Source organism: Aedes albopictus, chromosome 1 (genome assembly GCF_035046485.1).
Source record: "Aedes albopictus strain Foshan chromosome 1, AalbF5, whole genome shotgun sequence".
In the NCBI taxonomy this organism is placed as follows: domain Eukaryota; kingdom Metazoa; phylum Arthropoda; class Insecta; order Diptera; family Culicidae; genus Aedes; species Aedes albopictus.
Window position 1 is genome coordinate 271,651,815 of NC_085136.1, and position 505,230 is coordinate 272,157,044.

A 505,230-nucleotide genomic window follows, 5' to 3' on the forward strand; every position below is an offset into this window, starting at 1 on the left:
CTTAAAAGAATTCTCGAGACCATTTCTGAATCAATTCCTGGAGGAACAACTAAAGACATTTCTGGAGAAACTTCTAAAGAAAGTGCCGGAAGAAGTACTGAAAGAACTTGTGATTATTCTGGGATTGTAAAAGGAATTCCTTGAAGGACTCCTTCAGGCAACTAAGAAAATAGCTAAGGTACACCGGGGCAAGTTGAAACGGGTGGGGCAAGATGAAACATGAAGTTTTGAAATAGATTTCAATACAAATTGAAAATTTATCGTTGGTTAAAAGATTGTTATACTAGGGTTTTTTGCCCTATTCCCGGCACAACATGTAAACAAAATTATTTATAACCTTAATTCACAACGAAACGACTGTTTTCAACCTCTTCTTCCGTCTGAGTGAGATACCTTATTGATTAAACTTGTTGTTAACAGTGATTGTTGTGAAGATTTTCTGCCGGAAAGTTGATTTTGAGTGAGTTTACTGCACCTAGTCCAGCACCAATTCTCGGCACCAGTGCCGAACTTCCGGCAAAATCAAATGGGAAATCACTTCGGCACCCATCTTTGTGCTGCCGAAGTGCACCCGTCTGCGAGTAATATTTGTTTTGAGAAATTGTGCGGCTTCAGAGTGAAAGTGTAGCTCATTGACTGTGGATTCCGTTGCGAAAAGGTTGCGGGAGACGATTACCTACGGAAGAGCGTTTGGAAAATATGCGACAAGTGATATTTTGTTTTGTTTTGCTGTGAGGTGCCGGAAATTGACGCGGGTGCCCAAGTAGTTCGAAACCCTATACGTATCTTATCGCGTTTCAACAATTGTGTCAATTGGTTCAGAATTGGCTGAGTTATAGCAGAAAAGTGCCCAAAATAGGACCCCTGCCGAGATGGTTCCATTTCCCTGAGTTCCCCTATATTGAATACCAAAACGTACAAACAACTTCTCGCGAGATCAAGGGCAACCAACGCTGACCAAAACAAACAACAAAAACAAATGACATACATTTGGAACGGACTGATTGCCGTTCCAAACTTCGCGCGAAATGGAACAAAGTGTAGTACCTATAGTTTCAAGTTCCATTTTATTTGGAACGAAACTGTGCTAAAAGATAATTTAAAACTGCGCGGTGGAAGGGTAATTTTTATGTTAGTCTATTCATCTGCCAAAATTTGGAGTGGAACGCTACCGCTGGAAACGACCTAAAAGAACTACGATTTTCTTAAAATAATAATAAAAAAAAAACAATCATTGTCCTTTGGATTCTATTTCCGTCTAGTCCACATCTATTTCGAGCACAATCTAAATTCAATTACTGGCACACCTTCTACGTGACACTATGGTACCTATCTATATGGATAGTCAAAAATTGTCATTTGACCGTGTTGAGTCGAAAAGTCGGTCAAAATCTTCACAATTCAAATCAAATCATGTGTTCAAAGTACGATGTTGAGTTAATAATAATTGTGCCCATCAGTTCATAAAACGCCACCACAGTGCAAGGAATAAATCTTTCTCTGCGGCTGTGAAATACGATGTTTCGTATACACAAGATCCACACAGACATTTGTTTGCATCTTTCCTTAGGCAAAGATAACTTGTTGTTTACAATTTACCGATGGAAAAAAACAAACAGTTCATTACAACAATTGATCAGCTTTCGCTGCATTATACAGCAGTGAAATCCACCTTTGAAGTGCCACCAAGCTTTTGTGGGGTGTGATTTAGAGGTCAGTACAATAAGTGAATCTGGCGAAGTGACAATTGAATGGTGATGAAGATCAATTCGGCTAACTGCTGTTTTGGTGCAGTTGTCTTCTTCATAACCAAAACGATAAAAATGGTAGTCGTAAGTAGAGTAAAACTGAAACGCTATGTTTTTGCTTTTATTCGATTTCCAGAGCTATAGCGGATGATCATTGATGGTCAACATCTTTTTGCTTCCTTCTAATGAATCATTGGCAAATGTAAGTTGGGATATATTTAGTTATCATCTATTTCCCATCTGCTATGATGAGAATTAGCACACATGACGAAGTAAATTTCTACTCTAATACAAATTCCGTTCGTTGAACCAACTATGCGTCACGATTCCAAACCTCATAGCGCCCAAACCATCGCATCCTTCGCAATAACGTGTCCCACAGCGCGCTTTCGTGATCGATGCGTGCCAAAAGCCGCGGGAAAGCTCATGCACCACAGTGCATAAATTGCACTCCAGTCGACCAACGGCGCTCTGAACAATTTCCACCTCCACATACTACCTACTGCCACCGTGGTCAACCGGACCGACGACCGACTGACTTGCAGTCCAGCGCAATAAGATTAATCGCTGATATGATTACGATTTTTATTAGCGCTTTTACAACCGTCGTCATATCGACTAATTCCGCATAGTTTTGTGCGATCTTGCTTTACGGCTTCCCGGCGCACGGTGTGCCAAAAACCGTTATTAACAAATAAAAATGTCCACCCAAGTCGTACCCGGCATTCGAAAGATATACTATTCTAGTATCTCCTCTGAAAATTTGAAAATCTTTCATCGAGGGAAACTAAAGTTTTTGTGATTTGAAGTTTTTGAGCTATTTCTATAGGATATTCTTATATGAGTGAATATGCACGCACGGTGTGCCTGATACCATTATTAACAAATAAAAATGTACTCCAAACTCACACCCGGCGTTCGAAAGATATACTATTCCAGTATCTCCTCCGAAAATTTGAAAATGTTTTATCGAGGGAAACCAAAGTTTTTACAGTTTGAAGATTTTCCTATACTTTCATGGAACTAGCTCATATATGGGAATATTGTCAAACTGTGCTTTTCATATCTTAAACAAATAATAACACTGCTAAACAACATTAAAAAAAAAATCGTATTATGAGATGAGAAAAAAGACCGGGGTTTTGGAACCCAAAAAGTGTCATAGTGAAAGAATTTTCGAAAAATATTGGAACGGGACTTCACAGTTGAAGACCGAAGTTTTAATTGAGAACTTGGGTATTCAATTGATATGTGCATTAGAGTTTCTAGGGTCCCAAACCCCTATTATTATTTTTTTCTCATCCCATAACGCGAACTAGTGTTGAACGGTGTCATGAGTATCACAAATTCCAAAAGTACAATAAATAGTCAAGCAACTTCTCTGAAAATTTGGCAACATTTTTTTTATCTGTATTAACGAGATTTTTAGCTCTAGGCTAAGTTCATCTCGGGACCCACACTTCCCGAGCAGAAGGGAATACCTAATGGATACCATGCCAATACCATCCTCTGCTCTAATACCTCAACTTTGTATTGTGTTGCTATTCTAGCATTGCATACAATAGCATCACAATAACAGTTTGATGTATTAGAACAGAAATTGGTATTCATATGGTATTAGTTATATATAGTGCTGAATAATAAACGGATAACATAATACGTTGTTTAAAGACTTTACCTAAATTCAATTTCTAAGAGATTTTTTTAAATCACCTTTTGACAGCTGATCAACTGCTTGAAAGCTCCGCCCAGTACAAAATGCAACGAGAAGTGATTTGACAAATCGCTCCCAAACTTCAAACTGATTTTAAAATAGGTTCCCGGGTACCAAAATTCATGAAAATTTGGGTTTCGGCTCAGCTTGACATGCAGATTCAGAATATGGAATTATCTCAACTCCGTTAAAGAAGCCAATTGCCTACCCACGTCACTCGCATCGTTTTTGTTCCAGCTTGCCCACTACCGCCACCTTGTTGATGGTTGGCCAAACAAGCCAAATTTTCAGCATTAGGCAAACACGTTTACGTGATTTTGATTTCAATCGAAACATACTTCGAACATGTTTACGTCTGTTTGTCTGTGGTTAGTGTACAACACATTTTTATTTATTAATAGTTACGTTAAATGCCCTGAAATACCATGACTTCATTTAATAACCTCCGCCTGTCCGCTCTGCTCTTACACTTTTCATATGTATATTATTCTTATTATAAATATCCAACTGTAACACTTGTAACTGCTTGTAACACCATAGACTAAAAAACTTCACTTTCACGACTAACACTTTCATCAAAATAGAAAAAAAAATCTTATAAAAAGTTTAACGAACAAACCAAATGGTTTACAACCTTGAAGTTGAACAAACAAACCAAATTGTTCACAGCCTCAAATTTGTTTTTGTTTTACCCGCGCGTACCGAGCAGTCACCCAGTGCAGTGAAAAATATCGTCGTCTGGGTTGTGAAGTATTTCGCTGCTTCGCCTAGTTTCAGTTAAAATGGAAGTGGAACTTAATCCGCGAAGTTTCCGGCAATCTAAAGTGGTCCGCCGAAAAGGAGTGGTTTGCCGAGTGGAGTGCCAGAAGACGGAAAACAACCGGTCGGAGAAAAAGTTCCGTTCATAGCGGCGACAGCGACGGTGTACGAAGACCGATGGAACAGCCAGCTTCCGTTGGAAACACCGCGGAAGCAACAAACCACTGGCATCCTGGTCCCTGTGACAGATCCACTACGCGGGGAAGAAAGTGGAAGAAAAGCCAAGTACTCCTCTAGCAGCTGAGAATGGTTCACCAGAGCAGGAGGTGCAACTGACTTGTGCTTGGCTCATGCGGCCGTGGAGAAAATCCCGATAGGCTGTTGGCCTGAAATCCACACTCCTAGGACGGGTTTATCATCCGGGAATGATGAGGCCAAAAAGCCACAGCGTTGGAATAGATGAACCCAGTCGATGAGCCTACTGACCTTTCTTCTAGCACCCAGGGATCCGCTACGACAAATAGGTTATGTAGAAGTACCGACTGTGATCCGGAGAAGGCTACATTTTGCTTCGCAAAGCTGGAGACGGCCAATCCCGGTCAAATGGCATCCTGGGTAAAAGCTAGTAGTCCAGGTAAGTATTACGTGATGAAATGAAGCAGGTACGGTTATTGAAATGCCATGATTTGTTCTTTTATGTGAGAGCTGAGAAAGTGTTCTGGGAGCCATGAAGCCATGGTTTGATAGTTGTATTTTTCTTCTTGGCGCAACGTATCTACTGAGACAAAGTCTGCTTCTCACCTTATGTGCTCTATGAGCACTTTCACAGTTATTAACATTTCTGAAAGGATCCTGGATGGACCCGGATCCTCAGCAAGGTCTTGCTGAATATCCGCGCGCTCATCGCATCGGCTATATGGGCCGTATGGGCCCTATAGTCTTGTCTTTTGACCATCATCGACCAAACATTAATCACAGGGGCGGATTCAGGTCTAACAGCCTTGGTTGGAATGCATGGAATGTCCAAACGTCTTGATCAACGATCAAACGATCAAATCTGACTTAACATGTCAGTGGTTGCTCCTCCGTGAATGATCTGAACTGGTATGAATTGCAAATTGCACTGAGATCCAGCATAAAAGGGACTGGGACACTTCACTTATTCTCAAATTGCAATTTAAGTGGCTCACACATTTTGGATCAATACCGGCGCTAGGCAAGTCCATGCAGTCAGTTGGGAAGGGAACAGAATATTAGAGTGGAATGCCCAAACCTCTCACTGAAAAAAATCGACAATCAGGAGTCTTGCCAGTTTTATGGTTGTTGAACAGGTAAACAGTGAGGGGGCTGTTCATAAACCACGTAGACCAAATTTTGGCCATCTCAGACCCCCCTACCCCCTCGTAGACTTTCGTTAAATTTGTATGGAGCGTAGACTTTGGGCAGACAAACCCCGCCCATCCCCCCAAAAAATCTACGTGGTTTATGAATGGTCCCAAGGAGGTTTATTAACGTGTATCCGTGTATGGATTTAAATTTTTATTTTATAGAACTATTAGGGCAACGGAGCCATTAGTAATTCTATGCTCCTCAATTGATCCTATTCGTAAACAAAGCTATTGCTATTGCAGCACCGATTGATTTTGTTCTATTTGTTATTATACGTGCTTACTTTTAACAACAAAAATACCAAAAATAAGAAACAAAACAAACAGCGCTCTAATTATTTGTGTATTGAGTAGGATGGAAATAAAAGCATACGCTTAGTAAGGGAACCGATGCCCTGCAATATATTTGGTTACAGTCATACGTTTTGAAATACTTCACCTAGATGGGGTGATTTTATACATGTTTATACACATTTTATACATATCCCTTTCGTGACGAACCAGCACAATTGTGCTGTTGAGCAATATCAATTTTGTGAAATTTTTTCAACTGTTTAGCCTTTGGTTTACCTGATGTAAGTTATTTTGATGATTGAGCCATTACTTATACTTGCATGTGTGCAAACAAACTTTTGTTTATGTTGTGTGTGAAATTTACTACAACAAGTTAAACAAAAAGTGAGCAAAAATCGTAAAACATGAAAAAGTTTTATCTGTCGCAAATTTTTAATTTTCGATTTATCTAGGTGTACAAAATTAGGAATCGAAAGACAAGGAGTAGCTCTGGCAAATGCCGAAGAAAAAGTGTTGAAATATTAAAAAGTCTGAGAGTTTTGGAGAGCCAAATCTGAGCAATTTGTATGGAAATTTCACTTTTTTGAGCTCCGTCACGAAAGGGATATACATGTGATTTTATACAAGATTAAAAGTACTGAAGCACTGAGGTAAGAAATAGCAATATTAATTACCAATGCGTAACTTGTTGTAAAATAAAATATGATATACACAAGGATATACATATATGCATTCCGAATTTAGTCTTTGAGATTGATATATATAGTGTTGTAAGTCACCTCGCACATAAAATATTTAACAACGAAACAAAAAATAAAACGTTGGTCTGTCTCAATGACCACCTAATGCATCTCTGATAGATTTTGGGCTGGTGAATCGGGGTTCAGTGTTACTCCCAACAGAACACAATTTTTATATATGGCTCAATTTAAGGTGGGAAATGCGATGTTTCTAATTTTGGAGTGTAAGCCATATGCTGATTGTCTTTTGGAGCAATTAAAGGTTATAGTTTTTGACAAATATCTAAATTAACGATGCATGTCAAATTTTGCGTTTAACCAAAACTTATTAATCATTTCAAGCAGATATACTATGTACCACACAATACTCATGTTCACAAATACTAATCAAGGTTGAATACCTGCAAATTAAGCTATCGAACAAAGAGATGAAGTTGTTAATCTTTTAATAAAATGAACTATCTAGAAAATGCACAGTTTGATAATAAGAATTGTTATTCCTTTGTTATTGAATACCTGCTAGATAGCAAATTGAGGTATCGATAAAATGTACAATACAATAATAAGAATTGTTATTACTTTGTTATTCAATACCTTTTGCACAACAAATACAGCACTTTGCCTTGTGTATGAAAATTTAGGTATGCATTCATTATTGAAATAACAAGATTTGTTATTTTCTAGGTGTTGTTCATACAAAATTAAGGTATTCGTTTTTGTTATTTTGCCTCTTATTACCACCTTATGAGGGGCATACCAAGGTATGCTGGTATTTTAGATTAATACCTTGATATGTTATTCATTTGTTATTCTTTTCTGCTCGGGTTTACTTCCCAAAACTCAAATTGTGTGAGTTTGTCGGGAGTGGGATTCGATCTCAGATCCTCGGCGTGATAGTCAAGTGTTCTAACCATCACACCAGGTCCGCTCCACATTTGGCAACATTTCATTGAGAGGAATGTCAATTATCGTAGTTTGAGAATCTAATCAATATTTCATAGTTCTACCTGCTACTCGAAAACAAATAAAAATGTGGCATGCCGTGAGCGTTGATTACATAAACTTTCAAAGAGTTTGGCATCGGTTTGTTTTTTTTTGTTTTAAGCACGTTATAAATATATTGGTATCTTGTCGGTGAATTTGAAAACGTTTCATGGTGAAACGACAGTTAAACTGAATTAACAGCACAATGTTTTGGTATTCCTAGGAAGCTTTGTCAATCGTTGGTATAATGTTTAAGATATTGAAGCTTTTAAAGTAAACCTAAATGCTAATCGTTTTACTACCCAGCTTTTATACGTCTTGTTACTAACGTGTCTTCCGTGAATTTAGAAATTTTACATTCAGTAGCAACAATTATAAGCTTGCAATTTCAATTGCATTGGAGATATGAATACTACCGCTTTATCTATAAACACGTTAAAAACACCTACTGAGCTTTGTAATAGTATCGCAAAAAATGTGATGTATAATCAAAGTTTTAGATGAGTTACAAAATATATATTCATTGCGAGGAATGATTAACATGGGAAATTGAAATAATATCTATGAAGTTACTACATTTTCAATATACTTTACCATATCTTATATGTTTAAACAACTGTAATTTGCGATCGTTTCAATGAAATGTTGTCAAATTTTCAGAGAAGTTGTATGAATGTTGTATCTTTAGAATGGTGTTTGTGAAACTTATTAATATGTATTAGTTTATGATTTGAAGAGCCAATGAAACATCCTATGACAATATTACCATATATGAGCTTATGTTATGAAAATATGGGAAAATCTCCAAACAGTAAAAACTTTGGTTTCCCTCGATAAAACATTTTCAAATTTTCGGAGGTGATACCAGAATAGTATATCTTTCGACGCCGGGTGAGAGTTTTGAGTACATTTTTATTTGTTAATAGTGGTATCAGGCATACCGTGCGTGCATATTTACTCATATAAGAAAATCCTATAGAAATAGCTCAAAAACTTCAAATCACAATAACTTTAGTTTCCCTCGATGAAAGATTTTCAAATTTTCAGAGGAGATACTAGAATAGTATATCTTTCAAATGCCGGGTATCACTTGGGTGGACATTTTTATTTGTTAATAACGGTTTTTGGCACACCGTGGGCGATATCTTGTGCGTAACTCAACGTCATCGTCGTCAGCATCCATCCAATCGATCTTCAGATCTTCGGATGCATGGTTGAACTCCAACTCCGTTCCCCCGTTTGCTTAGTCCACTTGTACTACGGCGGTTCCTTCCATTCAACCCTGCCCCAGCACCAATAAATCCAACTGACATCCATTATGAGCACCGCGACAAGCCTAATCTGTGTTCGCAACTTCGCGCGAACGATCTGAGGCAGAAAATGCGCATGCTCTGCTGTGAACGGTGTCGGATGCTTACTGCTGCCTGCCCTGGCACATAGAGCCGCAGGCATCTCCTTCCGCATCGCAGCTGACTCGCCGCCACAACTCGTTCGGATTTGATCCGTTTTCCACGGTAGATTTGCATCGCAATCACTCAATGGCAAATGAATGCGGTGATTCGCGTTCTCGGGGAGCAGGACCCCTTAGTGGTTGAGGGAAAATCTAGCGCCGGTTGACTTCACAAATGTATACATTGCTCGCGTAGCTTTCACGCAGTGATCGGAACATCTGTTGTGTGTTTTACTAAGATTTGAGTTTTACAAGACAAGCACATTTTTGTTGTTGACGTATTCCTCAGACTCAAAAAAAGGAGTTGATGGTCAAAATGATGGTCCATGGGTACGTGGAAAGTATTCCATTGCCCGAGCAGAAGAGAATATCAAGAGCATAATAAAATATGTTATTTTGGTATAATAACTGTATAATGAAATCAGTAATTTTTATGTTCTTAGAGTATCTTATTATGTTATAAACTTGTCTGTCATAAGCGGCAAAATAACAAAAATCGTAACAAAAAAATGTTCCTGGAAGACCAATTTAATAACGTGTTTTGTTAGTTCAATAACAACTTAATCACAATGAACCTTGCAGTGAATTTGAAAACTTGTTATTGTTGTGTTATAGTTCCCCAAGTAACAATTATACTTTTGTGGCAATCCTGAAGTAATTTCTAAGATAGAATAATAAAACTTAGCAATAAAGCTCTTTGTTCTGCAAATCTGAGATAAAATAGGCATGAAACATCCATAAGACTAATCTGGCCCACTCTTCAGGAGATCTTCAAAGCTGCTTTTGAAGACTGCTTTGAAACTAGTTGTATTTATGTACTTGCACTGATGATTGATTATAAGAACTTCATGAAACTTTAACAAGAAAAGCTTGAGGCTTGTTGATCTTTTAGCTGTCTTTCTCAAAAGTGTCAACAGTGCATAATAAATTAAATCTTTTACCTAAGCATTATGCAGATGCAAACAAGTTTTGTTTCATGGATGAAATGTTAATTGAACTGCAAATTAATTTTCATCAAATTGAAATGACTAAAGCATTAAAATTGCCTGACAGATCGTTGATGACAGGGAATCAAAATTGTCCGTGCCATACCCACTTTTTCGTTGATATGCCGCCCAAAACATACGAAAATAACAAAGCGCCCCAAAAATAATATCAATCATTAATATACGAAGACATAAATTTCCTATAAAAACAAAAGGCTACGCCACTTTTTCAATTCTATCTAAACATGGCTGCCGTTCCATGCGAACAAAACTCATGCAGCTGCCATCAATTGTTATTACTTTTAATCCAAAGCCCCTCAAAACAATGATGGAACCAAGTCACCTTGCATGAAAGCTACAGCCTTTATTGAAGATTGTTTTACTAGTTATGATCTTAAGGCAGATTTGTTCGTCCTAAATGAAACTTTTTCGTTTTATTCAAGGGTAACAGCCTTTGACAATTGTTCGTTTACGTTTTCGATGCTAGACAGTTGTCTCTGTACATTTCGCGTCAATATTTGCCAATTCTATTTTGTTTCCCTGTATTTTGCAATTGATAATGAAGTGCAACTTACAAAAATTACGCTATTTGGCATCAGCTTGAGCAGAGTCACAGTAGGTACCCATTTAATTTTCGATTCGCACAGCTGTGGCCTGTGTGAGGAAATGGTTGAAGGCAGGACGACAGCAGCCAACTACTCGCATTTTTGATTGGCCGTAAAATCATTATTTCGTTGACAAGATTACTTTTTAGCACAAGAATGGCTAAATTATCAGTGAGCAAACATGTTTATGTGTTAATATTTGCATGGAAACGCGGTTTTCCAACCAATTTGTTAAATTCATTATATGGATTGAAAAATAGTTCGTTATCTTATTATTATTTCGCATAGTTCTTGTTCCAGAGTAATGGCTCTACCTCAAGAATAGAAGGCTTCAAGAAGTTTTTAAAGGAGGATTAGTCAGATGAAATGCACTTGAATAAACTTTTAATAAAATATGTTGATGTTATGTGTTGAAAATAACTTCAAATACGCCTTAAAACTTATTATAAGATTTAATGCTAATGTAAATTCAGTTGTTTTATGCGCGAATTTTAAAATTAACTTGAAGACAACTTAAAAACCGCAAACGAACGAAGATTGTTTTCTCTTGATAAAAACAACTGCAAATGTTCCATGAATTGGTCATGCTGTGATAAAGCTTCCATAAAAATAATCAAATCTAAAAGGAATTGAAATTGTTACTTGGGTCATTACATATTTGTACATTTTCAATTGAAAAATAATAAAAAAAACTTGGTCTACAACAAAGTATATTATTGAAATGTTATTTAGTGGATGAATCTCAATAACTTGAACATAACAAACTAAGATTGCCCAACAAAACATGTGATGAAAATGTAATACTTTGATAAGTTAATAATAACAAATTATGATATAAAAACTGGCCATGTGGTTCTGTTGTTATGAATTTGATATTCTCCTCTGCTCGGGTGACGGTCTCATTCTTCTGTCATTCACGTGATTCAACAAATATTTCGGATAGGGCAATCCTAAATGTTAGAAAAAGGCCCAGATAGTCGAAGAAAGACCGATGGTGAGCACAGGTCAAGAACTGGATGGGAACCTAAAAGCGGCCATGCCAGTCTTCAATGACCTCACAACGGCGATGGAGACCCGAGCGAACTACGAATTGACCATGGAGTTGGTAAAAAGAAAGTAGTTGGTAATGTGGTTTGATGAATACAGAAGAAAATAAAGAAGTCTCGTCAAAGCGAGCTCAACCTTTGCGTCGATCCCGAGAGGATTACTTGCCATCGATAATACCTACTGTGCAACCCTGGATGTTGAAATAGTTTTCAGAGGTATCACAATTGAATTACGGAGGTTTCAAGGCTGTTTTATGGCATTCCAGGAGCGTTTCAAGGAGTTCTAAGGGTTTTACTAGAGGAGTCTCAGGACCTTTATGAGGTAATTTTAATGGATTTCAGGGGCCTTTCAGAGGATTTCAGAGGATCTCAGGAGCCTTTTGAGGGCACTCAGGGGTATTTCAAAGAGATTATGGGCATTTCAAGAAGGCGAAACCCCATAAGGGGTCTCTGGAACCCTCGTGAAACTCCGTGAGACCCCCTGATGCGCTTCTGCGACCTCTGGAATCCCTTTAGACCTCTTGAAACGTCCCTGAGCCCCATGTAATTCCCCTGAGATACTTTTAGTGCCCCTAAGACCTCCTGAAATCCTCCACAGACTCCCTTAAACGCCTTTAAAACCTCCTGGTAGACTGAAACCTCCATTTAGGTAAAATCTATTTAGGTCCCTCCATTTAGGTAATGTTACCTAAATGTAATTTGATTGTGTTCAGAGCAATTGGAGTACTCAAGATTACAGATAAAGTTGATTAACGGGAAAAAAGCAGAAATAACCCTCGAGCAATCGCGTCTTTGACTACCTGCAACGGCGCCACGCTCACACTGTGTATCACAAGCGTGTTTTTTTCATGGTGCGTGTACTCAGTACACGACGCGACCGCTCCCGGGTAAAGAGCTAAGAGACGTTTATAGAGTGTTTGAGGGTTAATAGTTTAAGAGTATCCGAGAGCTCCCTGGAGTTTAGGCCATCTGATCTATAAGCGTAATCAGTGATCTATTGGAGCATTATGAATGAAGTTTATGCTTACACAGCATCATGTTGCTATGTGTTGTCAAGTGGTGAGTTTGTTGTCAGTTTGAGGATCTCCAAGAACTTCCTTGAGTATAGGTCATCGGATCTACTAGCGTATTTGGTTGACTCTAAGGGATTTACGCAATAAGGAAAAGTTGAATGGGCTACTATATTCCCCTGAAACCGCTCTGAAGACCATTGAGATGCTTTAAAACGCTTTGAAACACATCTAAAACCCCCATGAAATTTTCATGAAATTTACCTGAGTGCCTCTGAGCCCCCTGAAACCACTCTGAAATCTCCTGAGAAGCCCTGACACACTTTGAAACGCCTTGATACGCTTTGAAACGTCTCTGAAACCCCTGCAAGAAATTCACTCAGGAGCCTCTGAAGCCCCCTTAAACCCATCTTAAATTCTCCTGGGACGCCCAGCAACGCATTAAAAATCCTTGAAACGTCTTGAAACGCTTTGATATTCCTCTAAAACCCCTTCAAAACCTACATTAAAATCACCTAAGAGCCTCTGAAACCCCCTAAAACCTCTGTGAAATCTCCTGAAACGCCCTGAATCCCCCTAAAACGCATTGAAACGCCTTGAAACTCTCTGGAACGCCTCTAAAATCCATATGAAACCTCCGTAAAATTTACATGAGAGCCTCTGAAGCCTCCTAAAAACCCGTGTGTAACCTCCTGAAGGGCCCTGAAACCCTCCTGAAACCTTCTGGGACGCCCTGAAACGCATTACAATGCCTTAAATCGCCTTGAAACGCCTCTTAAACCGCTATAAAACTTCCGTGAAATTCACCTGAGAGCCTCTGAAGCCCCCTAAAATTCCTGTAAAACCTCCTGAAATACCCTGAAGCGCATCGAAGCGCTTTGAAACGCTTCTGAAACCCTCATCAATCCTCCGTGAAATTCACCTGCGAGTCTCTTAAGCCCCCTCAAACTCACCGGAAACCTCCTGAAATGACCTGAAACGCATTGAAACGCTTTTAAACCCCCATGAAACCTCCTGAAACGCCTTGAAACGCCTCCAAAGCCCTCATGAAACCTCCATGAAATTCACCTACGAGCCTCTTAAACCCCCTCAAATTTGTTGGAAACCTTCTTAAATGCCCTGAAACGCCCTGAAGCGCATTGAATCGCTTTGAAACGCCTCTGAAATCTCCATGAACCCTCCGTGAAACTCACCTAAGAGTTTCTGAAGTCCCACAAAACCCCTTTGAAACCTCCTGAAACGCCTCGAAAACCTTTGAAACAAAAGTTAAATCCATGTGAAACGCACCTGTAAGCCTCTGAAACCCCCTAAAAGCCCTCTGAAACCTCCTAAAACGCCTCTGCCGCACCACCCCCCCCCCCACCAAACTCTCTTGAAGTCCCTCTGACCATCCCCTCTTTACAACTGAAAACCTTGACCCATTACCATTTAGGTAATGAACTGACTCCATTTAGGTTAAAAATATATTCAGGCTGTCCAGACTCGTTACCTAAATGGAGGATCGGGTGTATTCCCTAAGACCCCTCAAGCAGCACACATCTCACAAAGGAGTGTCGACAGCGCAAAATTTTTAGTTATACAGAAGCTCTATTCTTGTAATTTTAACGTATAGGCAGAATCACTTGCAATTGACTTGTGCCCCACCAAAGCTCTGCGCTGTCGACACTTCTTTGTAACATATGTGCTATTTGGGCCCCTTTTACTGTTTTGGAATGCCCATGAGATCTTCCTATGGCAAAAGGTTATTGCAACCACAGGGATGGCATTTCACACTGAAAATGTGCACAGTGCAGCTCATTTTCATATTAAAACCGCGCACACTTGCACTCACACTGAGGAGCATGCCATCCCTGTGCAACCATAACAAATTGAAAATGCTCCATAGAAAATCAAAAAGCGCTTCATAAAGAATGAACATACAGTATGCGGCAGGAAAAAATGCGAAAGTGTTTTTCAACTTCAAACCTCGTTTTCGTCCATTTGACATTAACCAATCTATGTTTAAACGTTCCATGATCTATAACAGGCTAATTTTCTGAAAAGTTAATTAAAAATTTTCCTATTTTGTTCACTAACCTTTACAGGGCGGCACCTGAAGCTGAGGACAATCAGAATTTTCAAACCGCAGAAAAGTACACAGGTCGTTAAATTTCGCATCTGATAAAACAACATTTTTAATTTTCTCTACAATATCATCAAATATATGGACTTATTTCATCTAGTATGTGAAACTGTTGTTCATCAAATTTAGGCTAATTTTGTTACTGTTATAGTCATTTTGTTAAATGACCATTGGGCGCGCAGTTTGTCGATACCCGCTTATTAGGCTTACATTATCACATGTTAAACATCAAATATGTTCATTTTTATTTTTCAGTGCTAGAATATAGACACTGACTGATACACCGTCATGAAAAAAATAGTCATATGTATCCCATATTTAGCGTGTACTAGTGCCTTGAACTTTTCGCATTTTTTCCTGCCTCACCCTGTATGTTCCATGAAAATGTGCAATGTTACCCATAAATAATTGAAAACGTTCCACACTTTATAAAAAATGTACCGGTAAAACATAAAATTCTCTCATTAAAAGTGAAATTTTGCACCAGTAAATAATACTGAAATGCTCCATAATAAAATACAAATACTCCATATTTAGAAAAATGCAAACGCTAAAATTGTACCCATAGAAAATTGAATATTGCTCCATAGAAAAATCTAATTGCACCATTTAAAATTCAAATTGCACCATAGAAAATAGACAAATGCTCCATAAGTATTATCAAACTGCACCAAATAAAATACAATTTGCTCCATAAAAAATTGAAAATTCTCCATAACTTTAAACATTTGCACCAATAAAGCAGTGCAATGTAGAGCAATTCAGCCCTGTCAAATTAAATAATGAGAATATGCTATCCATGGCTGCTTTTCAATTGTTCATGGAGCAATTCATATTTTCTATGGTGCAGTTTGATAATACTTATGGAGAATTCATCTATTTTTCATGGTGCAATTTCAACTATTTTTGTTGCAATTTAATTTTTCTATGGAGCAATATTCAATTTTCTATGGGTACAATTTTAATTTTTTATGGAGCATTTGTATTTTATTATGGAGCATTTAGTATTATTATTTGGTTTAAAATTTCACTTTTAATAAGAAAATTTTATGTTTTACCGGTTCATTTTTTATAAAATATGGAAGTTATTTATGGGTAATATTGCACATTTTCATGGAACATATGTTCTTTCTTTATGGAGCGCTTTTTTATTTTCTATGGAGCGTTTCTATTTGTTTATGGGTGCAATAAATAGGCTACCCTTTTCAAATGTTGCTCCAGAAGTGTATCAATCATATGCAGTTGCTGCGAACATTCATAATTGGTTGACCAGATCGCATCAGATGAAGTTATTTTCAGCAAATCACGATTCCATACTCGATAACAGATATCCATCCAGTGATGGTTAACCGCAAGGGAACATTACTCTCCAACAAAGTAACAACAAGGTGCTGATGATACATGTGCAATTCGAATTCGCATGCCCATTTCCAACTGTATAGGCAGGCACTCTCCCTTCTGGTTGCGTGCTGTAACTATAATGACCTTCCTCTCGTTCACCCTTTCAGTCCGCAAATCGATGCAGCCAGGCAGCAAGCCTGCAGATGGAAAGTACAGGTCACATTACAGCAGCAGCAGCAGCACTAGCAGCATGATTGCATGCGCCCAGCAATTGCAGGAGCAAATTTTCTCTCTAAATTATCTTCCCGCGCGACGACGACGACGACCGCAACCGCAAGTGCCGAAAACCACGCATGACCCGACCCGACCCATTGGTCACGCTGCGTTCATCTCTGGTTGCTGCTGGGGCTCGCCTGCCTGCCTTTCCTTTGCACTTCATCAGAGACCGGAGACTCTTAGAGCTATTTTTGATGAGCTTCTGCTGCGACGATGGATGGCGACGCGACGCAACGGCTGCACCCTAGTGGGTGAGTGAGTGGCCACCTCTGCCTTCCTGCCATGCCAAGTGCCCAGCGGTGGAGAAAAGCTCACGCTTCTAAATAGATGCTGATGTATGAAGCAATAGCACTACCAACAGCAACAACAACAGCAGAAAATGATGATGAGGATGATGATGATGCATTACCATGCAAATGCACCTTCAGGTTAAAATGTTGGGCCCAGTCAACGAGGAAAGTGCTGCTGACCCCATGCAACGGATGCTGTTTCACTTGCTGCCACATTTTGGTAATACCAACAACAACGTCGCACATGGCAACTTGCAGACAGAAAGATGTCTTCTGTACACTTGTTATCGCGTTCGAAGCTTCAAACGTTCACGAGAAGTCTGAGAGAACCCGAGAGACCCAGCTGCAATGATGATGGCCATGGGCGTGTTTGAGACTGTCTCTGGGGGTGCCTTTCCAAGCAAGTAGCAACACTAATTTTACGATGTTTTTGATGAGAGCTGCAGTCCCTGTCCTTCTTCCGTGCCCGTGTTCTTTAAATACCCTAATATTTATCAGGCGTACCCCAAGTCAAATTTAGAGATGGATTCCCTGAAGAACCGGTAGTACTTTTTCGTTAACACCAAGGATGGGAATACTCACTTGCTATTTTCTCAGCTCAGAAGCGTGCAATCAAGAAACGATGTATGGACGACTTTTGCCTTGTGGTTTTGTCTAAAAGTTTGCCGAATAGACTAGGGGTCGCACACGCATATCAAAGTCGTGACAAGGCTGTGAAAGCGACTCTCCACGAGGTGAGTGTAATTTACATTCACCTCGTGGAGAGTTGCCTTCGCAGTTTCCTCACGACTTCGGTATACGTGTGCGACCCCTACTCTATTCGGCAAACTTTTACACAAAACCATAAAGCAAAAGTCGTCCATACATCGTTTCTTGATTGCACGCTTCTGAGCTGAAAAAATAACAAGTGAGTGTAACTCTTTGCAAGTGAGTGTTCCCATCCTTGGTTAACACGAACACATACGAGGTGACAACACTTAGTTACATGGTGCTGTGTAAATATATTTATTTTTCTTCGTAATGCTCCAATACATCACTGATTACACTTGAAGATCAGATAACCTGAACTCCAGGGAGTTCTCGGATACTAGTATACAATCGTAGAACTTAAGACTTGTTAGAACATAGAGGCCAGAAGTCGTGTGAGTATGAACCATATTCATAATCCAATAGATACAACTAGAAGCTGTTCCCGAGCAGAGGAAAATGTCAAATTAATAACTACGAAATCACATAACCTGTTTTTATATCTTGTTTTGTTATTATTTTATTATCAAGGCATAGCTTTTCCATAACAAATTTTGTTGGACAAACTCATTTAGTTATAATCATGATATTGATATAAATTCACTCAATTACATTTCAATAACACTTTTTGTAGAAGTACAAGTTTTGTTAATGTTGTACTATTGATCAACTTATCAACAATAGCACAACAGGTACAAGTTTTGAAATCAAACCGACAATTCGATAATAATGATCTGTCCTTTTGTTTTGTTTAATTTTTGTGTTCAGTTAGGAAGGGAATTTCCCAACAAATCCTCTGAAAATTTCCTAAATAATATTCGGGAAAGCATTTCTAAGTTCGGGAGCAACCCTTGGATACCCTGGAGAAGTCTTCGTAGTAATTCCAAAAGTAATTCTTCTGAGCAATTATTAGAATTCTTGGCAAAATCTTTTGAAAAACTCCAGGAGAGCTATACGAAAAAAAAACTCCTGATGAAATTCTCAAAGAAATTTTCAGAGAAATCTCAAGATGAAACTCGGGATAAATAATCACGGGATATTCTGAAGAAATCCTTGAAGGGATTCTGATCATAATTCTGGAGGAATTTCTAGAAGAGTCCTTGAAAATCTGTGAATGATGGAAGAACTCTTGGAGAAATTTCTGGAAGATTTTTCTTTTACATTCTCTTAGCATGAATTAAAAACTGAATATATTGCGGATTTTTAGAAAATGTTCCACTCTGCGGTAGCCGCCGAGTTCTACCGCAGCTGTCAAAGTCCTACCGCAGCCATGAAAATGATCGTATTATTGAAAAGTTTGGTCAAATCAAAGCATGCTTGCAAAGTGAAATGTTCTGAAAAGCAACAACAAGCAATGATCATCGGCGTGGTATCCAAGGCTCGATCCAAGATATCCTTGGACTGATTGATGATACATTGGTGAAAATCATCAGTCTGACAGCTGCGGTAGCTTTTCAATCTTCCGTAAAGTGGAAAATTTTCTCCAAATTAGCAATAGTATTTTGGTTCATTTAAAGTATTGTTACTCATGTTATTTTTGGGTTACTGAGACAAAGTGAATAATTTTATATAATAAGTATCATAATTTACTTAGTTACGATTTTGATATCATAACAAATTTTGCGTTCCGATTATTATCAATAACAAAATGATATCAAAATGTGTTATTGAAACATTTTCCAAATTCACTGTTATTAAGTTGTTATTGAAGCTATCAAAACAAGTTATTAAAATGGTTTTCCAAGAACATTGTTTTGTTATTATATTTGTTATTTTGCCGCTTATGACAGACAAGTTTATAAAATAATATATTATGGCATTATGCTAATAACTTGAGAATAATCGATTCTATTATTCAGTTATATTACCCAAATAACACAGCTCCTTATGCTGTTGTTATTCCCTTCTGCTCGGGTTGCAGATTCGATGACCTTTACGCAAGGAAGACTCTTAAGAATCATTGAACTCACCACTTGATAGATCATAGCTACCTGAGGCTGTGTGAGTATATGCCATAGTCATAAAGACAATCAAATATGTTGGTAAATCCGATAATCTATATTCAAAAGAGTTCTTGGAGATCCTCAAACAGAAAATAATCTCACAACTTGACTGCACATAGTTACATAGCGCTGTGCACGCATACATTGTATTTATTAAGCTCCAATAGATCACTGATTACGCTAGTAGACCAGATAGCCTAAATTCTAGGAGGTTCTCGAATGCTCTTAAACTGTTAACCCCTTAACACGCCATAAACGCCCTTTAACTCTTAACTCTTCTTTTTCCCCATAAACCAATTTCATCCCTTATCTTTAGTACTCCTACTGCTTTGAACGTAATCAAATTCCATTTAGGTAACGTTACCCTAATGGAGGGACCTACATAGTATTTACTTAAACGGATTCTACCTAAATGGAGGTTTGAGTGTATACTGTCTCCACTCGCATAACAGTCCCATTTTTTCGGGTTCTTATTCATATTAGATGGTCATGCGAGTTGGAGCAGTATTCTTCTTCACTGGTGTTACCGGTGCCCGGCCAGCATCGACCAAATCCGTGAAGTGATCAGCCAGCACACGGGGAACCTGACACCGCCCCCCCCCCCCCCCCTTCACCAACATATACATTAACGATCGATGTACGGAAACGTGACAGATAGGAACAAAGCCATCTAACGCAGGACGGAAACCGGTAGCTACTATCAGACTATCGTATCTGTACTGTGACGGCAACGGGAACGTCCTACGGTCCTATCGTCCTGCTTTAAATGACAACAGATCTAGTTAAACACGACCTTGTTATTCATCGCCGGACCGACACCAGCAAGTTCAACATCCTCCGTTATTACCCGTAGTCGAAAACAACCGGCCTTACCGTCCCCCACCCTTGTACGACGAGCATGTGGCCCAAGGGTATTCGCCACGCAAAGCAATGGTTCATCTACCACGTTTTAATAGCGAACCGGGTTTCTACAGCATTGCCCTGGAACGGTTCGTTCTGCCGGGAGCTGATCTGTTCAAGGTTCAATTGCGAATCATACCACCATGCAAGACGCTGTCACCATCAACCAACAAATACCCTACGGTCGAGCGGCTCAAGATGTGGATCTCCAGTTCCAGTGCTTTTCGCACTCTCTTTGTAGACTAGCCCGTATAACAACTCTGATCACCAGAATAAACAAATGTAAATCATTTTAAAATAGATTGGCTTCCCACATCCGAAACATTTCTATTTCTGTAAGCCAAGGACCCGAGCCAAGAGGTCTGAAAGGATTTCACTGTCACCTCCCAGAATTCCCTGACGTTGGAGCTGCAAAGCGGGATAAACCTGAATTCGGTGCATCGTTTGCGCAAGTGTCGACTACTTCTGCCTGATGTTGTTGATCGAAGAACTTAAGGGCGAAACTACCAGGGGTGTCGGGGTTGCCAGGCACCCCCCAGAGTTTGAATGCATGATTGCCGTAAGGTATGGGACGATGAATGATGAATGGATGAACAAATGGACATTTATTAGAAGTGGACCCCCTGGCAAAAACCCGTAGTTTCGCCCATAGCTAGAACTGCGTGCGTAGTTGTGCCAGTTAGTTTGCTGCTACCTTGACATTTGTGGCGTTGTTATAAGCTTGGACAGAAACGTTGCAACACCGCCAGGAAGCCGAGGTCGTACACGAGCTCTATGCGGACAGTCATTGCAACAAAGCAAACTGAAATAGCATCGTGGCAATGAACGGGAGGAACTCTAGCCAGTTTTTGAAACTGGAAAGGTCCTTCTCACAAATCTACACGATCTACACAAGTGTTCAAAAACGTTAGAGTTGATGTCACTCTCTAAGGAGGCAAGTCCCCATTTCGGATCTAAAGAGGTCAGCATTTTTCCCGTACACAGAGTACCAGATGTGGATCGAACCAGAATGTGTGCCCAAGTAACATACTTGTCACAAAAGAGTCACGGCGGTGCAGGTTTTTGTTGCGAATAAGTCACTGTGACTAACTTCTAGCAAGTAAGTGTTTATTTGTTTTGCGACAAAAACTTGGGTGCTCTGTGAGCGTGTCGTAAGTTCCTGCCCTCGAAAGCAGCAACGTGGTGTAAACGACCACCAACACGAAGAACCCAATCAACTAGGGTTGGAGCAAGGTTTTTTGCCTTTCTCGTACACTAAGTGTACTGAAAAGGCTATATGTTCACTCCAAAAATGACTTTTTGATAGAAGACCCGGAGAGTCGAGTCACATATACCAATCAACTCAGCTCGACGAATTGAGGTGATGTCTGTGTTTGTGTATGTATGTGTGTATGTGTGTGTGTGTATGTGTGTATGTGTGTATGTATGTGGACAAAAAAACTCACGTCACTTTTTTGAACTAAATCTCAACCGATTTTAACGACCGATGGTTCATTCGACGGGGAATCTGGTCCCATTGTTTCCTATTGAAAATGGTTCGGATCGGTTCAGCCGTTCCGGAGTCATGGCCATTTTTGTGTTCCGGACCGGAACCCCAGGCAGGGGCCAGATATGAAAATGCAGCAAACCCATGCATGCGACACATCAAACCGCGGCTTTTTCAGTAACCTTATGAACGGTTAGCAAGAAAATAGGCTCAGAACAAATTTGAAACTACCGGTAGTGTTCCGGAACCGGTTCCGGATGTCCCGCCGGAAGTGGCCAAATATAAAAGAGAACGAAATCCATGCATGCGACACATCAAATTGCGGCAATTTCGATAACCTGATGGACAGTTAGCAAGAAAACAGTCTCAGACCATATCTGAACCGGTTGTGTTTCGGAATCGGTTCCGAATGTCCCGCCGGAAGTGACCAAATATAAAAGTGAACCAAATCCATGCATGCGATATATCAAAGCGCGACTTTTTTGATAACCCAATGAAAGGTTGGCATAAAAAAAGTCTCAGACCATATCTGAACCGGTACTGTATCGGAACCGATTCCGGATGCCCCGCTAGAAGTGGTCAAATATAAAAGTGATCCAAACCCATGCATGCGACACATCAAACTGCGGCATTTTCGATAACCTGATGAGCAGTTAGGAAGAAAAAAGCTCAGACCATATCTGAAACGGAAGTGTTTCAGAACCGGTTCCGGGTGTTATTACGTCGGGAGTGGCCGTATATAAAAATTGACAAAACTTTTGCATGCGCCACATCAAATCACGGCTTTTTCGACAACTTGATGACCGGTTATTGAGGAAGTGGGCTAAGACCACATTATGGAGTGTCAGTAGTGCCGAAACTAGTTTCGGGTTTCTCTCCGGAAGCGGCTAAATATAAAATTGAACCAAACCCATGGCTGTTTTGATAACCTTATAAACTTTAGCAAGCAAATAGGCTCAGACTTTTTAAGAGACTATTGGTAGTCGTAGTGTTCCGCAACCGGTTCCGGGCCGGAAGTGACACCAAACCCATGCATGCGATACTTCAAATCACGGCTTTTAAGGTAACATGATGAACTGTTGCAAGAAAATAGCCAGTGTGTTACGGAACCGATTACGGGTGTCCCGCCAGAAATGGTCAAATGTAAAAGACAACCAATACATGCGACATATCAATTACTTATTCAGTAACAAGATAAACGGTTAACCAACGAATAATCTCAGACCATATTTGGGAGAATCGGTAGTGTTCCAGAACTGGTGACAAGACGAGTAACGCGTCGGAAGTGGTAAAATATAGAAGGGAACTAAACCATAACGGCGTTTTTGATAATCTGATGAACGGTCAACAAGAAAATAGTCTCAGGCCACATCTAGAACTTGTAATAATATTTCGGAATCGGTTGCGGGTGTTCCATCGGAAGTGATTTAATAGAAGTGAACCAAAATCATGCATGCGATACATCAAATCCCGGCTTCTTCAAAAATTTGTCAAACGGTTAGCAAGAAAATAGCCTCAGATCACATTAATTTTCGGCTTTTCAGGTAACCCGATGAACAGTTGACAAAAACATAGTCTCAGACCATATTTGAGACAACCAGAATCGGTTCCAGGTGTCCCGCCGGAAGTGGTCAAACGTAAAATTTAACAAAACCCATGCAATGCACATCAAATAGCGGAATTATAAAAGTGAACAAAATAAGTGTCAAAGCGTTCAATCAAATTGTGGCTTTTTTGATATCATGTAAACGTTGGGTAAGATTACAAGTGAAGAAATGGTCTAAGCGATCTCTTTAAATCACTTCATTTCAAATTCCTGCGGTGTTAATGTTTAGTAGGATGGATCATCGTTTTATGGAAAAAATATAATTTAATCGCATCAACACCTTATACAGTTTTTCAATCTTCACTCTCCTTATGCTTCTAAAATTACTGCTAACAATTTGGGTGCGGCTGGTTGAGCCCTCACTTTTCTTATTACGATTGGAATTTGAATAGAAAATTTATATTTTCTGCATTTTTATCGTAGGAATGTATAATTTTACATGAATCGTGATACCAATAAAATATAGCCTAAAGTGTGCTGTAATAAACATTGGCGAAGATCACAAAGTGATCTGTGATTGTGCATAAAGTAAACCTTCTTCATGCATTAGCTGACCCTCACCCCGCTGGGTCATAATGACCCCAATACACGACTAGGGTTAAAGTGGTCAAGCAGTCAACTGAGAGGTCTGATATTTTTCTGCTCTGTTTTGCTGTTGAACATAACATCGGAATATCACCAATATTTTTTTTTAAAACGATGATGGCTTTGTTAAAATTGTTGCTTTTCTATGTAAAGTGTTTTCAGGATTCAGGAATATTTTGGCTAACGTCGACGAAACATTCATGAGTACATATTCGACAAGAAAGGCACTATCACCACTAGGTGGATTAATCTGGGGTTTTTTAACTAACTTATACTTTTGAGGTACATAATTAGGACGATATCTAGCGCCTTGAATAAATGAAAGTACAAATAACAAGAATGAAGAACATTGCTACGATAATCACCAATTCGCCACTGTTACAACGAGCAGCAGATTGCATTTTCGGACACTGGGTTGTTAGCAGCACCAGACCTGTAGGTTTAGTTTAGCACAGCTTTAAACTGCAAGAGCATTTATTAAGTTTTGAGGTTAGGTTTACATATAACCTCAGACTTACACTTTCAGTGTCTTCACCATGTAAATCGCCTAAATCTGCCTATTCGCGCACAATAAATAGTAGCTGTAATAAGATACATATTTAAAAATAATATTCACAAGGAATGCTTGTTTAGTTACTTATAAATCCATTCACTGTAGTTGATATGACAACTAAGATAAGTCCAGCATTGTAATCTAGTTCTTTAAGATAATCAAATTCACTTCATTAGCCTAGTAGCCTAATTTCATTAAGTGTTACTTTTTGTTACCTCTCTAGCCACAATTAGAGTAACAAATTACTAGTATTAAATAGAACTGTTAAAATATAATAGCTGTAGTATAGTTTGAGATACACAGATTGCAAGTCACTTTTGGTGTCAATCTTTCTTTCAGCGGGTTCTACACACAATTCGCTCCTGTCAATATTTCTCTCATTCGTATGTCATCATGCGCAAGAGAAGGCAGCGCTCCCAGCGGCAACAGCCACCTTTATTCTTCTTGGCGTAACGGCCCCACAGGGACAAAGCCTGTTTCTCAGTGACCTATGCGCACGCACTTCAACAGTTAGTGACTGAGAGCTTCTTCTCCCAATGATCATTTTGCTTGTGGAAGTCAAAGAAACTTTCATTACGAAAAGTTCCTGGACCGACCGGGAATCACACCCGTCATCATGGTCATGCTCAATATCCACGCATTTTCTAGGCTTGGCTATGGAGACCCACCTTGATGTACCAACAGACACTGATAGTTTTATACAGAGTGTTAGGTTCCTGAGTGCAAACTTTTTAAAGGGTGATAGAGGACCATAAATGGTGAAAAAAATGCTCTACGCATATGGTCAAATCTCAACCGTTACGTAGTTATTGAACATGCCATGTTTTTGATTATTATTGCCTTAATTGGCTATAACTTTAAAATGGTCAAACTTATCGCAGTTTTTTTTTACCCTTATTCGAAAGATCATTGAATTTTCCATCGAATGGCATCTTTGAATCGATTTGTTTAGTTAAATAACTAAGTTATCTAGAGCAAATAGCTCAAATGCAGTGTGTTTTAATTTGTTTTTGTCACTTATCTTTGAAAAATGCGTGATAAATCAAAATTCTTTCTAAGGCAAAGTCGTGGTCCCTGTTCCACTCTACAATCTGTTCTTTGACACTAAGCTTCTATCTTTTATCGTTTTCTTGCAATTTCGATTTAAATGCGCGGCACAGTGCGCAAAAAGTGCTTACCTTGACAGTTTAAAATGTATGATCTGAAATACGATGTTTAAATCAAAATTGCAAGAAAACGATAAGAGATAAAAGTTTGATGTCAAAGAACAAATTGTAGAGGAACAGGGAAAAATTTTGATTTATAACGCATTTTTCAAAGATAAGTGACAAAAACAAATTGAAACACACTACTTTTGAGCTATTTGCTCTAGAAAACTTAGTTATTTAACTAAACCAATCGATTCAAAGATGCAATTTGATAGAAAATTCAATAATCTTTCGAATAACAGTAAAAAAAAAACTGCGATAAATTTGACCATTTTCAAGTTAAAGCCAGTTGAGGCAATAATAATCAAAACATGGAATGTTCAATAACTACGTAACGGTTGAGATTTGACCATATGTGTAGAACAATTTTTTTTTCACCATTTATGGTCCTCTATCACCCTTTAAAAAGTTTGCACTCAGGAGCCCAACACCCTGTATAGAAAATTTGACATAGAACGATAATACCGATCAACCCTCTGAAGATTACTAAAACAGTGGTCGAAACATTTGTCAAATTAAATATGAACGTGAAGCCTGAAGTTCATAGGCACAAATGGGTCGAAAAGATGAAATGGTAAGTGAAATGGGAAGTTGCGAAAAAAAAATCCACGAAGTTCTCATGCGATTTGAGCCCACGTCGTCCCAGTTCGCTAGACAGTGTGTGTTAACCAACTTGTCCATGGAACAGGTAACGATTCTGCGGATCCGAGAGCCAACCTGAATTCAACATCTATCTCACCCCATGCTCTTGTAAATAATTATATATCGTCTCCTATCCTCAGGAGCGTCCATAAACGACTATTCAGATCTTATATTATGCATAAAAAATAACTATGGACGCGGCGACAAGGATCTGTTAAAAAGAGGCAGAAAAGGGTGTGAGCTTACAGAGGATATCAGAAGATCTCTGGGGCCCATTAGGATGTTCCAGGGATCTCATGGGGAGTTTCAGATGGGGTACCAAGAGGACTCAAGAACGTTTCAGGGGGTCTCGGAAGGTTCCAGGGGGTTTCAGAGGTCTGAGGGGCATTTTAGGGAGCATATAGTCAATGAGGTAACCCAACTAGCATTTAATGTGAATGTAGACGTCAACAAAGCGTCCTAAATGCGGCTTGATGCTGAGTTACTGTGTTGTTTATATGGATGGTGCAAGCCATATACCAATGAATCTGGCGAACTTAATCAACATGTTCGAAGACATTTTCCAGCAATACAATCAAAGAAACCTTGCGTTGATTCTTTTAAATCTTCGCCACCGTTTCGGCCCTTGTTGGAACCTTCTTCAGGGCTCGATCTAAATCAACAAATCAAAAATGTTTTCTTTAAACATAAAACGTCGGGTGTGAAAGGGTCAATTTTGTTCCACTTTGGTATCGGTTCATTAGGCATTCGTTTAGGCGTATTTTTCTAGCCAAGACTCCTTGCGTGGGATTGTATTTTTTGGGTATAACGTTCAATTTTTTTTTCTCGCTACGCTGGAATTCCGGTATTGCGCTCGATATAACCTCGCATATTTTTGATTTGTTGATTTACATCGAGCCCTGAAGAAGGTTCCAACAAGGGCCGAAACGTTGGCAAAGATTTAAAAGAATCAACGCAAGGTTTCTTTGACTGTATTGCCGGAAAATGTCTTCGAACAACAACACCAGTCGTGCCACCAACATTAATCAACATTTATATGCTGTACGAGTAGCTTCTATGTCACCAAGACATAGCTATTTTCTCGGCTCCTATATAACCACTAACTGAATAACATCTTGGGAAGCCGCCTTTTCAGCCTTTCCACAGTTGTTATGAACATGCTCATTAGAATCCCCATATGGCCACTGTACGAGACTGGATCAACACCCCCAAGAACTACAACCCTGTGCTAGAAGGCAAGGCTTTACAATTGTGCACCAAGAGACCTTATCCAACATCATCTTGCTGCAAAAGCTTGTGAAACGTCAAATGTAATGTTTACATTGAACAAGCTGTGTGGTTGCGCCTACAGATTCTTCGTCACAGCTTCTAGCTGGAAGAATGTTTCGTTAACCCTCGACCGATCGGGCTGTTGTTTTTTATACAACACGTTGAAAAATCTCGCTTTTTGTATTCGGCATTAGCGTGGTGCTGACGGTAATGGCCAACCGCGCGAGTTACGGAAGATTGAATAAAAAGCTACGACGTACTGTTGGTTTGTGTGTTTGGCAACATTACAACACGAACTGTACAAAAAACAGCTATTTTATTGTTTGGGCTCTTATTCGATTTGCACATCTTCGGGCAACTCTTCTGGTTGGAGTGCAATAAAAGCTACCAAAACGAGTTCACAACACTGAGATGAATAGCTGTAAAGTATTTGTGTAGCAACTATATATCCCGCGTAAGTTTGTTTTGACAATACTGATAACATCTGACAAGCCGTGTTACTATACCAACAGTTATTACAGCTTCTAGCTGTAATAATATCGCATAACAGGCTCCGAAGCGCTGTTGGTTTGTAGATTTGTTAGTATTTTAAATTGTACTGTATAGTAGCAGCTTTTTTATTAGTGGAAACTCCTATGCGATTCATTCAAAATCCGGGAAACTTCCCGGAGTTGCGATAAAGTTCAGTAAAGACGGCCCAGCAACAAATGATTGGTTCCAGAAAACCGAGCTGGGTAGTTGTATGGTGCTTGCTTTGCAGCTTTAGCTCATGGTTTATTTTTGACAAGTTTCCTATTTATTCAGCGTCCACTGCTTCATTTCGACTGTTACACAGCAGCAAGCACGGTGACGGTGGGATCCTATGACGGCTTTTCTTAGGCGAAGCATGTTCGAACATCAGTGAGGACTCACCACCTTTGGCATCGCAAGGTGACCGAGTATCATGTGCACTGCATACGAATTGTTCAAGCGGAGTTTGCCTAGGCGTGGCGGGGGTTCAGCAGTGGGCTCTGCTGGGCCTCTTCAGAAATACCACACATCCGGAAGCATCAACTCTGTACAAGCGAATTGGCACCACTTCCAAAGTGCCCTAGCCTGGTCAGGGGTGCATCGGGCACATCAAGAGCATCGCCAGTAAGGTTCTGATTACGGCATACTGGCGCGAACGATGGAACTGGACAATGAGATGGTACACTCTTGTATGACCGCGGAGTAGAGTGTGCTGGTAGCGACGGCATTCTATCCTCTTAGTATGGCCGGGTGACACTGACCTGAAACGACGGATGGGCTAATGTCGGAGCTGCCTTCCGTCCCATAAAACCTTGACGAGGCGTTAGAGTACGTTTCCGATCTGTACCCAGCTTAGGAAACTACCTGGGTCGAGGTAGGTTCAGTTGAAGTATCCTGATTAGCGCTGATCCTGGCTCTGAGCTCAGGTCCCATAAGAGCCTGTGCCAACCCGTGGATGGCCTCCCTGCTTGCATAGATAACCACCGGCATCCTTGGGCGACTAATTCAGTGACAGTGAGGGACAGCGGCTCTAAGGGGGACCCTTATAGCAGCGATGGATTCGTTTTTAATCAAAGAGGTTGAAAATACGGAGGGTGAAGTGATCAACCCGTTTGCGAGAAGCGGACTGGTTAGATCACCAACGCAAGCGGCGAGAGTGGAATCTCCTCAAGTGTCAGAGTACGGTACACCGAGGGTCGGGTCAGCGGGTCGGACACCGAGGGTCGGAGCCAAGAGTGGAGCGGAACTCTCGCGTGCGCTGGCTCGTAACAAAAATTGGCTTCCGAAGCAGCTGGTGGTCACTGAACAGCTCAACGAGCGGGCGGAACAACATGAGCAAAGACTTTAAAAAAGGTCTGCTGAAGCTCCGCAATTCGGTGGCCCAGGCCAAGAAGGAGTGTGATCTCTTGGTCGAGCGAGGCAAGGTGACCAACGCGGATAGAGTAGAGAGGTTCACGCTAACGGACCGCCCCTCTACAGAGAGTGCGAAAAGGGTGCAGCCAGGTGGGGCTGCAGATAGAGCGAAAATTTCGGCCCAAGTCAATAGGCCGAGATCCGCCGATGAGGAGCGTCCGGTGAGTGGTAAACGCCCGCGTAGTGCGAGCAACCCCAAGCCGGTCGCGAAACGATCTCGGGGCAAACAACCGAAACCCGAGGCTGTTGAAAGTAGCGGTGACCAACTGCTCCAAGGGAAGGACAACCCTTGCATTACGGTTGGAAAGAAAAAGCGCACGAAGGGCGACGCACCGGTCCTCAAAACAGAGGGAAATAGCTACGCAGATGTGCTGCGGGCTATGTGGAGCGAGAATCGTCTCTCGGAGCTAGGCGCGGATGTCAAAAGCACCCAGCGCACTAGAACAGGAGAGATGATGCTAGTGCTCAAGAAGGATGCCGTCAACAAGGGCTCCTCTCTTACGGCACTAGCACAGGAAGTATTAGGTGAGAGGGTACAGGTGAGGGCTCTGACACCGGAGGCGGCTCTCCAGTGTAAGAACCTGGATGAGATCGCCACCGCGGAGGAGCTCTCTACTGTCCTTAAGCAGCAGTTTAATGTGGATGCGCTAAGCGCATCGATCTACATCAGGCGGGGCCCAGCAGGTACGCCGATCGCGACGATCAAGCTTCCAATTGAGGAAGCGAAAAAAACTGCAAAGGGCATGGTCGAAGTCGGCTGGTCGGAGTGTCCGCTCAGTATCTGTGAGCCGCCGGAAGTGTGCTTCAGGTGCTTCGAGCGAGGTCATAGGTCATGGACATGCAAACCCGAGCAGCGTAAAAAAACTCAATAAAAGCATATTTTGATACGGAGATCAAAAAGTGATATTTGTTTGTTTGAGATAAGAGGTAAAAGTACTGAAAATAATATCTCAATTTTACTCCTGGAACATCATCTTCATAGCACATTTTGCTCTTGGTAAGATCTAACCAATAGCAGAGAGCTATTTGATTGATCTTCAAATATCAAATTTTGCTATTGGTTAGAAAGTTGAAGAACATTTTTTTGCTATTATTTTCAGTACTTTTACCTTTTATCTCAAACAAACAAATATCACTTTTTGCTCGTCAGTACTTGATCTCTGCCCTGATAGGAGTAAACTCTGCAAAACGTGTAGAGTAAGAGGCTACTTCGCCAGGGAGTGCAAATCGACACTAAAGTGTCTGATTTGCACGGCGAATAAAGGCCACGTGACGGGTGGGCTTAAGTGCCCAAGCATAAGAGGACAGAACGGCCGAAAATGACGCAGGTCACGCAGTTGAACCTGAACCAATGTGAAGCCGCGCAGCAGCTGTTGTGGCAATCCACCTCGGAGTCGAGTACAGACATCGCCCTACTTTCGGACCCATATCGCAAACCCCCCCCCTCCAACCAACGGGAACTAGGTAGCGGATGGGGCTAAGAAAGCGGCGATTTGTACGACAGCTCGGTAACTGGTCCAGGAGATAATCTCCACGACGTCTGAGGGCTACGCAATTACGAAGATGGACGGGGTCTACTACTGCTGGTCTACTCGTGACCCTACTACAAGTACCAGCTGGATCTGATTTTGGAAAATAACTAGTTGCATAAAGCTGTACTGGGATCGGGAAACCATAACGGACATCCTCATCCGTGCCAAACGGCCCAACATTGTGGTTTACGAGTAGAGTAGAAAACAATTCGTTCTCGACTTAAAGTCTGAGAAAGCCGCCCAAAACATCGATAAAAGGACCTTCATCGACGTCGCTGCACCGTTACACCATAATGTCCAATCAACGTTCTTCGGCAAGATAATGAAGTACGACGACCTGGCGGAGTTGAAGCAGATGTGGCACCTGGAGGACGTCCGTATAGTTTCTGGTCTCCTGAGGTCCCTAGACGAGCTGAAATTGAAGAAAAGCATGAACATCATTGTAACCTGAAAGAGGAGATTCTTGGAAACTTTAGTATAGGGGGATCCTGAATCATCATAATACATCCGAAACAGACTCATTAGGATATAAGCAAAACCGGCTAACGAGCCTTATCCCCTTTGGCATTCCGATTACTCGAGGTAGGTGAAATATTCCATTTTTTTGCTGAGAAGTGCCAAAACTCTACAAAAATAATATGTACTGCACTTGATGTTGAACTAAATAAATCAATGAATGTCGGTAATTTACACTTTGCTTTCAATCTGAGTATTATCTACATAAATGGGGTGCCCAGCACCCCTTGCATTTTCCCAATCTACGCCTATGATGATCGGGTGCGAGTTATACCCATGTCACGTTCAGTCGAACATGCCATCAGACTAATGTTTCAGTTTAAACAAACCAGACGACAGGCAAAATTTGTGAGTATCGACTGCGTATCACCTGACTGAGAGCTGAGCAGTTACTCCGCTGCCCCGACTGTGTGTCGGAGTGTCCTGTAGACTCGACGACGACGACGACCGTTTCTGATTGTCAACTCTCTGGCAGACAGGTAGGAAGGTGTTAAAATGTGAATTAGGTAATCACGATAGCACGAGTCGAATCGTTCGACGTCGTCGGACCGACTAAGGCTGCCACTGACTGCTGGCTGTTGCACCAGGACACACGTCAAACACCTCAATGAGATGGGGTCTGGGCACTGGGCAGTGCAGCAGAGATAAACAACAAAACGACTCAGCATGCAGTCGGCTCGCAGATAGAAGGTGCTGATTTCGGGATGACGTTATTAGTGTCATGTTGTTTCGGGTTTGGGGCTACATGCGCCCAGGACGACAAGAAACATGCTGTCAAACGTTGTGTTTGAGATGTTCGTGGCTTGAAGGTGTCGGTTGAATGCAGGAGAATTAGATAATGTTGTCTAATTTAGGGTCGGGTTAAGTTAAGGATTATGCAAGTGTTAAGTTTGGAATAGCAACTGATTATAATAAAGAGTATTTCCACTGCTGTGCGTCCTCATTTCTTCACGATCGTTCAAAGTAAATTAGAAAATTGCACAAGCTCGACTGGTTTTCTTTACACAAAGACTAAACACTGAAAACCGTAGCCGGTACATGCAGGAAACAACCGCTTTGTCGATTTCTAAAGCATTTATCAAAATCACACCCTGCCCTGGCGCATTCATTAAACGCGCTGCTGGAGGAGAGTGGAAGTTCAACTTTGCTTAGCGTATACCATGGGTCTCACCCAAAAGGTACAAGTGACTGACTGGTCAGTCTCCAGCTCGGGACAACCCCACACAAACCTGATGTGGTACCTGTTACGATGGACGGCACCCGACACCACACCCGGTGCATACGAGTCAAGATCTCGATCAAATTTTGACAACCAATAGATCACCGCCTCGACTCGCGCTCAAACTTTATGCAAAAATTTCTCCCATCACCACCGAGGGGAACGCTTGTCCAATCAATAAATGGTCAATACCTGTTATTTCCTGACGAGTCCGTTCGCTCCCAAGCCAGATCATATGTGGCCCACGTCGTTCGTGTGACTGATGGCTGGGCGAAGCAGGTCCGCGGCAATTTGGAAGGTGTCCAATCTCCTATCTCCTATCTGCCTCCGAGGAGTCTGATGCAGAGTTGGCACTACACAGCCAGCAGTGCGTTGAACCTCTCCGGTTCGTCCATCGTCAGTCAAGTCGTTATGATGAACCGGAGGTCGCAAAACTCAAGTTCAAAACCGGCCCCCTTTGGGGCATGGGTGCAAAGATCCTGCCGCGAAACTGCGACGACGACGACGACGGCGGACGTTCCTTTACGACACACCAATCAATCTCCTAGAGACGTCGAACGAAACACGTTTGACGGGCAACAAGGTGCGTGCGTTACGTGCTAATATTTCTGCCCCTTATAAGGGTGTGGCGAATCTACGTACATCGCCGATGACGGCACGATCGACAAGAGTGAAAGGTTTCAACGGTGGTGATGATCAGATGATCCTGATCGTTTGGCGAGGTCGAATCGAAACTGGACAGCTGTTGAATCATAGGTTAATCAAGTGGCTTATCGTGATTGGGACTGATCTGGAAAATCCAAGTGAATTCAGGATGTCCATTCGATTAATCTGCATTGCTGCTGGCCAATCAGTGCTAAACAAAAGTCAAATCTTATTTGAGGTTTGTTCATCTATTACATAATGCTAAATGAGCTACCCTTCCAGCCACTATTCTCTAGAAGATTGAGGAGGAGGTTGGCCGGTTGAAAAACAACAAAGCCGCTGGAGCAGATCAACTACCAAGCGAGCTTCTAAAATACGGTGGAGAAGCACTGGTGAGAGCACTACACTGGGTCATTACCAAGATTTGGGAGGAGGAAGTATTACCGGAGAAATGGATGGAAGGTGTCGTGTGTCCCATCTACAAAAAGGGCGACAAGTTGGACTGCGGGAACTACCGCGCGATCACACTACTGAGCGCGGCCTACAACCCGAGCAGGAGAAAATAGCTGAAGAATAACTAACTCAGGTATGGAAAACTGAATACCTACAACCTGAATGAGGTATTAAGTAGCCCTGCATAAGAGGTAAAATACCTAAAATAATAACTGGTATGTATTCTGTGCATAACGCGTCAATAATGACATCAGGTATGGCAATACCTAAATAATAATTGGCGATTTTTCCATACAAATGGCAATTTTACCATAACTGAGTAATACCTCAAGCGGTCCTCAACACCAAAACAATAACTCGTTGAGGTATTGTATCAATACCTACAAAATACCAAAATAAGTTATTCTCAATACCTGGATAACCGACCAATACCTTGTCTTGGTATGATACCTGGCTTTGGTATGCTCCAGTTATGTGTCAGTTATTCATTTCTGCTCGGGAAGATACTCTTTCAAATTTTATGTCGCCGTCTATCACCGATTGCAAGAAAGTTCGTGGGACAATATCAGGCTGGATTTATGGGTGAACGCGCTACAACGGACTAGATGTTCGCCATCCGCCAGGTGTTACAGAAATGCCGCGAATACAACGTGCCCACACATCACTTGTTCATTGATTTCAAATCAACATATGATACAATCGATCGAGACCAGCTATAGCAGATTATGCACGAATACGGATTGCCGGAAAAACTGATACGATTGATCAAGGCGACGATGGATCGAGCGATGTGCGTAGTTCGAGTATCAGGGACATTTTCGAGTCCCTTCGAATCTCGCAGAGGGTTAACCCGTTTCGGTCCTAGTTGGGAATTTAATTTCAAAAAATCACTGTGACTTCATTTTCCAACCGATTTTTACGAAATTTTGTACGAAGATCGCGCTACATCTCTAGTTGTATGGAAAAATATTGAAATGGTATTTTGGTCCTTGGGGTCTGAGTTATTGAAGGGGTTATATGGGTCAAATCGGGTCAAAAATGGACCAACTTCCTTTTAACCACTGATTACTTATAAAAAACACATGCAATATGATTGCAAACATGTTCAATTATCTTTTTATTATTACAAACGCATAGTTTGAGTAAATTGGGATTGTCTGGTTTTGGTTCCGGATGTTCCGGGTCGCGTTTGGGGTGCGTTCGGAGGACACTTCTCAAACGTTCCCTACACATGACATTTTTTCTCGCATAATTCTAAAAACAGGCTTGTCATGATTCATTCCTCATAGTTTTGTATACTAAGTATATTAAAGGAATATTCAAAGGTTTTTTTGACATATTGGCCACCATCCCGGATGTTCCGGGAACCTGCGACCACCCGGGGAAGTGGCTATTTTCCAAACAGTTATGAAACATGGCTTGCGACATATCAATCTTCATGATTTTGCAAAACAAGTAAGGCAGAGGAGAATTTAGAGGTTTTTGGACATATTGGCCACAATTCCGTATGTTCCGGGAACCTGGAACCACCCGAGGAAGTGGCCATTTCTCAAACAGTTATGAAACAAGGCTTGCGACATATCAATCTTCATGATTTTGCAAAACAAGTAAGGCAAAGGAGAATTTATAGGTTTTTGGACATATTGGCCATCGTTCCAGATGTTCCGGGAACCTGGAACCACCTGGGGAAGTGGCCATTTTCCAAACAATTATGAAACAAGGCATGCGACATATCAATCTTCATGATTTTGGAAATGAAGTATGTTAGAGGAGAATTTAGAGGTTTTTGGACATATTGGCCATCGTTCCGGATGTTCCGGGAACCTGGAACCACCTGGGGAAGTGGCCATTTTCCAAACAATTATGAAACAAGGCATGCGACATATCAATCTTCATGATTTTGCAAAACAAGTATGTTAGAGGAGAATTTAGAGGTTTTTGGACATATTGGCCACAATTCCGTATGTTCCGGGAACCTGGAAACACCCGGGGAAGTGGCCATTTTCCAAACAGCTATGAAACATGGCTTGCGACATATCAATCTTCATGATTTTGCAAATGAAGTATGTTAGAGGAGAATTTAGAGGTTTTTGGACATATTGGCCACAATTCCGTATGTTGCGGGAACCTGGAACCAGCCGGGGAAGTGGCCATTTTCCAAACAGTTATGAAACATGGCTTGCGACATATCAATCTTCATGATTTTGCTAAACAAGTATGTTAGAGCAGAATTTAGAGGTTTTTGGACATATTGGTCACAATTCCGGATGTTCCGAGAACCTGGAACCAGCCGGGGAAGTGGCCATTTTCCAAACAGTTATGAAACATGGCTTGCGACATATCAGTCTTCATGATTTTGCAAAACAAGTATATTAGAGTAGAATTCGAAGATTTTTGGACATATTGGTCACAATTTAGGATTTCCGGAAACCTGGAACCACCAGGAGAAGTGGCCATTTTCCAAACAATTATGAAACATGGCTTGCGACATATCAATCTTCATGATTTTGCCAAACAAGTATGTAAGAGTGGAGCACAGAGGTTTTTCATCCGGAGTATTATCCAATATGTCCACAATCATCTGGATTCTCCTCTAACCTACCTAATTTGCAAAATCATGTAGATTGATATGTCGCAAGCCATGTTGCATAATTTATTGGGGCATGGTCAATTCCCCGGGTGGTCCTCGGTTACCAGAATATTCAAGATCGTAGTCAATATGTCCAAAACCCGCTGAATTCTACTCTAACATACTTCATTTGCAAATTCACGAAGATTGATATGTCGCAAGCCATGTTTTATTAAAAATATGGAAAATGGCCACTTCCCCGGCTGGTTCCAGGTTCCCGGAACATCTGGGATGGCGGCCAATATGTTCAATAATCTCTGAGTTTTATTCTAACTTACTTGTTTTGCAAAATCATGAAGATTGATAGGTCGTAAGCCATGTTTTACAGTACTGGCCAAAATTATAGGCAGTGATGGTGATACGATGTTTAGGTTGATAAATCTCCCTTTGAAATAGCTTTATTCAAATGCAATAATTTTGGTATTATTGTTTATTGATCACAAAATATAATTGCATTGTTTCCAACATGAGGGGAAACTTAACGAAAGAGAACGAATTTAATTCTTGAATTTGGTCGAAAATTGTCTGGCCAAAATTATAGGCACTTAAGACATTTTTAAGAAAGTTTGATGTTCTATCTCAGACGTTAATAATAAAAATCATCAAGATTCTCAAATATTCTGTTTAGCAGAACTGTTAGTACGGTTTAGAATCGAGATCACTAATTTATGAGTTTATTTTTTGGTGTGTTTTATAAAATGTCCATGGCAGGTATATCGAGATTCTTGTGATTTCTAGTTTATAAATTTGAAGTTAACAGTAAATGTCCTCCAACCGTGTCTAAATGATTTTAAGTTTGGATAAGTGGCCAACCCATCCAGAATTGGAACTCCTAGGCATTGTAATGGATTAGTTTTGATTGTGTGGTATTAAAATTTATTATTTTGAATAGTGAGGTGAAGCGTTGGCTTGCTCGAAATACCTGTAGCCATCATTACGACCAACGTTCTAATTGAGATATTTCTCGCGAACATTGAAAATGGTTCTGACATACCAAATGGCATTCAGTCTACCTTTCTATGAAACCGGCAGTCCAGCTTTTATTGAAGAATTTCAGTCTTACACACTGTTTGTATCCAGTCCCACTTGTCGTTGTAAGCTATAGAGCTACTCAAAAAAGCGGTGTCCAGTTCGATACAACAAACAAATTACCAACGCCTCGAATGGAGCCGAAAATATGTCTATTGGAACAAAATACATTGGTATCATGTTGTTTTGATTGATTTTATCGCTTTTGAGGAAATTCACTGGAATATGGGGTGTCTGTTAGGTGGAGAGTAGAATAACGCCATATACCACTTAGCATCCAAGCACGATTGCAAAGAGGTGGAGTAGTAATAGTGTGTGGGGATATATTTTCTGCACAAGATATTGATCCCCTGATTTCATATAAGGGTATGCTGAATGCCAAACGATATATCATCACCCTATCTATTGTCTAGGATACACACTTTGATGAAAACTTTAGTTATAATGGTGATAAATGGTACTTCCAGCAAGACAGTGATTTATATTACATGTTGAAATATCAATTCTTTGGTTTCAAAGCCATGAATTTCATGTCCCAGCTTAATCGCCAACTAGCCTAGACAACAACCGTATTGAGAACACTTGAAGAATATTGATCATCAGTTCTAAAATTATCAAACTAAAAATTGCCAGGTACTCGTTGGAGCTTTCATAGGTATTTGATCGAAATACACCAAACGCCAATGGCCTTAACTAGTGATCCCGATTCCAAACCGTGTCAAAAGAACATTGAAAGCTCGAGGAAGTATTATAACCTCAATTTTAGGTAGTTACAGAAATAAGATATCACACTGTCTTTAGCAGGTTCACATAGTGCCTATAATTTTGGCCAGGTAGTTTTTGACCAATTTCAATATTTTGATTTTATTTTCTTCATTGATAATCGTTCGAAGTAAGAAACGTTGTATTGTTATTACGTAGCCAATAAACAATAATACAAAAATTATTGCATTTGAATAAAGCTATCTCAAAGGGAGATTCATCCACCAAAACATCGTATCATCACCACTGCCTATAATTTTGGCCAGTACTGTATAATTGTTTGGAAAATGGCTACTTCCCCAGGTGGTTCCAAGTTCCCGTAACATCCGTAATTGTGGCCAATATGTCGAAAACCCTATGAAGTTTCCTCTAACATACTTGTTTTGCAAAATCATGAAGATTGACATGTCGCAAGCCATGTTTCATAACTATTTGAAAAATGGTCACTTCCCCGAGTGGTTCCAGGTTCCCGGAACATCCGGAATTGTGGCCAATATGCCCAAAAACGTCTAATTTTTCTTCTAACATACTTATTTTGCAAAAACATGAAGATTGATATGTCGCAAGCCATGTTTCATAACAATTTGGAAAATGACCACTTCCCCGGGTGGTTCCAGGTTCCCGGAACATACGGAATTGTGGCCAATATGTCCAAAAACCTCTAAATTCTCCTCTAACATACTTGTTTTGCAAAATCATGAAGATTGATATGTCGCATGCCTTGTTTCATAATTGTTTGGAAAATGGCCACTTCGTCAGGTGGTTCCAGGTTCCCGGAACATCCGGAATGATGGCCAATATGTCCAAAAACCTCTAAATTCTCCTCTGCCTTACTTGTTTTGCAAAATCATGAAGATTGATATGTCGCAAGCCATGTTTCATAACTGTTTGGAAAATAGCCACTTCCCCGGGTGGTCGCAGGTTCCCGGAACATCCGGGATGGTGGCCAATATGTCAAAATAACCTTTGAATATTCCTTCAATATACTTAGTATACAAAATTATGAAGAATGAATCATGACAAGCCTGTTTTTAGAATTATGCGAGAAAAAATGTCATGTGTAGGGAACGTTTGAGAAGTATCCTCCGAACGCACCCCAAACGCGACCCGGAACATCCGGAACCAAAACCAGACAATCCCAATTTACTCAAACTATGCGTCTGTAATAATAAAAGGATAATTGAACATGTTTGCAATCATATTGCATGTGTTTTTTACAAGTAATCAGTGGTTAAAAGGAAGTTGGTCCATTTTTGACCCGATTCGACCCATATAACCCCTTCAATAACTCAGACCCCAAGGACCAAAATACCATTTCAATATTTTCCATACAACTAGAGATGTAGCGCGATCTTCGTACAAAATTTCGTAAAAATCGGTTGGAAAATGAAGTCACAGTGATTTTTTGAAATTAAATTCCCAACTAGGACCGAAACGGGTTAAGGCAAGATGGTGGTCTTTCGTGCTTGCTGTTAAACATTGTTTTGAAAGAGGGTGTAATAAAGAGAGCGGGGATAAACACGTGGGGAACGATTTTCACGAAGTCCGTTCAGCTCCTTGGTTTCGCTGATGATATTGATATTGTAGTTCGGAAATTTGAGACGATGGCGGGAACGATGCATCCGACTAAAGAGTGAAGCCAGGCGAACCGGATCAGTCATTAATGTGCCGAAGATAAAGTACAGGATGCAAAGGGCTCCAGGGAGCAATCACCGCGCCCGCAACCCCGAATTTCTATCGACGGTAATGAAATCGAGGTGGTTGAAAGATACGTGTACTTGGGCTCACTGGTGATCGCCGACAACGACACCAGCAGAGAAATTCAGAGACGCATTGTGGCAGGAAATCGAGCTTACTTTGGACTCCGCAGAACTCTACGATCGAATAAAGTTCGCCGTAACACGAAGTTAACTATCTACAAAACGCTGATTAGACCGGTAGTCCTCTATGGGCAGTGTTCGGACGACCTAGAAACACAATTTCCACAGCAGTGTTTTGTATTTACAGCAGCTTAAAACTAAATTTATTTCATTAGCAACAATTTTAATATTAACTATTTTCTATGAACTTACATTTTATAGTTTCCTTTAAATCCTTTTTTGTTCTCCACAGGTAACGTACAACTGCTCGGGACGCGATTGGGATTCTACAACTGGTTACAATAAACATCAAATCACATACAAATTGTTCTTTTTTATTACTTACATCTAGATCCGAAACGACTCACTATATTCCTGACCACTTCTTTCTCTAATTTCGATTCAGAATTCACTAACTAACTTACAAATTCTTTTGAAATAACGTTCCAATTCAATTGCACAAAATTCGCAATGGCGCCTAACTACTTTCAATCTATTCCTATTTCAGGCCAAACATTTCAATAGGTCCTATCTGCATTTGAGAGGCTCTCTTTGTTTACTTTCTCTTTCAATTATTGCAATGTAATGGTACACTTTTCAACTATTTTTGCAGTACAAATCAAAAGACGCATGTTTTAACCATCGTTCAATGCAAGGAGACAATCATAATAGAAATGAACAGCTGAGATATTAACGAAAGAGAGGGAAACCAAAGAGAGCCTCTCTTCTGCAGATAGGACCTTTAGACATGTTTGGCCTGATTTCTTTATTTACATTCTCTATGCTGCCTGAATTCACCCACCAAATTTCGCCTACCTTTTCTCTTCCTACTTTCCCACTGTGGCGCTACCTACTCGTCACCGAAGGCACTTGCTTCGACCGGACGGCGATCGGTTCATCAGGCTTGCCGATCCTGGATTCCAAAGGAGCGTATAGATGTATGTCCTTGAGGCCGATGAGGATTTTCGGAACTCCACGTGAGAGTTCTGTTACTGGAAGTCCTCGCAGGTGGGAATGTCCTCCGATGACCTCTGCCATAGAGACCGATTGCTGCGGCAACTTTCAACTATCCACCGTATGGGCGGCTTTGATGCGGAAGCGCTGTGTCGATCCTCTTGCCGATACAAAGAGCTCCACCCTTTCTGACTGCTTTTCCACTCTGGATACACCCGCTGTCCAGGTCACTCGGAGCGGTTGCGTTACGCCTTGGACTTGCAGCGCGATCGCCAACGACTTTTCCAGTAGCGTGTATGACGACCCCTCATCCAGGAACGCAATCGTGTCCACGCTGAGCTTCCCGTTGTACAACGTGATCGATACACGCAAAACAAGAAAAGCTACCAAAAATTGAGATATGCCCAGGCTTGATAATCCTCCTCGAAATCAAAAGAGTTTAGCAACATGCTCTAGAGCGGTGTTTTGCTTTTGCCTCGTCGCGAGGGAGCGAATAAACCCCAAACAGAGAGGCAATAAAAATTGAGCGAGGAAGAGGGGAACGAAAAAAGAGCAGATGATTATTTCGGGTTTTTGAGTGCGATTTTCGCCTCGAGAGTCTTTCTTTGTATGGGAGTGGAACTCGCGAGAGCTTTTTGAGTGTGAGTGGACGTGAGAAACACAACAAGCAATTGTGAGTGTTGGACGAACTCCTCGCTACGCGGCAAGCTCGCGCTCGGTGCTGTTGAGGATTTGCGTTGTGATTTCTGAGTTTTATTTTCACTCCTCAGAAAATCGCCAAAATCGCTTCCTCATTTTCTCGCGAGGGAGTTTCTGTCAAGCCTGGATATGCCTTTTCTACCAATTTATGTATTGAAAACGTACAGAGAATGTGATAAATCATAATCCATTCGTTGTATTAAGATGCGCTACACGGTTCCATAGCTTCCATACCACTACACACAAACACCTCCATTCAAACCCGAGAAGTTGAACCGGGTTGCGTCTAAAAATAACTTTCGCTTCGCTGCTGAGCTTCGCGTCCTATTGTCTACATGGAATTTTCCACTTGCAAACAGCAACCTGATGGATGCGGGCTTTTCAGTGCACAATGGGTCTAGAGTCGTATTTACGAAGACAAAAATGTTTCTGCCAAGTTCTGTCATTTCTTTTTTTTTCATTATTGTGAAATGATTACGGTCAATCAAGTGTGGCTTATCCAAAAATCTGCTGATTAATTATTCTCTATACAATATCAGAATGTTTTACAAAGTTATAGCAAATTTACAAAATTAAAACATTCGATTGATTTGATTGATTTGTCTTTATTCAAGAGACTTTCAGCCCTTGGATAAAACATTCGAATCATTAGAACTTTTCGAAAAGTTTTCAATAAATTGCAACTTTTTTGCCTTTGGTCATATTTTAGTCGAGTCCAACGATACATGAAGACCAATACATTAGTCACAAACTTTCAAAATTTAATTTAATTCGGTTCGCTTAGTCCTAAGGTACAGTAATGTGATAAACGGAAGTCAAAAACTAGATATAGATAGAAGGGCTCTAATTTCGTGTAAAGTTGAATAATCAATCAAGCCCAAATTTGCACCAATCAAATCAAACTCGTTGAGGAACAAGTCATCAAAATTTTTCCTGCCAGTTGCACAACTAGTAAGCTATAAACGGTACAAATTTGGGCTCGATTGGATAACTTTACATAAAATTGGAGCAACTTTAATAAAGTAGTTCATATTTGAGTGTTCTTCGTTTAATTGCTATATCTCTGGATCAAGTGAACCGAATGAAATGGGACATTGCACAATTATGACTAATACATAGCTCTTTGAAAAACCTTTGACTTGACTTAGACACGTTCAAAGAAAACAAACTTACAGCTTGTTGATTACTTCACGAAAAAATATCAATCATTTGAATGATTTTGCAAATGTGTAACTAGCGCCGCCTAGTGGACCATTAACTGTAAGCCCTTGACTCACTTAACAACGTTGTCGAAGACACCAACTTTCTAAGTGGTGAGAGTCCTGAGATCAGTGTGTAAAAAAATCGAAAGTTGAAAGTGAAGATTGACATTCTCATTTTTTCATTCGTGTTCGGCCACATTCATTGTCAGCTGAATGCCTCTCTTTTTTCATTCAATTCTCTGTCACGAATATTTTTTCGCACGTCGTAAAATGTCCAATTTCTGTTAACAGACGCACAGTCCGACTTAATGGACAAATAGAGCAGTTAATTAGTTTTGTAATTAACCACTATACACAAGTTTTGAGGTGATTGGAAGAATAATCGGGAGTTACGGTCTAGTTATATTTCTCAGTGAAAATTGTCAGTGACAGAAAAATGAATGAATAAGTGAGAAAATTCATTCACTAAAATGAATTTTATTTTGATCCATCAGTTGAGAATCTTCAAAATTCACGTTGAATTTCACTCACTAAAAATGAAAATTTTAAACTCTGCCTGAGATATATGAAATTTAGAATTTGCCGTTTATTGGTGGAATTAAACTAATTAAACGATCCATCACCATCCATCATGGCATCGCAAATAAAATTATTAGAAAGCAGATTTTTGAATCAGTTTAACCAGACGAACCACCCTAACATAACAATAATAGGGAATAGGGTCAACAATTGAAAATAAACTTTCTCAAACACAATATGTGTCTAAAAACTTAAGGCTGAAGCATAAACAGTTTTGTCTTCGCAAATACGGCTCTGGACCCATTGTGCAGTGTGGCGGCTGTATCACTTCCATCACCAAGCCACGTTTGTGTTGATCATGATGGCTTTCAGCCTCTCGTCCATTCATGTGCAGTTATTGCCGTGCTGGTTAGAGCGCAGGATACTGTGTATCACCATAATAATGTCTCGGTTCGATTCCCGCCACCGCCCGTATTTCTTTTTAAACATGAATTGGTATTTGATGCCGCCGCTGCTGCCATGATCAGTCTAAAAATAGAACAAATAATGAGAAACCAGTGCGACAGAGCACACGCACACATGCGAAATTTTCCTTTTCCAGATTCTAGGAAGCCAATACAATTTTTGGTATACTGCCACCTACCAATTTTTGTATTTGCAAGGCCCTAATACAATATTTGTACATGTTTCATACCCAATTGTATTAGAATCTGCCAATCTCAGGTTGCGTGTATCATTCGGAAAATCACCGACTGCCGATGTAGGTGCACGTTGCAGTTAGTGCTAACACTCTGCTCGATGTGCAGCAGCGGATTGTGGCGTTCGTTGCACTGGTTCACGTTGCACCGAATGTTGAGTTTGCAGCGAGCACTCTCGTTGAGGCACAGATAGCAGAGCCTCCATTTCCGTACCGCCTCCCATCTTTCTGGCAACCGCATCCTCTCGCAGTTCCGGATACGATGATCACAGCGGCCACAGATCCTGCAGGGCTTCTTCTCCTGATTCGGAGCCTGGTTGGTGACTCCGATGGCTTCGGCACTATGCGTGTGCAGAAATCCTTCTTGTTCCTATCTTCCCTTCTTCTTCCGGAACGCTTGATCCGATGCGACGGACGCCGACTCGCAATACGGAGTGAGCATCCTTGACAATCCTCGAGAGAAAGTTGGATAATGTCCGGAGCGTCACGAGCTGGGCCTTCCTCCATTACCGCACCCATTCTAGCTGCGTACTGGCCGGCAACTTCTCCGTCAACTCCTGGATGAGCATCGGGTGGATAAGATGCGCTGTCAGACCGGTCGCCTCCAAATGGTCGGTGAGCTGCTGAACGACTTCACCGAATTGGATGAACGATGCCAACTTGTCCGCTCTTGGAGACGGTGCCTTCCGCACATTCGACAGTAGCATGCACTGAGCGAAAACCCCCGCCATGAATTGAATGATTTTTGCCTCATCTGAGCCCCATGCCTATTTTGGGACAAGATTTGGATGATTTTTTCATTTGATTCAGCCTCCTTCAAAATCAAAACAATTTGAATATTGACCATCCTAAGCAAGGATGATTTTCACTGCTTTTCAAGAATACGATAAGTGAATGATATTCTTTTCTTTTTTTTTTTTATAGGGGTTTGTTATTACTAAAAAATATATAAAATGAGGAATGAAAATGAAACTAAATACACCAATTTCAAAGCATTTTCTCAATTTATTGTGCACAATAAACTTATAATATTCTTGATACTTAATATTCTTGAAAATAGCCGAGCGAGGATCCGATGTTATCACGGGATGTGTGGCTCGAAGCGGATGTTCTGTAAAAAATATACCAAACAGTCAGATTTAAGTCCTATAATGAATCTAAAACTATTTAATCTTACCCTTCATGATGTGTAAATAACGCTCGACAATCAGTCCACTTTAATCCTTCTTACGATTGCTCTTCAACTTCGCCATATTGTTTTCAAAGAATAACAGACTTTGATCCTAAATTGAATGATTGTTGGTATGGGACACGCAGGGAAATGCTTTCAGATGGTTTTGAGATGACGATCAGTCACAACAAACCCCAAGCAAAATATCATTCAATAATTGTGTCAATTGTTATTTTATCAAAGGATGATTTTCATTCAGAAGGACGCAGTAAAATCATTCTGCTGTGGAATCATTCATAATTCTGATTCTGTGGATTTAAATCGTATTGAATGAAGAATCATTCTTTGAACGGCGGGGGTTTTCGTTCAGTGTGTTCAGCAACTGTTCTGGCCTACCGTACAACATCCGCAAGGTTTTGATGATTTGCGGTACTGCACTCGGAAGTAGGAGCCTGCTTCTTACCGCTTCTAGTGCTTGACCTTTCAAACACTCTTGAAGTCGCGCCAGATTCTCGACGTTCGAAAATCCGCACGCCGTTGTGGACGTCTCGTAGGCACTAATGAACATAGGCCATTCTTCGAGTCGCCCCGTGAATGTCGGAAGCTTCTTCGACAGAAACTGCTGAGCGGACAGTTGAGCCTTCGTTGGACCACGCACCATTACCTCGGATTGCATTCCGAAGTCTTCTTCCTGCGACGAACTCTCTTCTTCCGACTCCGAATCCGATTCTTCGGACTCCTCTTCACTTGGTTCGCTGGCTTGGTACGAGCGTAGAGCGACGTCTTCTTCAAACTGCGGCCTCTTCTTCTTCTTCTGCACCTCCGGGTGCCCGAGTGGAGTTTTCTTGTTGCCCACCGGTGGGAGCGAGGTTATGTCCTGCAGGACGGGTGGTGCAATCCCAAATACTTTCGGAGTGGAGAACTTGCTGAAGGCTCCTCGGTAATCCTCGCGATGTGCTTTGGCCGGTTTAGCTAGATTCCGGTCCGATTTGCCCGATTTTCGCTTCTCAGGCTCCTCTTCTTCCGGCTGTTCCATCCCCGGCTTCGCTTGCTTGGACTTCCTACCTTCCTTGTATCCTCCTTTTCCACCTCCGGATGCTCCATCTTCCTCCAGGTCGGCTATCTCTTCCCTCGCCGAATCGAGCTTCACTTTCTCCAGCTTCCAATGCACCTGCTTCAGCACTTCTTCGCGCTTCTTCCGGTGCGCTTCTTCTTCGGCCACTTGCAGCTCCATTTGCTCCTTCTCGTACGCCAACTCCATTTCGCGCCTTTCTCTTTTTGCCTCCTGTCGCATCAGGAACAGCTTCTTCTGGTGCTCCAGCCTTTTCCTGTGGATGATCGTCTGCAACTCCATGGCTTGCCTCTCCTTCTCCATAGCCGTTGTCGCCTTTTGTGTATGCTTTTCTCTCCTGTTTATCACAGTTTTGTTGACAACAACGAGTGTGTTATTCCCGCCGGGATCGAAAACTACGAAATCAGCAGAAAACCTTGACATTCCAAAACTCCTTTCGCATCTGTTTACTCCCACATACTTTAGAAATAGCCCTGTGTGTTTAGCCGCATTTACAATCGGTGCACATATTTGCAGCTTACGTAACCGTTCCGTTGTTGAATATCGTTCCTTGTGTTTATGTGATTATCAGTGCAATTGAAAACTATCAATAAGCTTCCAGAATCATCAACTCTTTCCGAAATAGTTTTCATTATCACTGCATCATTTCGATCTTTTGAACATTCAGTTTCGAAACTAGCTGTTTCTGGGATGATTGCAGGTGGAACAACGGCGTAATCTAAAGAAGGCATTTTGTAGGACATCTTCCAACTTTGTGCTGAACGTGGAAGATTAGGTACCGCTGTACGATGCACTGAGTTGGTATTGCAGCTTGAAGTGGACGGGACACTATCGACATCACTCACTTGGTGCAGTGTTGTACAAGTACTGGCAGGAAACATGGACTCTACGTGCAGAGGACAAATGCGCCCTTGGAGTTTTCGAACGGAAGATGTTGCGTACCATCTACGGCGGAGTGCAGATGTAAAACGGGTCTTGAAGGAGGCGAATGAATCATAAGCTGCATCAACTGCTGAGAGAACCAACCATCGTCCACACTGCAAAAATCGGGAGGCTACGGATAGCCACCCGACTAAAATGGTTCTCGAGAGTCATCCGATCGGAGCGCAGCGAGCGAGGTGGGTCGATCAAATGGAGGACGATCTGCGGACCCTACGCAGAGTGTGGAACAGGATACAAACAGCCATGGATCGAGTGGAATAGAGACGGCTACTATGTACAGCAGAGGCCACCCAGGCCTTGGTCTGATCGGTAAGGTAAGTAAGTAAGTCGACGTGGCTGTTGAACTTTAGGCGATCGTCGATCATCACACACAGAAGCTTCAGTTTTCCGACGGAGATTTCCACTCGCTGCACAGATTTGCAATTGCTCTCCAATAGCACCTCCGTTTTGTGGTGGGCTATCTTCAACTTGACTCCATTCAGCCAGTTTTCGATGATGCCGATCGATTCTGCCGGAAACATTTCTACCTCCTCCGGTGTCTCGCCTGTTACTGATAGGACAATATCGTCCGCGAAACTCATGATCACGACGCCTCTGCGTAGCTGAGGCGTAAGCACTTTGTTGTATATATGTACATAGCGTTCAATAGCGTTTGGTCAGAGGATGGAGCGTTGTGGAGCTCCCGCCGTTACTTTCGTCCTCTTCTGTCCAGCTTCAGTGTCATACACCAAGACTCTGTTCTGGAAGTAGCTTCTCACAATCCGACACAGGTAGTCTGGAATCCGCATTCTGTGCAGCGCTACGGCGCTCCCAGCTGGCGCTATTCAACGCGTTCTTGACGTCAATTGTGATTACGGCGCAGTACCGGTTTCCTTTCCTCTTCTGTTTGGACACCTCCTCGGCCCTCTTCAGGACCGTCCGGATAGCATCCACCATTGACTTTTGCTTCCGAAATCCAAACTGCAGCTGTGACAGTCCATGCTCTCCTTCTGCGAACGGCACCACCCTGTTAAGAATGACCTTCTCCAGCAGCTTCCCAAGTGTGTTCAGCAGGCATATCGGTCTATACGATGCTGGATCCACCGACGGTTTTCCTGGTTTTGGCAGTAAAACCAGTTTCTGTACCTTCCATATGTCTGGGAGGTGATCTTCTTCCAAACATTTCTGCATCGCCGTCCTAAACATATCGGGATAAGTTAGGACCGATGATTTTAACGCCATATTGGGGATCCCGTACGGACCCGGGGCTTTGTTCACTTTCAGTTGGTAAGCCTGTTACGCTACCCCACCCACGGTCCACGCATTGAAGTCTCCGCCGATCAGTACTGGCCTACGTCCAATCAGCTTGTCGGTTAACTCCCCCAGCATCCGATCGAACTTCTACGCTGTCCACCTTGGGGGTGCCTAGCAGCTGTATACGAAGAATCCGTTGATTTTCGCGATGACGAAACCTTCGCACGTGCTTGCAACCAAGGAAATCTTCCCATCACATGTATAGCAGCCGTTTCTGTGCTTTCTACTACCCAGTTGTTGTTACCGTTCGCCTTGCGGAATTCGATTTGGCTCTGCAATTATCGCAACGTCGCACTTTGCTTCCGTTGTTGACTGTGTCAACAGTTGCTGTGCGGTGTCGCAATGATTCAGGTTTATCTGCATTATCTCCATTACTGTTGGCCTGCGTTCGCCTTTGAGAAGTGTCCCTTTCTGCATAGTTCAGATCTGTCTGGGCCTTTGCAGTTGGCCGACATGTGTCCGAATCCCATGGCATCCCATGGTATCTCAACAGCCCTTTACTGTCACTCCTTGCTGCCCGGGGTGCGACTCGCAGCGGGCAGACCGAACAGTCAACTTGTACCTTGCCTACCTTCAACAATTTACTAGCCGCAGACACCGATAATCAAATCATCGCTCTTTTTGTATCTTGGTCCCCTTCGTCAGCCGGATCGTTAGAACCTCTTCTCCCAATTCGTTCTTTAGTTCACGACCAAGCTTCTATACTGTTGTGATCTCGTCCAGGTATCGGCATTCGATCTTTGCTTCCTGGCACAAAGCTTTCACGTTCCCGCCATCCCCGATGAGGTCGCCCAATGGCTCTGCGAACTGCTCTCGGTAGGCAGAACCGGACCCGGACCCTTCTTCAGCTCAAACAGCATATCTCCTTGAGGACTGCTGCGTACGACTATTGGTCGTTTGCCTTGACCAGCAGGGCGTCTCCCATTTGTCTCTTCGGATGGATTAGGCGTTTTTGCCTGTTCTTTTTGGATCGCCTTTCGTCTCGAGTTGGCTTTCTTCACTTTTAGATCCGATTATTCCCTTTCGTTGCCTCATTCTTGGACTTATTTTTCTTCTTCTACTTGCGATTTTTGACGACGTTCCAATCTCTGTTGGCTCTCTGATCGCTCGACTCTTCGTTACATTGAACATTCTTTGTCTTCTTCGGGTGTTTCTCCTCACCTGGTGTTTCTCGATGCCGTTTGTTCGAGCTCTTATTTCTGCGTCCTTTCGGCGTCTCCTGAATTACGGTTGATGCTTCCACCGCCGCAACCTGCTTCAAGGCCAGCTTCAAAGCCTTTTCAGCAGTCTCAGCTCTCTTACTCAATGCTCGCGCACCCTTTGCTAAATTTCGATGTGCACGTTGATACGGCCTTTTACGTTTTCGTGCAGCTTGATGACCTTCCTGTTCAACTCCATTATTGACACCTTGGGCCTCGCAAGTTGTAGACCTTCTTGAGTGATGCTGCTGCTCGGTGTAGATACCGGGGGCCCTCGTATATGTAGTGCTGCCGCTAGGGTTGTGGACATTGGACTCGTTACCCCTTTTGTTCCAAAGAGTCCATGTTGCCCACCTCGTTGCGTGCCGCTGTTATCTGTTGCCGCGATACTGAATGTTTCTAACGGCGATCGTGTCAACCTACTGCTCCTTAAGAATGCGCTCGCATCCTTATCATCTGCTACCTCGACTATGGTGTTATTTTTCTTCTTCTTCATCTGGTTGCGTTCCCCCTCCAAGCCGCAATCTTCGCCCGTCGTAAGTAGTTGCCGTCGTGATCCCATGGCGATCTTTGCAAGCAGTGAGGCCACGCTAAGGTTGACACGGTCCTTTATGGGGAACCGTGTTTATATCCGGATCGGCACTAGTCCGGATCGGCACTAGTCTGAACTGAGCCTACTTCCACCGGCTAGGGTAGCGAGTTTGGAACGTACTAGAAGGCCTGCCAAGGTTTTAACGGGACAGCGGCAACCGTACCATTAACCCACTCGTCGTTCCGGATAGGTTCCTTGCTCATGTGCATGTCCAGTTTGCCATAATTAGGGTCTTACTGGCGTCGATACTAATGAGCCAGTTGGCACTCCGGCTAAGTCACTGTGGAAGCGGTGCCAGTTCGCTTGTACGGAGTTGCTTGAAGATGTGTGGCTTTTTATGGGAATCCAACAGAGCCCACACGCAACTAGAGATTGGCAGATTTATTTATTTATTTATTTATTGACGTCAATCAGAAGTAAACCGTTTCGTTACATTTTAAACCTAAGCTTATTATATATTGTTTTTACTTAAACTAATTTATATTACGATTTAACATAAATTGTTTTTTCAGTTCTGTTTTTGTCATTGTAAAGTCTATGGTTTGGCAATGTTTATTGTATATAGACATAATTCGGTTTAAAGGGCCAAATTTTGCGTAATCATTATGATGATGGTTGGTGGAAAAAATGCTACGTTTCCGTAGTGGTCTAGAAGAAGCATAAAAGTTTAATTTTGATAAAAGTTCCATCGAGTCAATACGCTGCGAAACCATTCTAATATAGTTTTGTATATGTCGTATGCAAAAAAATAGGATAAAACTTTGCACATACAAAAATTGGTAGGTGGCAGTATATCAGAAATTGTATTGGCTCACTGATATCTGGAAAAAAAAATTAGGCATGTATGCGTATGCCTTGTCGCGGTGGTCTATTGTTCTATTTTCATAGACTGGCATCGATTGATGTGGCGGCATCATAGCCCTAAACACTATAAAAAGAAAAAAATGGGTGGAGAAGAGAATCGAACCGAGAATTAACTAGGCTCCAACCAATACGGCTAAACACTTCTTACATGAGCAAATGGGTGGAAGCCATCGTAAACAACACAAAAGCGTCTCGTGGCATGGCGATACAGCCGCCACACACTGGGGCAGGATTGAAAATACACGGAAAAAACCTCTAGCTCGTCGAGATGTCGAGATACGCACTTGGTGTCTTCAGAGAAAATATTTCTATGAACAAGGTCGATATTCTGAACGGTAGCATATTTTTCTTACGTTATTCGCATAAAAGTCCTATAAGCCATTTTGGCCATCTTTCATTTTAGGGGTATGGTGTCTTCGGCAAAGTTGTTCGGCTATTTATGCTAAAAATGTTTGCCGAAGACGTCATATTTCCAGAGCCTACTGTTCTTGAGATATTAGTCGTTTTATAAAATACCTACCTAAAATCGAGTTTTTTCATTAAATTACGTTTGTAAACAAATTTAATGTCCGTTTTCGAGTTATAATAATGAAAAATACTAAAATAAAACATATGTAAAATTAATTAGTTGGAAAAAACAAAATATGCATTGATTTTTCATAGAAAATTCCTAAAAATCACGCAAAATGTATATAGGACGTTCTTGCAGTCGGGCAAGTTCGGGCAAGTTTTTTCATCGGCGATCACCTAAAAAATACATAAGCTTTCATGTAAATTTTTTCACCGACATGATATTTGATGATTTTTTTTAAATAGCGTTCAAAATTTACTGTTTTGTGTGAATTAGTACAACATTTTTGCACATATTTTACCATGTTCTATGTTGCCAAGTGAACCATGAGAAGTATAAATGCAATCTAGTTACAGGTTTAGTCATTTTTAAGCTCCAAACAAATTGTAAAACACAAAAATGTCCTAAACACGCCATTTAGCCTTGGTTTTATCATTATCTTATGTAATTTATTAAATAGAATTATTTTTTGTGTGTTCAATGATCTTAAAACTCACTTTTATTGGCGTTTCGGACATTTTTGTGTTTTACAATTTGTTTGGAGCTTAAAAATGACTAAACCTGTAACTAGATTGCATTTATACTTCTCATGGTTCACTTGGCAACATAGAACATGGTAAAATATGTGCAAAAATGTTGTACTAATTCACACAAAACAGTAAATTTTGAACGCTATTTAAAAAAAATCATCAAATATCATGTCGGTGAATAAAATATACATGAAAGCTTATGTATTTTTTAGGTGATCGCCGATGAAAAAACTTGCCCGAACTTGCCCGACTGCAAGAACGTCCTATATATATTTTGCGTGATTTTCAGGAACTTTCTATGAAAAATCAATGCATATTTTGTTTTTTCCAACTAATTTATTTTACATATGTTTTATTTTAGTATTTTTCATTATTATAACTCGAAAACGGACATTAAATTTGTTTACAAACGTAATTTAATGAAATTACTCGATTTTAGGAAGGTATTTTATAAAACGACTAATATCTCAAGAACAGTAGGCTTTGGAAATTTAACGTCTTCGGCAATCTTTTTTAGAATAAATAGCCGAACAACTTTGCCGAAGACACCATACCGCTAAAATGAAAGATGGCCAAAATGTAGTAGGCTTATAGGACTTTTATGCGAATAACGTAAGAAAGATATGCTACCGTTCAGAATATCGACCATGTTTATAGAAATATTTTCTCTGAAGACACCAAGTGCGTGTCTCGACATCTCGACGAGCTAGAGGTTTTTTCCGTGTATTTTCAATCCTGCCCCAGTGTGCGCCACATTGCACAATTCTTCATTGCACCAATAAAGCTAGCCATGCAAATGTTTGACACTTCTCAGGTCATTTTGACAGACCACACATATGCACGAAAAAGGCGGATAATATATTCTACTTTATCGATCTTGTTGCCGTCCTTTTCATGCTCATGTTACACCTGTCAAAATTACCTAAGAGTTGTCAGTCATTTTGCGGTTAGGTTCCTTGGTGTTATTTTTATTTTTTTTTATCTGTATTAACGAGATTTTTAGCCCTCGGCTAGTTCATCTCGGGACCCACGCTTTACTTCCCTTCCGAAGGAAGAACTCACATTTTTGCGAGTTTGTCGGGAGTGGGATTCGATCCCAGGTCCTCGGCGTGATAGTCAAGTGTTCTAACCATCACACCAGGTTCGCTCCACAATTCCTTGGTGTTATAAAAAATAGGTCTAGAGAGCCAAATTTACGAAGACAAAACTGTCTAAGCAAACTTAAAGCTTATTGTGTTTTAGAAAGATTCTTTTTAATGTTTGACCCTATTCCCCATTTTTGTTATGTTAAGGTGGTTCATCTGGTTTAACTTATTCAAAATCTGCTTTCTAATAATTTTATTTACTATGTCATGATGGATAGTGATGGATCGTTTAATTCGAAATTCTACCATTTGGCGGCGCTAGAGGTCAAGCAAATTTCAAATTTCATATATCTCAGGACTCTCACCACTTGGTTGGTGTCTTCGGTAATGTTGTTTGGTGGGTCAAGGGCTTACAGTTAATGGACCACTTGTTTCAAGATTTTGCCACTAGGCGGCGCTAGTTGCACATTTGCAAAATCATGCAAATGTTTGATTTTTTTCGCAAAGTTATCAACAAGCTGTAATTTTGTTTTTTGAAAGTATCTAAGTCATGCCAAAGGTTTTTCAAAAAGCTATGTATTAGTCATAAATGTGCAAAATTTCATTTTATTCGGTTCACTTAATCCAGAGATATTGAAATTTAACGATTAACACTCAAATATAAATCACTTCACTAGAGTTGCTCTAACTTCATGTAAAGTTATCCAAATTTGTACCGTTTATTAGCTAACTAGGTTGCACTAGGTGCAGCTAAAATTTGAGAATATTTGGTGCAATTTATAAAAAGTTACAGCTAGCTGAATGTATTCGAAATAATCAATAAAAGTTGCATGTTTCTACTAATCGCAACTAGCGCCGCCTACTGGCAGAACCTTGAACCAACCATCTAATTAACTGAGAGGCCAACCAACCTAACAACATTGCCCAAGACACCAACTTTCTAAGTGATCAGAATCCTGAGATATGTATATGGAGTATGAGATTTGTTTGCTCACTGCCGCCTAGTGGTGGAATTTTGAATCAAATGGCCCATCATTTGTAAGTTCTTGACCAGCCAAATAATATTTCCGAAGACACCAACTCTCTAAAGCTGTTAGTACACAGGGTCAAATATTTCAGGCCAAACATGTCTAAAGGTCCTATCTGCAGAATAGAGGCTCTCTTTGGTTTCCCTCTCTTTCGTTAATATCTCAGCTGTTTATTTGTATTATGATTGTCTCCTTGCATTGAACGATGGTCAAAACAATCGTCTTTTGATTTGTACTGCAAAAATAGTTGAGAAGTGTACCATTTCATTGCAATAATTGAAAGAGAAAGTGAACAAAGAGAGCCTTTCAAATGCAGATAGGACCTATTGAAATGTTTGGCCTGATTTGTCTAAAAAGAAACTAATGCTCAAACATCTTGTTTGACTCGATCAAATTTTCAGTTGGTGTCATACTGATGTCGTTTCTTGAGTTCTTTCGTTGTCAAATATTTGATCCTGTGTACTTCAGGCCTAAGTAATCAGGATCATGAGATATTTGGTACAAACATTTCATCAGTGTTACGTCTGTTTGTCTCTGGCATGACAGATATCACAGACAACAAGACGTAACACTAGCGGAATTTCCATACCGTATATCTTAGCCCCATGAAAGCTTAGATACAGTCGATGACAAAAGTTAGTTATCGAATGCTGTTTTTCCATACAAAATGCTCTAGTTTGAAACCTTCTATCTCAGCGTAGGAAGGTCCAATTTAGCTGAATTTTTCTCCACGGTCTACAAATAATGTGAATTTTAGCTTGACGGGAGTTCATTCCTACAGAGTTAGTCGCGTTCGGTAATTTTTACCGAAATCTAAACTGCTGAGCGTTCGGTAATGTTTTTTACCGAAATTCTGTAAAAAATGTTATCGTTTATCTGTCAAATTTTAACGAACTTCGGTGAACGTCACCGAATTTTTTCGGTAAAAAACTTAACGGTTGAGATTTCGGTAAAATATTACCGAAGTCGGTGATTTTTTCCAAGTGTGTAATCGAAAATTGCTTAGGTTACTTACTTTTGTCTTCGTACCACCCTCTGAAACTTTTTTGCTCCCTGTCGGAATGAAATAAAATCCCGTCAACAGGGATGGGAACACTCACTTGCAAAGAGTTACACTCACTTGCTGTTTTCTCAGCTCAGAAGCTTGCAATCAAGAAATGATGTATGGACGACTTTTACTTTGTGGCTTTGTCTATAAGTTTGCCGAATAGACTAAGGGTCGCACACGTATACTAAAGTCGTGGCAGAGCTGTAAAAGCGACTCTCCACGAGGTGAGTGTAATTTACATTCACCTCGTGGAGAGTTGCATTCGCTGGTCCCTCACGACTTCGGTATGCGTGTGCGACCCCTACTCTATTCAGGAAACTTTTAGACAAAACCACAAGGCAAAAGTCGTCCATACACCGTTTCTTGATTGCAAGCTTCTGAGCTGAGAAAACAGCAAGTGAATGTAACTCTTTGCAAGTGAGTGTTCCCATCCTTGCCGTCAAACTACAATTCACGTTACATAGACTAGAAATCCAATGGAATGGTTCTGAAATTTCGGTGGAATAGCACTAAAAAGATACTGGTATGACACTAAAATGGTGTTGAAATAGTTAAGGAGTTACACTGGAATGGTATTCAAGTGTCTCCAGCTTGGCAATTGGAAGATCACAAGAACTTTATTAAAACGTTACTGAAATGGCATAGGAATATCACTCAAATGGAACTGGAATGGTGCTGAAGTGGATTTTAAATTGCACAGAGAAGGGCCTGAAATGGCAATGAAATGGAATTCAAATGGAACAATGGAACTTAAATGATACGAATACTGCGGTGAACAGCATAGTTGCCCCATGTCAACAGGGATTCCCATAGATCATGCAACAATTAAGCTGAACACGGCAGGATACTACCCTGAAATGTGTCTGGATTTCAACTGGAACAGCACTGGAGAGATTTCAGAATGCCACTGAAATGGAACTGTAATTGCACTGAAATATATAGCGCATTTATAGTTCACCACTGGACTATCGAACTAGTTTTAAAAACGGCAAAATCGTAAATAAAGGTGCTCGATAGCATTCAATCAACTCGGTGTCTTCAGAGAATTTATTCGGCATAAGTCAAAGAAACAATGCGCCGAATACATCAACTCTATCTATATATATAAAAATGCAGTGGCATACGTGGGACCGCACATAACTTGCGAACGGATGGTCCTATTTGGGTCGTCTAAGTTTTGTTCTGTTAGTTTTCACCCAAGGAAGGTTTATGAGGCATAAAACATGGGAAAATTCAGAGTTTTAGGAAATCGGGTTTTCATACATTTTGAACGGGAACTTGGGCTTGGCTAGGGACTTGAAACGTCAAAAAAACGCAGTAGGCAAGACAAAGTTTGCCGGGTACAGCTAGTTTGATATAATCGCACACTTTTATTTACATTTTTGCACTTATGAAGACTGAGTGCGCAGTCCAGTGGTGAACTAAATGCGGAATATCTAAAATACCCCTAAGATATGTTTGGGTTTTATTGCACAGGATTGACGGCGTCTGCATGATGACTGCAAAGGGGCTGTCCATAAACCACGTGGTCATTTTTTTGGGACTTCTCAACCCCCCCCCCGCGTGGTCATTTGTACATACACAATTTTTTATTCGTCCATACAAAATGCTCATAGGCCGAACCCCCCCCTCATGACCACGTGGTTTATGGACAGCCCCAAAGTATTGAAAGCTTATAAACAGTGCAGTGACTGGAACCACTTTTATATAACTGCAGGAAGCTGATATAATCAGCACGAGCTAAATTCCAGTTATGTCAAAAACAAATCAATTGTCAGTCCAAACAATCAGACAATTATACACATATCATTCGAGCCCTTATCAATATGCATCAAACACGTTTTTCATTCCGTTCATCCGCATCGGAACCCAGTGCCCTATTTGGTGCGCCACACAAAAACAGCTCAAATATCAAATTATTACCCGGCAAGAGAAAAAAGAAAAATTCCAATTTCTCACTCTACAAATCAGATGATTATCACTCTTATTAGGTACCTACCTGCCTCAACAACACCCCAATATCGATTAAGTGCCGTAATAAACGAAATGAGAGAAAAAAAAATCAAATTATCCTCCTCGGCAGCCAGGGCCCCAATACCTACCTACCGAACGAACGAATGTAGCCATCAAACGAAACCAACAACGAGGGCCTCCCATGATAAACATCGTTACGCACGAACTGATCACCCCCTGAACGACTCGGAGTGCACCGGATCGGACGAGATGTCCTACTTCACACTCTGTCCGATCAGGTCATCTTGCTGCGACCGCGCGGAAAGCAGGGCCACTGCCACTGACCGGTGGGCCACCTCGCCTCGTGTCAATGAAGGCAAATGAGCATCATTCGTTGGACTCCGCACCGCACGCAGCAGCCGAGGAGGCGAGAAATACGTAATAACACAAACAACACATCGACAGCAGATCAGCAGCCAGCTGCCGGGTAGCCCGGGTGCTACCACCAAATTTAGGGGGAGTTTGTGGTCCAATTGAACGTGCGCTCGCGTGGTGTGATTAGGGCGCACGATCGACCCATCGAAGACGACGACGACGAAGGTGTTGGCGAAGGTGCGTGCGGGGGTTGTTTGAAAGCATTGCGCCAATATTTGGGTGTTTGGCAGTGCAAAAAATAAATGTGACGACCGATATTTGCCTACAAACCTAGTTCAGCACGCCGAATGACTTACTGACCGGGTGAGCTGAGTGGCTGCCATTGGCCACATCTCTTAGTAGGGCAAAATAATGTTTGCAAAGTCACACTTTCATCGGCACGACGAGGGGCTGGCCGCTGGCCGCGCTGGCTTATACAATCAGCAGTTCAACATAACGGTCAATTTGGGGAGTTCTGCAAGCAATTACCACTACTGCGATGGATTCAATTCTGCACGCTTTGTGTCGATTTGCTTTGGTTAAATGGTTTGTGTTGCTAAACTTCGGTGCAAGTTGTTGTGATTTCAATAGGTATTTTTGACAGATGTTATTCTCTTTGCCGGACAAATGTTAGGCATTTCGTGTTGATTTGATGGACTATAGTTGCAGACTTACAATGAAATCATGAAGCTCTAGTCTACATTCAAGGATACCTAGTTACTTGGCATGACTTCATTTAATATTTTGGGTTCAGCTAAAATTTGAAACAAGAATTATTTTTTATTCTTCTGCTGTCATTTCCATACTGTTGATGAGGCAGTGCATCCTAATTGATCACGCTTGTAGATTTACAGGCATGTGTTCACGATAGGAGTTCTTCTATGATCTTGGAAATCAATCTACAAAACTATCTTCCTTAGACCTAAAGGATGTTGCATCGCATCTGTATATAATAAACTGTAATAACAACTCATTGAATACCCTTGTCAATCTCAAGGCCCATATTCGCTAAAGTACTTGGATGGCTTAGACCATCTTTGGAAATCACTACTCTGCACAAGATTTTCCATGGTTCTGTAGGATGTTACACCACGTCACAAATGTAACAACAATTCATTGCTTATGCTTGTCTCAACTTCATTGGGAGCACCCGCATACTCGCCGATCTACCAGAGCTGCGGCAGCATACGCGAGCTGGGAACAGCTTTTATCGTGATGGGTGATATGCAGAGGCGCGTGATCGTGGCCGATCGATGAAACAATGTGCAGGTTGAACTTCAGCATAATAAACGTGCACAGCCCACACTCCGGAATGACTAAGACGCAGCTTACGCGCAGCTCTAACGCGAGTACGATCGCTGCCCAAGCCACGACGTCAAGATCATCATAGGAGATTTGAATGCTCAGGTAGGCCAGGAGGAGGAATTCAGACCGACGGTACGTTCAACGCCCAATGGCATACGACTCATTGATTTCGCCGCCTCCAAAAATATGGCCAAACGTAGCATCTTTTTCCAACACAGCCTCCCTTATCGTTACACCTGGAGATCACCACAGCTGACGGAATCTCAAATCGACCACGTTCTGATTGACGGACGGCACTTCTCCGACATTATCAACGTCAGGACCTATCGTGGCGCCAACATCGAATCCGACCACTATCTGGTGATGGTAAAACTGCGCCCAAAACTCTCCGTCATCAACAATGTACGGTACCAGCGACCACCACGGTACAACCTAGAGCGACTGAAACAACCGGATGTCGCCTCAGCATACGCGCAGAACCTCGAAGCCGCGTTGCCAGACGAGGGCGAGCTCGATGAGGCCCCTCTAGAAGACTGCTGGAGTACAGTGAACGCAGCCATCAACGACGCAGCCGAGAGCACCATCGGGTACGTGGAACGGAATCGACGGGACGAATGGCTCGACGAAGAGTGCAGAGCGGTTTTGGAGGAGAAGAACGCAGCGTGGGCGGTAATGCTGCAGCAAGGGACTCGACAGAACGTGGAACGTTATAAACAGAAGCGGAAAAAGCAGACCCGCCTCTTTCGGGAGAAAAAGCGCCGCCTGGAAGAAGCGGAGTGTGAATAAATGGAACTGCTGTGCCGTTCCCAAGAAACACGGAAGTTCTATCAGAAGCTCAACGCATCCCGCAACGGCTTCGTGTCGCGAGCCGAAATATGCAGGGATAAAGACGGAGGCCTCTCGGCGAACGGACGTGAGGTGATCGAAAGGTGGAAGCAGCACTTCGATCAGCACCTGAACGGCGTGGAGAACGTAGGCACGGGAGCCCACGGCAACGGAGGAAACAACGACGTCAGTGCAGCGGAGGACGGAAATGAACCAACTCCCACGCTGAGGGAAGTTAAGGATGCCATTCATCAGCTCAAAACCAACAAAGCAGCTGGTAAGGATGGTATCGCAGCTGAACTCATCAAGATGGGTCCAGAAAAGTTGGCCACCTGTCTGCATCTGCTGGTAGTAAGGATCTAGGAAACCGAACAGCTACCGGAGGAGTGGAAGGAAGAGGTAATCTGCCCCATTTACAAGAAAGGCGACCATTTGGAATGTGAGAACTTCAGGGCGATCACTATTTTGAATGCTGCCTACAAATTGCTATCCCAGACCATCGTCTGTCACCTAAAACGACTGAGTTCGTGGGAAGTTATCGAGCCGGCTTCATTGACGGCCGGTCGACAACGGATCAGATCTTCATCGTACGGCAAATCCTCCAGAAATTCCGTGAATACCAGGTGCAAAGGCATCACCTGTTTATCGACTTCAAAGCGGCATACGACAGTGTCGACCGCGCAGAGCTATGGAGAATCATGGACTAAAACGGCTTTCCTGGGAAGCTGACTAGACTGATTAAAGCAACGATGGACGGTATGCAAAACTGCGTAAGGGTTTCGGGTGAACTATCCAGTTCATTCGAATCTCGCCGAGGACTGCGACAAGGTGATGGACTCTCATGCCTACTCTTCAACATTGCTCTTTTTTTTTCCTTCTAAACCATAGGGGGATAATCTGCTCAACAGACACCCTAACAGAAGGTTAGGGTAGTGTAGGTCTGAGGCCGTCTTCTACAACAAAAGTAAAAGCCAGGACTACTCTCTCCTCGTACCCACTAAACACATTCCTATGGTCGCCAAACCCTACGTCTCTCCGGAACCACCAAGAAGGTATTGCTTCAGAGAGGGGCTAGTGCACATCACACCCTCAAGGTTTGCTGCGTAGCCTAGCAGCAACGAACATCGATGACTCGCTTTGGAGAGTCCATCACGGTAGCATGCTGGCGCTTAGCCAGTTTCCCGAGTGGTCCTCGCCACTCCCTTTGTCCTCGGAAGGCGGGCAGGGTCAACCCCGCCCGCGCCCAACTGCTTTGCAGACATCAATTACTGATGCCCACGTGCAACCCGATCTGACCTGCTGAAGGCAAGGGTATCACAGGGCGCATTTCGAAGCACTCCATGTCCTCACTGATAAGAATGCTGATAGGCACCATACCAGTAATGACGCAGAGAGCGTCGTGTGACACGGTACGGTACGCGCTCGCAACCCTCAGGCACAAGTACAGGCCCTATCAGCTGCACCAGAAGGTTGCTGACAGCAGGGTCTCCACCTGCCCCGACCCTTGCCGGGAACCCCTTTCCAACCGCGGGCTCGAATTCAATCCAGTGGACCGACGCCACGACAGCACCGCTACCGGGACTTCCTCTCCGCGGCCACTTAATCGCTGTAAGGGTCGATCTCGACCGCAGGGCACTGGTATGACCTACGAAGCCGACTCCGAACCACTGGACCACCTCTTGTACTGCATCTGGACTAGCCATTCTCCGAGCCCACGCGCCACCTCCTCTGTAGCTCCCAGACGATGTGGGTAATAGCTGTTGAAACGGCGTTCCAGCCAAACTCATCCCTACACATCCTCTGGACCAAGTTGTCCGGAGTTGTGTCCTCCCCGCATGTGGCAAGCACGCGGTCACGCATTGTGCGAAAACGCGGGCACACGAACAAAACGTGTTCCGCCGTTTCCTCTAAACCATTGCACACTGGGCATTCGGGAGAATCCGCATGCCCGAAACGGTGTAGATACTGTCGGAAGTAACCATGACCTGTAAGGACCTGTGTCAGGTGGAATGTAACTTCCCCATGGCGCCTATTAATCCAACTATCTACCCTCGGTATCAACCTATGGGTCCACCTTCCTTTGGTGGAACTGTCCCACACGCGCTGCCATTTGACCATAGAGGCCATCCTGGCAGTCCTGCGTATGCCTCTTGTGCCGCGCATTTCGAAGCACTCCATATCCTCACTGATAAGAATGCTGATAGGCACCATACCAGTAATGACGCAGAGAGCGTCGTGTGACACGGTACGGTACGCGCTCGCAACCCTCAGGCACATAAGCCTGTAAGTCCTTTGCAGCTTACGTCGGTAGTACTAAATTAGCGCGGTGCCCCACGCCGGGCCGCCATACCTAAGTATGGACGTAGCAACACTAGCCAGAAGCTTGCGCTTACTGGCATACACCGCAGAGCTATTGGACATCATCCGGGACAGTGCCGCAATAGCTGTGGAGGCTCTTTTACAGGCCTAATCGACGCTACCGAAGGTAAGCTTATCGTCGATCATCACGCCCAAGTGTTTGACGGAGCGCTTTGACAGGATAGTACCCCAAGCAACACACATGTTATATAAGAGTTGCGACAGCGCAAGTTTTGGTTGTATAGAAGTTTATTTTACGTAATTCTAGCATTGTGTTGGAATAACGTCAAATAAACTTCTATACAACCAAAACTTGCGCTGTTGTAACTGATATATAACATGTGTGTTGCTTGGGACACTCTCCTACACTGATCTCCGTCTGCTGCTCCGACTTCCGGTTGTTAACAACCGTCACCTCTGTCTTGTGGTGAGCCAGCTCCAGTTTCCTGGACCGCATCCACGCCTCCACAACCTTGATCGAGTGGTTGGTAGTCAACTTTACTTCCTCGATCGTTTCACCGTAGACTTCGAGCGTAATGTCGTCGGCAAATCCGCTCTGTAAGGTGTGATGCGACGAGCCGGGCTCAACAGCCGGGGAACGATTTTCACAAAATCCGGTCAATTTGTGTGCTTTGCAGACGACTTGGACATTATTGCCAGATCATTTGGAACGATGGCAGAGCTGTACACCCGCTGTAGCTGTACACGCGAAGCAGCAAAGGTCGGACTGGTGGTGAATGCCTCAAAAACAAAGTACATGCTAGTAGGCGGAACCGAACACGACCGGATCCGTCTGGGTAGTAATGTTACGATAGAGACGGGGATCCCGAGCAGAAGAAAATAACAAGTGAATAACATATCAAGGTATTTACCTTAAATACTACCATACCTTGATATGCCCTTCATTTGGTTGTAATAAGAGGCAAAATAACAAAAACGAATACTAAAATTTAGTATAAATAACACCTAGAAAATAACAAGTCTTGTTATTTCAATAATGTATACATACCTAAAATTTCAAGTGCTGTATTTATTATCCCAAAGTTATTGAATAACAAACAAATAATATTCCTTATTATTAAATGTTTCATTTGTACGATGACTTCATGATGTAATAACAAATCTTGTTATTCGGTTATTTTCACCGCTGAGCCAACAAATACTACATCAATACCAAACTCTACTCAAATACCTCCAACTGTTATTGTGATGTTCTCATAACATTTCGTAGAATAACGCAGCAATAACTATTTTAGGTATTAGAGCACATGTTGCTCTTCGCATGGTATTTGTAAGGTATGCCCTTCTGCTCGGGATACTTTCGAGGTGGTGGAGGAATTCGTCTACCTCGGATCCTTACTGACGGCTGACAACAACGTGAGCCGTGAAATTCGGAGGCGCATCATCAGCGGAAGTCGGGCCTACTACGGGCTCCAGAAGAAACTGCGGTCGAAAAAGGTTCACCCACGCATCAAATGCGCCATGTACAAAACGCTAATAAGAACGGTAGTCCTCTACGGGCACGAGACATGCACCATGCTCGAGGAGGACTTGCAAGCACTCGGAGTTTTCGAGCAACGCGTGCTAAGGACGATCTTCGGCAGTGTGCAGGAGAACGGTGTGTGGCGAAGAAGGATGAACCACGAGCTCGCTGCACTTTACGGCGAACCCAGCATCCAGAAGGTGGCCAAAGCCGGAAGGATACTGTGGGCAGGACATGTTGCAAGAATGCCGGACAACAACCCTGCAAAGCTGGTGTTTGCAACTGATCCGGTTGGCACAAGAAGGTGTGGAGCGCAGAGAGCACGATGGGTGGACCAGGTGGAGCGTGACCTGGCGAGCATTGGGCGCGACTGAGGATGGAGGAGAGCGGTAGCCACAAACCGAGTATAAGGCAATCCATGAGGACATATCGCGATGGGGGTGACAGCTGAAACACGGTGTACGTGCAGCTTAGCAAATTTTCGTCGAGTGTTCTCGGTGCTTAACAAATTCCTTTGTGTTAAACTGTCACCCGATCGACGAATGTCAAAAACACATCGTAAACGAAGAAAATCAGCTGATCGCATCTGTCTCATGGATTGCCTTATTGTGGTGCACTATTGTTGATTATGGCTTATCTTATCTTGAATGTGTTGTTGAACAAATAAATGTAGAGGTTTGAGTGTTCGACTGTTTGGAGACTGCATAGCCGAGAATTCCAACATCTAGCAAATAAATGTATTTATGTAAGGTGCCCGGCCTTCAAGATAGCCGCAGTGAACAAATCATAGTGCAGATAACGCAGTTAAACCTGAACCACTGTGACGCGGGTCAGCAACTGCTTTGTCAGGTGTTTTCTGAGCGGGAGACGTATATCGCCATCATAGCGGACCCATACTGAGTACCCGCCGGCAACGGCAACTGGGTCGCGGATGGGACCAGGAAAATGGCGGCGATATGGACGACGGGTAAATACCCCGTCCAGGAGTTGATGTCTACTACCTATGAGGGCTTCGTGGTCGCCAAAGTAAACGGGGTCTTCTTTTGTAGCTGTTATGCGCCTCCGCGTTGGTCGATCGAGCAGTTCACGCAGATGCTGAACCGCAAAACTACCGTGCTGACAGGGCGAAGGCCGGTGGAAATAGCGGGTGACTTTAATGCCTGGGCCGTGGAATGGGGAAGCCGTTTCACGAACCAGCGGGGTCAGACCCTGCTAGAGAGACTGATCATCTTAGATGTCGACTTGGCTAATGTCGGTATCAAGAGAACCTACAGTCGAAACGGAGCGGAGTCAGTTATTAACGTGACCTTTTGTAGTCCTGGCCTAACAAGTTGTAATAACTGGAGAGTAGACGATAGCTACACTCACAGCGACCACCTGGCGGTTCGCTACAGTATCGACTACAACAACAGCAGGCCAAGGCCAAGCCCCCGCAGGTGGAAGACATCATACTTGACTTCGACGAAGGGGTATTTAGGGAGGCGCTCCGCCGCGAGCGAAACTTACTTGGTTTAGACGGCGATGAGCAGGTAGCGGTGCTCTCACGTGCTTGTGATGCGACCATGCCTAGGCGAGTCCACCCTAGAAATGGGAGGCCACCGGCTTACTGGTGGACCGACGTGATTGCGCACCTGCGCCGCGCTTGCCTACGGGCTAGGCGGCGGATGCAGCGAGCACGATCAGAGGAAGAGCGAAACGAACGGCGGGTGGTGTTTGCCGCTGCAAAAGCCGCGCTTAAGACCGAGATAAGAGCAAGCAAAAAGGCCTGCTTCGAGGGTCTCTGTCAGAGTGCAAATGCGAACCCGTGGGGTGACGCCTACAGGATCGTTATGGCCAAGACGAAAGGTGTAATGGCTCCTACAGAGCAATCTCCAGAGATGTTGGAGGGGATCATCGAGGTGCTTTTTCCGCGTCAGGGTCCTAGTCCTTGGCCTCCTTTCGCCAGCCGGGGACTGGGGCTGGCAATAAGTTAATGGTTATCGATGTGGAACTGGCAGGGATAGCAAAGTCCCTTAGCGTAGGTAAGGCCCCAGGTCCGGACGGAATACTGAACCTGGCCTTTCAAAGTAGCTATTGCAGAGGCTCTCGCGATATTCAGGTCTGCTATGCAGAAATGCCTGGACGAGGGAGTTTTTCCAGAAGCTTAGACCAATATGCTTGATTAACACGGCGGTGAAATTGCCTGAAAAAATCATCCTCTATAGAATGTAGAGGATCATCGAGGGTGTAAATGGTCTCTAAAGCAGCTAGTTCGGCTTCCGGAAGGGAAGGTCGATCGTATACGCTATCCGCCGAGATAGCGCTCCAGCAGCGTAAGAGAAGGGGGATTCGCTACTGTGCAGTAGTGACTCTGGATGTAAAGAACGCGTTCAATAGCGCCAGTTGGCCGGCTATTGCCGATGCGCTCCTGTGTCTGCGAATATCCAGGTACCTGTACAAGATTCTCGGAAATTACTTCCAGAATCGAGTGTCAGTTTACGACACAGATGTGGGTCGGAAGTGCTTTCACATAACATCAGGAGTCCCGTAAGGTTGCACCCTGGCCCGATGTTATGGAATGTCATGTACGACGAGGTGTTGTGATTAAAGTTCCCGGGTGGGGAGGGGGTGCATATCGTCGGCTTCGCTGATGACGTTACGCTGGAAGTCTACGGTGGATCGATCGGAGAAGTGGAGTTTTGGCTTTGTATAAGCATTTTAATCAATGCCTAAGATGCTTAAAAATCAATTTGAAAAATGCGAAAGTGTGCATTACGTAAATAGACAAGGCAACCGATGCTATATCTATTCCTCTGCTCATAAGTTCACCACGAAGACGGATGTCGATCGTAGCTTTCAACCTGCAGAGCCGGATAGGTCATGCACATCGACAGCACGCGTAATTTAATTAACACTCACTTACCTCTGGGTCGTGAGTCGATTTTGGGCCCAGCACGTGACGGCGACGACGCAACGCAATGCAATCATATAGAGACGGAAGGGTTCACTTCTATAAAGGTTCGGGGTGCTGCTCATGAACATCACCTGCCAATACCCTACAGAGAGTGTGTGTGATTAGACATACTCTGTTCGAGCCATCATCATCATCACCTTTGGTCCAAAGTGCGCACCGTAATATCTCATTAACGCGGTGTGGTGAAGGCATTGCGCAAGACCAGTGAGTTGGGTGGCAGCAGCAGATAAGAGGGGTCACGTTGAGCCGGGTCGCGGTCGGTTCGGTTTCGGGGGAGGAAGTATTAGGTGTAGGTACCTGATGCCTCTGGGATTCAACCGAACCAACCGACTAGCGAAGAACTGCTGAGTAATGGCTGAAGGAAGATGCGGCTTCGCACCCGCAGTGAGGCAGGTATCATCATCTGGTGTAAAGTGACCATCGAGATGGGAGCTCGAATTACCTACCTTCGAAAGCACTAGCGTGTTGATTCGGACATGATGTCAGGGAAAAAATGTGACTAGTCACTACCCGGTCCCAAACCAGAAGGCATCGGATCGATAATTTGCGTAACAACGATCGAGTGAAAAGCGTATTTGCTGTCTGCCCTGGGCTATTCTCGCCATAAACAAAAATGTACAATAAATCACAATCATAGCTAAACATCTTCTCACGGATGGACGTTCCGTGACTAAGTCACATTAAGGCAATTACCAGAACAGCAACAAATGCGCGAAAGAATCGACTTTTCCGCATACCCTCGAAAACGAGGACTCACTCACAATTCCGCGATCACGGGTTGCGATGATTCAGATTGGAGCAGAGGTTTTCAATTGGTTTATTTAAGCATAATCAAAGGATATGCTCAAATCAGGGGGTGTATCTATTAGGGCAGCATCAAATATGTTAACATGAAGGTATTAATGAATCGTTTGAATTCGGCACGAGGTATCGCGGTAATAAAATGATACCTTGGTTGAAAACCACTGCCCTAGAAGAAAGTGAAACTCGTTCGTTCCTGAAATCTGACAGCTACCATCGCGGTTTGGTGGCGCTGCATTACTTTGAGTACCCATCCAATCTCACTGACGCGGAATGGACATAGCGTGGAAGAATCAAGCGAAAGTTTACCCATATACCTAGACCTGGGTGTACCTTTCCAGTCAGTCCAGCATCCCATCATCCCACCAAGCGCAGTAAGGAGCCAGACAGAGCGTGTCAAACGTCGGCCATCCTCCTCGTCCACCCTCAGCAGACGAGTTGTTCCCCGCATTGACTGTGACGGCGCGGCGGTGCAAAGCTTAGCGCCCAAGCGTTTGCACGCGCTTCCCACTATCGAATCATCATCCTAGCTAGACCTAGACAGACTCAGACTGAGGGGGACGTCCAGCACCTTAATAGCTCTTTTCCATTTCGATCGATCGGTTATGGGCTTTTCCTTTCATTGGCCGAAGGTTCAAATGAAAGCAAAAATCTCTCGAAAGCTCACCCGCTGAGGATTAGCTTTGACGCAATTGCGGCCAGCTAACTATTTTTTTTAGATCGCACCGGACCGGACAGAACTTGACGCGGCAACGCAACGGCGCGGTGGTGGAGATGAGTCAGAGGAAAAGAGCCAGCTCATCGATCAATCCGTAGCAAATTGGAGCCTCTACTAGATTGAAGTCGAAGAAGATGGAAATCACTGTCGATAAGATTCGATATCATCATCATCATCATCATTGGAAGAATCAGGAATTTGAGACAGGTACAAAGGATGTTAATTGAAAAGAAGGTGCGAAATAAGCTGAGATGACTCGTCAAATGCGAGATGATTTCACTTTTCGAACCCGTAGAGTCATTGAAAGCGTTGATAAAAGTGTTTTCGATTAAACGATTTGAGCTTGGATCAAACATTGGATTTGGAGCCGTTGCTGTCCGTTGTTGAGAATGAGGATCTGTCAAAGAATTTCAGAGTAGAGACCGTTATTGTAGGAAGTAGTCTCATCCAAACATGGACAAACCCCATTCTAACAACACATCGAAAACGCGTCATTTCCGGCACCATGATGAATGATTGACAGACTAAAAAACACGAGTTGTGTTCTGCGAACAAAACCCAAACCAACGGCAGATTATTTACGTTCAGGTGCTCCTGGAAGTACTGGTTCCACCTTTCAGTCGCCTTACATCATGACAAAACCAGAGCTGGTTACTCAAAGTTTCCAAATTCCAGTGCCACCTATTCCCTGGAAGAATTTCAGCAAGAATTCCTCTCAAGACTCCAACAGGTGTCCTCAAGGGTGTCCTTTAGTATGTATTTCTGTTCATGTTTTTCTTTGAAAACTTCTCCATGTATCCTCCAGAAATTCTCTAAGGAATTCCTCCAGGAAATATACTTGGTCTTCAGTAGCTTCTTGAAATATTTCTCAAAAGAATCATCTTGCCACTATTCTATAGGTTATTCAGAAATTCCTCAGAGGATTCTTAAAAAAAATCCATCAAGGATTGCTGGAAATAAGCTGAGAAATAAATGCATATGTTGCTTAATATATTTTTCCAACATTTCTAAAAGATTTCCTCCAAAAATGTTATTAGAATTTCCACCATGAGTTGTTCATTGGAATTTCTGCATGAGTTTCTTTTGAAATTTCTCAAGAAATTCTTTAAGCAATTTCTCTAAGGGTTTTCCAGAAATTTCTCCAAAGATTTCCTCAAAATCAGGAATTTTAGTTTCTTTTCGTAGGAATTCAGCTACCTCTTTAGATCTTGTATCGACTTTTCGAACCCTTTAAGCAGAATACCCTCTTCGAATGAGTGTAATCAGTTTTGTACCTTTTAATTCCGCTCTAATTGCTTATCCTTTGACAGATACGCGTATTTCGACTACCACTTGTAATCTTCCTCAGTGTCAGTTATCCCTTTGGATTAGGGCGGAATTAAAAGGTACAAAACTAATAACACTAATTCAAAGAGTGTTCTATTCGAAATTCGAATTTTTTTTTTCAGGAATTCTTTCGGAAATTTTTAGAATTTCTTTACAGGTTTTTCCGGGTATGATTCCGTATATTAAAAGATTCTCTCAAGCATTTAATTTTCAAGAGACTCTTCTGAAAATTTCCCAAAGGTTTCTCCAGAAGTTCCTCCAGATATCCTTGCAGGGGTTCCTCCTCTCCTCTTCTTGGCGTAACGTCCTCACTGGGACAAAGCCTGCTTCATGACTCATAATATGCCTGTGGGGTTACGGATTACAGTCTACAGTTCATTGTGAGAATAACTACTGTTACTATCAAGGGCTAAACTTTAGGATAGTTTGAACGACCCTCAATGTCCCAAAGTTTGATAGTAATATATAGTAGACTTCAGGTTCGTCCAGTCACCGCGATTAATTATGAAACGTTTCTCAGTATGTCAGATATATCTGATGTTACGAGTGTAGACCTGAAGTTCTGAACTCAAAGATAGTTTGGCTGACCGGAAACAATCCTTTAGTGTCTCTAAATGACATTTGAGAATTCAAGAGCTTCAGGGATCTCAGCAGATTATGCTATGCTATTATTTATGGTGAAAACATATGAAGTATTTCTTGTAGATTGGAAGGACTTCATTATAGAACAGATTGGACGAACCTAAATGTCCAGAAGGCTAATAATAAGCTAGTAGCCTTCAGATTGCTCCAGTAACCACGGTTGATTATGCAGCGTTACTCAGTATAACTGATATGGCTGTTGTTACGAGTGTAGATCTGAAGTCCTGAACGCCAAGGTAGTTTGTCTGACTTGGAATATCCCTGTAGTGTCTCTTAATAACATTTGAGAATTCAAGAGTTTCGCAGATTCCAGCAGATTCTTCTTCTTCTTTATAACTCTACGTCCGCACTGGGACTTGGCCTGCCTCGCTTCAACTTCACAGTTATTAATTGAAGGGCTTTCTTTGCCTGCCATTGCATGAATTTGTATATTGTGAGGCAAGTACAATGATACACTATGCCCAGGGAGTCGAGAAAATTTTCCCGACCGGAACGGAAATCGAACCCGCCGTCTCCGGATTGGCGATCCATAGCCTTAACCACTAGGCTAACTGGAGACCCCAAGCAGATTATGCAATACTATTATTTATGGCGAAAACACAAAGTTTTTCTTGTAGATTTGAAGGACTGCATTTGAACAGATTTGACGAACCTGAATGTCCCAAAGGCTAATAATAAGCTAGTACACTTCAGTTTGATCCAGTAATCACGGATAAATATGCAACGTCACTCAGTATAGTAGATATGACTGATATTGCAAGTGTAGACCTGAAGTCCTGAATCCGAAGGTAGTTTGGCTGACCTGGAAAATCCCTGTTGTGTCTCTAAATGACATTTGAGATTTCAAGAGCTTCGCGAATCCCAGCAGAACCAGTAATACTATTATTTATGGTGAAAACACTTAAAGTTATTCTTATAGATTTGAAGGACTTCATTATAGAATAGTTTGGATGACCCTGGATGTATCAAAAATTTATAATAAGCTGGAAGACTTTAGATTGCTCCAGTAACTGCAGTTGATTATGCAACGTTACTCAGTATAACATACATGGCTACTGTTACCAGTGTAGACCTGAAGTTCTGAACTCCAAGGTAGTTTAGCTGACCTGGAATATCCCTAGAGTATCTACAAATGACATTGTAGATGTCGAGAACTTCACGGATCCCAGAAGGTTATGCGATGCTATTATTTGTGGCGAAAATACATGAAATTATTCTAGTGGATTTGAAAGACTTGACTATAGGACAGTTTGGAGCACCTAGAACATCCCAGAACATAAAACACGTGTTGATACTCTTGACGAAGGGCAAATGAATACATATAAACGTAACCCACATCCAAGTTCAGCTTTTAGAACAACTGGTATGACAAATATTTCATTTTTCCAAATTTCATGGTGTTCAGGATGTTCTAGGTTATCAATGAAGTCCCAAATACAAATATTCCTATTTTTCCCTAATAGAGGACTCAATTCGCAACAACTTTGCCGAAGACAGTATTCTGTTTTATCAAATACGTGAATTTATTCAGCCGTTTCTATGTTGGGGTCATATATGACCCCTCCGGCTCCAAAGGGTTAAAGTGGGGAAGCTAAAAGTGGGCTAGACAGTAGAATCAACTGACTCTGCACGGGCCATCGGAGGTTTGCTTAAGGTGTCTGGAACCAGGACACAAGTCATGGGACTGCAAAGGCCCTGATAGGTGCAAGCTATGTAGGCATTGCAGCGGCGAAAGCCACAAGGCACAAGGTTGTACGAGTCCACTCACGTGTTTAATTTGTTCCGTTAGATTCGCGAACAACAAGCACCCAACGGGTGGTAAATAGTGTCCAGCCTTCAGAGAAGCCATAGCAAACAAATCACAGTGCAGGTAATGCAGTTTTTTTTTTCCTTCTAAACCATAGGGGGATAATCTGCTCAACAGACACCCTAACAGAAGGTTAGGGTAGTGTAGGTCTGACAGGCCGTCTTCTACAACAAAAGTAAAATCCAGGACTACTCTCTCCTCGTACCCACTAAACCATTCCTATGGTCGCCAAACCCTACGTCTCTCCGGAACCACCAAGAAGGTATTGCTTCAGAGAGGGGCTAGTGCACATCGCACCCTCAAGGTTAGCTGCGTAGCCTAGCAGCAACGAACATCGATGACCCGCTTTAGAGAGTCCATCACGGTAGCATGCTGGCGCTTAGCCAGTTTCCCGAGTGGTCCTTGCCACTCCCTTTGTCCTCGGAAGGCGGGCAGAGTCAACCTCGCCCGCGCCCTACTGCTGAGCGGACATCAAGAATTGATGCCCACATGCAACCCGATCTGACCTGCCCGCAAAGGAAGGGTATCAGTATCCTTCAGGCCCTATCAGATGCATCCGTAGGTTGCTGACGGCAGGGTCTCCACCTGCCCCGACCCTTGCCGGGGACCCCTTTCCAACCGCGGGCTTGGATCCAACCCAGTAGACCGACGCCACGACAGCACCGCTACCGGGACTTCCTCTCCGCGGCCACTTAATCGCTGTAAGGGTCGATCTCGACCGCAGGGCACCGGTATGACCTACGAAGCCGACTCCGAACCCCTGGACCACTTCTTGTACTGCATCTGGACTAGCCATTCTCCGAGTCCACGCGCCACCTCCTCTGTAGCTCCCAGACGATGTGGGTAATAACCGTTGAAACGGCATTCCAGCCAAACTCATCCCTACACATCCTCTGGACCAAGTTGTCCGGAGTTGTGTCCTCCCCGCATGTGGCAAGCATGCGGTCACGCATTGTGCGAAAACGCGGGCACACGAACAAAACGTGTTCCGCCGTTTCCTCTAAACCATTGCACACTGGGCATTCGGGAGAATCCGCATGCCCGCAACGGTGTAGATACTGTCGGAAGCAACCATGACCTGTAAGGACCTGTGTTAGGTGGAATGTAACTTCCCCATGGCGCCTAATAATCCAACTATCTACCCTCGGTATCAACCTATGGGTCCACCTTCCTTTGGTGGAACAGTCCCACGCGCGCTGCCATTTGACCATAGAGGCCATCCTGGCAGTCCTGCGTATGCCTCTTGTGCCGCGCATTTCGAAGCACTCCATGTCCTCACTGATAAGAATGCTGATGGGCACCATACCAGTAATGACGCAGAGAGCGTCGTGTGACACGGTACGGTACGCGCTCGCAACCCTCAGGCACATAAGCCTGTAAGTACTTTCCAGCTTCCGTCGGTAGCATTTAGTACTTAGCGCGGTGCCCCACGCCGGGCCGCCATACCTAAGTATGGACGTAGCAACACTAGCCAGAAGCTTGCGCTTACTGGCGTACACCGCAGAGCTATTGGACATCATCCGGGACAGTGCCACAATAGCTGTGGAGGCTCTTTTACAGGCATAATCGACGTGGCTACCGAAGGTAAGCTTATCGTCGATCATCACGCCCAAGTGTTTGACGGAGCGCTTTGACAGGATAGTACAGTCTCCTACACTGATCTCCGTCTGCTGCTCCGACTTCAGGTTGTTAACAACCGTCACCTCTGTCTTGTGGTGAGCCAGCTCCAGTTTCCTGGACCGCATCCACGCCTCCACAACCTTGATCGAGTGGTTGGTAGTCAACTTTACCTCCTCGATCGTTTCACCGTAGACTTCGAGCGTAATGTCGTCGGCAAATCCGACAATCACCACTCCCACTGGATACTCTAACCTCAACACCTCGTCGTACATGACATTCCATAACACCGGACCCAGGATGGAACCTTGCGGGACTCCTGAGGAAATGTGAAAGCACTTCCGACACACCTCCGTGTCGTAGACTAGTACACGATTCTGAAAGTAACTTCCGAGAATCTTGTACAGGTACTCCGGTATCCCCAGACGCAAGAGCGCATCGGCAATAGCAGACCAGCTGGCGCTATTAAACGCATTCCTTACATCCAGAGTCACTACCGCGCAAAAGCGGATTCCCCTCCTCTTAGGCTCGAGTGCTTTCTCGGCGGTTTTTGTAACCGACAAGATAGCGTCTACGGTGGACCTCCCCTTCCGGAAGCCGTACTGGTTACTCGAAAGACCATTTTTGCCCTCGGTGAACCGCAACATTCTATTGAGGATGATCTTTTCGAGCAGGTAATGCAGTTGAACCTGTACCACTGTAACGCAGCTCAGCAACTGCTTTGCCAGGCAGTTTCTGAGTGGAAGACGGATATCGCCATCATAGCGAACCCGCCAGTAACGTAGTAGGTGTCTACTACCTACGGTGGCTTCGTGGTCCTCAAAGTAAACTGGGTCTTCTTCTGTAGCTATTTTGCTCCACCGTGGTGATCTATCGAGCAGTGAACGTAGATTCTGGTCTATGCGACCATGCTGACAGGCCGAAGGCCGGTTGTAATAGCAGACTGGATTACCAGACGATTCATCAGTGGGAGAAGCACGGTAAGCTGTCTGACTTCGACAAGACTATGAAATTCCCGCAGCGCGAGTTTTAGGTGTTGGAGAGATTCCAGAGCCGCTAACACCAGACACCTATAACGAAGGGATGAAGCTCCAGGCCATTCAACATGATGTCTACAAGTCAGAAGGTGCACGCTGTAACCCCGACGAGCAAGCTCCAGCGTTGTCTTCTGTGTAACGAGGATTATCGCCACTTCGAGTGCCCACGTTCAACAAGTGGAGAACAGCGCAACGTATAGATAAGGTAAAGGAGTTGAATCTACGCTTCAACTGCCTGAGTCCAGGACATCGATTCGCCAAGTACCCATCTAAGAAGACATGTGCGGAGTGCCAACGGAAACACCACACGCTTTTGCATGAAAACCAGAGGCCAACACCAGAGAAGCTCGCTCAATCGGTGCAGCAGGTAAGCTCAACTCCAATGAATCAACCGGCACCGCCACCACAACCACCTTCTCGATCATCGTCAAACGCGGTTGTTCCAAACAGCCAACCGTTGGAACAGAAGATGGTGATGCTCAGGTGAACTTGCGAGACCTTTGCAACAGCAAGGTACCTTGTCGTGCGCTTTTGGATTCTGGATCGTAGACGAGCTTCACTACGCGGAGTATGGCAGATCGTTTGCCGGTACAACGAGCTCCAACGAATTACGGGAGTGCGTGCAGCCAGGACTTGCGCTCATGAGAAGTTGACAGTCGAAACCAGGTACACTGCCTTGTCAACGATGGTCGAATGCCTTGTGATCCCCAAGTAATCGCAGTTAATGCCACGACCCAGCTGGATAATTCGAAGTGGCCGATTCTGACTTGTGTTCCTGGCTGATCTCGAGTTCAATATGCCTGGCCGAATCGACTGATTGCTTGGCGAAAGCCCGTGCACAAGGGGGGGGAGGGCGGTTATGGGTTGGGTGTTAACCCCCCCCCCCTCTCATTACCGACGCTCCATACTCTATGCGCCCCTCCGCCTTTTGTCAAAATAGGGCAAAACCCCTCCTTTGGCACCACTTCTGTGCACGGACCTGGCTTGGCGTATCCAATTTCCTCCTACTGCTCAAAATGGGAAGAATCTAGCTGCGAGAGGACTTGCCTGATCTTCAGTTGACACAGTTTGGATGGGTGGTCGTTGGTGATACATATCCACAGCCAGCACACTCTCCGAAATAATGAAAAGGTTCTGGAAGTCGAAGAAGTAGACGTTGCTGATCAACCTACGAACCAGGAGGAATGTGAAAAGAAGTTTCTGGCTACCCAGTATTGCGACATGGATGGCAGAAATGTTCCCGGGTAGAGGTGAAATACTGACGATCATAACGTGATGTTGGTTTGATTGATATAAGAGATAAAAGATCTGAAAATAATATCTGTAAAATGTTCCTGGAACATCTGAACAATATCAAATTTTGATATTTCAAGATCAAACGAACAGCTCGTTGCTATTGGTTAGATCTTACAAGATCTAATTATGATCTGATAATGATGTTCCAGGAGTAAATTTTAGATATTATTTTTTGATCTTTTATCTCTTATGTCAATCAAACCAATATCACATTTTGATCTCAATATCAAAATATGCTATTATTGAGATTTTTTCCTCTACCCGGGTTGTGTCGCTGCCTTTCCGAGAATATCCACCTCAGCTGAAAGATAATCCTCTGCGTCGCTTCTTTTTCCTCAAAAGACGGATGAAGAAGGATCCTGCTCTGAAATTATAGTACAGCAAGTTCATCGACGACTACGAAACCCTAGGGCACTGCCGCGAGATGATCGAGGACTGGGATGCACCGGGTCAACCCCGGTACTAAATGCTCCATCATGCAGTACTTCGTCCATCGAGCTCCAGTACAACGCTTCGTGTCTCGCTCGATGCATCAGCCAAGTCTTCGCCATCGAACATTGCTCTAAATCAAGCTCTTTTGGTGAGAGCAACCGTGAAGAACGACATCTTCGACGTCCTCGTTTGCTGCTGGAAGTACTTCGTTGTGTTCACGGCTGATATTTCGAAGTTATATCGGCGAATCAAGGTAATTTCAACCTATTCGTGCTTCCAATGGATCTTCTGGCGAGACGATCCTGCGCTACTTCTTTAATTACTGAAATTGACAACGGTGACGTATGGAACAGCGCGCGCTCCATTCCTCACGACAAGGTGCTCGTTGCAGCTGGGTATCGACGAGGCCAGCTCCTTCCCTATCGTTCCAAACATTATCCGAGATGATTGCTACGTCGACGACATCCTATCCGGAGCTGATACCATAGCCGAAGCCATCCAGCCGACCTAGGTTATTGAAATGCTGAAATCCGCAGGGTTACCTGTCCATAAGTGGAGCTCAAACTCTCCGAAGTTGTAAGAACGCATCCTTGGATCGAATCGCGAGGAGGTGGTGAATTTGACTGACGACTGCGAAGGAGTCATGAAAACTTTAGGCTTGACCTGGAGTCCGCAACGGGATGAGTTTACATTCGTCACAACCATCTTGCCAACGAATCAAAACCACCGTCCACCGACCATGCACGATCTTTCCGAAATTAGCCAGCTGTTCGATTCGATTGGTTCTCAGTGTTCTCAGCAATCATTATCATCAAGCTCATCATGCATAATATTTGGCTTGCAGGAGTTCCGTGGGTGTGCTCGATGTGGCCCCTCTGGAGGACTGCTGGAGTGCAGTCAAAGCAGCCATCAACAACGCAGCCGAGAGCACTATCGGGTACGTAGAACGGAGTCGACGAAACGATTGGTTCGACGACGAGTGCAGAGCGGTTCTGGAGGAGAAGGATGCAACGCGGGCGGTAATGCTGCAGCATGGAACCCGATAGAATGTGGAGCGATACAGACAGAAGCGGAAGCAACAGACCCGTCTCTTCCGGGAGAAAAGGCGCCGCCTTAAGGAAGCGGAATGCGAGGAAATGGAACTGCTGTGCCGTTCACAGCAAGTCAAGTCAAGACCCGATAGCAATACCTGCAGCACAGAAAAACCGCGACTGTTCTATTCACCAACTACCGAATATTTGAATCAACCGTTAAAAAGGTAATCTATGGGAAGCGAGTAGAGTGTGACGTCTGTTTCTCTGTGCCTGCAACATCTACGAGCAATTTAGGAGACAGTCAGTGGTGGAAGGATTATCATCCGAGTCTGCAACCTCGAACGAACAACGAACGAACGAGTCCGAACATTTGTCCTGGAATGATCGTTTTGGTTGATGAGAAAGATCTGCTGTCCCAAAGCTTGAGACTGGGTAGAATAACCAACGTCCAACGTGTATTATGGATCGAAAATCTTGTGCGAGCTGTCGACGTGAGGATTGGCGGAAAAACATACCCACGAGCAATTACCAAACTCTACATTATGCCGATCGAAGACAACTGCAATCCAGATTGCAGAGTGTAGCATTGCTGTCGTGGCATCAGTCTACTGGGTTGCATCCGAGCCCGTGGTTGGAAAGGGGTCCTCGTCAAGGTCAAGGTCAAGGGCAGGTGGAGGCCCCATGTGGGCACGTCCTTCTGTGTGCTAGTGCTTGGCCGATAGGGCCTTACTTACGAGAAGGCGAAATTACTGTGAATGCGGTATCACTTGTGTTGGAATCAGGCGCCTTCCGCCCGCCTTCCGCGGACAAAGGAAGTGGTGAAGACTACTCGGGAAACTGGCTAAACGCCAGCAAGATCCCTTGGTGGATTCCTCAAAGCGAGTCATCGATGCTCGTTGCTGGCGGCTACGTAGCTAACCTTGAGAGTGTGATATGCACTAACTCCTCTCTGAAACAATGCTTGTTTGGTGGTTCCAGAGAGACGTAGGGTTTGGAGACCACGGGAATATTGTTTAGTGGGTTTATAAGAGAGTAGTCCTGGCTTTTACTATTGTTGTAGTAGACGGACCTTAAACCCACACTACATGGACCTCCGGGTCGGGTCTTGGCGATATTAAACATCAGGCAGCAGGGTCGTTCCCGTTGTCCCCGACGAGATTCAATCGAACTGGACATATCGGCCGAAACCCTTGCGCAGCTTGTTTACACCGTTCATCGTCGCTTTAATCAATCTAATGAGCTTACTGGAGAAGCCGTTCTCGTTCATGATTTTCCATAGCTCTATGTGGTCGATATTGTCGTACGCCACCTTGAAGTCGTTGAACAGGTGACGCGTTAGGAACTATTATTCGCGGTATATTTGGAGGATTTGTCACACGGTGCAGATCTGGTCCGTTGTAGAGCGACCGTCGACGAAGCCGGCTTGATAACTTATCACAAACTCATTTATTTTAGGTGAAAGACGACGCAAGATAATCTTGGACAGCACTTTGTGGAGTAGATGAAAATGTTAGTATATGTATTGTTAGTTGATTCCAATTTAAATCCTAAAACTGCTTGAAAAACAAGGTACCGTAAGCCGGGGTCAAATTGATCTTCGGGTCGAAATTGATCAAACGTTTTTCGATTAGATTCAGCATATTTTAAATAATTTCATTTCAAGTATCGTGCAGTTGGGAACCGATACTACACGATATTTACTTGGAAACTATTTGAAGTATGCTTTATCTAACGGAAAACCGTCTGATCAATGTCGACCCGGGGATCAATTTGACCCCGGTTTCCGGTATCTGAAGAATCAATAGGGTAACCCATTCTCCCACTTATTGCGTTCAGTAATATCTCAAACGATAAAAAAACGCTAAGCTGGGAAAAGTACTCCCTTTCTGCTAAGCCCGTCTGAATTGCCAATTTGAATTCTGCACTAATGAAGTCAATTGACGTGCAACGTGAAAAATGAAACTCCAAACTGCATCACGACGGCGGCACTGCAACTTAGTCCTCCAACCAGTTATTCCTGAAGTGGTTTTCAATCGATCTGACATTATCTGCCCAGAGCTCCGGCATATCCTTCACTTCAATAAGTCAGAGCCTTCACACAGAAACGACCCCCTCCTGGCCGCATACACTCACTTCAATCCCAGTGCAGCAGATGACATTCACCCGCGCGGCGGTGGCAGCGTGTCCATTAGGAGCGAGGGCAGTCACCCACCAATAATCGCGCGAAGGCTCCCGCATCTCCCATCTTCCAGGACCCACCATTCCGTTCCATTCCGCAAACAATCACACTCGCGCGCGCAAATGATCGACAGGTAGTTTAAATCAATTATTACATCAATAAGCGAACCATGGCCCCGGGCTATTCGGTGTCCAGGCCTGGCTAGGCCAGACCAGCTGCCGGCACGGCCACGAGCGTTCGTTCGGTCCTTCGTTGTCGCGATGAAAGGAAAATCTACCATCATCAATAATATTTCTTCTCTACGACTAGGCGCACGGCATCACAAGCTTTGCCACTAGGCTAGGTAGGTACATCGTCATCAAATTCGATCACTAGGGCAGTGAACCACACGATCGAAGCCTGTTGTAGGCTAGGTTGGTTGATCCAAGTAAAGTACGATGATGATCTTGATGGCAATTTCCGACTGGGAGGAAGTGATAAAGTTTTAACTTGTTACAAGAAAACATAAAATCCTTTTGCGTGGATGATTTTGTAGTGTGAATGTGGAATGGAAGATGATGATTCTTTATCTTCAAGTATTCTTCTTCTTCCTTTCCCTGGCGTAACATTCTAACTGGGAGAAAGCCTGCTTCTCAGTTCCCCAGTGTTCTATGGATACGTCTACAAGATTTTATCAGCGGAGCAGAGCCGAGCAGAGACGAGGCAGAGCAGAGCAGAGCATGGGAAGCCGTTGTGAAAGAAATGCGGCAACGATTTCAAGTGGTAAAGCTGCGAAGTCTAGTCGAGGAGGTTTAAGGGAATGCATCTCGTCTCTTGAAGAAAATTCATCCACAACCTCCACATCCACCGGCTCGGCTCGACTGCAAGCTTTCGTCCGACCATTTATATTTATTGGAGAATTTTTTTTTTTTTTTGGTCGGTTTTTGTCAGAGTTGGAAGGAGCCAAGACGTTGCCTGACAGTGCGTGCGGTGCACATCGACATAGTGCACAATCTGTCAACTGAACGTGCATCATATCATTCCGGCGGAACGGGCTTCTGGGGTGCAGGTAATAATTTAGAGAAGCAATCGATATGCGACGACTTCTGGCGTATGTGAGTAAAGGAGTACGCACTGGTCATCACTCGCTGGACCAAATGTTTTGCGGAAACACGGGACCTGAAAGTTAGTGATCTGGTTCTTGTTATTGGTGGCACGGCACGTCATCAGTAGTGGGTTCATGAACGTGTTGAAAGGATTATCTACGGGAGAGACGGGCAAGTACGTCAATCACAAGTACGCACAGCTCTGGTGTATTCCGAAGACCCGCGGTGAAGCTCGTTCTATTACACAGCGTGGATAGTGATGAACCAGTCGATCATGATGGTGGCTCCATAGAGGAGTCCTGAGCCGTCATACAGGTTCACGGGTGGGTGGGTGCATAGTATAAACAATTTAGGCCACTGAGGTAAACGATCATCGAGCGTTACGGGAAAACGATTTTACCTTCTCACCATACAAAAATTCAGCTCATTACTACAAATCTAGTACTACACCGACTGTGCCCCGTTTCAGCTTAAAGCTTACCAAAGGTTTGCTGCCGAGATTTTGGAGAAATCATCCATACATCAACTTTCCATCGCATATTACGGGCACTGGCGCAGTCTTGTATCGTGTACTGTTGACGTTTGTATAAAATCTCTGCATATCGTTTTAATCCACGCTTTCTCGAAGATGAGCCATTACACTGTACCAACTATTCTTACTACGGTGGATCTTGTTTAACCTATGTTACATTGCTCTTCCTGGCGTCACGTTCCATCTGGTACCTGGTGTACTTCTCAGCTTCTTGTTCTATGATCACTGTAAGTCGAGCATTCGTTTATGTTGTGACAGGTTCGTAAATACTTCGAAGCCCAAAGAAGTCAAGGAAATTTCCCTTACGAAATGTTTCTGGACCAACTGAGAAAAGACTCAGCGCAGCTTCAACTACAGCGCAAAGTATAATCGTGCAACATCTTCCAACTCGGGCCCAGCCAAACGAAGGTGATAGCACTGTCCCACGCCACAATCAATCGCAGTCAAATGGCGAAGCACGGCCGGAGCGGGTGGGACGGTCAAACGTTTTAAGATGATTGATTTAAATTGCAAAATCAACAACACTACGGAGGCAGTAGGTAGGTACTCGCAGTACGCAAAGTGTGTTTCAAAACAGTTTTGCAGATGCCATTTTGCGAATGTTTTCGCTTAAAAAGACTTCAATTACTGTCGTCGAGCTTTGGCGGGCATCGGCAGCTGCGCACTGCTGGCTGGCTATAGATTATGGTAATTGCACAATTGTTGCGCTGTTGAAATCTTCTGTTTGCAAATTTGGATTGGCTTTTTTTCTGCTCTTTAAACCGTTCACCCCCTGCCGCGGCCACTTTGCACGCTTCTTAGGAGCTCCCAATAACCCCTATTTATAGGGGGCAGTGGGAGCTTTTTGAAATAGCAACATTATTTTGATGATTAATAGGGTATGAGCAGAAAAATGTATGTTATGCAACTTAATGAATGTATACTACGATTCTACTGTTAACGGATTAAATCAGATAAAACATATGAATTACGATTCACTGATCGTATCTACTTATTTTCGGCATCTTATACAACCAAACAACGGAAGAAATTAATCTCAATATTGATTGCACAATTTAGTGCTGATTTCGAAACCGACCTTCAAAAAATTTAAAGTAGAACAGTTTTGAGTTTTAGCTTAATATCGAGTTTTACAACTTTTCAAAATATGTAATTTACTAAAATTCAAATATATTGCGTTTTGTTCAACCAATTTTGAATCTTTTTCCATAAATTGAAAGCTGAATACAATACCATTCGATCATCTGAATACAGGTTTTGCGTCAGATTGATGAAATTCAAGATATTGACGATTTTCAGGGACGATCTTCTTAAATTTTAGCAAAATTCCCAAAATTTTTTGAAGAGATGTATTTTTTTTAATAAGAAAAAACCAACATAAAAATTCTTTCTCGACGTTTATTTGACATATCATATGTAGGCGAGTTACAGTAAAAATTTCAGCTCAATCGGAGCATTGGTTAAGGATAATGAGATGTTTGAAGTGAGCGACTTTGCTTAAAAATAGAACAAAAATCGATTTCAAATCATCAACCTTGTATGGAAAGTCGAAAAAATTTCCGCTCTACTGTAATTTTTTTCTTTCGCGTTTTCGAACTCAGGGCATGATTCTACTCCAAATATGATCATCAGCTTACCGAGTTCAAAAATGCTGTAAACTAGTGTTGCCTTCCTCAATTTTGTGATTGATGTAGGGTAGCTAAAATCGCAAGCCTCCAGGGCAGGTCTGCATCGGACTAATAATGGTGCCGATCGGTTTGATCCTACAGACCTAGATTGGATTGCTCAACAGCATAGGAAACGGGTATATGTGCGTTGAGCGTCGAGGTGCGATCGAGATCATCTATTTTAATTAGCAAATCCTGCCGATTGCTACTGCCGCCGCCAGGCTGACTGGCTGCCGATGACGACGAATGAGTCTCTAGCTGCGGATGACGACGGCGGCGTACGACACTGACCGGTAATATTTAATTAGGAATGCGGGTTGGCACGGATTTGTCACACGGCTGGTTGCATTTTTTTCTGCTAACCGAGAAATGGTTGAGGGCTGCCGGGTGTGTGATTGTGTAAGAGGCTGAGCTTTGCGTTCGACGGCGAAAGCTTGGTACCATTCAATCTAAAGCATATTTTTTTTCAGAATGCTCTAAATTTATATCATATTTTAACTGCTTGTTCCTTCTCTGACACGGATTTCTCGAAATCGTTTCCGAAAATATTGCATCTCACCATTCTTGCCCAGTCAGTAATGTACATTTTCATGTTTATTTCAGTTGTTCGAACTTCGAAGGTCCAAATGCAGTATTTTTACCAACCCATTACTCCAGAGCACGAACGAACGGGGAAAAAAATTGAGACACATTATCATTTCGATGCGGCTATTTTCGGTGCAGGGATGCCCTGTTGGCATGGATAAATATTTAATGACAGGTGCAGGAGCCAAACGTGTGCGAAAATAATCCCAAGAAAAACAAAAACGCGGTAACCTGTCAAATTGCGTCCGAGCAGGAGGATCCTCAACATCAACGCACCACCACCGACTGGCCCGATGGCTATGGTCAATTATGAGAATTATTAGCATCTTGCTCTGCTCAACAACAAAGGGAACCCGTCTCGCACACAGGGTTCCCAATTGCGTTCCTGACCAACGACGAACCCGCCATCCCAGCGCGAAACTTCACCACATTGAATGGTTGGTTCCTGCCTGGCCTAAGGTTGCCGAAGGGAAAGATCGCACCGGGACCTGCATCTTGATAAGAGTTATAATCAGCTATTGTTCTGCTGGAGCTGGTGGTGGTGGTTGGATTTCTTCGAATGTTGCGTTCTCGCCGGGGTCGTCGTTTGGTTTGGACTGGTTGGTGGATCGTGCTCGCCTTCGGGGTTTTTTGAAGTTTATGAGAGTTTGCCGTACATTGGAGAAATGCTGCGTTCTGCGTCGTTACATGGGTCTCTGTACAAAATTTGGGAAATGTCACGCCGAAGGGCAACCGAAACTTACGAAGGGATTCAGCGTTTGTACATTTGTGCTGCAGAACTGAGGGATGCAGTGTCCGTTCACTCTGTGACAGGTCTTGTCATCTCAAATTGTGGGTGTTGTGCAATATGGGCTGAGCATTTCGAATGAAAGTTCTCGCAGTTGATCTAGACAGGGACGAACACGAATATGCGTCTTTAGGCTATTTAGTTTTATAATTTGCTTCTCTTCCTGGCATTTCAAAAGGAATAGAGTCAAAATCTCAGATTCGTGTTTGACGAGTTCTCCTCACTTCTAAACTGATATTTTTGCATCTGAATAAAGTATCGTAATGAGACTTAACAGACTTACTTGCGCCCGCTGTAGGGATGCGGTGGCCTCCTGCACCACGCACTGTTGCCGCAGTGTCCGCTGTAAGAGCCCTCACCTCGACCCCATCGTCAAGCGCCTTTTCCGCCAGACTTTTGAAGGTGGCACCCTTGCCCTCCTTGCCGCGCTTGAGCTCGAGGATCATTTCGACCGTACGAGTACGCATAACGCTGCGCACGTCGGCTCCCAAATCCGGACGAGCTTATCGTCGTTTCGCATCGCCTTCAACGCGTCCGAGTAAACTAAGACTGTTCGGTCTTGATGATGAGCGCGTTGGCATCTGCCTTCCAACAACGCCTCCTCTGGTGTCCCTGCGACTCTGCACATCTTGCGGTTTCTTTTTCTTCCTCTTCGACTCTGTAGTTCAAGGGGGTTTCCCCTTGACTTGTCAAAAGCAGTTGCATCCGCTGCACTCTTTGGGCTACCAGTGAAGGCGAATGCTTCCATCTAGGTAGACGTCGTAACCTCTGTCTTCACGGGTTTTGTCACTGCTGTAGTTTCTCATGGTCTTGGTTGGCTTCGGTCATTGACTTTCGAAGTCGCAACTGGGCCTGCTTTAGATCCTTGCTGATGTTGGTCTGCGAGGACGCAAAGTCATTGATGGCGTTGGTCTACCAGGTTGGATCCAAGCTGCGGATGGGAAGGACTCCCCGGTAAAGCCAGGGCACAGAAAATCGCGGTACACGTGGATACTTGCTGAACGGTTTAAAGCAGGCTTGTTGGTTGATCCAGCCCGCCTTCCGAGGATAAAGAGAGTAGTAAGGACCACTCGCGAAACTTAGTGGGCGCTAGCTTGCTACTTTGATGTTCCTTGGGCTACGCAGCCTTGAAGGTGCGTAGTGCACTAGCCCCTATCCGAAGCAATGCCTTCTTGATGGTCTCAGAGAGACGTAGGGTTTGGCGGCAATGAGAATATGTTAAGTGGTTCGTGGATGTAGTCCTGTCGTTTACTTTGCTGTAGGAAACGGTCTCTAACCCCACACCACTTGGATCGGAGCCGTTCAGAGGTCCGTTGAGCTAAGAGTCCCCATTGCTAAGAGAAGAAATCCTGCATCTAGGTTTAGTGGTTCTGTAAGCACTTTCACAGTTTTTAACTAAGGTCGTTTTTAACGGTGATCCTTTTTTTAGTCCAAATTTATAACAGTTCTAAAAATTTAGAGCGCCAAAAGTAGATTAAATTCCTTTCAGTTCTACAGGTGTTTGTTTTAAATTGCGCATGTCTTATGAACATAATTTGAGAATTTGCAGGAGAATGTATTTTCTAAATTAAATGAACTAACGAAATTATCGGAGTACCTGGAAATAGCGCATAGTTATGGAGAGAATCTAGGAATTTTGAGAAAAAAGTGTATGATAAATAATGCTCATGAGATTCAAGAAAACGCTAATTATTCTGGAAACGAAACAGGAAAACAAATGTTTGAAAAATCTACAGAGACTAAAGAGCACTTTAGAGACAATTTCCAGAAGTTCCTTCGTGAATTCTTCCAGAAGTTCCTCAAGGAATTGCTCCAAGAGTTCCTCCGAAAATTACTCAAGGAGTTCCCTCAAAAACTGTTTCAAGAGTTCCTCCAGGAGCTCCACTGGAAATTATTCAAGGATTTTTATCGAGGATTGCTCCAGTAATTTCTCGGGGAATGGATCCAGTGAATTCCTCTGGGAGCACTTTAAAGATAATTTCTAGAAGTTCAATGTAAATTGTTCCATGAGTTTCTCCAGAAATTGCTCCAAGAATTCATCCCGGAATTGATCTAGGAGTTCATTCCAGGGATCGCTGACGACATTCCTTGACAATACTCCAGTAGCTGCTGGGAATGGATCTTATAAATTTCTCTAGGAACACTTTAAAGACAATTTCCAGAAGTTCCTTCGAGAATATTTCCAGGCATTGCTCCAGGAGTCCTCCGGGAATTGCTCCAAGAGTTCCTACGAGAATGGCTCAAGGAGTTCCCCTGAAAACTGTCCCAAGAGTTGCTCCAGGAGTTCCTCCAGGAGTTCCTCTGGAAATTCTTCCAGAATTTCCTCCGGAAAGTACTTCAGGAGTTCCTCTGAAAATTGCTCCAGAAGTTCCTCCAGGAATCGATCTGGAAGTTCCCCAGAAAATTGCTCTTGTAATTCCTCCGGGAATCGCTCAAGGAGTTACTTCGGATATTGCTCCAGGAGTTCCTGGGAATTTCTCCAGTAGCTCCTCCGAGAATCGCTCCAGAAGTTCCTCCGGGAATGGATCCAGAAGTGCATCCGAAAATTCCTCCAAGACTTCCTCCGAGAATTGCTCCAAGCGTTTTTTCGGGTATTGCTCCCGTTGTTCCTCCAGGGATTGCTCCAGGAGTTTTTCTAGAAGTTTTTCGGAAATTCTTTTAGGAGTTGCATTGAGAATATCTTCGGGAATTTCTCTAGGAGTTCTTTCGGGAAGTTCATTCGGGCATTCCTGTACGAGTTGCTCCAAAAGTTCTTCTGGAAAATCCTCTGAAAACACCGGGAGTTTCCTCCGAGATTTGCCTGGGAGTTTCCCTAGGAGTTCTTCCAGAATTTCTCAAAAAAAAAACCTCCAGGAGTTGCCCTGGGAATTATTCTAGAAATTCCCCCGCGAATTCCTACAAAAATTCACTCGAGAGTTCCTCTAAGAGTTTCCCCAAAAGTTTCTATAGGAGTTCCCTGAGAATTCGTTCAGGAAATAAACATGGAATTCTTTCAAAAGTTTCCCTGAGAATGTTTCTAGGAGTTCCCCTGGTAATTTATCTAGGAGTTTTCGTGTAAAACCCTGTAGAAATTCACCAGGGAATTAGGAGTTCCCCCGTGAATTTCTTTAGAAGTGCTTCCACGAAATCCGCTGAAGTTTCTCCGGGTAGGAGTAAGTACTCCTAGAGCTACCAGCCCACGACTTCCTCTAGGAATTTCTGTGGAAATTTCTCTAGGAATTTCCCTGGAATTTTCTCTGGGAGTTCTCTTGGGAATTTATCTATGAGTTCTCCTGGAAATTCCTTTAAGAGTTTATCAAGTAAATTCCACAAGAAATTCTTCCGGAAACTAGGAACGTTTTCTAGAAGTTCTACAAGAAGATCTCTCAGGGATTCCACTAGGAGTTCCCTCAGGAAATTCTCAAGGAGTTCCCTTGGGAGTTCTTCTAGGTGCTTCTCCTGGAACCAGCGAACCCGATCTGCTTATTTCTTATGAAGCTTATTTCTTAAGATTTGTGCAACTGAAGTTGGACAGTGTGTCAATGTTGAAGCGGGTTTTCAAGAGAATCTCTCTGGGAGGATCACCATCAGAGTTCCCCCCGGGAGTTTGTTCAGGAGTTTCAGAAGAACTTCCACCGGGGTTGCCTTGAGGAATTATCCGAAATTCTACCATGATTTTCCACGGGTGTTCTACCAGGATTTCTTCCGGGCATTTCATTGGGTAATCTCCCAGATGTGGAGAAAATCCAAGGAAAAAATCAATGTTCCTTAAAGTATTCTGGGAGAAATGTTTTGCAACATTACAAAAATGTAAAAAAGTATATATCAAACAAAACAACAAAACAAAGAATTCCCTGTAACATAATTCGGTAGAACTTTTAAAGGAACTCCCAAAAGAGAACTTGAAAGAATTGAAAAATTGACCTCCTGACGGAATTCCTGGAAAGAACAATCCGAAGGGGAATTCCTAATGGTATTCTCGGAGAAATTTCTGAAAAAAAATCCAGAGGAATTCCTGAAAGAATTCACAGTTAAGAATTTCTGGTGAAATTCATGTTTGAACTCCTGAAGTCTTGAACGAACTCCTGAGGAAATTTGTGAAGAAACTGTTTAAAAAATTGCCGGAGGAACTGTTGAAGAAGCTTTCGGAGAAACTCTAAGAAATTTCAGGAAGACTTCTGAGAGGATTCCCGGAAGAGCTGCTGGAGAAATTCCTAGAAGAATTATTGCAGACGTAACAGGAAAAAAAATGTGAAAAAGTCTCTAAGAAATTTCACGGGGAAGACATGATCACTTTGAATGACGGGTCCCCCACATTCTTCAATGGTCGTTTCACATCTGCTATTGACGTAGCCTTTGCCAGTCGTTCAGTATTAGCTAAGCTACAATGGTATTGCAACCGAGACACCTGCGGGAGTGACCACTACCCTATAAAAATTGTTATCGCTGCTACATCCCCTACTACAACGCGTCGACCGAGGTGGCTCTACAAACGGGCCGACTGGACGGCCTTTGAAAACCGCATCGAAGACTCCATTCGAGAAAACTCATTCGTTTCAGTGTCCGAACTCACATCAATGCTGCACTGTACTGCAGTGGCGTGCATTCCCAGAACGAGTAACAAACCAGGAAGGAAAGCTCTTCACCAAGGTTGCAACCATTCATTTGCAAAAAATTACATTCATTTGCTATTATCTCAGTTCAGAAGCATGCTATCGAAAAACAATGTATGGATGAATTGAACCTTGTAGTTTAATCTGAAAGTTCGCCGAATAGCATTAGGGTCGCACACGCATACCAAAGTCGTGAGAGAGCTGTGAAGGCAACTCTCCACGCGGTGAATATAAATTTCATTCACGCTGTGGAAAGTTGCCTTCACAGCTCACTCACGACTTTGGAATGAGTGTGCGACCCCAATGTTATTCGGCAAACTTTCAGATAAAACTACAAGGTTAAATTCATCCATACATTGTTTTTCGATAGCATGCTTCTGAACTGAGATAATAGCAAATGAATGTAAATTTTTGAAAATGAATGTTTGCAACCTTGCTCTTCACTGGTGGTCAGAGAGTATAAAATCTGCCGTAAAAGCCCGAAGGAAAGCTCTACGAGCAGCCAAACGGCTGCCACCAAATCACCCCGAGAAGGAAAATGCTATGAACCATTACAGACAACTTAGGAATGAGTGCAGACAAAGTATTCGAGATGCTAAGCGATCCAGCTGGGAAAATTTCCTTGAAGGTATTAATGCCTCGGAATCAACAACTAACCTATGGAATAAGGTCAATGCTCTATCTGGGAAACGGAAAACCGCCCCACCCATACTCCGTCTACAAGGAACGACAATCACTGAAACCCCAGAAATAGCAGAAGCCTTAGGAGGATATTTTGCCAGCTTAGCCGCTATCGACGCCTACGATGAAAACTTCAAACGCCGCATGAATCCTTCCCAAAATTCTATTCGGAACTTCAGGGTACCTATCGATCTCGACAGTCTCCCTATCAATGAACCGTTTTCGTTCGCGGAACTTCAACATGCCTTGAACTGCTGTAATGGGGAATCAGCCGGACCGGATGAGATTGGATACCCAATCATCAAGCACCTACCGTTCATCGGCAAAATTAGGCTCCTAGAACTTTTCAATCAGTTGTGGCTATCAGATTCCCACCCGGATGAATGGAGGGAGAGTTTAGTGATCCCTATACCGAAAACTGACCACTCATCACAAGAACTATCAAGTTACCGTCCAATATCCCTCACCTGCTGCCTTTCTAAGGTACTAGAAAGAATGGTCAATCGCCGTCTAAGACAATATCTCGAGACTGGAAAATATTTGGATCACCGACAACACGCTTTCCGATCCGGTTTCGGAACAAACACCTATTTTGCTTCCCTTGGGCACGTGTTGAAAACCGCTCAAGACAAAGGACTGCACACCGAACTTGTGTCCCTAGATATAGCAAAAGCTTATAATAGAACATGGACTCCCTCTATCCTTAGGCAACTTGTCGACTGGGGACTCGCAGGACACATCGTCAGCTTCGCCAGAAATTTCCTACTTAATCGTTCCTTCCGCGTCTCAATTGGAAGCACCCAGTCGCAACTTTTCACAGAAGAAACTGGAGTGCCGCAAGGATCTATCATTGCGGTGACACTCTTCATGGTTGCTATGAACGGGGTTTTCAAAAACCTTCCGAAAAAGATCCATATTTTTGTCTACGCGGACGACGTAGTGCTTGTCTTTTCTGGTCGCACACACCCTGCCACCAGAAGAAAGGCTCAAGCAGCAGTAAATGCAGTTTTCAAGTGGGCCACCTCGATTGGTTTCAGTTTATCTGCACACAAAAGTGTAAGATGCCACATATGTACCTCAAGACATTGGGTCCGTGGTGCGCCTATCACCATTGGAGGACAGGTTATCCCTTTGAAGAAGGCAGTTCGCATCCTTGGTGTACTCGTTGACCGGTTCCTCAGCTTTCAACAACACTTCAACGCCGTAAAATCTAGCTGCCAAAGTCGCCTAAACTTGATAAAGGCTATATCTAAGCCCCATCGAAGCAACAACAGGGCCATCAGACTTCGAGTTGCTAGAGCAACCATTGACAGCCGACTTCTGTATGGCCTAGAGATCACCTGCTTGTCATCAAACGCACTTATACAAACACTTGCTCCAGTTTACAACAACTCAATTCGGATCATCTCTGGTTTGCTGCCATCTACGCCAGCCTGGTCAGCCTGCGTCGAAGCTGGAGTTGCCCCCTTCGAATATCGTGTTACTGCAGCGATTTGTAATAGAGCCGCCGCTTATGCCGAAAAACCTACTAGAAATCGCAGACTCTTTCTGCTCGACGAGGGGAAAAGAGTCTTCCACAGTGCCGCCAACGTGTAGCTCCCCGTAGTGGCTAACGCGCACTGGTATGGAGACAGGAGTTGGCAAACCCCAAACCTCAAAATTGACAACTCGATCAAGGACAATTTCAGAGCGGGAGAAAGCTCCGCCAGGCTTCACCAGACTGTATTTGAGCTCCTCAACACCAAATACCGCGACTATCAGCACAGATACACTGACGGATCCCCTTCTCGTTTTGGTACCGGAATCGGTATCCATGACAGCGAATCCGATATTAGTCTAAGACTGCCAAATCAATGTTCGGTTTTCTCTGCGAAGGCGGCCGCTATTCTCATCGCAACTGCCACACCATCCAGTAAACCTCTTCTCATACTGTCAGATTCATACAGTCGCAAGCCCCCAAACATGCATGGATTCAAGCTATTATCCAGTGCTCACTTCCCAGCACGGTCTTCATGTGGATCCCCGGCCACTGCCATATTGCTGGTAACAACATTGCCGACCGCCTAGCGGGTGCGGGACACTCCGGACCTCTTCACTCCAATAGAACCCCATTGCCCAACGTTAAAAAGTGGATTGATAAAGCTATCAATACCAAATGGCAGCTCAACTGGAACAGAAACGATCAGCTCTTTATCAGAAAGATCAAGCAGTCCATTGGTACAGGGAATGATTTAAAGTCACTACGAGACCAGAGAGTAATATCCAGATTACGCACTGGTCACACCAAGGTCTCACACAATATGGGCAGCTCAACATTTCGAAATTCCTGTGCAATTTGTCGGATCCCCTCGTCGGTTGAGCATTTTTTATGCGTCTGCCCACAATACGAACTGTTTAGAAACCAATACAATACCAGCGGCAGTATTAGAGACACCCTCGGAAACGACGCATCAACCCTCGAAGCCCTCATCCGCTTTTTGAAAGATGCCCCCGAGCAGAGGAAAATATCAAAATAAGAACAACGGAATCACAAAACCTGTTTTTATATCGCGGTTTGTTATTATTAACTTATTAAGTCATCACCGTTCCATAACATGTTCTGTTGGGCAATCTTATTTTGTTATGATCGTGCTCTTGGTATATTTTCTTTAAATTACATTTCAATTACTTGTTTTGTTGTAGCACAAGTTCAGTTATTATTGTGTCATTGAGACTAGTACAAATATTTGATCATTAATATTACAACATAACTAGCTTTGCAATTAAAACTACACCATTCGAGATTTTCGTTGTTCACAGCATTCCGTGAGGAACTGTAAGAGAAAATATTATTTTGTCATCAGTTCATCTTCTTACTGACATTACGTTACAGAGCCAACTTATCAGCCTTTTGTTTTATAAGCACTTTGAAAAGTATACCTGTTTTTTTGTCCCAGTTTCAGTTAGGTATGAATACGAAAATAGAGAGTGTAATAGAGTGTTAGCCATTTTATGAAACATTCTGGATCAACTGGTGGAATTCAACGACGAACAACACATTTTCGACAAAAATGTAAAAAATAAGTCATCAAGAACTCCATTGATTATTTTTAGACATTTTATTTTTATTGATTTCACTGCATCGAGCCCACTTAGATTAACTAGGATAAATGTGTCAATCAATGAGGTAATAATGTAAATCAATCTTATAAACAATAAACCACCTAATAAAGGGTTTCAAAACGACGGTAGTTTTTCATCGTAAGCTGTTTGGAAAATAAACGAGAACTATTGTTTCTCTCTGTTTTCGATAAGAAATCGCTTGCGACAAAAAAAGCGTCCCTATTATGAATGAAACATTTAACAATAGATCCTATTGTTGCGTATCCCATTGAATGCATATGGGACTTTGCAGGAGTTCCTATCCGCAACAGAAAAAAATGCAGATTTTGTTTTCAGATTGTTATCAATAACGTATTCATATCAAAATTTGTTATTAAAATATTTTCAAAATGCTGTTGCTATTCCCGTCTGCTCGGGCCAACCTGTATCAACATATATAATATGTACTGTTTCTTAGCTCGTAGATAATTTTATTTGTGTAATTATGAATGCAAATATCGGTACAGAGATGAACTAGCCACCGGCTAAACATCTCAATAATAAAGAAAAAAAAACTCATTTAGGAGTTTCACTGGGATTTCCTCAGTAGGTTCCACTTGAAATTTCTCTTGGAGTTCCATCGTGAACTTCCATAGAACTTCCATTGGGAATTCCTCTAGAAGCTCTGTAGGGAATACACCAAGGGGTTCTACATAGAATTGCTAAAGGAGTTCTATCGGGAATTCCTCTAGGTGTTTCAACGGGAGTTCTTCTTTGAGTTCCACTAAGAATTCCTCTAGCAGTTCCATTGGAAACTTCATTGACCAGTTCCACGGGCATTTTCTCCAGCAGTTCCAGTAGGAGTTCCTCTAGGAGTTTCACTGGGAATTCCTCTAGGAGTTCGATAGAAATTCTCTAATAAGTTGCTCCGAGAAATTTGCAGAAGCTCCTCTCTAGAGATTCTTTCGGAACTTCTTTCGGGGATTCTTTCGGAAATTCATCCGGGAATTGTACCAGAAGTACTTCTTCCGAAATTGTTTCTGGAAGTTCTCTCCCTACCGAAGTCTACCGAAGTTTCTCCTGGAATTTTATGTGAAAATTACTCCCAATGTTTTCGAAGGTCTTCTGAATTTCTTCAAAAGCTTTTCAGGTAGATCTTCCAGAAGATTCTTCAAGGCAAGGTTGCAACCATTCATTTGCAAAAAATTACATTCATTTGCTATTATCTCAGTTCAGAAGCATGCTATCGAAAAACAATGTATGGATGAATTGAACCTTGTAGTTTAATCTGAAAGTTCGCCGAATAGCATTAGGGTCGCACACGCATACCAAAGTCGTGAGAGAGCTGTGAAGGCAACTCTCCACGCGGTGAATATAAATTTCATTCACGCTGTGGAAAGTTGCCTTCACAGCTCACTCACGACTTTGGAATGAGTGTGCGACCCCAATGTTATTCGGCAAACTTTCAGATAAAACTACAAGGTTAAATTCATCCATACATTGTTTTTCGATAGCATGCTTCTGAACTGAGATAATAGCAAATGAATGTAAATTTTTGAAAATGAATGTTTGCAACCTTGCTTCAAGGAATCTTCCGAAAATTCCTATGGGATTTCTTGGGGATGATTCTATGGGAGTTCTTTAGGAAGTTTTCAGAAGGATTCATTCAAAACTTCGTTCGAGAACTTCCAATTTTAATTTTTATATCCTATACCAGGAACAAACACGCGATCTATGCCCAAGAAAGGCAAGGAAATTTCCATTACAAAAAGTTTCTGGACCGACCGTTAATGGATCCCGTTACCTTCAGCATGGTCTTGCTGAATATCCGAGGTTTGGCTGCATGAATCCATTTCATAATTGTTTTATTCCGGTCAAATTCATTACATTGCACACCCCAGTCTCTCTCACGTGACCAATCAAATGATCCATATCTGCGCCCCGTGGCACGAGCCGTCTTAGTTCTTCATTCATCGCCGCGCCGGCTCGAGATTGATTGACTGATCAAACCGTTTTCCTGAAGCCCAACCTATTAGATAACACACATCGCATACGTATCGACACCCGCAGTCAATCGGCAAGCGCTCTGCTCGCTCGCCGCTTCGATCTCACAGGTCCTACCTATATCTTCCTCTCTTCCATCATAGGTACCTGGTGACCGGCTTTTCAGTCTTCAGTGTGCTCTAATAAACCCGTCACCGCGTCGCCTTCCATCGTCCGGCGTCCACCGCAATTCTTCCGCGCGCTCTTTCACGTCACACCATTTGATTCGTTTCACTTTCAACCCGTCCGGGGCGGGATCCAACGCTAGCTCATGCATCCTTGACACCTATCTAGCGCGCGCGCCAAATTGGAGCCCCTCGGCCCCTCGGTAGATTAGAACAATCGAGCTCAGGCCAAAGCGCGCGCGGCTCCAATCAATTGGCTAAGCCGCGGCTCTGTCTTAGCCATAAGACGCCGCGCCGACGACGTCGTCTGTTTTCTTCACCCTCGTTCCTCTCTAAGTGCACACGACGATCAAAATGAAAAATGAAAGTGATGCTATCAAACGGTTTTGGTTTTGAGGGGGTACCCGGGCAGCCGGTAATGGGCAAAGAGTGTATCCAAAGGTGGTTCGTCCGAAGGGTGATTATTTAAGCATTAGGAAGAAAAAACGATTTTATTTCGTTCTCTTCGTTCGGAGGTGCTTCAGCAGCCGGCAGTCGGCAGCCAACAACAACTGGAGCACACGAGAGGGGAGGGAAGTGACGGAACATTATAAACGGCGATCATGACCTGTCCGTCAGGATTGAGTTACCTCGAGGAGACCATAATCGATGCGATGCCATCAGATATCGCCTTCCTTCTGATGGGCTTTTTCCTGAAATTGGATTAAAGCTCTCGGTTTTCGGGATGCGCATTATACATATCTTGTTTGATGGAGAAGCCTCCAAGAGGTGTGTGATTAGACCGAGTTGCATCGTTATTGCAGAAACGAGGTTTCGTTTGTGGCGACGTTTGACAGATTGCAGATTGGTAATTGATGCCTCAGCGGAAGGTGCTGGGCGAAACTTGATAGGTAGATGATCATACTTGGAAATGAAGCTGATGTAAGGTTTTCGGAAACGTGGGGTTTAAAGTTGGCTTCATGTAGACATCATCGTCAACTCAAAAGTGATACGGTTTTGTTTATATATATATTTTTTTTTCATTGTTTGAGTAAAGTATCATTTTTATTTTACTGGATGTTACTGGACCAATCTATAATCTATCAGATATTATTATAAACCTTCAGGGTCAACTGTCCTATAATGAAGTCCTTCAAATTTACAATCATAACTTTTTGTGTTTTCCCAATAAATAACCGCATTGCATAATCTGCTGGATCCGTGAAACCTCAAATGTCATTTAGGGACACTGTAGTGATATTCCAGGTTAGCGAAACTAACTTGGAGTTCAAAACTTCAGGTCTACACTCGTAATAGTAGCCATATGTAGCTTTGAATAATGGAAGAAGTTATCGATACACCCGTAGACTTTAGGTTTAAAACTCAAGAACAGTTTGGATGGCCTAGGATATCCCAACTGATCTGATAATGTCAATTGAACTTTCAGAAGACTTGCTGGACATGATAGACTACTAATCGTAGCTTTGTATAATGAAAGAAGTTACCGTTACACCCGTAGACTTTAGTATCTAAACTCAAGAACAGTTTGGATGACCTAGGATATCCCGACTGATCTGGTACTGTCTATTAAGCTTCCATAAGACTAATTGGGCATGATAGACTACAAATCGTTACTTTATACAATAAAAGAAGTGACTGTTACAACCGTAGACTTAAGAACAGTTTGTATGACCTAGGATATCCGGTCTGATCTGATACTTTCTATTGAACTTTCAGAAGGTTTACTTACAAATCGTAGCTTACTTACAAATAATAGCTTTGAATAATGAAAGAAGTTATCGTCGTATACAGTGAAAGAAGTTTCCGTTACACCCGTAGACTTAAGGATCTTTAACACAAGAACAGTTTGAATGACCTAGGATATCCCGACTGATCTGATACTGGCTATTAAACATTCAGAAGACTGACTGATCATGTTAGACTACAAATTGTAGCATTGTATAATGGAAGAAGTTACCGATAGACCCGTAGACTCTAGGACACTACACCGTCTTCAGCCAGAGGCTGCACACTGAACAGACTGAACATTACTAACATGAGACAACGGACAACACACATAACGCCCAGTGGCCCAATGGAGAATTTTCCGTTTGACGAAAAGTTTTCCCCGACTGGAGCGGTAATAGATCCCGCACTCCGAGGCTTACGAAACGCCTAGAAGACTGACGCCGCTAACCGCATGGCCATTACACCCGTAGACTTTGAGATCTAAACTCAAGAAAAGTTGGGATGACCTAGGATTCTCTGATGATCTGATACTGTCTATTGAACTTTCAGAAGACTTACTGGACATGATAGACTACAAATCGTAGCTTTGTGCAATGAAAGAAGTTTCCGTTACACCCGTAAACTTAAGGATCTTCTTCTTCTTCTTTACGGCTGCACGTCCCCACTGAGACTTGAAACAAGCAACACAACTTGTTACAATAGTGTATATATTACATGTTTCATACAAACATCCATGTTCTGCTCCAAATATGCGAAACGTATTTTTATACACTTATATAACCGAAAAAGCGCAAAAAAATGGCGGCTTATAAAACATCTTGGATGTTACTAAAGATGTTTTTCAATACATTCCTACAACATAAAAATAAGTATTGAATATGTTCTCTGTAAACATCATAAAGACTTACTTGTTGCCTGCAGAGCTATCACAATTTATCAAACGCACACTATGCAAACTAATATAACAAATAATAGTACTATTTGGTGATGGCTCAAAATAATTTCCATGTCACTCATTTCATTCGTTATTTACCATCTCGATGTTTCGTTATCATGACCTAATTTCATGTGCTATTTAAAATTTGTGGTGAAATAAACACATTTATCCTTCATGAATTCATACGCTTTGCATCGGATCGGAAATGAGTATGAAGATTTGTTTTATCTTTTTGGATTCTGTGAGATTTTCGAACAAATTTTCAGGCATGCAACATGGTGGCTTATATCCACAGTACCGTCCGGAAGTTTTGGAATACTATTTTCAATTATTGTATTTATGGTGTGATTTAGACTCTAGAATTTGTATTTATTATTAGTAAGGAAATGGTATTAAGTATTTTATCAAATGTTTGAACTGTCCCTGTCCCCTATGAATAATTATTTGGAGAAACATTTGTAGATGAACAAACGGCTGTATATAAAGGTGTTAGAGTGAAACTTTTAGTAGGCACTGTAATTAGGTCGACCTGATAGAGAAAGAAAGCAAAATATTGAAAATGCGTTTGAATTACATCTGTTATACATTTTTAAAACAAGTTTGCCAAATACCACTAGAATCGATTGAAATACATTGAAAAAACATCATTGTTACGTATTTTGAACATCAATTTCCCAATAACCGACAACGATGAGATATTCGTTTTCGGATACTTGTTTTGAACATAGGTATAACAATAACAAAGTTGGAAGCGAAAATGATTCATTTGTTATTGAATATATATATATATATATATATTTTTTTTTTTTTTTTTGTGGGAGACTATTGAATATTTTGCGGGATCAAAACTAGTGTAGAAACAGTGCTTTTAGGTGAAATTCAGACGTCACGTAAGTACCTAAAATGATTATTACGTGACGGGAGGCCATATAAGTGAAGTGCTATGGTGGTTTCCTTCTTTCGGGCTATTCAGGCATGAACCAATGCTCACAGCCATGAAGCTTTTTAGTTACTATTAATATGCATCTGTGTTAACCTGTTTAGCAAACTCGTAGCGGATCTGCAATCGCAAAGCACAAAATATAAGTGTTAAATGCCTGCTATGATAGTTGAATTACCTTGCATTTCAAGTGCAAAAGAAGTTTATAAATATTGTTCAAATAAGTGAGAAGAGAGAGCGAACTGATTATCGTATTTGATACGTTGAAATAACGTATTCTGAACATCTCTGATCCCAAAGGTTATAAATATGTGTTGTTGATGTTTCACATGCCATCTCTACCTGAAGGAAGGCGATAGTATGGAAATCTTGTGCATTCAACGTTGAATTTACGTTACTCTAACCAGTAGTAAGGCTGCTAAGATTTTTCAGTAGCTTGTTATTGCTTAACGTTATTGAAACATGATTTCAACAGAAGTTGTGTACATATACGAATATAGTACTGTATTATAACATATTTTTCAAATTTTATTTTCAAAGATGTTTTCTGTGTTACTTGGGGACCTGCCTCACTTCAACTTAGTGTTTTTAGCACTTCCACATTAATTAATTGAAGGGATTTCTTTGCCTGCCATTGCATGAATTTGTCTATTGTGAGGCAGGCCGGAACGGGAATCGAACCCGCCGTCTCCGGGTTGGCGATCCATAGCCTTAGCCACTAACAGAGATGCTCTCTGTCACTATCAATGGTAGATGAATCGCCGATTTTGACAGGCTGACTGCGATCCAAGTCAGCGTGTGCTCTGTTGGGTCACCGTCACTTTCTTTTTTCCATCACTACTGGATTGATTGCGATGGCGGGTAGATATCACTGATAGGCCATCTTTAAAATTCGTTTAAAAATCAAAATAAACACTTTCCGTGATGAAATTTGAATATGTGGTACAGAATAACAAGTTTTGCATGTTATTCATTACCAATTTTGAGTTTTGGCTTAAATCGCTAAAATATCAGTTAAGTTGTTATGATAGTGCTCTGTAGTGCGTGTCAATATCAAGTCGTTGCCGGTCACTATCGTTTTGATATTGATCGGCCTACAGTGATAGTCACGGTGGTGCAAAATCAGTAGTCAACTGACATGACTGATATTTCGCAGCTCTGGCCACTAGGCTAACTGGAGAGCCGTAGACTTAAGGATCAAAACTCAAGAACAGTTTGGATGAGTTAGGATACCCCGAGTGATCTGATTCTGTCTATTTGAACTTTCATAAAACTTACTGGACATGATAGACTACAAATCGTAGCTTTGTATAATGAAAGAAGTTACCGATAGACTCGTAGACTCTAGGATCTAAACTCAAGAACAGTTTGGATAACCTAAGATGTCCGGACTGATCTGATACTGTCTATTGAACATTTGAAAGACTTACTGGACATGATAGAACACGAATCGTAGCTATGAATAATGATAGAAGTTATCGTTACACCCGTAGACTTTAGGATCTAAACGCAAGTTTAGACTAAAACAGTTGGGATGACCTAGAATATTCCGACTGATCTGATACTGTCTATTGCATTTTAGAAGACGTACTGAACATGATAGACTAGAAATCGTAACTTTGTTTTATGAAAGAAGACATCGTTACACTCGTACACTTTAGGATCTAAACTCAAGAACAGTTTGGATGGCTTAGGATATTATGACTGATCTGATAAAATCTAGAAAAAAATATTCTGCTTCATTTTCTACCCTTTTTATGTTGTTGAGCACCGAAACCACTGAAATACGTGGAAAAAACTCTACAATAACGCATGAAAAAAATCCGACTTCATAGGGTTAAGCAGACGTTTTTCGTGGAACCGTCAAAGTACGGAGTGAAACTATTTATGAGTCTGTGCTGCTCAGCCACCACGCTTGCTGAAAGCTGCTGGGCGATACACCGTCAGGAATTCTCCTGAGAGTAAACCGCCACAGAGAACCCTGTCTCGTTAGTTGCTTTGAGAATCGTCCGTTGTCCTCCATGTATTTAGGTGCCGTGACCAGGATTCTAGCTTCCCCGTCCCCGACAACACAACGTAACTGTAAACCTATACCGTCACATTCATTGTAGAGAAGACTGGTGTGGAAGTTACTGCAAGAACCACGAATGATCAAATACGCGGCCTCCTGTCCAGAGATTCAAGGTTCCAGGTGATTACCTTTTCTTAGAATCGTTTCATTCATCGTTTCCGGGATACTTTCCCGAGGCACTGAAGCGATTGGACACGTTTGTCAAAAACTACGATTCCGATCAACATCAGCATAGAGTTCCACATCGTTTAGATCGTCTGAAGAAAGTTTGGAGCGCATACGAAATCGTCCAAGAAGAGTATTTCCAAGAAGAGTGAAAAGGCTGGATTAGCGTCGAAGGTACCTCCGCAGCTGAGCCCCGCTGCATGTTGAGGGCAATAACAATCTAGCATCCACCTTCTTTTATATAACAGTGTATCATCTTATACCTGAAATGATAAATACTTTGCTCCTTGATTTACTGAATGCGAAATGTAAATAAAGATTCTTCCCAAGTGTGTATTCCATAACAACAACACGAGTTTTGTATTGGATCCGATTTTCTCTGTCTCTGCTAAGGGGCTGTCCATTAATTACGTAAGGCAATTTTTGCGATTTTTCGACACCCCCTCCCCCCCTTGTAAGATTTTTTGTATGGAAAGCCAAATATTTTTGTATGGCGCGTAAGATTTCTCAAACCCCCCCCTCCCCCTATAAACCCTTACGTAATTAATGGACAGCCCCTAAGATGTTATGGTCCCAGCGGCGGTAACGACCATAGCGGCAGTTCCGTAAAGTTTTGTTAAGTCGGACAGCCACTTGGAGTACGTGAAGGGCAAGGATTCCTCGAAGAACATCTGAGATGCTCTTCACAACAACTTCCAAATAAACACATGGCAGTTCCCGTTGAAGAAGCAATAGTTGACGATGCGATATGTTGAAAAGAGCCAGTTCAAGACCATTGTTTGCGTTTCGATCGTTTGGTGCGGGAGTGTAAAGACGCTGGCGTCCGGATGCTGTAAGAAGATGTGATCACGATGTCGGAGTCCTACGGCGTCGCGGTGACCTCTGCCATCTCGACCTCGAAGCGAAGCAGCGTGGCCAGCGAACGGCCACAAGCTCCAACGGGGCTGTGTTTTCAGGCAAATCCAGCAGGCAAGGTAAGCTGAAATGTTTTTATTGTGGCGGCTTTGGACACAAGAAGCTGCACTACTGTCCCAAGCAAAGTGAGGCAAGGTGTCGCAAAAGATTAAGTACCAAGACGGTTTCGTTCGTAGCAGCCGATATCACTGAGCTGTTGGTCGTCGGTTTCGGGGGGAATCCAAATGGTATTTAGATAGCGGTACTTCAGGGCACATGTCAAATGGCAAATCCCATGTCAACATTCTTCAGAAGCTAGATAGGCTAGTAGTGATTCAGACCGCCAAGAGCGTGCTCGAGCGGTACCAATTCGCTAACCAGGTACAAAGGTCGAGTAGTTTTGTTAATACCCGAGAAGTTGCTAAATCTGTTGTCGCTCAGGGCTGGAAGCTACAGGGAAAAAGATTGTTTTCTACAATGGATGCGTGATTCTACAATCTGATACAAGGCTCTTTGCGATGGATTTTCAGTGGGGGTGATGGGATTCTGAACCGCAAGCGTTGGTGATTGACAAGGTGGACCGTCTGGAGCAGTGGCACAAAATGACCAAAGGCGAAGAACAACCTTCTGAATCTCTTGACCAAAAACATTTTGCTGTGGGTCGCATGAAGGGTAAAGGTGCGAAGATTTTGTACGTGCCGTGCAGCCACGGAAGGCTGACAAGGGAATCACTCCAGCAGCTCCCAGAAAAACGCGCAGGGAAACCGTTGGAGATATTCCATGGCGACGTATGTGGACCTGTCTCGCCCGTAACATGGGATAAGTATTCGTACTTCGTAACCTTTACGGACGATTTTACGCCATGCTGCGGTGGAGTGCGCTATCAGGACGAAGGACGATTTACTGTAACAGTTCATGAACTACGAGGCGATGATGACTGCTTGCTTCTGTGTTCAGATCTCGCGGCTCCGTTGCGATAATGGAGGTGAGTATACAGGATTCTCTTGGATGCCGGTGAGTTGAGATAGCGTCCGGACTTGCCAATGTGGAAGCAATCAGTACAAGAAGAGCTCGAAGCACTACAACGAAATGATGGGTGGATCTTGATGGATCCCCTGACCACGAGGAAGATTGTGGACGACATAATCGAAAAGTACAAACCCAGACTAGCTGCGTGCGGCTTCACGCTGCGTCAGGGTTTGTCGAGACCTACTCACCAGTTGCGAAGATGTCCACGATACGAATCCTTCTGGCGCTTGCGAACCACAATGGGTGGTGCACCACCAAATGGACGTCAAGAGCGCTTTCTTAAATGGCAAGGTAAAATCTAAATGCGTCCACCACATGGCTTTGATGCGGAGAGTAATCGAGTCTGCCGTCCGAACAGAGCCATCTGAGGCAGTCATCGCGGAACTGGAACTGCGATTCCATGAGTTCATCAACGAGCTCGAGTTCAAGCAAAGTGAACGAGACTACTGTTTCTATTCTTGGATAGGCAACGGCGCCATCATCTATGTTCTGACTTACGTGGACGATATACACTGTGGTGCATAATTAATCGGACAAACGCCGATTTTCATATAAATTGACCATGTTTGAGATGCAATTATTATGGTTTGCGTTGATGGACTGAGCTCAATTTTTGACACGGAACTACTAATAGGCTGAATTTTACGTATACGAAGTACAAAATATTTTCGTTCACAGCGGCACACTGTCCGACCACTTTTGCACATTTTGAACGCCTTCCCACGCCCAAACCTGTGAACGACAACATTTTGTACATCGTATACGTAAAATTCAGCATATTGGTAGTTCAGTGTCAAAACTTGAACTCGACCCATCAACGCAAACCAAAGTTACAGCATCCCAAACTTGGCTATTTTGTATGAAAATCGGCGATTGTCCAGAGTTTGAAGAAGAAGTTCACTGTGGAGTGTGAAATGAACCTGCAGGACATGCGTAACCGTAAGGCAGGACTTTAAAAAAAATCAGAAAGCGTACTTCGATGCAGTACTCGAGCGATTTGGCATTAATTTCCTGGCTTTCAATACTGAGCAGCGGACGCGCCTGCGGATGGTGCTGCGATACCTTCGAGAAACAGCGGATTATCAGTTGGTGTTCACAAGCGGAACCTCTTGTGGTGTTTTTCAAAGGGGATTGGGGAAACCATCCCACCCATAATAGATCAGTATCTGAATTAGTAGTCAAGCTGCATGGCCAAACTGTGGTTACTCTAGGTCGCCGGAACTTGTCATGTGGTGAAAGCTACGCTTTTGAGCTAGGATTACTATCTGGAAACAGTTTCCCGTGACCCGAGGTCGTTACGCCGTCCGAATGCCGGAACACCCCGAGCACGATCGAATGATTAGATCGTTAAAGCTGACCGCTACGACAAGCCTCATCCGGTTGGAGCAAAGATTGGCAAAAGATGAAAATTTCGCAACCCTGTACCCCTGTTTTCTTCTGGAATGCTTCGCTCTTGGTCACATGACTCCAATTCCCGATGATGAAAAATGTTTTTTGAACGATTTTTGTCTCCCACGACAGTACTCTGTACACACTTCATTTAGAATACCGTGTTCGGTATTTTTTTGACAAAAATAGAACAGCTTTATACAGCTATACTGCATTGTTTACCTTTTGCACCAGGTTTTGACAGTCGGTGTACTGAGCGTCAGTAAAATCGATTATCGAAGCTACCGAAATAGTTCTGCTGTTCTATTTTCGTCAAAAAAGTGCTGAACAGGTAATTCAGGATTGAGTGTGTACAAAAGGAATCGAGCTTCGAGCACCACCACTAAAGTGAAAGTGATATTCAACGGCTCCACCAAAACAAGTTCTGATAGCTCCCTCAATGATTCACTCCTTGTTGTACAGGGTAAATTCTTCAATATCATCCTCCGATTTTTAAAGTTTTGAATGGCGTTGGTGATATCGAGAACTGCTTTTTCTTGGTGTAACGTCCCGACTATGACAAAGCCTGCTTCTAGGCTTAGTGTTCTATGCGCACTTCCACAATTATTTACCGAGAGCTTCGTCTGCCAACCCGGGCAGAAAGGAATTGCAAATCAATTGCAAGTTTTACCATTCAAAAAGAACTACTGAATGGTAAAATTTGCCATTGGTTTGTTTGAAATAAGTGACAAAAGGGCAAAAATAATAACTGACATTGTTCTTTGAAAAAACTGAAGAATATCAAATTTTGACATTACAATGGTAAACCAAGAACAAAATAAAATAAGGTTGAGAATTGCAAAATATACCATTATTGAGTTATTGAAAATATCAAAATTAGTTATTCGCCTGTCAACTAAAAAAAAAACTATCAAAAGTTACCATTAGAATAACCAAAATTTAAATTTTGTTATTATGTTATCTCACCAACTGTAAAATTTGTTATGATAGCAAAATAAGACATTCAGTAGTTATTCTTCCAAATTTGATAAATGACAAGCGAATGGCATATTTTGATATGATATCATATTATGCTATTCACGTGTTATTTTAAGCACTTCATGAAGAGCTCATGAATGACAAAACAAGTTATGACAATAAAATTTGTTATTCTTTTGTTTTTGGTTTGCCATTCACCCCCTTTTTTTTTTTTTTAAACCCTCCACTGACCCCCATACCAAAGAGCTCTCACATCGAGCCCCCTGGTAATGGACACTTGCTTAAAAAAAAAAAAGTTAATATTCGCGGAGATAAGTAATACTAATAAAGTGAAATCCCAGTGGAACTTAGTTCCTTTGAAGGGATTCACGTAGCAGTAAAAAAATTAAGACTACAAAAATCCCCTCTACCGGGGAATGGTCATTTTGTATATCGTATCTCAAGTAACATTTTTTTACTCAAATAGACTGGAAAACATTCCTAAAACCTTTTTAAAACTAAAAGAGAAGGTAATTGGTTTTATGATGGTTCTGAAATCCTCTGCATGTCCCTATATTAGACATCGAGAACACGTCCAGCCAAACCTCGATGAATTCAGAGAAAATAATATTGTTCTGGTACATGTGGCGAAACGAGTACTGGAAGGAGCTGAATCAGCCGTACTTAGCCAACCCGAAGCGCCAGCAGATCAACGTTGGGGACATTGTGATCTTGAAGGGCGGATTCCCTGGTCACACCCGCTAGCCTTAATATGTCCGTTAGTATGTGCTGTTAAAGACTGCTAGGATAAGTACTTGGTCTCTGGCGTAGCCAGATTTTTCGGGGCAAGTGTCCCGTCTTTCATCCTTCTCTTTTTCGTGTTTGATTAGTTGAGTTAGTATGAAAAAGAAGCTTACGCTGTGAGTATATAATTTGTTACATGAATTTGCGAGTCCTTTTTGAGTTATTTGAAACTTGCTTTTCAAAGGCACTGTCCATGAACTACGTAGAATCTTTTTTTATCCATCTCAGCCCCCCTCTCCCCTTCCCCATTCGCACTCGTAGACTTTTGTCCATATAAAATGTTGCAATTTGAAAGGAGCGAATCCTTTGGCAAGTGAAACAGATTCTAATTATACGTCCCGCCAAAAAAAAATAAAAAAAATAGGCTGTTTCCCAGGTTATGCCATTTTTTTCTTTTTTGCGTAATAGAAATTATTTCATGTAACAAAGTTTTATTATAGATTTCGCAGTGAATCCATCAATTAAGTTAAACCAGAATGATAAAAATGTGTCATTCTAGTAACATTCCAATCACCGAGCAGCTGAATAGCTATGCGAACAAGTATGAACACAACTAAAGTAACACTTCCCAATTTCTGTAGGTTCCTGTCTCTGGTGCTTTCTGGACATCCCAGCATCAGCAGATGTACCACTCATTAAACATCCTCACGCACATTGCTCGCTCAACCTGCTGATAATACCGTGACTCATTCCGGTCGCGAGCTTCGTTCGCATGCCATACCACAGTGAAAATGATCCCCACCATTAATTTTGGGCACCCGAACCTGCTGCCAACGAAGATGCTTCCATAGTTCCCATGAAAGATAATGTGCAGAAAAACGCAAACACAAGTTGCTTTGGCGCGAAGCATTTTTGCGTGTCCGTCTGTAGTGCTGTGCGCTGCGCATCCTTCAACCCGCGCGCAGGTTAAATGTAAATCTAATTCAATTCTGTTGCCCATTCAAACGCAACCATGCAATGTTTGCACCGTTGTTCGAATGGTGTTTGCACTCTCTTCAACCAACCTACAACGGCGGGCGACAAACGACGAAGATGATGATAGTCTTTGCACTCTTGGGAAGGCTGCTTACCGCAGCAACACTAGGGTATCTCAAAATGACAGGAAACTTGTGTGCCCGATGTGATAGTTGAGGAGTTGGTACGATCCTCGAATCGCTTTATAAACACGTTCGAGCGCAAGAAATTCGTCCTTATTAGCGGTGCTGGCCTTTCGTCAATTTCGTCCAAACACAACACATGCATTCGTCATCAGTACCACTGCGCTGATTTTGAAGATACCTAGAAGTGCTATCCAAGCTGACGCTGGAGTTGCCGGATCACGCTGTTGACGCCTGCGGATATCGTACTTGCAGATCCTATCTTCGATCGCCCAGGTTCGACGACCTTCTCCGTGACGATCAGATCAAGAGCGGAAGTGAAGAGCCTGTTCTGCAGAACACTGCCTTCGGATGGGTGGTTTCCGAAAAGGTGCAAGCGATGGTTCCTGTGCCAGTCTCCAACCTTGCCCACATTCCGTCCACTCCAACGAACGAGGCTCAGTTGAATCGTGCCACACCTGAAGCACACACTTCGTCGAAGATGAATGAGGGATTCTTCTGGTCGTTTCACCGTCGGTCTACCAACCAAACTTTCGTTTCCGATTTCCAACCGATTTCGAGGCTGGAACGTCAGCTAAACGCTAGTCTTGCGCTAATGCAAGCGTACTTTGCGTTCGTTCACTAGTATGTAGAGATGGGCCACATGAAACCGAAAGAAGACCGGCAGCCAGGTCCTGTACCAGCCTACTACTGGCCCCATCACTGCATCAGTGTCAAACCGGATGCTCTTACCACCAAACTTCAGGTGGTTTTCGATGCGTATTGTACTATCGACAGTGGCATCTCCCTCAACGAAGTTCTTCTATATGGCCCTATTGTTCAAGACGACTTACTATCGATTGCCCTAGGATTCCGAATTTGCCAGTTTGCCATCATCGCAGACATCGAAAAGATGTATCAGCAAATTCTGGTGCTAGAGTTTGACCAACCACTACAAAGAGTCCGATGGAGAGATTCGCCGACATAACCTTTACAAACTTACGACGATTACCTACGGAACATCTTCGGCCTTGTATCTCGCGACAAAGTGCCTACAGAAGCTTTCTGAAGATGGTTTGGAAAGTCATCCCGCTGCTGCCGTTATACTTGGTTGAGACTTCTACATGGATGACGTGCTCACGGAGACCTACAGCGTCGAAGAAGGTCGGGAACTCTGTCAGAAGCTAATGGAGCTAACTAACTCCCTTCGCAACACCTCTGCTGCCATGCAAGCCATTTCTTCGAATCTGAGGGTTGAGCGTACCCTTTTCGAGCTTGACTTTTACACCTCGTCCATATAAGCGCTGGAACTCCAGTGGGATATCGTATCGGATGAGTTGCAGTTTGCAATCACCAGGCCTCCGAAGAAACCAGAAGTTCTGATAAGAGGGTATTTAATAAGCTAAGCAGCTCGTTGGAGGATACTCTTTGGCCTTTTAGACAGCTTCGTTTTTAAGTAATCTCGGAACTTGAAAGTTCATACTAGGAAGCTTGTTAGCCTTCTAAGCAGCTTCTGATGCACCTTTCTCAAAATGAATGCGAAACAATAATGTACTATCCAGATTCACCACAGTCTGTTTTAATTGCTTGTATTGCGTGAAACATGACCTACTTACTGTATATGATACACACCTGGAAACGGGTCCTTCTGCGTGATAACCTGCTGCCGTACCGCTTTTTCAGGTAGTTACACGATGTTCGAGAGGTTACGTAGAGGTCCCACCGACGTTTAAAGTAGTCTCAGGGTTTGCTCAGGGGCCTCAAAGGATCTCATGTTTCAAGGTTTAAAAGCCGTCTGAAGCCCCTGAAACTTCCCTGAGATACTTTAAAGCGCCCCTGAAACATCCTGATACTTTTTGAAATGCCACTGATCTCTCTGCAACTCCCTGAGACCCATCAAGCTTGCATGAGACCCCATAAAACCCCCTTGAGACCCCCATGGTACTCTATAAAACACTCTGGGACCTCCTTGACACTCACCTGAGATCTCCTGGGACCTTCTAAAACGCACCTGAGATCTATTGATACCTCCTGAAACCCCATAAAACACCCTGAAACCTTCTGGAACTTCCCTGGAACATTTGAGCCCCTTCGAAGCGCCTCACAGGAAACCCCCTCCCTCCAGAACCCTCCTAAAACCCCTGATACTCCTCTAAACCACCTCAGAGGCCTCCTGCAAGCACACCGACACTTCCTGAAACTCCCCTGAGATACCCTGAAGCGCCCCTGAGAACTCCTGGTGCTTCTTGAAACCCTCTGACACCTCCTGGCCCTGAGATCCCCTGGGTCCCCCTAAGTTGTCCCTGAGACCTTTGAAGCCCCTTGGAACCACATGAAACCCTACGAGACGACTCCGAGATCATATGGTGCCTCCCTGAAACCCCCATGGGACCCCTTGAACGCCCCTAACATCTCCGGTTACGCCCCAGAAACGCCCCTTAAACCCTCTGGAATCCTCTCATAAACAGCCCTGATGCCACCTTGAAGCCTCCGGAAACGCTCCTGAGACCCACGAAGCGGCCTTCTGGAACCTCTCTAAAACCACCTGAGATGACCCTGAGACCCTTTTAAACACCCCTGAGTTCTCATGTGACCACCTGAAATCCCTAGGACCTTCTAAAACGCCCCTGAGATTTCCTGGAACCCTCTCAAACTGCCATAAGTACTCATAAGACACCCTGAGCCCAGTCACGAACTTAGGTACAAGGGACCAAGGTATCGGAGGAAACGACTACGCCAATACAGCAGAGAACGAAAATGATCCAACTTCGATTTTGAGAATGTCATTCCCCAGCTCTAAACTAACAAAGCAGCTGATGAGGATGGTATTGCAGGTCAACTCATCAGGATTGGCCTAGAAAAGTTGGTTGGCACTGGTTGATCTGGGAAACCGAACAGCTATCGGAGGAATGGAAGGAAGGAGGAATTTCATATCCCAGATCATATCAGATTGATTTCAAGCAGGCTTCATCGACGGCCGGTAGACAATGGACCAGATCTTTACCGTACGGCAAATGTTCTAGAAATGCCATGAACATCGGGTCCCAACACATCACCTGTTACCTGTTCATCGACATTACGGCAGAGTTATGGAAAAACATGGACGAAAGCAACTGATCACTAGGGAAGCTGACCAGATTTTTCAAAGCAGCGATGGACGGTGTGCAAAACTGCGTAAGGATTTTAGGTAAACTATTCAGTTCACGCGGATCTCACTGGGGACTGCGACAACGTGATGGACTCTCATGCTTGCTCTTCAACATTGCCCAAGAAGGTACCATGGACGGCCTGCAATCACCAGTCGGGCACCATTTTCACGGAATCCTGTAAATTTTTGTACTTCGCGGGACACGAACAGTATCGACAGAACATTTGGAACAATGGCAGAGCTGTACACCCGTCAAAAACGTGAAAAGTCAATAGCCAAACTGACAAAGAATGCGTCAAAGACGAAGAACATGCTGGTAGGTAATACTTAGCAGAACAAGACGAGCCTTGGCAGACAGCAGTGATACGATAGACGGGGTGGACGAGATGGTGGACGAATTCGTCTTCCTCGGTTCTTAACTAACGACTGATAACATATTCAGCCGTAAAATACGAAGATTCCATCAGTGGTCTTCTACAGGCTCCAGAAGAAGCTAAGGTCAAATATAAATTAACTCCGCACTTAATTTACTATGTACAAAACGCTTATAAGCAGAAGAACGGTGTGTGGTGATGAAGGATGAATCACGAGTTTGTTGCACTCTACGGTGAACTCCGCATCGACAAGTTTACCAAAGCCGGAAGGATACGGTGAGCAGGGTATGCCACGAGAATGTCGAACAACAACCCTGTAGAGTTTGTGTTCGTTATTGATGCGGTTGGCACGAGGAGCCGAGGAGCGCAGAAAGCAAAATATGCGCAGTCTGTGACGCAGCCAACATGAATACGAATCGAACCGTGCAAACATCATGCTAATCGATTCATCCGTTCGTGAGTTTTATTGCATGAAAGGATATTCAAACTCATTTTCATTACTCAAGATTTTTTCTCCGGTTCCAAAGAATTATAAAAGAATCAAAGAGGTAAAGTTTTAGATCACCCTAGTAAACAATATGCGAATTTGCTTGTTGCACCTGAGTCGTTTCGACAAACAGAGCTTCACACCGATTCGATGCATAATTTCGCATTCACTCGTGTCCATTTGTCTCCCCTAGTCCATCGCCCTGGCGGCAGACGGCGGCAGAGGATGGATGACCCGTGAAATTCACCAACTTAACAGCAAAACGGTGTCTGCGCGACAAGTTCACCAGCCAGCGAGAAGACACTTAGGGTAAACAGGTATAATATGCCCCCCCTAAGCAGAAATGGCAACATATCTGAAACTGGCGCCTTATTCCATCGATTGTTCACTGCAAATCGTTGTTCCTAAAGTTAGTGAAGTGTTGCATGGGAACTTTGCTTTTGGAGAGGTGGCTATGGAAACTTTGAAACGTTTTTCGAAAACGTTCCAAAATTTGCCTTTTCAAAACAAACGGGGCAATACGCCCCATCAAAAGAAAATCGTCCAGCCCCATGATAAAACTGTCCCAGGGGATAATTCCACCACATGCTTATCCTAGGAGGGTCTTTCAATAAGTGTTTAATTGCATAAAAGTTGCAAAGTAACACAAGCGAACAGAACTAGCTTCGTTTACAATTAAGTCAGCTCACAAGAGGCAAAATATTACGCCAAAAGCCTCGATTTCAGACTTTTTGATATTTTAATTGCTTTTCTGTACCAATCCACTAACGGATCAGCTTTATGGCAATAATTCTTCAATATTTGAGATTTCTAATTGATCACGCATGCGAAAAGCGCATGAATCGCTAGAAAATGAAGAGGGGCGTTTTGCCACGGTGGGGCGCATTATACCCTTTTACCCTAACCTCGGGCGTCCCGTTGCGTTGCTTGTTACCACCGTCCAACTCCGTCCTCTTCACCGTACGTACGGATGGGGGCAATAGACAGACGCCAACAAGTCGATTGTTGTAAATACACGCGGAGAAAAAGTGCGAACGCACCATGAAGGTACGTACTACGTACTCAGTTACTTATGTACTTACGCGCTTCGTCATCCATCGCCGTTCGCGCATGGGTCGTGTTTTTTGCTGGTGTTATTATTTTTGTTTTGAATACCCTTTACTACACTGATGCTACTTACGTTCGACACGGGGTACGGCCAGTAGTAGCGGAACGGCGAGATTCCTCTCCAAAAATAAGCGATTCGCAACTCACCCGAAACGAAACGGGAATCTCCCGCTCGAGACGCGAGACGGCCGGCGACGATGATGAGTGTGCGCATCGCACACATGTCTTCTCCTGGCTGACGATGCTGCAGTGTGCAATCCTTCTGCTTGCAATGTTGCAATTTCTCTACCTACTGTCTATGTTCTTCATCGAAGCAGCTGCGGGCTGATCGGTTGGCGTTGGTCCATGTGCGCGGGACGAAGTGAGACATTCATATGCAAAACATGCGGCGGCAGCTCGATTTATGCTGGGGAGACGCCACCGCCATCGATAGACCTGTGCGCCGACTATATTTTGCTCGGCGGCGGCGTGAGGGTAATTTTTGGCCGGCGGCGGCGGCGTCATCGGCGTCACGCCGGTGGCAGCTTTCGGCGGCGGCGGCGGCGGCGTGAATCGGCGTGACCAAAATTTGACCATATTTCAACATAGGCAAAGCAAAGAACATGATCATCATTGATGACATTAACTACCATGTTAGAATGAATACCGTAATCCGGGGTAACATTGATCAGAATTTTCGTTCTTTCTTGAATAATTCTCTTGTTAACACAAATGTTACCTACATGTTTAATATTTTTAAAACAAGAACTGGCCCTCTGATTACACTGCTCGACAAAATTTTACAAAATTTGGTGTTATGGGATGAGTAAAAAAATAACAGGGGTTTGGGACCCTAGAAGTGTCATAGTGAAAAAAATGTTTGGAAAATATTGGACCGGGCCTTCACAGTTTAAAACCGAAGTTTGTATGGAGAACTTGGGGTGTTCAATTGATATGAGCATTAGAACGTGCCGTGCATATTTTTAGGCGTTTTCGGTATTTGGGTTAGTTTCGTTATTATCGCGTTATTATTGCTGTTTGAAACCCTGAAGAAACTTTTGCAGGAATCTCTGGCGGTTCAAGAATCTCTTTTAGAGATCCATGAAGAAAATTCTGAACAAATCCATAATTGAAGTTTTCGAGGAAGTTCCGAAGGAAATCCAGGAAGATTCCCCAAATTGATTCAAGCAGGAATCTCAAGGGAATTACAGCAGGAATTTCCAAAAAAGTTCCAAGAGGAACCTCCGACGGAATCTCAGCGGGATTTTCAAAAGAAATTTGAGAGGAATCCCCAACGGATTCTAGGAGGAATAAACGAAAAATAGTGAGAAGGAATTCCAGCAGAGAAATTCCTGAGAGAATACCAAGAGGATTTTCCGAATGAATTCCATGTGGAATCCTCAAAGGAATTCCAGGAGGAAGCCCATAGGGTATTCCAGCAGGAAACTCCTAAGGAATTTTAGGAAGAATCCTCAGAGGAATTCTAAGAGGAATTCCCAGAGGAAATCCGTGAAGGATCCCCGAAAGAATTCTAGGAGGAATCTCCGAAGAAATTTAAAGAGGAATCACCAAAGGAATACTAAGAGGGAATTCCTAAGGAATTTTAGGAATAATCCTTGAAGAAAGAATTGAGGGGAGAAACCCCTGAAGGAATTCTAAGAGGAATCCTCGAAATTACTCTAGGAGGAATCTCCGAAGAAATTCCAAGAGAAACCTCTGATGGAATTCCAGGAGAACTTTTCTGGAGGAATTCTAGGAGGAATTCCAGGAGGAATTCTAGGAAGAATCACCGAAGGAATTCCAGGAGAATTATTGGAGGACTCCCAAAGGAATCCCGGGAGGAATCTCCGAAGGAATTTGAAGAGAAATCACCAACGAAATTCCATGAGAGAATCCCGAAGGAATCCCAGGAGTAATGCCTGACAGAATATCAGGAGGAATCCCCAAATGAATTTTAGGAGGAACCCTCGAAGGAAGTCTAGAAAGAATCCCCGAAGAAATTGCAGGAGAAATCCTTGCAGGACTCCGAGAGGGCACCTCCGAAGAAACTTCGGGCGGAATCTTCTGAGGAATTACAAGCGGATTCTTAAAAGTGCAACTCCGGAGGAATTCTAAGAAGAATCCACATAGGGAGTCCAGGAGGAATCTCCAAAAAAAAATCAAGAAGGAAGAATCGTCGAATACCAGGAAAAATTTCCGAAGGAATTCTAGGAGAGATCACCGAAGAAATTCAAGAAAGAAATCCCGAAGGAATTCCAGGAGGAATCCTGGAAAAATTCGATGAGAAATTTTTGAAGGAATTTCAGGAAGAATCTCCGAAGGAAATCTAAGAGGAATCACCAAAGGAATTCCTGAAGGAAACCCCGGAGGAATTTCGGGAGGAATCCCCGAAGGAATATCAAGAGGAATCCCCGAAAAATCCCAGAAGGATTTGATGAAGGAAGTCCAGGAGGAATCCCCAAAGAAATTCCAGTTTTTTTAAAAGGAAATCGAGAAGAAATCCTCAAAGTATTTCTAGGAGGAATCATCGAAAAATATCCAGGTGGTATCCTCGTAGGAACCCTCATAGGAATTCCATGAGAAACCCCTGATATAATTCTAGGAGGAGTTCCCACAGGAATTCCAAAACAAGAAAACCCGAAAGAATTCCAGGAAGAATCTCCGAAGAAATTTAAAGAAAAATTCTCGTAGAAATTTCAGGAGGAATCCCCGATGGAATATTAGGACGAATCCTCGAAGAAATTTCAGGAGGAATCTTCGAAGAAAATTCCGGAGGAATTCCCGAAAGAGTTCCAGGAGAAATCCTCGAAGGAGCTCTAGGAGGAATCCCCGTAGGGTTTTAAGGAGGAATCTTCGAATGAATTCCAGGAGGAATCCCTGAAGGAATTCCAGAAGAAAACCCTGCAGAAATCCCAGGAGTAGCCTCTGCAGGACATCTGGAAGGAATTTTCGAAGCATTTCCAAGCGGAATACTCGAAGGATTTTCAGGATAAATCCCCATAGGAAGTGCAGGGAAAATATGCGAAGGAATTTCAGGAGGAGTCCCCGAAGGAATCAATGAAGTAATTCCAGAACAACTCCTGAAGGAATTCCATGTAGAATCCCTGAACCAATCCAGAAGGAATCTCCGAAGGAATTCTAAGAGAAACCATCAAAGAAATTCCAGGAGGAAACCCCGAAGAAATTTCAGGAGGAACCCATGAAGGATATCCAGGAGGAATACCCGAAGGAATTCCAGGAGACTTTACAGAATGAATTTTAGCAGGAATCCCCGAAAGAAGTCCAAGAGGAATCCCTAAATGAAATGCAGGAGAAATCCCTGGAGGAATTCCATCAGGAATCCAGGTGGAATCTCCGAAGGAATTCTAAGAGGAATCACCAAAGAAATTTGACGAAATATTAGAAGGAATCCCCGTGAAAATTTCAGGAGGAATCCACGAAGGAAGTCTAGGAGAAAACCCCGAAAGAAAATCTAGGAAGAATCTCCGGAGGAATTCCAGGAAAAAAGCCAGGTGGAATCCTCGAAGGAAGTCCAGGGGAACCACTGAAGGAAGTCTAGGAGGAATCCCCGAAAAAAAAATGCAGGAGAAATCCTTGTAGGGATTCCAGGGGAATCCTTGAACGAATTCCGGTAGGAATATCCAAAGGATTTTTAGGCGGAATCCTCGAAGGATTTTCAGCGGATCTTTTCGGGTAGGGGAAGGGTTTACAGGAGGTATTCTCTTAACAATTCCTTTAATAATTCCAGAAGTAAATCCATGAGGAATTCTTGTGGAAACTCCATGAAAGATCCCTCAAGAATATCCTGGAGATATGCCTAGTTAAAATCATAAGGGAATTATTGAAGAAACTCCTACAAGATTCCCTAAAGCAACTTCTGTAGGAATTCTTGATTGATCTTCTGGAGAAATCTCTGATGTAACTCCTAAAGGCATCCGTGAGTCTTCCTGGAAAAATCTAAATCTCAACCTACAATCTAAAGCAGTGGTTTTCAACCAGCTGGGAATTTCCCCCTTGGGGGGAATTTCGTCATTCTAGGGGGGAATCGTCCACCCAAGAATTTTATCTTGTTTTTAGCTAAACACTAAAGAAACAATTTTCAACACTGAAATTTGTTAGTGTACTCTTTGTCAAGCACTTCACACAACTTTGTGTCATCATATATTCCAATCACCAAATGCTTTTGCAGTTGAGAATGTTCCAGATCATTTCAAGGATTAACTAAGACTTCTTGGAACCAGTCCCAATGTGAGTTCTAGGTTCTCATAAGCGACACACACCCTAACATTTCGAAAATGATGCTTGTGAGTTTTATTGCCATTCGTGGCTCACATTTGTAGGAATTGGGGTTTTCAACGGTGTTGCAGATAATATCGAAGCATCGGAGAAGAGTGGACATCGAAGATAACAGAAATGTGTTTTGTTAACAACTCTGAGGACCAAATTACTAGCTGAAAATGTACATGTGCAAGTTTTGTATTGATTTTAAATCAGAGAACATTTTTTGCTTGTCGATGACTATAAATAAGATTGTTTTTAAATAGTTTTTTCTTCAACTGTTATGCTACAGTTAATTGTTTTGAAGCGGTGAATGAGGTTCGGATAAACCAAAAAGAGGTGCACGGACTGGAAAAGGTTGAAAACCACTGATCTAAAGGAACCCCAGGAGCGATCCCTGGAAGAATTCCTAAAGGAACTTCTCGTGCAATTTCCTAAGGAATCCTGAAGGAATCTTGGAAGGAACTCTTGTATAGGAATCTCTGAATAAACTTCTGGGGTAATCCCTGAATTCCCCTGGAGGTATCCTTGGATCTTCGTTTAAGATTCTCTAAAGGAACTTCTGTAGAAATCCCTGAAGAAATTCAGGAGGGATCTCTGAAGAAACATTTGAAAGAATCCCTGAAACTCCTGGAAGAATCTCTGATGGAATTCCTAGAGGATCTCCGGGTGGCGTTTATGAATCTTCCTAAAAGAATCTTTAAAGGGACTTCCGGAAGGATACATGAACTAACTCCCGTTGAAATAGCTCAGGCAACCTCTGAAGTAATTCCTAATAAACACCTGGAGGCATCCCTGAATCCTCCTGGAGCTATTAGGAAGATCCCTGAGAGATCACCGAAGGAACTTGTAGAGCAATCCTTAAAAGAACTCCTGAAAGAATTTCTGAAAAAAAATCTCGAGACATCCCGAAGTTATTCCAAGAGGAATCCCCGAAGGAATTTCAGGAGGGATTCTTGTACAAATTCCAGGAATTTCTGAAGGATTTCCTGGGGGAATCTCTGAGCAAACTCCTGGACTAGTTCCCTAAGAAACTCCTGTAGGAATCCATGAAGGAACTCTCAGACTAATCTCTGAAGGATCTTCTTCTGGAAGAATTTCTGATGTATCTCAAGGAGGCATCTTTAAAGTCTCTGAATGAATTTCTGAAGTTACTCATGTCGAGATCTTCCTGAGAGATCTTTAAAAAAAATCATCCTGGAGGCATCCCTGAAGAAATTTTTGGAGGAATCCTATGAGCATCTCCTGGAGGCATCACTGAATCCTTCTGGAAGAAAATACTTCTGGAGAAATGTGAATGTGTGTTCTAAGAGTTGAGAAATCAGTTATTGTAATCAAACTCTTATGATAGTGATCGTGAGATTTTTTTTATCTCAACGTTATGTAAACCTATTTTTTTTTCGTGCATTGATCACCGGCGTGAAAAATTAAAATCGGCGGCGTGACAAACAGCGGCGTATGGCGCGCCGCCGATACCTCGGTCGGCGTCGGCGTGAGACAAAAAGTGTCGGCGGCGGCGGCGTGGCGCGGCGGCGCACAGGTCTACCATCGACTGACCAAAAGGAGAAATGCAATGACTGACGGCGACTAGTGTTGGGATTTTGGAAGAAAAAATATGGTGACGGAAATCCGTGTGTAAAAAATAGAAAATAGTTAAGAAGCATTAGCACCCGCGCTGCGTTCTTGTCCCCCAAAATCACTCTGTATTCCTCGTCGAATCGAATCTTTCGTTTCGTCGACTCCTTTACACGTACCCAGCTGCTTCATTGACGACTGTACCCCAGTAGTCCTGTAGAGTGGTCACATAGAGCTTGCCTTCGCCTGGCAATGCTGTCTCGAAATTCTGTCAGCATACGCACAGAATCTCGAGACAGCGACATCCGTTAGCTTCAGTCGCTCTAAGTTGTAACGTGGCGGTTGTCGGTGCCGTACATGGTTGATGAAGGAAAGTTTTGGGCTCAGTTTGACCATCACTAGGTAACGGTCGGAGCCGATGTTAGCACCACGATAGGTCCTGACGTCGAAATACCGGTGAAGTGCCGTCCTCCAAACTACTCTACAAAATACGCATCTCTACGCAAGAGAGTTCGTGGGGTAATACCAGGCTGGATTCATGGGTGAACGCGCTACAATGGACCAGATGTTCGCCATCTGCCATGTGTTGCAGAAATGCCGCGAATACAAGGTGCCCACACATCACTTATTCATCGATTTTAAATCAGCGTATGGTACAATCGATCGAGACCAGCTATGGCAGATTGTGCACGAATACAGATTCCCTGTAACTGGGAGATGATCGTAGTAACCCTTGCTCGCGAGTGGACGTGTTTTTGTGACAGCAGAAATTTTCTCTGCTTATTTGAAAATCCGGGAGAACTGAAAAGCGTTTAAATTGCTCAAATGAAACCTGAAACGATTCCGCTATTGCTCATGTGCTATCATTTATGAGTCATAAATTTCCCGGTTACCCCCTGTGTTTTAAATGATCACGGAGTGAATTTTAAGAAGCTAATGAAGGTGTATCACCTGGTTAAGAAAAAAAAATAAAAGAAGCATTTCTCCAAGTTTTTCACAAAGTGCACCTTTAATCCAAAATAAGGGTGAAAATTTTTCGTGCCTCAATCTGTGCGTTTTAAATTTGAAAGATTGGACTTCGTTTAAAAATGTATGGTGATTATTTTCCCGCAAGAAATAAAAACACTTCTCACTGGTCGCTCTTGAGCTGGCGACCATCCGCCGGAGGTTTAGCCTTCAAGCTACAAAAATCATTTGAGGTGTATGCTATGACCAAAAGAAAAATAGTGCTACATGATGAAAACCAGTCAAAATTCAGAAAACATTGTGAAAAATTTACTATTCTGGGTTGCTTTACACTGTAGAGTTCCGTTTGTGTGTTTAGGCCGGTTGGATACTGGATCCGCTGATGCTGGTGGAATCAGTTCTGCTTTTTCAATTCATCGAGTAGTGTCCGCGTGTGAATGAGGAGTAGGGTAATTATTGAAAAACTGTTTCGCTTGTCTTGTTGTGACTTCAGTAACTAGCTCGTCTCAATTTCGCTCCCTAGCGGACGTAATAAAGTGTATCGTATGGTGTACGAGAAGCAATGGAGCAATGGAGAGATGCATTCCTGAGTTGGTGAGTTCGTTTCATGTCGTTGTTGTTTTGTAGAATATATTGTTCATAGTAGTTATAGAAGGTGGGCAAAATATTATGTATACTTCAACAACCATGTCATGGTTCGCAGTATCGAGTTCATGTTGCTATTGTGGTTCGTTGCAATAATCGCCAGATCAAACCTAGGTTCAGGAAGCCATTAATTTTTGTAAATTATGATGATTTTCTGAAATTATCATTTCAATTTTTCCTGATAGAATGGAATATTTTTTGCAATTTCCAATTTTTGTTTGCTTATTATACGGGTTTATTTTCTGTACATTCGGGGAAGGGATCATTGTAATTTTATTCTCGTTTCAGAGAGCGAGTAATGGCGCTTAAGCCTAGGCTTTGAAGCCAGGACATATGGAGAAATGCCTGTGTCCCATCCCAGGAGAAGAGACCCCAACGGAGTGTGCATTAACCTTCTTAGCAGCACCACTCCCAACGATTTTATATTCAATCACCATTTCCCTAAAACGAAACGGTTGGTACGGTTGTCCCCGTTTCTTCCTTCATGCAATTCAAAAAAGTTTGTCAATCATGTTATTCATAAGTGGATAACCTGATTGCCTTAAGTTTTTGAATTATCTTCCAACCCATTAGTCTGCACAGTGGGCCTGGCCGTTTTAATATTTGTGTCACATCATCTCTGATATGCTGCAAATATTAATGCTGACAAGAAAATATCGGAAGAAATTTTGATATTTCCAGGATGCTTTTCAATACTGGCTGTGCAAGCACTAGAATAGAATAGAATAGAAGACAGATTCCCTGTAACTGGGTCTCCAGTTAGCCTAGTGGTTAAGGCTATGGATCGCCAATCCGGAGACGGCGGGTTCGATTCCCGTTCCGGTCGGGAAAATTTTCTCGACTCCCTGGGCATAGTGTATCATTGTACTTGCCACACAATGTACAAATTCATGCAATGGCAGGCAAAGAAAGCCTTTCGATTAATAGCTATGGAAGTGCTTTAAGAACACTAAGTTGAAGAGAGACAGGCCAAGTTTCACTGCGAACGTTGAGCCACGAAGAAGAATACAAATTCCCGGATAAACCTATTCGATTGATCAATGCAAGGCGATGAAGGATCGAGTAATGTGTCTAGTTTGAGTATCAGGGACACTCTCGAGTCCCTTCGAACCATCTTGGAATTTCTTCACGGATTCCTCTTGAAATTCCTTCAGGGATTACCGCCGGAGTTCCTTCAGTAACTTCTGCACGAGTCTCTTTAAGAATTCCTTCGGGAATTCTTCCAGAAATTCCTTCTAGAATTCCTCCTGAAATCTCTCCAAAGATTCCTATTGGAATTAATCAAAAAGCTTCATGGAGATTTATCATAAATTTTTCCAGGACTTCTGTTAGGTATTTCTCTAGAAATTTGTTTAGGTGTTCATGCGGTAGTTCCGCCATGGGTTAACCCAGATGTTCCTTCGGGATTCATTCAGTATAGTAGTTCTAGCAGGGATTGCTCCAGAGGTTTTAGGAATCCCAGTAGTTCCAGGAGGATTTGGAAATGCCTACCGGATGGATCTATAAATTCCCTCAAGTACTCCATAGGTCCTTTAGAGATTAGGATTCCTTCTGAATTTCTTTCAGGATATCTTACAGGAGTTCCCTCAGGGATTAGTCCAGGAGCTCTTGCAGGGATTCCTCCAGAAGTTTCTTCGAGGATACCTCTAGGAGTTTTTCAGTGATTTTTTTAGGAAGACTCAGGGATACCTCCAGGCATAATTTCAAGGATTTCTTCAGAAGTTCCTCCAGGCATTCCTACATAATATTCTTTCAGAATTTCTTTTAGACTATAATCAGACATTATAATTTCCTTGAAAGATCCCTCATGGAGTACTTACAAGAACTCTTCCAGGATTTTCTTCAGGGAATCTTCCTAGTGAAATTCCTTCAAGAATTCTTTCGGGAATTCCTCCTGGAATTCCTTCGAATATTCCTCTTAGAAATCTTTCGAGGATTCCTACTGGATTTTTTTTTTTCAGGGATTCCTATAGAAAAATTTCTTGGAAATCCTTCGAAGACTTCGTTTTGGAATTCCTCATGAAAATCCTTCAGGGATTCTTTTTTATATTGCTTCAGAGATTCCACCTTGAACTCCTTCGAGGGCTTCCTCTTCAGGATATCCTTCAGGAATTTGTCTTGGAATTCTTTCGGGGCTTTCTCCTGGAATTCCGTGGCGATACCTCCTGGAAACGCTTTGTTGATTCATGCTGGAATTCTTTCGTGGATTCTTCCTGAAAATTCTTTAAAGATTTCTCCAGGAATTTCCTTGAAGATTTCTTCTGAAAATCCTTCGGAGATTCCTCTTTAAATTTTTCAGGAGATCCCTGCTGTAATTCCTTTGATGATTCCTGATATAATTCCATCGGATGTTCCGTCAGGAATTCCAGTTGAAACTCCTTTGAAGATTCCTGCAGGAGTTCTTTCTGGGATTTCTTCAGGGATTCCTCCTGGAAATCCTTCGAATATTCTCCAGGATTCAAGATTTCTCCAGAAAAAACCTTCGGAAATTTATGTTTGAATTCTTTCAGAGCTTTATGCTGGAATTCTGTGGAAATATATCCTGGGAACGCTTTGAAGATTCCTGCTGGAATTCTTTCTGGGATTCCTGCTGGAATTCCTTTGGGGATTCCTCCTGAAAATCCCGTGGAGATTCCTCGTTGGATCCCTTGGGGATTTCTGCTATAATTATTTCTATGATTACTTCATGAGTTCCTCCAGGAATCCTTCAAAATCCTTTGGAGATACCTGCTGGATTTTGATCGGGAATTCTACAAGAGCTCTTTCGGTGATTCCTTCGGGGATCCATCCCCCCTAGAATATTTTCAAGTATTCCTACAGAAAATCCTCCGGGGATTGCTCCTCTAATTCCTGCTGAAATTCCTTTAGAGATCCGTGCTGCTACTGAAATTGCTTTGAAGATGCTGCTGCTGGAATTGTTTCGGCGATTCCTTCTAGGATTCTTTCTGGATTTTTTTGGGGATTTCTCCTGGAATTCCTTCGAGTATTCTTTGTAGAAACTCCTCCGGGATTCCTCCTGGAATCCTTGAAGGGATTACTCCAGAAAAGCTTATGGAATCGCTATTGCAATTCCTTCGGAGACTTCTCCGGGAATTCCTTTGGAGATATCTCCTGGAAACGCTTTGGAGATTCCTCTTCAAATTCTTTTGGATATTCTTGCTCCTTCGGGGACTTCTCTTCGAATTTCTTTGGACATTCCTGCGCGAATTCCGTTTGATATTCCTGCTGGATTTTTTTTTGAAGATTCCTGCTGGAGTTCTGTCAGGGATTTTTTCTGGAAATCCTTCAGGATTTTCTTCAGGCAATCCTTCTGGAATTTATGCTGTAATTCCTTTCGGAATTCTGCTGGAATTCTTTCGGGGATTCTTCAAGGATTTCCCCTAGAATTTCTTTGGAGACTTTTTCTGAAAACCCTTCGGAGATTCCTCTTTGAATTATTTAGGAGATCCGTGCTGTAATTCCTTTGAGGGTTCATGCTGAAATTTGTTCAATGATGCCTGCTATATTTCTTTCAGATATTCCTTCAGGGATTCCTCCAGGAAATCCTTCGAGGATTACTCATTTAGTTCCTATGCCCAAATAAACTGCAGGAAATCTTTTGGATATTCCAGTTGGGATTCCATTGAAAATTCCTGCAGGAGTTCTTTCGGTGATTCCTTCAGGGATTCCTCTTGGGAATCCTTGGAATATTCTCCAGGACTCGAGATTTCTTTAAAAAAAAAATCCTTTGAGAATTTATCTTTGAATTTCTGCGAAGCTTTATTCCGAAATTCTGTGGAAATATATGCTGGAAACGCTTTGAAGACTCCTGCTGGAATTCTTTAGGGTATTCCTGCTAGAATTCCTTCGGGGTTTCTCCTGAAAATCCTTTGAAGATTCCTCTTTGGGTTGCTTTGAGGATTACTGCTGTGTGGCGCGAGTCGATCTGCCGTGCGCCACTCTATGTTGTGTGTTCTTTATATCGACTCAGCCCATACTCAACCCTGTTCCACAGCAGCCGGCAGGTAAGACGCGTCCGTTGGTATACTACGGCCAGCACAATAGGTGATTTCCTAATGGCAGGATTGATCTTCACACCTGCAATAATTCTTTCTGGGATTTCTTCATGGGTTCCTCCAGGAAATCCTTCGGGGATTCCTCTACGAAATCCTTTGAGGGTACTTGCTGGATTTTTCTGGGGAATTCTGTAAGAGCTCTTTCGGTGATTCTTTCGGGGATTCCTTCTAGAATACCTTCAAGTATTCCTCCTGAAAATCCTCCGGGGATTCATCCATTAATTCCTGCTGGAATTCCTTTACAGATCCGTGCAGCAATTCTTCCAGGATTCTTGGTGAAATTCTTTCGAGAATCCCTTCTGAATTTTTTCAATGATTCTATCTGGCATTACCTCGGGCATTCCTGCCAGAAATCCTACGGAGATTTGCTCTTTAAACTGCTTTGGGGATTTCTGCTGGGGATTCCTTCGAGCGTTCTGGAAATGTTTCGGGGATTCCTCCTGGAATTTTTTCGAGTGTTCTTTGTGGGATACTTTAGGGATTACTCCGGAAAAGCTTCTGGAATTGCTTTTGCAATTCCTTTGGAGATTTCTCCGGGAATTCCTTCGGAGTTATCTCCGGGAAACGCTTTGGAAAATCCTCTTTATTTATTTATTTGTCACCGTCTTCAGAAACACTGTACAGACTGATTATTGCTTATACTAAATTAATTCTAATAAAATTTCTAAACCGATCCCTACTTACATTAAAATCAAAAACATCGACTTCGTCGAGTGCATTGAAGCACCGTTCAAGCGGATGGTTTTGTCCAAACACGGTGCGATGTCGAGCAGCCCTGAAGAGAGATCGCCGACGCGTTCGTCGTGCCGGTACGAAAAATTGAGCTTGCTGAAGCAGCTCAGGACAGTCAATTCGGTTGCTCAAAAGATCGAACACAAACATCAGTTAAAGATACACTCGACGCTTGCGCAGTGACTCCAACCTTACCAGTTGGCATCGTTCGTTGTACGGAGGCAGCTGTAGCGGGTTAGACCATGGTAGTCGACGTAAGGCATAACGAACGAAGCACCGTTGAACCCGTTCGATACGTCCAATTTGAGTTTCGTGAAATGGAGCCCAGACCTGAACTGCATACTCGAGTATGCTTCGGATAAGCGAGCAATAAACAGTTTTAAGAGCATACACGTCATGGAATTCTGAAGCATTTCGACGAATGAACCCGAGTACCGCAAAAGCCTTAGCGTTTGTTGATGTCACGTGCTCATTAAAACTTAATTAGCAGTCCATTATTACTCCTAGGTCCTTGATAGAAGTCACACGGTCTAACGCAATACGGTTTGCTCTGTACGCAAAGTTCAACTGTGAATACGATTTGCTGAAGCTGATGACTTTACATTTTTGATTGCATTTAGTTCCATTCCGTTTGATACGCACCAAGAAGCTACAACGTCGATGTCCTGTTGCAAAGCGGCACAGTCTGCTAGTGAACTTATGATCCGGTAGATCTTTAGGTCGTCAGCGTACATGAGGTGATGAGAACTGATTCGGTGGCTCAGATCATTGACGAATAATATAAATATCAACGGTCCGAGATGGCTGCCTTGCGGAACGCCTGAAGGTGTCGAAAAACGAGTTGACTCTACGGATTTCAATTTAACATATGTAGATCAACCATGCAGGTATGAGCGTAGCCAAGAGATAAGCCAATCAGGAAAACCTAGAACGTTGAGTTTTCTCAGTGCTAGATCATGAGGGACTTTATCAAATGCTTTGGGAAATCCACGTACACACTGTCCACTTGGCAGCGCTTTTCTAAACTGGAATTCAGCAAGCTAGTGTACGCCATTAGGTTAGTTGTGGTGGACCGGTTTTTCATGAAGCCATGCTGGTATTGCGAAATTATGGGCTTGGCAGCGAGGTACATTCTTTCGTGAACCAATAGCTCGAGTGTCTTCGCTAGGCAGGATAGAATCGAAATGGGCCGATAGTTTTCAACGCTATGAACATTACCTGCTTTATATATAGGCGTAACTGCAGCTAGCTTCCACATATCCGGAAACTCTGCTTCTGACAGTGAGAGGTTGAACAGGCGGCAAACAGGTAAAGCGAGTACATTAGCACAGCGTTTGATAAATAAGGGAGGAAGTTTATCCGATCCAGCACCCTTAGAGGGATCTACGTCATTTAACGCCCTGGTAACTTCAGCTATGGTAAACGTTGGACGTGGAAAATGAATATTGTAAGACGGTAAAGAATTCAACAATTCCGTTGAGTCCACGGGAGAGTCAGGATTGTACACCGACTTGAAGAAGTGAGCAAAAAGTTCGGCAGAATCTTCGCTACAGTGAGCTGTTTTGTCACCGAGAGACACATCGGACGGTATTGCCTGCGCGTCTTTTCTGGTTTTGAAGAATCTCCAAAATGAGGAGGGATCGTTCTTAACCTCGTCTTCGATTCGGAGGATGTACTCACGGAATGATGAACAAACACATTCTTCGTATTCAGCTTCAAGTCTGCGAAGAATGGCTCTGTTGTCATCAGTTCGGCGACGCAGGTAACGACGACGGGCTTTTCGAAAAGTGTTTCGACGATGACGCAGCTCAGCATTCCACCACGGTTTGTTGTTCAAATGACGAGGGTTAATTCTGCGGAGAGGAGTATGTCTACTTATGCTTCCGAAGATCGCACTGTAGAAGGTTGCAACTGCTTCATTAACACCGACGCCGTGTAGTAGCTCATCCCAGTCCAGAAAACGTAACTCATCGGCAACGGCGGCAAAACTACATCGGTTGAAGTCAAAATCGAAATCTTCGGAAACACTTAGAGGATTCGCAGATTCACTTACGTTGGTTAAACGAAGAATTCCTTTTAATTTCTTTGGTGATTCCTGCTATAATTCTTTCAGGGGGTTCCTTAAAGAGATTCTCACCGGAACTCCTTTCGATATTTATGTTGGAATTCCTTTGATAATTCCTGCTGGAATTTTTTCGGCGATTCCTTTGGGGGCTTGCTCCTGGAATTCCTTCGAGTATTCCTTCTGGAATTCCTTCAGGGATTTCTCCAGGAAAACCTTCCGGAACTTCTCTTGGAATTCCTTCGGAGATTTCTCCTGGAATTGCTTTGGAGATTCTTCCTGAAAACCTTTTGGGAATTCCTCTTCGAATTCCTTTGGGGATTCCTGTTGTGATTCCTTTGGGGATTCCTGGTGGAATAGTATCGGGGCTTCCTGCTGGAATTCTTACTGGGATTTCTTCGGAGATTCTTCTTGGAGGTTTTTCCTGGAAATTTGGGGACTCCTTCTAAAAATGCTTCGGGGATTCCTGCCAGAATTCTTTGGGGGATTCCTTCTGGAAATCCTACGGAGATTCCTCTTCGAATTCCTTTGTGAATTCCAGGAATTGTTTCGAGGATTCCTACTAGTATTCTTTATGGAATTTCATCAGGGATTCTTTCTGGAATCTTCAAGTATTTCTCCTGGAAATCCTTCGGGGATTCCTCTTCAAAACTCTTCGGGGATTCCTCCTGGATATTCTTCGATGATTCCTCCTAAAATTCCTTTGAGGATTTCTCCTGTTATTCCTTTGTGAATTTCTCTTGGAAGTCCTTTGGGGATCCTTCCTTAAATTCCTTTGGGAGCTCCTGCTGAAATTTCATTGCAACTGTTTTGGGTTTAATGGAATTATTTATGAAATTTCTCCTGCAAATCTTTCAGAGTTTCTTCCTTGTTTTGTCGGAGATTCCTCCTACAATTCCATCTGAAATTCTTCCAAAATTTAAGAGCGTACTGACAATTTCTTTGCTTATGACTTCTTGGTAAAATTTTGGTCACGCCGATTTGAGCCGCCGCCGCCGCCGCCGAATACCGGCGTGATGCCGATTATTCAAAGACGCATTGTGGCAGGAAATCGAGCATACTTTTACTCCGCAAAATTCTACGATCGAACAAAGTTCGCCGTCACGCAAAACGCTGATTAGACCGGTAGTCCTCTATGGGCACGAAACATTGACTCTACGTGCAGAGGACCAACGCGCCCTTGGAGTTTTATTTATTTATTTATTGACTTCATCTTCAGCATACGCTGTACAGACTGCATATACTAAAACAAAACATTAATGTAAGTTCCTAATACTGGCTTTAAATCTATCTCGGCCGACATTAAAATCGAAATCACTAACATTTAACAAATTAAAACATACTTCTAGAGGGTGATTCTGCCCCAACACGGTACGGTGCCTACTGACTAAGAACAAGGAACGAGAACGGGTACGGCGCACAGGAACGAAGAATCTAGCCTGTTGTAAAATATCAGGACAGTCAATTCGATTATTTAAAATGTCGTAAGCGAACATGCTCCGCAGGAATACTCGGCGTGCTTGTAAAGTCTCAAGTTTGATAAGTTCACAACGGTGCTCATAGGGGGGAAGTCTCAGTGTGTACATTCCATGGGAGCCTTCGTAAAGCAAACCGCACAAAGCAACGCCGCACTCTCTCAATACGTGCTATATGTGAGTTATGGTATGGTGCCCATATTTGAACCGCATATTCAAGAATACTACGAACAAGAGAGCAATAGACAGTCTTCAGCGAATACACATCACGGAACTCCAACGCGTTCCGACGAACGAAACCCAACACTGCGAAGGCCTTGGCAGTAGTCATCGTGATGTGCTTGTTGAAATCCAGTTTACTATCCATCGTCACTCCCAGATCATTAATGGACGTCACACGTTCGATGCCGACACCGTTCGAACGGAAGGTGTTGCGTACCATCTACGGAAAAGTGCAAATGGAAGACGGGACTTGAAGAAGGCAAATGGATTACGAGTTGCATCAGCTGCTGAGAGAACCAACCATCGTCCACACCGCGAAAATCGGGAGACTACGGTGGGCGGGTCACGTCATCAGGATGTCGGGAGCCATCCGAGTGGTACAAGAAGACGTGGTGCGCAGCGAGCTAGATGGGTCGATCAAGCGGAGGACGACTTGCGTACCCTTTGCAGGGTGCGGAATTGGAGACGCACAGTCATGGACCGATTAGGATGGAGACGACTTCTACGTACAGCAGAGGACACTCAGGCATCAGTCTGACCGGTTAGGTATTGCTAACAGAAGCACAACAACTCCAATGATAATGAAAATAAATTCATGCGCAAAATTTTCAATATAAATCTTGCTACTGAAACACCGTCCCTCGGAGAAAGAGATGTTGCAGTCAAGCATGCAATAAGCTCCCATCTGCATCTCTCCGTCCGTAGGTACAACTCCGACGGTCTCCAAAACTGCAACAGCTGAAGTGCCCAAAACCTCGATCGAGCGCAGCAGTGCAACCAACTCCAACCGATCCATGCGTCGATCCCTTTCGTCGTCGTTCGGTCGGTTCCACAACACGACGACGGCGACGACGACGACCGAGAAGCCTTTCCACTCGAGCGCAACCGGCGATCGCTCTCAGTTTCATTTTGTTCAGCGATCGCGCCGGTCGTACTTTTTGCATGGCATGCGCTACCCGCCACGCTTGTGTACAGAGAGAAGGTACGAACGAACCAAAACAAACCTTGCGCGCGGCGATCTCGTGAATTTCCGCCGGGCAAAGGTTCACGTTCGCGATCGCGACACTTTCATTCTATGGTCGTTTCGTCGTGGTTTGACGTTTGAGTGCTAGGTTGGGAGTTCGCGTGTGCGCGCGCGCGATCGCGCTCCAGTGAGCAAAATCCTCGCGTGTGATAAATCTTGCAAGCAGTGCACATTTTGCGCGCTTCGATGCACTTTTCTATGGACGTTGCCGCCGGAGCACTAGAGTGGTCTAAGATTATGTGGGGAAGCTGAAATTCTAGAATTGTGATTCTTACCATGGAAAAAGTAAAATTTTAATGGTCAAGACTATCATCTTACATTTAGAACTTGTTAAGTCGTTCATGGTTTAAAATGGTTCATCCCACAAGCTCTTCGAAATTCTGATATGGATCACTCTACTGAACATCGGCAGTGCACTGCCTGGTTGCAATTCGGTAGAAAGGACCGGATGGAAACGGGAACGGCCCGCAAAACCGCGATCGTCGTTGCTAAATACCTTGTTTTCTTTACGGTTTCTAGTGGCGGCGGTTCGATGTTGAGTTGTTGCGAATTTCGCTTTTTCTCCGGCTGTTTTCGGGGTTTTGTTTTGGGAAACCTTTTCTAAACGCGGTCCATCGGACGCGACGTCGGTGATCGCCGCGGGAAGGAAGACTAGCGGTCGCGTGGTGTAGATCGCGCTTTTCTCACTCTCTCTGGCGCGCGTTGTGTTTTGGTTTCGTTTGCCGGCACTTGATGCGTGTGCGAAATCGGAAGAAGCGTGGGAAGAGAGTTGTTGGGTGCTGGCTGACTGGAGGACCTTGATATCTGTCTCGTCCATTGAAGAATGTGAAGATGGTGTAGACTTGGTGACGAGATTGGATACCGAGTTAGATGTTTCGTTAAAAAGAAGAAGTCTAGAATGAGAAGTTATATTTTTTGCAAGTTGAATTGATTCAGTGTCGGTGTTTAAGACCTCATGGAAAAGACGGTCGAATAAATGATACAACTCGGTGCAGTGTTAGTGTTAAAGAAAATTTGATAAAAAAAATCGGTTGACAAACCCTGAAACAATTGTTCTGAAACGTGAGTAAACTGTTTAAGTTTTATGGTATGATGTTTCAAAAGTGGCAGCTTCAGTACATCAGGTGCAGGTGATATAAGAGTTACAGCGGCAACAAAACGTAAGTAAACAACAGCTGTTCAGAGCAACATTAGGTAGTTAGATGTTAAAACAATGACCGATGTTGACAGTTTATCTAGCATATAGAAGCGACTTCCTATTGTTTTCAACTGCTGTCGCCAACACCAAACAGCACGTCAGAAACTCTTTAAATCCACGTGTACAGATTATTTAACTCATTGTACAAACCGAGAATAGCAGTTTAGTTACACATACAGTCATACCTCGATATAACGTAACTGTTTTTGGTTACAACTTTTTACGATTGAAATAATAATTGTGATTTATAGAATACTATATATGATAGTACGCCCATCCTGGAACCAAGCATGCGCCCCTATCGCACTATTTACACTAAGCAATCTTCGAATGATTTCAGGGAGGAATCTCAGAAGGAATTCCAGGAGGAACCTTAAAAGAAACTCCTGGAGAAATCCATGAAGAAAATTCTGGACTAACCTCTGCAGGAACTGCTGTATGAATTCCTGAAGAAACTTCTGCAGAAATCACTAGTAGTGCAAGAATCTGTCTTAGAGAGATCCCTACAGAAACTTCTAAAGGAAGTCATGATTGAAATTTTCGAGGAATTTCAGAAGGAAATACAAGAGGATTCCTTAAATGAATTCAAGAAAAAAAAAAACTTAGGGATTTACAGCTTGATTCCAGGAAATAATGTCTAGGAGAAATCCCGAAAGAATTTCCAGCAGGAATCCTCAAAAGAGGTATAAAGGTATTTCTGAAGGAATTCCAGGAGAAATCCATGAGAGAATTCTAGGAGGAATTCCCGAAGGAATTTTAAGAGAAATCCCTGCAGGAATTCCAAAGGAATCACCGAAGGAATCACCGAAGAAATTACAGAGGACATTTCTGCAGAAATCCTAGGAGGAGCACCGAAAAAAATCCGGGAGAAATCTTCGAAGGAATTCCAAGCGGAATCCTCAATCTTCATGCAACACAATGGCAGGCAAAGAACGCCTTTCAATTGATCAGTGTGGAAGTGTTCAAAGAACACTAATTTGAAGAGACGCAGGCCAAGTTCCAGAGGGAACGTAGAGCCATACAGAAGAAGAAGAATAAGAAGAAGAAGAAGAAGTGATATATGCATCCTAGAAAAAATCTCTGAAGGAACTCCTTGGTCCTTCAGGGGCACGGCATTGTAAAAAGTTTGGAAATATAAAAAACCTCGCTTGTCGTATACAGCGCGATGTAGTATGAGCATAAAACAGGCGCGCGTCCTGAAAGGTTAAAGAATCCCTGTATAAATAACTGGAAGTACCGTATGCGTGATAATATCACCCATATCACCTGCACACACAATGTCTTGGTTTTTATTGCATGCACGCAAGCTCTAACTAATATCACAGTAGGTTGCGGGTAAAAAAAATCCGATTTCTTAAGTTTAGAATTTACACCATGAAGGAGTGGCAGCGGTAGTCGGGACTTGTCCACGCGCAAATGTAAAAAAAAGACATTTCAGGAGTGTTCAGGAGAACCGTTAATCGGTCTTAGACCGAAAAAAAGCAAGGGAAACCATTCCCGAAGGTGTCCACTGGTCGTCCAAGGTTAACATGGATTAAGAAGGCTATCGCTGCCACCAAAAACAAGATTTGGGTGAATTATATGCGCACAATGAGAAAAATGGCAAAGAAACGCGAAATCAGCGACTTAACGGCATGGCATATCGAAAAGGAAAATTACGGTGGCCTTTATGATCCTTCGACCATAGAAAAAAAACTTACATTATTACCAATGGCATCCAGGAGCTACGAGTAGCGCCATATAAGAAAGTCTTGAATTTGCTCGGACGCAACATCCGTTTTTTTTCGATTTCCGAAAAACTATCGATCCGTACCAAATTCCAGAATCAATAGTTATATTAACTTTTGTTTGTGTGTCAATGTGTCAACCATTAGGCAATGTCAAAATAAAAAAATAAACTCAAAAATTGTTAATCTTGACTTTGACACTATCACGGACACTTTTCGACATTTGCGCGTGGACAAATCACGAGCTAGGTTGTCACTTAGTCATTATGCAAGTGTCAAACTATGAAAATCAACACTTTTTATTCACAGCCTACTATGATATGAGTTATAGCTTAAATGCCTGCAAATAAAACCAATACATTGTATTCACAAGTAAAACTGGAACGCTATTTAACGATGGTGCAAACATTATCACGCATACGGCATTTCATCCATCAGGAACTCCTGTGTAAATTTCCGAACTAATTGTGGTGCATCCACAAGAAGAATACCTGGAGGCATCAACGGATGGGAAATTTTTAATTTTCCACTGATATAAATGAAATGATGTACACCCCTGCGCCACTACCTACTGAAGAATTGTCTTACTTACAATCACACCAACAGATAACGTTTGATGTTGACCAGCTCCAGATGCAAAAAAGAAGAATCTTGCTTTATGTGATATTAGTTTACATACCCAAGTAACAATTTGAGTTTTATTAAATTCTACAAGGATTTAACCAGTTCATTTATTTGGGGCTCAATTGCGTTTAACGCTTTACGGAGCCAAAACTCATTTTTTGTATTTTATGTACAAACATAATTCTTATACAACAAGTTAGTACGGGACGGAGCCAGGATACTCGTGGCAGCTCGAGATTAGTGGGTCACATATGCTTTTAGGATGGGCGTGGTAAGGACTGGGGGTAAGGGTTCGCTGAAGCTCATCCGGAAGGTATAACGTAATGGCGTGTTCGTTGTCTTCATAGTGATTCAGCACCAGATTGTAGCGGGCTTTTCATCTGCCGGATGGCCAGGAACAACACAAAGACGAAAACAGAGAAAAAAAACTGGGGGAGAAAACACAAGAGAATTAAACCTTTATACAAGACAAACGAAGAAAGTCGTAAATGCATAGCATATAAGTGACATCGCGAGTGCCCAACACATCTCTCACAAGAACAAAGGGTTGTCTACCTCGGGCCTCAAGGGTATCCAAAAGTAGTGCTCTGGAGGCGTCATTATCCGGGCATTGCCAAACTACGTGGTCGATGTCATCATAACCGGAACCGCACTTAGTACAAACATTGCTCAACGCGAGGTTAATCCTGTGTAAATGCGCATCTAGCGAGTAATGGTTGGACATAAGCCTTGACATTACGCGAATGAAATTTCGACTTACATCCAAACCATGCCACCACGCTCGCAAGGAAACATTAGGAATAATAGAATGTAACCACCGTCCCAGCTGGCCATCTCGCCAATCATTTTGCCAACTTTGAAGAGAACTCTGACGAACAAAATGGAAAAATTCATCATGTGAAATTCTTCTATCATAGATCTCACCTTCCTGTGCGCCCACCTTTGCGAGAGAGTCCGCCTTCTCATTGCCATAAATTGAGCAATGTGAGGGGACCCATACAAAGGTAATCTTGTAGGATCTTTCGACCAGTGCACCCATCTGCTCCCTTATTTTTGTAAGAAAGTAAGATGGATGTTTAACAGGTTTCATCGACCGGAGTGCCTCAATCGAACTAAGGCTATCCGAGAAGATGAAGAAATGGTCTACGGGCATGTTGGAAATCATCCCCAAAGCGAAGTTGATTGCTGCCAGCTCAGCAACATAAACCGAACAAGGTTCCTGAAGTTTGCGGAAGGCGGTGAAATTTTCATTGAAAACACCGAAACCAGTGGATCCATTAATGCGAGACCCATCAGTGAAGAATCTCTTACAGGAATTGACATTTTGGTACTTTTCGTTAAAAATACGAGGAATAGATATACATCGAAGTTGATCTGGTATTCCCTGAACAGCTTGTTTCATGGACAGATCGTATTTAACAGAGGAACTGTCATTGGTGAAGTGTACACGAGGAGGATTATAACCTGGGAGGCTTATATCAGATGACATGTAGAAAAGATAGATTCTCATGAATTTTGACTGAGTGTTAGACTGAGCATTTCTTCGAAGTTTTCAATTACAAGTGTGTTGCTCACTCCACACTTGATAAGAAACCTTAGCGAGAGCTCCCAGAAGCGGTTCTGGAGAGGTTTCACCCCTGCCAGGACCTCTAGGCTCGCATTATGCGTTGAGTGCATGCAGCCGAGGGCAATGCGCAGACAACGATATTGAATTCGTTCCAATTTTATTAGGTGGCAGTTTGCTGCTGAGTGGAAACAGAAAGAGCCATACTCGAGAACCGAGAGAATAGTCGTTTTGTAAAGTTTTATGAGGTCTTCCGGGTGAGCACCCCACCATGTTCCGGTAATTGTGCGTAGAAAATTGATCCTTTGCTGACATTTTTGCACCAAATACTTAGTTTGGGTACTCCAAGTGCCTTTTGAATCAAACCAGACCCCAAGGTATTTCGAAGTCAAAGATTGGTTGATTTCTATTCCCAAAAGATTGAGTTTCAGTTGGGCTGGGTTCCGCTTTCTGGAAAACACAACCAGTTGAGTTTTTTGCGGAGCAAACTCGATCCCCAAATCTCTTGCCCAAATAGACAGATTGTTTAAGGAACTTTGCAATGGTCTTTGCAATATTTCTGCATGTGGGCCTTTTAGAGAAACCACAGCATCATCTGCAAGTTGTCTTAGCGTGCATTGTCCTTCCAGACAGCTATCAATGTCTTTCACGTAGAAATTATAAAGCAAGGGACTTAAACATGAGCCTTGGGGTAGGCCCATGTAGCTAATTCTGGAAGTTGTCAGTTGTCCGAGATTGAAGCTCATATGTTTTTCTGACAACAAATTATACAAGAAATTGTTTAAAAGTCCGGGTAGTCCACTATTGTGCAGTTTTTCTGACAATATTTCTATGGAAACTGAATCAAAAGCGCCCTTAATATCCAAGAAAACTGAAGCCAATTGCTCCTTTTCCGCAAAGGCCAGTTGAATATCTGTTGATTTCTATTCTAGCCAAAACGTCTTGTAGATTAAAATATGTCTGGTTGGCCCATCCTGGAGAGTGTCTTGAAGTGTTTATTTTCACGAGCATTAAAAGCAAAATCGTCTCACAATGATTACATTGAAAACCATTTGAAAACCATATGCAAGCTGCGAATAAAACAATACAGCATTTACGCCTGCCGTATTTGTGCTACTCAATCTAGATAAATTCTGTATCAACTAGAAAATACTTTATTTATTACCTTATTGAATTTATACAGATAATTTGGGTTTGAATAAATATGTCAACAAAAACAAACACAATAAAAATCAAGAAATTCATGTGTCGTGCTTCTATATTTGAAAGGGGTATATTTATTACATCGTACCAAATTTTTAAGTGCCGTTTGAGATTTACAGTGAAATGTTAGGGAAAACATAGGAAATTTTATGTGCCCTGGCTGAAATAATTGTTTTTCAGTTTTATATTTATTCTCAAATAAAGGTAAGAGTTTGCTAAACATGATTTTCATATGTTGGTTGCTTAATTTGTTTATTAAAAGATAGTGCATGCATTTTGTTCTCTGTTGAAAATTGTTTTATTATTAAATGAATGTGAAAAAGAACTCTGAAAAATTGACAATTTAGTCGAATGTGATAAAATCAATATGGCGAAGTCACAAACGATAATTTTTATTTTGCATAACCGTTTTGCTTTCATAAAATCATAATGAAGAGCGATTTGTAATAATTTTGCATTTACGCATGCTTTTATAAATGCCAATCGAAAACTGAACTGCATTTTTTCAACATATATGGTGGCTAAACAGCAACCAAAACAAACTTTGACAGCTGACGGCAGTTTCAGCAGTTCATCCAGGATTCACGTTCGGCCAATGACCATTTTGTATGGACAAATAATTTTTTTTTGTATGGACTAATGACCACGCGGGGGGGGGGGGGGGGGGGGGGTGTGAGAGGGTTCGAAAAGTCCCAAAAAATGACCACGTGGTTTATGGACAGCCCCTAAAGGATTAACACATCACGGTACATAGAACCTTACAAATGCACAAATTAGAATCATCACAAATGGACACAGCACAACACAGAACACAAATATGCCCTGTTATCCAGATGGATAACACCTTCACAGGATGACGAGGTTTCAATTATTGGTTTGGGTTCATCATTCAATCCTGGAATTGTATTTTATTTGGCAGTTCGCCTTTTAGTTTACAGTCTTTGCTGCTGCTATCATAGCTTGTTTTTGTCTAGGGAACTCGGGCACCCCGATTCGGGTTTCATCACTAAAGCTTTATAACTTGAAGTCCGTGCCAGGGAAAGATTGACATCTCCAGTACTTAACTGCTGCCCGAAATGGCCTAAAAATTGGCAATCAATATTGGATTGCATTTCATGGGCCTCTATTCTGCCAGAACCCTATAAATGTGTATTAAAACTCGGGGAATATTAACAAGTTAAAATAAAACATGTAACATAAAGAACGCACGAATGTATAATTTATAACACAAACACATTTAATAATTATTGTGTCTTATTAAGAGATGAAGCAGCCTAGGGCTGAAACAACATTATCTTCACTACTCCGGAATGAAACATGGTAGGGTTTACGGGCTCCACTATCAATTATGTCACATGTCACATGAAAATCATTCCCGTTGATGGCTGCTGGACCTCTCAATGTATTTTACCGTTTTTCTCAAGTGAAGAATTAGTCCAACGTTAAAATTCATTATAATATATCAGAATAGCCAGCTTACTTATTGTCCGTTAGGGAGCATCCATAAATGACATAGCTTTTTGGGGGGAGGGAGGTATTTGTGATTTTGTGACGAAGTGTGACGCTAGGGGGTAGGGGTTTATGATATGCTACGTAGCTTTCTACTAAGCCTATTGAAAAAAAAATTATTTCGTAATAATTCATTTTTTTTACTTGCATTTTTCAGTAAATCAAAATAGTTATTTATGTAGCGAGTTGCAAAAAGTTGATTTTCGATTTTTGGATAACTACGAAGAGTTCTGAAAAAATAGAGTTTTGCATCAAGTTCCATACAAAATATTATGCAATAATTTTTTTTCATTATACAACTCATTTGAGTCACATTATGAACATTATTCAACTATTATTCATTATGCAACTCATTTTAGTTACATGATGAAGCATTGCGGAAAAGTTGGCCATTATAATACTGAAATGAGTTATATAAAATTGAAATTATGTAACTGAACTGCATAAACAATATTGCATCTTCCATTCACATTAATGCAAATAACAAACAATGGCAATGAATGCCGGCTTCTTTCATATGACATGCAGCTATCGGACGCATCAACTGGATCTGAAAAATGGTTTTAAGCCTACGGTAGTAAGAATTAAAATGGGATTCCTATAGGGTAAGAAATCAAACTTTGAACTAGTCAAATTGTAATCTTAATTTGAACCATTTCGATATTCATTAAAACGACATACTTTTTAGGCAAAAATTGTTCCGAAAAATATGTTAAACAGCTTTCCGTAATATAACCTGATAACATGGACTTTAAAAGCACTGAAAAAGCGTTTTTGTCATGGAAAACAGGCAATTGAAAAATCACTGTGATTTCATCCGTTTCCCCCCAGAGAAAGCACATTTTCGAAGCACTCTTACAGCTCATGCATTCTATCACACGCAATATGTGAACACGTCAAATGAAAGCTAATTTATCGTAGAATCGACCAACCGAATAATGTTCCGCATTATTTGTCATAAAATTATCAAACTTGAGTAATTCTTACTTGGAGAATGTTATCTTAAGTTGAACCATTTGTAATCTAAATTTGAACTAGTAAATGGGGGCGAGCTTCCAGTGTTGGCCAACAGACTGCGCTAGTGGTTGTTTTGTTTACTCTTGGGGGATGAAAAATTCCAAATTTAGTTTCCAAGTTCCTGAAGAGTTTAAAACATTCTTAGTTGAAATTCCACTGCCTAATGAAAAATAGTTATGGGAATTAGCAGATTCATGTGTTTTTCTATTGTTCAGCACGAAATTGGCTGTTATGGGAGATGCTCGAGCTGCTGCCGCTAGTAGTTCAAATTAAGATTAAAATTGGTTCAAATTATGATTACGATGGCTCAAATTAAGACTTAAAATCATTGTTGACGAATAATCGAATTTTTCAATGAAATTCGGTGCAAATACAAACTTTTTACCACTTAACAGAAAGCTTATACCCGTGGCTTTCATGTAAATAAAATTTTGCCGTAGTAAATTATTTCCATGTGAGAGAAAAAATCACTCAAAATTTGCGCTACTTCGGAGAGCTGCAATTTGGTTAAACTTTTGATTACCTACCCTAGTATGACTCTGGAAAATTCGGTGGGAATGTAATTTCTTGGCGTGAGTAGAAGAATTACATTGGAATTCGAGGAAAGATCAGATGCAAACCAGATCAAAATCTATCGGAATTTTTGGTAGATTCCGGCGATTTTTCGTCTAGGATAATGAGTAGAGGTTCTTGTGATACATGTAGCTCAAGAGGGAATGCTAGGATACTCTTAAAGGGTTTATGGTTTATGGTCCTATGCAGTTGAGAGCTGGAATCTGGTGAAATTGAGATTTTTCCAGGAACTCCTCACGGGAATCCTCCAGGAACTCCTCCCTGATTTTTTGCAGTAACTCCTTCTGGGTTTCTTTCTGAAATTCTTTCAGATGTTTTCAATGGAAATCTTCTAAGAGTTTTATTCCTCAAGGATTTTTTTTATAGAATTTCTACAGGGTTTTCTTGAAGAATTCCTCCAACAATTTCCTCAACTGCTGATATAACTATTATTTAAGGAATTTCTCATGGATAACATTTTCACAGGAATTCCTTCTGAGTACAAAAAAAAAAACTTCTGAAAACATTCCAAAAAGAGCTCGAAGAATCTCAGAAGCTCCTGGAGGAACCTTGACAGGAAATCATAGAGAAATTTCAAAGGAAATCTCGTGAGATGTTCTTGGAGCAATTCTAGATGAAACTTTTAGTGAAATCTAGAATAAACTCATAGAAAAACCTCAGAAGGAGCTATTTGTAGATTCTTAGAAGAAAGTTCTGGTTCTATTTCTGGACAAAACACGGAAGAAACTTTTGATGGAAAATAAAAAAAAAATGTCTGAAGGAATCAAGAAAATATGGAAGTTTTGAGAAACCGCGGAAGATTATCCAGCCTACTATCCTGCTAACACTCCTGGTGAAATCTAAAAAAAATCCTGAAGGAATTCCTGAACCTGCGGGAGGGGAGCGATTGCTTGCGGCATTCCAAGAGTTCCTGGAGGAATCCTAGTGGGAGTGAACGGAGGGATGCCAAAAAAAAGTTCAAAGAGGAGTCCTAGGAAAAAAATCCTGGATAAACCCCATCGAAGAATCCCAGATGAAATTCCTAGAAGAATCTAGAAGGACTTCCTGTGGGAATCCGGAAGCAACTTCTGGAGGGGTTTTGAAAGAATGCTGGAAGAAATTCTTGCAGAAATCTCGGAATGAATATCTGAGTGAACTCCAGAAGGAATTGCCGAAGGAAACCCAGAAGGAACTCCTGGAAAAATCCAGGAAGTAACTTCTTTAGGAAACTTAGAATGAAGTTCTGATGGGATCTCAAAAGAATTACCGGTTGAAATCCCTGGAGAGATTGTCCAAAGAAACTCCTGGGGGAAAAAAGGAAAAAGTAAACCTTGAAAGAACTCTTGAAGGGAACTATGGATCAACTTAAAACGTTAGAAAAAAACTCCTGGAGATACCTCAGAAGGAACTCCAGGAGAAATCTTAGAAGCATCTTCGGAAGGATTTCTTGTAGGGATCTCTGAAGCAACCCCTGAAGGAATACAAAAAAGAGGAATTCCTAAATGAAATCCCAAAAGAAATTCTTGGAGAAATCCCAGATGGAAGTGCTGGAGAAATTCAAAAAGGAAAGGAAAGGAAGAAGAATACGAAGAAGCAGTAGAATTCTTAGCAGATTTAATGAGCAAACTAATATCTGAAGGTAGAAAGAAACGACAAACCTAGGGAAGTGGAACCATCTTGGCTTCTTATTTGGACAATTTTAAGCTATAACTCAGTCAATTTTAAACCAATTGACTTGACATTTTTGACCGTGATGAAATATGCATAATATCTAGCCGTGTACATACGCGCCAACTTGTGACGTAGTTGGTGGGGCGAAAATATTCAAAAAGAGCGATTTTTCCGTGACTCTCTTGTGAAACTGGTCTAGTCACACAAGTTTTTCATATGCCATATTCTTAGGTTATATAAGGTTATATATGTACACTCCCGATCAAAAGTTTAGGGTCAGCCCCTCAAAAACATGTCATTTTTATAGGCCCATATCTCCGCCAATTTGCGTCCGATTTCAAAACCCTAGGTTTCATTCAAAGGATAAAAAGTCAAAGAAACTTTAAAAATGATTTAAAAGAAACTTTTTCAAAAAAAATGTATGTAAACTTAACCCAAAGTTGCCGAATTTTCTAAAAAATGAATATAAGCTTACGGCAGTGTCGCTGGAAATTGGGTCGACCAAATTTCAAGATGAGAGCGGTAATATATCCTATTTTCTATTAGCTTTCAACTGCTTTTTACAGAATTTAGCTAAAAAATCTAGAAAAAATTATTAAGTAAGTTAACCATTGATGTCATCGACCAAAAGTTTGGGGTCACCCCTCAAAAAGGTGTTTCGGCCAAAAGTTTGGGGTCACTATCGTAAATCATGAAAAATTGATTTGTAGATATCTTTGTCATCTTTCATCCAATTTTAATTCTTCTTGGCTTATTTGAAACAAAATGAATGGTACTTACTGCATAGACATTAAACCACACATATTTGTTGAAATTTACATACTAAAACTTAACGTTAAGTTGCCTCTTTTTTTTTACATGTGGTGAAATGTGTTAACTTTACATAACATTTTTATATACAAAAATCGTTAAATACGTTAAGTTGAAGACATCAAACGTAAATTTAGTTAATTATCTTTAAAATGAGCCAAAAATAATTAAAATTGAACTTTAGATGACGAAGATATCACCAAATCACTTTTCCATGTTTTACGAAAGTGACCCCAAACTTTTGGCCGATACATCATATTGAGGGGTGACCCCAAACTTTTGGTCGATGACATCAAGGATTAATTTACTTAATAACTTTTTTTCTAGATTTTTTAGCTAAGTTCTGTGAAAAGCAGTTGAAAGCTAATAGAAAATGGGTCATATTACCGCTCTCATCTTAAAATTTGGTCGGCCCAACTTCCAGCGACACTGCCGTTAGTTTATATTCATTTTTTAGAAAATTTGGCAACTTTGGGTTAAGTTTACATACAATTTTTTTTGAAAAAGTTTCTTTTAAATCATGTTCAAAGTTTCTTTGACTTATTATCTTTTGAATGAAACCTAGGGTTTTGAAATCGGACGCAAATTGGCGGAGATATGGGCCTAAAAAAATGACATGTTTTTGAGGGGGTGACCCCAAACTTTTGAACGGGAGTGTACATTTACTGTGATTTTCAAAGAAAAACAAGGAACAAGAACACCAATCATCCACTCGAGCACCCGTCGACCTATCGCTATATGTATATAAAACGATACGATCGTGCGACACTATTTTTCGACACTCGCATGCACAACAAGGAACTACACAATACTGAACACTAAACAAACATCCGCGCATCTACTGTTTTGATTTTCACGCGAGACAATCTACTAAAATTCGGCAATGTCAAAAACTAGTTTTACGGAGACAATCATGCTTTGGCGCGCAAAAAGGCTTCTACTATTTAGGAAAATAAAATTGGTTTTATTCTAATGAAAATAACCTTGAACCACCTTCTTCTAGGAACCATCCAGAAGTTTCTTCTGTAAAGGGTGATACGGTCAAAATTTGGTCACACAATTTGTTTCATAACTTGAGACTGCGTGCACCAAAACAGCTGATTTTTGTACCAGTAATGGTACATTATATGTAGCTTATACCATAAAATTTTCATCAAAATCGGTTCAGTATTTGCGGAGATATTGTGAATCCTGAAAACTGCAATTTGAAAATTTTGTACAAAGAGGATTAAAAAATAAGAACACATTTTTACTCTTTTATTTATAGAGCCAGAAATACTGAACCAATTTCAATGAAAATTTTTCTGTATGTAAAGTATACATATCAAAATGTTGTGTAAAAATTTCATTCAATTTGATCCAGCCGTTACAAAGTTATATTTGTTTAGGTGGTCAAATTTTGTCAATTTTTTTCAAGTCAAGTCAAAATTTGTTCACACAATTTTTTTCATAACTTCAGATTTCGTACACCAAAACAGCTGATTTTTGGATCAGTAATGCTACATTATATATAGCTTGTACCATAAACTTTTCATCAAAATCGGTCTAGTATTTGCGGAGATATTTTTGAACCCTGAGATCTGCAATTTTAAAATTTTGTGAAAAAGGATTCACACATTTTTACTGTTTTATTTTTAGAGCCAGAGATACTAAACCGATTTCAATGAAAATTTTTCTGTATGTGGAGTATGCATATCAAAATCTTGTGTAAAAATTTCATTCAATTTGATCCAGCCGTTACAAAGTTATATTTGCTTAAGTGGCACCCGGTCAGTTTTTTTCATAATTAAACTGCTACAACTTTGAAAGTATTCATACAAAATGGCTCAAAATTTTACTAAGAACATATTTTCATAATAGTACTATACTGTAAAATTTTGATAAAAATCGGAGCAGTATTGGTAGTTCTATAATCAAAATTGTGCTTTACTGGCCATAAATTTCCAAAAATTTACTATGAGGCGCCTTTGTACAAAATTTTAAAAAGGTAGGTCGATGGTTTTATCTATATATCAACCAATACTCAATCGATTTTGATGAAAATTTTATGGTATAAGCTACATATAATGTAGCATTACTGGTACAAAAATCAGCTGTTTTGGTGTACGCAATCTAAAGTTATGAAAAAAATGGTGTGACCAAATTTTGACCGTATCACCCTTTAGTTCCACCATTAGTTTATTCTGAGAGGATTTCTCAAGGAGTTCCTTTAAAGGTTTCCCTTTTGAAGAATTCCACCTTCAGGGATTCCACCACGAGATTTTAATGGATTCCTACAGAGTTTTTTTCCAGAAATGTATTCAAGATTTCTCCAGCAGTGCCTTTCAGGATTTATCTGAGATCTCTTTCTATGATTCTTCCTGGAGTTTATTCTGGATTAGTTCATAGGTTCTATCTGAGATTTCAGCAGGAGTTATCTCCGGGATTTCTTCAGGAACTCCAACAGGGTTTCTTCAGAGCTCTACTGGGATTTCCCTTGGAATTCCTTCGGAGCTTCATTCAGAAATTCCGAAAATCACTCAGGTATTTATTTTGAGATGCCCCCACACATTCCTTCTGATATTCCTTTAGTAGTTTTTTCAGGGGTTTCTCCACGAGTTTCTTCTGTGATTACTACAATTCCGTTTGAAATGTCTTCAGAAGTTTTTTTTCTGGGATGGGATCACATTCCAAGATCAATGAAATAGTTAATTGATGTTTGGTTTTGGGACACTATACTGGACACACCTATTATCAACGATGTGAGGTAATAATGCCAAAATAGTGCATTCTATTTCAGTTTACCTTTGAAAAAGCCAAAATACGCAAGGCTAAAACGTCGGGCAAAACCAGTCGTTTTGAATTTCCCTAGACCGTGAAAGCCAGTTAAAACAGTAAATCATTTTTCAGTCGAAATTCACGTCACGTTGTGTATAATTTAATCCGAGATAGACATCCATACAATTTCAAAGAGAGCAAAATGAAGAAGATCGGTACATTTGCAAACTGGCAGTAATTAAATTTCTTGTTTTTTTTTTGTTTGTGAGACAGAGCACAAATGTATAATTTCCATCTTTAAATGTTGGAAACATGACAAATTACAATAAACAATTTTTCTTTACAATGGCCAAAATGCCACTTTTTTTTCTTTCACAAAAAAAGTTCAACAAGCTGTAATTTTCCAAAGAGTGCATTCAAAATTCTCAAGTGTTGACTGTTTGTCAACCTACACACCTAGAAAATATCATGTAATTTTAAATGTCCTGAACCTGACATATACGAGCATCTCCAAAAACACAAATTTAGAGGTTGAAACATGTAAATTTACGTCTTTCAAGACACCCCAAAATAAAACTTATTTTTTCTTAGCGTCTAGCAATCGCTAAAACTGATTTGACGGTTAAAACATAGAAAAGTAAAATAATGCCATGTTTGGATTCGAACACCGGATCTCCTGATCGTGAGCCACATCTCTTACCACTCGGCTATTTCACCGAGTTAGAAAGTGGCTGATGAATGTGATACTGCTTCTACTTTCCTGGTGAAACGGATTTGTTGACATCTACACAGCAAAAAAAAAATTGTGATATCACATCATTTTCGCTGCACATCAGTCGCGTCTTAAAAGTGATGTAACAATTACATCCTTTCCACGCAGCAAATTAGCCGCCACAGGCTCAAAGTGGGTCTAACCATCGCTAGAACCGGATCAATAGATGAATTATATATAAGTAAAATATTGGCATGGAATCGTACACTGATCCGTTGATTGTGAGGCGTACCCCTTACCTCTCGGCTGTTTCACCGAGTTAGAAGGATGGTGATAAATATGATACTGCTTCTAAATATCCGCTGGAATGGGTTTGTTGACACTTACCGGTGCCAATCAGTGCGTACATGGTGAGTGTGATAATTGTTAGAAAACGATGTATCCAAGTGAGATTACGTTCGAAAATGGATACATCGTCAGAAATTACGCGCCTGGATATTACAAAATTATTTGCTGTGTAACGCAACCAACCAGCACTTACATGATGCGCGTAAAATTGAGTCCAAATTATGATTCAGTCTTGAAAACATTTACGTTCTTTGGTGATTCCGTTTCGTGCAAATTTCAGAATTTCTAAGTGTGTATAATACGTGTATCATTGGTACAAATTTGAGCTCGACTGGTTAATCTTTCGCGAAACTAGAACCATTCTCGTGAAACACTATTTTTAGACCACTAATTTTGAAATGTCATATCTCTAAAACCATTGAACCGAATAGAATGAAATGTTGAACGTTTATCAACAAAATATTGTCCCTTCGAATGTCTTAAAAAATAGGCACATTTAAAACGTTGAAAAAAAATATGTAGGATGGACACTTTTTGGATCTTTCTAAGAAAATGCTATTTTTTAAAGGAGGAAATATTACATTTCATAAGGTCGTATCAAGTATCAATATATTGTTAATGAATGCTCAAAATTTCTATAAATTCGATGCACTGGTTTCGGAGATATAACAGTTCAAATCTTATTGATCTCAAAATAGTGTTTTATGAGAACGGTTTATGCTTCGCCATAGATTAACCAATCGAGCTCAAATTTGTACCAATGGTGCACATATATTAGCATGACAAATAGTCGAAATTTGAGAATTTTTGATGCGCTCAATGGAAAGTGACAGCTTGTTGAACTTTTTTTGGGGAGAAAAAAAAGTTGCCTGTCCCAAACATTTTGACCATCCTCTGTAGGTATACAACTTGTTTGTTTTCAAAGAGATGTATTTTTATCAATCTCGATTCACCCACTTTAAGACCACAATCTCCTCCAACCAACACAACCAATATCACCTGCTTCACTCACCTTCCAATGCACGCCATACCCGCCGTGAAACCGCAATTATCAACTTACAAAACACTGGGAAAACATGACCCATCAATTACCCAATCAAAAGCCAACAATTTTACGGTACCGTCTAATGGCTATAATTCAATCAGTAGTGGCCGGCATTAATTTTACAACCATCATTCATTTATAGGTAGTACCACACCACAGCCCCGAAAGCAGCAAACCCCAAACAAACAGAAGAGAAAGAGAGGGTCCCCCATCCGATCCCATTATAGTGGTGCGGTGGTGGAACCTTTAACGATGACGACGACGATCAAATCATCATCTTTTTGGGCGAGTAAAAAGGGTATTGCGGGGGAGTTCGGTATAAAATGCCAAAACTTTTTAAAAAATGTATTTGCCTAACTAAATTAAGTGTTAGGTTCTACACAACTCAGAACATTCAAAATAAGAAAGAAGCAATGTTTCATTCGATAAAAATATTAAAAAAACACATAGTTACATACTCACCAAACCACTTGGAGAATTGCTCAAATGGTAAGTTTTTACCTTTGGTATTCCATTTTGATACTATAGGATGGTTTGTTCGAACCCTAACCAGGCCTAGCCCTAATAAATGAGAAGAATGTTTTCAATGATATCCAACGTCATGATTTTGATTGAACTAAAATAGGCATTGGTACTATTCATAGTCATGTTGAAGACTTTCTTTGAAATCTAATTTCACTCGCAGAAAGCTCGTACAGCTCCCTCTCTCCCTTTGTAAGTCAAAGCAGAAGAAATGCTTATCGGTACTCTTAGACCCAACCAAAAAACCGCGATAAATCGTTTACGCTCCTCTCTCGCTATCTCCTTTGCATGTGGAGCTTGGTCGTACGGCAACGGTGACAAAAAGTGTACAACACGGTGAAAATAACAACGTCGTCGACGACGCCAAAACAAGACTACAACTTCATACCAACAACCTCATGTGCGCTCGGTATCTTGGTCGTTGGTTATAGGTAGTTTGTTGGTATCTTGCTACGTGCATACCGTAGCTCGCATAGCAGCATTACTGTTTTGGACCACAAGGTAAAAATAGCAGTGGCGGGCGTTGAAGACGAGGGGCGAACAAAATCGAAATTTATTTCGGATCACAACATTAACAGAGGCCTTAGGCTGGTTCAAGGGCGAAGACTTCGATACACTAACCATCAGTTCTAAATGCGTTGGTTGTATTTCATGAGACATAATAGTGATCCTTGATGAAGTTGAAGACTCTTGAAACAAGATGAAGATTTCTGAAATACCTTCAGAGATACGTTTCCTTAAGTATTTCTCCTGAGATCATTCTAGGAATCCGTTAAATGTTTTCCTGGAATCCTTCAAATGGCTCATTTAGGAATTGTTTCTGAAATTCCTGTAGGGTTATCTTAACCGATTGCTCCAAGAACACTTTTCAGAGATTCATCCGAGAATTCCTCCTGAGATTTACTCATAAAATGCTCTGAACATTGCTCCGAATGCCCAATCATAAATTTATCAGGGCTGCCTTCAGCCATTGCCTCAGTTGCTGCAGTACTTCATCAGGAATTGATCAGAGATTTTAATAAGAATTCCTGCAGAAATTTTTCAAGAAACTCATTTAGTGATTCCTCTAGAAACTCTACAAAAATACAGAGTTTTCTCTAATAATTACTTCACGGAGGGCTGAAAGTCTCTTTAATAAAGACAAATCAATCAATTACTTCAGAAATTCTTTCACGTGTTACTTCAGGTGCATTTCTAGAAATTCCTTCAGATGGATTCTCCCAAAGATGTCTGTTTAATTACTCCCGAGTTTCTTCGAGGAATTCTTCTTGCAATTCTTTAGAAGATTTTACCATAAAGTAATACAGCAGTTCCTGTAAAGGGTAAACCAGAAACTCTTTAAAGAGTACATCCTGAAGTGCAGTCATGGATTCCATTTGAAATTTGTTTAGACACTCATCTAGAGATTCATCCAAAAATTCTACTACATTCGTCAAAAATTGATCCGGACTTTTCTGTACGAATTGCTTTAAGAATTGTTCCTTGTATTAGTCAGAAATCCTTCCAGATATCGCTTGAGATTTCTCCTGAAACTGCTACAGAGATTTTTCCAGCACATTGTTCCAATATTCCTCCAGAAATTCATCTAACAATTCTGCAACAAACTCCTCTCAGGATTCTGTGGAGAATCCTCTCAGGATTCTGTGGAGAATCCTCTCAGGATTCTGTGGAGAATCACTCAGGATTCTGTGGAGAATCCTCTCAGGATTCTGTGGAAAATCCTCTCAGGATTCTGTGGAGAATCCTCTCAGGATTCTGTGGAGAATCCCCTCAGGATTCTGTGGAGAATCCTCTCAGGATTCTGTGGAGAATCCTCTCAGGATTCTGTGGAGAATCACTCAGGATTCTGTGGAGAATCACTCAGGATTCTGTGGAGAATCCTCTCAGGATTCTGTGGAGAATCCTCTCAGGATTCTGTGGAGAATCCTCTCAGGATTCTGTGGAGAATCCTCTCAGGATTCTGTGAAGAATCCTCTCAGGATTCTGTGGAGAATCCTCTTAGGATTCTGTGGAAAATCCTCTCAGGATTCTGTGGAGAATCCTCTCAGGATTCTGTGGAGAATCCTCTCAGGATTCTGTGGAGAATCCTCTCAAGATTCTGTGGAGAATCCTCTCAGGATTCTGTGGAGAATCCTCTCAGGATTCTGTGGAGAAACCTCTCAGGATTCTGTGGAGAATCCTCTCAGGATTCTGTGGAGAATCCTCTCAGGATTCTGTGAAGAATCCTCTCAAGATTATGTGGAGAATCCTCTCAGGATTCTGTGGAGAATCCTCTTAGGATTCTGTGGAAAATCCTCTCAGGATTCTGTGGAGAATCCTCTCAGGATTCTGTGGAGAATCCTCTCAGGATTCTGTGGAGAATCCTCTCAGGGTTCTGTGGAGAATCCTCTCAGGATTCTATAGAGAATCCTCTCAGGATTCTATAGAGAATCCTCTCAGGATTCTGTGGAGAATCCTCTCAGGATTCTGTGGAGAATCCTCTCAGGATTCTGTGGAGAATCCTCTCAGGATTCTGTGGACAATCCTCTCAGGATTCTGTGGACAATCCTCTCAGGATTCTGTGGACAATCCTCTCAGGATTCTGTGGACAATCCTCTCAGGATTCTGTGGACAATCCTCTCAGGATTCTGTGGACAATCCTCTCAGGATTCTGTGGACAATCCTCTCAGGATTCTGTGGACAATTCTCTCAGGATTCTGTGGACAATCCTCTCAGGATTCTGTGGACAATCCTCTCAGGATTCTGTGGACAATCCTCTCAGGATTCTGTGGAGAATCCTCTCAAGATTCTGTGGAGAATCCTCTCAGGATTCTGTGGAGAATCCTCTCAAGATTCTGTGGAGAACCCTCTCAGGATTCTGTGGAGAATCCTCTCAGGATTCTGTGGAGAATCCTCTCAGGATTCTGTGGAGAATCCTCTCAGGATTCTGTGGAGAATCCTCTCAGGATTCTGTGGAGAATCCTCTCAGGATTCTGTGGAGAATCCTCTCAGGATTCTGTGGAGAATCCTCTCAGGATTCTGTGGAGAATCCTCTCAGGATTCTGTGGAGAATCCTCTCAGGATTCTGTGGAGAATCCTCTCAGGATTCTGTGGAGAATCCTCTCAGGATTCTGTGGACAATCCTCTCAGGATTCTGTGGACAATCCTCTCAGGATTCTGTGGAGAATCCTCTCAGGATTCTGTGGACAATCCACTCAGGATTCTGTGGAGAATCCTCTCAGGATTCTGTGGAGAATCCTCTCAGGATTCTGTAGAAAATCCTCTCAGGATTCTGTGGAGAATCCTCTCAGGATTCTGTGGAGAATCCTCTCAGGATTCTGTGGACAATCCTCTCAGGATTCTGTGGAGAATCCTCTCAGGATTCTGTAGAAAATCCTCTCAGGATTCTGTGGAGAATCCTCTCAGGATTCTGTAGAAAATCCTCTCAGGATTCTGTGGAGAATCCTCTCAGGACTCTGTGGAGAATCCTCTCAGGATTCTGTGGAGAATCCTCTCAGGATTCTGTGGAGAATCCTCTCAGGATTCTGTGGAGAATCCTCTCAGGATTCTGTGGAGAATCCTCTCAGGATTCTGTGGAGAATCCTCTCAGGATTCTGTGGAGAATCCTCTCAGGATTCTGTGGAGAATACTCTTAGGATTCTGCGGAGAATCCTCTTAGAATTCTGTGGAGAATCCTCTTAGGATTCTGTGGAGAATCCTCTTAGGACTCTGTGGAGAATCCTCTTAGGATTCTGTGGAGAATCCTCTTAGGATTCTGTGCAGAATCCTCTTGAGATTCTGTGGAGAATCCTCTTAGGATTCTGTGGAGAATCCTCTTAGGATTCTGTAGAGAATCCTCTTAGGATTCTGTAGATAATCCCCTTAGGATTCTGTAGATAATCCTCTTAGGATTCTGTAGAGAATCCTCTTAGGATTCTGTGGAGAATCCTCTTAGGATTCTGTGGAGAATCCTCTTAGGATTCTGTGGAGAATCCTCTTAGGATTCTGTGGAGAATCTTCTTAGGATTCTGTGGAGAATCCTCTTAGGATTCTGTGGAGAATCCTCTTAGGATCCTGTGGAGAATCCTCTTAGGATTATGTGGAGAATCCTCTTAGGATTCTGTGGAGAATCCTCTTAGGATTCTGTGGAGAATCCTCTTAGGATTCTGTGGAGAATCCTCTCAGGATTCTGTAGAGAATCCTCTCGAATTCCATAGAGAATCCTCTCGGGATTCCGTAGAGAATCCTCTCGGGATTCCGTAGAGAATCCTCTCAAGATTCTGTAAATAATCCTCTCGGGATTCTGAAGAGAATCCTCTCGGGATTTCGTAGAGAATCCTCTCGGGATTTCGTAGAGAATCCTCTCGGGATTCCGTGAAGAATCCTCTCAGGATTCGTGGAGAATCCTCTCCGGATTCTGTGGAGAATCCTCTCCGGATTCTGTGGAGAATCCTCTCCGGATTCTGTGGAGAATCCTCTCCGGATTCTGTGGAGAATCCTCTCCGGATTCTGTGAAGAATCCTCTCCGGTTTCTGTGGAGAATCCTCTCAAAATGCATTGCAGAATCCTCTCAGGATTCTTTATAGAATCCTCTCAGGATTCTGTGGAGAATCCTCTCAGGATTCTGTGGAGAATCCTCTCAGGATTCTGTGGAAAATCCTCTCAGGATCCTGTGGAGAATCCTCTCAGGATTCTGTGGAGAATCCTCTCAGGATTCTGTGGAGAATCCTCTCAGGATTCTGTGGAGAATCCTCTCAGGATTCTGTGGAGAATCCTCTCAGGATTCTGTGGAGAATCCTCTCAGGATTCTGTGGAGAATCCTCTCAGGATTCTGTGGAGAATCCTCTCAGGATTCTGTGGAGAATCCTCTCAGGATTCTGTGGAGAATCCTCTCAGGATTCTGTGGAGAATCCTCTCAGGATTCTGTGGAGAATCCTCTCAGGATTCTGTGGAGAATCCTCTCAGGATTCTGTGGAGAATCCTCTCAGGATTCTGTGGAGAATCCTCTCAGGATTCTGTGGAGAATCCTCTCAGGATTCTGTGGAGAATCCTCTCAGGATTCTGTGGAGAATCCTCTCAGGATTCTGTGGAGAATCCTCTCAGGATTCTGTGGAGAATCCTCTCAGGATTCTGTGGAGAATCCTCTCAGGATTCTGTGGAGAATCCTCTCAGGATTCTGTGGAGAATCCTCTCTGGATTCTGTGGAAAATCCTCTCAGGATTCTGTGGAGAATCCTCTCAGGATTCTGTGGAGAATCCTCTCAGGATTCTGTGGAGAATCCTCTCAGGATTCTGTGGAGAATCCTCTCAGGATTCTGTGGAGACTCCTCTCAGGATTCTGTGGAGACTCCTCTCAGGATTCTGTGGAGAATCCTCTCAGGATTCTGTGGAGAATCCTCTCAGGATTCTGTGGAGAATCCTCTCAGGATTCTGTGGAGAATCCACTCAGGATTCTGTGGAGAATCCTCCCAGGATTCTGTGGAGAATCCTCCCAGGATTCTGTGGAGAATCCTCTCAGAATTCTGTGGACAATCCTCTCAGGATTCTGTGGAGAGTCCTCTCAGGATTCTGTGGAGAATCCTCTCAGGATTCTGTGGAGAATCCTCTCAGGATTCTGTGGAAAATCCTCTCAGGATTCTGTGGAGAATCCTCCCAGGATTCTGTGGAGAATCCTCTCAGGATTCTGTGGAGAATCCTTTCAGGATTCTGTGGAAAATCCTCTCAGGATTCTGTGGAGAATCCTCTCAGGATACTGTGGAGAATCCTCTCAGGATACTGTGGAGAATCCTCTCAGGATTCTGTGGAGAATCCTCTCAAGATTCTGTGGAGAATCCTCTCAGGATTCTGTTGAGAATCCTCTCAGGATTCTGTGGAGAATCCTCTCCGGATTCTGTGAAGAATCCTCTCCGGATTCTGTGGAGAATCCTCTCAAAATTCATTGCAGAATCCTCTCAGGATCCTTTATAGAATCCTCTCAGGATTCTGTGGAGAATCCTCTCAGGATTCTGTGGAGAATCCTCTCAGGATTCTGTGGAGAATCCTCTCAGGATTCTGTGGAAAATCCTCTCAGGATTCTGTGGAGAATCCTCTCAGGATTCTGTGGAGAATCCTCTCAGGATTCTGTGGAGAATCCTCTCAGGATTCTGTGGAGAATCCTCTCAGGATTCTGTGGAGAATCCTCTCAGGATTCTGTGGAGAATCCTCTCAGGATTCTGTGGAGAATCCTCTCAGGATTCTGTGGAGAATCCTCTCAGGATTCTGTGGAGAATCCTCTCAGGATTCTGTGGAGAATCCTCTCAGGATTCTGTGGAGAATCCTCTCAGGATTCTGTGGAGAATCCTCTTAGGATTCTGTGGAGAATCCTCTCAGGATTCTGTGGAGAATCCTCTCAGGATTCTGTGGAGAATCCTCTCAGGATTCTGTGGAGAATCCTCTCAGGATTCTGTGGAGAATCCTCTCAGGATTCTGTGGAGAATCCTCTCAGGATTCTGTGGAGAATCCTCTCAGGATTCTGTGGAGAATCCTCTCAGGATTCTGTGGAGAATCCTCTCAGGATTCTGTGGAGAATCCTCTCAGGATTCTGTGGAGAATCCTCTCATGATTCTGTGGAGAATCCTCTCATGATTCTGTGGAGAATCCTCTCAGGATTCTGTGGAGAATCCTCTCAGGATTCTGTGGAGAATCCTCTCAGGATTCTGTGGAGACTCCTCTCAGGATTCTGTGGAGAATCCTCTCAGGATTCTGTGGAGAATCCTCTCAGGATTCTGTGCAGAATCCTCTCAGGATTCTGTGGAGAATCCTCTCAGGATTCTGTGGAGAATCCACTCAGGATTCTGTGGAGAATCCTCTCAGGATTCTGTGGAGAATCCTCTCAGGATTCTGTGGACAATCCACTCAGGATTCTGTGGAGAATCCTCTCAGGATTCTGTGGAGAATCCTCTCAGGATTCTGTGGACAATCCTCTCAGGATTCGTTGGAGAGTCCTCTCAGGATTCTGTGGAGAATCCTCTCAGGATACTGTGGAGAATCCTCTCAGAATACTGTGGAGAATCCTCTCAGGATTCTGTGGAGAATCCTCTCAAGATTCTGTGGAGAATCCTCTCAGGATTCTGTGGAGAATCCTCTCAGGATTCTGTGGAGAATCCTCTCAGGATTCTGTGGAGAATCCTCTCAGGATTCTGTGGAGAATCCTCTCAGGATTCTGTGGAGAATCCTCTCAGGATTCTGTGGAGAATCCTCTCAGGATTCTGTGGAGAATCCTCTCACGATTCTGTGGAGAATCCTCTCAGGATTCTGTGGAGAATTCTCTCAGGATTCTGTGGAGAATTCTCTCAGGATTCTGTGGAGAATCCTCTTTGGATTTTGTGGAGGTTCCTCTCAGGATTTTGTGGAGAATTCTCTCAGGATTCTGTGGAGAATCCTCTCAGGATTCTGTGGAGAATCCTCTCAAGATTCTGTGGAGAACCCTCTCAGGATTCTGTGGAGAATCCTCTCAAGATTCTGTGGATTCACTCAGGTTTCTGTGGAGAATCCTCTCAGGATTTTGTGGAGAAAAATCTCAGGATTCTGTGGAGAATCTTCTCAGGATAATGAGAGGATTCTCTACAGAATCCTGATTGAATTCTCTACAGAATCCTGAGAGGATTCTCTACAGAATCCTGAGAGAATTCTCTATAGAGTTCTGATTAAATTCTCCACAAAATCCTGAGTGAATCCTTCACATAACCCTGCGAAGTTTTTCACAGAATCCTGAGAGGATTCTATACAGAATCCAAAGAGGATTCTCTATAAAATCCTGAGAGGATTGTCCACAGAACCATGAGAGGATTCTCTACAGAATCCTGAGAGAAATGTCCACAGATTCCTGATTGAATCCTCCACAATATCCTGAGAGGATTTTTCACAGAGTCCTGAGAGGATTCTCGGCAGAATACTGAGAATTCTCGACAGAACCCTGAAAAGATTCTGGACAGAATCCAGAGAGGATTCTCCACAAAATCCTGAGAGGATTCTCGACAGAATCCTGAGAGGATTCTCGACAGAATCCTGAGAGGATTCTCCACAGAATCCTAAGAGGATTCTCGACAGAATCCTGAGAGGGTTCTCGACAGAATCCTGAGAGGGTTCTCGACAGAATCCTGAGGGGATTCTCGACAGAATCCTGAGAGGATTCTCGACAGAATCCTGACAGGATTCTTGACACAATCCTGAGAGGATTCTCGACACAATCCTGAGAGGATTCTCGACACAATCCTGAGAGGATTCTCGACACAATCCTGAGAGGATTTTCGTCACAATCCTGAGAGGATTCTCGACAGAATCCTGAGAGGATTCTCGACAGAATCCTGAGAGGATTCTCGACAGAATCCTGAGAGGATTCTCCACAGAATCCTGAGAGGATTCTCTACAGAATCCTGAGAGGATTCTCTACAGAATCCTGAGAGGATTCTCTACAGAATCCAAAGAGGATTCTCTACAGAATCCTGAGAGGATTCTCGACAGAATCCTGAGAGGATTCTCGACAGAATCCTGAGAGGATTCTCGACAGAATCCTGAGAGGATTCTCGACAGAATCCTGAGAGGATTCTGGACAGAATCCTGAGAGGATTCTCGACAGAATCAAGAGAGGATTCTTGACAGAATCCAGAGAGGATTCTCGGCAGAATCCTAAGAGGATTCTCGACAGAATCCAGAGAGGATTCTCCACAGAATCCTAAGAGGATTCTCGACAGAATCCTGAGAGGATTCTCGACAGAATCCTGAGAGGATTCTCCACAGAATTCTGAGAGGATTCTCGACAGAATCCTGAGAGGATTCTCCACAGAATCCTGAGAGGATTCTTGACAGAATCCTGAGAGGATTCTCCACAGAATCCTGAGAGGATTCTCCACAGAATCCTGAGAATATTCTCCACAGAATCCTGAGAATATTCTCCACAGAATCCTTAGAGGATTCTCCACAGAATCTTGAGAGGATTCTCCACAGAATCCTGAGAGGATTCTCGACAGAATCCTAAGAGGATTCTCGACAGAATCCAGAGAGGATTCTCCACAGAATCCTGAGAGGATTCTCGACAGAATCCTGAGAGGATTCTCCACAGAATTCTGAGAGGATTCTCGACAGAATCCTGAGAGGATTCTCCACAGAATCCTGAGAGGGTTCTCTACAGAATCCTGAGAGGGTTCTCCAAAGAATCCTGAGAGGATTCTCCACAGAATCCTGAGAGGTTTCTCTACAGAATCCGGAGAGGATTCTCGACAGAATCCTAAGTGGATTCTCGACAGAATCCAGAGAGGATTCTCCACAGAATCCTGAGAGGATTCTCCACAGAATTCTGAGAGGATTCTCGACAGAATCCTGAGAGGATTCTCCACAGAATCCTGAGAGGATTCTCCACAGAATCCTGAGAGGATTCTCCACAGAATCCTGAGAGGATTCTCTACAGAATCCTGAGAGGATTCTCTACAGAATTCTGAGAGGATTCTCTACAGAATCCTGAGTGATTCTCCACAGAATCCTGAGAGGATTCTCTACAGAATCCTGAGAGGATTCTCTACAGAATCCTGAGAGGATTTTCCACAGAATCCTGAGAGGATTCTCCACAGAATCCTGAGAGGATTCTCCACAGAATCCTGAGAGGATTCTCCACAGAATCCTGAAAGGATTCTCCACAGAATCCTGAGAGGATTCTCCACAGAATCCTGAGAGGATTCTCCACAGAATCCTGAGAGGATTCTCCACAGAATCCTGAGAGGATTCTCCACAGAATCCTGAGAGGATTCTCCACAGAATCCTGAGAGGATTCTCCACAGAATCCTAAGAGGATTCTCCACAGAATCCTAAGAGAATTCTCCACAGAATCCTGAGAGGATTCTCCACAGAATCCTGAGAGGATTCTCCACAGAATCCTGAGAGGATTCTCCACAGAATCATGAGAGGATTCTCCACAGAATCCTGAGAGGATTCTCCACAGAATCCTGAGAGGACTCTCCACAGAATCCTGAGAGGATTCTCCACAGAATCCTTAGAGGATTCTCCACAGAATCCTGAGAGGATTCTCCACAGAATCCTGAGAGGATTCTCCACAGAATCCTGAGAGGATTCTCCACAGAATCCTGAGAGGATTCTCCACAGAATCCTGAGAGGATTCTCCACAGAATCCTGAGAGGATTCTCCACAGAATCCTGAGAGGATTCTCCACAGAATCCTGAGAGGATTCTCCACAGAATCCTGAGAGGATTCTCCACAGAATCCTGAGAGGATTCTCCACAGAATCCTGAGAGGATTCTCCACAGAATCCTGAGAGGATTCTCCACAGAATACTGAGAGGATTCTCCACAGAATCCTGAGAGGATTCTCCACAGAATCCTGAGAGGATTCTCCACAGAATCCTGAGAGGATTCTCCACAGAATCCTGAGAGGATTCTCCACGGCACGCTGCGATCAAAACGATTTGAACATTGTTCAGTTCAAAATTTGGAACGCGAGCGAGCTCGAAATTAAACGCACCTTGAACAATGAGCAAGAACTGCACCATTATAATACCTACATGCTAACATGGTACCCTGGTACCCGCTAAACTGAAATGGTAATATTTCTGTCATTTTTCGCCAATTCTAGCAATCTTGGGCTCATTGGATTCAGAATCTGGCCTTCTTTTGTGAGGGAGAACTGGTCCGGTCACCGTAGATTGCGGATAATCCGTATTTCGATTCAGAATCTTAATGCCCGATGCCACAATGCCCTAGGTCATATGGCGCATTTTTCCGTGCAACAACGAGTGTATACAAATGCGTCACAAAGTCCTAGGAGAGAAGGCATATGGGATATGATGACGCATCCAAGCTTTTGGACATTATTTCGCATATACACGCGTCATAAGGACCGAGGCTTTGTCACCGCGGACGTTTCGATCCGCTCCCTTCCCAACCCCACAATGCAATGTATGTACGTATTACTAATATGGTAATATGTGGTACAGTAAAGGGCCATGTTCCATGAAGTCTGATTTGTACGGAACTCTGGATGACTGGACCGATTAATTAGCTTTACATATCGATAAAATAGTGCATTAGAACATTGAGCCGAATGGGGATCTGAACTGGCGTTCTTGAGCAGTGAGAAGCTCTGACACGCAATTAAACTTGCTGCGTTTACGTTCAAAAAATTGAACGCGTTCAGTTCATTTTTGGCTCGCGTTCAGTTCAAATGCAACACTGTCTACAGAAGCCTGGGAGTATTGTCCACAGAATCCTGAGAGGGTTCTCCACAGAAACCTGATTGAATTCTCCACAGAATCCTGAGAGAAATCTACACAGAATCCTGAGAGGATTTTTTACAGAATCCTAAGAAGATTCTTTACAGAATATGGAGAGGATTATCTACAGAATCCTGATAGGATGCTCTACAGAATCCTGAGAGGATTGTCTACAGAGTCTTCAGAGAATCCTCTCAGGCTTCTGTAGAGCATCCTGAGAGGATTCTGTTAAGAATTTCCCAGGATTCTGTAGAGAATCTTCTCCGTTTCGCTGCTTGTTTATTGTTTTCACGCGTGGGCCTGGCACCAACTCACTTGCTACAGTTGAGCTTAGAGTCCTTCACTGGCACTCAGACGTTGATCAACCGTCCCTAACCTTAAGAATAAACGCTATGGTAAGTCGCAGAACAGCCGTTCTGTCTTCTGCTAGAAATTCCTCCTACAATTTCGCTTTACTGTAAACATCACTTTACCCATCGAACCAGTCTAAACGCGACTTGTAACTAGAGTGACCAATCACGTGTCGATGCAAACGCCGTATTTATGCCAGATATCATGCTATAACTGTCGAACCGCACTCTGTTGGGTGTGTGACGGTATACGAGAAGCTCTAGCTGCAGCAGCTTTCCACCAGAGCAGAGGAGGAAGTGTGCTGCTGCCGGCTGCGCCTGTCTCCATTCTGCAGTGCATGCAAAGTGTGGTCACCGGATTGCACAGGGCGCAATGTTCATAAGCCGACCCGAACCCATAAAGTGACCAATTTTTATCGTTTTGTTATACATTTTTATTTGGAGCGAAGTAGCAAAAATATGGATATGGAGCTACGAACGCCATCAGCAGCCGCGCGATTAAAACTAGTTGCTGGCGAGCGCGTGTGCTAGTCCAGTGAGTAGAGTGGCTTAAACCATATGGCTCAATCCACGGCGGCGTTGAAGGTATATTCCTCGGTCCGGTCGATGGGCGCAGCTTGGAGTAGGACCATAAATTCCCATTCGAACACCGTCGTCGCTGGACCGAGATTCTGATTCTGACCAAGAACCGCAAGAAGTTCACCACACGGCACCATATCCAGGAACAGGAAGGCAGCGTAGGTGGTTTATTTGACTTTTCGTGACGTGGGGGTATTTGGATTGGCTAAATTTGTGGTTTGACACATTCCTGCTGCTACTTACTGTTGCTGAGCGTGGGACCACCTATTGACAAAAATTAGTCGTTATAGCAGCAGTAGCAGTAGCAGCAGCAGCAACAACAACAGCCACAAACAACCTACAACCCACGGGAACAAATTATCTTCTGCTTCTTGAGTCTGGATTGCATCAACGGTCTTTACAAGCCACACGCGCGTTGTTCAGTCCATCCAAAAACGGCAACAGCTGTTTGCGAACTGGTTTTCCGTCTAAGGTAGGTTACGGTGCGGTCAGTTCCCGTGATTATTCCAGAATGATTGTTTCACCTAACAAGGTTGCTGCCTGGTTCAAGTTGTTTGTCTGCCTGTCTATCCAGTTAACTTCACTATCGTTTAATTATGACTCAATACTTTTACCACAAACACAGTTTCGATAATTATTTTGATTGGTCAGCGGCGCGAATGTGTGTCAATGCCTGATGTACAGACAGACAGACAGACAGGCAGGTGCAGAGCAATGACGAATTTCCGTTGAAAGTTGGTCGTGCTGCCGTTTTGGTTAATTTTTTGTGACCAAAAAAAGATTAAACCTCGAAACCGTAAACCGCTAGGAACGAAGCATTTGGAGATCCCACGCAATTAAGAATCTTTGCCCCAAGTGGACATCGTTATGTGACGGAAAATTATGAAGTGATTTGAGTCCTACCTGGTGAAGGTAAATCAATTAGTTAAGGAAATTGCTAAAGCATTTCATCTGGCGATTCTTTTAGGTAATGGTAAAAACTACTATTTTTTTCTTCAGATGCTTTAAGAATTCCTTCGACAATTTCTTGAAATTTCTTTTGACAACCACTTCGGTACAGCCTTTGAAGAATTCGTTCAGTAATGCTTTTGAGTATTCCTTCGGCAATAAAGTTGGCAGTTCCTTTTGCAAATCTTTTAAAAAATTCTACAACAATGTCTTTAGGGATGCCTTCTGTAATTTCTTACAGCCAATTCTATGAGACTTTTTCCGTTAATTTCTTTAGGAATATCTTGCAATAACTTTGGGAATACTCTTAGATTTGTTTTTTTTTTAAATTTTATCCATAAACTTTTTGAAAACTCCTTTGGAAATTTATTTGAGAATGTTTAGAGCAATTTATTTGGAAATTCTTTTGGCAATTACTCCGGTAAATCCTTCGGAGATTCGATCAGCTATTCCTTTTGGATTTCCTTCAGACGTTAGAAATTCCTTCAGCAGTTCCTTTCGAAATACCTTCAGTTACGCTTTTCTTCAGTAATTTCTTTAGTAGTTCCTATTAAATCCTTCGGAATTTCTTGTGGAAACCGCCATAGTAATTCATCTTGGAATTTTTTTATGTGTATTTGTTTGCAATTCATTTGGAAATAATTTCGTCAATTCCTTATGGTATTGTAATTTCTTTGAGAATGTCTTCGATAATTCATCTTAAAATCCTTCGGTAACTTTCTGAGAAATTCTTCACATAGTTTCTTCGAAAATTCATTTGGCAATCACTTCAGTAAACCCTTTAGAGATGCGTTCAGCGATTAATTTGAGAATGCCTTCGGCAATACAAATCTGTAATCTGTTCGAAAAACTATTTGGAATTCGACAATTTATTTTAAAACCCTTCAGAAATTTATTGGATATATTTTCAGCAATTGCTTTAAAAAATCATTCAGGCTTAGAGACTCTTTTTGTTATTTCTTTGGTATGAAGGGATTCCCAAAGAAATTACAATAAAAAAGTCCCTAAGTATGAAAGATTATTCAAAGGAATTGCTGAAAATATTCCCAAAAAAAAGTTCTGAAGGAATTTAGAATAAATTGTCGAATTTCAAATAGTCACAACTTTGATGATTCTTTTAAATTATTGTTATTTTTTTTTCGACAGATTCTGTAGAAACTCCTTTGTCAGTTCTTTTGGGAACTTACAATGTTATATATTGCCATTTACTGGCATTTACCAGATTTGCTGGTATGTCTGAAACATACTGGGAAAAACTTGTATATAATTAAAAGGCACAGAATGTTGCCAATTAACAAATTTAGAGATAAATTTGTTGAAAAATCGCGTTCTGGTGGGATTCGAACCATCCACTCCGTATTCGCTAGACCGGCACTTTAACCAACTAAGCCACAGAACAGGTAACAATTCTAAGGAATAGAAAGCCAATCTGACTCCGAGTCCACACCTGTTCTCACAAATCCATCTTTCTTTCGGCTTAAATGCCAATCCACAACACACTCGCGACTTGAGAGCGACTGTGGCGAGCTTACGGTGTACACCAGCAAACAGACTGCTTGGTTGCAAGGTATGCGGAGTACGAGAGTAATTCTCGGCTTCATATAAACAAACCGCTCTTGCCTGTAATCAATGGGCACAAACGCGAGTGTGTTGTGGATTGGCATCTAAGCCGATAGAAAGATGGATTTGTGAAAAAAAAGGCATGTTCATGGTGTGGGCTCGGAGTCAGTTTGGCTTTTTATTCCCCAGAATTGTTACCTGTTCTGTGGCTTAGTTGGTTAAAGCGCCGGTCTAGCAAATACGGAGTTGAGGGTTCAAATCCCACGAGAACGCGATTTTTTAAGAAATTTATCTCCCAATTTGTAAATTAGCAACATTCTGTGCCTTCTAATTATTAATCAGTAATTCATTTGAGAATTCTTTCGACAGTTAAATGAAAAATTCCTTCAGCATTTTCCTTGTATTTTTTCGGAATTTGGAATTGCTTCGACGGTCCTTTGAAATATCTTCGGGAATTGGATTTGGAATTCATCCTGCAATCTTCGAAATTGACTATTTATTTGGAATCTTGTTGGACATTTCTTTATCCAAATTCCTAATGTAAATTATTCGAGAATCTCACGGCAATTTCCTTGAGAATTCTTACGATAATTCCTCTAAAATTTCTTCGCTAATTTCCTGAGGAATTCTTCCCATAGTGTCTGTAAAAATTGCTTTGGTAATCACTTCTGTAAACCCTTTGGAGATTCGTTTAGCGGTTATTTTGAGAATTCCTTCGGAAATTTGTGAATAATTCGTTCGGCAAACTATTTGAAATATGGATTTTTTTTTACATTTATTTATTCCACTTTTTATCCCACCACTCTTTGGCTGGTCGAGGGGGGGATAAAAATAATAAAGCATTTATTCTGAAAAATATTAAAAACTCATCGGATTTGTTAAAGAATTTTCAGCAAGACCCGATATTTTGATAAATATTTTTCATCTGCCCCCTCAAAATGCGAAATTCTGCCAAAAATTTGTGAAGGGGGGCGAGACAAAAAGTCAAAAATAAATTTGTATCAGCCTTATTTTAAATTCCTTCACCAATTCTTATGGAAATGTTCTCTGTGCCTTTGAAGAATCTTTTAGCTAATACTTTGAGACTTTTTTTTGTTATTTCTTTGGAAATCCCTTGAAACAACTTTGTCAATTCTTTTGGGAACTTCTTCGAAAATTCCTTCGGCAGCATCTTTGAATATTCTTTCGGTAATTACTCCAGCACATGCTTTAGATATTCATTCAGCAATTCATTGGAGAATTCCTTCGGCAATTATGTTTAAAATTCCTTCAGCATTTTCCGTGCAATTTTTTTTCCGGGATTTCAAATTCCTTCAACAATTCCGTTTTACTTGGGAATTCTTACGACAATTGAGGGGCCCTGAATCAAAGGGGTGTAAGTGACCATTTTGTCGATTTTGAGCTGAGCATATCATAAAATTCTTCAGATTTCAAGCTTTCAGGATTTTTTTAAGATTGTTTCCACGATAATTGGAACAACTTACAATAAATCAGAGAAAATTGGAATGATTTTAAAACTCCATACATTTTAAATGGGAAGAAAAATTGATCAAAAACTTTAAACCTCATTTACTCGCAAGTGGATTTTTGTTACTTACACCCCTTTGCTTCTAACCCCCTCAATTTCTTTGAAATCAACGATTTGTTTGGAATCATATTCAACAATTTCTTAGTGGAATTCCGATTGTAATTCGTTTTAGAATGTTACAGCAGGTTACAGCAATTTCTTTAAGAAGCCCTTCTATAATTCCTCTAAAATTCTTTCGGAAATTTCCCGAGAAATTCTTCCCATAGTTTCTGTCCTTCGGTAATCACTACGGTAAACTCCTACGGCCCTACGCAAAGAAGTGGGTAATTCGTTCGGCAAACTATTTGAAATTTGGCAATATCTTCACATATTTTTTAATTCCTTCTGCATTTTTTGTAATTTCTGGGAGAATCTTTCAGCAAACCCTTAGAGATTTATTTGTTATTTCTTTGGGAATCCAACTTTGGGGATTCGTTTACATTTTAGTTGGATTTTTTTCAACAGATTTCTGTGAAACTCCTTCGTTTATTATTCTGCAAACTTTTTCGGAAATTCCTCCGGCATTTTTTTTTTTTTAATTCCTTCGGCAATTACCCCAGTAAATCCTTTGAATATTCATTCAACAATTCATTTGAGAATTCCTTCGGCAATTATGTTTAAAATTCCTTCAGCACTTTCCTTGCATTCGAATTTCTTGGACAATTCCTTTTTGTTGGAGCCGGACCCATCCAACCAAATGATTTAGTTTAAATTTAATTGAATTTGTTTAGTACCTCAAACTGTTATACCTGAACATCATACACAACCCTATTCAAACAAATAATATCTCCCAAGAGATTGCGAGAAGAGAGCGCTACGCGCACGCTAGCCATTGTCCACCTTCTGTGGACTGTTGAGTAGGTAGGAGAAACCAATGTAAATACTGTATATAGCATTAGTACAAAATAGAAACTCAGACAAAGCGTACGTACGGTCGATCTGTGTCGCTTTATTCTCGGTCGAGTGCAAGTATCACAAGTCCCCCGTTACCAAGGGACTTTGTCGTTCTCGCTGTTGTGCGGTGGTGATTGAATTTTATTCAATCTGCTAAGTGTCCGGTTACCACGGAACTTAGCCGTTTTTGAGTGTGGTGTGCATCGTTCGGGCCCTGGTGAAAGGGCCGAAGAGCCAAGACGGCCGTCCTTTGAAGAATTACCAGTGGTACTGGACACAAAGGGCTTGTGGCGACCCAAGCCCCCGGTCAGTTAATTCCGCGTTTGATACCGGATTTTTCCGCGCGTTTCGGTGGCTGCTACGGCAGCGAAGAAAGTCCTTCGTATCAGGCAAAGTTCGCGCTCGAACACTTTTACATACCATCGAGAATTTACTTGCGAATTCTTTCGACATTTTTTTTTAAGTAGTTGGGCAATTCCTTATAGGGATTTCTATTAAAATTATGTTTAAGATTTCCTCAGCTTTGTTAACTCTTTTTAAAATTTGTTTAGACATTATTTCAGATTTTTTAATTTGCTCGACAATGCCTTATTGAAACTTGTTTTGTAATTTCATTGAGGATTTTCTTAAAATTCCTTCGTTTTGTTTTTTTTTTTGTTCAATAATATCTCTTGAGTTCCTTAGCCGATTCCTTGCCAATTCCTTCGGGAATTCTTTCGATAATTTCTTTGAAATCGAAAACCACTTCACCAAACCCTTTGAAAATTCGATCAGCAACTCATTTGGGTATTCTTTCGGCAATGAAACTGGAAATCCCTTCGACAAACTCTTTGCTTTATTTTCGAATTCGCCTATAAATTCGTTTTAAGTTTGCTAATTCCTTTGGAATGCCTTGCTTGGGCGTCGTCCACGAGTTACCTTACCTTACCAATCAGGCTAAGGCCGGGGTGGCCTCTGCTGTACATAGTAGCCGTCTCCATTCCACTCGGTCCATGGCAGTTTGTCTCCAGTTCCGCACTCTGCGTAGGGTCCGCAGATCGTCCTCCACTTGGTCGACCCACCTAGCTCGCTGCGCTCCACGTCTTCTTGTACCGGTCGGATGACTCTCGAGAACCATTTTAGCCGGGTTGCTATCCGACATCCTGATGACGTGACCCGCCCACCGTAGCCTCCCGATTTTCGCGGTATGGACGATGGTTGGTTCTCTCAGCAGTTGATGCAGCTCTTGGTTCATTCGCCTTCTCCAAGTTCCGTCTTCCATCTGCACTCCGCCGTAGATGGTACGCAACACCTTCCGTTCGAAATCTCCAAGGGCGCGTTGGTCCTCTGCACGTAGGGTCCATGTTTCGTGCCCATAGAGGACGACCGGTCTAATCAGCGTTTTGTAGATGGTTAACTTCGTGTTACGGCGAACTTTATTCGATCGTAGAGTTCTACGGAGTCCAAAGTAAGCACGATTTCCTGCCACAATGCGCCTCTGAATTTCTCTGCTGGTGTCGTTGTCAGCGGTCACCAGTGAACCCAAGTACACGAATTCTTCAACCGCCTCGATTTTATCACCGTCGATATAAATTCGGGGTGGCGGGCGCGCTGATTCCTCCCTGGAGCCATGTACTTTGTCTTCGACACATTAATGACTAATCCGATTCGTCTGGCTTCACTCTTTAGTCGGATGTACGTTTCCGCCATCGTCTCAAATTTACGAGCAATAATATCAATATCATCGGCGAAACCAAGCAGCTGAACGGACTTCGTGAAAATCGTTCCACTCGTGTTTATCCCCGCTCCCCTGATTACACCCTCTAAAGCGATGTTGAACAGCAAGCACAAAAGACCATCACCTTGCCGTAACCCTCTGCGAGTTTCGAAGGGACTCGAGAGTGTCCCTGATACTCGAACTATGCACATCACTCGATCCATCGCCTTGATCAACCGTGTCAGTTTATCCGGGAATTCGTATTTGTGCATAATCTGCCATAGCTGTTCTCGATCGATTGTATCATACGCCGATTTGAAATCGATGAACAAGTGATGTGTGGGCACGTTGTATTCGCGGCATTTCTGCAATACCTGGCGGATGGTGAACATCTGGTCCTTTCTAGTGCGTTCACCCATGAACCCTCTTGCAATCGGTGATAGACGGCGGTATAAAATTTGGGAGAGTAACTTGTAGGCAGCGCTCAGTAGTGTGACCGCGCGAAAGCTCCCGCAATCCAACTTATCGCCCTTTTTGTAGATGGGACACACGATACCTTCCATCCACTCCGGTAATACTTCCTCCTCCCAGTTCTTGGTAATGACCCAGTGTAGTACTCTCACCAGTGCTTCTCCATATAATTGTAAGACACCTTGGGCGTTAATAGGTAAAGAAAAGTTTATTATACCCTTATAGAGCAAAAATATTTGTTGAGATACCTCTAACTACATTTTTATGTGATTTACACAACTCTTCCGAATCAAACAAATCCACCATAGATCGTACAACAAATTCTTGCTTGAGTATGCACCCAGGTGCTTTTTGACTTATTTGACAAAAAGAATACCTTAATCTTGTACGAGTAACACTCGCATTCATTCCACGGTCTCTTGAATTCCGATCATTGACAGATTGAACTGTGATCTCCAACTGCGCCAACTCCGAACCACAAATCAGTGCATCGTTTTGATGTGTTCCAATTCGATAAAATCTCACCTAGATTCCTGCTTAAACACCAGCTGATTATCCATCACCGTCGCCGTCCGTTAATCCGAAGGTGTTTGAGATCACCCAGCGTGAGGCGGCCATCATCTCATTAGGATTTCAGAGGCGCGCGCGCTCGGCCACGCTTATCGTGTTGTGTTTTAAGGTGTTTGCTTAACGAGCCATCTGAATCCATAAAGACACCCGATGCGATAGATGCTGTGGAATGCCGTTCAAGATAATCAATCCCTTCCCGGCACCCAGCACCGAAAAAAAAAAACAGTTCCATCCAGCGATTATTCGCTGTGTGCTTCTATCTTAAGCGCGCGCACAATTCACTCCGACGACGACGACGGAGCAGAGCACAAAACGCAAAATCCGTCCCGAACCAATCCATTTCTTATCCCCCATTTGTACGAGATGATCCGCAACCGATTACTTCACCTTCGACCACGTTGCATTCATGCGATCCAGTCTCAGCTAAACGAACTGTTTTAGTGCGAGCATTCCCGTTCACCAAGGGGTCGCACACACGCGCGATGCGCTTTCTCACGCGAGATGTTCGACCGACCGAAAGACCGACCCCACAGAGATTGATGGGGCTGTGACGGATGATGAGTAGGACCGCTCGAGCTCGTCATCACTCAACACCAAGCAACAGGTTATTGGTGGGTGTGTAGGGAAGTAGATACGAAATGTACCTTTTGAGCGTAAACTGCGCCACTGCAGTACACTGCACAAGAGGTGTTCTAAGAATTCATACAGTCAGAAAAAAATGAGTTTTAGGCACCATTTTGTTCTCTATCAAGTTATAAATAGTGGTCCCTACAATCTTACTCTTCCTATTTTGATGTTTTGTTGTCCTTAACCCATATCCGCCCAGCGTCCTATTTATAGGACAGATGCCCCGAACGCCCAGCGTCCTATAAATAGGACAGTCCTTTGGATGTGAATATCTCCAGAATTATGCAAAATTTTAGAATACTTTCTTCAGAGAAGATGTTCTCCACACCCATACCTTGCTCATAGTGGACAATATAGTATGTGACTGGTTCACTAGGTGGCGTAAACGATGCTGCAAAGAATGTATTTTGTCACGATCTGTGAGCATCGTTTCCAATGCGAAAAAAAAGTTATTTCCCTGGAATCTTGACAATGATTAATAATTTATAGTTCATTTCTACGGCAGAGTTGTTAATCCCACATTCCTTAGGATGTGGAGGTGGTAGCAAGGATATTTAATTTCAAGATGGCGGCTTAGGTTCCAAGATGGCGGTCAAAACTCCAGAATATATGCTTTTTAACGACAATGCTGCTTCGGATACTATGCAATATGGGTATCTATCGATCGGGCTTCACAAGTACAACTCAAAAATGAATACCCGACGCCATTTTGAAATCAAAAATGGCGTACCATTTCCAATATGGCGACCATGAAATGGCAGTTTGATCTATAATACCATGCAATATGGGTATCTATCGATCGGGCTTGATGAGTAGAAGTCAAAAATCGTTATTTTACGCCATTTTGAAATCCAAGATGGCGGACCATATCCAATATGGCGGCCACGGAATGGTAGTTTGAGCTATGATACCATGCAATATGGGAACGTTCAAAAATTACGTCCAACATTTGGGGGAGGGGGGGGTCTAGGAAAGTGTGACAGTACGTGTATAAGGTATAGGGAAACAGCGTGACAGAGGGGAGATGGGGGGGTCTATAATTCCCGAAAAACGATGGACGTAATAAATGAACCTTCCCTATGGGTATCGATCGATCGGGCATGATGAGTAGAAGTAAAAAATCAATATTTACGCCATTTTGAAATCCAAGATGGCGGACCATATCCAAGATGGCGGCCACGGAATGGTAGTTTGAGCTATAATACCGTGCAATATGCGTATCTAAAGGGTAGATGGTAGGGTAGCGGGTAGGATAAAAGGTGGAGCAGACGGTCGGGTAGAGGGTTTGGGTGAATGATATAGTAGAGGGTGTGGAGTAGAAGGTTAGGGTAGAGGATACCCAAGCAGCACCTGCAACATCACCCAAAATGTGGTTTTCTATGCTTTGGTCTAAAAGAGTTGCAATAAAAGCGCACGCAACTTTCATCTTGTCAGTTGAGTTGCATTTAAACTCCGAATATCGTTAAGTTGCAGCTTTGTTTCATAGGAATTACAAATAACATCGTATTTAACATCGATTTATGGAGGCGGAGCTTACATATTCCTCACAAGTGGCAATACAGTCAGCTTGCATTAAATGTGTTATGTAACACACATGAAACTTCTTACTCTGGTTTGTTTGTTCAGATTAGGTTCCAAATGTGTTGCGGAAAACTTGCGCGTCTTTTCATTTTGACAGCTTTCTAACTTGTGGCAAAGACGTTACAATGAAGTAACGCGTAACTTCAGTAGCTTTTATGGTGCATTGAGCAGCAAATCTTCCACAGAGCTTCTGGTATAGTATGTAAGGTAAGTGGTTAATACTCCTGGTGTCCATGGTTCGAGTCTGAATATATGTTTTTTTTTTTCATTTTTTTATCATTCTCCCTGGCTCATGTTGCATAACGATTTAAAATTTGCGCTTTTTGCGTTCCAAAGAAGAAGCAATTGTGTTGTGTTGCCCTTAATTAGAACAGTGAATAAATTGCACTGATGTTGCTGGTACTGGCTTTGAAACAAGTCGTGTTGCTTGGGTAGGGTAGACGGTAGGGAAAAGGGTAGAGTAGAGAGTAGAATAGAGGGTAGGAAAAAGGTAGAGTAGAGAGGTAGGGTAGACGGTACGATTAAGCACAATATGGACTAAAGGGTACGGTAAAGGATATGGCAGTGGTTATAGCAGAGGATAGTTTAGAGGGTAGGGCAGATGGAAGGGGTTGAAGGTTATGATAGAGCGTAGGAAAGAGGGTTAGAATAGAGGGCAAAGAAGACAGTATGGTAGAGGCTAGAGAATAGGGTGAAGAATTGAGATGAGATTAGATGAGCTGAGGTTCTTTTTTTTTGAGATACCTTCAGGAATTCTTTCCAGGATTTCTTCAGGCATTCCTTTCGAGAATCTTCTCAGGTTTATTCCCGAGATTCCTTCAGATATTGCTTCCGAGATTGCAGTATGGATTGCTCCGGAGTTCTCTTCAGGGATTTTTGCAGGCGTTGTTTTGGAAAATCCTGAAAGGATTCTGTTAGTTATTCTTTTCTGTTTTCTTTCAGGGATTTGTGCTGGAATTCCTTCAAAGATTCCTTCCATAATTCCTGCTGTTATTCCTTAAGGGATCCCTCCCGAAAAAAAAAATGAAAAAATATATGTTTCTTCCGATATTGTTTTCAGGCAACCCTAGATCATAGAGACATCTTCTATGGTTCTTGCAGGAATGTCTGCTCAGCTGGCCGGCATTCCTGTCATGATCTCTCTAAGGAATACATCAGGTATTCTTTACGAGATTTCTTCAGGAATAACTTCAGGGATTTCTGCCAGAATTCCTTTAGAAAATCCTGAAAGGATTCTTTCAGAAATTTTACCCAGCATTCTTTCACGGATTTCTTCTGGAATTACTTCACAGAATCATTTTAGTATACTTTCAAAATGTTCTGTCGAAACATATTCAGAGAATCCTAATGGCATTCTTTCTATGAGCCGGGATCCTCGCTCGGGATTTATACAGCAATTCCTCCCGGGATTTTTTTCTGTGATTATTTCAGGGATTCCTACCAAGCTTTCAGTTGAGATTCCCTCAGAACTCTACCAGATATGACTTTCAGAATTCCTTCTGTATATCCTCCCGGGATTCATTCGGGGATTTCACATTATCTTTTCGATATAACTTTGTTAGTGTCCAGAATAACACCATAAAATTCACATTGTTCACGAATAAACAATCATGGAGTAGTACAAACATAAATGGAGAAGCCGTGTAGAGTATATCTGGTTGAAATTTTATATCAAAACATGGAATGATGATTAACCTGGGCGTGTTAGTAGAATACCTGTAAATACGAGACACCGAAGACGACCATATAGTTGAGGTTGAAGTACGTATCTGTCAAAGGAGACAAATTAAATGGAACATTACTTAACACGATTTTCTTTTTTAAGTGTAAAAAACTTCTGAAAAGTTTACTTATGGTGAGTACGTAAAGAGAGTTTGTTGGGTACTGAAGGAAAAACTCAATTACTTCATTAGAAATAATTATCTGTGTAAAATCTAATTTCTAAAGTATTTTAACGTTTGCTTATGCCACACATAGTGAGCTCTCTTTATTTGATTTGTTAAAAAAAATGAGAAAAGTTGAACACTGCAGTCGAAACTACATGAAATTACAAGAACCATGCATTGCATACTTTTAGGCGTTTATCGGGTTATATTTCTGCCCCAATTTATAAGTCCTTTTTCTATTATTTTTGAGTGGTTATCATCTCTCTCACTTGTTTAGAGCTGCATTTTATCTATACGGATCAGAATATAACGATAGCGTAGAAGTTGTGCTGAAGTAGAGCTCAGGAAAATTATCAGATATTGAGGACCTACAATGAAGAATTCTTTTGGAACTACACCATAGACTTCCATTTTTTTCATCAAATCATGCTTATTTTATTGGAACTTGACCTTTGATAACAAATTCATTTGAAGATTTAACTTGTGAGACACCTTGGGCGTTAACGGGTTAATCACGAACACACCGCGCGCACCCTGATTCCCCGAAATAAAATGGCATCAACTCATTAGCTTCCGAAGATATATTGATTCTTGGATTTCTTGAGAAATTCCTCCAGAAGTTCCTTCGAAAATTCTTCGAGGAATTCCTTTCAAGTAATTTCTTAAGAAATTTCTTTAGGAGTACCATCAGCAATTCCTCCAGGAATTCTTTGGAGAATTCCCGAAGGAGTTTCATCGGGATTTTTTTAAGTGTGTCTTTGGGAATTCCTTCAGGAGTTCCATAAGGAATGCATCCTGGTTTCCATAGGGATTTCTTTCAGGAATTCCAACGGAAATTGATTAAGGAGTTCTATCGGGAACTCTTTAAGGTTCACCTTCAGAAACTCCTCCAGGAGTACATTAGGGCATTTCTTCAGGAGTTTTCGGGAAATCCTCCAGTCATTTCTTAAACGATAACTCCAAAAAGTCTTATCAAAATTGAATCAGCAATTCTTCAAGGAATTTCTTCATAAATTTTTCCAGAAAGTCCTTGTATTTTTACCAAAAATTGTTCATGAATTGCTCTAGGAGTTTATTGACAAATTTATTCTTTTTTTCCTTAAAAATTCTTCATGAATTCCTACAGGATTTCAATTGAGAATTCCTCAAATGGTTCCATTGAGAGTTCCTACCAGAGTTTCTTCGGGAACTCCTGCAGAAGTTCTTTCAGTAATTCTCCCAAAACTTTATTCGAGACCTTCTTAAGGATTTCTTTCGGGAGTGCCTCGGAGCTCCTTTAGGAATTCCTCCTCAAGTTCCTACAGGAATTCCTCCAGGAATTCCATTGGGGAACCTTTCAGGACTTTTAATGAAAAATCTTTTTGGATCTGGAATTTCTCCAGGAGTTCCTTCAGAAATTCCTTAAACATTTTCATTGAGCATTTCTCCAGAAGTTCCATTGAGAATTCCACCAGAAGTTCGTACGAGAATTCTTCGAACAGATTCTTCGGGAATTTCTCAATCGATTCTTTCGGAAATGCCTCCAATAGTTCCTTCGAAAATTCCTCCAGGCGTTCGGAAATTCTTTCAAGACCAGAGTTGCACAATATCAGTCTTGTCAGTTTTCTACTGATATTACACCACTATCACTATAGACCGATCAGTACCAAGATGACCATTAGGCCGTCCCTTATTTTGCAAAATTTAGAAATGTTATAAGTTCGTTAGTGGAAAATGATCGTTTCAGCTAATAAATGATCGTGTCAAAATTTGAAGTCCGTATCTCAAGGCTAAGTGGTCCCTCAAGAGGCCTAAAGTTGTCAAAAATTGTATGGGAACAAAAAAACATGAGATTTTTTTCGACAAAACAAATACGCTATTCCACTAAAACCGGTGATTTTAGGACCCTAAAGGGCCAAAAATGTGCTTAGAATTGCAATATCTTTACTCGTTTCTAAGATATTGACAAAAAACAACTGAAAAATCAGCATTTTTGACCATTTTTTTTTAGATTCCAAAGGAAACTTACCCTATTTTGTTCAATAACTCAGAAACGAGTAGAGATATCGCAAATCTAAGCACATTTTTTAGCCCTTTAGGGTATTTTTTTGTCGAAAAAAATTTCATGTTTTTTTGGTCCCATACAATTTTTGACAACTTTAGGCCCCTTGAGGGACCACTTAGCCTTGAGATACGGACTTCAAATTTTGACACGATCATTTCTTAGCAAAAACGATCATTTTCCACTAACGAACTTATAACATTTCCAATTTTTGCAAAATAAGGGATGGCCTAATGACCATGACAGGCATCGACTTGATTTTTACCCGCACTCTAGATCAATATCAATGAAACTTGTCTATAGACAATATTTTGGTGGTTTCAGAAAAAAAACTCAATTTTTTAATGAGTAAAATGCAAAACTTACTATATTGTACTGTATTTCAAAATTCCATCCTGTTGAGTCTTCAGCCAGCCAGTCAGCCTATCAACATCGGACATTTGCTGACGATCACCGCAGCAGACGGATTTGCAATCGACCACGTTCTGATTGACGGATGGACCTCCCCGACATTATCGACATCAGGACCTATTGTGGACCATTATCTGGTGATGGTCAAACAGTGCCCAAAACTTTCCGTCATCAACAAATTACGGTACCGGCGACCGCCACGGTACAACCTAGAGCGACTGAAGAAACTAGATGTCGCCTCAGAATGCGCGCAGAATCTCGAGGCAGCGTTGCCAGACGAGGGCGAGTTCGATGTGGAGCCTCTAGTCTAGAGGATTGCTGAGAACAGTAAAAGCAGCCGTCAACGACGCACTGAGAGCATCATCGGGAAAAAAGAGTCGACGAAACGAATGATTCGACGAGGAGTGTAGGGCGATGTTGGAGCAGAAGAATAGAGCGTGGGCGGTAATGATGCAGCAAGGAACCCGGCAGGACTTAGAATGATACAAACAGAAGCAGAAACAACAGATCCGCCTCTTTCGAAGGAAAAAGAGCTGCCTTGAAGAAGCGGAATGCGAAGAAATACAACTGGTGTGCCGTTTCCATGAAACACGGAAGTTCTGCCAGAAGCTCGACGCATTCCGCAAAAGCTTCGTGCCGAGTGCCGAAATATGCAGGTATAGGGACGGGGGCATCATGACGGACGGGCGTGAGGTGATCGAAACGTGGAAGCAGCACTTCTATGAGGACCTGATTGGCGTGGAAATCGTAGGCACGGGAGACCACAACAACGGACGGAACGACTACGCCAATGCAGCGAAGGACGGAAATGAACCAACTCCCACGCTGACAGAAGTTAAAGATGCCATTCACCAGCTTAAAACCAACAAAGCAGCTGGAAAAAATGGTATCGGAGCTGAACTCATCCAGATAGGCCCAGATAAGTTGATCACCTGTCTGCACCGATTGGTAGTCAGGATCTTGGAAACCGAACAGCTACCAAAGCAGTGCAAGGAAAGGGGGAACTACTCCATTCACAAGAAAAGCGACACATTTGGAATGTGAGAACTTTCGAGCGATCATCATTTTGAATGCTACCTACAAAGTGCTATCACAGATCATCTTCCGTCGTCTGACACCAAAAACTAATGAGTTGGCGGGAAGTTATCTAGCCGACTTCATCATCAAAAAATCGTCTACTTTTTTTCCGGAAATTATTCCTGGAGTTCCATTAGAAATACCTTCAGTTGTTTCATCGGAAATTATGCCAGGAGTTCCTTCTGGAATTCCTCCAGAAATTCCATCAAAAATTATTCCAGGAGTTATCGTGAAAAATTTTCCAAGAGTTCTTCGAAAATTTCTTCTGGAGTTCTCTTTAGAATTTCTTCGGGATTTGTTCCGAAAGTTCTTTCGGAAATTTCTTCCAGAGCTTGTTTCAATGATTCATCCAGGAATACCTTAAATAATTCCAACAGGAGTTTTTTTTTTCAGAAATTTCGGAAAGAGTTCATTTAAGAAATTTCCCAGGAGTTTCTTTGAAGAATTCCTGAATGAATTCATGGAACTCTTGGTAGAAGGCTTGTAGAAACTCATGAAGAAACTCGTGAAAATATTCTCAAAGGAGCCCCTGGAGGCATCCCCGAAAGAATTCCTTGAGACTTTACTGAAAGAACTCCTTGAGGAATTCCCGATGAAACTTTTGAAAAATTTCCGAACGAGTTTATTGGAATAATTGCCGAAGAAACTCCTGGATGAATGCTAGAAATAATTCCTGGAGGACGTCCCAATGGAACTCATCAAGGAATTTCCGACGGAGCTCCGGGATGAATTCCCGATGGGAATTCTAAAGAATTTCCCGTTGAAAGCCCTGAAATAATTCCCGATAAAACTCGCAGAAACCTCTCGCCTTAAAAGGCATAGAGCTAGAGAATAAGAAGTTGCAGCTGGATGCGGAGGTCCTTGATTAATCTATCCGGTTGTGTTACGAGATCGAGAGGGAAGGGTGCAGCGATACTGGAAGCGTTTATTCGCAGCAAAGCTCACGCATTAAGGTAGAAAAGTGGCAGAAGAAGCAGGAAGAGATCATAAGTTCGACGATCGCGGTATCCGCAGAAATACCCTCGGAGGTCGATCTTCAGAAGGTAATCACGACGACCATCGGAACAGGTGCTAGTCAGGGCGGCGAAAAGCAGATGAAATCGAACATTCTCGATAGAGCCTTGCAAGGCATTTCCTTAGAAAATAGTAGTTGCAGAAAGCGAAGTGATTGGCGATTTTCCGGTACACACACTAGCCAAACAACCGTTGCTGAGACGCACAAACCAATCAATGCGAAATCCACTCAACCCAGGAAGGCAATCGGTACAGAGCCCGAGGGAGAATTCCGCTCAGAGTGCTGATCAGCATTGTTGGGGACCGAGCATGCAGCAGATTGCAGCACGGCAAGTTATTGCATAGGAGTTACCCACATTTATCGGAAACCCAAAAGACTTGTGGGTATTCAGATGCGATTAACTTGGCCAGAGTTCAACGGAGTTTGAAGGGTAATGACGGAGTCCGTAGTCGCTTGCTTCTTCCTACAGCCGTTCCACTCATTACTGCTTGGGAATCCATGGGAAACGACCTTGCAAGATTCGAGGAACATGTGACATCGACGGATGCTAGCTACGACATTATCCTCTGCTGCACTCGACGCAGAGGGAAAACGGAAATAAAGTGAAGGCTGACTCGAAGGCAGAAGGATCAAGTACGGTAACCTAGTGGACAGGACGGTGCTTTTTCAAATCGTTCCCGTATTAATGCTACATGGCAATAATCAAACGGTGGTAGCCGTGTATGCCTTTCTGGACGATGGATCGGCCAGCACTTTGCTGGACGAGGAGATTGCAAGAGAATTGGGTGTAACTATTTAACCCAGAGTTGATGTACAGTCAGGTTTTTTTTACGCGGTTTTTTTTTACGCGGTTTTCATTTACGAGGTTTTTTTTACGCGGTTTTTTGAATTAACGCGGTTTTTTTACGCGGATTTTTGAATTAACGCGGTTTATTTTTACGCGGATTTTTGAATTAACGCGGTTTATTTTTACGCGGATTTTTGAATTAACGCGGTTTTCATTTACGTGGATTTTTAATTTTAAGCCGGAATTTTTCCAAGCATTATTATAGAGTTTTTCTACATATTTCTGTAGTTTTGGTGCTTAACAGCATTAAAAAGGTAGAATATGATGCAGAGTAATTTTCTGGACATCCAAGGACATCCAAACTGTTCTTGAGTTTAGATCTTAAAGTCTACGTCTGTAACGGTAACCTCTTGCATTATACAAAGCAACGACTTGTAATCTATTATGCCCAGTAAGTCTTTAAAAGTTCAATAGACAGTTTCAGATCAGTCGGGATATCCTAGGTCATCCAAACTGTTCTTAAGTTTAGATCCCATACTCTACGGGTGCAGCGGTAACTTCTTGCATTATACAAAGCAACGATTTGTAATCTATTAAGCCCAGTAAGTCTTTTGAAAGTTCAATAGATAGTTTCAGATCAGTCGGGATATCCTAGGTCATCCAAACTAATCTGGAGTTTAGATCTTAAAGTCTACGGGTGCAGCGGTAGCTTCTTGCATCATACAAATCAACTATTTGTAATCTATTATGCTCAGTAAGTTTTTACAAGTTCAATAGACAGTTTCAAATCAGTCGGGATATCCTAGGTCATCCAAACTATTCTGGAGTTTAGATCCTAAAGTCTCCGGGTGTACCGGTAACTTCATTCATAATACAAAGCTACGACTTGTAACCTTTCATGACTTACTGAACATCTCAAAGTTTAATAGACAGCATCAGATCTGTTGAGATGTCTAAGGACATCAAACCGTTCTTGAGATTACATGAACTTTTTTCATTGTACAAATCTACGATTTGTAATCTATTATGTCCAGAGATTATTATTATATCTATTATTGTATCTATCTATCTATCAGATAATTATGTCTATTATGTCCATTTCTGGCTGTTCAATTGGCTGATTTGAAATATTTTAAAACTATTTTGGAATAATTATTGATTTAAACCCTGTCTAATTATGTATAGTTACTATTTTTAGCTTGAGAAACTACTGTCATAGCCATAGACTTTAAAAACTGAGCTCCAGAACACTTAGGATTACCTGGAATATCCCAAAATTTTCTAAGAATGCTTTGTGACCTTTAACTATCAACCCACGAGCAATCTCGCTGTTGTATTTTGTACAACACGTTGAAATAATCTCGCTTTTCGTGTTCAGCATTAGCGTGGTGCTGACGGTGGTGGGCAACCGCGCGAGTTACTGTAGGTTAAGTGAACATGATTTACTGCCTGTAGTTTGACACTTATGCGACAACTGTGAGATGGAGTCTTAACAACGAACCGGTTTAAACCAGTGTTGCAAAACTTCATCTCATTCATTTGAACATTAACCTACAATTATTTTTAAACATTTTTCCTTCTACATATTCATGTTCAAAACCATTTCATTCAATCAGAGCACCTATCAAATGAGAAGCGAATCCTTGTCAATTGAATACATTGTCACTCGAATGAGTAGCTGGGCACGATACACGAGAAAACCATGCAAAATTCCGCCAGACTGAAAAAATATCGAATGTCGGGTCAAAGTTGGGTCAATTTTTATCGAATGTTGAGCCACTGTTGGACCAACATCGACCAAGTATTGGGTCCATGTTGGGTTTGGTGGCCAAAATAAAAATAGGTGAATGATAGGTTGATGTCGGGTTTGACGTCATCAATGATGGTAAAAGCTTTAAACCTTTAAACAATAGCTTGGCAGTTTGTGTAACTTGTAGAAATTTTGAGTGACAGGCAAAAATCTTAAAATGTTGTCTTAAAATAATTCGTTGAGTTCATTTTTTAATATAAAATCAAGAAGGAAATTATTGAGTTAAAAGTGGTTTTCATTTACGCGGATTTTTGAATTAACGCGGTTTTCATTTACGCGGATTTTTGAATTAACGCGGTTTTTTTACGCGGATTTTTGAATTAGCGCGGTTTTTTTTACGCGGATTTTTGAATTAACGCCGTTTTATTTTTACGCGGTTTTTTTTTTACGCGGTATGTATCCCCCGCGTAAAAAAACCTGACTGTATTTGCATTGCAATCGCTTCGATATGCAGAAATGGCAGATGCTTTCCCGTACCTGAAGGGGATGCCAATCAGAGGGTATGAGCACGCGCTTGATAAGGTCACATCACGGCACGTCCCGGTGATGCTGAAGATGCGGGTAGGTCAACCCGGAGAATCTATTGCGTTCAAGTCCCGACTCAGGTGGACGATGTATGGATCGCGGAACGAGAACATCGACAACGCACATAGTTTCCGTATATGCGAATACAAAGACGACCAGGCACTTCACGATTTAGTGCATACATTCTTTTCTGTAGAAAGCGTGGGTGTTGACGCCCGAAATCGGCGGAAGTACAATGAGCGAAGCGGGTTTTAGAGAGTACCACTAAGGGTATTAGAGAACGTACCGAGAGAGGGCTTCTTCTGCGGGAATATGATCGATTTGAATTTCTGGACAAGGATGGGAACACTCACTTGCAAAGAATTACACTCATTTGCAGTTTTCTCAGTTCAGAAGCGTGCAATCAAGAAACGATATATGGACGACTTTTACCTTGTGGTTTTGTCTAAAAGTTTGCCGAATAGAGCAGGGGTCGTCTATGCATACCACAGTCGTAGGGGGCCGCGAAGGCATGTCTCCACGAGTTGAATGTAAATCACGCTCACCTCGTGGAGAGTCGCTTTCACAGCTCTGTCACGACTTTGGGATTCGTGTGCGACCCTACTCTATTGGGCAAAGTTTTAGATCAATCCACAAGGCAAAAGTCGTCCATATATCGTTTCTTGATTGCACGCTTCTGAGCTGAGAAAATAGCAAGTGAATGAAACTCTTTGCAAGTGAGTGTTCCCCTCCCTGTTTCTGGATAGTTACCCGATGGCAGTTCGGCGTTGGCAGTGCTTGGAGCGGCATACCAGAAGAAAGGATCATACATCAAGCGACCCGGACGAGCTCAGAACGGTGGATCCGAAGCGTTTCAGGGCGCTTCAAGAGGTTTTTTTTTTAAGCGGGCTTTTAGGAGGCCTCATATGCTCTCAGGCGAACTTCGCGGGGGTTTCAGAGGCGTTCCAAGAGGTTTTAAAGTGTTTCAAGGTATTTCCTGGATGTTTCAAAGGGCTATAGAGGCTCTAAGGGAGCTTCATGATGCTTTCAAAGGAGTTTCATATATATATTTACAAGCGTTTCAATGCGTTTCAGAAATGTTTTAGAAGGCTTCGGAGGCTCTCAGATGTTTCATGGAGGTTTCAGAGGCGTTCCAACGCGTTTCAATGCGTTTCAGGGCGTTTCAGGTGGGATTTTAGTGGGCTTCAGAGGCTCTCAGGTGAATTTTACAGAGGTTTCGTGGGGGTTTTAAAGGCGTTTCAAAGCTTTTCATGGCGTTTCAAGGCGTCTCAGGGCGCTTCAGGAGGTTTCCAGGGGGCAGTGTTTGGAAGCCTAAATAATAACTGAACCACTCAGCAGTTTTTCTTCCCTTTTGCAATAAAAATCATGAGTTATGGTAACATTCTGACAAAAATATTTTTGCCGAATGCTTAGCTTTCCTTATTGTCCCTGAAAATCGTCTCACTTGATTGCGCTTTCGTACTGAGCCGAACAAGAGAATGACGATCATTTCGGGAAACGTTTCCGTGTACATTGCTTCACTATTTGTTACATTCGGCGAGTATGACACACGCTGAATATGTATATATATACTCAGTAATTCGCGATAAATTCCAAACGATGCCCGGGGGTTTTCAAAGGGCTTCACAGGCTCTCAGATGAATTTCACGTAGATTAAGCGGCGTTTCAAACCGTTTCAAGGTGTTCCAAGTCGATTCAGGAGGTTTCCTGGTGTTTTGAGGGGGCTTCAAAGCTCTCAGATCAATTTTACCGAGAACTCATGGGGGTCTTAGAGGCGTTTCAAAGCGATTCAAGGTGTTTTAGGAGTTTTCCGGGAAGTTTAAGGGGGCTTCAGAGGCTAGCAGGTGAATTTTACGGTGGTTTCATGGGAGTTTAAGAGGCGTTTCAAAGCGTACTTTTTTCTTGTACTTTACTACATTACGTACTTTACATTACTTTACTATGCTTTATGTGTAAAAGTGGCGCCAAACAGGCAACTGCATCGTAGTTCTGCTACCCAGATTGATTTCGAAATTGGCTGACGAAAAGTTTGTCTGGGACAAATTTGGCCTATGCTGTGGGCCTATGTTACGAGAAAACGGAGCATAATTCGTGGAGAATGGCACAATAAATGTGACCGAAACGTTGGATGAAAATTTAAGAATTCGTTTTTGAGATGTTCCTCCCAAGACTAAAGGGCATAACCTCCAAACATTTACGACCATAGTTACATGAGTCTGTGTGAGTATGACCTTCAGTCATTGAGCTCTTAGAGACAACCAAATAGGATCCGATGACCTATACTCAAGGAAGCTCTTGGAGATCCTCAAACCCTAGGAGGTTCTGGGATACCCCTATACAGGCTGAGAATGTGTGAGTATGAACCGCATTCATATTTTTCGTAGATGCTCTAGTACTAGTAGCTCTCGTAGATTTGATGACCTTTACTCAAGGGAGTTCTTGGAAACCTTCAAAGAATCATCGAACCTTAGCCATATAGCTCTTCGAGACAACCAACTACGTTGATAGATCCGATGATTTATACCAGGCCTGCTCAAACTTATTCGCGGGCCACTGGTAAAGCTCCATACCAGTCGAAGGGCCAGAAATAAAAATTCGATAATAATATTTTTTTTTTCTTTTCTGAGAATTGCTAGATAATAGGAAAGAACTTAAATAATTTTCAAGATGTAACTTTTTTCAGTTTAATAATTGGTTTCTAATGAAATTTTAAAGTTTTTTTGAAAATTCTTGCAGAGTATTGGAATTCAGAACAGTTTTCAGAAGTTTTCAATGACATTTATCTATGTAGTACCAGACAGAGCTATTGATTGGCACAAAAATAGAATCTCTAAAGCTTTCAAAATTGTTATTTAATTTTTCATGTTTTTCTGAAATTACTCGAAGTTCATGACGTAATGTTTTTATTTTGTTTTGCAATATTATCAAGAGAATTTTCACAAACACATAAATTTTATTATTGAGAATCTTTTACTTCAAATCTGTAGGAAACTCAAACCAAATGTTTGCATATTTTTATACCTTTTGAAAATTTTACAAAAAACTCTCGAAAAGTCATTTTAAAATTGTCAAAATACATTTCCATTGAAAAAGGAAAATATTCAGAATTATTATTCCTCGGGTTCTATTATTTTTATATAATCGTACCGCGGACCGCACAAAATGCCCCGGGCCGTACGTTGGGCAGCCCTGATCTATACTCAAGAAAGTTAATGAAGATCCTATATAAACTGACAATGAACTCACCACTTGACAACACATAGTTACATTAGGCTGTGTAAGCATACATTTCGTTCATAGAGTGTAAAATTAGCAAACGTTTAAATACATAAAAATAAAAATTGAAAAAAAAAACAGATTAATCCACCTAGTGGCGATAGTGCCTTTCTCGTCGAATAAATACTGATGATCTTTCCGTTGACGTTAGCAAAAATGTTCCTGAGTTATAGAAAAGCAACAATTTTAACAAAGCCACCATCGATTTGGGAAACTTATTGGTGGTACATATTTCGATGTTATGTTCAACAGCAAAACAGTGTTGCAAAATGCATTGGGATCATTATGGCCCCATGAAGAAGGTTAACTTTCTTTACAATCACAGGTCACTTTGTGATCTTCGACAAAGTTTTTTAGCACACTTTAGGCTATATTTTATGTATTATCATTGGTAACACGATCCATGTGAAATTTGACCTCCTTACGAGAAAAATGCAGAACATGGAAATTTTCCATTCAAATTTCAATCGCTATGAGAAGAGCGAGGGCTCAACCAGCCGCATCCACATTGTGAGCGGTAATTTTAGAAGCAAAAGGAGATTGAAGATTGAAAAATCTTTATTCGGTGTTGATGCGATCATATTTTAATTTTTCCATAATACGTTGATCCATCCTACTATATATTTACACCGCAGGAATCTGAAATGGTGTGATTTGATGAGATCGCTTTGGTCACGATTATGTTCTCTTGCATTTCTCACCATTTCTTCACTTATAATCTTACTCAACGTTTATCGTTTTGACGTTTATTTTGTACACTTTCATAATTCCGATATTTGATGTGCAGCTTGCATGGGTTTTATTCAATTTTACGTTTGACCACTTCTGGCGGGACCGATTCCGGTTATCTCAAATATGGTCTAAGACTATGTTCTTGTCAACTGTTCATCGGGTTACCTAAAAGCCGAATATTAATGTGATCTGAGGCTATTTTCTTGCTAACCGTTCGGCAAATTTTTGAAGAATCCACGATTTTATGTGTCGCATGCATGATTTTGGTTCACTTCTATTTAATCACTTCCAATGGAACACCCGCAACCGATTCCAAAATACTGTTAGTAGTTCTAGATGTGGCCTGAGACTATTTTCTTGTTGACCACCAGTTCTGGAACACTACCGGTTCTCCCAAATATGGTCTGCGATTATTTGCTGGATAACCGTTCATCATGTTACTGAATAAGTCAATGATATGTCGCATGTATGGTTCTCTTTTACATTTGACCATTTCTGGCGGGACACCCGGAATCGGTTCCGTAACACACTGATATGGCTTGCGTCTATTTTTTTGCAACTGTTCATCATGTTACCTAAAAAACCACGATACCTCAATGTATGGGTTTGGTTTGAGCCTATTTCCTTGCTAAGTTTATCAAGCTATCAAAAAGCCGCGCTTTGCTGTTTCGCATACATGGGTTTGGATCAATTTTATATTTAGCCGCTTTTGGAGGGAAACTTGGAACTAGTTTCGGCACTACTAGCAGTTCCTAATGTGGACTTAGCCTACTTCCTTGATTAGCGGTCATCAAGTTGTCGGAAAAGTCATGATTTGATGTGCCACATGCATAAGTTTTGTTCACTTTTATATGCGGCCACTTCCGGCGGGACACCCGGAACCGGTTCCGAAACACTACCGGTCCAGATACGGTCTGAGTCTTTTTTTATGCCAACCTTTCATTATCATAAAAGCCGCGCTTTGATATGTCGCATGCATGGATTTGGTTTACTTTTATATTTGGCCACTTCGGATGTCCCGGAAACCGGTTCCGGAACACTACCGGTTCAGATATGGTCTGAGACTCTTTTCTTGTCAGCTTTAATTAGGTTATCAAAAAAGCCCCGCTTAGATATGTTGCATGCATGGATTTGATTTTTTATATTTGGCTACTTCCGGCGGGACACCAGGAACCGGTTCCGGAACACTACCAGTTTAGATACGGTCTGAGACTGTTTTCTTGCTAACTGTTCATCAAGTTATCGAAAATGCCGCAGTTTGATCACTTTTATATTTGGCCACTTCCAGTGGGACATCCGGAACCGGTTCCGGAACACTATCGGTTCAGATATGGTCTGAGATTGTTTTATTGCTAACTGTTAATCAGGTAATCGAAAATGCCGCAGTTTGATGTGTCGCATGTATGTGTTTGTTGCATTTTTATGTGTGGCCCCTTCCAAGGGTACTGGTCCGGAACACCTAAATGGCCATAACTCCGGAACGGCTGGACCGATCCGAACCATTTTCAATAGGAAACAATGGGACCAGATTCCGAGTCGAATGAACCGTCGGTCATTAAAATCGGTTGAGGTTTACTGCCAAAAAGTGATGTGAGTTTTTTTGTACACACACATACAGACACACACACATACACACATACATACATGGGGCAGCAGGGACGAAAGTCCTGGGGCCTGACGCACCCCCCCGCTTGCGAGTCAGCCGCGTAGTCGCCGGCTAAGAATAGGACTACTAACCCCAATTCAAGGTGTCAAGCGACCCGTGCTGAGGAATGAGTGATCGAGGGGGTGAAAAAGATGCTCGATCTTTAACGGAGCCTGTGGGGTACCTGGGCACCCCCCACAGTAAGCTGTCCCTTACCGCGTTAATGCAGGGCTCTGGCGTGGTGGACATTCTTTCCCGTGCGACTCGTGGGATTAATCATGAAATCAAACAAATCAAGCAATCAAAATTCAGGTGGAAGTAGTGGTGGGATCAACCCCTTCGCAAGAAGCGGGTTGATGAGATCTCCGACAAGGAGAAGTGAGGAGATAGGCGCTGGGAGTTGCGTACGCAGCTCAAGCGTGGGTGCTCCAGTCCACTTCCCGGCAAGCCAGCCGGTGGAGGTTATGGACGGAGCGTGGTTGTTGAGGGCCGTCAACCGAGGATCCAAAGGACGGTCCGCAATAGAGGTGGCTGAGCAGCAGCTTGGCAAAATCATCGACTTTGCGTCCACTAAGTCGAACATAAGCAAGGACCTGAAAACGGCCTTGCTTCGACTTAGGGCGTCGATCGACGATGCCAAGCAGGAGCACGCGGCACTCGCGTTGCTGACTGCTGCAGCAGCGGAGCCTGCAAATGAGAAAGTGCCGAAGTTTACCCAAACGGAGGCCTTCTCCTTCGCAGGAAGTCCAAATAAGGCGGAAGCGACTGCTCGCGACAAACGGGGCAAGCAATCGCAGAAGCGGGCGAGGCAACCGTCAGGCGAGGAGCTGTCTGGCGGTGCCCGCAAGGCCAGGCGAATCATTACCCCGAAAGTCGGTAATAATGCCGGAAGGTCGGACCCCAGCCAGGGTTCCCGGAAAGCTGGGAAGGGTGGGCCTGAAAAGGCTGGCCCGTCCCGGAACGATGGGAACAAGGGGTTGCGACCGCTAGTGGGCCCTCAACAGCCACAGAGTAGGGCGATCCAAGGGGAGGACCCCCCTTGGACGAAGGTAGAGCGGAAGAAGAAGAAGGCGAATCCGCAGGTAGTAGCGCAGGACGCCAAGCCAAGGCGTAGGAGGGCAGGTGCCAAGCGCGAGAAAGGCGACGCTATCGTCATCAAGACGGAACAGTCCAAGTACTCGGACGTCTTGAAGATGATGCGAAGCGACGCCAAGCTTGAGGGTCTTGGAGCCGACGTACGCAGTATTAGACGTACTCGTACGGGCGAGATGATCCTGAAGCTGAAGCGCCAGAAGGAGCACAAGGGCGCCGCCTATAAGAGGCTGGCAGAAGAGGTCCTTGGTGAGGGTGTGCAGGTGAGGGCTTTGACACATGAGGCGACTCTGAAGGTCAAGGACATCGATGAGATCACCGAAGTGGAAGAGCTCGTCACGGCACTGCGGCAACAGTGCGATGTGCAGGTGGCCGCCGCAGCCGTTAAGCTACGGAAAGGGCCAGCAGGGACACAGGTAGCTTTGGTTCAGCTACCTGTGGCGGACGTCAAAAAGTCCGTTAAAGTAGGGAGCATAAAGGTGGGTTGGTGTGTATGTCACCTGGCATTCCACGAGCCACCAGAGGTTTGCTTCAGGTGTCTGGAACCAGGACACAAGTCGTGGGACTGCAAAGGCCCCGACAGGCGCAAACTGTGCAGGCGATGCGGCGCTGAAGGTCATAAGGCCCAAAGCTGCACGAGTCCGCCCATCTGCATGATCTGTACCGGGAAATCCTCGAACAACAGACATCCGATGGGTGGTCCAAGGTGCCCGGCCTTCAAGAAAGCCGCAGTGAACAACAAATCACAGTGCAGGTAACGCAGCTGAACCTGAACCACTGTGATGCGGCTCAGCAACTGCTTTGTCAGGCAGTTTCTGAGTGGGAGACGGATATCGCCATCATATCGGACCCATACCGAGTACCCGCCGGCAACGGCAACTGGGTCGCGGATGGGACCAGAAAAATGGCGGCGATATGGACGACGGGTAAATACCCCGTTCAGGAGTTGGTGTCTACTACCTATGAGGGCTTCGTGGTCGCCAAAGTAAACGGGGTCTTCTTCTGTAGCTGTTATGCGCCTCCGCGGTGGCCGATCGAGCAGTTCACGCAAATGCTGGACCGCTTAACGACCGTGCTAACAGGGCGAAGGCCGGTGGTAATAGCGGGCGACTTTAATGCCTGGGCCGTGGAATGGGGAAGCCGTTTCACGAACCAGCGGGGTCAGATCCTGCTAGAAACACTGGCCATCTTAGATGTCGACTTGGCTAATGTCGGTACCAAGAGTACCTTTAGTCGGAATGGAGCGGAGTCAATTATTGACGTGACCTTTTGCAGTCCTGGCCTAACAAGTAGTTCGAACTGGAGAGTAGATGATGGCTACACTCACAGCGACCACCTGGCGGTTCGCTACAGTATCGACTACAATAACAGCATACAGCGGATAGAAGAAGAGGCGGCTAGGTCAAGGCCAAGCCCTCGCAGGTGGAAGACATCATACTTCGACGAAGGGGTGTTTAGGGAGGCGCTCCGCCGTGAGCGAAACTTAATCGGTTTAGAAGGCGACGAGCTGGTAGCGGTGCTCTCACGTGCGTGTGATGCGACCATGCCTAGGCGAGTCCACCCTAGAAATGGGAGGCCACCGGCTTACTGGTGGACCGACGCGATTGCGGACCTGCGCCGCGCCTGCCTAAGGGCTAGGCGGCGGATGCAGCGAGCACGATCAGAGGAAGAGCGAAACGAACGGCGGGTGGTGTTCGCCGCTGCAAAAGCCGCGCTTAAGACCGAGATAAGAGCAAGCAAAAAGGCCTGCTTTGAGGGTCTCTGTCAGAGTGCCAATACGAACCCGTGGGGTGACGCCTACAGGATCGTTATGGCCAAGACGAGAGGTGTGATGGCTCCTACAGAGCAATCTCCAGAGATGTTGGAGGGGATCATTGGAGGACTTTTTCCGCGTCATGATCCTAGTCCTTGGCCTCCTTTCGTAGGACAGCCGGGGACTGGGGCTGGCGATGAGGAGAGGGTCACCGATGTGGAACTTGCGGGGATAGCTAAGTCCCTTAGCGTAGGTAAGGCCCCAGGTCCGGACGGAGTTCCGAACCTGGCCTTAAAAGTAGCTATTGCAGAGGCTCCCGAGATGTTCAGGTCTGCTATGCAGAAATGCCTGGACGAGGGAGTTTTCCCAGAAGCTTGGAAGAGGCAGAGCCTGGTACTATTGCCAAAGGCGGGGAAACCACCCGGAGACCCGTCGGCATATAGACCAATATGCTTGATTGACACGGCGGGGAAGGTGCTCGAAAAGATCATCCTCAATAGAATGTTGCGGTTCACCGAGGGCGAAAATGGTCTTTCGAGTAACCAGTACGGCTTCCGGAAGGGGAGGTCCACCGTAGACGCTATCTTGTCGGTTACAAAAACCGCCGAGAAAGCACTCGAGCCTAAGAGGAGGGGAATCCGCTTTTGCGCGGTAGTGACTCTGGATGTAAGGAATGCGTTTAATAGCGCCAGCTGGTCTGCTATTGCCGATGCGCTCTTGCGTCTGGGGATACCGGAGTACCTGTACAAGATTCTCGGAAGTTACTTTCAGAATCGTGTACTAGTCTACGACACGGAGGTGGGTCGGAAGTGCTTTCACATAACCTCAGGAGTCCCGCAAGGTTCCATCCTGGGTCCGGTGTTATGGAATGTCATGTACGACGAGGTGTTGAGGTTAGAGTATCCAGTGGGAGTGGTGATTGTCGGATTTGCCGACGACATTACGCTCGAAGTCTACGGTGAAACGATCGAGGAGGTAAAGTTGACTACCAACCACTCGATCAAGGTTGTGGAGGCGTGGATGCGGTCCAGGAAACTGGAGCTGGCTCACCACAAGACAGAGGTGACGGTTGTTAACAACCTGAAGTCGGAGCAGCAGACGGAGATCAGTGTAGGAGACTGTACTATCCTGTCAAAGCGCTCCGTCAAACACTTGGGCGTGATAATCGACGATAAGCTTACTTTCGGTAGCCACGTCGATTATGCCTGTAAAAGAGCCTCCACAGCTATTGCGGCACTGTCCCGGATGATGTCCAATAGCTCTGCGGTGTACGCCAGTAAGCGCAAGCTTCTGGCTAGTGTTGCTACATCCATACTTAGGTATGGCGGCCCGGCGTGGGGCACCGCGCTAAGTACTAAATGCTACCGACGGAAGCTGGAAAGTACTTACAGGCTTATGTGCCTGAGGGTTGCGAGCGCGTACCGTACCGTGTCACACGACGCTCTCTGCGTCATTACTGGTATGGTGCCTATCAGCATTCTTATCAGTGAGGACATGGAGTGCTTCGAAATGCGCGGCACAAGAGGCATACGCAGGACTGTCAGGATGGCCTCTATGGTCAAATGGCAGCGCGCGTGGGACAGCTCCACCAAAGGAAGGTGGACCTATAGGTTGATACCGAGGGTAGATAGTTGGATTAATAGGCGCCATGGGGAAGTCACATTCCACCTGACACAGGTCCTTACAGGTCATGGTTGCTTCCGACAGTATCTACACCGTTTCGGGCATGCGGATTCTCCCGAATGCCCAGTGTGCAATGGTTTAGAGGAAACGGCGGAACACGTTTTGTTCGTGTGCCCGCGTTTTCGCACAATGCGTGACCGCATGCTTGCCACATGCGGGGAAGACACAACTCCGGACAACTTGGTCCAGAGGATGTGTAGGGATGAGTTTGGCTGGAACGCCGTTTCAACGGCTATTACCCACATCGTCTGGGAGCTACAGAGGAGGTGGCGCGTGGACTCGGAGAATGGCTAGTCCAGATGCAGTACAAGAGGTGGTCCAGGGGTTCGGAGTCGGCTTCGTAGGTCATACCGGTGCCCTGCGGTCGAGATCGACCCTTACAACGATTAAGTGGCCGCGGAGAGGAAGTCCCGGTAGCGGTGCTGTCGTGGCGTCGGTCTACTGGGTTGGATCCGAGCCCGCGGTTGGAAAGGGGTCCCCGGCAAGGGTCGGGGTAGGTGAGATCCTGCTGTCTGCAACCTACGGGTGCATCTGATAGGGCCTGAAGGGTAGTGATACCCTTCCTTGCGGGCAGGTCAGATCGGGTTGCACGTGGGCATCAGTTCTTGATGTCCGCTCAGCAGTAGGGCGCGGGCGGGGTTGACCCTGCCCGCCTTCCGAGGACAAAGGGAGTGGCGAGGACCACTCGGGAAACTGGCTAAGCGCCAGCATGCTACCGTGATGGACTCTCCAAAGCGAGTCATCGATGTTCGTTGCTGCAGGCTACGCAGCTAACCTTGTGGGTGCGATGTGCACTAGCCCCTCTCTGAAGCAATACCTTCTTGGTGGTTCCGGAGAGACGTAGGGTTTGGCGACCATAGGAATGGTTTAGTGGGTACGAGGAGAGAGTAGTCCTGGATTTTACTTTTGTTGTAGAAGACAGCCTGTCAGACCTACACTACCCTAACCTTCTGTTAGGGTGTCTGTTGAGCAGATTATCCCCCTATGGTTTAGAAGGAAAAAAAAAAAAAGAAAAAAAAAAAAAAAACACACATACATACACACAGACATCACCTCAATTCGTCGAGCTGAGCCGATTGGTATATGTGATTTGACCCTCCGGACCTTCTATCAAAAAGTCATTTTTGGAGTGAACATGTAGCCTTACTTAATATGTACCGTACTTCTTAGTGTACGAGAAAGGCAAAAACATTCATAGTGCTCAAAAAGATCATTGATTACACAGTTCAGATGACCTAATCTCCATGGAGTTCTCGGATACAATCATAGAATTTAAGACTTGATAGAACATAGATGCTAGAGGCTGTGTGAGTATGAATTTATTCAAAATCCCAATAGATACATCTAGTTACTCTCGTGGATTCGATGATCTCTACTAAAGGGAAACCCTTGAAGAATCATTGAAATCACTAATCTATAGATCTTAGCTACCTGAGGCTATGTGAGTACCTGAATCATAAACTGTTGATGTTTATGTTTGGATATTTTGGCTTTTAGTCTTGGAAGGAATAACTCGAAAATGAATTCTAAAGCTTTTAATCCGTCGTTTCGGCCACATTTATTGTGACTTTCTCAAGGAATTAACTATGTTCCGTTATATCGTAACATAGGCCCACAGCAGTGGCTGACTTTGTCCCAGACGAACATATCGTCTGCCGCCCGCGGGGGTGGCTCGGTAAAGGGAAATACCGAAAATGATTTTGGTCACAGTACTACGATGCAGCTGCCTGTTTGACGCCACTTTTACTCTTGTTATTTTGAATCTTGTTGCAGCATAGGACAAAGTCGGCCTATGCTGTGGGCCTATGCTACGGAAAAACGGAACATAGTTAATTCCTTGAAAAAGTCACAATTAATGTGACCGAAACGTCAGATGATAATTTACGAATCCGTTTTCGAGTTATTCCTCCCAAGACTTAAAGTCATAACCTTCAAATTATGTCATAAAGCTCTGAGAGACAACTAAATTCGTTGGTAGATCCGATGACCTCAACGGAGTTCTTGGAGGTCCTCAAACAGAAACTGAACCCATAACTTGACAGCACATAGTTACATAGGGCGGCGAAAGCATGAGTTTTATTCATAATTCCTCAATAGGTCACTGAATGCGTTAGTAGATCAGATGGCCCATACTCCAGTAAGTTCTTGGATACCCTTTTGGCTAAGAATAGCACTACGGACCGCCTGTTCCAGTGGTAGGAATCCACTAATCAGGTGACCCCTAATTCATGGTGTTATGCGGCTTTATGCTTACCGTGCCTAGGAATGAATGGCTAGGGGGGTCTAATAAAAACCTAACCGCTAACGGAGCCTGTGGAGTACCAGGGCACCCTCCACAGTATTTGCCCTTACTGTGCTAACCGGAGCAATAGCGCGGTGGACCTTGTGTTTCTCCGAGACAATCAGCTGCACTTCTTCAATCTCATACTTGAGGCTGAATAAGGGCGGGATTATGAAGATGTTATTAATTAGTTTAGATTTTCACCTATATGGTTTCGCATTATGCGTTTTACACAGTGTATTCTGTGCATCCTCGCCTTTGGCGCACTCAATTCGATACCGATCTGGCTTTATTGTTGCTGTTCTTTTTTGTGCTGTGATTGTTAAGAGTTTAATCTTGCCTAGTTTGGGTAGTGGCTACGGTTAGGATAGCTCAGATCAATCTTCAGCACAAAAGAACAGCAACGATCAATCTTTGTAGACTTATGCAAAATGGTACAGCCCAAGTGGCGTTAGTCCAAGAACCTTACTTTCGTAAGGGGAATTTCTATTTAGGAAACCTTGTGAATCCGGTGTTTGCTACTTTCAGTAAAAATGAAATGGCAAACTCACGTGTCATGCCTCGAGCATGTGTGCTTGTCAACAACGCAATCGTTGCTACACTCATCTCTGAACTAACTACCAGAGATGTATGTGCTATCATAATAGATGTATCTGTTGGAAACCTCAACAGGAAATACGTTTATTGTTCGGTTTATTTACCGCATGATGAACCATCCCCTACGGATGCTTTCAAGCAAGTCATTGCATACTGCACTTCAAAAGGCCTTCCGCTAATTGTTGGTAGTGATGCTAATGCTCACCATATAATCTGGGGCAGCTCAGACATCAATTTGAGAGGCTCCAGTTTGATGGAATACTTGAGTAGTACAGATCTTGGATTACTTAACATAGGCAACCGCCCAACCTTCATGGTATCTGGTAGAGAGGAAGTGTTAGACATAACGCTTTGCTCTAGCAGAATTAGTCATGAGCTGACCAATTGGCATGTGTCAGATGAAGAATCTTTATCTGATCATCGTTACATCTTGTTTGAACATGTGAATTTTACTTCGCAAACTTTGCGTTTCAGGAATCCCCGGTCAACCAACTGGGATCTCTTTACCGATGTGGTTGCAGCCAAATTTCATGGATACTCACCATCAATTGACACTCCAAGTGATTTAGATGATGCCGTTGATATTACAACGGCCTTCATCATGGAAGCTTTTGAAGAAGCCTGCCCTCTGCGGTCTGTGAAGACCACAAGAGGAACCCCTTGGTGGAACTCCGATCTGGCGAAGCTCAGGAAACAATGTAGAAAGAGTTGGAACAGACGACGTTCGGCTGGATCGGAGGCTTTCAGGTCGGCTCGCAAGGCCTACCAGAAAGCTCTTCGGTCTGCTGAACGATCCGGCTGGAAAAACCTTTGTACAAATGTTTCCAGTCTGAGTGAAGCCAGTCGATTGAACAAAATCCTTGCAAAATCTAAGGATTTTCAAGTGAACGAACTTCGTTTGCCAAATGGTGATTTCACTTCCTCTGATGAGGAAGTTTTAGAATGTTTATTCAGTACACACTTCCCCGGATGTGTGGATATTACATCTTCGGATGAACCTGATGTCTTTTCTTGTAGTTATGATTCTTTAGCTTCGGCTCGGAGTATCATAACTTTAGAATCGATTGAATGGGCACTTAATAGCTTTGCTCCTTTCAAATCTCCTGGGGCAGATGGGATTTATCCTATTTTGCTTCAGAAGGGATTTGATCATTTCAAACATGTTTTGAAACAACTACTTGTTTGCAGTTTTGCTACAGGGTATATTCCCAAATCCTGGCGGGATATTACTGTGAAGTTTATTCCGAAAGTGGGTCGCGCGTCGTATGAAGAAGCAAAGAGCTTCAGACCTATCAGTTTGACCTCTTTTCGTCTGAAATGCTTAGAACGCATTGTGGATCATCACATCCGTGATGTTTATCTGGCCAATGTGCCTCTTCATGTGAACCAACATGCTTACCAATCTGGAAAGTCCACTGTGACTCTTTTACACAAAGTTGTTTACGATATCGAGAAGGCATTCGCTCAAAAGCAATCCTGCTTGGGTGTTTTCTTAGATATCGAGGGTGCCTTTGACAACGTGCCTTTCGATGCCATATTGGAAGCCGCACGGGGTCATGGTATATCTCCAATGATTTCCAATTGGATTCACCAAATGCTCAAAAACCGACATCTCTTCTCGACATTGCGTCAAGCGGCGATTAGGAAATTGAGTGTTTGTGGATGCCCCCAAGGGGGAGTCTTATCACCACTTTTATGGAATCTCGTAGCAGATACGCTATTGAGGCAACTCAATAATAGCGGTTTTCCTACTTATGGTTTTGCCGACGACTACCTAACATTGTTAGTCGGTATGTGCATCAGCACCCTTTTCGACCTGATGCAAAACGCTCTTCAGGTAGTTGAGGGTTGGTGTCGCCAATATGGCCTTTCGGTAAATCCGAGTAAAACATCTATTGTTCTTTTCACGGAAAAGCGAAACCGTAATGGTGTTCGAACTTTACGTCTCTTTGATTCTGAAATCAATGTGACTGAACAGGTAAAGTACGTTGGAGTCATTCTTGATTCCAAGCTTTCCTGGACACCTCATGTTGAGTTCAGAATCAAGAAAGCTTGTATGGCCTTCGGGCAATGCCGGCGAACCTTTGGTACAACTTGGGGTCTAAAACCCAAGTATATCAAATGGATCTACACAACTGTTGTTCGGCCAATATTGGCCTATGGATGTCTTGTGTGGTGGCAAAAGGGCGAAGTGAGAACGGTCCAATCAAAGTTAGGCCATCTCCAAAGGATGTGCTTAATGGCGATGTCTGGAGCGTTCTCTTCAACTCCCACGGCAGCGCTCGAAGTTCTCTTTGACGTTGTCCCACTACACATTCATCTCAAACAAGAAGCACTTTCTTGCACTTACCGTCTATGGGTACTCGGTCTACTAGAGGAAACTCCTGTGAACCGCAGTTCAACACACACCTCGTTGTTTCCACTTTTGGTGAATTGGGACAAAGTTGTCCTTGCTCCAAGTGATCTTACAATTGCTTGTATTTTTCCATATAGGACATTTTCCACGAAATTCCCTTCCCGGGAAGAGTGGACATCTGGTTATCTGGAGAGAAGTATTTCAGACGGCATCGTATGTTACACTGATGGCTCCCTTCTAGAAGATCGAGCAGGTGCTGGTGTTTATTCTCGTGAGCTAAGGCTGTATCAGTCTTATTCACTTGGCAGACACTGCACCGTTTTTCAGGCCGAAATCTTTGCTCTTATGTGCGGAGTGCAATCAGCACTTCAGCAGCACGTAATGGGCAAAGTAATATACTTCTGTTCAGATAGCCAGGCTGCTATTAAAGCACTTGCTTCGGCCAACTCCAGGTCGAAGATAGTTATCGCTTGTCGAACTCAAATTGAGGAGTTGAATTCAGCAAACGCTGTTCACCTTGTATGGGTACCTGGCCATTCTTCCATCGCTGGAAATGAATTGGCTGATGAGTTAGCTCGCACTGGAGCATCACATGACTTCATTGGCCCTGAGCCAGCTATTCCGGTATCCAAGTGTTGGGTGAAGCTTCAGATTGACACCTGGGCTGCCACGCAGCACAAACAATACTGGAATAGTTTGGAGTCATGTCGTCAAACAAAATTGTATTGTACTGAGCCATCTCTAGGGGTGGCAAAGTATCTAACAAATCTGTCAAAGCAGAATTGCAGCATGCTGGTCAAAGCATTGACTGGCCACTGCCGACTCAGTTATCACATGGCGAATATTCAGCAAGCTGATTCATTTGCATGTGATAGCTGTGAATCCGATTATGGAACTTCGTATCATTTAATATGTAACTGTCCAGCTTTTGCGCAATTGCGTTTCCGAGTACTCGGGAAACACTTATTAAGTGAAACTGACTTCAGAAACCTGAATCTTCAGGACGTTCTGTTGTTCTTGACCCGCTGTGGTAAAGAGCTATAGGCTCTCTTTACGCTTTATGCATTATCACAGTGCCCTTCTCAGGGCGCTGTTCGAACCCATTGTGGCACGCTTATGCGTTATTACAGTGTCCTTTTCAGGACGCTATGTGAACCCATTGTGGTACGCTTTTGCGAGTATGACGATCCTATTCCCTTACCTGTCCTTTCCCATCTCCTATCCTTTTTCCTTCCCTTCTCCGTCAGGTAAATGATGAATAGGCTCGTGTTCATGGCGATGGCACAAATTTCCCAAATGGAGGAGAACGTGCCTCTAGAGCCGACCTACTGATACCTGATACCTGACCTCAACGGAGTTCTTGGAGGTCCTCAAACAGAAACTGAACCCATAACTTGACAGCACATAGTTACATAGGGCTGCGAAAGCATGAGTTTTATTCATAATTCCTCAATAGGTCACTGAATGCGTTAGTAGATCAGATGGCCCATACTCCAGTAAGTTCTTGGATACCCTTAAACTTTTAATCCTTAAACACGCCGTAAACGCCTCGTAATTCCTTACTCTACCGCCGAGATGAACTAGCCTAGGGTTAAAATTTTCGTTGATACAGACAAAAAAAATCCTTACTCTGCCATTTTCCCGTAAGCCAATTTTATCCCTTATCTTTAGTACTCCAAGTGCTCTGAACATAGGGGGGCCACGTGGTGTAGTGCATCACACGTTCGCATTACATGCGGATGGTCATGGGTTAAATTCCCAGCCCCCTGTACAACTTCTCGTCAAAGCCGCTGGATGATACAGCACGGAGGACTGTGCTTTGCGGACGGCCGTCCATCTCGGCGATCGGACAGCGACTGAGACACTTGATTTTCTCTGATGTTGTATAGATCCAACCAGAATCCCGAACAATGGCAACCGACAAAATTGGCAACACCTCAACGGACTACGCTTTGGATTTCGCTGGGAACTGAGAGAGTAAAAGGAACGACTATAGTTGTATTAGCAGCAGTGTATGCGATCACCCTTCTAAGTGTGATCATATGTCAATACGGTTCAGCACACGCAGTGCCTAATTGGACGAAAGTGCTTAAACAAATAAACGTTTACAGTTAAAAAAGTGCTCTGAACATAATCAAATTTCATCTAGGTAACGTTAATGTCTGTATTATGTATATAAGGAAAAAAACTGGAGATTTGAGTGTTCGGTTGTTTGGGTGCACTATATGTTGGATTTCTCGGCTATGCAGCCACCAAACTCCTTGGACCGACAGCGATTTTAATTCGTCCCTACGTTGTTTATTGCCATCTTAAGGGGAAGAACGAACCAAATGATTTTTCCCCTGAAGATGGCAATAAACATTGACGAAACGTAGGGACGAAATAAAACCATTGTCGTCCCAATGAGTTTGGTGACTGCATAGCCAAGAAATCCAACATCTAAGGAAAAAACGAATCTGTATACCTGACATCTCAAATAATAAGTGCAAATTTAGATCCATGCAAAATAAATCAACCTCAATCAGCAGTTTAACCTCCCATTTGAGTACCATTTCACCCCACATTCCCCTACCAGGAAGCAGAAACCCAAATCCACCGCTGCGCATGCACTTCTAATAGGATAAAAGCTCAGTTTCGACTCGGGTGATCCACCCTCATCCCCGTTTATCATTGTTCACGGGCGCCCTTTCAGTAAAAACGTAAACCGCGGTTCCATGCACCTATTGTGTGTAGGCCGCAGCAGTGTAAAATCAGCGAAAAAATGTGCCGATTAACCGCTTTCCTGGCTCTCTGCCTGGTCCGGTCTCCGGTTCACGCATCTGCAGCTGGGCCTGGGGTCGGGTCGTCGTCGGTCTTTATTGGTTGCTTGATGTGCCTGCCCTATGGGTGGTGGCTCTGCGCGAGTATTTGAATAGAGATGGTTTTTTTTGCGCGCTTTGGCCGGTTAGCAGTACTACCACCACTCGGAAGAAAGGCGCATTTACGATCAATGGCAACAAAAAGAGCGTAAAATGGGCGGATCGGATCAGGCGGATGAGCTTTAGCGGGGCTTTGACGGCGGCATTTGATGCGGTGGTATTTAGAAATATCGATCTACTGTGTGTCGGCTGGGTGAAACGAAATTAGATGTTTTTGATGGATGTTTGATGAATGGCGTTTAAACCGTGGGGAATAATGTACGAGGTGAGATAACACACATTTGATTGCGTAATTGGAGGGAGATACGTGGTTAGTGCACTAGTCCTTCCATGTGAAACGCTAAGTGGAGCATGCCCGATCAGAAAGGCATAACAAAAATGTAACAAAATTATATCAACGGTTGATAGATATATCACCGTTTGTTATATTTAGATATATTTGACAAAAATGATTTGAAACCCTGATTTAATTATATCAGAATTATAACAAGGTTAGTTATAATACAAATAAATTCATTTGGATTTGGACATTATAACAAACTCAGTTATAGTTTTGAAAATGCAGTTTATGTCAAATGAACATTTTACAGGTGGTGTTTGGTACGCAGTTACGCCGCTGTGCGGTGCTACTGTGCTTGTAAAATACAGTAGTTTTAACAAGTTTGAATCATGATCCAGACCTGGTCTGTTCCAATTCGCGAATTAAGATTAATTTTTACTTAAATTTGACAGTTCGACACTAAAACTTGAAAGTTCTCCAAAGGAAAAAATTATCGAACTGTCAAATTTAAGCGAAAATCAATTTTACGCCAATTGGAACAGACCCTAAGGAAGCGCAGATAGATATTGTCGCGCTTATCTTGGATTCTCAGCCAGCTGCGTTCGAAACGCGCAGCATCAGATCGCGCCAGACTGCGCACGTATAGTTTGTACACGGTATGCACCTTGGCTAAAACTGTTTTTGCAGACGCCGGGTGGGAGCTGTCACGTATACTCAGCCACCTTGTACAAATCAAACGGGCGCAATCTTTCCGTGATAAACTGCGGCTGGTTAACGTTGAACAATTCGTCATTGAAATCATCGCCGTCATCAAACATATGAAAGCAGTTTTTTCGATCAAAACAAAAGTCTTTGCTATGAAAATATATTCGCTGTACTCCACATGAGGAATAGAATGCAGTGAATATATTTTCATGGTTGATGTTTTGATTTACAGCGAGGTAACTGCTTTTTACTTTCCGAAAAATGATGACGGGTGCTTAAGCCTTAAGATCATCAGTATCTTAGTGATGAGGCCACAATATCTAGGTCCTTGGTGAATGATTCTATATAGCATCGCACAACAACGTAGTTAAAAAAAAATAAGAAATGAGTATCCCAACAGTTGTCATTGTAGGTGAACCTGAGCCACACTAGAGTAACTTGTCAAATTGAATGCCCAACGTATGCCGTGATTTAACTCTCTTAAGATGTTAGATTTTTCGAACCACGATGGCGCAGTGAACGTTCAGCGTGCCTGTCTGGGTCATATTGACCCCAACATCCTACTAGGGTTAATGCAACTCTCAAACGATCATATGAAGCTATGATAAGTGAGGCAACAAAATGGATATGAAAAGGATGACTTTCATTGAAACTGTTAACATTCCTGAAGTAAGTTTAAGTTTCACAATCCTCCATAGGTTTTGCAGTTTGTAGTCCCATTCAAGATTATTTTAATGAATTATTCTGAAATTAGAAGTTTTATCATTGTTATTGAATTAACATGATACAATTGGATCAATTAGCAAATTAGAAACACCTTAGTTTTTGAAGAATTGATTGATAACAAATTATTTGTGGAGCTTTGAAATTTATATCTAATTTCGTCACATCATGTCGTTAGTCACGTTTCATTACCATGTAATTCGTCCATAATAATTCCGTAGAAATACAGCTTCTTATCATCTGCAAACATGTGGATACACCCGATTCTTTTTTTGCACGGGTCTGGTTTTTGGTATAACTCAGTCATTTTTTAACCGATTCTCATGAAATTTTGTACACATGTATAACCAATATCCGTGCACAGAATTTCACGAGAATCGGTCAAAAATTGACTGAGTTATATCAAAAACCAGACCCGTGCAAAAAAAAAGAATCAGGTGTATTACATACTTTCAAAGATGATGGAAGGCCGTTGAAAAATAAGGCTTACATCAATGGTCCTGAAACCAATCCTTGTGGCACTCGCGATAGAATACCAATCGGACTTCAATGATTTCCTTTAACTTCCACAATTTGAAAGTGGTTATTTAATTAGGATTTACTCAATGAAACAGAATCCCAACTGAAATCAAATAAGTGTGATAATCTGTGCAGTAGTTCAAAATGAGAAACTCTGTTAAAAGCTTTTCAAAAACCAATCAATAACAGAAGGCTATTTTTTTACCAAAATGTTGATGGACATCGTCATGCATTTTCTGCTATTCTGCTATTCTGCTATTATCAACGCATCCCCTGGCTTTCGCCCATCTGCGTTGTCTTTTCACTAGGCAATACGTCTACCAATTGATGTTTATGGGCTTGCCGGACCAAGTCATGTAGCTAAGCCAAACACCCCACCTACAACTGTTGGGTAGGCACCATTGTCCCGCCCACTGGTCTTTTACAGCTAGTTGTAGGTGCATGTGTGCGTGTAAGTATTGGTGTATGTGTGTTAGTGTTGGTGTATTGTAGGCGCCAACTCGTTCTAATCCACTCTGATTGCTAACACCCTATTGAACCATTACCCTTAAATCTGGCAATCTATGAAATAGAATGAGTTAAACGCCTGTACATAATAGTCAATTAATCAAACAAGGAATATTAGTATTAAAGCGAAGATACAATGAAGCACCGCCCCGAACCTCGAGAGCACAAACCCCAAGAACCAAATGACAGGCTGCGCGAACAGTCGATCGACTGGCTACCAACAGTGAATAGACAATCGAGCAAACCCTCCAGCACAAACCGCCACCAGATCTCCCGACCTGCGCCCAACAAATTCGAGGCACAGCCCAGCCATAGCTTCACCTTAAAACCAAAATCTAGATTGCAGAGCACAATACTTCCCAAGTAACCACGCAGCTCGGGCCGCAAATCACGCACAACACGTCACAAATAAGACAAACACTACCCCGCCCGTACAACCGAAACCGATCTAGGGTAGAGAAGGATCTCTTTCCACTCCAACCCAGACTCAACTGCACCGACAGGGTAGCGCACCCCACACACACTGCACTCATGCATCCATCACGACCCGAGCCGCACGGTCACCTGGGTTGCTTCTATCTGCAATCGGCATGACCTCACCCAACCCGTAACGCAGAGTTTAAATCCCTCTCTTGCATTACAAAGCAGTCCCTCTTCCCAAAGTTTGTGCGTGGTATAAATGAGATTATAAAGCTGAAGAAATCGTCACCAACACAACCGCCAACAATGAGCACTCAATGGTGTCGGCAGAATCAATGACGACCCCCTCAGTCCCAAACCCAATTATCCTACACTACCCAAGTAACCACAATGCTGAAGCCGTACGCACTGCACGTACGAAGTACATACAGACCTACACACACCGCCTAAACAAACTACCTAGGCCGAACACAAGCGAAAAGCGGCGCCACCACTGTTAAGGACAAGGTATTTGGAGTACGTTGCTCAAAATTTCTAGAGCACCGTTTTTGAGAACCGTTGAACGGATTTGGATTAAAATGCATTACGTTGTTGACAACCACTGAATAATTAGCGTGATGCATTTTCATCCAAATCTGTTCAACGGTTCTCAAAAACGGTGCTCTAGAAATTTTGAGCTATGTACTCCAAATACCTTGTCCTTAAACCACGACCATACCAGTAGGTATAATCGCAATTAAGCAATCGTAGAACCATTTCCCGTTCCTACTCAGCCCTAACGATCCATAGCAATGCTTGTCAATATATGCACCCCACACACGCAACCCCCACAACCCAACACTATGGTCACTTGAGTATCCCTGGGATTTTGATTACATGATGGTCAGGGATCACAGCCATCAAAACGTTCCACACTTTACCAGGGCTTGCGACCTGTAACTATGATGATTTCCGCTGTGGGAAACCATGATAGCTAGCGGTGTTACATCGTCATGCATTTTGAGCAAATTTCGAAGCAGATACCGAATAGGTGCTTTCGACTGGTGGTGGAATTTCTTGTTTAACTGCTGAAAATAAAAACATTATTTGAGATCGCGAGGCAAAGCGAACGAAGAATTGCTTTAGTATGTTAATGGTTGTGTTGTATCATGTAAGGTTAAATATGTGCTTTAAACACTTAGTTTTTATTTCACAAATCTGACAATCTCCAGAAATGCACACTGACGCTACGAAACGGTGACATTTCCAATCACAAGACTACTGAATAACTTTGCCATAGGCAGGAACTATCCTGATGGTGAGGAACATTAGATAATTATTTAATAACACATGTCAAAATGTTCTAATTTAATTACTCGCTTGCACCAACAGAAGGTGAAATACCACTATTTTCACTGTTTAAGAGCCATTAACTATCTCTACAACTTTGATTAAGATACGACACCTATTTCTGGTCTGAATCATGAGATAAAGCCAGAATGCTAAGCAAATTCTTGAGTTACAATTATAACTTAATTATATCCACTTTTGTTATTATATCCTAAGATGACGTCATTGCGATCAATTGTATCAAGAACACTTTTATGTGACGTCATATTTTCTCTCCCATGTACGTTGGACAAATGAGTCTATTTATAGACCAGCCGTCAAAACGAAGAACCACTTGATCATATACCACCCTGCACTTCAAGTGATGAAATAGCCTTATTGATAAAGGCGCTGGATTTCAGATGGAGGCTGGCGTCCTTGGTTCGATTCTCGTCTGGGTGAGGGTTTTTTATATACTACGTGGGGCAAGTTTTTTAAACAAAAAACTTTTCGCTAAAAATAAATAACACTCTAAATAAAAATTACCCAAAAAATGAGTTAAAATTTACCCAACTCAATTTTTACCCAATATATTTATATCTGATTTATAACAAAATGTGTTATAATTTTTTGATCATTCCAATATTTATTATATCTCACGATGTTATAAATTTGTTAAAATTGTATCAACACCTGTTATAATTATGTTATGGCTAGAGCAAGTTTAGTTATATTTTTTGTTATTTTAACACCTAACCGGCGAATTTTATAACTCATTTTGTTATGAAAAATCTTTGAAATAAATAACTCAATCGGTTATAATTTTGTTATGCCTTTCTGATCGGGTGAGTACACCGGTTGCCACTAGGACTTTTAGATTGGATCAGTATATTGAGGACATTTTCTAAATATGACAGTTGCTTTACCGGATTTTGTGAAAATCATTACACGGCTGTTGAACCCGACTCGTCACACAACACCTTCCAGAGCGATGTTGAAGAGTATGCATGAGAGTCCTTCACCTTGTCGTAGTCGCCGGCAGGATCCGAATGAACTGGATAGTTCGCCTGAATCCCCACCCGAATTGCACACCGTTCATCGTTGTTTTAAACAGTCTGGTCAGCTGGTGGTGGTGCGTTGGGACCTGGCATTCATGGTATTTCTGGAAGATTTACCGTACGGTGGAGATCGCGTTCGATTATCCACCGGTCGTCGATGAAGCCAGCTTGATAACTTCCCACGAATTCATTCGTTTTAGGTGACAATCGACGGAATATGATCTAGGATAGCAATTTGTAGGCGGCATTAAAAATGGTGATCGCCATGAAGTTCTTACATTTCAAATGATCGCTGTTCGCGCGTTGGTCACCACGGTTCTTCGGACACAATTTGGAAAATTCGCGACGGATTTCACTACGTTAAAATGACTTTATTACGTGAACAGAATCTAACACCAACTAGATGTTGGCTTCACAACATCTTATTTTGCTCATACCGGCGATCGGAAGCGATCACAAACTGTACCTGCTGAACTAAGCATCGTGTAGAAATTTCATGTAGAATCGGAACAACCTGGCAGACAAACTTCTGGACAGGAGACCGTTTCGTACGGTGATAAGGTATCTGCCAGGACTTGTTGAGTACCGATGTGCTTCGTGGGGTGGATGAATGGCGATAGCTTCAGTAGGCATTGTACGATTTCAGTAGTGGCGATGTGTAGACTGCTGACTGATATTACAGGCCTCGGTGCATTTCAGTGACTTAAACCTTCGACGACTAGCGACGTGCGATGACTCTGACTATTTCAACGAATGCTTCCTGGACGACCGATGGCGATTCTGATCTGAAGGAATTCTCGACCAACTTTGACGACTTGAGCGCTGCCGATTAACTATTGAGTTGCCTGAACGGAGGCTCTGAGGCCTCCATTGGACGCCCGTGTGGCGCCGACGATCCCTTTGACGAACGATGGTAGATTCGATTTGCTCTGATACTCGTTGACGTTGATGCTCATTGGCTTCCTAACTAATCTTGATGTCGGACGATCTTCACAGGTTGACTATACCTGTGGAAAACAGTGGCGTGAACCCGGGAGGATCTATTGCGACCATTTCTTCCACAACCTCTGAGTAAACTTTGTCATTCTTTCCCAAGCCGAAAGTATATTTTCTGGAACTCCACCAAGATTGGGTTCCGTTAGCGGCCGCAGGGTCAATAAGTGTCCAGGGGTGAGGGCCTGGAAGACGTTCTGATCGTTGCTGATCGGGGGTCAGTGGATTTGAATTCAAGGTTGCCTATTTCTGTACTGGCACTGTTTGCATCCTGTTGCAATCCAGGCTGTGCACAGATCGAAAAAAGAGTGTAAAATTCTGTGACATATGATGCACAATGTGTACACGTGTACTGTTTACCAATCCGAAAGCTGCTTCGGGCTTCATTCTCGGTTTGCGCTCGGTTCGAATTTCGTTTTGTACTGCTGTACGTACACAAGTTTTGTACTTGAGTACTCTGCTGTACAGAGTACGCTATCACACACTGGTACTCCGATGTTTGGCGTTTGATGTTCAACACAAGTGCGAGAAAACGTACAAAAGTTGAACATGTGTTAAGTTCGTGGGAAGACTGCTGCCGACAAATCGATAGAGTTTATTTCCTGCAGCGCATCCCCGCGGACAACGAAGACCTCAACTCAAATAGGTGAACTTGTTCACTTCCGTGAGAAGATTACTGTCGCGAACTGCGGAAGCTGTCGCAGAACGGCACCCATTCGTCGATCTTTCCAGTGAACGACGGCAGCCTTATCTCGGGGAGTTTTACTTTTGCAAACTGGGTTTCTGATTGTACATCCGCAGTGTTAGTGACGTGGAGTTCTTCAACGTACTTCATCCAAGCTACCGAAAAGCGAGCGATTCATCGTATGGAATCTCGTACCAGGTACGCTTTTGAGGCAGCTCAATAATAGCGTTTTTCTTATTTGTGGTTTTGCCTACGACTACCTAACATTGTTAGTTGATATTAATATCAGCAGTCAGCACCCTTTTCGACTTGTTGCAAAGCGCTCTTCAGGTTGTTGAGGGTTGATGTCGCCAATATTGTGGCTTTAGGTAAATCCGAGTAAAACATCTACAGTTCTTTTCACGGAAAGGCGGAACCGTAATGGCGTTCGACCTTTGCGGCTCGACGTTGGAGCAGTCTTCCCACAAACTTGACACATGTTCAACTTCTGTACGTTTTCTCGCACTTGTGTTGAACATCAAACACCAAACATCGGAGTACCCGTGTTTGCTACCGTACTCAGGTACAAAACTTGTGTACGTACAGAAGTACAAAACGAAAATCGATCCGAGCACAAACCGAGAATGAAACCCGAAGCGGCGTTCGGATTGGCAAACGATTGGTGCCGAACTGTCAATCGTCGTTCGAGAAAGTTCTTTTTTACACGATTGCTTCCCACTTCGTTTCGCACGGTACACATGTACTGTACATATGTTCGAACTTGTGTTTGAAACGAACTTTGAACATAAGTACACGTTTGGGTACAGATTTGTGTGTTGCGGTACGAACGCACAGTCAGGCTGTGACCATAGTGGGTAAGGTGAGATGCGATCGGATGCGATAAGTTATGAGAAGAGGGGAGTTTGATAGGCCATAAAGCATGAGGTTTTCAATGAGGGTGCGCATGTTGATTTCACATCCTTTTTCGCCTATTTCGTGCGCATCAACGACTCGCGTGATTTGATCGATGAAGTCGCTAGTATGTTGAAGCGCTTCTTTGGATGTGGGTAGTGAAATGATCGTTTCATCTATGAGAGCGGAAAGATAAAATGCACCCGCTTTATGTTTTGCGCGGGCTGTTTTTTTTTGCTATAACTTAGTCAGTTTTGATCCTGTTGCAATAGCAAAAACCGGCCAGTTAAAAAAAAATCGGGTGTAACTGTACAAGATTGAGATTATTGAATTAATTATTTGAGAAAAGAATGTATAACATGTAATTATATCCGCGCGAGCGATGTCTTTATGTATACATATATTTTTACTTTCCGAACTGGACTATCTGAGTGCAGATTTCAATTTAAATCAATATGAGACTGTTATACTGATTTTCAGCATTAAAACATTATTTGATTGTGCTGACACAAAACAAGAAATAAAAAATCGGCAAGTATATATTATTTAAGGGTATAGGTTTTTTATTACAAAATTTTCGGCGATATCTATGAGAAAAGATGTCTCTAATAAGTACAAAATATTCATCATAAGGACTGTATCGTTAATTATGAGTACACCTTTGAGGCCCTGTATTAAAAAGACAAAGTCTTATTTTGACAACTGCTGTAAACGTTGCTAGCGTTGTAAACAAACTATAACCTTCATTAAAAGTTAAAATTTTTCCTCAAGTGGAGCAACACGACTGTTTACGGATGAGAAGCGAAAACCGATTGTGACCAGGTACTGCTATGAAAAATGATTATCGCTAAGAAAATTAGCAAAAGTTGGAGGTGTTAGCGTTTTTTTTCTGTCCAAAATGCTGTCAAACGATTCAGTATGCATAACACACTGATAGACTCACCCGGACGCGACAGAAAACCAGGTACGTCCAAGTCAAATTTGGACAGAAAAATTTGCAAAATCTTCAAAAGAAAAAAGGAGGTGGAACGACTGTTGGTATGCTTCAGCGCGCCAAGGAGCGTAATTCCCTGAAGACTTACCCAAAACAGAAATGTCCAAAAAACAGTCAAATTCTGGCGGATTATGTGAAAACTCGTGCACGGAAACTGTACGACGATGTTTTGAGCAAAAATTACATGTGCATAATCATGGATGATGAAACGTATGTCATATTGGACAACAAGGCACTTCCAGGGGCACAGTTTTTCACTGTGAAGCGTGACACTGATGTTCCGAATTCGGAGAAATCGATTTTTTGCAAAAAAGTTGGGAAAATGTATTAGTTTGGCAAGCAATTTGTCAAAGTGATATGAAATCGTCACCTTTCTTCACCGTCCCAAGTATGAACGTCGAAATATACCGGAAGGAATGCCTCCAGAAACCAATTCTGCCACTCATCTGAAAGCACAAAGGTCCTACATTATTTTGGTCGGATTTGGCATCCTGCCACTATGCGTGTGACACCTTTGACTGGTATGAAGAAAACAATGTCCAATTTGTGGAAAAGGCAATGAACCCTTCAAATTGCCCGCAAATTAGGCACATTAAGAAGTATTTGGCTTTGATTAAAGGGAAACTACGGCAAAAGGATAGAGGAGCAGAGGACGTCATCAAATTCAAGAAAAACTGGGCCAACCCAAGCAAAACCTTATGAAGAACACCAAGAAGAAGGTGCGAGAGCTGGCAAGATCCACGAAAAATGAAATATAAAATTTAATTTACAAAACAAACAAAACATGTACTCATAATTAACGATACAGTCCTTATATTAGGTAAAAGAGTATCAATCGAAATTGATGTCACACTATTTTCGTTTAGGGATCTATTTTTGCCTGACAAAGAAAAAAGCAGAACTTTTCAATCAGAATCCTTTTAGCAATTAAGATGAATACCATAAAACCTTAAACTTTCTAACTTGCACATGAATAACATTGTTCACTTGATTCAAATCCTGAACAGAGAAAATAAAATGTTTTCTTATACACATATAACAACGAAAATAAGCTGTAAAAACTTAAACGATTTGATGGAATACTATTTTATATGCAATGAAATATGTTATTTTACATAGTGATCGATAGACAATATGATAATTTTGTATTACGTTTGGTCCATCAAAATGCATGTCATGTGAAAAAGCATTGAGTTTTGTTTAAAAACAACAACATATTAACGCATTTTATATTACCTACTAGCATTCCCAACACATTAAATCCGCATTGCTTTACATACACAACGAGCGCAATCATAAAATCCATACCCGTCAAGCATTCTCTTGCGTTCTCTTGCGATCACATGCGTCGAAGCAGCTCCATCGCATCTCCGCACTCATCGCAACTCATCTACTATGTACGGTTCATGCGTTCTGCATATAGTTTCCACAGAGTGTGCTTCGACGCTTATCCGATCTCATATCTCTTTGCATCGCACCTCAGCCACTATGTGCTCAACGTCAGAGTACAGGCGGAGTATAAATACAGCAGTACTTAGCGAGTTTGGTGTTCGTTTGGGAAGACTGCGTTGGAGTGATTCATGATTCCAGCTGTCCTGGACACCTCACATTGAGTTCAGAATCAAGAAAGCTTGTATGGCCTTCGGACAATGCCGACGAACCTTTGGTAAAACTTGGGGTCTTGAACCCAAGTATATCAAATGGATCTACACAACTGTTGTTCGGCCAATATTGGCCTATGGATGTCTCGTGTGGTGGCAAAAGGGCAAAATGCGAACGAATTAGGCCATTTCCAAAGGATGTGCTTAATAGCGATGTCTGGAGCAACGCTCGAAGTTCTCTTTGACGTTTCCCCACTACACATTCATCTCAAACAAGAAGCACTTTCTTGCACTTACCGTCTATGGGTACTCGGTTTACTAGAGGAAACTCCTGTGAACCTCGTTGTTTCCACTTTTGGTGAATTAGGACAAAATTGTCCTTGCTTCAAGTGATCTTACAATTGCTTGTAATTTCCGATATAGGACATTTTCCACGAATTTCCCTTCCCGGGAAGAGTGGACATCTGGATATCTGGGAAGAAGTATTTCAGACGGCATCTGATGGCTCTTTTCTCGAAGGTCGAGCAGGTGCTGGTGTTTATTCTCGCGAGCTACCCGAGCAGAAGAGAATAACAACAGCATAACAAAATGCGTTATTTTAGCAAAATAACTACATAATGGAATTAGTTATTTTTATGTTATTAACATAACATATTGAGTTATAAACTTGTCTGTCATAAGCGGCAAAATAACAAGTCACATAACAAAAAATTGTTCCTGGAAAATCAATTTAATAACATGTTTTGTTGGAGTCAATAACAACTTAATAACAGTGAATTTGGGAAATATTTCAATAACAAATTTTGATATTAAAGAGTTATTGATAACATCCCGAAAGCAAAATTAGTTATGATATCAAACAATCGCACATGCAGTTGAATAGGATGCTAAAGTGGAGGCGATATGCGTACACTTTACCCGTGGCTAAATGAAAGCATGTACGCATATGGCCTCCACATTAGCATCCTTTTCTACATCATATATGACTTCGTGTTGGCTGAGAATGCTATACATATTTAGACCAGCATGTGAGAATGACGAAACAATCATTGCGAACTTCAGTTTCTCTCTTCCCTCATAGGCGAATTTTCAACTATTCATGTAATCTTTTACCACAAATAGGTAGATCCTCTGGAACGACAGGGAAAACATGTGAAAATACAAAATCTTTCTGAAAAATTCCATTCAAAACCATCTACAGTTTTGGATTCAGCTGTCTGTACTAGCTTCGTTCAAACAAGTTTACTCAATAAGTTTGACATTTTTATCATTGAAATTCTCATGTCAAGGGCGGAATCTGGAACGTCCATTTCAAACCCCACCTTCAATATCGTCTGCTATGTTCTCGTTTTGATGTATGTAGGGTGCTGCGCCACTTAAGCAGTGGCTGATATTTTGGGAACTTTTCAGCTACAACTCAGTCAATTTCAAACATCGCGGCGCCCAGCAGGGACTTGGTTTTGTACACATTACAGCACCTCCATATCACGTAATATACCACACCTCTTATCAAATGTGATACCGTAAGCATAACTCGCGAAATACTGTAAATAACGTTGTTGAATGACGTAGGATTTATTTCAAAACTTATTTTAGTTTTGATAGCAATAGCATAATGTATTTGAACACTCTTAATAATACAATAATAACCAAACTTGTTACACAACAAAATGTAATATTGAAATGTTATTTAATGGCTGTATACCAATAGCTTGATCATAACAAAATAAGTTTGTCCAACAAAACATGTTATGGAAACGTAATGCCTTGATAATGCAATAATAACAAAACGAGATATAAAAACAGGTTTTGTAATTTCGCAGCTATTAATTTGATATTCCCCTCTGCTCGGGTAAGGCTGCATCAGTCTTATCCACTTGGTAGACACTGCATCGTTATTCAGGCCGAAATCTTTGCTCTTATGGGCGGAGTTCAATCAGCACTTCAGCAGCACGTAATGGGCAAAGTAATATACTTCTGTTCAGATAGCCAGGCTGCTATTAAAGCACTTGCTTCGGCCAACTCTAGATCGAAGGTAGTTATCGCTTGTTGAACTCAAATCGAGGAGCTGAATTCAGCAAACGCTGTTCACCTTGTATGGGTACCTGGCCATTCTTCCATCGCTGGAAATGAATTGACTGATGCGTTAGCTCGCACTGGAGCATTACATGACTTCATTGGCCCTGAGCCAGCTGTTGCGATATCGAAGTGTTGGGTAAAGCTTCAGATTCACACCTGGGCTGCTACTGGACAGACAATACTGGAATAGTTTGGAGTCATATCGTCAAACCAAATGGTATTGTACTGAGCCATCTCCAAGGGTGGCGAAGTATCTTACAAATCTGTCAAAGCAGAATTGCAGCATTCTGGTCAAAGCATTGACTGGGGCCACTGCCGACTCAGCTATCACATGGCAAATATTCAGCAAGCTGATGCATTTGCATGTGATAGCTGTGAATCCGATTATGGAACTTGGTATCATTTGATATGTAACTGTCCAGTTTTTGCGCAACTGCGTTTCCGAGTATTCGGTAAACACTTATTAAGTGAAACTGACTTCAGAAACCTGAATCTCCAGGATATTCTGTTGTTCTTGGCCCGCTGTGGTAAAGAGCTATTGGCTCTCTTTCGCTTTATGCGATATTTCAGTGCCCTTTTCAGGGCGCTGTTTGAACCCATTGTTGTACGCTTATGCGTTAGTACCCTCTTCCAGGGTATTTTTTTTTCTTCTATTTCCCTACCTGTCTTTATCCTCATCCTTATCCTTATTTCCTTCCTTTTCCCTCAGATAGATGATGAAATAGGCTATTATTATGGCGATGGCACAAATAATGTCCCAATTGGAGAATAACGTGCCTAGAGCCGGCCTTCTGATACCAGTGGGATATCACAGCGGAGGTAGGTCGAGAAGTTCATGGCAGCGCAGGTTTAATAAGGAAATAAAGGAAAGCGACAGAAATTTGACATGGTCACAGGTCAAGGCGATGGCGAGCAATCGCACATGAGGAAGATTGTTCAATTTGGCCCTCTGCTCCACCATGGGTGCTCAGGACTAAGAAAGAAAATTAGATGTGGTGATTGAAGATATGTTCCATCCGTAGCGTTTCTTCAGTACGTCCAAAGCTCCAGCGTACACATCGTCTTCTACCTTGATGAGCCTTAGAATGGAAGCCCATTCACCGCACTCTCCCGAAAATGAAAGTATTATTCGCTTCGGAAGCTATATTTATTCTTTACTGATAGTTTGTAACTGATTTGCACATGGCATCATGGTACGTAGAGGCAGTATCCAATTAGTAGATCGCTGTAGACATTGAGATCCCTATGGAGAAGTGCACTCCACTTTGTTCAATTTCTACAGAGTAGTCTGAGATCCCGCAGAGGGACTCAGGGCCAATAAACTTTTGGTTAGATCCATTTCTGGTTAGTTCATACCGGTTAGTCTAAGAACTGTTTGTAATCGGGATTCTCTTGACATCCTTGGATATAGCTCTAAGTTAGTAACTGAGCTAGTAGGAATAGAGCACTTAGCGAAAAAAGCAGCTCAATCTCACTATATACTGTCTATAATCCCATATCAGTCCCAAATTTGTGGGTTTCCCGACTAGAGAAATATATCAAGTTTTTAACCCATTGTGTTATGATGATATGAAATTTTTGAATTTGTTCAGTTTAGTACTCTAGTGACGTGCGATAATGATGTTACCCACAAGATGAGAAGACAGAAGGTAGCTGGTTTACGTCGGTTTGCGAAACCAGCTGAAGTCCCGTAGGCTTCAAACGAAACAAAACTCGCGTTGAAGAAAACTCTGATTATTCCGGTCACTTATTACGGCCATGAATCGTGGGAGTTAAGAAAAGCCTTTGGAGTCTTCGAACGTACTAGGCGGTAAACTGGAAGACGGCATCTGGCGGCATCGAAAGAGATGGATATGGTGAAGTGAATAAAACACGGCAGACTACGGTGGGCTGGGACGTAACTCGTATGCCGGAGGAACGACAAGCCATATTCATCAGAGAACCAGAAAGGGGAAGTAGGAAGACTTCGTGGTAGGCCGCGCACACGTTTTCTCTTTGCAGTTGAGGAGGATCAAATGTTCAGGGCGATCAAGTATTAAGTATGAGGCAGTTATGCGATCACAGACAGTGCACTGGTCACGTAACCCAAGTGGAAGATCTGCTGTATTCGATACCATCGCAAGATTTACTTCAACAATCGTGATGCATTTCCAGCAAAACGTAACATTCGAGCCTAAATGTCAGCACTGATGGGCTTCGAATTTCAAAACTACAAATCAATCGACAATTCGAACTGAAATTACGCAACCTAAAGTCAAATACTGCATTTCCCATACATAACTCAGTGCGCTTACTACACACCGAGTGATTTGTACATGTGCACCAATTACACCCTTTCGCATCCGTAAGTAAGAGCAAAGGTGAGTGAGTGTGGATGCCAAGAGATGCCGAAGATCATATACCCTGCCACCAACCCCGTCGTGTAGTCTACCATCACTTGCTGCATCTGCTGGCTGATCTCTGCAGTCTGCACTAACTGAATGGATGGCATCATCACCGCGGCCGGCGCAAATGAACCGTTTAACCTTTTGGTGGGAGCAATAAAATTCAAATTAAATTGATCATCATCGCCATCCGTCAGCCGAATGACATGCACCGTGGCGCTGTAAATCCGTAACGAAAAAGAAAAACGATCAATTCGAGAGCAAAAATTCATAAAGTTTTACATCTTCCCTTCCGCGTCGTCACTCGGAGCAAGTCGCTGCTGGCGCTGTCGGTTGGTTGCACAGCAGCACACTGTCCAAACTAAATCTCGTCGCGTCGACGGTTCCGGTCTCGCTTCTGGCGACCAGAGCGCGATCTCGATTCCAGTCAACGCAGCAATGATGTAAAAACATGGGAAAATGGTTCATCTTTGGCTTCGACGGTGGGTTGCGACGCGAGTACGAATGAGAGGAAAGCGTTTGACGAGACGGTATCTAACTAAACTAGGCGGATGGGTAGGCAACCCGGGAAGGAAGGTGATCGTGAAGGGGATTCGCATCAATGAAGTTTTGCAGGTTCGAGTTTTTGACAGCCCTGAATTAGATCTGCTGTCCTACTGGCTGGTCTTCTTTGCTTGCTGTCTGCCCGTCGGTTCACAAGTTAGCATCAGAGGCGTGAGTAGAGCGAGCCGTTCAACAGTTGTCTTTTTTTTTCCCTTCTAAACCATAGGGGGATAATCTGCACAACAGACACCCTAACAGAAGGTTAGGGTAGTGTAGGTCTGACAGGCCGTCTTCTACAACAAAAGTAAAATCCAGGACTACTCTCTCCTCGTACCCACTAAACCATTCCTATGGTCGCCAAACCCTACGTCTCTCCGGAACCACCAAGAAGGTATTGCTTCAGAGAGGGGCGAGTGCACATCGCACCCACAAGGTTAGCTGCGTAGCCTGCAGCAACGAACATCGATGACTCGCTTTGGAGAGTCCATCACGGTAGCATGCTGGCGCTTAGCCAGTTTCCCGAGTGGTCCTCGCCACTCCCTTTGTCCTCGGAAGGCGGGCAGGGTCAACCCCGCCCGCGCCCTACTGCTGAGCGGACATCAAGAGCTGATGCCCACGTGCAACCCGATCTGACCTGCCCGTAAGGAAGGATATCACTACCCTTCAGGCCCTATCAGATGCACCCGTAGGTTGCAGACAGCAGGATCTCACCTACCCCGACCCTTGCCGGGGACCCCTTTCCAACCGCGGGCTCGGATCCAACCCAGTAGACCGACGCCACGACAGCACCGCTACCGAGACTTCCTCTCCGAAGGTTCAACAGTTGTCTAGCATGGGTCATTTGGCCGAACGCCATCTGGCCGAAAGGGTTATTTGGCTGAATGCCGTTTGGCCGAAAAATTAATTATGAATTCATGTGAACATGCCACTGTTCTTTACAACAGTATAACTCTAAAGAACAAGGAGAAACTCTGACAAAAAAATCAAAGTTTCACCGCCATTTAATTTCTCAATCAGCCATTCCATAGAAAAACGATATAGTGCATCTCCTTCTCCTTCTTAAAAGATACAGAACTTCCTTCAGGGAGGTTCTTTAAGGATTTCTTTAGGATAATCAGGCGTATCTCTGAAATTTCCTTGAAGGATATCTCAAGGAGTTTCTATAAGAATTTCTCCAGTATTTCTCTTGGAAATGCTTCGGGGATTGCTCCAGGAAATTCTTCGGAGAATTCCACCTGGAATTCCTTAGAAGATTTTTCCTGGAATTCCTACGGGGATACCGCTTAGCAATTCTTCGGAGATTTCTGCTGAAAATCCTTCTGAGATTCCTCTTGGAATTCCTTCGGAGATTTCTCCTGGAAATCCTTTGGAGGTTCCTTTTGGATTTCCTTCGAGAATTTCTTCTAGACTCTAGTGGAGGCTCGACTGTATCGTTTCAACTATCAATAAAAACGGCTACGCAGTCTTAAAATTAGCAAACGATGTTTATTGCTTGCCCAACGTTTCGACACGGGGTTAGTGTCTTCTTCAGGGCGGAACTATTTTGGACGAAACACAAGACCAAAAACGAATATCAGATGTCCATCAGGATTGCCTACAGGAGGTCCTTTAGCAATTAGTCTAGGAGCTCCTGAAGGGATCCCTTATGAAATTCCTACATGGATTATTCTAGGAGTTTCTTCACAGATTCCTTCAGAAGTTTTCTGGGATTCGTGAAGATGTTTCGTAAGGGATGCCTACTGGAATTTCTTCCCGGATTCCTCCAGAGGTCCTTCAGAGATCTCTCCAGGAATTCCATCAGAGCTTCTTACTGAAGGATCCAAGAACACTTCCTTGAGAATTTAGGCATTCCCCCTGAAGTTTCTCCAGAGATCTCTTCAGAAGTTCCTTCAGGGATTAGTCCAGGAGTCCCTTCTAAGATCTCTCAGAGAGTTCCTTTACAGATTCTCCCAGGTGTTTTTCCAAAGATCGCTCCTGAAGTTCTTTCGGAGATTTTTCCAGGAGGACTCAATGATGCCTCCATGAGTTACATCAAAGTTTTCTAAAGAAGTTTCTTCCTGAATTGATACAGAACTACCTTCAGGGAGGTTCTTTAAGAATTTCTTTAGGACTTTAATCAGGCATATCTCTGAATTTCCTTCTAGGATCTCTCATGGAGTTTCTATAGGAATTCCTCCAGAATTTTTCATGAAAATTTTTCAGAGATTGCTCCAGGAAATCCTTCGGAAATTCATCAATGGAATTGTTTCGGAGATTCCTTCTTAATTCCTTCAGGGGTTCCTCCTGGAATTTCTGTGACGATTTTTCCTAGAATTCCTTCGGGGATTTTTCTCGGAATTCCTTCGAAGATTCATCGCGGAATTCCTTCGAATTTTCTCCTGGAATTCCTTCGAGGATTCTTTCTAGAATTCCTTCAGGGAATTCTACTGGAATTTTTCCGGCGATTCCTCAAGGAATTCCTTCGGTGATTTCTCCTTGAATTCCTTAGGGGATTCTCTCTTGTGGAGGTTCTTCCTGAAAATTCTTCGGGAATTCTTCCTGGAGTTCCTCCGGGGATTCTTCCTAGAAGTCCGTCGGGCATCCCACTTGGAATTCCTTAGAGGATTTTTCCTGGAATTCCTTCGGGGATACCGCTTGGAAATTCTACGGGGATTTCTGCTGGAAATCCATTGGAGGTTCCTTTGAGAATTCCTTCTGGACTTCCTTCGGAGATTCCTCATGACATTCCTTCGGAGATTTCTTCTGGAAATCCTTCGGGGTTTCCTCGGACTTCCTTCGAAGATTCCTCCTGGACTTCCTTCGGAAATTCTGCCTGGACTTCCTTTGGGGATTTATTCTGGAATTCCTTTAGGGATGTCTCCTATGATTTCTCCGAAGATTCCTCCTGGAGTTCCTTCGGTGACTCCTTTTGCAGTTTCTTCGGGGATTCCTCCTGGAATTCCTTCGAGAATTATTTCGAAGATTCTTCTTTGAATTCGTTCCAAGATTTTTCCAGGAATTCCTTCGGAGAATTCTCCTGGACTACCTTCGGGGGTACCGCATGGACATCTTTCGGAGATTTCTCCGGGAAATCCTTTGGAGGTTCCTCTTGAGTTCCCTCCGAGAATTTTTTCTGGACTTTCTTCAAAAATTCTTCATGGAATGCCTTTGGGGACTCTTATTAGAAGTCATTCGGGGATTCCTCCTGGGGCTCCTTTGGGGATTTCGCCTAGAAATTCTTCGGGGATTCCTCCTGATCTTTCTTTGGGGATTCCTAATGGAATTCCTTCGAAGATTCCTCCTGGAATTCCTCCGGAAATTCATCCTAGAATTTCTTCGTGGATTCCTCCTGGATTTGCTTCGGGAAATTTTTCTGGGCTTCCTTCGGGAATTCCGCCTGGACTTCCTTCGAGGATTCTTATTGGAAGTCCTTCGGGGATTCCTTCTGGACTTCCTTCGGGGATTTCGCCTGAAATTTCTACGGGGATTTCTCTTGAACTTCCTTCGGAATTCATGGAATTCCTTCGCAGATTCCTGCTGGAAATCCTTTGGGGATTCCTGACGGAAATCCTTTTGGGGATTCTTATTAGAAGTACTTCGGGGATTCCTCCTGGACTTCCTCCGGGGATTTCACCTGGAAATTCTTCAGGGATTCTACCATGAACTTCCTTCGGAGTTCATGGGATTCATTCGCAGATTTCTGCTGAAAATCCTTTGGGGAATCCTGTTGGATATCCTTTGGGGATTCTTATTAGAAGTACTTTACGTATTCCTCCTGGAATTCCAACGGGGATTTCACCTGCAAATTTTTCGGGGATTCCTCTTGAACTTCCTTTGGGGATTCCTATTGAAATTCATTCGGAAATTCCTCCTGAAATTCTTACGTAGATTCCTCCTGAATTTACTTCAGGAACTTCATCCGGGGATTTCGCCTTGAAATTCTTCGGGGGCACCTCCTGAACTTCCTTCAGGGAATCCTTTTGGAATTCCTTCGGCGATTCCTTCTGTTATTCTTTCGTGGATTCCTCCTGGATTTGCTTCGGGGAGTTCTTCTGGACATCCTTCGTGGATTCTTATTGGGAGTCCTTTGGGGATTCCTCCTGGATATCCTACGGGGATTTCACCTGGAAATTTTTCGAGGATTCCTCCTGAACTTCCTTCGGGGATTCCTATTGAAATTCTTTCGAAGATTCCTCCTGGAATTCTTTCGTGTATTCCTCCTGGATTAGCTTCGGCGAGTTATTCTGGACTTTCTTCGGGGATTCTCATTAGAAATCCTCCGGGGATCCCTCCTGGACTTCCTTCGGGGATTTCGCCTGAAAATTCTTCGGAGATTTCTCCTAAACTTCCTTCGGAGATTCCTATTGGAATTTCTTCGGAGATTCCTCCTGGGATTCTTTCGTGGATTCCTCCTGGATTTACTTCGGGGAGTTCTTCTGGACTTCCTTCGTGGATTCTTATTGGAAATCCTTCAGGGATTCCTCCTGGAATTCCTTCGTGGATTCTTTCTGAACTTATTTCGGGGAGTTCTCCTTCACTTCCTTCGGAGATTCCACCTGAAAATCCCTCGCGGATTCTTTTTGAATTCCTTCGGAAATTTCTCTTGAAAATCCTCTGGGAATTCTTAATGAAATTTCTCCGGAAATTCATTCGAGGGTTCCTCGTGGATTTCTTGGCTTCACCAATGTTGACTTCATGGTCAAATTTCGGCCACGCTGATCCATGCCGCCGTCAAAAGTTTCCATCGACGTGACGCTGATGACGCCACCGCAGGTCAAAAATGTCCCTCACGTCGCCGCCAAGCAATATTGTCAGCATACATATCTTGGGATGTTCAAGGTGTTCCAAACTGTTCTGAAATTCAATCCTTCAAATCTACAGGAGCAATTTTGTTCGATTAAGCAATCAAATGTGGCATTACATTATGTGCTTTAATCAAAAAACCACTCACTGACACCATTAGGATAATGCAGATCATCCAAACTAACTGAGAGTTGAGAACCTCAGATACATACCAGCAACAGGGACCATATGCGTAATACATAGTTAAATCCTTTAGTTACTTTTGTACCTTTAGTTCCTTTTGTACCTTTAGTTCCTTTAGTTCCTTTAGTTCCTTTAGTTCCTTTAGTTCCTTTAGTTCCTTTAGTTCCTTTAGTTCCTTTAGTTCCTTTAGTTCCTTTAGTTCCTTTAGTTCCTGTAGTTCCTTTAGTTCCTTTAGTTCCTTTAGTTCATTTAGTTCCTTTAGTTCCTTTAGTTCCTTTAGTTCCTTTAGTTCCTTTAGTTCCTTTAGTTCCTTTAGTTCCTTTAGTTCCTTTAGTTCCTTTAGTTCCTTTAGTTCCTTTAGTTCCTTTAGTTCCTTTAGTTCCTTTAGTTCCTTTAGTTCCTTTAGTTCCTTTAGTTCCTTTAGTTCCTTTAGTTCCTTTAGTTCCTTTAGTTCCTTTAGTTCCTTTAGTTCCTTTAGTTCCTTTAGTTCCTTTAGTTCCTTTAGTTCCTTTAGTTCCTTTAGTTCCTTTAGTTCCTTTAGTTCCTTTAGTTCCTTTAGTTCCTTTAGTTCCTTTAGTTCCTTTAGTTCCTTTAGTTCCTTTAGTTCCTTTAGTTCCTTTGGTTCCTTTAGTTCCTTTAGTTCCTTTAGTTCCTTTAGTTCCTTTAGTTCCTTTAGTTCCTTTAGTTCCTTTAGTTCCTTTAGTTCCTTTAGTTCCTTTAGTTCCTTTAGTTCCTTTAGTTCCTTTAGTTCCTTTAGTTCCTTTAGTTCCTTTAGTTCCTTTAGTTCCTTTAGTTCCTTTAGTTCCTTTAGTTCCTTTAGTTCCTTTAGTTCCTTTAGTTCCTTTAGTTCCTTTAGTTCCTTTAGTTCCTTTAGTTCCTTTAGTTCCTTTAGTTCCTTTAGTTCCTTTAGTTCCTTTAGTTCCTTTAGTTCCTTTAGTTCCTTTAGTTCCTTTAGTTCCTTTAGTTCCTTTAGTTCCTTTAGTTCCTTTAGTTCCTTTAGTTCCTTTAGTTCCTTTAGTTCCTTTAGTTCCTTTAGTTCCTTTAGTTCCTTTAGTTCCTTTAGTTCCTTTAGTTCCTTTAGTTCCTTTAGTTCCTTTAGTTCCTTTAGTTCCTTTAGTTCCTTTAGTTCCTTTAGTTCCTTTAGTTCCTTTAGTTCCTTTAGTTCCTTTAGTTCCTTTAGTTCCTTTAGTTCCTTTAGTTCCTTTAGTTCCTTTAGTTCCTTTAGTTCCTTTAGTTCCTTTAGTTCCTTTAGTTCCTTTAGTTCCTTTAGTTCCTTCAGTTCCTTTAGTTCCTCTGAGTTAAATAAAAAACATTATCTTTGTGAACATATATTCTTTACGGTGCATCAACATATGATTACATGCTACGCATAGTGAGCTTTTAATTTGAGTTGTTTTTGACTTTTTATAAACAAATTTTAAACATAACAGTTATAGATACACAACATTACTAGTGCATTGCATAAATCTTGGCGTTTATTGGTGTATGGAGATTTCTGTTGGAATTTACGAAATTGATTCCATATGACGCATTTCGTTAAGAGATCGAAGACCAGATTTGTATTCTACTATGACCTGTCTATTGAGAATAAGTGGCCATTTAATAAAAAATAATGAAAACAAAGTTTATTTTTTAATTAAACATGAATTGTAACTGAACACTAGTCAAAAAGGTGAAAATTTGATCCATTTTCTCGCCTAGCACTTTCTGGCACCCGTTCTTTTGCAATTCACAAATGTTATGTATGATATTATATTATAGTTGATAAAAAAAAACATGATTTTCAAAACTCTTCTGTAGAAGAGCAAAATAAATAAAACCAGGTGCCGTTTTTTGCTTAAACGATACGCTCTTATTATGAAAACTGGTGTACATACTCATTTATGTTTTCAGAATCCACTCAGGATTCTGTAGAGAATCCTCTCAGGATTCTGTGGAGAATCCTCTCAGGATTCTGTGGAGAATCCTCTCAGGATTCTGTGGAGAATTCTCTCAGGATTCTGTGGAGAATCCTCTCAGGATTCTGTGGAGAATCCTCTCAGGATTCTGTGGAGAATCCTCTCAGGATTCTGTGGAGAATCCTCTCAGGATTCTGTGGAGAATCCTCTCAGGATTCTGTGGAGAATCCTCTCAGGATTCTGTGGAGAATCCTCTCAGGATTCTGTGGAGAATCCTCTCAGGATTCTGTGGAGAATCCTCTCAGGATTCTGTGGAGAATCCTCTCAGGATTCTGTGGAGAATCCTCTCAGGATTCTGTGGAGAATCCTCTCAGGATTCTGTGAAGAATCCTCTCAGGATTCTGTGGAGAATCCTCTCAGGATTCTGTGGAGAATCCTCTCAGGATTCTGTTGAGAATCCTCCTAGGATTCTGTGGAGAATCCTCCTAGGATTCTGTGGAGAATCCTCCTAATAAATAAATAAATAAATAAATTCTGTGGAGAATCCTCTCAAGATTCTGTGGAGAATCCTCTCAGGATTCTGTAAAGAATCCTGTCAGGATTCTGTGGAGAATCCTCTCAGAATTCTGTGGAGAATCCTCTCAGGATTCTGTGGAGAATCCTCTCAGGATTCTGTGGAGAATCCTCTCAGGATTCTGTGGAGAATCCTCTCAGGATTCTGTGGAGAATCCTCTCAGGATTCTGTGGAGAATCCTCTCAGGATTCTGTGGAGAATCCTCTCAGGATTCTGTGGAGAATCCTCTCAGGATTCTGTGGAGAATCCTCTCAGGATTCTGTGGAGAATCCTCTCAGGATTCTGTGGAGAATCCTCTCAGGATTCTGTGGAGAATCCTCTCAGGATTCTGTGGAGAATCCTCTCAGGATTCTGTGGAGAATCCTCTCAGGATTCTGTGGAGAATCCTCTCAGGATTCTGTGGAGAATCATCTCAGGATTCTGTGGAGAATCCTCTCAGGATTCTGTGGAGAATCCTCTCAGGATTCTGTGGAGAATCCTCTCAGGATTCTGTGGAGAATCCTCTCAGGATTCTGTGGAGAATCCTCTCAGGATTCTGTGGAGAATCCTCTCAGGATTCTGTGGAGAATCCTCTCAGGATTCTGTGGAGAATCCTCTCAGGATTCTGTGGAGAATCCTCTCAGGATTCTGTGGAGAATCCTCTCAGGATTCTGTGGAGAATCCTCTCAGGATTCTGTGGAGAATCCTCTCAGGATTCTGTGGAGAATCCTCTCAGGATTCTGTGGAGAATCCTCTCAGGATTCTGTGGAGAATCCTCTCAGGATTCTGTGGAGAATCCTCTCAGGATTTTGTGGAGAATCCTCTCAGGATTTTGTGGAGAATCCTCTCAGGATTTTGTGGAGAATCCTCTCAAGATTCTGTGGAGAATCCTCTCAGGATTCTATGGAGAATCCTCTCAGGATTCTGTGGAGAATCCTCTCAGGATTCTGTGGAGAATCCTCTCAGGATTCTGTGGAGAATCCTCTCAGGATTCTGTGGAGAATCCTCTCGGTATTCTGTGGAGAATCCTCTCAGGATTCTGTGGAGAATCCTCTCAGGATTCTGTAGAGAATCCTCTCAGGATTCTGTAGAGAATCCTCTCAGGGTTCTGTAGAAAATCATCTCAGGATTCTGTGAAGAATCCTCTCAGGATTCTGTGGAGAATCCTCTCAGGATTCTGTGGAGAATCCTCTCAGGATTCTGTGGAGAATCCTCTCAGGATTCTGTGGAGAATCCTCTCAGGATTCTGTGGAGAATCCTCTCAGGATTCTGTGGAGAATCTTCTCAGTATTCTGTGGAGAATCCTCTCAGGATTCTGTGGAGAATCCTCTCAGGATTCTGTGGAGAATCCTCTCAGGATTCTGTGGAGAATCCTCTCAGGATTCTGTGGAGAATCCTCTCAGGATTCTGTGGAGAATCCTCTCAGGATTCTGTGGAGAATCCTCTCAGGATTCTGTGGAGAATCCTCTCAGGATTCTGTGGAGAATCCTCTCAGGATTCTGTGGAGAATCCTCTCAGGATTCTGTGGAGAATCCTCTCAAGATTCTGTGGAGAATCCTCTCAGGATTCTGTGGAGAATCTTCTCAGGATTCTGTGGAGAATCCTCTCAGGATTCTGTGGAGAATCCTCTCAGGATTCTGTGGAGAATCCTCTCAGGATTCTGTGGAGAATCCTCTCAGGATTCTGTGGAGAATCCTCTCAGGATTCTGTGGAGAATCCTCTCAGGATTCTGTGGAGAATCCTCTCAGGATTCTGTGGAGAATCCTCTCAGGATTCTGTGGAGAATCCTCTCAGGATTCTGTGGAGAATCCTCTCAGGATTCTGTGGAGAATCCTCTCAGGATTCTGTGGAGAATCCTCTCAGGATTCTGTGGAGAATCCTCTCAGGATTCTGTGGAGAATCCTCTCAGGATTCTGTGGAGAATCCTCTCAGGATTCTGTGGAGAATCCTCTCAGGATTCTGTGGAGAATCCTCTCAGGATTCTGTGGAGAATCCTCTCAGGATTCTGTGGAGAATCCTCTCAGGATTCTGTGGAGAATCCTCTCAGGATTCTGTGGAGAATCCTCTCAGGATTCTGTGGAGAATCCTCTCAGGATTCTGTGGAGAATCCTCTCAGGATTCTGTGGAGAATCCTCTCAGGATTCTGTGGAGAATCCTCTCAGGATTCTGTGGAGAATCCTCTCAGGATTCTGTGGAGAATCCTCTCAGGATTCTGTGGAGAATCCTCTCAGGATTCTGTGGAGAATCCTCTCAGGATTCTGTGGAGAATCCTCTCAGGATTCTGTGGAGAATCCTCTCAGGATTCTGTGGAGAATCCTCTCAGGATTCTGTGGAGAATCCTCTCAGGATTCTGTGGAGAATCCTCTCAGGATTCTGTGGAGAATCCTCTCAGGATTCTGTGGAGAATCCTCTCAAGATTCTGTGGAGAATCCTCTCAGGATTCTGTGGAGAATCCTCTCAGGATTCTGTGGAGAATCCTCTCAGGATTCTGTGGAGAATCCTCTCAGGATTCTGTGGAGAATCCTCTCAGGATTCTGTGGAGAATCCTCTCAGGATTCTGTGGAGAATCCTCTCAGGATTCTGTGGAGAATCCTCTCGGGATTCTGTGGAGAATCCTCTCAGGATTCTGTGGAGAATCCTCTCAGGATTCTGTGGAGAATCCTCTCAGGATTCTGTGGAGAATCCTCTCAGGATTCTGTGGAGAATCCTCTCAGGATTCTCAACTTGCCTCTTAGTGCCCTTTCGTACACCTCTTGAACACTCCTGAAACTCCAGGGAGCCCCCTGAAATACTACTGTGACGTATCTAAAACATCTGGAAGTCTCATGAAACATCACTGGAACGCCGTTGGGACTCTCTGGAACCCTCCGCAAACCCCTAGTGTCCGGGATCACTTTTAAAATCCTTTTTGAACCCCAGGAGTGCTCCTGGAACCTCTAAAATTCTATGAAACGCTCATGAAACTTCTTCATTGGCAACTTCTAGAACACTCCAGCAACACACCTGAAACTCCCTGAAATTCCCAGGATCCTCTCATGGAACATCTCTGACACCCTCTATAATACCCCAGAAATGCGTATGGAACGCCCCTCAAATCCCCTGAATGCCTCTGAAATCCCATGTAACGCCCCTGACACTCACAGGAACCCCCTGGGACCTCTTGTAACCTCTTGAGTAAAACCCCATGAAGTCCTTGGAGCTCCTTTGGAACGCTTTTGAAACCCCCTGAACCCCATGTAGTTCCCTGACATCTCCTGGAACGCCTCTGAAACACCCGGACGCCGCATTAAACACCATTGCACAGCGATACACGAAACAGATTTACGAGGAAAGATGCATTCAACGCCTTCAAATGAGTTTATAGGCAAATATGGCCTTCCACAAAGTTGTCCCTAATAATAAGGCCCTCTTTAAAATGTGCATGAAAATTAGGGTGGTCCATATTTTCAAAGAAATTGTTAACCAAACTTTTTTATTTGCAAGAACCACTTTTAGAGCTTCCAAAAACGCACATTTTCGTGCGCTGAAAATGTTGCTACGTCATTCCGTTCAAAAGATATTGATGATTTTCTTGAAAAAATAGGCACTTTTCAAGTATTTTTTATTTGAGTAACAAAAATAACACCCCTCTAATTTTTTGATATGTTTTATAACAAAGTTTCTTCTTTTGAATGCGGGCCAAAGATATTTTTATGTTTGGCCCAATCAGTCATATCACCTTTTCAAAAAAACATGTTTTTTTTAGAAAAAACACCTGTAACTATTGAACCAAAAGAGATAACAACCATCTCAGCGCACGAAACGACGCTTCTTCAAATGCTCTACAAGTGTTTCTTGAGCGACTTTGTTGAAAAATCGAAACTGAAAAAGTTAAAGCCAGAAAACCGGTTTTTCTTGAACCACCCTAAGCTTTTTCAGAAAAATATCTCTAGATCGTTCAATTTTAAAGGTACATAAAAAGTGTCTTCAGCAAACTTGCTCAAAATTAATAAATAGATCTACAACTTTCCCGAAGAAGGGATAAAGATATTGTTGCAAATAAAAAAGTTTGGTTCCCCGTCGTACGATAACAATTAGATGTAGGTTGATAAACAATTAGATGTAGGTTGATAATAGCTATAAGTGTATTTTAAGTTTTTATATATGTTAAGTTCAACTTCAAATCTTTTACTTACATTAGTGTATACAGTTTAAGTTTTAATCGAATTCAACCAATATTAGAATTTAAGAGAAAAGAGATAAATTTTAACGTGTTTGTCCACTTGTTCTGTCTTCAGTTTGTTCTAAGTGTTTGACGTTTTCCCTTATCCCCAATCATTTCGTTGTAGTTGTCTGTCACGGGATCTGTCACTCGGCCAATATCGATCCCTGCTGAAAAGCGATGTTCCCGTGTTGCCAACACGCCCCCGCCCGTATTGCACGAAGTTTCTTCTGCTATACACTGATCAGGCTCTTGAACATGTAGGACAGCGAGCAGGGTCGTCGGCCGTTGAACTATACCCGCAGAAGTTTGTATGTCTGCTTTGCGAACGCGGCCATCCTTTCCAGGATAAACGCGGACCACCTTCCCTCTTGTCCAACTGTTCCGGATGTTATCTTGTACTATGATCACCAGATCACCGACTTCCAAGGTTCTGACATTGCCGAACCATTTGGTTTGCCTCGAGATAACCGGTAAGTATTCTTGGATCCACCGGGCCCAAAACCGATCCAACATCGAGCGTGCCAGATTCCAGTTTGATCGTAACGCCATGCGAGGGTCCGCTGCTGACACTGCTGGTTGATGTACACCGGAAGAACTCAAGAGCAGGAAATGGTTCGGAGTTAGGGCTTCCTGCTCCGGATTCTCCAACGCCATATATGTTAGTGGGCGAGTGTTCACCATACCCTCTACCTCTGCTAATACCGTCATCAATGTTTCGTCGTCCGGATTTCTGCTCACCCCTGTGGAATTTAGAGCCGCTTTGACGGGCCGAACAAGGAGGATAAGGAGGATTGAATTTCCACTGCGTCGTTGCGTTCGTAAAAGTTCCCGCAAGAGAGTCATTGATGACGGCGATCTCTTCTTGAAGTTCCCGACTGGCTCCTTGGAAGTTCGTGCCTTGGTCGGAATAAATTTCGGTCGGTGCTCCTCTACGCGCAATGAAGCGCCGGATGGCCAGTTTACAAGCCTCAGTGGAAAGACTCATAGTTAACTCCAAATGTATCGCACGAACCGTCAAGCATGTGAAGAGTGCTACCCATCGTTTTGCATTGCTTCGGCCAATCCTCACTGTAATTGGCCCGAAATAGTCCAACCCGACAAAGGAGAAAGGACGTACGTACGGGGTTAGCCGTACAGCTGGTAAGGGTCCCATTGGTGGCGTTTGCGGTTTCGCCCTGTAGACACGACACCAGTTACAGCGAGCACGAACGGACCTCACTAATACTCGTAGTGCCGGAATAGAGTATTTCTGCACAACTTCATTCGCGACAGTTTCTCCATTTGCATGTCTGAATTTGCGGTGATACCAATCGACCAGAAGAAATGTCACATAGTTGGTTTTTGGGAGAATCACTGGAAACTGCACGTCGTTGGAAATCCATTCTGCGTGTCGCATACGACGTTCCATGCGAATGAGTCCTCCTTCACCGATCATTGGAGCGTTGGTGTAGAGTGGACTACTTTTCTTGACTTTCTGCTGTTGTGCCGGTTGGATATGGCAGTTTCTCAGCAGCAAGCCAAATTCGTCCGGATATGTTTCTAGCTGAACCAATCTCCAGACAGCGAACTCCGCATTCTTCAGTTCTTCGGAACTAAAGTGTGAGGTAGAATATGTTGGCGCATTCCTTGTCCTCCGCTGACAGTTTTCGTAGAAGCGTCGAACGAATGCGAAAGTACGTATTAACCGCTCCCACTTCGAAAACCGCTGGAAGTTGACTACTTGATCTACGCTGACATGAGCCTGCACATTCACAATTCGCAATTCCTCTGTTGACTCGATTAACGGTAGTTCACGCCGAGGCCAGTAATCTTCTTGCTCGTAAAGGAACTTTGGCCCTTTGAACCACCGGCTATTTGATTCAATGTTGGGCCCGGTTCCCCATTTGGTGGCTTCGTCTGCGACGTTACATTTCGTCGGGACCCATCTCCAATCTTCGACGTCCGTAGTTTCCAAGATCTCTCCGATTCTGAATCCCACGAACTGCGTGTGGCGCCGAGGATCGGATCTCAACCAAGAAAGCACCGTAGTGGAATCGCTCCAGAGCACTTTTCGGTGTATCTTCAGTGTGTGGTTAGAAATGACACTTTTCATAAGGCGTGCTCCCATCACTGCAGCTTGCAGCTCAAGCCGTGGAATGGATAGCGGTTTAAGTGGAGAGACTTTTGTCTTCGCCGTCACAAGACAACAACGAACTACGCCGTAGTCTACCACTCGGAAATACGCGCAAGCTGCATATGCTGATTCACTGGCGTCGACGAATATGTGTAATTCCAGCGAATCATACGATTGCTGACCGTAGCCAGAGAAATAGCAACGAGGAATTCTAATGACTTCAAGCTGTTTCAACGTCTGAATCCATTCTTTCCAGCGGACGAGCAGATTCGTCGGAATGGTCTCGTCCCAATCGACGCCGGCTCTCCACACATCCTGAAGCAGCACTTTCCCATGAACCAGAACCACAGCTACCAATCCCAAAGGATCGAAGACGCTCATTACGAGACTCAAGGCCTCCCGTTTCGTCGGAACTACAGCTTCGGTTATCAAAGACTGCAGATTAGCACGTAGTTGAATTGAAAACGACAAAACATCCTCCGTTGGTTGCCAAGTCATTCCCAATATGCGTTCTGTGCCGCTGCACTTATCCTTCAGGAAACATTTACTTGATTCACTGCTGCATTCTCCGATTCGCTCGATTACTTCCGATGAATTTGACAGCCAGTGCCGAATTTCAAACCCTCCTCTGGCGTGAACGGTTTTTACATCTTCCGCTAGTTGCACTGCTTCGTCGACTGTATCCACGCTGTCCAAATAGTCATCGACGTAGTGGCTTGTCTTCACCGCCTCGGCCGCCTTCGGAAATTCATCCGCTTGTTCTTCCGCGTTCAAATTTTTCACGAATTGCAGTGAACACGGAGAGCACGACGATCCGAATGTAGCCACATCCATAACAAAGACTTGTATTGGAAGCGAAGGACTGTCCCGCCACAGGAACCGTTGCGCGTGACGATCTTCCGGGCGAATCAATACTTGGTGGAACATCTCTCTTATATCCGCACCGATGGCCACCTGTCTCTGGCGATATCGACTAAGTACCGCCGGGAGAGATGTTAGCAAATCAGGTCCTTTTAGTAACACGGAATTGAGAGAAACGCCTCGGACTGTCGCAGCCGCATCCCAAACTACTCTCACTTTTTCCGGCTTCTTTGGATGGACGACGACTCCCAATGGTAAGTACCACACGCGCTGTGGATCCGCTTCGGCTAGCTCTTGTTCTGTGGCTACATACGCATAGCCCTTTTCCTGATATGCGACGATCTGTTTCTTCACGTTGTCATACAGTTCCGGTGATTTCTGCAACCGTTTCTCCAGGCAGTGTAGACGACGCTCCGCCATGGGCCTACTGTCGGGAAATTGCAGCTGGTCGTATTTCCATAAGAGTCCCGTCTGGAACCGCCCACCCGGAGTACGAACTGTAGTGGCCTCGAGGATTTCCCGAGCGCGACGGTCGTCGGCTGAGTCAAGAGCGTTAGGCGATGATACTCCTGTTCCTTCAACACGAAAGAAATCTTTCACTAGTTCGTGCAGTTCGTTATCGTGATCACTGGATCGGCTACAGCAGTGGAGAACACGATGAGGATTATCTTCGTCAGAACCTCGATTTCGTCCAAATACAACCCAACCGATCCTTGTTTTGGCAGCTACTGGCTCGTCGGGTTTACCTTCTCTCAGCTTCAAAGTGTTTTTAACCTTAGCGTTGTCCAGTCCTATTAGGATACGCGGTGACGCGTCTTCATAACTCTTCACAGGAAGCCCTCGGAGATGCGGAAAATCCCTTTCAACCTCTTCAAATCTCAATGACTGTCGAGGTAAGTCCAGACTTTGAACTGTGTGAACTCCATTCAGTACGAAGCTTTTCGTTGAATCTATTCCGGAAATGTAGAGTTGAACTTCTTGCGACGCCGTTTCTGTTCGTTTCACTCCGTTTGTCCATTGCATACAGAGTGGAGCAGGCCGACCAACTAGTCCTAGCTGTTTCACGATCGAACTTTCCACTAGTGTCGAATCGGAACCACTGTCGAGGAAGGCAAAGGTTTGCACCGATTTTCCATTTGCGCGCAGCAACACTGGAACTATGCGAAATAGTATCTTATCGCGCAACTGTTGGTGAACAGCTACCGTTCCCATGATTGTATCCGTGACGGTTCTTGTGCCTTCTGCTTGTGGTTCGCCTGGATGAAGAAGACGGTGATGCCGGTGCTGACAGCCATCCACGCCACACGCCGAAGCCTTACACGGCCATCGTCCATGCGGATACAAACACCTTTTACACAGGTGCAACTCGTTTGCGACCTTCCAGCGATCGGCAAGGCCTTTACGTTTAAACGAATCGCAGTCTCTCGGTTTGTGCCCAGGTGTTTTGCAGACTACACATGGTCGGTCTACTCTGACATCAGACGTATCGCCTCCGGAGCTTGTTCCTTTTGATGCTGGGTCATTAGGCCGAAGGTCATTAGGCCGAAGGTCATTAGGCAGAATGGTCATCAGGACGAATTGAAAGTTAGCCGTTGTTTTTACCTTTTCCAACAATTTTTGACAAAAACTAGTTTAACAATGGAACTATAGCCTATGTTTTAAAGAAGGAAAAATTTATGAATTGAACATCAGCAGTTTCAGCGCCAAAAACTATTTCAGCAATGATACTAGAAAGAACAGCCTATATTTAAAAGAAGGAAAAATTCATGGGTAAAATATCAGTAGATTCAGCATCAATAAAGTATCTTTGTGCCTGTCACACGATACACACATGCAAAATGGTCATTTGCAGAGGAAGCTCTCAGTTAATAAGCTGAGAAGCAGGCTTTGTCTCAGTGGGGACGTAACGGCAAGAAGAAGACCCAATGACCATTCGGCCTGATGACCATTCGGCCTAATGACCATTCGGCCTAATGACCATTCGGCCTAATGACCATTCGGCCTAATGACCTTCGGCCGAATGGCCTTCGGCCTAATGACCTTCGGCCGAATGGCCTGACACCGTTCCTTTTTTGCGCCAATCCTGTCGTGCATCCTCCGTTGAGTGGGGGTTCACAAATGCTTTTGTCTTCCCCTTTAGCCGATCAGCTTTCTGCGAGCCGGAATCAGCAACGATGGTTGTGACACTACTAGCCGCTGTGACCAACACATTCATATAGTCGGCAAAAGCTCGGAGATCCGCCACCAGCACGCGTTGTTTGTAGAGCGCCCAATCGAGCTTGATGTTTGCAGGTAACTTCTCTACAAGCTCTTGCAACAGAACCGGGTTCGCCAAGTGCATCTCCTGTCTAGTGCCCACAAGATGTACACAAAGGTTTCTCACAGCAAGTCCAAAGTTGATCAGGGTCTCCAGTTTATCAGGTTTTGGAGCCGGAGTCGCTCGTACTTCGTTAAGTAGCGTGTAGATTATAGCATCTGGACGACCGTAGAGTGAGTGCAGCGTGTTCATCACCTCGGCAACATTCGATGGATGTAATAGGAAACAGCTGACGGCTTTCCTTGCATCACCCTTCAGACTCCGCTGTAACCGCATCAAGTTTTCTGCATCAGTGTATCCACACATTTGTGTGGATGTATCATAACTGCTCCAGAAAAGAGGCCAATCTGCTGGATTACCGGCGAACGTCGGAAGTTCCTTGGGTACAACATGTCGGGCGGCCAACTGCTGAGAAGTGGGACCAGGTGGCGGCAGTGACTGTATGCTAGATGGTTGCGGTACCGAGAAGATGGGAGTCTGGTAACTAGTCACACTGATCCCTGGATGTTGATACGGGGGAATGTTGTACGCACCACGATTCATACCAGAAGGTACAGCGGAAGTGTGAGAAAGGCCACTCTGTGAGTTGATCGCAACACTTGGTGGCACAAAGGAGTAGGAAGAACAATATTGTGGAAGAGTCGAGTGCGGAGGGTATCTTGGCAGTAAACTAGGATAGGCAGGACCACTATTTAACCAGGGGGGATTATTGGATGCCGGAGCAGAAACTCTACTAACAGGCATTGCACCTATCGTTGGATTCACTTGATAGTTGGCTACACTGGTGTGAGTGAGTGCATGTGGAACTCGACTATAATTAATGCCGGGATGGGTTCCCGTAATGCCCACGCCACCAGACGGATGACCTTCATTTGCAGCTACACCTGGCCGGTTACTTACCGAGACTGTTGCGTTTGGATAAGACAAACCCTGAATAGCACTTGGACCTGGGATGCTCGAACCTGCAGGTACTGAGTATGGCAGTGATGATGCAATCTCTGCCGCATTAGCTGCTGAACTTCTCGGTGTGGATTGCTGCAATGGTGCAGACGGAACGTTGCTCGGAGATGATGTTAAAGTTTCAACTGGCAAACCGATGTGGGTCGTCGTCACTGGTGATATCAGGTCCTTGAACGTAGGAGCGAAAGAGGTTACACAGGAGATTTCATCCGTAGCTGCCACTGGCTGGCCGGCACCGTTCCTAGTGATCGTGGATGCTGACGGTGGGTGGATGACATTTGCTGCTGTAGACGTGAGTCCAGTGGGGCCTACTCCTCCAGGATTGGTACTCAGGGTCACTGCTGGTTGTGTGTTCATCCACTCTCGAACTTTGTCCACTCCATGACCGGCACTACGGTGACTTCTAATGCTTCTTCCGTCGTCGTCTTCTTCCAATCGGGCTTGCAACAGTTGGTACTTCTTGTCGATAAACTCCTTCTCCAGTACCATCATATCAGAGATTGCTTTGTCCCTCCGTTCCTTCTCCAGTCGCATAGCCATTTCGTTCATATCCCTTTCCTGCTTTTCTTTCTCCGCTAGCAATCTAGCCCGTAGCTCCTTCTCCTCGGCCAGCCGTTGCATTTCGAGCCTCAACTTGGCCTCTCGTGCGCTCGCCGTTGTTGATCGGGATACTGACGCAGCGGGTGATGCGGAGCAGAAACCACAAAGATATATTCGGCTGTCATTGGCGATACTATCCCCGACAGCAGCGCATCTAAAATGGTACCAGTGTCTGCAACCATTACACTGAACCATCTGACTGTCTGCTTCATCTGGTTGATTGCAGGCGCGGCAATTTCTATCCTCCGTCGTTTCCCCAACGTTGCTCGCAGCCTCAGATGGCATTGTTGTCATTCCGGAGCCGAATGATTAGTCCAGATCAACGATAGTTGAGGTTAGAATATAAAATTCTTGAAGTTTGTTACCGGAGCGGGGACGATTTCGGACTGTCCTATAGCAAACTCGTTTGTGTTGGGGTTTGAGTAAGCTTCAAGCTAAAATATATTAGCATTTAGTTAGGGTTTAAGCTAGATTTAGGTTTGTAGACTTACAATTTTAGTCCTCACGTGTACATATGTTCCCCGTCGTACGATAACAATTAGATGTAGGTTGATAATAGCTATAAGTGTATTTTAAGTTTTTATATATGTTAAGTTCAACTTCAAATCTTTTACTTACATTAGTGTATACAGTTTAAGTTTTAATCGAATTCAACCAATATTAGAATTTAAGAGAAAAAGATAAATTTTAACGTGTTTGTCCACTTGTTCTGTCTTCAGTTTGTTCAAAGTGTTTGACGTTTTCCCTTATCCCCAATCATTTCGTTGTAGTTATCTGTCACGGGATCTGTTACTCGGCCAATATCGATCCCTGCTGAAAAGCGATGTTCCCGTGTTGCCAACACTAATTGTTATGTACATTGAAAAGAGGGCCTTATTTTTAAGAACAACTTTGTAGAAGACCATATTTGTCTAAAAAATCATTTGAAGGCGCTGAATGCAGCTTTCCTTGTAAATCTGTTTCGTGAACCATTGTGCAATGGGTGGCGCTAACCAGATAAAGTTGTAGTGAAATACATTCGTCGTTTTTAACTTCAGATAGTCTGCCAAATTCGCACAACAGCGTGGGTGAACCAAGCACATTTCAGCAAACCTTGTGGTGAGTTAGAATGTACCGATTATTAATCATCCCAGACAACCAATTTGCACGTATAATGAAGTTTATGTTCATGTTATACGTACCTTTATGCGTTAAAATTACATCGCATAAGATGCAGTAAAAGAGCCTTAAGCGTACAAAAGTAGAGGCGCTATACGTGCATTGACGGAAAAATAATAACGCTGTATGACTTGAAGCGATATCTTATGCGATGCACGGTGTGAACTATTGCGACGTAATATCATCTTTTTTTTTTTTTTACTTATTCGTTTATTTGGAAGGCTCGGGCGCCACATGGGCATAACTGAGCCGAAATCTTTTGTTTTTACAATGATTTTAAATTTTACAATTTATTACTGCCTTAAAACTATGTTAGTTTGGGAAGCCGAAGTACTCGCGGCTGTTTCGAGGTTAAGGATTGAAGAAGAAAAAAAAAATGGGAAGGACGGATTAATGGGTTTAAAACTAAATTATTTGCTAACTTATACTAAAACTTTGATGGGACAAATTGTCCATATCTGTAACGGAACCAAAAAGAAAGGACTTTATCGGTAGAAAACGACAAGAAGAGGACAAACGGAAGGGGGTGACGACAGACAGGGGCGAACAACAAAACCAAAAGGCGGACAACGAAAACAAGGAACGTACTACATCAAACTCTGACATCAACACGTTTCAAAAACTGGTAAATCAGGTTCATGTATTCCAAATCAAGTCCTGCCAACACTTCTCTAACGGGTTTCTGTTGTTTTCCTCGGACCCGGAGAATTTCATGCAGCTCAGATCTGACCTCACGATACTCATTGCATCCCCACACAACATGTTCGATATCCTGGTAAGCCACGCCACAGACACAGAGATTGCTTTCTGAGAGCCCAATACGGAAGGTGTGTGCGTTCAACAAATAGTGGTTGGACATCAGCCGACACATCACACGAATGAAATCGCGGCCCAAATCCAACCCTTTGAACCATGGCTTCTTCGACACCTGTGGGATGATGGAATGCAACCATCTACCCATCTCTCCATCTCTCCATTTGTGTTGCCAGCTGATCAAGGTCTCCTGACGGGCCAATGCAAAAAATTCGTCGAAGGCGATTTGACGCTCGTAAATATCGCCTTCGCTAGCGCCCACCTTAGCCAGAGAGTCCGCTTTCTCATTGCCCGGGATTGAGCAATGTGAAGGGACCCAAGCTATGGTGATGATGTATGAGCGTTTGGACAAAGCACTCAAGACTTGGCGTATTCCTTTCAGGAAGTACGCTGAGTGCTTCATCGGTTTCATTGACCGAACAGCCTCCAGAGAGCTTAGACTGTCGGTAAAAATGAAGTAGTGCTCAGGTGGAAGAGTGCGAATGTACTCTAAGGTGAAGTATATAGCCGCTAGCTCAGCAATGTATACCGAACATGGCTTTTGAAGCATGAAGGTGGCGCTATGAAATTCGTTGTAGACACCGAATCCAGTCGAATCATTGGTTTTGGAACCATCTGTGAAGAACTGTCTGGCCCCGCTAACATGCCCGAACTTACTTGCAAAAATTTGTGGAATACATATGGAACGAAAAGATTCCGGTATACCGGTGATCTCATCCTTCATAGAGAGATCAAAATCCACAGAGGAGCTGTCGAAGTCTGAGAAGTTGTCACGATTGGTGTTAACCGGATTTGGGCTTACCTCCAGTGTCATGTACCAGTAGTACACACTCATAAAACGAGTTTGAGGGTTCTGTTCGAGCAGCTTTTCGAAGTTTTCTATGACTAACGGATTCACAACCTCGCATCGGATGAGGAACCGGAACGACAACTCCGCAAAGCGGTCTGTCAGAGGCTGTACACCAGCAAGTACCTCTAAACTCATTGTGTGAGTCGAGTTCATGCAACCTAACGCGATCCGAAGGCAACGGTACTGAGCCCGTTGAAGCTTCAGCAAGTGTGTTTTCGCCGCGGATTGAAAACAGAAGCTACCGTATTCTAAAACCGATAGAATGGTTGTTTGGTACAGCCTGATCAGATCTTCCGGGTGTGCTCCCCACCATGTTCCGGTAATAGTTCGCATAAAGTTAATTCGTTTTTGGCATTTCTGTATCAGATACACAATATGCTTCCCCCAGGTGCATTTGGAATCGAACCAGACGCCGAGGTATTGTGAAGACATGCTATGAGTGATTGTCTTACCCATCAGAACGAGCGGAAACTTAGCCGGTTTGTGTTTTTTAGAAAAGACAACCATCTCAGTTTTCTCCGGAGAGAACTCGATACCCAGCTTGAGAGCCCAAGTAGACAAATTGTCCAAAGTATCCTGTAGTGGTCCTTGCAGATCGACTGCTATTGATCCCGTTACAGAGACAACACAGTCATCCGCAAGCTGCCTTAACGTGCAGTTTTCCATGAGACAATCATCTATGTCTCTGACATAAAAGTTGTAAAGAAGGGGGCTTAGACATGAACCCTGGGGGAGGCCCATGTAGCTAATTCGTGAAACTGTCAAGTCGCCATGAGCGAAACTCATCTGCTTCTCAAACAGCAAATTATACAAAAAGTTGTTCAGAATTGGTGAAAGGCCACTGTCGTGTAGTTTGTCAGAAAGAACATCGACACAAACTGAATCAAAAGCCCCCTTAATATCCAAAAACACTGAGCCCATTTGCTGCTTTTGAGCAAAGGCAAGCTGAATTTCTGAAGAAAGCAACGCAAGACAGTCGTTCGTACCTTTGCCTCTGCGGAAACCAAACTGTGTATCTGACAACATGCCATTCGATTCAACCCATTTGTCCAGTCGAAAGAGAATCATCTTCTCCAACAGCTTCCGTAGACAAGACAACATCGCGATTGGACGGTACGAATTATGATCCGACGCGGGTTTCCCGGGTTTTTGAACAGCTATCACCCTCACTTGTCTCCAGTCATCCGGAACGATGTTGTTATCCAGGAACTGATTGAACAAGTTCAACAAGCGCCTCTTAGCGACGTCGGGGAGGTTTTTAAGCAAGTTGAACTTGATTCGATCCATTCCTGGAGCGGAATTGTTACATGAAAGAAGAGCAAGTGAGAATTCAACCATCGAAAATGGCCTATCCATGTCGTCCCTATCCTCGGAAACATCACGAATTATTCGCTCCACGGGTACGGAATCTGGACAAACTTTTTTTGCGAACTTGAGAATCCACCGAGGAGAGCTTTCTCGATCCTCGTTGACCGACGACGCGTTACGCATTCTTCTACCGACGTTCCAAAGAGTTCTCATCGAAGTCTCGCGCGACAAACCCTCGACGAACCGACGCCAGTAACCGCTTTTCTTCGCCTTGATCAAGTTCTTGAACTTGCTTTCAAGGGAAGCGAACCGCTTGAAGTTTTCGACCGAACCGCGTTTCCGAAACTCTTTGAACGCCGCGGATTTCTCGCGATAGATTTCTGTACACTCACTATCCCACCACGGATTGGGGGGTTTCCTGCGAACCGACGGACCTGGCACTGGTCGACGTTGTGCCTGAAGCGCGCTACTGATGATCAGTTCTGATAGAAACTGATACTCTTCCCGCGGTGGAAGGACTTCTACCGATTGCTCACCGTCGATAATTGCTTCTGCGTACTTCTCCCAGTCAATGTGCTTGGTGAGATCGTAGGCGATGTCGATAGATGGAGGTTGATGTGACCCATTGGAAATAGAAACAACAATCGGCAGATGATCACTACCATGGGGATCCTGGATAACCTTCCATGTACACTCCAGCGATAGTGAGCTCGAACAGATTGAGAGGTCTAATCGGCTGTTTCTAGGGCTGCCATCTTGAGCTGGAGGTGCCACTCGTGTAACTTCTCCGGTATTCAAAATTGTCATGTTGAAGTCGTCGCAGAGGTCATATATCAACGTTGAACGGCTGTCATCGTACAGTTCCCCCCAGCCTGTTCCATGGGAGTTGAAATCTCCCATGAGCAACCGAGGCTCGGGCATAACCGAGCAGATGTGGGCGAGATCCCTGCGAGATATCACAGTTCTCGGAGGAAGATATATGGAGGCAACACTGAGGGTTTTACCTCGGATAGTCACCTCACATGCGACGGCTTCAATGCCTGTCATCGGATGAAAATCGACTCTGTAAAATGAGTGCTGCTTCTTGATCCCTAGAAGCACCCCTCCGTACGAGTCGGATCGATCAAGGCGAATGATATTATAATCGGGAAAAGGTAAGGTTACATCAGGTGTCAGCCATGTTTCGGATAGTGCAAAAACATCGCATTGTAAATTGTTAACTAAAAATTTAAAAACGTCTAATTTCGGTGTAATACTACGACAGTTCCAGTGTAGAACCGAAATCGTATCTTCGACCTCGGTGGTTAAATTAGCCATCGAAAGATACGATTGTCGCAAGGAGGGGCATTTTAGAAGCCAACTGCTTCAAAAGAGGGGTCACACAAGGAAGAAGTCCTTTTACAATGTTCTTCACGGAATCTGAAGCATTGAAGAAGCTGAGGATGATGTCTACGATGCCAGAGAGCGTAAACAATGGCGCACCATGAGGTTGATCCTGGTGCTCCGAATGCTGTCTTTCCGGTTGAGAATTCGAAAAACGTGGGACATCTGGGATTTTAGATGTTCCCGGGAGTGATGGAAAGTCTCGTTCGTCCTGGATTTTGAATCCCGGAGGGGAACGTTTTGTGACTTTCTTACCACTCTTGAAATTTGTCATGGTGGGTTGGGGGTCGCTGCTAGGCAGATTCCGAGGTTTTTTGGTGGGTCTCTGGAGCCTCATCCGTTTCCTCGTTTCACCCTTGAAAACAAAGGGAACCCCGTCCCCGACCTCAGAGTCAGAGCCCTGATCATCAAGAGATAAAGACGAGTAGATGTTACGGGATTCAACGGTCGGAGCAGCTTTTTTCAGCATTTCGGCGTAGCTTCGCCGTGATCGCTGCTGCAACGATCGTTTTTGATGTTTTTTCTGCTGTACCTTGGGCAATCAATCAGATCATGTGGACGGTCGCTGCCACAATAAACACACTTGGGCGGCGTTTTACACGCACCGTCCACATGTCTCTTCCCGCATGTTGCACAGCGAGGTTTATTGCTGCAGTACTGAGCGGTGTGGCCCAGCTGCTTGCAATTGATGCAATTCATTACCTTCGGTACATACAGCCTCACAGGTAGCCGAAGTTTGCCAATCACCAGCAGATCTGGTAATGCAGATCCGGAGAAGGTCACAGAAAATTCTTCAGATGGTGTGTAAACCTTCTTCTCGCCCTCCTGGGATACCGAATGCAGTTGCCGGCAATCCAGTATCTGGACAGGAGGTAGAGAAGGATTATGGAAACGACCACAGCCTTGCATGATCGTTTCGCAGGTCAAAGATGCGTCGGCGACCTTCCCCGAAATCTCTATCGACGCGCTCGGAAGGTAAACGAAGTACTCAAGTGTAAACAACTCGCAGGCCACAATCTCATTAGCGTGTTTTCGGTCGCCTACTGTCACCCGAAGCTTAGCTGTACCGACCATGTCAATGGAGACAACGGAAGAATACCGCTTAGTCAGATCCTTGCTGATTTGAACGACAAAATTAACGCTACAGGAAAAGTGAGAAAAAACTGCTTATGTATAAAATTAAATCTAATCAAAGAGTCAGTGGAGAGGGGGGAACAACGAGAGGAAACTTTATGTACTTATCTTTGTGCACTCTGTTTAGCCACAGGCTCGACGACGACAGGTCCAAGCGATCGGCGCAGGGAGGAAGCGAGCTGCTGCTGAGCGCCCGACGCTGCGCTGGTGTGCGGCGGTTGAACGCTCTCTGCTCTTCTCTCGGTGGGCTGCTGCTGTCGACGACGATGAGCTTGGGTACTCACTGGAAGAAGCCGATCACGGCCGCGCGAGCGGCGCGGTGTGCGGGGGGTGCTGCACTGCTGTGCTCGATAATTGGACAATGCGCCACGTGATATAATGAAAACGTGAACTTTACTCAAACCAAACGAACTTTTGCGGCAAAAATTGTGGCCTAGCCAACCGCACTCGTCCCACTAGGGATAATCACTTCAACACTTGATCACTCGGAAAACTAGCACTTTGGAAAAAGCCACCGAACTGGATAGAATCGGGAGACAAACCGGACGAACGTAAAGTTGCGACTGTCTCGCACGAACGCTCGCCAAAGAGTGAAGTAATATCATCTTATGCGACTTAATACCTAATATTCGAAAAAAAGCAATTCTTAAGAATTGTCATCTCAGTATCGAATTAATAGCCTTTGGATTATCGAGCCACACTTCACACTTAACACCAAACACTGCTTATGAAACACACTGGCTAATTGTCATGACATTCGAACTCACCTCAGTGTTTGTTGGAATGCATTTGGTTTTCCTGCGTTGTACGTGCTCGGCAGGCTATCCGGAGCTCAAAATGATGAAGTGTGCTTTCCCGCACAGTTATCACTACCCCTCTCTTGCTAGCACAACCCATTGTTAATTATCGGGTCAACAAAACAAAAATGATGACTTTGTAACTTGTTTTGTCACCATAATGATGACTGCTCACTTTTTTATTGCTTTTTATCAATCCAAGAGCACCTCTTTCATTGTTATCACGTATTACATCTTAATATTGCCAACTAGGGCTGTGCATTTATCGATATTATCGATAATATCGATATTATCGGATCAAATTTATCGATACGATATCCGATATTGCTCAAACCGATATAAAATGATACCGATAAAGGCTAATTCAGGAACGAATTTTGAAAACGACGTAAAATCAATGCTACACCATTGATTATACGTCGTTTTAAAAATTTGTTACTGAATTATTCCCGATATTTACGATTAATTTGATTATTAGGTCAGACTTTGTAATATATTTTTATGAAATTCACTATTTACGCACCAATATTAAATCCAAATGTTCATTTGAAGCACATTTATTATGCAAATGACACAAAACATCGTCATTTTTTGTGTACTTCCCTTTAATGAAGTTATCGGATATCGATACGATATCGATAATGTCAAATCCGATATATCGCCGATACCGATATGAGATGAATTACGTTTTGCCGATACCGATAAACGGTCAGGATGCACAGCCCTATTGCCAACGTTAACGATTCTAGCTTATGCGAGTTTGTATGCACATTTTAGAGAGTTTATTTATACTTTTATGCGATTCCGTTTGTACACCAATGCGAGATGAACTGACATATTAAGAAAAATACCAAGCGAAGTCGTACAACCATCGCAGTACGTAATTATGCGAATTCAATTGACACTTTGCAAGTTCGCTCGAACGCTTTTGCGAATGAACAAAGTTCATCGCAAAAAAAAACATCAGAATATCGTCTACTACGATGTAGTCATGCATGATAAAAGTTAATTTGCACTTGTATATGATTTTACCAGATACATCGCAATAAGTTCAAAAAATAACATCATATGCGATGAAAATTGTCCCTCAGTCGTACATATAAGCGATAGTGACTTGAAATAATACTTTACACGATGTACAGCGTGCATCCTTACGCGATTCCTGGATGTCTGGGGCAGCTTGTTACATAAGTAGTGCTTGGTGTTAAGCTGGTGGCGACACGTGAATCCAAAGGTCGTTCGTTCGACATTGAGGTGTCAAGAATAGTTTTTTTTTGCGAATATTGTGAAGTCGCATAAAGCGCTACATAACATCGCAATAATGCACACTATAAATCGCATAAGATGAAGCTTCATGTCATATAGCGTTGTTATTGTCTCGCCAATGCACGCATAGCACCTCCACTTTTGTACGCATAAGGCACTTTTGCTGCATTTTATGCGAAGTAGCTTGCTCGTATAAGAGTGCGTATAACATGGTTATAAACTTTAGTTTACGTGTAAATTAGTTGCCTGGATACACCTATGGTCGCTCTGTTATGTTTACTCATCGAGAGAGCATCGACGATCACCGTCAATGGGATCATAGAGTTTTCGTTTTTCTTTTATGACGACGGCAACGAGTATTCCACAGGGCTCTGGATTTCCAATGTGTCTACCGCACTCATGAGGTCTCAGCTGGGAAAAAAGGGGAGTGCTAAATGGTCAGCCTCTCCGTCACGCGGACGGGAGCTAACAAAATGTTGTATAATTTTCAATCCTCTACCACTATACGAGATGTGAGCGAAGCTAAAAAAAATCGCTTTACTGACGTTTGTGTAACACGCTTTAGTCGGGTACTACCGGTAAAATGCCGTTTGATAAGAAGTTTATAAACTGGTCACTGGGCTGCCAACCAAACAACGGCCCTCGCATCACGGTGGTGCTTTGGTGGAGTGATGTGCTGACGTCGAAGTCGCGCGTTATGAATGAGAAATAGGAAAGATTGGGAAGATGTAATCGGATTTGCTGATTGGACCAGTTGGGAGCATTGTTGGATGGTGGTAGCCTTAACAGTTTATTTGGCAAGTTTGGTTTGCAACTTAGCTTTTGATTTTGATTGATAGGATTAGTGAAAAGGCGATTATGGATTTTACCATTTGCTGAAAAGGTGGGTTGTTACATGATTTTTGACCATATTGTCACAAGTTTAGCCAACTCATCGCATCGCCAATTTAGACACATGAGAAATTTAGAAACGTTGAGAAAGATTAAACACGGTACATATAAATAAACTAATAATCATCTCCAAAAACAAAAAGTCCATCGGTCTGCTATACATAAAAAATCTCATTCTCCAGGCATGTTCTAATGGCGAGGCTTCTGAAATAAATCATAATTATAATTGTATCCCATTTCGCTCTTTAAATTACACCCTTTGGGCCAAAAATTGCACTTGAAAACAACGAAAAATAAAACCGAGAGTGAAATCTTCGCCCTTCAAATCGGTGCCCACAAAGCCGCTGATAATTACAATTACTCACTTTCGGTACCCGAGGGCTCACCATTCGAAGTTCTTATGCAGCTCTCTTTTCTCCTTACTTAGCATTCGGAATCGAAATGTAGCGATGCTGGTTGCTCTGGTTGCTGGTGGCTTGGGGCAGGAAAAAGTGGAAATTTATACATCATAAATCGCCTTGACGGAGGCTCTCTGAGAGAATAGCGCTGTGCGTGAAATCATTTTTTTTTTAACATGGGAAAGGATAGGAGCTGCATTTTCAAATGCTTCTAAAATATTTTAGGGACTTCAGATTGAAAAAAGTGTTAATGTTTTGCAATATACTTTCAATTAGCTTCATTATAACTGGTTTTGGACAAAAAGTTTTTAAATCACAATGTTATGTCTATAATATAGCGTATCAAAATCTCATTCGATAACATTAAGAACGTTTTGCTTAAAAAAAATTCTATAAAGAATTAGAAGCATTTGAAAATGCAGCTCCTATCCTTTCCCATGTTAAAAAAAAGTTGTTTTCACGCAAGCGCAATTCTCTCAGAGAGCCTCCGTCAAGGCGAAATGTTGCTTACCGGCAGTAACTATCAACGCACGGCTGCTGCGGATTTATCAGACCAGACAAAGTGCGGCGACGACTACGACGACGACTGGACGACTGCAATACGGCAGTGCATGAAATTATCTCCTTCTCTTTCACTCTTACAGAAATTTTGTAAACAACAAGGCCACAAAACGTCAAAATCCTATACAAAATCAAAACAGTGCAGTGCCCTATGAGAGTTGTATTCTGTGATAGTTCAGGACTGGTTCCTGCGGCAGTGTAAACGTACGACGTCTGAGTTTGGATTTTGCAGTATTTGTTCACACAAATAGGCACGAGTTGCTAAATAAATTTCTGTCAAAATGTTTTTTGAATTTCAACAAAAAATTGCCATTGCTGTAGCAGGCCTTGACCTGGAAAGGTTGATTTTCGTCTGCGTCTGACATTTTTTTTTCTCTTTTCAGAGCGAAAAATTTTCAAGAACTGCGTATTGGAAATCGAGTGAAAACTTGGGACTACCTTTGGTTCTCTCCTTGTGGATTGCGTAGCGGTTGAAGTTGGACGATTGTTCGGTTGTAACAAGAAGCTTTTTGCGGTGGAAGAGTTTTGCGGTTTTTTCTGGCATCAAGTGGATCTTTGGCTTTCGAGTCCTCCCTCTCTTCCCTCTCCAGTGGAAGAATTGTTCATCCCGGTAGCATCCGTTTGAAGTATTGCCGTTGAAACTAGCAGTTGAAGATTAACGAGAGCTTTGTGGGCTCGTCTGGCGATTCGAAGACAAAACATTTTCATTCCCTGTTTGAAGTTTGTTAAGTATTTTATTTTTTATTTTTTATTTTTTATTTTGTGGTTAATAGTAGTGTAGATCTCTATAGTAGTAGTAGATAATGGATATTGATGAAAATTCTTCTGGTTTGAAAGAAGGTGACCCTCCTCCTGGCTCATCTTCAAATAGCAAACCTTTTCGGATCAAAATTTTTCCTGCCTCGTTTTCTGGACCGTTTGTAGTGTTTTTTTCGTAAAAAGGAAAAACCTATTAACGTTTTATTGATTTCTGCAAAAATCTATGAAAAATATTCATCTGTCAAGGAAATCAAAAAGATTTCACTTGACAAGTTACGCGTTGTTTTTGGTTCGCGTACTGACGCAAATTCTCTTTTGGAATCTAAACTTTTTGCTGATTCATATCGCGTTTATGCACCATCTGAAATTTGTGAAATCAATGGTGTCATATACGATGATTCATTGGAATGTGAAGAAATTTTGAATAGAGGAATTGGAATTTTCAAAAATAAAGCTATTTCGCCAGTAAATGTTCTGGATTGTCATCGCCTATCCAAATTCCTTTTGAATGAAAAGGGAGGAAAATATATTCATTCCAATTGTTTCAAAATTACATTTGCTGGATCAGTTTTACCTGATTTTATTAGAGTTGGTGAAGTTGTTTTCGATGTAAGACTTTTTTATCCCAAATTGATGCACTGTGAACGATGCCTTCTTTTGGTCATACTATTGCATTTTGTTCCAATAAACCAAAATGTTCAAAATGTTCTTCATCACATTTATCATCAGATTGTAAATCAGATAAAAAATCAGATATTTGTATTTACTGCAATAAAAAACATGATTCTTTAAAAAATTGTCCAGTTTATATTGAAAATCATTAAAAAATGAATCAAAAATTGAAAAATAGGAATAAATTTTCTTATTCAGAGATTTTGAAAAATTCTAGTAATATTGCTGCCCCTAATATTTTTGAATCCTTAACTGATGATGAAGAAGATGATTGTGTACATACGGAAAATTTTATTTACAAACCTCCTACTAAAAGGAAGCGTGTTCAAAAAACAAATATTAATATTGATGAAAGTAGTTTAAATCCAAAGACAGCTTCATTACAACAAAATTTCCCTTGTTTGAGTTCTTCAAAGCCTCGAATTATTCCTGGCTTTCAGCGTTCTAATTCTGATTCACCAAATAGTAATGAAAATGTTAATGATAACCAAAACAGCAATAATAGCAATAATTCTTCAATTTTGGGAATTTTGGAAGATTTAGTTGATTTATTGGGATTTAATGATTTTTGGAAGAAAATAATCAAGATGATTCTTCCATTTTTGGCTTCTCTTCTAGATAAATTGAATTCATTTGGACCCATCATTGCTTCTTTGTTTTCTTCGTAATGGCTTCAACAAAACATTGTCACTTGAATATTCTACAATGGAATTGCCGTAGTATAATTCCTAAATTAGATAGATTAAAAGTTCTGATTGCTCAAAATAGTATAGATATTTTCTGCTTGAATGAGACTTGGTTATCAAATTCAAAGTGTTTACGTATCCCATCATATCATATCATTCGAAAGGATAGAGATAATTCATTTGGAGGAGTTTTGATTGGTATTAAGAATGGCATTGAATTTAAGTATTTGAACTTAGCCTTGAATATACAACTTGAGCATGTTGTTATTTCTGTTACTTATAATGATTGTAAATTTTGTATTATTTGCATATATGCTTCCCCAAATTCATACTTTTCCAAATCAGAATTCAAAATGATTTTAGATAATGTTTCATCACCTTTTATAATTGTAGGTGATCTAAATGCTCATAATTATTCCTGGGGCAGTGATAGAATTGACGGTCGAGGTTCCTTAATAATGGAACTAATAGATGAATTCAATTTATATATTCTTAATGATGGTTCATTTACGAGAATTGCAGTTCCTCCATTTCAAAATTCATGTATTGATTTATCTTTATGTTCCAATAGTTTAGCATTCAAATTATCTTGGAAAATAATACCTGATCCAAATGGTAGTGATCATCTTCCTATTTTAATTAAATTAAATAATAATGAATATAGTAATAAAACTGAAAATTCTAATATTGATGATCTTTCAAAAAATGTTGACTGGGTGAAATTTTCTGATTTAATTTCCATTTCATTAATCCATTGGGATAATTCTCAATCGCCAATTGAAAATTATGATCAATTTATCAAAATTTTGATTAAATGTTTACTTAAATCTCAAAAAACCAAGTCAGTACGCAAAAACCTCGAAAAAAATCGCCCCACTTTTTGGTGGCATAATGATTGTTCAATTGCTTTGAAAAATAAATCAACTGCATTCAAAAAATTTCGTCGTTCAGGCACAAGAGAAAATTATTTGTCCTACCGTAGGGAAGAAGCTTTGTTTACTCGCGTTACTAAATTTAAAAAAAGAAACTATTGGAAACATTTTGTTGAGAATCTTGATAAAGAAACTTCGTTAAGTACATTATGGTCAGTAGCAAGAAATTTAAGGAAACAGGATAATTCGTCTCCTGTTACATTGGAATATTCAGATAATTGGATTGATCAATTTGCATCGAAAATATGTCTTGATTTTGTTCCCCGTTCTATTAATTTCAAAAATGTAGAATTACACAATTATTTTCCTGAATTATGTTCTCCATTTTCGTTAGATGAGCTAAACTTGGCATTATCTATAACAAATAATACTGCTCCAGGTATTGATAATGTTAAATTCATTGTACTTAAAAATTTACCGTTTGAAGGTAAAATTCATTTATTGTCAATTTATAACTCTTTTCTTTTTCAAAATATTTTACCATTAGAATGGCGTTCTATTAAAGTAGTTAGTATTCTGAAACCAGGTAAAGACCCTTCTTTGGCTGATAGTCGTAGACCAATTAGTTTATTATCCTGTCTTCGTAAACTTATGGAAAGGATGATTTTAAATCGTCTTGAGCTATGGGCTGAAAATAATGACATTTTTTCAACTTCTCAATTTGGCTTTAGAAAGGGTCGTGGTACTCGTGATTGCACAGCCCTTTTGGCTTCTAAAATTTTACTTTCTTTCAATCAAAAACAAGATGTTATCTCCACATTTCTTGATGTATCTGGAGCCTATGATTCTGTACTTATAGATTTACTTTTCCAAAAAATGAATAATTTGAAAATTCCCTTAATTATATCCAATTTTATTTATAATTTATTCTCATATAAAATTATGTACTTTTATCACAATGGGTCTTCTAAAATTTTTCGTTATAGTTATTATGGTCTTCCTCAAGGATCTTGTTTAAGTCCCTTTTTATATAATTTATTCACTAGTGATATTTCAGCAATCATTCCAAATGGATGTTATTTAATTCAGTTCGCTGATGATAAGGTTATTTCAGTGGCAAAAACAGAGAAATAATTCGTCATTTTATGCAGGTTAGTTTGGATGGATAATATTGGTTTATGGGCTTTCAATAATGGTTTTAAGTTTTCGGTTCAAAAAACAAAATTTATTATTTTTTCTCGAAAACATTCCACTATTAGTGTAGATTTATATCTTAATGGTATTGAAATAGAGCAGGTTAGTGATTACAAGTATCTAGGTATATGGTATGATTCTAAACTGAATTGGGGTTATCATATTAAGTATATTCAGAAAATTTGTTCAAAGAGAATAAATTTTCTTCGCATTATCACTGGCACTTGGTGGGGTGCTCATCCATCTGATATGATAACTCTTTACAAGACAACAATTCGTTCTGTTATGGAATATGGTTGTTTTACTTTTGGTTGTGCTTCTCAAACACATTTGGCAAAACTCGAAAAAATTCAATTTCGATGTTTAAGAATTTGTCTAAAATTGATGAATTCCACGCACACAAAATCTATTGAAGTTTTAGCTGGCATTGTTCCTCTCAAAATTCGTTTCATTGAATTGAATACTAAATTTCTAGTCCAGTGCTTTACCAATAACCATCCAATAATTAACATACTGAAAGATTTGTATGAAATTAATCCCTCTTGTAGGATCCTAAATTCATTTATTTATTGTTACACTAGAAACATTGTCCCTCTTGATTCAATTAATTTTTATAATCATGACATAAATGTTCACTCTTTTCAACCTTTAAATGACATCTCTTTAGTTTTGGAAATAAAACAAATTCCATACTATGAGCATTATCGATTTGCTAAATTGTTATTTGACCGTAAATTAGGTGGAATTGAACCTCAGTATTTATTTTATACAGATGATTCATTCATTAGAAATAGTGCTGGATTTGGAGTTTATAATATTGAGGTGGCTCATTTTTTTAAATTGAAATCTCCTTGTTCCATTTTTGTTGCTAAATTGATTGCTTTATATTTCACATGCAGTGTTATTGAAGGGTATTCTCCAAATTTGTACATCATATGTACTGATAGTTTGAGTTGTTTAAATGCAATTAAATCAACAAATTTCAATTTTAAAATTCATTACATAATCATAATGCTGAGAAAATTAGTATACGGTTTACAACGTCGAGGATTTATTATAAAATTTGTGTGGGTTCCTGCACATTATCATATTTTTGGTAATGAACAAGCTGATTGTTTGGCCAAATTAGGTGCTACTCGAGGTATTATTTATGAACGTAATATTTTTCATTCGGAATACTTTGCTGAAATCAAACAAAAATCGAAATCTTCTTGGCAAATTGATTGGGATTGCAGTGATAAAGGTCGTTGGTGTCATTCCATTTGTCCTGTTGTGGATAAAAAACCTTGGTTCAAACATTTATCTACTAGTAGAAATTTTATTTGTCTGTTTTCAAGACTTATGTCTAATCATTATATTTCTAATAGTCATTTATATCGTATCGATATTGTAGATTCAAATTTATGTATTTGTGGTGAATCATATCAAGATATTGATCATATAATATTTCATTGTGTTCATTATACATTACCCAGAAAAAACTTGATTGATAGATTTAAAAGTTTAGGCTTTTCTTTACCTGTATCTGTTAGAGATATTTTAGGTTGTAAATCTTTAGTCATGATGAAAATTCTTTTCAGATATTTTATTGAAATTGGTTATGCTGTTTGATACTCTTTTAATTTTTTTTCAGTTTTCAAGAACTGCGTCCGATTTCTGTCCTTGATGTTCAAAATTCCTTCGTCGTAGTCAGATTACCTTGGTTCATCCCTTGACAAATCCGCATCAAGACCACGGCTCGATTACACAGCGTAACAAAAATTAACTTTTGGTCTGTCTCAAGAGCAAACCTATGTGTCTCTGACAGATTTTGGGCCACTGAATCCGAATCCGGGCTCAGATTTGCTCCAACACGTCACAATTTTGAGCTATACCTCAATTTATAGGGCAAAATATGCGATTTTGGGCTTTTTTGACTGCAAGTTATTAGGCATGGAAATATTTTTTTTAATCAATCAAATGGTTAATTGGTCAATAAACATCTAAATTACCGACTCATGCAAAATATTTCGTTTTACCAAATCGAATTTGATAGTTTTAAGCGATTTATGTTAGGTACGATATTTCCCATACAAGTCACCCTCCAAAAGTTGCATGCAAGTTTTTATACTAACATAAAATGCTTAAATCTATCAAATTTGATTAGGTAAAACGAAATATTTTGCATGAGTCGTTAATTTAGATGTTAATTGACCAATTAACCTTTTGATTGATTAAAAAAAATATTTCCATGCTTAGTAACTTGCAGTCAAAAAAGCCCAAAATCGCATATTTTGCCCTATAAATTGAGGTATAGCTCAAAATTGTGACGTGTTAAAGCAAATCTGAGCCCGGATTCGGATTCAGCGGCCCAAAATCCTTCGGAGACACATAAGTTTGCTCTTGAGACAAAAAAATGTTGCGCTGTGTTATGGATACTTTTCCGGAGGAGCCTTTAGTTTTAAGTATATTTTATAATGATTTTTGAAAAGATAAAAGAGGTTTTATGCCTTTTTGAGAAAGATTGCGTTGATGAGGAAATCACTCAAAGGGGCTTTTCCCTCTTTCAAAATTTTTAGTTAAAAATAAATAACAATAACAATAACAGTAACAAAAAATTGCCGATTATCAGAGCAAATTGCTAACCACTAGTTGCTTGTTATAAGAATGGCAGGGGATAACCTTGCAAAGTTTAACACACTCAAACTTTTGAAATTTGAATGCGTTTTTGAAAGTTCCTTATCTCTGGCGTTCTTTCTTCAATTAAATAATTCTGATGAATCTTTGATGTATCCAGTTAGCTCTGTGGATAAAGCATTGGATCGCCAATCCGGAGGCGACGGGTTCGATTCCCGTTCTGGTCAGCAACTTTACTCGACTTTCTTGGGTTACTGTATCATTGTGGTTGCCACACAATGTGTTCAAAGAAAGCGCTCCAATTTATAATTGTGTTAGTGCTCAAAGAACACTAAGTTGAAGACAGGCAGTCCAAGTTCCAGTTGTAACGTAGAGCCACAAAAAATGAGAAGATGAATCTTTAGCAAAAGAACAGCATTTACAGTTACAAACTTATGCAGCATGAAACAGCCCTAGTGGCTTTAGTTCAAGAGCCTTGCTTTCGTCAGGGGCATTTCCACCTAGATAACCTTGCGTACAAAACACCTTGCTATTTTTAGTAAAAATAAAAAGGCAAACTTGCGTGTCATGCCTCGAGCTTGTGTGCTGGTCAACAACATTATCATTTGGTTCGGTAATTATACTTCAATTTTTTTCCACCTAGATTGTGTGGTCTCTCACTCTTGATGTCTGACACAAAGTTCTGTTTCAGTATATCGAATATTATTATATTATCGATTTCGTATTAAACGCAACTAGTCTTTTGTTTTGTTTCACTAGTAATCCTAATTGTGAGGTGTCGTAAGATCTCTTCGTTCCATGAGACATTCTGTACATTTCCTTTTTTGAATTTACATGGTCTCAACGTTCTTCTAAATTGTAAGTTCATACAATTGTGCATGCTCACCAAAGTGAATCGTGATCTATGTAACTATCAATCCCTTTCTACCAACAAACACTCCTTCTAGTGACAACAGCGGAGGGCACAACAGCCTCTAATAGCAATGGTTGTCCAACAGATCTTCCTTTCCTTCCCCGGTTGACCTTAAGGGCATGGCCAATGCCGTTTCTTTACCCAACAAAGTTTGAGGTTTAGGAACTCGTACATTGAGTACGGTGTGCTTATTCCAAACCCCATATATTGTACCCTGTTCTATTCCGCTAGCTCTGGTCAATCACGAAGTAGCAAATACGGTGGTGCAGCAGTATACGGTCACCAATGCTCACGCTCAAATGATGCTTGTATCGAAGGTCTGGAACTCAAATGTTGAACGCATCCTTAAGCTAGCTCATTCTAGTGTTGACCGATTCCCGCTAGTTGTTGGACGGTTCACTGCGGTAGTAGAAATTGCAAATGGTCTGTTATAAATTTGCTCTCAAGTCTTTATGGGGGTTTCAGAAGGAGGAGTTTTGAAAAAGTTCCAGGGAAGTTTCTAGGATGTTTTAGAACAGATTCATGGCGTATCAAAGCTTTTCAGAGGGGTTTGACAAGGTTTTCGTGATATTCAGGGAGATTAAGGGAGCTTTCAATGAATTTCCAGGGAAGTTTTAAGGCGTTTCAAGACATTTCGGGGAAGTTAAGCGGATTTTGGCGGCTTTCAAGAGATTTTAAGAGGAGTCTCTAGGTGTTTCAAGGAGTTCCAGATGATTTCGGTGGGATTCGAGAGTGGCTTCCGGAGGTCGCAGGATGCTGTCAAGAAGGTTCCATGAATGTTTTAGAGGGGTTTAAAATGGTTTCAATGCATGCAAAGGCGTTTCAGGATGTTTCATAGGAGCTTTCAGACGATTTAAGGAGAGTTTTAAAGTGTTTTTTTTTTTTAATTTCAGAAAGATTACATGGATGTTTTAGGGGCGCTTTAAGGGTTTAAAGGCGTGCTCAGGCGCTTCATGGTGCTTTCAATGGATTTTCAGATAGAGTTCCAGATTCGTTTCTTGTGGTTCCATGGGGCTTCAGAAACCCCTTAAATCCCTGAAATTCTGATATTCCTGGAACGCCCCGAAAAAAATGAAACGTTTCTGGCATCCTTTTAACGCCCTGGAATGCCCCAGAAACCCCTTGTAACACCTTAAAACGTCCCTGAAACCTCATTTTACGCCCCTGAAACTTCCTGGAACCTCCTTGGAACCTTCTGTAAGCCCTGAAACTCCCCTTGAAAGCCCCTGAAACTCCCCTTGAAAGCCCCTGAAATCCCCTAGAGAGCTCCTGAAATCAAGTGGTTTCGGGCCCATAGAACACCTCTGCGATGCCCTGAACCCCCTGCAACTACTGAACCCCTTAAATCTCATCAAATACTTTCGGAACCCCTGGAATCCTCCTGGAACGCCAATTAAACCCCCTGAAATCCTATGGAAACGCCCCTGAAACTTCCTGACGACCCTGCGACGTTTCTAAATTCTAGAATTCCCGGGAACAACCCTGAAATTCTCCTGAACGCTCTTGAAACCATATTCAATCAATTCTCGTAACGCAACACCAGAAAGAGGTACCTATTGAGCATTTTCTACTCAATGTACGATTTGCGTAGATGCGATCTATTTCGATTCAAATGAAACATTAAAGCGTGTATAAGATACTATCCTAAAATTTGTTTCATGGTACCTAAAAGTTTGGCAATATTCGGCACTGAACTTTCAGGGCGTTTGAAGAAAAATATATTCTTCTTTGAAACTTATAACTTGAAAATGGTTTATTGGAACCCGTAACGTGGGTAGATCACCTTGGAATGGTGCGTTACGGTGTAAGATCTACGATTTCAAGTTTTGATCTTGCTATTTTCCAGCCCGGTTTATTTAAAGGCAGGAACATTCCAGGATCAAGATTTGGTGTACTTTTTTACATTATTTATTTATTTTTTAATTCTATTTATTTTTCACTGCTAATATATCGTTTGTTTCAGAGGGATAGAGGTAAATTTAACCTATATAGAAATAACAATTTTCAAAAATATAACAGTGGAGAACGTATCACAATTTAATACTTTTTTCTATTTCAGATTTACAAGCAGGCAATCAGCGATCAAAACGGCGAAGTATCCCTTTCTTTAGAAAGGTCAAGATTACCGTACGATACAGTGACAAGTAGACCACGTTTTCCGCGTTGATTTATTCGTGCCGAGTTCCATAATTTCGGTTTCTTTTTCGAACATTTACGATAATGTATTTTTGTTCATCACACCTTCAACTTATATTACGCGTTGCGAACATTCGCGGAAAATAAATATGTACAACGGTTTTATTATCCGCAATCTTATAACACGGGAACGCGAAAAATAAGTAATACAAAAACATAGGTGAAACTCAAGTGCAACGATTTTATTTGTTTAGTTGTCCAGTTTTCTCGTAAAGCTACGGCGCGGGTTTCGGTTTTTCAGCATTGGCAGTAACACTAAACGGAATTGCATACAGTTTATTTTCTGACTGAGAAACGATAAGATAAAACGTGCGTTATTACGAGTTGATCCGTCATAAGCGTGGTTTAAAAGTTATTCATACCCGGTATATAATTAAATTTAATACACAAACATACAATAAAATTATTGTATTCTTCCGACAGCCGGCTGGCGGAAGACTGAATCATATCAAGGGTTGCATAGCTCACATCACTTACCAATGTGAATCCAGATCTATGTAACTTTCTATCCCTTCCCTTCCCACTAACAAACTTCCTTCCTGTGGCAACCGTGGGGATGCGGAGGTACACACGGTCTCTAGTAGCAACGGATGTCACACCAACATTTCTTCTCTTCCCCCGATGACCGTAAGGACGTGGCCGGCGCCGGTACTGACAATATAAAGTTTTGAACCTTCAAAATTGCACATTGAGGATGGAAAGCTACACCCAGGCCCCATCCATTTGGTTCCCTGTGCAATGTTGACTGTTCTGATCAGTAACGGAGTAGCAACTACGAATTGTACGGTCATCTCATGCTCATGCTCATGCTCATTAGGCCTGTCCAGCTTTTCAAAAATGTTCTCTGATTCTCAAGTCCACCCCCATATTTTGATTGCCATCCTAAAAGAAGTAAATGGTCAAAATTTCAGCCAAATCCATTGAAATTAAGAGGTGCATCAAATCAATTTTGTGTTTTTCGACTATTTTTGAACTTCAAAAAATCATAACTACACTAAAACTTGTCAAAACTTAATTCTTTCGGCAGAAATTGAAAGCTATACTTGTTTGCTACAACTTCTCCGAACAACATGTGCCAATAAAATTGAAGGAAACATGTGTAATTATCACATTTGTGATCAGAAAAACCTTAAAAAGTTGATTTTTTGATAAATTTTGTTCTGGAACACCCTAATATACGTAATAAGTTTGATATTTTAAAACGGCATCATATTCTCTCATGTTTTTTGGTTATTTGTTTCTTTGACACCATTGCTGTAGGAGTTGAACAAAAAATATTAAAATTCGGGAAAGCCAAATGTGGCCTAAAAACTAGCTTTTTGGGGACAATCACGCTGTGGCGCGAAATTGTACTGAACGTAGTAGCTTTGCTTCCTAGTAGTTTGCCTTGGCTACCCCCTATAGGGCACTGCATGAAATTCTCTCCTTCTCTTTCACTCTTACAGAAATTTTGTAAACAACAAGGCCAAGAAACGTCAAAATCCCATACAAAATCAAAACAATGCAGTGACCTATCACGGGTGATAACAAACAAGCGTGATGACAGGTGTTGGCTATCATATCAGTGCTGACGCGATGCCACTTTTTGCGCGCCAAAGCGTGATTGCACCCGAAAAGCTACTTTTTAGGACACATTTGGCTTTCACGAATTTTAGTAATTTTTGCTCAACTCCTACAGCATTGGTGTCAAAGAAGCAAATAACCAACAAACATTGGAGAATATGATGCCGTTTTGAAAAATCCAACTTATTACGTATATAAGGGTGCTCCAGAACAAAATCTATCAAAAAATCAACTTTTTAAGGTTTTTCTGATTACAAATGTGATAATTACACATGTTTCCTTCAACTTTATTGGCACATGATGTTCGGAGAAGTTGTAGCAAACAAGTATAGCTTTCAATTTCTGCCAAAAGAATTAAGTTTTGAAAAGGTTTAGTGTAGTTATGATTTTTTGAAGTTCAAAAATAGTCGAAAAACACAAAATTGATTTGATGCACCTCTTAATTTCAATGGATTTAGCTGAAATTTTGACCAGTTACTTCTTTTAGGATGCCAATCAAAATATTGGGGTGGACTTGAGAATCAGAGAACATTTTTGAAAAGCTGGACAGGCCTAATGCTCATGCTATAACTTGAAAATGGTTTATTGGATTGAAAAGTTGTCTTCCAAAGTGTTTTCCCTGCCCTTCAGTTCAGAGAGGGTTTGGGCAGCGTTCTGCCAACTTGGTCGAGGCAGGATTCTTGGGAGAACAAGTAAGGGGTCGTTGAAAGATTATGTAACAGTATTTATTGTATTTTGTGTGAAAAATTCTAAGCTTTCCCATACAAGTTACGTAATATTTGAAAAACCTCATCAACACTGATATTCTAAAGAGCTGGAATGATGGGTTGAGCTTGTAGTGATCCCTTGAAGATGGGATGCAAATCATTAACTCGCGATCGCGCATCTTTGGTACTTCAGGAAAGCAGTACACTACATAAACGAATGGATTTTAAAACACATCCGATACATTACAAAAATTTAATGATTTGCTATCCATGTCCGTGGAACCATTCTGAATAGCCACTTAGGAAACACACTGGATTTTATTTCTTTTTATTTATGACTATTCTCATTATTGTTATAACTTTTGCCTTTCGCGAAACGCCCTCCCCCTGGATATTCGATCTTGACGCGATGGGAGGGCTTAACCCATTAGCACTTTAGCACCAGTTCTTTCACCACCGCTTGGACTTTGAGCTAGATATATCTAGTTTACGAGTTGAGCGCAAGCGAAGGAATCGCCGTAAGTGCTAATGGGAACCAAAGGAGTATCCGTCGTGCATTTATCACAAGTCAAAAACAAATTATAATTCAGCTTGCATAGACCTAATCTTTGCAATCTTTGATTTTTCTAAAATTTAACAATAATTGTTAAATTTAACGTAACGCAAGAGTGGGTAGAGGAGGTCTCTGCGTTACACTCATCATTCGTTACTTGAATTCGTTAGTACACAGGACAGGGGACACTAAGATGAGTTGACTTACAGCCTTACAGATTAGATTCATTACAATTAGAAGATTATGGACTGATTAGGTAAAGATAAAACTGTTGATTATAGGAGTTTGTATTTGTATTTCTTATTTTTATGGGTTTTGTGAATTTATAAAAGTTGACAAATAATCATTATCATTTTCATTTTTGACAAAAATCAGTTGACTGAACTTTTTTGTTTTTATATCTTAGACGGTATTATTTCACTGATCAAGAAAAGCAGGAATTTAGTTAGGACTTAGGACGGTTGACATTGTAAAGGGTTACGATAGATATAATATTACTTTGGACTGAGATGATCACAGATATGCAGAAGATGACTAGCGAAATTAGGAACACATTTTGATACATTATTGACTATATTTTGACAAATAGGGTTTGACAAATTTCTTTACAATATCGAATGGAAGCTCAAAAAGTGTTATCTAACACTAATATGAGAGTTATTTGGAGATGATGCTGGTGCTGTCAATGACTAACATCGGTTATTGACACTATTGGTAATCAGCTTGAAATAATTTTCAGAATGTATTATAAAATAACTGAGGATATTATCTGATTATTGTTTGGGGAAGCTGTCAGAAAAACTAGTTGCCCATATCGGCTAAAAACGCTAGTTCTGGTAGCTGTCTTCGAATAATTTTCAGAAATATCAAATCTTTAAAAATTAGCTACGACACATTTCTTTTTTTTTTGTTTTTCTTTTTGCTCTTTGTATATTTCTTAAGAATAGTACTCTGAAGGCGTTAACATAGACATAGACACCCTTTTTATCTCTGAATGTTGTCCAGTGACCTCGGAGATTTTCGATTATTGAAATATTCTTCAATTATCAAATCATCTTTGGAGCTTCCATTCGATCAAAACACTGGGAAAAGTTAAAAACAGTATTTTTAAAAACTACTACGACCTAATGCTAATAACTACACACTTTGCTCAAGTTGACGACATCGTCTAGTCCATCGTGAGTATTAGTCCTAGTAGGGGGAAAGTTGGGAAAGGGTCCAGGCTTTGCTATCAGCTGTCCTGCAGCTCCACCTGGTCACTCTTCAAAAAAAAAAAAAAAAAAATATTCAACGGAAATATTGCATCTATGCGAGAAATAGAAATACACTAGAACTCCAATGGCGCTGTAGTCACTTTTCCTATTTAATTATTATAACAACTTGAACTGTAATTACTGACTATTTTTAAGTGTCCATCTTATAGAGGATCTTTTGTTTTGGTAAACAAATTTTATTTGACACTTCTAGTACCGCTACTGACGCTGTAAGGGCGTCGCAAATTAGATGTTAGTCACACGAACAGTCGCGACATTAGACTTCTGTGGCTAGTTATTCTAATATGCGAGATGTCATATAATACCTGAAAACCTTGCCCTTCATTTTTTCTCGGTAGAAAGCTGACTTTCAGCTTTAAATTTTGCCAAGTAGCCTAGAATAATTAAATGCTTCTATTTTTTCTTGAATATTTGTTCATTAACGTTTACTTTTTTTGATATCAGAAATAGATTGTAACTTCTGGGAAGACCAAATAACCTACGTTATTGATCTTCTTCTTCTTCTTTATGGCTCTTCGTCCCCACTGGGACTTGGCCTGCATCGCTTCAACTTAGTTTTCTTTGAGCACTTCCACAGTTATTATTTGAAGGGCTTTCTTTGCCTGCCATTGCACAATGGTCCGAATCCACGTTTTAGCAGGAAAAAAATCCGTATCTCTGTTTTCGTTAATTTTAGGCATTTGGTCTCTTCAGAGAAGTTGTTTGAATTTGTTTGCCGCATCTTTCCCAAAAATTTTTGATTAGGGTGGTCCGCGTCTTAACTCAAATCTGGAATAGAACTTTTAAATTTTAAGTCATACGCGATCGAGTTCTTCAGAAAAGTTGTAGGCAATACTATTTCGAGCAACTTTGCCGAATACGCCATTTATCTAGCTCTTATTTTGAACATAGTAGGTCAATTTTAAGTTTTGACTTAGGGTGAGCCACCCAAAACGGTTTTGACGTAGGACTACGTCTCTCTTTTCTATACCGGGTGTCATTCTAAATTTTCAGAAATCGGCCGCGTTACGTTTGAAGTGGAGATTTTGAGCGTTAATAACTCAGCCATTTCTCGTTGAATTTTCAAAATTTTGGCTCCAATCGATTGGAAATCTTTACACCAATTATGTCCAATATTAACATTTGCTGATTTTCAATAACAAACTATTGAAAAATTGGGAAAAGTGAACCCATGTTTATTCCAGCCAATCACGATCGAGCACATTTTGGATGCTCCCATCGAATATAAAAGCTACTGCTTCTTCGCATCTTCCCTCATTTGCCTTTGTCGTCTCGAGGTGAACGCATCGAACGAGAGCTGCCTACTTTCTTCGTTTGCGTTTTCGCTCATTCTTCTTTGACGGCCGTGTCGGCTCGGTGGCGGTGGTTTTTGGCAAGGGTGCTGTTGCACATTCACCTTCTAACCGTCTAACGCGGCTGACCAAGGAAGTGTTTGAACATCGGATTGATCGACGGTGGTGGCAGAGGCAGCAGCAAAATCCGGCGGGCACGGCAGCAAGCGGCGGGCCAATTTTCGACGGCTTCCAGCAAACAGCACGGAGAAATAAAACACGCATTGCGTGGCATGATGAATTGATCTCAATTTCTTCCTAAAACCGTCCATAATTCAAACGGTTCTTTTCAGGACCATCGAAAATGCTTCCTAGAGAGTTAAGGTGAAGATATGACGAAGCCACACCTCGAATTTTCAAGAGCACAAATCTGAAGAACTGAATGTCGATTTGCGCTGAAAAGTTGATCGATTGGTCACCACCAGCGGGTAACCAATCGATCAACTTTTCAGCTCAAACCGACATTCGGTTCTTCAGATTTGTGCTCTTGAAAATTCGAGGTGTGGCTTCGTCATATATTCACCTTAATTGGATAAATTTCCTCCATCGACCGAGAAAGTGTAGTGAAAACAAATAGTGAAAGATTGAATTCTTGGTGGTGGTTCAGCAACAGTGAAGGCGATCACTAATCTCATCCACGGCAGCCAGCGGCGGGCCAATTTTCGACGGCGTTCAGCATTCAGCACGGGGAAATCTAACACGCATTGCGTGGCATAATTTATTCATGTCAATTTTCTGCCTGAAATCGTCCAATATTCAAACGGTTCTTTTCAGGACCATAGAAAATTATTCCTCAAGAGTTGTGAATCAGATAATTATTTCATTCCATCGCTCGGTAGAAGTGTGGTGCAACCGAAAAGTGAAAAATTGTATGCTTGGTGGCCCCGCAACAATAATGATGCCGGCCACTAATGATTCCACCAGGAATTTAGCAACGTTTTATCCTATCCAGACCATTTTTCGTGAAACATTGTTTAATTTAACCATTTTTCGAATTAAAATAATCTAAATCTTCCAATATTTTGGTTACATTATTCGTTAAATGAAAATTTCTCATTATTCTCGGATGATTAACCGCTTCAAGCGTCTGGTGCATGCGGGGCGGGTCACGCAAACGAAATAATCTGGAAAGCCAGCCGAATGGGAGGAGCTTCATCTGCAAATCTAGGGGCATAAAACCTGTTCCCTCTGATTTCTTTCGTCATTTTCGTTGGATCAGTCAGGCAGGGTGGATGTCACCTCCACAGCTGAGCAGTAGCACATCAACTCAGCCGCAACTCTCGGCTAACGTGCGGATAGCACCAGGAATTTCATCCATGGCAGAAAGCGGCGTACCAGTTTTCGGTGGCATCCTGTATTTAGCAAGGAGAAAACCAACACGCATTGCGTGACATGATGTTTTTATGCCATTTCGTTCCTAAAATCGTCAATTAATCAAACGGTCCTTTTCAGGACCACCGAAAATGATTCCTCAAGAGTTGTTAATCAGATAATTTCATTCCATCAATCAAGAAAAGTGTGGTTCAATCGAAAAATGAAAAATTGAATTCCGGCCACTAATCGTTCCACCCAAAAAAATTTCAGAGGTCCCATACAAAAAGTGTGGCATAGGGATGAGGAGGGGTTGAAAATTACTAATTTTTGTGTGCCGTAATTTAAGGACGATCCCTTGTTTAATTCTAGCATTTTTCGAATTAAAATGATCTTAATCTGTTTATATTTTGGTTACTTTATTTGTTAAATGAAAATTTCTCTCATTTTTTGGTTGAAAATCGTTTGAAGCGTCCGAAGCATGCGGGGCGGGCTTGGGGGCGGGTCATGCAATCGAAATAAACTGGAAAGCCAGTCGAATGGGAGGAGCTTCATCTGCTAATCTAGGGGCATAAAAGCTGTTCCCTCTGATTTCTTTCGTCATTTTCATTGGATCAGTCAAGGAGGGTGGAGGTGGATATCATGTCCACGGCTGCGCAGCAGCACGTCAACTGCGACGAGTGATAGCACCAGGAATCTCATCCACTGATCACGGCTGCGGTGAGCCCGGCAATGGAAGTCACCTCCTCATCTGGGTAGCTGCGCACCAACCCAGCGACGGCTCTCGGCTATCTATCTGATAGAACCAGGAATCTCATTCACGGCAGCAGGCGGCGGCAGTTTTCGATGGCTTCCCGCATTCAGTGCGGATAATTTTCAATTGTCTTTCTAAAATTAACCGTTATTTGAACGGACCTTTTCAGGACCAGAGAAAATTATTCTTTAAGAGTTATAAATCGGATAATTTTCGGATATATTTCAACGATCGGTAAAAATGTAGTGCATTCGAAAAGTGAATGGTTGAATGCTTGATGGCTCAGCAACAGCAAAATCGATCACTAATCTTTCTACACGAAATTTAGCAACGCATTATCTTATTCGGACAATTGTGCCTGGAACATTGTTTTATTCTAATATTTATCGAATTAAAATGATCTTAACTATTCAATACTTCAATTAGTTTATCCGTTCGATTAGAAATTGTCTCAAAGAACGGTTGCAGTCGTTTGAAGCATCTGAAACAATGTGGGCGGGTCATGCAAACGGAATAAACTGGAAAGCCCGCCGAATGGGAGGAGCTTCATCTGCTAATCTAGGGGCATAAAAGCTGTTTCCTCAGTTATCTTTCGTCATTTTCCATCAATCAGTCAAGGAGAGTGGAGATGCCACCTCCCAGCTAGGCAGCAGCACACAAACTCAGCGATGACTCTCGGCTATCGTGGTGGCAGCACCAGGAATCTCATCCACGACAGCAAACGGCCGCATTCAGTATGGGTAAAATCGCATTGCGTGATGAATTCATGCAATTTTCTTGCCAAAATCTTCCGTTTTATAAACGGTCTTTTCCAGGATCAGCGAAAATGATTCCTCAAGAGTTATGATTCGGATAATTAAAAGCGACAGACTGAAAGCTTGGTAGTTCAGCAATAGTGAAGTGGCTACTAATATGTTCTTCCTGGATGAAAACAACGTATTGTCGAAAGAGTTTCACGTTAAACTTTCGTTGAAAAGATCTATCTAACGCCGTTCAATTATCTCATAATTAATCCGCTCGATGAAAATTCTCTCGGTATAACAGTAATTTAACAATTTCCATAACAGCTTCTTGAGCTAAAGTTAGCTAAGAGTGATTTGTTTTACTCTTATACAGCAAAAATGTGTGTTGGGTTGTGAATGCGTTCAGCGAAAGCGATCACACAACAACTTTACTAAACACATCAGTCCATCATTGTATTATGGAAATATAAAAGTCGGAATCTCGTTCCAGTCTTTGTCCTACGTCAACATTGCGGTTATGTCTCAGACATTACCCACTCCTAGTTTTTTCGCAATAACTTTTTTATTTGATTTTTTTCGAAGATGTGAGTTTCGGAGCATTTGAAGAGCAAGTAATGACGCATATTTGTTCTGAACATTGCACGTTGCTAGGTCTTGTCATTCAAATGTTATGGGCAATTTTGACTTAAAAACAACGATGTCTTCAAATGCTTATATCTCTAGGAGCTGGTAAAATAAAAAAAAATCTTTAAGCGGAATTTGGGAGGTCACATATAAAGCCAAATTTGGAGCAAAAATTACGAGAACGTTATTTTTTAAATTGGAATAAATCGACTTCAAAAATCCCAAAATTTGAAAAAACTACTTATAACTCATACAATTTCAAAAATAGAGTCAAACTGTCTTCCGAAAAAATGTAGGTTTTTACCATGCCTACAAGTTTTCCATACACGAGTTTTTTGCAAAACGTGAAACAAAAGCTTCGCAGGGAAATCGGCCGGTGAAAAAGAATTCTGCTGGTGATTCGACAGAGAAAATTCGATAGAGATTTGATATTAAAATGCGGCTCGTGAACGAAAGTGAACAATTTTCTATAGTGTGGTGATATGGTTCTTTAAGCGCAAGATCACAACAGAGTTTTCGGTCAAGAATGTTATTTGTTGAAGTGGTTAAAATGGAAAACTTCCAAAAGTGCTGTGAGAAGATTCTTAGAACAATTGTAGTGACTCTAAACATGTGTTTTATATCCCCGTTTTCCTTTTTCGCGTATTGATTTTGTAGAATGTGATTCTTAGTGCTTTGTGTCACTTGCTTTGAATTGTAGCTTTGGGTATCGGAGCTCGTTTTAGATTTTCGGAGGACCATTTTAAGGTTTCCGCGTTATTCCCAATTATTAGTACGTTTTAACTCCTACGCTGCTCGGAAATTGGTGGCTTTTTCATGGTGGTTGCGTCGCGAAAAAGTGCAGTAAATTTATTTCAATGATGCTCCACAAAGTCATACGCATGACAACCGCCGAAAGATGGCCATGGTAACGGACCCGAACATGTGCAAATCATCAAGAATCAAAAGAACCGGAAGCGAACCATTGGATAACGAACAGATGGACAGATGGGTGAGATCTTTCCAGCATATATTATTCAACTTATTTTCTCAATTATGTTTGCCATTATATTTGTATATCATCATTTCCAACTGTATATTACCTGGAGCGTTTGGTACGGTATGTCCACGCATCCTTCCACCCCTGTAGATTCTGGAACTGTTTCGACGACGCTTGACGAAACATTTGAAAGTCGAGGCATTTCCAAGAGTCATCTTTGCGTTAAATACTGCGCAGTAGGCCTGGCCGCTTTGACGCTTGTGTCATATCCTTGATATGCCACAAGCATCAATATTGACAAGAAAAATAATCGAGCGTAATCTAACCCGATTATTTTCCAGGATGCTTTCTTGTACTGGCTGCGTATGTATTAGATTAGATTAGATTAGATTAGATTTAGCTCAATATCAAGTTTTACAACTTTTAAAAATATGGAATTAACTAAAATCCAAATATCTTGCGTTTTGTTCAACCAATTACCAATCTTTTTTCATAAATCAAAAGCTGAATACAATACCATTAGAACATCTGAATGCAGGTTTTGCGTCAGATTTTTTTAGGGACGATTAGGGAGTTTTAACCAAATTTTCAAAAATATATGAAGAAATGTATTTTTTTTTTCAATAAGAAAAAAACAATATAAAAATTGTTTCTCATCGTTTATTTGACATATCATATGTAGGCGAGTTATAGTAAAAAAATCAGCTCAATCGGAGCATTGATTACGGAGAATGAGATGTGTGAAGTGAGTGACGTTGCTTAAAAATAGAACAAAAATCGACTTCAATCCATCAACCTTGTATGGAAAGTCGAAAAAATTTCCGCTCTACTGTATTTTTTTTCCTTCGCGTTTTCGAACTCAGGGCATGATTCTACATCAAAAATGATCATCAGCTTACCGAGTTCAAAAATGCTGTAAACTAGTGTAATGACGATTAAAGACAGCCTCATTTATTTAATAAGACATGCAGCTATCGGACGTAACAACTGTATCTGAGAAAATGGTTTTGAAATCCTGCGTAAAGAATAATGTATTGTGTTTGCAGACAAAAATCAATTTTGCTCAAATGCTTCTCACGACCAATAGTTTGTTGCTTGCTATAGAGCACTGCACGCCGCTAAGGTTGCAAAGCAAAATTTTTCTAAGTTTTTGGCATCATGGCATTATTTCAAGAGCACTTTTCTACAGGACTTCTTCGAAGAATTTTTCCAACAATTTCTTAAGGAGCTCCTCTAGCAGCTTTGTAAGGAACTTCTCATGGTGTTCTTTATAGGTTTTCAAAACAGGAGAAGGATAACATTTCCACAGTAATTCCTACTGGGAATCCCAGAAAAAAAAGACTTCTGAAAACATTCCAAAAGCATCTGGATGAATCTCAGAAGAAACTTCCAGAAGAATTTCAGAAGGAACTCCTGGAGGCATTTGGAATGGAAATCATAGAGAAATTTCAAAAGAAACTCTGTGAGGGGCAGGGTCGTGCAATTTCGAAAGGAAAACATGACGTACGACGACTGTAGCAAATCGTTTCCCATGCGAACGGACTGCTGTGATGCTTTATCTCTCACCCAGCAACACACTCGTTCGTTGCTGCTACAGAAACAAGTGTGTATGAAACATGGGATGATACACTTGGATTTTCGTTTCATTTATGAGTCATTGAAATACTTCAACATGCTAAAAACACTATTTAAACCACATTTTTAAATAGTGGTGCACGCCAATAGAATGATAATTATGTTTTATGAAAGAGGATAACAAACTCGATCACTTAAATCCAATTAACCGGCGCCCGTAACCATTGAGAGACTAGCGCGCACCAGTGAGACACTAATGCTCTGACGGGTGAAGCACAAGCAATGCGACCGGGTGGGAGACTACCGAGTGCTACGATGAGTGGAAAAGTTTTTTTTAACGACCGAGTCATTAGAAAAATGTATGAAACACTTGAAGTGACTCATTCAAATGTTGCATGAAAGTGTATCATTGAAACGAAATTGTACGCCCCCGGTGAGGGGTTCCTTGAGCAGTTCTAGATGGAACATTTGGAAAAATCTTGAATTAACTCCTGGAAAAAGAGATATTTTTAGATTCTCAGAAGGAACTCCTGGTTCAAATTCTGAAGAAAACACGGAAGAAATTTTCGAATGAATCCCGGAAGGAGTCTCTGAAGGAATCCCGAATGTAATTTTAGGAAATCCCGGAAGATTATCTGGACATAACTCCTGGTGAAATATAAGATAGAAAATTCTGGAGGAATTCCAGAAGGAATAATGGGAGGAATCCGTAAAGGGATTCCTCGCGGAGTTCTAAGAGAATGGAAAGATGCCGGAAAAAGTTCCTGGAGGAGTTCCGGTAGTAAAAATCCTGGATAAATCCTAGAAGGAAGTCCATGAGGAATTTCAGTAGAATCCAGTAAGGAATTCCTGGAGGAATTCCGAAAAAAAACTCCTGGAAAAATCCCAGAAGCAATTCCTGGGAGGGCTTTTAAAGACCGGTGGGGTTTCCTGTCGAGATCTCGGAATGAATATCTAAGTGAATTACTGAAGAATATCAAGAAGGAATTCCTGGAAGAATCCCGAAAGAAACTTCTTTGGGAAACACAGAAAGAAGTTCTTATGGAATCTCAAAAAAAAAAAAAATCCGGTTTAAATCCCTGAAGAGATGCTGGTGGAAGAAAGGAGAAGAAAGCCTTGAAAGAACTCTTGAAGCAAACCATGGATAAACTTTTAGAAAAACATTAGAAAACAAACTGCTTGAGAAATCTCAGAAGGAACGTTTGAAGAATCTCTGAAGGAACCCCTGCAGGAATTCAATATGGAGCAATTTTTAAATATGGAATCCCAAAGGAAATTCTTGGAGAAACCCCAGAAGGAAATCCTGGAGGAATTAAAAAGGGAAAAAATCTCAAAACGGGATTCCAAAAAAAAACTCCTTCAGGAATTCCAAAATGAACTGCTGTAAGAGTTTGAGAAGAAACCAATTTGATATTTTGAAGAGATTTATTAGTGAGCAAACTAATATCTTCGGAAGAGCTCAGGCTAATATGGTATTTAACTATGTTGGGAGCATTAATTTCCTGTTCTTCGGCATCAAGCAGAACGATGGGTGGTTTATTGAGACATTAGCTTTGCTGATAATCTCCACTGGTTGCACCTATGGTCTGGAAGTCTGCGATCTGATCCTGGCAGTCGGCAATGTTATTTTGCTATTGTGTTTTTTTTTTCATAATGTTTTATAAACATGAAATCAGATCTTGTACCGACTTTTCGAACCCTCTAAGCAGAATACCTTCTTCGGATGAGTGTTATCAGTTTCGTACCTTTTAATTCCGCCCTATGTTGCTTATCCTTTGACAGATACGCGCATTTCGACTACCACTTGTAATCTTCCTCAGTGTCAGTGTCCACTGGATTATTGACACTGAGGAAGATTACAAGTGGTAGTCGAAATACGCGTATCTGTCAAAGGATAAGCAACATAAGGCGGAATTAAAAGTTCGTACCTTTACACTGATTACACTCATTCGAAAAATGAAATCAGAGCTAAATTTGAGATTTTTTTTTTTGTTTTTTTTTATGAAATTTTATTAGGGGAGGGGGTGTTCAAGAAGCTACGTCATTTATAGAGATGGTGTCTGAATATGTGACGAAATGCTACGAGGGGGGAGGAGGGTGTTAAAAATCGCTCTAAAAAAGCTACGCCAATTATGGACGACCCCTAACGAAACGTTTCTGGACCAAGATGGAAACGAACCCGTCACCCTGAGCTGGTTAATGCTGAATATTCACGCCTTTACAACTGTGGCTGTATGGATCTTCTTCTTCTTCTTCTTAATGGCTCTACGTCCCCATTGGGACTTGGCCTGCCACGCTTCAACTTAGTGTTCTTTGAGCACTTCCACTTTGAGCATTAATTGAAGGGCTTTCTTTGCCTGCGATTGCATGAATTTGTATATTGTGAGGCAAGGACAATGATACACTATGCCCAGGGAGTCGAGAAAATTTTCTCGACTGGAACGGGAATCGAACCCGCCGTCTCCGGATTGGCGATCCATAGCCTTAACCACTAGGCTAACTGGAGACCCCTAGCTGTATGGATCTGTCCTTCACATATATCTACTGGGATTTCTCCAAGGATTCATCCAGGAACTTTTTCAGATTACAGCAGTTCTCTAAGAAATTACACAAATACCGGAAAAAATCTCCAACGTTTGCCTGTAGGGATTCCCAAAGGATTCTCTGGAGACACCTCTCGAGATTCAAAGATTTTTTTTTTTGAAAATTTCATGAAGACATTCCTGAACAAAATTTTCTGAAATAACCTATGAAGGAGGAATCCTTGGGAATACATGAAAGAATTATAAGAATTATTAATATTTTTGAAAAACTTTTGCAGGAATTCAAGGAAAAAACCATGGAGGAGTTTTTGTAAAAATGGCCGAATCGATGTCATAAGGAGGAGGAATTTCTAAAGTAAATCTCGGAGAAACTTATCAGAGAATTCTTGAAATAAAAAATCAGCAATAATCCGTGCAGAAATAACAGACAAAGTTATATACTGGGAAAATTCTTGAATAGATCTCTGCCCCTGAAACGCTCCTTGAACGCTCCTAAAACTTCTTCAATCGTCCCTGGAACCCCACCGAATGCCCTTGATCCTTCCTTAAACTTTTTGAAACTCTTTTGGAATTCCCTAGAACACCATTGAATACCCTGGAACACCCTCTGAATGACCCTTACATCACTCTTTTTTTCACATTTTTTTTAAATCCTGGAGTGCAAAATAAATGATTTATTTAATTCGCGTTTGTGTAAAACAGTGGTCACCAAATTGCGGCCCGCGGGCCGCATGCGGCCCTCGAGAAGGTTTTGTGCAGCCCGCGAACTAATTTTGAACCAAACTAGAATGTGGCCCTATAGAAACTCCGTAACGACAACTTGATATTGTATTACTTGCCTAAAATTAAACATTTATTATATCATGGAGAAACCAACATTAAAAATATGGATAGACTCAAGATCTTTATAACGATATTTGACCATTGCCTAGATTTCTAGAAATTTCTGAATTCAGAAGTGTGTGGTAAGATAAGACTTAAATATTTGGACTGTACAAAACAGAATAACTGACAAAATGTTTTCATAATCTTGACAATGAAATTTTAAAATTTCTTAGATCTTAGCAAACTAACTGTTTGTTGATTACTTGGCTGTGCAAATCTCAGCAATAGTTTAAAAGACGTGCATATATATCGGCAATCTGAACAATATTTGTTAAATGTTGAGACTTCCTAAATATCTTGAATTATGTTCCGAGAGAACATCCATAAATCCACAAATGTTCTTCTCACATTTTGTAATTCTGTTACTTTCAACACACTGAAACTATCACAATATCGTTATCGTTATCTCCATTACCTTTTGTATTCAAACAAACACGTTTGTTTTTTGAAAATACATTGCGGCCCGCAATCTCTTAGTTGAATTCAATTTTGGCCCGCACAGACAGTAAGGTTGAGGATCACTGGTGTAAAAACTTCCGTAGTATCGAATGGAGCTGGTTTGGCACATCGCACGGCCTAAAAATTGAAATATATTCAAATAACCCCGAAGAATATGGGTTTCTTTGAAATTTCACATATATCTCTACCTGTAACACAAACGAAAAAAGCAGGATTAACCATATGCCAAATTGCCGATACTATGGATGTTTTTACACAAATACGAGTTAAATATTCCTTTATTTTGCACGCCAGTCGGGAATATATGAGGATTTTTCTCAAAAAGATGTGAGAGGGAGCGAGATAAAACGAGCACAATTTAATGATGCAAATGTCATCCTCCCTATCTGAAACTAAAGAGATTTTAGCAGTTTGCGTCAAAAATTCATTTGAATCCTCAAAGATTTCAAAAATACTTTTGTAACTAAAGTAGATCAAATCAACGTCGCGTCGTACTTGCGGGCAGAACAAATAACCTATTTTATTGATATTTCGATCAAATTATGAATATCTCTACTAAAACTTCTGCTTTGATTTGAAACTACCATTTTCTAGAAATTAATGCTTTTCTTCTACTAATGATATTGTTTTTCTTTTATTTATAGGTAAGCCATCCTTACAACAAGACCGGTCGGTATACAAGATAGCATGGAACGGTAGGAGATCTTTATTCGACCCAAAATACAGTTTGGTCCGCTGCCACCCACTTTACGCCCACTGCGTTTTCCAGACTGTCTTCAAAACAAAATATTTTTTTTGTATGTTATGAGTAAATGCGCGCTGGGTATCCGAGTACCCTGTCGGCCACATAAGGGTTGATGTAGTCTATCCTTTTGACCGATTTACGCTAATTGTTGAACGGATCACTCCAGTAGCCTAAATTTTAAACTATTTGTTACGAATTTGTCAGATTTTACATTCAAATTCAATGGACAGGATTCCCAGCGATTCCTTGGAGCTTCTAAGGGAAGTTTCAGGAACGTTTCAGAGGCGTATCAAGGCTTTTCATAGGTTTTGTGGAGGGTTCCGAAGGGGATTCAGGAAACATAATGAGGCTATTTTCAGGGTTTTCCTGAGGAGTTTCGCGGCGTTTCTGGGTTTCAGGTGCTATCAAGGATATATACCTTGGAACACCCTTGAACCCCATGAAACTTTATGGAACATACCTGGAGTGCCTCTAAAACCCTTTGGACGCCCCTGAGAACTTCTGGAGCAGAACAACCATGAGACATCCTTGAAACCTATTTGACCTCTATTAAACCCCCTCTGAAACATCTTTAACCCTTTGGCACAGCCAAGGAATGCTCCTGGGACTCCTTGAAACACTCTGGAATATTTCTGGAGCGCTCATGAAACCCCTGCTACCCTTCTGATAACTCCTGATACCAATGAGACACTCCTGGAACGTGTTTTAATCCCTCTGAAACCCCATGGAACAGTCTTGGAATGCTCCTGGAACACTCCCGAAACGCTACTGAAACCCCCTGAAACTCACAAGCATGAGCGCGACCTGCATATCTTTTCAATATCTGTACAATGTGCCACCCCTGCGTGCTAAGCTTGGCGCAACTTCCGTCGGCTTTTGGCGTAAATTGCCGTTTCAGACCTAGAGATTAGCACTTCTGGTAGTCAGGGTTAGTGGGTGACCATTAACCATGAATTACCTCTTCACAAGCGGTGTATAGCGGTGTATATCAGAAGGCCGGCTCCAGAGGCACGTTATCCTCCATTTGAGACATTTGTGCCGTCAATTTCCCTCACCGACGCAATAGGTACATTCCACTGCTCAGAAAAATTGAACATCACATCAGCTAAGTGAATTTTATCTAATTGTTCGCTCAACACAGGCAGAGCATCAGGTCCAGATTTGACCACAACCGATACTGTTGTGACGAAGTTGTTTTTTGTTCACTGTCACGTTGGAGGCAGTGGAAGTTCGCATTGTTCCAAGTATTGTTCGGTTCTACTGCCAAGTTGTATATGTGTCGAAGGCACGAGAGGTCTCCTTCCAAAGTTGTCAATCTATGAAGGTGTTAGTACATAAGGTGAAATATGTGTCCAAAAAGAAACCAATGCTCAAACATCTTGTTTGACTCGATCGAGTTATCAATAGTGTCAAACAGATGTTGTTTTTTGAGTTCTTTCTTTATGAAATATTTTACACAATGTACTTCAGGCCTTACACCGCCGTTTGTTGCGATCGACCGAGGGGTTATCGACCAAGAGTTGATTAAAAACAGTTAATAGAATTGTTAATCTTTAATATTCGGGACAGAAACACTTCTGAAACGCTCATGTAACTCACTGAAATGCCTGAACCGTCTATGACAATCCTTGAAACCCATGGAACGCTCCTGATACCCCATGGAACGCCCCTGAAGCCCCCTGGGACGCTCTCAATCACTCCTTGGAACTCACGGGAAACCTCTGAAGCTTCATGGATCACCCTTACAACCCTTACACTTGAAATCCCCTGAAACTTTATAAACCCCCTGGAACACCCATGTTACTCCTTGAAATCCCTGGTACCCCATGGAACGCCTCTGAAACCCTGGGACGCATTTGGAACTCTCTGGAACCCTCTGAAGTCCCATGGAAAGCCCCAAAACACCAAGAAATCCTTCTAAACACCACTGAAACGTTTCTGGTCCCCCTGATACACCTTGGAGCTCTTTGGAACACTCCTGGAACGCCCCTGAAACCCTTTGAAAACCCCTGGAACCCCAAGAAATTTCCATGAATTCCCCTGAGACCCCATGAAACAGTCCTGAAACCCTCTGAAATTCCCCGAACTTCCCTGGAACACCCCTGGAACCCCTAGCCAATATCACAGGGTTTGACGGTATTAAAGTGAAGGAAGTTAATTGTAATTCTTGTAATGAAAATATCACCTTAAAACACTTTAATGCGCCTCCAACGGTTTATTGCGAACCGGCTGCTACAGATGGAGTATAGCTGATTTATCAGAAATGCTCGATAAACAGGAGGAACCTGCTAGGGCTTAGTAGTTTCTATACCCAGAAAACAGTTCCAGTCGGTTGAGTCTGGGAGGGTTTTGAGAGTCGTAAATCATAATGGAAACATTTGTGTTTTGTGACGAATCTTAGAATCTTTTTGGAGTCGACAAAAACTGACTACTTCGACTTTGACTAACGTAACCTATTTATAACAAATTAGAGATTTTTACGTTTTTCGATTAATTGTATTAAATCTTTTCTATAGTTTGGAGCTGTTTGGACCGACGCTGATAGTGCTAGGGATGTGGACGAAAGACAATTTTCAAAAATAATAACAGTACTAAAATGAGGATCAACAAAAACGGACATAACACATCGACCATCTAACAGATCATAGACACACCCAAGATTACTGAATTACAGGGCACAACAATTATCTGAACAATAACATGCTTTAAACCTTGACATGACAAAAGAACAAATACAAAATGGACCATACAACAAAACCAAAACTTTCACACCTTCTACCGTAACCTACTGAGTCAGTACGCAACAGTGTCTTACTGGACGACATGCTCCGTGCACGGCTGGTGAACTGCTTCTGAAGGCTTACGTTCTCTATCCTATCCAAAGGCCTAGTGAACTGTCGTTGTCCACGCAAACGTTTGGTGCTCCTCCATATAGACGCGAGACGATTGTGCACACAGTGATGGGAGAGGTTTCTACGTCCCTCGGCGTGCCGCTAGAAACCTTAGAAAAAAAAAAGAAAAAAAGAAACTTCCCTGGAACACCCCTGGAACGCCTCTGAAACTCCACGTAAAGCCTCTGAAATCCCCTGGAACCGGAACCCTCTCTATCACTCCTGGAACGCCTTTGAAAGCGCATGCAACGACTCTTCCACCTACTTCAATAAAACTCTTGTCAAAGCAACATTATCCGCATCGCTGCTACCATAACCTCAGGATGATTAAAATCTTGCTAGTTGGCCAATCCTGGTGAAGGTTTTGAAGAGTATTCAACAAAAGTAATCCAGCATTTGTAGCAACTATCTCTAGAGTACTCAACCTAGGTAAATGTTATCCCCACTAATAATGACATTCATCGTAACTATTTTGAATTCATAAATTATATTTCGTCTTGATAAATTCATCATGGAAGAAAAAACAAAACTGGCAGAGAAATAATGCAAATAATACATTCCAAATTTGTTAATTTTGGGCGGTGATTATTTATAGTATACGACCGGTCGAAAACGGACCAGATCTTCACCGTAAGGCAAATCTTCCAGAAATGTAAATATTGCAGAACCCCATGCATCATCGGTTTCAAGGTGACTAATGACATTATCGACCACACAAAGCTTCGGAAAGTTTTGATGGAGAATGACTTGTTGATAGATTGATGGTTGATGGGTGGTGTGCAAAACTACGTAAAGATTTCGCACTGTAGTTCCTTGGATTCTTAACGGAGACTACGACATGGTGATGAACTTCCATGGCTTTTCAATTCATATGGGGCAGTTATTCGAGCATAGGCAGTGAAGAAGTACGGTGTGTGGCGACGAAGAATGAACCACGAGCACGCTGCACTTTACGGCGAACCCAGTATACAGAAGGTGGCAAAAGTCGGAAGGACACGGTAGGTAGGATATATTTTAAGAGTGCCGGATAACAACCCCTGCAAAGATTGTGTTTGAAAAAAAAAACAAATGGTACAAGATGACGTGGAGCATAACAGACAATGTGCGATGTACCCAAATTTGGAGAGAAACTGCAGTGAACCTAAATGTGTGGCGTATAACTGTACACGGGTATTCAGCATGACCATGCTGAGGGTGACGGGTTCGATTCCCGGTCGGTCCAGGATCTTTTCGTAAAGGAAATTTCCTTGACTTCCTTGGGCATAGAGTATCTTCGTGCCTGCCACACGATATACACATGCAAAATGGTCATTGGCAGAGGAAGCTCTCAGTTAATAACTGTGGAAGTGCTCATAGAACACTAAGCTGAGGAGCAGGCTTTGTCCCAGTGAGGACGTTACGCCAAGAAGAGAGAAGAGAGAGAGAGAGATAACTGTACACTCAATATTATCTGTGTAAAGATGTCACGCATTCATTTAGTAATAAATGATTAAATTAAAAATATTACATTCCGAGAAGCTCTTCATCCAAAAAAATAGCTCAAGAACGCAGAAAATTCAACACGAGAGTAACAACAAATGATTTTACTCAATTACATCAACGCCGTGTACCGTTAATCCATTTACGCATTTCTACCATCGACGACCTTTGCTGCTGGCTACCCTTGGTATCTCCTTGTCAGACACGTACCGTCTACGAGCCGTAAACCAAAATATTTACCAAGTCGTTTGTGTTCGCACTTGCGTCAGACGCATTTTTCAGCACTTTCCGCTGGCTGGATTGTTCTTGTACCAAGCAGCACCAACAGCAGCGTCCAAATTCAACGCACATCCACAGAGGGAGGTGGTGAAGATGATAATGTTCACGGACGGAGGTTACACAACACGCAAATTCGTAAAATTCGACCTTGGCTTAGTCTTCCATTCCAGCAATCGCCTTCCTACCTTAACGATGAGAGCAGTATGCGCTACTTTGCGCCGAGGAATTTCGAAACATCACCCCGTTGCGTGCCGACCAGGAAATTCTCCGACCACATAGGACGTGTCGCAGGCTCAATACGTCGTTGCTGTTGCAATGTAGTCACCACACGCCGGGCAAGTGGAGAAGTATAAATTTTTGACCACCGAACAAAACACGTGCTGACTCACACCGGGAGCGCACAGTTTGGCGCCGACCGACCGTCGTCCATGTGCTGCGCGGACATTATTGAACTATAGCGGTTGGCTGGACCCCGGAGGAGGAGGACAGTGACTGTCAGAGGTCCACGTCCAGTCAACGCAGCGCCGAGCTGACCACTGACCACTATAGGTACTTCGGCATGCAGATTTGACCGAGATTGTGTAGAGTCACACCACGCCCGCCCGTTTAGTGCTCTGTGGCCTGGCAGTTTGCATATTCCTGCGACCTGAATGATAATCACCCTCACTTGTGTTGGGCGGCCTTTCGGTCGGTCGTCGAGTAACGGTAATTGAGTACCAACCAACCACCAACCAACCACAAAAAATGGCCATATCTTGGGTGTAGTTCACAAAACGACGAAAACAAAATCATAATAAATTGAGCTTGTGTAGCAGGAGGAAAAAAGTAGCCTTCTTGAATGTTGGACACGCGCCTGTTGGCGCGTTGTCGTCGCCGTTTTCGTCGTCTGACGGACTGACTGACTGACCAACAGAAAGAGAGTTACGGTGGCGTATCTTGGAGGTGCCATGGATACTGGACACCACCTTAAACTAATCCACTTAAACTAACTGAATATTTTATAATGATTCTGCTATTGTTTTTTTTTTTATTTAACATGTGTTCATGCTTACAGAATCAAAAAAGGTATGTAACTGAAATTTAGAAACTTCCAACCCTTAACTTGCCGAAACCCCCTTAGACTCCTTGTAACGCAATTGAGACCCCCCTAAACCCCCGAAAACGCTACTCTGAAATTTACTGAAAATCCCCCAAATCTTCCTGAAATACTATCGAAAACCACCTGATATCAACCTGTCTCCCTGTAACGTACGTGAGCTCATCCGAAACCAAAAAGAAAACACCTGTAACGCCTCCGGAACCGCTGAAAGTCCTCAGAAATACCTCTTAAAATTCCCTGAAACCCCCTCGGACTCCCTGTAATGCACCTAAGACCCTCTCTTATCCTCGAAAATGCCCGTGTTATGCCTCCACAGCGCCCTAAAAGCTTCCTGAAATGACCCCGAAAACCTCGAACCCTATGTGTTACGCACAATGCGTGCGGGAAATATGAACTATATTCAGATCTGTTTGAACACCACTGTGATTGCCTGTGCGACCCATTATTGTGAAGCTTATGCACTGTTATAAGAGGATAGGGACACAAAGCGTATTGTAGCGCTAGTGTGGAGATACTTGTTTACGAGGACGGAAGCAAAAGCCCTTCTATTATAATAATATATAATAACCTATAGGTTACCGAATTTGTAGGTAAATTTTGCATGTATATATAGAATATTTTAATAAATGTGATATTTTAGCTTTTTAACTGACCATGAATAAATACGTCTGCTGTAAGAGTCGGTTCGTCTTTATCTCCCGCAGCACTATGTAACGAACCTGGGACCATCCGAAATCACCAAAAAACACTCCTGTAACGCCGTCAGAACACCCTGAAATCATATGAAACTTCCATAAAATACCTCCGAAAACCCCCGGAAATCCTCTCTGAGTTTCCACAATACGGTTCAGAAATGCCTCTGAAATCCTCTAAAACTTTCTGAAATGCCTCCGAAACCCACTCAAACGTCCCTGAAACCTCCTGTAACGCATCTGAACCCCCCCCCCTCATTTCTGAAATTCTCTTGGAAGTCCTCTGCAACCCCGCATGATCCCCCTTTCGAATCCGCTAGCCACTCGCCCTTTTTGAACTTCAGGCAGTCCTGTCTGACTCATTAACTAAATGGAAGTTCGGGTGTAACCATGCTGCCATGGGTGCAAAAAATGCTGCCAAATTCATGTGGACGCGGGTGAATCTCTACAAGGATTTTTCACGGAATTCCCTGTGGGTTTCATTTTGGAATTTCTTCAGAAAAACCACTTGAAACCTTCCAGAATTTCTCATTAAGATTCTTCCATATTTTTTCGAGCCATTTTTGTTGGTATTCCTTTTTGCATTCCTACCGGCTCCAAAAATTCGAAATATTCTTCCCGGAATTCTTCCTTGAGAATCTGTCAGCATTCTGAAATTTCGATTCACGGAAGATCCTACAGTTTTTTTTTTTCTTAAATTTAATCCACAAGTATTCCTCGGAGGGTATTGCCTCGTAGGTTTTTCCAGAGTTTCTCCAGCGTTTTGCCTAGAGAATTATATATTGGGATTTCTTCCACGACTTATCCCGAGATCTCCACAACAGCTTCTCTCAGGATATATCTCAGATATTCTCGCAGAATTTCTCTTTCCCCGGAGCTCTTCTAAGGATTTGCACCAGAGTTTTTACAAGAGTTATTTCTGGGATTTTTACTACAGATCCTCCAAGGAGTTTTGCACAAGTTTTCTCCAGGAGTTTTCACGAAATTTCTTCCAAAGCTTCTACCGTGTTTTTTTTTCAAGAAATTTCCGTGAGCTTTCATCTACCAGAGTTCCTCCCGGAATACGAGGGTTTCATCCGGGATATTTCCTACAGGGTCTCGCGGGATTCTTTCAAAGTTTCACCTGGAATTTCTCTCGGAGTTCCTCCCGGGACTTTTCTCAGAAGATTCCTTCCGAAGTTCCGAAGTCCTTGGATCAAATCTTAGAGTTTTTTTCTGAATTTATCCTGCACTTTTTCTTAATATTTTTTTTTGCCTTTTCAGTTTTCTGCAGTACCTATTGTTGATATTTCTCATGGAGTTCTTCCAGAGACCTTTCTCAGGCTTCTCTCGTTGTTGTTTACAGAATTTCTTGCAGCGATCCTCATGAGTTTATTTTCTTTACAGATTTTCTCGGAATTATTCTCAGAGCTCCTTCCGGGATCCCTACCGGAACTTGTATTAAGATTCTGGGTGCTCTCCTTTTAAATTGTTGCTCCCGGAATCCTTTCAGGATTTTTTGATCGGAGTTTTTCACGAAATGTCTGCTGGGAATGTCGGAAGGAATCCAGACGAAACCTAGGAGAAACTCCGCAAAGCCCTGTTGGAGAAATCTCGAATTTCGTAAAAAAAAATATGATAAAAATGGAACGTCTCGGAAAAAGTAGTGGTGGTAATCCCGGGAGAAATTATTAAGAAAATGTAAGGACCAACTCATAAAACCTGAAACCCTGAAAGGGAAATCCCAGGGAGGAACTTCGGGCGAAATCCCGCGAGGAAAGTTCAAGAGAACCATCAGAAAACTTTCTAGAAGAAGTCCTTGGGAAAACTGCTGCAAGAATCACGCAAAATTACTTGGAAAGAACTGAAAGATTTTCAGAGGATCTCCAGGAAAAAAACAGCGCGAAACTATGGAACCAATTCCTCTGGAAGCAAACCCGGGGGTACTACTGCAGAAACCTCGTGAATAAACTACAGCAAAAATCCTGAAACGAACTCTGGCAAAAACTCAAAAATAACTTTCATAAATTACGAAAAAAAAAACACGAAACAAACACGAAAGAATAAATTTCGAAAGGAACTAGGGTAATTGATCCGATCATGGAGGAGTTATGCACTTGGTTCATGTTTAAACCACAATTGTATCGCCTCAAGCAAACTTTTTACATGGATTGAATTGAAGATAATCAAATCTATCCGTTATCTTCGGAAAAATAACGAAATATTGCCACTTTAAGGTTATTATGAGCATTTTATTCGTTTTTATCTGAAAGAACATTGTGTTCCTAATGTTGCGGTATTTGTTCCTAATGTTGCGGTATTTGTTCCTATTGTTGCGGTATCCCATTGAAATAATATGGGATACCGCAACATTAGGAAAACTACCGCTACAATAGGAATACTAGTTGTGTCAGCAAACACCTAAAAAACCTCTGAATGGATTGTTTGGAATACAGGAATAAAAACTCCGTCATGTCAAGTCAAGCAAGAACTCGTGGGAGGATTTCTGTGAGAAACTGCGAAAGAATTCAAATAAGGAATTGCGGTAGAAATCCAAGGACGTCAGGACCTATCGTTGCGTCAACATCGACTCCGACCACTATCTGGTGATGGTCAAACTGCGCCCAAAACTCTCCGTCATCAACAATGTACGGTACCGGCGACCGCCACGGTACAACCTAGAGCGACTGAAAAACCGGATGTCGCCTCAGCATATGCGCAGAATCTCGAGGCCGCGTTGCCAGACGAGGGCGAGCTCGATGAGACCCCTCTAGAGAACTGCTGGAGTACAGTAAAATCAGCCATCAACAACGCAGCCGAGAGAACCATCGCATCGGGTACGTGGAACGGAATCGACGGAACAAATGGTTCGACGAAGAGTGCAGAACGGTTTTGGAGGAGAAGAACGCAGCGAGGGCGGTAATGCTGCAGCAAGGGACCCGACAGAACGTGGAAGGTTAGAAACAGAAGCGAAAACAGCAGATCCGTCTCTTTCGGGAGAAAAACACGGTGTGTCTGGTGGACAACATTAATTTAAAAAAATCGGTATCGCTAAGACACCCACCAAACGAAAGCTAAGGGTCACCCCTTTCATTTGAGACTTAAATTAGAAAGTTCTATCGGCGGGTCTAGAACAATTTTTTTTTTTGAAAATATATGATATTTTTTTCATTTTTTTCAAAGAACACATTTATGACAAAACACTGTTTTTCCATTGCAAGCATGACTTTCCGACGATATATTTTTTTATATTATATTTATTATTCTACCCATAAAAGCACAATAGTCCCATGTGAATGGGAAATCCAGCAGATGACTGTTTTGTGTTTATGGACAGTGCGGTGAAAGTACTAGAAAATCGAGTTATATGCGGTTCCTTTGAATTCCAATCAAGATTTCAATCATGTGTTTGCATCCTATGACAGATGCGTATACGTCTTTAGGGTCTCGTATTTGACTGGCACCAGCAGGTCATCAATCGACCAACTTTACAGCACATACCGTCATTTGGTTCTTCAGATTTGTGCTCTTGAAATTTCGGGGTGTGACTTCGTCATATATTCTCGTCAAACAGCTTCTCAACTTCAATGCGCGTCTGGTACTCAAGACACATGTTTTCTTTCGTCTTCTTCTTCTTGGCGTAACGTCCCTACAGGGACAAAGCCTGCTTCTAAGCTTGTTCTATGAGCACTGTAGGAGATGTAATAAGAATAAATGAAATTGTTCGATTTGTTTGAAATTTTCTTATTTTATCTCCTACAAGCACTTTCACAGTTTTTAACTAAAAACTTCTTTTGCCAATTACTATTTTTCATGTGTATAGCGTGTGACTTGCACGAAAATACTGCATCCTCATTTAAGTCGAGGAAATTTCCTTCACGAAAAGGTCCTGGACTAACCGGGAATCGAACCCGTCATCCTCAGCATGGTTGTGCCTTTGAACACTCAGAATATTCTTTCGTTAAACCTCAACGAATATGCTTCGTAAAACCAGTTTTCGTAAATTGGAAGCAATTTGCGTAAAATGTACGGTCCATCCGTACCACCATGCTGAAACAGTACAAATGGAGTTGTATCATGTACGAAATCACGAATCCGACAGACGCTAAGCTTGCTCATTCGTAGATTTTAGCTCCCGCTTTGTAGAATGAAACAAAATAAACAAATGTCAAACATTTTTTACTAACCATGCGTAAAAAGAAAATTTCGCTTCGTAGAATGCAACAAAGCTTTGCAGTCATCACTGGCGATTGATTGGATCGCAGAGAAAACAAAGCAACATGTTTTAATGAGCATATGACGGTGCGTGTGCGAGAAGAGGAAAGGAAACATGCTCTCGGTTGAAAAGTAAAAGTTATTTATAAACGGAACCAAAGTGGAAAGAGTTCTGGTTGTTTTCGGACGGCTAGCACTGGTAGGTATAAATCAGAAGATACGTGATTCGAAGCCTGTGATATCTAAGTGGATGAACGTGTGGTATTTTTTTAAAGCATGTTTTATGTTATTCCGACAAAAAAAAAGAGACAGAAAAACTTGTCGGAGCGATTTTATACGAAACGAACTCATGCATATTACGAAGCTTTTCGTTGCAGAAAACAACGAATGGCATTTGTTAACATGACGACCGATTTCGTACAATGAAACAAAATTTATTTTCAGTGAAGCTGTGGCTTTATGGGCACTTTTCGTTATCAAAAACAAATCATCGATGAACAAAATCGGTTTACTGTTCTGGTCACTCGTTGTCGCCGGTTTCCATCTGGATGGTAGTTCATGAATATTTGAGAGATTCATCTGATCAGCCTGATCTATGGGGTTTACCCGCAAATATTTAGCAACCGCAGCAACTTTATGAGAAGTCTGAATGATGTTCAAAAAGTTTCAATGTACTTCAGCTTTAGTGCAAACAAGCTGCTTGCCTTTGATCATCTTCCTGTAGCATCTAGAACACAACTGCAACGAGCAATTTCTTTCTGCGTTATCAGTAGTAGCGCTAGATCTGCCATGTTTGCCCTTTATGAGAAGTTGTAGTTCTTGCAGCACTACATATTTCACAAACAAGGGCCGCAACTCCATTTAGAAGGTTTCAAATAATATGTAAGCTCATAGAGAGCAAATCTAATGGGTATATTCGCCACCATTGAATGAGCAAGTCCGTACTTTTTTGTGGGGTAGTACTAACTGCTATCTCTGATATCTTTCAGAAAAAAGTTGTCATAATATCAACAACCTGCAAGTAGAAACAAGAACAAGTTAAGACATTTTCATTGATTGATTGACTTGTCTTTATTAAAGAGACTTTCAGCCAGACATTTTCAATCCCTTCTGATTGATATGTATGTGCTCAGACATATGTACTTTAATGCAAAACATGTATATATGTCAATAAAGCTGTAGAATTGAATGAAAAGTTGCTAACTCGTCTATAATGCAATGATGCTAGAAGAAAGTTGTGGAGCGGACCTGGTGTGATGGTTAGAACACTTGACTATCACGCCGAGGACCTGGGATCGAATCCCACTCCCGACAAACTCGCAAAATGTGAGTTCTTCCTTCGGAAGGGAAGTAAAGCATGGGTCCCGAGATGAACTAGCCAAGGGTTAAAAACCTCATTAATACAGATAAAATAAAAAAAAATAGCAGAAGATCAAACTATTGATAACCGCCAGATTAGCACGTTGTTCTAACTACATATATATTGTGCAACCATTAGACATGTAGCATTAATTATTCTATTTTTGTCAGTTGAATAAGGCTGCCCGTTCACAAAGATATACTGTTACTAATATTTTTTATGTCTAATTACCCGTTATTAGACAATTTTACTAAACAAATCTAAAACAGTGAATATTAACTGCTTTCGATAATAATTGTGGCGAAAAAACACTTCTTCAAACACAAAACGTACTCTTTGGTTTGGTTTTCCTCGTCACTTAGGGGGTTCTTGTCGTAGTTGTTTCTTTAAAAGTAAGGAGCTATACCTAACTGCAATAGTCTAAATTAACTAAAAATGTTTAAGTCTTAGGTACCATAAAGGTGCACAAATTGAACAAATACCGGCATGTGATAATTCTATCCGAGCCACGGCATACAAGGATATAAGACAGACCTTCACATTAATAGAATTGGTGTGGAGTTCTAGATCGTTTCATTCATGCTTTTGAACGATTTAAATTTTATCATCAAAAAACTTTCAATTTTCCGAAATGGATTACCTTCCAAATGTTGTGCCCCGTTATCCGAGCTACTTTGATGTATGTTCTATTTTTGTTGACATTACTCGGCCTACTTCGATCGTAAAACTGTTAAATCATGAGACACTGTCAATAAAAAATAAGAAAATTACAGCCGCAATAACTACTTCCACATGTATAAAAGGCGAAATTTATTTGTACATATGCCCAGCTACTGCTGAAATTCTATTCAACTGCTCTAAATATTTTTTTTGCACTTTATGTCTAAGCAATATTTTGTAAGGGAAATTTTTAATTTTTGATTTGACCCGTTTACTCTTTTAAAATGACCCGTTACTAATGGGCGACCTCATACAAGCCTATTTGGCTACACTCAAGGTTGAAAAAAAAAAACTCAAGTCTCAAAGATAGTGATATTTGAAAAAAAAAATTGTTCTAGACCCGCCGATAGAACTTTCTCCTTTTAGTCTCAAATGAAAGAGGAGACCTTCAGCTTTTGTTTGGTGGGTGTTTTAGCGATACCGATTTTTTTAAATTAATTTTGTTCTACCAGACACACCGTGAAAAGCGCCGCTGGAAGAAGCGAAGTGCGAAGAAATGGAACTGCTGTGCCGTTCCCAAGAAACACGGAAGTTCTATCAGAAGCTCAACGCATCCCGCAACGGCTTCGTGCCGTGAGCCGAAATGTGCAGAGATAAAGACGGAGGCATCTTGACGGATGGACGTGAGGTGATCGATAGGTGGAAGCACTTCGATCAGCACCTGGATGGTGTGGAGAATGTAGGCATGGGAGACCACGGCAACGGAGGAAACGACGACGCCAGTATGCAGTGGAGGACAAAAATGAACAAACTCCCACGCTGAAGGATATTAAGGATGCCATTCACCAGCTCAAAACCTACAAAGCAGCTGGTAAGTATGGTATCGCAGCTAAACTCATCAAGATGGGCCCAAAAAAGTTGGCCACCTGTCTGCATCGGTTGATAGTCAGAATCTGGGAAACCGAACAGCTACCGGAGGAGTGGAAGGAAGGGGTAATCTGCCCTATTCACAAGAAAGGCGATCATTTGGAATGTAAGAACTTGAGGGCGATAGTGAATGCTGCATACAAAGTGCTATTCCAGATAATCTTCCGTCGTCTGTCATCTAAAACGAATGAGATCGTGGGATGTTATCAAGCCGGCTTCATCGACGGCCGGTCGACAACGGACCAGATCTTTACTGTACGGAAAATCCTCCAGAAATGCCGTGAATACCAGGTCCCAACGCATCACCTGTTCATCGACTTCAAAGCGTCATATGTACGACAGTATCGACCGCGCAGAGCTATGGAGAATCATGGACGAAAACGGCTTTCCTGGGAAGCTGACTAGACTGATTAAAGCAACGATGGGCGGTGTGCAAAACTGCGTAAGGGTTTCGGGTGCATTATCCAGTTCATTCGAATCTCGCCGAGGACTGCGAGGTGATGGAAGCCGCTTGAAGAGACACATGAGCCCCATCTGTCCAACAACTGACCCTCTTCTGAGCAAACTAGCTCTAGTGCCCCACACCCGGATTACGGCAACCGATCAACGGCAATGAACAATGGACCCCACTTTGGACTGATGAAGCAGTATCAAGTGCTCTTCGATCTACTGGCACAAGTAGAAAGTGAAAAAGAGACAACGTCGCAGCAGATCCAAAAATAGAATTGAGTAGATAAAATAGAAACACCGCCACTGTTCAAATGGGCAGTTGGCAATTGATGTCGCTCTCGTGATGCTCAAGTTGGTGAATAGAGCTTGTAGTGTAAGGAAGGAGATATATGGAATAAAAAAAATTCGAGGGACATTCTTAAGGAAATTTTGGAACGCATTCCAATCAAATTTCCAATCAAATTTATGAATTTCTAATCCTTCAAAGAGTTCTTGATTGTCATGATATTTTTAGGATTTGTTTGGTTTTTCAGTCCGATTGTGAGATCAAAAACAACCTTATATCCTCTTACTCCGACGTTTCGATCCGTATCGGATCTTTCTCAAGGATTCAAGTTGTCGATTGCTTTCTCGTCATTTGGATTTTTCAATCTTTAAACCGTCATTTAATATTTGTGGAAATCCGTTTTTCCCTAAAAAAACACAATTTTTAATTTAGGTATTGGGATTCGGACCACTTTCGCTACTATCTGTCCACAATTGTAGACAGATTGTAGACAGGAAATTTATTGAGAAATATTTGCATCGTTTATTAGAACAGTTCTCAGCAAAGAACACTCGCAAAACAATTAAGAACTCTTTGGGAGAGTTTTTTTTAGGCAAATGTGAAAAAAATGCTGGATTATGGAGAAATAATAGAAGAAATCCTTGGAAGAACCCTCTGAAAATTTGTGAATATCTGAACAAAATCTTCGAGGGAACCTTTAGAGTAATTCTCGAACAAAACTTCGGAATCGATGAAGAAGTCCTTGACAGAATTTCCGAAGTAGATCCTTGGATAAATTTCAGAAAACAAGTCTTTGAGAGTTACAATAATTAATTCGGATTTTCCAAAAACAAAAACTTCTTTAATTCTTTCTGAAACTTTTCCAAAATCTTATTTAAACAACAAAAAATGCAATGATTCCTCCAAAGATTCCTCATGAAATAACTTCAAGAATTCCATCTGTGTTTTTCAATTCTTTGTATTAGAAGAATCCTGGAAGTATTTTCTTCTAGAGTCCTTATGGAACCTTCCCAAAACATTTTACACAGGAACCATCAGAAGAGTTTCTACAGGAATTGCGGGATTTTTGTTTTTGGAGTATATTAAGAACACAGTCGTTCTGGTCCTGCAGTCGAGTGTGGTAACGGGGGCCTCCGCCCTCTCGCTTCAGGCAAGTTTCCACTTAACTCTCAAAATTCATCCACTGACGCACAGTGGGATCATTCTGAAAAAAGACGATCAAAACCTCTAAGAGCCGTTAGATGACATTTTAGCATATAGGTGTCTTTGGAAGATGTGTTCAGAAAAATCTTCTCTATTTTTATGCATATTCACTGTATGGTAAAACTGTAGGGTGAACCCGAGCAAAAAAATATTTTTTCAAATTATTTTTTTAGAGGGTAGATGTCTTCAGCAAAGTTGTAGAATAAGTAATTTCAAGTAACTTTGCTGAAGACACCATATAGCTTGGACTTCAATTTTAGGGAGAAAATATGAAAGTTTAAAAAACAACCTCAAAATCAGTTTTTTGAACTTTTCCATGATTATATCGTAAAATTTCAACGTGATATGTTCTACAAGTTTGTAGGTACTACTGGAATACACTATCTTGCCGAAGACACCAACTCTGTAAAATTGAAAATTGCTCCAGTAAACCAATTTTTTTTGAAATTTTTTCACTATTTTCACTATTGAATATTTTTTGAATAGGCACTTTTTGGCAGCCGTGCTATCAAAATTTCAATGCTTTATCATGTCCAGAATAGACCAAAAGTAACTTAACAATCGGGTCTGATAAGGCACTTTGATCTCTGATGCTATTTTATTAGTAATTTTTCAAAGAAAATATTTACAAATTTCATACAAATCATTTAATACAAACTGAAAACTCACGAAAACTTTTCGACATTGATATTTGTTAATCAAAATAGTATTCTTGTTGAAGTAGTCTACATTTCGAACACTGTGGTTGCCTTAACATTGAATACCCGACAAAAAAAATCGCTTTTTTAATTTTTTGATGAGTTAAAAACTCACTATTGAATATTTTTTGAGTAGGCACTTTTTGGCAGCCGCGCTGTCAAAATTTCTATGATTCATTATGTCCAGAATAGACTAAAATTGACTTAACAATCGGGTCTGATAAGGCACTCACTTTGATATCTGAAGTTATTTTAATAGTAATTTTCAAAGAAAATATTCACAAATCCCATACAACCTTTCGATATTATTTTTAGCTCATCCAAGTAGTAATTCTGAATAAAAAACAACAAGGTAAATAAATGTACAATATTTCAACTGTCAGTGTCATTTATTTTTAACTACAAATTTTGAAAGAGGCTTTTCCCTCTTCGAGTGATTTCCTCATCTACGAAATCTTTCTCAAGAAGGCACAAATTATCTTTTCAAAAAATCGTTATAATATAAACTTAAAACTAAAGGCTCCTCCGGAAAAGTATCCATAATCGAGCCGTGATCTTGATGCGGATATGTCAAGGGATGAACCAAGGTAATATGTCTACGACGAAGGAATTTTGAAAATCATGGACAGGAATCGACCTAACGGACGCAGTTCTTGAAAACTGGGAAAAATAAATTTTAAAGAGTACCAAACAGCATAACCAATTTCAATAAAATATCTGTGAAGAATTTTCATCATGACGTAAGATTTACAACCTAGAACATCTCTTACAGATGCTGGCTATTTCAATGTGATGTAACATTGTTTCACTCGTTTTATTTTATTTTTTTTATTTTCAACACAAAACTTGTAGAGGCATTCATTATATTTTCGCCTTTTTAGTTTTTCAACCATAGTTATAATGTTAACATAGCAAATGAAAAAAAAATGTTATCATTGTTTTAGTTGATTAATTAATGTATGTATTTTAACATAAACAAATGCATAGGGAATTACAATAAAAAATTAGAGAAAAAACACAGTTTTTAATTGGTATTAAAAAATCATCTAAAAATTTAAAAAGCGATATTTTTGTCGCATATTCAATGTAAAGTCAACCACAGTGTTAGAAATGTAGACTATTTCAACAAGAATACTATTTGGTTTAACAAATATTAATGTCGAAAAGTTTTCGTGAGTTTTCAGTTTGTATTAATTGATTTGTATAAAATTTGTGAATATTTTCTTTGAAAAATGACTATTAAAATAGCATCAGAAATCAAAGTGCCTTATCAGACCCGATTGTTAAGTCACTTTTGGTCTATTCTGGACATGATAAAGCATTGAAATTTTGATAGCACGGCTGCCAAAAAGTGCCTATTCAAAAAATATTCAATAGTGAAAATAGTGAAAAAAATTCAAAAAAATTGGTTTACTGGAGCAATTTTCAATTTTACAGAGTTGGTGTCTTCGGCAAGATAGTGTATTCCAGTAGTACCTACAAACTTGTAGAACATATCACGTTGAAATTTTACGATATAATCATGGAAAAGTTCAAAAAACTGATTTTGAGGTTGTTTTTTAAACTTTCATATTTTCTCCCTAAAAATGAAGTCCAAGCTATTTGGTGTCTTCAGCAAAGTTACTTGAAATTACTTATTCTACAACTTTGCTGAAGACATCTACCCTCTAAAAAAATAATTTGAAAAAATATTTTTTTGCTCGGGTTTACCCTACAGTTTTACCATACAGTAAATATGCATAAAAATAGAGACGATATTTCTGAACACATCTTCCAAAGACACCTATATGCTAAAATGCCATCTAACGACTCTTAGAGGTTTTGATCGTCTTTTTTCAGGATGATCCCACTGTGTGACGCACACTCGTGTTCTAGTGCAAGCCTCTCTCCCAACGAGCTACGGTTTTACTATCAGAACGTGCGTGGACTCCGTACCAAAATCGACGACTTTTTCCTGGCAGTCAGCGACAGGGAATATGATGTCATCATTTTGACTGAAACGTGGCTGGATGATTCCATCTTCTCTGCACAGCTTTTTGGAAATCATTACAGCGTGTACAGAACCGATCGTAGTCCTGTCAATAGCAGGAAATCCAGAGGTGGAGGAGTTCTCATTGCCGTTTCACCGAGTATCAGCAGCTACTGTGACCCTGCCATTATAGATGATTCCCTAGAACAACTGTGGATTCGGCTTGACATGACAAAGTTCGTTATCAGCATCGGTGTCCTCTACCTGCCACCGGATCGCAAAAGTAATCTGACTGACGTTCATAATCATGTAGACTCCATTGGATCTGTTATTTCCTGCCTCGGCTCCCATGACTACGCTCTGTTGTTTGGCGATTACAATCAATCATCGATTCTATGGACTCCTTCTGGGCCCGAGCCTCCATCGGTAGATCTGGATCGGTCTAACCTTCCAGTCGCTAGTAAGGTGCTTTTAGACGGCTTCAACCTCCACGGCTTAACGCAGATCAACGCAATCGAAAACATCAGAGGACGCGTGCTAGATTTCGTTCTTCTTAATGACGCAGCCTTTCCTAATTGCTCTGTGACTGCAGCTGCAGAACCACTCGTACCTGTCGACCACAGTCACCCGCCCTTGGAAGTAAATGTTCGTTACACGGCGCCTGTCTCATTTGAAGCCACCTACGACTCAAATTCTCTCGATTTCCGAAGAGCCGATTTCACCACGCTGAACGCTGCTCTGACTTCTGTTGATTGGAGTCCCCTAAGCTCGGCAGAGAACGTCAACGACGCTGTTGAATATTTCACAAATACTGTTAGTCGTATTGTATCAACGCACGTGCCTCTTGTAAGACCCGCTCCGAAACCGCTTTGGGCAAATAATAGATTGCGCTCACTAAAACGCCGTCGTTCCGTTGCGCTTCGCAGATATTGCAATTGTCGCTCATCGTATCTCAAGCAGCAGTTTAACATCGCGAGTCGGGAGTACAGGGAATACAACAAGCTCCTGTATATACGTTACTTAGATCGCACTCAACGTACACTCAGAATATTCTTTCGTTAAACCTCAACGAATATGCTTCGTAAAACCAGTTTTCGTAAATTGGAAGCAATTTGCGTAAAATGTACGGTCCATCCGTACCACCATGCTGAAACAGTACAAATGGAGTTGTATCATGTACGAAATCACGAATCCGACAGACGCTAAGCTTGCTCATTCGTAGATTTTAGCTCCCGCTTTGTAGAATGAAACAAAATAAACAAATGTCAAACATTTTTTACTAACCATGCGTAAAAAGAAAATTTCGCTTCGTAGAATGCAACAAAGCTTTGCAGTCATCACTGGCGATTGATTGGATCGCAGAGAAAACAAAGCAACATGTTTTAATGAGCATATGACGGTGCGTGTGCGAGAAGAGGAAAGGAAACATGCTCTCGGTTGAAAAGTAAAAGTTATTTATAAACGGAACCAAAGTGGAAAGAGTTCTGGTTGTTTTCGGACGGCTAGCACTGGTAGGTATAAATCAGAAGATACGTGATTCGAAGCCTGTGATATCTAAGTGGATGAACGTGTGGTATTTTTTTAAAGCATGTTTTATGTTATTCCGACAAAAAAAAGAGACAGAAAAACTTGTCGGAGCGATTTTATACGAAACGAACTCATGCATATTACGAAGCTTTTCGTTGCAGAAAACAACGAATGGCATTTGTAAACATGACGACCGATTTCGTACAATGAAACAAAATTTATTTTCAGTGTAATCTTCGGTCGAACCCTAAGCAGTTCTGGTCGTTTGTTAGATCAAAGCGGAATGAAGACGGATTGCCAACTTCGATGTTTCTCGGAACTAACTCAGCCAATTCCGCTGAAGAAAAATGCGAACTGTTTGCTGCTCAGTTCAACATGGCGTTTAACGATTTTGTACCAACTCCCTCTGAAGTCGAAAGAGCTGTTTTTGACACGCCGTCTGATGTACTGAACTTCAACTGTTTTCGGATCGATGCTGAAGATGTCACTAGAGCGATATGGAAGCTAAAATTTTCGTACTCTGTGGGGCCTGATGGAATACCTCCAGTATTGCTAAAGCGCTGTCATTCCGTTCTTCAAGAACCCTTAGCTACGATTTACAACCTCTCCTTTCAATGCAAGCAATTCCCGAACAGCTGGAAGCATTCGTTCCTGTTCCCAGTCCATAAAAAAGGAGACAAACGCGATGTGGGTAACTACCGTGGAATAACTTCGCTCTCTGCCTGCTCTAAAGTATTCGAAATTATAGTAAACGATGCACTGTTTGCTTCTTGTCGACACTACATCTCAATCGACCAACACGGGTTTTTTCCAAAACGGTCAGTTACCACCAACCTCACGCAATTCATCTCAACGTGCCTGCCGGCAATGGACGCCGGAATGCAGGTGGATGCTGTTTACCTCGATCTCAAGGCTGCCTTCGACAGGGTTGACCATCGAATACTACTTGAAAAATTGGCAAAGATTGGAGTAGCTCGAGAATGCGTGGACTGGTTCAGATCGTATTTGACTGGCAGATCGTTGTGTGTTAAACTGGGACCCTGCCAATCCGAGCACTTCCGAAATGTCTCTGGAGTCCCACAAGGTAGTAACCTTGGGCCGCTACTCTTCTCGCTCTTCATCAACGATGTTTCTTTAATTCTGCCGCCTGGGGTGAGACTGTTTTATGCCGATGACGCCAAAATATACATGGTTGTCAATAGCCTTGGTGACTGTATTGAACTACAGTCGCTCTTGTGCCGATTTGAGCAGTGGTGCGTGAGTAACTGCCTAACCTTGAGTGTTAACAAATGCCAGGTGATAAGCTTTAGCAGAAAACTGAAACCGATCATGTACCAATATACGCTATCTGGTATACCTCTGGAACGAGTGCACCGTATACGCGACCTCGGCGTCATCCTAGATGAAAAGCTTACATTCCGGTTCCACTATGAAGACGTTATATCGAGAGCGAACAGACAGCTTGGCTTTATAATGAAAATCGCTCATGAATTCCGCGATCCGGTTTGTTTAAAATCACTGTATTGTGCACTTGTGCGGTCCGTTGTTGAGTTTGCCGTCGTCGTGTGGTGCCCTTATCAAACCACCTGGATATCTCGCATCGAATCAATCCAGAAAAAGTTCGTGCGTTTCGCGCTGAGGAATCTTCCTTGGCAAAATGATCAACGCATGACTCCCTACCATGATCGCTGTCAACTACTGGGAATCGACACTTTGGAGAATAGACGCCGAACCGCGCAGACTATGTTCGTGGTCAAGTTACTGAACGGCAGCGTTGATTCTTCTCAACTTTTGGCCAGAATAAACATAAATGCTCCAGCACGATCGCTCCGGAGGCAAAACCTCCTCAGGTTGGAAGGTCGGAACACCGCTTATGGACAGCACGACCCTGTTCGTTTTATGTCGGAAACTTTCAACACCGTAGCTCACATTTTCGACTTTAATGTATCTGTTTCCACACTCCAGCAACGATTTACGTCATACTTCCGTACCATGAGTTAGTTGTTTTTGTTCATGACCAATGTTTTTAATTAATTGTACAATATGAGGCATTTTTTTTTTATTTTTAAGCTTCATTAAGACATTTTGTCAGATGGAGGTAATCACAATAAATAAATAAATTCTAAAAAAAATTCTAAAACATTTTATAGACACTCTACAAAAAAATCTGCAAACATGTTTGAATAATTTTCTTGAGAAATTACTGGACTTCTAGAGTTTCTGCAGAAATCCTTTAACCTTCCTATTGCATCACATTGGCAACAGCTGGCTGGTGAAGTTTATGTTTTGGGTCAAAAATTACCCTAATGCCAAAGGAGGGTTGAGGAGTTCTTGGAGAAAACCTCGAAGCAGTTCTTGATAAATTGTTTTGACGTGAAACCTGGGCGTGTTAATGGAGTACCTGTAGGTAAAAGAAAATTGAGTTAAATACTCTACCCTCTAATTTCAATTACATTGTTTCCTATAGCAGGCAGTATTTCGTTTCGACTTCAACTGTAAGGTCGTTTGCAGCGTCTAATACTTGACTGGACTCATTTTTTAAATAATTCCTGGAGACATTGTCTGAGCAGTCCCTTGAGTAAACATTAGATAAGTTTCTGGAAGTGTCCTCTTAAGAATTGCAGGGAACTAAAATAAAATTATAAAATCTTAAAGCTAACATGAAATCTAAGTAAATAATGTAAACAAAAACTCTTTTGTACCCATACAAGCATAAACATAAGCATAGATGACCGTACAATTCGTAGTTGCTACTCCGTGATTGACCAGAACAAACAAAATTGCACAAAGAATCAATGAATAGGGCTTGGGACTAGCTTACTATTCTCAGTGTACACAGATAGAGAGCTCCCAATTTTAGTAATGTCAATATCGGCGCTGGCAACGCCCTTACGGGCATCGAGGAGGGAAGGGAATGTTAGTAAGGCAAACGTTGTTATAGAGACCGAAATTCTCAGTGTCTTCACGATTGTCTTGGGAAGGAATTTTTGTTAGTAGGGTAGGATTCATTGTCAGTCTGGGAGTCACTTATGGTTGGAATGTGATCTGATAATGGATCAATAAATACTAACTTTCACGCACCAATTGACCACTTTTCTATATGAAAACATTCATATCTAATAAAAGTAATCTTGTCGCGCGTCGGAGCTGAAAATTTAAGCTCATTTCATGCAGGAATGAACTGAACTCAACGAAGGATATTTAGGCCGTTACAAATATTTATTTCACTTTTTGTCCCACCACTCTTTGGCTGGTCGAGGGGGGGGATAAAAATAATAAAGCATTTAATTTGAAAAATATTAAAAACTCATCGGATTTGTTAAAGAATTTTGAGCAAGACTAGAAATTTTGATAAATATTTTTTTATCTGCCCCCTCAAAATGCAAAATCCAGCCAAAAATTTTTGAAGGGGGGGGGGAGACAAAAAGTCAAAATAAAATTTGTATCAGCCTTAAATCAATAAACTAAACCATATACATTCACAATATGGAACATGTAAATCACGCGCGTGAGAAAATGATTCAGAATCGTGCACAAGCTTGCCCACGCAGGAGTGGTTCGTGAGTGAGCTCTTTGAATGTGAATTTACCAACACTGAGTCATAGGGTAGTGGACGTATTTTGACCCACACTGGATTTTTTATTACATTTATCATATAATCTCTACAAAATCTTGGCAAATGATTATTGGAACTTCCAATTATCATTTGCCAAGATTTTGTAGAGATTATGTGATATATGTAAAAAAATCCCAGGGTGGGCCAAAATACGTCCAATACCCTACATGCACATCAAAGAACAACGCAATACTCCAAAAGCTCTTTTGTACTCATACAATTGTCAAAATATTTTACATCACACAATTTATTCTTTGTTTTGTGTGATGTGAACTCGCATCGTGATTCGTAACAAACACAATTCTTAAATTCCCGAACAAATGGTGGACGATATACTTCATTGTGTTTTTTTTTTACCTATAAAGGGTGGTACGGTCAAAATTTGGTCAAACATTTTTTTTTCATAACTTTGGACTGCGTACACCAAAATAGCTGATTTTTGGACCAGTAATGGTGCATTATGCTAAGGCCATAAAATTTTCATCAAAATCGGTTTAGTTTTTGCGGAGATATTGTTGAATCCTGAGATCTGCAATTGTAAAATTTTGTACCAAGAGGCTTCAAAAATAAGAACACATTATTACTGTTTTATTTATAGAGCCAGAAATACTGAACCGAATTCAATGATTTTTTTCTGTATATGAAGAATGCATGCCCAAATGTTGTGTAAAAAATTAATTCAATTTGATTTCGCCGTTACAAAGTTATATTTGTTTAAGTGGCATCCTGTCAGTTTTTTTCATATTCAAACTGCCACAACTTTGGAAGTATTCATACATAATGGTTCAAAATTTTACTTGGATCTTATTTGTATAATAGTATTGTACTGTAAAATTTTGATATGAATCGGAGCAGTATTAGTAGTTTTATAACCAAAAGTGTGCTTTACTGATTTTAAATTGTCAAAGATTTACTATGGAGCGCCTTTGTACAAAATTCTAAAAAAATGAAAATTTTATGGCATAAGATACACATAATGTACCATTACTGGTCCAAAAATCAGCTGTTTTAGTGTACGCAGTCTGACGTTATGAAAAAAATTGTATGACCAAATTTTGACCGTACCACATCATCTTTATTACATCAACTGAAATTGTTTTAACCTTTTAGGACGCGCGCCATCAAGCAACCGGAACTGCACCACGCTCGCGCTGTATACGACGAGCGAGGTTTTTTGGTAGTGTAGATTTTTATAATTTTTTTTTCATAAACATCCCTACACTTTATTATTTTTCTTCGAAGCCTATATGGTTTCATCACAGAGTGTGCGATAGCTTGGCAACTGGAGAGCCAGATTCGTGTACGCGTGTCTTTTTTGTGTTTTTTTCGGGTCTTGTGCTTCGTTCGCCAATGTGAAGCCGATGATGTTTCGCAGTCATTTGGTAATTGTTAATTGGTGCGTGTGTGTATTCGTTCTAGATCAGAGGACAGGACAGATTTGGGGTCTCCAGTTAGCCTATTGGTTAATGCTATGTATCAGCCAATCCGGAAACGAAGGGTTCGATTCCCGTTCGGGTCGGGAAATTTTTCTCCACTCCCTGCGCATAGCGTATCATTGTACTTGTTCACAATATGCAAATTCATGCTATGGCCGACAAAGAAAGCCCTTATATTAATAACTGTGGCAATGCTTAAAGAGCACTGCGTTGAAGGCAGACCATGTTCCAAATGGACGTAGAGCCACAAAGAAGAAGAAGAAGAAGCACTTTGTTTCGTAAAGTCTATCGTTCAGCGTGCGATGCTGAATGCACAATAAATGCTCTGAAGATGCAACAGCGCTCTTTTATTTACGTTTTCGAAATCGGGCGAACAGTCTTGAACTAATATGGCACAGTTCGCTGGTTGCATAGCTTGTAAGTGTTATATGATAGATCGACACTATATTGAGGAAGTTGGAAAAACGGAAACGGCTATTTCTACCAACTTTTGGTTTTAGTCAAGTTTCTAGCGATGACGATGAACATATGAACAATGAATTGTATATCAAGTGAAAAGGGAGAATGTAAATATAGAGATACAAAGTAGTAAGAAATGAGCAGGCCAGGGACTAAAACCAGCACCTTCTACATACGAATCAGAATCGGATGCCATTAGATCACCAAGTCCGTCTCTTTTTAAATTTAGTATTGTTTTTAAAAATAAGTAGTGAAAAAGATCTAGTACTAAAAACCCCTTTTTTTCCCTAGCTACACCAAGGACTGAGAAAACGACGAAAATATATTGCAATGATTTATCGGAAAATATTACACTCAATTTGCAAATTGTATATGTACTCCTACTGCACAAGTCAATCGAGCTGCCTGAAAAAGGGACGTAACGAATCACGTTGCATCGCAATGCTTCCACTGTGAACTAACTCTGTGCCCATGCCCAATGTCCAATGCCCATGCTGTCTGTGGGGCGGTCGCGTCGCCGTCCACTTAGGGTTTATCTATCATTTCTCGCTGCTGCCACCACCCTCAAGCCATCATCGAAGAGTCGCACAGGGATCTTGGGTAATTCCCGGGGGTAACGGGTGGTGGAGTGAACTTTTCCGCACCGATCGCTATTAATAGAGCACGTGATATTTACGGCCCCATAGATAACTCCTTCGATACCAGAAAATACACACTATACGGTGGAAATGAATGGTACGTCACCGCCCGGGAGATTGAGTGCACTTCGAAAGGGTTAGGGTTCAAGCTTTGGATTGAGTGTACAGTCGGGACTTCCATAACATAGCACGACTAACGTATAGCCAACCTAATTTCGCAGTTTCTCTGAGAAACTATTGAAGGAATTCCACGTCGATCTCCACTAGGAAATCTTTAAGAAATTCCTGGAGAGTTCGAGATAAAATTGTCAGCGCAACTATTTAAGGATTTTGCAAAAGATCGCCTCTTGAAATTTCATGAAAAACTTCTGAATGTTATTCCAGAGCAGGGATAGCATTATACAGATTTATCTGTATTATACAGATTTTTGAGCATCCGTACAGATTCCGGTTTATATGAAATACATATTTCTGGGCTATTTTTTTTTGTTTGGAATACAGATTTTTCTCCCAAATTGTGTATGGGATACAGATTTTTGAAAAGTGTGATACAGATTTTTCCAAAAATTATCTGGCATCTCTGTTCCAGAGGATCTATTGAAGGAATTCATACTAGAGAAATTCCCGGTAGAAACCCTAAAAGAATTCGCGGTGGAACTCCGACACGGATGGAGCTTCAGAGGAATTACCGATGTTCGTTGAAACCTAGATTTTATTATATTTATCAACGAGATTGTTAGCCCATGGTTAGTTCATGTCGGGCTTCACGGCTTTACTTCCCTTCCGAAGGAAAAACTCAAATTTTATAAGTATGTGGTAGTGGGATTTGATCACAGGAACTCGGTGTGTAAATCCTTAATGATTTTCCGGTGGAATTCCCTTCAGAAATTCTCTGCGGAAGTCTTAAAAGAATTCCCAATGGATATCTTGGATCAATTCTCGAAAGATCTGTGCAATAGAGCTCCTACAGATATTCTACCGGTCAATGGTCCATGGTCAAGTGGCAGCGAGCGTGGAACAGTTCCGGCAAAGGAAGGTGGACCCACGGGTTGGTCCCGAGGGTAGATAGTTGGGCTAACAGGTGCCATGGGGAAGTAACATTCCACCTGACCCATGTCGTTTCAGGCCATGGTTGCTTCCGACAGTATCTACATCGTTTCAGTCATGTGGGTTCTCCCGAATGTTCGATTTACCCTGGTTTAGGTGGAAACGGCGCATCACGTTTTGTTTGAGATGTTCGCCACATGGGGAGAGGACACAACTGCGAACAACCTGTCCAGACGATGTGTAATGATGAGTTTGGCTGGAAGGCTGTTTCAACGGCTATCACCCACATGGTCTTGAAGCTACAGAGGAATTGGCGCATGAGCTCGCTGTACAAGGGGTGGTCCAAGGATTCGTAGGTCATACCGGTGCCCTGCGGTCCAAATCGACCATTATAGCGATTAAGTGGCCGCGGGTAGAACATCCTGGTAGCGTTGCTGCCCCTGGCGTCGGTCTATTGGGTCAAATCTGAGTCCGCGGTTGGAAAAGGTCCCTGGTAAGGGCCGGGGCAGGTGGAGGCAAGTTTGGGGGTTATCTGACCCTGCCTGCCTTCCGAAGACAAGGTAAGGATCACTCGGGAAGCTGGCTAAGCGTCAGTATGCCACATTGGTGGACTCCCCAATGCGAGTCATCGATGTTCGTTCTGCAGGCTACGAAGGGTTTGGCGATCAGGGGAATGTTGTTTCGTAGGTCGAGGAAAGAGTAATCCTGGAACTTTTGTTGTAGAAAACGGTGCTTAACCCCATACTACCTTGACCTCCCTGTTCAGGTGTCCGATGAGCAGATTACCCCCTATGGTTTAGAAGAAAAAAGAGGACTTTCAAGTTGAGCTCCATGAAGAATTTCCGATTAAACATCTAAAAGAATTTACGACAGAGCTCTTCAAGAAATTATAGTGGAACTCGTAGGGGATTTTTAGTGGTAATCTTGTAGGAATTCCTGGTGGAACTGTTGGAGCAAACTCGAGTTTAACTGCAATGCCCTATGCAATGTTTAGAAGAATTTTTGGTGAAACTTATAGAAAAGATCTTGGACCTTGGTAGAACACCATGGATCATGTTAAGAGTAACACCGGGCGTTGCCGCAGAAGTTACAACGACAATTTCTCTAGGAATTGTACTTCAAAATCCTTTGGATGTTCCACCGAAAATTTCTGCAGAAGTACCATGAAATTCGTGCAAGAATTCTTGGTCTAAGACTTTACGCTTTAGACTTTACGCTTCGGAAATTCTTTGCATTTTATTATTAATATTATTATTATTATTATTATTATTATTATTATTATTATTATTATTATTATTATTATTATTATTATTATTATTATTATTATTATTATTATTATTATTATTATTATTATTATTATTATTATTATTATTATTATTATTATTATTATTATTATTATTATTATTATTATTATTATTATTATTATTATTATTATTATTATTATTATTATTATTATTATTAATATTATTATTATTATTATTGTTATTATTATTATTATTATTATTATTATTATTATTATTATTATTATTATTATTATTATTATTATTATTATTATTATTATTATTATTATTATTATTATTATTATTATTATTATTATTATTATAATTATTATAGAGTTTTGGCACTTCTCAGCAAAAATTGCTGGAAACTTTCACCTACCCCGGGCAATCGGAATGCCAAAGGGGATTAGGCTCTGTGGATCTCATTAGCCGGTTTTTTAGCTTATCCTAATGAGTCTGCTTTTGGATGTACTTTCAGTTGTGATGATTCAGGAACCGCCTAACTATACTACAGGTTCCAAGAATCACCGCTTTCAGGATGCTGTTCAGGTCCTTCTTCAATTCCAGCTCGTCTAGGGACCTCAGGAGAGATTTAGGGACAACTCCGGTTGCCGAGAGGACAACCGCAACTATACGGACGTCCTCCAGGTGCCACATGTGCTTCAACTCCTCCGCTAGGTCGTGGTACTTGGTTATCTTGCCGGAGAACGTTGATTGGACATTATGGTCTAACGGTACAGCGATGTCGATGAGAGTTACTCGCTTCATCCTTTTGTCGAAAACCACAATGTCAGGCCGGTTGGCACGAATGAGGACGTCCGTAATGATCTCGCGATCCCAGTACAGCTTTATGCAACTATTTTCCAGAACCGGGTCCGGCTGGTACTTGTAGTAGGGTACAAATCTGTCGACCAAGTTGTGCTTTAAAGCAAGCTGTTGGTGCACAATCTTGGCAACTTCGTTGTGACGATCGAGGTAAGCTGATCCAGCTAACACTGAACAGCCTGCAACGACATGCTCGATCGTTTCTCCTACTGAATTACACTTCCTACAACGGTCCTTATTATTATTATTATTATTATTATTATTATTATTATTATTATTATTATTATTATTATTATTATTATTATAGAGTTTTGGCACGGGCTGCAAAACGGTGAGTCGATAAGGAGAGCGTCCAATATAGCTCTGGTCCTCACAAGTTCCTACCTCATGCTTCCACGGGTCAAGCGATGACAAAGACCGCCAGCTAAGAGTTGTGTGCTTAGCTGGTAGTGCAGCCTGGGCACTGTTGTCCTTCTGACTTCAGCTAGATTGAGGAGGTACGATCCGAGTGTCTGTTCACCAAGGAGGTGCGGCTCAAACAGCGTCTGTTCTGGCATCCAGCGGCTGAGTAAGAAACGCTGCACCACGCCCAGCTAGATCCAAGGTGGTAGCCCCATCAGCGTGGTCGTCCCAGTGTTGGTTGGGACGTTAAACAGAACTGGCACGATGGCCCTCCGGCGAGACAGGAGTGTTGGCGTAGGCCCAATAAGCCACCCGTAAAAATCCCCATTGCGAATAACATAGGAGAAAATACGACTCGATACAATCGGCAAAGACCCACGCGACGAAATAAGGACTACGATTGGAAACTTGGAACATGGAATTGCAAGTCACTAGGTTTCGCAGGATGTGACAGGATAATCTACGACGAACTACATCCCCGCAATTTCGACATCGTGGCGTTGCAGGAACTTTGTTGGACTGGACAGAAAGTGTGGAAAAGCGGGCATCGAGCGGCTACCTTCTACCAAAGCTGTGGCACCACCAATGAACTGGGAACAGGATTTATAGTGTTGGGCAAGATGCGACAACGTGTGATCGGATGGCAGCCGATCAACGCAAGGATGTGCATGTTGAGAGTTAAGGGCCGTTTCTTCAACTACAGCATCATCAACGTCCACTGCCCACACGAAGGGAGACCTGAAGACGAGAAAGAAGCGTTCTACGCGCAGTTAGAGCAAACATACGATGGTTGCTCGCCGCGTGACGTGAAAATCGTTGTCGGCGACATGAACGCGCAGGTAGGAAGGGAGGAAATGTACAGACCAGTAATCGGGCGAAACAGCCTGCACGCCGTATCGAATGATAACGGCCAGCGATGCGTAAACTTTGCAGCCTCCCGTGGTATGGTAGTCCGAAGCACCTTCTTCCCCCGCAAAGATATCCACAAAGCCACCTGGAGATCACCCGACCATCAAACAGAAAACCAAATCGACCACGTTCTAATCGACGGTAAATTCTTCTCAGATATAACCAACGTCCGCACATACCGCAGTGCAAATATAGATTCGGATCACTACTTAGTCGCTGTATGCATGCGCTCAAAACTTTCAACAGTTATCACCACACGTCGAAGTCGAACGCCGCGGCTCAACATCGAGCAGCTTCGTAACGTAGAAGTGGCTCAAGACTACGCGCAGCAGTTAGCAGTGGCCCTACCAACGGAAGAGCAGCTTGGCGCAGCTACACTTGAAGATGGCTGGAGGGACATCCGATCCGCCATAGGTAGTACCTCGGCTACAGCACTAGGCTTCGTGACTCCGAATCACAGAAACGACTGGTACGACGGCGAATGTGAACAGTTGAAAAACGAGAAGAATTCAGCATGGGCGAGAATGCTGCAACACCGTACGAGAGCGAATGAGGCACGTTACAAACAGGCGCGGAACAGGCAGAACTCAGTCTTCCGGATGAAGAAGCGCCAGCAGGAAGAACGAGATCGCGAAGCGATGGAAGAGCTGTACCGCGCTAAGGAAACACGAAAGTTCTACGAGAAGCTGAACCGCTCGCGCAGAGGCTTTGTGCCACAAGCCGACATGTGCCGAGATAATCACGGGAATATTCTCACGAGCGAGCGTGAGGTGGTCGAGAGGTGGCGGCAGCATTACGATGAGCACCTCAATGGCGACGTTGCAAGTACCGAAGGTGGTGTGGTAACAGATCTAGGAGTACGTACACATGACGAAAGACTTCCGGCCTCTGACCCCCAAGAGATTGAGGAGGAGGTTGGCCGGTTGAAAAACAACAAAGCCGCTGGAGTAGATCAACTACCAAGCGAGCTTCTAAAATACGGTGGAGAAGCACTGGTGAGAGCACTACACCGGGTCATTACCAAGATTTGGGAGGAGGAAGTATTACCGGAGGAATTGATGGAAGGTATCGAGTGTCCCATCTACAAAAAGGGCGACAAGTTGGATTGCGGGAACTACCGCGCGATCACACTACTGAGCGCTGCCTACAAGATACTCTCTCAAATTTTATGCCGCCGTCTATCACCGATTGCAAGAGAGTTCGTGGGGCAATATCAGGCTGGATTTATGGGTGAACGCGCTACAACGGACCAGATGTTCGCCATCCGCCAGGTGTTGCAGAAATGCCGCGAATACAACGTGCCCACACATCACTTGTTCATCGATTTCAAATCGGCGTATGATACAATCGATCGAGAACAGCTATGGCAGATTATGCACGAATACGGATTCCCGGATAAACTGATACGGTTGATCAAGTTCGTAGTTCGAGTATCAGGGACACTCTCGAGTCCCTTCGAATCTCGCAGAGGGTTACGGCAAGGTGATGGTCTTTCGTGCTTGCTGTTCAACATTGCTTTGGAGGGTGTAATAAGAAGAGCGGGGATAAACACGAGTGGGACGATTTTCACGAGGTCCGTTCAGCTGCTTGGTTTCGCCGATGATATTGATATTATTGCTCGTAAATTTGAGACGATGGCGGAAACGTACATCCGACTAAAGAGTGAAGCCAGGCGAATCGGATTAGTCATTAATGTGTCGAAGACAAAGTACATGATGGCAAAGGGCTCCAGGGAGGAATCACCGCGCCCGCCACCCCGAATTCATATCGATGGTGATGAAATCGAGGCGGTTGAAGAATTCGTGTACTTGGGCTCACTGGTGACCGACGACAACGACACCAGCAGAGAAATTCAGAGGCGCATTGTGGCAGGAAATCGTGCCTACTTTGGACTCCGCAGAACTCTACGATCGAATAAAGTTCGCCGTAACACGAAGTTAACCATCTACAAAACGTTGATTAGACCGGTCGTCCTCTATGGGCACGAAACATGGACCTTACGTGCAGAGGACCAACGCGCCCTTGGAGTTTTCGAACGGAAGGTGTTGCGTACCATCTACGGCGGAGTGCAGATGGAAGACGGGACTTGGAGAAGGCGAATGAACCACGAGCTGCATCAGCTGCTAAGAGAACCAACCATCGTCCATACCGCGAAAATCGGGAGGCTACGGTGGGCGGGTCACGTCATCAGGATGTCGGATAGCAACCCGACTAAAATGGTTCTCGAGAGTCATCCGACCGGTACAAGAAGACGTGGAGCGCAGCGAGCTAGGTGGGTCGACCAAGTGGAGGACGATCTGCGGACCCTACGCAGAGTGCGGAACTGGAGGCAAACAGCCATGGACCGAGTGGAATGGAGGCGGCTACTATGTACAGCAGATGCCACCCCGGCCTTAGCCTGACCGGTAAGGTAAGTAAGAGTTTTGGCACTTCTCAGCAAAAATTGCTGGAAACTTTCACCTACCCCGGGCAATCGGAATGCCAAAGGGGATTAGGCTCTGTGGATCTCATTAGCCGGTTTTTTAGCTTATCCTAATGAGTCTGCTTTTGGAGGCGTCAATTTGTCCCTTGAAAGTGTAAAACCAGAAAATGAAAATGTAGTGAAATGGTTCTTGTGTTTATATCAGCCGAAATATTATGGAGGAACCGCTTAATTGAAGAGTTGTGAACACCTAAGTTGTATTGCTCGTGTGCCATCCCTAATAACTGATTGAAGTGAATTTTTGATCGAATAAGTGCTTATGAACTTTGGCGTGTTCAGGTCAATCCAGACTATTTTTGTGTCCAATGGTGACCGATAGAGAAGAAGGAAGATCCATGTTCCGCGGGGCAACGTCCTGAAGGCGATGCGGCTCAAGGACGAAAAGCGACGAAAGCTGATAGGCAACAAGAGCTCAAGTTGAACGTCGGGCGAACATCCGACGGCTCATCTTGATGCTAATCAACGCCTGGCGACCGGAAAGGGCAAGCGGCGTTTCTTCATTAAGACGACCGTAGATGATGAAACCATTTCAAAATTGGTGAGAATGTTCCTTTTATATTTATTCATTTGGCGATATGACGAATTTTGAAACCTTTAGATACATGACACCTAGGCCCGAGAGGTCGTAGAACTTTCTACATTTTTCTTTAGGTGTATAACTTACCATCCTTTCATATTCCTCAGCAGTCGCAACAACGAGGCCAGGACAACTCTAGACTGTTGGAGGATTGCGTCAGTCTCGTTGAGATGTCAGAGAGAAGTCTCCAATCTTTGTGTTTTGGTATCCGACGGGAAGGAGGCAATCCTCATAACTGTGGTCTATGGCTGTACTACCTATGAAATTTGTGCGACTTGATTAATGCTTATTTTTTACTTTTTCAGTGGTAACCAGGTAAATGATTAAACCATGACAATTTCTCTTACGCTTTTTCGCCAAGGAAAGCACCCCATTAAACCCTATCCAATTTCCAACTCCAGATATCTATGAAGTGGGCCAAGTTCTTGGACATATTCTGAGTAGATATCTAATCAACATTTCCTCCCCATCCCCGCTGATCGTAAGGACCTGGCCAGGTGTCGAGAGTTCGTTAAATGAAAGGTTTGTCAAGTCCCAGGCAACTTTTCTGGCGCATTAAACTTCTCTATCGACAGCCACCCCAGGATGTGTACGGTCGGCTATGCTATGCTATGCTATGCTATCCTAATGAGTCTGCTTTTGGATGTACTTTCCGTTGTGATGATTCAGGAACAGCCTAACTATACTACAGGTTCCAAGAATCACCACTTTCAGGATGCTGTTCAGGTCCTTCTTCAATTCCAGCTCGTCTAGGGACCTCAGGAGAGATTTAGAGACAACTCCGGTTGCCGAGAGGACAATTATTATTATTATTATTATTATTATTATTATTATTATTATTATTATTATTATTATTATTATTATTATTATTATTATTATTATTATTATTATTATTATTATTATTATTATTATTATTATTATTATTATTATTATTATTATTATTATTATTATTATTATTATTATTATTATTATTATTATTATTATTATTATTATTATTATTATTATTATTATTATTATTATTATTATTATTATTATTATTATTATTATTATTATTATTATTATTATTATTATTATTATTATTATTATTATTATTATTATTATTATTATTATTATTATTATTATTATTATTATTATTATTATTATTATTATTATTATTATTATTATTATTATTATTATTATTATTATTATTATTATTATTATTATTATTATTATTATTATTATTATTATTATTATTATTATTATTATTATTATTATTATTATTATTATTATTATTATTATTATTATTATTATTATTATTATTATTATTATTATTATTATTATTATTATTATTATTATTATTATTATTATTATTATTATTATTATTATTATTATTATTATTATTATTATTATTATTATTATTATTATTATTATTATTATTATTATTATTATTATTATTATTATTATTATTATTATTATTATTATTATTATTATTATTATTATTATTATTATTATTATTATTATTATTATTATTATTATTATTATTATTATTATTATTATTATTATTATTATTATTATTATTATTATTATTATTATTATTATTATTATTATTATTATTATTATTATTATTATTATTATTATTATTATTATTATTATTATTATTATTATTATTATTATTATTATTATTATTATTATTATTATTATTATTATTATTATTATTATTATTATTATTATTATTATTATTATTATTATTATTATTATTATTATTATTATTATTATTATTATTATTATTATTATTATTATTATTATTATTATTATTATTATTATTATTATTATTATTATTATTATTATTATTATTATTATTATTATTATTATTATTATTATTATTTTTATTATTATTGTTATTATTATTATAATTATTATAAAGATTTTAAACATGCCTTTGGATGATAAGGATAATCCGTGAAAGTTTAAAAACTGAGCTGGTGCAAATGAACTGAAGGTACGTATGTATGGGTTTTTCAGTCCAAATATATGGGATATTGGATGACCTACAGTCTATCATGCAGTAAGCTGGTTTGACAATTTCAATTTGGCACAGAATTGAAAAAAAATACCAGTTGACACTCTCAAGCACAACTTTGTAGAATACCATATTATGATAAAACTCAATTTAGATGCAGTTTTATCTAACGAAAGCAGGTTGAACATAAAATTCTTACAAGAATTCTTCGGAAATTCTTCAAGGATTTCCGAGAATTTCTGCAGGAATTCCCCGTGAATTGTTGTAGGATTTCCCTGGGAATTTCTGCAGAAATTCCCCTGGAATTCCCCAATGAGTTTCCAGGAAATTCCTCTAGAAGTTCCCAGGAACTCACCGAAAATTACCTCGGGAATGCCTCCAGAAGTTCACCAATAATTCCACCAGGGGTTCTCCAGGAAATTTCCCAGAAGTTCCACTGAGATTCCCGTGCGATTCTAACGGAAATCACCAGGAACCATCCAGGAGATTTTCGAGAATTCCTGCAGGACTTCCTCGGGAATCCCCGGAGGGATCCCCGAAGAATCTTCTGGAGCAAATCTCGAGAAATTCCTTCTGGGATTTCTCCAATACATCATTCCTCCGGAGATTCCTCCGGAAATTCCTCCAGAAATTTCCCCAGGAATTCCTCCAGGAATTTTCCCGGAGATTCCTCCAGGAATCCTTCCCACGAATATCCGAAGGAATTCCTGGAGGAATCTCCAAAGAAATTCCTGTAGTAATCTCCGAAGGAATTCCTGGAGGAATCACCGAAGGAAAACCTGCAAGAATCTCCGAAGGAATTCCTAGAGGAATTCGGAATAATATCCGAAGGAATTATTGGCAGAATCTCCGAAGAAATTATTGCAGGAATCTCCGGAGGAGTTCACGGAGGAATCTCTGGAGGAATTCCTGGAGGAATACCTGGAGGAATCTCCGGAAGATTTTCTAGAGTAATCTTTGGAGGAATTATTGGAGATATCTCAGGAGGTATTTCTGGAGAAATTTCTGGAGGAATCTCCGGAAGAATTTTTGGAGGAATCTTCGGAGGAATACCTGGAGGAATTTTTGGAAGAGTTCCTGGAAAAATCAGCAAAGATCTGGGAGGAATTATCAGAGGAATTTCTGGAGGAATCTTCGGAGTAATTCCTGGAGGAATCTCCGGAGGAATCTCCAGAGGAATTCCTGGAGGAATCTCCAGAGGAATTCCTGGAGAAATCTTCGGAGGAATTGCTGGAGTAATCTCCGGAGAAATTCCTGGAGGAATCTCCGGAGAAATTCCTGGAGGAATCTCCGGAGGAATTCCTGGAGGAATCTCCGAAGGAATTCCTGGAGGGATCTCCGGAGGAATCTTCGGATGAATCTCCGGAAGGTTTTCCTCGAGGAGTTTCCGAAAAAAATACTGCAGGAATCTCCGGAGGAGTTCCCGCAAGAATTTCCGGAGGAATTTCTGGAAGAATCTTTGGAGGAATTATTGGAGAAATCTCAGGAGCAATTTCTAAAGAAATGTCTGGAGAAATGTCTGGAGGAGTAGGAATTTCTGGAGGAATCTAGAGGAATCTTTGGAGGCATTATTGAAGAAATCTCCCTGATGCCAATCTTGCTGTAATCTTAAAAGAAAATCCTGGAGAAATACTAGAAGAAACTATGAGAGAAACCCATAAATTTACTCCTAGAAGAGACCTATAAGGAGCTTCTGGAGGAATCCCACCAAAAGAAGTGGTATTTTTTCACGAACTTTACTCTCAATTTGTCAATTGAACGTGCTTTGCCTTCAAATGCTTCAAGTTTTTACGTCCGCTAACTGTAGTTTCAGCCAGAACTCCTCAAACGGTTCCGGTTACTTATTTGGTTGCAAAGTTATAAATAGCTTGCCAAAGTTAGGGTCTCTAAAGTATTTGTCCCTTTAATTTGAGCCAAAGCGATCCAAATTGTAGTAACTGACTTTTGCGAGCTGTCCAAAATATAGGGTCGAAAAAAACATACTGCATTTTTAGCAACGGCTTAAAAGTTTTCGTACTTTCCATAGATCCTTTTCTATGGTTACAACCATAGTAAATGAAAAAGCAAATTATGCCAATCCCTATCCCCTATTTCCCAATTGACATTCTAATCCCCAAACCAACACCTAAGGTGTCCCATTGGCACTAAAGCTTAGCACCAAAAAAACACACATCGCTCTAATCCCGTCTTGTTCCACTTTTTACAAAGTAATCCGTGCACACTTTTCCAAATCCCGTGCATCGCATCACCTGCATCGATCAGGGGGGGAGCTCGAATCGAATGCATTCATCCACGTCCTTAATGTTTACGGTACGGTAGTAGGTATGTGTGTTGCAATAATGCAGGCAGCACCCGATGCACGCGAAACCACTTTTCAATCCCCACGACGACAATCCTTGCAAAACCCGCAAGAGTGCAAAATCTTCAAACTCTGTCCATATTTTCAACTTTTCGATGGATGCATTTTCGAGAGAGACACTATGGGATAGATATTGAAATTTTGCGACGAAACTATTATTTTCATGGAGTTCATAGAAGGGAGGCTATTATGATTATTATGGTTTTGCTTTTTAGTTTTTGTAGAAATACATAGAAAAAAAAACCTTTTTGGCATTCTTGGCATGTTTTTTTCAGTTCTCGCCCATAATGTTAAGGCAAAGGAAAAAAAACCTTGCAAATCTGCTTAGCGCCCTACCGCTGCTGTTGCTGCTACTGAGTGCACACGAATCCAATCAAGCTCGCTTCTGAAATTTATTTTTCAATTATTGTACAATTCGTAACCGTCAATTAGGATTAAAACATCAAAAGCTCGGTGGCGGCTTCCGACACCGACTGACGCGACTAACAACGCCGACGACGATTGCATTGCTACCTACTACTGGCTGCAGTTACTGATTGTGGCCTGGGCTGGCTGCACTTTTTCCTCGTTCGGTTGGTTTTCCCACACCAGTTGTGGTGCGAGATGTGCATTCCAACATGCGACGACGACGCGACCGACGGGTTCAAACGGTTGTGAAACCTACCGCCTGCCAGAAGCTTAAGTGAAGTGATGTGTGCAAATTTCCCGCCCGGCTGGGCTACTGGTGCACCCAGAATTGAACCGAATCAACGATCGATGGCTTCCCTAGAGATATGGGTGGTTTCTTAGCGGTGAAGGTGTCACGCCACAATGGAATAGTCTACTTGGTATCGGATAGGATAGCATGAATGACGCCTATGGTATGATCGTAAATGGTTTTATGATTTACATCGCATCGTATCGTTGCAGCCAAAGGTGTTTCTCAACTCCGCTAGAAAACTTCGAGTGCTTGCAAATCCTACTCGAGGATGGTCCAATATGCCTCAAATATACCTCTTCCTTTCATTCTTTCGGTAACCGTAACCGTTCGGTTTCCCAGATCCTGATTATCAACCGGTACAGACAGGTCGCCAACTTTTCTGGTCCCATCTTGATGAGTTCAGCTGCGATACCATCCTTACCAGCTACTTTGTTGGTTTTAAGCTGGTGAATGGTATCCTTTGCTTTCCTCAGCTCATTTTCGTCTTCTGCTGCATTGGCATAATCGTTCCCTCCGTTGTCGTGTTCTTCCTCGCCTACACCTTCCACGTCATTCAGGTGCTCGTCGAAGTGCTGCTTCCACCTTTCGATCACCTCACGTCCGTCCATCAAGAAACCTCCGTCCTTATCCCTGCATATTTCGGCTCACGGCACGAAGCCGTTGCGTTGAGCTTTTCGTAATACTTCCATGTTTCGTTGGACCGGCACAGCAATTCCATTGCCTCGCACTCCGCTTCTTCCAGGCGGCGCTTTTTCTCCCGAAAGAAGTGGGTCTGCTGTTTCCGCTTCTGTTTGTAACGTTCCATGTTCTGCCGCGTTCCTTGCTGCAGCATTACCGCCCGTGCTGCGTTCGTCTACTCCAAAATTGCTCTGCACTCCTCGTCAAATCATTCGTTTCGTCGACTCAAGTACCCGATGGTGTTCTCGGCTGTGTCGTTGATGACTGCTTTTACTGTTCTCCAGCAGTCCTCTAGAAGGGCCACATCGAGCTCGCCCCCGTCTGACAATGCTGCCTCGAGATTCTGCAGAAATGCTGGGTCAACATCCGGTTGCTTCACTCGCTCTAGGTTAAACCGTGACTGACGCCTTTACCGTACATTGTCGATGACGGAGGGTTTTGGGCGCAATTTAACCATCGCCAGTTCGTGCTCAGAGTCTATGTAAACGCCACGATAAGCCCTGGCATCGTGTTGCCGAATAAATGCCATCCGTCACTTAGAACGTGGCCGTGAACGTGATCTGTGTTGGAGAAAGGTGCTACGTTTGACCATGTTCTCGTAGTGAAATCTATAAGTCGTAGGCCGTACCCGTTCCTTAAATACATGGATTCCTACAGTTGTTAAGTTTCCAATTTCTCGAAGAATTCCTTCTAGGGATTGAGCTTGAGAGCTTGAGCTTGAGCTTGATTGACCGCCCGTAGATGCTACTCCAGTATCGCCAGACCAGCTACACTCACACAAGGAACCAATGAGATATCTGCCGGGGTCTAGCAGGCATCTTCAGTGTGTGAGCGTTGGTCATCTTCTATTTTTAGGCGACAATGGCACCTGCTACGTCAGGTTGCAGGTCAATGTGGGGAATGGAAAGGAAGTGATGATTGCAATCGTTTGTATCCACATCTGACCGAATATACCTCTGCGTCAGCACAAATTCATGCGGATGTCGGAATGTTGGTGGGACTTGGTTGGCAGAAGGTTCACACATTGGTGTGCGGATACCAGGGTAAGGTGATAGAATTGTGTGTTTTTTTATTATTCTGAAGATGTGCGATACAGTTCGCTTGATTGCATAACTTGTAGGCGTTATCTAATAGGATTTAGACACTGTGCTGTGAAAGTTTGGAAGGAAGGGAAACAGCTTTTTCAACCCGTTTCGGTTCTAGCGATGGCTATGAACATGTGAATTAGCGTGGTTCAAAAAATCGTTTTACCTCCACACTGCTTATTCGATTCCTAACCAGATTATATGCCTTCTCCCAAAATTTGAGCTCATTTGGTTTAAAGTTGAGACTGCACAAGCCCTTCAAAGTTTGTATGGGAATTACTATGGGAAAACGAAGTTTTTCATTCAATCGACCATAGCATTTCCCCAAGTGTACTAGAGGGTTAGTTGACCCTTGGTACTCCTAGGCTACTCTATCAGCTACAACTTTGCCGAAGACCGCATTCAAATCGGACGCCTCATTAATTAGTTACCGATTTTTATCCAGAATTGAAATCTTTACTCATGATGGTTAAACTATTCGGTGGGCATCACTGCATTTTGCAGTGAAACATAGTAGCCATGATTTCAGTGTGCTATCTTTGGCGCAATATGCACCAATGTTGCCTGCTGGGAAGCTGGAGGATCACTGTTAAAGTTTGTCCTGTTGGATACAAAGTGATAACTAATTAATGAGGCGTCCGATTTGAATGCGGTCTTCGGCAAAGTTGTAGCCGACAGAGTAGCCTAGGAGTACCAAGGGTCAATTAACCCTCTAGTGCACTTGGGGAAATGCTATGGTCGATTGAATGAAAAACTTCGTTTTCCCATAGTAATTTCCGTACAAACTTTGAAGGGCTTGTGCAGTCTCAATTTTCAACCAATTGAGCTCAAATCTTCTCCCAAAATTATAACCATATAATCTGGTTAGGAATCAAATAAGCGGTGTGGAGCAAAAACGATTTTTTGAACCACGCTAGTGAATATACATGAGTTGTATATGAAGAAAGCAGAGAGAAAGTATATAGAAAGACACAAAGTAGGAGGAAAGGGACGGGCCAGGGATTGAACCCAGGACCTTCTGCATATAAATCAGAAGCAATAGCCACTAGACCACCAAGCCCAAAGTTTCATATTTTGCAATTCCACGTAAAGTAGATTTGAGATGATCCTGGAAAATCTTTTGGTGTGTTCGGAGAGCAAGCTACTGAGAGCGTTCCCAGCAATTTTTCAGCAGCATTGGAGAGATATCGTACGCCCCAGACATCGAAATCAACCAGCTGTTGAATGCTGTGATTGACTACAATAGCGGGAATTTGAATTGCTGTTGGTTATTTGTAGTAAATAGTAACCGTTTATCTATTTGTCATAAATACTGTAAAAACCTATAGATTTGGATTATAAATTCAATTCACGATAACTTTTGATTTCGTAGATGAAATATTCTCAAATTTTCAGTGAGAATGCTTGAATACCATACGTTTCGAATGTTGAATGCCAAATTTATGAGAGACAGGTCGATGGTAATGATCGTGATACAACCACGATTGAGTGATAATAGTTTAAAAAAAGTTTCTTTGAAAATCACCCTAAAATTTCAAATCACTTAAACTGTCGATTCCTTCGAAGAAACATTTCCAAAATTTCAGAGATGATACCTGGATAATATATCGGTCTCCAGTTAGCCTACTGGTTAAGGCTATGGATCGCCAATCCGGAGACGGCGGGTTCGATTCCCGTTCCAGTCGGGAAAATTTTCTTGACTCCCTGGGCATAGTGTATCATTGTACTTGCCTCACAATAAACAAATTCATGCAATGGCAGGCAAAGGAAGCCCTTCAATTAATAACTGTGGAAGTGCTCAAAGAACACTTAGTTGAAGCGAGACAGGCCAAGTCCCAGTGGGGACGTAGAGCCACAAAGAAGAAGAAGATATCTTTCGAGTGGTGGGTACCGCTTAGATGGATATTTTATTTTGTTAATCCCGGTTTTAGACACACCGTGCATCATTTATGGTCCTCTATCACCATAAAAAGTTTGCACTAACGAACCTAATACCCTGTATATCGGCATTTTTATGCATCCATAAAAATCGCCCACTAAGGCAATCGCGTTCCATGAATAGAAAATTGATATAACAGCAACTTCCCGTGGTGATTCCGAACAACACCCTGTGAGGCCCGGTTGGTCTCGAATAGTCTAAGCCTAAGGCATAGGTTCCAAAACTTTCAGGTGCGCGACCCCATTTGCCAGCAGACGTACTTTTCATGACCCACCATAAGAATTCCTTCATTTATTGTCTGTTACAGTAAAATATTCTACTGCTCCTCCACGACTCCCTGGATGAATGCCGACGACCCCCGGGTGGGTCGCAACCCACAATTTGAGAAACCATGTTCCAAGGTCTTCAGGATATAATCTAAAACATAGCATCATGCACAATGAGATGTCGCAAGATTGATTTCAACAAAGTTGTGGTAATTGTATCAAATCGCACTATCACACTATTTATTTCCACAACCTCCCGGAGGACATCTGGAACATATCCGGTGTGGCGAGGTTGTTTCCAAGGCACATGGGAGCCTAGAAAGACTTTCCTCCACGTTTTGACAAATCATGAAGTTTGAGGTGTCGCACGATTGATTTGATCATCTTTGTGGAAATGGTCATTTTGACCACTTCCCCATGTTTGAGGTGTTGTAGGCACATTTTGACAATATTTGAGAAATAACCACTTTTGTCACATCCCTGGGTGCACCCGGAACATTCCGAGTGGTATGACCAGGCCGTTCCCGATGGGTTATAAGAGCCTAGAAGGACTATTTTCCTGCACGTTTTGACAAATCATAAGGTTTGAGGCGCCGCGCAATTGATTTCACCAACGTTGGAAAAATATCCATTTTGACCACTTTCCTGGGGGCATCCGGAACACTTCGGGTGTGGCCAAGATCACTTATTAAGGGGTCATGGGAGCCCAAAAGGACTGTGATCCTTCATGTTTCGACAAATCATGAAGTTTTATGTGTCACATGAATGATTTTGGCAATATTTGAGAAATGACCACTTCCGTGGGGGCATCCGGAACATTTCGGGTATGGCTAAACCGATCCCAAAGGGCCATAAAGGTCTAGAAGGACTATTTTCCTTTACGTTTCAACAAATCATGAAGTTTGAGGTGCCGCACGATAGATTTGACCAACGTTGTGGAAATGGCCTTTTTGTCCACTTTCCTGGGGAGTGGAGCGGACCTGGTGTGGTGGTTAGAACACATGACATAGACAAAAAAAACTTTCCTGGCGGCGTCCGGTACATTCCGGGTATGGCTGGACCGATCTCAAGGGGCCATAAGGGACAAGAAGGACTTTTTCAAGTTTCAGCAAATCATGAAGTTAGAGGTGTTGTAAGGCATATTTTGACAATATTTCAGAAATGACCTCTTCCCTGGGGGCATCCGGAACATTCCGGGTATAGCCAGACCGATTCCAAGGGGCCATAAGGGTCTAGAAGGACTATTTTCCTTTATGTTTCTACAAATAATGAAGTTAGAGGAGTCGCACGGTTGATTTTGACAACGTTGTGGAAATGGCCACTTATGTCACATCCCTGGGGGCACCCGGAACATTCCGGGTATGGCCGGCCGTTCCCGAGGGGTCTTTGGAGTCTTGAAGGAACATTTTCTTTCATGTTTTGACAAATCATGAAGTTCGAGGTGCCACACGACTAATTCTGACAATGTTGCCAGAATGGCCATTTTGGCCTCTTAACTGGGGGCACCTGGGACATAACCGGTTCATAAAACTGCTTGATTGCCTCATTTCAAGTTAATGGTTCCTTGCAGTAATATATTTTCTGTTTTCTCGGCGGTATAACATGTGCGAATTTTCAAAATAACAATAGATACAGAGTAAACTACATTCATGTGTCATTTTCCGGCCGGTCATGACCCCAACGGAATCTGGAATAACTCCGAAACGGATGGGTGAACCGGTTCCGCATGGTGGTCCTTGACAGTTTGGGTAAATCTGGAGCGAATGCCATTGACCTAAAAAAAAATCGGTTGGGAAATGACTTTTTCATAGCTGATTCTAGATTCGAAAATATCATCCAAAATAGACGTTGGGTACGCGAAGGTTAATCAATAGTTTCCTGCAAGTATTCTTTGAAGGATTTCTTCTCCTCTCTTCCACCAGTAGTTTCTTCTGACAGCTCTCCAGGGATTTCAATCAATTTTTTTAAAGATCCCATAAGAACTTCCAGGAGTTCCTTCTGGGTTTCCTTCGGGAATTAATTCCGGAATTCACTCAGATATTCATTGAGAGATTTCTGCAGGAATTCTTTACGGCATTCTTCCAGAAGATCTTTTTCGAATTCCTACAGGAATTCCTTCATGAATTCTTCTGGGATTCGTCGAGAAGTTTCCTCAGGGATTTACATATCCAAGATTTTTTTCCACCTCCAGGAACTTCTTCCTACATTCCTTCATTCACTCCTACAAGGATTCCTCCAGGATCTCATACAATTCCGCAAGAAATCCCTTCACGGATTCCTCCCATAGTTTCTTCTGGAATTTCTCCAGGATTTTCTTTCTTAGATTTCACGGGGAGGGCTATCTGGATATCTTCCGGGATTCTCTTAAAGTTATTTTCTGGATTCCTTCAGAAATTGCTTCCGGGATCCCTTCAAAAAGTTCTTCTGTGTTTTCTTCAGAAATTGAACCAGGATTTCTCCAGAAGTTGCTTCTAAAACTCTACAAATAGCCCCTTCTGAGATTCTTCCAGGGGTTTATTTTTTTCCAAAAGTTCCATCAGAAATTGCTCCGGAGATTCTTCACCGAATTTCTTTTGGGATTTCTCTATGATTTCCTGTCAAGATTCCTCTAGGAGTTCATGATTTCTCTAGATGTTTCTTCAGGGGTTCTGGAGCGATTCCACGATAAATTTCTGGAGAAATTTCCAGTGGAATTTCAGGATGCATTCATGGAGGAATGTATGGAGAAATTTCGGGAGGAGCTTCTGGAGGAATTTCTGGAGAAATTTGCGGAAGAATTTCTGCAGGAGCTCCCAGGGGAAATTCTAGAGGGATTCCCAGAAAAAAGTTAAAGAGAAATTTCTGGAAAATTTCCCTAAGGAATTTCTAAAGAAGTTCCTGGAGGAACTTTCGAAGAATTTCTCGGAGGATTGTTTTTGGAGGAATGCCTGAAGGAATTTCTTGATGAGTTTCCGCCTTGAGGATTCTCTAGGGAAATTTCTTGAGTGATTCCTGAGGGAATTTATTGAGGATTCTGTGTGGGAATGTCTTTGGTCATTGTGGATTCCCTGTAGGAATTTCCTGGGGTTTCTCTGAGGAAATTTCGCTGGGGATTTCTTGGAGGAATATCTGGATTCTGGGTACTTCATGGAGTAAAATCTGAATGAATTCTCGATTGAATTTCCGGATAATTACCTGCGGACATTCTGGAGGAACTCACGTAGGAATTTCTGGATGTATTTCCAGAGAAATTGCTTAAGGAATTTCTGGGTGAATTTCTGGGAGAATTCCCTGAGGAATTTGTGGAGAAATACCCCAAAGAAATTTCTGAAAGTATTCACGAATAAATTTCTGGAGGGACTCCCGGAGGAGTTTCTAGCAATGTTCTAGAGAAATTTTGGAAGAATTTCTGGAGGTATTTTCGGAAGAATTTCTCAAGAAACTCCCGCAGGAACTTCTGAAAGAATTCCGACGTATTTAGAAGAAATCCCGAAGGAGAATTTCTGGAGTAATTCTCAGAAGAATTTCCGGAGGAATTCTCAGATGAATTTCAGGATGCATTCATGGCGGAGTTTCTGGAGGAATTTCCGGAGAAATTTCGGGAGGAGCTTCTTGATGAATTGTTGGATGAATTTGCGTAAGACTTTCTGCAGGTATTCCCAGTGGAAAAACTGGAGGATTTCCCAGAAGTAATTTCTGTAAAATTTCTCTAAGGAATTTCTAATCAAGGATTTTTTGGAGGAATACCCGAAGGAGTTTTTTGAGGAGTTGCTGGAGGAACTTCCGAGGAATACCCGGAGTGATTTCTTGTTGAATTTCCGAAGGAGTTTCTGGGTGAGTTCATAAAAGATATTCTAGAAGATTTCCCAAAGTATTTTCAGGAAGGGTTCTTGAAATTTCTTGAAGATTTTCCACGAAGAATCCCCTGAGGAATTTCTGGAGGAATTCACTGATGTTTTTAGAGGTTTTCCTAGCGAAATTGATGCAGCAACTCTCGATATAGCTTCTTTAAGATTTCCCGGAGTAATTCGTGAAGTAATTTTCACAAGAATTAATTGCAAAATACTCCGAGCAATTTCTAGAAGAATTTCTGAAGCAATTTCTGGATGGATTGGCGGTAGAATTTGTGGAGGAGTTCCAGGAGAATTTTTTAGAGAATTCATGGAGGATTTTTTGGAGGAATCTCTGCAGGAATTCCTGAAAAAAAAACCTGGAGATATTCCCGAAGGAATTTCTGGAAGACTTCCCGTAGAAATATGTGGAGGAATTCTCGCAGAAATATGTGGAGGTATTCACGAAGGGATTTCAGGAGGAATATCCAAAGAAATTTCTGAAAGAATTTCCTGAGGAGTTTTTGGAGGAATTTCCAGAGAAATTTTGGGGGAGGAGTTTCTGGATGAATTCACTGAGGAATTCGCGGAAGAATTTCTGAAGGGATTCCCAGAGGAAATTCTTGAAGAATTCCTAGATAATTTTTTTTCCCAGAGGGGAGGACCTGTAGTAATTTCTGGAATATTTTCAGGAGGAATTTCTAGAGGATTTTCCGGAGGGATTTAAAAAAAATGCCCGGAGGAGTTTCTGGGGGACCTCGCGAAGGAGTTTCTTGAGGAACTCATGCAGGAAATCCCGGAGTAATTTCTTGCTGAATTTCCGAAAAAAAATTTGGATGAATTCAAAAAGTATTCCGAGAGAAATTTCAGGAGGTCTCCCGGAGGAATTTCTTGAAGTTTTTCCAAAGTAATTTCTCGAAGAATTCCCTGATGAAATTCTAGAGAAATATCCAATGGAATTTCTGGAGAAATTTCCGATTGAATTGCTGAAGAAATTTCTGGAAGAGTTCCCGAAGAAATTTCTGGAGGAATTCGTCATGAAATTTCTGGTGAATTTCTCGGAGAAATTTTCGGAAAAAGTCACTGTTGGTATTCTCAGAGAAATTTTCGGAAAAATTTACTGGAGCTATTCTCAGCGGAATTTCTTGAAGATTTCTCGGTGTAATTAGTGGGGTAATTTCCAGAGGAATTTGTTGAGCGATTCTCCAATCAATTTCTGGATAAATTTCTAGTGAAATTTTTCGAGGAGCTCCAAGAAAAATTAATGGAAGAATTCATGGTGAAATTACTGGAGGAATTTACGGAGAAATATCTAGAAGATTTCCCAGAGGAAATTTTGAAGAAATTCACTGAGGAATTTATGGAGAAATTCCCAAAGGAATTTCTGGAAGAGTTTTAATGTGTGGAGGAGTTCACGAAGGAATTTCTGAAGGAATATGAGGAGATATTTCTGGATGAATTCCAGGAGGAGTTTCTGGGGGAATTCACTAAGAAATTTCTGGACAAATTCCCAGAGGAATTTCTGTAGGAATTCCTATAGGGTTTTCTAGAAGTATTCCCAGAAGATTTTTCTGAAGGAATTCCATGAAGAATTCCAGGAGGAATTTCTGAATAAAATCCCGGAAGAATTTCCTTTATGAATTCTAACCGAAATAATTCCTTTACGCCGAAAGTTCCTATCCATGCTTCATTTCAATACAGAGTTACCACCAGCTCTTCGAAAAACCAATTTTCAGAGATTGTAGAAGTTCCTTCTGGATTAATCTCGGAAGGAACTGCCTGAAGAATCCCAGCTTACCACCAGAATTTTCTTCTGTGACCACCAGCACTTCCTTCTGATCCCTACTTCCCGTGATCCCTATTAACAAGAAGTACCTGCTTGAATGAAACAGCTTTTGGAGGTACACTCTTTTTAACCTTTATACAGCAAAAAAGTTAGTTGAGACTTCTTCCAGAAATTTAATCCCAAATTCCAACCGGAGTTTCTTCAGAGATTTTTCTTGAAATTCTTCTTAAGATTAATTCTGGAAATCTCTCCTGGATTCGTTTAGATGTTTCTTCTGTTTAATGTTTAAGGACAGACTGTTAGACGCTTATTAGAAGTTCAAAATGGCCACCACAATGGCCAGCTTTCACACTTACTCACGATTTTAAACGCACAAATCTCATGCAAAACAAAAGCAGCGCCCCTGATCTTCTCATTTTAAGCTTATTAGAAGAAGAACAATATAAACATTAAACTGTTTTTTGATTTCTTGAGATTTGTACATTTGAATTTCTGGTGCACTGGTGAACTGGATTTTTAAGACGTTAGTTCTTAAATATTCCAGGAGCTCCTTCTTGGATTCCTAAGGGAGTCCTTCTCGACATTCCTTCTTTTAAGGATTACTTCATCTAAGATTCTGAGGATACCTCTAGCTATTTTTACGGGTTCTCCCCCAAGATCCTCTAGGATTTTCTTCTTACATTAGCCAGAAATCCCTTCTGGTATCCATACAAGAGTTCCTTCTGAGATTTCTCCTTTTGATGATTCCTTCAGCGATTTACCCAGGATTTGTTCTGGGATTCCTCCTATTTTTTGTCTGCGATTGATCCGCAGTTTGTTCTACAATCCAGGAGCTCTTTATCCGGTTCCTCCCGAAGTTTCTTCTTCATTATTTCTAGGATTCGTCTAGGAGTTTCTTCTGCGATAAATAGTTCTGTCTGGAATATCTCCAGGAGTTCTTTTTATAATTATTTCCTGGATTGATCTAGGTGTTGCTTCTGGGATTCCTCCAGAATATCTTACCTTCTTCTTCTGGAATCCCTCTATAATCTCCATCCAGGGCTTCTCCAGCACCTCTTTCTAGAATTCCTCCAGGAAGATCTTAATTAATTCCTCCCATAAAACCTTCTGGAGTTCCCACAGCATTTTCATATCTGAAATGACACCAAGTGTTCTCTCTTGGCTTTCTCCAGGAATTAATCTTTCCGAGATTGATTCGAAAGTTCGTTCAGAGATTCTTTTTGAATTTTTTCGACCTTTGGTCCTTCGACATTTTATCATAAACTGTGGTACAGCGCCTAAATGTATTCTATTTTAAATGAACTATATCGAACTGGTTACCGTTGCGCTGCTTTCACTTTCTACCCTATCATGGTAGAATGATGAGCACGAGGATGTTGATGTGTGGCTGTTGGTTGTTCCTGTTGCCAATCCGATTGGGGGTCCATTATGGGTTGCCGTTCGCCGATGTCCAAGTATCCGGGTTCGTTTGAGCCATGGGCTCAGAAGAGGGTCAGTGTCAGCTGCTCTCATGGGGAAAGAGCAACTGACGAAAAGGCGTGGGATAGAACCCATGACCATCTGATTATGAAGCAAACGTGTAGCCACTACACCACGGGCCCCGGCTAGGTGAATTTGCTTACATTATATCTGAGACTTGTTATTCTTTTCATTACAGACGATTTTTTCGAGTTGTATTGTTACAAAGTTTAAAGGAGACAGCACTACTAATTCTTCCATTAAAGATTTTTCTTCCTGCAAAAACATGCTATCCTTTCGAGATAACGCATACAACAATCGAACTATTTAACAAGCCTATCCATCCTTGGCTAAACTCATACGGTCTAATGACACTTTCAGCCCAACGTACTTGGGCCTAACGACACAGCACCCAGCACCTCATGACGATTTTTCTTTAAAAAAGTAATTTCCCCCATATAAAATCGTAACAGTAAGACACTAACAGCGATGCACTACAACAAAGTCTCTACAATCGAGCTGAAATTTCGCACAGTTAATATGGGATCAAAATTGAACCCCATAATTTGAAAAGAGCGAGAATGTATATTGTTACGTATAACCGTGTCCTAGGCAACAAGAAGAGAATCAAAATTCAAAACACAAGTGAGAACCTCTAATCCACGTTCTGTTCCCACGCACATGTGCACCTGAACACCGGACACAGAAAAGTAAGATTCAAGTGGATCCTCCACCGCGGCGATGGACGCGGCTTAGCCGCTGAGTAAGTGCACTCGGATTAATCGGATTAAGACTTTAGCTGCGCAGTGCGAATGAAGTTGTCGACCTAACGACGACGACGGTGAAGATGCGCTGGCTGGCTGCTGCCAAGAACTTAACCGCCGATTCCGAGATCGGAGCTTGCTTGCATACTTTCGTTCAACTGCGGCCGGCGAGATGCATCTTGGGGATTGACCCAGATTTCAGATCGATCGCTGCGGCAGATCTTCTTCTTGTTGGTATAACATCCTAACTGGAAAAGGAGATTGCTCTCAGCTTCCAAGTAGAGAATATGTTGAATACGATTGATCGGACTTAAGCTTGAAAGGCATTGCTTTTCAGTCATGCACCCATCCACTGGAGCTCTGGAAGGCCTTCCATTATTATTGGATTGAAAGTGATCCACAGTCAGTGAGGTGGTGGGTACTGGAGTAGTAAAATCCAAACGTCACGGGCGGCCCGCTATAAAAAGACAAACGACTCTCGACTCGGAGTGAATTGAGTGGAAAACGCACTGCATCCATTATCAGATTACGGGCACCGGAGTGTCATCGTCTTCGGAACTTAACAGCAGCATCGGCGTGCATGCTTGTTGGCTCACTTACTGAATGCTTTGAGGGGAAATCGGTACGAAATGCATAATCGGTATAATAAAAAAAATCTTGCACAAGCTTCTCGCAGAAGCTTGAGAATCCTTCTCCTAGAAGCTTGAGAAAGCTTCTCTCAGAAGCTTGGAAAAGCTTCTCCCAGCAGCTTAGGAAAGCTTCTACCAGAAGCTTGGAAAAGCTTCTTCCAGCAGCTTGGGAAAGCTTCTCCCAGAAGCTTGGGGAAGCTTCTACCAGAAGTTTGGGAAAGCTTCTTTCAGAAGCTTGGAAAAGCTTCTTCCAGAAGCTTGAAAAAACTTCTCCCGAAAGCTTGGTTCAGCTTCTCCTAGAAGCTTGGGAAAGCTTCTCCCAGAAGCTTGGGAAAGCTTCTCCCAGAAGCTTGGCACGGCGTGTCTGGCAGAACAATATTATCGCAAAAGAATAGGCATCGCCAAATTCTACGTTACTCGAAAATATAGGTTTTTAGCTTTCATTTAACGGGTCGATCAAAAAAATCCACCGAGGGACCTCGAACAACTTTTTCATTTGAAAATTTTTGCTCACTGTGGACCATTTATTGGGAGGAAATTATTGACGAACTGCTTTTAATTTAAACAATACAGAGTAAGTTTAAGATACTTTTGTTTTCCCAATACTGTATACAAACAATATATCATACACATGCAAACAAAATTTGTATTTTTGGCCTATGTGAATTCTGAGGGAACGTAGGACACATACTATGTTAACAGTAATTAATCGAACTAAACATGTGGTGGTCTGCAGATCTTGCCGCTCGTAACACTTGGTGTGCCACCATTTTCTACGACCTTATAATTAACGACTTTATATTCTGCTCATTTCTTTACAAAGGCATTTTCTAAAACCGCTTCCTGAACAGTTTGATGGGATCTTTCTATTCTAAAAATACATTGTTTTCATTAGAATGTCTATATAGACTAGATCGATTTCTCTTCGTCGACTCTCTCTCTTTCTTTTATTGCTAATAACTTGATGAAAACAAACTAAATTATCATTCTTCTTGTTGCTATAGTCAAATGTAGCTTTTCATCATGGTTTTTAACCAAACAATCTTTGGAAAACTCAATACACATTCTGTAATAACACAGATAGGATCGATGAAGAGAAATCGAGTATGTCAGTTAGGCCCTAAAAAAACATTGTCGAAATGTTTAGTGATCTTGATCTTTCTGACGTTGGGAAAACCGGCTCGTAAAATGGACTATTGTACCAGTGGATACTTATGTTTCGGAAAGATTCTGATCCGACTGGGACTCGCATAGTCTTGCTGAAGACCTGCGCTATCACCGCTTCGTCTCTGGGCTAGAAAGCGTTTATGCATATAAATGCCTCATCTTCCCTAATGTTTGATATTTTGATAGTCCATTGATTATGCAGCTTTACCTGATTACTTAATTTAACTCCAAGTATCAATTGAAGAAGATATAGAATACCAAGTTTATTAGTACTATTTGTAAAGAAATTCCGCACATTTCTTTTTATAGTAAAATTTACTAACAAATTGAAAAAGAAAAAAGTATGCGTTAAAGAACCACAAATATCGTTATATATTGTAAACTTATATCCAATTGTGTCGAAGCTTTGGCAATTTGAAATAATGTAGAAATGTTTGACTACCATTGAAAAACTTTCTGCAAATATAAGAATGGTTCACTGAATCGGTTTTTTCGCTTGCTGCATATTTGTTTCATAACCAGATTTCATCTCTCTTTCCTAAATGTAGTTATTATTCAGACTACACAAGCCATTAAGAGTTCAAATAGGAACAAGTAAAGTAATCGGTCACAATATTTCTAGTGAATAAGCGATTAGATCGAACTTGAAGTCACGTGCAATTTTTGAAAATGTATCTTTAAGAATAATAAATTAAGTGCCACCTTTGGTTGGCTGATGCAAAACATAATGCATCCGATCGAGATGAAACTTTGACAGTTGATATCGTCGAAAATAAATTTAGATTTTAAGTGATAATTTGCTTTTGCCCAATCGTAATAAACTTGCGTATTTTTTTATTATGACATTAGGAGCCAACACTATTTATCTATTTTTCGTTTTGTCTGTACGTCGGATCGTAGCTAATTATAGTTTTATGAAACGAAAAGTCCATAACCAAAATATGGATCTGAATCTTAATCGCTCAAGAAGTTTCAGTTTAGTGCATGTTTTTCCTTGCCCGCAATGGTAAAGAAATTTTGCACGGAACACTTGAAGTATTTTTTTTTCAGCTCCGAAATGCGGTGAAAAAAGCTACGCTTCCTCTTTTTTTAAATGAAATCCTTTTCTGAATTTTATACGCATCAGAATACGCCAAGAAATGTCTTGCGGTCACCTTACCTATCATTATAAGATTTTAATAACATATTTTACCACTTATTCGCTCTATTTTTTCTTAAAATCCTATTTTTAATCAAAGTAGGCGCAAATCAAAGTAGGTTGTGTTTTCTTTATATATTACTTATCGTACTAATCTCTTATTTTAAGCACAATTGGCTTTTTTGTTGGGCTTGCGTTATGAATCCTAAATAACAACATAAGGAAAAGTCATAAGAATTTCAACTAAAATTCATTTTTATTTGATCAGAAAAAGTTGTTCGGGATCCGTCGGTGGTTTTTTTAGGGAACACGTTAAATGAAGGCTAAAAGTCTACATTTTCGAATAATGGCGGATTTGGCTATGCCTATTTTTTCGTGATAAACCCTCACCATATACACGCCGTGTTGGGAAAGCTTCTCCCAGAAGCTTGGGAAAGCTTCTCCCAGAAGCTTGGGAAAGCTTCTCCCAGAAGCTTGGGAAAGCTTCTCCCAGAAGCTTGGAAAAACTTCTCCCAGAATAATAAATAAAAAGAAAATCGGGTTAAGTACGGTTCCTTTGAATTCCACTAAGAATTTGCATCCTTTGACAGATACGTATTTCGACCTCAACTGTAAGGTCGTCTTCAGTGTCTTGTACTTGACTCGACTTACAAGTACAAGACACTGAAGACGACCTTACAGTTGAGGTCGAAATACGTATCTGTCAAAGGATGCAAATTCTTAGTGGAATTCAAAGGAACCGTACTTAACCCGATTTTCTTTTTATTTACAGATATTCCCCTAACAAGCCCAGGTTAATCATCATTCTCCCAGAAGCTTGGTTAAGCTCTCCCAGAAGCTTGAGAAAGCTTCTCCCAGAAGCTTGGGAAAGCTTCTCCCAGAAGCTTGGCAAAGCTTCTCCCAAAAAGCTTGGGAAAGCTTCTCACAGAAGCTGGGGAAAGCTTCTCCCAGAAGCTTGAGAAAGATTCTCCCAGAAGCTTGAGAATGCTTCTCCTATAAGCTTGAGAAAGCTTCTCTCAGAAGCTTGGCAAAGCTTCTCCCAGAAGCTTGGCAAAGCTTCTCCCAGAAGCTTGGCAAAGCTTCTCCCAGAAGCTTGGCAAAGCTTCTCCCAGAAGCTTGGAAAAGCTTCTCCCAAAATTTGGGAAAAACTTCTCCCAGAAGCTTGGAAAAGCTTCTTTCAGCAGCTTGGGAAAGCTTCTTCCAGAAGCTTGGGGAAGCTTCTACCAGAAGCTTGAAAAAATTTCTCTCAGAAGCTTGGTAAAGCTTCTCCCAGAAGCTTGAGAAAGCTTCTCCCAGAAGCTTGGGAAAGCTTCTCCCAGAAGCTTGGAAAAGCTTCTCCCAGAAGCTTGGGAAAGCTTCTCCTAGAAGCTTGGGAAAGCTTCTCACAGAAGCTGGGGAAAGCTTCTCCCAGAAGCTTGAGAAAGCTTCTCCCAGAAGCTTGGAAAAGCTTCTCCCAGAAGCTTGGAAAAGCTTCTCCCAGAAGCTTGGAAAAGCTTCTCCCAGAAGCTTGGAAAAGCTTCTCTCAGAAGCTTGGGAAAGCTTCTCCCAGAACCTTGGGAAAGCTTCTCCCAGAAGCTTGCGAAAGGTTCTCCTAGAAGCATGGAGTAGCTTCTCTCAGAAGCTTGGAAAAGCTTGTCCCAGAAGTTTGGAAAAGCTTCTCCTAGAAGCTTGGAAAAGCTTCTCTCAGAAGCTTAGGAAAGCTTCTCCCAGAAGCTTGGGAAAGCTTCTCCCAGAAGCTTGGGAAAGCTTCTCCCAGAAGCTTGGAAAGCTTTTCTCAGTAGATTGGAAAGCTTCTCCTAGAAGCTTGGAAAGCTTCTCTTAGAAGCAAGGGAAGCTTATTTTAGAAGCTTGGGAAAGCTTATCACAAATCCTTGGGAAAGCTTCTCCCAGAATCTTGGGAAAGCTTCTCCTAGCAGCTTGTGGAAGCTTCTCCTAAAAGCATTATGAAAGCTTCTCCCGAAGCTTTGGAAAGCTTCTCCCAGAAGCTTTGGAAAGCTTTTCACAGAAGCTTTGGAATTCTCTCCTAGAAACATGGAGAAGCTTCTCCCAGAAGCTTGGAAAAACTTCTCCCAGAAGCTTGGGAAAGCATCTCCCAGAAGCTTGGAAAGCTTCTCCCAGAAGCTTGGGAAAGCTTCTCCCAGAAGCTTGGGAACGCTTTTCCCAGGAGCTGGAGAAAGCTTCTCCCAGAAGCTTGGGAAAGCTTCTCCTAGAAGCTTGGAAATGCTTCTCTTGGAACCTTGGAAAAGCTTCTCCCAAGAGCTAGAAAAAGTCTCTGCCAGAAGCTTGGGAAAGATCTCCTAGAAGCTTTGAAAAGCTTCTCCCAAAAACTTGGAGTTGCTTCTTCCAGAAGCTTGGAAAAGCTTCTCCTAGAAGCTTGTAAAGCTTCTTCCAGAAGCTTGAAAAAGCTTCTTCCAGAAGCTTGGAAAAGCTTCTCCCAGGAGCTTGGAAAAGCTTCTCCCAGGAGCTTGGAAAAGCTTTTCCTAGAAGCTTGGAAAAGCTTCTCTCAGAAGCTTGGAAAAGCTTCTCTCAGAAGCTTGGAAAAGCTTCTCCCAGAAGCTTGGAAATGTTTCTCCCAGAAGCTTGGAAAAGCTTCTACCAGAAGCTTGCGAAAGATCCCCTAGAAGCTTGGAAAAGCTTCTCTCAAAAACTTGGAGTTGCTTCTCCCAGAAGCTTGGAAAAGCTTTTCCTAGAAGCTTGGATAAGCTTCTTCAAGAAGCTTGGAAAAGCTTCTTCCAGAAGCTTGGAAAAGCTTCTTCCAGAAGCTTGGAAAAGCTTCTCCCAGGAGCTTGGAAAAGCTTCTCCTAGAAGCTTGGAAAAGCTTCTCCCAAAAACTTGGAGTTGCTTCTCCCAGAAGATTGGAAAAGTTTCTCCTAGAAGCTTGGAAAAGCTTCTTCCAGAAGCTTGGAAAAACTTCTCCCAGGAGCTTGCAAAAGCTGCTCCTAGAAGCTGGGAAAAGTTTCTCCTAGAAGCTTGGAAAAGCTTTTCTCAGAAGCTTGGAAAAGCTTCTTCCAGAAGCTTGGAAAAGCTTCTTCCAGAAGCTTGGAAAAATTTCTTCCAGAAGCTTGGAAAAACTCCTTCCAGAAACTTGGAAAAGCTTCTCCCAGAAGCTTGGAAAGCTTCTCCCAGAAGCTTGGAAAGCTTCTCCCAGAAGCTTGGAAAGCTTCTCTCAGAGGTTTGGAAAAGCTTCTCTCAGAGGCTTGGAAAAGTTTCACTAAAGGGCTTGGAAAAGCTTCTCCTATAAGCTTGGAAAAACTTGTCAAAAAAGTTTGAAAAAACTTCTCTCAGAAGCTTCTCTCAGAAGCTTGGAAAAGCTTCTACTAGAAGCTTGGGAAAGCTTTTACTAGAAGCTTAGAAAAGCTTCTCTCAGAAGCTTGGAAAAGCTTCTCCCAGAAGCTTGGAAAAGCTTCTCCCAGAAGCTTGGAAAAGCTTCTCCCAGAAGCTTGGAAAAGCTTCTCTCAGAGGTTTGGTAAAGCTTCTCTCAGAGGCTTGGAAAAGCTTCTCCCATAAGTTTGAAAAAGCTTCTCTCAAAAGCTTCTCTCAGAAGCTTGGAAAAGCTTCTACTAGAAGCTTGGGAAAGCTTCTACTAGAAGCTTGGAAAGCTTCTCCCAGAAGCTTGGAAAAGCTTTTCTTCGAGGCTTGGAAAAGCTTCTTCCAAAAAACTTGTACTTGCTTCTCACAGAAGCGTGGAAAAGCTTCTCTCATCCAAATAAAAATTGTTACCTGATTCATTTACCAGCGTTCTCCCCTACAAGTGAACGAATACAACGAAATACAAGCGGCGCGCTTCGTAATCGGCCCGGCACAGCCCAAGACAGCATGTTGTTTTACAATGTTTCGAAAATCGGAACATAAATATTTGTCAAGCCGTGCGCGTGCGCGTCAGGTAATTCAAGCTCATCAGATGCCCGACGGCGCATGTAGGTGAAACTGAAAGAAAGAAAAAAGTGGTGGCCTTCGTTTGTCACAACTCGCTGGAAAACTATGTGGGCGCTTGCGCTTCACGAAACCTCACGAAAGAAGGCTTGACAGGCGGCATTTGTAACCGGAATATGGCACGCCAATTTGTCTATATCGGTTATCGGGTGAGATGAAGTGATTTATCTTGTCGATATTTTTAGCCCTCCAGTGTAGGTCTTAAGAGCATTTTGGTGGAGATGAAATTATCGCTCATTCGAATATACTCTAGTAATTTATCCGTATTCTTCTTCTATTTACAGGTGAGGCCTTCAAATCAAACCGCTTTTTGTGTAACAGCAAGTATAACATTCTATATATTCTTCTTACAAAACAAAATCTGAATTTGTTAGTTTCGCGGCTTCGTGGTCGTGCGGCTAGTGTCATCAAGCATTTAGTCGCATCGTGCGCGGGTACGATTCCCGCCGCAGCTATCAGCAAAAGTTTTCGACTGTGTCACTACGCGTTGCATGCTAGTCCGTTGTCTAGTGTCGTGCTTCCTTAAAAGATAGAATACCTCACTGGAATGTATTTGGAATTCAGTGCCACTTTCTACGCTACTCGAAGATACTTTATATCAAGGACATCAAGAAACCATCCTAAGCAGACCGGGAAGCGAGCTCGTCAACTCAGCATGGTGTTGCTAAATACCCTGTGGGCCCTCCAATTGATATTCCATCCCGGGTAGAGGAAAAGAGCTCGATAATAGCATATTATGATATTGAGATCAAAATGTGATATTGGTTTGATTGATATAAGAGATAAAAGATCTCAAAATAATATCTAAAATTTACTCCTGGAACATCATCATCAGATCATATTTAGATCTTGTAAGATCTAACCAATAGCAGCAAGCTATTCGTTTGATACTGAAATATCACATTTTGATATTGTTCAGATGTTCCAGGAACATTTTTCAGATATTATTTTCAGATCTTTTATCTCTTATATCAATCAAACCAATATCACGTTTTGATCGCCAGTACTTCACCTCTAGCCGGGATACGCTCTCTAAGCCTTGATTGATGAACCGTGAAGAAAACAAAACACAACTTACACCTATGATCTAAACATGTCACCATCCCAAACACAAAACACCAACCCCAAAGGAGATCATTTCGATTTCACGCTTTCTCACTTCTCTTCGTCGCGCCTCCAACCAACACAGCCACCAGCCACCTGGTCGTGATCTCGTCTACTCATTTACGAAATGACTCCATAATCGTACCTCATAAGTGATTCAATTGTGCCGGAAAAAAGGCACCCCCTCGGGATCCAGCCATCCAAGAGATCTACTACAGAAGGGAAGCAAAAAAAATCAACCGCCGCGCTACCTAATCGGAAAATTTGCAGATTGTGTCTCTGATGATGGTGGACAATCCCCAAATCCCCCGCAGCCATCCATTTGCGCAGTCGTAGATATTTCTGCTCCGCAGCCGCCGAAACCGCAGCAGCCCATTTCACGGAACTTCTCAAAACGGTGCGACGCGACGCGGCCCTCGAAGGGGAAGCTACTTAGCACAGCACTACTCCCGCCACTCCTCTCTGACTGGCTATTCGGAGTATACTCGACGCCGCACAGATGGACAAAACATGAAAAATGAGGTCAAAAAATACAATTTAAAATTCCCCTGAATGCTGCTAACTATGAAGTCCGTCCAATATGCTTCATCGAAAGAGTTGTTGTTGTAAAATTTATATGTGTGATTTGCGCGCCCTTAGAAGTATGCTAATGACTTTATGAAGAGATTCCTCTAGGAGATTCTACTGCGATTCCTTCGGGAATTATTCAAACCATTTCTCCCAGTATATCTTTAGGAGTGCCTGCTGAGATTCAACCAGGAGTTCTTCCTGGGATTTATTTAGGAGTGTCTTCCGCGAATTCCCCAGATTTTTCCAGGATTCCTGAGGGAGCTCCTTCAGAGATTGTTCCATGGGTTTACTCAGGATTCCTTCAAATGTTTTCCCTGGGATTCTTCAAGAAGCTTCTACTGATATGCCTTAAAAGGATCTAAATCGGATTCCTGCAGGAGTTCCAGGATTATTCTAGGAGTTCCTTCCGAGATTACTTTAAGAATTCGTTCCGAGATTCCTCCAGGAAATTCTGCGGCGATTCTTTCTGGGAAGAATTCCTTCTGTAGTTTCTTCAGAAACTTATTCAAAGACGCCTCCAAGAGTTTCTTCTTGGATCCCCCCAGGAATTCACCCGAAATTCTTCCAGAAATTCCTTTCACAATTCTCCAGAAGTTTTTGTTTTTATCTGCTGCAAGACTTCCTTCCAGTATTGCTCCGGGATTCCTCTAAAAGCATCGTGTGGGATTTTCTAGGAGATCCTTCAAAAATTTCTCCAGGAGATCCATTCGGGCTTCCTCAAGGAACTCCCACAAAGATTCCTCGAGGAACTACTACAGGAATTCTTCCAGGAAATGCTTTCGGGTTTCCTTTAGAAGTTGGAATTCCTGCACAAATTTAATGGATTCATCGGGAGTTCATTTTGGAATTCTTGCAGATGTTCCATTAGATATCCTCACGGAGATTATAGCGAAAGCCTTCGAGACGATATTTTCAACGGAATGCATTACAGAATTACTCGAGAAGATCCGTACGAAATCCTTCCATAACCTCTTAATAAAATTCATACAGGAGTTCTTTGAGAAATTCCTCTAACAATTTGCTAAGCAATTCTTCCAGTTTCTTCTGGACTTCCTGCAATAGTTTCTTCAGGGATACCATTTTTGAGATTCCTTGCGAGAATCCCAGAGAAAAAAAAACCGCCGAAGACATTCCAAAAGAAACTGGAAGAATCTCAGAAAACAGCCAAATAGATAACCCTGAAGTACAGGGGATAGATAAAATTTTCGGGACGGGCAAAATTTTTACTTTTCAAAAAATGTTCATGTAGCTGTAACTTTTCGAAAAGTGCATCAAATATTCTCAAATTGTCACTATAAGTTTAAGTTAAGTCAAAAGTTTTTCATAGTTCATTATATTAGTCATGAATAATCAAAATTTCATTAGATTCGGTTCATTGAATCCGGAGATATAACAGCTCAAAGTTGGCTATCGGATAAATATACCTTTTTCGAGAATATTTACAACTTCGTGCAGAACTCGATCTTTGCCAAAGTTGGACCACTGATACACAACGAGTTGATCAACTTACATTGAACATTTGAGAATATTTGATGCAATTTAACAAAAAGTATCAGCTACTTGAACATTTTTTTGAGAAGTGAATTTTTTTTCTGTCATGATCATTTTGTCTGGAGGAGTTCGGAAACTACTGGAAAAATCCCGGTTAAAAATCTTAGAGAAATCCCGGAAAGAATATATGTAAGAATTCTTGTAGAATGAGTTGCTGGAGTAATCCCGGAAAGCACTACCGTCTTTGGGAGTGAGAATGGGTCAAATATGCATACTTCCACATTCATTGTTCAATAAGTTCTGCTTCTTTGCATGAACAAGTCCTTTGATCACTGAAATGTGGTGAAATGATGAAAAAATATTTAGAGTTCATCAATTTTCCTTAAAACTACAACTGTATGAAAATTGACCCTTTCGAGGGGGTAAGAATGGATCAAGGAAACCGAATTTGTTCCGCGTTGACAACAAAGCAAGTTAATAAAGTTCTGGTCAAAGTTGATACTGCTTACCAATAATATATTATATGATGAATATGAGTTTGAGATTCTAAAAAGGATCAATCCACCTAAAAGTGTGATGTTTCATCAAGCCTTAAACATGGCATTTCGAAAAGGCCTCGTTTTCAAGTTTTTTTTCGATGATTCATCAAAAATTAACGAATTGTTCTATAAACCTAATTTTTTGAAAGGAACTGCACCATAAAATTAATGATTCGATATACGTAATATTTGATGCAATAATTCAGATAATGTTCTGACCCAATCTCGCCCCTCTAACCCATTGTCACTCCCAACGACGGTACTAGAATTTACTAGGCATTTCAGAAAAGAAAACTCCTGGAAGGACCCCAAAGGAACTTCAGAAGCGAATCTGAGATGGAATTCATAAGGACAAACGACTTGAATTCCCGCTTCAACATTGCATCAGAACTTCAGACGCACAAATCTCAAGAAGCAAGCTTCAAACGATAGTGCATTTGATTATTCTGTTCTTGTTCACTTGTAATAAGCTTAAAATAAGAGAATGAGGTGCGCTGGTTTTGTTTACGAAGAGATTTGTGCGCTTGAAATCGTAAGTACGAGCCAAAGTCGGTCATTGTGGCGGCCATTTTGGGATTCTAACAAGTCTGTCCTTAATAGGGATTAGTTCAGGGGTTTTCTTCGATTCCCTCTGAGTTTCTGTCGGGAGTTTCTTATGACATCCCGCACACGATTCCAACTGAGATTAATTCAGGAGTTCTATCTAGGAGTCCAAGAACAGCTATGGCAGATTATGCACGAATACGGATTCCCGGATAAACTGATACGGTTGATCGATCCATCGTCGCGATCGAGTGATGTGCGTAGTTCGAGTATCAGGGACACTCTCGAGTCCCTTCGAATCTCGCAGAGGGTTACGGCAAAGTGATGGTCTTTCGTGCTTGCTGTTCAACATTGCTTTGGAGGGTGTAATAAGAAGAGCGGGGATAAACACGAGTGGGACGATTTTCACGAAGTCCGTTCAGCTGCTTGGTTTCGCCGATGATATTGATATTATTGCTCGTAAATTTGAGACGATGGCGGAAACGTACATCCGACTAAAGAGTGAAGCCAGGCGAATCGGATTAGTCATTAATGTGTCGAAGACAAAGTACATGATGGCAAAGGGCTCCAGGGAGGAATCATCGCGCCCGCCACCCCGAATTCATATCGACGGTGATGAAATCGAGGCGGTTGAAGAATTCGTGTACTTGGGCTCACTGGTGACCGACGACAACGACACCAGCAGAGAAATTCAGAGGCGCATTGTGGCAGGAAATCGTGCCTACTTTGGACTCCGCAGAACTCTACGATCGAATAAAGTTCGCCGTAACACGAAGTTAACCATCTACAAAACGCTGATTAGACCGGTCGTCCTCTATGGGCACGAAACATGGACCCTACGTGCAGAGGACCAACGCGCCCTTGGAGTTTTCGAACGGAAGGTGTTGCGTACCATCTACGGCGGAGTGCAGATGGAAGACGGGACTTGGAGAAGGCGAATAAACCACGAGCTGCATCAGCTGCTGGGAGAACCAACCATCGTGCATACCGCGAAAATCGGGAGGCTACGGTGGGCGGGTCACGTCATCAGGATGTCGGACAGCAACCCGACTAAAATGGTTCTCGAGAGTCATCCGACCGGTACAAGAAGACGTGGAGCGCAGCGAGCTAGGTGGGTCGACCAAGTGGAGGATGATCTGCGGACCCTACGCAGAGTGCGGAACTGGAGACAAACAGCCATGGACCGAGTGGAATGGAGGAGGCTACTATGTACAGCAGAGGCCACCCCGGCCTTAGCCTGATCGGTAAGTAAAGGTAAGTATCTAGGAGTCCACCTCCAGGAACGCCATCTAGGATTTACCCAAGAGTTCTGGAAGTTCCTGCAGAGATTCCTTTAAAGTCTCTAAAGAAGCTCCTAAAGGAACTCCTGTAGGAATTGTGGAACATATTTTTGAAAAAAAAAATCGCAGAATGAAATCCTAAAGCAATCCAAAATAATTTCGGAAGGAATCTCAGATGATGCTCCTGGAAGAATCTTATTATTGTCGTAAACAACACGTCTTCCGAGGCAGCTAGTCCTACATAAATTTAAACAAATTTTCTTCATAAACTCACCGAAATTGTTTAGGCTAATCTCGATAAAAAAAAAACATACTTGCTTACTCGACTTTGATTTTTTCTACGAATGCTTATGTAAACCTCACGGGGATCTCCTCGGACAGTATGCATAGAATTTCTTTTTGAATATCAACGATCACGAGCAACGATCAATTCTTACTATAAATATCAATGGTTACTCCTCCGTGATTGTTCTGAGCTGGTACAAATTGCACTGAGATCCAACTGAATAAGGGGCTGGGACACTTCACTTATTCTCAAAGTGCAATTTAAGCAACTCATACGTTTTTGATCTATAACGGCGCCGGCCAAGTTCTTATAATCACCGAGAGCACCTCTGCGTCCCCACAACCCGCACGGACTGCGGTTATTGTTAGACGGGAAGGATGGGAGATCTGGGAGTCACCGATGGGTCGATAAATCTGTATTTGTAACAAATTTGGCATCTCTAATTCCGAAAGAAATTTTTTGAGAAGCTAGTCAGAAAACACAAAAAATAGGTATTACTAGTAAGATCAATAGGCATTTTGATGAATTTCGTAAGTCACTACGCTGATTGTATTAAGGAATACAATAACGTAAGTCCCACAAAATTATTGAAATAATTTATAGAAACCTTGCCGAAGGCTCGAACTTCGAAGGGAGTTTAAATATTGTATAGGGTCATATGTGGTAAATCCCGTCATATCAGATGAAAAATTGCCAATAATTAAAGATATTCCAACTTACCTTTACCAATAACTCATCTAATTGGAGCAAAAAGATGCAAGCTATCAATAACCAGCTTCTATAGTACTGAAAATTGTTTATTTACGCAAAATTTTGCTTTTCAATCCACTTTGACCTCACATTTTTTATTGTATTACATATGCCAAAGGCAGCCGCACCCAAGCAGCAACTAGCCGAACTGTTCTTCATAACGGTTCAATTTTTACTTCGTCAGGTTCACATATCGACCTAACCTTCAGTTCACACCCTACAAAAGCTCTGTGGCACTTCAAAGTTTGATTTCACTGCTACAGAATGGAATATATTGCTTTTTCCCGTCTGTAAATTATAAACAACAAGGTGTCTTCGTCCCAGAGAAATGTGTGCGTGGATTTTCTGCATACGAAACACCGTGTTTCACAACAACAGAGAAACATTTCTTCGTTACGGTGTGGCGGCGTTTTATGGTCTGGTGTGTAAACATATTATCGCTAATTGATCCCGAATGTTCTTGGTGTTTTTTAGGATTTTTTTTTGGCTTTTCAGTCCGATTGTGAGATTAAAAACAACCTTATGTTCTCTTTCTCTGTTTTTGATCTCACAATCGGACTAAAAAGCCAAAATTTCCTGAAATATAATGATGATTAACCTGGGCTTGTTAGGGGAATATCTGTAAATAAAAGAAAATCGGGTTAAGTACGGTTCCTTTGAATTCCACTAAGAATTTGCATCCTTTGACAGATACGTATTTCGACCTCAACTGTAAGGTCGTCTTCAGTGTCTTGTAGTCGAGTCAAGTACAAGACACTGAAGACGACCTTACAGTTGAGGTCGAAATACGTATCTGTCAAAGGATGCAAATTCTTAGTGGAATTCAAAGGAACCGTACTTAACCCGATTTTCTTTTATTTTCTGAAATATAAATTATCAGAAATATTTTGGTTGACATTTTAAAGCTAGGTACATCTGTTTCAATTTGAAAGGTTTCTGCACAGTAGGGTACTTTGAACACATGATCTGATTTGGATTGAGAAGAATATTACCGACTTTTCAAAAACACAACTACGGTCAAACCAAAAGCTTTTACCATCCTATGTACCATAGTGTCACGTAGAAGGTGTGCCGGGAATTACATGCATGTTGTGCCTGGAATAGACGTAAACTAGATGAACATAGAATTTAAGTGACAACTATTCAATCTTATTATTAAAAGGAAATGGTAGTTGTTTCACAATATGTTTTGCATGATATGAATAAGTAATTGAAACCGAACTGACCGTACATTATTCGTCAGTGCTTAGTATGACGTAGTATGACGTAGCGTAAATTGGGTTACAACCCAAGTTTTAAAACTAGTAATAACTTGGCCTCAAAAATAGTTCCTAATTCTTCATAGGTGACTTTTTTAACAGTTAGGTACAGGTCTTCCTACTATCTATCCACTAATACTCCGGCTGTTGCTGCTCAAGACATTGTATTTTGGTCAGTGTTGGTAAAAACTCAAATTCTCTAGTGTCACGGTTAAGTTGTTTCACGCGGGATTCTCGACTCGCCAAACTCACCTCCGAAAAAATCATGCATGAGTTGTCTCGTGATTTCACTCATTGCCTTATATTTCTTGGAGTTCTTAATATTTACAACGAAGTTTTCAGGATTATATGATAGAACAAAAGCAAATGATTAGCGTTGAATTGGAATTGGTTGAATTGATTTGGACTCGTTTTACAAGTGAAGAGATTTCGGCACTTGACTCGTGAGAGCGAGACTTTGCATGAAAATCTCGCGCGTGAGAAAATAATTCAGAATCGCGCGCGAGTTTGCTCACGTAGGAGTGGTTCATGAGTGTTATTTTACCAACACTGATTTTGGTGCATGAGAAATGAGAGTAATGTCAGACTACGAAAAACTTGGCGAGATCTTTCCTGTCAAAATGCATCCTTTTATTTATAAGTATAAAATTTACTACACCAAATACTCGCACACTGATATATGTTGCCCATTACTGGCATTTACCAGATTTTGCTGGTATGTCATAAACATACAGAAAAACTTGTAGTTAGAAGACACAGAATGTTGCTAATTGACAAATTGAGAGATGATTTTTTTGAAAAAAATCGTGTTCTGGTGGGATTCGAACCCACGACCCCGTATTCGCTAGACCGGTGCTTTAACCAACTAAGCCACAGAACAGGTGATAATTCTGCGGAATAGAAAGCCAAACTGAACCCGAGCCCTCACCATGAACATTCACTTTTTCAAGAACCATCTCTCTTTCGGCTTAGATGTCAATCCACAACACAGCCTCGTTTGTGCCCAACAACTACAAGCGAGGCTGTGTTGTAGATTGACATCTAAGCCGAAAGAGAGATGGTTCTTGAAAAAGTGAATGTTCATGGTGAGGGCTCGGGTTCAGTTTGGCTTTCTATTCCGCAGAATTATCACCTGTTCTGTGGCTTAGTTGGTTAAAGCAGCGGTCTAGCGAATACGGGGTCGTGGGTTCGAATCCCACCAGAACGCGATTTTTTTTTCAAAAAATTCATCTCTCAATTTGCCAATTAGCAACATTCTGTGTCTTCTAACTACAAGTTTTTCTGTACCAAATACTCGCCAGAACCAAAAATATAAATGTTTGATTTAGGAAGTGTTAATGAGTAACTCTCGCTGATACCGTCGCACTATTTACAGCTTGTCTTTAAAAATGCTTAAGTTGGCGATTTTCTGAAAGTCCTTGCCAAAAAAGTAAGAAAAATGCATCTGGTTACTCAAATTGGTGGACCCTCCGTTAGTTAAAGCCACAACAACTTTTGCGGATCCCTCGATTTTGGTCAAATGACTCATTTGAAGTGTTTCAACTCGAAAGTTTCTTCTAAAACTCCCTCAAAACGAGACGTCGTTGACAACAGTAAAGCTACTATTTACAGTTATATAAAAAAGGTCGACCATATTGATTTTGGCCACCAACTTGAATTTTTATACCAAAACTTTTTTTAACCATTTTGGAAATCACCGATTGTCAAAATTTCCTAATCCACCCACATTAGCTCAACACTCATACCTCATGGTATCATCCATAGTTTAGATCACCATAGTTTCAAAGGAAGTTGCTGTTTTGTTTAAGATTTTTTTTATGATTTTTTTCACTAAATTGCCTTTATGGAGTTTTAAGAACGCTTTAGTGAAATTTTCGATTTTTTTGTTTTCAAAATTTTAAGGCTATCCAGACAAACAGGAAAAATACACGATGTTGAATTCTATCTAACCGCACCCAAACAATCTTATTTTTTAATTTCTGTGTATTTTACTTTAATTTTACCTAATAGGTTAATTCTACACTTCCTTCAACCTTCAGTTTGATGTTGTAATAAGTTCTCGGGCATCGAAGTTCATGGAAATTTGAATTTCGGCCCACATTCTTTCAACACCACCAAAGGAGCCACTTGGCGAGGCCACTGAGAAAAGCCGTGGTTTTTCGCCAGATCAAGAGTTAGTTTTGCGTTTATAAGCATTCCATGGGTGTAAAAGGCGTTCCAGAGGAGTTTGAAGAGGTTTCTGGGGCATTCCAGACGTGTGGCAGGGGGTTTCGGGAGGTTTCAGGAGCGTTCTAGAGGTGTTCCAAGAAGGACTCAGGAAGACTTCAGGATGCTCTAAAGTGTTTCAAGGGGTTTAGTCCTCCTTGTGCATTAGGGTCGTTTTTTACCCAAACCGTACATTACGTCAGCGAACTGCTGCCAACATGATGCATTAGAAAGGTTAGAGGGGTTACGCAGACGTTCTTGGGGGAGCTTCAGAGCGTTCCAGGATATTTCAGAAGGTTTTAGAGGGTTTCAGGAGCGCTCTAGGGAGTTTTAGGGGCCTTCGATCGCATGGGGTTTAAGGAACGCTGTAGGGTGTTTCAAGATTGCTGGGGGTTACATGTTACATATTTCAAGGATGTTGCAGGATGGAAAATAAAAAAAACGGAGACATTAACAGAAACAGAGCATCACAGCGTGCTGTGACGATGATTTGGTGTTAAGGCCCAAACACAAGGACAACGACAAAACGGAACGGGACGGCAGAAACGGCATGCACGGAATGTATTAAAACTGCCGTTGCCGTTGTGCCGTTCCGCTTTGCCGTTCCCAGCACACAATGAGAACAGAAAACATTTGTGCAAATTAATGCTTGTTTGTTTTATTTTGAACCGTGCAAATTTGCATTCTGGTATTTCTCCTGGAATACATTCTGAGGTTTTTCCAGGTGATCTCTATGAGACATTCCTAGGAGTTGCTTTTGAGATTCCATCAAGAGTTTTTTCTGAGAATTCTCCAGGAATTCCTTCCGGGATTCCTCTAGGAGTCTCTTCCAAGATTTCTTCAGGAGTTTTTTCTTGAATTCGTCCACGAGTTCCTTCAGGAGTACTTTTTGGAATTTTCCCAGAACTTCCTTCCTGAATTTCTCCAGGAGCTCCTTCCGGGATTCCTCCAGGAGTTTTTTTTTATGGGAATCCTCCGACTTCCTTCTGAAATTCCTCCAGAGGTTCCTTCCGAGATTCTTCCAGGTGTTTTTCTTTTCTGGGATTCCTCCAGGAGTTCCTTTCGGGATTCCTCCAGGAGTTCTTCCAGGATTCCTCCAGGAGGTTTTTCTTGGATTCTTCCAGAAGTTCCTTCGGGGGTTCCTCCAGGAGTACTTTCTGGATTTTTTTCCAGGACTTACTTCCAGATGCCTCTAGGAGTTCCATCCTAAATTCCTCCAGGAAGTCCTTACGAGGTGCTTCCAGGAGCTTCTTGCGAGATTCCTTCAGGAGTCTCTTATGAGATTTCTCCAGGAGTTCCTTCCGAGATGCCTTCAGGGGTTCCTTCCGAGATTCCTCCAATAGTTCCTTCTAGGATTCCTCCAGGAGTTCCTTCCGAGATTCCTTCAGGAGGTCCTTCCATAATTCCTCCAGAAGTTTTTTCTGGGATTCTTCCAGGTATTCCTTCCGGGATTACTCCAGGAGTTCCTTCCGAGATGCCTCCAGGAGTTCCTTCTGGGATTCATTCAGGAGTTGCTTCTGAGATTCCTTCAGGAGTTCCTTCGGAGATTCATTCAGGAATTCCTTCCGGAATTCCTTTAGGGGTTTCTTCCGGGATTCATCAAAAAGTTCTTTCTGGGATTCTTCCAGGAGTTCCTTCCGGGATTGCTCAGGGATTTCCTTCCGAGATTCCTCCAGGTGTTCCTTCCGGGATTCTTCTAGAAGTTCCTTATGAGATTTCTACAGGAGTTCTTTTCTAAAAGTCAATCCTAAATTCTTTTAGGAGTTCCTTCCAAGATTCCTTCAGGAGTTTTTTCTGGGATTCTTCCAGACGTTCCATCCGAAATTCCTCCAGGAGTTCCATCTCGGGAGGACTTCCTGGAGGAAACCCGAGAGGAATTCCTGGAAGAATCTTGAGATGAAATCCTTGAAGAACTCCAGGAGGAAATCCTGGAATTATCCTGGAAGACATTCATGGAATTTCGGAGGGAACACTTTGAGGAATTCCGGAAGAATGTCTTGGAAAAATCTTGGAAAGAATTCCGGGTGGATTTCCTGGAGGAATCCCGGGTGGACTTCGTGGAGAAATTCCAGGATGAATTCCCAAAAGAATTCCAGGAGGAATTCCTGGAATAGTCCTGAAAGGAATTTATGGAACACCAAGAGGAATCCCGGAAGGATGTCTTGGAAATATCTTGAAAACAATTCCTGGAGTTATCCCGGGTGGAATTCCTGTAGGAATGCAGAATTGTACGAGATATCCAGGAATAAAGTTCTGGAGGAATTTTGGGAGGCAGTCCTGAAGAAGCGCGGAAGAGTCTACTGAAGAAATCATGAAAGACACACATTAGATTCCCGTATAGATTTACTGTAAAAATACCGAAAGGAAATCCTTGAGGATTCCCGTAACAAATTTTGCTAAATCAAGGAAAGATTCACTAGATAAAACCAAGAAAAAAATGTGTTTGTTCTTCACTGGAGAAACCCGGAGTTTCTGAAGAAACCAAGGAACGAACTGCTGATGGAATTCTTTAAAAATTTCCTGGCGAATGATTTGGTAATATTATTTTCGCAGTACTTTCTGGATGAGGAATACCCGTAGAAAACCTGAAAGATTTCTGATTGACAATTCATCCAAAAACTTCGATCTTCCTTCTGACGTGAACATAGCCCACTAATCATAAAATACGTCAAAAAGAAGAAACCAATGTTTTGGTTCGTCTCTGCCATTTCTACCGTTCAGCATTTTTCCAGATTGGAAAAAAAAAGTACAATGCCGTTGTTACCGTTGCGAACTCATTGTGAGCAACTGCACAGAGTTCCATACATTGGAAATTTGCCGTTTCGTTCCGTTTTGCCGTTGTCATTGTGTTTGGGGTTTTACAAGCGGTTCAGGAGTGCTCTTGGAAGTTGGAATGATTTCTGGCACTTAACAGGAGGTCTGAATGTGTTTTAGAAGCGGCCACGGAGTTTCAAGGGTATTTCTGTGAGTTAAAGAAGTCTTCCTGAAAGTTAAAAGGGCGTTCCAAGTGTTTTCATGGCCATTCTAGGAAGTTCCAAGGGGGTTTAGCGGCGTTCCAGAGGATTCAAGGGAACTTCAGGGAGTTTCGGGGTGAATTCAGATGTGTTTCAAGAAATTCAAAATTTTCAGGAGCTTTCAGGAGGTCTCGAGTGCGTTTAGAAATATCCAGAAACCATTTTAAAACCCCGTGGAGTACCTTGAAGCCATCTCAAATCCCTGAAACGTCTTGAAATGTCTTAAACTCCTATGAAAACCTCTTTAAACTTCCTTGGAAGCTCCCTAAAATTTTCTTTAATCCCCTGAAATGTCTTGAAACGGCTTGAAGCACCCTAATATTTCACTAAAAATCTCCTAAAACTTTCTTCAAAATTTCCTTAATCCCTCTGAATCCCATTGAAACCTCTTCCGATCCCTCCTGCAATCTTCTGAAAAGCCTTGATACGCCTTGGAACTCCTCTGAAACATCCCCGAAAGTTTTGTTGTGTACCTCAAAAGTGAAGTGTCTATTTAGCCACTTTTCCGCAACCTACGTGTCATAATTTGATCATTATTTTCTCGCTATTTTTAGACGAAAGTTTAAGATCGTCGTCAAAAGTACCGTGAATTCGGGTGAAATTGATCGACGTGAGAGTCATTTTTATTTGTTGAAAATAATGCTTTATCTACGCGCAGAATCTCGAAGTCGCGTTGCCAGACGAGGGCGAGCTCGATGAGGCCCCTCTAGAAGACTGCTGGAGTACAGTGAAAGCAGCCATCAACGACGCAGCCGAGAGCACCATCGGATACGTGGAACGGAATCGACGGAACGAATGGTTCGACGAAGAGTGTAGAACGGTTTTGGAGGAGAAGAATGCAGCGAGGGCGGTAATGCTGCAGCAAGGGACTCGACAGAACGTGGAACGTTATAAACAGAAGCGGAAACAGCAGACCCGCCTCTTTCGGGAGAAAAAGCGCCGCCTGGAAGAAGCGGAGTGTGAAGAAATGGAACTGCTGTGCCGTTCGCAAGAAACACGGAAGTTCTATCAGAAACTCAACGCATCCCGCAACGGCTTCGTGCCGCGAGCCGAAATCTGCAGGGATAAAGACGGAGGCCTTTTGACGGACGGACGTGAGGTGATCGAAAGGTGGAAGCAGCACTTCGATCAGCACCTGAACGGCGTGGAGAACGTAGGCGCGGGAGCCCACGGCAACGGAGGAAACGACGACGCCAGTGCAGCGGAGGACGGAAACGAACCAACTCCCACGCTGAGGGAAGTTAAGGATGCCATTCACCAGCTCAAAACCAACAAAGCAGCGGGTAAGGATGGTATCGCAGCTGAACTCATCAAGATGGGCCCAGAAAAGTTGGCCACCTGTTTGCATCGGCTGATAGTCAGGATCTGGGAAACCGAACAGCTACCGGAGGAGTGGAAGGAAGGGGTAATCTGCCCCATTCACAAGAAAGGCGACCATTTGGAATGTGAGAACTTCAGGGCGATCACTATTTTGAATGCTGCCTACAAAGTGCTATCCCAGATCATCTTCCGTCGCCTGTCACCTAAAACAAATGAGTTCGTGGGAAGTTATCAAGCCGGCTTCATCGACGGCCGGTCGACAACGGACCAGATCTTTACCGTACGGCAAATCCTCCAGAAATGCCGTGAATACCAGGTCCCAACGCATCACCTGTTCATCGACTTCAAAGCGGCATACGACAGTATCGACCGCGCAGAGCTATGGAGAATCATGGACGAAAACGGCTTTCCTGGGAAGCTGACTAGACTGATTAAAGCAACGATGGACGGTGTGCAAAACTGCGTAAGGGTTTCGGGTGAACTATCCAGTTCATTTGAATCTTGCCGGGGACTGAGACAAGGTGATGGACTCTCATGCCTACTCTTCAACATCGCCCTGGAAGGTGTTATGCGACGAGCCGGGCTCAACAGCCGAGGAACGATTTTCACAAAATCCGGTCAATTTGTGTGCTTTGCGGACGACATGGACATTATTGCAAGAACATTTGGAACGGTGGCAGAACTGTACACCCGCCTGAAACGCGAAGCAGCAAAGGTCGGACTGGTGGTGAATGCCTCAAAAACAAAGTACATGCTGGTAGGCGGAACCGAAAACGACCGGATCCGTCTGGGTAGTAATGTTACGATAGACGGGGATACTTTCGAGGTGGTGGAGGAATTCGTCTACCTCGGATCCTTACTGACGGCTGACAACAACGTGAGCCGTGAAATTCGGAGGCGCATCATCAGCGGAAGTCGGGCCTACTACGGGCTCCAGAAGAAACTGCGGTCGAAAAAGATTCACCCACGCACCAAATGCACCATGTACAAAACGCTAATAAGACCGGTAATCCTCTACGGGCACGAGACATGGACCATGCTCGAGGAGGACCTGCAAGCACTCGGAGTTTTCGAGCGACGCGTGCTAAGGACGATCTTCGGCGGTGTGCAGGAGAACGGTGTGTGGCGAAGAAGAATGAACCACGAGCTCGCTGCACTTTACGACGAACCCAGCATCCAGAAGGTGGCCAAAGCCGGAAGGATACGGTGGGCAGGGCATGTTGCAAGAATGCCGGACAACAACCCTGCAAAGCTGGTGTTTGCAACTGATCCGGTTGGCACAAGAAGGCGTGGAGCGCAGAGAGCACGATGGGCGGACCAGGTGGAACGTGACTTGGCGAGCATTGGGCGCGACCGAGGATGGAGAGCGGCAGCCACGAACCGTGTATTATGGAGAAATATTGTTGATTCAGTTTTATCTTGAATTTGATGTAATACTAAATAAATGAATGAATGCTTTATCTTAAAACAATTTATAGAAAATAAACATTATCTGACAAAGCGGTTGTTGAATGATGAGTTCACATGTTTTAAAGCCAATTAGTCACATATTTCTGTACTAAATTCAACATTATCCGAAATTGCGTGTTAGGCGAACTTCTGAGACACATTCAAACTTTTGTAACCGTGATTTTATCGCACATGTAATGAATATTCGAATCGATGTTTTTAGCTGCCAAGTATACGCTAAACACGATTTTGTTATCAAACATTATTCAAATATTCATATTTATGCATAAAATTGTACTATTCCGGAAGTAATCACTTATTTAGTATGGAAATTGCATAATTTCAGGCGTATTCTTTGGATTTATTAAACTTTAAACTTAAATAATTAAAAGTTAAGAAAACTTGTTAAAGTTCTGCGTAGGTTTTCGCATTCTGGGGTGGTTAAATCAGGTGAAAAATATATTTTCAGCACTAACAAAGGCATTTCATTTACTGATCAATTTCACCTCGGAAGCAAAATAATTGATTTTTTATTTAAAATGATATTTATTGCAATAAAATGATTTGCAGTGAAAGTTTTAACCTTGTTGACTGATGAGAACCGTGGTCGTGCTTGTTTTATAACATTGGGATCGATAACTATTAAAAAATTAGACGCTAAAAACTGTGAAAAGTGATCAATTTCGCCTTAAATCACGGTAACTGAGTATTCACCTTAACGTCTATTTCAAAAATTGGCCGTCATTTATCAAATTTATCCCACCGTGAACCATTCGGTTGTTCGTATTGCCCCACGAAACATTTCATTTGAAGCACCATAATTTATTGCCATTCAGTTATGCTCTAGCTGGAGCGTGGTGGAGGCTATTTTTGCCTTCTTCAGCAGCAGCAGCAGCAACAACAACAGTAGTGGCGGCGGCAATGGCAGTAATGCGACTACAAAACACCCGGTGGGTCCATTCGGAACTTGGTTTGAGCCATTTTGCGCGCGCCCAGGAATGAAAAGCTCATTAAAATTATCTCTCCCTGTGGCGTATGTGTGTTTGTGTCTGTGTGTGTGTTTGCGAGGGTCTCGATCCGGATCGGCCAGCCTTTCGACTTCTTCACTCCTAATGGCAAAACGACCGGCCCCCCTGGCTAGCAGCACCCAATAGTGACCGGGGTCTCTCATTGTTATTTGCTTAAATTGTAATTCATGCGCAATAGGCATAAACTATGAAATTAATGATACAGCCCGGACGGCTATATAGCCTCGGCGTGGAACGCGGCCGAGGTGCGCCCGGCGGAGAGTAGCCATTTGGGTTTTTTCCCCTTCAGAAGCAAAATTTATGGTTTTCTAGTGTAAACAAATTATTGGTTCGATTGGGAGGAAATTGGCAGAAAAACACAACTTGTGGCCACTGTGTCGTGGGGCACCCACCACGTGGGTCCCCCCTAGTGTGTCATTGGAACGGGCAATGGATGACATCCATTATTTGCAGCTTCCTTAAATTTTGCTTAACGCGGAAAGCTCTGTTGTGAAACTGGTAGATTTAGTAATAGAAATAATAAGATTTTCCAGAAACCATTTTATTTAAGATCCCATTTTGAATGCTGTAAAAGTCATTCTACAGTTCCTGTCTATATAAGACATTACCTGCTATCTGGTTTCAGGGTCTCAGTTGCCCTCTTTATAAAAAAGTGACACAGACTGGAAGCGTGAATAAATTCATGCCACATATTCTGCCCAACAACTTGAGACCACTGCAGCGCCCTGGAAGAGTCGGCGAACACCAAGCTGGTTTTCGTGAGGACCTTACCCTATTACAGATTCTCGTATCCATAATTTTTACTGAAGACATACCCATTAATTGTCATTTTTGCCCATAATTGAGGCCAAACATTTCAATAGGTCCTATCTGCATTTGAGAGACTCTCTTTGTTCACTTTGTCTTTCAATTATTGCAAAGTAATGGTACACTTTTCAACTATTTTTGCAGTACAAATCAAAAGACGATTGTTTTGACCATCGTTCAATGCAAGGAGACAATCATAATACAAATTAACAGCTGAGATATTAACTAAAGAGAGGGAAACAAAAGAGAACCTCTCTTCTGCAGATAGGAGCTTAAGACATGTTTGGCCTGAATTATCATTCACATACTCAAACACTAACTCACCAAATCACTGACTCACCCATTTGCTCAAACATCCCATCATTAACAGGTTCGCTCACTCACTAACTCAAAAACTCACCTATTCATCCGTTCACTCATTTACCAATTCACTCGCTTTTGACTCAACTTACTACATGACTGAATACATTACTCACTAACTAACTTACTCAATAACACACTCATTAGCTCACACATTAATTCACTAAAAGACTCACTAACTCACTAATCTTTTAACTCATCAGGTCACTCACTCACTCACATATACACTTACTTGCTCACTGACTTATCATTTTACTTACAAATTAATATGTCAACCTACAGTATCACTCACCAACTCGCTAGTGGTGTACACTAGCTCACTAACCGGCCCACTCACACACCAACAGGCTCACTCACTTATTAACTTTCTAACTCACTCATTTAATTATTAACTCACTATATCACTCACTTACCCGCTCATTTACCCACACATCCACTCATTAACAGGCTCACTCACCAATTCGCTAACGCATTAGCTAACTCACTAACTTGCTCCCTTACTCGATCTCTTGTTACCTCACTAGATTACCCAATAATTCACTAAATTACTTACTAACTCACTAAATCACTCATTAACTCACTACAACACTCATTGATTCACGATATACTTCACTCACTAACTAACTTATTTATTCACTAGCAGGCTAACTGACTCAATAACTCACTAACAGGCTTACTCACTCACCAACTCATTAGCTCACTCACTCACTTATTAGCTCTCTTCATAACTCACTAACTCAATGCATCACTCACCAACTAACTCGCGTGGCACTTTCTCTGTCCCCTACGCTCGTGGAGGCGGAAAAGTGACCGAGCGTCTACCCCCATAGGAAGCTCAAACGAAGGCGTGCCGCTGAGCGCATTAGGACCAAAACCAGTAAGGCTGCAAGGACAAAAATATGCCCAAGGATTTTATCAACACGACGCTATGGAAGTGGTATTCATGCTATTCCACTTCTTTAGTAAGAATGAGTGACACCATTCTGAAACGGCATTTGGGCCGGCAGTGGTACGTTTGCCCCCGTCCCGATCAAACCGTGGCATACCTCTTAGTACGTTCAAAACTCGCCACCTAAGCTGGTGGAAAGAAGCCTCAGTTTAAAATTTTTGACTAACGTTGATCGGCTCTGATCACGGTACCCCATGAAGGACTGTGGCAACCTTATCATGGTCTTCCTGTTACACTGATAACCATGGGTTCAATAGACGGCTAGTTACAACGAGTGGAAATAGCGGCTCCCCAGCTAACACAAAGTCTTACATGATGTTGAATAGGATGACAAAGTGGAGGCCATATGCGTACATGCTTACATATAACCGCGTGTTAAGTGTGCGTATATCGCCTCCACTTTCGCATCCAATTCAACATCATATGCGATCGTGTGTTGACTGGGTCGGAGGGAGGCCCCAAAAGCATAGAGGAATATAACGATAACAAGAGCATCAACGGCGAAAGCGTGATGAACCCGTTCGCAAGAAGCGGTTTGGTGAGGTTGCCGACCGAACAGAACCAGCGAAAGCAACAACATTAGCTGGAGCGACAGGAGCGGGAACAAGAGCTGCACGAGCGAGAGCTGGAGCTGTGCGACCAACAGCAGCGCGAGCGGGAACCAGAAGCAACGATAGTTGCGAAGCGCATAGAATTTACTTCCAAAGCAATCGAAGATGGAAGCTGCAAAAACTATAGCGAACGAACTCCGGGATTTCGTCCACAACATGCACAAGGACATTAAGGAGCTCGTGGCAAGAATCCAAGGTAGCCTGTGGTCAGCCATCAAAGACTGGAAAAGACTGATGCAGAGAGCGAAAGCTCGCCTTGGTGACAGCGGTACTGCAGCAAGTGAAACCCGGTACAGCTTCCTGTAAAGGTACCAAGCCGAAGGGAATGTCATTGGGGACGGAAACCACACCAGTATTCAGCCCAAAGAGAACCAGAACTTCTCCTGGAGGCAAAAGATTGACAGCTCAATAAAAAAAACAAAAGAGTGGATGCCAGACCGGCGTATGAAGCAATTACCGGCGGAAATGGTGACACCTCCTGGCGTGAGGTCCGGAACAGGAAGGACGAGAGCAGAAAGAATAGTACCAAAATCCAAAAACCTTCCAGAAGGAGGAAGAAAGGTGAAGTGGTCATCGTGAAAACTAGTAAAGATACGTATGCCTTAGTCTTGCGAGCCATGAGAACGGATCCACAGCTCAAAAAGTTTGGGAGCTGACGTCCAGAAGACTAGGCAAATCCAGGCAGAAGGCATGATTTTCGAATTGAAAGAAGCTCAGCGAACAAAGAGCGTACGGAAAGAGTAACGGGTGGAAAAGTGCACGTGAAAACCAATTCAAGGATTTGGACGAGATTACCACCGAAGAGGAAGTGAGGACTGCCATGACTTGGAAGGCGTGAAGATGACGATATGCTTTTGAAGAGGACCGTTCGAAACGCAGGCAGCATCGTTAAAGCTTGCAGTGGACGCAGGCAGCAAAGCGATGCCAATCGGCACACTCCAAGTTGGTAGTTCGGTATGCCCACTGAGGTTCTCCCTACGACCGGAAGAACAGGTGCTACGGGTGTCTGGAATATGGTCACCTGACGCGGAACTGTAAAGGAATCGACAGAAGTAAGCTGTGTAAGTAGTACGATCAGGAAGGTCATAAAGCGCAAGACTGCAATAACGGGCAAAGATGTTTGTTTTGCGCTGACAAAAGTCGTAATAGACGCGCGACGGGACGGCCTAGATGTCCGGCCTTTAACCCATACACATCCGGGACTTTGTTTTAAAACCATTTACCCTGGAATATTGTTAAAGTCAAGGGGGATAGTTGTGCTAAATGCTTGATACCTCCCCTCTTTGCATCCTCCCCCCTTTTGCTGGTGGCATATTTTTGTTTGTTTTTTTTTAATAAATTCTACATGTTTTTGCTCAAATTTCATCGTTTTGTTAATCATTATTAGTTTTAACTGATCATTAACATGCAATGTATTACTACCAATGATAGTCTGTTGAAGTTTTGATCCCAGAGCTATTCTAAGCCATTCAAAACCAAATTTTATACACGATGAACGATCACAAAACTAATTCTACAGTACTCTAAAAACTTCAAAGCACCCCTAGAAAATTCATGGTATACATGAATTGGGTGATCCAGGTCATCCAAGCAACTCAGGAATTCATTTTCTTAAGATCTACAACATATACCATCATTTGTGCTCATTTCGTTCAAGCAATTTAGTCACGCTGATGTTCATTAGATCTCTCAATGCTACGAGCAACTCGATATTGTGAAAGTTGGACATTCCGCGAAATACAAATGGCCTCCAATACACTTTGAAGTTTGGGTTACAAGATCTACATACTGTATCATGCTTGAATTGAAACATGTAGTCGTGGAATGTAGTCTATATTGCTGATGCAGCCTCAGTGCATAACTATTATACTTTTGGTGCATACATGGGATATTCCAGGTTATCCAAACTATTCTGGAATTGTGATTTTCAAGGTCTACAGGATCTACTATAGTTTCTAGTAACTCTATCGGCACAATTCTTCCTCGATTGTGTCTATTGCACCTCATAATATTACGAGTATCTCTAAGTGTTGCTATTTGGGTGTCCACTGGCATACGAATGGACCCAATGTACTTTGAAGTATGGGTAGAAAAATCTTAGGATATTTGTATTGTAGCGAATGCTCGCGGAATATGATCTACGCTATTCTTAGAGCCTCAGAGTGTAATTCTGGTAGCTCAGCAACATTCACTTGGTGATCTAGGTCATCCAAAATATTCCGGAATTGAGACCTTCAAGCTTGACAAGCTTCACTCTTGTATTTCTTAACTTTATCGATGCAATTTCTTTTTTCTCTCTTTTTTCGATTACTTCTGTTGTATCTCATAGTATTTAGAGTATCTCTTTGAGTTATTTGTGGATCCACTGGCATACAAATGATTTTATGGTATTTTGAAGCCTCGAAAATTACCCAAGAATTCCTCCAGTCATTCCTCGGAAATTCCTATAGGAGTCCCTCAGAAATTCATGATATTCTACGAGAATACACCTATGAGTTCCTTGGAACCCAAGCAACACACATGGTCACAAAACAGTCGTGGCAGCGTAGTAAGTCACATTGATTTCTGTGCAGCCCATGCATGTGTGATTCTTGGGAAATGCCTCCAGGACTTCCCGAGAAATCCTTCATAATTCTCCCAGCGGTTTCTTGGAAATTTCTTCAGAAGTTATTCTTTAATTCCTCCAGGAGTTCCTCGGGAATTACTTCAAGAAACTCTTGAGAAATCCTGCACTAGTTCCTCGGCAGTTCCCCGAGGATTCCACGGGAGTTCCCAGGGGATTCCTCAGGAATCCCCCAAGGATTCTCCAGGAGTTCCCAGGAAACTCTTTCAGGTAATTTTCCCAAGAGTTCCTCCAGAAATTTCTTCTGGGATTCCTCTAGGAAGTATTCCATGGATTCCTCCAGGAATTTTCCTGAGAATCCCTGTACGGATACCTCCAGCGTTTCCTCTAGAAATTCCTCCAGGGATTCCTTCAGGAATACCCACAGGGATTCCTTCACGAATTCCTCTATGGATTCCTCCATGAATTTCTCCATGGACTCATCCAGGAATTCATTCAGGCATTCCTCCAGAAATTCCTCCAGAACTCCTTCAAGAATTCATCCACGGATTTCTTCAAGAATTCTTCTTCTTCCAGAAATTCCTCCAAGGATTCCTCTTGAGTTTCCTGTACGAATTCTTCCAAGAAAATTTCTACGGGTAATTTTCCCGGGTGATATTGTAGTAGGCTATGATAGATTTAGTTCGTACATTATGACAGAATAAAGAACGTAATAGACGGATCTGGACTATTATATTTAATCCTTACAATTCAGAAGTGGGATATACTACCCGAATTCGAAACCGTTGGATCAAAATTTTGAGTTGCTTGCCACTACAGAAGATTGTGAAACAATCTCCAACAAGAAAACGAAATCGAAAATAGAACTGGTCGTTGAAGGAAAACGTTGAAGTTTGAGAAGGGACGTTGGAAGAAGCGTAAATACGGCGCATTACTCTCGAGCTGGAAAGTCTGCCAGAGGAGTTATGGAACAGAAAGAGCTAGCTGTAATCAAGCTGTAACTGGTCAACGGAGAAACAGAGCGTATTCTTAAGAAAGCGGCGCATAACAACATCGGATAGTATGTTACCGTGTTGGAGTTTGACTGAAACTAACCAGAGGCTTGTGAATCACATCGAGGACGATGTGTAACGTCAAGATGGCCGAACTGTAGTAGGCTATGATAGATTTAGTTTGTACATTATGACAAAATAAAGAACGTAATAGACGGATCTGGACTATTATATTTAATCCTTACAATATCTTCAGAAATTCCTCCAGCACTTCCTCCAGGACTTCCTCCAGGAATAACCGCAAATTCATCCAGGAGTTTTTCGAGGGATTCCTTCAGAAATTCCATCACGCTGTCCTCCAGAAATTCTTCCAGCGGGTTTTCCAGGAATTCGTCCACAAATTCATCCCGAAACTTCTTCAGCAATTCCAACAGGGGTTCTTCCGATAATTCCTCACAGGGATTATTCCCAAAATTCTTCCAGGGATTCCATCAGTCATTCCTCAAGGAATTCTTCCAGAAATTCCTCCAGAAAATACTCCAGGAATTCCTTCAGGAATTACTTCGGAAATTCCTCCAAGAATTCTTACAGGATTTTTCCCAGGAATTACTCTACGAATTCTTTCTGGAATAACTGCAGGAATTTCTCTATAAATTACTACATTAATTCCTCTAGGAATTGTTCCGGGAAATAATACAAGAAATATTCCAGGAATTCTTCCAGGAATTATTACAAGAATTCCTCCAGGAATCACTCTACGAATTCCTTCAGGAAATACTCCAGATATTCTTCTAGGAATTACTCTAGGAATTGTTCCGGGAAATACTTCAGTAATTCTGCTAAGAATTCCCACAGGTTTTTTTTAAATGTCTCACAGATTACTTCATGAATTTTTTCAGAAAGTACTCCAGGAATTCCTCCAGGATTTTCTCCAGAAATTTCTTCAATAAATTCTTGAAGAAATTCCTGGAAGTATTCTTGTTAGAATTCATGGAGGAATTTCTGAAAGAATTGTTCTACGAGGTCCTGGAGAAGTTCCTAGATAGATTCTCGGTGGAATTGTTGATAGAAGTCTTGAAGGATTTGAGAAGTTTCTGAAGGATTTCCTGAAGATATTTATTGAAAAATTCCTGGAGGTATTTCAAATTCCTGGAGGGATTCTTGCAGATATTTTTGGCAGAAGTATTGGAGCAAGTCTTGGAGTAATTCTTATTAGAGCTCCTGTAGCAATTCTTGAAAGAATTTCTGAAGAAATTCCTGGACGGATTTTTGGAGGAATTCTTAGCAGAAGTTTTTGAGGAATACTTGGAGCAATTCTTGGAAAATTTCCTTGAAGAATTTTTGGAGAAATTTTTGGAGGAACTCTTGGAGAAATTCCTGGTAGGATTGTGGAGGAATTCTTAATTGAATTCTTGGAGCTGGAGGAATTCTGGGAAGAAGTCACGGAGCAGTTCCTGGAGAAACCCATCAAGGAGAGAGGTACTAAACTGCAGAGAAGATAACTCAACTAAACCTCAACCACTGTGACACAGCACAACAGTTGCTGTGGAAATCCGTATAGGAGTCGAAATGCGATGTGGCAATCCTTTCTGAGCAGTATCGTATACCAGCTGGAGACGGTAACTAGTTCGCTGATAAGGCGGAGACAATTGCTACCTGGTGTCTGGACGATGGAGCAGTACCCTATTCAGGTAGTAGTGTATCAGACAAACGAAAGCATCGATATTGCTGTATATACCGGAGTTCTGCTAAAATCAGAGAAGATCCGGGGTCGAATTTGACACCGGAGGAGTTAACGACAGCGCTGGTGCGAGCGTGCGACACAACCCTGACAAGAAAAGTTAGAGTCGAACCACAGCCGAACAATCGCCCGGCATACTGGTGGAAGAGGCGCTTCGGGACCTCCGCAAAGCCTGCCTCAAAGCCAGGAGACGAATGCAAAGAGCTAAAACCGACGGCGAGAAAGAATTACGAAGTATGCAGGCCGTAAATGCTGCTCCGAAGGAGCGGAGCAGGAAAACAAGCTTCAAGGAGCTGTGCCGTGATGCTGATGCAAACCCGTGGGGAGAGGCATACAGAGTGGCAATGGCCAAAATCAGAGACCCAGTGGTACCCACTGAGACATGCCTAGAGAAGATGCAAATTGTCATCGAAGGGTTGTTTCCTCAACCCGAGGCTACAATTTGGCCGCCGATACCATACGGCCATGCAGGCGAGGAGAAAGTGAGTATCACCCACGGCAAACTCATAGCAGCGGCCAAGAAAATGAAGGTGAAAAAAGCGCCCTATCCGGCTGATATCCCCAAGACAGCACAGTTGTCGAGTCGATGCCAACCCAGATACCTATGTTCCGGACATCTTTGCAGATCTCCCTAGATAAGGGAAGACTACTGCTACCGAAACCAGCCCCCGGTGAACCAGGTTCATTCAGGCCGATATGCTTGCTGGATATGCTCGGCAAACTGCTAGAAAGAGTCGTCCTCTACAGGCTGACAACTTTCACAGAAGAAGAGCAGGTCCTGCCGGGAATGTAATTCGGATTCCGAAGAGGGAAGTCAACGATAGATGCCATCCACACGATAACGTATTGTTCGTGTGCCCGCGTTTTCGCACAATGCGTGACCGCATGCTTGCCACATGCGGGGAGGACACAAACCCGGACAACTTGGTCCAGAGGATGTGTAGGGATGAGTTTGGCTGGAACGCCGTTTCAACGGCTATCACCCATATCGTCTGGGAGCTACAGAGGAGGTGGTGCGTGGACTCGGAGAATGGATAGTCCAGATGCAGTACAAGAGGTGGTCCAGGGGTTCGGAGTCGGCTTCGTGGGTCATACCGGTGCCCTCTGCGGTCGAGATCGACCCTTACAGCGATTAAGTGGCCGCGGAGAGGAAGTCCCGGTAGCGGTGCTGTCGTGGCGTCGGTCTACTGGGTTGGATCCGAGCCCGCGATTGTAAAGGGGTCCCCGGTAAGGGCCAGGGCAGGTGGAGTCCCTGCTGTCAACCTTCTGGTGCATCTGATAGGGCCTGAAGGGTAGTGATGGGCATCAGACCTCGGTGTCTACCAAGCAGTTGTGCGCGAGCGGGGTTGACCCTGCTTGCCTTCCGAGGACAAAGGGAGTGGTGAGGACCACTCGGGAAACTGGCTAAGCGCCAGTATATTACCGTGATGGACTCTTCAGAGGGAGTCATCGATGTTCGTTGCTGCAGGCTACGCAGCTAACCTTGAGAGTGCGATGTGCACTAGCACCTCTCTGAAGCAATACCTTCTTGGTGGTTCCGGAAAGACGTAGGGTTTGGCGACTAAGCAATGTGTTTAGTGGGTACGAGGAGAGAGTAGTCCTGGTTTTTACTATTGCAGTAGAAGACGGCCTCAGCCCCACACTACCCTATCCTTGATGTTAGGGTGTCTGTTGGCAGATTAGAAGAGAGACGTAAGGAAGGCTTGAAGCGAAGTCTTGGGATACCTGAGCTCCTGTACAAGATTCTCGAAAACTATTTTCAGAATCGAGCACTAGTATACGACACAGAGATGGGTCGGAAGTTCTTTCGAATAGTATCAAAAGTTTTCAAGGTTTCAAGCTGGACCTGGTGTAAGGCAACGTCATGTTGGCTACGAAGGTCATCAGACAGTTGGCGGAACACTTCCTGGATATGTCGGTGTAGTGGCAACAGCCACAGCAAATGTTAGATCCACGCCCGTGGCGTTGAAAGAGGTCCCCCCAAGTAACAAAATTAATTTTATAATGCTTTTGAAGTATTCTTCAACACCTGTTCTTTAAAACCGTGCATAAACCAAATTGCTCTACAACACGACATCAACTCAACCATAAACCCGCCATAAGATCAAAGAGGCCCATCCTAAGATGCTCTTGGAGAGTTGTTTTTAAACTTCTCTTAAAACTTGTTATACTTCCCAAGTTGTCCTCAAGGCGAATTGCTCTCTCCTTGTAGAATTCTTCAAGTGCACGATAAAACGATAATAAATTTGTCAGTGTTGTTGCTGATGCAGCTTTTATGTCGACAGAAAAGTTTGGTGAATTAAATTGAAATTAAAAACACAATGAAAATGACACATTATTGTAATCGGGATTAATTTATTACACAAATTGCAAATATTTCCGGGATGTAGCAAGGATGCCAAATGCCAAGCAAAATTCATCGTATATATGTTGCAAGATACTTCCAAAACTTGCAACGCGCTTCCATTATAACGCACTAATAAAATATTTAAAAATAATATTCCTGGTCATGCGAACATTGCTCATGAGTTTTCTCAACATGGCTTCCATTGAAATCTAGGCCGATGGTCGGTTCATCATCGATGGTTTTGATCAACATCACCATAAGATCGTCTTAAATTTCTTTCAACTCATGCCAGAGCTAAAAGCATAACTCAAGAATACTAGGATTTATAACGTTCTCAATGCAGCCTGATTGGCCTCCATCAAGAACGTCTTAAATTTATTTCATCTTATGCAAGGGTAAGAAGTATTACTCAAGAGTACTCAGGTTTATAACGTTCTTGATGTAGGTTTATGCAAACTCCGCCGAGAACGCCATAAATCATGTACGCCAAATTGTAAACAAACAATAAATTATCGCACCGCGGTGGATTTCTGAACTTCGTGCGATAAATTTAATCATCAGCCCGGTACCGTTGCCAACCAGGCAGACCTTTTTCGGGAACCGGCCTTGATGTGGTGCAGCGCCTTATTCCTCCGGTCAGCATTTCCAACAGGTAAGTGATTTTGCAGGTCGATTATTTAACTCCCGATTACAAGGGAATCGACGTCCTGGATGACCAAACCAACCTTATTTCGGTTGCTGCAACCGGAGGAACTTGGCACTGCACCGCGTCGCGGTTGGGTCTCCGGGTAAGTGTTCTTGATTAGCAGGAATAATAGAACGATGAGAGTCAAATTCTGATGCTTGAGTTTTTTCTTGTATTTTTTCATGTACCAAACTGTTCTCATGCGAGAACAGTTGCTCTTGATCAAGAACGGATGATTGAAGATAACTACAAGAACCTTATAAAACTGAAAATAAGTTCAACAGTTCTTGTTGTGTTTATGGTTTTATGAACTGAACCTCAAGTATTCTTGGAGGTGTTTTTAAAACCACATATTAATGAAGAATAGTTATGCTCAGCTGAAACTCCGATAAGATCAACTAGAATATGCAATGTTCCGATAAAACTATCATAAAAACAAATAAAACCAAATAGAATTAGGATTGTTACTTGGGCCTTGAAAGGTCAGAGTAAGACAAAGATCCCATGTCTTGGTGTCGGTATATGGGCGTTACTCCGGGGAGGTCAAATTGCCGTACACAAAGTATTAGTTCTCCATAACTGCAAGACGAGGCATGAGAGGATGAGAACTACACTAGCCTCTATCCAGGTGGTCCAGGAGAGACGAAGGCCTTGGCTGCAATAATGGACACTTTAGAGTTAGGGCGGAAAAGTAGCTCCTTCTCCTTCGTTGACGTCGAAGGAGGTTGCAGTCCTCCGCTACCTGAGAAAATTTAACGGAGCAGGAAGCACGGAAGACAGGTAAAGAAAATATTTAGAATTGAACCAGACAGATTCGGCAAAAATTCATCGGAGCGAACTAAAGATTACCATGAAGATTAATTATACCTCCTCCAAATAAAGATTAATACATACACTGTCAGTATTGTAACTTTGTTAGTGAACGCATTTTGATTGAACTGTACAACATCAATGAGGAATAAATTTGCGTATCCGCCTTCATTCGTAGACTACAGAATCAGGACGACTGATTGTAGTGATATTAATGCTTCATAGATATTGGATTAAAAAAGCGATTCTAAGCTGGTCTATTAAATCAGATCCATTTATCTTTTTTTTTCGTTTTTATTTTTGTGTATTTTAACTAGTTGCTAATTCTACACTAGATCCATTTATCGCTAAATAAATAAAGGTGTAAATGATCGCCCATATCATACATCTTCACTGAGTTCAACAGCTTTCAGCGAGCTGTTTCAAAGATCACGAGCGAGCGTGGGCTTTAATACCTAGTGCTTACTTCCCACGGCAATCTCTTTCGCGCTTGGTTTCAATCTTCACAGCCGGGCGCCAGGAACTAATTTCCAGCAGCCAATAACCTGTCGCCGCGGTCAAGATATCTCTTGAGTCTCGATCGACAGTGTGCGCGCCTGAGCACACAAAACGATCATTAGTAGTCGATTCGATTATCATCCGCCAACGAAGACGACGACGACGACGATGACGACGATGCGGTGCCAGATTGAGATTCTTGCGTAGGTGTGGTCCCAGCGAGGGGATTATTGCATTGGCTACTCGCGGACCGCGAGTCGCGGTCATCGATCGGTAGGACAAATATTCCGCGACCACAACGCATCAATAATTCCTACCGTTCTTGTAGCGGGCATCGATTGTTTAAGATGAGAGCAAAAAGTTTGGCTGCCCGAGTGGGAAACGTAAACAAGTTGGTGACTGGATGTGATACGTATTGTCGATCGCCTATTGACCGATAAAACTTTGATATTACACCCTACTCGGGATGCTGCACATGCTGATTTCCGCGCGACCGACCATGAAGACCGTGAGTGGGAGGAGGCGGTGCGTGTTTACCGATTACTAATCCGATTCTGCTTCTTCTGCTACCACGTATATGATACGAGACTTGAGATCCCGGTGACCCGTTGTAAATGCCTTTCGTATTTAACAATGGATGATCAAAAGCACCAAAAGACCCGTTATCGGACTGTGCTGGTTGAAGGTGATGGTATGTCACCTGAATAGCATATGTAATTCAACGTTGAAAAGATAGTGATCGGCTTAAGGCAAAACTGGAAGCATTTCCTCATTTTTTTGGTTTTTGATTTTTTATAAAATAACGAAACAATATTTTCAAAATCGGTTTTCGTGCACATGTAGAGTATGGATCAAGGAATCTCCTGATTTTTTTCCAGGTGGAAAATGTTTTTAGTTTTTGCAGAAACCTTTTTTTGTGAAATTTTGTTTAAAAATGGTTTCTGTAAAAACTAAAAACATTTTGCATCTGGAAAAAAATCAGGAGATACCGTGATCCATGCTCTACATGTGCACGAAACCCGATTTTGAAAATATTGCCTCGTTATTTTATAAAAAATCAAAAACCAAAAAGTGTGGAAATGGATCCAGTTTCGCCTTAACTGTAGAAGTTGCTAAGGGTTTATCATACACAAGCTGTTCCGGCAATCGTTGTACTGCCTATCTATTGTGTTTTTTTTATAAACTGCTCAATAGAGAAGTGCTTCGCAAATTCGTCTGTATGGAAGCCCCCGTTTTCAGAGGGAGGAGGGGTCTCAGATCATGCTAAGAACCTTCCTCGTCAAAAATTAAAAAAAAAAACCTGCATGCAAATATGCACGCCCATCGGTTTAGTAGTTTCCGAATCCATAAGGGTCAGACAAACAGACAGATGAACAGAAATTCATTTCCAGCATAAAACATGAAAGAGGTGGCAATTTTTGAGTAAAAAAAAATATTTGAATGATATTTTGTTATGCGCTGGACTTTTTTAAATGATTTTTTGCATCAACTTTTCCAATTTTTTTTCCGAAAAATCCTTTGAAAATTCCTTTAAGCATTCTCTCAAACGATCTTTCAAGGATCTATTCCAAAACTTTCTTCGGAGGTTGCTTTAAAAATTGCTCCAGGGATTTTTTTTGGAAATCTGAATTTCTTTCAGAAAATCTTTTTGGGATTTCTTTTAAAATTCCAACAGAGGATTCACAAACTTTTCGAGCAATTCTTTCAGAAAATCTCCCATGGCTTTAATTATGCTTTCGACTAATAACTTATTCAAAACTATCTCCATATTTTCCTCCAGAGATTTTTTTATTTCTCCAAGGACAACTTCCACAGATTTTTCGATAAATCTTTTATGAAACCCATGCTGAAGTCCATCTTAGGATTCATATAAAAAATATTTCACGAGTTCCTGAAAAAAAACTCCCAGGGATTCTTGAAGATTCAGGGACTCCTTTGGAAACTCCTAGTAGATTTACTCTGAGTAGATTAACTCAGTAAGAGACTCTTTCACAAAAATCTTCTAGGGATTCCTTTAGACTTTAAAATATCCTCCAGAAATTTCTCTAACAACTCATTGAGAAAGTCTTGCACGGAAAGCTTCCAAAACTGTTGCATGGCTTCCTTTAGAAAATATATTAGTACTTTCTTTCAAAAAATCTTGAATAGGTTGTTCCAGAAATTCATCTACGAATTTCTTCAGATTTTTTTTTTAGATAGAGATTCCTCCAGAAACTTTTCAAAGCATTCATCTATAAAACTTTCCATGGACTTTCTCAAAAATACTCCATGGATTTTTTTAGAAAATGATTTACGGATATTTACATTAAGAATCACAAATTCAGAACTCCTTCCAATTTTCTCAGAAGCTTTCTGATGAATTTTCTCCAAGGATTGCTTTAGAAATTCTTTCAAAGATTATTAAGGAAATTCCTAAAACTTCTTCAAATTTATTTAGATATTCATTCAAGACATTTCTATTCCAGAAATTGTTCCAAAAATGTCCTAAGAAATTCTTAGAAAATCCTCCAAGGATCACAGGTTCTTTCAGATATTATTATAAGGATTGTTATGGAAAGGCTGACAGACATTCTTGCAGAGATTTCTGCAGTAGTTTACACAGAGATTTAATCAGAAATTCCTCTACGAGTTTTTTTAAAAAAAAATCTATCAAAGATTCATTCATAAACATTCATCAGGGATCTCTTTAGTTTTTTTACGGGGTTGATCCCAGTAAAAATTAGACATTTCTACAAAATTGCTTCAGAAATGAATTTGTCCGGTAGTTCCTTGGGAATCCCTTTTTTCGAGAGCTTGCTCTAGAAATTTATCGTAGGATGCATTCAGAAAACCTTCTAAAAAAACGCTTCAGAAATGGTTGAAATCCTTCAGGAAATCTTCAGAAGTTTTACCAGCGATACCTCAAGATATTCTTTCAGAACTATGCCAGAAATGCCTTCGGAGATTGCTGTAGAAAACGCATGGTTTCCTTTAGAATTTCCCCAAAGTTGTCTAGAGATTGCCCTATAAGTTAATGTAAAATTTGCTTGGATTCATTCATAAATTGCTCCACGGATTAATTAAAAACATCTTCTATGGAATGCTTTAGAAATGGTTCTAAAATATCCCTCTCAATTTCCTCAAAAAACATCCACCTCAAATTTCTCCAAATCTGCCTCAAAAAAAGCTTCAATGGGTTGCCTCAGATTTTTCTCCACAGATTCTTCCAGAAATACATTCGAGAATTCTTTCAGGAAATCATCTACGGATTCCTTCATAAATTAATTCCGGGATTCCTTCAGAAAAAAAGTTTAGAATTTCTCCAGAAATATCCCCAAGTATTTCTTCCACAGACTCATTTAGATTTTTATTCCTAAGTTTCCTTCAGACATTATTCCGGGATTCAAATATATTTTTTAAGAATTTCTCAAAAAAAAAATCCTCCTAGAATTCTTCTAGGTAAATTTCCATTTCTTCCTTCTGAAAGTCTGTCAGAAAATCTTTCAAAAATTTCTCCAGGGATTGCTTGAGAATTTTCTACAACGATTTCTTGAAATATCATTCATTATTATATTAATATTATTTTTCATAAATTCTTCAAAGATTTTTCATAAATTCTTCAAAGATTTTTCATAAATTCTTCATCACAAAATCTTGCGAAGGTTCCTTCAGAAATTCGTAACAGAATTTTGCGACATTTCCTCTATGGGTAAACCTAGGAATTTCTCAACGAATTCAACAGGACTTCCTGAGACTTGTACAGGGATTCTACTAGGTTTTTTTTTTCTCAGAGATTCCTTCAGAAATTCTCTAGAGACTTCTTCAGATTGAAAATTGCACCAGAGTTTTCTTCAAGAATTTCTGCAAGGGATGTCTCCAAAAGTTCTTCCATGGAGTTTCAAAGAAATTTCTCTTAATTTTTTTTAAATCTTACAGAGATTCCTTTGGCAATTCTTCCAAAGGTTCCTGCAAAGTTTTCTTGAAGGATTCCTTCAGGAATTCTCGCAGAAATTCCAACAAGGTTCAGGATTTGATTCAGATATTCATGTGGAGTTTTTGTTTTGTAGCTCTTCCAGGAATTGCGCAAAAAGTGTTTGAAAGTATCTCTAAAGAAATGGATTGTCTAAAAGAATAAACAAAAACTACTGTTGATACTTTTGGGGATTTCTTGGATAAGTTTATGATAATTTTCTGGATGGAATCTCAGACGAAAATTGCTGAAGTATTTTCTAATTTATCTCTGGAGGAAGCTCTGGTTAAATGCTTGGAAGGTTATCTGAAGAAACTCCTCAAGAATCTCCTTAAATCCTTTCAAAAAAACTCAAGAGAAACTTTTGGAGGAACTCTGGACGATACTCCATGGAAATTCCTGAAACGATTTCTGGAGAAAAACATTGAGGAACTTTCAAAGGAATCTCCTGAAAAAAACGCCTGCAGAAATTGCAGACAAAAGTACCGGGGGAGATCTTAAAAAAAAAACTGCTCAATAAATTTCCTTGGGATCTCTTACGGATTTTCTGAAGGAATCCTTGGAAGAAATACTGGATATATCTCTGGATGGTTCCTAAGAAGAATTTCTCATGCAAATTCTGACGGGATTAGTACACGAACAGAAAAAAAATCTGAAGGAAAATTTTCTGAAATAAAAATATTAATCTAGAAGGAATTCTTTGAAAACAATGAAGAAATTTGTATTACAAACATTTTTTTAAGGAATTTGCAAAAAAAAATTTCTGGGAGAACTGGAGAACCCCCTACAGGTTTAAATTGAAGAATTTCTTGAAAAAGGAAAAGATTTTGGAATTATTATTATTATCTTTATTAAAGAGATTTTCAGCACAGTTCTTGGCTGGTTCATCTCTGAAACGATTTTGGAATGATTTCTACTGGAGAAGTTCAAGAGAGAGAATCTCTAGAAGAATCTCAGAATCTCTGTGAAGAAGTTAGTCCTGGAATGGAAATACAAATTGAAAAAAAAACTTTTAAAAGGAATTTCTGGAGAAACCCCTGGAAAAATAAAACTGAAAGAATTTCTTGAGTAATTTCTTGAAGAACACCTGAAAGAGACTCCTGAGATATAGCGAAGAGAATCTTCTGTAGGAATTTCCTTAAGAATCCATGGAAGAAATTCTGAAGAAATTTTTGTGAAATTTCTTGAAAAACTCCTGAAAAACACCTAAGGAAAATTCTTCTAGGAATTCTTAAAAGAATCACTGGAGAAGCTTTCAAAAAAAAAAAAATATGAACAGGAATGCATTTAACCTGGAGGAGTGTGTAGAGGCATCGTTAGAGGAATTCTTGCTAAAATCGTTATAGAAAAACCTGGAAGAATCCCATTTATTTACAAATCCCGGAAATATTATGATAAACACCGAAACAATTACTGCAAGACTTTTTGGCGGAATCGCTGAAAGTAATCGTGGAGCAAACTCTGAAGAAATACGTGGAAAATATACGTTCAAAGAGAACAAAGCCAAAGAAACGATTAGTTTGACGATGAGAGTAGTAGTGCAGGGATAAGGACGGGAGCATCTTGACTGAAGGGCGGGACGTGATCGACAGGTGGTAGCAGCACTACGACGAACACCTGAATAGTGCGGAGAGCGTTGACATGGGGCATAAAGGCAGCGGGAGAAATGACTACGTCAGCACAGTAGGTAGCAACAACGAACCAACATCCACATTGAGGGTAGTTAAGGAAGCTATGCAGCAGCTCAAGAACAACAAGTCAGCTGGTAAGGGTGATATCCCAAGTAACATTTTAAGTTTTGTTCGGCTCTACAAGAGATCTTCATGACCAAATTTTTAAAACTTGCAATAAAACTGATTTATACATCAAAACCTCTTGATAACCTCTTTAAGAGCATCTTCCGGTTAAGTGGACCACTCTCGGAGAGGTTTTGCAAACCGTATTTGAAGTAGCAATAAACCCGTTTGAAAACCTAGTTGAGAAGTTTCTCATTCTCGATTGTTGTTGTTTTTTTATCAAAAAAACTATGACAGCTCAAGATGCAGAGAAGCTTCTTGGATGGCACGTAAAGTTCAGGAGGATACATCATTCGTAAGTAGAAAGCGATCATTTTAAAGCAATATTTTAGTAGTTATTGTGTTGGTAGGCTTATGCGCATTCAATTTTACCGTGAATATTGGGGTTTCAGAACCATAAAATTATTGCGCTTCGAAAATAGTGAAAATTATCATCTTGGAATGCAATAAATCAATTGGTTAATTTAGTGAAACTATCGCGAATCACAAGAAAACTCAGCAGAGATAGTTTATTTATGTGAGCACGTTATGGAAATTATGGCAAACTATCAATTCATTGCAAATTTGAGCAAAAATAACTATTTTCCATTCACGTTAGCTAATTCTTCAATATGGCGACGGCCATAATTAGCGAAAATAAAACGAAAGCAAGTTTACTTTTATGATGACCGCAATAAACCTAGCAGTGTCGTAGTTTCTGCTTTTCCACCAACAGATGTCGTTATTAATCGAACGGATTGCCATCTGTTGAGAGTTTTTACAGTTTTATTGTGGTAATAATGATTGCCAGAAGGTTTACATATCGGAGGGTTTTGTTTACTCTTAAAATCTGTCTTTATGCATATCTTCAAGTATACTATGAAACATTTCATCAATGGTTTTCATAAAAGCAGTCATAAAACTGTGAGTTTTAATTATTGCTGTGATAAAACCCTAATAAAAATCAAACAAAACCAACCAGCAATGGAATTGTTACTTGGGATCGGAACTGAACTCATCTTAAGCCAATGAACTCACTCAAAGCTAATGTTTGTGGGAAGTTATCAAGCCGGCTTCCTTGACGGCCAATAGCAAGAAATCAAAGCTTGATTCTCTCAGAGATGGCGCCACCACATTAAAAGTAAAATCATTTTTCTTGTATGGACAAATCGCTGGCTTGCACTTGTTCCGCATCGCAGCGATTTGTGCCTTGGGGCAAAAAGTTGCAAATTAGAAGCAAAATCATTATACCTACGCGTTTCTTCTGGATTCATTGCAGTAACAGAGAATTGATTACATCACCATACAAATTTCAAGTTGTTTACTTCTTTTTTCCTGACTGGCATTTTCCACCCGTGTTGCGCATGATGTTTCGAGTGGATAGGTGCCAGGCGGCGCCGCTGTATATGTGAAAAACACATGGAACACGAGCGCCATCTATGATTCCGTAGCGCAAACTTTTCTGCTTGTTTACACTGTTATCACGTTTACCACATTTATCAGAAAAGCGCCACTACCGGCACTTTAGCAAAAGCGCAGCTGCTTACTTCCTATCGACAACGGACCAAATCTTCACCGTGCGGAAGTCCTCCAAAAATGCCGCGATTACATGGTTCCAACGCACCACCTGTTCATCGATTACAAGGTGGCGTACGACAGTATCGACCACAGAGAGCTGTGGAAAACCATGGACGAGAACAGCTTTTCCGGGAAGATCATTAGGGCGATCTGTCTCGTTTGTTCGAATCTTGCCGGAGACTACGACAAGATGATTAAACGTGAAGGAGCAAAGGTTCGACTCACGGTGATGACCCGGATGACACAGTGCTAAGTGAGTGGACCAGGTACAGAACGATCTGGCAAGTGTGGGACGCGACCGAGGACGCAGGACTGCAGCCACGAACCGAGTGTTGTGGCGAATAATTGTTGATTCAGTTTCATTATGATTGTAATGTAATGCTAAATAAATTATGGAATAAATCTACATTGTTCCTTACTTCGCAATAGCATTTCCAAATCCGAAATCTCTAATCTCGGGTCAAAGAGTCGCATAATTTCACGTCCACCCAGTTCTCCCTAACTCTACCGTTTTTTTTCTCCAGTGATCACAATTTCGTCATAAGCACGCACCTCGCGATCGCATTCCACAACCACAGCTGCCCCGCACTCGCAATAACCTGCGCTCCTGTTGTGCTACCCTCTGGTTGTTGCGGCCTCCGCAACGAGCTCTCGGAAGAAGTACGCGCACAAAGAGTCGAAAGGGGCTGTTCATAAACCACGTAGACCCAAATTTGGTCATTTCTGACCCCCCCCCCCCTCCTCCCCCCTCGTAGACTTTTGTCCATACAAAAATTTTAAAATTTGTATGGAGCGTAGACTTTGGCTAGACCCCCCCCTCCCCCCAAAAAGTCTACGTGGTTTATGAACGGCCCCAAAAACGCGTGGTCAGCTACCATAATTTTCGATGACTGGGCTGCCGGGACTGGCTATTGCGGTGGTGCCACAAAGTTCGCAACGGACGACTACGACTGATGACTGATGGCGGTGTGGTAGGGTGATGAATACCGTACATTTACGTCGGAGTTGTTAGATAATGGTAACTGTTTGCGAGTAATTTCAACCACAGACGATGGCGATGACAACGACGGGAGAGACCTTGACCTTGCAACATTATCTTCTAGCGTAGCGCAGGGTAGGAGAGCTCTATGGATCTATGAAATCAATCACAACGATACGGTACGGATCTTTTTTTTCTCTCTCAACTAACGTTAATTTGTTCGCGTCAGTTGCTGTCGTGTGGATGAAATTTTTAAGTTTTTTGTTCAAGGTTGGAAGGACCGTCTTAGTCGTTCGTAGCTATAATTATGACATTAATTTTAGTTTCTAGAAATGAACTTTTCGGTGATGGTTAACCATCCATCGATTGCAGCTAGGAGCAGCCGGTATTGTTCTCATAAATTATATGCCTGAAAGTTCAAGGGATTTAAATGTATGCCAAGAAGGTTATTCGATAATTCAATTATGAAAAACCGACTTGGACTTAAATGCTTGCAAGTTGCAAGCTAAGCACCTCTAGTTTCTTCGGAAACGGTTGGGTTGGTCATCGAACGGTAACGGAACGTGCACGATCCCACCATTTAAAACTGCTGCTCTGAAATTCAATCCAATTTCCAAGTGCGCCTCCGTTTATCGGAGTATCTTTCTGTGTCAGTGAAAGGGATAAGAATCATTCCAAATCAAAGTTTATAAAAAAATCTATGAAATGCAAGATAAAATCCTGAATAAAACTTTAGAAAACGAGATTTTTAAAAGAACTTTTTGAGAAATGTTTAGAAGAATTTTAAATTGACTCCTGAAAAAAATCCGGATGAATTTAAAGAAATTCTTTGAATACTATCCAGAGAACTTTCTAGAGTAATAACTGGCGAAATTTCCTGACAAAATTTTCAGAAAAAATACTCGAATATAATCTAAAAAAAAAACCTGAAAGATGTCCATAACAGTTCTAGGAAAAACTCACAGAAGAATTCCAAGAAGCATTTTTAGCCTTATTCCTAGAAGAATGTTTTAGGGAATTATTTGAATTCAGCAGAATTTTCTAATGAATCCCAGTCCCAGGACTAATTTCCTGAATAATTCCAGGGGAAATTTATGGGTGGATTTCAAAGAAATTTCTCGAATAATCTCCAAGAATAATACCGGATGACTTTTAAGAGTTATACATGGAGGAATTTCCTGAAGCATTTCGTGTGAAATTTGTGGATAATATTCTAGAGGAATTCCTGGAGAAATATTCTGAAATTTCCAGGAGGAATTTCATGGAAAAAAACTTAAAAGGACTTTTAAAAAAACCCTCGGACTTCTATCCAGAGATGTTCTTACGGAATTCCCACAAGAAATAATCTCCAGAAGAATTCCTGGAAAGCTTTCTGGAAATCCCACGAAGAATTTCCTTCATATTCATAAGAAACTCCTTCAGAAATTTTCTGAAGAGATTTCCTCAACAATTCTTAGAAAAATTTCAAGAAGAATCTTTTAAAAATAAATGCTATTCTATCCTAGGCAATCGGCGGAGAAATTTCCCGTGAAATTTTTAGCAGAATTTCCTATTATATTCTATGTATTTCTATTGGCTAAAATATAAACGACTCATAAGAAAGTGATCATTCTTCATAAATAATTCCAAAAGTTCCAGTGAAGAAACAGGGGTGTAAGCAGTAATAAATTACAAAAGTTCCATAAATAAATTAAAAAATGCATAAATAAATCAAAATTTCCATATATAATTGATTTTTGAGCAATTAAAAAAGTCAAAAATGCAATGAATAAATCAACTGTTGCATTAAAAAAAAAACATTTTTCCCACCAAATAACTTCGAATTTTCCATAAATAAATCCGATGTTTCCATAATAAATATGAAAATTCACAATAAAAGAATATCGAAAAAGCAATAAATAATTCTAAAAGTACTTGCACAGCCAGTATTTAAAAGCATCCTGGAAATATCAAGATTTCTTTTGATATTTTCTTGTCAGCATTAATATTTGCAGCATGACCGGACATAAATATTTAAATGGCCTGGCCCACTGTGCAAACTAATTGGTTGGAAGATATGCAGAGCTTGAGCTTGAGCTTGATTGACCGCCCGCAGTTGCAACTCCAGTATCGCCTGATCAACTACACTCACACAAGGAACCAATGAGATAGCTGCTTGCGACTAACAGGCATCTTCAGTGTGTGAGCGTTGGTGGTCTTGTATTTTTCGGCGACAAAGGCACCTGCTGCGTCAGGTTGCAGGCCAATGGGGAAGGGGAGGGAAGTGATGATTGCAATCGCTTGCCCACATCAGGCCGTTGAATCCTCTGCGCCTGCACAAGGTCATGCGGGTATTGGTGTGTTGGTGAGAAATGTTTATTTTTGGCACATGGATCATGCATTGGTGCAAAGGTGCCAGACGTAAAGCGATAGATTGTGTGAAGATTACTATGAAGTGGCACAGTCCGCTTGGTTGCATAACTTGTAGGCGTTATATGATAGATTGACACTGTGCTGTGATGAAAGTTGGAAGGAAGGGAAACGGTTTTTTTTTTCAAATCCGTTTCTGGTTCTAGCGATCGCTACGAACATACGAATATACATGAGATGTATATGTAGGAGACAGAGAGTAAGAGAGAAAGTAGATAGAAAGATACAAAGTAGGAGGAAAGGGACGGAGCCAGGGATTGAACCCAGGACCTTCTGCATATGAATCAGAAGCGGTAGCCACTAGACCACCAAGCCCGTCCTAATTGGTTGGAAGATATGTAATTAAAAAATTCAAGGCAATCAGGTGGAAATTCTCGAAACGATAATTAAATATTCTAGTCAGTTGCTCTCCTGAGGAATTCCTGGGATAATCTCCAGATGCATCCAAGAATGAAGAAGAAATAATTTTCAGAAGTATTCTGAAAACCTAGAGATATATCCTGGAAAAAATCTAGAGAAATCATGGAGAAATTTTCTGAAGGTTTATTGGAAGAATCCATGAAATAATGCCATGAGGAGTAACTAAAAATATCCTGATGAATTTCTGAGGGATATTTCGGAGAGATCTTCGAAGAATTCTTCGATCAGGAGAAATTTCCAGAGGAATTCACAGAGAAATTTTTAGAAGGATTTCTATGTAAACTTCTTGGGAAATTTCTAGAATATGTTGAAGAGATTTCTGAAAATTGAGAAGGAATGGCATTAGGAACGTTTGGTGAGATTTTATGATGAACTTCTAAAGGAATATTCAAAAGAAATCCTTTAGTATTATTCAAAGAAACTTCAAAAGCTTTTCCCACAACAGTTTTTAGATGAATTTTCAGAAGAAACTTTTATAAATGAAAGCTTGCGTGAATTTTCAGATACATTTATAAAAAACCCAGATTAATCCACCTAGTGGTGGTAGTGCCTTTCTCGTCGAATATGTATTCATAATCTTTACGTCGACATTAGCTGATCCTAAGGACACTTATATGCTTAATACGATTCATGTAAAATTTGACCTCCTTATGAACCGAAATTGGGCACTGTAATTTTATACGCAAAAGGAGATTGTAAAAACTTTATTCAGTGCTTTTCAGTGTTGATGCGATCAAATTATAATTTTCCCATAACACGTTGATCCATCCTACATCATATAAACACCGCAGGCACTTGGAATTGTGTGATTTGATGAGATTGCTTTGGTCACGATTTTGTTCTCTTGTATATATGAAGAAATAGATCATTTCTTCACTTTTCATCTTACCCAAAGTTTATCAGGCTATCAGAAAAGCCACAATTTGATTTATCGCTAACATTGGTTTTGTTCTCTTTCATAATTCCACTATTTGAGTGGAGCATGTATGAGTTCGGTTCAATTTTACGCTTGACCATTTCCGGCGGGCACCTGGAACCGATTCCATGACACTACTGGTTGTCTCAAATATTATGGCTATTTTCTTGTCAATTGGATATCAGGTTGCCTAGAAAACCATGAATTGATGTGTTGCATGGGGAGCATCCATTAAGTAAGTATGTCACGCTGAAATTAGGAATTTTCGAAGTCCTTAAAGCCTCCCCCCCCCCTACCAGTATCCCACTGCGTATCATCGCATATCAGTCCCATATTTGATTCTCCCAAATATGCGTCTGAGGCTTTTAGCTTAGCTGTTAAAATTTGGTTATTGAAAAAGCCGCGATTTAGTGTGTCGCATGCATAAATACGGTTGAGTTTTATATTTTACCACTTATAACGAGACACCCAAAATCGGTTCCCGGAAAGGATCTGTTGTCCAAAATTTGATCTGAGACTATTTCTTGCTAACCGTTCATTAGGTTACCGAATAAATCATGTGACATGTGACATGTATTGATTCTCATGTGCGGCTCCGTGGTCGTGCGGCTAGGGTCACCAAGCTCTTAGTCGCATCGTGCTGAGGAGCGCGGGTTCGATTCCCGCCGCAGCTGTCAGGAAAAGTTTTCGGCTGTGCCACTGGGCGTTGCATGCTAGTCCGTTGTCTAGTGTCGTGCTTCCTTCAAAGAGCGAAAAGCTCACTGGAAGCATTGAACGTGTCCGTGTCTTTTTTTCATGTACATTTGAATTATTCCGGCGGGACAGACGGAATCGGTTCCGTGGAACACTGATATGGTCTGAGACTTTTTCCTTATCTACTGTACATCATGTTACCTAAAAAGCCGTGATTTGAGGTGTCGCATGCATGGCTTTGGTTCACTTTCAGATTTGGCCACTTCTGTTGGGACACCCGAAACCGGTTCCGGAATACTACCGATAGTCTCTAATGCAGGGTGTTAGGTTCGTGAGTGCAAACCTTTATTTTCTTACACCGCACATCGGCGGCGTTGTCTTTTTATTTCATAACCACTGCAGCAGTGCAGTGGTTCGGCATATGATCAAGACTGTGAGCGCGATGCAAAATGATATACCAGCGTGCACTAGCTCCAGTGGCACAGTGTGCAAAAAAGTACTTACCTTTACAGTTGCAAATTCATGAACTGATATACAATGTTGAATTCGGAATTACAAGAACACGAGAGGAGCTAGACGTTTGATGTCAAAGAACAAATTGTAGAACGGAACAGGGTGCCTAAGAGAAAATTCAAATTCATTACACATTTTTCAAAGATAATTTACAAAACTATACACTACTTTTGAGCTTATTTGCTTTAGAAAACTAAGTTATTTAACTAAACCAATAGATTCAAAGATCTTTTTGGTAGAAAATTTAATAATCTTTCGAATGAGGGTTGTAAAGCTGCGCTAAGCTTGCCCATTTTCAAGTTATAGCCAGTTTGAGGAAAGCAGTCTTGTAAACATTCGGCACTTGTTACACACAACACGAGTGGTAGGACGAAGATCAATGAATATAAAAGAGGGTCAAATCAATGTCGCCTGACACGATGACATTTGTCTAATTCTAGCGTATCGCATGGATTTCAGCCAATTTCGATTATGAATGTTAATATTTGTTTATTCTTGCTTGTTGATTTTAATACGACACACATATGGCCAACACATTGTGGAGGAAGACAAGAATAACGAAAGCCGAACCGTTTCCCGAAGGCGCAATCGTGGTCAAGTGCATTCATTTGATATTTTTGTTTCGTACGGTAGTGTGATTGCTTGTGTTGCGAATATCGGAGACAAAGGCAGCAGAATATCGACGAAAAGGTGTCAATGACTGTGATCTCTAACAAGACTGGAGGCAAGCAAAGTCAAAAAACATATAAAGTTCAATTACTAGGGTAGGTAATCAAAATTTGAACCAAATGGCGGCTTTCTGAAGCAGTGCAAATTTTAAGTGATTTTTTCTTCCACATGGAAATAATTTACTACAGCAAAATCTTATGTACATGAAAGCCACGGGTATAAGCTTTCTGTTAAATGATAAAAAGTTTGTATTTGCACCGAATTTCATTCAAATATTCGATTTTTCATCAAAAATGATTTTAATCTTAATTTGAACCATCGTAATCATAATTTGAACCAATTTTAATCTTAATTTGAACTACTGGCGGCAGCAGCTCGAGCATCTCCCACAACAGCCAATTTCGTGCTGAACAATAGAAAAACACATGAATCTGCTAATCCTCATAACTATTTTTCATTAGGCAGTGGAATTTCAACTAAGAATGTTCTAAACTCTTCAGAAACTTGGAAACTAAATTTGGAATTTTTCATCCCCCAAGAGTAAACAAAACAACCACTAGCGCAGTCTGCAGGCCAACACGGGAAGCTCGCCCCCGTTTACTAGTTCAAATTAAGATTACCAATGGTTCAACTTAAGATAACATTCTCCAAGTAAGAATTAGGCTCGGTGTACCAGTTATGGCTATAGTACCTCAAACTCGCCATAGTTCATTTTCAACCTTTAAAGATACAAATCAACAAGAAAAAAATCGTGAACAACAGATCACGATCACAAAAGATGATTGCAATCATTCAAACTTCACAATTTGCTCAAATTATGGTAGAAATAAATCATTTTCCTTAACTTTTCGGCCTCCTTGCACCCTATTTCGCCATAGTGTACCAGTTATGGCAACTCCCATAAGGAATGCATGTAAATAATGCGAAGTGGAACCCAAATTAACAAATGTGTCCATAACTGGTACAGGGTTCCTATCATTGGCACACGCCGTAATAAATACTAAAAGTAGTTTTGGCTCCGTTTCTATATTTTTCCTGTAAAGTATTGAAACAAATCAATCATTTGACTTATTGTTTACATTCGTCGGTCTTCTTCTTATTTTTGTAGAAATAGTTTTTCTTAGGTAGTGCGATAACTGGTACAGGCACCCTACTTAAATTTGATAATTTTATGACAAATAATGCGTAATATTATTCGGTTTGTAGATTCTACGATAAATAAGCTTTCATTTGACGTGTTCACATATTGCGTGTGATACAATGCATGAGCTGTACGAGTGCACCGAAAATGTGCTTTCTCTGGGGGGAAATGGGTGATTTTTCATTTGCCTGTTTTCCATGACAAAAACGCTTTTTTGAATAATTTTAAAGTCTATGTTATCAGATTATATTACGGAAAGCTGTTTAACATCTTTTTCGGGACAATATTTGCCTTAAAAGTACGTCGTTTTAATGAATTTCGAAATGGTTCAAATTAAGATTACAATTTGACTAGTTCAAAGTTTGATTTCTTACCCTACGTAACGGTTGAGATTTGACCATATGCGTAGAAATTTTGTTTTCGTCTTTCATCAGGTTATCGCTAACCTTTCATCAGGTTATCGAAAAAGCCGCTGTTTGATGTGCGGCATGCATGGGTTTGGTTCACTTTTATATAATGCCATTTCCGGGGAGACACCCGGAACTGGTTCCGGAATACAACCGGCAGTCCCCAATGTGGTCTGAGCCTACTTCCTTTATAACCGGCCATCAGGTTATAGGAAAAGCCGTGATTTGATGTGTCGCATGCATGGGTTTGGTTCACTTTATATTTGTCCACTTCCGTCGGGACCCCCGGAACCGGTTCCGGAACACTACCGGTTCAGATATGGTCTGATACTGTTTTCCTGCTAAACGTTCATCAGGTTATCGAAAATGCCGCTGTTTGATGTGTCGCATGCATGGGTTTGGTTCTCTTTTATATTTGGCCACTTCCGGCTGGACATCCGGAACCGGTTCCGAAACACAACCGGTTCAGATATGGTCTTATACAATTTTCTTGCAAACCGTTCATCAGGCTACCGAAAATGCCGGTGATTGATGTGTCGCATGAATGGGTTATTTTCAATTTTATATTTGGTCACTTCCGGTGGGACACCCAGAACCGGTTCCGGAACACTTCCGGTTCAGATATGGCCTGAGACTATTTTCCTGCTTACCATTCATCAGATAATAGCAAATGCCGTCGTTTGATGGGTCGCATGCATGGGTTTGTTGCATTTTCATGTCTGGCCCCTTCCAGGGGTACCGGTCCGGAACACCTAAATGGCCATAACTCCGGAACGGCCGGACCGATCCGAACCATTTTCTATAGGAAACAATGGGACCAGATTCCGCGTCGAATGAACCGTCGGTCATTAAAATCGGTTGAGGTTTACTGCCAAAAAGTGATGTGAGTTTTTTTGTACACATACACACACACATACACACACACATACACACACACACATACATACACACAGACATCACCTCAATTCGTCGAGCTGAGTCGATTGGTATATAAGACTTGACCCCTCCGGAGGCTCTATCAAATTTTCGTTTTTGGAGTGAACATATAGCCTTTCGGTACACCTTGGTGCACGAGAAAGGCAAAAACATGGGGAAGTGGAACCATATCGGCAGGGGTCCTATTTTGGGCACTTTTCTGCTATAATTCAGCCAATTTTGAACCAATTGTCACAATTTTTGGAACGCGATGAGATAAGTATAGTATCTAGTTCTATAGTAATAGTATCTATTTCAAGTGAATTGGTTTGGAATTGACTGAGTTATAGCGAAGAGTGCCCAAAATACCGGCCGCTACCCAAGTGGTTCACTATCCTATCTAAGCAGTTGCTGGAGAAATTTCCCGAGAAATTATTAGGAGAATTTTCTGTTTTATTCCGAGAAAAATTTACCACATGATTTTTGGAGGAATTTATGGGTGAATTTTATTGAAATTCTTTGACCAATCTCTAAGAGAGTTAATAGAAGACTTTCTAGAGATACCTAAAAAAAATCATGGGATTCGATGAAACCCCAGGTGAAATTTCTAGAAGAATTCCTGAAACAATTTTCAGATTTTTTCAGAGGAATTCAATGAGATACATTTGAAACAAACATGAAGCAATCCTGGAGGAATCTAATGCAGAACTTCCAAGTCCAAAAATCAAATATGCCAGTCAGTTGCTCGAGAAATTTCCTGAACAAATTTTTGGAGGAATTTTCTGATTCATATGTAAAAAATCCTGCATGTCTCCTGGAGAAATTTCTGGTTGAATTCTTCCTCGTACAATCTCCAGGACAATAACTGACTGACTTTCTTGAGTAATACCTGAAGATTTGTTCTGAAAATTTTCGTTTGAAATTCTTAAATAAATTACTAGAGGAATTGCTGAAGCAATTTTCTGAAATTTCGTGGAGAAATTTCATGGAAGACAACTTGAAAGAACCTCCGAAAAACAAATTCAAATAACCCAAATAAATTCATAAAGAACTTCCATTACTTTGAGGACAACCATAGAAAAGAATCTCTGGAATCATTTTCAGATAAATCAATGTGAAAATATTCAGAGTAACTTTTCGAAGAATATTAAGGATAGTTTCGGAAAAAGTCTCAAGGAATTTGTTCTGGCACGGACTAATTAGTGGACTGTAGATTAAATGTCCGTCCAGACGCGGGTCACTTCAGAGGTCCTTGACCTCTGCCTTCGATCATCGACCTTTCTCGTAAAAAATCACTGCACTACACGGACTACGACGTAAACTTGAGCTTTATTCTCGACCGGACCGAAAACAAGACGCGTGTACCACAAGTGATGGTTGGTGGGCTAACTAGTTTATTTGGGGTTTCGTACAACGTTATCTCGCCTGACTTCGGGGTCGCTCTCGAGAAGCGAGAGTTAGTGCTCTTCTCATGAGCGGCTTAGATGGGGAAACTGATCTAAAGAGATCAGAACCAGTGGTTCACAATCTCGGACCGAACATGCCGGCCGCCTTGAAACCAGACGGGTTTCAAACAAGAGCTTATTACAAATTTCATTCGAATTTCTACTTCTACTGATCTTCACTTGCTTACATCTAACAATATTGGAACATGTTTTGGAATTCACTTTGCTTCTGTTGCTGCTACGGATGAACTTCGCCGACCCTTGTCGACGGGACATCGCCACGCGGGTGCGTGCGGTGGGGAACTGCTGATGGACTACTTCATCTATGCGCCTCCGGCGCCGATACACGTTGACTTCGGGCTCACGTGCGCTTCCTAGTGTGGGGCTATCTCCAGGGATGCCGTGCCGGGTGCACAGCGCGAATGGCTTCTTCTTCTTCTACGGTGGCTTGACTTGATTCGGGGACTTCGGATTGACGTCAATGGGCTGCTTCACGGTGCTTCCTTTTGGATCGGTCGGGGTCATCGTCTGGCACGACCTTGCGCCACTCCATCGGTTGATGGCTGGCTTCCTTCTTTGCTGCTTGCGGTACTTCGTAGTGGTGGTGCGTATGGTGATGGTTTGGTTGGTGATTTCCTCGAAAAAGGATTGGATGTAGTTTGCTGTATTGTAGTATTCTGAAACCGGAACAACTTACCTACCCAGGCAAGAACGGCGCCTGAGGATCCTCCGTAGAGTGTAAACCTGGGTGGTAGTCTCTGCCGGGCGTAGGTGCTTCTGCGGTCGGATGACCACTCTTCTTTGACTTCGTAACTTCGTGCCATCGATTCGCTGATCGGCAATGCGAGCTGGCCAAGCTCACTGCCAAACGGTTGACGACGACTGTTGAAGGGGTTACCATGGATTCCTCCGGATGAGTGACGGTAGCGAACGCTGTGGTGCTACCAACGATATGCAACGATTAGAAATTTGCTTAAATCTTGCAATGACCCTGTGGTCACCGCCGACGCCCTGTGCGCCGAGACCTTCACCATACCAAATGACGTACACAAGACATGCACAGACGATACCAACTTGACCTTGATTGCTCTTGAGACGATTGAAAAAAAAAAACTTGGATGGTGCCGTAACACCGGTGTGCACTCGGCGAGTGACTTATGCGGGTGAGAGTTGAGGGCTCTCTTCGTTGTCTCGGATAGGAAGAGGACAGACCTTCGAGATTCCTCGATCGAAGCATCCGTCTTTAGTGCGGACCGTGACGACACGAATGTTGCCGTCCGACCCTTCGAAGACCTTGACGACCCTGCCTAAGTGCCACTTCAGAGGAGGGGCGTTCTCGTCCTTGAGTAGGACCATCGTGCCGATACGAATATTGTTCCGCTGTTTGGTCCACTTGGTGCGGTTGTGGAGATCCGAGAGGTATTGTGTAGACCACCTGCTCCAGACCTGCTGTGACACCTGCTGAGCAGTCTCCCACTTCGACAGGCGATTGGTGGGAAGATCCTGCAAATTAGGCTCCGGGATGGCAGTTAGTGGTCGCTGAACCAGGAAGTGCCCTGGTGTTAGAGCCTCGAAATCGCTGGGATCACTGCTGATTGGGGTTAGTGGACGTGAGTTGAGGACCGCTTCGATCTGCGCCAGTGCAGTCAACATTTCGTCCACCTTCAAAACCTTTGTTCCAACAGCCTTCTTGAAGTGTCCTTTGAATGACTTGACTTGCGCCTCCCAGAGACCACCGAAGTTTGGCGTACGGGGAGGGATGAATCGGAACTCGATGCCATCGGAACTGGTGTCCTTGATGAGTATCTCTTGGAACTTCTGGTCGTGGAACAGTCGATGCAGCTCGGTTAGCTCCCGTTTCGCTCCGACGAAGGTCGTTGCGTTATCGCACATTATCAAATGGGGCTTGCCACGACGAGCTGCGAACCGTTTTAGCGCTGCTAGGAACGCTTGGGTTGTTAGGTCCATCACCAGCTCCAGATGGACGGCCTTCACTACTAGGCAGACAAAAATCGCTACGTAGCACTTCACTGGACTCGCTCGACGATTGGGGTAGTTGACTTGGAATGGACCGCAGTAGTCCACGCCGACGTTCATGAACGGTGGTGCAGGGTTGACTCTCGCTGACGGAAGATCAGCCATCAACTGGTCCAAAACCTTGGGCTTGCTGCGAAAGCACGGGATGCATCCGTGAATCACCTTCCTGGCCAAACTGTGGATGTGAACTGGCCAGAACTTCCCGCGGACCGCCGAAATCAGCAACTGCTGACCGGCGTGAAAGAGCTTGTAGTGGAAGTGCCGTACGATCATCGTTGCGAGAGGGTGCTTGTGGTGTAGAATATAGGGATGCTTGCGATCGGACGATATCGATGCCTTAGAGAGCCGGCCGCCGACGCGCATCACGCCGTCACAAAGTTGTGGATGCAGCGAAGCGATATTGGACGAATCTTGGACAGCTCCCCTTTTGGCCAATTCTTTTAGCTCCTGCGGATAGCATTCCTGCTGGGACAAGCGAACTAGAGCGATAGTTGCCTGTTCCTGCTCCTCGAGCGTCAGGGGTCCAGTGTTCCTGGACGACCGATTGCATTTTTGCGAGTTGTGCCGAAATCGAAGCAGCAGTGCCACGATGCGGACGAGTTCTGTGAACGACGATCGTTCGCCGAAGATTTCGCTTGGAGGTACTGCTTGAGCTGGAAATGCAGGTGTTGGTCGTTCTTCCAGCATGGCCGAATCCAATTCTGCATTAGGGGGATCGCCTGCGTCGGGCCAAAACTGGTGGTCTTGAGCCAACCACTGCGGGCCCTCGAACCAAAGTGTTTGGTAGAGTAATGCGGGGCAAAAGTTCGCACGGGGCAAAAGTTCGCAGTGGGTCTTTTTCTGAACACGAGTTAAGAACCCAAATAAATTTGTATGGGTTCGACACATAATCAGGCCAGTTACTCGTCAACAAAAATTGGAAGGATTTCGTTATGGTGTGGCAGAGCTATGCAAAAAAATGTGTTTCTAGGTGTTTTGATAGATTTTTTGGGCCTTTTCGAATAAGAATTTGTAGTAACAGGAAGAAGAAGAATCTCAAAATCTCTTGATGTCGGAGAATCGTTATTCCATAGTAGTTCAAGAGGTGCACTCAAATAAACAATAAACTACTAGTGCTTCTTGCAGAAAGGGACATTGTTAAAACCTTGACGGTGGGGCAAAAGTTCGCAGTAGCTGTGGGGCAAAAGTTCGCACTAGCTTTCTGAAAGTAGTACATCAATAAAATTACAGAATCTTTGCAGTAATGATGATTTCGTATAGAAACTACTATATGTGTAAAATACGTGAAATCGTTCCGGCAGAGGGTTTGAATTTTGTTTTGTAAGAAGATCCATTGTAAGGCAAACATTATGTTCACCCATTCAAATCAAGAAATGAAAAATGGCTAAAAAACATTTTAAAACATTTTCTTCGTCATCCTCGTCGTGTCTTTTCGTATGTTTCTGAAGGTCATGTTATGTTCTTCTACTTTACCGGGGTCTTTCATAGCTTAGTTTGCAAATTCACAGTTATAATTCATCACCATACTGACGGGGATAAGATTCGATTACGGTCCCGTTCAATAGTTTTGCAGCATATTTGATTTTTTTTAAATGTATTTTGTGCAACACGTATCTCTATGATTACCCCACAATGTATTTTGATAACTTCAGTTATGCAGGAAAGGACAGCTTCTTGTTAGTAGTTGTGGAAGTCTTCATAAAATACATTGTATTCCAAAGCTGAACACCAGGTCGTATTCCAGTTGGGCCGTAAAACTAAGAACAGAAAGAAACAGATTTCACGGCTAAAGTGAAAGAACGAACATGAATTACCATGAAATAAATTAACATCACACCAATAAACTATGCTATTCAACGTGCGAACTTTTGCCCCGCATAATGCGAACTTTTGCCCCCACTATGGGGCAAAAGTTCGCATTGGAGTACTTGCATTAAAAATTGTATTACTGAAACTACGAAAACAACGCGAAAAAATCTAGTACTACGTTTTGAAGGCAACATGATAGGGGCCCGTTTAACGAAGAAAAACGATATTATTTTCTTTTCGTTTAATAGCTATTTTGTGAAGTCTGTTAGGTGCGAACTTTTGCCCCGCATTACTCTACTGAAGGTGTGCTGGCGACATTCCACGGGAGATAAGATCTGCCGGGTTCTCGGTGCCCGGGACATGGTTCCAAACTCCATCCTTGGTGAGATGCTGGATCTCCGACACGCGGTTTGCTACGAAAATTTGCCACCGAGAGGGTAGCGAAGCCAGCCAGCACTTGACAATCATCGAGTCTGTCCAGAAGTACGCTGGAAGGTTCGGGTGGATCTGGCTGTACTTCTCGTACAGGTGACTCAGCAAAAGTGCCGAGGACAGCTCGAGGCGGGGGATACTCATCTTCTTCTTTTTCCTCTGGAGGCTTTCCAAAGGTGCCACTCGTGATTTGGAGGTGATCAACCGGACAGTGACAGTGCCATCCGACGCAGTACAACGTAAGTAAAGGCACGCTCCGTACGCAGCTTCCGATGCATCGCAGAACCCGTGTAGTTGCACTTCTGTACAGTCGTTGCTGACGCCGAGCCAGCGAGGAATCGATAGGGACTCCAATGCGACCATGTTCTGCTTGTATTCCATCCACATTTCCTGCAGAGACTCTTCGAGAGGATCATCCCAGTCGCATTTTAGCAGCCACAGCCGCTGGATGAAAATTTTCGCTTGGACTACAACTGGCCCAACCAGGCCCAGTGGATCAAAGAAACAAGCAGCGTCGGAGTGAACACTACGCTTCGTGATGGAGGAGGAATTGGATCTCCACTCGGGGAAAGCGAAGCAGAAATCGTCGGACTGGGTGTCCCATCGCAGCCCCAGAGTCTTGACCGTTGCGCTTGAGGAGTCTAGATCCAGGACTGACCTCTCGTCTCGTAGATGCTTGGGCAAGGTTGAAAGCAGCTCCGGTGAGTTTGAGTTCCACTTTCGCAGGGTGAAACCAGCCGTGTCAGTCAGCTCGATGACTTCGTTCATCAGCTGCCGTGCTTTGGGGACGGTGTCCGCTCCTGACAACATATCGTCGACGTAAAAGTCCTCTTGGACAACCCGAGCTGCAATCGGATGCGTAGATCCACTGTCTTCTCCCAGCTTCTTCAGGCACCTTGTGGCCAGATACGGAGCACTCGCAGTGCCGTACGTGACCGTGAGCAGTTCAAACGTCTTAACCGGTTCATCCGGCGTGTCTCTCCAAAGGATGCGCTGTAGATGTTGATCTTCCTCTGGAACCCGGACCATCCGATACATTTTGGCTACATCGGCGATGACGGCGATCCGGTGTTGACGAAATCGGAGAATTGTGGATATCAGATCGTTCTGAACGACCGGCCCCACCATCAAGGCGTCGTTGAGCGAGATGCCGCTAGAAGTCCGACACGACGCGTCAAAAACGACTCTCAACTTTGTTGTTGTGCTGTCCGGTCGCAACACCGCGTGATGCGGCATGTAGTACACCGGATCTCCGATGGCTTGCTCTCCGTCGACTTCGTTCATGTGGCCCATCAGGAGATATTCATGGATAAACTCCTTGTAGGACTCCTTAAGTTCGGCGTTCAGGGCGAACCGCTTCTCCAAGCCGATGAACCGCTTCATGGCTATTGCACGGGACTCTCCTAACCGCTTCAGCATGTGTTCCTTCTTTGGCAGGCTTACCACAAACCGGCCTTCTTCGTCCCGAGTCGTTGTTTGCTTGAACATTTCTTCACAGGCTGTTTCTTCCACTGAATGGGTCCGGTTGACATGACAGGTCTCCAAGTCCCAGAACCTGGCGATCATTTCCTGGAGGTCCGCTGTCGAACACACGTAGCTTGCTGTTGTGGGCAGCAAGCTTGCCATTTCAGGAATCCTTCCAGACACGACCCAGCCAAAGACTGTTTCTTGTAACGTTGGCCCGCTGTCGCTCAGCTTTCTTCTTCCGGTCCGCAGTAGGTCGAAGTAAAACTCCGCTCCGATGATCAAGTCTATCGGACCAGGCTCTCCGAACGTGGGATCTGCTAGAACTATTTCGGATGGAATCTCCAGCAAATCCATCCGCACAGGTTTGAGCGGCAACGCTTGGGTGATTTTCGGCAAAACATGGAACTGCATCAGTTCACCGAACGAGGAGATTGACGAGTGTCTTGGTTCGATGTTCGCCTCCACAGATTTCGTTGAGGTTGAGCTGCTGTTTCCGATACCTTGCACCTTCAGAAAATTCGTCTTGGCCTGGAACTTCAACTTCTTGGAGAAGCTACTGGTCATGTAGCAAAACTCCGAGCACGAATCCAGAAGTGTCCTGGCTAGTGCGGTGTTGCCAAAACGATCTACCACCTTCACGACAGCAGTTGACATCAACACTTGACGAGTTGTCGTGCCAAAGCCGTGCGGTGATTCAGTGGTTTCGAGAGAAATTGCAGGTTGTGGGTCAGTGGTGGGTTGTGGGTGAGTGTTTTGTGAGCGAATCACCGGGTATGATGATGTCGGTTGTGTCTGTGTGGCTGGTTGAGTGGATGGTGTTTGTGTCTGGCTTTGTGGTTTCGTACGATTTTGCTGTGACTGTTGCTGGTGTGCTGCTGGAGCTGCACTTGGTCGGGTTTGCGCTTGCGGAACGGGGTGAGGGGCACTAGTAGGAACTGGTGGCTTCGCTGCATAACTGCTGTTCGACGGCCTGTCGAAATGAAGCATCGTGTGGTGTTTTCGTCCGCAGCGGGTGCAAGAACCTCGGGAGCATCCTTCGGCGAAGTGTCCTGCAGCGAAGCAGTTTCTGCAGAGTCGCTGCTTGTTAATTTGCTCCGCCCGCTGAGCAACATTCATGTTCTGCAGCTTACTGCACTTGAACGGCAGATGATACGTGTCTCCGCAAAACAAGCACCGCCGCTGCGACTGGGCCGACGTGTGCGTCGTTGAGAACCGAGGTGGAGGGCGTTTGTCGACGTCGTGAATCTTCGCAGGACCAATTGACTGCAGCACTGCGCACTGATCCCTCAAAAACTGCATCAGATCGTCGTACTTTGGGACGTCTTTGCTGTTGTGGCGCGTCTCCCAATTGCGGAGAGTGGTTTGGTCGAGACGAGAACACACCATGTACGCCAATATCGTCGACCAGTTGGCCGTCTGCTCCCCAATCTTGTTCAACATCAGCAGATTTTTGTCGAACTCACTGATGATGTGACTTAGCGCTTCGCAGTTCTCTCTGCGCATTGGCTCAACGGCGAACAACGCGTCCAGGTGAGCCTTCACGATGAGCTTCTTGTTCTCGTACTTCTTCTCCAACATTTTCCAGGCCACCTCGTAGTTGTCGCCCGTTAGCTCCACCGAATTTAGCTCTTGTAGTGCTTCACCGGTGGTCGAAGACCGCAAGTAGGTGAACTTGTCGACGTCTGCCAGCTGCTGGTTGTTGTGGATCAGGCTACGGAAGGTATCTCGGAAGCTGGTCCAATCCTGAATCCTCCCACTGAAGCTCGGAAGCTTGATGTCCGGCAGTTTCACCCGGGATACTGGCTGAACTTCAACTACATTTTCGATGGTGGCTCGTGGGGTCTCCCTTTTTGGCCGCAGCTGAATCAACGCGGCCTTCACTTCGAAGTATTGCTCCTGAACATTGTACAGCGACTCCTCGAAGCTCTTCTTCCGCTTTTCTCGCTCTGATCGGGTATTTTCAGCTATTTTCACTTCACTAGCACTATCTTCATCGTCGAAATACAGCTCAATTTTCCGCCGAACGCTGTAGAACTTCTTCATAGCCTCCTCTAAGGTCTCCAGGCGAACATCGATTTGGATTTCGTGCCTTCCTTTCTGGAACTCATTCACAAAACGCGCGATGCCATTCATGATGCCGACTAACTGCTTTTCTTGCTTCTTCAGCTCCTTATACTCCTCCATAGTCACCATCTTCACAGCTATCTAAATCACCCACAAATTTACAGTACTGTTGGATGATAACTAATGGTTCGTGGCACTTAATGTTCACAGCACAAGTTCAAACTTAAGTTCGTGTTCATATCACTCACTTTTCACTCAACAGCAGTACTGTAAATTTGCCAATTAAGTTTATTGATTCACTTCACACCACTTTTCATTCACTGAATCAGCTTGACTGCGCGAATCTCGAACACTGCTACCGGAATTACTCCTCTAACGTTCCGCGCGACCGACCGAAAACCAGCAAATTTGACAGCAGGGGATTACAGCGGAGAATGACGACGAGCATCGAAAACCAACGACAAGACCAGACTTTATTATCCAAGGGCAATCCAACTCAATTCAGGCCACTACCCGGAAGAAAACGCTCAACATATAGTTTCAAATTTATTCACCCAACTCGAACCCATTACATGCACCCAACCACAAAACCATGCAAAATACTCCCTTGACGGCAATCGGGATGATTCCGTATCCTCTCGCACGCAGTGTAGCTCCCCCGACGACACCTTCCGTAGCTCGCCGCCGGTCAATCTTCACCTCGATGATCCGACGAAACTGCAAAACACCGCTGATGCACTTTCCTCCGTGTAAGCACCGGCGCGGTGCACTCGAACAACGGCGACACAATACCGGTGATAATTTCACTGCACAATTGCTTTCGTTGTCGCTTCTGACCCTACGCGTGTGCGCGGGAACGTTTTGTTCGGTTGGCTTGGGTTGCGACCTAGGTTGCGACACAATAGCACTTCTTCGATTGCGTTTCACAACCGTAATTAGTTTTATATTTTTGCGAAAAGAATCGCCACTTGCACTATGTCACTTCAGTCCCACCGGTCTTGATCCGGCTCGAAGGACCATGTTCTGGCACGGACTAATTAGTGGACTGTAGATTAAATGTCCGTCCAGACGCGGGTCACTTCAGAGGTCCTTGACCTCTGCCTTCGATCATCGACCTTTCTCGTAAAAAATCACTGCACTACACGGACTACGACGTAAACTTGAGCTTTATTCTCGACCGGACCGAAAACAAGACGCGTGTACCACAAGTGATGGTTGGTGGGCTAACTAGTTTATTTGGGGTTTCGTACAACGTTATCTCGCCTGACTTCGGGGTCGCTCTCGAGAAGCGAGAGTTAGTGCTCTTCTCATGAGCGGCTTAGATGGGGAAACTGATCTAAAGAGATCAGAACCAGTGGTTCACAATCTCGGACCGAACAGAATTCTTGGAATAATCTCCAGATAAATCCAAGAATGGACAAGAAATAGTTTTCACAAGATAACTGGATAGAACACCTGGAGAAATTCCATGCAAAAGCTAGAGGTACACCACGAAGAATTTCCTTCCTGTTCATGAGAAACTCCTTAAAGAATATTCAAACAAGTTGCTAGACTGTAATCCAGAGTAATTTCAGATCATTTTTCATAAGATTGCTCAAACAAATTTCTAGAAAAAATCCTGAAATCTTTTCCTGGGAAGCTCATGAAAAAAAATCCGGAGAAACTCTTAGGAAATTTTCCTGGATACCCAGTAAACAATAATACCATATAACAGAATGAATAAAATGCTCTTATTCTGGGTTTTAAAAGCTTAGGCAGAATTTCAATAAAAATGCTGAGGATTTCCTGGAGGAATTTTAGTAGAAGTTCCTGAAGGATTTTTTAATGATTTCCGAGGGCATTTCATGAAAAACTTCATAAACAAATTTAAAAAAAAAATCCCCGAGTATTATTTAGAAAATTCCTCAGGAATTTCCATAAGTGTTTTTGAAGAATATCCGGAGAAAAATCATGGAATCATTTTTGAGAAATTACTGGAATTATTTTTCCATACAAATCCGGAAGAGTATCCAGGAGAGTTAATGGAGAAATTTCCTGAGAATTTCTTGAAAGAATCCATAAAACAATGCCATAAGGATTAACAAAAGCATCTGAGGGATACTTCAGAGAGAACTTTCCAGAGGAATGTCCAGTCTAATCTTTTGAGGATTTTCTTGGGGAATTTCTTGGGAAATTTCCTGAAGGAATTTATTGAGGCCTAGTGAATTTCTAAAGGAATTGAAAACAGTAATCATGTAGGCATTTTCAGAGGTATTCATGGATTAATTTTCAGAAGAATTTGTTGAGGTATTTCCAGAGCAGCTTTAATGGGAATGCTCTTTAAAATTTAGTATCCCATTTTGAAATAGATTCAATGCAAAATTTTCAGAGAAATTCTCAGAAGAATCTCCAAAAGTATTCCTATAGACTTTTTGGGAGAAATACCTGGTAAATTCATAAAGGATTTCCCCAAAGCAATTCGGAAAGAATTTCATTATGAATTGCTGGGGGATTTTCATGGAAAGTTCTTGAATATAATTTTGAAAAATAAAATCATAAAGCTTGTCCTGAGGTGTTTTATGAGGAATTTCAGGAGAAATTTCTGTGAACATTTCACGACGAGCTCCTAGGAATTTCCTGGAGTTTTTCAAGACAAATAATTGAAAAAAATGTCTGGAAAAATTTATATAGGAATCACACAGAGAAATTTGTTAATCAAATTTTCAGAAAATTTCCTGGGGGTGCTTCCTGAGAATGCATTTCAAAAGGAAGTCTTAGGATAATTGTCAAACAAGTCCCTGAAATAGTCGTCTGAAGATTTCCGGAAAGAAAAAATGCTCGACAGTCCCGGGTAAAATTTCCTCACGAGTACCAATAGGCACTCTTGGTCTATTTCATGCGAAACTTCATGAGGAATCAATGCAAAAAAATCTGTAAAAATTCCTGCTGAAATTTCACAATGAACTCATGAAAATTTCCTGAAGAATTCTATGAGAAATGCCTGGATAAATTTGTAGAACAACTTCGGGATAAATTTATAGAGAAATTCTCTGAATAATTTCCAAAATAATTTCTGTAATTGTGAAGAAATTTGCAGAGCATTTTCTGGAGAAATTCCAGAGAAACTTCAGAAAGCATCTGCAGAGAAATTACCCAGAACTTTACAGAAAACTAATAGAACAATCTCCAGAGAAGTTACTGTAAAAAATCCTGAGATTTTTTCTTGAAAATTTCCTGATAAATTCTGAATAAATTTCCTGAGCCTTTCCTAAAGGATTCTTCTGAGGAATTCCTGAAGCAATTACCAAGAGAATTCATCGATGAACTTTCGAAGACTTTATTGAAGGAATACCCTGAGGAGTTCCTATGAGAATATGACTCAGACATTCTAAAGACATCTTCATAAGGGTTACAAGTTCCGAATTTAATAACTTTGTAAAGTAATACATGGGGAAATGTCCCTAAAAAAATCAAGAAAAATGTCTGCATCAGCCCTATGAAGATTTTTTGGAGAATTATGGAGAATTTTGTAGAAATTTTCTGAGCAATTGTAGGTTTAAATTCCTGAGGAGTACCACAAAAAAATAGTTATTAGCTCTCGGAGAAACCTCTTAATACGCTCCTGAGAAAAATCCCAGAGATATTTCTGAAGTAAATTCTCGCAGACTATCTGCATGAACTTTCAAAAGAATTTGTGGAGGAGTTTCCAGAGAAGTTGCTGGAGTAATTTCAAATTAATTTCTTAGAGTTATTGGTGGAAATTTCAAAAGATTTCAAATATTAACACTTGACTAGTTTATCTCGTAACCAACTTATTTTTAATCCCTTCAGAGGAAAGAATCCACTCTTTTGAGTTTGTTGGGAATAGAATTCGATCTGAAATCCTCGATGTGATGGGCTTGTGCTCTAACCATCCTACTGGGTCCGCTCATTCCTCAAAGCATTTTTATACAAATGCCTGTGAGAATTGTCGGAGGAATTCCTGGAAGAATATACTGGAAACTTTCTGGAGAAAATTTATGAGGAGTATCTCGAATCTATGGAGAAATTAGACACAGAAATCCTGAAGACGTCTTTTAAGAAAGGAAGGATTCTTTGGTTGATTTTCTGAGAATCCATGGAAGAATCTACAGGGAAGATTTTGAAAATGACATCAGAAAATCTTGGGAGAATTTCAGAGAAAATCCTAAACAAATTTTCTGAATTTCTGTTACAGTTTCTTTAGTTTCTCCTGAGGGAATTCCAGACTGGATTCCAGGAGCATTACTTGATAAACTTCATTTAATAGCAAGAGAAGTTTCATGAGAAATTCCTAGCCATTTCCTGAAGATTTTCATCGAAAATATCTGAAGTAATTCCTAGAGAAATTTATAGACAAATGCTTAGAAGCATTTTCTTAAAACCTTAAAGATATTTCGGGAAGAACTTTAAAAGTACTCCTAGAGAATAATCTTAGAAGAAATTAATAAAAGCGAGTTTTTATCCGAGGAGCATTTCCAAAAAAAAAATCCTGGAGAAGAATCTTAATGAAAGTTACTGTATAGTTTTACTGGGTTCGCTCTATTTCTAGAAGCATTTTCCATTACACACACGAGACGCGAAATGAGACAAGACATAACACTTATCGTTCTTACAATCGTCAAGAAAAGATTGAAATTACCTTTACGTCGACCGGTTTCGGGCGTGATCTAGCCCATCTACAGGACAATGTCCGACTGACTGCGTTGGTTTTCGTACGTTGCTCGTACACGTCCAAAAACGAAGAGATGCTACTGTATTGTCAGGTCAGTTAGGCCGAAGAGGCACGATACGATTGGGGGATCATCCTCATTCATCAATGGCTCTTTGCTGTTTGTGATGATCATGGACTCCCACGCATTCAAATGTGAAATCTTTTGAACGCTTTTTATCAGTTTTGCTTCTTCCCAATTTATGTTGTGGTTGTTGTTTGAGGTATGAACCGCGACGCTGGATTCGTTGGGTTTGTTTGCGTCTACAGCATTTATGTGTTCTTTTATTCTTGTTTTTATCCATTAGTTTGCCTGAGAAAATTATCAGAGGAATTCCTGGAGGTATATCATAGGGGGATTTTCGCACCACGATGCCGTAGTGAACGTTCAGCGTGCCTGTCTGGCCCATATAGACTAGGGTTGAAGAAAACATAATACAAATCGGTATAAATTCTTTGAGATATATTAACACAAAGTTGTAAGGATTTTTTACAACTAGCCAAGTTTCGTGGAGTCTGAGTGTTTGTCAAAGGCATCGTGGACGCAAGGCAAGACCTAGAGTATTTACAGACGAGCTTGTGCAGGATATATTTACATAATTACTGGAGAATTTCTGTGGTATGTTCCAGACAATGCCTTCGAGAAGTGTTCTTGAGAGAAATGTAGGACGATTCCTAGATTACATTTTAGAGTAATTGATAGTAGATAAATTCTTGAAAATTTTCATTAATAGTTTCAAGATTAATTAAAAGAAGACTTTCTGGAAAATCTATCAGGAAGTTTTCTGGAGGAATTTTTAGAAGAATTTCTCAAGAAATATTCGAAGAAATTTCTGAGGTGTTCATGAAGGAATTTGTTTCAGAATTTCTGCTGAAAATTCTTGAGTAACCAGTCTTGATATCCTGTGGAATTTATGGAGAAAAAAGGACTGATACATTAAGGGAAGAGTTTCTGGAGCATTTCCTGAAAGAATTTCTCTGTAAATTGCTGGACGGATTTTCTTAAAATAAAAAATCCTAAAAAAGCTTCCCTGTAAAAAAATCTGAAAAATATTCCCTGCTGGAAGATTTTATCAGTTGAATTTCTGGAGGAAATTTTTTAGAATCTATAAAGATATTTCTGGGGAAAATCCTCCGAGGATTCAGGCGAGAATCCTCCGAGGCTTCTGGCGAGAATCCTCCGAGGATTCTGTGGAGAATCCTCCGAGGATTCTGTGGAGAATCCTCCGAGGATTCTGGCGAGAATCCTCCGAGGGTTCTGGCGAGAATCCTCCGAGGATTCTGGCGAGAATCCTCCGAGGCTTCTGGCGAGAATCCTCCGAGGATTCTGTGGAGAATCCTCCGAGGATTCTGTGGAGAATCCTCCGAGGATTCTGGGGAGAACCTTCCGAGAATTATTGGGAGAATCCTCCGAGGATTCTGGCGAGAATCCTCCGAGGATTCTGGCGAGAATCCTCCGAGGATTCTGGCGAGAATCCTCCGAGGATTCTGGCGAGAATCCTCCGAGGATTCTCGCCAGAACCCTCGGAGGATTCTGAGGAGAATCCTCCGAGGATTCTGAGGAGAATCCTCCGAGGAATCTGAGGAGAATCCTCCGAGGATTCTGAGGAGAATCCTCCGAGGATTCTGAGGAGAATCCTCCGAGGATTCTGAGGAGAATCCTCCGAGGATTCTGAGGAGAATCCTCCGAGGATTCTGAGGAGAATCCTCCGAGGATTCTGAGGAGAATCCTCCGAGGATTCTGAGGAGAATCCTCCGAGGATTCTGAGGAGAATCCTCCGAGGATTCTGAGGAGAATCCTCCGAGGATTCTGAGGAGAATCCTCCGAGGATTCTGAGGAGAATCCTCCGAGGATTCTGAGGAGAATCCTCCGAGGATTCTGAGGAGAATCCTCCGAGGATTCTGAGGAGAATCCTCCGAGGATTCTGAGGAGAATCCTCCGAGGATTCTGAGGAGAATCCTCCGAGGATTCTGAGGAGAATCCTCCGAGGATTCTGAGGAGAATCCTCCGAGGATTCTGAGGAGAATCCTCCGAGGATTCTGAGGAGAATCCTCCAAGGATTCTGAGGAGAATCCTCCGAGGATTCTGAGGAGAATCCTCCGAGGATTCTGAGGAGAATCCTCCGAGGATTCTGAGGAGAATCCTCCGAGGATTCTGAGGAGAATCCTCCGAGGATTCTGAGGAGAATCCTCCGAGGATTCTGAGGAGAATCCTCCGAGGATTCTGAGGAGAATCCTCCGAGGATTCTGAGGAGAATCCTCCGAGGATTCTGAGGAGAATCCTCCGAGGATTCTGAGGAAAATCCTCCGAGGATTCTGAGGAAAATCCTCCGAGGATTCTGAGGAAAATCCTCCGAGGATTCTCAGGAAAATCCTCCGAGGATTCTCAGGAGAATCCTCCGAGGATTCTGAGGAGAATCCTCCAAGGATTCTGAGGAGAATCCTCCGAGGATTCTTAGGAGAATCCTCCGAGGATTCTTAGGAGAATCCTCCGAGGATTCTGAGGAGAATCCTCCGAGGATTCTGGCGAGAATCCTCCGAGGATTCTGGCGAGAATCCTCCGAGGATTCTGGCGAGAATCCTCCGAGGATTCTGGCGAGAATCCTCCGAGGATTCTGGCGAGAATCCTCCGAGGATTCTGAGGAGAATCCTCCGAGGATTCTGAGGAGAATCCTCCGAGGATTCTGAGGAGAATCCTCCGAGGATTCTGAGGAGAATCCTCCGAGGATTCTGAGGAGAATCCTCCGAGGATTCTGAGGAGAATCCTCCGAGGATTCTGAGGAGAATCCTCCGAGGATTCTGAGGAGAATCCTCCGAGGATTCTGAGGAGAATCCTCCGAGGATTCTGAGGAGAATCCTCCGAGGATTCTGAGGAGAATCCTCCGAGGATTCTGAGGAGAATCCTCCGAGGATTCTGAGGAGAATCCTCCGAGGATTCTGAGGAGAATCCTCCGAGGATTCTGAGGAGAATCCTCCGAGGATTCTGAGGAGAATCCTCCGAGGATTCTGAGGAGAATCCTCCGAGGATTCTGAGGAGAATCCTCCGAGGATTCTGAGGAGAATCCTCCGAGGATTCTGAGGAGAATCCTCCCAGGATTCTGAGGAGAATCCTCCCAGGATTCTGAGGAGAATCCTCCCAGGATTCTGAGGAGAATCCTCCCAGGATTCTGAGGAGAATCCTCCGAGGATTCTGAGGAGAATCCTCCGAGGATTCTGTGGAGAATCCTCCGAGGATTCTGAGGAGAATCCTCCGAGGATTCTGAGGAGAATCCTCCGAGGATTCTGAGGAGAATCCTCCGAGGATTCTGAGGAGAATCCTCCGAGGATTCTGTGGAGAATCCTCCGAGGATTCTGTGGAGAATCCTCCGAGGATTCTGTGGAGAATCCTCCGAGGATTCTGTGGAGAATCCTCCGAGGATTCTGTGGAGAATCCTCCGAGGATTCTGTGGAGAATCCTCCGAGGATTCTGTGGAGAATCCTCCGAGGATTCTGTGGAGAATCCTCCGAGGATTCTGTGGAGAATCCTCCCAGGATTCTGTGAAGAATCCTCCGAGGATTCTGTGGAGAATCCTCCGAGGATTCTGTGGAGAATCCTCCGAGGATTCTGTGGAGAATCCTCCGAGGATTCTGTGGAGAATCCTCCGAGGATTCTGTGGAGAATCCTCCGAGGATTCTGATCATTTTACTCTCATAGCCCTCCATTGCAAGAAAAGCATCATCTCACCTTAGGTAGCCAAATACAACCTATTGCGCTGAACCCGCTTCGCAGTAGGAAAACAAATCGCAACAATAAACGAAACGAATGATGTTCCGAATCGAGACACCACGCGGGGCCACATACATGTCTGTCACTTGCTGCCTCGCATCGAGTCGCTATCAAATTTCCAACTACCCATTACAAAACCGCATCAGCCAGCACACAATAGTGCAGTGACTGGCATCAAAGTGGCAACTACTAACTGATTCAGCAAATCCAAGGTCAAGGAACTAACCACCAGTCGCGGAACAGGAAATTTTCCTCCATACAGACACGTGGTGGGTTGGATATCGCGTTCGCTCAAGTCGAGATAGAACACCAGCTGTGCGAAAGTTCTATCCCACCCGCCCGATGGCGGGTGTGATGCATTGAGTCATTACCACGTTAAATGGCATCGGTCTTCCTTTTTGTGGGTTGCGCGCGCTCACTCATGAAAGCAAGCATGCCGTTCGAAAACTGATGGTGATTACAATTATTTATTTAGAAACATCATCGGTGGAACGATAGAACATCCATTGTGGGACAACTCCCTGGATGGTTGTTTGCTACGCAGTCAATGATCAAGCATAGAGTTGTTCCCGTTCAATGGGTGTCTCTAACAGTGACCAGTTGAAAACTGAGATCTCAAGACACGATTAATGATAATCTTGGGCTGGCCAAAACCTACGTAGCCTTTTGTATAACTTTTGACTCGCTCCCCCTTCGTGAGCTTATTGTTGATTCTTATGCCCGGCAGATGAATCAAAACATCAATCGCAGACGTAGCTCTGAAGTGAAGATTTCTAGCAACGTAGATTCTTGCCTACCTTACCCAACATTAGGTAAATAATACTGAGCAAATAATGTCCCCTCCCACGAATAGAAAAAGTAAGTGACAGCTCACATTTTCTTCTCAAGCGAATCGTGCTGTCTGTGCTCATGTAACTGCTGGTAAGCAATATTCAAACTCTACCTTCTTCTTCTTCTTCTTCTTCTTCTTTTTCTTTTTCTTCTTCTTTTTCTTTTTCTTCTCCTTTTTCTTCTTCTTCTTCTTCTTCTTCTTCTTCTTCTTCTTCTTCTTCTTCTTCTTCTTCTTCTTCTTCTTCTTCTGAATGGCTCGACGTTCGCCTGCCTCTCTTCAACTTAGTGTTCTTAGAGTACTTCCACAGTCATTAATTGAAGGGCTTTCTTTGCCTGCCATTGCATGAATTTGTACATTGTGTGGCAAGTACAATGATACATTATGCCCAGGGAGTCGAGAAAGTTTTCCCGACCGGAACGAGAATCGAACCCGCCGTCTCCGGATTGGCGATCCATAGCCTTAACCACTAGGCTAACTGGAGACCCAAACTCTACCTATTATCACAATAAAATGTACATCATGGATCGAATTTGAATATGACACAAAATACAAAATTGTATGACCGTAAAAACCTTTTATTCTTCAAAACAGACAATTTCAACTCGCACCCAGTACCACATCAAGTCATTTTCTTTAACCATGACTCTCGGGAAAACCTTTCTAGTTGTAACTGTCAAGGTGCCTCCAATTGGATGGCACGTGACGCCCGTAACAAACCGAACATCAACCAGATGCAGTTCTTTCTTTCTCCGAACTGCTTCCCCAATCAACAACGGAACACCACAGAGCACACTTACAAAATCATGTGTATGGAGATTGTGGGTGTACCGTACAGTGGAGTGATATCTACTGACTGGACACTTCAGTTGAGCATTTCAAAGCAGCTGAAACAGCCGAAGCGGTAAACGCACGGGTATTCAAGACGAAGCTGAGGGTTGGATTCCTGGTCGGTCTAGGAACTTTTTGTAGTAAAAGTACATATGGTTTTCCGGTAAACCCTTTTGGGCTGATACGCGCAATGCCGTTTAAGTCAAAATCAATCTCGCTTCAAACTCCTAAAAAAGCTATCAATTCAACTCCTACTCACGGTACACCAATTTGACTACCGCCAGCCATTTATTTATTTAGAAATCCAAATCTACCCATCGAACTAGTGAGCGCGACTGGCCACGCTGACTGCAAGCGCACTTGCACTCGCACCTTCTCTAGTCAATCTGTCCAATCGGAGTGAATTAAATAAATAAATTTGCATATTTCAACCCATCTTGGTTCACAGAATCCCATCCCATCAGCAGTGCAGCAGCAAGTGACATCGTTGCGTCTGGAAGTGGTGATCCAGATTCCGCCGACCACCGTCTAGCCCAAGTCTATGGCGCGCCCCGCCGTTGCGGTCCAAATCCTGTCCAAGTCTGGGTTGTAAAACTGTCCCAAACTAGATCACCAGCAGTTCGATCCTCCCGCTTTTTATCAGATATCAGGAGGGTGGCAGACGAGAAGGCAACTGACGAAAAGCAATCGATTTATAAACTGAAGATGTTGGCATTTCGATCGTCTCTGTTGTCGTTCATACGTTAAAATGAGGGATTTGGTGTTAAATGTACCGTAGTCTTCAAGCTTTCTGCGAAGTCTTGAGAAGGTTTTCGTTGGAAGGGCTTCCCCTCCGGAAGCCTTGGAAGGGCTTCCCCTCCGGAAGCCTTGGAAGGGCTTCCCCTCCGGAAGCCTTGGAAGGGCTTCTCCCCGGGAAGCCTTGGAAGGGCTTCTCCCCGGGAAGCCTTGGAAGGGCTTCTCCCCGGGAAGCCTTGGAAGGGCTTCTCCCCGGGAAGCCTTGGAAGGGCTTCTCCCCGGGAAGCCTTGGAAGGGCTTCTCCCCGGGAAGCCTTGGAAGGGCTTCTCCCCGGGAAGCCTTGGAAGGGCTTCTCCCCGGGAAGCCTTGGAAGGGCTTCTCCCCGGGAAGCCTTGGAAGGGCTTCCCGTCCGGAAGACTTGGAAGGGCTCCCTCTACTGAAACCTTGGAAGGGCTTCCTCTATGGAAGCCTTGGAAGGGCTTCCTCGAGAAGCCTTGGAAGGGCTTCCCCTCTGGAATCCTTGGAAGGGCTTCCCCTCCGGAAGCCTTGGAAGGGCTTCCCCTCCGGAAGCCTTGGAAGGCCTTCCCATCCGGAAGCCTTGGAAGGGCTTCCTCTATGGAAACCTTGGAAGGGCTTCCCGAGAAGCCTTGGAAGGGCTTCCCGAGAAGCCTTGGAAGGGCTTCCCCTCCGGAAGCCTTGGAAGGGCTTCCCCTCCGGAAGCCTTGGAAGGGCTTCCCCTCCGGAAGCCTTGGAAGGGCTTCCCCTCCGGAAGCCTTGGAAGGGCTTCCCCTCCGGAAGCCTTGGAAGGGCTTCCCCTCCGGAAGCCTTGGAAGGGCTTCCCCTCCGGAAGCCTTGGAAGGGCTTCCCCTCCGGAAGCCTTGGAAGGGCTTCCCCTCCGGAAGCCTTGGAAGGGCTTCCCCTCCGGAAGCCTTGGAAGGGCTTCCCCTCCGGAAGCCTTGGTAGGGCTTCCCCTCCGGAAGCCTTGGAAGGGCTTCCCCTCCGGAAGCCTTGGAAGGGCTTCCCCTCCGGAAGCCTTGGAAGGGCTTCCCCTCCGGAAGCCTTGGAAGGGCTTCCCCTCCGGAAGCCTTGGAAGGGCTTCCCCTCCGGAAGCCTTGGAAGGGCTTCCCCTCCGGAAGCCTTGGAAGGGCTTCCCCTCCGGAAGCCTTGGAAGGGCTTCCCCTCCGGAAGCCTTGGAAGGGCTTCCCCTCCGGAAGCCTTGGAAGGGCTTCCCCTCCGGAAGCCTTGGAAGGGCTTCCCCTCCGGAAGCCTTGGAAGGGCTTCCCCTCCGGAAGCCTTGGAAGGGCTTCCCCTCCGGAAGCCTTGGAAGGGCTTCCCCTCCGGAAGCCTTGGAAGGGCTTCCCCTCCGGAAGCCTTGGAAGGGCTTCCCCTCCGGAAGCCTTGGAAGGGCTTCCCCTCCGGAAGCCTTGGAAGGGCTTCCCCTCCGGAAGCCTTGGAAGGGCTTCCCCTCCGGAAGCCTTGGAAGGGCTTCCCCTCCGGAAGCCTTGGAAGGGCTTCCCCTCCGGAAGCCTTGGAAGGGCTTCCCCTCCGGAAGCCTTGGAAGGGCTTCCCCTCCGGAAGCCTTGGAAGGGCTTCCCCTCCGGAAGCCTTGGAAGGGCTTCCCCTCCGGAAGCCTTGGAAGGGCTTCCCCTCCGGAAGCCTTGGAAGGGCTTCCCCTCCGGAAGCCTTGGAAGGGCTTCCCCTCCGGAAGCCTTGGAAGGGCTTCCCCTCCGGAAGCCTTGGAAGGGCTTCCCCTCCGGAAGCCTTGGAAGGGCTTCCCCTCCGGAAGCCTTGGAAGGGCTTCCCCTCCGGAAGCCTTGGAAGGGCTTCCCCTCCGGAAGCCTTGGAAGGGCTTCCCCTCCGGAAGCCTTGGAAGGGCTTCCCCTCCGGAAGCCTTGGAAGGGCTTCCCCTCCGGAAGCCTTGGAAGGGCTTCCCCTCCGGAAGCCTTGGAAGGGCTTCCCCTCCGGAAGCCTTGGAAGGGCTTCCCCTCCGGAAGCCTTGGAAGGGCTTCCCCTCCGGAAGCCTTGGAAGGGCTTCCCCTCCGGAAGCCTTGGAAGGGCTTCCCCTCCGGAAGCCTTGGAAGGGCTTCCCCTCCGGAAGCCTTGGAAGGGCTTCCCCTCCGGAAGCCTTGGAAGGGCTTCCCCTCCGGAAGCCTTGGAAGGGCTTCCCCTCCGGAAGCCTTGGAAGGGCTTCCTCTACTGAAACCTTGGAAGGGCTTCCTCTATGGAAGCCTTCCCCGAGAAGCCTTGGAAGGGCTTCCCGAGAAGCCTTGGAAGGGCTTCCCCTCCGGAAGCCTTCCCCTCCGGCTTCCCCTCCGGAAGCCTTCCCCTCCGGCTTCCCCTCCGGAAGCCTTGGAAGGGCTTCCCCTCCGGAATCCTTGGAAGGGCTTCCCCTCCGGAAGCCTTGGAAGGCTTTCCCATCCGAAAGCCTTGGAAGGGCTTCCTCTATGGAAACCTTGGAAGGGCTTCCCCGAGAAGCCTTGGAAGGGCTTCCCCGAGAAGCCTTGGAAGGGCTTCCCCGAGAAGCCTTGGAAGGGCTTCCCGAGAAGCCTTGGAAGGGCTTCCCCTCCGGAAGCCTTGGAAGGGCTTCCCCTCCGGAAGCCTTGGAAGGGCTTCCCCTCCGGAAGCCTTGGAAGGGCTTCCCCTCCGGAAGCCTTGGAAGGGCTTCCCCTCCGGAAGCCTTGGAAGGGCTTCCCCTCCGGAAGCCTTGGAAGGGCTTCCCCTCCGGAAGCCTTGGAAGGGCTTCCCCTCCGGAAGCCTTGGAAGGGCTTCCCCTCCGGAAGCCTTGGAAGGGCTTCCCCTCCGGAAGCCTTGGAAGGGCTTCCCCTCCGGAAGCCTTGGAAGGGCTTCCCCTCCGGAAGCCTTGGAAGGGCTTCCCCTCCGGAAGCCTTGGAAGGGCTTCCCCTCCGGAAGCCTTGGAAGGGCTTCCCCTCCGGAAGCCTTGGAAGGGCTTCCCCTCCGGAAGCCTTGGAAGGGCTTCCCCTCCGGAAGCCTTGGAAGGGCTTCCCCTCCGGAAGCCTTGGAAGGGCTTCCCCTCCGGAAGCCTTGGAAGGGCTTCCCCTCCGGAAGCCTTGGAAGGGCTTCCCCTCCGGAAGCCTTGGAAGGGCTTCCCCTCCGGAAGCCTTGGAAGGGCTTCCCCTCCGGAAGCCTTGGAAGGGCTTCCCCTCCGGAAGCCTTGGAAGGGCTTCCCCTCCGGAAGCCTTGGAAGGGCTTCCCCTCCGGAAGCCTTGGAAGGGCTTCCCCTCCGGAAGCCATGGAAAGTCTTCCCCCGAGAAGCGTTTGAAGGTACTTTTACCCCAGATCTCCCCCACGGCGACGACGGCGTGATTTAAATTACTACCGCACGCCATTATTTCTAGGCTATAGCACAAGGAGAAGACGTACCTACTGAAGTGACTGCAGCAGAGTGCAGCGGCGACACAAGGCAAGATGCTGATTGCACTGAATAATGCTGTTGATCGGTGCTGCCGGTGCTGCTCTCCACTCCGTCGTCCGGCGATGCGATGGATGGCGCTGGCCGGGTTATGTCTTGTTTAGGAATATTTTAATGTTATCATTTTATCGCTTCGTTTGCCAGTATTAAATACTTGCTGCCTCCTTGTCGACTGCGACGACAACGACGACGATGAAGCTGGGTCGTAGAGCGTAGTATTTCGTTACAATTCGACCATCGCGATATGAAGTGGCGGTGCGGTGAGATGTGTGGTGTGTTCGGTTGACACCCGATAGCTCGGTCTAGGTTAAGGTTTCCTTGTAGATTGTACCGAGATTGCAGATGATTTGCATTCGGGTGTGCTAGCGGGGGTTGATGTGGCTTGGAGGGAAGCTCATAGTAATGGGATTGTAAGTACTGGTTTGATCTTTCTTGTGAGAACGCATTACATGCGGTTGTGAGCTTGAAAATAAACAATTTATTGCGTTTCCTAGAGTGTGTGTTAGGTAGGATGATTCGGTTCTGATTCAGAGCGATACATTCTGATTATCGGATGTTGAGCAAATTCAAATAGTTGGTTATGAATAAAATTAATTAACACGCTTTTTCTTTTCTCTTCTTTTCAGATAAACGGACTAAGACAACTACTTATTTACTGTATAGCTGCTGGCGATTGCTGCATTACATTCTAGATTCTTGGCGTGTATCTAGCGGCATCCAGGCGAGATATGTATTAAATTATTCTTGAGATGCTTGACGGATTCCTAAAAAAACATTGCTACTTTTTGCTGCCTTGAAGTCGATGCACAGTGATGCGTTCACTGTATTTCTTAAGGATTCCACCTAATATGAGGATCTGGGCCGTTGTCAACTGGCCGTCGACGAAGCCGGCTCTATGATTGTCCAAGAACATATTTGCTCAAGATCTTCCTGCATCTATGAAGATGAACTGGTACTCGGTAGGCAGCATTCTTGTCGCCTTTAATACTGGTATGACCTTTGTATACGACTTCGATATCTGAGACCTTTGAATGACGGAGCACGTCCCTAAATACCTTGTCATTGAGGTATGATGTCTTCCACCTGCGAGGGCTTGGCCTTGGCCTAGCCGTCTCTTCCTCTACCCGCTGCTTGCCTGCTGTTGTTGCTGTCGTCGATGATCGGCTCCATTCCGTTTCGGCTAAAGGTATACTTGGTGTGTACCAACATTAGCGAAATCGACATCTTGCATTGTCAGTGCCTATAGCTTACCGTGACCCCGTTGGATCGTTCCCCATTCCACGGCCCAGGCATTGAAGTCACCCGCTGTAAGCACCGGGCTACGTCCCGTCAGCACGGTCGCCATACAGTCCAGCATCTACGTAAACTACTCGAACGACTACCGCAGAGGCACATTACAGCTACAGAAGAAGACCCCGTTTACTATGGTGACCACGAAGCCCTCGTAGGTAGTAGACACCAACTGCTGGACAGGTTATTTACCCGTCGTCCATGGGTCCGCTATGATAGCGATATCCTTCCCCCACTCAGAAACTGCTTGACGAAGCAGTTGCTGAGCTGTGTCACAGTAATGATTCAAATTCAGCTGCGTTACCTGAACTGTGTTTTGTAAGCTGCGGCTCTTCTGAAGGCCGGACACATTGAACCTCCCGTTGCGAGCTTGCTGTTCACAGATTTCCCGGAGCAAATCAAATATCTGGGATTTGTACAGCATTGTGTCTTGTGGCCTTCGCCGCCACATCGCCTACACAGCTTGCTGCTATCTGGGCCTTTACAGTCCCATGACTGGTGTCCTGGTTCCAGAAACCTTAAACAAACCTCCAGTGGCTCGTGCAAGGTCGGTTGGCGTACTGACCAGCCCACCTTCAGCTTCCCTACTATAACGGACTTGTTTGCGTACCATCTGTGTCCCGGCCGGGTCCTTCCGTAGCCGAACGGCTTCGGTGGCCACCTGCACTTCGTCTCGCACTGTTGCCGCAGTGCCGTAACGAGCTTATCCGCTTCAGTGATCTCGTCTAGGTTTTTAACCTTCAGCGTTGCCTCTGCTGTAAGAGCACTCGCCTCAACGCTCGTCAAGGTCCTCTTCCGACAGATATTTGTAGAAGGCGTCCTTGCGTTCTTAGTCGTGGTTGAGCTCGAGGATCATTACACCTGTGCAAGTTCTTCTAATACTGCACACGTCGTCTCCCAGATCCACGAGCTTGGCATCGCTCCTCAACGCCTTCAAGATTTTCGGATACTTCAGTCAGAGTTCGGTCTTGATGACGACCGTGTCGCTTTTCTCGCTCTTGGCACCTCCCCTCATACGTTTTCTAGGCTTGGTTCCCCTATGTCCTGCGGTTTCTGCTTCTTCTTGTTCTTTCGCTCTACTTTAATCCAAGGGACATTCTCCCCCTGACCCTAACTAACTTGTGATTGCTGAGAATTAATCAGTGGTTCTTTAATCCGAGTCTTTCCGATATGCTTGGCTGGAGTGCGGCTTCGAGGTTAGCAGCCGCCTGATAGCTCCTCACCTGAAGGTTGCCTCACCCACTTCTGCTAGTACTTATGAAAAGCAGTCGCATCCGCCACTTTTTGGGATACCTGCGAACGCGAAAGCCTCCATCTGTGTAGACTTCGTAACCTTTGCGTTTGCCGGTCTAGCCACTACTGCAGTATCCACAAGTCTCTCGTGATCTTGCTTGGCATCGTCCATCGACTTCCGAAGTTGCAGCAGGGCCGATTTAAGAGCTTTGCTTGTGTTGGACTTCGAGGGCGCAACGTCGATGATTTTGCCAAGCTGCTGCACAGCCACCTCCATTGCAGAAATGGTCCTCATCAACCACGCTCCGTCCACTATGTTCCCTGGTACTTAGGCTAGCCGGGGAATGAATCGGAGCTCCAACGCTAGCACTGCGAGCTTCCTGCTCCCACCTCTTCACCTTTCCTTAACGGAGCCAACCCACTTCTCGCGAAGAGTTTGGCCTCACCACTACTTCCAGTTGATTTCTGATTTGATTTGTAACTCATTTTTAGATCCTACAAGAAGCGCGGGAAAAACGCGGTGAGGGACAAAATACTGTGGGGAGTGCCCAGGCTCCGTTAACGAACGAACATATGTTTCATGGTCTCGAGTGCTTTCTCGACGGTTTTTGTAACCGACAAGTTAGCGTTTACGTCGGACCTCCCCTTCCGGAAGCCGTACTGGTTACTCGAAAAACCATTTTCGCCCTCGGTGAACCTCAATATTCTATTGAGGATGATCTCTTCGAGAACCTTCCCCGCCCTGTCTATCAAGCATATTGGTCTATATGCCGACGGGTCTCCGGGTGGTTTCCCCGCCTTTGGCAATAGTAACGGGCTCTGCCTCTTCCAAGCTTCTGGGAAAACTCTCTCGTCCAGGCATTTCTGCATAGTAGGCCTGAATATCTCGGGAGCCTCTGCAATAGCTACTGTTAAGGCCAGGTTCGGAACTCCGTCCGGACCTGGGGCCTTACCTACGCTAAGGGACTTTGCTATTCCCGCAAGTTCCACATGGGTGACCCTCTCCTCATCGCCAGCCCCGGCTGTCCTACGACATGGATCGCTTGACAGCTGTAATTGGGGTTAGCAGTCCTGTTCTTAGCCGGCAACAACACGGCTGACTCGCAGAAAAGGAGAGGGGGTGGTCAAGTTCCTGGACTACCGTTTCTGCCGCCCCATACTCTCTCCCCTTTGAGGATTGAGTACTACAAATTCCCCGTTGGACTCAAGCTCTTGGAGGGCGTGGGATGATCAAACTCAACGTACTATTGGTTTACACAGAATTTTCTCTGTACATCCATTCCAGCATGGTTCGGGAGACCGTGGAAGATATGGAATCTAACTTGAAAAGAAGAGCACGTACTCCGCAGTCGCCATGGAGCATGCTTGTCCATTTGGACATACTCGATATAAGCATATGTGCCCCAGCCATTGTTAACGGAGTCCCATGCTATTCGCCACCTCAGCATTGACGACTTTTGGCGATTCATTTAGCTGCTTCAGTGATCATTTGGAGTTGTAAACTCGCCCGTGATTACCAGCACCCGTTGCGTTGCTTGAACTTGTGGATGTTTGCGAAATTTCAGCTGTAGTGGCCTCGTCTAGTCCTCTACGGTCAGCTCCACCTCCTCTAGCCTTAACACGCCATCGTACGTCGCGTTCATTATCACCGGGCCCACGATTGATTCCTAAGTACCCGGTGGTGATGTTGTAGCTCATATCTCTATCCTCGATTTCGTAGAGAAACACGTAAGTAGCTCTCCATGATCCGGGACTCCGTGACTCCATGGCTATGGCGCTTTTGACAGCGGACTAGCTGACACTTTTGAACGCGTTCTGTACGTCTAGTGTGACAACCGCGCAGAAACCGGTTCCCCTTCGCTTTTTTGGAGCGCCATCTCGATAATTTTGGTCAATGACCTCCAAAGTCGATTCGTCCTTTACGGAAGCCAATCTGGTTATTCGATGGCCCAGAGTTAACCCATAAAGTGGCAGGACGGTCCGAAAATTTTCAAAAATCGAGATCTCAGTGGTTTTTTGAGCTTTTAAGTTATTTTTTTTTATTAATTAAGGGGAATAGTTGTACTTTAAGATGCACCAATGGACAACCCCCAGCACCCACCCCCCTTTTTTTGGCGAGCCGAAATAGATGGCTTTTGTTTGTATTTTATTGGAATGCTCCATGAAACTGTTTACAGTTATGACTTAAGTCATAAAAAATATGTTTCACAGATCCTAGATGTCAAGTTTACTTCGTTGAACGTGTCTTATCAACCTAGATCATCTTAAGGCCCCCAATATACTATGGAATTACAGTCATAATACTCTGTAAGCTCCTCAATGTTATGTCTGCAATTATTTCATGAAACAAGAGTGTGAGAATACTCCTAGAGCCACCAGACATAAGCTGGCAACTATCTTCTTGCTGTTTGGATGTTCTATGATATCCAAACTATCCTGGAGTTACGACCTCATGTACAACAAGATCTACCACAGTCACCAGTCAATCTACGTTTGCGATTATTGTCCGCTGGTATCCATGGTGCTCCGAAATGCAACGAGAACAGGGTTGTTAACGTTAATCAACGATTAACGCCGTTAACGTTAATTTTCATCCGAATCAACGTCAACGGCGTTGCGTTGATTTTCTAGCCAGTTAACGTTAACGTCAACGGAATGCGTTAAATTAACGTCAACGAATGCCGTTAATTTTGGCGTTAATTGATGTAATATGCTTTGTGATCAGTGTGACTCTTGTGGGGTTTTTTTTTTTCAATTTTTGGGTAGATTATTATTTGTGTTTGACAAGTTTTTTTTTTTTTCATTACTCACTAGCAAGATATTTTTTTTTTTTTGAGGAGCTTGTGCGCCGGCATTTGACAGTGTCATAATTGAATCTACATATAACGTCCACGTCAAAACCTGCAAAATGCTTTGCCGACTTACTCAGGAAGCGTGAGTTTATGCTTCGGAGGGAAGTAATGGTGTTGGTGCATTATGCACCATCTGCTGTGAAACTGAGCGCGCTTGTTATGCAATACACACAACGCGCTCGTCTTTGGGACTGGAAGCATAGACTGAATAGTTGTTGCTGGAAGTGCCCAAAGCGCTCTAATTCCGTCCATGACTATCCCCGGTGTTTTTAGGCTACTCACATGTTGTTTGTGAACAATTATGAAACGTGACTCATCTTAAGTAGCTATTGAGTTGATCACAGTAGCCATCCAGGCAAATGTCACAAATTTTCCCATTGGTTTCTAGTATTCATTTGATCTTGGTCATACTTCAGCAAAGTCGAGGTAACGCGGTTTCAGAGTTATCTCAGCAAGAACTCAAGCAACGTTACCTGAATAAACCTCTACTGCATTCAGGTTTAGAGGACAGCAAAATCTAAATCATGCATACCTAGATAGTTTGGTTTACCGAAGGCTGACATTCAATTCTAAACGCGAAAAATAAAGGAATCTGATGTAAGTAGCTAGGTTAAAGTTACCTTTCTTGTAAATCATGTGAAAGGAGTTATATGTATTTTGAGTCAATATATTTTTTCCTGATTCATTCGTTCTAGTTGTTTTGTCGGCCATCTTTTCAATTATGCTTTTAAAACGGCCAAGGTTGCTTCAAATGCTTCGCCCATGAAAAAGCGCCCATATTAGTTGAATAATAGCTCTTCGCGCACTAGGCAAAGCTCCAATATGTCGCCTAAAGAGTTGCCACTTATAATATTGGGTTAGCTAATGGGGCAAGAGAGCAAATGCTTGGTCTAATCGAATGCATAATTTGATGTTGCCCACAAGACCACTGGTCAAGGACTTACAGTTGATGGATATTTTGGTTCCAAATTCCACCGCTAGGCGGTGCTAGTGAGCTAAAAAATTTTGTTTTTCATATAAATCAGGAAAATTTGCAAAAAATTGCAACTAACGCCGCCTAGCTGCAGAAACTCGAACCAAACGATAATTATTCTGAAAGCCCTTGATCTACCAAACAATTTTGCCGAAGACACCATCTTTCTAAAGAATCAGAATGCTGAGATATGTGAAATGTAAAATTTGTACGCTCTCTAGCGCCGCCTAGCGGTGAAATCACGAATCATACGGCCCATATTCTGAAAGCCCTTGACCAGCTGAACAACTTTGCCGAAGAAACCAACTCTCTAAGTAATCAGGATCCTGAGATATATGGGATGGAAATTTTTGTCAGTGTTGCATCTGCTTGTCTAAGATATCACATAAATCACAGACAAATAGATGTGACACTAACGAAATTTCAATCTCATCTATCTCGTAATCCTGATTACTTAGAGAGTTGGTGTCTTCGGCAAAGTTGTTTGGCTGCTCAAGGACTAACCGGTAATAAGACTTAAGATTCAAAATTCCACCGCTAGGCGGCGCTAGAGAGCAAACAAATTTTAAATTTCGCATACCTCAGCATCTTGTTTTTGTAGAAAGATGGTGTCTTCGACAATATTGTTTGGTAGATCAAGGGCTTTCAGAATAATCACCGTTTGGTTCAAGTTTCTGTAGCGGCGCTAGTTGCATTTTTTTGCAAATTTTCCTGATATATATGAAAAACAAAATTTGTTAGCTCACTAGCGCCGCCTAGCGGTGGAATTATGAAACTTAAGTCATATTATCGGTTAGTCCTTGACCAGCCAAACAACTTTGCCGAAGACACCAACTCTCTAAGTAATCAGGATCATGAGGTATATGAGATTGAAATTTAGTTAGTGTCACATCTATTTGTCTGTGATTTATGTGATATCTTAGACAAGCAGATGAAACACTGACAAAATTAAATTTGTACTACAATTAACGTAAAATTAACGGAGTCGTTAACGTTAAATCAACGCTCCGCGTTAACGTTAACGTTGATAAACGTTTCCAAAAAATCAACGGAAGAATCGTTGATCGTTACAATTAACGTTAACGAATTAACGAAACTGCGTTAATCGTTGATTAACGTTAACAACCCTGAACGAGAAGTCCTGTCTGAGGTCGTACGACATTGTAAGGTTTACAAAATGTCCTGGAGGTCAGAACTTTCAAGTTCTACAGAATCTACCTCAATTGCCATTCAATCTACGTTTGCGGTCACTGTCCGCTGATTTCCATGGTGCTCCGAAATGCAACGAGAAGTCCTTTCTGAGGTCGTACAACATTATAAGGTTTACAAAATGTCCTGGAGTTCAGGACTTTCAAGGTCAACAGAATCTACCTCAATTGCCATTCAATCTCCGTGTGCGGTTACTGTCCGCTGATATCCATCGTGCTACGAAATGCAACGAGAAGTCCTTTCTGAGGTCATACAACATTATGAGGTTTACAAAATGTCCTGGAGTTCAGAACTTTCAAGTTCTACAGAATCTACATCAATTGCCATTCAATCTACGTTTGCGGGTACTGTTTGTTGATATCCATGGTGCAACGAAATGCAACGAGAAGTCCTTTCTGAGGTCGTACGACATTGTTAGGTTTACAAAATGTCCTGGAGTTCAGGACTTTCAAGTTCTACAGAATCTACCTCAATTGTCATTCAATCTACGTTTGCGGTTACTGTCCGCTGGTATCCATGGTGCTCCGTCATGAAACAAGAAGTCCCTTTTGAGGTCATATGACATTGTAAGAGTTTCAAAATGTTTACAGAATCTACATAAACCACTAATCAATCTACTAAAGTGTTTATTGTGAAATATGAAATAGGATCACAAAAACAATAATGGATTTTCCTTCGGCGTAATATTTGTTCAACCAATTAGCCATTCGGCCAAATATCCAGAACTCCAAGACATTTTGCAAACCTTACAATGTCGTACAACCTCAAAAAGATTTTCTCGTTGTTTTGCAAAGTACCATAAACTAACTGCGGTAGATTCTATAGAACATAGAAGCCGTAGACTCAAAGACATTTTGTGGTCCCTACTATGTCCAACAGCCTTGCGAAAGACTTGTCTTTCAAGGAAGATTGAGTAGCACCGTGAATATCAGCTAACAAATACGTACATTGAATGGCGATTGATGTAGATTATGTAGACCTCCTAAGCTATAGATTATGTAGAATCCTGAGCTGTACGATATCTTGCTAACTTTACAATGTCGTACAACTTCAAACAGAACCTCTCAGTATAGACCGTCCGCTTTGACAGAATAATCCTCACCAACCCAACAGCTTTCCGGTAGTGTCCAGCAAACAAATTGGTCTGTACACAGCGCCGGAGGGTAACCGACGGGTCGTATTTCGTGGCGCACGACCACACGTTGGCTCGATCCTCTGCAACATCCCGGTGGAGCGCTTTGGGGTGCCTATGAGCCAATACACTGCACTAGTGGCACTCGTTCCTTGATAGGCATCTTCTTAGCATTTCGACATCCCACGCGTCCATGAACAATGTCGCCTTGTATAGGTAAGCCATCCCCGATGGCTATCGATGATTCTCGAATGTGGCCAAGTTCACAGATCCTCCGTGTTCTGCCCTGTATCGTATAACCAGATGGTCACTGTGCGCGTAGCTGTTGTCGAGAACTGTGTGTGTACCCAACCCACAGCCTGAGTTAGCGATAAGATCCCCGAACTCCCGGACTCGGAAACGGTCACATCTACGATGTGAGGTGTAGCTGTTTTGTCGTCTACGTTCGCGAAATTCACGAACAGCCTAGGAAGAATCCAACCTTTTACGTTAGTCAAGCGCAACCACATTTGACCTCCCAGGCATTGAAGTTTCCACGGATATCCACAGGACTAGTGCGCTGGATAACGAATAAGGGCTGGTCTGTAGACTACCTCAGGTCATATCATCAGCAGTAGTACACCCCGTTGAAGTTCACTATTGCGAAGCCCTGGTAAGCTTAGTCTTATTCGCTATGCGGTATGGGACCGCTAGTAGAACGATATATGTACTGGTTTCCAAGAAGGATTACCAAAGTAACTGTTGTGCGGCCTCACAGTAACATAGGTTCAGCTGTGTAACCCGCATTATCGTCGACTCATATATCCTCCACGCGTTGCGAGGCATTTGGGACCACCCGTCGCTTCATATGGCCCTTGATCGCGGTGCAGATCAAGCGTTTTGTGGCCGAATTGCACTCCCCGGTGATGTGGCCTTCTACTCCTGAACACATCCTTCTATACATCCTGAAGAGTATTTATGCTCCTAACTGGGCCTTTACATGCCTATTGCCTACGACGAGTGAACTTGTTCGAAGCACTTGAAACAAGCCTATAACGGCTCATACATGATAAGCGGATACACTGACCAGCCAACTCTGATCCAACCGAGACTATCTGCGTGCCTGTCGAACCCTTTTACAGGCGGAGTGATGCACTTGATGCAGCATCTACCTCACACTGCTGCGTAACGGCGTGACGGCTGCAAGCTTCACGATGTCGGTGATCTCTTCCAGGTTTTTACACTGGAGAGTTGCCTCCACCCTCAGGCCTCTCGCCTGCACATTTTTGCCCAGGACATACTGGGCTAGTGCCTTGTAGGAGATGTCTTTTTGGCTTCCTCCTTCTTCAGCTCCAGCATCATCTCTCCCAAATGATCAGATATGATGACAATATCTGTCCTCCAGTCAGAGACTGCCTGACACAGCAATTGCTGGGCTGCGAGCAGTAATTTGGGTTTACCGACCTTACCCGTTCTGTCATTTACCAGCTGAGGCTTGATGATGATTAACCTGGGCTTGTTAGGGGAATATCTGTAAGTAAAAAGAAAATCGCGTTAAGTGCTGTTCCTTTGAATTCCACTAAGAATTTGCATCTTTTGACAGATACGTATTTCGACCTCAACTGTAAGGTCGTCTTCAGTGTCTTATACTTGACTCGACTCAAGTCGAATCAACTAGAGTCTAAGGTGCATCATACCCCTGGCCCGCCCTAGTCTGTGGTGGTAGACGATCCACATAAAGTTGCATCCCCCTTTCATCCGGGACTACCCAGCCGTCTGAGACACTTGACGCACTTGATCGCTTTCAACTCACAGGCTTTGTTGCATCTTTATTTTCCTCTTCTTTCTTTACGAAATGTAGCTTATCTTCAAACGACTGCCACGCGTGCTTATGCGACTGCTTTGAGTATGCTGCATCTGGCGTCTTTGTCAGGTTACCCACAAATGCGAAGACCACAGTCTGAGTTGACTTTGATACCAACCACGTACCTTCAGCTTCATGGGCTCTACTGCTGCTACTGTTGCCATGAACTTGTCATGGTCTTGACTTGCCACTAGCATCGGCTTCCGGAGTATCTGCAAGCTCTGCTTGAGGTCTTGGCTGATAAGTCTTTTGAAGGAATTACTTATCTTACCGGTTAGACTGAAGGCTACGTCCTACGTCCTACGTCATCTGGACGTAGGAGTCGTCTCCATTCCACTCGGTCCACGGCTGTGCGTCTCCAGTTCCACACTCTGCGAAGGGTCCGCAAATCGTCCTCCCCTTAGTTGACCCACCTAGCTCGCTGCACTCCACGTCTTCTTGTACCGGTCGGATGACTCTCGAGAACCATTTTAGTCGGGTTGCTATCCGACATCCTGATGACGTGACCCGCTCACCGTAGTCTCCCGATTTTCGCGGTGTGGATGATAGTTGGTTCTCTCATCAGCTGACGCAGCCCGTGGTTCATTCGCCTTCTCCAAGTCCCGTCTTCCATCTGAACTCCGCCGTAGATGGTACGCAACACCTTTCGTTCGAAAACTCCAAGGGGGGCGCGTTGGTCCTCTGCACGTAGAGTCCCTGTTTCGTGCCCATAGAGGACTACCGGTCTAATCAGCGTTTTGTAGATGGTTAACTTCGTGTTACGGCGAACTGTATTCGATCGTAGAATTCTGCGGAGTCCAAAGTAAGCACGATTTCCTGCCACAATGCGCCTCTGAATTTCTCTGCTGATGTCGTTGTCGGCGGTCACCAGTGAGCCAAAGTACACGAATTCTTCAACCGCCTCGATTTCATCACCGTCGATATAGAATCGGGGTGGCGGGCGCGATGATTCATCCCTAGAGCCCCTAGCCATCATGTACTTCGTCTTCGACACATTAATTACTAATCCAATTCTCATGGTTTCATTCTTTATTTGGACGTGCATTTCCGCCATCGTCTCAAATTTACGAGCAATAATATCAATATCAGCGAAACCAAGCAGCTGAACGGACTTCGTGAAAATCGTTCCACTCGTGTTTATCCCCGCTCTCCTAATTACACCCTCTAAAGCAATGTTGAACAGCAAGCACGAAAGACCATCACCTTGCCGTAGCCCTCTGCGAGATTCGAAGGGACTCGAGACTACGAGACTACGAACTACGCACATCACTCGATCCATCGTCACCTTGATCAATCGTATCAGTTTAACCGGGAATCCGTATTCGTGCATAATCTGCCATAGCTGGTCTCGATCGACCGCATCATACGCCGATTTAAAATCGATGAACAAATGATGTGTGGGCACGTTGTAATCGTGGCATTTCTGCAACACCTGGCGGATGGTGAACATCTGGTCCGTTGTAGCGCGTTCACCCATAAATCCAGCCTGATATTGCCCCACGAACTCTTTTGCAATCGGTGATAGACGGGGGCTTAAAATTTAAGAGAGTATCTTGTAGGCAGCGCTCAGTAGTGTGATCGCGCGATAGGTCCCACAATCCAACTTGTCGCCCTTTTGTAGATGGGACACACGGTGCCTTCCATCCATTCCTCCGGTAATACTTCCTCCTCCCAAATCTTGGTAACGACCCAGTGTAGTGCTCTTACCAGTACTTCCCCACCGTATTTCGGAACCTCGCTTGGTAGTTCATCCGCTCCAGCGGCTTTGTTGTTTTTCAACTGGCTAACATCTTCCTTAATCTCTTGGAGGTTAGGAGCCGGAAGTCTTTCGTCCTGCGCACGTACTCCTAGATCTGTTACCACGCCACCTTCGGTGCTTGCAACGTCGCCATTAAGTTGCTTATCGTAATGCTGCAGCCACCTCTCGACCACCTCATGCTCGTTCGTGAGAAGATTCCCGTGTTTGTCGGCACATGTGTGCTTGTGGCACAAAGCCTCTGCGCGAGCGTTTCAGCCTCTTCGAGAGCTTCCGTATGTCCTTAGCGCGGTACAACTCTTCCATCGCTTCGCGATCTCGTTCTTCCTGCTGGCGCTTCTTCATCCGGAAGACTGAGTTCTGTCTGTCTCGCGCCTGTCTGTAACGTGCCTCATTCGCCCTCGTACGATGTTGCAACATTCTCGCCTATGCTGTATTCTTCCCATTTTTCAATTGTTCACATTGGCCGTCGTAGCAGATCGAATGTCTCTCCAGCCATCAAGCCGTTCAAGTGTAGCTGCGCCAAGCTGTTCTTCCGTTGGTAGGGCCACTGCAAGCTGCTGCGCGTAGTCTTGAGCCACTTCTACGTTCCGCAGCCGCTGCGTTCGACTTCGATGCGTGGTAATAACCATCGAAACCTTTGAGCGCATGAATACAGCGACTAGGTAGAGATCCGAATCTATATTCGCACTGCGGTATGTGCGGACATTGGTTATATCCGAGAAGAATTTACCGTCGATTAGAACGTGGTCGATTTGGTTTTCTGTTTGATGGCCGGGTGATCTCCAGGGGACTTTATGGATATCTTTGCGAGGGAAGAAAGAGCTCCGGGCTACCATACCACGGGAGGCTGCGAAGTTTAGGCATCGCTGGTCTTTATCATTCGATACGGCGTCCAGGCTGTTACGCCCGATTACGACCTCTTCAAGGACGCAAAGTCGATAATCACGTCTAGCTGTTGTGCAGCTATATCCATGGTAAATAGCCCGTCACGGTTTTTGTTGACGGCCCTCGTCTACCACACTCGGTCCATTACCTCTCCCGACGACATGCCAGGCGGAGTTGCTAACCTTTTTATTTCTCTTAAATTAATTAAATAAATGTGTAATTGTAGCAATCGCCTGCCTATAACAATGGCCTTATATCATTTTCCACCTAATTAAGGCTTATCTAACATCACCAGAAAATTATCACTTGCACTAAAGCTTAATTACACATTCTCTCCATGCTTACGTTTTTTCCTCTCTTCTCTATCCGGGAGAATGGAACTGACTTTGCTCCTCGGAATAACAGCGCATCGATTTATCCATTCTGCTTAACCAGTCGGTAGGTAGGTATTCACGTTTGGTAGCAGAAATGAAGCGATAAAGTAATCAGCAAAGTGAAAAAAAAAACTTACACCAAACCAGACACTCATTAAAAACAAATAAAATGATAAGTGCGCAAACAGTGAGCTGAGCGAGTGCATAAACACCGACCGACCGCGCATGCACAATTTATGCGCGACAGCCCAGCAGATATCCATGAGACAAGAAAACGAAATTCGTGACGTTCCGTGGCAAAAGGAAAGCAAAAGTCGGAGAAATGGTTCCCTGCTGGGGCAGCAGTAGCAGCAGCAGCAACAACACTTGTCACGACATCGGGATCCAGTAGAAGTTCCCCTACTCGCCCACTAGCACCCTCAACCAGATGAAACTTCGCACGCCAAAGCACAACGAAAAATGACAAACCTAAACAAACTCAAGGTGGTCGTCATTGGCAGCTCCAAAGTGGGAAAATCAGGTGAGTAGCGTCTCTCTCGTGTCAGTCCGAGTGTAGCGGCGCCACGCTACCACGCTATCCTCGTTGACGTTTATTGTTATTGATATAGTTATGGTTATGACACGTGGCTATGGTGAGGGCCTCCTCGTCGATTGATGGCTAACTGCAGTTGAATTGTTTTCTATTGGAGTTTAATTGTCGTCGTCGTTTCCATTTGAAGTGTCCGGCAACGGACGGAAGCCTTGAGGATGGCCAACTAGGGCCATTCGTGCCGGACGGAATGCTGAACCATATACGTAAAATGACTACCAGTTGGGGTGGTTTTAACATTGACCTAGTCCGGGCGATTGAAGATTCACTTGTGGTTCATATATGCATTAATAGCGTGTAACTATAAACTTCGATTGCATTAGTTCACTTTTGAATTGAAAACTCATTTTTTAGTTTATTTAGCATTTTTTACCTTCTGAAGATGAAATGATTAATTTTTATTTATTTTGTTCTCAATGATAGTTTGAAAGCGGAAGAATGATACCTTTGAAATAAATTGAATTCACGAAGATATCGAAGTTCCTGAAGATAAACTCATGATTACGGACAGAATCTTGGGATCCCGGAGAAAACTATCAGTTCCAGGTGTATGATGATGTTCACGAGATTAAAGAAAACTCCTGTGATCCGGAAACATAGCCAAAAATAAAGGTGATTTCTCTAGTAGCTCTGTAGAGGATTCCTCTAGGAGTTTCGTAGGAAATTCTTCCTGGAATTCCACCGAGGATTCTTCCAGATGTTTCACAGAAAATTCATCCAGATGCTTCGTGGCAAATGCCTCCTAAATTTTAAACGGGAATTACTCTTGGAATTTGACTGATAATTTTTCTAGGAGTTACACTATGAATTTGTCTGGGAGTTCCACTGGGAGCTCTTCTGATAATTCCTCCGGAAGATCCTCCAGGAGTTCCTTCGAGAATTGCTCCAGGAGTTCCTCCGGGAATCGCTCTAGGAAATCCTCCGAGAGATGATCTGAGGCACAACAAATGCATATTAAAATATAGCATATTTTAGTGGAACCTTACAAATGCGTAATGAATTAGGACATCCCAAGTAACAATTTTGATTTTATCGAAGTTTTGTAGCGATTCAAAAACCCTAACCATAAAACCATTGATGCCGACTTGAAATTACTCTCGAGCTCTTTTATGCCTCCAAAAGTCCATGATCTGGCTAGTTGGCCCAGCCTTATTATGATCTACAGGACTTCGTATGCAAACCGGGTTAGGATTTCGGGTTGTATCATAGTTTTATTGTATCATATTGTATATTCTGACTTGTCAAATATTTGTTTTGATTATTTTTCACTATCAATGTTCGATCGTCAGAATAAATTATGCTTGGTTGTTTATTCAGCCATGAATTGGAAAGATGCCAATCTGGTATTGAGATTTGACTTCCTATTTAATATGTGTTGGGAGACATGCCCCTGAGAAATTTGTGGTGAATGTGACTGTGATAATCACAAAAAATAAGTGCGCCACACAAACTGTGCATTAATAGGAAGTTAAATGCATTTAATTTACTTGGTGGAATTGGGCGTGAAAAAGGTTTTTTCAACATAGCGGAGTTTCAAAAACATTATGTAATTTTTCTGAAAATAATAGGGTATTGTACCATTTGGGCAGGTGTACCTATTTTGGGCACTTGCTGCTATAACTAAGTCAATTTCAAAGCGATTGATTTGAATTTTTGTATAGAGTTAGGCACGTTCAGTATCTGATGACGGAAACGTGTTGAATCGTTAAGTTTGATCTTAAGCGCTGTACGTGAAATCATAAAATTGGGTAATGATTTTTCTGTATTTAGATAAATTATCCCGGCTAGGCGACATATTTTTCTGATAAAACTCTGTGTTCCTGATGATTTCTCCATTAGGGCTTACCTTCCTAAGGTGGTCATAACTGAGCTTTTTTTTTTGTCTGTATTAACGAGATTTTTAACCCTAGGCTAGTTCATCTCGGATAACTGAGCTTATGATAGAACTAACGGTTTTATCACAGCATTTTTTGGTCTATGATACGGCCACGAAATCTTTTGCTGGTTCTAAGCGTTGCCTCACAGTTTTGTTTATTTGTTTACAAAAAGAAATCTCCGACAATAACCGCAAATGCAAGTTTTATTGAAATGGCATATAATTAGTGATAAAACCAATTCATGACCACTTGCATGTCTTTAAATGACGATGTTTATAGCATAGTTTTATGTAATGACAAAGGTGTAAAGTAAAAAACTACCACATAAAACTAATATAAAACAACTAGCTTTTTCACATGCTCGTATAAAACCAGGATAAAACATGAATAAATCTTCAAGGCATGCTGATTGTTACTTGGGCACATTTGTACAAACACAACACATAACGTATATTTTGTCCTGTTACCCTATTGGATAACAATTTCCGATTACAGGATAACGAAGTTTCATAATTGTTGTTGGTCCATCAGCCACTCCTGTAATCGTATTTTTTTACTGGCAGGTTGCCATTTGTTCGCAACTTTCGTTGCTTTCATAGCTTGAGTTTTGTCAAGGAATTTCTTATCCTAAGAGGCATGTGGATTCAGCTTTTAATACAAGACGTTTTGATGATGTCCCTGATAGAGAACAATTCACTTATCTGATAATTGAATTTGCCCGAAATATCCTAAATGTAGGCCATCAAAATGAGATGGCTAAGATCTCATGGTGCTCTTTTACTTTTGAGCACTGTAAATGTGCATTTAACTTGGAAAATTCTTACAAGTTAAAATAGTAAATTAACACAAACATAAAATTTGTAATAAGTTTTCCCGAGAGTTTCTCCGGGAATTCCTCCAGAAGATCCTCCAGCCATTCTTCTAGGAATTCTTAAGCAAACTTCTCTATGAGTTCCTCCGGGATTCACTCTAGGAGTTTCTTCGGGAAATCCCGTAGGTGTTCTTTTATCTATTGCTGCGCAGTTTCTCCGGGAATTCCTCCAGGAATTGCTCCAGAAGTTCCTCCGAGAACTGCTCCAGGAGTTCCTACGAGAATTCTTCCGAGAGTTACTGTAGGAATTCCTTCGAGAGCTTTTCTGGGAATTCCTCCGAGAATTTCTCCGGAAACTGCATCAGGAGCTCCTTCGGGAATCGCTCCAGGACCTCCTTTGGAAATTGCTCCAGGAATTTCTCCGACAATCGCTTCAGGAGTTCCTCCAGAAGTTTCTCCGGGAATTGCTCCAGGAGTTCTTCCCAGAGCTCATCTGGGAGTTCCACCGATAGTTTCTCAGGGCGTTCTTCCGAGAAATGCCCCTGGAGCTCCTTCGGAAATTGCTCCAAGAGTTCCTCCGGGAATTGCTTTAGCAGCTCCTTCAGAAATTACTCCAGGAATTTCTCAGGGGATCGCTGCGGAAGTTCTTCCGTGAATTGCTCTGGGAACTCCTTCAGAATTTTCTCTGGGATTTACTTCAGGAGTTTCTCCGGGAATTACTCCAAGATTTTCTCCAAGAATTGCTCCTGGAGTCCCCCCAGGAATTCATCTAGGAGTTCGTCCGGGAATCTTTCCAGGATTTTCTTCAGAAATTGCTCCAGAAGTTCCTCCACAAATTAATTCAGGAGTTCCTCCTGGAATTGCTTCAGGAGTTTCTCCATGAATTGCTCCAGGAGTTCCTCCGGAAATAACACCAAGAGTTCCTTCGAGAATTGCTCCAGGAAATCCTCCGGAAATCGTTCCAAGAGTTCCTCCAGAAGACCCTCCGAGAGTTCCACTGCTAGTGCCTCCGGGTAATTTTTTGAGAGTTCCTCCAATAATCCTTATAGTAGTACTTCCGTGAATTCCCAAATGAAATTTCTCCAGGAGTTCCTACGAGAATTCCCCCAAAATATTTCCACGCGTTCTTCCGAAAATTGGTCCAAGAGTTCCTGCGGGAATGGCTTCAAAAGTTACTCCGGGAATTACTTCAAGAGTTCCTCCAGAAAATTACTTATTACAGATGGCCCGTACTTTTATTTATTGTGAACAATGAATCAAAATTCAACCATCGCGCAACAATAATGACAATGTCGCAACCTGTATTTGTTGCGACAAACAAACCCATGCGACATAAGTTTGTCCCAACTTGGAAATAATGGGATTAACATCGTACGCCACGAGTTTAGAGATTTTTAAACCTTGCATAGCGATTTTCGAACGGTAACTTCGAGTCGGTAAACACTGCAACTCTGGTGAAGCTCTATCATCAAACAGTTTCGACTTCGGGTTAGCAATAATTGATTATTCACGAGTTGAAAAGTACGCAACAAATTCAGCTCCCGTAGTGTCTGCAACAAAAAAAAATCGAGATCATGTCATTATCTGTTACCAGTAGGGATAAAGAGTAATCGTCGCACCTTCTTTGTTGCTTGTTTTGTGCCTCTTTTGTCTGACAATTCTCTTCACTGATATGGACACAAATCAGACGTAAACCTCCTAGACAAGACGATGAAAATTGAAAACACTTCAGATAGGCTAAATAAGTTAGGTAATTTGAAGGAGAGAACCGCACTGTATAACAACACAGATCGAAAAAAGAGTGTAAAGTTCTGTGACATATGATGCACATAATTGCAGCGTGGGATGTCACAGAAGTTTACATGACATATAATGTAAAAGTCATAAAATATCATGTAAACTTCCATTATATGTCATGTAATTCAGCATGACTCTGAGTGTTTACATGACATATAACACAAATTCACATGATATATCATGTAAACCATCATAACATTAAGTTTACATGACTGAAATGAAGTTTACATGACGTATAAATCTCATTATTTTTATCTGTGAACGGGACATAGATTTGATTTGCAAAATGCTAACATTTTAGATTCTAGTTTAAGAACAAGTAGATTACCCATCCTTGAAATTTGCCATATTATGTCAACACAAAACATAAACAAACGTACCGATGTAGAAGGTGCTATACAGGTATAATGCACACACTGAAAAGGTTGTCACACAAAAACAGAAACAGTAGAAATGAATCAGACACAAACCCAACACAGATATAAGAAATACAGGGACATCATACTATTAGATAGAAAGACGATCAAGTGAATTAGGTAGACATTGACGAGTGAGAAGCGTTTTAGTGAAATAGTGGGAGAAAACATAGTAGAGTGGAGGCGTATCGACGTGAAGTACTAGAATACCACACCGTAAGTTAGACTTCAGACACAAACCCCAAGATAGATAGCTTAAATGAGTAAATTTTCATAGGACTTTTCCCTACATGTACAGACAATAGTACAGGCTAAAAGTTTATGGACGGTGACGAATATTTTTTTGTAAGTGATAGTTTTTTTGTATTTTACTTCTATGTTATCAACACTTTTATGTTCAATGTTTTATGTTCAATGTACCCTCCTCGTTTTTTTTCAAATACATATTCAGATCCCCTGATGAAGATCCAAACCAGGATCGAAACATTGGAGCAAAAATAATTGTTTCGTGAGCCAACACATAAGACTGCAAGCCAGAAAGAAATTACCGCTGTAACTCTCTCAGTCGAAAAAAATCAAAAAGATTTCTCTCGAGGTTACTCTAGACATCCCTCCCAAGATTTCATCTAGGATTCTTTCCAGTGTTCCTCCAGGTATTATTCTAAGGCTTCTTACTGAGCTCCACGAATTTCTTCATAGATACCTCCTAGGACTCATCCTGAAAGTAATCTTCGTTATTCCACCATGGATTCTTTTAAAAATTTCCCCTCGGCATTTTTATAGAGACTCCTCAAGAGATTCTCACACGGATTTTACGGCATTCGCAAAACTATTCTTCCCAAGACTCCTTTATGGATCCGATGCAGGATTCCTCCCGGGTTTCCTTAAGAGATTACTTCCCAAGCTTTTTCAATGATTTTTACCGGGATTCCCTCAAATATTCCGCTTGGGATTCCTTGACAGATTCCGTCAGGGGTTCCTTCCCGAGTTCTTTAAGGAATTTTCACTGGGATTCCTTATGGAATTTCTTCAAAGATTGCTTCCGGGAATCCATCGTGGATACCATCTGGAGTTCGTGGACCTTTCCCGGGATTCTTCAAGGGTTTTTTTTTCGGAATTAATTTGAGTATTTCTACTGCGAATCCTTCAGGGGTTTCTAGCAAGATTCTTTCAGGGATTCCTACCGGGAGTTGCTTTGAAAGAAGCTTGTCCTCTGCGGTCTGTGTGGACCACAAGAGGTATTCCTGAATGGAACTCTGATCTGTTCAAGTTCAAAATATCTCCGGATAAACCATTATTTTGTATAGTTACGAATCTCAAGCTTCCGTCCCGAGAATTGTTGCTATATAATCGACTTATTGGGTCCTAAAAAGCTTTGTTTACTTCAAATCTCCAGGAGAAAATGGGGTTTTATCCTATTTGCCTCCACAGAGATTTGAGTATTTCAAACATGTTTTGAACTCTTGTAGTTTTCTATTGGGTATTTTCATGCCGTAAAATTACTCCATAGTTTTATCTCGAATGGGTGCTTGCGTTGTATAAAGAAGGAAGGTGTTCCATATTTATCTGGTTACCTCGTTCTTTCTGAAATGCTTGAAACGCATTGTCGATTATCACATCTGTGATGTTCGTCTGGCTAACATGCCTATCCATGTGAACTCACATGCCTCCCAATTTGGGATGTCCATAGTGACTCTTTTACACAAAGTTGTATACGTTTTCAAGAAAGTACTCGCTGAAACGTAGTTTTTGCTTGGGTGATTTCTTGAGGATGCTTTCGATGACGTGCCTTTCAATGTCATATTGAAAGTCGCATGGCGTCATAAGATACCTCCAATGAGCTATAGGCTCTCTTTACGCTTATGCGTTTTACAGTGTACTTTTCAGGGCACTGATTGAACTCGCTGTGGTATGGGCTATGAGCTCTCGTTGCGCTTATGTGTTCATTCCCTCTTCTAGGGTACCCCTTCCTATTTCATCACTTTTCCATATCCTATTTTTTATCTGTATTAACGAGATTTTTAGCCCTAGGCTAGTTCATCTCGGGACCCACGCTTTACTTCCCTTCCGAAGGAAGAACTCACATTTTGCGAGTTTGTCGGGAGTGTGATTCGATCCCAGGTCCTCTGCGTGATAGTCAAGTGTTCTAACCATCACACCAGGTCCGCTCCACTTCCATATCCTAATTCCTATCTCTTGTCCTATTCTCCCTCAAGTAAATAATGAAATGGGCTCATATGTATGGCGATGGCCCAAATGTCCCAAATGGAGGATAACGTGCCTCTGGAGCCGGCCTTCTGATGGTGAAATATGCTGCGAGGGGGCAGGGACGACAGAGAAAACAAGCTAAGTTATTATTCAAATGATGGGAATGATCCAACTCCCACGCTGAGGAATGTTAAGGATGCCATTCACCAGCTCAAAAACAAAGAAAAGCACTTTTTAATCAAATAAACTTCTAAAGAGGTTCTTAGAACCACCATAAAACCAAAATGACGTTCTCAGGTTTTATGGCGGTTCTCAAAGCCTCTTCAAGGCTAATTGGTCATCAAAATATCTCTTGGGATGGTATCGCAGCTTAACTCTTCAAGATGGGCCCAGAAAAGTTGGCCAGCTGTCTGTACCAATTGATAGTAAGGATCTGGGAAACCGAACAGCTACCGGAGGTGCGGAAGGACGGGGTAATCTGCCACAATCGCAAGAAAGGAGGCTTTTTTGGGTTATGAAATTTCAGAGCGATCACCATTTTGAATTCCGTTGAAGGCTATCCCAGATTATCTTCCGTGGTGTGTCACCTAAAACGAATGAGTTCATGGGTAGTTATAAAGCCGGCTTCATCGACGGTCGGTTCACAACGGACCAGATGTTCACCGTACGGCAAATCCTCAAGAAATGCCGTTAACACCAGGTACCAATGCAACACCTGTTCATCGACTTCAAGGCGGCATACGACAGTATCGACCGCACAGAGGTATAAAAAATCGTGGATGAAAACGGCTTTCTTGGGAAGCTAACCAGACTACTGAAAGTAACGATGGACTGGACAGTGTGCAAAACTGCGTAAAGGTTTCGGATGAACTTGTCAGTTCATTCGAATCTCGCCGGGGATTGCGACAAGGTGGCGGACTATCATGCCTACTTTTCAACGTCGCTCTTTAAGGTGTAATGCAACAAGCCGATATTATCGTCAGAACCAGGGCCGGATCTGAGGGGGGGGGGGGGCGGGCCCCGGGCCCCACATTTTAGGGGCCCCCACAAAAACCTTTTTTGGTTGCTAACATTAGTTTTATTTTTCATATTGCTCAAGTACTGTTCGAAAATAAGGAAAAACATTTTTGGTCATCTCTCCGAGGGGCCTCCACATCCGCTCGGGCCCCGGGCCCCCACAATCCTTAATCCGGGCCTGGTCAGAACATTTGGAACGATGGCAGAACTGTACATCCGCCTGAAACGTGAAGCAGCTAAGGTCGGACTGGTGATGAATGCGTCATTCGAGTGGCAGTTACGAAGATATGCTATACCAAGTAAATTCTCAATTCCATTCCTAGACCAATTGGAAATCAAACCAGATACCTTGACATTAGTAGTCTCTTAATGAATATTCACTCGTTTACCAATCAGCAGTAGGAATGAGCTTCTCTCGAAGTCTTGGTGGAAGCTGTTTGAAAAGCCCACAATTTTCTTAAGATCCTCAATTTGTTTGTTAGCAACATTTTTGGAACGTTATTGTGTTTGTTCAAATTATCAAAGCATTGCCATATTCCGAAGGGAGAGACTAAAAGGCTTACAGAAAGCCTTGGTGCCACCAAAAAGTGTAATTGTTGGTAATACTTTCAAACTCGTACGTAACATTCGTTAATTCGAACAGCTTTATGTCCGTTCCGGTTAGTTATTTGTGAAAATAATTACACACATCCATGCCGTCTTACGTAAATCCGTACCGACCGTCCCTGAGCTTGAAATTGCTCCCCGAAAAGCGCACCTAATGTGAAAATACCAACCATGACCTTTGTCAGCGTCTCGGTCTCGGACTGCCACCGAAGACATTCAATTAAATCGGAAACCCATCCGCTGCTGCTGGCGTCAATTAAGTCAACAATCTGTCAGCAATTGCCTAACGACCACCTTCTACACCTTCCAAATAGCACCCCGGCAATAATGGTGCATATATGCGCTCCTTTCCTCTCTCTCTGTCTCTCCGGTTCGGTTCGGTCAGTCAATCGCACTAATCTAAACTGCCGTCAAGTGCCCAGCATCGCGCGCCGCGCCGCTGCTCGATCATCATCTCGCTGTTGTACCGCGCGACGTGCGCGACCTAACCACACATAACTAGGCAGGCAAGGCAGGCAGGCACGTATCTCCCGGTGTGATCGACGTTGAAGTTCTTCGCCACCATCGTCGTCGTCTCGCGGTCTGTGCCGCCGGCCGCTGGCCGACCATAACCGTAACCAACCGTCGTAGCGTCATGTGTGCCGCAAAGAAATGTGCAATTTTTCCTCTCCCATTTAGTGTCCGTTTCCATTTTAGTTTTTATCGCTTGGAAACATCTTTACCGCCGCCACGACAAACAAGCAGCGGGCAAAGGGAGTTTACAACCAATGAGAGATCAGTTGTAATCATAAGCAGAGAAATTCAGAGGCGCATTGTGGCAGGAAATCGTGCTTACTTTGGACTCCGTGGAACTCTATGATCGAATAAAGTTCGCCGTAACACTAAGTTAACTATCTACAAAACGCTGATTAGACCGGTCGCGGTCGTCCTCTATGGGCACGAAACATGGACCCTAAATGCAGAGGACCAACGCGCCCTTGGAGTTTTCGAACGGAAGGTGTTGCGTATCATCTACGGCGGAGTGCAGATGGAAGACGGGACTTGGAGAAGGCGAATGAACTACGAGCTGCATCAGCTGCTGAGAGAATCAACTATCGTCCATACCGCGAAAATCGGGAGGCTACGGTGGGCGGGTCACGTCATCAGGATGTCGGATAGCAACCCGACTAAAATGGTTCTCGAGAGTCATCCGACCGGTACAAGAAGAAGTGGAGCGCAGCGAGCTAGGTGGGTCGACCAAGTGGAGGACGATCTGCGGACCTTACGCAGAGTGCGGAACTGGAGACAAATAGCCATGGACCGAGTGGAATGGGGACGACTACTATGTACAGCAGAGGCCACCCTGGCCTTAGCCTGATCGGTAAAGTAAGTATGTAATCACCGTCACCTAGAACTCTGTAGATCTTTGAGTCAGTTTCTCGTTCAAATACACCGAGTGACCTTGGTTCCCATTCCATTCCCATTCATCTCGTCGTGCAGGTGTTCATGAAAGTATTACTTCCACCTTTCGATCGATCAGCTCGCGTCTTTCCGTCAAGAGTCTCTCGTACTTATCCCTACACGTTTTGACTCGGGGCACAAGGTCTATGCTCCTCATACTGCGTGTATCAGGTATCAGTAGGTCGGCACCAGAGGCACGTTCTCCTCCATTTGGGAAATTTGTGCCATTAACTGTGTGTATTCTACGGGCCTAGATACAAGACTGTCGTGACGGCGGCGACTATTTCCATTCAATTTGCTCCTCGTTAGCGAGCGTTCCTTCCTCCGTCCAGGAGGACTTCAGCCCTCCCGTGGATAGGCGTTTGCTCGGTAGATTTTCCACCTTGCTGCCAGATTATCCCGCCTCTTTCTGGGGCCTTTTTATTGACCGCTATCAAATGTTTATTGTAATGTAATAACCTAATTACGGGTCACTCGCCCACTAAATCAGTGGACGCCGCGCCGGTCCAGCTGTCGTAGCAAAACCGGGAAATCTCCTCTATACTCAGCTAACGGTATGGTTCTGGTTCCAGGTTCGTCAAGTCGGCAAGAAAGCTAGCGACGATCATAATAATTAAAGTTAACGATCAAAATCCAACTATCTGTAAGTAGAAGAGGCTTCGACGGAACGGGTGGGGGATTGAATGTGACAGCCGAGTGTCACACTTGACTCTTTAGTCAGCAGCCATGTGGTGCGGTAGGTTATGTTTCCCCATCAGAGGTACGCCGCGCGTAGCCACCTGCTGACTTGGGGAATCCGAAATGTCTACCGTTTGACTAGGAGAAGCGACAGTTGATTGCCACCACTTGGATGGAGAAGTTGGAAAATGCAATTTGGTTGACACTAATAAGAGTGAGTCCTCTGGCCGTACTGCCGGGGATGGCATGGCCTTGAAGTCGGTGGCAGTGAACCTTCTCTTTAGGAATGTCTGTATTTGAGGTGGGCTGACGCTTATGTAGATGGATGGGAAAATAATTGAGCGTTGAATCTTTGAAGAAAAAAAAATGTTCCATGAATTACTTTCTCAAAAACTGTATCCTTAGATTTGTAGTTGTCATGGTCAATAAACACCAGGTAGAGAAACTCTTGTAAGCTCCAGGATGATACGGTGCGGGACAATACAAACGTGAAAGAATTATGCCGATAGAGTGAAGAAAAACAAGAGTAGAGCCTGTAGACCTTGAAGATCCTAATTCCAGGATAGTTTGGAAAGCCTGGAATATCCCATGAATGTACCAAAAGTATTACAGATGTACACTGAGGTTCCATCAGCAGTATAGACTACATTCGACGAAAATTTTTCACAACTAAAGCATGATACAGTATGTAGATATCGTAACCCAAACTTCAAAGTGTATTGGAGGCCATTTGTATTTCACGGAATGTCCAACTACCACAATATCAAGTTGCTCATAGCATTGCACAGTGGGAAAAATCGACCCAAAAAACGGATCTTTTAATGCCGCTGGTTTCGGTACGTGAAGTTGACCATTTCTGACGTAAAAAAATACGAGAAATCGATTGGTGCTAAATTCATTCACCGCACGGCACGGGAAGTGGTCCATTTTGCCCCATTTTGCCCTTTTTTCATACAAAAAGAGAATCAAAATGTACTTTCAAACAACTAACACGACTGTAGATCGTTGAAAATAGCTGCAGGTGTAATTAGAGGTCAATAGAAATCATAAACATACATGAAAGATCCTTTTAAACGCTTATTTTGCCCCATATGCCCCAACAACTGCTGGAAATTGTGAATTTTACATAAATATGCATGGATTTTTAATGTTACTGATTTGAATTTGTTTTTTTTTTTCACATAAACAAAAAGTGCTAGATTTGTTATCACCAGAATCATCTTCAGTAGTTGTCCAATTTGCCCCATTTTGCCCTATTATCATAGAAAAATGGGATTTAAAATGTATTTATAAGAAACATATACTGCTATGGGAAGTTACCGTTAGTACTAGTTGCAATTGGAAGCTAACAGTTATCATGCGCATATATTAAATATATCTTCCCTATTTTACCCTACATTCCCCTAAAACTGCTGGATGATAACATTTTTTGTATTGTTTTGTAATGTCACTGGTTGCAACATATGAAGTCCTGGATCATTTTTGATGTATACAAATGCGTTTTATCGATTAGCTTTAGAATCATTCACGGGAGGGTACAAATAGCTGTCCATTTTACCCCAATTCGCCCTGATATGTTGTCGCTTTATGAATGAATTGATTTCCCACATTAACTTATGTCCGAATTGATGGACTTTTGGTACTGAAATCAATGTAATCAAAAGGACAGTTAAAAATATGACTTTGGTGGGGAATTCAGGGTATAATAGGCATTAAGTTTAATCTAAATTAATGGCAAATATGCACACAACTAATTAAATTTGGCATCCTTAGTATGTATATTATTTGCTGCATTAAAACACGCTATATTTAATCAGTTTAGCGCATATTTGACATTTTATACAATGCTTATTATGCCCTTAATTCCCCATCAAAAGCTGAAATTATAAAAAAGTTATATATATGTCTTTTTGATAACAGTGCCAATGCTAATAAGGGAAATTAATCTATTCATTACATAAAAAATCAGGGCAAATTGGGGTGAGATGGACAGCTATTCATACCATTCCGAGAAAGATCCTAGTATTAATCGATAACCCGCATTTGTACATATCAAAAATGACCCAGGACTTCATGTTTTGCATCCAACAAAACCATACAAAATATGTTATTATCCAGTAGTTTTAGGGGAACGTAGGGTAAAATAGAGAAAATATCTTTCATTTATACGCATGATAACTGTGAGCATCCAATTTCACCTAAAGCTAATTTCAACGTGTTATGGCAGTATTTGTTTTTCATAACTACATTTGAAATCTATTTTTTCATGAAAATAGGGCAAAATGGGGCAAATCGGACAACTCGCGAAGATGATTTTGGTGAAAATAGATCTGGCGGTTTTTGTTTATGCCAAACAAACCACTTCAAATCAGTAACATTTAAAATCCATTCATAATTAGGAAAAAATGTGAATATCCACAAGTTTTTGGGGCATATGGGGCAAAATAAGCATTTAAAAGGATCTTCTATGTATGTTTATGGTTTCTATTGACCTCCAATTACACCTGCAGCTATTTTCAACGATCTACAGTCGTGTTAGTTGTTTGAAAGTACATTTTGATTCTCCTTTTGTATGAAAAAAGGGCAAAATGAAGCAAAATGGACCACTTCCCGTGCCGTGCGGTGAATGAATTTAACACCAATCGATTTCTCGTCATTTTTTACGTCAGAAATGGTCAACTTCACGTACCGAAACCAGCGGCGTTAAAAGATCCGTTTTTTGGGTCGATTTTTCCCACTGTGCATTGTGAGGTCTAATGGACATCAATGTGACTAAATTTCTTGAACAGAGTGAATACAAACGATGGTAGATGTTTTAGATCTTAGGAAAATGAATTCTAGAATAGTTTAGATGACCTAGATCACCCAATTCATGTGCCATGAATTTTCTAGGGGCGCTTTGAGGCTTTTTGAGTACCGTAGACTCTGTTCTGTGATCATTCATCGTGTATGAAATTTGGTTGAGAATGTTAGATTTGTGTCACAAACTTCGGAGTACTTTGAAGCCCTTAGAATAGCCTTCAAAAAACTTCAACAGACTATGATGGGAAGTTATACATTACATGTCTAGAGTCTGTGAAAACTATTGATGATTAGCAAAACGATAAAATTTGAGCAAAAACATGCAGATGCAGAATTTAAAGTGGGTCAGGGAGTCCATTGACGAGTACAAGTACTCTGATGTTTTGAAGGCAACGAGGAGCGATCCCAAGTTCCTGGATCTTGGAGCCGAGGTGCGCAGTATTCCCGTGACATCGCCTTAATCAACGCTCATTTCCCGATCGGTAACGGCGAATATTGAAAATGTTAATGCGGTTGACGAAATCATAATCATGGGTGATTTCAACTGGTAAACCAGAAATCTGTTGGAAATCGTCCTGCTATGGTTTCATACATCCCGATCGCAATCAATTACATTGCCAACAAAAACGGTTGCTGTCTTGATCTCTGTTTCGTAAGTACTCGAGATGTAACTCCAGCTATCTCTATTGCTCCACTCCCACTGGTCAAACATGTGAATCGCCATCCTCCATTAGTCCTCACACTCGTCAAAATTATGACTGTCGCTCCCGACTTTCGTAATGCAGACTAGCAAAGCATTATTGAATTTTCTATCTGCCATCGATTGGACCGCGGTCCTCGACGAACGCAATTTGAACAATGCTGCTCAGACTGTGTCGCAAATCCTGGATCATCTGGTTGAGTGACATATACCTAAAAAAGCTTCTCTGAACAACAAACCGTGGATGACTCGTGAGCTTCGCACACTCAAGTCCACCAAGAAAGCTGCGCTTCAGAAGTACTCGAAATATCGGACAGTTTCGCTGCGAGGCCATTACAAAAGATTAATCATCAACCACATACCATTTGACTAGTCGCCTGAGCTTCCATCGGTACCAGGAAAACCTTCAAATGAATCTGAGGATGCCGCCAAAGTCCTTCTGGATGTAGGTACATTAACAATCAACGGAATGAGGGTGGCTTCCCATCAACCATGACCTCCACCGAAGAAATCCCCAGTGACCCCAAAGACATCTGCCAGTTTTTTGCCGACAAGTTAGCCAGTACTTTCAGCAATCAAGTCCTCGATCAAGTCATTCGCAAACGTCAAATCCATCAAGCCGCTTGCAACGTTCCGTTAATAACTGAAAGTAGTCTATACACAGTGTGTATTACACACTTCACAACGGCAATGCCATGATTTTCAGAGCTGCCTTGTCGTTAAAGTCATCGACCAATTCCGGCCCTGACATAACTCCATCCGTTTTTGTGCAGAAGTTCATTGAAATTCTCCTAATTTCTCCGCAATACGTATTGAGCTTGTCCTTGTCAAACGGTGAGTTTCCGTCGATTTGGAAAACCGTCGTTATGTTTCCCGTTCACAAGAAAGGTTACCGAAGGAACGTCTGTAACTACGTGATATCACATCACTGTGCGCAATGTCCAAGCTGTTTGAACTTGTGGTTATGGACCCACTTCTCGCACACTGCAAACAGTAACTGAGTGTGACGACTAACATGGGTTCATCTCAGGCTGGTCGACATCGACTAACCTCCTGTGTCTTACCAGCTCAAACAGATGTTATCTAAACGGATTTGTCTGCAGCCTGCGATAAAATCAGTCACGCTATAACGATGTGCTAAGTTGGAAAGGCTTGGTGTTGGCGGTAGTGTTTTGAGATGGGTTAACTCGTACCTCGCCGGTCGTAAGCTAACAGTCACCGTCGAAGGCTCCATGTCGAATGAGATTCCGGCTCCATCTGGTATCCCACACTACACAATTGAAGGCCCTAAGTTATCATTCGCGAACGATTTGAAAATCTACTTGAAGATCTGCATTGTTTCTGATGCAATACATCTTCGCCTCCACGGTGTTTGATCGAGCAGTTTACGCAGATGCTGGACTGCATGACGACAGTGCTGATAGGACGAAGGCCGGTGGTAATAGCAGGTGACTGCCTGGGCCGTGGAATGGGGAAGCTGAGCTGTTACACGGTAATCTCCACCCTAGAAAGGGGTGATTAACGGCTTACTGGTGGGCTCAAGCGATTGCAGACCTGCGCCGCGCCTTCCTACGGGCTAGACAACACCTGACAACGGCAACGAACACGGACTGAGTAAGAGCGTAATGAACGACGGGTGGTGTTCGCCGCTGCCAAGGTCGCGCTGATGACCGAGATATGGGCAAGCAAAAAGGTCTGCTTTGGGGGTCTCTGTCAGAGTGCCAATGCGAATCCGTGGAATGATGCCTACGCGATGGCCAAGACATGAGGTCTAATGGCACCTTCAGAGCAATCTCCAGAGATGTTGCAGGGGATTATCGAGGGGCTTTTTCGTGTCATGATCCGAGTCCTTGGCCTCCTTTCGTAGGACAGCTGGGGACTCGGGCTGGCACTGAGGAGTTCCCTTAGCATAGGTAAGGCCACAGGTCCGGACGGTGTTCGGAACCTGTCCTTAAGAGTAGCTATTGTAGAGGGAGGTCCTGGGATGTTCAGGTTTGCTATGCAGAAATTCTTGGACGAGGGGGTCTGTCTGTCCAAAACAGCGTTCTGCCCCAGTGTGTGGATGTCCTTCCCTAGTACAATCCACAGAGCCATCTCTCGGACGACTCCATACTTGCCCCGATGCAGTTTCGTTGTTGTTCCGAGCGACCTAATAGTATGAGGAACGTTTTCCTTTTTGCTGACGACGATGTGGTACCAGAGAGCCCGGATGTTCAGCAGATGCTTCTTGACAGGCTCATTAGACTCCAGTCAGCTGTTGGAAGTTTCACGTAGATCAACATCGGGTACAGCTTGAAGATTAGTCCCAACGAAAAAGTATCTTGGTGTTAGGTTCTTAGCGGACGGGAGCTCAGACTCATCGCTACCTGGGCCTGGAGAGTTTCCAGCAGTGCGTAGGCGATGCTGCTGTTGCCCACTGTCTTCAGTAGATGCTTCTTCGCTGACTTGACGGGTGTTATTCCTGGTCAGTCGTGGAGCTTTTCGTAATGGAAATATCCTTGACTTTTTTGGGCATAGACTATCATCGTGCCTGCCACACGATATACACATGCCAAGAGAACACTAAGCTGGTCAGCAGGCTTTGTCCCAGTGGGGACGTTACGCCAAGAAGAGGAAATATATTTGAAATATGCATTTAAGTTACCCTCATAAATAGAATTGGAGTAGACTCTGAAAGAGCAACAAAAATCTTCCAGAGCTAGTGACCCTCCATTTCCAGAATTGAACACAGAGAAACACTTGACCAAAAAAGCACCACCACCGGCGACGACGAACGAACAAACGACCCGTAACATGTGCGGCATTTCGTTTTTCAAAATCAAGGTTCCAATTATTTTAAACGTGGGCAGACTATACGAACGCGCGCGCGATCGCCCGCCCGACCGCCCGACAAAGGCATGGACATGCAAAGCGCTGATGAACGGAGACTCGTTTGTTGGTATCTCTGTCTACAACAGCTGATGGACAGGGAAAGCAGAACAAGCTTTTGTAAAAACTGTAAAACGAATATTGAATAAAAGTGAATGTGCAGGTAGGAACACTTTGCTGTAACCGGCTGGTGGGTTCTCAAATTGTCTCTTTAAATAGTTTTATTTATAATTTTAAAATGTATTAAATGAGTGATGAAAAAATTTATTGAAAGCCATTCCCGAGAAACTGTGCTTATATGAAGTGATATTTTTATGATTTCAAATATACACCTGATAGGATTGTACAGTTGCTGATGAATTCATGCTGTTTAGCAAAAGAAGTGTTTCACTTCACTACTATAGCTTGCTTCTTTCGAACTTTTGGGAAAAATAATCAATCGTCCTAAAAATGAGATTTTTTTGGGCTTTAAATTTTAGTTTTTGACTCAGTTACATTTCAAGATATGTTACATTTTTTTATCAAAAGCACCTTGCTTTTCTCAATAACTTTTTCACTTTTCAATAAAGTTATAGATATTATTAAAATACACAACTTTGCAAAACAGTGTATTTTAGCAATATCAAAAATAGAATGGTCGTAATGGGTTTTATATCTTAGAAGCTATACTTTAAGCACAGACAAACAGACGTAACACTCTGATAATTCCCATCGTACTTCGATTTAACGATCTTTTTCAAAATTTGATAGTTGGCCAACTACCCCCCTGTGGCGCTCACATCGTTTTTGTTCGAGCTTGACGTTTGCTCACTACCGCCACCTAGTTGGTGGTCGGCCAAAGTCATTTTAGCATTGGACGAATATGTTTCCGTGACTATGATTTGAATCAAAAAATATTCGTAGTGTTACGTCTGTTTGACTGTGCTTTAAGCGTCAATTTTAAGATCAAGTTACACAATTTGAGACACGGACACGTTCAATGCCCCCAGTGAGCTATACGGTCTTTGAAGGAAGCACGACACTAGACAACGGACTAGCATGCAACGCCCAGTGGCACAGCCGAAAACTTTTCCTGACAGCTGCGGCGGGAATCGAACCCACGCACGATGCGATTAAATGTTTGGTGACAATAGCCGCACGGCCACAAAGCTACACAATATAGGTAATAATAAGTAAATTACTCCATACGCATGTGAAAATCATTATCTCTCTTGCAAATCAAAAATAATTATAAACTGTTAGAGACTGTAAGAATAAAATTATTGAAGCAAAACTAAAAAAGTTATTGAGAAAATCCTATTTCGAGGAACCTTCTTCTTCTTCTTTATGGCTCTGCGTCCCCACTGGGACTTGGCCTGTCTCTCTTCAACTTAGTGTTCTTTGAGTACTTCCACAGTTATTAATTGAAGGGCTTTCTTTGCCTGCCATTGCATGAATTTGTATATTGTGAGGCAAGTACAATGATACACTGTGCCCAGGGAGTCAAAAAAATTTTCCCGACCGGAATGGGAATAGAACCCGCCGTCTCCGGATTGGCGATCCATAGCCTTAACCACTAGACTAACTGAAGACCCCAAGGAACCATTGGTAATAAAAACGTAACGTATCTTGAAAATTAACGGAGTTACAAACTTGGCGTCTTCGACAATAGTTATTTATGTAACGAGTTGCAAAAAGTTGATTTTTTCAGCACGAGTCGTACATTTATCCAACGAGGCTTGCCGAGTTGGATAAATACGAAGAGTGCTGAAAAAATCAAGTTTTGCAACGAGTTCCTTACAAAATTTTATGCAATGATTTTTTTCATAATGCAACTCATTTGAGTTGCATAATGTTCATAATGCAGCTCAAATGAGTTGCATTATGAACATTATGCATTTATTTTTCATTATGCAACTCATTTCAGTTGCATTATGAACCAGTTTGGAAAAGTTGGCCCTTATGATACAAAAATGAGTTATATAAAATATAAATTATGATACTGAATTGCATAAAGTTATTTTTGACCCCATTCTCGGCACTACAGGGAAACAAAATTGTGCATTACCTAAATTCACACAGAAACGACCGTTTTCGTCCACTTTTTCCATCTGAATCAGATACGTTGCGTGAACTTGTTGTGAACAGTGATTATTGTGAAGACTTTCTGCCGGAAAGTTGCTTTTGAACGAGTTTACTGCACCTAGTCCAGCGCCAAATCCAGCGCTACGTTTGTAATGACCATGCGTCTCCATCACTTCAAAAATGCCGTTTATTTTATATACATTTACAGCCATGGGTTACTGGGTGAACTTCAGTTAGTAATAAAAATACCAGATTAATCCTCCAGCAGTGCCTTCTGATAATGCTTCAAAAGATGCTCCTTCGAGGATTCCCTCAGGATTTTCCAAATTTGACCAGAAGTCGAAGAGTTATCCAAGAGTTCCTTCAAAGATTCCTCTTAATGGAATTTCTACCGTGGTTTCTTTAGGTATTTCTCCAGAAGTTCCTTCCGGAATTCACTCCTTCCTGTTATGATTTCTTTAGGGCTCAAATAACCATCATTCAGTCATCAGCAATCATCAATTATTAAAAAGCAGTTTTCTTCCTCTAAGTCACAACGCCATCATTGAAAAATATTTCACTATTATCCATATGGTGGCCAGAGTGTAGTGTAGTGTAAATTTTTTTTTGCAATTTCTCATCGTAATAGGCTGTTTTACCTCACGCAAGTCTGACAGGAAAAGGCCTAATTTCCCGCACCAAATAAACAGTGCTGTAATAATTCATTACAGCACTGATTTGCGTTGCGTAATGAACCATTACAGCACTGTTTTCAGTTTTGATCAACTTCTTGATGCTTTCTGGACGCGGTTTAGAAAAATAGTGACAACTACACAGAATAATCTGCTATAATCAGATTTTCTTAAATAAGGCTTTGAACATCAGTGTGCAGTTTGATGGAAAAGTTTTGTTAAAAACTAACCTCAAGCGGTAATTTATGAAATTGCAAAAAACGTTGTACGCAACTCGGTGCAGAACTCGATTTTTGCAGCACTCGTCGTAATTATCCAACTCGGCAAGCCTCGTTGGATAAATGTACGACTCGTGCTGTAAAAATCTTCATTCTGCACCTTGTTGCGTAAACTACTAATTAACATTTGTTGAGATTTCAGCGAGAAAACTGCTTTTGAGTTTTTGCTAAGCGATGATAGTTTGTTCCCTCTTAAGAGCCCTCTGGGATTTTCAAGGATTTTCTCAAGATTCCGGGGAAATTTCAGAGTGACTCTGGAAAACTCCAACTTGATTTTATATGAGTGATTCATATTTTCCCAGGAGTGTACCCAGGATTCCTTCAGAAGTTCCCTCTGTGATTCTTCCAGGAGTTTATTTTTTGAAATTTCTAAAGAGGTTCCATCTAGCATGCAGCCAGCAGTACTAGGAGTCCTCCAGATGTTTTATTGCGATACCTCCAGAGGAGTTCACTCAGTTTAGAGTTTACTTTTACCTTCAGAAGTATTTTACTGGGATTCCCTGAAAGAGATCGTGGATAGCAACTTCTGGAAGCAACTTCTTAAGCAATCTCGGAGAGAACTTCTGGAGGAAATATGGAATAAATCCATTAGAAAGGAACTTTTGGTGTTATCTCCGGAGAAAATCCTGAAAAAATCCCAGAAGAAAGTATGGGAGAAATTCATGAAGGAATTCTAGACGGAGTCCCTGGAGTAATCCCGATAAGAGCTAATAAAACCCCGCAAGAAATTTTTGGTGAAATTCAGAAAAGATCTCTTGGATTAATCCCAGAAAGAACTCTTGAAGATATCTCAAAAGGAACATCTTGACTCCTTGAGAAATTACAGAAGGAACTTCTTGAGGAATCAAGGGAAAATAATCCTGGAAGAATCTGGGAAGGAATTCCTGGAGAAACCTTAGAATTTTCAAAGGAGGAATCTCTTAAAAAACTCCTGGAAAATCCCACCAGAAGACTCTTGAAGAAATCAAAAATCCAAAAAGGAAGGAGTGAATTCCGGAAGAAATCATGATTGAAATTCCCAGAAAGAGGAATCCTTGAAGGAACTCTTGGATGAATCCCAACAGCAACTTCTGGTCAATCTTCGAAAATTTTAGAGGAATTCCAGAAAAAAAAAATCATGGGGTATTTGTTTTGGAGGGAATCCTCGAGGGAGCTGCTGGAAGAATCCAAGACAGATTCTGAAACTACAGGAGGAATCTCAGAAAAAGCTGATTGAAAAATCACAGAAGAAATCTTTGAAGCATTACCAGAAGGTACTGCTGGAGGAATTCTTAAAAAAGGGAATCCTATGGAACTTCTTGTCGAATCCAAAAAGAAACTTCCTGTGGCTTTCCAGATTTAATTCCTCGATAAACACCAAAAGAAACTGCTGGAGTAATTTCAGCAGGAACTCCTTGGGGCCATCGAAGGAACCTCTGGAGAAATCTTAGAAATAAGTATTCAATCTCTGAAGGCACTCCTGGAGGAATTCCAGAAGGAGCTCCTGAATGAATCTTTGACAGAAACTTCCGTAGGAAAAACAGAAGAAATTTATGGTGGAATTCGGAAGGAATGCCTGAAGCAATTGTTGGAAGATTATCACTCTACAGGAGGCGTACTCGCTAATATTTTTTTTTAACTAAACTTCATCCATTAGCCCATGGTTTTAGATGTATAAATATAAAAAATAGAATAAACGGCATTTTAACCCTCGAGCGATCGCGTTGTTGTATGTTGTACAACACATTGAAAAAAAACCTTCTCCTTCTTCTTCTTTTTCTTCTTTATGGCTGGACGGTCGCATTGGAACTTGGCCTGCTTTTATTCAACTTGTCTTAGAGCACTTCCACAATTATTTATTGAAGGGCTTTCTTTGCATGTGTGGCAAGTACAATGAAACTCTATAAAAATTTTCCCGACCGGAACGGGAATCGAACCCGTCGTCTCCGGATCATAGCTTTAACCACTAGGCTATCTGCAGACCGATAACAATCAGTCCTTCCAAATTTGAGCAATATGTGAGCACATTTATTTAGTGTCTATTCTTTTTTCATGAAATGGCTGTATATGTAGATAATGAATTTCTGAGATGAAAATATCTAAAATCGATGAAGAATTAGCGGAGACATTACACAGCGCAACATTTTTTTGTCTCAAGAGCAAACTTATGTGTCTCCGAAGGATTTTGGGCCGCTGAACCTTAATCCGGGCTCAGATTTGCTCTAACACGTCACAATTTTGAGCTATACCTCAATTTATAGGGCAAAATATGCGATTTTGGGCTTTTTTGACAGCAAGTCATTAAGGAAGGAAATATTTTTTTAAGCAATCAAAAGGTTAATTGGTCAATTAACATCTAAATTAACGACTCATGCCAAATATTTCATTTAACCTAATCAAATTTGATAGATTTTAGCATTTTAAGTTAGTATGAAAACTTGCATGCAACTTTTGGAGGGTGACTTGTATGGGAAATATCGTACCTAACATAAATCGCTTAAAACTATCAAATTTGATTAGGTAAAACGAAATATTTTGCATGAATCGCTAATTTAGATGTTAATTGACCAATTAACCTTTTGATTACTTAAAAAAATATTTCCTTGCCTAATGACTTGCTGTCAAAAAAGCCCAAAATCGCATATTTTGCCCTATAAATTGAGGTATAGCTCAAAATTGTGACGTGTTAGAGAAAATCTGAGGATTCAGCGGCCCAAAATCCTTCAGAGACACATAAGTTTGCTCTTGAGACAGACAAAAAGTAATTTTTTGTTACGCTGTGTTATGATCACTTAAATTTAGAGCCAAACATTTTAAAAATCGGTGAAATTACACAGAGATATGATCATATCATTTTCATGGTACACTGTCGGCATTCTACGGTTGTTTTTCATTAATTTGCTGCTATTTGAGTGCAGTTGCATGGATGAAAAAATATGCATGTTTTATTCATTGAAACTTGTATGTGAAATCTATTTTTGATATTAAAAATTTCAAAAAAATGCTTTCTTTCGCTTGTTTAAAAATCAATAAAAAAATTGAGAAAAAGTTAGATTTATTTGACTATTCTGAACTACTTGACAAATTTTGAGGCTGAAAATCAGATTTCTACAGAAAAATAATAAAAAAAATCGAAGGGTACGGTTCTTCAAAAACTGAAATTATATCACATCTAACATAGATCTGCGATGAATATTACGAATATTACTCTCAGTGTCCTTAAGGACAAGGTATTTGGAGTACATAGCTCAAAATTTCAAGAGCACCGTTTTTTAGAACAGTTGAACGGATTTGGACGAAAATGCATCACGCTAATTGTTCAGTGGTTGTCAACAGCGTGATGCATTTTAATCCAAATCCGTTCAACGGTTCTAAAAAACGGTGCTCTAGAAATTTTGAGCAATGTACTCCAAATACCTTGTCCTTAAAGGGCTTCAATTATCCTGAAACATCTTTGAAAACATCACTTCAATCCAATTAAGCCTTTTCGATTTATAATTTATTGAAGAAGAAAATTAGTCTTTTTCATTTACCCCAGTTTCAAAAGTTATTATTATTAATATTTATTAAAGACACTTTACCACTTATGTGGCATTCGTGTCTGGATTCAAAAGTTAGGTGAAGAAGATTTCAAAACAAATATTACACAGCGTAACAAAAATTAAGCAGCATTAAGCATGGAAATATTTTTTTTTGAGCAATCAAAAGGTTAATTGGTCAATTAACATCTAAATTAACGACTCATGCTAAATATTTCGTTTTACCAAATCGATTTTGATAGTTTTAAGTGATTTATGTTAGGTACGATATTTCCCATACAAGTCACCCTCCAAAAGTTGCATGCAAGTTTTCATACTAACATAAAATGCTTAAATCTATCAAATTTGATTAGGTAAAACGAAATATTTTGCATGAGTCGTTAATTTAGATGTTAATTGACCAATTAACATTTTGATTGCTCAAAAAAAAATTTTCCATGCTTAATGGCTTGCAGTCAAAAAAGCCCAAAATCGCATATTTTACCCTATAAATTAAGGTATAGCTCAAAATTGTGACGTGTTGGAGCAAATCTGAGCCCGGATTCGGATTCAGCGGCCCAAAAACCTTCGGAGACACATAAGTTTGCTCTTGAGACAAAAAAATGTTGCGCTGTGTTATCGTCGCGGTTGAAACCCGAAGTTTCCCCATACGCGACAATCGAGTTTTCTCCAAATCCATACGTGAATCCTTAAGTCGGACGTAGTGCGCTGGGCAGCGGATCTGGCCCTCTATCCAGCGCACTTTGCCCGTCGTACGTCCCACGCACGGTTTAGGAGAAAAATCGATTTTCGCGAGTCAAAAATTTCGATTTTCAACTGAACGAACAATAACATGATAAACTTTATCAGATAGAAGCTCATACATGAGAAAAATTGCACTTGAATTGAAAAAGGTCACGTCTACGCGATTCGTGAGTTGACTTGGAAATGCTGCATATGTTCTGCCTGAATTAGCATAACATTTTGTCTTGAACGATGTGGTGGATGCAGTTAGAATTGTAAATTAAACATTGTGATTTAATTATGTGTGTATTGAAAATAGCGTGCTGATTTAGACATCCCTAGCGAATGCGAATCAGCGTGGGAACGTAGCGAACACGCAAAACTTAACGAAAGTTTGCTTCGGCCTGAAACGAGGCAATGGAACGAGTCAAGATCGAGGCACGGACTGTGATGTGGTGGATGCAGTTAGAATTGTAAATTAAACATTGTGATTTAATTTACAATTCTAACTGCATCCACCACAAACGACTATACCGATCCAGTGCCAAAATGAATTGGGGACCCCTGAATTACAACTTAAATGATGCGTACGCATATCGAAAATCATACGTAGATGGGTAAAGCGACCGTCAAGAGTGCTGTAAAAGTAAAAAGCTGACGCACTTGTCTTAAACCTACTTGTCCTGCACCATTGTCGCGTCGTAGCGGCCGAGGCATATCGTGATTGAAATGCGTGTGATTGTGATTATTAGTGACGCGTGCTTGCTTACTGGGGGACCAGGAATGAATAATTCATATAAATGCAGCATTTCCATCGAATCGAATCCAATTTGTTTAACCTGACAAATTGACGACGACGACGAGACTGACCGATCGACCGCGGCAATGATGATCGATAATGGGAAAAGATTGTTGCGACCATTGATAAACTTATAGGTAAAAGTGTAAAAAAAAACAAACACAGGAAATACTTCAGTTACTTCTGTGAGATATAAGATGTATTACATAAAGCTGTGGAAAGGAGATTGATCACAGCAGGCGATATAGCGCATTTGAATGTGATGCGAACTGTCAAGCGGACAATGTTAGCATCCCTGCTTGCGTAGCAACAACTCCAGGCGTCACCCAACCGCGTTCACTCTTGCCACTTCCGAACCGACGTCAGCCTGGGTAAGTTGTGTGTGCTGCACGTGAGGGGTGATTCCATCCCAGTGAAATACCAAACTCCACAACTTCAATAACCTATCATAGGCAAACAGACAGTTTTGTTCCGTGTCATGAGCACACTGCCACCTGTTGGTAGAACCACGTGAGACACTGTCGGCCATGATGGATTTCGATATGACGTTTGTCTAACACGCACACTACTACACAAATCGCCTGTGAATTTCGTTTGCACCATTCAACAACGTGTACAATGGCAAACGTCAAAACGGTCGAACACTAGCGCCTCTGATGGATGCATCGCGGAAATTAAATGTTATTTGAATTGATCGTTAAATGCATGTGCCGAGCCGTTACGAAGAGTGATACGTCTGTTTATCTGTGATCCAATACAAGACTTTGAAAAACAGAAAAATTAACATAGGATAAACAAATAATGTGATCTTAAAAGCACTTTTATAGTGGGACAACATAAAGAAAAGCTTGCACTTTTATCGGGGAATGGCCACCTTTCGATTCATTAGAGTATTCACATACGAGTTTTGTATTTCCGCATTCAACGGCCTACCATCGACAACCCTCTGCAAATGGAACGTGCCAGCTAGTAGGTAGGGTTGGAAAGGTTGATTGACACAGTTTTCAACTTTTGGTCATCTAACTGCACGCGGAGACAAATGCGTGACAGTTTCGCGCCCGCCCGGACTAGGTCACTTTTTGCTTTCAACCTTACGTAAAAAAAGGTTCGAGGGTTTTTTTTTTCTTCCTTTCTTTCTTTTATTGAAGCTATGCTATATTCATGCATATGTGAAGGTGACGATTGTGTGTGACTAATCTGGGTTTCTTTTCGCTTTCGTTTCAGCCGTCACCGTGCGATACCTAACGAAACGTTACATTGGAGAATACAGCTCTTCAAGAGGTTCGTCACTTTTTTGTATACGCATAACGTTGAAATCTTTCGAATGCCTTACTGAGGTGTATACTATCTTTTTTCAGATTTCGTCTACCGACACAGCGTCATCTACGATAATGTCACGACTGAGGTGGAAATTCTGGACACCTCCAAATGCGACGTAAGTTAGGCTCAACCGAACTCTTATAGTTATCATAAAGTTCTAAAACTTTCACTCTGTTCTTCATCCACAGAAACGGGGCTGCTTGTACGAGCACCTCCGCTGGGGCGACGCGTTCGTCGTGGTGTACTCCATCTGTGATAAGGCCAGCTTCGAGGAGGCCGCCGACTACCTGCAGCAGCTGACCAAGCTCAAGCTGCCGTCCTACTACACGATCCTGCTGCTCGGGAACAAGAGCGACCTCGATCATGCAAGGTGAGAAGGTTAGATTGTTTTTCAATTGTAAGATTTGGTTGTTCATGGCGGTTGGGTAGTACTTTGGATCCTCGAAGAATGAATTAAATGCTTTGACTGTTTTCCTACTCTCCGCATCGACCAATGTGGCGCTAGCTTCTATGCGCGAAAGATCGCTAAAAGTAAATCGCAAAAATATTGTATGGTGAATAGCATTTAATGGCATATTTCTCGAAGTGAAACACATGATTCGAAAAAATATTTGGTAGCGGTTGTGCACAATGATGACCGGTTTGGTGCCTACCAAATATTTTTTCGGTAAAAGCTTTTTATTTCGAGAAATTCGAGTTTAGATGCTTTTCGCCATACAAAATTAAATGATTTTACTCCTGTTGAGCAACATTGAACGCACTCCCTACCGGTAATCCATTATGCGGAGATGTTAGTGGCATGGGTGACCCATGCAAAGTGTTTCTTCCACACGACAATATCACGGGCAATCAGAGGGGCCGAGAGGATATTCAGCGTATTTTGGTGGTTTCAGAAGTTCTCATATGCACTACGGTCGGTTTCAAGGGTTTTCGGAGCCATTTCAGGAAATTTCAGAGCCGAATTATTGGATTCAGGAGGGTGACTTACATTTTTAATAATGGTCCTGTTGCTCCCGCAGAGGCCCTGAGGTGACCAGGATCGCTAGTTGACCCTGTGGAGTTTTCCGGTACTGGTGAGGGACTAGTAATATCATCTGAGAGGTTCGTTGGATCTACCTCGACTGTAAGGGTACACAGCCTGGAAATGGAGCGCGGGTAGTTCCGGATGGCCACTTGACCGTTACTACGCGCACCATTCCACCTTTTCTTTCTTCTAAACCATAGGGGAAAAACCTGCTCAACAGACACCAGAACAGGAAAATCCAGATAGTGTGGGGTTATGGCCATCTTCTACAACAGAATTAAGAGCCTTGACTTCTCTCTCATCGAGCTACTAAGCATTCCCATGGTCGCCAAACCCTATGTCTCTTCGGAACCACCAAGAAGGCATTGCTTCGGAGAGGAAGGCAGGCAGGGTCGAAACCACGCCCGTGACCAACTGTTTTACAAGCACCAAGAACTGATACTGAACTGCTGAAGGCTCAGGCCCCCAGGCCCTTTCAGCTTGCACCAGAAGGAGTTGCTGACGGTGGGGCTTCCACCTGCCCCGACCCTTACCGGGGACCCCTTTCCAACCGCGGGCTCGGATCCAACCCAATAGACCGACGTCACGACAACAACGTTACCGCCCAAGTGTTTGACGGAGCGCTTCGACGTGATAGTGTAATCGCCTAAACTGATCACCGCTTGCTGCACCGACTTCCGGTCCCATCATCTCAGTTTTATGATGAATAAGCAAACTCCAGTTTCCAAAATCTTGATCGAGTGGGTAGTTATTCAATCGAATCACCGTAGACTTCAAGCGTAATGTCGTCAGCAAAGCCAACAATCTTCACTCCCACCGGGAACTCTAACCTCAACACCTCGTCGTACATGACATTCCATAACACCAATAGAAATACACTAGAACTCGCGCCATTGTAGTCACTTTTCTCATTTAATTATTTTAATAACTTTAATTGCAATAATTTGCTATTTCCAAGTGGCCATCTTGTAGAGGACCTTTTGTTTAGGTAAACAAAATTAACTTGACATTTCTAGTACCGCTGCTGACGCCGTAAGGGCGTGGCAAACTAGATGTTAGTCACACAAACAGTCGCGACATTGGACTTCTGTGGCTAGTTATTCTACTGTAACACCGGACCCTGGATAGAACCTTTCGGGACTCCTGAGGTTATGTGAAGGCACTTCCGATCCACCTCTGTATCGTAAACTAGTACTCGATTCTGGAAGTAACTTCCGAGAATCTTTTACAGGTACCCGGGTATCCCCAGACGCAGGAGCGTATCGGCAATACAGTCGACTCTCCACATGTCGATGTTCTACATCTCGATATCTCTCCCTATCTCGATGGCCTGGTCGGTCCCTTCAATCTGCATACATTTTACCATTCTACATGTCGATATCTCCTTATCTCGATATACACTACCCGCCATAAATATGGAATCGCATCGCCTAGTATTGCAACACCCCAGTTGAATATTGCAGCACCCCCAGAAAGTTTGGCATCACCTGAAGACTTCATCACTTTCTGAACTGTATCTCAAAAACCGTATCCCCTGCATAGTTAAGACCTTCAGCAAAGTTGATCAGAAGACTTATAGCTATCAAATGGTAGTAAGTTTAGTGCGTAATTCCGCCGCTATGTGGCGCCAGTGTGCATTTACAACGAAGTACTTTGACATGGTTTATCTCATGATTCTGACCACCAAGAATGTTCGTGTCTTCAGCAATATTGATCAGAAGGTCTGTAGCTATCAAATGGTGGTAATTTTAGTGCGTAATTCCGCCGCTATGTGGCGCTAGTGTGCATTATAATGAAGTACTTTGACATGGTTTATCTCAAGATTCTGACCACCTAGAATGTTTGTGTCTTCAGCAATGTTGATCAGAAGGGTTATGGCTATCAAATGGTGGTAATTTTAGTGCGTAATTCCGCCGCTATGTGGCGCTACTGTGCATTTACAATGAAGTGCTTTGACATGGTTTATCTCACGATTCTGACCACCTACAAAGTTCATGTCTTCAGCAATGTTGATCAGAAGGTCGATGGCTATCAAATGGTGGTAATTTTAGTGCGTCATTTCGCCGCTATGTGGCGCCAGTGTGCATTTACAATGAAGTGCTTTGAAACGGTTTATCTCATGATTCTGACCACCTAGAATGTTCGTGTCTTCAGCAATGTTGATCATAAGGTCTGTGGCTATCAAATGGTGGTAATTTTAGTGCGTAATTCTTCCGCTATGTGGCGCTAGTGTGCATTTACAATGAAGTACTTTGACATGGTTTATCTCATGATTCTGACCACCTAGAATGTTCGTGTCTTCAGCAATGTTGATCAGAAGGTCTACGGCTATCAAATGGAGGTAATTTTAGTGCGTAATTCCGCCGATATTTGGCGCCAATGTGCATTTACAATGAAGTGCTTTGACATGGTTTATCTCATGATTCTGACCACCTAGAATGTTCGTGTCTTCAGAAAAGTTGATCAGACGGTCTATGACGATCAAATGGTGATTAGTTTAGTGCGTAATTTCACCGCTATGCGGCACCAGTGTACATTTGCAACGAAGTACTTTGGCATGGTTTATCTCATAATGATAGTAAGTTTACTGCGTAATTCCGCCGCTATGAGGCGCCAGTGTGGATCTACAACGAAGTACTTTGACATGGTTTATCTCATGATTCTGACCACCCAGAATGTTCTTGTCTTCGGCAATGTTGATCAGACGGACTATGGCTATCAAATGGTGGTAAATGTAGTGCGTAATTCCGCCGCTATGTGACGCCCGTGTGCATTCAAAACGAAATACTTTGACATGGTTTATCTTATAATTCTGACCACCTAGAATGTTCGTGTCTTCGGCAAAGTTGATCAGACGGTCTCTGACTATCAAATGGTGGTAAGTTTAGTGCGTTATTCCGTCGCTATGTGGCGCCAGTGTGCATTTAAAACGAAGTACTTTGACATGGTTTATCTCATGATTCTGATCACCTAGGCCATACGCCGCAGTTTGTCACGCCGCCGGTTTTTATTTTTCGCACCGGTGATCAGTGCACAAACAAAATAATGTTGCATTACTTCAAGGATTCTTCTTGAAATTCTTTCGGGGATTTCTCCTGATACACTGTCGTGGATTTCTCTTAAAACTCCTTCGGGGTTTCCTCCTGGAATTTCTTCGATGATTTCTTTTAGAATTCTTACGGAGATTCCTCCTTGATTTCCTCCAGGAATTCTTCATAGAATTCCTCCAGGAGTCCTCCTGGAATTTCTTGGGGGATTTCTCCTAGAGTTTCTTCGGAGATTTCTTCTGAACTTCCTATGGGGTTTCCTCTCCCCCCTGGGATTCCTGTAGGGATTGCTCCTGTAATTTCTTCAGAGATTTCTCTTCAAATTTCTTCAGGATATCCTCCTGGAATTCCGTCGAAGTATTCATTCTGGGCTTCCTTCAGGGATTCCTTCGGTTCCTTCGATTTCTCCTTGAATTCTTTCGGAGATTTCTTTTGGAATTCCTTCGGGGTCTCCTCTTAGAGTTCTTTTGGGGATTTCTCCTGGAATTATTTCGGGGATTGATCCTCGAGTTCTTTCGGAAATTCCTTCAAGGATTCCTCTTGAAATTTCTTAGGGGATTCCTCCTGACATTCCGTTGGGGACTCCCCCTGGAATTTCTACGGGAACTCCTCCAGCAATTACTTCGGAGGTTCTTCCTGGATTTTCTTTGGAGTTTCCTCGTGGAATTTCTGTTGTGATTCCTCTTCGAATTTCTTCGGAGATTGCTCCAGAAATTTTTCATTGAATTCCTCCGGGGATTCCACCTAGAATTCCTTCGGGGTTTCCTACTGAAATTCCTTGGGGAATTTCTTCTGGAATTCCTTCGGTGATTCCTCCTAGAATTCCCTCACGAATTTCTTCTGGAACTCTTTCAGAGGATATTTTTCGTTGATCCGTTATTGAAATCCTTTGGAGATTCTTACCCGAATTCCCTTGGAAGTTCCCTCTGGAGTCCTGCTGGATTTTTTTTGTGGATAACTGCTGGAATTCCTTTGGTATTCACGCAGGATTATTTTCGGAATTTGCTCTTGAAATTCCTGCGGGGATTCCTCCTGAAATGCCTTTGGGGATTCCCCCTAAAATTCATTCGAAGATTCCTTTTCAATTTTATCCACGGGTTCCTCATGAAATTTCTTCGAGGATTCCTCTAATTTTTTGTTTCGATGGTTCCTCCTAGAAGTCTTTTGAGAATTCCTTCACGAATTACTTTGAAAAATTCTTTCTGGAATTGCTTTGGGGATTCCTCCTGGACTTCCTTCATGGATTCCTCCTGAAATTCTTTCGGGGATTCTTCTTGATATTCCGTCGTGGATTCCACCGGGAATTCATTCGGGGTATCCTCTTAGAGTTCCTTCGGGGATTTGTCTTGGAATTCCTTCGTGGATTACTGCTGGACTTCCTTCAAAGTTTCCTCCTGATATTTCTTCGGGTATTCCTCCTGATATTCCGTCGGGGATTCCTCCTAAAATTAACACGGGAACTCCTCCTGGAATAACTTTGAAGTTTCCTCTTGGAATTCCTGTGGTGATTCCTCTTTTATTTTTTTCGGAAATTCCTCCTGGAATTCCTTAGATTCCTCCTGGAATTCCTTCAGGGTTTCCTTCTTGAATTTATTCGGTGATTTCTCCAAGAATTCCTTCGGAAATTCTTTCTAGAATTCGTGGATCCTTCCTAGAGTTCCTTCGAGGATTCCTTCTTGAATTTCTTCGGGGATTCCTTCTGACTTCCTATGGAAATTCCTCTTGGGGGTTTCCTCTTAAAAAACCTTTGAGGATTCCGCTCGAAATTCCTTCGAAGATTTCTTCCGAAGTATTTTCGGTGGCTCCTCCTGGGATTTTTGCATAAATTTCTCCTGTAATTTCTTCGGAGATTCCTTCGAAGATTCTTTCTGGAATTCCTGCGAGAATTCCACTTAGAATTCCTTCGGGGATTCCTCCTAGAATTCTCTCAGGGATTTCTCCTGGAATTCCTCCAGAAATACCTCTAAGGTTATTTTCGTTGATCGTCCTCTTAGAATTCCTTTGCGGACTCTTTTACTAATTTTCTTCTAAACTCCCACTTGAATTCTTTTGAGGTTTCCTGCTGCAAAATCTTTCGGAATTTCTCCTGGCTATTTTTCGTTGATTCCTCCTAGAAATCCTTGCTTGAAGGATTCCTTCTCGAATTCCCTTAGAAATTCCCGCTGGAATTTCTTCGAGGATTTCTGCTGTAAATCCCTTAGGATTTCTTCTTGAATTCATTTATGGAATCCTCCTGGATTTCCTTCTGAAATTTCTCGACAGATTCTTGAACCACCAGAGATTTCTGCAGTAGTTCCTTCAGGATTTCATACAGCAGTTCCTGCAGAGATAAGCCCCGAATTTTCTTCATGGATTTCTCCAGTTTCTTTCAAGATTATTCCTGGAATTCCTTCTGAGATTCCTCCATGAAGAAACGAGATTCCTTCCCTCTGAATAAATTAAACAAAAAATGTAGCAAAATCTCTATTGTATTGCCTTTAATTGCAATGCAGTATTGCAACATGAACTACACTAAGGATGCGGGTATTGTCACAATAGGTCTAATCACTGGTCGCAGCAACGGATCTGAACAGGACTTACAAAAGGTATTCATTCAATGGTCAAATTTTGGTCACGCCGATTCACGCCGCCGAAAGATGGCACCGGCGTGTCGTCGCCGCCGCCGGCCAAAAATGGTCATCACGCTACCGCCGAGCAAAATATAGTCGGCGCACAGGTAGGCCTAGGTGGTCAAAATCATGAGATAAACCATTTTGAAGTACTTTGTTGTAAATGCACACTGGCGCCACATAGTGGCGGAATTACGCACTGAACTTATCACCATTTGATAGACCGCCTGACAAACTTGGCTGAAGACACGAACTTTCTACGTGGCCAGAATCATGAGATAAACCATGTTAAAGTACTTCATTGTAAATGCGCACTGGCGCCATCTAGCGGCGAAAGAACGCACCAAACTTACCACCATTTGCTAGCTATAGACCTTCTGATCAACATTGCTGAAGACAAGAACATTCTAGGTGGTCAGAATCATGAGATAAACCACCATTTAATAGCCATAGACCGGCTGATCAAGATTGCTGAAGACACGAACATTCTAGGTGGTCAGAATCATGAGATAAACCATGTCAAAGTACTTCATTTTAAATACACACTAGCGCCACATAGCGGCGGAATTACGCACTAAACTTATTACCATTTGATAGCCATAGACCTTCTGATCAACATTGCTGAAGACAATAACATTCTAGGGGGTCGGAATCATGAGATAAACCATGTCAAAGTACTTCGTTGTAAATGCAAACTAGCGCCACATAGTGGCGGAATTACGCACTGAAATTACCACCATTTGATAGCCACAGACCTTCTGATCAACATTGCTGAAGACACGAACATTCTAGGTGGTCAGAATTTTGAGATAAACCATGTCAAAGTACTTCATTGTAAATGCACATTGGCGCCACATAGCGGCGGAATTATGCACTAAAATTACCACCATTTGATAGCCACAGTCCTTCTGATCAACATTGCTGAAGACACGAACATTCTAGGTGGTCAGAATTTTGAGATAAACCATGTCAAAGTACTTCGTTGTAAATGCACACTAGCGCCACATATCGGCGGAATTACGCACTGAAATTACCACCATTTGATAGCCACAGACCTTCTGATCAACATTGCTGAAGACACGAACATTCTAGGTGGTCAGAATTTTGAGATAAATCATGTCAAAGTACTTCATTGTAAATGCACCTTGGCGCCACATAGCGGCAGAATTATGCACTAAAATTACCACCATTTGATAGCCACAGACCTTCTGATCAACATTGCTGAAGACACGAACATTCTAGGTGGTCAGAATTATGAGATAAACCATGTCAAAGTACTTCGTTGTAAATGCACACTAGCGCCACATAGCGGCGGAATTACGCACTGAAATTACCACCATTTGATAGCCACAGACCTTCTGATCAACATTGCTGAAGACACGAACATTCTAGGTGGTCAGAATTTTGAGATAAACCATGTCAAAGTACTTCATTGTAAATGCACACTGGCGCCACATAGCGGCGGAATTATGCACTAAAATTACCACCATTTGATAGCCATAACCCTTCTGATCAACATTGCTGAAGACACGAACATTCTAGGTGGTCAGAATCATGAGATATATTTATAAACCATGTCAAAGCACTTCATTGTAAATGCACACTGGCGCTACATAGCGGCGGAATTACGCACTGAAATTACCACCATTTGATAGTCATAGACCTTCTGATCAACATTGCTGAAGACACGAACATTCTAGGTTGTCAGAATCATGAGATAAACCATGTCAAAGTACTTCGTTGTAAATGCACACTAGTGCCACATAGCGGCGGAATTACGCACTGAAATTACCACCATTTGATAGCCATAACCCTTCTGATCAACATTGCTGAAGACACGAACATTCTAGGTTGTCAGAATCATGAGATAAACCATGTCAAAGTACTTTGTTGTAAATGCACACTAGCGCCACATAGCGGCGGAATTACGCACTGAAATTACCACCATTTGATAGCCACAGACCTTCTGATCAACATTGCTGAAGACACGAACATTCTAGGTGTTCAGAATTTTGAGATAAACCATGTCAAAGTACTTCGTTGTAAATGCACACTAGCGCCACATAGCGGCGGAATTACGTACCAAACATTTCACCATTTGAAGGTCATAAACCTGCTGAACAACTTTGCCGAAGGTCTAAACTTTGCAGAGCACACGGTTTTTGAGATGTAGTTTAGTAAATCATAAGGTTTTCAGGTGATGCCAAACTTTTTGGGGTGCTGCAATATTCAATTGGGGTGTTGCAATACTAGAAGATGCGATTCCATATTTATGGCGGGTAGTGTATCTCTATCTCGATGCGATCTCGTTCATTTTTGTTCTAGATTTTCTCTCTATATGTTGATATGCCCGTTTTTACAGGTTGCTAGATCTCGTTTCTTAGGTGCAAAACATTCTGGGAAGGCGAAGTGACATCTGTTTGTTGACGGTTATTCATAGTTACGGACGATTTTTCAATCTAGTGTGCATTACAAACTGATTCTTGAATTCGATCTCTCCCTATCTCGATGGTCCCTTCAATATCGAGATGTAGAGAGTCAACTGTAGCCGGCCAACTGGCGCTATTAAACGCGTTCCTTACATCCAGTAGAATAACTAGCCACAGAAGTCCAATGTCGCGACTATTCATGTGACTAACATCTAGTTTGCCACGCCCTTACAGCGTCAGTAGCGGTACTTGAAGTGTCAAGTTAAGTTTGTTTACCAAAACAAAAGGTCCTCTACAAGATGGCCTCTTAAAAATAGTAAGTTATTGCAATTAAAGTTATTAAAATAATTAAATGAGAAAAGTGACTACAGCGCCATTGGAGTTCTAGTGTATTTCTATTTTACATCCAGAGTCCCTACCGCACAGAAACGAATCCCCCTTCTCTTACGCTCGAGTACTTTCTCGGCGGTTTTTGTAACCGACAAGATAGCGTCTACGGTGAAACTCTCCTTCCGGAAGCCGTACTGGTTACTCGAAAGACCATTTTCGCCCTCGGTGAACCTCAACATTCTATTGAGGATGATCTTTTCGAGCATCTTCCCCGCCGTGTCTGTCAAGCATATTGGTCTATATGCCGACGGGTGTCCGGGTGGTTTCCCCGCCTTTGGCAATAGAACCAGGCTCTGCCTCTTCCAAGCTTTCTGGGAAAATTCTCTCGTCCAGGCATTTCTGCATAGCAGACCTGAACATCTCGGGAGCCTCTGCAATAACTACTTTTAAGGCCAGGTTCGGAACTCCGTCCGGACCCGGGGCTTTACCTACGCTAAGGGACTTTGCTATCCTTGCAAGTTCCACATCGGTGACCCTGTCCTCATCGCCAGCCCCAGTCCCCGGCTGTCCTACGAAAGGAGGCCAAGCACTAGGATCATGACGTGGAAAAAGCCCTTCGATGATCCCTTCCAACATCTCTGGAGATTGCTCTGTAGGAGCCATTACACTTCTCGTATTGGCCATAACAATCCTGTAGGCGACACCCCACGGGTTAGCATTGGCACTTTGTCAGAAACCCTCAAAGTAGGCCTTTTTGCTTACGCTTATCTCGGTCTTCAGCGCGGCTTTTGCAGCGGCGAACACCACCCGCCGTTCGTTTCGCTCTTCTTCTGATCGAGCTCGCTGCATCCGCCGCCTAGCCCGTAGGCAGGCGCGGCGCAGGTCCGCAATCGCGTCGGTCCACCAGTAAGCCGGTGGCCTCCCATTTATAGGGTGGACTCGCCTAGGCATGGTCGCATCACACGCACGTGAGAGCAGTGTTGGTAAAAACTCAAATTCTCAAATCTCATGGTTGAGTTGTTTCACGCGCGATTCTTGACTCGCCAAACTCACCGCCGAAAAAATCATGCATGAGTTGACTCGTGTTTTCACTCATTGCTTTATTTCTTGGTGTTCTTATTCTTTACATCGAAGTTTTTAGGATTATATGATAGAACAAAAGCAAATCTAGCGTACAATAGCATTGAATACCGTTCAAATTTATTTGGATTCGTTTTACAAGCGAACGAGATTTCGGTGCTTGACTCGTGAGTGCGAGATTTTGCATGAAATTCTCGTGCGAGAGAAAACGATTCAGAATCGCGTGCGAGTTTGCTCACGCAGGAGCGGTTCATGAGTGTGCTTTGAGTGTGAGTTTACCAACACTGCGTGAGAGCACCGCTACCAGCTCGTCGCCGTCTAAACCGAAGTATGATGTCTTCCACCTGCGAGGGCTTGGCCTTGGCCTAACCGCCTCTTCTTCTACCCGCTGCCTGCTGTTGTTGTAGTCGATGCTGTAGCAAACCGCCAGGTGGTCCCTGTGAGCGTAGCTATCATCTACTCTCCAGTTCGAACTACTTGTTAGGCCAGGACTACAAAAGGTCACGTCAATACTTGACTCCGTTCCGTTTCGACTATAGGTACTCTTGGTACCGACATTAGCCAAGTCGACATCTAAGATGACCAGTGTCTCTAGCAGGATCTGACCTCGGCATCCCCATTCCACGGCCCAGGCATTGAAGTCACCCGCTATTACCACCGGCCTTCGCCCTGTTAGCCCGGTCATTATGCGGTCCAGTATTTGCTCTAACGGCCATCGCGGAGGCGCATAACAACTACAGAAGAAGACTCCGTTTACTTTGGCGACCACGAAGCCCTCATAGGTAGTAGACACCAACTCCTGGATGGGGCATTTACCCGTCGTCCATATCGCCGCCATTTTTCTGGACCCATCCGTGACCCAGATTCCGTCGCCGGCAGGTACTCGGTATGGGTCCGCTATGATGGCGATATCCATCTCCCACTCAAAAACCGCCTGACAAAGCAGTTGCTTAGCCGCTTCACAGTGGTTCAGGTTCGGCTGCGTTACCTGCACTGTGATTTGTTGTTCACTGCGGCTTTCTTGAAGGCCGGGCACCTTGGACCACCCGTCGGATGTCTGTTGTTCGCGGATATCCCGGTACAGACCATACAGATGGGTGGACTCGTGCTGCTTTGGGCCTTATGACCTTCAGCGCCGCATCGCCTACACAGTTTGCGCCTGTCAGGGCCTTTGCAGTCCCTCGACTTGTGGCCTGGTTACAGACTCCTAAAGCAAATCTCTGGTGGCTCGTGGAATGTCAGGTGACATTCGCACCAGCCCACCTTTATTCTCCCTACTTTAACGGACTTTTTAACGTCCGCCACAAGTAGCTGAACCAAAACTATCTGTATCCCTGCTGGCCCCTTCCGTAGCCTAACGGCTGCGGTGGCCACCTGCACATCGCACTGTTGCCGCAGTGCCGTGACGAGCTCTTCCACTTCGGTGATCTCGTCAATGTCTTTGACCTTCAGAGTCGCCTCATATGTGAGAGCCCTCACCTCTACTCCATCACCAAGGACCTCTTCTGCCAGCCTCTTGTAGGCGGCGCCCTTGTGGTCCTTCTCGCGCTTCAGCTCCAGGATCATTTCGCCCGAGTACGTCTAATACTGCGTATGTCGACATCCAGACCCTCATGTTTGGCACCGCTTCTCATCACCTTCGACGTCCGAGTACTTGGACTGTTCCGTCTTGATGACGAGCACGTCGCCTTTCTCGCGCTTGGCACGTACTTTCCTGCGCCTTGGCTTGGCGTCCTGGACGAGGGGCGATTCACTTATGTATTTTCGACGCAAGCTGATGTATTGAAAAGCGAATTTGCGTATTTTTTGTGAATTTTTATGCATTTTTTGTAATAGTGTAATATTTTGCACTTTTTGAATTATTTTGTATTGGTGTGCATTTTGTGATTTCAAACCGATTTAAAATGCATTTTTCGAATAAACGCATTTTTTCATATTTCGGGAGTAATTCGCGAATAGGGCGTAACTAACAAAGCAATAACAATGCGAAAACAACAACCGAATTTTGCTGATCAAATTTTAATTCCTATTTAGAAGTAATACAGAATAATTCAACTTGAATAAGGTTAGTTGATACAGTTCTGACTTAGTTTCTTGTTTTTCTAAGAACACTGCACGAATTTGATATTTTTTGCACTAAAACTTCCATTCATTTAATTACGCCTGAATTGATACCTGAGAATGTTAATTTCGCCCAATACTATGCGCCTCGAATCGATATCATTTTCAGAATCGCCTTTTACTATTCGCCTTGTTTATGATTTTGACAGAATTTCGCCATTTGCTTTCGCCGTGTTTACGTTTTGATTTCAGTTTCGCCTTGTACTATCGCCGTGTTTACGTGTTTATTTCAGTTTCGCCTTTCACTTTCGTAAACAAAACACCAAACAAAACAAAGGAGTAGAAGGCGTAATTCTTGTTTTTGTTCGTTTGGAATAGAATGGGATTACGCCTTTCACTCAATCAGTGATTTTCAATGTTAGAAAAGTGATATCAAGGAAACTTTGTGAGCATTTAGAAGACAAATCTAGCTTCTTTTCACTCCTGCAATTACTCGAATTGTGTACATTTTGTTGGTTACGGCTTTTTCGCTAATTATTACGGATTTTTCCAATTCCGCATGTTTTGTTGTGGTTCATTGTATGTAAACAAGAAGAAAATCCCCTGCAGTACTCGCACAAACATTTTCGTTTGATGTTTCTCTTTTTGTAGCCTGTCTGTAGAGATTATTAACAATATTATTGGTAATCTGTGTGAGACTGAATCCAGCATTATAAATCTCACAAAAATACTTTTCTGACCGAGAAAATTCTTGCAAAACAAGAGTTCAGCAAATCCTCGCTCCAGAACTCCCATGCCCATCAACCATCGCCGCTCCGGAACTCCAGATCCAGAAGCCTGCCTCAAAATTTGTGGAGGAATTTGTCAAGGAACTGAAAAGATTGAATACTTTTTTGTCTATCCGACCGAAATCATTTCCAGTTTGGATTGGACTGTGTAAAGGAGTTTAAGAAGAATCGACTGCGAAGTGACCATTCCATTTCGATCATCGAGTATGAGCAGCATGCAGGACTTGGGGCTTGTTCACAAATGTCATAACGCTGGAGGGGGTGGGTGGGTGTACTTCATGGTGTTACAGCTCGAACAAAAAAAAATTCTTTCCATATAAACAATGTTACGAAGGGGTGGGTGGGTGTCAAAAAAGGCCAATTTTGGCGTTATGACATTTGTGAATGAACCCTTGGCCAGATGGAAATAAGCGCTCGGTTGGTTGACAAGGCGATTAAGACTCCCCCTTCCTGCTGAGTGCTGCAGTACGGAACAAGCCTCCTAGTGCAAGCATTCCGTTTCTAACGAACATGGGGGGATCAACCCGCCAAACTGGAAACCCGGATCTATGACCATGGCTGCAAACCAGCAGTAATCAATGCAATTCTTCAACGCTACAAGTTAGCTATAATGTGTCCACAATTTGATTAAAAATTTATTAAATGTACTATAGGCTCTTTCATGTTTCAATTTTGGTTTCAATTCAACATCCTTGAGCAAAAGTCAGTATGTTCCAGGGTATGTTTAAAACTAAATGAAATAAATTCACTACTACGTGAAACCTAACACAAATCAAGACATTACATTCAATTCAAGTTCCTTTGCTGATCTCAAATTCCTGCTACTAAAAAAAATATAATCGGCTGTTTCTCCAGTATCTCATTTTTGGCATCAGCATTTTCCGAAATTGGGTCAACTTTCGAAAAGGAAATAGTATGTTTGATCTTGTAAGAGTATGTGCACAATGGTAATAAACTCTCGAATAAACTCATAAACTCCAGAGTCTTAATCCAGAATGTAGTTTGATGCCGGATTTCTGACTCAGCAGAACGATGGAATGGGTTCCAACGGAATTAATTTCCTTCTAGATAAATAGAATGCCATAATAAACAGCTTCAAAGTGGCTGCTCTTCGATGTTTAAAAATATAAATATATTCTTGGAATTTTCAATGTTTTCGTTGTAATTAATCAAAAACATTACAATTACATGCATTTTTTGCATTTTACCATGTATTTTATCAAGTTTGTGCATTTAAGATGAATTTGCAATATTTTTGCACTTTCTAGGTATTGACGCATTTATGCACTTTTATTTCGAATTGAGGTATTTTTATCGAATTTAGTGTATTTTTGATGCATTTTTGTATTTTTCGTGCATTGAAGTATTTTTGTGCATTTTATTTAATCGTGTATTTTCAATTCAGTAATTTAGCAGAGTGAATTGCCCCTCGGTCCTGGACTTCTACCGGCGGATTCGTCTTCCTCTTCCTCCGCTCAACCTTAGTCCAAGGAGGGTCCTCCCATTGGTTCGCCCTACTCTGCGGCTGCTGAGGGCCCACCAGCGTTTGGAACCCCTTGTTCCCATCGTTCCGGTGCGGGCCAGCCTTTTCAGGCTCACCCTTCCCAGCTTTCCGGGAGCCCTGGCTGACCTTCGGGGTAATAATTCGCCTGGCCTTGCGGGCGCCGCCATGACTGCCTCGCCCGCTTCTGCGAGTGCTTGAAACGCTTGTCACGAGAATTCGCATCAGCCACCTTCGTCGGGCCACCTGCGAAGAAGAAGGCCTCCGTTTGGGTAAACTTTGGCACTTTCTTCTTCACCGGTTCCGCCGCTGAAGCAGTCAGCATCGCGAGTGCATCCTAATGCCGTTTTTCTTTTTTAACCTGGGTTGGAACTGGATTGGTGGAAAATGTGTAAACAAACAACGTCAAACAAAGTTTACTACAAGCGAAACCGAAGTCGGGTTGGGGTTGAAACTGTGATCTCAGCCAGTTTCAACGCAGGTTGGAACTGGATCAAAAAGAAAAACGGCATAATGTTGTCTAGGAAAGTGTTACAGTACGTGTATTAGGTATAGGAACACAGCGTGACTGAGGGAGAAGGGGGGGGGGGTTTAGAAATCCTGAAAAGCGATAGACGTAATAAATGAATCTTCTCTATCTTTATCGTATCAGATGCTGTCTGTATCGATCATGATATCGAAATTAAAAAATATTCAATTTTACCTTTCATTTTCACTCCCCAGGGAAATCTCCGTCAACGACGGCCAGGAGCTGTCCTTCCGCTACTCGTGCCAGTTCTACGAAGTCTCGGCGGCGGAGAACTTTGCCGGCGTCTCACTGGCCTTCCAGTCGCTCATCCGTGAGGCCCGCTCGACCCAACTGTTCCGGGCGCTTCCCCTCCGCCGGAAACTGGGCGTCAACAGCGTTTCGAAGGCGCTCGGTAACATCTTCGGCAAAAACAGCAAAGGCGAACGGAAGAAGAGGCCCTCGCTCAGCATATGACGTCCAGCATCGACGACGGCGGCGATGGTGGACCTCGACGATTCGAGAAGTATTTTGTAAATAGACAACTTTTGAGCAACTGTACAACAAATAGTCGGTAGGATTCTAGACGTTAAGAGACTATTGTTTAGTTATAGGTATAAGACAATTTCCTTTATAAGCTAGCAACCATTCCCGGACGGAGTTGTAAAATATGTCATTTTTACGGACAAGATATTGTAAATAGCTCAAACCCTTGAGAAAAAGTTTTAATTTTACGTGTAAGTGATGTAAAAACAAACGATTAACAAATAGTTGTTAGCAGCAAGCTGAACCCATGAACAAATCGATTTTATTTTATTTTATGGACACGTGACGTTCCTATTTGTGTTAGTTTGTAAGTGCGCGCACTGTACTTTTGAGACTTTTGAAACAAAATTTGAACCTGAATAAAACAGAACGAATTGGATTTTTACCATTTTATTTTGGAGATAAACGGATATTGTTTGCATTTCTTGTATCACAGTCCTGGTTTAAAAAAAAAAAAACAAAATTTTATCAATCTTTCCCCGGTTTACGGTACTTGTGAAAAATATAGTGCAAATGGGTGTATTTTCACAATTAATGGGTTTTCGCACATGAATGTGTAGCTGCGTTATTTCAAACGCCGTAATGTATGTTATAACACAGCATAAGCATAGCTTCACAAATTGGCTGCGTGCTTGCTGAGTTACATTTTCCCCTCCTTGGATCAGCTGTTTCTCGACCGTAACGTTCGAACTGTCAAATCCGCCTTATCTCTCCCGCTCTCGTTCGCAACATTCGCTCTGGCTGCCGCGACTTGCGTGAATCTAACATCCAGCAACCAACAACCTTTTTTATTTTTCCGTGTTTTTACTGGTTGGTGTGAATCTAACAACCAGTTTTTGTACCGTACTTCAACAATGGAGTGACTTTGTACCGATAAGAAGATTATTGATGTAAATCATATGCCCGACCAGTTGCAACAACTGAAAATGTTGCGCGACGGCAAAAATGTTGCATCGCATAAAAAATGTTGCATGCCTGTAAAATGTCACCTCTATGAGAATACCAACATAGGTTGAATGTAACGCGATATTAAAAAATGTTGCATGATATGGAAGATGAAACTTGTTGCACACATTGAAAATGTTGCATCAGATGAAAAATGTTGCATGCCTGCAAAATGCTACCTCTAGTTGAATACAAATGCAGGTTTAATGTTGCGCGTTATAAAAAATGTTGCATGATAAGAAAATTGTTGCACAGCCAAAAAAATGTTGCATGCCTGAACAATATCACCTCTATGAGAATACCAACATAGGTTGAATGTAACGCGATATTAAAAAATGTTGCACGATATGGAAAATGAAACATAAGATGAAACTTGTTGCAAGACATGGAAAATGTTGCATCAGAAGAAAAATGTTGCATCCCTGTAAAATGTCACCTCTATGAGAATACCAACTTAGGTTGAATGTAACGCGATATTAAAAAATGTTGCATGATATGGAAGATGAAACTTGTTGCACGACATTGAAAATGTTGCATAAGATGAAAAATGTTGCATGCCTGCAAAATGTTACCTTTAGTTGAATACAAATGCAGGTTTAATGTTTCGCGTTATAAAAAATGTTGCATGATAAGAAAATTGTTGCACATCCAAAAAAATGTTGCATGCCTGTAAAATATCTCCTCCATGAGAATATTAGCATAGGTTGAATGTCACGCGATATTAAAAATGTGCACGATATGGAAAATGAAGCATGAGATGAAACTTGTTGCACGACATGGAAAATGTTGCATCAGATGAAAAATGTTGCATGCCTGCAAAATGTTACCTCTAGTTGAATACAAATGCAGGTTTAATGTTGCGCGTTATAAAAAATGTTGCATGATAAGAAAATTGTTGCACAACCAAAAAAATGTTGCATGCCTGTAAAATATCTCCTCCATGAGAATATTAGCATAGGTTGAATGTCACGCGATATTAAAAATGTGCACGATATGGAAAATGAAGCATGAGATGAAACTTGTTGCACGACATGCAAAATGTTACCTCAAGTAGAATACTAATGTGGGTTTGATGTCGCACGTTATTAAAAGTATTGCATGATAAGAAAATTGTTGCACAGCAAAAAAAATGTTGCATGCTGCAAAACGCGAGGCGAAACGCCACCTGCTGGGAAATAGTACGGCAAGTTTAATGTCACGCGATGGTAAAAATGTTGCATGACATGAAAATTGTTGCACCGCAAAAAAAATGTTGCATGCTGCAAAATGCCATCTCCTGAGAAATAATGACATGAGAATTGTTGCATCGCATGAAAAATGTTGCATAACTGTAAAATGTCACTTCCATAAGAATGCTAATATGCTCCATAAGAATATTGAAGTGGGTTGAATGTCACGTGATATTAAAAATGTTGCATTGCATGAAAAATATCACCAGCATTAGAATACCAACGGAAGTTGGATGTCACGTGATATTGAAAATGTTGCACGATATTAAAAAAAGTTTCTAGTAAAATACTCATGTCATTTGAATGTCGTCCGGTATTGCAAATGTTGCAAAATACAAAAAAAAACACAAATGTTGCACAACACAAAAAACACATATGTTGCACAGCACAAAACATGAGAATTGTTGCATCGCATGAAAAATGTTGCATATCTGCAAATGCCATCTCACTAATGTGGGTTTAAATGTGGCACGGCTTGAAAATTATTGAAGGTATTCGCTTAATAGCGTAAACTGATTAAACTGATTAAACGATGCAATCACCAAGGAAATTTTTGATTATTTCATTCACGAAATCATGAAACACTTCAAATAAACAGAAAATCATGGCTTACGCAGCAATTAAATCTGTTTAGTGACTACCCCTATTGTGTTGCATATTAATTGTAACTATATTATTAATGAAGTCAACAACCAGAAATGGGTCATTTGGCAAAAACTGCCCGAGAGAAAGTTTATGTCCCCGGTCTTAATCTTTTGTTTAGACCCCAAGTCAACTATCAAGGGCATCAAAATAAGGGGAGCGTTCGAAATTTATGTTCTAGAATTTTTATTCGAATATTTAATGTTTTCTAGTATAAGAGTCACCAACCAGAAAAAGGTGGTTTGGCAAAAACTGCCCGAGAGAAAGTTTATGTCCCCGGCCTTAATCTTTAGTTTAGACCCCAAGTCAACTATCAAGGGCATCAAAATAAGGGGAGCGTTCGAAATTTATGTTCTAGAATTTTTATTCGAATATTTAATTTTTTCTAGTATAAGAGTCACCAACCAGAAACAGGTCATTTGGCAAAAACTGCCCGAGAGAAAGTTTATGTCCCCGGCCTTAATCTTTAGTTTAGATCCCAAGTCAACTATCAAGGGCATCAAAATAAGGGGAGCGTTCGAATTTTATGTTATAGAATTTTTGTTCGAATAATTGATTTTTTCTAATATAAGAGTCACCAACCAGAAAAAGGTGGTTTGGCAAAAACTGCCCGAGAGAAAGTTTATGTCCCCGGCCTTAATCTTTTGTTTAGACCCCAAGTCAACTATCAAGGGCATCAAAATAAGGGGAGCGTTCGAAATTTATGTTCTAGAATTTTTATTCGAATATTTAATTTTTTCTAGTATAAGAGTCACCAACCAGAAACAGGTCATTTGGCAAAAACTGCCCGAGAGAAAGTTTATGTCCCCGGCCTTAATCTTTAGTTTGGACCCCAAGTCATTTATCAAGGGCATCAAAATGAGGGGAGCGTTCGAATTTTATGTTATAGAATTTTTGTTCGAATATTTAATGTTTTCTAGTATAAGAGTCACCAACCAGAAAAAGGTGGTTTGGCAAAAACTGCCCGAGAGAAAGTTTATGTCCCCGGCCTTAATCTTTTGTTTAGACCCCAAGTCAACTATCAAGGGCATCAAAATAAGGGGAGCGTTCGAATTTTATGTTATAGAATTTTTGTTCGAATAATTGATTTTTTCTAATATAAGAGTCACCAACCATAAAAAGGTGGTTTGGCAAAAACTGCCCGAGAGAAAGTTTATGTCCCCGACCTTAATCTTTAGTTTAGACCCCAAGTCAACTATCAAGGGCATCAAAATAAGGGGAGCGTTTGAATTTTATGTTCTAGAACTTTTATTCGAATATTTAATGTTTTCTAGTATAAGAGTTACCAACCAGAAAAAGGTGGTTTGGCAAAAACTGCCCGAGAAAAAGTTTATGTCCCCGGCCTTAATCTTTAGTTTAGACCCCAAGTCAACTATCAAGGGCATCAAAATAAGGGGAGCGTTCGAATTTTATGTTCTAGAATTTTTATTCGAATATTTAATGTTTTCTAGTATAAGAGTCACCAACCAGAAAAAGGTGGTTTGGCAAAAACTGCCCGAGAGAAAGTTTATGTCCCCGGCCTTAATCTTTAGTTTAGACCCCAAGTCAACTATCAAGGGCATCAAAATGAGGGGAGCGTTTGAATTTTATGTTATAGAATTTTTATTCGAATATTTAATGTTTTCTAGTATAAGAGTCACCAACCAGAAAAAGGTGGTTTGGCAAAAACTGCCCGAGAGAAAGTTTATGTCCCCGGCCTTAATCTTTAGTTGAGACCCCAAGTCAACTATCAAGGGCATCAAAATAAGGGGAGCGTTCGAAATTTATGTTCTAGAATTTTTATTCGAATATTTAATTTTTTCTAGTATAAGAGTCACCAACCAGAAAAAGGTGGTTTGGCAAAAACTGCCCGAGAGAAAGTTTATGTCCCCGGCCTTAATCTTTAGTTTAGAACCCAAGTCAACTATCAAGGGCATCAAAATAAGGGGAGCGTTCGAATTTTATGTTCTAGAATTTTTATTCGAATATTTAATGTTTTCTAGTATAAGAGTCACCAACCAGAAAAAGGTGGTTTGGCAAAAACTGCCCGAGAGAAAGTTTATGTCCCCGGCCTTAATCTTTAGTTGAGACCCCAAGTCAACTATCAAGGGCATCAAAATAAGGGGAGCGTTCGAAATTTATGTTCTAGAATTTTTATTCGAATATTTAATTTTTTCTAGTATAAGAGTCACCAACCAGAAACAGGTCATTTGGCAAAAACTGCCCGAGAGAAAGTTTATGTCCCCGGCCTTAATCTTTAGTTTAGACCCCAAGTCAACTATCAAGGGCATCAAAATAAGGGGAGCGTTCGAATTTTATGTTCTAGAATTTTTGTTCGAATAATTGATTTTTTCTAATATAAGAGTCACCAACCAGAAACAGGTCATTTGGCAAAAACTGCCCGAGAGAAAGTTTATGTCCCCGGCCTTAATCTTTAGTTTAGACCCCAAGTCAACTATCAAGGGCATCAAAATAAGGGGAGCGTTCGAATTTTATGTTATAGAATTTTTGTTCGAATAATTGATTTTTTCTAATATAAGAGTCACCAACCAGAAAAAGGTGGTTTGGCAAAAACTGCCCGAGAGAAAGTTTATGTCCCCAGCCTTAATCTTTAGTTTAGACCCCAAGTCAACTATCAAGGGCATCAAAATGAGGGGAGCGTTCGAATTTTATGTTATAGAATTTTTATTCGAATATTTAATGTTTTCTAGTATAAGAGTCACCAACCAAAAAAGGTGGTTTGGCAAAAACTGCCCGAGAGAAAGTTTATGTCCCCGGCCTTAATCTTTAGTTTAGACCCCAAGTCAACTATCAAGGGCATCAAAATGAGGGGAGCGTTCGAATTTTATGTTATAGAATTTTTATTCGAATATTTAATGTTTTCTAGTATAAGAGTCACCAACCAGAAAAAGGTGGTTTGGCAAAAACTGCCCGAGAGAAAGTTTATGTCCCCGGCCTTAATCTTTAGTTTAGAACCCAAGTCAACTATCAAGGGCATCAAAATAAGGGGAGCGTTCGAATTTTATGTTATAGAATTTTTGTTCGAATAATTGATTTTTTCTAATATAAGAGTCACCAACCAGAAAAAGGTGGTTTGGCAAAAAACTGCCCGAGAGAAAGTTTATGTCCCCGGCCTTAATCTTTAGTTTGGACCCCAAGTCAACTATCAAGGGCATCAAAATGAGGGGAGCGTTCGAATTTTATGTTCTAGAATTTTTATTCGAATATTTAATGTTTTCTAGTATAAGAGTCACCAACCAGAAAAAGGTGGTTTGGCAAAAACTGCCCGAGAGAAAGTTTATGTCCCCGGCCTTAATCTTTAGTTTAGACCCCAAGTCAACTATCAAGGGCATCAAAATAAGGGGAGCGTTCGAAATTTATGTTCTAGAATTTTTATTCGAATATTTAATTTTTTCTAGTATAAGAGTCACCAACCAGAAAAAGGTGGTTTGGCAAAAACTGCCCGAGAGAAAGTTTATGTCCCCGGCCTTAATCTTTAGTTTAGACCCCAAGTCAACTATCAATGGCATCAAAATAAGGGGAGCGTTCGAATTTTATGTTCTAGAATTTTTATTCGAATATTTAATGTTTTCTAGTATAAGAGTCACCAACCAGAAAAAGGTAGTTTGGCAAAAACTGCCCGAGAGAAAGTTTATGTCCCCGGCCTTAATCTTTAGTTTAGACCCCAAGTCAACTATCAAGGGCATCAAAATAAGGGGAGCGTTCGAATTTTATGTTATAGAATTTTTGTTCGAATAATTGATTTTTTCTAATATAAGAGTCACCAACCAGAAAAAGGTGGTTTGGCAAAAACTGCCCGAGAGAAAGTTTATGTCCCCGGCCTTAATCTTTAGTTTGGACCCCAAGTCAACTATCAAGGGCATCAAAATAAGGGGAGCGTTCGAATTTTATGTTATAGAATTTTTGTTCGAATAATTGATTTTTTCTAATATAAGAGTCACCAACCAGAAAAAGGTGGTTTGGCAAAAACTGCCCGAGAGAAAGTTTATGTCCCCGACCTTTATCTTTAGTTTAGACCCCAAGTCAACTATCAAGGGCATCAAAATAAGGGGAGCGTTCGAATTTTATGTTCTAGAATTTTTATTCGAATATTTAATGTTTTCTAGTATAACAGTCACCAACCAGAAAAAGGTGGTTTGGCAAAAACTGCCCGAGAGAAAGTTTATGTCCCCGGCCTTAATCTTTAGTTTAGACCCCAAGTCAACTATCAAGGGCATCAAAATAAGGGGAGCGTTCGAATTTTATGTTCTAGAATTTTTATTCGAATATTTAATGTTTTCTAGTATAAGAGTCACCAACCAGAAAAAGGTGGTTTGGCAAAAATTGCCCGGGAGAAAGTTTATGTCCCCGGCCTTAATCTTTAGTTTAGACCCCAAGTCAACTATCAAGGGCATCAAAATGAGGGGAGCGTTCGAATTTTATGTTCTAGAATTTTTATTCGAATATTTAATGTTTTCTAGTATAAGAGTCACCAACCAGAAAAAGGTGGTTTGGCAAAAACTGCCCGAGAGAAAGTTTATGTCCCCGGCCTTAATCTTTAGTTTGGACCCCAAGTCAACTATCAAGGGCATCAAAATAAGGGGAGCGTTCGAATTTTATGTTATAGAATTTTTGTTCGAATAATTGATTTTTTCTAGCATAAGAGTCACCAACCAGAAAAAGGTGGTTTGGCAAAAACTGCCCGAGAGAAAGTTTATGTCCCCGGCCTTAATCTTTAGTTTGGACCCCAAGTCAACTATCAAGGGCATCAAAATGAGGGGAGCGTTCGAATTTTATGTTCTAGAATTTTTATTCGAATATTTAATTTTTTCTAGTATAAGAGTCACCAACCAGAAACAGGTCATTTGGCAAAAACTGCCCGAGAGAAAGTTTATGTCCCCGACCTTAATCTTTAGTTTAGACCCCAAGTCAACTATCAAGGGCATCAAAATAAGGGGAGCGTTCGAATTTTATGTTATAGAATTTTTGTTCGAATAATTGATTTTTTCTAATATAAGAGTCACCAACCAGAAAAAGGTGGTTTGGCAAAAACTGCCCGAGAGAAAGATTATGTCCCCGACCTTAATTTTTAGTTAAGACCCCAAATCAACTATCAAGTGCATCAAAATGAGGGGAGCGTTCGAATTTTATGTTATAGAATTTTTATTCGAATATTTAATTTTTTCTAGTATAAGAGTCACCAACCAGAAACAGGTCATTTGGCAAAAACTGCCCGAGAGAAAGTTTATGTCCCCGGCCTTAATTTTTTGTTTAGACCCCAAGTCAACTATCAAGGGCATCAAAATAAGGGGAGCGTTCAAATTTTATGTTATAGAATTTTTATTCGATTAATTGATTTTTTTTCAGTATAAGACTCACCAACCAGATAAAGGTCATTTGGCAAAAACTGCCCGAGAGAAAGTTTATGTCCCTGGCCTTAATCTTTAGTTTAGACCCCAAGTCAACTATCAAGGGCTTTAAAATGAGGGGAGCGTTCGAATTTTATGTTATAGAATTTTTATTCGAATATTTTATGTTTTCTAGTATAAGAGTCACCAACCAGAAACAGGTCATTTGGCAAAAACTGCCCGAGAGAAAGTTTATGTCCCCGGCCTTAATCTTTAGTTTAGACCCCAAGTCAACTATAAAGGTCATCAAAATAAGGGGAGCGTTCGAATTTTATGTTCTAGAATTTTTATTCGAATATTTAATGTTTTCTAGTATAAGAGTCACCAACCAGAAAAAGGTGGTTTGGCAAAAACTGCCCGAGAGAAAGTTTATGTCCCCGGCCTTAATCTTTAGTTTAGACCCCAAGTCAACTATCAAGGGCATCAAAATAAGGGGAGCGTTCGAAATTTATGTTCTAGAATTTTTATTCGAATATTTAATTTTTTCTAGTATAAGAGTCACCAACCAGAAACAGGTCATTTGGCAAAAACTGCCCGAGAGAAAGTTTATGTCCCCAGCCTTAATCTTTAGTTTAGACCCCAAGTCAACTATCAAGGGCATCAAAATAAGGGGAGCGTTCGAATTTTATGTTCTAGAATTTTTATTCGAATATTTATTTTTTTCTAGTATAAGAGTCACCAACCAGAAACAGGTCATTTGGCAAAAACTGCCCGAGAGAAAGTTTATGTCCCCAGCCTTAATCTTTAGTTTGGACCTCAAGTCAACTATCAAGGGCATCAAAATGAGGGGAGCGTTCGAATTTTATGTTATAGAATTTTTATTCGAATATTTAATGTTTTCTAGTATAAGAGTCACCAACCAGAAACAGGTCATTTGGCAAAAACTGCCCGAGAGAAAGTTTATGTCCCCGACCTTAATCTTTAGATTAGACCCCAAGTCAACTATCAAGGGCATCAAAATAAGAGAAGCGTTTGAATTTTATGTTCTAGAATTTTTATTCGAATATTTAATGTTTTCTAGTAAAAGAGTTACCAACCAGAAAAAGGTGGTTTGGCAAAAACTGCCCGAGAGAAAGTTTATGTCCCCGGCCTTAATCTTTAGTTTAGACCCCAAGTCAACTATCAAGGGCATCAAAATAAGGGGAGCGTTCGAAATTTATGTTCTAGAATTTTTATTCGAATATTTAATTTTTTCTAGTATAAGAGTCACCAACCAGAAACAGGTCATTTGGCAAAAACTGCCCGAGAGAAAGTTTATGTCCCCAGCCTTAATCTTTAGTTTAGACCCCAAGTCAACTATCAAGGGCATCAAAATAAGGGGAGCGTTCGAATTTTATGTTCTAGAATTTTTATTCGAATATTTATTTTTTTCTAGTATAAGAGTCACTAACCAGAAACAGGTCATTTGGCAAAAACTGCCCGAGAGAAAGTTTATGTCCCCAGCCTTAATCTTTAGTTTGGACCTCAAGTCAACTATCAAGGGCATCAAAATGAGGGGAGCGTTCGAATTTTATGTTATAGAATTTTTATTCGAATATTTAATGTTTTCTAGTATAAGAGTCACCAACCAGAAACAGGTCATTTGGCAAAAACTGCCCGAGAGAAAGTTTATGTCCCCGACCTTAATCTTTAGATTAGACCCCAAGTCAACTATCAAGGGCATCAAAATAAGAGAAGCGTTTGAATTTTATGTTCTAGAATTTTTATTCGAATATTTAATGTTTTCTAGTAAAAGAGTTACCAACCAGAAAAAGGTGGTTTGGCAAAAACTGCCCGAGAGAAAGTTTATGTCCCCGGCCTTAATCTTTAGTTTAGACCCCAAGTCAACTATCAAGGGCATCAAAATAAGGGGAGCGTTCGAATTTTATGTTATAGAATTTTTGTTCGAATAATTGATTTTTTCTAATATAAGAGTCACCAACCAGAAAAAGGTGGTTTGGCAAAAACTGCCCGAGAGAAAGTTTATGTCCCCGGCCTTAATCTTTAGTTTGGACCCCAAGTCAACTATCAAGGGCATCAAAATAAGGGGAGCGTTCGAATTTTATGTTATAGAATTTTTGTTCGAATAATTGATTTTTTCTAATATAAGAGTCACCAACCAGAAAAAGGTGGTTTGGCAAAAACTGCCCGAGAGAAAGTTTATGTCCCCGACCTTAATTTTTAGTTAAGACCCCAAATCAACTATCAAATGCATCAAAATGAGGGGAGCGTTCGAATTTTATGTTATAGAATTTTTATTCGAATATTTTATGTTTTCTAGTATAAGAGTCACCAACCAGAAACAGGTCATTTGGCAAAAACTGCCCGAGAGAAAGTTTATGTCCCCGGCCTTAATCTTTTGTTTAGACCCCAAGTCAACTATAAAGGGCATCAAAATAAGGGGAGCGTTCAAATTTTATGTTATAGAATTTTTATTCGAATATTTTATGTTTTCTAGTATAAGAGTCACCAACCAGAAACAGGTCATTTGGCAAAAACTGCCCGAGAGAAAGTTTATGTCCCCGGCCTTAATCTTTTGTTTAGACCCCAAGTCAACTATCAAGGGCATCAAAACAAGGGGAGCGTTCGAATTTTATGTTATAGAATTTTTGTTCAAATAATTGATTTTTTCTAATATAAGAGTCACCAACCAGAAAAAGGTGGTTTGGCAAAAACTGCCCGAGAGAAAGTTTATGTCCCCGGCCTTAATCTTTAGTTTGGACCCCAAGTCAACTATCAAGGGCATCAAAATGAGGGGAGCGTTCGAATTTTATGATATAGAATTTTTATTCGAATATTTAATGTTTTCTAGTATAAGAGTTACCAACCAGAAAAAGGTGGTTTGGCAAAAACTGCCCGAGAGAAAGTTTATGTCCCCGACCTTAATCTTTAGATTAGACCCCAAGTCAACTATCAAGGGCATCAAAATAAGAGAAGCGTTTGAATTTTATGTTCTAGAATTTTTATTCGAATATTTAATGTTTTCTAGTAAAAGAGTTACCAACCAGAAAAAGGTGGTTTGGCAAAAACTGCCCGAGAGAAAGTTTATGTCCCCGGCCTTAATCTTTAGTTTAGACCCCAAGTCAACTATCAAGGGCATCAAAATAAGGGGAGCGTTCGAATTTTATGTTATAGAATTTTTGTTCGAATAATTGATTTTTTCTAATATAAGAGTCACCAACCAGAAAAAGGTGGTTTGGCAAAAACTGCCCGAGAGAAAGTTTATGTCCCCGGCCTTAATCTTTAGTTTGGACCCCAAGTCAACTATCAAGGGCATCAAAATAAGAGAAGCGTTTGAATTTTATGTTCTAGAATTTTTATTCGAATATTTAATGTTTTCTAGTAAAAGAGTTACCAACCAGAAAAAGGTGGTTTGGCAAAAACTGCCCGAGAGAAAGTTTATGTCCCCGGCCTTAATCTTTAGTTTAGACCCCAAGTCAACTATCAAGGGCATCAAAATAAGGGGAGCGTTCGAATTTTATGTTATAGAATTTTTGTTCGAATAATTGATTTTTTCTAATATAAGAGTCACCAACCAGAAAAAGGTGGTTTGGCAAAAACTGCCCGAGAGAAAGATTATGTCCCCGACCTTAATTTTTAGTTAAGACCCCAAATCAACTATCAAGTGCATCAAAATGAGGGGAGCGTTCGAATTTTATGTTATAGAATTTTTATTCGAATATTTAATTTTTTCTAGTATAAGAGTCACCAACCAGAAACAGGTCATTTGGCAAAAACTGCCCGAGAGAAAGTTTATGTCCCCGGCCTTAATTTTTTGTTTAGACCCCAAGTCAACTATCAAGGGCATCAAAATAAGGGGAGCGTTCGAATTTTATGTTATAGAATTTTTATTCGATTAATTGATTTTTTTTCAGTATAAGACTCACCAACCAGATAAAGGTCATTTGGCAAAAACTGCCCGAGAGAAAGTTTATGTCCCCGGCCTCAATCTTTAGTTTAGACCCCAAGTCAACTATCAAGGGCTTTAAAATGAGGGGAGCGTTCGAATTTTATGTTATAGAATTTTTATTCGAATATTTTATGTTTTCTAGTATAAGAGTCACCAACCAGAAACAGGTCATTTGGCAAAAACTGCCCGAGAGAAAGTTTATGTCCCCGGCCTTAATTTTTTGTTTAGACCCCAAGTCAACTATCAAGGGCATCAAAATAAGGGGAGCGTTCGAATTTTATGTTATAGAATTTTTATTCGATTAATTGATTTTTTTTCAGTATAAGACTCACCAACCAGATAAAGGTCATTTGGCAAAAACTGCCCGAGAGAAAGTTTATGTCCCCGGCCTTAATCTTTAGTTTAGACCCCAAGTCAACTATAAAGGCCATCAAAATAAGGGGAGCGTTCGAATTTTATGTTCTAGAATTTTTATTCGAATATTTAATGTTTTCTAGTATAAGAGTCACCAACCAGAAACAGGTCATTTGGCAAAAACTGCCCGAGAGAAAGTTTATGTCCCCAGCCTTAATCTTTAGTTAAGACCCCAAGTCAACTATCAAGGGCATCAAAATAAGGGGAGCGTTCGAAATTTATGTTCTAGAATTTTTATTCGAATATTTATTTTTTTCTAGTATAAGAGTCACCAACCAGAAACAGGTCATTTGGCAAAAACTGCCCGAGAGAAAGTTTATGTCCCCGGCCTTAATCTTTAGTTTAGACCCCAAGTCAACTATCAAGGGCATCAAAATAAGGGGAGCGTTCGAAATTTATGTTCTAGAATTTTTATTCGAATATTTAATTTTTTCTAGTATAAGAGTCACCAACCAGAAACAGGTCATTTGGCAAAAACTGCCCGAGAGAAAGTTTATGTCCTCAGCCTTAATCTTTAGTTTAGACCCCAAGTCAACTATCAAGGGCATCAAAATAAGGGGAGCGTTCGAATTTTATGTTCTAGAATTTTTATTCGAATATTTAATGTTTTCTAGTATAAGAGTCACCAACCAGAAAAAGGTGGTTTGGCAAAAACTGCCCGAGAGAAAGTTTATGTCCCCGGCCTTAATTTTTTGTTTAGACCCCAAGTCAACTATCAAGGGCATCAAAATAAGGGGAGCGTTCGAATTTTATGTTATAGAATTTTTATTCGATTAATTGATTTTTTTTCAGTATAAGACTCACCAACCAGATAAAGGTCATTTGGCAAAAACTGCCCGAGAGAAAGTTTATGTCCCCGACCTTAATTTTTAGTTAAGACCCCAAATCAACTATCAAATGCATCAAAATGAGGGGAGCGTTCGAATTTTATGTTATAGAATTTTTATTCGAATATTTTATGTTTTCTAGTATAAGAGTCACCAACCAGAAACAGGTCATTTGGCAAAAACTGCCCGAGAGAAAGTTTATGTCCCCGGCCTTAATCTTTTGTTTAGACCCCAAGTCAACTATCAAGGGCATCAAAATAAGGGGAGCGTTCGAATTTTATGTTATAGAATTTTTATTCGAATATTTTATGTTTTCTAGTATAAGAGTCACCAACCAGAAACAGGTCATTTGGCAAAAACTGCCCGAGAGAAAGTTTATGTCCCCGGCCTTAATCTTTTGTTTAGACCCCAAGTCAACTATCAAGGGCATCAAAATAAGGGGAGCGTTCGAATTTTATGTTATAGAATTTTTATTCGAATATTTAATGTTTTCTAGTATAAGAGTCACCAACCAGAAACAGGTCATTTGGCAAAAACTGCCCGAGAGAAAGTTTATGTCCCCGGCCTTAATCTTTTGTTTAGACCCCAAGTCAACTATCAAGGGCATCAAAATAAGGGGAGCGTTCGAATTTTATGTAATAGAATTTTTGTTCGAATAATTGATTTTTTTCTAATATAAGAGTCACCAACCAGAAAAAGGTCATTTGGCAAAAACTGCCCAAGAGAAAGTTTATGTCCCCGGCCTTAATTTTTAGTTAAGACCCAAAGTCAACTATCAAGGGCATCAAAATAAGGGGAGCGTTCGAATTTTATGTTATAGAATTTTTGTTCGAATAATTGATTTTTTCTAATATAAGGGTCACCAACCAGAAACAGGTCATTTGGCAAAAACTGCCCGAGAGAAAGTTTATCTCCCCGGCCTTAATCTTTAGTTTGGACCCCAAGTCAACTATCAAGGGCATCAAAATGAGGGGAGCGTTCGAATTTTATGATATAGAATTTTTATTCGAATATTTAATGTTTTCTAGTATAAGAGTCACCAACCAGAAAAAGGTGCTTTGGCAAAAACTGCCCGAGAGAAAGTTTATGTCCCCGGCCTTAATCTTTAGTTTAGACCCCAAGTCAACTATCAAAGGCATCAAAATAAGGGGAGCGTTCGAATTTTATGTTCTAGAATTTTTATTCGAATATTTAATGTTTTCTAGTATAAGAGTCACCAACCAGAAAAAGGTGGTTTGGCAAAAACTGCCCGAGAGAAAGTTTATGTCCCCGGCCTTAATCTTTAGTTTAGACCCCAAGTCAACTATCAAGGGCATCAAAATAAGGGGAGCGTTCGAATTTTATGTTATAGAATTTTTGTTCGAATAATTGATTTTTTCTAATATAAGAGTCACCAACCAGAAAAAGGTGGTTTGGCAAAAACTGCCCGAGAGAAAGTTTATGTCCCCGGCCTTAATCTTTAGTTTGGACCCCAAGTCAACTATCAAGGGCATCAAAATAAGGGGAGCGTTCGAATTTTATGTTATAGAATTTTTGTTCGAATAATTGATTTTTTCTAGTATAAGAGTCACCAACCAGAAACAGGTCATTTGGCAAAAACTGCCCGAGAGAAAGTTTATGTCCCCGGCCTTAATCTTTAGTTTGGACCCCAAGTCAACTATCAAGGGCATCAAAATGAGGGGAGCGTTCGAATTTTATGATATAGAATTTTTATTCGAATATTTAATGTTTTCTAGTATAAGAGTTACCAACCAGAAAAAGGTGGTTTGGCAAAAACTGCCCGAGAGAAAGTTTATGTCCCCGACCTTAATCTTTAGATTAGACCCCAAGTCAACTATCAAGGGCATCAAAATAAGAGAAGCGTTTGAATTTTATGTTCTAGAATTTTTATTCGAATATTTAATGTTTTCTAGTAAAAGAGTTACCAACCAGAAAAAGGTGGTTTGGCAAAAACTGCCCGAGAGAAAGTTTATGTCCCCGGCCTTAATCTTTAGTTTAGACCCCAAGTCAACTATCAAGGGCATCAAAATAAGGGGAGCGTTCGAATTTTATGTTATAGAATTTTTGTTCGAATAATTGATTTTTTCTAATATAAGAGTCACCAACCAGAAAAAGGTGGTTTGGCAAAAACTGCCCGAGAGAAAGTTTATGTCCCCGGCCTTAATCTTTAGTTTGGACCCCAAGTCAACTATCAAGGGCATCAAAATAAGAGAAGCGTTTGAATTTTATGTTCTAGAATTTTTATTCGAATATTTAATGTTTTCTAGTAAAAGAGTTACCAACCAGAAAAAGGTGGTTTGGCAAAAACTGCCCGAGAGAAAGTTTATGTCCCCGGCCTTAATCTTTAGTTTAGACCCCAAGTCAACTATCAAGGGCATCAAAATAAGGGGAGCGTTCGAATTTTATGTTATAGAATTTTTGTTCGAATAATTGATTTTTTCTAATATAAGAGTCACCAACCAGAAAAAGATGGTTTGGCAAAAACTGCCCGAGAGAAAGTTTATGTCCCCGGCCTTAATCTTTAGTTTGGACCCCAAGTCAACTATCAAGGGCATCAAAATAAGAGAAGCGTTTGAATTTTATGTTCTAGAATTTTTATTCGAATATTTAATGTTTTCTAGTAAAAGAGTTACCAACCAGAAAAAGGTGGTTTGGCAAAAACTGCCCGAGAGAAAGTTTATGTCCCCGGCCTTAATCTTTAGTTTAGACCCCAAGTCAACTATCAAGGGCATCAAAATAAGGGGAGCGTTCGAATTTTATGTTATAGAATTTTTGTTCGAATAATTGATTTTTTCTAATATAAGAGTCACCAACCAGAAAAAGGTGGTTTGGCAAAAACTGCCCGAGAGAAAGTTTATGTCCCCGGCCTTAATCTTTAGTTTGGACCCCAAGTCAACTATCAAGGGCATCAAAATAAGGGGAGCGTTCGAATTTTATGTTATAGAATTTTTGTTCGAATAATTGATTTTTTCTAATATAAGAGTCACCAACCAGAAAAAGGTGGTTTGGCAAAAACTGCCCGAGAGAAAGTTTATGTCCCCGGCCTTAATCTTTAGATTGGACCCCAAGTCCACTATCAAGGGCATCAAAATGAGGGGAGCGTTCGAATTTTATGTTCTAGAATTTTTATTCGAATATTTAATGTTTTCTAGCATAAGAGTCACCAACCAGAAAAAGGTGGTTTGGCAAAAACTGCTCGAGAGAAAGTTTATGTCCCCGGCCTTAATCTTTAGTTTAGACCCCAAGTCAACTATCAAGGGCATCAAAATGAGGGGAGCGTTCGAATTTTATGTTATAGAATTTTTATTCGAATATTTAATGTTTTCTAGTATAAGAGTCACCAACCAGAAAAAGGTGGTTTGGCAAAAACTGCCCGAGAGAAAGTTTATGTCCCCGGCCTTAATCTTTAGTTTAGACCCCAAGTCAACTATCAAGGGCATCAAAATAAGGGGAGCGTTCGAAATTCATGTTCTAGAATTTTTATTCGAATATTTAATTTTTTCTAGTATAAGAGTCACCAACCAGAAAAAGGTGGTTTGGCAAAAACTGCCCGAGAGAAAGTTTATGTCCCCGGCCTTAATCTTTAGTTTAGACCCCAAGTCAACTATCAAAGGCATCAAAATAAGGGGAGCGTTCGAATTTTATGTTCTAGAATTTTTATTCGAATATTTAATGTTTTCTAGTATAAGAGTCACCAACCAGAGAAAGGTGGTTTGGCAAAAACTGCCCGAGAGAAAGTTTATGTCCCCGGCCTTAATCTTTAGTTTAGACCCCAAGTCAACTATCAAGGGCATCAAAATAAGGGGAGCGTTCGAATTTTATGTTATAGAATTTTTGTTCGAATAATTGATTTTTTCTAATATAAGAGTCACCAACCAGAAAAAGGTGGTTTGGCAAAAACTGCCCGAGAGAAAGTTTATGTCCCCGGCCTTAATCTTTAGTTTGGACCCCAAGTCAACTATCAAGGGCATCAAAATAAGGGGAGCGTTCGAATTTTATGTTATAGAATTTTTGTTCGAATAATTGATTTTTTCTAATATAAGAGTCACCAACCAGAAAATGGTGGTTTGGCAAAAACTGCCCGAGAGAAAGTTTATGTCCCCGACCTTAATCTTTAGATTAGACCCCAAGTCAACTATCAAGGGCATCAAAATAAGAGAAGCGTTTGAATTTTATGTTCTAGAATTTTTATTCGAATATTTAATGTTTTCTAGTAAAAGAGTTACCAACCAGAAAAAGGTGGTTTGGCAAAAACTGCCCGAGAGAAAGTTTATGTCCCCGGCCTTAATCTTTAGTTTAGACCCCAAGTCAGTGCTTGAAATTCAGTGAATATGAATGGTACGATCAGTCATCAGCGCCAACCATCACTACGAACGAACACGCACAGGGAGCAAACAGAAACCGAACCAACCGCAACCACTATTCCTCATCGGTCGGTTGGCTGGTGAAGCACACTGACTGCAAACCATTATTTCTCGCTTGCTGCGGTGAGGCTGAAGATGCGTAAATGATTCAGTGGATTTATTTTTTGCTCTAAACTTGTAAAAATAATCAATTTATCCATAAGAGAATGATGGATGTGACTATTATAATCGATTTAATTCGAGTTTATGTCTTTTGCACTATAATAACGAGATTAAAATCAAGTATATTCATTGCCGTATACACCGGCGAAGAGAGAGATTCAGAGAGCCGCACGGCGCTGAATCGTTGTTCCTCACTCTCACTCATATTTTTTATTGCTCCCGCTCCCACTTGCTTCTGAAGCATGTTAGCCAATGAAGGCGTATTGCTACCGCTTTGGGTTGAAAAGCGCCGGTCAAAGAAGAGCAAATTTTGATTCGTCTGAGGTAAAACGCTTCAATTTTCAAGCGCTGCCCCAAGTCAACTATCAAGGGCATCAAAATAAGAGAAGCGTTTGAATTTTATGTTCTAGAATTTTTATTCGAATATTTAATGTTTTCTAGTAAAAGAGTTACCAACCAGAAAAAGGTGGTTTGGCAAAAACTGCCCGAGAGAAAGTTTATGTCCCCGGCCTTAATCTTTAGTTTAGACCCCAAGTCAACTATCAAGGGCATCAAAATAAGAGAAGCGTTTGAATTTTATGTTCTAGAATTTTTATTCGAATATTTAATGTTTTCTAGTAAAAGAGTTACCAACCAGAAAAAGGTGGTTTGGCAAAAACTGCCCGAGAGAAAGTTTATGTCCCCGGCCTTAATCTTTAGTTTAGACCCCAAGTCAACTATCAAGGGCATCAAAATAAGGGGAGCGTTCGAATTTTATGTTATAGAATTTTTGTTCGAATAATTGATTTTTTCTAATATAAGAGTCACCAACCAGAAAAAGGTGGTTTGGCAAAAACTGCCCGAGAGAAAGTTTATGTCCCCGGCCTTAATCTTTAGTTTGGACCCCAAGTCAACTATCAAGGGCATCAAAATGAGGGGAGCGTTCGAATTTTATGTTCTAGAATTTTTATTCGAATATTTAATGTTTTCTAGCATAAGAGTCACCAACCAGAAAAAGGTGGTTTGGCAAAAACTGCTCGAGAGAAAGTTTATGTCCCCGGCCTTAATCTTTAGTTTAGACCCCAAGTCAACTATCAAGGGCATCAAAATGAGGGGAGCGTTCGAATTTTATGTTATAGAATTTTTATTCGAATATTTAATGTTTTCTAGTATAAGAGTCACCAACCAGAAAAAGGTGGTTTGGCAAAAACTGCCCGAGAGAAAGTTTATGTCCCCGGCCTTAATCTTTAGTTTAGACCCCAAGTCAACTATCAAGGGCATCAAAATAAGGGGAGCGTTCGAAATTCATGTTCTAGAATTTTTATTCGAATATTTAATTTTTTCTAGTATAAGAGTCACCAACCAGAAAAAGGTGGTTTGGCAAAAACTGCTCGAGAGAAAGTTTATGTCCCCGGCCTTAATCTTTAGTTTAGACCCCAAGTCAACTATCAAGGGCATCAAAATGAGGGGAGCGTTCGAATTTTATGTTATAGAATTTTTATTCGAATATTTAATGTTTTCTAGTATAAGAGTCACCAACCAGAAAAAGGTGGTTTGGCAAAAACTGCCCGAGAGAAAGTTTATGTCCCCGGCCTTAATCTTTAGTTTAGACCCCAAGTCAACTATCAAGGGCATCAAAATAAGGGGAGCGTTCGAAATTCATGTTCTAGAATTTTTATTCGAATATTTAATTTTTTCTAGTATAAGAGTCACCAACCAGAAAAAGGTGGTTTGGCAAAAACTGCCCGAGAGAAAGTTTATGTCCCCGGCCTTAATCTTTAGTTTAGACCCCAAGTCAACTATCAAGGGCATCAAAATAAGGGGAGCGTTCGAATTTTATGTTATAGAATTTTTGTTCGAATAATTGATTTTTTCTAATATAAGAGTCACCAACCAGAAAAAGGTGGTTTGGCAAAAACTGCCCGAGAGAAAGTTTATGTCCCCGGCCTTAATCTTTAGTTTGGACCCCAAGTCAACTATCAAGGGCATCAAAATAAGGGGAGCGTTCGAATTTTATGTTATAGAATTTTTGTTCGAATAATTGATTTTTTCTAATATAAGAGTCACCAACCAGAAAAAGGTGGTTTGGCAAAAACTGCCCGAGAGAAAGTTTATGTCCCCGACCTTAATCTTTAGTTTAGACCCCAAGTCAACTATCAAGGGCATCAAAATAAGGGGAGCGTTCGAATTTTATGTTCTAGAATTTTTATTCGAATATTTAATGTTTTCTAGTATAAGAGTCACCAACCAGAAAAAGGTGGTTTGGCAAAAACTGCCCGAGAGAAAGTTTATGTCCCCGGCCTTAATCTTTTGTTTAGACCCCAAGTCAACTATCAAGGGCATCAAAACAAGGGGAGCGTTCGAATTTTATGTTATAGAATTTTTGTTCGAATAATTGATTTTTTCTAATATAAGAGTCACCAACCAGAAAAAGGTGGTTTGGCAAAAACTGCCCGAGAGAAAGATTATGTCCCCGACCTTAATTTTTAGTTAAGACCCCAAATCAACTATCAAGTGCATCAAGATGAGGGGAGCGTTCGAATTTTATGTTATAGAATTTTTGTTCGAATAATGGATTTTTCCAAGTATAAGAGTCACCAACCAGAAAAGGTGGTTTGGCAAAAACTGCCCGAGAGAAAGTTTATGTCCCCGACCTTAATCTTTAGTTTAGACCCCAAGTCAACTATCAAGGGCATCAAAATAAGGGGAGCGTTCGAATTTTATGTTCTAGAATTTTTATTCGAATATTTAATGTTTTCTAGTATAAGAGTCACCAACCAGAAAAAGGTGGTTTGGCAAAAACTGCCCGAGAGAAAGTTTATGTCCCCGACCTTAATCTTTAGTTTAGACCCCAAGTCAACTATCAAGGGCATCAAAATAAGGGGAGCGTTCGAATTTTATGTTCTAGAATTTTTATTCGAATATTTAATGTTTTCTAGTATAAGAGTCACCAACCAGAAAAAGGTGGTTTGGCAAAAACTGCCCGAGAGAAAGTTTATGTCCCCGACCTTAATCTTTAGTTTAGACCCCAAGTCAACTATCAAGGGCATCAAAATAAGGGGAGCGTTCGAATTTTATGTTATAGAATTTTTATTCGAATATTTAATTTTTTCTAGTATAAGAGTCACCAACCAGAAACAGGTCATTTGGCAAAAACTGCCCGAGAGAAAGTTTATGTCCCCGGCCTCAATCTTTAGTTTAGACCCCAAGTCAACTATCAAGGGCTTTAAAATGAGGGGAGCGTTCGAATTTTATGTTATAGAATTTTTATTCGAATATTTTATGTTTTCTAGTATAAGAGTCACCAACCAGAAACAGGTCTTTTGGCAAAAACTGCCCGAGAGAAAGTTTATATCCCCAGCCTTAATCTTTAGTTTAGACCCCAAGTCAACTATCAAGGGCATCAAAATAAGGGGAGCGTTCGAAATTTATGTTCTAGAATTTTTATTCGAATATTTAATTTTTTCTAGTATAAGAGTCACCAACCAGAAAAAGGTGGTTTGGCAAAAACTGCCCGAGAGAAAGTTTATGTCCCCGACCTTAATCTTTAGTTTAGACCCCAAGTCAACTGTCAAGGGCATCAAAATAAGGGGAGCGTTCGAATTTTATGTTATAGAATTTTTATTCGAATATTTAATTTTTTCTAGTATAAGAGTCACCAACCAGAAACAGGTCATTTGGCAAAAACTGCCCGAGAGAAAGTTTATGTCCCCGGCCTCAATCTTAAGTTTAGACCCCAAGTCAACTATCAAGGGCTTTAAAATGAGGGGAGCGTTCGAATTTTATGTTATAGAATTTTTATTCGAATATTTTATGTTTTCTAGTATAAGAGTCACCAACCAGAAACAGGTCATTTGGCAAAAACTGCCCGGGAGAAAGTTTATGTCCCCGGCCTTAATTTTTTGTTTAGACCCCAAGTCAACTATCAAGGGCATCAAAATAAGGGGAGCGTTCGAATTTTATGTTATAGAATTTTTATTCGATTAATTGATTTTTTTTCAGTATAAGACTCACCAACCAGATAAAGGTCATTTGGCAAAAACTGCCCGAGAGAAAGTTTATGTCCCCGGCCTTAATCTTTAGTTTAGACCCCAAGTCAACTATAAAGGCCATCAAAATAAGGGGAGCGTTCGAATTTTATGTTCTAGAATTTTTATTCGAATATTTAATGTTTTCTAGTATAAGAGTCACCAACCAGAAACAGGTCATTTGGCAAAAACTGCCCGAGAGAAAGTTTATGTCCCCAGCCTTAATCTTTAGTTTAGACCCCAAGTCAACTATCAAGGGCATCAAAATAAGGGGAGCGTTCGAAATTCATGTTCTAGAATTTTTATTCGAATATTTAATTTTTTCTAGTATAAGAGTCACCAACCAGAAACAGGTCATTTGGCAAAAACTGCCCGAGAGAAAGTTTATGTCCCCAGCCTTAATCTTTAGTTTAGACCCCAAGTCAACTATCAAGGGCATCAAAATAAGGGGAGCGTTCGAAATTTATGTTCTAGAATTTTTATTCGAATATTTAATTTTTTCTAGTATAAGAGTCACCAACCAGAAACAGGTCATTTGGCAAAAACTGCCCGAGAGAAAGTTTATGTCCCCAGCCTTAATCTTTAGTTTAGACCCCAAGTCAACTATCAAGGGCATCAAAATAAGGGGAGCGTTCGAATTTTATGTTCTAGAATTTTTATTCGAATATTTAATGTTTTCTAGTCCCGGTCGGTCCAGGATCTTTTCGTAAAGGAAATTTCCTTGACTTCCTTGGGCATAGAGTATCTTCGTGCTTGCCACACGATATACACATGCAAAATGGTCATTGGCAGAGGAAGCTCTCAGTTAAAAACTGTGGAAGTGCTCATAGAACACTAAGCTGAGAAGCAGGCTTTGTCCCAGTGAGGACGTTACGCCAAGAAGAGAGAGAGAGAGATGTTTTCTAGTATAAGAGTCACCAACCAGAAAAAGGTGGTTTGGCAAAAACTGCCCGAGAGAAAGTTTATGTCCCCGACCTTAATTTTTAGTTAAGACCCCAAATCAACTATCAAGTGCATCAAAATGAGGGGAGCGTTCGAATTTTATGTTATAGAATTTTTGTTCGAATAATTGATTTTTTCTAGTATAAGAGTCACCAACCAGAAAAGGTGGTTTGGCAAAAACTGCCCGAGAGAAAGTTTATGTCCCCGACCTTAATCTTTAGTTTGGACCCCAAGTCAACTATCAAGGGCATCAAAATGAGGGGAGCGTTCGAATTTTATGTAATAGAATTTTTGTTCGAATAATTGATTTTTTCTAATATAAGAGTCACCAATCAGAAAAAGGTGGTTTGGCAAAAACTGCCCGAGAGAAAGTTTATGTCCCCGGCCTTAGTCTTTTGTTTAGACCCCAAGTCAACTATCAAGGGCATCAAAATAAGGGGAGCGTTCGAATTTTATGTTATAGAATTTTTGTTCGAATAATTGATTTTTTCTAGTATAAGAGTCACCAACCAGAAAAGGTGGTTTGGCAAAAACTGCCCGAGAGAAAGTTTATGTCCCCGACCTTAATCTTTAGTTTAGACCCCAAGTCAACTATCAAGGGCATCAAAATAAGGGGAGCGTTCGAATTTTATGTTCTAGAATTTTTATTCGAATATTTAATGTTTTCTAGTATAAGAGTCACCAATCAGTAAATGGTGGTTTGGCAAAAACTGCCCGAGAGAAAGTTTATGTCCCCGGCCTTAATCTTTTGTTTAGACCCCAAGTCAACTATCAAGGGCATCAAAATAAGGGGAGCGTTCGAATTTTATGTTATAGAATTTTTGTTCGAATAATTGATTTTTTCTAATATAAGAGTCACCAACCAGAAAAAGGTGGTTTGGCAAAAACTGCCCGAGAGAAAGTTTATGTCCCCGGCCTTAATCTTTAGTTTGGACCCCAAGTCAACTATCAAGGGCATCAAAATAAGGGGAGCGTTCGAATTTTATGTTCTAGAATTTTTATTCGAATAATTGATTTTTTTCAGTATAAAAGTCACCAACCAGAAAAAGGTCATTTGGCAAAAACTGCCCGAGAGAAAGTTTATGTCCCTGGCCTTAATCTTTAGTTTAGACCCCAAGTCAACTATCAAGGGCATCAAAATAAGGGGAGCGTTCGAATTTTATGTTCTAGAATTTTTATTCGAATATTTTATGTTTTCTAGTATAAGAGTCACCAACCAGAAACAGGTCATTTGGCAAAAACTGCCCGAGAGAAAGTTTATGTCCCCGGCCTTAATCTTTTGTTTAGACCCCAAGTCAACTATCAAGGGCATCAAAACAAGGGGAGCGTTCGAATTTTATGTTATAGAATTTTTGTTCGAATAATTGATTTTTTCTAATATAAGAGTCACCAACCAGAAAAAGGTGGTTTGGCAAAAACTGCCCGAGAGAAAGTTTATGTCCCCGACCTTAATCTTTAGTTTAGACCCCAAGTCAACTATCAAGGGCATCAAAATAAGGGAAGCGTTCGAATTTTATGTTCTAGAATTTTTATTCGAATATTTAATTTTTTCTAGTATAAGAGTCACCAACCAGAAAAAGGTCATTTGGCAAAAACTGCCCGAGAGAAAGTTTATGTCCCCGGCCTTAATCTTTTGTTTAGACCCCAAGTCAACTATCTAGGGCATCAAAATGAGGGGAGCGTTCGAATTTTATGTTATAGAATTTTTATTCGAATATTTTATGTTTTCTAGTATAAGAGTCAACAACCAGAAACAGGTCATTTGGCAAAAACTGCCCGAGAGAAAGTTTATGTCCCCGGCCTTAATCTTTTGTTTAGACCCCAAGTCAACTATCAAGGGCATCAAAACAAGGGGAGCGTTCGAATTTTATGTTATAGAATTTTTGTTCGAATAATTGATTTTTTCTAATATAAGAGTCACCAACCAGAAAAAGGTGGTTTGGCAAAAACTGCCCGAGAGAAAGTTTATGTCCCCGGCCTTAATCTTTAGTTAAGACCTCAAGTCAACTATCAAAGGCATCAAAACAAGGGGAGCGTTCGAATTTTATGTTATAGAATTTTTGTTCGAATAATTGATTTTTTCTAATATAAGAGTCACCAACCAGAAAAAGGTGGTTTGGCAAAAACTGCCCGAGAGAAAGTTTATGTCCCCGACCTTAATCTTTAGTTTAGACCCCAAGTCAACTATCAAGGGCATCAAAATAAGGGAAGCGTTCGAATTTTATGTTCTAGAATTTTTATTCGAATATTTAATTTTTTCTAGTATAAGAGTCACCAACCAGAAACAGGTCATTTGGCAAAAACTGCCCGAGAGAAAGTTTATGTCCCCGGCCTTAATCTTTTGTTTAGACCCCAAGTCAACTATCTAGGGCATCAAAATGAGGGGAGCGTTCGAATTTTATGTTATAGAATTTTTATTCGAATATTTAATTTTTTCTAGTATAAGAGTCACCAATCAGAAACAGGTCATTTGGCAAAAACTGCCCGAGAGAAAGTTTATGTCCCCAGCCTTAATCTTTTGTTTAGACCCCAAGTCAACTATCAAGGGCATCAAAATGAGGGGAGCGTTCGAATTTTATGATATAGAATTTTTGTTCGAATAATTGATTTTTTCTAATATAAGAGTCACCAACCAGAAAAAGGTGGTTTGGCAAAAACTGCCCGAGAGAAAGTTTATGTCCCCGGCCTTAATCTTTAGTTAAGACCTCAAGTCAACTATCAAAGGCATCAAAACAAGGGGAGCGTTCGAATTTTATGTTATAGAATTTTTGTTCGAATAATTGATTTTTTCTAATATAAGAGTCACCAACCAGAAAAAGGTGGTTTGGCAAAAACTGCCCGAGAGAAAGTTTATGTCCCCGGCCTTAATCTTTAGTTAAGACCTCAGGTTAACTATCAAGGGCATCAAAATAAGGGGAGCGTTCGAATTTTATGTTATAGAATTTTTATTCGAATATTTAATTTTTTCTAGTATAAGAGTCACCAACCAGAAACAGGTCATTTGGCAAAAACTGCCCGAGAGAAAGTTTATGTCCCCGGCCTTAATCTTTTGTTTAGACCCCAAGTCAACTATCTAGGGCATCAAAATGAGGGGAGCGTTCGAATTTTATGTTATAGAATTTTTATTCGAATATTTAATTTTTTTCTAGTATAAGAGTCACCAATCAGAAACAGGTCATTTGGCAAAAACTGCCCGAGAGAAAGTTTATGTCCCCAGCCTTAATCTTTTGTTTAGACCCCAAGTCAACTATCAAGGGCATCAAAATGAGGGGAGCGTTCGAATTTTATGATATAGAATTTTTGTTCGAATAATTGATTTTTTCTAATATAAGAGTCACCAACCAGAAAAAGGTGGTTTGGCAAAAACTGCCCGAGAGAAAGTTTATGTCCCCGGCCTTAGTCTTTTGTTTAGACCCCAAGTCAACTATCAAGGGCATCAAAATAAGGGGAGCGTTCGAATTTTATGTTATAGAATTTTTGTTCGAATAATTGATTTTTTCTAGTATAAGAGTCACCAACCAGAAAAGGTGGTTTGGCAAAAACTGCCCGAGAGAAAGTTTATGTCCCCGACCTTAATCTTTAGTTTAGACCCCAAGTCAACTATCAAGGGCATCAAAATAAGGGGAGCGTTCGAATTTTATGTTCTAGAATTTTTATTCGAATATTTAATGTTTTCTAGTATAAGAGTCACCAATCAGTAAATGGTGGTTTGGCAAAAACTGCCCGAGAGAAAGTTTATGTCCCCGGCCTTAATCTTTTGTTTAGACCCCAAGTCAACTATCTAGGGCATCAAAATGAGGGGAGCGTTCGAATTTTATGTTATAGAATTTTTATTCGAATATTTAATTTTTTCTAGTATAAGAGTCACCAATCAGAAACAGGTCATTTGGCAAAAACTGCCCGAGAGAAAGTTTATGTCCCCAGCCTTAATCTTTTGTTTAGACCCCAAGTCAACTATCAAGGGCATCAAAATGAGGGGAGCGTTCGAATTTTATGATATAGAATTTTTGTTCGAATAATTGATTTTTTCTAATATAAGAGTCACCAACCAGAAAAAGGTGGTTTGGCAAAAACTGCCCGAGAGAAAGTTTATGTCCCCGGCCTTAATCTTTAGTTAAGACCTCAAGTCAACTATCAAGGGCATCAAAACAAGGGGAGCGTTCGAATTTTATGTTATAGAATTTTTGTTCGAATAATTGATTTTTTCTAATATAAGAGTCACCAACCAGAAAAAGGTGGTTTGGCAAAAACTGCCCGAGAGAAAGTTTATGTCCCCGGCCTTAATCTTTTGTTTTCTAATATAAGAATCACCAACCAGAAACAGGTCATTTGGCAAAAACTGCCCGAGAGAAAGTTTATGTCCCTGGCCTTGATCTTTAGTTTAGACCCCAAGTCAACTATCAAGGGCATCAAAATGAGGGGAGCGTTCGAATTTTATGTTATAGAATTTTTATTCGAATAATTGTTTTTTTCTAGTATAAGAGTCACCAACCAGAAAAAGGTCATTTGGCAAAAACTGCCCGAGAGAAAGTTTATGTCCCCGGCCTTAATCTTTAGTTTAGACCCCAAGTCAACTATCAAGGGCATCAAAATGAGGGGAGCGTTCGAATTTTATGTTATAGAATTTTTATTCGAATAATTGATTTTTTCTAGTATAAGAGTCACCAACCAGAAAAAGGTCATTTGGCAAAAACTGCCCGAGAGAAAGTTTATGTCCCCGGCCTTAATCTTTAGTTTTTACCCCAAGTCAACTATCAAGGGCATCAAAATGAGGGGAGCGTTCGAATTTTATGTTATAGAATTTTTATTCGAATAATTGTTTTTTTCTAGTATAAGAGTCACCAACCAGAAAAAGGTCATTTGGCAAAAACTGCCCGAGAGAAAGTTTATGTCCCCGGCCTTAATCTTTAGTTTTTACCCCAAGTCAACTATCAAGGGCATCAAAATGAGGGGAGCGTTCGAATTTTATGTTATAGAATTTTTATTCGAATAATTGTTTTTTTCTAGTATAAGAGTCACCAACCAGAAAAAGGTCATTTGGCAAAAACTGCCCGAGAGAAAGTTTATGTCCCCGGCCTTAATCTTTAGTTTAGACCCCAAGTCAACTATCAAGGGCATCAAAATGAGGGGAGCGTTCGAATTTTATGTTATAGAATTTTTATTCGAATAATTGTTTTTTTCTAGTATAAGAGTCACCAACCAGAAAAAGGTCATTTGGCAAAAACTGCCCGAGAGAAAGTTTATGTCCCCGGCCTTAATCTTTAGTTTTTACCCCAAGTCAACTATCAAGGGCATCAAAATGAGGGGAGCGTTCGAATTTTATGTTATAGAATTTTTATTCGAATAATTGTTTTTTTCTAGTATAAGAGTCACCAACCAGAAAAAGGTCATTTGGCAAAAACTGCCCGAGAGAAAGTTTATGTCCCCGGCCTTAATCTTTAGTTTAGACCCCAAGTCAACTATCAAGGGCATCAAAATGAGGGGAGCGTTCGAATTTTATGTTATAGAATTTTTGTTCGAATAATTGATTTTTTCTAGTATAAGAGTCACCAACCAGAAAAAGGTCATTTGGCAAAAACTGCCCGAGAGAAAGTTTATGTCCCCGGCCTTAATCTTTAGTTTAGACCCCAAGTCAACTATCAAGGGCATCAAAATGAGGGGAGCGTTCGAATTTTATGTTATAGAATTTTTATTCGAATAATTGATTTTTTCTAGTATAAGAGTCACCAACCAGAAAAAGGTCATTTGGCAAAAACTGCCCGAGAGAAAGTTTATGTCCCCGGCCTTAATCTTTAGTTTGGACCCCAAGTCAACTATCAAGGGCATCAAAATGAGGGGAGCGTTCGAATTTTATGTGATAGAATTTTTATTCGAATAATCGATTTTTTTCAGTATTAAAGTCACCAACCAGAAAAAGGTCATTTGGCAAAAACTGCCCGAGAGAAAGTTTATGTCCCCGGCCTTAATCTTTAGTTTAGACCCCAAGTCAACTATCAAGGGCATCAAAATGAGGGGAGCGTTCGAATTTTATGTTATAGAATTTTTATTCGAATAATTGATTTTTTCTAGTATAAGAGTCACCAACCAGAAAAAGGTCATTTGGCAAAAACTGCCCGAGAGAAAGTTTATGTCCCCGGCCTTAATCTTTAGTTTAGACCCCAAGTCAACTATCAAGGGCATCAAAATGAGGGGAGCGTTCGAATTTTATGTTATAGAATTTTTATTCGAATAATTGATTTTTTCTAGTATAAGAGTCACCAACCAGAAAAAGGTCATTTGGCAAAAACTGCCCGAGAGAAAGTTTATGTCCCCGGCCTTAATCTTTAGTTTGGACCCCAAGTCAACTATCAAGGGCATCAAAATGAGGGGAGCGTTCGAATTTTATGTGATAGAATTTTTATTCGAATAATCGATTTTTTTCAGTATTAAAGTCACCAACCAGAAAAAGGTCATTTGGCAAAAACTGCCCGAGAGAAAGTTTATGTCCCCGGCCTTAATCTTTAGTTTGGACCCCAAGTCAACTATCAAGGGCATCAAAATAAGGGGAGCGTTCGAATTTTATGTGATAGAATTTTTATTCGAATAATTGATTTTTTTCGTCAAAAACAATAAACATATAAATGACAAATATACATACACAAAACATGGAACAGCATTAGTGAATATGCTGAACAAAGTTTCGAGATTTTTAATAAAATGTCCCTAAGATTCAACTAAAAAACAATGGATAAAGATTTAGCAACAGGTATCATACTTCTTGTTTAAATCCGAAGTGACCTAGGATGCGATAATTGAGCTTTTACTTTGAGGCAAGACACTGTGCTTGCTGGAGGGTACATTTTCCGTCACAGAGTTGCTCAGAATTCCTCCGGATTACTCCCGTTTTTATATGGGTGTTGCCTGACTTATCGCAAAATCAAAACAATATTGCCCGATATCTCGCTTTGCTTGGAGTTTTAGCGATGTTTTTCAACAAAATTCGTCGATCACAGGTACAAAGAGTTATTTACAATTTCTCAGAGTTACTCTCGTTTGCAGTGTCTTGCCCCTAGGCTTTTACCTACTTTTATGTGTATCCACTCGATTCGGATCAGTGCATATTTGTAGCTTTTAATTAGCTCAATTATGCACAATAAAAACAATTGATGCATATGCAACTTCACGTGTGCTTCAAGTTGCACCTTCGATATGATGCAGTGACGCAGTAACCATAACATTGTCTGTGATAATACATAAATCAAAGAAGGGTATTGTAGATACTTTGGAGAACTTGAGAAACTTAGCAGAAATGATATTTTGTATACAAAATGACGTGCACATCAACGCAATTATCTCTCAATGAGTTTCAAAATGGTAAATCAATATATTTCAAACGAAATATGACTTCTGCAATGATTAAAATTAACTTGTAAAATTGTTTACAAGACCTTTGAGACTTGTAATTAAAAGTACAAGTCATAGCTTTTATATCCTTCAAAAGAAGAATATTAAAGATGTTGACAGTCCAAGGCTTATGCTATCTCTGCTGTGTGGTCCAATGACCACCCGTATTTATACTACCTTAGGTAGACATAATGAATCATACCTAGATATTTAGGTACTGTCATGAATAGTATGTCATGTAGGTAGATATCCTATGCAGACAACAATTAGGTAGACACTACAGTCCTTTCCCCTTTAGAAAACTTCAAAAAATGACATTCATCACCAAAATAATGATGGCACAAAAAAAAATTGACAAGTCTGTCACTTTCAAAGAACTCTATCGCTGTTCGCTAACAAAACTACAATAATAAAAAGACTATTTTGCTATCCCAACATCGGCAACTTTACCAAAAAATTACAAATAACACAAATCCATTCACTAAAACAAACATATGACAATTCCGCCACAAAAGAACAATTTCGTTCACCACAAAAAATAACATTTCGTTATTACCAAAACAAAAAGACAATTTCGTCAATGCAACATCGGCCAAAAAGAACATTTTGTTCACAACATAATGGCAATTCTACCATAAAAGAACAATTCCGTTCTCCACACTAAAAATAATCCGCATCTAGTTTGTATATGCCACGCACATAGATTTTTGCAATCAAGCTTTGCACATAATTTTCACTGGTTTTGCACATAGAACCAGATTTCTAGCCCATCTTAGTTTCTACATGCAATGCACATAAATAATAAAGGTCTGTACTAATTCATTTTAAAGGTCAACCTATTGCTTTTTATATGTCATCACAAATAAACATTATATGTGATTTTGTAGAAATAAAATAATTCAGGCTAACTATTTTATGGTGAAAAAATATATTTGGAACGGGATTTGGAATTAGGTTAACTAAACTTAGAAAGCGTTTTGATCGGAAGACCATGGTGGCGCGGCGCGTTTCTGGTGCTGCTGCCAAACTCGTAATTCGTTTCAGCGTTTTTGCTTCACGACCAGCACCTCCATTTGAGCAAAGCTGTGATACCAAAACCCTAAAAGAAAATGTTTATTTAAATAAAATGCTGTTATATCAATCAAAACGAAATAAATACTTACGGGCTCAAGTATCCAAGCAAAAAATTAGATTTCACCTACTGTTTATGTCGGATTCTAGCAAATCTTTCAGAAGATCGTCTTTGGTCAACTTGCTTTGCCGCGTGGTAATCTTGATCTGTTGGCATATTTTGATTGTTATTACGTAAAAGTAAATGATTAAAATACGTTACCTTAAAAAACTGCATGAATTCGACCGGGAGACTTGAAATATCGACCGTGAACTCGGCCAGCAACAAAAGTTTTTTTTTCTTGCTCCACCATTTTTCCCTTGATGAAACGTTTTGAAATATCAATCGATGCACTCATAATTTATATTCAGTTAACATAGGTTGTAAAAGTATCATTTTTAGAATTCATAACTGTGCATATGAAAAATATGTGCAATTCAATTATATTTAATGCAAACACTTTAAAATCCAAATGCCGCACATAAAATGAGGATTTGAGCAACCGATTCGCTTTTATCTGCTTTGCGCACATAAAAACTAATGGAGTTTTCATTTCAGTGCAAAACCAAAAGGAAATAATTTCGGAATAACTCAAAAAAAATTATACGTTCTTTGATCCTCGTCGCCACTTTTATATCCTTCAAAAGAAGAATATTAAAGATGTTGACAGTCCAAGGCTTATGCAGTCTCTGCTGTGTGGTCCAATGACCACCCGTATTTATACTACCTTAGGTAGACATAATGAATCATACCTAGATATTTAGGTACTGTAATGAATAGTATTTCATGTAGGTAGATATCCTATGCAGACAACCATTAGGTAGACACTACAATAGCTAATATTTTATACTTGTAGTTTGTTTATGCAACAGACACTGGTAAATTCTACTAATAATATTAGTCCAACCGACTTGTAGTATTAGACTTGTAACTTGTACTTGTAGGATTTTTATGCAACAGGAAATCACAAACTACAAGCTACAAGACTAATATTATTAGTAAAATTTTCATTATGCTACAGGCCCCAGGTGTCCTAAGGACTGCATATTCAAGAGATATGGTGGGCTAGGTATGTAGAGTGAGTAGTAGTGTAGAGATATGGTGGGCTATGGTATGAGAGGAATACGAATGTAGGTCAACCCGGAAAGACGCAGGCCAGATTACCCTAAATCAGTGGATGAGTTCAACACTATTCTTTCTCTTCTTCTCTCATATGAAATTGCCTTGTACAACAACCGAATTAAATGCGATTTATCTTTGACATTTTTAACATAAGGACTGGACTGGACACTGAAACGACTTCTGAAATAAGTTCGTCTTCGCTTTTTAACCTAACTTATAGTTGAATCGAACTTGACAGTTTTCCCATGAGTTGTTATGTACATATTTCATAGTTCAGTCAAATTGGAGCCTCAATATTGCAATAATGGTTAAGCACGCTGTAATGATACTGATGTACCTCGTCACCCACTTCATGCAACTACATTATTGGTCTAATAACACTTAGCGCGCTAGGCATAGTTCCATCATGCCGCTCAAAGTGTTGCCACAAATAATGCTTAGTTTGCAAAACCCGGTTATCTGGCTGGTGGGACATGGGAGCCTAAGCTTCAACTGTTAATGCAATCAGAGGCTACTCAGACTTAGACGAGTTTAGGTTAGTTTGGCTAGAACTGCCATTATCGAAGGAACATGACGAGATAATATAACATTATATGGTTTATCTAATGTAAAACAATACAACATACACACTTGAAAAATAGAACCGAACTCGGTTAGAATTCAACCGAGTTTTTATCTGCTGAACTCTCGGTTGGCTGTTCGGTTCAACGTAAATAAACCGAGCGTTTGGTGAAATTTAAATTTGGCTTTAATTGTCAAACTAACCGATGGAGTCGGTTAAAATTGAATACGAATAACGTGGCGAACCGAACATCGGTTGAATCAAATCGAATAAATCTTATTGGAATATATTTTCGAATTCTAGGGATTCAGATCCACAAAATATAAAGTTTGGGGCAACTTAGACTAAGAATACGCTTTATTTGTCATTCTTTTCAGTTACAATTGTCTCATGGCATTCGCATTTTAAAACTTGTTTCCAGATGGTGAATTTGTGAATCTTCGAATTGGCTTACTTATGGATGTTGATGCTTGCGAGAAAGGAACTGGAACATAATCTGAAAACAGTAGTTAAACGCACATTATTTGACATGTTCGCTATCGGACGGATATATACGAAGCACTTACCAGCATCTGTTATACGATTCATTTCAACTCCGCCATCACAATATCTCTAAATTGCCGCAAACACCGAAACCATTTACATTTAAGACCACTGATCAACGTTGGTGGAAAACAAATATGGCTGCGAAAAAGCTGAGCTCGTCAGGGCGGTGAACCGAGTTTTCTCGGTATCTACCAACCGAATCCGTATATTTCAGAAGTAAACCGACTTGTTCGGTAGCTTTGACATATCAGTTTGTCAAAAACTGTCATTTCTAACGAACTCTCGGTTTCAATCAACAAAATATCATAAATGAACCGAAATTTTCGGTTTTTCATGTGCAACCGATGAAATTCGTTTAAAAATTTAACCGAGTTCGGTATTAATAACTAAGTGTGTAACAAAAGAGAACCATTCCAAAACCATGATTAAATTTATAACCCGTAGTGAAATTACAATTAAAAACAATATATTTACGGTACATTTTATTGTTTGAAACCATACGTGTACCATACAATGTACGGTATATTAAAGCCCATGTATCAGTATTTCGAACAATTCATTTACAATAAAATGTATGGTTTTGTAAAAAAATATATTTGGAAAAAAATATTTTTTTATATTGTTACGATACCTAACAACCCGTATAGTATATTGTAAAAATCTCATTTACAATTCACTGTATGGTGTCTACAATACATCTTATTGTTTTTGTATTTTTTATTTTTACAGTGGTGTTTATTGTAACAATATGGTTCTAAATAGTACTGTTACAATACAACATTCGGTTTTTCTACTGTATTTTTTATTCAGGTGTTTCTCATCTTAGTGTTTTATGAGCAATTCAACCGCTATTAATTGAGAACTTCCTCCAAGAAAATTTCCTTTTCGAATAACTCGTAACTAGGCATATCGGTTATCAAACTCGTCACCTGTTACTGGGAATTCCCGCTGATGTCGATATATATTATATATAATCTGCGAAGCCTTCTGCTCCTTCCAGTACTATGTTGAACAGTAAGTTCGAAGGATTTGAATATCGTCGCCCTGCTTTAGTTCGTCTAGGGCAGTGGTGGTCAAGTGGAAGCATACCGCTGGCGAAATTGAAATTGTTCGCCAAAACCACGGGCCGCCGAATCAAAATCATCATTCGAGTTAAAAGAATCCTAAATAAACTATTATATTGTAAATGTTCTAATCTTTTTACAATTTGAGAATTTGAAAATCACAGGTTTTCGGTTATTCTCGGCAAGTACTTTTTGCGCTTCAATAGTTGATCCTCAACCATTTTAATTTGACTATTTATCAAAAATCTTTTTGTTCATCGAAAATTCATAATATATTTCAGATATATATTTTTCCATTAAGCTTAATTTTATTTATTTGCAGTAGCGGGCCATATACCATTTCTCAGATGACTGGCAATTTCTGAAAATATTTACGGATTTTCAGGATTTATATTTCGCGAAGCTAATGGATTCTATAAATGATTGAGGATATTTTCTATAATTCGTAAAATACATATACAATACAATACGTAAAATACAGCTCCTAAAGCCCTATTGGGATTCTTGTTTTAAACCACAATATATGGTGTGGTGACGAGTGTCTTCACTCGTTCACCTTAATACAATGCACTCGCGCGCATTCATGCTCCTTCGTGGATACACATCAGCCGACCGACTGTGCGCAGCACAACAGAAGATTAGTCAGTCTAATATACACACTCGCGCTTGCCAGACGCGGCTACCACAAGTGGCGACGAGGATGAAAAGTAAAATCAAGTTCTACCGCGTAAGGTTCGCGTTTTTTATTCGTTTTTGATTGATATGATTTGTGCTTATATTTTGTGTTAGTATATCGCAAAGTGACTGAGCAATTTAGTTGCATTGGAGCGAAAAAAAAAACATGTGATTGGAATACATACGAGAAAAAATGGTGTTTATTGGTGAAAAATGCAAATAGATCGGAAAGAAATGAAAAAATATAATAATTTAAAAAAAATCAATCGTAAAAAGTGAAGAAAGAAGGCTAATAGTGTGAAGAGTTTTGATTTTCCAGCAGGCGAAAAATGAAAGCAACGATGTGACGCCGCTTGTAGCGTGGTTGCTTTGTGCAGAAAAAAAGTGTTGACCTTGAGTCATTGTTCGATGCGCGCGGCATGGATGAGTGTTTTACAGTGAATGTGCTAGTGATCCACCGCGGAGGATCAATGTAACACAGATCGTGCAAATGTGTGTCTGTTTCTGCTGGATGAAGGTGGAAATTGGAATTACTACAAAATGCGGTGATGTTGTGGTACGGTGATGCCGTGGAAGAACACAGTGAGTAAATGCATTGTAGCGTCGGCGTTGCTCCAGATGCACTGGCGCGATGAAGGATGTGTGCTGTTTTTTGTTACTGAGAGGTATGTAAGTATTATCAATTCGGTTGATCTCGTATCTAAAGTGATAGAAAGGTGCAATGGAACACAATCTAAATTTTGTGAACGCCCATTATTGCACCAAAATCTTTGAAGACATCGTGATTAAATTCACTACTGATAAAAGATAGTACTTTGAAATATTGTGATTAAATTCACTTCTGGTATTATAAAATCTTTTTATTGAGTGCTGCTATGTTAATATAAATAAAAATGCCATTCTTCAAGTTTCCAGCACCTATTGAACCGTGTTGTTCTCTGTATAGTTCAGGAATAATGAAATGTACGCAACGTTTCTTTTTCTTTTCCTTCTAACTCGCAGGGAGTTAGTCGCTTGTTTATTGAAAACACCAATTGGATAAGCATGTGCGTAGTACATTTGATGTAGAATGAGTTTCTTATAAGCCGCAGTTTATTTTACAATCCATAGAATGCATAAATTCCACTGATGGTAGAAAAAAAACAACTAATTTCGATATCTGCCGTTGGGTTTGACGCTTTCGGTTTGTTGCGGATGGTGCATTCTAGCTATCAATGCACACATACGGTTGAAAATTATCATGCCATCCACAAATATAAAAAAAAGGCCCAGACTTTAAGACAATCGTACCCAGTTTAATAAACTTTCAACGTTTCATGACACTATTTTGATTTTGAACTTAATTCAACAAATACTCCATAAAGTCCATAATTTAGTTCAAGTGACCAGCGGTTTTTTTATGCAGTTTGTTCAAAGCTAGAGGTTGTATGTAGAGGTTGATTGCATCAACGGATTTCAATAGACCTCACCAAGTAATCGCGATATTTCTGACGAATTTTCCTCACCTTCCGAATGTTGTCCATGTCATGTATTTAAACATTTTGATGGAGTTTATCGTTAGTACATAGTTGGTTTGTGAGTAGATTCACGAGAAGTGCGTGAAGGATATTGTGATTGGATTATCTGAACACATATGGAAGGTATTTGTGATTAAGATAATGAGAAGAACGTGACACATTGAGAGGACTGTGATTAAATTCACTAAGAGCAAGACGATGTTGTGATTAAGCTCACTTGAAAACCACGGATAGGTAACAGTCATGTGATTAAATTCACTAACAATGTGGTGAAATCGGCTAATTGAGTTACTGAGAGAGCTCATGGGACCAACTGTGATTAAATTCACTGACTGACTGACCGCCTGAGTACATAAAGAATTGTGATTAAATTCACTTACATGCAGAAGGAGAAAGAAGTGTATTGAATAAAAAGTACAACAGAGATATTTGAGTACACGGAGGATGAGGGAACACATATAAGCTATGAGGCTGGGAGAGGGGCTGTTCAGCGTGATCCTGCCGAGAGAGTCTTCAAGTTTTGGTCCCATGGAAGATCTTTTTATTTTTTCGCTCACCTGAGACATACATTATTTCTTGATATCTGCTGCACGAGTGTAAATGGTAAAGCGAAACACTGAGGTGGTCAGCGTCAAAGGGAGAAATAAACATGGAAGATAGTGATTTCACAGGCTGGCATCAGGAAAAGGGCAGAATTGTTTTTCATATCATATCTTGGTTTGAATTTTAGGTGGTGCTTTTGTGATAGAGGATGTTATCAGGATAACCATACCATTAAGGGGCCACTTGTAATGAAATTGGCGTAGTTTTGTTCCTTTGCTACGTTGGTAGCCGGACAGAGTTTTGTGTATACATTGTTTCTCTCATGTATTGTCCTGGTAGTTGCTTCGTTTCGACGGTTTAACGAGAAATGGATTAAACAGTTCCATGGATCAAACTGGATATATGATTGCTTCAAATGTGAAATTAGTGTCAAGTCCAAGAACGCATATTTTGTTCCAGACTGGTACCACGGTGTACAACATTTAGAAGGTGAAAAAAAAAAATCCGAAAAGCTGACACTTCTTGATGACATAAATCAAATCGTTGAAAGACGTGAACAAAATGATCTAGTACATCAATTTGATCAACGTAAAAGGACGATAAGAACGACGACATGTTTACGTCGGGAATTTGTGTGTACATAGCAGGGGCGTACAATTTCGTTTCAATGATACACTTGCATGCAACATTTGAATGAGTCACTTCAAGTGTTTCATACATTTTTCTAATGACTCGGTCGTTAAAAAAAACTTTTCCACTCATCGTAGCACTCGGTAGTCTCCCACCCGGTCGCATTGCTTGTGCTTCACCTGTCAGAGCATTAGTGTCTCACTGGTGCGCGCTAGTCTCTCAATGGTTACGGGCGCCGGTTAATTGGATTTAAGTGGTCGAATTTGTTATCCTCTTTCATAAAACATAATTATCATTCTATTGACGTGCACCACTATTTAAAAATGTGGTTTAAATAGTGTTTTTAGCATGTTGAAGTATTTCAATGACTCATAAATGAAACGAAAATCCAAGTGTATCATCCCATGTTTCATACACACTTGTTTCTGTAGCAGCAACGAACGAGTGTGTTGCTGGGTGAGAGATGAAGCATCACAGCAGTCCGTTCGCATGGGAAACCAGGCCCCTGACACGGCCTATATCAATGCATTGGAATTATGGTAGACAGGATGTCCTGGGCGCTAATAAATAGCGCCCACTGTCAGATGCGAAAACATCAACAACTTTTTGTTTAACGTTTATTTTGGTTTGTTGATCAATTTTTAAAATCAATTTTTGCATCTCAAATGATCACAAAACACTTCAAACTCGCTTTTATATTAATGTACGGGAAGAGGAGCACGCGATTAGTTGAATAAAGCAACCCAACAAACATCCAATGTGAAGGTGCATTTCGTGTGTGGCTCAAAACATTAAACAAAGCAGAGTTTGTTGATTACACGCTCGTTTCAATTTACACGAATATGAGTATAAAGCGGTTAGATGTTGGCTACGATAAAATTCATTCCTGCCAGGGGCCTGTGGGAAACGATTTGCTACAGTCGTCGTACGTCATGTTTTCCTTTCGAAATTGCACGACCCTGGTACATAGTACTGCATGTCTTGTGATCTTCTATGAGTGTTGATATAGGATCCTAGGATATTGCTCAATCCAAATGCATGTGTTGTAGTGACTTGTTTCCATATTCTATGTGTTAAGAATTTATGAGTACTTTCAAAACATTTTGTTTTGTTCTCCCATATATAGATTTCTTGCATTAGGTTTCGTGAGACTTTTCTGAACAACTCAATATGATGGTACAGGCTCACATCTTTATTGATGAAGTACTCTGCTTGACAATTGCTTTAGTCAGAGTGAAAGTTGATGGAGTTAAGTGATATTGTTCTGCAGTTGAAACGAATTTGACAGCGGTCTGATTAAGGATGTGCTCACACAAAGTGAGCTCTGCCTCTGGGAGATGTCCGTTTGTAGCCTAAGGTATTCAATGGGTCTGTTTGGTTTGATGCGCAGTATTGTTACATATTAGACAAGTGTTCCAAGTTTGAATGCAAGGAGTGCACTCGAGTGATTTGATTAAGTGGAGCGAGTTTTTGCTTGAAGCCGCGTTGTTTGGAGTTGTTGTACCAAACAGTGTCCAGGACTCTGTTAGGAATGTGATTAGTTGTACCGGTCCTATGATCGAAGCAGTGGATGAGCGAGTGTTCGGCAAGACTTAATCGTAGTTTCCTTGGATTTCTTAAGCGTGGAGTGTCTCCGCATTCAGTTGCAAGTTTGTCATTTTAGGGAGATCTCAGGTGGTGTAAAGGTGGTCGAGCACTTACTTGACTGAGAAGCAGACGATGTCCTAGTTGGTGCGTTGCGCCTTGAGGAGGATTTAAGACGTTCAGGTGTAGGTCGGTGCAACATGGTGAGGACTTGTGATTAAATTCACTGGAAGCGTGCTGTTGTGATTAAATTCACTGAGGGTGTTCAAGAAGCAGTGGATTCGATTACAAGAATCCATTATGGAGGATGGTAAATGTGGTAATTAAATTTACAGGGATGAACATCCGTTCTACCTAAGGATGTCTTGAGGAAGAAATACAGTAAAGCGAGATAATTGGATTGGTTCTACTGCGAGAAGGTGTGTTTCGGAAGGTCGGGTTACAAAGTGCATGGTGGTGCTGCAGAGTTGTGCTGAAATGAGATCTAGCAGCATACTTTGGGTGATCAACATGAGAGCTGCACTGCAGTGGTCACATATTAGAAGAGTGACTATCGGAAGAGGTGTTCAATGGGAAAGCAAAATATAACGTTATTTTCAAGCCAGGCTGCTCACATGAAAGATTTTTGCGATTGCAAAGAATATTCAAAGTATCATGGTCGTACGGTTGGGTTCGATTTACATGTTGATGTTTTTGCATATACAAGAGAACATTCAGTGCAACTGAAAGCGTTTGACTAGGACAAATGAAGAACAGACTCACAATTCAAAGATAACTAATAATAAGTAATTATTCGTTGAAAGGAGAAGACTTTCGAGGAAGTCGTATATTCGGAACTTATAGATAATATGCGTGTGTTAAAGTATAGTGAACCTATGATGAGTAAGGGGAGCAACTGCTCTGCCATGGTAAAATACCTTTAGAGTAGTTTAACACTATGTGGTCATGGTTATTTGCGTAATCATTGGTCAGATGCTGATTGGTGTTTAGGCAGGAGAGTGCCACGGTGCCACATTTTGATAAGTCATACAAGGCCGGCCGATTGTGTCCTTGATTAGGGGACACACTTCATTATATGGAGGGAGAGACGGAGCCGGTCTGCAGAAACTTGAAAGTATTGGTCTGGCGGCAGCCTCATGATTACCTGAAGGATGATGGCGTGCGGATCAAGGGAATCATAGGAAATTCATGGAGTACTAGTAGGTGTACTTTATTCATGGAGTGTGGCATCGAATCACTACATTAAATTCATGATTATCCCATATGGCGTTAAGACGATTCTGACACTCGACGTTTCAAGGTTCATTCGGACTTTAGAGAACTCTAAGCCAATGCGCAAATTCAGATTATAGAAAGGGGGATGTGGTGACGAGTGTCTTCACTCGTTCACCTTAATACAATGCACTCGCGCGCATTCATGCTCCTTCGTGGATACACATCAGCCGACCGACTGTGCGCAGCACAACAGAAGATTAGTCAGTCTAATATACACACTCGCGCTTGCCAGACGCGGCTACCACATATGGTTCAAGAGTACATATTTACTCATTTTTTGACGTTTTTATTAACCGTAGTTGAAAATATATAATTTTTATTTTTTTAGCCTTTTGTCTCGTCCCTAGCTTATAACACATACTTTGAGTGATTTTTTTCCACCGTGTATGTCAGATAGGAACATTTTTGAAATCCCAGTGCGGAAAATGTCGAGCTCATTCACACAAGGTTGGCCTCAAATGTCAAAGTAGAACTATTTACCATTTTACTTATAACGAATTTTCTCATTATTCCTTTGTTTTTCAAGTTCGAGTAAAGTACAATTCCGATTAGAATACCATGCTTGATCGTATTATTCAATATAAATAAGATTTCGTCTTTAATTTTAGGACCCTATTGTAGCTATTCCGTGCAGCTGCTGGCCTCTGTAAATAATTAAGAATATTTTCAAAAGTTAGTGGATTACATCCCAGATTACTGGGAATTCCTGAGAATCTTAAGGGATTTTCAGGAATTACTTAAGTATATTTTGCAGAGCTACTGATTTTTATATTGCTGGTTGCTTTCAAAGATGGATTTTTTATGCACTTCAGCTATCACACTATTTTTGTGCTCGGTCACGGTTGCCGACATCAACATCTTGAATTCCACATTTCACAAACTTCTTCCATGAAAAGAAACGTACAAATCTGCAAAACTGGCTGCCCGGCTCCGACTCTGGGTGAGAGAAAAGAGAGAAAGTCTAATCGGAGAGTTGGCAGATGGATGAGAATCAAAACAAAAGCGGGGAAGAATCAGGCGAATCACACACCACGTGCTAATCTTTGACATTTCTCGACGTCAAACTGCTGTCAGACAGCCCGATTGCACTTATCGTCACACTTTTCAACCATCACACTTTCATACTGTGCAGTCCAATTTGGTGCGAACTGTGCAATATAAGATTAAGAATATTTTCTATAGTTTGAAAAATACATCCCAAATGACAGAATTTATGAGGATCTTTAGGATTTTTAGGAGCTATTAAAATATTTTCCTTTGAAAATGATTGTGAATATTTTATATAATTTGTAGAACACATCCCAGATAGCTGGGAGTTTCTGAGAATCTTTGGGGATTTTCAGGATTTATTTGAAATTCAACCTAACACCCCTCTCATTCAACTCAATTTTGAGTAAACCGACATTTACCCAAAATTGGCTTATTGGGGTCAAGGACCCCCTTTGGGTAGATGCATCTCTGTTTGTTTTCGACAATATCGGTGAGCCAGAGTGGGAAAACAACAAATTTTTGGGTAACGAGTTTATTCGATATACTCAATTTTGAGTAAAATCAACCCAAATATTAGTTTCAGTCTTCGCCCATCTCTACAGGGATGCCAGGTCAATTTTTGAAAAATCTGGATGATTTAGGAAGATTTGTCTGGAAAAGTCTGGATTCGTGTGAAAACCTTACAAATTCCGGGCAAAAACCTTAAAAATTCCGAGTAAAACCTTACAAATCCGGAAAACAAATGTCTGGATCTTCCAGACTTTTGTTAAATGAGACCTCAAAAATCTGGATAAATCCAGATAAATCTGGAAGGTTGGCAACGCTGCATCTCTACACGCAGCAAAATTAGGCTTGTTAAAAACAATAAAACGCATGATTGATTTTCAAACTGAGCATTTACATATTCCGAAGTTATATTTCTTTGTTCTTATTTAGAGTTTATCGATCAAAACAACCAATTGGGTTGTTTAGGGGTACCCGGATTATTACATAATTGGATTCTCCGCCCAAAAAATAGTCAAAATCCAAAATTTCATAATTTTTGGAGTCCGGCAACTATTTTTAAAATGCATTTAAAGTTTGTATGGGGATTTTTTTTGTTCGGGTCGAACTGTCACTTTATCGATTTAACTGTCATTCTATCCACAAAAATTAAAACTTTTTTGTTGATTTAACCATCAAAATAAAGGTGTTGGAATCCAATAAAATCACGTTATACACAGAAAAATGAGCTCTTTCGATTAGGCTATAGAAAATAGCAATATTTTATTCACTAAACAACCCAAGTCCCATCATTCCATATAACGTTAAATTCTGCATTTGTTTCAACAAAATGGGGACCATAAACATGACCCGAAAGCACTCACACATCTTCAAAATTCTTACCCCAACATCGCCACACCGGTTCGATTCCCGGTCGGTCCAGGATCTTTTCGTAAAGGAAATTTCCTTGACTTCCTTGGGCATAGAGTATCTTCGTGCCTGCCACACGATATACGCATGCAAAATGGTCATTGGCAGAGGAAGCTCTCAGTTAATAACTGTGGAAGTGCTCATAGAACACTAAGCTGAGTAGCAGGCTTTGTCCCAATGAGGACGTTACGCCAAGAAGAGAGAGAGAGAGAGAGAGAGAGAGAGAGAGAGACATAAACTTTCTCTCGGGCAGTTTTTGCCAAACCACCTTTTTCTGGTTGGTGATTCTTATACTAGAAAAAATCAATTATTCGAATAAAAATTCTATAACATAAAATTCGAACGCTCCCCTTATTTTGATGCCCTTGATAGTTGACTTGGGGTCTAAACTAAAGATTAAGGCCGGGGACATAAACTTTCTCTCGGGCAGTTTTTGCCAAACCACCTTTTTCTGGTTGGTGACTCTTATATTAGAAAAAAATCAATTATTCGAACAAAAATTCTATAACATAAAATTCGAACGCTCCTTTTATTTTGATGCCCTTGATAGTTGACTTGGGGTCTTAACTAAAGATTAAGGCCGGGGACATAAACTTTCTCTCGGGCAGTTTTTGCCAAACCACCTTTTTCTGGTTGGTGATTCTTATACTAGAAAAAATCAATTATTCGAATAAAAATTCTATAACATAAAATTCGAACGCTCCCCTTATTTTGATGCCCTTGATAGTTGACTTGGGGTCTAAACAAAAGATTAAGGCCGGGGACATAAACTTTCTCTCGGGCAGTTTTTGCCAAATGACCTTTTTCTGGTTGGTGACTCTTATACTAGAAAAAATTAAATATTCGAATAAAAATTCTAGAACATAAAATTCGAACGCTCCCCTTATTTTGATGCCCTTGATAGTTGACTTGGGGTCTAAACTAAAGATTAAGGTCGGGGACATAAACTTTCTCTCGGGCAGTTTTTGCCAAACCACCTTTTTCTGGTTGGTGACTCTTATATTAGAAAAAATCGATCATTCGAACAAAAATTCTATAACATAAAATTCGAACGCTCCCCTTATTTTGATGCCCTTGATAGTTGACTTGGGGTCTAAACAAAAGATTAAGGCCGGGGACATAAACTTTCTCTCGGGCAGTTTTTGCCAAACCACCTTTTTCTGGTTGGTGACTCTTATATTAGAAAAAATCAATCATTCGAACAAAAATTCTATAACATAAAATTCGAACGCTCCCCTTATTTTGATGCCCTTGATAGTTGACTTGGGGTCTAAACAAAAGATTAAGGCCGGGGACATAAACTTTCTCTCGGGCAGTTTTTGCCAAACCACCTTTTTCTGGTTGGTGACTCTTATATTAGAAAAAATCAATTATTCGAACAAAAATTCTATTACATAAAATTCGAACGCTCCCCTTATTTTGATGCCCTTGATAGTTGACTTGGGGTCTAAACAAAAGATTAAGGCCGGGGACATAAACTTTCTCTCGGGCAGTTTTTGCCAAATGACCTGTTTCTGGTTGGTGACTCTTATACTAGAAAAAATTAAATATTCGAATAAAAATTCTAGAACATAAAATTCGAACGCTCCCCTTATTTTGATGCCCTTGATAGTTGACTTGGGGTCTAAACTAAAGATTAAGGCCGGGGACATAAATTTTCTCTCGGGCAGTTTTTGCCAAATGACCTTTATCTGGTTGGTGACTCTTATACTAGAAAACATAAAATATTCGAATAAAAATTCTAGAACATAAAATTCGAACGCTCCCCTTATTTTGATGCTCTTGATAGTTGACTTGGGGTCTAAACTAAAGATTAAGGTCGGGGACATAAACATTCTCTCGGGCAGTTTTTGTCAAACCACCTTTTTCTGGTTGGTGACTCTTATATTAGAAAAAATCAATTATTCGAACAAAAATTCTATAACATAAAATTCGAACGCTCCCCTTATTTTGATGCCCTTGATAGTTGACTTGGGGTCTAAACTAAAGATTAAGGCCGGGGACATAAACTTTCTCTCGGGCAGTTTTTGCCAAATGACCTTTTTCTGGTTGGTGACTTTTATACTAGAAAAAATCAATTATTCGAACAAAAATTCTATAACATAAAATTCGAACGCTCCCCTTATTTTGATGCCCTTGATAGTTGACTTGGGGTCTAAACTAAAGATTAAGGCCGGGGACATAAACTTTCTCTCGGGCAGTTTTTGCCAAACCACCTTTTTCTGATTGGTGACTCTTATATTAGAAAAAATCAATTATTCGAACAAAAATTCTATTACATAAAATTCGAACGCTCCCCTTATTTTGATGCCCTTGATAGTTGACTTGGGGTCCAAACAAAAGATTAAGGCCGGGGACATAAACTTTCTCTCGGGCAGTTTTTGCCAAATGACCTGTTTCTGGTTGGTGACCCTTATACTAGAAAAAATTAAATATTCGAATAAAAATTCTATAACATAAAATTCGAACGCTCCCCTTATTTTGATGCTCTTGATAGTTGACTTGGGGTCTTAACAAAAGATTAAGGCCGGAAACATAAACTTTCTCTCGGGCAGTTTTTGCCAAATGACCTTTTTCTGGTTGGTGACTTTTATATTGAAAAAATATACTGAAAAAAATCAATTATTCGAATAAAAATTCTATAGCATAAATTTCGAACGCTCCCCTCATTTTGATGCCCTTGATAGTTGACTTGGGGTCTAAACTAAAGATTAAGGCCGGGGACATAAACTTTCTCTCGGGCAGTTTTTGCCAAAAGACCTTTTTCTGGTTTGTGACTCTTATACTAGAAAAAATCAATTATTCGAATAAAAATTCTATAACATAAAATTCGAACGCTCCCCTCATTTTGATGCCCTTGATAGTTGACTTGGGGTCCAAACTAAAGATTAAGACTTGGGACATAAACTTTCTCTCGGGCAGTTTTTGCCAAACCACCTTTTTCTGATTGGTGACTCTTATATTCGAAAAAATCAATTATTCGAACAAAAATTCTATTACATAAAATTCGAACGCTCCCCTTATTTTGATGCCCTTGATAGTTGACTTGGGGTCTTAACTAAAGATTAAGGCCGGGGACATAAACTTTCTCTCGGGCAGTTTTTGCCAAATGACCTTTTTTCTGGTTGGTGACTCTTATACTAGAAAAAATCAATTATTCGAATAAAAATTCTATAACATAAAATTCGAACGCTCCCCTTATTTTGATGCCCTTGATAGTTGACTTGGGGTCTAAACTAAAGATTAAGGCCGGGGACATAAACTTTTTCTCGGGCAGTTTTTGCCAAATGACCTTTTTCTGATTGGTGACTTTTATACTAGAAAAAATCAATTATTCGAACAAAAATTCTATAACATAAAATTCGAACGCTCCCCTTGTTTTGATGCCCTTGATAGTTGACTTGAGGTCCTAACTAAAGATTAAGGCCGGGGACATAAACTTTCTCTCGGGCAGTTTTTGCCAAACCACCTTTTTCTGGTTGGTGACTTTTATATTGAAAAAAATCAATTATTCGAATAAAAATTCTATAACATAAAATTCGAACGCTCCCCTCATTTTGATGCCCTTGATAGTTGACTTGGGGTCTAAACTAAAGATTAAGGCCAGGGACATAAACTTTCTCTCGGGCAGTTTTTGCCAAACGACCTTTTTCTGGTTGGTGGCTCTTATACTGAAAAAATCAATTATTCGAATAAAAATTCTATAACATAAAATTCGAACGCTCCCCTTATTTTGATGCTCTTGATAGTTGACTTGGGGTCTAAACTAAAGATTAAGGCCGGGGACATAAACTTTCTCTCGGGCAGTTTTTGCCAAACCACCTTTTTCTGGTTGGTGACTCTTATATTAGAAAAAATCAATTATTCGAACAAAAATTCTATAACATAAAATTCGAACGCTCCCCTCATTTTGATGCCCTTGATAGTTGACTTGGGGTCCAAACTAAAGATTAAGGCCGGGGACATAAACTTTCTCTCGGGCAGTTTTTGCCAAATGACCTTTTTCTGGTTGGTGACATTTATACTGAAAAAAATCAATTATTCGAATAAAAATTCTATAGCATAAAATTCGAAAGCTCCCCTCATTTTGATGCCCTTGATAGTTGACTTGGGGTCTAAACTAAAGATTAAGGCCAGGGACATAAACTTTCTCTCGGGCAGTTTTTGCCAAACGACCTTTTTCTGGTTGGTGGCTCTTATACTGAAAAAATCAATTATTCGAATAAAAATTCTATAACATAAAATTCGAACGCTCCCCTTATTTTGATGCTCTTGATAGTTGACTTGGGGTCTAAACTAAAGATTAAGGCCGGGGACATAAACTTTCTCTCGGGCAGTTTTTGCCAAACCACCTTTTTCTGGTTGGTGACTCTTATATTAGAAAAAATCAATTATTCGAACAAAAATTCTATAACATAAAATTCGAACGCTCCCCTTATTTTGATGCCCTTGATAGTTGACTTGGGGTCTAAACTAAAGATTAAGGCCGGGGACATAAACTTTCTCTCGGGCAGTTTTTGCCAATCCACCTTTTTCTGGTTGGTGACTCTTATATTAGAAAAAATCAATTATTCGAACAAAAATTCTATAACATAAAATTCGAACGCTCCCCTTATTTTGATGCCCTTGATATATGACTTGGGGTCTAAACTAAAGATTAAGGCCGGGGACATAAATTTTCTCTCGGGCAGTTTTTGCCAAATGACCTTTATCTGGTTGGTGACTCTTATACTAGAAAACATAAAATATTCGAATAAAAATTCTAGAACATAAAATTCGAACGCTCCCCTTATTTTGATGCCCTTGATAGTTGACTTGGGGTCTAAACTAAAGATTAAGGCCGGGGACATAAACTTTCTCTCGGGCAGTTTTTGCCAAACCACCTTTTTCTGGTTGGTGACTCTTATATTAGAAAAAATCAATTATTCGAACAAAAATTCTATAACATAAAATTCGAACGCACCCCTCATTTTGATGCCCTTGATAGTTGACTTGGGGTCTAAACTAAAGATTAAGGCCGGGGACATAAACTTTTTCTCGGGCAGTTTTTGCCAAATGACCTTTTTCTGGTTGGTGACTTTTATACTAGAAAAAATCAATTATTCGAACAAAAATTCTATAACATAAAATTCGAACGCTCCCCTTGTTTTGATGCCCTTGATAGTTGACTTGAGGTCTTAACTAAAGATTAAGGCCGGGGACATAAACTTTCTCTCGGGCAGTTTTTGCCTAACCACCTTTTTCTGGTTGGTGACTCTTATATTAGAAAAAATCAATTATTCGAACAAAAATTCTATAACATAAAATTCGAACGCTCCCCTTATTTTGATGCCCTTGATAGTTGACTTGGGGTCTAAACAAAAGATTAAGGCCGGGGACATAAACTTTCTCTCGGGCAGTTTTTGCCAAATGACCTTTTTCTGGTTGGTGACATTTATACTGAAAAAAATCAATTATTCGAATAAAAATTCTATAACATAAAATTCGAACGCTCCCCTCATTTTGATGCCCTTGATAGTTGACTTGGGGTCCAAACTAAAGATTAAGGCCAGGGACATAAACTTTCTCTCGGGCAGTTTTTGCCAAACGACCTTTTTCTGGTTGGTGGCTCTTATACTGAAAAAATCAATTATTCGAATAAAAATTCTATAACATAAAATTCGAACGCTCCCCTTATTTTGATGCTCTTGATAGTTGACTTGGGGTCTAAACTAAAGATTAAGGCCGGGGACATAAACTTTCTCTCGGGCAGTTTTTGCCAAATGACCTTTTTCTGGTTGGTGACATTTATACTGAAAAAAATCAATTATTCGAATAAAAATTCTATAGCATAAAATTCGAACGCTCCCCTCATTTTGATGCCCTTGATAGTTGACTTGGGGTCTAAACTAAAGATTAAGGCCAGGGACATAAACTTTCTCTCGGGCAGTTTTTGCCAAACGACCTTTTTCTGGTTGGTGACTCTTATATTAGAAAAAATCAATTATTCGAACAAAAATTCTATAACATAAAATTCGAACGCTCCCCTCATTTTGATGCCCTTGATAGTTGACTTGGGGTCTAAACAAAAGATTAAGGCCGGGGACATAAACTTTCTCTCGGGCAGTTTTTGCCAAACGACCTTTTTCTGGTTGGTGACTCTTATATTAGAAAAAATCAATTATTCGAACAAAAATTCTATAACATAAAATTCGAACGCTCCCCTCATTTTGATGCCCTTGATAGTTGACTTGGGGTCCAAACTAAAGATTAAGGCCGGGTACATAAACTTTCTCTCGGGCAGTTTTTGCCAAACCACCTTTTTCTGGTTGGTGACTCTTATCTATATATATAAAAATGAGTTTGAGATTCCTTTGAGGCAACAAAAGTCACGAACGGATGAACCGATCAGCATGACTCTCGCATATTTCGGTTCGTATTCGTGGTGGCTGTGTTTATATGTACAAAAAGTTATGAATATCAACTAGAAAAGTAACAAAATTGATAAAGAACTGATTTTCCATGAGCAGGGAAGAAAATCAACACGACCGAAATAAAATCAATCTAGAGTGCGGTGCTATTTTGAGCTCAACAGTTGTCAAACCACCTCAACCGGGCAAGACAAAGTTTGCCGGGACAGCTAGTATTAGAAAAAATCAATTATTCGAACAAAAATTCTATAACATAAAATTCGAACGCTCCCCTTATTTTGATGCCCTTGATAGTTGACTTGGGGTCTAAACAAAAGATTAAGGCCGGGGACATAAACTTTCTCTCGGGCAGTTTTTGCCAAATGACCTTTTTCTGGTTGGTGACATTTATACTGAAAAAAATCAATTATTCGAATAAAAATTCTATAACATAAAATTCGAACGCTCCCCTCATTTTGATGCCCTTGATAGTTGACTTGGGGTCCAAACTAAAGATTAAGGCCAGGGACATAAACTTTCTCTCGGGCAGTTTTTGCCAAACGACCTTTTTCTGGTTGGTGGCTCTTATACTGAAAAAATCAATTATTCGAATAAAAATTCTATAACATAAAATTCGAACGCTCCCCTTATTTTGATGCTCTTGATAGTTGACTTGGGGTCTAAACTAAAGATTAAGGCCGGGGACATAAACTTTCTCTCGGGCAGTTTTTGCCAAATGACCTTTTTCTGGTTGGTGACATTTATACTGAAAAAAATCAATTATTCGAATAAAAATTCTATAACATAAAATTCGAACGCTCCCCTCATTTTGATGCCCTTGATAGTTGACTTGGGGTCCAAACTAAAGATTAAGGCCAGGGACATAAACTTTCTCTCGGGCAGTTTTTGCCAAATGACCTTTTTCTGGTTGGTGACATTTATACTGAAAAAAATCAATTATTCGAATAAAAATTCTATAGCATAAAATTCGAACGCTCCCCTCATTTTGATGCCCTTGATAGTTGACTTGGGGTCTAAACTAAAGATCAAGGCCAGGGACATAAACTTTCTCTCGGGCAGTTTTTGCCAAATGACCTTTTTCTGGTTGGTGACTCATATATTAGAAAAAATCAATTATTCGAATAAAAATTCTAGAACATAAAATTCGAACGCTCCCCTTATTTTGATGCTCTTGATAGTTGACTTGGGGTCTAAACTAAAGATTAAGGCCGGGGACATAAACTTTCTCTCGGGTAGTTTTTGCCAAACCACCTTTTTCTGGTTGGTGACTCTTATATTAGAAAAAATCAATTATTCGAACAAAAATTCTATAACATAAAATTCGAACGCTCCCCTCATTTTGATGCCCTTGATAGTTGACTTGGGGTCTAAACAAAAGATTAAGGCCGGGGACATAAACTTTCTCTCGGGCAGTTTTTGCCAAATGACCTGTTTCTGGTTGGTGACTCTTATATTAGAAAAAATCAATTATTCGAACAAAAATTCTATAACATAAAATTCGAACGCTCCCCTTATTTTGATGCCCTAGATAGTTGACTTGGGGTCTAAACAAAAGATTAAGGCCGGGGACATAAACTTTCTCTCGGGCAGTTTTTGCCAAATGACCTGTTTCTGGTTGGTGACTCTTATACTAGAAAAAATTAAATATTCGAATAAAAATTCTAGAACATAAAATTCGAACGCTCCCCTTATTTTGATGCCCTTGCTAGTTGACTTGGGGTCTAAACTAAAGATTAAGGCCGTGGACATAAATTTTCTCTCGGGCAGTTTTTGCCAAATGACCTTTTTCTGGTTGGTGACTTTTATACTAGAAAAAATCAATTATTCGAACAAAAATTCTATAACATAAAATTCGAACGCTCCCCTTATTTTGATGCCCTTGCTAGTTGACTTGGGGTCTAAACTAAAGATTAAGGCCGGGGACATAAATTTTCTCTCGGGCAGTTTTTGCCAAACCACCTTTTACTGATTGGTGACTCTTATATTAGAAAAAATCAATTATTCGAACAAAAATTCTATAACATAAAATTCGAACGCTCCCCTTATTTTGATGCCCTTGATAGTTGACTTGGGGTCTAAACAAAAGATTAAGGCCGGGGACATAAACTTTCTCTCGGGCAGTTTTTGCCAAACCACCTTTTTCTGGTTGGTGACTCTTATATTAGAAAAAAATCAATTATTCGAACAAAAATTCTATAACATAAAATTCGAACGCTCCCCTTATTTTGATGCCCTTGATAGTTGACTTGGGGTCTAAACAAAAGATTAAGGCCGGGGACATAAACTTTCTCTCGGGCAGTTTTTGCCAAATGACCTGTTTCTGGTTGGTGACTCTTATACTAGAAAAAATTAAATATTCGAATAAAAATTCTAGAACATAAAATTCGAACGCTCCCCTTATTTTGATGCCCTTGATAGTTGACTTGGGGTCTAAACTAAAGATTAAGGCCGGGGACATAAACTTTCTCTCGGGCAGTTTTTGCCAAATGACCTTTTTCTGGTTGGTGACTTTTATACTAGAAAAAATTAATTATTCGAACAAAACTTCTATTACATAAAATTCGAACGCTCCCCTTATTTTGATGCCCTTGATAGTTGACTTGGGATCTAAACTAAAGATTAAGGTCGGGGACATAAACTTTCTCTCGGGCAGTTTTTGCCAAACAACCTTTTTCCGATTGGTGACTCTTATATTAGAAAAATCAATTATTCGTACAAAAATTCTATAACATAAAATTCGAACGCTCCCCTCATTTTGATGCCCTAGATAGTTGACTTGGGTCTAAACAAAAGATTAAGGCCGGGGACATAAACTTTCTCTCGGGCAGTTTTTGCCAAATAACCTGTTTCTGGTTGGTGACTCTTATACAAGAAAAAATTAAATATTCGAATAAAAATTCTATAACATAAAATTCGAATGCTCCCCTTATTTTGATGCCCTTGATAGTTGACCTGAGGTCTTAACAAAATATTAAGGCCGGGGACATAAACTTTCTCTCGGGCAGTTTTTGCCAAACCACCTTTTTCTGGTATGTGACTCTTATACTAGAAAACATAAACTATTCGAATAAAAATTCTAGAACATAAAATTCGAACGCTCCCCTTATTTTGATGCTCTTGATAGTTGACTTGGGGTCTAAACAAAAGATTAAGGTCGGGGACATAAACTTTCTCTCGGGCAGTTTTTGCCAAACCACCTTTTTCTGGTTGGTGACTCTTATGCTAGAAAAAATTAAATATTCGAATAAAAATTCTAGAACATAAAATTCGAACGCTCCCCTTATTTTGATGCTCTTGATAGTTGACTTGGGGTCTAAACTAAAGATTAAGGTCGGGGACATAAACTTTCTCTCGGGCAGTTTTTGCCAAACCACCTTTTTCTGGTTGGTGACTCTTATACTAAAAAAAAATTAAATATTCGAATAAAAATTCTAGAGCATAAAATTCGAACGCTCCCCTTATTTTGATGCCCTTGATAGTTGACTTGGGGTCTAAACTAAAGATTAAGGCCGGGGACATAAACTTTCTCTCGGGCAGTTTTTGCCAAATGACCTGTTTCTGGTTGGTGACTCTTATACAAGAAAAAATTAAATATTCGAATAAAAATTCTATAACATAAAATTCGAATGCTCCCCTTATTTTGATGTCCTTGATAGTTGACCTGAGGTCTTAACAAAATATTAAGGCCGGGGACATAAACTTTCTCTCGGGCAGTTTTTGCCAAACCACCTTTTTCTGGTATGTGACTCTTATACTAGAAAACATAAACTATTCGAATAAAAATTCTAGAACATAAAATTCGAACGCTCCCCTTATTTTGATGCTCTTGATAGTTGACTTGGGGTCTAAACTAAAGATTAAGGTCGGGGACATAAACTTTCTCTCGGGCAGTTTTTGCCAAACCACCTTTTTCTGGTTGGTGACTCTTATGCTAGAAAAAATTAAATATTCGAATAAAAATTCTAGAACATAAAATTCGAACGCTCCCCTTATTTTGATGCCCTTGATAGTTGACTTTGGGTCTTAACTAAAGATTAAGGCCGGGGACATAAACTTTCTCTTGGGCAGTTTTTGCCAAATGACCTTTTTCTGGTTGGTGATTCTTATACTAGAAAAAATCAATTATTCGAATAAAAATTCTATAACATAAAATTCGAACGCTCCCCTCATTTTGATGCTTTTGATAGTTAACTTGGGGTCTAAACTAAAGATTAAGGTCGGGGACATAAACTTTCTCTCGGGCAGTTTTTGCCAAACCACCTTTTTCTGGTTAGTGACTCTTATATTAGAAAAAATCAATTATTCGAACAAAAATTCTATTACATAAAATTCGAACGCTCCCCTTATTTTGATGCCCTTGATAGTTGACTTGGGGTCCAAACTAAAGATTAAGGCCGGGGACATAAACTTTCTCTCGGGCAGTTTTTGCCAAATGACCTGTTTCTGGTTGGTGACCCTTATACTAGAAAAAATTAAATATTCGAATAAAAATTCTAGAACATAAAATTCGAACGCTCCCCTTATTTTGATGCTCTTGATAGTTGACTTGGGGTCTAAACTAAAGATTAAGGTCGGGGACATAAACTTTCTCTCGGGCAGTTTTTGCCAAACCACCTTTTTCTGGTTGGTGACTCTTATATTAGAAAAAATCAATTATTCGAACAAAAATTCTATAACATAAAATTCGAACGCTCCCCTTATTTTGATGCCCTTGATAGTTGACTTGGGGTCTAAACAAAAGATTAAGGCCGGGGACATAAACTTTCTCTCGGGCAGTTTTTGCCAAACCACCTTTTACTGATTGGTGACTCTTATATTAGAAAAAATCAATCATTCGAACAAAAATTCTATAACATAAAATTCGAACGCTCCCCTTATTTTGATGCCCATGATAGTTGACTTGGGGTCTAAACAAAAGATTAAGGCCGGGGACATAAACTTTCTCTCGGGCAGTTTTTGCCAAACCACCTTTTTCTGGTTGGTGACTCTTATACTAGAAAAATTAAATATTCGAATAAAAATTCTAGAACATAAAATTCGAACGCTCCCCTTATTTTGATGCCCTTGATAGTTGACTTGGGGTCTAAACTAAAGATTAAGGCCGGGGACATAAACTTTCTCTCGGGCAGATTTTGCCAAACCACCTTTTTCTGGTTGGTGACTCTTATATTAGAAAAAATCAATTATTCGAACAAAAATTCTATAACATAAAATTCGAACGCTCCCCTTATTTTGATGCCCATGATAGTTGACTTGGGGTCTAAACAAAAGATTAAGGCCGGGGACATAAACTTTCTCTCGGGCAGTTTTTGCCAAATGACCTATTTCTGGTTGGTGACTCTTATACTAGAAAACATAAAATATTCGAATAAAAATTCTAGAACATAAAATTCGAAAGCTCCCCTTATTTTGATGCCCTTGATAGTTGACTTGGGGTCTAAACAAAAGATTAAGGCCGGGGACATAAACTTTCTCTCGGGCAGTTTTTGCCAAATGACCTGTTTCTGGTTGGTGACTCTTATACTAGAAAAAAATAAATATTCGAACAAAAATTCTATAACATAAAATTCGAAC

At 41.7% G+C, this 505,230-nt stretch overlaps 4 protein-coding genes across 7 annotated transcripts; 1 reads left to right on the top strand and 3 right to left on the bottom strand.

Annotated features, from left to right (window-relative positions):
• The first annotated feature begins 129,154 nt into the window (after nucleotides 1-129,154).
• LOC109401002 (ras-related and estrogen-regulated growth inhibitor) lies at nucleotides 129,155-450,402 on the top strand. 4 transcript variants are annotated; one of them, XM_019673469.3, is made up of 7 exons: nucleotides 129,155-129,220; nucleotides 130,185-130,392; nucleotides 406,953-407,441; nucleotides 434,008-434,064; nucleotides 434,142-434,218; nucleotides 434,292-434,473; nucleotides 449,696-450,402. In XM_019673469.3, the coding sequence occupies exons 3-7, from the start codon at nucleotides 407,381-407,383 to the stop codon at nucleotides 449,952-449,954; spliced, it is 636 nt and encodes a 211-aa protein (XP_019529014.1). In that variant the 5' UTR covers nucleotides 129,155-129,220; nucleotides 130,185-130,392; nucleotides 406,953-407,380; the 3' UTR covers nucleotides 449,955-450,402. The 4 variants fall into 4 exon arrangements, with proteins under 4 accessions (XP_019529014.1, XP_062702758.1, XP_062702759.1 ...); XM_062846774.1 differs by having other exon boundaries at nucleotides 130,185-130,324; XM_062846775.1 differs by having other exon boundaries at nucleotides 130,185-130,324; nucleotides 406,983-407,441.
• LOC134285626 (uncharacterized) lies at nucleotides 223,681-228,260 on the bottom strand. The gene is made up of 2 exons (XM_062846772.1): nucleotides 223,766-228,260; nucleotides 223,681-223,706 (listed from the first exon to the last, which is right to left on the bottom strand). The coding sequence occupies exon 1, from the start codon at nucleotides 227,978-227,980 to the stop codon at nucleotides 224,207-224,209; it is 3,774 nt and encodes a 1,257-aa protein (XP_062702756.1). The 5' UTR covers nucleotides 227,981-228,260; the 3' UTR covers nucleotides 223,681-223,706; nucleotides 223,766-224,206.
• LOC134291739 (uncharacterized) lies at nucleotides 371,702-373,987 on the bottom strand. The gene is made up of 3 exons (XM_062859869.1): nucleotides 372,476-373,987; nucleotides 371,965-372,204; nucleotides 371,702-371,899 (listed from the first exon to the last, which is right to left on the bottom strand). The coding sequence occupies exons 1-3, from the start codon at nucleotides 373,985-373,987 to the stop codon at nucleotides 371,702-371,704; spliced, it is 1,950 nt and encodes a 649-aa protein (XP_062715853.1).
• LOC134291743 (uncharacterized) lies at nucleotides 375,404-379,201 on the bottom strand. The gene has a single exon (XM_062859873.1). The coding sequence runs from the start codon at nucleotides 379,199-379,201 to the stop codon at nucleotides 375,404-375,406; it is 3,798 nt and encodes a 1,265-aa protein (XP_062715857.1).
• Nucleotides 450,403-505,230: the final 54,828 nt, after the last annotated feature.

Coding starts and splice junctions, on each gene's coding strand:
- LOC134285626 (XM_062846772.1), bottom strand. CDS start 227,980: ATGGGAACGGTAGCTGTTCACCAACAGTTGCGCGATAAGATACTATTT.
- LOC134291739 (XM_062859869.1), bottom strand. CDS start 373,987: ATGCTGGAAGAACGACCAACACCTGCATTTCCAGCTCAAGCAGTACCT. Junction 372,205..372,475: donor TCGATCGAGGAATCTCGAAG/GTCTGTCCTCTT, acceptor TATCGTTGGTAG/CACCACAGCGTTCGCTACCG. Junction 371,900..371,964: donor CAGGCGCCGTTCTTGCCTGG/GTAGGTAAGTTG, acceptor TCCTTTTTCGAG/GAAATCACCAACCAAACCAT.
- LOC134291743 (XM_062859873.1), bottom strand. CDS start 379,201: ATGGTGACTATGGAGGAGTATAAGGAGCTGAAGAAGCAAGAAAAGCAG.
- LOC109401002 (XM_019673469.3), top strand. CDS start 407,381: ATGACAAACCTAAACAAACTCAAGGTGGTCGTCATTGGCAGCTCCAAA. Junction 434,065..434,141: donor AGAATACAGCTCTTCAAGAG/GTTCGTCACTTT, acceptor ATCTTTTTTCAG/ATTTCGTCTACCGACACAGC. Junction 434,219..434,291: donor TGGACACCTCCAAATGCGAC/GTAAGTTAGGCT, acceptor CTTCATCCACAG/AAACGGGGCTGCTTGTACGA.